This window comes from Vipera ursinii (assembly GCF_947247035.1).
Source record: "Vipera ursinii genome assembly, chromosome: W".
NCBI classification, from domain to species: domain Eukaryota; kingdom Metazoa; phylum Chordata; class Lepidosauria; order Squamata; family Viperidae; genus Vipera; species Vipera ursinii.
The window spans coordinates 42,888,177-43,464,892 of record NC_139522.1 but is presented as its reverse complement, the minus strand read 5'-3'; the positions used below and the strand labels follow the sequence as shown (position 1 = coordinate 43,464,892).

The following is a 576,716-nucleotide window of genomic DNA, read 5'->3' as shown; positions in this document are numbered from 1 at the left end:
GAGGACCCGACTTCAGCTGAAGGTGAGTAGGGAACGCAGGGGACTCAGCAGTGGTAACAGTCTCTACAAGTGAGGCGGTAGTGCTGTCGGCTCCGACACGGGACTCTGCCTCCCCCACCACTGAATGTCAGCTCCATGGGGCTTGACACCCAGAAGAAGCGCCTATCAGCTGGAATGTTGCAGCATCTCCAGGGACTTGTGATTTACATTCAGATGCTTGGCAACTGATTCATATTTACGATGGTCACAGTGTCCCAGGGTCATGTGAAGTGACCAAAACCTTCTGCAACCACCCAGCGGGGGGAGGGGAAATAAAAACCAAACACCCCCCACCCCACCCCCACTGCCAATGGCTTGGGGGGCACTTTTTCAGTGCCATTGTAACTTCAAACAGTCACTAAGCGAACTGCTGTAAGTCGAGGACTACTTGTACTTGATCACATTTTTCCTTTTTTGGGGGGGGTCATCATGTTTTTGACACCTTGCTAGGGAACTGGTGATACTCAGATGTTGCCATATGCTAAAAGTGGTACAATGGTAGATCACAATTGTGGTAGATCACAATTTGGAGTCTTCAGTGAAGAGCTTTTATACTTCAATACACTGTGTTGTGATTCCGTGTCAGCCTGTGCTCCCAGCAGCTGAGTCCGAGGGATCTGAGGAGGAGGAGGAGGAGGAGGAGGAGGAGGAGGAGGAGGAGGGATTTGGAGAGCCTTCAGTGTCAGAAGGAGGGTTTGATGCATTACAGGACTCTCAGTCAGAGGAAGAGCCAGGCCCCTCCAATGTATGAGGCTCAGCTGTGTGAGGAGGAGGATTCGGACTCTGAGGCTTCACAGATGAATCTATTTAGAGACACTCAAAGTAGAAGGCAGTTTAGCAGAGCAGACCAGAGAAAGTCTATGAGGCAAGTCAGCGAAAGGAGGTGAAGGCATTGAGAAGCCACGCCTTGGGGCTGCTAATAAAAGGGGAAGGTGTGGGCGGTGCAGGTTGCTGAAGGAAACCGTTCATAGAAATCCAAAGGAAATCCTGGTCTGTTTATGTTCTTGCTGAACTTCTTGTTTAACTCTTGTTTTGATGTTTGAACCATTTATTTGCTAAGGAAAATATTCTGCTGCTTTTTGTTTTGAGGACTTAATTATTTTGAATTGTATATAAATAAAAGGGTTGGGTTTGTTCCAGCCTATTGATTTAAAAAGAAAAGGGGTTCTCCTTGACACAAAAACAGGGACGGGCGTAGGCTAGAACAGAACAGTTTGCCTTCAGCCTCCCACCCCTAACTATTATGGAGCAGCTACGTGCTGAGAATGCCCAGCTCTCCCAACAGCTGGCTTTGTTGGCAGCTAAAGTAGCTCAGTTACAAACACACGTCCCTCTGCTTCACCACCACCAGCACCACCCAGGAGAATATCCCAAGTTGCAATTGGAATATGTTTCCTGCTTTCCTGGGACAATGCCATCTGTATATCAGTGTGAGAGTGGCTGATTTCCCTACTGACCAAGACAAAGTGGGGTTTATGATAAGCCTTCTCTCTAGTGATGCAGGTCATTGGGGCACACCCCTGCTAGCCCAACCTAGCCCAACCATTGTTGGACAACTTTGTGGGGTTTTGTAATCATATGCATCTGATGTCCTAGGACCCCATAAAGATGCAGACTGCTACCCGGGGCCTGAAACCTCTGAGGCAGGGCTGACGCCCCCTACAGGGCAATATCAGCAATTTTCAGCTGCTTAGCCAGGATTCAGCCTGGAATGAGGCTGCGCTCGTGGACGCTTTCCAGGATGGATTATCGGACGAGATGTTGGATGAGTTGGCCCGTGTTGATATTCCCATAGACCTCAATCAGCTGATCCATCTCTGTCTGCGGATCGACACTCGACTGCAGCAGCGAAGGAGTCGCTGTGCCACCCCAGAGACCCGTGCGGCCCCTGTTATGCATGAGACCCTGGTTCAGAGGGAGGAGCCAATGGGGTTAGGTGCTGCCAGGCCTCACCTATAGGTGGCAGAAATGAACAGGCGACATTCGGGGGGGTTGTGTTTTTACTGTGGGGACCCTGGGCATTTGGCCACCTTCTGCCCCAAGAAGCGATGAAGGGCGTCAGCGACTGAGTCTGCCCCGAGAAAGCCACCTACTCTTCTGTCGGGAAATGCCCCAAGCCCGATCTAAAAGGAGTGACATCCTTCCAATGCTGACTGTGGACTTCCACAGCATCTGATATTGGAGGCACATCTGATCCTCCCTGGAATGCCGAAGGGGATTCCAGTCCATGCCTTAATTGACTCTGGGGCCACCAAAAATTTTATGGAACCGCCCGTGTTAGTGGAGACTATCAATGGTCGAGTGCTCCTGTCTGGGCCAATTAAGGCCGCCACGCAACTGTTATGTATGGCCATCAGTTCACATGAGGAGGCCATCCAGTTCTATATCACCTCAGATCTGCATTTGCCTGTGGTCTTGGGACTGGCATGACTCCGGAAGCATGACCCACAGAACTATTGGTGACAGAACTTGGTCACCTTCCCAAGCTTACAGTGCATGGACCACACCTGTCATATCTGTGCTTGCCAGGTGGAGGGTTCCCCAGGGGTTTCCTTGCCCTCCGAACTGACTGATTATGCCAATGTGTTCAGCGAGACGGAGGCGGATCAATTGCCCCCCAACAGGCCATTGATTTAGACCCTGATGCACCTCTCCCACTGGGGCGTTTGCACTCCATGTCGGACCCCGAGTTGGCTGCATTGCGGGACTTTCTGGACAAGAATTTGGCTCGGGGTTTCATTCGGCCCTCGTCCTCGCCAGTGTCTGCACCCGTGCTCTTTGTCAAAAGGAAGTCAGGTGAATTGCGACTTTGCTGTGATTATAAGAAATTAAACGCCATCACAGTGCGCAATCGATACCCGCTGCCCCTCATCCCCGAACGCTTAGACCGGCACTAAGAGTCAAAGATCTTCACGAAACTGGACTTGCGTGGAGCTTAAAACCTTGTCAGAGTTCAGTTGGGTGATGAGTAGAAGACGGCGTTTGGTACTCGGTACGGACACTTTGAGTACACAGTGATGCCGTTTGGCCTGACCAACACCCCCGCAGTGTTTCAGCATTTTATGGATGACATTTTCCGGGACTTGTTAGATCAGTTTGTCGTGATCTACTTGGATGACATCCTGATCTACTCCCCGTCGCGAGAGGTGCACCATGAGCATCTCCGTCAGGTCCTGCAGCGACTCCGAAAACATTGGCTGTATGCCAAATTGGAGAAGTGCAAGTTCTACTGGGTGACCATCGATTTCCTGGGTCACTGCATTTCTCCTGCGGACATCGCCATGGAGCCAAGTAAGGTTGAGTTGTTTTACCCGGAATTAGGGGGCAGTATAGGAAATATCAATTGTGAATGTGCAGATGGCCCTACTGTCTTTGGGCTCTTGCAAAGTCCTGGATGCAGGGTCATGAAAGGCCAGCAAGCAAAATACCCAATGTCTTAACCCACCAGAGAAGATACGATATCTTTAGGGAAACACCCAAAAGGGAACATGTTTGTTACTTCTGCTCTCTTATCTACAATATGCCAGACTTACTGGGTGAAATCTTTATCGTATGGGGGTCAGCTTTGCTGGATGGCTTGCTTATGTAACCAGAAAGAATAAATACAAGGATTTCTTGTCTTTTGGGGCTGCTCTCTCTTAGAGGAGCCTGTCTTTTATTCAGCTGAATAAAAACGTAAAGTTTGAAGGCAACTTCTGGTTTCCTGTATCTTTTACCAGCAAAACCTCAGAACCTGCATATCAGAGTCTCTGCAGAGTTGGCAACCCACATGTCGTGTGAAGGATGTCCAGTGACTTCTTGGGTTCACCAACTACTATCAGGCTTTCATCCCCGGGTTTGCTACCATGACAGCCTCACTCACTCGGCTCCTGCAGAAAAAGACTCGGTTTCATTGTGATGCTCCAGAACAATGGGCTTTCCAGGCTTTGAAGGAACCCTTCATGAAGGAGCCCATCTTGAAGCATCCTGACCCACGACGGACATTTGTCGTGGAGGCAGATGCCTCCGACATTGCCATTGGGGAGGTGTTACTCCAGGCGATGATTCCCGATGGTGTCCTGTTCTTTTGCGCATAATACTCACGGAAACTGAATCCGGTGGAGCACAACTATACCATCTGGGAGAAGGAGCTACTGGCCATCAAAGTGGCGTTCAAGGCCTGGACACATCATCTGGAAGGGGCGAGGCATCAAATCGAGGTCTGGATGGACCATAAGAACTTGGAAAGCCTGCAGACCGCTCGGAAATTGAACCAACACCAAATTCAGTGGTCTCTTTTCTTTGCGAGGTTCAATTTCCGTGTAACATACATACCCAGCAGTCGCAACCAAAGAGCGGATGCTCTGTCCAGGAAGCCAAAATATTCCCAAGTGGAAGACAAGCTTCTGCTCAGGACAGTGCTCCCCACCGAGTCTTTTGCTGCGGTGCGGGAGCCCATAGATGTACGGGCTCGGATTCGGGAGGCCCAGCATCAGGATGTGTGGGTGGCTCAGCAGAAGAAGAAGGTGTGGCCAGATTCCCCATGGATGGTCACAGATGGACTCTTACACTATCATGACCGGCTCTATGTTCCGGGAGGGCCACTCAGGGGACTCATCCTCAGCCAGTGTCACAATAATCCAGCAGAGAGGCATTTTGGCCTGTTCAAGACCCTGAACTTGGTCTCCCATACCTTCTGGTGGCTCCGAGTCCAACATGACATCCAGGCCTACGTCACATCCTTCATCCCATGTAGACAGGCCAGGTCAGTGATCGGGGCCCCGCCCGGATTACTGCAGCCCTTGCTGACACCCAAAAGACCCTGGGGGGCTGTGTCCATGGACTTTCTGACAGATTTACCCCCATCTTCAGATTCATGATGGTGTTCGTGGTGGTGGACATGCTGACCAAGATGGCACATTTCATCCCATGCCGTGGCTTACTGTCATCCCGTGCCACCTGTCCTATGTTCATCCAGCAGGTGTTTCAGCTGCACGGCCTCCCTGATAGGGTTGTGTCCGATAGGTAAAGGTAAAGGTTCCCCCGCACATGCGTGCTAGTCGTTTCCAACTCTAGGGGCCAGTGCTCATCTCCGTTTCAAAGCCGAAGAGCCAGCGCTTGTCCGAGGATGTCTCCATGGTCATGTGGCTGGCATGACTAGATGCCAAAGGCGCACGGAGCGCTGTTACCTTCCCACCGTACTGGTCCCTATTTTTCTACTTGCATTTTTACGTGCTTTCGAACTGCTAGGTTGGCAGAAGCTGGGACGAGTAACAGGCGCTCACTCTGTTACGCGGCACTCGGGATTCGACCCGCCAAACTGCTGACCTTCTGATCGACAAGCTCAGCGTCCTAACCCACTGAGCCACCACGTCCCTTATTATGTCTGATAGAGGGGCCCAATTTACAGCCCGTTTCTGGCAGGGGTTGATGTAGGCTTTGAACGTCAATATCTGCCTTTCGTCCGTGCATCATTCACAAACTGACAGAGGGACCGAGAAGGTCATTGGAATCCTTGAGAAATATCTGCGCTGTTATGTAAATCAGCAGCAAAACAATTGGGCAGACTATCTGGCGATAGCTGAGTTCACATTCAACAACTCACAGCACACCTCCACACAGATGACACCGTTCTTGGCCAATGTGGGATATCACCCCCAGTTTTTCCCTCTTTCCTCGCTAGACTTACCGGTACCAGCAGCAAACGACTACAAGGCAGAGTTACAGGCGATCCATTGATTGGTGCGGCGACACTTAGAGAAGGCCAAGGCCGACTACAAAAGGTTTGCTGATCGGTTGAGGTGGGATACACCTCCACTATTGTTGGGGGATCAGGTCTGGCTGTCCACCAGGAATCTACCGTCAACACGGCCAGCCAAGAATTTAGACCACCGATATTTAGGACCGTTCCCAATCGAGGCTGTCATCAATCCGGTCGCCTATTGCTTAACTCTACCACGTTCCCTGCGGGTACATCCAGTCTTCCACCGGTCTCTGTTGGTCCCTGAGCAACTGGCGTGTCCACTCCACCGAGCAGAACCTCACCCACCGGAACATTGTGACGGAGACAGCGTCCCTGAGTACGAGGTCACCAGCATTTGGGACTCCCATTGGCTGAAAGGTCGCTTTCAGTATCTGATCGAGTGGAAAGGCTACGGACCAGAGGAGTTCACCTGGGAGGATGTGACCACCGTTCATGCTCCTGCCTTGGTGTCTGCCTTCCATGAACAATTCCCATCCCAACCGCATCCGGATCGGCAGGGAAGGGCCCTGCGGTGAGGGATAGTGTTGTGATTCCGTGTCAGCCTGTGCTCCCAGCAGCTGAGTTCGAGGGATCTGAGGAGGAGGAGGAGGAGGAGGAGGAGGAGGGGTTTGGAGAGCCTTTGGTGTCAGAGGGAGGCTCTGATGCATTACAGGACTCTCAGTCAGAGGAAGAGCCGGGCCCCTCCAATCGTGTTCTGTATGGGGCTCAGCTGTGTGAGGAGGAGGATTCAGACTCTGAGGCTTCACAGATGAATCTATTTAGAGACACTCGAAGTAGAAGGCAGTTTAGCAGAGCAGACCAGAGAAAGTCTATGAGGCAACTCAGCAAAAGGAGGAGAAGGCATTGAGAAGCCACGCCTTGGGGCTGCTAATAAAAGGGGAAGGTGTGGGCGGTGGTGGTTACTGAAGGCAACCGTTCGTAGAACTCCAAAGGAAATCCTGGTCTGTTTATGTTCTTGCTGAACTTCTTGTTTAACTCTTGTTTTAATGTTTGAACCATTTATTTGCTAAGGAAAATATTCTGCTACTTTTTGTTTTGAGGACTTAATTATTTTGAACTGTATATAAATAAAAGGGTTGGGTTTTTCCAGCCTATTGATTTAAAAAGAAAAGGGGTTGTCCTTGACATGCAAACAGGGACGGTTGTAGGCTGGAACAGAACATTGCCTTACAAGCCTCACGTGTTCATCCATTGTTTCTGAATAGATTAGGATGTCATCCAAGTACAAAAGGACCCCCTTGTACAGGTGCCCATGCAGCACCTTGTTAATAAGCTGCATGAATACTTTGGGGGGACCTTGCAGCCCAAAAGGCATCACTTTAAACTGGTAGTATCCCAACAGGAAGTTAAAAGCAGTTTTCCTCTTGTCCCCTCTTTAACTCTCACCCAGTAGTATGCCTCTCTCAGATATAATTTGTTAAACACCTTCCCCTTTGCCAAGTGGCCTAGCATGTCCTTCATGAGGGGGAGGGGGTACATGTTCTCCACACAAACCCTATTTATCTCACAGAAATCAATGCGCAATCTCAGCGACCCATCCTTCTTCTCCTTAAACAGCATGGGGGCTGCCAGTCGAGATTTGGCAGCTTGGATAAAGCCCTTAGCCAAGTTCTTGTTGATATAGTCTCTCAGCTCTCCCATCTTCCTTGGCGTCATTGAGTACATCTTGGGCTTGGGAATTTTGGCCCCCAGCAAGATCTCAGTGGCAGAGTCTGTGGGGCGATGAGCGGGCAGGGTGTCGCACTCCTTCTCACTGAAGACCTCCATTAAAACTTGGTGTTCTCTCGGAATGGGTGGCAGTTCAGAGGTGGTTTTGCTGTGCTTGGGGCTTTCTTCTTTGTATGGTTCGGGCTTGTCTGGCTTTCTTGCTAGGGGGATGGGGCCTTTCTTCTCCATCGCCATGCACCTCACTTTCTTTCCCACTTGGGTCCCACTTGGATAGCCAGGATAGCCCCAGAATCACTGTCTCTGCCATTTTGGGAGCAACCATGAATCGAATGGTCTCTTTGTGGTTCCCTAGCCTCAAGCGCACCAGCTCGGTCAGGTAGGAAGCAGGCAAGCCCCCATTATCGAACCTGTTCTGTTCCCCCCTCCAGAGTACAAACAAATAGACAAGCAGGCATGACTAGCAAGAGTTAATTCTACAGGCAGTAGTTAATTGCCTTCAGATAAGGCCTTGGCAGCAAAATAGGCTCGTTACCTCAAGCGTCCGCTGGAATGGGATAACGTCCAAACAAATAGTTCAGAAGCAGATGTACAGAAGCGTTGCCAAGAATTCAGACCAGGGTTTCAAACAAGAAGCAGAGTTCCGAAGATGTGACCAGAAGTTGTTTAAACTATTGTTCGTCACAAAGTTCTGAGAGCAGCCACACCCCCTTTTGTACCTAGTGGGGTGTGGCTCAATGACTCAGCTAATCCCTGGCCCTCCTACTCTTCCTACGCTGCTGTAAATGCTTGGCCCTGCGTCTTTCTTCGGGGTCTAGCCATGAGTTAACTTCGCTAGACTGTATCTGCTGCAGCTGCTCGAGGTCCGTCCCAGCCTGGCTCCCAGCCTGGCTACTCCCAGGCTGCTGCTGTCGGCCTTCAGATGGAGATGGAGGCCTTGCCAGAGAGGAGGGCCCCGGAGAAGGAGGCCTTGCCAGAGGGGAGGGTCCCGGAGAGGGAGGCCTTGCCAGTTCCTCCCCATCATCCTCAACGCAGGGCCCTTCCCCCGGGTCTGATGGTCAGGATGTGGTCGAGATGGGAATTGTTCATGGAAAACCCGCATGAGGTCAGGGGCGTGGACTGCGGAAGCGTCTACCCAGGAGAAGTCCTCAGGTCTGTACCCCTTCCACTCGACCAGATATTGGAAGCACCCCTTTAGCCAGCGGGAGTCCCGGATACTGGCCACCTCGTATTCTGCTGAGCTGTCCTTGTCAAGTGTAGTCGGTGGGGCAGGAGCCGTTGTGCGTTGAAGGGAACACAAGGGGGCTTCGGGGACCAGCAGGGATCGGTGAAAGACCGGGTGGATCCACATGGAGCGTGGCAGGCTCAACCGGTAGGCCACAGGGTTGATGACCGCTTTAATCGGGAATGGGCCGATGTATCGATGGTCCAGTTTCTTTACTGGGTGGTCGGTTGGGAGATGCTTTGTGGATAACCACACTCGATCTCCGACCGCCAGCAGTGGCATTGCCCGTCGGGAGCTGTCGCCGAACCGTTTATAGTCCTCCTTGGCCCGGATCAATTGTCGCCGTACCAATTGTTGGACTGCCTGCAACTCCGACAGGAAGTCCTGGGTCTCGGGAACCGGAGAATCTGAGGGAGCCAGAGGGAAGAGCCACAGATGGTACCCCACGTTGGCATAGAACGGGGTGGTCTGGGTGGAGGTGTGTTGGGAGTTGTTGAAGGCAAACTCCGTTAGGGAGAAGTAAACAGCCCAGTTATCCTGCTGCTGGTTCACGAAACAGCGCAGGTACTGCTCCACCAGGATGCCGATTACCTTCTCCATCCCCCCGTCGGTCTCTGGATGGTGTGCTGATGACAAACACACCTGCACCTCCAACGCGGCCATCAGGCTTTTCCAAAATTGTGCCGTGAATTGCACGCCATGATCTGACACTACCCTGTCGGGCAAGCCGTGGAGACAGAAAACGTGCTGCAGGAACAACCGGGCAGTCGTACGGGCCATTGGCAGCCTCTGGCATGGAATAAAATGTGCCATTTTAGTTAACATATTGACCACCACTAGGATGGTGGTAAACCCTGAGGACGGCGGCAAGTCTGTTAAGAAGTCCATGGAGATTGCTCCCCATGGTCTCTCTGGTGTCGGCAGGGGTTGGAGGAGGCCGGGAGGTGCGCCTGTGGCGGCCTTTGCTTGTCGGCATGGCACGCAGGATGTCATGTACGTATGTACGTCGTGCCATACCTGAGGCCACCAAAAGGTCCAGGTCACCAAATTGAGGGTCTTGAAAAACCCAACATGCCCCGCCGCAGGGTTGTCATGACACCGGGGATGCGGGACCAACCTCGGCCTTCCTCTGTTGCAAGAAGTTGTCCAGGCGCTGTGCCTCATGCACCTGAGCCCGCAAGTCCACCGGTTCATGGACTGCGGCCAAGGATTCCGCAGGCAGCACCGTCCACGGGGGCAGTGGGTCCTTGGTGTGGAGGTACTCCGGCTTGTGAGACAGGGCATCTGCCCTCTGGTTGTGGCCGCTGGGGTTGTAGGTCACATGAAAGTTGAACCGGGCGAAAAACAAAGTCCACCGGATCTGCCGCTGGTTCAACCTCCTGGCCGTCTTCAGGTATTCTAGGTTCCGATGGTCCGTCCGGACCTCCACCTGATGTCAGGCCCCCTCGAGATGATGCCGCCAAGCCTCGAACATGGCCTTGATAGCCAGCAACTCTTTTTCCTAGATGGTATAGTTGCGCTCAGAAGGATTGAGTTTCAGCGAATAGTAAGTGCAGGGAAAAAGAGTGCCGCCATCCACCGGGGCCTGCAATAACACCGCCCCAAGAGCCACGTTGGACGCATTTGTCTCCACGACGAAGGGACGGTTCGGGTCGGGGTGCCTCAGGACGGGTTCCGTGATGAAGGCCTCCTTTTTTTTTATTGAAAAGTTTTACACTACATTTTATCTTTAAGAATCCCTCCCCCCCTCCCTCCACCCAACCCTTCCTAACCCTCCCTATCCCTCCCCCCACCCCTTCCCCCCTCCCCTCCCCGACTTCCCAGAGGTAAATACAAGGTATAAAGGTAAAAACAATCATAAACAACCATATGTTAACAACAATAAACTATTAAGTCTATCGCACTCTAGCTCATATAAAATGACTACAAGCAATACTAATATCACGTCAAAACTTATACAAATGCTAAATGAAACTTTTTAGTCCCATATTTGTTCTGGATGTAATCAATCCACTTTTTCCACTCCATAATATAACGTTGTTGCGAATGGTCTTTCAAATAAGCCGAAATCTTTGCCATTTCCGCCAGGTCAGAAACTTTTAGAGTCCATTCTTCTATAGTCGGCAGTTCCTCCTTCTTCCAATATTGACCTACTAAAAGTCTTGCTGCCGTAATTAAGTTCAACATCAACTTAGTGTCCACAACAGTAGTATCCGTAATTATGCCCAATAAAAACAATTGCGGACAAAACTTTATCCTTTGCTTGAATATCTTCTGCATATTCCACCAGATTTTAATCCAAAAAGCTTTAACCTTTTTACAGATCCACCATATATGAAAATACGTTGCGTCTTCGCCACCACATCTCCAACATTTAGGTTGATAGTTTGGATACATACTTGCAAGCTATTTAGGATCTAAATGCCACCTATAAAACATTTTGTAAAAGTTCTCTCTTAAATTTTGAGCTTGCGTAAATTTTACGTTCCTCACCCAAATCTTTTCCCAAGTGTCCATTGTAATAACTTCTTGAATATTCTGAGCCCACTTTATCATACAATCTTAAACAAGTTCTGTTTCTGAGTCAATTTCTATCAATGCAATATATATCCATTTGATATGTGCTGGACTCTGATTTCTAATTTGCTTTACCAGATTTTCATCAGTCATTGAGAAACCAATTTTCTGGTCTTCTTTCCACCTGGCCCGTAATTGACCATATTGAAACCAGGTTTGAACAATCTTCTCTTCTCGTAAAAAATTGTACGGCTTCAAACACCATACGTTCCTCTCCAGACTTAAGATTTCCTTGTATGTAGTCACATCATGTTTGAACCCAACATTTATGTTTTCTATTGCGTGTTTCGGAATTGCCCATAAAGGTATCTTGTAGTTTAGCTTATGTCTATACTTTTTCCAAACTCTCAGCAATGCCTGTCTTAAAATATGCACTTTAAACACATTATCTACCTTCTTATCATACAATAAATATGCATGCCAGCCAAATAACAAGTCGTGGCCCTCCAGATTTAATAATCTCCCTTGTGTTAAATTAATCCAATCACTTATCGCTGACAACGCAGCAGCTTCATAATATAATTTAAAGTTGGGCATTTTAAGACCACCTCTTTCACGCGTATCCTGCATAATCTTAAGTTTAACTCGTGGCCTTTTCCCTGCCCATACAAATTTATTGATACCCTTTTGCCATTCCTCCAAATTTGAATCTTTTTTAAGAATAGGTATCATTTGAAATAAGAATAGAAATTTAGGCAAAACATTCATTTTCACTGCTGCAATTCTTCCCAATAGAGACAATTGCAATTTTTCCCAACTCTCCAATTCTTTTTGAATTTTTCCCCATAACTTTTCATAATTATTTTTATATAACTTTGCATTTGAGGGTGACAAATACACCCCCAAATATTTAACCCTTTTAACAATCTCAAATCCAGTTAACCCTTCTAGAAGGGCTTTTTGCGATACTGTCATATTTTTGGCTAATATTTTAGTTTTTTGTATATTAACCTTAAATCCAGAAACCTTTCCATATTGCATTATTATCTCCATCAGGTCCACAACAGAATTTTTTGGCTGGGTCACCGTAACAACCAGATCGTCTGCAAACGCCCTCAGTCTATAGTCCTGATCTCTAATTTGGATTCCTTTAATTTTTTCCGAATTCCGTATTTTAATCAGTAATATCTCCAATGTTAAAATAAATAATAAAGGTGATAACGGACACCCTTGTCTTGTGCCCTTTTCAATATTACATACTTTAGTCAAACTATTATTTACTATTATTCGGGCTGTTTGCTTTTGATATAATGCCCTAATTGGTTGTAAGAATTTATCCCCAAAATTCATTTTATCTAAAACTTTCATCAAAAATTGCCAATCCAGTTGATCAAAGGCTTTTTTGGCGTCTAGAAAGATCAGCGCCGCAGGGATCTGGTTGTTCCTTTCCAAAAATTCCAACAAGTCTACTATATGCCTCACATTATTTTTCATTTGTCTACCACTAATAAACCCAGTTTGGTCCCCATGAATTATCTGTTGCAGAACCCTCATCAATCTGTTAGCTAAAACCTTAGCAAATATCTTGTAGTCCGTATTCAAAAGTGATATTGGTCTATAATTTCTTACTTGAGTGACGTCCTGATCTTCCTTCGGAATCAGAAAAATAAAAGCAGTTCTCCAAGACAGAGGCACCCTTCCTCCCCTTTGAATTGTCTGAAACAATTCCCTTAGTGGCTTTATCATCTCCAATTGTAGGTTTTTGTAGTACACCGCAGTCAGTCCATCCGTGCCTGGCGCTTTATCCACCTTCAATTGTTTAATTGCTAGAAGAATTTCTTCCTCAGTTATCAATTGATTAATCTCTTCCTTTTGTTCTTGTGTAAGAACCGGGACATTAGCATTCCTCAAATATGCATCAATATCTGCTTCATTAATCTTATCTTTAGCATATAATTTAGAATAAAAGTCCACAAAAGCTTCCTTAATAAGATCCTGTTGATACACAACCTTACCCTTATGTTCTATTTTATCTATATAAGAAGCCCTTTGCTTCTTCCTTAACATGTAAGCTAACCATCTACCTGGTGTCGCGCCCCGCGGGCTCGACGCCCAGCGGCGCCACGGGCGCGACACTCACCGGCGCCGGCTTCACCTGCTCCTGGCACTGACGTCCTCGGTGGGGCCCGGGCCGAGAGAACACCCCAACGGCTGCGGCAGCAACAACGGCCTCCACACGTGCACGCCGAGCCGGCTGGAGCCCCGACGGTGCGCGCGTGCGTCGTGCAGCCCGGCCCCGCCCTGCCGGCTACGCTGGCCTCGCAGGGTCCTGGGCCCAGTTTCGTCCTGCCGGCTATGGTAGCCTCGCAGGATCATGGGCCCAAACCAGCTGTGGAATTGGCCCTTGCGGTGCTGGCGGGCGGGGCCCACGGCAGCGGAGCCCGTTTTCAAAACAAGAGGACTGGGGGCTCGCCAGCCTTGCGAAGGGGGGGGCAAGCGGCAGGAGGAAGCTGTGTTTGCAACAGGAGGAGAGGTACCGGGACCAGGGACGGATGTGGGGGTGGTGTCTAGCGGCGACGGGACGAACGTTCACGAGGAAACTCACCTGGGAGGTGGAGGGTGCCGGGTGGCGGGGCGTGTCGCAAAGGGAGGTGTTTGGGAGAATCGGGAGTTAAGTAGGGGATGGGCGGAAGTGGGTGCGGCCGGGTGGGGCGTGGGTGTGTACATGCAATGTGTATTTAACAGCGTTGGATGCGGGTAGCAGCCAACGCTGGCTTTGTTCCGTTTGGAGTTCGTTTGCTTTTGCTTAATAAACCATTCTTGGAAACTCAGCACTCGTCTCGGTTGCTTGAATCTCCTGCTCTCCGGATGAGGTTTGAGAGAAAGCCAGCGTTGCACCCTTTCATTTTGCCTTCCGAGCAACAAGTGGGTGAGTTGCCATGGCGGAGGGATTGCAGGGGCCCGCCCCGGCGGCTGCATCTGAGAAGGAGGTCGGGCCTGAGATGGGGGCCGGGGCTGGTGCAGCCTCCTCCAGGACAGTGGATGTGGGAGAGGTTGTGCTTCCGGCGGTTCGGCCTAGGCAGCGGCCGTCGTTACTCGAGGACTGCGCAGTGGAGCAGAGGGAGGCAGGGGGCCAAGGCCTCGGCAGAGGGAGGAGGTCGGGCCCTGCCCTGGGCCACAGAGGTTACGAGGAGACCCACGAACCCCGGCTGAGGGGCCCTTCATCAGTTTGGAGGGAGCGGTGCCTTGTGGAGGACGAGGGGGAGGAGTGGAGTTATTCCACCACCCCAGGCAACCAGACTATGGACATTTTGCGGACCAGGTTCGGGGAGGCTGGTGGCCAGGAGCTAGGCCAATGGTCCCCTGCTGGGGCTCCGGCAGGACGGGCTGGGCCGACCCATTCACCTCTGGATGCGCCATCCTACCAGAACCAACCTGGTCTTGGCATGCCCCGTGAGGGTTCTGCTCCTATAGGCCTCGGGCGAGGTGCTGCAGGGATGTGGTCAGGGACGGACGATAGGCCTGGCCAATTGACAACACGGCTAGTTGGAGCCTCTCCTGTGCTGGGGCCGCAAGTGGGTTCATGGGGACCCGGAGTGGTATGGGGACCACCACCTTTGACAGTTACCTATGATGGCCACCCCGACCGCCTGGCGATGTTCCTGGGCCAGGTGATAGGTCATATGGACCAGTATGCCCAGGCTTACGTGTCCCAGCGGGCTATGGTGGTGGCAGTAACAGCTTGCCTGCAAGGAGAGGCAGCGGCCTGGGCGGCCGATTTATATAGTGACCACGCTCGGGAGTTCGGGGATGTTGGCTTGTTTTTGGAGTCGTTACGGACTCGTTTCGAGGACATTTCCCGGGTGCAGCGGGCCGAAGCCGACAACCCAGATTGTTGGGGGCAATTAAGCTGACTTTGTAATAATGCCGCTTGGGGTGTGTGTGTGTGAAAGCCCTAATAAGCAGGCATATACATAGAATGAAGGCTACTGCTAAGCTTGTAAGCCGCCCTGAGTCTTCGGAGAAGGGCGGGATATAAATGGAATTAAAAAAAAAAAAAAAAAAAAAATCCTTTCCCTACGGCAGCGAGGCAGACCTGCGGTGGAGTATGTGAGGGAATTCCGTAAGGTGGCCGGGAAGTTGCGTTCGTGGCCGGAGTGTCTTCTTGTCCACCATTTTAGGGCTGGCCTGGACGGGGCTCTCTGCCGGGCTTGTGTGGTCCGCGGCGTTCCAGCGCGACTGCAGGAGTGGTACCGTGTGGCCGTGGAGCTGGACGTGGGATTGCAGGACGTGCAGGGCCGGTACGAACCTCCTTCTGGAAGCCGACGGCCGACTGAGAAGACGAAAGTGGAGGAGCCGTCTGTGGGGGCGTCTACGCGGCCTTCCTCCCAGCCAGTGCGGGCTGTCCTGAGGTGTTTCAGATGCGACCAGCCAGGACACCGGGCAGTCGATTGCCCTCTGCCTCCTGCCCGGCCAGCCCCTTCTGTCTCCCCAGCACGAGGGACCGGAACCCAGAGATCCATGGAGCGGACACGAGCCGCTCACCAACTAGGCGGAGATGTCTCCAGGCCAACTGCTCCTGTTCGGGTGGAGACGCCGGTAGAAACACAGCCCGCACCGTACGAGAGTCCAGAGGAACAGGGTCTAGACGAGGACCCAATGGTAAGTGCTCCGGTTTGTCCCTTCGTATTCCCTGTGGTGCTGGTCAGTCCCCGTACGGGTCAGAGGAAAGCGTATAAAGCCCTCGTTGATTCAGGTAGGACACGGTGCCTAATGAGCCAAGCAGTGGTAGTAGGACTGGGGGTTACGGTGAGGCGGTTGGCTAGCCCTCTACGCTTTCAGCAGGTGGATGGGTCTCTCTTGGGGGGGGCACCTGTCACTCACGTCACCGAACCGATCCGGTTGGAGATGGGCGATCACTGGGAGACTTTGCGGTTTATAGTGGTGCCATCCATGACTGAGGCAGTTATTCTGGGGCTCACATGGTTGGACCGGTGGGGCCCCACGATCTGGTGGGAGGGGGCTGCCATCTCTGGTTGGGATTGGGCCCACAGCCTCCGCGAGAGCACGCATTCCTGGGACCACTAAACACGGGGGAACGAGAGAGGGCCTGCGCGGGTGGGTTAGCGCAAGAGGCTCAGGTACCCCACAAGTATTCCGACCTGTTGGACGTCTTCGATGAGCGAGAGTGCGACACGCTACCACCTCATCGCTCCACGGATTGCGCCATCGAGCTGGAGCCGGGTGCCAAGCTACCAAAACCCCGGATGTACGCTATGTCCCCGAAAGAAATGCAGGAACTCCGGCGGTACATCGACAAAAACCTGGAGCGGGGATTCATCCAGCCAGCACGGTCTAGGATGGTGGCGCCCGTGCTGTTCCGCGAGAAAAAGGATGGTGGGCTTAGACTGTGCGTGGACTATCGCGGTGTGAACGCGGTGTGCGTTGAGCACCTTTACCCGCTCCCGTTAATGAAAGACCTGTTGGCCCACCTGGCTAAAGGCCGGGTCTTTACCAAACTGGACCTCAGAGAGGCCTACTATCGTGTCCGAATCAAAGCAGGGGACGAGTGGAAGACGGCATTTAACTGTCCACTGGGGAGTTTCCAGTTTAGGGTGATGCCGTTTGGGCTACAGGGTGCCCCTGCTGTCTTCATGCAATTGATTAACCAGGTCTTGCATGAATTCTTATACCGTGGGGTCTTGGTCTACCTAGACGACATCCTGGTTTACACCGAGACGATGGAAGAGCACGTCGCCTTGGTCAGGCGGGTGTTAACTAAATTGCGGGACGCACGGCTCTTTGTTAAACTGTCCAAGTGCGAGTTCCACAGGAAGCAACTCGATTATTTGGGGTACAGAATCTCTGCAGGGGGGGTGGAAATGGACCCAAAGAAGGTGGAGGCCATCCAGCAGTGGCAGGCCCCGCGGACACGGCGGCAGTTGCAAGGTTTTCTAGGCTTCGCGAACTTTTATCGCCAATTCATACCCTGTTTTGCGGCCATAGCCCTGCCACTTACGGACCTTCTCCGCACACGACAGCTAACAGTACAACCACGTCCCGGATTACGGGTGGGGTGGACTGCAGAGTGCCAACGAGCCTTTGATACGCTAAAGGCTCTTTTTGCTAAAGAACGGATCTTACGGCACCCAAACCCTGCCCTGCCCTTCGTGGTCCAAGCCGACGCAAGCGACGTTGCCCCGGAGCCGTCCTTCTTCAATGAAACAACGACGGGGTGCTTCAACCATGTGCCTATGCGTCTAAAAAATTGTCTCCCGCAGAGCGTGCCTGGGCGATATGGGAGAAGGAGGCTTTTGCGGTACGCTGGGCACTGGAACTGTGGCGACATCATTTGGAGGGGGCTGTCCACCCGTTTGAGGTGTGGACGGATCATAAAAATCTGATGGCTTTGCAGACACCCCGACGGCTTTCTCCCAAGCATGTACGGTGGGCACTATACTTTCAACGATTCCGCTTCACATTGAAATATGTTCCGGGGGGAAAAAACTTCCTGGCGGACGCGCTGTTGCGTATGCCGCAGTTTGAAGGGAAGAGGGAGGACGTTGTACAAGCGCTTGTGCCTACCGAAGGTCCAGTTCAGGAGGGGAACACTGCTCTAGCAGCACAGGACGAGTTCTGTGAGGACCTTCAGAAAACCCTTCAGGGGGACACCTGGCTACAGACCCACCCAGAGCTCGTGACCATGCGTGATGGCTTAGCTTGGCACGGGACCCGAATCTATGTACCAGCCCCTTTACGGGAACGAGTGCTGTATCGGTGTCACGACACCAAGCAAGCTGGACACTATGGGTTTCTGAAGACCCTGCATTTGGCACGTCAGCAATTTTGGTGGCCACACATGGCAAAAACGGTGGAGGACTACGTGCGGCGATGCCACGTTTGTGCTACCACTAAACCTATGGTGGGAAAACCTTTGGGCCTCCTACAGAGAGTGGCTGACCCTACTCGTCCATGGCAGGATATAGCCATGGACTTCATTGTTGAGTTACCCGAAAGTAAGGGCCATAATGTTATTTGGACAGTGGTGGACTTATTTTCTAAGCAGGCCCACTTTATTCCCTGTAAAGGGTTGCCCTCAGCACGTCGATTGGCTTGGCTCTTTGTAACTCACATCTACCGTTTACATGGGGTACCGCGCCGTATCATTTCGGACAGGGGAGTACAGTTCACGGCGCGTTTCTGGAAGGAATTTGTTAGATTCATCGGGTCAACCCAAGGACTCAGCACGGCGTACCACCCTAGCACCAATGGCGCAGCGGAACGGGCCAATGCCGCCGTTGAGCGATATCTACGTTGCTACGTATCGTACCAGCAAACCAACTGGGTGGACCTTTTAGCGTTTGCGGAAGTAGCGTATAACAACGCTGTACATAGCAGTACGGGGTTTTCCCCCTTCAAAGTGGTCATGGGTAACGATTTTGTCCCCATCCCCGAGTGCAGCCCGGGGAACGAAGTCCCCTGTCAGCCACAGGAATGGATGAGGCAGATTGAGGAGGCCTGGGGTGCGGCGAAAAAAGCGCTGGAGCGGGCTGCGGTAACGTATAGGGAGCAGGCCGATAAGAAACGAAAAGCGTTCGCAGTCCCGAAGGTGGGGGATTTGGTCTACCTGTCTACCAAGTATCTACGTGGCCATGTCCCCTGTAAAAAGTTAGGGCCCAAATACATCGGGCCATTCCGGGTGGTACAGGTAATTAACCCCGTAACAGTACGGCTACGACTACCGAAGATCCTAGGCAAACTTCACCCAGTGTTCCACAGTAGCCTACTGAAGCCTGCCACCACAGCCTCAACGGCAGTGGGGGAGGGTAGGCCTGGGCCCACCCATGGCGACCATTATGAGGTCCAAGAGATTCTTGACTCCAGGGTTCGTAGGGGGGGTGTCCAGTACCTAGTCAGGTGGAAGGGATATCCTGTGGAGGAAGCGACATGGGTAGGGGACGCAGATGTACATGCTCCTCGGTTGGTGCGGGCATTTCACCGATTGCACCCTGGGAAGCCAAGGGGAGGACGGGGGAACACCGCGGACTGGGTGGACGATTGCTTACCTCTTATGTCTTCCCCTGCAGGAGGAGCCCTGGTAGGAGGGGCGGCATGTCGCGCCCCGTGGGCTTGACGCCCAGCGGCGCCACGGGCGCGACACTCACCGGCGCCGGCTTCACCTGCTCCTGGCACTGACGTCCTCGGTGGGGCCCGGGCCGAGAGAACACCTCAACGGCTGCGGCAGCAACAACGGCCTCCACACGTGCACGCCGAGCCGGCTGGAGCCCCGACGGTGCGCGCGTGCGTCGTGCAGCCCGGCCCCGCCCTGCCGGCTACGGTGGCCTCGCAGGGTCCTGGGCCCAGTTTCGTCCTGCCGGCTACGGTAGCCTCGCAGGATCATGGGCCCAAACCAGCTGTGGAATCGGCCCTTGCGGTGCTGGCGGGCGGGGCCCACGGCAGCGGAGCCCGTTTTCAAAACAAGAGGACTGGGGGCTCGCCAGCCTTGCGAAGGGGGGGCAAGCGGCAGGGAGAAGCTGTGTTTGCAACAGGAGGAGAGGTGCCGGGACCAGGGATGGATGTGGAGGTGGTGTCTAGCGGCGACGGGACGAGCGTTCACGAGGAAACTCACCTGGGAGGTGGAGGGTGCCGGGTGGCGGGGCGTGTCGCAAAGGGAGGTGTTTGGGAGAATCGGGAGTTAAGTAGGGGATGGGCGGAAGTGGGTGCGGCTGGGTGGGGCGTGGGTGTGTACATGCAATGTGTATTTAACAGCGTTGGATGCGGGTAGCAGCCAACGCTGGCTTTGTTCCGTTTGGAGTTCGTTTGCTTTTGCTTAATAAACCATTCTTGGAAACTCAGCACTCGTCTCGGTTGCTTGAATCTCCTGCTCTCTGGATGAGGTTTGAGACCTGGTTTATTGGCATTACAAAAAGTATTATGCCTAGCAAACCGTAAGTTAGTTGCCACCTGATCAGCCATCAACTTATCAAACTGTCCTCTTAACAAATTAATAACCTCTTTAATCTTCACATCCTATGGATTCAAAATTAGGGCCTTTTCTTTTTCCCTAATTTCATTCTCTAATTCTTTCCTCCTAAATTCCAAATTACGTCTGCATTTATTGTTCATATATATTAACACCCCTCTCATATAAGCTTTGCTAGCATCTCAAACCATATCCATAGAAGTACCCTTATTCATGTTAGTTTCAAAAAAGACCATCTGTTTTTTACATTCTTCCACATTTCCCTGATTTCTAAACAGGTTCTCATTTAGACGCCAAGAGTGCCTATCTTTGTTATCCTTATCGATCTCTAACCAAACTGGACTATGGTCAGACATAATTCTTGGACAAATCTTTATCTTCTTGATCCTGGAAAAAAATCATTAGTCAGTAATATAAAATCAATCCTGGAAAAAGATTGATGTCTATCAGAAAAAAAAGTGTAATCCTTTTCTTGTAAATGTATTTCTCTCCAAATGTCTCGCAACTCCAAATCATCCTTCATTTCAAAAAAAGATTTAGGCAATCTAGCGTGGCTTGGAGTATGCCTAAAAGAACCACACTTGTCCAGTTGTACGTCCAAGACGCCGTTCCAATCTCCCATAAAAATAAAAGATTTATAATCCAACTGAGTAATCTTACTGTGTAATGAACTATAAAAGTCAGCTTGTTGTTGATTAGGAGCATACAGTCCAACCAAAAGCGTTTTTTTGCCTTCTAACAGCAAATCTATTATAACATATCTTCCTTGTTTATCTGCTTCTATTAGCTCCGCTGTCACAGTATTCTTGACATAAATAACCACTCCATTTTTCTTATTCATTGCAGAAGCAATAAATTGTGTACCCAATCTAGAGTTCAATAGGTACTTTTGGTCCATAACCCTAATATGTGTTTCTTGTAAGCAAATAACATCAGTCTTAAATTGTTTTAAGTATTGAAAAACTTTCTTTCTCTTCTGTGGTGAGTTTAAGCCATTGACATTCCAAGTTAAAAACTTAGTTGCCATCCTTGGCGACCCGAAGCTTCTGGAGCACGTCTGCCAGGAGTCCCTTAACTTCCTTAGGCCGCGCCCCTCCCACAGCTTCACTATAGGTATGCTTTGGAGGTTCCATAACTTTCTGCTGGTCTTGCTCTTGCTCCCGTCTCGCTCGTCTCAAGGCAGCACGCGTCATCCTCTGCTCTCTGGCATCTTCCGATGAAGCTGTAATTTGATCCCCTCCAGTAGCTTTCTCATCTGTCTGTGTTCCTTCAGCAACTTGAGGCTTTCCCTCGCCATTTTTCTTTGCAGATTCCAAAAGTGGTAAAGGGGTTGCTTTTAAAACATTGCTATAAAAATCACGTGCCTGGATCACTGTGACCAAACGGTGTCTCGTGCCTTCATGCATCACCACCATGCCCACTGGTATCTTCCATCTAAACTTGATGTCGCGTTTCTTAAGTTCCTGTGCCAAAAAAGCAAAATCTTTCCTTCTCCTTAAAATTCTTGGAGGAATCTCTTTTAAAACCAAAACTTCTTGCTCAGCAACCGCAAGCTTAGTATCATAAGAAACTTGGATAACTTCATTCCTGATTGCTCTCTTTGTGAAATAAACCGCCACATCTCTAGGTAGCTTCTTCTGCCTTGCAATCCATGAATTCACACGAAAGATTTTGTCTATATTTCCCTCAATTTCAGCTGCTGACTGTCCCAGTACCACTTCCAAAGCCTCAGAGACTGTCTGCTTTAAATCTTCTTTAGGATTCTCTTTTAAGCCTCTGATTCTGATAGCAAACTCCATCTGGTGGTACTGGACCAAAGTCAAGTCACCGTCCATTTTATCCATCACATTTTCATTCTCTAACACTTTTGCTTCTAATCTGGAATTCTTTTGGCTAAGATCTTCCATTTTTTTCGTCCAAGCATTGAATACATAAAGCCACACCTTGAAGTGCAGGCAAGATGTCTGCCCTCATTGCTGTAAACTTCTCTTCCGGCTTTTCCATCTTCTCCTCCAGCTTTTCCATGTTTTCATCTATAATATCTGCTATTTGTTGTGAGTGCTTTTCCAAAGCGTCCTGTAGATCTTTAACCATCAGTGCTGGAGCAGGTGCAGGAGGCAGTAAAGCTTGCAGCGAGGACTGTTGCACCGGGGAAGCCCCCGCACTCCTGAGAACTTTAGAAGTTTTAGCCGCCATCTTCCCCCACTTTCACTTGCTACGGACTTTCACTTTTAAAGTCCATAAAATCCATTGAACTAGAGAACAAAAATCCACTTCACCTTGATCTCCTGTATTGCTCTGCCTGCCTCTTCACACTCCAAAGTCCTTCCTTCTGGCAGGGGTGGTTGCTAATGCTTGGTTCTGCTCCCAAAAGCACGGAGCAAAAGCGCTGCGCAGCCCGGAGCAAACCCAGGCTTCGGGGGGGCTCGATCCTTCAGCCGCCTGAACTAAAAGCTCAGGCAGCCCCGGAGAGCTCAACCCCTACCTGGGGCCTCACCCCCTCCTCTTCTCCCGAGGAGGGGGCTTCTGAACCGCCGAAACAGCTGATCGGCGCTGTTTTCGGCGGTTCTACAAAGCCACGGAGCGGACAGCCCGGAGATGGCTGTCTTCAGCGTCGCGTCGCCACCGGAAGTCCCGTGATGAAGGCCTTCTTGAGGGACTCGAACGCCTGTTGCTGCGGGGGACCCCACCGGAATGGGACCTTCTTCTGAAGGAGCTGTGTTAGCGGAACTGTCAGCGTAGCAAAGCCCGGGATGAAGGTCCGGTAATAGTTGGCAAACCCCAGAAGGTGCTGGATATCTTTCACTCGACAAGGGGGTTCCCAACTACACAATGCCTCCACCTTGCGCGGGTCCATGGTGATGCCTTCGGGAGAGATGATGTGGCCAAGGAACTCTATGGAAGTCTGGAAGAAGAGGCATTTCTCCAGCTTTGCATAGAGCTGATGCTCCCAAAGGCGCTGCAAGATGAGGCGGACGTGCTGCAGATGGCTTTTCCTGGACGGGGAGTATATCAGAATATCGTTCAGGTAGACCACCACGAACCTGTCCAACATGTCCTGGAAAACATCGTTCATCAGGTGCTGGAAGACTTCCGGGGTGTTGGTCAGCCCGAATGGCATAATGGTATATTCAAAATCACCGTATCGGGTGCTAAACGCCGTCTTCCATTCATCCCCCTTTCGCATCCATACCAGGTTGTAGGCCCCTCGGAGATCGAGCTTGGTGAAGATGGTTGCCTCATGCAGCCTCTCCATCAGTTCTGGGATGAGCAGCAGGGGGTACCGATTCCGCACCGTGATGGCGTTCAGTCGGTGGTAATTGCAACACAAGCATAGATCCCCCGTCTTCTTCTTGACGAAGAGGACTGGGGCCAAGAGAGAAGACGACGAAGGCCAAATGAACCCCCTGGCCAGGTTCTTGTCCAAAAAGTTCCGCAAAGCAGCCAACTCAGGCTCCGACATGGGGTACAGGTGTCCCACTGGCAGCGGCGTGTTGGGCAGAAGGTCCACGGGGCAATCGTAGGGCCGGTGTGGGGGCAAACGGTCTGCCTCCTTCTCACTGAACACATCCGCGTAGTCCGCCAGGTCAGGAGGCAAGGAGACGGCAGGGGCGGAGACTTCCTGGCCAGCACAGGTGTGGTGGACGTGGTCTACGCACTGCAGACTCGGAAAAGAGATGGCATTCTGCGACCACGCCACCTGAGGATCGTGGGTTCGAAGCCAAGCCATACCCAGGACCAAAGGGAAATGGAGGTCTGCTGTGATATAAAACTGAATCGCCTCCTCATGTGCCCCAATGGCTAGGCGCAAAGGCTGGGTGGCAGATTTAATGGGGCCCGATACAAGCTCCCGCCCATCAATGGTCTCTACCCTCAATGGAGGGTCCACTGGAGTCAAGGGAACACCAAAATGGGCTGCAAAGGCCTGATCCATAAAATTGGTCGTGGCCCCCGAATCCACCAGCACATGTGCCTGGATCCCCCCCCCGGTCGGTCAGACAAAAAGACCCAAGTGTCCAAAATCAGATGTCAAGGGGGTCCAGAGTCCACATCTGCTGTTCCTGGCGGGGGTGTAGTGCGTTCCTGGCCTAGGGTTTCCCCTAAACCTGCCCCATTTCCCAACTGGTCAGTCAGAGCCCGAGACCTAGGGCCAGACTTTGGCGCCCCACCTCCCTTCCTGGGACAGGAGGCGGCGAAATGTCCAGGCTCCCCACAATATAAACACAACCCCCCTTGATGTCTCCGACTCCTCTCCTGGGCTGTCAGGTGAGGCCTGGCTGCTCCCAGCTTCATTGGCTCCTCTGCAGTTGCCATGAAACGTGAGGAAACCCGAGACGCTGTTGGTGCAGGACACGGATGTACAGGTGCAGACGGCGGCGTGGGCAGCTCCTGGACGGTCTGACGGGTCTTTCGATGTTGGAGGCGAGCATCAATGCGAAGGCACTGGATCACCAGGGCGTCGAGGATCGGGGGAGCCTCTACACGGACCAGTTCGTCCTGAAGCTCGTCTGAAAGCCCGTCCTGGAAGGCATCCAGTAACGCCGCGTCATTCCAAGCTGAGTCTTGTGACAACAGCCGGAAGTCAGTGATATAGTCCTGCAGGGGGCGTTTTCCTTTCCGAAGGTCTTTGATACATCTGCCTGCAGTCTGGGTGTGGATGGGGTCCTCATACATGAGCCTCATGTGTTGCCAGAAGCCTTGGTAATCGGTTAACAAGGGGCTGTTCTGGGTTAACAACGGTGTGGCCCATCGAGCGGCAGAGCCAGAAAGAAGGCTAATCACAAACCCCACCCTAACCCAGTCATCAGGCAAATCCTCCAGCCTCATGGCCATAAATAATTGGCAGTGTCCCATGAAGGTCGGGAACATCTCAGGCTGTACAGAAAACGTATCCAGCACCGCTACCGGGCATTTCCGATGAGGGAGGGGAACTGCAGGAACATTCAGCAAGGCGGGTTGTGCAGTCAATTGTGCCAATTGCTGTTGCAGGAGTTGATTGTCAGCCTGCTGCTGCTGCTGCTGCTGCTGCTGTTGGTCCATCTTGGTTAAAAGATGGTCTGTTTTGGGTGACGAACAAGTTTTTCTGTTCCCCCCTCTGGAGTACAAACAAACAGACAAGCAGGCATGACTAGCAAGAGTTAATTCTACAGGCAGTAGTTAATTGCCTTCAGATAAGGCCTTGGCAGCAAAATAGGCTCGTTACCTCAAGCATCCGCTGGAATGGGATAACGTCCAAATAGTTCAGAAGAAGATGTACAGAAGCGTTGCCAAGAATTCAGACCAGGGTTTCAAACAAGAAGCAGAGTTCCGAAGATGTGACCAGAAGTTGTTTAAACTATTGTTCGTCACAAAGTTCTGAAAGCAGCCACACCCCCTTTTGTACCTAGTGGGGTGTGGCTCAATGACTCAGCTAATCCCTGGCCCTCCTACTCTTCCTACGCTGCTGTAAATGCTTGGCCCTGCGTCTTTCTCGGGGGGTCTAGCCATGAGTCATCTTCACTAGACTGTATCTGCTGCAGCTGCTCGAGCTCCGTCCCAGCCTGGCTCCCAGCCTGGCTACTCCCAGGCTGCTCCTCTCGGCCTTCAGATGGAGATGGAGGCCTTGCCAGAGAGGAGGGCCCCAGAGAAGGAGGCCTTGCCAGAGGGGAGGGTCCCGGAGAGGGAGGCCTTGCCAGTTCCTCCCCATCATCCTCAGACTTTTCTTCCTCGGGTAAGACAGGCTCGGAGGTCGGGGCCACAACAGAACCATTTACCTGTTCAAACTTCATGGGGTGGTTTAACTTCTGCACCTGCAACCCCAGCTTCTGCACTGTCTGTAGGCTGACCAGGCATCTAGTGCACCCCTAGACTATTAGGGCTTTTACTATAGTCTTTGGCCCAGAGCCGAGTGCTACGATTTCTGCTTGGATGGCTAGGGGTTTGATGGGCTCACTTACCATTGGGTCACCCACCCCTTCGTTGTCACTTTTGTAGAGGATTAACTGGAACTCCTCCATAGTCAGAGTTCCCTCCCCTTCACTGCTGGCGGGGGGAGGGAGACCTCAACGATCTGGCGGGCTACTCGGAACTTTTCTTTTCCCTTGCTTGGTAGCTTTTTTGGCTTCAGGTGGGTTGGGTTAACCGGGGCCAGCCTGGGTGTCGGAGCTGGGCACATCACCACTTGGTGACCGTCCTGGCCACATCAAACGCAAGGTCCAGGTGTGCGCCTTGGTCTCTCAGCAGGGGTGGGGGACGGCATAGTTGGAGCTCTCCTAACCCATGTGCATCTCTCCTGACTCTTCTTCGGATGGGCCTTGGGTCTCCCACATCCCTTGTACTGCTTCAGGTCCAACTCCACCTCAATTACCAGCTGGTACCAGTCATGGAGCCGATTTGGTATCCCTCTGGGCAGGCACATATACTGTAGAATAGTTCTCAATTCAGACCATCCCTGAAGTAATGGGTCAGGAGCTGCTTCAGCCAGTGCTTCAATCTCCCTGCGAGCCTCCAAAATTCTTGGATGTACTCCACCACTGGCCTGCTTCCCTGCCTTACATTTCAGACGTCGGTCTCTGCTCTTCAAGTCTGTGTGGTGTTGCCAAAATGGGCTCTAAGCAGACCCAAGAACATGTTGTGATTTCCCAAATCTGGGGCTCCCTCATCGTGGAGAGCAGTCACCCATTCCATCACTTCCCTTTCAAGGTTTTCCATAAATCGCACTCACGCAGGCTTCATCATCAGCATACATTTCTCCATACCAATCCAGGTGTGACCACATCTGTTTTAAGAAGAAGACTAAGTTCTCAGGGTTGCCATCAAACGTTTCTTCAATGGGAGGAGGCTGAGGGGCTCTTGGGGCACCCCAATACCCAGGCAGCCATCCCATGCCATAAGGGTACTGGCCAGATTGACTGCCAAACATCTGTGGTTGGGGTGGTGGCTGACCAACAGCTCTGGGCAGTTGCCCAGCCACTGGTGGAGGACTGGCCACTCCAGGCCCTGGGCTTGTCCTTGGTGGTGGAGTGATGGCTAGCTGGGGGCTGACATCCCCCCCACCAGCTGCAACAACCATCACTCCCATGCTGGGTTGAGGTGACAGGATCAGTGCGGCTGTCACAGGCTGACCGGGTCTCATTCGAGGAATCCATTCCTACTTCCCAGCTGGCTCTCCCCCTCGCATTTCCAAGCTGCAGAACGTCTCCCTTAGTTGATCAACTGACAAGCTGCTGCCTGCTGCTGTATATCTCCATTCCGCCAGACCTTCCCATTCCGAGGTTCTTCTCTCTCTCCATATCCAGTCTTGGCTAAACCCTGGGTCAGCATAGAAGAGTGGGAATTCAATTTCGGCTGCCTTCAACATCCCACCTCTCCACAGCTCAAGTTCAGGTTGGCAGAAGGCTCCCATTGTTCTGGTTCCTCTTTGCATGGCTAGCAGCTCCTTCTCTGCCTTCACTTTGGGGCGGGAAGCTACTGCTTGGGTGCTGGGGTCGACCTGGGCTGTGATCAGAGTTTCCTTCGCTGGTCCCGTCTCAGCTTTAGTCAGGGATTCTGCCTTTCGCTCCATTCCAGGCATCTTCCCCTGAGTCTTCACAGCCTGCTCCAGTGGTGGCCAGAGGGGGTGTAGGAGCTCAGGACTCCTCAGGTTAATTTTGTTTTAAAAGGTTGAAATAGAGAGCTGGTTTAATGTCAATGTTCTGACTGGTGAACCCACTGAAGTAAACACAGATGAGATGATTAAATCTCTAATGCAAAACTTTACTGAACGCACCATTGTGGCACTGATGAAAGAGAAAACCAGCTCTGAGGTTTTTGCGCCTAACTTGCTATATTAAAAAAATAGAAACCTCCCTCCCCTCTTTGTGCAGGTCACATTGCCCAATTACAAGTTAGACAGTTGTTATGAGAGAATCCACAATCCTCAATAAACATATCTCCATGTGTCCTTGCTTCTCATGAAGTAGCTGGCAGGTGCGAACAGCTCACATTCCAGCATCCCCAATCTGTTGGCAAGCCATGAAGCAATTATGTCTGGACCAGCTTGGTCACTCTGCAAGGCTCCACTGCTTCAGGTGTGGAAGGAAGGGACATCTAAGGAGTGACTTCAGGGAAAATTTTCCAGGACTGAGGAGTCATTTCCCCCATCCTAGAGCCCCATTCCCCAAGGGACCCACCGCCTCAAATGGGAGAGAGAACCCCAGGCCTCCTGATCACATACAGTTTGAGGATGGCTTCGGAACCTTATGACTCAACACAGAGCTGGCAGAATTCAGGGCCACCTTCACTGGCCTTGCCATTCCCGTAAGGACTGGTCATGAAGGTGAGCCTCTCCTCTCCATCACCATAGGGGGAAAAATGTACAAGTGCCTGGTGGATACTGGAGCCACCTCATCACTAATCACAGAGCCACCATTTAGAGGATCAGTAGTGCCAGGAGCCAGGGACAATATCATTGGAGTAGGGGGTAAAATAATCCCTGTAGATTTCACCAATGGTATGCAGGTTGAGATAGGTCCTTGGGGCTAATGGATAAAGATCTGGAAAAAAAATATGGAACTTTGATGTTATATGTTGACGGCAGCAAGATTACTCTACGCTGAGAAATGGAAGACTACATTGATTCCTACAACGGAGGAATGGTTACAAAAACTGATGGAACTAGCAGAGATGGCTAAACTGACTGTACTGATTAAAGAAAAAATATGAAGACTTTTATTGCCACGTGGAAACCGCTTCTAGATTTTGTGCTTGAGGTGGGAAAAAATGAAATTTTGATTGTGGACTTTACCAATTAGATAGATTTGATGTTATTGAAATGGCTAGTTTATATTATTTTGTAAGAGTTGTGGGACGAGAAAGGGTATAAAGAGTTGGGACTGGACCTGATTGATTTGCCATTGGCCTATAGCTGTCCTTATTGGAACTGCTATGTCATTGGACCTCATTGCAATGAGTTATTAATGTAAGTGATGTTGTGTTATCATGTTTGCTATGTTCCAAATTATTAGCAAAATAAACCTCTGAATCTTAAAGTAAGAATTATTGTTTTCTGTTGCTGTCTTGTGTCTTTCACTGGGTTTTTTCCTTCCCCATCTTTCCTGCTATTTACTTTGTATTTTGATTGTATTGTATATTATCAACTAATAACAATTTTTTTAAAAAGAGAGAGAGAGATAGGTTCTTTCTCCCTGGACCATTCATTTACTATTTGCCCCCAGTCTCCCTTGTCACTGCTAGGCAGGGATCTATTATGCAAGCTTGGAGGCACAATAAAGTGCTCCCCTGATAGGCTCACTTTAGACATCCCAGCTAAACACATCCATTGCACAACCGTTCCAGCCCCCTCAAACCAATTACACCATGACCTACAGGACCTGCCCCCTTCACTATGGGGCTGGGACTCCACTGAGGTGAGCTTCCTTAAGGGAGCCACCCCAGTTGAAATACAGGTCAAAATAGGACCACCTCCTTGCATTCCCCAGTACAGAATCACGGCTGAGGCAATTGAACCAATTAGAAAACTAATCAAGGCATACATGGCACAAGGGGTCCTCCAAAAGTGCACCTCCCCTTGTAATACTCCAATCTTCTCAGTCTGAAAGCCCCAGACTGTAGTGTATGCAGCTTAGCATACACGTGTGACAGCTACTGAAGGAGGCGCGGAGCTTGACAGCTCTGGGCAGGAACAGTGTTCGGCGAGTAAGCAGGATTTAAACGGACAGCGTTCGGCGGGAGAGCCGGATTTAAAGGGATTGGCTGACCCGCCGGCGTGAAGCAGGGGTTTAACTCTATTGGCCAGGTATTCACCTGGCCAGGTATAAAGGTGACTGGTACCCTTTGTTCCTCCGTTCTGGACCACGTTTCCCTCCTAATAAAGTCATGCACGCTTTAAGTCTGAGTCTCTTTGATCCTCGAACCCGACACAACAATTGGTGACGAGGGTGGGATCCTGTTCCAAAGGGCGGTAGGACACCCCGTCTGGCAGGGAATCATCGCCTGAAGTGGAACAGGATTGATCGGATCGCTCGAGATGTCTCAGGACAGTCAGGCTCCCATGGCTCAGGTCGGTCAAGCCCCCATGGCACCAGTCGGATTAGCTCAAGCCCCCATGGCACCAGTCGGTTTAGCTCCTGTTTTCAATAGCACCCAGCCCGAAGAATGGGAAGCGTTCGTGGGGCAGCTAGAGTTTTATTTCATAGTAAACCGCATTACTGAGGACAGGATAAAGGTGGCCGCCCTACTCAGCACATGCGGAAAGGACATTTATAAACTGGCAGTGGGTCTGTGTTCACCCACGGCCATTGGGGAGGTGAAGTTCGACGACCTCATTGACAAACTGAATCAGCATTTTAACCTGCACAAGTCGGAAATGGCATGGACGTTTGAGTTTGTAAAGAGGAACCAGCTGCCTACAAAAAGAGGAGATTAATCAATTGATTACAGAAGAAGAAATATTTACAGCAATTAAGGAGTTGAAGGTCGACAAAGCGCCAGGTACAGATGGTTTGACTGCGGCCTACTACAAAAATTTACAATTAGAGATGGTTAAACCGTTAAAGGAATTGTTCCAGACAATCCAGAGAGGGGGAAAGGTGCCTCCGTCTTGGAGAACTGCCTTTATCTCTCTGATTCCGAAGGAAGACCAAGATGCTACTCAAGTAAAGAACTATAGACCGATATCACTATTAAATACAGACTACAAGATATTTGCTAAGGTGCTGGCTAATAGATTGATGAGGGTTCTGCAACGGGTGATTCATGGGGATCAAACTGGGTTTATTAGTGGTAGGCAAATGAAAAATAACGTGAGGCATATAGTTGATGTGTTGGAATTTTTGGAAAGGAACAACCAGATCCCTGCGGCGCTAATTTTTTTAGATGCTGAAAAAGCTTTTGATCAACTGAATTGGCAATTTTTGATGAAAGTTTTAGATAAAATGAATTTTGGGGATAAATTTTTGCAACCAATTAGGGCATTATATCAAAAACAAACAGCTCGAATAATAGTTAACAATAGTTTGTCAGAAGTATGTAATATTGAGAAGGGTACAAGGCAAGGGTGCCCGCTATCGCCTTTGTTATTTCTGTTAACATTGGAGATATTATTGGTAAAAATACGAAATTCGGAAAGAATTAAGGGTATACAGATTAGAGATCAGGATTATAGATTGAGAGCGTTCGCAGACGATCTGGTTGTTACAGTGACCCAGCTGGAGAGCTCTGTTGTAGACCTGATGGAGATAATAATGCAATATGGGAAGGTTTCTGGATTTAAAGTTAATGTACAAAAAACTAAAATCTTGGCCAAAAACATGACAGCATCGCAAAAGGCCCTTTTAGAAGGGTTAACTGGATTTGAGATTGTCAAAAGGGTCAAATATTTGGGGGTGCTTTTGTCGCCCTCTAATACAAAATTATATAAAAATAATTATGAAAAATTATGGGGAAAAATCCAAAAAGAAATGGAGAGTTGGGAAAAATTGCAACTGTCTTTGTTGGGGCGAATCGCAGCAGTAAAAATGAATGTCCTGCCTAAATTCTTATTTTTATTTCAAATGATACCGGTTCTTAAGAAAGATTCTAATTTGGAGGAATGGCAGAGAGGTATCAATAAATTTGTTTGGGCAGGGAAAAGGCCACGAGTTAAACTCAAGATTATGCAGGATACTCGTGAAAAAGGTGGTCTTAAAATGCCCAATCTTAAATTATATTATGAAGCTGCTGCGTTAGCAGGAATAAGTGATTGGATTAATTTGACACAAGAGAGATTATTAAATCTTGAGGGCCATGACTTGTTATTTGGCTGGCATGCATATTTGTTGTATGATAAGAAGGTAGATAATGTGTTTAGAGTGCATATTTTAAGACAGGCATTGCTGAGAGTTTGGAAGAAGTACAGACATAAGTTAGACTGTAAGATACCATTGTGGGCAATTCCAAAACACGCAATAGAAAATATACATGCTGGTTTTAAACATGATGTGACTACGTACAAGGAGATTCTAAGCTTGGAAAGAAATGTCTGGTGTTTGAAATCATATAGTCTCTTGCGAGATGAGAAGATTGTTCAGAATTGGTTTCAATATACTCAGCTACGGGCCAGGTGGAAAGAAGATCAGAAAAATGGTTTTACAATGACTGACGAAAATCTGATAAAGCAAATCAGAAATCAGGGTCCAGCACATATTAAACGGATATATCTTGCATTGATAGAGATTGACTCAGAAACAGAACTTGTTAAGGATTGTATGATAAAATGGGCCCAAAATATTCAAGAAGTTATTACAATGGACACGTGGGAAAAGATTTGGGTGAGGAACGTAAAATTTACACAAGCTCAAAATCTAAGAGAGAACTTTTATAAAATGTTTTATAGATGGCATTTAGATCCTAAAAAGCTTGCAAGTATGTATCCGAATTATCAACCAAAATGTTGGAGGTGTGGTGATGAAGATGCAACATATTTTCATGTATGGTGGACTTGTAAAAAGGTTAAGGCCTTCTGGATAAAAATTTGGTGGAATATGCAGAAGATCTTCAAGCAAAGGATAAAGTTTTGCCCGCAACTCTTCTTGTTGGGAATAATCACAGATGCTACGGTTGTGGACACTAAGTTGATGTTGAATTTAATTACGGCAGCAAGACTTTTAATAGGTCAGTATTGGAAGAAAGAGGAACTGCCGACCATAGAAGAATGGACTTTAAAGGTTTCCGACCTGGCAGAGATGGCAAAGATCTCGGCTTATTTGAAAGATCACTCGCAAGAACGTTATATTATGGAATGGAGAAAATGGATTGAGTATATCCAGAACAAATATAGGGTTAAGAAGTTTCATGTAGTATTTGAATAAGTCTTCCTTCTCTTTCTCTTTCTTTATTTCTTTCTTTTTTTTCTCTCTATATATATTTAATATCATTAAGGTTTGTATTATCCTATACAAGCTAGAGAGTGATGGATTTTAGAGTTTATGGTTGTTAGTATATGGTTGTTTATGATTGTTTTTTTTTATATACCTTGTATTTAGCTCTGGGAAGTTGGGGGGAGGGGGGAGGGGTAGGGAGGGAGGGAGAGGGGAGGGGGAGGGGGGATTGTTGAAGATAAACTGTATGTTAAAACTTTTCAATAAAAAAAAAAAAGAGGAACCAGCTGCCGGGTGAATTGGGGTCAGCATTCATGGCTGCAGTCCGACAGGCGGCTCGCCTTTGCAACTTTGACAATTTAGAAAGGAGGTTGCGGGACAGAATCGTCTTCAGCCTCAGGAACCGAAAACTGAGGCAGAAGCTGCTGGCCAGACCAGGTCTGACTCTCAAGCAAATGCAGGAGGAAGTACTGGCCTGGGAGTTAGCTGAGAAGCCAGAGCTGACTGAGACCAACCGAGGCAATCAGAGTATCACTGTCCATCAGATGCATGGAGCCGGAGGGAGCAGCACGGGCGATCTGGAGACGGAGGTGGGCGCGCTACAGCTCAGAGCCCCCCACCCGATGGGACAGCGCGATAGCCCGAGGGGTCAACGGACCACAGCTGCGGCCAACGGCCAGGACAGGAAATGCTCCGGTTGTAAGTGTGGCTCGACCAAGCAGAAATGTGGCGGCTGTGGGGGGAACCATCATCGTTCCACCTGCAAGTTCAGAACGGCCAAATGTCGAGCATGTGGCAAGACGGGACACATCACATCCGTTTGCCGGAGTCGGAACCGGGACACGCTGCACAAGGTGGATGCTGAAGCTCACCTGGCGTCAGGTACTGGGGCTCTGAAACGTACCGTGTCCATCAGCCACACAGAGAGCAGAGAGGCGATGTGTAATACGGGGGCTCGACAATCACTCACCCCCAAAATTAAGCTAGTGGTGCATCTCCAAGGGGTTCCCTGTAAAATGGAGCTGGATTCCGGCTCCGCTGTCTCAGTCATTTTGTATGAGACCTATAAGTTAATTTGCAGCCGGAGCAGCCAGAAGGTTCCCTTGAGACCATCTAGCATCACCCTCACCGATTTTCAGAATTCCCCAATACAAGTCCGGGGGGAGGCTACTTTTCCTGTGAGGTACAGGGAGTTCCAGGGGCCCTTGGACGTCCTAGTGGTCAAGGGACAAAGGACTAGCTTGCTGGAGTTGAGCTGGTTCAAAGCACTGGGAATTCGCATTATCGGAATTCACCAGACACAGTCCCAAGTGCAAAGCATCAAATCCGTGTGTAAGGCTTTTGCAGACGTGTCCGATGGAACGCTGGGAAGATACATAGGTCCACCAATCACATTCAAATTGAACCCTAACATACAACCCATTAAAATATTTGAACTGCATTTGGGGCCCTCATTGGATCTCCATCGCTTTTCAGCAGAATTTCAACTTTCAGAGCTGCTGGGAAGTGCTACATGCTGTAAGTTTTGCAAGGGCTGCACCAAAAAAGGAGCTAGAGCCCTGATTGGTTTGCATTGTATTTGAACTGCATTTGGGGCCCTCATTGGATCTCCATCGCTTTTCAGCAGAATTTCAACTTTCAGAGCGGCTGGGAAGTGCTACATGCTGTACGTTTTGCGGCCCGCACGCCTAACGGCGCATGAATTATATAACTAAATATCAAAAACAGCAGCGGTACATTCAGGGCAAGTGCATCTGAGATTCGTTGTAACTCAGCATGTCTGGCTTAGTTCAGTGCAACACTTGTTTTGCAGCTGTCTTTCGCAGTACCCTTTTCAAACTTGGAAACTGTCCTATCTGTAAACAAATCACTCATCTACAAGGACAGATTATTTATCTAGGGTCTGTAATCTGTGCTCTTCAGGCAGAAATTAGGTGTCCAGTTCAGCCCTTCTACCCTAATGAGCCTCCGTGCTATCAGCCCCCTCTACCACAAAGATCCTGCAGGAGAAGGGCAGTGTGGACAACCGTGGGATCTGGCAGGGTGAGATCTGTGAAACATAAACACAAAGCTTTTGCTGTGTCCCTGCACAACAGATACAGTGCCCTTTCTGACCTTAATAGGGACATTAAGGAGACAGGTAAAGGTATCTGTGATAACAACTCAAATAAGCAGGGGATCGTGGTCCAAGATGAAAAACTTGTTTTCGACAGGGAGAAGTGTGAATCTGGTATTACACACCAGTCATGCAAGAACAGAAAGGCATCCAAAAAGAGAAGCCACCTTCTGGTTGGTGATTCAATTATAAGGGATGTAAATTTAGGAAAGGACACAGAGATTTTGAAAGAGGTCAGGTGTCTTCCAGGTGCTACTGCCAGTAGGGACAAGAAGCGTATTTCTAAAATAATCAAGAATGCCAGCAAAGACTGTGATGTGGAGGCTATTGTACATCTTGGCACTAACGATCTGTCCCAAAAGGATGTACTCTGTGTGCAGAATGATTTCCAGAGCTTGAGGCAGGAACTCAGCAGAATAGGCTGTAGGCTTACTTTTTCAGAGGTTTTACCAGTGTGTAAGGAGCAAAATGGAAAAGGCCAGCGTATAGCAGAATTTAATATGTGGCTAAAGGAGTGGTGTAAAGGAGAAGGCTTTGGTTATATTAGTCACGATGTCTGTAGCTGGTCCAATGAAAAAATGTATAAAAGAGATGGTCTGCATCCATCTAAGAAAGGGACTGAGTTACTTGGCAATGAAATCACAGCTTTTTGGGAGGAACATTTAAACTAAATAATGGGGATAGTGAGTTAATTGATAAAGAACATCACTGTCCCCGGCAATCTAAGAAAATAGGGGAAGCCAGGCACCACACAAGTTATGCAGCAAGTAAACACAGGGTCAGTCAGAAAGGACTCAAATGTCTATACACTAATGCACAGAGTATGAACAGTAAGCAGGGTGAACTAGAAATTCAGGTAAATGAGGGCGGATATGATATTGTTGCCATTACAGAAACATGGTGGGACAAAACCTACCAATGGAACACACAGCTAGAGGGATTTAAACTATTTAAAAGAAACAGACTAAACAAAAGAGGAGGTGGAGTTGCTCTATATATAAGAAATAACTTTATCTCTACAGAAATAGAGCACAACAATGACGAAAACTGTAAACTTGAATGCATTTGGGTCAATATAAAAAGGGGGGGGAAATGACATTGCCATAGGTGTATACTATAGGCCACCCAACCAAGCAGAGGAAATAGATGAACTTTTTGCTAGTCAGCTAACTAAGGTATGTAAGAAGCACATCACAATAGTAATGGGGGACTTTAATTACCCTGATATCAACTGGGAGACAAACTCTGCACCAAGTGGAAGATCAAACAGATTCCTGTCAAACCTAGCAGACAACTTTCTCTCCCAAAAAGTAGAGAAGGGAACTAGGGGATTAGCCATATTGGATTTAATTCTCACAAAAAGAGATGAAATGATAGAAGGTGTCGAAGCCACAGGAACCTTGGGGGGAAGTGATCATGCAATATTGCAATTCAACATTCTGGAGGCACAAGCAATAGAACACAGCCAAACTAGAGTCTTGGACTTTAAAAGAGCTAATTTCAATAAACTTAGAGAGACCATGGGAAGAATTCCATGGATGAGAATCCTAAAGGGGAAAACAACTCAAGAAGCTTGGGAAATTTTGAAAAGTGAGATAATAAAGGCTCAGTCTAGTACAATAGCAACAAAGAAAAAAAATAACAGCTCTCAAAAGAAACCAGCATGGCTGCATAAAGAACTCTCTGATAAATTGAAAGATAAAAAGGACAAGTATAAGAATTGGAAAGAGGGGCACATAACTAAGTCAGAATATCAGCAAATAGCCCATGCCTGCAAAGATCAAGTGAGGAAAGCTAAGGCTCAAAATGAACTAAGGCTTGCGACCAAAGTCAAAAATAACAAAAAATGCTTCTTTCAACATATAAAAAACAAGAAAAAAGTTAAGGAAATGATTGGTCCATTAGCGGGGGAAAGTGGCAAGAAGGTGACAAGCAATAGGGAGAAAGCAGAACTATTTAACTCGTTTTTTGCATCTGTCTTTACACAAAGGGAAAAAACAGTCCAACCTACCCAAACCAGTGCCATAAAAAACAGAATAGAAACGCAAGTTAAGATAGGCAAAAAAATGGTAAGTGAACACCTGTCCAGCCTAGACGAGTTCAAATCACCAGGGCCAGATGGATTACACCCCAAAGTTCTCAAGGAACTGGCGGACGTGATCTCAGAACCACTGAACTATATTTTTCATAGATCCTGGAGCACTGGGGAACTACCAGAGGACTGGAAGAGAGCTGATGTAGTTCCCATCTTCAAAAAAGGGAAAAAAAATAGATCCAGGAAACTACAGACCTATCAGCCTGACCTCAATACCTGGGAAGATTCTGGAAAAGATAATCAAACAACAAATCAGCGAACACCTTGATGCAAACAAAGTCATCACTAAAAGTCAACATGGGTTTGTCAAAAACAGATCATGCCAGACAAATCTTATTACATTCTTTGACCAAGTGACAAAACTAGTGGACCAGAGGAATGCTGTAGATATAATTTACTTGTACTTCAGTAAGGCATTTGATAAAGTAGATCACAACCTACTACTTGATAAGATAGAAAAATGTGGGTTAGATAGCATTACCACCAGATGGATTCGTAGCTGGCTGACAGGCCGTACTCAGCATGTGGTCCTCAATGGAACCGCATCTACATGGAAGGAAGTGTGTAGTGGGGTGCCCCAGGGCTCTGTTCTGGGCCCAGTGCTCTTCAATATCTTCATTAATGATTTGGATGAGGGGATAGATGGGGAACTCATCAAATTTGCAGACGACACCAAGCTGGCAGGAATAGCCAATACTCCAGAAGATAGGCTTAAGATACAGAAGGATCTGGACAGACTTGAACACTGGGCACTATCTAACAAAATGAAATTCAATGGTGAAAAAAGTAAGGTTCTACATTTAGGCAGGAAAAATCAAATGCATAGGTATAGTATAGGTGGTACCTTGCTCAATAGTAGTAACTGTGAGAGGGATCTCGGAGTCTTAGTAGACAATCACTTCAATATGAGCCAGCAGTGTGCTGCAGCTGCCAAAAAAGCCAACACAGTGCTAGGCTGCATTAACAGAGGGATAGAATCAAGATCAAGTGAAGTACTAATACCACTTTACAATGCTTTGGTAAGGCCACACCTGGAATACTGCATCCAGTTTTGGTCACCACAATGTAAAAAAGATGTCAAGACTCTAGAAAGGGTACAGAGAAGAGCAACAAAGATGATTAGGGGGCTGGAGGCTAAAACATATAGGGAACGGTTGCTGGAATTGGGTATGTGTAGTTTAATGAAGAGAAGGGTGAGGGGTGACATGATAGCAGTGTTCCAATATCTCAGGGGCTACCACAAAGAAGAGGGAGTCAAGCTATTCTCCAAAGCACCTGAAAGCAGGACAAGAAGCAACGGATGGAAACTAGTCAAGGAGAGAAGCAACCTAGAACTAAGGAGAAACTTCCTGACAGAACAATTAACCAGTGGAACAACCTGCCTCCAGAGGTGGTGAATGCTCCAACACTGGAGGTTTTTAAGAAGAGACTGGACAGCCATTTGCCTGAAATGGTATAAGTTTTCCTGCCTGAGCAGGGGGTTGGACTAGATGACCTCCAAGGTCCCTTCCAACTTATTATTATTATTATTATTATTATTATTATTATTATGATGATGATGATGATGATGATGATGATGATGCCACGGAGGGTACCGTTCACATTAAAACACAAAATTGAACGGGAACTCGACAAGCTCGTGGCGCAGGGGGTGCTGCATCCAGTCGAGGGAGCAGAGTGGGAAACTCCTATTGTCATGCCTCTCAAGGCAAATGGTGACGTCAGAATTTGCGCTGATTATAAATGCTCAATCAATAAAGCATTAAACCCACACGCATACCCCGTGCCTACGGTCAGCAGCATCCTCGCATCACTCCAGGGAGGCGTGATCTTCGCCAAGCTGGATCTTGCTCAGGCTTACTTACAGCTTCTGGTCAGCCCAGAGACCACCGCTGCACAAACAATAGTCAGCCATAAGGGGGCGTTCCGGGTAGACTGGTTGCAGTTCGGAGTTAGCGTAGCTCCAGGCATCTTTCAAGAGGTGATGGAGCGTACACTAAAGGGTATACTGGGAGTCTGCCCATACTTTGATGATGTCCTTATAGCAGGGGACTCAGAGGAGGTTCTGGCAGAATGTCTGCGGGCAGTTTTGGGAAGATTCCGTGCTGCTGGCCTTAAGCTCAAGAGGGATAAGTGCAGCATTGGGGTGCCAGAGACAGAATTTTTGGGGTTTAGAATTGATGCTCAGGGAGTTCACCCCGCAGCATCTAAGGTGAAAGCAATCAAAGAGGCACCCACACCAAAAAATAAGGCGGAGTTGCAAGCCTTCCTGGGGTTACTTAACTTTTATCACGCCTTTTTACCCCACAAGGCATCCATTGCTGAACCTTTGCACGGGTTATTAGACAAACACTCCACATGGAACTGGACAAAAACACATGATTCCAGCTTCCTGGCACTAAAAAACCTCCTGGCAAGCAATGCCACCGTTACCCATTTCATAGAAACCAAACCAATTTGCATTGCTTGTGATGCATCCCCCTATGGAGTGGGGGCTGTATTGAGCCACCTGGAAGAGGATGGCAAACAAGTCCCTATTGCTTATTACTCTAGGACGTTGTCAGCGGCGGAGAGGAATTATGCACAAATAGACAAGGAAGCCCTGGCAATAGTTGCTGGAGTAAAGAAATTCCATGACTATTTGTATGGTAGGGATTTCACTATTTTTACAGATCATAAACTGTTACTTGGTCTGTTCACCACAGACAAGCAAACCCCACAGATCATGTCACCCAGAATGCTCCGGTGGTCCATTTTCCTTTCAGCCTACTCCTGTAAACTAGTACACAAGCTGGGCAAGGAAATGGGCCACGCTGACGGCCTAAGCAGTACGGAACCAGACCCAGCACCTGCAGTTCAAATACTGAACATTCAGGATCTGCCAGAGTGTCCTCTCAGTGCCACTGACATCGCAGCTGAAATGACAACAGATAAAATATTAAGTAGGGTCCATATGTGGGTGACCACGGGGTGGCAAGACAAATCTCCTGGGCCAGAATTCATGGCATATTTCACCAGGCAGCACGAGTTGTCATCACACAGGGGCTGCCTATTGTGGGGTTGCAGGGTCATCATACCTCACACATTGAGACACAAGGTGTTACACTCATTACACGAGGGTCACCCTGGGGTAGTGCAGATGAAGGCGTTGGCAAGAAGTTATCTGTGGTAGCCGGGCCTGGACAAGGATATTGAGAACCAGGTAGCAGGCTGCTACACCTGCCAAAGATCGTGGCCACCACAGCCCCATGCCCCAGTCCAGAAATGGGAAGAAACACACACACCCTGGTCCAGGATTCACATCGACTATGCTGGCCCCTTGCACAATCAATCATTCTTGGTAGTGGTTGACAGTCACTCCAAATGGTTGGAGGTGGTACCTGTCAGTAGCATGACCACAACAGGGACAGTCCAGGTGCTCTTGGGGCTCTTTGCCACTCATGGCCTTCCTGATGTATTGGTCTCTGATAACGGTCCACAATTTACCTCCTCGGAATTCCAGGCCTTTGTGAAGACCCATGGGATTAGACACGTCACCTCTGCTCCCTCTCACCCTTCGACTAATGGTTTGGCTGAATGCATGGTGCGCACCACAAAAGACACATTGAAGCGCATCATCCAAGGAAACTGGAAACAATGCTTGGCCAAATTTTTACTACATCAACACACCACTCCCTGCACTGCTACCGGGAAGAGCCCAGCAGAACTCCGTTGGGGACGGCACCTCACAACCGCCTTGGAGAGACTACACCCTGACAGAGTAGCAGCAGTCACATACCACCCAAAAGTCACCAGGGAATTTTCAGAGGGGGACTCTGTGTGGGCAAGGAACTACAGCTCTGGGGATGCATGGGTGCAGGGGGAAGTGGTGGAGCGAACAGGGCCACTGTCTTACATCGTAGGGGTGGAGGGGGGCCTCCAGTGGAGGAGACACATTGATCAGCTCAGGCGTTGAGCACCTGAAAAAGGTCCTGACAGCAACATTCTGGGGGCCCTACCTGATCCTGAGTCCACTCAGAAGGTTCAGAGCGACACAATAATCAGGGAAGTATTTCCCAATATAGGGGGGTCGGAACAATCCCGACCCCACCAACACCTGAACCTGAGTGACGGAACTACCTCAGCTGGAGGAAGCCCTGGGAGCCCACAGAACCACAGGACCCAGGTGTACCGGCAGTCTTCCTCACCGGGAACATCATCACCTGAATTGGGGAAAATCCCCAGCGCCAGGCCAGAGGCCTTCAAAAGCAACACTGGGCATGAGGGGAAAGAAACCCTGAGGCATTCTGGCAGGACCCACAGGACTCCTGCCTACTGTATCTCTCAGAATATGTACTAATGTAAGGTGGCAGGGGAAGATTGTGGGAAATCAATGTGTATATAGAATGTGGGGGGGATGATAAGTTGGAAATGGAAGTAGGGTATTATTCTGGCTATGGGGGAAGGGGTGTAGTGTATGCAGCTTAGCATACACGTGTGACAGCTACTGAAGGAGGCGCGGAGCTGGACAGCTCTGGGCAGGAACAGCGTTCGGCGGGTAAGCAGGATTTAAAGGGACAGCGTTCGGCGGGAGAGCCGGATTTAAAGGGATTGGCTGACCTGCTGGTGCGAAGCAGGGGTTTAACTCTATTGGCCAGGTATTCACCTGGCCAGGTATAAAGGTGACTGGTACCCTTTGTTCCTCCATTCTGGACCACGTTTCCCTCCTAATAAAGTCATGCACGCTTGAAGTCTGAGTCTCTTTGATCCTCGAACCCGACACAACACAGACCAACTCAGAAGGCAACTCCATTTTTCATTTTGTGCATGATCTGAGGTTCGTGAATGCATATGTGTTACCTAGGGCCCCAGTAGTACCAAACCCAGACATGATCATCACCAGAATACCAGCCTCAGCAACCATCTTCACAGCATTTTTTAGCATTCCAGTAGACCCAGCTTCCCAGTATCTGTTTGCCTTTACATGGGAAGACCAGCAATACACATGGACTCACGTTCCTCAGGGGTATACAATACTGTGAGTTAAGGTGGGTGAGGAGCATAGTAGCTAAGCCCTTGCTGATTGGACCCTCTTTGGTTTTAAACTGCCAGAGGCTGCTGGGAAAAGCTACAATACTGTGAGTTAAGGTGGGTGAGGAGCTTAGTAGCTAAGCCCTTGCTGATTGGACCCTCTTTGCTTTTAAACTGCCAGAGGCTGCTGGGAAAAGCTACAATACTGTGAGTTAAGGTGGGTGAGGAGCTTAGTAGCTAAGCCCTTGCTGATTGGACCCTCTTTGCTTTTAAACTGCCAGAGGCTGCTGGGAAAAGCTACAGTACTGTGAGTTAAGGTGGGTGAGGAGCATAGTAGCTAAGCCCTTGCTGATTGGACCCTCTTTGCTTTTAAACTAATCACATAACTAAAAATCAAAAATAGTGGTGGTACATTCAGGGCAAGTGCATCTGAGATTCCTTTCTTTCTTTTTTTTATTAAAAAGTTTTAAAGTACATTTTTGAACATAAACCCCATCCCCCCCACCCCTAACCCATACCCTAACCCACCCAATGCCCCTACCTCCCCCAACCCCCCCCCGACATCCCAAAGCAGAATACAAGGTATTATTTTCACAATCTTAATCTAAAATATACTAACTATAATTACACTTTAAATCCAGTCACACTTTAACTCTCCTTAAACATCATAATATATCTCTATTACAAATATTCTTCACATATTCCATATTCTACCATTTTTATCTAATTCAAAACTTTCAAAATCCATTCTTCTATAATAAACAAATCAGCCTTCTTCCAATATAACAGTACCAAAAATTCTACTATAGTTATTAGTTATAAATATCTTTTTCTTAAAGATCTTACATATTCCACTAAATTACTTTAACTTTTAAAATTGTAATCTTTTACAATTCAACCATACATAATAATACATTGCATCATCACAGCCACATCTTCAACATTTAGATTAACAGTTTAAATACATACATACTAATTTTTAAGATCTACTGTAAATACCATCCCCAAATATCCACCATTATTAAATCTTGATTATCCTACGATCTTTAACAAGTTCCATTTCTAAATCTTATTTCTATCAAAGTTCTCCATTAATCTCTATTATTATTATTATTATTATTATTATTATTATTATTATTATTATTATTATTATTATTATTATTATTATTCCTTAAATCTAAATGCAGCCCGTATCATTCTTTGAATCTTAAGATCTTTAAATAAAGCCAAGGATTGCACAGCCTCCGAAACGATTTCTTGTAACTGTCGCTCTCCTTCTTCCTTTCCTTTTTTTTTCTTCTGAGGATGATGGTAAGCCTGCTTTCAATACATTAGAATAAAAATCACATGCCTTCTCTACTGTATTAAGACAATATCTTTCTCCAGAATAATTCACCACAATCCCCACTGGTATCTCCCACCTAAACCGAAGCTGTTGTTTCTTTAATTCATCTGTCAGAAAGAAAAAATCTTTCCTTTTTCTCAAAATTCTTGGAGGAATCTCTTTCACAATCAAAACCTCCTGATTAGCCACTTTAAGTCTTTTATTATAAGAGATTTGAATGATCTCATTTCTAATCTTTCTCTTTGTAAAATACACAACCACATCCCTTGGCAGTTTTCTTTGTTTAGCAATCCAAGAATTAACATGAAATACTTTATCTATCTTCCCAAAAAAATCCTCAGGTTGAAACCCCCAAAATAGGCGCCAGGGCATCCACCAACGTCTCTTCCAGATTCTCCTGCAGGTTTTCTTTCAAACCTCTGATCCTCAGGGCGAATTCCATATCTCTATATTGCATCATCATCATTTCATCTTCAAGTTTTTCCATTTTATTCTCCACTTCACCCATTTTAGCCTCCAGCATCAGATTATTTTGTTTCACTTCTTCCACACATTCATCCAGATTCTCAATACAGCCTGAAAACACTTGAAGTGCCATTAAAGTATCCTCCCTTATTTTCTTGCTCTCCTTTCCAATAAATTCTGCCACCTTCTCAAATATTTTTTCAGACTGAATTTTTAAAGCATCGTTTAGAGCATATTGAAAATCTTTTAAAGTCAATACAGATGCAGCAGCTTAGGGAGGTAACTTCAAAGACTGCGTTCCAGATTGCTGAACAAACAATGCCTCCGCACTTTTAAAAACAGGTCTATGCGGTTTGGGAGCCATCTTTGCAACTAATGACTTTCAATACACACTTTCACTTTCTAGTCCATTTATTACTTTGTAGTTAAACTGTGAAATAACCGAATTTCAAAAAAAAAAACTTTTTAGCACCTCCAAATTATAAGTAGCTCTTTTAAAGTTTAAAAGTCCATTTTACATATTCCAACTCAGTTCAAACAGTCACTTTACTTTAAAGAAAAACACTTTTGCTTCTTGTTAAAAAGAAAATAAAATCAGTCAGGCGCCATCTTCCCCTTCTTTCAAAACGATCATTGGAACAGGAAGAGAGTTTGAGTTTCAGAGTTAAAGCTTTGTACTTGATATTTATCTTGCTCCTGCATCAGCTCTGCTGCTACCGTCACTCAAGATGTCAATCAGATCTGGCAGGAGTGGATTCAGCGTCTTGTTCTGCTAAAGCAGAAGAGTCCTACATCCGGAGCATTCCCAGGCTTCGGGGGGGGGCTCTCACCCTTCATGCCCCAGAACAAATGTTCTGGGGCTCTAGGGGAGCTCTACCCCTACCTGGAAGCTCCCCCTCCCCTCTTTGACCGAGGAGAAGGGTTTTCGAGCGGCAGAACAGCTAATCATCGGCTAGTCCGCCGCTTCAACAGGATCGAAGGGCCGGCGGTTGAATCCGATTGTCCTCGCCGCTGAAGCGCCACCCGGAAGCTCCCGGGCCTCGTTCCATCTGAGATTCCTTTCATCTCAGCATGTCTGGCTTAGTTCAGTGCAACACTTGTTTTGCAGCTGTCTTTTGCAGCACTCTTTTCAAACTGGGAAAATGGTACACAAATCACTAGTCTACAAGGACAGATTATTTATCTAGGGTCTGTAATCTGTGCTCTTCAGGCAGAAATTAGGTGTCCAGTTCAGCCCTTCTACACTACTGAGCCTCCGCGCTATCAGATCCTGCAAGAGAAGGGCAGTGCGGACAACCGTAGGATCTGGCAGGGTGAGAGCTGTGAACCATAAACCCAAAGCTTTCGCTGTGTCCCTGCATAACAGATACAGTGCCCTTGCTGACCTTAACAGGGACATTAAGGAAACAGGTCAAGATAGTTGTGATGATAACTCAAATAAGCAGGGGACCATGGTCCGAGATGAACTTGTTTTTGACAGGGAGAAGTGCGAATCAGGTATTACACATCAGTCATGCAAGAAAAGAAAGGTACCCAAAAAGAGAAGCCACCTTCTGGTTGGTGATTCAATTATAAGGGATGTAAATTTAGGAAAGGATACAGAGATTTCAAAAGAGGTCAGGTGTCTTCCAGGTACTACTGCCAGTAGGGACAAGAAGCGTATTTTCAAAATAGTCAACAATGCCAGCAATGACTGTGATGTGGATGCTATTGTACATCTTGGCACTAATGATCTGTCCCAAAAGGATGTACTCTGTGTGCAGAATGATTTCCAGAGCTTGAGACAGGAACTCAGCAGAATAGGCTGTAGGCTTACTTTTTCAGAGGTCTTACCTGTGTATAAGGAGCAAAATGGAAAAGGCCAGCATATAGCAGAATTTAATATGTGGCTAAAGGAGTGGTGTAAAGGAGAGAGGGCCTCCTCAGGGTGCCACCGGTCAGAGAATGTCACCTGGTGGCCCCCAGGGGGAGGTTCATCTCTGTGGGTGCTCCGGAATTGTGGAACCGTTTGCCGGTTGAGCTCTGGATGGCGCCCGACCTTCGCTCCTTCCGGCGCAATCTGAAGACTTATTTGTTCGAACAAGCCGGCCTGGCCTGATGGCGGATGGGTTTGGATTTATTGTTATTTTAAATGTATTTTAATCTATTGTTAACTTGGGCATCTTGTTTAATACCTTTTTAATTTTTGTATTTTGTATTTTTATATGTTTGCCCTGTTCACCGCCCTGAGTCCTTCGGGAAAAGGGCGGTATACAAATAAAATTACTTATTTATTTATTTATTTTATTTATATTAGTCACGATGTCTGTAGCTGGTCCAATGAAAAAATGTACAAAAGAGATGGTCTGCATCCATCCAAGAAAGGGACTGAGTTACTTGGCAATAAATTCACAGCTTTTCTGGAGGAACATTTAAACTAAACAATGGGGACAGTCAGTTAATTGATACAGAACGTCACTGTCCCGGGCAATCTAAGAAAATAGGGGAAGTCGGGCACCACACAAGTTATGTAGCAAGTAAACACAGGGTCAGTCATAAAGGACTCAAATGTCTATACACCAATGCGCAGAGTATGAACAGTAAGCACTGTGAACTAGAAATTCAGGTAAATGAGGGCAGATATGATATTGTTGCCATTACAGAAACATGGTGGGACGAAACCCACAAATGGAACACACAGCTAGAGGGATTTAAACTATTTAAAAGAAACAGACTAAACAAAAGAGGAGGTGGAGTTGCTCTCTATATAAGGAATAACTTTATCTCTACAGAAATAGAGCACAACAATGACGAAAACTGTAAACTTGAATGCATTTGGGTCAATATAAAAGGGTGAAAAAAATGACATTGCCGTAGGTGTATACTATAGGCCGCCCAACCAAGCAGTGGAAATAGATGAACTTTTTGCTAGTCAGCTAACTAACGTATGTAAGAAGCACATCACAATAGTAATGGGAGACTTTAATTACTGTGATATCAACTGGGAGACAAACTCTGCACCAAGTGGAAGATCAAACAGATTCCTGACAAACCTAGCAGACAACTTTCCCATAAAGTAGAGAAGGGAACTAGGGGATTAGCCATATTGGATTTAATTCTCACTAACAGGGATGAAATGATAGAAAGTGTTGAAGCCACAGGAACCTTGGGGGGAACTGATCATGCAATATTGGAATTCAACATTCTGGAAGGACAAGCAATAGAACACAGTCAAACTAGAGTCTTGGACTTTAAAAGAGCTAATTTCAATAAACTTAGAGAGACCTTGGAAAGAATTCCATGGATAAGAATCCTAAAGGGGAAAACAACTCAAGAAGCTTGGGAAATTTTGAAAAGTGAGATAATAAAGGCTCAGTCTAGCACAATACCAAAAAAGAAGAAAAACAACAGCTCTCAAAAGAAACCAGCATGGCTGCATAAAGAACTCTCTGATAAATTGAAAGATAAAAAGGACAAGTATAAGAAGTGGAAAGAGGGGCACATAACTAAGTCAGAATATCACCAAATAGCCCGTGCCTGCAAAGATGAAGTTAGGGAAGCTAAGGCTCAAAATGAGCTAAGGCTTGCAACCAAAGCCAAAAATAACAAAAAAAGCTTCTTTCAACATATAAAAAACAAGAAAAAAGTTAAGGAAATGATTGGTCCATTAGTGGGGGAAAATAGCAAGAAGGTGACAAGCAAAAGGGAGAAAGCAGAACTATTTAACTCGTTTTTTGCATCTGTCTTTACACAAAGGGAAAAAACAGTCCAACCTACCAAAACCAATGCCATAAAAAACAGAATAGAAATGCAAGTTAAGATAGGCAAGAAAATGGTAAGTGAGCACCTGTCCAGCCTAGATAGGTTCAAATCACCAGGACCAGATGGATTACACCCCAAAGTTCTCAAGGAACTGGCGGACGTGATCTCAGAACCACTGAACTATATTTTTCAAAGATCCTGGAGCACTGGGGAACTACCAGAGGACTGGAAAAGAGCTGATGTAGTTCCCATCTTCAAAAAAGGGGAAAAAATGGATCCAGGAAATTACAGACCTATTGTTCTGTACCAGCCTGCTACCGGCCTTGCAGAAAAGGCAACCCCTTTATAAACGGCAAGAGGCTGGAATACGTCTGCCAAATTTATTACAAAAACAAACAAAACACATACCAAGATACAGGAGCTTTCAAACACTATCGGAGCGGTTGCTTTCAGCAAACCAGCCCTCCCCAAACATGACCCTGAATCACAACACCTATCAGCCTGACCTCAATACCTGGGAAGATTCTGGAAAAGATAATCAAACAACAAATCAGTGAATACCTTGATGCAAACAAAGTTATCACTAAAAGCCAACATGGGTTTGTCAAAAACAGATCATGCCAGACAAACCTTATTACATTCTTTGACCAAGTGACAAAATTAGTGGACCAGAGGAATGCTGTAGATATAATTTACTTGGACTTCAGTAAGGCATTTGATAAAGTAGATCACAACCTACTACTTGATAAGATAGAAAAATGTGTGTTAGATAGCATCACCACCAGATGGATTCGTAGCTGGCTAACAGGCCGTACTCAGCGTGTGGTCCTCAATGGAACTGCATCTACATGGAAGGAAGTGTGTAGTGGGGTTCCCCAGTTCTCTGTTCTGGGCCCAGTGCTCTTCAATATCTTCATCAACGATTTGGATGAGGGGATAGATGGGGAACTCATCAAATTTGCAGACGACACCAAGCTGGCAAGAATAGCCAATACTCCAGAAGATAGGCTAAAATACAGGAGGATCTGGACAGACTTGAACACTGGGCACTATCTAACAAAATGAAATTTAATGGTGAAAAAAGTAAGGTTCTACATTTAGGCAGGAAAAATCAAATGCACAGGTATAGTATAGGGTGAGGGGTGACATGATAGCAGTGTTCCAATATCTCAGGGGCTACCACAAAGAAGAGGGAGTCAAGCTATTCTCCAAAGCACCTGAAAGCAGGACAAGAAGCAATGGATGAAAACTAGTCAAGGAGAGAAGCAACCTAGAACTAAGGAGAAACTTCCTGACAGTTAGAACAATTAACCAGTGGAACAACCTGCCTCCAGAGGTGGTGAATGCTCCAACACTGGAAGTTTTTAAGAGGAGACTGGACAGCCATTTGCCTGAAATGGTATAGGGTTTCCTGCCTGAGCAGGGGGTTGGACTAGATGACCTCCAAGGTCCCTTCCAACTTCTTCTTCTTCTTCTTCTTCTTCTTCTTCTTCTTCTTCTTCTTCTTCTTCTTCTTCTTCTTCTTCTTCTTCTTCTTCTTCTTCTTCTTCTTCTTCTTCTTCTTCTTCCTCTTCCTATTATTATTATTATTATTATTATTATTATTATTATTATTATTATTATTATTATTATTATTATTATTATTATTATTATTATTATTATTATTATTATTATTATTTGGAATCACCCACCTTGTTCTCTCATATTCTAAAGGCAGATCTGTCATCCATCCACCTGCCACATAAATCAACCCTAGTCCAGTATGTGGATGACTTATTATTAGCCTCAGAAATGGAGGATAACTACAGGACTGATACCTGTCACTTACTCCACTGTCTAGCAGAGAAGAGGCAGAAGGTATCATCCACAAAGCTCCAGTATTTAAAAAGGGAGATGACCTACCTGGGTTACATCATCTCCCCCGGGACCTGAAAACTAGCTCCAGAGTGGGTCAGGACTATATTGGTAATAAAGCCCCCTAGGACCAAGCACCAGGTTAGATTCTTCCTGGGGGTCTTGGGATTCTGCAGACCCTGTTTCCCCTCATTTGGGGAGCTAGCTAGACCTTTTGTTCAGTTAACAACAAAGGAAATAACAGATTCCACTGTATGGACTAAGTCACTGGCCCAAGCATTCAAGAAAATAAAACAAACCCTAACCTCATCCCCAGTCTTGAGCTTGCAGAACTACCAGAAGTCCTTCATATATTTCATACACGAAAATCAGGCTCAGGAGTATTAACACAGAAATTTGGACCCACACTATAGCCAGAAGCATATTATTCTGTCCAACTGGACCTGGTAGCCCAGGGAGCCGTCCCCTGGCTGTGGGTAATGGCCGCAACCATAGAAATAGTAAAATGTTCAAAGGATCTCGTCCTTGGCCATCCACTCACACTAAGGGTCCCCCACAATGACTTTGCCATACTCTTCAAATCCCAAACCCAAGCCTTTACCCAGCAGCAACTGGCACAGTACAAAAGTGGAGCTTTTCACCACTGACCACATCACCTTTGAGCAATGTTCTATGCTGAATCCAGCCACCCGGCTGCCAGCAGATTATGCAGACAACATCCTACGTGACTGCCTTCATCTTGTCCATGACACTGAGCTGCCATGACCCAACCTGACTGACGTGCCTCTACAAAATCCAGACCTGGAGCTCTTCACTGATGGATCGTCCCATCTTCATGAAGGGACATGAGTCACCGGTGCTGCAGTCATCTCCCTGCACAAGGTCATCTGGTCTTCTCTGCTAAGGCCTTCTCCCAGTGCACAGACTGCTGAATTGGTAGCACTGACCCAAGCGTGCAAAGCCACGAGGGACCGATCTACCAATATCTATATAGACTCTAGATATGTGTTTGATGTTTGCCATGCCACAGGGGCTCTTTGGAAACAACGGGGATTTTTAACTTCAGCAGGACACCCAATTGCCCATGCAGCCTTAGTCTCTAAATTACTGCAAGCCATCCAATTGCCCTCAGCCATAGCCATCATACATTGCCATGCCCACCAAATGGATGACACCCAGAGCTGCACCAGCAGCTACAGAGATTGTGGAAGCACAGCATCTTGACACAGATGCTGCTGCTTGAAAAGAATCTCCTCCACCCATTCAAGCAAGGAGACTGGGTCTGGATCAAGTCACTCTCCCGGAAATCCCTGCTGCAACCCAGGTGGAAAGGACCCTTCCAGATCCTTCTAACAACTCAAAAAGCCATAAAGGTAGCTGAGAAGGATGCCTGGATCCACTGGACCTACGTCAAGCCAGCAGTTTTTGACCACAGCATTGAACCAGTCCCAACACCGAAGGTCCCACCTCTGAGACTACAGAAGAACCCAGAGATATACGAGTGGGCTTTAAGGACTCTATTTTGCAATAAGGACCATGGGGAAGACTGTGGGGAGGGGATGGAAATGTGTTCTAGCATTGTGCCTGATATACTGTGTGACAGAGTTGACTGACAGGTTTATGGAAATGAATTTATTCCCTGACAAGGGAAATATTTGGGAATATTTTGTAAGGGAAGTGTTAAACACTACAGAATTTTGCCTAAAAGGGGGAGGGGGGGTCAGTTAAGGATATTCTCTCAACCTGCCTCATAGGGGTAGCCACACACCCACAGGCCATCCAAAATTTTACTAGACTCAGGGATTTCCATTTAACAGCTTCATATTTTACCATTTTTTACTGGGGACCCAGCACAGATTTTAAAGACAAAAGCATGTTTGTTCTACACACTGTTACTGTACCTAGTGCAGACACATGCTTCAAAATGGAGGGTTGTGTAACTCCCAGGGTATCAGATTGCCAAAACCTGAATAATGCTGCCCTCTTCTGCAACTATACTGAGACAATTCTCTTTGCATATAGCCATATCAAACTTCCCTTGGGGTGGTTCATACTCTGTGGCATGAAGGCCTACTGCCAATGCCACCGGGGGACTCTTCACCTTGGGACAGTTAACAGTTTTTATGCCCTCCCTACAGAGATGGCAGAGGAGAAATCTCCAAATCTTAACACCCGAATGTGACTCCAAAATGGCCTTATTGTATTCACAAAAACAAAATATGTGGCACTGGCAGAATCATTGTTTGGGGTGCCAGCACTTGCTGTGAGTAATGCAAGAAATGTAGACATTCTGGCATGCGGCCTTGTAAAAAGTCTAAATTCAGCCTCCTAAGCCCTAGATGCCCTGAACAGGGAACTGAGAAAGGTTAGGGGAGCCACACTTGAAAACAGGACAGCCATTGATTACTTACTACTTAGACACAATCATGGCTGCATGGAGTTTCAAGGTGTGTGTTGTTTTAACTTAACTGAAAAATCAGAACTAGTAGAGGGTGACACAAAACATCTGAAAGAACTAATGCAAGATATTGGCTATGACAAATTCTTGGCTACCAGACCTCCATTGGTTAAAGGCCCTCCTCTGGGTGGCTGCTGCTGTGTTCACCTTGGGGATTCTTCTCTGCTGACTCTGTCAGTGCATACCCCCATGCTTAAACAATATGAAAAACTGCCTCCCCATTTCATCAAAAAGGGGACATTAAGCAGGTATCACTAATGATGTATGAAATAGACAAAAAGTACCAACTTTACTCCAATTAAACAGGATAATGCTGAATATTATTTTCACAAATATTAGCACAAAATGGGGGATTATAGAGAGCCCACACAGAAAATCAGGTGAGAAGGAAAAACACCCCAAGAAATAGGCAAGACTTTCCACAGCAAGAAATTCAAATGGTACTCCCTGACTAGGAAAATCTGCCCAGAGCAGTTTTCGCAACAAGTTAATTGTTAGATGTTTTTGTGCCAGCCATGGCAGTTCCCCAAAAAGGTCATCAGATGGGAGCAAAGAGGCATCTTTGCTCCCACTGGTGGGTCAGGGGTCCCCGACCCCTGCATCCACATTGGAGAGAGTTAATTGGTAAGGGAGGGGCTGAGGACCCCCTATAAAAACCTCTGCTCAGGGGCTGCTCTCTTGCCTGCTCTCTTTGTTCTCTCTTCTGCTTGCTTGCTTGCTGATCCATGAGCTCAATCCAGGCATGGATGCCTCCATGCCAGGGAACTCTTTCTCTTTAAAGGTAAAGGTTCCCCCGCACACGCGTGCTAGTCGTTTCCAACTCTAGGGGCCGGTGCTCATCTCCGTTTCAAAGCCGAAGAGCCAGCGCTTGTCCGAGGACGTCTCCGTGGTCATGTGGCCGGCATGACTAATTTAATATTTAATTTAATAATTTGATTTCTATACCGCCCTTCTCCCGAAGGACTCAGGGCGGTGAACAGGGCAATACACAATAAAAATCAGATACAAAAATTAAAAAACCATTAAAAAACCATTAAACATCATGCCCATAAAATCAATACATATTAAGTTTAAAAACTAATTTTAAAAACCCAACCCCATCCCGTCAGACCAGGCCAGCTTGTTCGAAAAAGAATGTTTTAAGATCGCGCCGGAAGGAGCGAAGGCTGTCCGGAGCTCAACCGGTAAGCTGTTCCAAAGGTCTGGCGCGCCCACAGAGAACGCTCTCCCCCTGGGGGTCACCAATCGGCATTCTTTGATCGGCGGCACGCTGAGGAGGCCCTCTCTGTGGGAGCGCACTGGACGGAGGGAAGTTGACGCCGGTCGCAGGTGTTGCCGTAGGTAATCCGGACCCATGCCATGAAGGGCTTTGTACGTCATAACTAACACCTTGAACCTCACCCGGAGAGCAACCGGTAGCCAATGCAGCTCGCGGAGCAGAGGTGTAACATGGGAGTATCAGGAAACTCCCAAGACGACTCGTGCGGCTGCATTCTGCACCAGCTGGAGTCTCCGGGTGGACCTCAAGGGCAGCCCCATGTAGAGAGCATTACAGTAGTCTAGACGAGAGGTCACGAGCGCATGAGTGACTGTGCGCAAGGCATCCCAGACTAGACACCAAAGGCGCACGGAAAGCTGTTACCTTCCCACCGGAGTGGTCCCTATTTTTCTACTTGCATTTTTACGTGCTTTCGAACTGCTAGGTTGGCAGAAGCTGGGACGAGTAACAGGCGCTCACTCTGCTACGCGGCACTCGGGATTCGACCCGCCAAACTGCCGACCTTCTGATCGACAAGCTCAGCGTCCTAACTTAATCTGATCGCATCCCTGCGTGCTGCTCTTTTTACTTGGAAGCACCTTAACGAACCATCGATCTTGTGAAGCCATCTCACAAATTGGTAGCAGACAGAATGGTTTGAGGCAACGCTTCCAAGCCAGCAGCTACAAGCAAGATGCCTGGAGGTTCCAGCAAGAACCCATTTGAGACGGATGGCAGGAGATCCCCGATTGTGACAAGGAGTCTACAATCAAGGTCGGCAGCCCTGCATCCAGCCCCTGATGCAAGCTCAGCGCCAGGGACCCCTTCGCATGCCTCCCTACAGCTGCAAGCCACAGAGGGAAGCATGGAAGGCTTACAGTCCACCCAAGACTGCCCAGACGCAGCGGAAATGGCCCGGGCCCAAGACAGGTGCTGCGTGGACCAGATGACTGACCGAGAACGCAAGGAGCTGCTCCTAACGCTCCTTGCAGCACAAAGGACGCCACAAGCCTCTCCACGAGGGATGTCAGCGCAGGGGGCCTCTGGACACCGGGTAAGTCCTTCCCCAGCGCCCACGAGGCCCCCTAACATGGCACCGGCCACCCTGGGGGACCCCGGGGCCCCGGAGCTTTTGGCGGGAAATTTCCCGCCAAACTGTGATCTGCAACTTCCGGGGCCAACCGGAAGCAAGATGGCGGCCCCCAGGACACCCACATGGCTTGATAGGCCTCAGCCAAGCCTCGAGGCCCAGCAATCGGTGGCATCCAGCCGAAGCAGCACGGAAACCCCCCGGTCCTCCTCACCGGAAAGCCTCCAGGCCTATGATGGCATCGAAGCCTGCCCAGCCGAGACTGCTACAGCAGGGCTTGAAGCAGCCATCCAGGTCCTGGTTGCGGCCCTGGAAGCCAAAAAGACCGCGGCCTCGACATCGGGGGTAGCCAGCCTCCCTCACTACCCCCAGGAGCCTCCCGGAGGAGCTCCGAGGCCTCCAACCCTCTCCCCGTGGCCTAACTGCCGGGAGGCGTCCGGCCTGGAGCCTCCCAGCTACGTTCTGCAACCCCAGAGGGCCCCCAGTGAACCCCCGGGCCCTCCAGCCTACTTTTCGCCACCGCCCAGATGCCGTGCTTGCCAGATGGTCTTCCGGGGGCCTCTGGACGAGGCCCCCTCCTCCAGCGCCGTCTTCAGCCGCCTCCAGGGTCTTCAGGACCAGCGATGGACTCCTCCGGGCGATCCTGGGCGTCTCTGTGCCATCCAGGCCCCATCCTGCAGTCTTCACCCCCCGGTGAGTGTTCCAGTGCCGGGGGGGGCTTCAGGAGGAATCTTCGGGGCTTCTGCGGCCTTCAGCCACTCTTCAGGCCCAAATCCCGGCTCAAATGAACTCTGAGCATGCCCAGTCGGGGCCCTCCACCTCCTGGGCTGAAATGAACTCTGAGCATGCCCAGTCGGTGCCATCCAAAAATCAGAGAAAAATACCTCCACCTGCCAGCAGAGGGATCCCTCTTCCATTCACCTCAATGGAGAGCTCCCAGATATATAGAATTGGACAAAGAGCTAAGGAAAATTCTCTTTCATCTGCTTCTGTCCTCCCAAATAATTTTGAAAAACTGAAACTTGGGGGGGGGGAGAATTACAGCAGTTGGAGTAGAGATGTGCAGGTATGTCTATTGAAGGATGGGACTCTAGAGATGGTTCTGGATCCCCCACCTCTTCCCTGGAGACCCCAAGACGAGTGGTATCATAGACAAGCATATACCACTCTACTGAGCTCATTGGATGGCAACTTGTACTCCAGCATTCCAGATGGGCTCACAGCTGGCGAAGTTTGGGGGTTATTATACAATTTATTCAACAGCGACAGCATCGGTTCGATCACCAGACTCACAACTGAGTTTTACACCACCAGACTGAGGTTTGGGGCTAACATGGCCGAGCACCTGGGAAAATTGAAGGCGCTCAGGGCAGAACTGATGTCCAGAGACTACCTTGTACCTGAGGCAAACATGGTCGCTGTCATTCTGGCTTCCCTGGACAAAAATTGGAGCAGTTTCATTGTTTCACTGGAGGGGACCAGGAAGGAAGCCATGACTCTATCCTACCTCGCAGGGAGGCTCATTGAAGAGGATAGGAGGCGCAGAGATGCAGGAGAATATGCCAGAGTTACCACCCAGCGAGCCAGCAGGAGGCACCACAACTCAGAGCAGGTTAATGCTCTACTTAAGTGTTTCATCTGTGGCTCTGAGGGGCATCTGAAGAAAGACTGCCCCCATCACCAACAAGGCCCCAAGCGTGGTCCCAATCAAGGAAGGGGCAAGGGGCAAGGAAGGGGGCGTGGCGGGGGCAAAGGTAGTGATAAGGGCAATTTTGTGCATACTTGTCCTCTCACCTCCACCACAAAGGCTGATAGCCCCACTGACTTATGGTTACTGGACTCTGGAGCTTCATCTCACATTACCAATATGAAACAAGGGTTTAAAAGGTTAAAGAAAATTAACTCATCTGTCAAGGTGGCCAATGGTGATAAGGCTTTGGTTGTTGGGGAGGGCACTGTCTCTGTACCCAGACTAGGAAATGTTGAAGGGGTACTGCATGCTCCCTCCATTGCCAACAATCTGTTAAGCATTATCAAATTATGTGACGATGACAGGGTGGAAGTTTTATTTCGCAAAGGGGGAGGTCATCTCACCCAGAACCAGAGGGTCATTGGAAGTATTGCCATCATAAATGGTTTGCCATACTTCTCCCCTGAGAACCCAGCCACAGAGGACAGTCCACCGGGTGCCACCTCAGAAGGGGCCTGCGCACGGAAAGAGAGAAAGCCCCCATGGCCAGCCCCAAGGCTATCTAAGGAGCGCAAGGCCGAAGCGATTGCACCCAAGCCACCTCAGCCAGCCCCACGGCTTTTCAAGGGCAGTGTGGACAAGAAACCCGAACCTCAGCAGGCACCCAAAGCACCACTCAAGGCAACCAGAGCCGAGAGGGTATCAGTGGGGAAGCCGCTCCACGATAAGTGTGCCCATCTCTTACACTGAAGATTAGGTCATGCAAGCTTCCCTGTGGTTAAAAAGATGGGAGAGTTTGCTGAGGGAGTCCAGCTCAAGGATTGTGAGGTGTTCCTGGTCTGTGCCATCTGTAAGAGGGCAAAGAGAAAGGCTGCCCCCATCCCTAAGGTGTCACTGCGTAAGACCCAATACCCGTACCAACTAGTACATGTTGATTTGGTTGGGCCATTCACACCATCCCTAGGGAAAAGACAGTATTTTCTCACTGCCGTTGACGATTTTTCACGGTACGGCCACGTGTATACCCTCACAGAAAAATCCGAAGCCTTTGACGCCATAAAATCACTGTACAACTTTGTAGAGACCCAGTATAAGACCAAGATCGCACAACTGCAGAGCGACCGCAGGGCTGAGTTCATGTCCCGAAAATTCCAGGACTGGGTAAGGCGTAAGGGCATCCGCCATTTTCTTACAGTGCCCTTCACTCCTGCTCAAAATGGCGTAGCAGAGAAAAGAAATGGAATCCTGCAAACTATGGTGCGTAGTTTGATTGCGGACGCTGGGGTCGCAGAATCATACTGGGCAGAGGCAGTGAAATACGCCAATTACACCTTAAACCGCACCTGGAGCAGTGTTGTGAACCAGACCCCATATTTCCTGGTCCACGGTAGGAAACCAAGTCTGGGACACTTGCGTGTGTTTGGCTCCTACGCTTGGGTGCACATCCCCAAGCAGCTGCGGAAGAAGGGGAGATCTGTGTCCCAGAGACTGAGGTTCTTGGGCTATGCTCCTGGCTCCAAGGCCTACTGGTTCCTGGGAGAGGGGGGTAGGACTGTGACTTCCCAATCTGCCTCCTTCAAAGAGGACTCCAATTGGACCCAGATTCACTCAAATGATCTGAGCCCATATGTCAACCGATCCAGCAAGGACACACCGACCACGACATCACCTGAGACGACCACATACCCTGCCACCGACGAAAGTGAGGAATAAGACGAAAATGTCATCCTACCTGGTTCAGATGGGGAGGATGAGCCGTCCAGTCCCAAGGGGGAAGACACGCCGTCTTCACCCCCAGCAATGCCTCAAAGACCCATGATGCCCAGCACCTGGGACCGAGGGTCCACACGTCCCAATTATGAAATGCCGGCGGACGTGGAACCCACAGAAGAAAAGGGCGGTGAGTGGCAGAAGGTCAGGAGATCAAAGAGAATCGACATTGGGCATATCAACAGTGTTGTGGTCAACCCAAAATCCTTCTCTGACATCCAGGAGCTGCCCATCGAAGAACAGGAGAAATGGCACCTCGCGATGGAGCAAGAGATGGCGAGCCTGAAAAAGCTCAAGGTCTTCACCCCCCAGCAACCACCAAAGGAGAGGAAAGTCATTGGCACAAGGTGGGTTTTCAAGGCCAAACCACTTGCCAATGGCCTCTACCTGTATAAGGCCCGTTTGGTAGCTCAGGGGTTCGCCTAGCGCTACATGGAGGACTACGTAGAGACCTACTCCCCAACCGTCCGGGCACAGAGCGTCAAGGCCGCCCTCGTAACTGCAGCCGCTCTGGGGGAGGAGGTCTTCCAGTTCGACATCCAGACGGCTTACCTCCACGCCAACTTGGACCGGCAGATCTACGTGAGGGCCCCTCCTGGCTACCAGCAGGAAGGGGGAAATACATGGCTGCTCCGAAAAGGGTTATATGGCCTCAAGCAGTCGGGGAAACTATGGTACGACTGCCTTAGAAAAAGTTTAGAACGAGTTGGTTTCAGTGCATCCCATGCAGATGAATGTGTTTTCACATGCAACTCCAAGGGTACCACAGAACGGGTGTTAGTTTATGTGGACGACCTCCTATATGTAGGGCCTGACAAGGAAGGGTGTGATGAATTTCCCAAGGCCCTGGGGGAAAAGTTTACCCTGAGGTCTTTGGGGCGGGTTGACAAGTACTTGGGTGTGCACATCTTGGCCACTAAGGGGGGGGGTTCGCCCTATCTCAGAAAGAAAAGATTGAGGAGTTATTGGCCAAATGCAAAATGGCAGAATCTAACCCAACGCGTAGCCCGATACAAAGTGACTATTACAATCACACTCACAAGGACGGTCCTGAGTTCACAGATAATAGGCTTTACAGATCTGTGATCGGCTCCTTGCTATATATCAGCAATTGGAGCAGGCCTGACATAGCTTTAGCTGTGAATCTACTGTCCAGGCATGTGGAACACCCAAAGGAATTCCACTGGACTGCTGTTAAGAGGGTACTTAGGTAGCTCAGGGGCACGACCGATGCTCTCCTTGTGCTGGAGCCAGAGAAGGGGAAGACGGCCCAGCTCTCCGCTTACTCGGACGCAGACTGGGCTGGCGACATTAAGAGTAGACGGAGCACCTCTGGTTTCCTCATATTGCTAAATGGCTGTCCTATCCATTGGCATGTTAGGCAGCAAAAATTTGTTTCATGCTCCACGGCCGAGTCGGAATATGCCAGCCTGTCAGACACGGCCAATGATTTGATTCGGTTCGATGCTCTGATAACGAGCATCTGGGCACCTCCTCCTCTGCCCATCCAAATTCAAGAGGATAATACGGCTGCAATTGCAATCTCGGGGGCATATGCAGTGGGCTCTAGGTCCCGCCACATAGACATACGCTATAAAAATTTCAGGCAGCTTGCCAAAATGGAGTTTATACATGTTGAGCATTGTCATACAACTGACCAGATAGCTGACCTGTTCACCAAACCTGTTCCCATTGACCGGCACAACCTTCTGTGTAAGCGTTTGTGTTTGGTCTTCTGAACGTGTATATGCATGTCTATGACACCTGCTCGCCCCCTCACATACATTCACTGGTCCCTGTCATTGGCTGGCAAGAAGGGGAATTGTTAGATGTTTTTGTGCCAGCCATGGCAGTTCCCCAAAAAGGTCATCAGATGGAAGCAAAGAGGCATCTTTGCTCCCACTGGTGGGTCAGGGGTCCCCGACCCCTGCAGCCCCATTGGAGAGAGTTAATTGGTAATGGAGGGGCTGAGGACCCCCTATAAAAACCTCTGCTGAGGGGCTGCTCTCTTGTCTGCTCTCTTTGTTCTCTCTTCTGCTTGCTTGCTTGCTGATCCATGAGCTCAATCCAGGCATAGATGCCTCCATGCCAGGGAACTCTTTCTCTTTACTCTATCGTTAATAAAGCTTAATCTGATCGCATCCCTGCGTGCTGCTCTTTTTACTTGGAAGCACCTTAACGAACCATCGATCTTGTGAAGCCATCTCACATTAAGTATCTATGAAAGAGATACTTTTGTATCTCATTCACAAAAGTGGAGCGCTTATTGAAAGCAGATAACAAGTGCCTGGAGCAGCTCCATTCAGAGGGAGAAAGTGCCGCAGGCTATAGCCTATTCACAAACAGAACAATTGCTGGCTACAGGTTTCGCAAGAAGCCAAAGGCTAAAGGAATTAAAACACAAACAATAACATTTAATCTACATTCACCCACTTGATCTAGAGTATAGGACATGACCCCTCAACCTCAATAGGAGCTGGACCACCACAATTAATATATTAAAAAGCACACATACAAGCCCATTGCACAACAAATCCGGATATTTCAATTACCTCCTTTCAAATCAACCTCCTTTCTAGCAGCTGGCTTCAATCTCCTTTATTTCTGCTAAGGCAACATTTCTGCTGCTTGTTTCTCAGATAGAAGAACAAGCCCAGGATTCAATGTCCAACAAAAGCATTCAAATTTGAATCACCTGACCATGGGGATGCTGCATGTCACCTTTAAAATTAGCGTAGTTTTAAAAGATTGTTAAATTTTAAAATGTTCTTTTGGGCAATGCTGAATCGCTGTAGTTTTTATATATATTTCCCAATTCCAAAAATACCATCAGCATTTAAGGCAATTGTATCAGTTTCTGATTAAGGAAATGATGCTGTCTTTAGTCACAGACCTGAGATTGTTTTTGTATCCCAAGATAGCTTTTCTAACTATGGAAGGTCTCCAATTTGTACAGGCAGGCTGTTTGGCATAGCTCAGAATAGTTACTAAGGTCCTGCTAGCCAAACAAAACAAATAGAGTGTCTTTAGGAATACTATTTGTTATATCTTCGGTTCTTTAGGCATTAAGCGAGACGAAGTGTTGAAACAGCAAACAAGTTAACAGAAGCAAGCCCTAATGGCTGCTGCACAGCTATTTATTTAGCCTCTAGGTGGCGAACAGTAGGTTTAAAGTAACAGTTTCCCGCCCCAAACCTAATTATCAGCCTGGAGACAGCAAGTCTGGCTTTCAGTAACAGCAACCACATAACAGAGAAATCTAGGTCAGACATTAAGCAAGTGATTTAAAACAATAATGGCCAATACATTACACCCTATCCCCCTAGATAGTTCAAACTCTCAATTGTTTCACATAATCTTGCAGATATTTAGATGTCCTTCTTGACCTTTCAGAACGTCTAAGGGTTACAGGGATCTCCCAGTCTACCTGCTTGCCTGCCAGGCTGGGTAGACCAGGGCTCTGAGGTTCAGTGGAGACGGAGTGACTCGAGTCCCTTTGGCTGGCCAGTCCCAGTCGGCCCAAATCAAAGTCTAATCATGCAGCAAAGTCTGTAGAGCTGTCTCTCAATGCAGTTTGCCTGCCCTGTTCAGCGGATACAGTCTGTGTGTCTGGAGGAGACTCTTCTACAGCTATCCCCCCATCTTTTTGAGCAAAAGTTCTTTCAGAGCATGCAAACTGCTCTGTTAGACCGCTGTCATGTGGGCCCTGTGTTCAGCCCTCTTGGGAGTCCTGAGCCAGCAACTGATCTGCTAGCCGCCGATGCAGCTGGTCAATGTGCTGGCGAATGACTTGCCCATCTTCCAGGACCACCTCATAGGAGAGTGGTCCTGATACCTTAACAACCTTTGCTGCCACCCACAAGGCCCCTTGTCTGTAATTCCGGGTCCAAACCTGGTCACCCACTTGTAAACTTCTTGGTGTCTTTGGCTGTGCAGTGTCTGAGGTGACTGGACAGGGTGTAGCCTGTCCAGTTTGGTGATCAAGCGTCGGCCCCATCATAGCTCGGCTGGGCTCCTGCCCATGGCGGTGCAGGGTGTTGTGCACTGGCAGATTAGAAAATTGGCCAGTCTGTGCTGCCAATCCCCTGTGACAATCCGTTTCAGGGATTCCTTGGTTGTGCGGACCATGCGTTCTGCTTGACCATTCGACGATGGGTGAAAGGGAGCCGATGTGGCGTGCCTTATGAGATTTGCCCTGAGGAAGGCCTGGAATTCTGAAGCAGTGAACTGAGCCCCATTGCTGGTGATGACCTATAAAGCCCTACATGGCATGGGTCCGGATTACCTGGGGCAACACCTGCTGCCGGCGTCAACCTCCCTCCGTCCAGTGCGCTCCCACAGAGAGGGCCTCCTCAGGGTGCCACCGATCAGAGAATGTCGACTGGTGGCCCCCAGGGGGAGGGCGTTCTCTGTGGGCGCGCCACACCTGTGGAACCCCTTACCGGTTGAGTTCCGGATGGCCCCCGACCTTTGCTCCTTCCGATGGGATCTAAAAACCTATTTATTTGAACAAGCCGGCCTGGTCTGATGGGTTCGGGGTTTGGGTTTTAACATGGCTTTTAACTATTGTATTATATCGGGCATAATTATTTAATGTTTTTTAACTTTTGTACTTTGTATTTTGATATTTATTGCCCTGTACACCGCCCTGAGTCCTTCGGGAGAAGGGCAGTATAAAAATTTAATAAATATAAATATAATATTGTCTGAAATTAAGACGTCTGGAAGCCTGTGTGCTGCAAATATTCTGCACAGTTCCTGGATGGTCCTGGCAGTCGTCATAGTGGGAATTGGTACAACCTCTAACCATTTAGAGTGGCTGTCGAGCACTATTAAAAACAGCTGTCCCTGAAAGGGCCTGGCAAAATCGATGTGGATTCTTGACCATGGTGTGTGAGTGTCCTCCCATCGGTGGACAGTGGCCTGCAGCATCTACGGTCTGGATTGTTGGCACATGTAGCAACCATGTACTTGGGCCTCGATAGCTTTATCTAGCCCTGGCCACCAAAGGTAGCTCCTCGCCAGTGTCTTCATCTGGACTATTCCTGGATGGCCTTCATGCCGAGACTCAAGAACTCTGGGCCTTAAAGAGCTGGGGACTATGACTCTACTACCCCAAAGAATGCACTCTTTATGAGCTGAAAGCTCATCTTTCCTCATGAAAAAACTCTGAAATTCTGGCCCTGGACATTTGTCCAACCCTCCTGTGTGTACCCAATTTAACACGTGGCTAAGTGTTTTGTCAGCTGCTGTCTCAGCAGCTATGTCTCCAGCATGGAGAAGAGACTCTGGCAAATCCTGTATGACCAGGATACGTGCAGCCGGAGCCGGATCTGGCACCATGAGTGGCAGGGGCAATCTGCTAAGGTGGTCTTTGCCCGGTTTGTGAATCAGCCTGTAGCTGTAGGCTGAAAGGAATATAGACCACCTCGGCATTCGAGGAAACAGAATCTGAGGTGTCTGCCTGTTTGTAGTGAACAATCCTAGAAGAGGCTTGTGGTCCGTAAAGACCATGAAATGGCAGCCATACAAATAGTCATGGAACTTTTTAACCCCAACCACAATGGCCAAGGCCTCCTTGTCAATCTGTGCATAATTGCACTCTGCAGATGACAGGGTCCGCGAATAATAGGTGATGGGAGACTGTTTCCCATCAACCATCAAATGGCTCAACACAGCCCCAACCCCATATGGGGATGCATCACACACGATGCAGACAGGCAGCTTTTCGTTAAAATGAGTGAGCACCGAGTTCGAGGACAGCAGTGATTTGACTGCCTGGAAACTTCTTTTGTGGACATTGGTCCACTGCCACTGAGCCTTTTTGTCTAAGAGCCGGTGTAATGGCTCTGCCACTGCGGCCTTATGTGGGAGTAATGCATGATAAAAATTAAGAAGGCCCAAGAAGGCTTGAAGCTCACCTTTGGACCTAGGGCTTGGGGCCTGCTGAATCGCTTTCAGCTTTGAATCCGCTGGATAAATGCCGTCGGCATCAATGCAGAACCCAAGGAATTCAGTTGACTCTACCCTAATCTTGTACTTTTCTTTTTTTAATTTAAGTCTCGCTATGTGGAAACACTGAAGGACGGCTCTAAGACGTTCAGCCAGAACCTGTATAGATTCCCCAGCAATGAGTACATCATTGAAGTAGGGGCAGACATCTGGAATGCCCTTGAGCGTGTGCTCCATTACTCCCTGGAAAATCCCTGGGGCTACACTCACCCCAAACTGTAGGCGCTTGACCTTGAAGGCCCCCCAATGGGTGACAGTGGTTTGGGCAGCTGCCGTGGCCTCGTCCACCAGCAGCTGTTGGTAGGCCTGCGCCAAATCTAATTTGGCGAACACGCGGCCACCTTGCAACGATGCCAAAATATGGCTGACAACTGGCACTGGGTACGTGTGCTGTTGAAGTGCCCGGTTAATGGTGCACTTACAGTCAGCACATATGCATACTTCTCCATTGGCCTTAAGTGGTGTTACTATGAGGGTCTCCCACACCCCACTGTCTATGGGCTGCAATACCCCCTGACTGACCAGCTTGTCCATCTCTGCGTCGATTTTCAGTTTTAAAACGAAAGGCACTCGAGGCTTGACCCGTATTGGTGTTACCAGGGGATCAAGCTTCAAGGCTATCAGAGGGCCCTTGTACTCTCCTAGGCTTGAACTGAAAACATCCACGAACTCATGGCAGACTTAAGACAGTTACTTGGATGCCCAATGCATCAAACCAATTGAGCCCTATGAGGCTCATGCTCTTCTGTTCCAGCCTACGACCGTCCCAGTTTGCTTCAAGGACAACCCCTTTTTACTGTTTAAATCAATAGGCTGGAAAAACCTAACCCAAATTTATTTACAGTTTCAAATAAGAAAGTCCTTCAAACACAAAAGCAGCAGGATATTTTCCTTAACAAAAATAAATGATTCAAACCTCAAACAAGAGTCAAACAGGAAGATTAGCAAGAACAGACCAGGATTTTCTTTGGATTTCTATGAACGGTTGCCTTCAGCAACAAGCACCACCCACACCTTCCCCTTTTATTAACAGCCCCAAGGCGTGGCTTCTCAATACCTTTTCCTCCTTTCGCTGAGTTGCCTCATAGACTTTCTCTGGTCTACTCTGCTAAACTGCCTTCTACTTCGAGCGTCTCTAAATAGATTCATCTGTGAAGCCTCAGAGTCCGAATCGTCCTCCTCACACAGCTGAGCCTCATACAGAACATGATTGGAGGGGCCTGGCTCTTCCTCTGACTGAGAGTCCTGTAATGCATAAGAGCCTCCCTCCGACACCGAAGGCTCTCCAAACCCCTCTTCCTCCTCCTCTTCAGATCCCTCGGAATCAGCTGCTGGGAGCACAGGATGACATGGAATTACAACACTATCCCACACTGCAGGGCCCTTCCCCCGGGTCTGCCGATCCAGATGCAGTTGGAAATGGGAATTGTTTATGGAAGGCAGACACCAAAGCAGGAGCATGAATGATGGTCGCATCCTCCCAGGTGAACTCCTCTGATCCGGAGCCTTTCCATTTGATCAGGTACTGAAAGCGACCTTTCAACCAACAGGAGTCCCGAATGCTGGCGACCTCATACTAGGGGGCGCTATCTCCGTCATGATGTTCCGGTGGGGGAGGCTCTGCTCAATGAAGTGGACACGCCAGTTGCTCAGGGACCAACAGAGACCGGTGGAAGACCGGATGTACCCGCAGGAAACGTGGCAGAGTTAAGCAATAGGTGATTGGATTGATGACAGCTTCGATTGGGAACGGTCCTAAATATTGGTGGTCTAACTTCTTGGCTAGCCGGGTTGACGGCAGATTCCTGGTGGACAGGAAGACCTGATCTCCCACCGATAGTGGAGGAATATCCCGCCTTGACCAATCAGCAAACATTTTGTAGTCGGCCTAGGCCTTCTCTAACTGTCGCCGCACCAATCGATGGATCGCCTGTAACTCTGCCATGTAGTCGTTCGCTGCTGGTACCGGTAAGTCTAGCAGGGAACGAGGGAAAAACCGGGGGTGATATCCCACATTGGCCAAGAATGGTGTCATCTGTGTGGATGTATGCTGCGAGTTGTTGAACGCAAACTCAGCTATCGCCAGATAGTCCACCCAATTGTTTTCCTGCTGATTGACATAGCAGTGCAGATATTGCTCAAGAATTCTGATGACCTTCTAGCTCCCTCCATCAATTTAGGGATGAGGCACGGATGAGAGGCAGATCTTGACGTCCAACACCTGCATCAACCCCTGCCAGAAACGGGCTGTAAATTGGGCACCTCTATCGGACATGACCCTATCAGGGAGGCTGTGCACCCAAAACACCTGCTGGATGAACATACGACAGGTGGCGCAGGCTGACGGTAAGCCACGGCATGGGATGAAATGCACCATCTTGGTCAGCATGTCCACCACCACGAACACCGTTGTGAATCCAGAAGACGGGGGTAAATCCATCAGAAAGTCCATGGACACAGCCCCCAGGGCCTTTGGGTGTCAGCAAGGGCTGCAGTAATCTGGGCGGGGGCCCCATCACTGACTTGGCCTGCGTACAATGTGACATAGGCCTGGATGTCATGTCGGACTCGGGGCCAGCAGAAGGTACGGGAGACCAAGTTCAGGGTCTTGAACAGGCCAAAATGCCCCACCGCCAGATTATTGTGACACTGGCTGAGGATGAATCCCCTGAGTGGCCCTCCCAGAACATAGAGCCGGTCACGATAGTGCAAGAGTCCATCCATGACCATCCATGGGAAATCTGGCCACACCTCCTCCTTCCGCTGAGCCACCCACACATCCTGTTGCTGGGCCTCCCAAATCCGAGCCCGTATATCGCACCGCAGCAAAAGACTCGATGGGGAGCACTGTCCTGGGCAGAAGCTTGTCTTCTGTTTGGGAATATTCAGCTTCCTGGACAGAGCATCTGCTCTTTGGTTGTGACCAATGGGTATGCACTTTACACGGAAATTGAACCTCGCAAAGAAAAGAGACCACCGAATCTGGCATTGGTTGAATTTCCGAGCGGTCTGCAGGCTTTCCAAATTCTTATGGTCCGTCCAGACCTCAATTTGATGCCTTGCCCCTTCCAGATGATGCCTCCAGGCCTCGAACGCCACTTTGATGGCCATTAGCTCCTTCTGCCCAGATGGTATATTTGTGCTCCACAGGATTCAGTTTCCGCGAATAGTACGCGCAAGGGAAGAGGGCACCACCGGGCTTTGTCACCTGGAGTAACACCACCCCAATGGCAATGTCGAAGGCTTCTGCCTCCACGACAAATGGCCGTTGTGGGTCAGGATGCTTCAAGATGGGCTTCTTCATGAAGGCTTCCTTCAAAGCTTGGAAAGCCCGTTGTTCTGGAGCGTCCCACTGAAACCGAGTCTTTTTCTACAGAAGCCAAGTGAGGGGGGCTGTCGTGGTAGCAAACCAGGGGATGAAAACCTGATAGTAGTTGGCAAACCCCAGAAGTTGCTGAACATCCTTCACATGACGTGGGGGTTGCCAACTCTAATAAGACTTGACCTTACTCGGCTCCATGGCGATGCCCTCAGGAGAAATGCGGTGACCCAGGAAACTAATGGTCACGTGGTAGAACTGGCACTTCTCCAATTTGGCATACAGCCAATGTTCTTGGAGTCGGTGCAGGACCCGACAGAGATGCTGATGGTGCACCTCTCACGATGGGGAGATCAGGATTTTGTCCAAGTAGATCATGACAAACTGATCTAACAAGTCCCAGAAAATGTCGTTCATAAAATGCTGGAACATGGCGGGGGCGTTGGTCAGGCCAAACGGCATCACCATGTACTCAAAGTGTCCGTACCGAGTACCAAAAGCCGTCTTCCACTCATCACCTGACTGAACTCTGACAAGGTTGTAAGCTGCACGCAAGTCCAGTTTTGTGAAGATCTTTGCCTCCCGGAGTCAGTCCAAGAGTTCAGGGATGAGGGGCAGCAGGTATCAATTGCGCACCATGATGGCATTTAATTTCCTATAATCGCAGCAAAGCTGCAATTCACCGGACTTCTTTTTTTTTTTAGAAAATTTTATTAAATATACATTTAAAAACAAAAGTGGACATGATTCAACTTCCCTAGCTATAACACTACTATTAGTATTATCTTGTGTTACAGAAAACAAATAACAAAAACCTAAAATACAATCTATAACAGGACAAAATATATAAAAAAGTACATATAAGATCTGTCGGGTTTTTTTAGTAAACTGTCATTCAGTCCTCAGCATTATATTTACGTATCTTTCAGTTATGTCCATTATATAGATGCTAATAAAAGGTCCTTACATTATCAACCAATCAAACAATGTTCATCTCAGCGATCCTCCTTAATTCTAACCAATTGTACAAATTTTGCCAAATTTGATAATACTCTGTTTCATTCTTATTTTTGATCTCTAGGGTTAACCTGTCCATTTCAGCGCAGGATAAAATTTTATCTATTATTTCTTCTTCAGTGGGTGTTTCCTTTCTTTTCCATTTTTGGGCATATGCCAGTCTTGCTGCTGTTAAGATATGTACTAATAAGTAGAGAGATGCTTTACTAAAATTATTGTTAATAATCCCTAATAAAAAAATTCTGGTTTTAAATCAATTTTTTGTTGTAATATTTCTTCAAACCAATTTTTAATCCACTGCCAAAAATTTTTTGCTTCTGAACATTCCCACCACATATGATAATAAGTCCCTGGAAGCCGTCTGCATTTCCAGCACATTGGTGAGCTTTTTTATCTATTTTTGCTAACCTTGTAGGGGGAAGATGCCATCTATAAAACATCTTGTACAAATTCTCTTTATAGGAGGTGGCTAGCGTTAACCTCCTATTTCTCTCCCATAGTAATTGCCAATTATCTAAGTCAATATTATAACCAAAATTTTTACTCCAGGTTAACATTGTTTCTTTTACCTGTTCTTCTAATAAATCCTGTTCTAATAAATATTGGTATATCTTTTTTATCAATCAATCTTCTGTTCCTAGAAGAATTTTATCCAATTGTGTATGCTCCAATTTTATCCCTGGTTCTTTTTTATCTTTTCTGTATCGTGACTGTATTTGTAAGTATGCCCACCATTCCAACTCTACACCATCTTCTGATAATCTTTTCCTTGTTTTCAGGTCTCCATTTTCATCTAAAAGATCTTTATATGTAACTACACTTCCTAGATTTATAAATTTAGGGTGCATAAAAATCTCTAATATAGATAGCCAATTGGGAATTTTTATATAATTATTTTTTTTTTAATTTTTATGCACACATCTAATAATACCCGTCTAATATGATGATTCTGAAAATACTGATGAGCCCTATATTTTCCATCCCACATTATAGCATGCCACCCAATTTGCATGTCATGACCTTCTAAGGCTAGTAGTCTTCTATTCCTTAAATGTATCCAATCCTTTATCCATACCGCTATTGCTGCTTGATAATATTTTTCCCAATCTGGGAGGCCGAGCCCTCCTCTTTCCTTTGCATCCTGTAATAATTTTAACTTGATTCTCGGTTTTTTACCTTGCCAGATAAATTTAGATGTAACTCTATTTAAATTTTCAAAAAAATCCTTACCTAATTTAATTGGTACACATTGGAATAAAAAGAGTAATTTGGGCAGTATATTCATCTTGATCGTCGCTATTCTTCCCATAAAAGAGAGCTGCAAGTTTTTTCATCTATCTAGGTCTACTATAATTTGGTCCATTAATTTATCATAATTTTCTCTTTTAAGTGTAGTACATCTTGCTGATAGTTGGATCCCCAAATACTTTACTCTTTTAGATGTCTGGATGTCAATTTTTTCTACTAACTCAGTCTCTTGTAAGTTGGACATATTTTTAACGAGCATTTTAGGGTTTTTTTTGTTAATTTTTAATCCCGCAACATCTCCATAATTTTCCAGCACCTGTAATAATCTTGTTCCAGATTCTAAAGGGTCTTCCAGGATGAAAACTAGATTATCCGCATAAGCCTGTAATTTAAATGTCTCTTTCCTGATTTCTAATCCTTTAATCATTTTATCTTTTCGGATTATTCTTGTGAGTACTTCTAAAGAGCAGATGATACCACTCTAATGGCAGAAAGTGAAGAGGAACTAAAGAGCCTCTTGTTGCGAGTGAAGAAGGAGAGTGCAAAAGTTGGGTTGAAACTAAACATTAAGAAAACCAAGATCATGGCATCTGGCCCTCTCAATTCCTGGCAAATAGATGGGGAAGAAATGGAGGTAGTGACAGATTTTATTTTCCTGGGCTCCAAGATCACTGCAGATGGGGACTGTAGCCAAGAAATTAAAAGACGCTTGCTCCTGGGGAGGAAAGCCATGGCAAATCTAGACAGCACACTAAAAGGCAGAGACATCACCCTGTCAACAAAAGTGCGTATAGTCAAGGCTATGGTCTTCCCAGTTGCAATGTATGGCAGTGAAAGCTGGACCATAAGAAAGGCTGAGCGCCAAAGAATTGAAGCCTTTGAACTATGGTGCTGGAGAAGACTCCTGTGAGTCCCTTGGACTGCAAGGCGATCAAACCGGTCAGTCCTAGAGGAGATCAACCCTGACTGCTCTTTAGAAGGCCAGATCCTGAAGCTAAAACTCAAATACTTTGGCCATCTAATGAGAAGGAAGGACTCACTGGAGAAGAGCCTAATGCTGGGAAAGATAGAGGGCAATAAAAGAAGGGGACGACAGAGAATGAGGTGGCTGGATGGAGTCACTGAAGCAGTAGGCGTGAGCTTAAATGGACTCCAGAAGATGGTAGAGGACAGGAAGGCCTGGAGGAACATTGTCCATAGGGTCGCGATGGGTCGGACACGACTTCGCAACTAACAACAACAACTTCTAAAGAAAGAATGAATAATAAAGGAGATAGTGGACAGCCTTGTCTCGTACCTTTTTGTATTTGAGTGCTATTTGTTAATTCTCCGTTTATAATTACTTTTGCCTCTTGCTTGGAATAGATTGCTTTAAACATATTTATAAATTTTTCTCCAAATTCCATCTGTTTGAGTTCAGTCAACATAAAATTCCATTTATTATTTATTTATTTATTTATTTATTTATTTATTTATTTATTTAGTTACATTTATATACCGCCCTATTCCCTGAGGACTCAGGGCGGTTTACAGGGAATTAAAAAATCCACCATACAAAAGTTAAAAAACCAAATTAAAAAATATTAAATTGACCCTGTATACTTAAAACCCCAGTTAAAAATTTCTCCTCAGCCTGGGCCTGAGAGCTCAAAGAGCCAGGTCTTCAGGCCCCGGCGGAATGATCGGAGGTCGGGGGCAGTCCTCAGCTCCACCGGCAGCTGGTTCCAGAGGGCAGGCGCTCCCACTGAGAAGGCCCTATCCCTGGGTGTCACCCGCCGGCAATCTCTCACCGGCGGCACCCTGAGCAGACCCTCCCTGTGGGAGCGCACTGGGCGAAGGGCGTTTGATGCCGGCAGCAGGTGTTCCCTCAAATAGCCCGGACCCAGGCCATGTAGGGCTTTATAGGTAATAACCAGCACCTTGAATTTCACCCGGAGGGCAACCGGAAGCCAATGCAGCTCGCGGAGTAGAGGTGTTACATGGGAGTATCGGGAGACCCCCATTACAACTCGCGCGGCCGCATTCTGCACCAGTTGAAGCCTCCGAGTGGTCTTCAAGGGCAGCCCCATGTAGAGAGCGTTGCAGTAGTCCAAACGGGAGGTAACAAGCGCATGAGTAACTGTGCGTAGGGCGTCTCGGTCCAGATAGGGACGCAACTGGCGCACCAGGCGAACCTGTGCAAAAGCTGTGCATTATCAAAGGCTTTCTGAGCATTGACAAAAATTAATGCCACTTGTTTTTCACTATGAAATTCATAGCATTCTAAGATGTCTAGTATGATGCTGACGTTATGTCTAATTTGTCTTTTAGGCAAGAAGCCATTTTGATCAATATGAATAAATTCCGCTAAATATTTTTTTAATCTTTCTGCCATTATAGTCGTGAAAATCCTATAATCCGTGTTCAGTAAAGAAATGGGTCTATAATTTTTAATACAGGTCAAATCAGAGTTTTCTTTAGGGATTAGTGAGATGGTTGCATCTTTCCATGAGTTTGGAATTTTTGCTGTGTTTAGTACCTCATTAAATAAGTCCAATAGTGTTGGGACCAAAAGTTCTTGGAGATTTTTATATATTTCGGACAGTAATCCATCAGGGCCAGGTGTTTTATTACTTTTTTGTTTTTTAATAGCTTCCATAATTTCCTGAACTGTTATATCTTTATTTAATATATTTTGAAATTCTTCTGAAACCTTCGGTAGGTCTGCTTTCATAAGGTATTGTGATATTCTTTCCTCAGTGATCATTTCCTCCTCTTTATAAAGATTTTTATAGAATTCATATGTCACCCATTTTTTCCATCATTTTGATGTACTATCTCCCCTGCTTGGTTATGTAATTTACTAATCCATCTATTATCTTTTTGTTTTTTCAATCTATAGGCCAGCCATCTCCCAGGTTTATTTGCCTGCTCAAAAAAATTTTGTCTAATACTTTTTATTTTTTGTGCCAATTCTCCCTTTTCTATAATATTCAATTTATGCTTATTTAAATCCAACTGTTGTTTTAAATCTCTACATTGTGGGGGTTTTTGTAGTTCTAATTCTAATTTTTTATGTTCATCCTCTAAACTTTTTCGATATAGCCTTTTCTTTTTATATTCATTGGCCATATACGAAATTGCAGTTCCCCTCATAACTGCTTTGGCCGTATCCCATAAATTTTGAGTGCTAGTCTCCTCTTTCTTATTTATTTGGAAGAATGTCCGCATTTGTTCCTCCATCTTATGTTTAAATTCTGTTTGGTTTAGGATTGCCTTTTTAAGAGTCCACCTCCTTGTTGTTGTCTTCTGTTCTTTCCATTTAATTACAATGGGATTATGATCTGCCCAAGTATTAATATCTATTATTATATCATCGATAACTGAATTTAGTTCTTTCGTTGTCCAGACCATATCAATTCTAGACCACGATTGATGCCGCCCTGAATAGTATGTAAATTGCTTTTCATTCAAATTTCTCTCCCTCCAACTATCTTGAATATTTAATTCCTCCACCATTTAAAAAAACCTACCGGGTAATATTCTCCTAGTTCGTTTCCTAACTTCCTCACACTTATAATCTAATTCTCTGTCTATAATTGTATTAAAATCGCCAATAATACAAATGTTCTCATAATCCATATCAGCAATAACCTTATGCAATTTCTTATAAAATTGTCGTTGTTTTTCATTGGGGGCATAGATTCCTACCAGGGAGACCTTATTTTTGTTCAAGGAAATTTCAATAATCAATAGTCTACCTTCCTCATCTCGATAAATTTGTCTTGCTGGAATTCTTTCTTTAACGTATATCACAATTCCTCCTTTCTTCTGCTGTGAAAGCGATACAAATTTAATTCCTAACTTAGGGTAGTTTAATAAATCCTGATCTTGAGTCTTTATATGTGTTTCTTGTAGAATTTTTCTTACTGAGCTTATTCAAAATTATATTTCTCTTAGCTGGGGAGTTTAGTCCATTCACATTTAATGATAATACTGTTAATATTTCTATATTACTTCCTCTGCTTTGATCTTGTTGCCCTTGTTGGTATATCTCTCTGCTTTGTTCCCTTCTCTTAACTCTCTTTCTTCTATTTCATCTTCATTGCCTAGATGCTGCTGGAAAAACTCTTCTGCTTTATCAATCGAATCTAACGTATATCTCTTTTCTTGCCAGGTCACCATAATCCCTTCCGGCATCAGCCACCTAAAAGTAATATTTTGTCTTATTAATTTTGATGTAATATGTTGGTAGGGCCTTCTCGGATCTCTTACCCTCCTAGGGACTTGTTTGAGGACAGTTAGTTGTTTACCTCTATATTCTATTGGGTCGTCCCTTGTTCTGTGCAAAATCTCATCCCTAATTGACTTCTTCACAAATCTGATATGTACCTCCTTGGGTAAGTTATTTCTTTTCACGTAATTTCTGTGAATTCTAAATATTTCATCAATCTCATTTGCCATTTCATCTTTCCCTGTTCCTAGGGCCCTTGCTAGCAAGTCTGTCATCATTTCTGGGAGGTCCTCCCCCTTCTCTTCCTTCACGTTTTGGAAACGTAAATAGTGGTCTGCTTTCTCAGTTTCAAGCAGTATAATGGTTTTTTCTAACTCTTTATTTGCTTGCAAAAGTTTTTCATTCATTTCATCTACTCTTCTTTCCTCCTTATTCATTCTATCCTCTATTTCTAATAATTTCTGTTCATTTTTCAATGTTTGCTGTTGAAAACATTCAAATTTTCCGTCCATTGCTCCCATCCTCTCTTTGAGTTCTCCAGTATCATTCCTTATTTCACCTATTTCTCTTTTTAAATCCTCATGATTTCTCAGCATAACCTCTTGCATGGATTGTAATATTGCTTGTATGTCTTTAAGTGAGCTTGCTCTCTCCCACGGCATCATCTCCTCTATAGATCTTTGCCTTGCTGGGCTTAATTCTGCTGATGAGGCTTGGGTCATCTGCCTTCTTCCAGTCCCAACTTGTGGGAACGGCCAGAATTTGGTCTCTCAAGAATTTGGTTTCTCACCCTTCAGCCTTTCCAGACCCCCCTAATGGGCCTCTCTGTTGGTTTCAGTGAGAGCACACTCTCCTGGCTTACGGGAAGGCTGGCATGTGGGAGATTTGGGAAACGCTATGATAAAGCCTTCACATACATCTTATGGTACCTTGCTTTTGTGTGATCTCATAGGCACCTGAGTAATCCAATTATTTCTATGTATCCTATGTTGTATGAGATTGATGTAGTTTTTGTAATGTTGGAGGTGAATAAAAGTTCAGCGGGCAGTGCTCACGGGAGTTCTTTTTGAAGACGAGGCTGCCTGGCTGGTTCAGGACAACTCTATCGACCCGGGTCTGAATTTCTTTTCCCTTCACCAACTCTCGTGAGATTTGGGATACTTGTCATCTTTCTAAATGACGTCAGCCAACCCTCCCACTTATACACAATCTTTGTCTTTCCCTCCACCACACCTGGGGAGATTATCATTCTTCCAAGGTTATAATCACTAGTGCCTTATATCTTAACAATGCTAGATTTTGTTGCTAACACAATATACAACCTATTACACCTATTACACTAAAACATAATAATCATTATTAATCAATTTCAAATATCTATATTCCAAACAGTCCTAACTTTTCCATATAGAAACATGTAACAATAATATAACCAATATTATTCAATTCTTTAACAATAAAAACCAGATTTCACAGTCAGTTCAGTTATGAATATTATTATATACAACAAGGGGAGAAATAGATTTTCTCTCCCTCCTTAAACATTCAACTTTTTGTTCCTAATTAGTCTCCTCCAAATCAATCATACCATAGGTTATATTCAATTAATTCTTATTGGTGTAAGTTCTCAAAACAATTACCATTTGTCCCTTTTGTTTTAGAAGCTTTTTGAAACAAATAGTTCACTTCTTAGTTCACTTCTTAAGTTATGAGTATCACTCTTCCCTCTTTTGGTGCTAATTGGTCATTAGTTTTCCTTCAAGATGTCTGCTCTCTCAGCTCAGTCCACACTGTCACTCTTCGTTTATTTTATTTTTTTGTTAAGCACCTTCTTGGCTTTACTGCAAGAGCCAGAAAGAGAAGCCACCCTTGATCTCCAGTCCTTACAGCCTGTGAGCCTGTTGCTTTAAGGTCAGAACTCTTTTTCCCCCCTCTCCTTCTTGCTGTTATCTGACAGGGAAGATGAATTCCCCTTTCGCTCTGGGGCCTCTCCTCTTCTCTTCTCTTCTGTGAAATTCGCCAGAAAGATTTCACCATCCGGAACACTTACAAGAGTTCGCTGAGTGTTTCTTCTGCCAAGTTAGATGAATCACTGTCCCGCTAGATCACCGCTATTTTTGACAGCTGTCATTTCTTCACAGCCGCCATAATGGGCCGTATCCTTCACCCAGCTCTCTCCTAGGCTTTCCTGCTTTTGCAGCTCGAACCGCTGTCCTGAGCTGCTCAGATGGGTGCCTCTCCTTCTAATCTCCCTCCGAGAGATCTGGGGTTTTTAAAAAAACCCACCAGGAACAGAGAAACAGCTGTGAGATCGGCACGCTCATTCGGAGCGGCGACTCAACACATCCATTCCATTTGACAGCTGGCTCCGCCTCCCCTCACCGGACGTCTTTTTGACAAAGAGCATGTGTGCAGACACTGGCGAGGACGAGGGCCAAATGAAACCCCGAGCCATATTCTTGTCCAGGAAGTCCTGCAATGCAGCCAACTCGGGGTCTGACATGGAGTACAAACGCTCCACTGGGAGAGGCGCGTCAGGGACTAAATCAATGGGGCAGTCATAGGGCCTGGGTGGGGGCAATTGATCCACCTCCGTCTCACTAAACACATCAGCATAATCAGACAGTTCAGAGGGCAAGGAAACCCCTGGGGGCCCCTCCACCTGGCCGGCACAGATATGGTGGGTGTGGTCCATACACTGTAAGCTTGGGAAGGTGACCATGTTCTGTGACCAATATATCTGTGGGTTATGCGTCCGGAGCCACACCAGTCCCAAGACCACAGGCAAATGCAGATCTGAGGTGATATAGAACTGGATGGCCTCCTCATGGGAACTGATGGCCATACATAACAGTTGCGTGATGGCCTTAATTAGCCCAGACAGGAGCACTCGACCATCAATAGTCTCCACTAAAATGGGCAGTTCCACCGGGCACTGGGGAACAGCCTGTTTGGCCACAAATGCTAAGTCCATAAAATTTGTCGTGGCCCCAGAGTCAATTAATGTATGGACTGGAATCCGCTTTGGCATTCCAGGGAGGATCAGACATGCCTCTAATATCAGATGCCATGGAGGTCCTCAGGCAGCATCGGAAAGACGTCGCTCGGTGTTGTGGGACTCCCGACCTAACACACCTTTTAGATCAGGCTCGGGGTGTTTCCCGATAGAGGAGTAGGTGCCTTTCTTGGGGCAGACTCAGTCACTGACGCCCTTCATCGCTTCTTTGGGCAGAAGGCGGCCAAATGCCCAGGGTCCCCACAGTAAAAACACAAACCCCCCCGAACATCACCTGTTCATTTCTGCCACCAATAGGCTAGGCCTGGAAGCACCTAACTCCATTGGCTCCTCGCTCTGAACCACGGTCTCATGCACAACAGGGGCCGCACGGGTCTCTGGGGTGGCACAGCGACTCCTTCGCTGATGCAGTCGAGTGTCGATCCGCAGACAGAGATGGATCAGCTGATTGAGGTCTATAGGAATATCAACACGGGCCAACTCATCCAACATCTCGTCCGACAATCCATCCTGGAAAGCGTCCACGAGCGCAGCCTCATTCCAGGCTGAATCCTGGCTAAGCAGCCGAAAATTGCTGATATTGCCCTGTAGGGGGCGTCGGCCCTGCCTCAGAGGTTTCAGGCACCAGGTAGAAGTCTGCATCTTTATGGGTTCCTAGGACATCAGATGCATATGCTTACAAAACCCCACAAAGTTGTCCAACAATGGACTAGGTTGGGCTAGCAGGGGTGTGCCCCAACGAGCTGCAGCACCAGAGTTAAGGCTTAACATAAACCCCACTTTATCCCGGTCAGTGGGGAAATCAGCTGCTCTCATGCTGATAAATAGCTGGCATTGTCCCAGAAAAGTAGGAAACATATCCAGATTGCCATCAAATTTGTCCGGCACCACAACTTGGCATTTTTTCCTGGGTGGTGCTGGTGGAGCAGCAGCAGGGACGTGTGCTTGTAACTGAGCTACCTGAGCTGCCAACAAAGCCAGCTGTTGGGAGAGCTGGGCATTCTCAGTAGGTAGCTGCTCCATAATATTAAGGGGTGGGAGGCTGTAGGCAAACTGTTCTCTTCCAGCCTATGACCATCCCAGTTTGCTTCAAGGACAACCTCTTTTTTCTGTTTAAATCAATAGGCTGGAAAAACCCAACCCAAATTTATTTACAATTCCAAATAAGAAAGTCATTCAAACACAAAAGCAGCAGGATATTTTTCTTAACAAAAATAAATGATTCAAACCTCAAACAAGAGTCAAACAGGAAGATTAGCAAGAACAGACCAGGATTTTCTTTGGATTTCTATGAACGGTTGCCTTTAGCACACCTTCCCCTTTATTAACAGCCCCAAGGTGTGGCTTCTCAATGCCTTCTCCTCCTTTCACTGAGTTGCTTCATAGACCTCCTCTGGTCTGGTCTGCTCAACTGCCTTCTGCTTCTAGTGTCTCTAAACAGATTCAGCTGTGACTCCTCTGAGTCTGAGCCATCCTACTCAGAGAGCTGAGCTTCATAACGAACACGACTGGAGGTGCCCGGCTGTTCCTCCGACTGAGAATCCTGTGATGCATCAGAGCCTCCCTCCAACACTGAAGGCTCTCCAAATCCCTCCTCCTCCTCCTCAGATCCCTCGGACTCAGCTTCTGGGAGCACAGGCTGACACAGAATCACAACATGTGCATTGGCCTTCCACCACTACATCTAGTGGGCCTGCAAACCCCTTGAAATTCACCAAAAGTGTGGCTTTGCCCTTGACCGCCACTCGGGAGTTTTGGAAGTCTGTGAGCAGAAGGTTAGATGGCCGAAGTTTGACCCATCTGTTGCTGCGATTGCATATGTGCCGGAAGGTTCCTATGGAGATGATGGACATGGCTGAGCCTGTGTCCAGTTCCATTTTGCATGGAACTCCCTGAAGCTTGACCTGAAGTTGAAGCTTCTGTTTAAGGAGGCGGTTGGCACCAGTGCAGAACACGCTCCTCCGGCTGCAGCACAACCTATTCGGTGTTGCCCCAGGGCCCTGGTACCTCTCCTGACTGAGTCTTCCTGCGGATGGTCCCTCTGGTGACCTCGGCAGATGGCGGCAATGTGGCCTGGTTTGCCACATGCCCGGCACGTTGCTGTTTGGAATTGGCATTCTGCATGTTGATGGCGGCCTCCGCAGCCCATGCATTTAAGGAATGGAACTGCCTTCTCAGCTGACTGCGGTCCCTTCTCCTGTTGCTTCTGTAGCTTGTCGACCTCGTAGTCAGAGTCGGTGTCTTCCATCCGTTCGGCATCCTCGTGGATGGCTTCGGTGCTTGAAGTGCTTTTGGAGGGCTGCAGCACTTTAACAGCCCCTCTGGTGGCTTTGTCTGCCATGACCTCCTTCAAGGCCTCTTGTAGTGAGAGAGTCTCCTTGGCGAACAGTTTTTGTTGGAGCTCTCGGTTCCAGAGTCCACAGACTAAGCGGTCTCTTAGTCTCTCCTCCAAATCTGTGAAATTGCAGAGTCAGGATGCTTGATGAAGAGCAGCGATGAATTCTGTGGCCGTATCATTGGGCTGTTGCTCCTGCTGCTCAAAAGCGTGCCTCTACGCTATGACGGATAATTTGGGCTCGAAGTGGTCTCGGAGATTTTTCTTCCAAGTCCGTGTAGGTGACGGACTCGAGCGACATCAGTGCAACTAAGTTCTCGGCAATGTCAAAGGTGGCTGGGCCACACATGCAGAGGAGGGTTGTGGCCTTCAGCCCGTCTTCACCGACCTGGTTGGCACGGATGTAATTCTCGATGCGGGAAATGTAGGACGCCCATCTCTCCGTGTGTGTGATGTCAAACTCTTCGAGTTTCCCCACTTTCGCCATGGTGAGTTGCTTGCGTTTCTTGTTGCTCGCATTGCCTTGTGCTTCTGGCTTCTGCGTAGGCCCTAGGACGGATCCTTAGGGCACGCTGGTCTCCAGCATATCTTGATGGCAGACCGGGGGGGGGGGGAACGCGGCGACCAATAGGTTTAAAGTAACAGTTTCCCACCCCAAACCTAATTATCAGTCTGGAGACAGCAAGTCTGGCTTTCAGTAACAGCAACAGTTACTGTTGTGATTCAGGGTCAGCCTGTGGGTTTGGCAGTTGGGTCGGACGACTCAGAGGAGGAGGAGGAGGGGGGTGTTGAAGAGCTTGATGAGGGGGTTGGACAGCTTGATGAGAGCCCTCAGCCAGGCCCCTCTCACCTGGTCATGACGCAGACCCAGCTGTGTGAGCCTGACAGCGTGGATGAAGATGACCCACAGCTGGCCCTGTTCAAGGACGCCCGACGCAGGAGGCAGTCAATCAGGACTAAACAGAGGAAGGCAATGGGGCTCCTCGGAAGGAGGCAGAGAGAAGCCACGCCCTGAACTGTATTTAAGGGGGAATGCGTGGGAGGGCTGGTTTGCTGAAGGCAACCACTTGAAAAGCTCCTGTTTCTTGGTTCGTGTCTTGTTCTATTTGTTTTTGTAGCAATAAATTTGGCAGGCGTAATTCCAGCCTCTTGCCTTCTTGTAAAAGGGGTTGTCCCTGCCTTTTCTGCAGGGCCGGTAGCAGGATGGTACAGAACAGTTACATAACAGAGAAATCTAGGTCAGACATTAAGCAAGTGATCAGACATTAAGCAAGTGATTTAAAACAATTATGGCCGATACATTACACCATTCCCTGTAAAGCTACAGACATGTGAAAAAGAAAGTACACCCTCTTTGAGTGCTACGGTTTTATGTATCAGGACATAGTAAAAATCAGCTGGTCTTTAGAAGTTCTTAAAAGTAGGTAAATACAACTTCAGATGTACAACAATGCATGACATATACCATGTCATCATTTATTTTACAAAAAGAAAGCCAAAATGGAGAAGCCATGTGTGAAAAACGTAGTACACCCTTACTGCTTCCATAGGTATGAAGAGGCTAAATAGCAACCATGTGCTGCTAATCAAGTGCCCTTGATCAATTGCACTTCAGCAAGTGTGACTGCCTCTATACAGTAAAAGGAAAGTACGTGCCTTCTAGGAAGTGTCTCTAGTGTTGGAATATGGATTTAACAGCAAGGTGTTCCTTATTGAAAATGTTATAATTCCGTTCTGTGGCAGTCAAGGTTCTGGAGACGAAAGCATAAGGGAGAAGGCTGTTTTCTCTCTCCACAGTACCTCCGGGTGAAAGGGGTTATGGGACAGGGAGGGGTGGAGGGGAATGATGTCACAGTATACTATGGGGGGAATGTGGAAGTGACATCACTAGAAGGCGAGGCTATAGCCCCATTAAAATATGGTATGTACTCATACTACTATAAAAGAACAGCTCCAATGGCAAGATCTGAAGTGTCTGAACAAAAAAAAATCTCTTTGGTGTGTCTAGTTGTTGAAGGAGCGCTGGTGGGCAAAAATGACAATAGCAATAGCACTTAGACTTATATACTGCTTCACAGTGCTTTACAGCCCTCTCTAAGCAGTTTACAGAGTCAGCATATTGCCCCCAACAATCTGGGTTCTCATTTTACTGACCTCAGAAGGATGAAAGTCTGAGTGAACCTTGAGCTGGTAAAAACTGAACTGCAGGAGTAGCCTGCAGTACTGCATTCTAACCACTATGCCACCACGGCTCTTTGCTTTAACTTGTTGCTTTAACTCATGGGTGTCAAACTCACCACGTCACATGATGTGTCACAACATATCGTGACTTTTTTGCATTGCCAGAGCTGGGGTGGGCGCAGCCTCCGTATGATGCAACCTGCCCACGGGCTGACAGTTTGACACCCCTGCTTTAACTCTTCAAATGCTGTTTGGTGTGTAGAAGTCCAAGCAAATTTAACTCCTTTCTTTGTCAATTGGGTCAGGGGCTTGGCTTTATAAGCAAACTCAGGTATAAACTTTCTCTATAAATTAGCAAAGCCCAGGAAGCACTGGACATATTTGGCTGTGTGGAGGGCTTGCCAGTTTAGGACAGCTTGGACCTTCTGGGGGTCCATCTGGATGCTCCTTGTGGAAATACAGTAACCCAAGAAGTCTAGTTGTTGCAGATCAAAGCTAGGAATGTTCTCATCTTGACAGACTGTCCTGTGACTCTCTGTGGTAGGCAGCTGGGAGTCTTGGGGATGAGTGCAGCGGCAACTGACAGTTGTGCCTGGGCGGGTGGGGCAGGTTATTGCAGTTGCTAAGGAGGCCCTTGTTGAGTCAATATCTGTGTCAAGCCCATCGGGCTCGACAACACAAGGGGATACGGGGGAGCACGACGAGCAGCGGCCGCGTGAGACGGGCGGAGGCTTCATCACGCCCGCGCCATCAGCTGAGCAGCGGCCGTGAGCGACTACGGGCCGCCGCGCAAGACACACGGCCGCCCCATCAGCTGAGCAGTGGCCAGGACAAGCCTTGGGCGGCTGTGCGAGATACACGCCCGCCCCATCAGCTGTGCAGCGGCCGGGACAAGCCACGGGCGGTCGCACTGGGACAATGGGGGCTGCCAGGGGCTGCGGTTGTGGCGCGGGGTGTTAGGATGGTGGAGGGGAGCACGTCTGGGTCCTTGGGGCACGGGAATAGGGGGTGCTGGGCGTATACTTACCTCCACGCTATGTGGACCTCGGCGCCAGGGGAGGAAGCCGGGTGTGGGAAGATGGGTAAGGGGGGTGGGGTTTTACGCGGCTCGGGCAGATGCTGGTCTGCGCAGGGGATGGGTGGGGCTAATGGGTGGGGCTGATGCCCAATTTCAGGCAAAGTTTAAAAGGCGCGTTGGGGGTGAGTAACTCCCAACGCTGACTTTGTATTTGCATGGAATCTACTCAGTAAAGAACTTCTTGCAGTCAACCGTGCCACGTCGTCTTTCTTCTGGCTGCGTTTTCCGGCGTGGACGTTTGTTGACAGTAAGTCAGCATTCCCTCATTACAACGCTCCTCGTTGCTCTGCTTTTGGCCTTTACGTGCTGTCATGGCCGAGGGAACCCAAGGGGGTGTACCTGTGGCAGAGGGGGAGGAGCCAGCCGGGGTTGCTGTGCCCCTCGAAGTGGGGGAATTGGCAGAGGCTCCACTGGTGGTTCAGCCCAAGGTCCGGGACCCAGGTCCAGCATCGAAGGGCGTTGAGGCCCAGGAGACAGCCGTTCAGGCGAAGCCTGGGAAGTGGTGGCTCAGCCCAGTATTGAGCCAGACGGTGACTGGACAGGAACAACCACCCCGGCAGAGGAGGTCCCTGTGGGAATGGAGGGAGCGCTGTGCCACTGATGAAGGAGGAGAGGAGTGGAGCTACACCACGGCTCCTGGAAGCTGCACCATGGATGTCCTGAGAGACCAGTTTGGAGAGCCCCGGCCGTGGTCCCCCATCGACTCCAACCTGGAGACAGGTCGTTGGACCCAGGCCAGGCCTGACCCTGAGCGGAGGAGTCAAACCCGGTTCCGTTTAGCGAGTCCTCGCTTCCGGGTCCCCCAGGGCCCCGGCACCCCGCAGGGGCCTGTTCCACCTCCACTGGGACTGGCGGCTGCTCCCGGCCAGGGGCTCACAGGGCCAGGCGGTACGCGGCCTGGAGGCGCTGTGCCGCGCCCAGAGCTTCCGGCAGGAGCACTGGGGTGGCCGCAACCAGGATTTGCACAGGGACCGGGTGCTCCGGCGGGGCCTTGGGGAGGGCCCGCAGCCTGGGGACCACCGCCATTGCCGGTGACGTTCGACGGCCATCCTGACCGTTTGGCCCTTTTCCTTGGACATGTTGTGACTCAGGGCCAGCCTGTGCGTCCGACAGCCGGCTCCGATGTATCGGAGGACTCAGATGTGGGGGAGGAGGGAAACGAACCGGCTGATGATGATTTGGAGGCTTTGCAGAGTCCTCAGCCGGGGACCTCTTCTCAGCTGCGTGAGCCCGAGAGTGCGGAGGAAGATGACCCACAGCTGGCCCTGTTCAAGGACGCCCGATGCGGGAGGCAGTCGAGCAGGAACAAACAAAGAAAGGCTGTGAGACTCCTTGGGAGGAGGCACAGGGAGACCACGCCCTGAGCTCTCTATAAAAGGAGTGTTTGGGGAGGGGCTGGTTGCTGAAAGCAACTTTTCCGCTTGAGAAGACAAGCTCTAGTGTTTTTGTTAACTGCGTAATTAAATCTTGGCAGAAGCCTTTTAGCCTTGGACGCTCTCCAGACTCTTCTTTTTGAATAGGGGTTGCGAGAAGAGGGCTGGTTCAGAACAGTTTGCTTTCAGCCACCCACCCCTTATTACTACGATGGAGCAGCTTCTTGCCGAGAATGCCCAGCTCAACCAGCAACTCACCTTGCTGGCCACTCAGGTGGCACAACTGCAGGCTCAGGTACATGCTGCCCCCCCCACCCAGGAGGAAATGTCAGATAGCTATGCCGGATAAATTTGCTGGTAAACCAGAACTGTTTCCTGCCTTCCTGGGACAATGCCAGCTTTATATCAGCGTGAGAGCAGCTGATTTCCCCACTGACCGAGATAAGGTGGGATTCGTGTTGAGCCTTCTGTCGGGAGATGCAGCTCGTTGGGGCACGCCTCTGTTGGCACAGCCTAGCCCTTTGTTGGATAACTTTGGGGGGTTTTGTGACCATATGCGCCTCATGTACGAGGACCCGATTAAGGCGCAGACTGCCACCCGACGCCTGAAAGCTTTGAGGCAGGGTCAGCGCCCTCTACAGGCCTATATCAGCGATTTCCGGCTGCTTAGCCAGGATTCCGCCTGGAATGAGGCTGCGCTCGTGATGCCTTTCAGGATGGCTTGTCAGAGGAGATGTTGGATGAGCTGGCCCGCGTGGACATTCCCTCAGATCTGAATGGGCTGATCCATCTTTGTCTGCGGATCGATGCCCGGTTGCAGCAGCGAAAGAGTCGCCGTGCCACCCCACAGACCCCTGCCGCCCCTGTTGTGCGTGAGCCCCCAGTCCAGAGGGAGGAGCCAATGGAGCTGGGTGCCGCCAGGTCCCGTCTATCGGTGACGGAAATGGACAGACGACGTTCGGAGGGGTTGTGTTTTTACTGTGGGGACCCTGGACATTTGGCTGCTTCTTGTCCAAAGAAGCGTCAGCGGGCATCAGTGACCAAGCCGGCCCTGAGAAAGTCCCCTGCTTTGCTGTCGGGAAACGGCCCGAGCCCGATCTAGACGGTGTGAAAGATCGGGCGACCCACAACGACCACGCCGAGCGATGCCGTTCCGACGGTGCCTGTGAACCTTCACGGCATTTGATTTTGGAGGCACGTCTGATCCTTCCTGGCAAGCCAGAGGGGATTCCGGTCCATGCCTTAATTGACTCTGGGGCTACCACTAACTTTATGGATTCGGCCTTTGTGGCCAAATGGGCTGTTCCCCAGTGTCCAGTGGATCCGCCCATGCTTGTGGAGACCATCGATGGTCGAGTGCTCCTGTCCGGGCCTATTACGGCCGCCACGCAACCCGTGTGTATGGCCATCAGTACCCATGTGGAGGCCATTCAGTTCTACGTCACTTCGGAACTGCACTTCCCCGTGGTCTTGGGACTGGCGTGGCTCCGGGCGCATGATCCACAGATCTATTGGTCTCAGAACTTGGTCACCTTCCCAAGTTTGCAGTGCGTGGACCACACCCGCCATATCTGTGCCGGCCAGGTGGAGGGTTCCCCAGGGGTTTCCTTGCCTCCCGAACTGTCCGACTTTGCTGACGTGTTCAGCGAGTCAGAGGCGGACCAATTACCCCCGCACAGGCCCTACGACTGCTCCATTGACCTAGTCCCTGATGCGCCTCTCCCAGTGGGGCGTTTGTACTCCATGTCGGAGCCCGAGTTGGCTGCATTGCGGGACTTCCTGACAAAGAACTTGGCTCGTGGATTCATCCGGCCCTCGTCCTCGCCAGTGTCTGCGCCCGTGCTCTTCGTCAAAAAGAAGTCGGGCGAGTTACGGCTTTGCTGTGACTACCGGAAACTCAACGCTATCACGGTGCGTAACCGCTACCCGCTGCCCCTCATCCCCGAGCTCTTGGACCGACTCCGGGAGGCTAAGATCTTCACGAAACTGGACCTGCGTGGAGCTTACAACCTCGTCAGGGTTCGGCCGGGTGATGAGTGGAAGACGGCGTTTGGTACTCGCTATGGACATTTCGAGTACACGGTGATGCCGTTTGGCCTGACCAACGCCCCCGCTGTGTTTCAGCATTTTATGAATGACATCTTTCGGGATCTGTTGGACCAGTTTGTTGTGATTTACCTGGACGACATCCTGATTTACTCCCCGTCGCGTGAAGCGCATCATCAGCATCTCCGTCAGGTCCTGCAGCGCCTCCGGAAACATCGGCTGTTTGCCAAGTTGGAGAAGTGCCAGTTCTACCAGGTGACCATTGATTTCTTGGGCCACCGCATTTCTCCTGAGGGCATCACCATGGAACCGAGTAAAGTTGAGTCGTTGCAGAGTTGGCAACCCCCGCGTCGCGTGAAGGATGTTCAGCGACTTCTTGGATTTGCCAACTACTATCGGACATTCATCCCTGGCTTTGCTGCCTTGACAGCCCCCCTCACCCGGCTCCTGCAGAAGAAGACTCGGTTCCAGTGGAACGCCCCCGAACAACAGGCGTTCCAAGCTTTGAAGGACGCCTTCATGAAGGAGCCCATCTTGAAGCATCCTGACCCGCAACGGCCGTTTGTCGTGGAGGCGGACGCCTCCGACATTGCCATTGGGGCCGTGTTACTCCAGGCAGCGACGCCCAACGGTACCCTTTTCCCTTGCGCGTATCACTCTCGGAAATTGAATCCCTCGGAGCGCAACTATACCATCTGGGAGAAGGAGCTGCTGGCCATCAAGGCGGCGTTCGAGGCTTGGAGGCATCATCTGGAGGGGGCGCGGCATCAAATCGAGGTCTGGACGGACCACAAGAATCTGGAAAGCCTGCAGACCGCTCGGAATTTGAACCAACGCCAGATCCGGTGGTCCCTCTTCTTTGCGAGGTTTGACTTCCGGGTGCGGTACATACCAAGCGGGCACAACCAGAGAGCGGATGCTCTGTCCAGGAAGCCCGAGTACACCCGAGTGGAAGACAAGCTTCCGCCCAGGACAGTGATCCCCGTCGAGTCTTTTGCTGCGGTGCGGGAGCCGGTGGATATACGGGCTCGGATCCGGGAGGCGCAGCAGCAGGAGGCGTGGGTGGCTCAGCGGAAGGAAGAGGTGGGGCCAGATTCGCCTTGGTCGGTCACGGATGGACTCCTGTATTATCGTGACCGGCTCTATGTTCCAGGAGGGCCACTCAGGGGACTCGTCCTCAGCCAATGTCATGATAACCCGGCTGCGGGGCATTTTGGCCTGTTCAAGACTCTGAACCTGGTCTCCCGTACATTCTGGTGGCCCCGAGTCCGACACGATGTCCAGTCTTATGTCACCTCCTGCATCCCATGCAGGCAGGCCAAGTCAGCGACAGGGGCCCCGCCTGGTTTACTGCAGCCTTTGCCAACGCCCAAGAGACCCTGGGGGGCTGTGTCCATGGACTTTCTGACGGATCTACCCCCATCCTCCGGCTTCACGACAGTGTTTGTGGTGGTGGACATGTTGACCAAGATGGCGCACTTCATCCCCTGTCGCGGCTTACCGTCAGCTCGCGCCACTAGTCGCATGTTCATCCAACAGGTGTTCCGGCTGCACGGCCTTCCCGATAGAGTCGTCTCCGATAGGGGGGCCCAGTTTACAGCCCGCTTCTGGCAGGAGTTGATGCGGGCGTTGGACATTAAGGTTTGCCTCTCGTCCGCGCATCATCCTCAGACCGACGGGGGTACCGAGAAGGTCATCGGCATCTTAGAGCAGTATCTGCGCTGCTACGTTAACCTGCAGCAGGACAATTGGGTGGACTATTTGGCCATAGCCGAGTTTGCCTTTAACAACTCGCAGCACACCTCCACGCAGATGACACCGTTCTTGGCCAACGTGGGTTATCACCCCCGGTTTTTCCCCCTTTCTCCCGTGGACTCACCGGAGCCGGCAGCGAACGAATTCATGGCGGAGTTACAGGCGATCCATCGGTTGGTGCGACGGCAGCTGGAGAAGGCCAAGGCCGACTACAAGAGGTTCGCCGATCGGTCGAGAAGGGATACGCCTCCATTATCGGTGGGGGATCGGGTCTGGCTGTCCACCAGGAACCTACCATCCACTCGGCCGGCGAGGAAGCTGGACCACCGTTACCTTGGACCGTTCCCAGTCGAGGCCGTCATCAACCCGGTCGCCTATCGTTTAACTCTGCCACGTTCCCTGCGCGTGCACCCCGTCTTCCATCGGTCCTTGTTGGTCCCCGAACAACCGGCTTGTCCACTTCGCCAAGCGGAACCTCCCCCATCAGGACCTCGTGATGGCGACAGCACCCCCGAGTACGAGGTCGCCAGCATCAGGGATTCCCGCTGGCTGAAAGGTCGCTTCCAGTACCTGATCGAGTGGAAAGGGTACGGGCCGGAGGACTTCACATGGGAAGACGCGACCGCCGTTCATGCCCCTGCGTTGGTGACTGCTTTTCACGAACAGTTCCCATCCCGACCGCATCCGGATCGGCAGACCCGGGGGAAGGGCCCTGCGGTGCGGGATAGTGTTGTGACTCAGGGCCAGCCTGTGGGTCCGACAGCCGGCTCCGATGTATCGGAGGACTCAGATGTGGGGGAGGAGGGAAACGAACCGGCTGATGATGATTTGGAGGCTTTGCAGAGTCCTCAGCCGGGGACCTCTTCTCAGCTGCGTGAGCCCGAGAGTGCGGAGGAAGATGACCCACAGCTGGCCCTGTTCAAGGACGCCCGATGCAGGAGGCAGTCGAGCAGGAACAAACAAAGGCTGTGAGACTCCTCGGGAGGAGGCACAGGGAGACCACGCCCTGAGCTCTCTATAAAAGGAGTGTTTGGGGAGGGGCTGGTTGCTGAAAGCAACTTTTCCGCTTGAGAAGACAAGCTCTAGTGTTTTTGTTAACTGCGTAATTAAATCTTGGCAGAAGCCTTTTAGCCTTGGACGCTCTCCAGACTCTTCTTTTTGAATAGGGGTTGCGAGAAGAGGGCTGGTTCAGAACAGGACATGTCATCCACCACCTGGACAGGTACGGGCCTATGTACGCATCCCAGTGGGCGATGGTGATGGCCGTCACCACGGCGCTACAAGGGGAGGCAGTGGCATGGGTGGCAAACCTATATGGCGACTGCGCCAGGGAGCTGAGTGACGTCGGCCTTTTCCTTGAGGCCTTGCACGTACGCTTCGAACATGTGACTCGCATACAACGGGCCGAGGCCGAGATAATAGGACTGCGGCAAAACGGTCGACCGGCTACGGCATACGTGCAGGACTTCAGGGGGGTGGCTGGTAGGCTCAGCTCGTGGCCGGAGAGGATGTTAATCCACCATTTCCGGGCCGGGTTGGACGAATACCTCCTGAGGGCCTGTATTGTTCGCGGGATCCCTCCCAGGCTCCAAGAGTGGCTGCGAGTCGCGATCGAACTAGACGTCGGCCTGCAGGTTTGCCAGTGTCGCGTGCAGCCCACGGGGGACCCCCAACAGGCCCCGCCAAGACCGCAAGGCCAGATACAGAAGCCATTGCCGTCAGCGCCGGGGCCCATAGACCAACCGCCCCGGTCCACTCTCCGTTGCTTCCGGTGCGACCAGCCAGGGCACCATGTGGCCGCCTGCCCTATACCCACGTCCCGGGTGGCGGCAGCGGCAACCCCAGCACAGGGCGCAACTCCCGGGCACTTTACAGAGCGGTCCCGGGCCTCTCGCCAGGCCGTGGACGCAACACCAGGTGGAAGTGTTCAGACGGAGGGTGACAGCCCAACAGACGTGGATGTGGAGGTCTACGGGCGCAGCGACAGGCCAGAGGAAGATCCTATGGTAAGTGCCCCGGTTAGCCCGTTCATAGTCCCGATTACGTTGACAAACCCCAACACGGGTGAGGTACTGGGGTTCAAGGCCTTGATTGACTCCAGCAGCACGCGGTGTCTCATCAGCCAGAAGGTGGTGGCCAAGCTGGGTGTTGGGGTGGTGCGGCTGGAGCAACCGATACGCTTCCAGCAGGTGGATGGGTCTCTCCTGGGGGGAGTGCCCATCACACACGTCACGAAACTCACGCGGTTGGACATGGGGGAGCAATGGGAGCTATTGCGGTTCATCGTGGTGCCCTCCATGATGGAGGAGGTAATCCTGGGGCTGGCATGGTTGGACAGGTGGGGGCCGACCATCTGGTGGGAGGGGGGTTGTTGGCACCTGCGCCTCGGAGTCGGGCCCCAGCCCCCTAATCATGAACAACCGGGGATGCCCGGTTCGCCGGGGAGGGCGGAGGAGAGCTGCAGAGCCGGTGCAGAGGTACAGGTGCCACCGTAATATACCGAGTTCCTGGAAGTCTTCAGTGAATAGGAATGTGACATCCTGCCTCCTCATCGGGCCACCGACTGCGCGATCGAGTTGGAGCCAGGGGTCAAGCTACCTAAGCCACGGATGTATGCTATGGCACCATGGGAGATGGTAGAGCTCCGACGCTACATAGACAAAAACCTCGCACGGGGGTTCATTCAGCCTGCCCGGTCGCGGATGGCAGCACCTGTTCTCTTCAGGGAGAAGAAGGATGGTGGCCTGCGCCTTTGTGTAGACTACCGGGGGGTCAACGCAGTATGCGTTGAGCACTTATACCCACTGCCCTTAATGAAGGACATGCTGTCCCACTTGGCCAAAGGAAAGGTGTTCACTCATTTGGATTTACGTGAAGCCTATTACCGAGTGCGTATAAAAAGGGGTGATGAGTGGAAAACGGCGTTCAACTGCCCTCTCGGCAGTTATCAGTTCCGTGTAATGCCATTCGGGCTCCAGGGGGGCCCTGCTGTGTTCATGCAGTTGATAAACCAGGTTCTGCATGAGCACCTGTACAGGGGGGTTCTCGTGTACCTTGATGACATCTTGATCTACACGGAGACGATGGACCAACACGTCGCCCTCGTACGGCAAGTCCTACAGAAGCTTCTCGATGCATGGCTCTACGTGAAACTGTCGAAGTGCGAGTTCCATACTTCTCGCTTGGACTACCTGGGCTACCGGGTCTCGGCGGCTGGGATTGCAATGGACCCAAGGAAGGTGGAGGCAATACAGCAATGGCAAGCCCCGAGAACCAGACGGCAGCTGCAGAGCTTCCTAGGGTTTGCCAATTTTTACCGACAGTTCATACCATCGTTCGCTGCAGTTGCACTACCATTGACAGACTTGCTGCAAACCAAGCAATTGATGGTGAAACCGCATCCAGGGTTACGGGTAGCGTGGTCCACGGAGTGTCAGCGGGCGTTCGAGACTCTAAAGGACTTATTCACCAGAGAACCCGTACTATTACTTCCCGACCCGTCAGCACCGTTCATCGTCCAAGCGGACGCTAGTGACGTGGCGGTTGGGGCCGTGCTTTTACAGCGTAACAACAAAGGAGCATTGCAACCATGTGCCTACGCATCAAAAAAGCTGTCGGCCACCGAGCGAGCCTGGGCTATCTGGGAAAAAGAGGCCTACGCCATTCGGTGGGCACTGGAAACGTGGCGCCACCACCTGGAGGGGGCGGAGAAGCCCTTTGAGGTGTGGACGGACCACAAAAACCTGGAAGCCTTACAGTCGCCACGGAAGTTGGCCCCAAAACACGTGCGGTGGGCCCTGTACTTCAGACGGTTGAAATTCACTCTGAAGTATGTCCCGGGGGGAAAAAACTTCCTGGCCGACGCCCTCTCGCGCCTTCCACAATATGACAACCAACGGGAGGAGGTGGTGCAGGCTCTTATCCCTCCTGACGGCCCAGAGGCAGTACGGGCTGTACAACCCAGGACCGTTGATGACCTCGTACGGCATCTGAGAACCGCCCTTGAGGGGGATGTCTGGCTACAGCAACATCCGCGACTTCTGACCCGCCGGGACGGCCTGGCATGGTTTGGAAGCAGGATTTACGTGCCACAGACTCTCCGTGAGACTGTCCTTTATAGATTTCACGATGCCAAGCAGGCCAGTCACCCAGGGTTCCTGAAGACCCTGCACCTCGCCCAGCGCCAGTTCTGGTGGCCCAGTATGAGGCGCCAGATCGAGGATTATGTCCGGCAGTGCCACACATGTTCCATGGCCAAACCCCGGCCCGGAAAACCAGCAGGGCTTTTGCAAGCAGTGGCGGACCCCTGCCGACCTTGGCAGGACATAGGTATGGACTTCATCGTGGACCTGCCAGAGAGTCGGGGGTTCACTGTCATCTGGACTGTAATCGACCTTTTCTCCAAACAGGCCCACTTTGTCCCGTTGAAAGGTCTGCCGTCGGCCCGGCACTTGGCATGGCTGTTTATAACACATGTGTACCGTCTACATGGGGCGCCTAGGCGCATTATTTCAGACCGGGGGGTGCAATTCACCGCCAGGTTTTGGCGGGAGTTCCTCCGGTTTGTAGGGTCGTCACAGGGATTGAGTTCCGGGTATCATCCCTGCACTAACGGTGCCGCTGAACGAGCCAATGCCGCAGTGGAACAGTATCTGCGTAGTTACGTATCGTATCAGCAGACGGATTGGGCGGACCTCCTGGTGTTCACGGAGGTCGCCCACAACAACGCCGTACACAGTAGCACCGGCCTCCCTCAATACACGGTGGTGTCGGGCTACGATTTCACTCCCATCCCCGAGTGCGGCCAGGAGGCACCCCCCCTGTCAACCCAGGGAATGGATGCTACAGATCAGGAAGGCATGGGCAGCAACCAAAGAAGCATTGGAAAAACAGGCCAGCATCGCCAAAGCTCAAGCGGACAAGAGACGTCAACCATTCCATACCCCAGGGGTCGGGGACTGGGTGTACCTGTCTACGAAATATCTGCGGCTGCAGATACCCAGCAAGAAGTTAGGCCCTAAATTCATAGGCCCCTTTCAGGTTACCCACGTTATCAACCCGGTAACAGTGCGTCTTAGACTGCCCAAGTTCCTTGGCAGGGTGCACCCCGTTTTTCACGGTAGCCTGTTGAAACCAGCACCCGTTCCTGTTGGGGGGGTCAGTGGGTCCAGGGCCTGTGGGCGATGGTCGTTACGAGATACAGGACATCCTAGACTCCAGGGTGCGGAGGGGGAGGCTGCAGTACTTAGTGCTATGGAAGGGGTATCCAACTACGGAGGCGTCGTGGGTGGCGGAGCCAAACGTTCAAGCACCGCGGTTGGTTAGGGCCTTTCACCGTAAGCACCCGGGCAAGCCTGCGGGAGGGGGTCGGGCTCCTCCTGGAAAGCAAGACAGAGAGGTTACTCAGTAAAGAACTTCTTGCAGTCAACCGTGCCACATCGTCTTTCTTCTGGCTGCGTTTTCCGGCATGGACGTTTGTTGACAATCTGTACTTGCTGAATCAGTTGGTGAACACTGGCTGCTAAATTCCTCACTTCGTCTTCTATACTGTCTTGATGCCTGCTGAGAGAGCATATGTCTGGCTGTGGTGTCCCACTCACTCACACAGAGGCATTACTGTGGTTCAGTGAGTTTATTAATATTCCCCAGCAATTCCCTTCACCAAAAAATCCAAGGTTGACCCAATTATGTCCAGCCACAAGCAGACCAATGTTAGTCCACAGAGCAATGGCCAAAGAGTTCACAAAGCAATTGAAAGTTTCTCAAACAAAATAAATCCACCAAGCAAACTTAAATACACAACACAAGAGAGCTCACAAGGCAAGAAAAGTCCAGAATATAATAATAATAATAATAATAATAATAATAATAATAATAATAATAATAATAATAATAATAATAATAATAATAATAAAGTTGGAAGGGACCTTGGAGGTCATCTAGTCCAACCCCCTGCTCAGGCAGGAAACCTTATACCATTTCAGGCAAATGGCTGTCCAGTCTCTTCTTAAAAACCTCCAGTGTTGGAGCATTCACCACCTCTGGAGGCAGGTTGTTCCACTGGTTAATTGTTCTAACTGTCAGGAAGTTTCTCCTTAGTTCTAGGTTGCTTCTCTCCTTGACTAGTTTCCATCCGTTGCTTCTTGTCCTGCTTTCAGGTGCTTTGGAGAATAGCTTGACTCCCTCTTCTTTGTGGTAGCCCCTGAGATATTGGAACACTGCTATCATGTCACCCCTCACCCTTCTCTTCATTAAACTACACATACCCAATTCCAGCAACCATTCCCTATATGTTTTAGCCTCCAGCCCCCTAATCATCTTTGTTGCTCTTCTCTGTACCCTTTCTAGAGTCTCGACATCTTTTTTACATCGTGGTGACCAAAACTGGATGCAGTATTCCAGGTGTGGCTTTACCAAAGCATTGTAAAGTGGTATTAGTACTTCACTTGATCTTGATTCTATCCCTCTGTTAATGCAGCCTAGCACTGTGTTGGCTTTTTTGGCAGCTGCAGCACACTGCTGGCTCATATTGAAGTGATTGTCTACTAAGACTCCGAGATCCCTCTCACAGTTACTACTATTGAGCAAGGTACCACCTATACTATACCTATGCATTTGATTTTTCCTGCCTAAATGTAGAACCTTACTTTTTTCACCATTGAATTTCATTTTGTTAGATAGTGCCCAGTGTTCCAGTCTGTCCAGATCCTTCTGTATCTTAAGCCTATCTTCTGGAGTATTGGCTATTCCTGCCAGCTTGGTGTCGTCTGCAAATTTGATGAGTTCCCCATCTATCCCCTCATCCAAATCATTAATGAAGATATTGAAGAGCACTGGGCCCAGAACAGAGCCCTGGGGCACCCCACTACACACTTCCTTCCATGTAGATGCAGTTCCATTGAGGACCACACGCTGAGTACGGCCTGTCAGCCAGCTACGAATCCATCTGGTGGTAATGCTATCTAACCCACATTTTTCTATCTTATCAAGTAGTAGGTTGTGATCTACTTTATCAAATGCCTTACTGAAGTACAAGTAAATTATATCTACAGCATTCCTCTGGTCCACTAGTTTTGTCACTTGGTCAAAGAATGTAATAAGATTTGTCTGGCATGATCTGTTTTTGACAAACCCATGTTGACTTTTAGTGATGACTTTGTTTGCATCAAGGTGTTCGCTGATTTGTTGTTTGATTATCTTTTCCAGAATCTTCCCAGGTATTGAGGTCAAGCTGATAGGTCTGTAGTTTCCTGGATCTATTTTTTCCCTTTTTTGAAGATGGGAACTACATCAGCTCTCTTCCAGTCCTCTGGTAGTTCCCCATTGCTCCAGGATCTTTGAAAAATATAGTTCAGTGGTTCTGAGATCACGTCTGCCAGTTCCTTGAGAACCTTGGGGTGTAATCCATCTGGTCCTGGTGATTTGAACTCGTCTAGGCTGGACAGGTGCTCACTTACCATTTTCTTGCCTATCTTAACTTGCGTTTCTATTCTGTTTTTTATGGCACTGGTTTGGGTAGGTTGGACTGTTTTTTCCCTTTGTGTAAAGACAGATGCAAAAAACGAATTAAATAGTTCTGCTTTCTCCCTGTTGCTTGTCACCTTCTTGCCACTTTCACCCACTAATGGACCAATCATTTCCTTAACTTTTTTCTTGCTTTTTATATGTTGAAAGAAGCATTTTTTGTTATTTTTGACTTTGGTCGCAAGCCTTAGCTCATTTTGAGCCTTAGCTTTCCTCACTTCATCTTTGCAGGCACGGGCTATTTGCTGATATTCTGACTTAGTTATGTGCCCCTCTTTCCAATTCTTATACTTGTCCTTTTTATCTTTCAATTTATCAGAGAGTTCTTTATGCAGCCATGCTGGTTTCTTTTGAGAGCTGTTATTTTTCTTCTTTGTTGGTATTATACTAGACTGGGCCTTTATTATCTCACTTTTCAAAATTTCCCAAGCTTCTTGAGTTGATTTCCCCTTTAGGATTCTCATCCATGGAATTCTTCCCATGGTCTCTCTAAGTTTATTGAAATTAGCTCTTTTAAAGTCCAAGACTCTAGTTTGGCTGTGTTCTATTGCTTGTGCCTCCAGAATGTTGAATTCCAATATTGCATGATCACTTCCCCCCAAAGTTCCTGTGGCTTCGACACCTTCTATCATTTCATCTCTGTTTGTGAGAATTAAATCCAATATGGCTAATCCCCTAGTTCCCTTTTCTACTTTTTGGGAGAGAAAGTTGTCTGCTAGGTTTGACAGGAATCTGTTTGATCTTCCACTTGGTGCAGAGTTTGTCTCCCAGTAGATATCAGGGTAATTAAAGTCCCCCATTAGTATTGTGATGTGCTTCTTACATACCTTAGTTAGCTGACTAGCAAAAAGTTCATCTATTTCCTCTGCTTGGTTGGGCGGCCTATAGTATACACCTATGGCAATGTCATTCTTTTCCCCTTTTCTAAGGCACAATTCAAGTCAAAACACAGTGTCAATCCAAAATGAGGCAGGAACCCCAGAGACCAGAAAACACACAGCTAGGAAACAAACATGATGTTCCCAGCAATGCCTCCATCTACTGTGATAAATAGCCAGCTTCCAGTGCAGCCCATCAAGACGGGTGGGGCTTTCTCCTCTCGAGTAGTCTGGCTGACCTTCTCTGCTCCTGCCTTTTCTCTGCCCTACATGTTCTCAGATCAGGTGCAGAAGGCAGTTCCTCCTCCTCTTTGCTGTGCCCATCCGCAACTGCAAGCTTTCCCTAGCTGGAGTCTCAGCCAAATCCCTTCTGGATGGCTGTTCAGAGCCATCAGTTAACTCAGTTCCTGGTGTGCCAGGAATTGGCTCATACTCCCCTGAGCTGACATCTAAAGAGGTATCTGGGGAATTGTCCAAGGGAATCATCACACTGGCTCATCTGCTGTTGCTGCAGCTCTGGGATCTGAAGCCATGGCTTGGGTGTTCTGGGGTCCATGAAAAATCTTGGTGTAGAAGGGAGTAGTTCAGATTAATGTCAAGCACAAGAAGCCAGGAGGCCAGGCAGTTCAAATGAATATATAGATTTATTCAAATCTTGAGCTCTCTAGAAGAATCTGAACCACTAACGGTCAAAGGAAATTGGTGGCAGACAAGAGTCAACGGAATTCAAGGTGGGCTGGACTTAGATATCTTGTGGGCATGAAGGGACACAAGACTGATGACATGTTTGACCCCTCCCTCAGGCTCAGCCTGGTCATCTTCTATAATGACAGTAGAATTAGAAAAAGACAGAACAAGTATGGTTTGTTTGGAAGGGCTGCCAGGAGAAAGCCTCTTCTCTCTAAAAAGAACATGACAGCACAGTTTAGGTTTGCAAAGTTGAATCTGAACAAATCACAAGACTTCTGGAACACTGTCCTTTGGAATGACAAGACCAAAGCGGAAATGTTTGGCCATAATGCATAGTGCCACTGTCATGGCTGTCTGAGGAGGAGGGAGAGATGGAGTCAGGGCCAATGGAGGAGGATGGCACAGTCCCTATGGCCCATAAGGAATGACCTGGTGATGAGGACGAGGCAGTCCTGGGTACCTCGGGCCTCAGAAGAGTAGGCAGGGAGGAAGAGCGGGTGCAGGCTGACTGGGGAAGAAGATGGAAAGGACAGGCAGCAGAGCAGAGGAGCAGCAGAGCTCAGGAGATGAGCAAATGCCTCCCCCACCCAATCCCTGAGAATGGAGAGGAGGCACAGTCAGTGCTGGGTGACCCTGACTGGCCTTGCCCCTCCTCACAAGGATCACCTGGAGAATAGCATTCAAGGAGATGCTGTGAGGAGGGATGTCAATGCTGCTAACATCGAATGTTATTGCTTGACAAGAGATGAAGAAGTAGCCATTTCATATGTTAAACTTGTGTATTACTTTAAGAGATTGAGTTTAAGGTTGGGAGGGGGGAAGGAGGAGGATTGTACCTTCAAGGCCATCTGAATTTACAGAAGATAAGACCTTGGCAGGTTTTCTAATGGAAGGGAAACTGATTCTTTAAATTAATTGGAGAATATGATTAATGACAAAATTAAAAAGGTGGAGAATTGTGTTTTAATATATTGTGCAAGGGGCGGAGATTTCAGATTCCAGATTCCTTTGAGCAAGCATTTGCCGGTGTATTAGGCTGAATAAAGGACTTTTAAGGTAAACAATGCCTCAGAGTCACTTGAAAAGCCCATACATCAGAAACTTGACGTCAAGCTGGAATTCACACTACTTTTTAAACTAATTAGGGAGTCCCGACCTCCCGTCGCTGTCTCCACGTTTGGGAGGCAGTCTGGCAAAGAGTTGAGGAAGATCCCATAATGGAGGGAGAAAAATTGTCTGAAGCCAGCTCCCCGGCACCAGCAGCCACCCCAGTGGCGGAAGGGCCAGCGAAGAAGCCGGCAGGGAAAGAATTTCAGCAATCCTGCCAGCTGGGAGCTAGACCCAAACAAGCAGGAGAATTGGTCTGGTTGTCAGAGTGGATTAAGCACAGTGAAGATTCCAGGCGCCTCAGAGCAGCCAGGCCGGCTGAGATTGAATACTCGGGTGAGTGAAAAATCCTGTCTGCAGATCAGACTGCCTGCCAGACCCAGGAGTCCCCTGCCATGCCCTCCAGACACATAGAGACAGAGGACACCAGCCTGGGGCCTCTGCAGCAATGGGAGGTTGGGAAGCCCCCACAAGTGAAAGGCCAACAACCTCTGACCTTGCCCCAGCTAATAGAAGCCTTGCAACAGCTGGGGGTGGTGCAGAAGCCTGGAGATCAGGAGCTGGTGGGAGGACAACAGCAAGGGTGGCAGCAGCAGGACCCAAACATGCAACCCCTGAGCGTACAGCAGGACCAGTGGGGGCCAGCAACAGGGGGGGGGCTGGCAGCCATTAAATCATCAACCAGAGTGGGGCCAGCAGCAACTGGAGACACAACAACAGCAGTGGGGGCCCTGGCAGCTGATGAATCAACAACCAGGGTGGGGGCAGCAACAGCTGGGGGCACAGCAGCAGTGGGGCCCCCAGCAACCGTTGATCCAAAAACCAAGGGGGGACAGCAGCAATGGGGGCCCCAGCAGCTGTGGAACCAACAACTAGGGTGGGGCCAGCAGCAATGGGGGCCCCAGCAAGCAATGATGAGCCCACCCTTCAGAGCAACCTTCAATGGGGACCCAGAGAAACTGATTTTTTTCCTCAACCAAGTACGCTCTCACTTGAATCATCTGAATGGTTGAACAATTTATATAACGAGCAGACCCCTGAATGGGAGGACCCCCACCTTTTCCTCCTGAGGCTGATGGAAAGATTTGAGGACCCATCCATTGCCCTCAAAGTGGAAGAACAAATCCATAAGATAAAGCAAGCTGGCCGGCCTGCCCTAGAGTATGGGCGGGAGTTTCGAAAGATGGCAGGTCAGATACAGAGATAGCCTGAGCAATCAATAATTCATCATTTTAGAGAAGGGTTAGATGACCACCTTTCTCAGTCATGTATCTACCAAGTTGTACCCGACCAGCAGCATGAAAGGTACCAGGCAGCGGTGAAATTAGATGTCCAGCTCGCCGGCTATAAAAAGCCTCCCCCACCTGAAGCTGCGCCAAAACCAGGATCCAGATGGCTACCACCCCCCGAAAACCCTCACCGACTGCTACTGCTGAAAGACCTAGACCACCTACAGGTTCGCCAATCAAGTGCTTTCAATGTGGACAGAAGGGACATCGAGCAGCGAACTGCCCAGTTCCTTACCTGCAACAGCAGACTAGACCAAATCCAACAACGAGGAAGAAACCCACACAGCAGCCATCGAGAGAAAAGTCCAACTGGGCCACCCAGGAGCCCGTTACCCAGGTTACGTCCCCCACCCAGGAGGACGCTGGCCCACTGACCAGACCCACCCCCACTTTACCCGGTTTTGACAGCGACTATGAAGGGGAGAATCATCCAATGGTGAGTCGACGCATCCTACCTTTTTTATTGCCTGCTAAACTCATAATCCATAAGTCAGGGGCACAAGTAGACCTGAAAGTGCTACTTGATACCGGCTGCTCCCGATGCATCATTAGCCTGTCACGTGCCTTGAGAGTGGGCATACGGGCTAAGCTGCTCTTCAAACCTGTGAGGTTCGAGCAAGCTGATAGCTCCCTAATGGGAAGGACTTTAGTCACGCAATTAACAGAGCCCTTACGCCTGGAAATAGGAGAGCACTGCAAGTTTATTCACTTCCTGGTAGCTCCAAAGATGTCTGAAACTGTGATTCTAGGACTAGCCTGGCTAGACAAATGGAAGCCATTGATCTGGTGGGAAAAGGGAATGAGAACTGTGAGACTACCTATAGGGCCCGATCCCCCCATTGATTCAACAGATGTTACAGGAAAATTTAGCCCACCCAATGAGAGAGCGCACATGGCTGCCTTACAGCCACGTGGCGAGCCACTCATCCCCAGCGAGTACCAGGACCTAGCGGACGCGTTCAGTAAAAAAGAATGCAACACCTTGCCTCCTCACCATCCCAATGATTGTTCCATTGAACTGTTACCAGGGGCCAAACTTCCCCCGTCCAAGAATGTATGCTATGTCCCCTCTTGAAATGGAGGAGATGCAGTGATATGTGGATACAAACCTAGCAAGGGGATTCATCGAACGGGCCAAGTCTAGTGTGGGAGCCCTTGTGTTGTTCAAAGAGAAAAAAGATGGGTCTTTACATCTCTGCATGAACTATAAAGGCCTAAACGCTGTGAGTGTGGAAAATAAATACCCTCTCTCCCTCCTGAAAGACTTGCTAACCCACCTGGCGAAGGGGAGCGTCTTCACCAAGTTAGACCTGAGAGAAGCATATTACCGGGTAAGAATAAAGGAGGGGGATGAGTGGAAGAAAGCCTTCAACTGCCCCTTGGGGAGCTACCAATTCAAAGTCATGCCATTTGGACTTCAGGGGCCCCCAGCCGTATTTATGCAGTTGATTAATGAGGTCCTACATGAACACCTATACAAAGGGGTACTAGTATACCTTGATGACATCCTGATATACAGCATGAATATGAATGACCATATAAAACTGGTCAGAGAAGTGTTAAAGAAACTATTGAATGCCAAACATTATGTCAAATTGTCGAAATGTGAATTTCACCAAACCCGATTAGATTATCTTGGCTATAGAATTTCCAATGAGGGTATCGAAATGGACCCAGCCAAAGTAAAAACCATAACTGAATGGCAGCCCCCAAACACCCACAAACAGCTCCAGAGCTTCCTAGGGTTTGCCAACTTCTACCATCAATTTATTCCTTCTTTTGCCGAGATTGCTCTACCTCTTACAAAACTATCCAAAACAGGCAAGGGAGGGGGAAAACCGCGACCTGGCCAACCGCTAGCATGGACTATAACTTGTCAGAAAGCTTTTGAGAATTTATAAATACTATTTGTGGCTGAACCGGTCCTAAAGCACCCCTGCCCAGGGGAGCCCTTCGTAATTCAAGCAGACACCAGTGACGTGGCAGTCAGAGCGGTGTTATTGCAAAAGAATAAAAGTGGGGTCCTGCAACCTTGTGCTTACACCTCTAAGAAATTTACTGAAAGCGAGAAGAGATGGACAGTCTGGGAGAAGGAGGCCTTCACTATTAGGTGGGGGCTATTAAACTGGCGGCACTACTTAGAAGGGAGCAAGGTGCCTTTTGAAGTATGGACAGATCACAAAAATTTAGAGGTACTAAAAACTCCCCGCAAATTGTCCCCAAAACAATCATGATGGGCACAGTACTTCAACCATTTTAACTTTACTCTAAAGTACATACCAGGAAGAAAAATCTTCCTAGCTGATGCACTATTGAGATTGCCACAGTACAAAAGTGAACGCGAAGAAGTTCACGAGGCAATTATCCCTGGTCCACAAACTGTGGCCCAACTCACACCTCACAGAACCCCTAATCCGGATGACCCTGGGGTAAAGAAAGCGAAAACTCCTCACTGATCAATGGTTTAAAGAAAATCAGACATCCCTAACATGCAGGGATGGTCTGGCTTACAACGGGGGAAAATTGTACTTGCCTGAAGCTCTTCGTCTTAATGCCTTCAAACATAGCCATGATGTCAAACAGGCTGGACATTTCGGATATCTAAAAACTCTATATCTCACTCGCCGGCAATTTTGGTGGCCGGGACTAAAACGAGACGTAGAAAACTATGTCAAGAGCTGTACTGTATGTGCCACCATGAAAGGAATCCCAGGAAAGACCCCTGGGTTACTGCAACCGGTGGCCGAACCTTCTCAACCATGGGAAGAAATAGCTATGGACTTTATAGTAGACCTACCCGACAGTAGAGAAAATACTGTCATTTGGACTGTGATAGACCTATTTTCAAAACAGGCTCACTTACCCTCCGCTTCCCAGACTCTTGATCATTGGGTGACGGGTTGGGAAGAAGTTTGGAAAAATACAAAGGTGGCCTTAAAAAAGATTTTTGAGACCTACAAAAAGCAATCTGACAAAAAGAGAGCTCCCCAATGAACATTCCAAGTTGGGGAAAAGGTCTATTTGTTGACCAAATACTTAAGCCTTAAACTACCCAATAAGAAATTGGGACCGAAATTCTTGGGGCCTTTCCCCATTGTGAAAATCATCAACCCGGTCAGAGTAAAATTGAAACTACCCAGACCTTTGGGAAAAAATCACCCGGTGTTCCATTGTAGCTTGCTGAAACCTTTTTGAACCTCCACTTTAAGACCTCCCCCTAAGAAAGCACCTGGACCCCTCGTGGTAGCACGTCAGACCCATTATGAAGTGAAATATATTCTTGACTCTAGAATCTTTAAGGGAAAACTGCAATACCTAGTACAATGGAAGGGATACCCATTGTCTGAAAGGGGGGCCAGATGTCAATGCTGCTAACATCGAATGTTATTGCTTGACAAGAGATGAAGAAGTAGCTATTTCATATGTTAAACTTGTGTATTGCTTTAAGAGATAGGGTTAAGGCTGGGAGGAGGAAGATTGTGCCTCAAGGCCATATGACATTAAAGAAGATAAGAACTTGGCGGGTTGTCTAATGGAAGGGAACTGATTCTTTAAATTAATTGGAGAATATGATTAATGACAAAATTAGAAAGGTGGAGAATTGTGTTTTAATATATTGTGCAAGGGGCGGAGATTTCAGATTCCAGCTTCCTTCGAGCAAGCATTTGCCCATGAATAAAGGACGTTTAAGGTAAACAATGCCTCAGAGTCACTTGAAAAGCCCATACGTCGGAAACCTTTGTCGGGAACAAGTGTTGTATTTTGTGGCAAAACTCTCCACGGCTCCAGGAAGAACGTTTCTCCAGAATCGTTGCTGCATTGACTCATGTTTGATTCTTTGCCTTGATGTCTGTGGGCTAACAGTGATGCGGCTCTGTTCTGGGTTTTGCTGCATTCCCGATGGACTCTCTGTGCCGCGAAGTTCCAAGTCCTTCATCGTGAACTTTGCTGAGGTTTAGATCCTGTCTTGCTTCCAGAGTGTTGCTGCTCACTTGGACTTCCATTGCTGGGAGGTTGCACAGAGTGTTTGTGTGTGTGTGTGTGTGTGTGTGTGTGTGTGTGTGTGTGTGAGAGAGAGAGAGAGAGAGAGAGAGAGAGAGAGAGAGAGATCGAGCCTTGCTCTTTAACTGTAGGTGTAAATTGGGTGCAGAGACTTGGGAACGGTTGCTGGATTGTGGGGATTTGGGGGGATGGTGGTTGAATAAACGCTGACAAGCCTCCGCCTAACATGTGTTGCTTGGGTGCCAACCCTATGTCATAACAGCCACCTTTGGAGAAAACCAAACACAGCTTATCAGCACAAACATTTCATAATGACCATCAAGCACGGTGGTGGAGAGGTGATAATTTGGGCTTGTTTTGCAGCCACAGGACCTGGGCACCTTGCAGTCATTGAGTAGACCATGAACTCCTCTGTATACCAAAATATTCTAGAGTCAAATGTGAGGCCATCTGTCCAACAGCTAAAGCTTGGCTGACATTGGGTCATGCAACACGACAATGATCCCAAGTACACCAGCAATTCTACAACAGAATGGCTGATAAAGAATCAAGGTGTTGCAATGGCCCAGTCAGTCAAGACCTCAACCCATTTGAAATGCTGTGGCAGGATTTTAAGAGAGCGGTGTATAAATAAATGCCCACAAACCTCAATGAACTGAAGCAATGTTGTAAAGAAGAGTGGGCCAAAATTCCTCCACAATGATGTGAGACTCTGATAAAGTCATACAGAAAATGATTACTTCAAGTTATTGCTGCTAAAGGTGGTTCTACAAGGTATTGAATCATAAGGTGTACTTAGTTTTTCACTCATGGCTTCTCCATTTTGGTTTTCTTTTTGTAAAATAAATGACATGGTGTAATATGTGTTGTACATCCTAAGTTGTATTTACCTATTTTTAAGAACTTCTAAAGACCAGCTGATTTTTACTATGTCCTGATACGTAAAACTATAGAACTCACAGAGGGTGTACTTTCTTTTTCACATGACTGTAAGGTACAGAATAAGGAACACATATTGCATGGAAATGATATGGATAGCAAGTACAGAACAAATGGTGCTGAATATGTGCTTGCAAAATTAACAGGTATGCTTATTTCTTGTTTGCCTAGGCTCATACAAAGCCTGTTCTTAGCGTGACACGTGAAAGTATGACTAATTTGTCTGACACTAAGAGCTCATAGTATGCAATTAGGTGTAAGGTAGGAATGTGCGAACATTGAAACTCATGCTTCTCATTTTTAACAGCAACATTGCTGAGTCTTGGGATACACTCCTGATCTAGTTAAGCTCAAGACTATTTGATCATAGGTGTGGGATTATGGGAAGATGAGACATTAGAGGCAAATGTTCTATAACAGACATGTCAAACTCAAGGCCTGTGGACCAGAGCTGGCCCATGATGTGTTTAGATCTGGCCTGTGGGGCTGCCCTGGAGAAAGTGAGGGGCCAGCCCCCGCTGCCTTGGCCCTGACCCACCCCAGCCCGGCTGGGTGCTCCCCCTGGGTGTGCACACAGGAGGCGGTGAGCGCACGGGGCTGGCAGTGCCTGGCAGCAGCTGCAGCTCATTGGCCCCTCAGCCGCTCATTGGCCAGCAGTGATGGCCAGCTGGATGTGAGCCTGGGGTGTCCAATAAGCCATGCTTGGCCCCTTCCCACCTGCACCGCACTCGCGCACCTCAGGGCCCTGCAGCCAGGCCACCCTCGCCATGCCACCTGCCTCGCCTTGCCTCACCCCCATGGCGGTGGCACCAGCAGCAACAACAGCAGCAGTCCCGTCCAGCAGGAGCCCTGCCGCCCCTCCGCTCTCCTCCAGCCCAGGAACCTTGTGAGCCCAGAGGGGAAGTCACTGTCATGGCCCACCAGGTGAAGCAGCCACCTCGGAGCAGCACCTGTGAGCCTCACACCCTCCCACACTGCCTTCCCACACTCACCATGAGCAACCTGGCCAAGGAGAACAAGGACAGCAGGAGCAGCCTCAAGGATGTGGTAAGCATGGCCGGGCGCCCCCTTGGAGAAGTGGGGCTGGGCTGGCTGGACCTACCTGGCCGTGCCCTCCCAGCTCCACCCACCTAGTTGTGGTGACCTGGCTACACCCACCTACGCCTACCTAGTCGTGGCGACCCAGCCACGCCTACCCGGCCACACCCATTTGGCCCTTTGAGGGCAACCATAATGCTGATGCAGCCCTCAATGAAATTGAGTTTGACCCCCCTGTTCTATAAAGCCCCAATACGCACCTTTCCCTATGCTCTACATCCTTCCTGTTCATAATCTCACAGATCAAAGTTTTCAGATAAACAGCTCCACACAGTCTTGCTTCTTCCTGTAGGTGGGACTGTGTATGCAACTGGTATCAGCATGTCTTCTGGACCATGAGTAGATGGGCTCCAGAACATCACACATCAGATTTGTGAAAGTGCATTTTACTAGGCCCACAGACTGTTGTCATTTTAGCATAGCAGCAGCACCCTGTGAAAAACATAGGAAGGCTTGTACAGGTAGTCCTCGACATACAACAATAACGGAGACTGCCCATTAAGGTTGCAAGTGGTGACAACCATTAAGTCAGACAGCCTTGTTTAAATGTCAGTCAAATTAGTCATACAGTACTGCCTTTAGAGGAGTTCTAGCTGGTTCCTAAAGGCAGTCAGACAAACAACAAAAAGCTTTCCAAGGACCCAGCTTCTGACCTGGCTGTTTGCTGCATGTGTTGTGCTCTAGTCTAACCAGCTGAACTTTTTGAGCTGAAGTTTTTATTCAGCTCCTCAACGCAAGCAGCAGAAAGATTTCCTTTCCTTTCTTTTTTCCTTTCCAAAAGGGATTTGGTCACTCTTTTTCCAGGAATGCAGTAAATTTAGCAAATGAAGTTTTTAAAAGGGATACAGGAGTGGTGCGCAGAGGTGGAGAGCTTAGTTTTAGCACCTGGGGGGGGCAGGAGAGCAACAAGTCTGTCCCCCAACTTTTTTTTCTTTATTGAAGAAATGTGACTTTTTGGGGGGGAGGGAGGATGTTAAGGAAGGGAAAAGTTTTGAGAAGCTCCTCCTGAAGCTGCCATCTTTGCATGGAGGTGTCCTGGTTCCGATGAATGAGACAATTCAAACAAATTGCAGGCATATTATCTAAAAAGTCTTAGTAATGAAACGAAACATCGGCATTCATGGAGGGATGCCAGAATCTGAGATATCCTCCCCCCAAACCCATCGTAACACACACACAATCCCCGCCCTTATCTACATGTCAGAAATCACATTATCCAATTAGTTTTAAATATGAGGTGTCACCTCCCATTCTGTACGCGGGCTTTTCTAATCTTCTCAAAATAGTCGTTAGAAAATTCCCTCTCTTCAAGATTCAAAGTGAAGCAGTTTAAACAAAAGGCTGTCTCTTATATTGTCAGTGCAAAAACATGTCAATGTTTGCAGCATTGACATCCGCCCCCCTTTACAAAATGAACAGATCCTGCAATGTAAACAAACACAAGTTAGGAGCTGACTTTTGGTTTGTTGGGGTGTTTCTCATAAAACTTTTTGATAAGTTTGTCAGCTTTCACATCGCTAGATTTCACACAAATGGCTTCAAACAATGGGTATCCCTTCCATTGTACTAGGTACTGCAATTTTCCCTTAAAGATTCTAGAGTCAAGGATACGTTTCACTTTATAATGGGTCTGACCCACCACTATGAGGGGTCCAGGAGCTTTCTTAGGGGGAGGTCTTAAAGTGGAGGCTCGAAAAGGTTTCAGTAAGCTGCAATGGAACACCGGGTGAATTTTTCCCAAAAGTCTGGGGAGTTTCAATTTTACTGTGACCGGGTTGATGATTTTCACAATGGGGAAAGGCCCCAAGAATTTCGGTCCCAATTTCTTGCTGGGTAATTTGAGACGTAAATATTAAGTTGACAGATAAACCTTTTCCCCAACTTGGAATGTTCTTTGGGAAGACCTCTTTTTATCAGCCTGTTTTTTATAAGTCTCAGAAGTCTTCTTTAACGCCATTTTCATGTTTCTCCAAACCTCTTCCCACCCCCTCACCCACTGATCAAGTGTCTGGGAAGCAGAGGGCAATTGAGGATAGTCAGGCATCGGGCTGACCTCTTTTCCTGTGGCTACTCTGAAAGGCATGTAGCCAGTGCTGCTGTGAACAGAATTATTGTAGGCCATCTCGGTGAAAGGGAGGAGGTCAGTCCAGTTTGTCTGTTGGTAGGAAACATAGCATCTGAGGTATTGCTCCACCATTTTATTAGCGGATTCTGCAGCCCCATTGGTAGCTGGATGAAAAGCAGATGATAAGCCTTGAGATGATACAATTAATTTAAGGAAATTCCTCCAAAATTTCACTGTGAACTGCACTCCTCTATCTGAAATTATTCGCTTAGGGGCGCCATGCAGTCAGTAGATATGTTTCAGGATCAATTTAGTCAGTCGTTGTGCAGATGGGAGACCTTTACAGGCGATAAAGTGAGCCTGCTTCGAAAACAGATCTATCATAGTCCAGGTGACAGTATTTCCTCTACTGTTGGGTTGTTGTTGTTGTTAGTTGCGAAGTCGTGTCCGACCCATCGCGACCCTATGGACAGCGTTCCTCCAGGCCTTCCTGTCCTCTACCATCTTCTGGAGTCCATTTAAGCTCACGCCTACTGCTTCAGTAACTCCATCCAGCCACCTCATTCTCTGTCGTCCACTTCTTCTATTGCCCTCAATCTTTCCCAGCATTAGGCTCTTCTCCAGTGAGTCCTTCCTTCTCATTAGATGGCCAAAGTATTTGAGTTTTAGCTTCAGGATCTGGCCTTCTAAAGAGCAGTCAGGGTTGATCTCCTCTAGGACTGACCGGTTTGATTGCCTTGCAGTCCAAGGTACTCGCAGGAGTCTTCTCCAGCACCAGAGTTCAAAGGCCTCAATTCTTTGGCACTCAGCCTTTTTTATGGTCCAACTTTCACTGCCATACATTGCAACTGGGAAGACCATAGCCTTGACTATACGCACTTTTGTTGACAGGGTGATGTCTCTGCTTTTTAGTGTGCTGTCTAGATTTGCCATGGCTTTCCTCCAAAGGAGCAAGCGTCTTTTAATTTCTTGGCTACAGTCCCCATCTGCAGTGATCTTGGAGCCCAGGAAAATAAAATCTGTCACTACCTCCATTTCTTCCCCATCTATTTGCCAGGAATTGAGAGGGCCAGATGCCATGATCTTGGTTTTCTTAATGTTTAGTTTCAACCCAACTTTTGCACTTTCCTTCTTCACCCGCAACAAGAGACTCTTCAGTTCTTCTTCACTTTCTGCCATTAGAGTGGTATCATCTGCATATCTTAGGTTGTTGATATTTCTTCCAGCAATCTTAATTCCAAATTTTGATTCATCTAGCCCTGCCTTTCTCATGATGTGCTCTGCATATAAGTTAAATAGGCAAGGTGACAGTATACAGCCTTGCCGGACTCCTTTCCCAATTTTGAACCAATCAGTGGTTCCGTGTCCAGTTCTCACTGTTGCTTCTTGGCCCGCATATAGGTTTCTCAAGAGAAAAATAAGATGGTCTGGTACGCCCACCTCTTTAAGGACTTGCCACAGTTTGTTATGATCCACACAATCAAAGGCTTTAGCATAGTCAATGAAGCAGAAGTAGATGTTTTTCTGGAACTCTCTAGCTTTCTCCATGATCCAGCGTATGTTGGCAATTTGATCTCTAGTTCCTCTGCCTCTTTGAAATCCTGCCTGTACTTCTGGTAGTTCTCGATCCACATACTGCTGAAGTCTAGCTTGTAGGATTTTAAGCATAACTTTACTAGCATGAGAAATGAGTGCAATGGTGCGATAGTTTGAACGTTCTTTGGCACTGCCTTTCTTTGGAATTGGAATGTAAACTGAACTTTTCCAATCCTGTGGCCACTGTTGACTTTTCCAAATTTGCTGGCAAATTGAGTGTAGCACTTTTACTGCATCGTCTTTTAAAATTTTGAATAGCTCAGCTGGAATACTGTCACCTCCACTAGCTTTGTTGTTGCTCAGCTTTTCTAAGGCCCACTTCACTTCACATTCTAGGATGTCTGGCTCGAGGTCAGTGACCACCTCATTGTGATTATCAGGGACGTTAAGCTCATTCTTGTATAGTTCTTCTGTGTAATTTTGCCATCTCTTCTTAATCTCTTCTGCCTCTGTTAGGTCCCTGCCATTTTGGTCCTTTATCATGCCCATTTTTGCATTGAACGTTCCCTTCATCTCTCCAATTTTCTTGAAAAGATCTCTGGTCCTCCCTATTCTATTGTTTTCTTCTATTTCTTTGCACTGTTCATTTAAGAAGGCATTCTTATCTCTTCTAGCTATTCTCTGGAATTCTGCATTCAATTGGGCATGTCTTTCTTTTTCTCCCTTGCCTTTTGCTTCCCTCCTTCCCTCAGCTATTTGCAAAGCTTCCTCAGACAGCCATTTTGCTTTCTTGCATTTCTTTTTCTTTGGGATGATTTTTGTTGCTACCTGTTGTACAATGTCGCGAACCTCTGTCCATAGTTCTTCAGGCACCCTGTCTATCAGATCTAATTCCTTAAATCTATTTGTCACCTCTACTGTATATTCAACAGGGATATGATTTAATTCATACCTGACTGGCCTAGCGCTTTTCCCTACTTTCTTCAGTTTAAGCCTAAATTTTGCAACGAGAAGCTCCTGGTCTGAGCCACAGTCAGCTCCTGGTCTTGTTTTTACTGACTGTATAGAGCTTCTCCATCTTTGGCTGTAGAGCATATAGTCAATCTGATTTCTGTGTTGACCGTCTGGTGATGTCCATGTGTAGAGCCATCTCTTGGGTTGTTGGAAAAGAGTGTTTGCTATGACCATCGTATTCTCTTGACAAAATTCTATCAGCCTGTGCCCTGCTTCATTTTGTACTCCAAGGCCAAACTTGCCTGTTATTCCGGTTATCTTTTGGCTTCCTACTTTAGCATTCCAATCCCCCATGATGATAAGGACATCATTTTTTGGTGTTAGTTCTATAAGGTGCTGTAGGGCTTCATAGAACCGGTCAATTTCATCCTCTTCAACACCGGTGGTTGGGGCATAGACTTGGACTACTGTGATATTGAATGGTTTGCCTTGGATTTGAACTGAGATCATTCTGTCATTTTGAGGATTGTATCCCAGTATTGCTTTTCCTACTCTTTTATTGACTATGAAGGCTACTCCATTTCTTCTGAGGGATTCTTGCCCGCAGTAGTATACCTGATGGTCATCTGAATTAAATTCACCCATTCCTGTCCATTTTAGTTCGCTGATTCCTAAGATGTCGATGTTCAGTCTTGTCATCTCTTGTTTGACCACGTTCAGCTTTCCTTGATTCATGGATCTTACATTCCAGGTTCCTATGGAGAAAAAATCTTTACAGCATCGGACTTTCCTTTCACCACCAGACATATCCACAGCTGAGCATCCTTTCGGCTTTGGCCCAGTCGCTTCATTCTTTCTGGCGCTACTAGTACTAGCCCTCTGCTCTTCCCCAGTAGCATATTGGACGCCTTCCGACCTGAGGGGCTCATCTTCCAGCATCATATCGTTTTGCCTTTTGGTACTATCCATAGGGTTTTCATGGCAAAGATACTGCAGTGGGTTGCCATTTCGTTCTCCAGTGGATCACGTTTTGTCAGAACTCTCTGCTATGACCTGTTCGTCTTGGGTGGCCCTGCACGGCATAGCTCATAGCTTCATTGAATTACGCAAGCCCCTTCGCCACGACAAGGCAGTAATCCATGAAGGGGACTGTTGGGTAGGTCAACAATAAAGTCCATAGCTATTTCTTCCCACGGTTAAGAAGGTTCTGCTACCAACTGCAGTAGCCCAGGGGTTTTCCATGGAATTCTTTTCATGGTGGCACATACGGTACAACTCTTGACATAGTTTTCTACATCTCGTTTTAGCCCCAGCCACCAAAATTGCCGGCGGATGAGGTGGAGTTTTTAAATATCCGAAGCGTCCAGCCTGTTTTACATCATGGCTGTGTCTGAGAGCATTGAGATGGAGGGTTTCAGGTAAATACAATTTCCCCCCCCATGTATGCCAAACCATCCCTGCATGTTAGGGAGGTTTGATTATCTTTGAACCATTAATCGGTAAAGAGCTCTCGTTTTATCTTCTTCACTCCTGGGTCATCAGGATTAGGGGTTGTGTGAGGTGTGAGTTGTGCTGCAGGTTGTGAACTGGGGATAATTGCCTCGTAGACCTCTTCATGTTCACTTTTGTACTATGGCAGTTGGGATAGCGCATCAGGTAGGATGTTTTTCCTTCCCGGTATGTACTTTAAAGTAAAGTTAAAACAGTTAAAGTACTGTGCCCATCACACTTGCTTTGGGGACAATTTGCAGGGAGTTTTTAGTGCCTCTAAATTTTTATGATCTGTCCATACTTCAAAAGGCACCTTGCTTCCTTCTAAGTAGTGCCGCCAGTTTAATAGCCCCCACCTAATTGCGAAGGCCTCCTTTTCCCAGGCTGTCCATCTCCTCTCGCCTTCCGTGAATTTCTTAGAGGTGTAGGCACAAGGTTGTAGGACTCCACTTTTATTCTTTTGTAGTAACACAGCTCCAACTGACACGTCGCTGGCATCTGCTTGAATTACAAAGGGCTCCCCGGGGCAGGGGTACTTTAGGACCGGTTCAGCCACAAATAGTCTTTTTAAATTCTCAAAAGCTTTCTGACAAGTCATAGTCCACGCTAGTGGTTGGCCAGGTCGTGGTTTTCTCCCACTCTTACCTGTTTTGAGTAGTTCTGTAAGGGGTAGAGCAATCTCGGCAAAAGAGGGAATGAATTGACGGTAGAAATTGGCAAACCCTAGGAAGCTTTGGAGCTGTTTGCGAGTCTTTGGGGGCTGCCATTCAATTATAGTTTTCATTTTGGCTGGGTCCATTTTGATGCCCTTGTCGGACATTCTATAGCCAAGATAATCTAATCGGGTTTGGTGAAGTTCACATTTTGACAATTTGACATAATGTTTGGCATTCAATAGTTTCTTTAACACTTCTCTGACCAGTCTTATGTGTTCAGTCATATTCGTACTGTATATCAGAATGTCATCAAGATACACCAGAAGCCCTTTGTATAAATGTTCATGTAGGACCTCATTACTCAACTGCATAAATACGGCTGGGGCCTCCTGCAGTCCAAATGGCATGACTTTGAATTGGTAGCTCCCCAAGGGGCAGTTGAAGGCCGTTTTCCACTCATCCCCCTTCTTTATTCTTACCCAGTAATATGCTTCTCTCAGGTCTAACTTGGTGAAGACGCTCCCCTTCGCCAGGTGGGTTAGTAAGTCTTTCAGGAGGGGGAGAGGGTATTTATTTTCCACATTCACAGCATTTAGGCCTTTATAGTCTATGCAGAGACTTAAGACCTATTTTTTTTTCTTTGAACAACACAGGGGCTCCCACAGTAGACTTGGCCCGTTCGATGAATCCCCTCACTAGGTTTATATCCACATATCGCTGCATCTCCTCCATTTCAAGGGGGGACATAGCGTACATTCTTGGACGGGGGAAGTTTGGCCCCTGGTAACAGTTCAATGGAACAATCATTGTGGCGGTGAGGAGGCAAGGCATTGCATTCTTTCTCACTAAATGCCTCCGCTAGGTCCTGGTACTCGCTGGAGATGAGCGGCTCTCAAGGTGGCCATAAGGCAGCCATGTGCGCTCGCTCATTGGGTGGGATAAAATCCCCTATAACATCTGTTGAATCAATGGGGGGATCGGGCCCTATGGGTAATCTCACAGTTCTCATTCCTTTTTCCCACCAGATAAATGGCTTCCATTTGTCTAGCCAGGCTAGTCTTAGGATCACAGTCTCAGACATGTTTGGAGCTACCAGGAAGTGAATAAACTTGCAGTGCTCGCCTATTTCCAGGCGTAAGGGCTCTGTTAATTGCGTGACTAAAGTCCCTCCCATTAGGGAGCCATTGGCTTGCTCAAACCTCACAGGTTTGGAGAGCGGCTTAGCCCGTATGCCCAGTCTCAAGGCACATGACATGCTAATGATGCATCAGGAGCAGCTAGTATCTACTAGCGTTTTCAGGTCTACTTGTGCGTCGATTCACCATCGGGTCATTCTCCCCTTCATCGTCACTGTTGAAAGACGGTAGAACGGGGGTGGATCCAGTCTGAGTTCCGGCATCCTCTTGTGTGGGGGATGTGACCTGGACAACAGGTTCCTGTGTCATCCAGTTGGATTTCTCTCCCTTTAGCTGCTGTGCAGGTGTCTTTCTCAGTGCTGGTCCTGGTCTGTTCTGCTGTTGGGGGAAGGGGACCGAGCATTTCGCTTCTCGATGTCCCTGCAGTCCACATCGGAAACACTTTTTTTTTTAATTGAAAAGTTTTAGAGTACATTTTATCTTTAACAATCCCCCCCTCCCCCCACCCCTACCTATCCCTCCCTGCCCCTCCCCCCCGACTTCCCAGAGCTAAGTGCAAGGTATAAAAACAAAGAACCATCATAAACATCCATATGCTAACAACAATAAACTCTTAAATCTATCGCTCTCTAGCTCATATAAGATAACTACAAGCAATATTAATATTACATATAAAAAGAAAGAAAAAAGAAAAAAGAAAGGAAGACTTATTCAAATGCTAAATGAAACTTTTTAGTCCCATATTTGTTCTGGATATAATCAATCCATTTTTTCCACTCCATAATATAACGTTCTTCTGAATGATCTTTCAAGTAAGCCGAGATCTTTGCCATTTCCGCCAGGTCAGAAACCTTTAGAGTCCATTCTTCTATAGTCGGCAGTTCCTCCTTCTTCCAATATTGACCTATTAAAAGTCTTGCTGCTGTAATTAAATTCAACATCAACTTAGTGTCCACAACAGTAGCATCTGTAATTATGCCCAACAAAAACAATTGCGGACAAAACTTTATCCTTTGCTTGAAGATCTTCTGCATATTCCACCAAATTTTTATCCAAAAAGCCTTAACTTTTTGCAGGTCCACCATATGTGAAAATATGTTGCATCTTCGCCACCACACCTCCAACATTTTGGCTGATAGCTCGAATACATACTTGCAAGCTTTTTAGGATCTAAATGCCATCTATAAAACATTTTATAAAAGTTCTCTCTTAGGTTTTGAGCTTGTGTAAATTTTACGTTCCTAACCCAGATCTTTTCCCACGTATCCATTGTAATAACTTCTTGGATATTCTGGGCCCATTTTATCATACAATCTTTAACAAGTTCTGTTTCTGAGTCAATTTCTATCAATGCAAGATATATCCGTTTGATATGTGCTGGACCCCGATTTCTAATTTGCTTTATCAAATTTTCGTCAGTCATTGCAAAACCAATTTTCTGATCTTCTTTCCACCTGGCCCGTAACTGAGTATATTGAAACCATGTTTGAGCAATCTTCTCATCTCGCAAGAGGTTGTATGGCTTTAAACACCAGACATTTCTTTCCAAGCTTAAAATCTCCTTATACGTAGTCACATCATGTTTGAAACCAACATTTATGTTTTCTATTGCGTGTTTTGGAATTGCCCACAACGGCATCTTGTAATCTAACTTATGTCTATACTTCTTCCAAACTCTCAACAATGCCTGTCTTAAAATATGCACTTTAAACACATTATCTACCTTCTTATCATACAACAAATATGCATGCCAGCCAAATAACAAGTCGTGGCCCTCAAGATTTAATAATCTCTCTTCTGTCAAATTAATCCAATCACTTATTCCTGATAACGCAGCAGCTTCATAATATAATTTAAGATTAGGCATTTTAAGACCACCTCTTTCACGAGTATCCTGCATAATCTTAAGTTTAACTCGTGGCCTTTTCCCTGCCCAAACAAATTTATTGATACCCCGTTGCCATTCTTCCAAATTAGAATCTTTTTTAAGGACCGGTATCATTTGAAATAAAAATAGAAATTTAGGCAGGACATTCATTTTCACTGCTGCAATTCTTCCCAACAAAGACAATTGCAATTTTTCCCAGCTCTCCATTTCTTTTTGAATTTTTCCCCATAACTTTTCATAGTTATTTTTTATATAACTTTGTATTAGAGGGTGACAAAAACACCCCCAAATATTTGACCCTTTTAACAATCTCAAATCCAGTTAATCCTTCTAAAAGGGCCTTTTGTGATACTGTCATATTTTTGGCCAGAATTTTAGTTTTTTGTGCATTAACTTTAAATCCAGAAACCTTCCCATATTGCATTATTATCTCCATCAGGTCCACAACAGAGTTTTCTGGCTGGGTCACCGTAACAACCAGATCATCTGCGAACGCTCTCAGTCTATAATCCTGATCTCTAATTTGTATACCCTTAATTCTTTCCGAATTCCGTATTTTTACCAATAATATCTCCAATGTTAAAACAAATAATAAAGGTGATAACGGACACCCTTGTCTTGTGCCCTTCTCAATATTACATACTTCAGTCAAACTATTGTTAACTATTATTCGGGCAGTTTGTTTTTGATATAATGCCCTAATTGGTTGCAAAAATTTATCCCCAAAATTCATTTTATCTAAAACTTTCATCAAAAATTTCCAATTCAATTGATCAAAAGCTTTTTTAGCATCTAGAAAAATTAGCGCCGCAGGGATCTGGTTGTTCCTTTCCAAAAACTCCATCACATCAACTATATGCCTCACATTATTTTTCATTTGCCTACCACTAATAAACCCAGTTTGATCCCCATGAATCACCTGTTGCAGAACCCTCATCAATCTGTTAGCTAACACCTTGGCAAATATCTTGTAATCTGTATTTAAAAGTGATATTGGTCTATAGTTCTTTACTTGAGTAGCATCTTGATCTTCCTTCGGAATCAAATAGATAAAAGCAGTTCTCCAAGACGGAGGCACCTTTCCCCCTCTCTGAATTGTCTGGAACAGTTCCTTTAACGGCTTTATCAACTCCAATTGTAAATTTTTGTAGTAAGCCGCAGTCAAACCATCCGTGCCTGGCGCTTTATCCACCTTCAATTCCTTAATTGCTATAAGAATTTCTTCTTCTGTTATCAATTGATTAATCTCCTCCTTTTGTGCTTGCGTAAGAACCAGGATGCTAGCATTCTCCAAATATACATCAATGTCTTTTTCATTAATCTTCTCCTTAGCATATAATTTAGAATAAAAATCCACAAAAGCTTCCTTAATAAGATCCTGTTGAAACACAACCTTTCCCTTATATTCAATTTTATCTATATTAGAAGCCCTTTGCTTTTTCCTTAGTCTGTAAGCTAGCCATCTACCTGGCTTATTAGCATTGCAAAAAGTATTATGCCTAGCAAACCGTAAATTGGTTGCCACTTGATCAGCCATCAACTTATCAAATTGTCCTCTTAATAGATTAATAACCTCCTTAATCTTCACATCCAATGGGTTCAAGATTAGGGCCTTTTCTTTTTCCCTAATTTCATTCTCCAGTTCTTTCCTTCTAACTTCCAAAGTACGTCTGCATTTATTATTCATATATATATATCGGATCGAGGAGGAATGTGCGGATCTAGCGTGCATCACGGAAACTTGGCTGGGCTCGGAGGGAGGGGTGCCTCTCACCGAGTTATGCCCGCCAGGTTTCCGGGTGCTGCACCAGCCACGGGCTCAGGGCAGGGGTGGTGGGGTGAAAGTGGTTATTCGGGAGACTTTGTGTCCCCGGGAGGCCACCATTGTCCAGATGGCCGGGAGTGAAACCCTCCTCTTGAGGTGTGGTCCTCGGGTTCAGTTGGGCTTGTTGCTTACATACCTGGCGCCCAGCTGTGTGGCAACAGCCTTGCCCGAGCTGCTCGACACCCTCTCAGGGTTGGCGGTGGAGTTCCCCAGGCTTATAGTCCTGGGTGACTTCAACCTGCCATCACTGGGAGGGTCGTCGGAGTTAGCTCGGGAGTTCATGGCTTCCATGACAGCCATGGGCCTGACCCAGGTTATTGAGGGCCCGACTCATGAGGGGGGTCACACTCTCGACCTGGTGTTCCTGTCTGGACAGTGGTTGGATGATCTGGGAGGGGGTTCTCCATCCATCACCCCTCTGTCATGGTCAGATAATCACCTCCTGAGGCTGGTTTTCCGTCATGCCATCCCCCGCCGCTGGGCGGCGGAGCCGACCAGGTGGTTCTGCCCCAGGCGCCTAATGGACCCAGATCGGTTCCAGAGGGTGCTTGGGCCTATACCTATCACCCTTACCCACAGCCCAGTCGATGCCCTGGTGGAGGCCTGGGAAACGGCAGCCACCAGGGCACTCGACTGCGTTGTACCCATGCGACCTCTGACCCGACGCAGATCCCGTTGGGCCCCATGGTTCTCTGTGGAGCTCCGGGAGATGAAGCGGCGGAGACGAGGTCTAGAGAGCGGTTGGAGATCCAGCCGATCCGAATCCGACCGATTGCAGTTAAGAACCTTTATAAGGTCTTATCTTGCGGCGATAAGGACGGCGAAGTCTAACTACTTTGCCGCCCTTATCGCGTCCGCAGATAATCGCCCGGCCGCCCTGTTTAGGGTGACTCGCTCCCTCCTTAATCAGGAGGTGAGAGAGGATCCCTTGCAGGGACGAGCCGAGGAGTTTAGTCATCATCTGGCGGACAAAATCGCTCGGATCTGGACCGGCTTGGACTCTGACTGGGCAGAGTCTAATGTGGAGGAATCAGGCGGTCTTGAGCACGTTATCTGGAATGAGTTCGACCCTGTTTCCCCTGATGATGTGGACAGGATCATGGGGAGACTGAGCACCACCACCTGTTTGTTGGATCCGTGCCCCTCCTGGCTAGCTTATGCGGCTCGGGAAGGAACACAAGGCTGGTTCCATGCAGTAATAACTGCTTCCTTGAAGGAGGGTGTCTTTCCTGCCGCCTTGAAGGAGGCGGTGGTGAGACCCCTTCTCAAGAAGCCTGCTTTGGACCCGGCTGTTTTAAACAACTACCGTCCAGTCTCCAACCTTCGCTTTCTGGCGAAGGTTGTTGAGAGCGTGGTGGCGCATCAGCTCCCTCTGTTCCTGGAGGAAACTGATTATCTGGACCCGTACCAATCGGGCTTCAGGCCCGGACACAGCACGGAGACGGCATTGGTCGCGCTGGTGAATGATCTCTGGAGGGCTAGGGACAGGGGTTGCTCCTCTGTCCTGGTCCTATTAGATCTCTCAGCGGCGTTCGATACCATCGACCATGGTATCCTACTGCGGCGTCTCAGGGGGCTGGGAGTGGGAGGCACCGTTCTACGGTGGTTCTCCTCCTACCTCCAGGGCCGCTCGCAGTCGGTGTTGACAGGAGGGCAGAGATCCGCCCCGAGGTCTCTCATTTGTGGAGTTCCTCAGGGGTCGGTTCTCTCGCCTCTCCTGTTCAACATCTATATGAAGCCGCTGGGCGAGATCATTTGTGGTTTTGGGGTGGGGTATCATCAGTACGCTGATAATACCCAACTTTTTCTTTCCACCCCGAACCAACCCAGTGATGCCCTCTCCGTGATGTCCCGGTGCCTGGAGGCGGTTCAGGTCTGGATGGGGAGAAACAGGCTTCGTCTCAATCCCGCCAAGACTGAGTGGCTGTGCATATCGGCATCTCGGGTTAACCAAGTTATTCCATCCTTAATGAAGGGGGGTGAGGTGTTACCCCCCGTCGATAGGGCTCGCAACTTGGGCGTCCTCCTGGATTCACGGCTCAATTTCGAAGACCATATAGGAGCCGTGACCAGGGGGGCTTTTGCTCAGGTTCGCCTGGTGCGCCAGTTGCGTCCCTATCTGGACCGAGACGCCCTACGCACAGTTACTCACGCGCTTGTGACCTCCCGTTTGGACTACTGTAACGCTCTCTACATGGGGCTGCTCTTGAAGACCACTCGGAGGCTTCAACTGGTGCAGAATGCGGCCGCGCGAGTTGTAATGGGGGTTTCCCGATACTCCCATGTAACACCTCTACTCCGTGAGCTGCATTGGCTTCCGGTTGCCCTCCGGGTGAAATTCAAGGTGCTGGTTATCACCTATAAAGCCCTACATGGCCTGGGTCCGGGATATCTGAGGGAACACCTGCTGCCGGCATCAAACGCCCTTCGCCCAGTGCACTCCCACAGGGAGGGTCTGCTCAGAGTCCCGCCGGTAAGAGATTGCCGGCGGGGGCCTTCTCGGTGGGACCGCCTGCCCTCTGGAACCAGCTGCCGGTGGAGCTGAGAACTGCCCCCGACCTCCGATCATTCCGCCGGGGCCTGAATACCTGGCTCTTTGAGCTCTCGGGCCCAGACTGAGGAGAAATTTTTAATTTGGGGGTCTTTTTAATTGAGTACAGGGTCAATTTAATATTTTTTAATTTGGTTCTTAATTTTTGTATTTTGGATTTTTAATTCCCTGTAAACCGCCCTGAGTCCTCAGGGAATAGGGCGGTATATAAATATAACTAAATAAATAAAATAAAATATATCAACACCCCTCTCATGTAGGCCTTGCTAGCATCCCAAACCATGTCCATAGAGGTATCCTTATTCATATTAATTTCAAAGAAATCCTTCATCTGCTGTTTACATTCTTCCACATTTCTCTGATTTCTAAACAAATTCTCATTTACGCGCCAAGAGCGCCTATCCCTATTGTCCTTATTGATCTCTAACCAAACTGGGCTATGGTCAGAAATAGTTCTTGCACAGATCTTTACCTTCTTAATCCTAGAAAAAAAGTCATTAGTCAGCAAAATAAAATCAATCCTGGAAAAAGATTGATGTCTGTCAGAGAAAAAAGTATAATCCTTTTCGTGTAGATGTGTGTCACGCCAAATATCTCGCAGTTCCAAATCGTCCTTCATTTCAAAAAAAGATTTAGGCAATCTAGCATGGCTCGGAACACGCTTAAAAGAACCAGCCTTGTCCATCTGTACGTCTAAAACACCATTCCAGTCCCCCATAAAAATAAACGATTTATAATCCAATTGGGTAACCTTTGTGTGAAGTAAACTAAAAAAATCAGCTTGTTGTTGATTAGGAGCATACAGTCCAATTAGAAGCGTTTTTTTACCTTCTAACAGCAAATCTATCATGACATATCTTCCTTGCTTATCTACTTCAATTAGTTCCGCTGTTAGAGTACTTTTAACGTAGACAACCACTCCATTTTTCTTGTTCATCGCAGAGGCAACAAATTGCGTACCCAACCTTGAGTTCGATAAGTACTTTTGGTCCATAACCCTAATATGCGTTTCTTGCAAACAGATAACATCAGTCTTAAATTGTTTTAAATATTGAAAAACTTTCTTTCTCTTCTGTGGTGAGTTTAATCCATTGACATTCCAGGTTAGAAATTTAGTCGCCATGCTTGGCGTCCCGAAGCTTTTGGAGCACATCTTCAATGGCCCCTGTAATTTCCTTGGGCCGCGCCCCTCCCACAGCTTCACTGTAAGTACGCTTTGGAAGTTCCATAACTTTCTGCTGGTCTTGCTCTTGTACTTGTCTTGCTCGTCTTAAGGCGGCACGCGTCAACCTCTGCTCTCCAACAGCAGCCGATGAAGCTGTAATTTGATCCCCTCCAGCACCATTCTCCTCTGTCTGTCCACCTTCAGCCTCTTGAGGTTTTCCCTCTCCAAATCCCTTTGCAGCTTCCAGGAGTGATAGAGGGGTTGCTTTTAAAACATTGCTGTAGAAATCACGTGCCTGAGTCACGGTAACCAGACGATATCTTTTACCTTCATGCATCACCACCATTCCGACTGGAATCTCCCATCTAAATTTGATATCACATTTCTTAAGTTCCTGTGCAAGGAATGCAAAATCTTTCCTTCTCCTTAAAATCTTTGGAGGAATCTCTTTTAGAACCAGGACTTCTTGCTCAGCAACCACAAATTTAGTATCATAAGCAGCTTGAATAACTTCATCTCTAGTTGCTCTCTTTGTAAAATAGACCACCACATCTCTAGGTAGCTTCCTCTGCCTTGCAATCCATGAATTTACACGAAAGATTTTATCCATGCTTCTCTCTATTTCAGATGCTGGCTGGCCCAGTACTGCTTCCAAAGCCTCAGAGATCAGCTGCTTTAAGTCTTCTTTAGGATTCTCTTTTAAACCCCTGATTCTAATAGCATACTGCATCTGATGGTACTGGACAAGGCTCAATTCTCCGTCCATTTTATCCCTTATATTTTCATTCTCTAGTACCTTTACTTCTAATATAGAGTTCTTTTGACTAAGATCCTCCACTTTTTCATCCAAACGTTGCACACATTCAGCCACGCTTTCAATTGTAGACAAAATGTCTACCTTCATTGCACTAAACTTCTCTTCCATCCTCTCCTCCAATTTCTCCAATTTCTCCTCCAGCTTTGCCATCTTATCATCCATCATATCTGACATTACCTGGGATTGCTTTGCAAAGGCATCTTGTAAGTCCTTAAGCGTCAATGCCAGAGGAGGTGCAGGAGGAAGCAAAGCTTGCAACGAAGTCTGTTGCACCGGGGAAGTTCCCGCACTCCGAAGAACTTTAGAGGAAGATTTAGCCGCCATCTTTCCCCACTTTCACTTGTTGCGTACTTTCACTTTAAAGCTATAAAATCCATTGAGCTAGGGAGTAAAAATAAAAGTCCACTTCACCTTGACCTCCTGTACCGCTCTGCCTGCACCTTATTACTCGAAAGTCTTTCCTTCTGGCAGGGGTGGTTGCTAACGCCTGGCTCTGCTCCAAAAATCACGGAGCAGAGACGCTGCGCAGCTCGGAGCTAACCCAGGCTTCGGGGGGGCTCAATCCTTCAGCCGCCCAAACTTTCAGCTCAGGCGGCCCCGGAGAGGTCAACCCCTACCTGGGGCCTCACCCCCTCCTCTTCTCCCGAGGAGGGGGCTTCAAATCCACCTAAACAGCTGATCGGCGCTGTTTTAGATGGATAAACACAGCTGCGGAGCGGACAGCCCGGAGACGGCTGTCTTCGGCACCGCGTCGCCACCGGAAGTCGTCCACATCGGAAACACTTAATTGCCAGGTCTACAGGTGGCTAGGGTCCTTCAACCATCACAGTAGTTGGAGATCTTCGTGGGGGTGATTGCCATTCAGGTTGTTCTGACGTTGGCTCGGGTTCAGGTAGGAGAGTCTTCTTATAGCGGGCGAGCTGAACACCTAATTTCACCACTGCCTGGTACCATTCATGCAGTTGGTCAGGTACAGCTCGGTAGATACATGCCAGAGCAAGGTTGTCATCTAACCCTTTTCTAAATAGATGAATTATGGATTGCTCAGGCCATCTCTCTATCCGACCAGCCAGCTTTTGAAACTCCAGCACGTACTCCAGGGCAGGCCGGCCAGCTTGCTTTATCTTATGGATTTGCTCTTCTGCTCTGAAGGCGATGGATGGGTCCTCAAATCTTTCCCTTAGCCCCAGGAGGAAAAGGTGGGGGTCCTCCAATTCAGGGGCCTACTCGTTATATAAATTGTTCAACCATTTGGATGCTTCTCCCTCTAGGCTGGACGCAATCACATCGACTATAGCACCTGGGACCGGGTAGAGATGGGCCCAGCTATTCAAATGACAGCGTATGTGGTTGAGAAAGAAAATCAGTTTCTCTGGGTCCCCATCGAAGGATGCTCTGAAGGGTGGGCTCATTATTGGTTGCTGGGGCCCCCATTGCTACTGGCCCCACCCTGGTTGTTGGTTAAATGGTTGCTGGGGCCACCACTACTCTTGTTGTTTCTCCAGTTGCTGCTGGCCTCATTCTGGTTGCTGATTTAATGGCTGGCAGGGCCCCCACTGCTGCTGCCCCCACTGGTCCTGCTGTACATTCAGGGGTTGCACGTTTGGGTCCTGCTGCTGCCACCCTTGCTGTTGTCCTCCCACCAGCTCCTGATCTCCAGGCTTCTGCACCACCCCCAGCTGTTGCAAGGCTTCTATTAGCTGGAGAAAGCTCAGAGGTTGTTGGCCTTTCACTTGTGGGGGCTTCCCAACCTTCCATTGCTGCAGAGGCCCCAGGCTGGGGTCCTCTGTCTCTATGTGTCTGGAGGGCTTGGCAGGGGACTCCTGGGTCTGGCAGGCAGTCTGATCTGCAGACAGGATTTTTCACTCACCCAGATTCTTTTTTTTATTGAAAAGTTTTACAGTACATTTTTTAAAAAGAAAGAACTCCCTCCCTCCCCCTCCCCTACCCCTTGCCCTCCCTTACCCTCCCCTCCCCCCCCAACTTCCCAGAACTGAATACAGGGTATAAACTTTACATACTTAAACTAAAATATGCTAACAAGCTAAAATAAAACATTAAATTCTATCGCACTTTAACTCACCTTAAACATACTAAGAAATAACTAATACATCATATAAAATCAATACTTATTCAAATGCTAAATGAAATTTTTTAGTCCCATATTTATTCTGAATATATTCAATCCATCTTCTCCATTCCACAATATATCTCTGCTGCGATTGTTCTTTCAAATATGCTGAAATCTTTGCCATTTCCGTCAAGTTGGAAACTTTCAAAGTCCACTCTTCTATAGTAGGCAATTCCTCCTTCTTCCAATATTGCGCAACTAAAAGTCTTGCTGCCGTAATTAAATTCAGTATCAATTTAGTATCTATGACCATAAAATCTGTAATAATACCCAACAAAAACAACTGTGGAGAAAACCTTATTTTTTTCTTAAATATCTTCTGCATGTTCCACCAAATTTTAATCCAAAAACCTTTAACTTTTTTACTAGTCCACCATATATGATAATACGTTGCATCCTCACAACCACACCTCTAACATTTAGGCTGGCAATTCGGATACATACTTGCTAATTTTCTAGGGTCTAAGTGCCACCTATAAAACATTTTATAAAAATTCTCTCTTAAATTTTGAGCCTGTGTGAATTTTACATTTCTCACCCAGATCTTTTCCCAGGTATCCATTGTTATAACCTCCTGAAAGTTCTGAGCGCACTTTATCATACAATCTTTAACAAGTTCCGTTTCTGAGTCAATTTCTATCAGTGCATTATATATACTTTTTATATGTGCTTGACCTTGATCTCTAATTTGTTTTACCAAATTTCCATCAGTTATCGAAACCCCAACTTTCTGATCTTCTTTCCATCTTGCTAATAACTGCCCATACTGAAACCAGGTTTGTACAATCTTTTCTTCTTTTAAAATATTATATGGCTTTAATTGCCATACATTCCTTTCCATCCTTAAAATTTCTTTGTATGTAATCACATCATGTTTAAATCCAACATTTATATTTTCTATTGCATGTTTAGGTATTGCCCAAATTGGTATTTTATAATTTAACTTATGTCTATATTTTTTCCATACTCGCAACAGAGCATACCTCAATATATGTATCTTAAAAACATTATCCACCTTCTTATCATACAATAAATATCCATGCCAACCAAATAACAAATCATAACCCTCAAGATTTAATAATCTCCTTTGTGTTAAATTAAACCAATCACTAATTGATGATAAAGCAGCAGCCTCATAATATAATTTAAGATTAGGCATTTTAAGACCACCTCTTTCACGTATGTCTTGCATTATCTTAAATTTAACTCGGGGTTTTTTCCCTGCCCAAAGAAATTTATTAATATCTTTCTGCCATTCCTCCAAATTTGAATCCTTTTTAAGTATAGGTATCATTTGAAACAAAAATAAAAATTTTGGCAAAACATTCATTTTTACTGCTGCAATTCTTCCCAGTAAAGATAATTGTATTTTTTTTCCAACCATCTAGCTCTTTTTGTATTTTTAACCATAACAGTTCATAATTATTTTTATATAATTTTACATTTGAAGCCGAAAGATATACCCCCAAGTATTTAATCTTTTTAACTATTTCAAATCCTGTTAACTCTTCTAAAACAACCTTTTGTTCTATAGTCATATTTTTAGACAGTATTTTAGTTTTTTGAGTATTTATCTTAAATCCAGAAACTTTCCCATATGACGTTATTATCTCCATCAATTCTACAACTGAATAAGTCGGTTGACTAACTGTAATAACCAGGTCGTCTGCAAACGCTCTCAATCTATAATCTTGATCTCTTATTTTAATTCCCTTAATTTTATTTGAATCTTGTATTTTAATCAATAATATTTCCAATGTTAAAACAAACAGCAAAGGTGACAACGGACACCCCTGTCTTGTACCCTTTTCAATATTACATAGTTCTGTCAAACTAACATTGACTATTATTTGAGCTGTTTGCTTCTGATATATTGCCCTAATAGGTTGTAAACATTTTTCCCCAAACTCCATTTTCTCCAATACCTTAAGTAAAAATTGCCAATCCAATTGATCAAAGGCTTTTTCAGCATCCAAAAAGATCAGCGCTGCAGAAACCTGGTTATTTCTATCCAAAAATTCCAATAGATCTACAATATGTCTCACATTATTCTTCATTTGTCTACCACTTATAAATCCAGTTTGGTCACTCTGAATCATTTGCTGCATTACCTTCATTAATCTATTTGCTAAAATTTTTGCAAATATCTTGTAATCAGTTTTCAAAAGCGATATTGGCCTATAATTTTTGGCTTGGGTAAGATCTTCATCTTCCTTTGGAATCAGCGATATAAAGGCTGTTTTCCACGATGGAGGCACTTCTCCTCCCAATTGAATTATCCTAAACAATTATCTTAAACGTTCCACCATTTCTGACTGTAAATCTTTATCTTTCCCCCCCCCAAGATGGCGGCGACCACGGGCGGCGTTTTGTGAGCTCCGCGACGAGCTCTCACAATGGAAAGCCGGGAACTCACTTGAGACCCAGCCGAGGCTTGTATCCGGACGGGGGTTGGAAATATTGGGCGAGCGTCGCTTTTGCGGTGTGGAGCTTTTCCCCCCGGAGCCTCTCCCCCCGGAGGGCAGCAGCAGCAGCAATCGAGCGGCTTGCATTCTGCCGCCGATCTTCCCGGCGCCCAAGATCAGCTGTCGGACACCGTTTTTGACTACCTTTGAAGTCCTGCAAGGCAGCAGCAAGGCAGTCCTGCAAGCCAGCGGCGGCTTGGGCGGCCCACAAGCCGGCTGCGGACCATCTGGCGCCCAATTTCAGCTGGCAGGCGCCTTTTCCCAGCTGCGTGGACTGTTTTTGGAATGCCATCTTTGGCTTTTTTGACCTGGAAAATGGCCACGGATCACCTGGCACCGGAATCACCTGGTAGGTGCCGTTTCTAACGCATTGGCTGTATGGAGGCTTCTCTCCTTGAAGATGGCAGAGACCTGGCGGCCCGAAAATCGGCCACAGAATTCTAGATACTTAGGATTAATTGGGTTAGTCTCTGGCAGCATGTTTGTAGCGTTTTATTTTAATTGCTGCTGCTGCTCATGGGGTTGGCAGCTTGAAGATCGGCCCTGATTGCGATTGCGATTGCATTTGCATTTGGATTACATCAGATGACGGCTGGAGATTGATGCAGGGTTTGGATGGATTGAGATTTCCCTGCTCTCGTGACTTCCTTTTGATGGTCTGGAACAAACCCGGGACTGGACCGTGGTGAGAGGGCAGCCCTGAACTGGTCATCAACCTCCCCGCTGGTGTGAGAGGCCAGTGGGGGAGGTTTTACTCAGCAATGACGTTTACCCACTCCAGACTGGATCTCACAGCTGTAGTGAAATGTCAGCTGTGAGCTCATTGTCTGGACCGGCTCAGGTGAGAGCAGAGCCTGATTGGTAGATGAAGACGTGTTCCGGCCTTAACATTTTAACATCTTTAACATCTTTAACATCTTACAACATCTTATAACATCTGACTTTCCATTGTGAACAATGGCTCACACGGATATTCGCTCTTTATGGCCCGATTACAATATTCTAGGTCGGACTTGTACGCCCTTAGGGGGGTTTCTCCCTCCTGCTCACGACCAGCCTGTTTACCATCTCCCTTGATGACGGGCCCAATTGTTGGGATCCCGAGAGGTGGTTGGGCTTACCTAGGGGCCTCTGGGGGAGACACACTAAGAGGCCCCTGATATGTTTTTTAGCCGGTTATTTTAAAGGGTTAGGGAGGGGGAGGAATAGTGGGGAGGGGAGGGAACTATTAACCGGCACTCAGTCTGGGCCCGTTATGGGCTCTGGTGGGATGGGGTTGGGGGTGGAGGCTGCTGGCTCTGCGTGTGCTGGGGTGGGGTGTCAAATCCCCACAACGATAGGGAATGGCAGCAGGTGGTTGCACGGAGGGCCACATCAATATCTGGGATCGCGCCCTCACTATCTTCGAGCGGTGCCGTGCTCCGACCCTCCGGTTAGCACCCTTTTGCCTGGGGATGAGGGTGATCAGGTCCCTGAGCTTAGGCTGGTGTATTTGAATGCCAGATCCATTGTTAATAAGGCTCCCCTCGTTCGTGATTTGATCCAGGAGGAATGCGCGGATCTGGCATGCATTACCAAAACCTGGTTGGGCTCGGAGGGAGAGGTCCCTCTGACTGAGCTATGCCCCCCAGGTTTCTGTGTGCTACACCAGCCACGGGCTCAGGGTAGGGGCGGTGGGGTGGCGGTGGTTATTCGGGAGACTTTATGTCCGCGGGAGACCACCATTGTCCAGATAGGCGGGAGTGAGTCCCTCCTCCTGAGATTTGGCCCTCGGGTCCAGATGGGCTTGTTGCTCACATACCTGGCACCCAGCTGTGTGGCAACAGCCCTGCCTGGGCTGCTCGACACCCTCTCAGGGTTGGCGGTGGAGTTCCCCAGGCTTATATTGCTGGGTGACTTCAACCTGCCTTCCCTGGGAGGGTTGTCAGAGTTAGCTCGGGAGTTCATGGCTTCCATGATGGCCATGGATCTGACCCAGGTAATTCAGGGCCTGACTCATGTGGGGGGTCACACTCTCGACCTGGTGTTTTTATCTGGGCAGTGGTTGGATGATCTGGCAGGGGGTTTGCCAGCCATTTTCCCCCTGTCATGGTCCGATCATTACCTCCTGCGGCTGGTCTTCCGTTATGCCACCCCCTGCCGCTGGGCTGCCGAACCGACCAGGTGGTTCCACCCCAGGCGCCTAATGGACCCAGAACAGTTCCAGATAGCACTTGGGTCTATACCCATTGCCCTCATTCATAGCCTGGCCGATGCCTTGGTGGATGCGTGGGAAAGGGCGGCCACCGAGGCACTTGACCGTGTTGTACCCTTGCGACCCCTGACCCGGCGCAGATCCGGTTGGGCTCCATGGTTTTCTGTGGAGCTCCGGGAGATGAAGCATCGGAGACGGTGTCTGGAGAGCGGTTGGAGGTCCAGCCGATCCAAATGTGACCGATTGCAGTTAAGAACCTTCATAAGGTCTTATCTTGCGGCGATGAGGATGGCGAAGGCTAATTATTTCGCTGCCCTCATTGCGTCCGCAGATAATCGCCGGGCCGCCCTGTTTAGGGTGACTCGCTCCCTTCTTAACCAGGAGGTGAGGGAGGATCCCTTGCAGGGTCGGGCCGAGGAGTTTAGTCATCATCTGACGGACAAAATAGCTCAGGTACGGACCGGTTTGGACTCAGACTGGGCAGAGTCTGATGTGGAGGAATCGGACGGTCTTGAGCATGTTATCTGGACTGAGTTCGATCCTGTTTCCCCTGATGATGTGGACAGGATTATGGGGAGGCTGAGCTCCACCATCTGTTTATTGGACCCATGCCCCTCCTGGCTGGTTTTTGCATCCCAGGAGGAGACACGAGGCTGGTTCCAGGCAGTAATAACTGCTTCCCTGAAGGAGGGTATCTTCCCCGCCGCCTTGAAGGAGGCGGTGGTGAGACCCCTCCTCAAGAAGCCTGCCCTGGACCCGGCTGTTTTAAACAACTATCATCCGGTCTCCAACCTTCGCTTTCTGGCGAAGGTTGTTGAGAGTGTGGTGGCGCATCAGCTTCCCCTGTTCCTGGAGGAAACTGATTATCTGGACCCGTACCAATCGGGTTTCAGGCCCGGGCACAGCATGGGGACGGCATTGGTCGCGCTGGTGAATGATCTCTGGCGGGCGTGGGACAGGGGTTGTTCCTCTGTCCTAGTCCTATTAGACCTCTCAGCGGCTTTTGATACCATCGACCATGGTATCCTACTGCGGCGTCTCAGGGGGTTGGGAGTGGGAGGCACCATTTTACGGTGGTTCTCCTCCTATCTCCTGGGCTGCTTGCAGTCAGTGTTGACGGGAGGGCAGAGATCCGCCCCGAGGCCTCTCATTTGTGGAGTCCCTCAGGGGTCGGTTCTCTCTCCCCTCCTGTTCAACATCTATATGAAGGCGCTGGGCGAGATCATTCGTGGTTTTCGGGTGGGGTATCATCAGTACGCTGATGATACCCAACTCTTTTTCTCCAGCCCGAACCAACCCAGTGATGCCCTCACCGTGATGTCCCGCTGCCTGGAGGCGGTCTGGGTTTGGATGGGGAGAAACAGGCTTCGTCTCAATCCTGCCAAGACTGAGTGGCTGTGCATACTGGCATCTCGGGTTAACCAGACTATTCCATCTTTAACGATGGGGGGTGAGGTGTTACCCTCCGTTGATAGGGCTCGCAACTTGGGCGTCCTCCTGGATACGCGGCTCAGTTTTGAAGACCATATAGGAGCCGTGACCAGGGGGGCTTTTGCCCAGGTTTGCCTGGTGCGCCAGTTGCGACCCTATCTGGACCGAGATGCCCTACGCACAGTCACTCATGCGCTCGTGACCTCCCGGTTAGACTACTGCAACGCTCTCTACATGGGGCTGCCCTTGAGGACCACTCGGAGGCTTCAGCTGGTGCAAAATGCAGCCGTGCGAATTGTGATGGGGGTTTCCCGTTACTCCCATGTAACACCTCTGCTCCGTGAGCTGCATTGGCTTCCGGTTGCCCTCCGGGTGAGATTCAAGGTGCTGGTGATTACCTATAAAGCCCTAAATGGCTTGGGTCCAGGATATCTGAGGGAACACCTGCTGCCGGCATCAAGTTCCCTTCGTCCTGTGCGCTCCCACAGGGAGGGCCTTCTCAGGGTGCCGCCAGTAAAAGAATGCCAGCGGATAACACCCAGGGGGAAGGCCTTCTCTGTGGGGGTGCCTGCCCTTTGGAACCAGCTGCCCGTGGAGCTTAGGACTGCCCCGACCATCGATCTTCGAGCTTTCCGGCCCAGGCTGAGTTTTAATTGGGGTTTTAACTGGGGTTTTATATTTTTTTCAGGGATATAGTTTAATCTTTTTTAATTGCTCTTAATTTTAGTATTGATGTTTTATATACCCTGTAAACCACCCTGAGTCCGACGGGAAAGGGCGGTATATAAATTCAATAAAATTCAAATTCAAAATTTATAATAGATGGCAATAAAACCGTCTGTTTGTGGTGCTTTCCCCACCTTTAATTGCTTAATTGCTAAAATAATTTCTTCATCATTTATCAATTGATTCATCCCTTCCCTTTGCTCTTGTGTAAGAACAGGGATATTAACTTCTTGTAAATATCTATCTATATCTACATCTTGAATCTTATCTTTAACATACAACTTAGAATAAAAATCAACAAAGGCCTTTTTAATAAGATTTTGCTGAAACACCACTTTACCCTTGTAATCTATTCTATCTATATTACGTGACCTTTGTTTCTTCCTTAACAAATAAGCTAACCACCTACCCGGCTTATTAGCATTACAAAAAGTATTATGTTTAGCATACCGTAAATTAGTTGTCACTTGATCTGCCATCAACATATCAAACTGACGGACTTCCGGTGGCGACGCGACGCCGAAGACAGCTATTTCGGTGGCTGTCCGCTCCGCGGCTTTGTAGAACCGCCGAAAACAGCGCTGATCAGCTGTTTCGGCAGTTCGGAAGCCCCCTCCTCGGGAGAAGAGGAGGGGGTGAGTACCCAGGTAGGGGTTGAGCTCTCTGGGGCCGCCTGAGCTTAAAGTTCGGGCGGCTGAAGGATTGAGCCCCCCCGAAGCCTGGGTTCCTCCAGGCTGCGCAGCGTTTCTGCTCCGTGTTTTGGGGAGCAGAACAAGGCGTTAGCAACCACCCCTGCCAGAAGGAAAGGATTTTGGAGTGCGAAGATGCAGGCAGAGCGATACAGGAGTTCAAGGTGAAAGTGGATTTTTGTTCTTTAGCTAAACGGACTTTATAGACTTTGAAAGTGAAAGTGCGTAACAAGTAATAGTGGGGGAAGATGGCGGCTAAATCTTCCAAAGTTCTCAGGAGTGCGGGGGCTTCTCTGGTGCAGCAGTCTTTGTTGCAAGCTTTATTGCCCCCTCCACCTGCTCCAGCACTGACAGTTAAAGATTTGCAGGATGCTTTGGAAAAACACTCACAGCAAATAGCAGATATTATAGATGGAAAGCTGGATGAAAAGCTGCCAGAAAAGTTAGCTGAAGTTATGGATGAAAAGCTGGAGGAGCAGTTCACAGAAATGAGGGCAGACATCTTGCTTGCACTTCAAGGTATGGCTTTATGTATTGAACGCTTGGACGAAAGAGTGGAAGATCTCAGTCAAAATAATTCTAAATTAGAAGCAAAAATGTTAGAGACTGAAAATGTGGTGGATAAAATTGACAGCGACTTGACCTTGGTCCAGTACCATGAGATGGAGTTTGCTATCAGGATCAGAGGTTTAAAAGAGAATCCTAAAGAAGATTTGAAGCAAATAGTCTCTGAGGCATTGGAAGGGGTACTGGGACAGTCAGCAGCTGAAATTGTGGGAGATATAGATAAAATCTTTCGTGTTAATTCTTGGATTGCAAGACAAAGGAAGTTACCTAGAGATGTGGTTGTTTATTTTACAAAGAGAGCAATCAGGAATGAAGTCATCCAAGTTTCTTATAATACTAAGCTTGTGGTTGCTGAGCAAGAAGTCCTGGTTTTAAAAGAGATCCCTCCAAGAATCTTAAGGAGAAGGAAGGACTTTGCTTTTCTAGCACAAGAGCTTAGGAGATGTGATATCAAGTTCAGATGGGAGATACCAGTGGGTATGGTGGTGATGCATGAAGGCACGAGACATCGTCTTATTACAGTGATGCAGGCACGTGATTTTTACAGTAATGTTTTAAAAGCAACCCCCTTACCACTTTTGGAATCTACAAAGAAGAATGGCGAGGGAAAGCCTCAAGATGCTGGAGGAACAGCACAGACAGATGAAAAAGCTACAGGAGTGGATCAAATTACAGCTTCATCGGAAGATGCCAGAGACCAGAGGATGACGCGTGCTGCCTTGAGACGAGCGAGACGAGAGCAAGAACAGGACCAGCAGAAAGTTATGGAACCTCCAAAGTGTACCTATAGCGAAGCTGTGGGAGGGGCGTGGCCTAAGAACATCAAGGGGCTTCTGGAAGACGCGCTCCAAAAGCTTCGGGTCGCTAAGGATGGCGACTAAGTTTTTAACTTGGAATGTCAATGGCTTAAACTCACCACAGAAGAGAAAGAAAATTTTTCAATATTTAAAACAATTTAAGACTGATGTTATTTGCTTACAAGAAACACATATTAGGGCTATGGACCAAAAGTACTTATTGAACTCTAGATTGGGTACACAATTTATTGCTTCTGCAATGAATAAGAAGAATGGAGTGGTTATTTATGTCAAGAATACTATGACAGAGGAGTTAATAGAAGCAGACAAACAAGGAAGATATGTTATAATAGATTTGTTGCTAGAAGGCAAAAAAACGCTTTTGGTTGGACTGTATGCTCCTAATCAACAACAAGCTGATTTTTATAGTTTATTACACAGCAAGATCACTCAGTTGGATTATAAATCTTTTATTTTTATGGGAGACTGGAATGGCGTCTTGGATGTACAACTGGATAAGTGTGGTTCTTTTAGGCGTACCCCAAGTCACGCTAGATTGCCTAAATCTTTTTTTGAGATGAAGGATGATTTGGAGTTGCGAGACATTTGGAGAGAAAGACATTTACAAGAAAAGGATTATACTTTTTTTTCTGATAGACATCAATCTTTTTCCAGGATTGACTTTATACTAACGACTAATGATTTTTTTTCTAGGATCAAGAAGATAAAGATTTGTCCAAGAATTATGTCTGACCATAGTCCAGTTTGGTTAGAGATCGATAAGGATAACAAAGATAGGCGCTCTTGGCGTCTAAATGAGAACCTGTTTAGAAATCAGGGAAATGTGGAAGAATGTAAAAAACAGATGAAGGTCTTTTTTGAAACTAACATGAATAAGGGTACTTCTATGGATATGGTTTGGGATGCTAGCAAAGCTTATATGAGAGGGGTGTTAATATATATGAACAATAAATACAGACGTAATTTGGAATTTAGGAGGAAAGAATTAGAGAATGAAATTAGGGAAAAAGAAAAGGCCCTAATTTTGAATCCATCGGATGTGAAGATTAAAGAGGTTATTAATTTGTTAAGAGGACAGTTTGATAAGTTGATGGCTGATCAGGTGGCAACTAACTTACGGTTTGCTAGGCATAATACTTTTTGTAATGCCAATAAACCAGGTAGATGGTTAGCTTACATGTTAAGGAAGAAGCAAAGGGCTTCTTATATAGATAAAATAGAACATAAGGGTAAGGTTGTGTATCAACAGGATCTTATTAAGGAAGCTTTTGTGGACTTTTATTCTAAATTATATGCTAAAGATAAGATTAATGAAGCAGATATTGATGCATATTTGAGGAATGCTAATATCCTGGTTCTTACACAAGAACAAAAGGAAGAGATTAATCAATTGATAACTGAGGAAGAAATTCTTCTAGCAATTAAACAATTGAAGGTGGATAAAGCGCCAGTCACGGATGGATTGACTGCGGTGTAGTATAAAAACTTACAGTCGGAGATGATAAAGCCATTAAGGGAATTGTTTCAGACAATTCAAAGGGGAGGAGGGGTGCCTCCATCTTGGAGAACTGCTTTTATTTCTCTGATTCCGAAGGAAGATCAGGACGTCACTCAAGTAAGAAATTACAGACCAATATCACTTTTGAATACGGACTACAAGATATTTGCTAAGGTTTTAGCTAACAGATTGATGAGGGTATTGCAACAGATAATTCATGGTGATCAAACTGGGTTTATTAGTGGTAGACAAATGAAAAATAATGTGAGACATATAGTTGATTTGTTGGAATTTTTGGAAAGGAACAACCAGATCCCTGCGGTGCTGATTTTTCTGGACGCTGAAAAAGCTTTTGATCAATTGGATTGGCAATTTTTGATGAAAGTATTAGATAAAATGAATTTTGGGGATAAATTTTTACAACCACTTAGGGCATTATATCAAAAACAAACAGCCCGAATAATAGTAAACAACAGTTTGACTGGGGTATGTAATATTGAAAAGGGCACAAGGCAAGGGTGTCCGTTATCACCTTTATTATTTGTTTTAACATTGGAGATATTACTGATTAAAATACGGAATTCGGATAAAATTAAGGGAATTCAAATAAGAGATCAGGATTATAGACTGAGGGCGTTTGCAGACGATCTGGTTGTTACGGTGACCAAGCCAGAAAATTCTGTTGTGGACCTGATGGACATAATAATGCAATATGGGAATGTTTCTGGATTTAAGGTTAACATACAAAAAACTAAAATATTGGTTAAAAACATGACAGTATCGCAAAAGGCCCTTTTAGAAGGGGTAACTGGATTTGAAATTGTTAAAAGGGTTAAATATTTGGGGGTGTATTTGTCACCCTCAAATGCAAAGTTATATAAAAATAATTATGAAAAGTTATGGGAGAAAGTTAAAAAAGAATTGGATAGCTGGAAAAAATTACAATTGTCTTTATTGGGAAGAATTGCAGCAGTGAAAATGAATGTTTTGCCGAAATTTCTATTTTTATTTCAAATGATACCTATTCTTAAAAAGGACTCAAATTTGGAGGAATGGCAAAAGGGTATCAATAAATTTGTATGGGCAGGGGAAAGGCCACGAGTTAAATTTAAGATTATGCAGGATACGCGTCAAAGAGGTGGTCTTAAAATGCCCAATTTTAAATTATATTATGAAGCTGCTGCGTTGGTAGCGATAAGTGATTGGATTAATTTAACACAAGGGAGATTATTAAATCTTGAAGGCCACGACTTGTTATTTGGTTGGCATGCATATTTATTGTATGATAAGAAGGTAGATAATGTGTTTAAGGTGCATATTTTAAGACATGCTTTGTTGCGAGTTTGGAAAAAGTATAGACACAAGTTAAATTATAAGATACCTTTATGGGCAATTCCGAAACACGCAATAGAAAACATAAATGTTGGGTTCAAACATGATGTGATTACATATAAGGAAATCTTAAGTTTGGAGAGGAAGGTATGGTGTTTGAAGCCGTATAACCTTTTACGACAAGAGAAGATTGTTCAAACTTGGTTTCAGTATGGGCAACTACAGGCCAGGTGGAAAGAAGATCAGAAGATTGGTTTTTCAATGACTGATGAAAATTTGGTAAAGCAAATTAGAAATCAGGGTCCAGCACATATCAAGCGGATATATCTTGCATTGATAGAAATTGACTCAGAAACAGAACTTGTTAAAGATTGCATGATAAAATGGGCTCAGAATATTCAAGAAGTTATTACAATGGATACTTGGGAAAAGATCTGGGTGAGAAACGTAAAATTTACGCAAGCTCAAAACTTAAGAGAGAACTTTTATAAAATGTTTTATAGGTGGCATTTAGATCCCAAAAAGCTTGCAAGTATGTATCCGAACTACCAGCCTAAATGTTGGAGGTGTGGAGGTGAAGACGCAACGTACTTTCACATATGGTGGACCTGTAAAAAGGTTAAAGCATTTTGGATTAAAATCTGGTGGAACATGCAGAAGATATTTAAGAGAAGGATAAAGTTTTGTCCGCAATTGTTTTTACTGGGTATAATTACTGATACTACTGTTGTGGACACTAAGTTGATGTTGAATTTAATTACGGCAGCAAGACTTTTAGTAGGTCAATATTGGAAGAAGGAAGAACTGCCGACTATAGAAGAATGGACTTTAAAAGTTTCTAACCTGGCGGATATGGCAAAGATATCGGCGTATTTAAAGGACCATTCGCAACAACGTTATATTACGGAATGGAAAAAATGGATTGATTATATCCAGAATAAATATGGGACTAAAAAGTTTCATTTAGCATTTGAATAAGTTTTGATATGATATTTGTATTGCTTGTAGTCATTTTATATGAGCTAGAGTGCTATAGACTTAATAGTTTATTGTTGTTAGCATAGGGTTGGTTATGTTTGTTTTTATTTTTATACCTTGTATTTAGCTCTGGGAAGTCGGGGACAGGGAGGGGGAAGGGGAGGGGGAGGGTTGGGAAGGGTTGGGTGGGGGGTGGGGGGAGGGGTTGTTAAAGATAAAATGTATTGAAAAACTTTTCAATTAAAAAAACATATCAAACTGACCTCTTAATAAAGTAATTACCTCTTTAATCTTCCCATCAGATGGATTCAAAATTAAAGCCTTCTCTTTCCTCTTAATTTCCTCCTCTAATTCTTTTCGCCTATGTTACAATTTACGTCTATACTTATTATTCAAATATATTAACACTCCTCTCATATAAGCTTTACTTGCATCCCAAACCATTTCAATAGAAGTACCCTTGTGCATATTCATATTAAAAAATTCTTTCATCTGTTTTTTACACTCTTCCACATTTTCTTGATAGTTAAACAAATTTTCATTTAATCTCCAAGAGCGCCTATCTCAATTGTCTTTTTCTATTTCCAACCATACTGGACTATGATCTAATATAGTTCTTGGACATATTTTAATCTTCTTAATCCTAGAAAAAAGATCATTAGTAATTAATACAAAATCAGTCCTGGAAAAAGATTGATGCCTATTGGAAAAAAAGGTAAAGTCTTTTTCTTACAAATTTCTTTCTCTCCAAACATCTCTCAATTCCAAATCGTCTTTCATCTCAAAAAAGGATTTAGGCAATCTGGCATGACTTGGTATACTTCTAAAAAGGCCTTTTTTGTCCATTTGTACATCCAAAACACCATTCCAGTCTCCCATAAAAATACAAGATTTATAATCCCATTGAGTTATCTTGCTATGTAATAGTTTATAAAATTCTCCTTGCTGCTGATTAGGAGCGTATAATCCAATCAAAAGTATTTTCTTGCCTTCTATTAATAGTTCAATTATAACATATCTTCCTTATCTGTTTCAATTAAATAATAATAATAATAATAATAATAATAATACTAATAATACTAATAATACTAATAATAATACTAATAATACTAATACTAATACTAATAATAATAATAATAATAATAATAATAATAATAATAATAATAATAATAATAAGTTGGAAGGGACCTTGGAGGTCATCTAGTCCAACCCCCTGCTAAGGCAGGAAACCCTATACCATTTCAGACAAATGGCTGTCCAGTCTCTTCTTAAAAACTTCCAGTGTTGGAGCATTCACCACTTCTGGAGGCAGGTTGTTCCACTGGTTAGTTGTTCTAACTGTCAGGAAGTTTCTCTTTAGTTCTAGGTTGCTTCTCTCCTTGACTAGTTTCCATCCGTTGCTTCTTGTCCTGCTTTCAGGTGCTTTGGAGAATAGCTTGGCTCCCTCTTCTTTGTGGCGGCCCCTGAGATATTGGAACACTGCTATCACGTCACCCCTCACCCTTCTCTTCATTAAACTACACATACCCAATTCCAGCAACCGTTCCCTATATGTTTTAGCCTCCAGTCCCCCAATCATCTTTGTTGTTCTTCTCTGTACTCTTTCTAGAGTCTCAACACCTTTTTTACATCGTGGTGACCAAAACTGGATGCAGTATTCCAGGTGTGGCCTTACCAAGGCATTGTAAAGTGGTATTAGTACTTCATGCGATCTTGATTCTATTCCTCTGGTAATGCAGCCTAGCACTGTGTTGGCTTTTTTGGCAGCTGCAGCACACTGCTGGCTCATATTTAAGTGATTGTCCACTAGGACTCCGAGATCCCTTAGCTGTTAAATTATTCTTAACATAAATAACTACTCCATTTTTCTTGTCAGAAGCAGACTCAATAAACTGTGTACCCAGCCTAAAGTTTATCAAATATTTTTGATCAGCTGCTTGAATATGCGTTTCCTGCAGACAAATAACATCATTTCTAAATTCTTTTAAATACTGAAATACTTTCTTTCTCTTGTGCGGGGAGTTTAATCCGTTAACATTCCAAGTTAGAAACTTTGTCGCCATCTTTTGTGACCTGAAGCTTTCGGAGCGCCTCTTCCAAAACCACCTGCACTCTCTTCGGTTTTGCTCCTCCCACTGCTTCACTGTAAGTAGGTTTTTGAGATATGATTGTAGCTTTCTGTTGTTCTTGTTCTTGTCTCATTCGTCTAGGTGTGGCCCGTGTCATTCTTTGTTCTCTAACCTCTTCTGTTAACACCTGGGTCTCATCCACTCCTGTAGTTTGCTGAGATTCTTTATCCTTCTGCAGAGTAGCTCCTTCAGCTCCTTGTATACTCTCCATTTGCTACTGTCGCTATCCTTCACCATTCCTTCCTTTAAATTCTGAAGATGGCGGAGAACCTGCCTTCAAGATATTAGAATAAAAATCTCGTGCCTGCAAAACTGTATTAAGACGATATCTCGTGCCTGCATACATCACCGCCATGCCTGCGGGAATCTCCCATCTAAACTGAATCTGCCGTTTCTTTAATTCATCTGCCAAGAAAGTAAATTCTTTTCTTTTCCTTAAAGTTCTTGGAGGAATCTCTTTCAAAATTAAAACTTCTTGCTCAGCAACTGTAAATCTGTTGTTATAGAAGGCTTGGATAACCACATTTCTAATTGATCTCTTTGTAAAATAAACCACCACATCTCTAGGCAACTTCCTTTGTCTTGCAATCCAAGAGTTAACACGAAATATTTTGTCTATGTCCCCCATAATATCTTCTGCTGGACGCTCCAAAACCGATACAAGGGCCTGTGCCAGTAATTCTTTCAAATCCTCCTTAGGATCTTCTTTCAAACCTCTGATCCTCACAGCAAATTCCATGTCGCTGTATTGTATCATAACTCCATCATTGTCAATCTTTTCCATCACATTTTCAGCATCCAATATTTTAGCATCTAATCTCATTTTGTTTTGACTGAGCTCTTCCACGCGCTCATCCAAACACTCAATACAAACTGCAAGCCCTTGAAATGCAGCCAAAATATCTGCTCTTATTTCAGTATTCTTCTCCTCAATAAGTTCAGCTATTTGTTGGGATTGTGTTTTTAAAGCATCTTGTAAAGCATCTTGCAAATCTTTTATTGTTAATGCTGGTGCGGGTGCGGGTGCCACAGGAGGAGGTATCAAAGCCTGTAATGAAGAATGCTGAACTGGCAAGGCACCAGCACTTCTAGGAACTTTAGTTGGTTTAGAAGCCATTTTAACACCCAGTTAATTTCTATTAGGCACTTTCACTTTCCACACTGCTTGCAGCTTTTTCTCTCAAAGTATTCAGAGTTAAAGTTCAAATACTTGCTATTACAGCATTCTCCTGCACAGCTCTGCCTTCATTCAAGTAATCCACAATTAATTATCGATAGCAGGGATGGTTGCAGTGTCCTGCTCTGCTCCAAAGCCTTGGAGCAGAGGTGTCCCAGAGTCCGGAGCAAACTCAGGCTTTGGGGGGGCTCACACCCTTCAACCACCAGAGTTTAAACTGTGGTGGTCTAGGGGAGCTCTACCCCTACATAAGCGCTCACCCCCCCTCTTCTCCCGAGGAGCGGGTTTCCGAGCTGCCAAACAGCTGAGAAGGAAGAAGGGTCGGCACGTTGTTGGAGTTGCAGCCCTCCATTTCCATCTGAGCTTCGGCGTTTTCATCTCAGAGGTCCCGGTGGAGCTGGGAGGAGCCGCGGCTTGGAGGGCTCCGAGTAGTGGATCTTCGGAGCCGATAGAGCCACGGCCTAGAGTGGCCTCCGAAACTCCCATATGCTCTGTAATGGAGGTTGACTCGGCGTTGTGGTAGAGCGGCAGAGTGATCGGCAGTGAGCGGAATGGGAGCGTTTTGCCGGTTCGTGGTCTCTGCGTGGTCTGTTGGAGATTATCTGAGGCTGTTCTTCGCCTGTTTTTGACCAGGGAGACCTACGGCTCGCGTGGGACCGTCTGACTTTTGGAGCTGTGTGTGGCTGACCAGACGATATGGGTTAGTTATGCCTTTTATGCTTTTCGCCATCCGGACTTCAGCTGCCTGCATTGGGGTCCATCTATCTGCCTTCCGGCGTTTCCTGCTCTCCCCGCTTTGCTCTCCCCGCCTTGAGATGAACCGTGCTCTCCAACCTGACTATTGTTACCTTCAGGTTACGCCTGATAACTGCTGCTCTTTTCCTCCTCTCCCTATGGACCCTACTGGACTAAGAAGGTCTTGGACGAGCCTCCGTGAGAGGGCGGCTCGTATGTATTATCACCGATACCAACCTATACCATCTGCTGCCTCCCTAGAGGTGAGAGATCTAGGGAGGTATGCCTTACTGGGTTGGTATTTCGTCCATTCCAAGATAGATTCGGGCCCTTCGTGAGAGGGAGGTGCCTGTTCTACTTTGGATGTCACCTGAATGGTACCCAGCTCAGTGGCAGGGAGCTGGTGGACTGCACACTTTTGACCTTCCAGTTTTCATCTCTAGACTGATGGACTGCCTGACTGGACTTATCCGGACAAATGGTTTATCTATCTTACTCCAGCACAGACTTATTTGCGCTCAGGGGTGCCCCCCTTTCCTGGGCGCGACCTGCCTTCCTTTCCATCGTTCCTCTTGATGACGGGCCCAATTATTGGGACCCCGAGAGATGGTTGGGCAGGGACAGGAGCCTCTATTGCAAATTTAACAAGAGGCCCCTGGCGTGTTTTTTAGCGAAATATTTTGTGGGGTTAGGGACGGGGATGGGTTTACAGGTTCGGTTGGAAACTGGGGGGAGTTCCACCAACCGTTTCTCAGACCAGGTTGGGGATTGATCGCGCCGTGGTGGGGGTTGGGTTGGGGGCCTACGGGGCCCCAGAGCGGGGTGTGGGATTGCCTATTCCCACGGCGGTAGGGAATGGCCGCAGGTGTATGAACAGAGGGTGGTATCAATATCCGGGAGTGCGTCCCCGCTGCCTCCAAGCGGTGATGCGCTCCAACCCTCTGATTTCGGCCCGTGGAACCGAGAGCGAGGATGAGCAGCCACCTGAGCTCAGGCTCGTGTATTTCAATGCCAGGTCCATAATGAATAAGGCTCCTCTCATTCGTGAGTTGATTGAGGAGGAGCATGCGGACCTGGCTTGCATTACGGAGACCTGGTTGGGCCCAGAGGGCGGGGTCCCCCTGGTGGATCTTTGCCCATCAGGCTTCCGGGTGCTGCACCAGCCTCGGGCTCAGGGTAGGGGCGGTGGAGTGGCAGTAGTTGTGAGGGAGACCTGATGTCCGCGGGAGGCCACCATAGTCCAGATAGTCGGGTGTGAGTCCCTCCTCCTGAGATGTGGCCCTAGAGCTCAGTTGGGCTTGCTGCTGGTGTACTTTTCGCCTAGTCACGTAGCAGCAGCCCTGCCTGAGCTTCTCGATATCCTCTCAGGGTTGGTGGTTGAGTTCCCCAAACTTATGGTTTTGGGTGACTTCAACCTACCATCCCTGGGGGGATCATCTGAGTTAGCTTGGGAGTTCATGGCTTCCATGACGGCCATGGACCTGATGCAGGTTATTCAGGGCCCAACTCATGGGGGGGTCACACGCTCGATTTGGTTTTTCTATCCAGACGGTGGTTAGATGATCTTGGGGGGGATTCCCCAATTATTACACCCCTGTCATGGACCGATCATCATCTCCTGCGGCTGGTCTTCCGTTTTGCCACTCCCCGTCGTGGGGTTGCTGAGCCAATGAGATGGTTCCGCCCTAGGCGCCTGATGGACCCTGAGCGGTTCCAGGCGGCGCTTGGGCCCCCACCTGCCTCCTTTGCCCACAGCTCGGTTGATGCCCTAGTGGAAGCCTGGGAAAGGGCGGCCACAGAGGGACTCGACCGAGTTGTACCCATGTGGCCCTTGACCCGGCGCAGATTCCAATGGGCTCCATGGTTCTCCATGGAGCTAAGGGAGATGAAGCGTCGGAGACGAGGCCTAGAGAGCTGTTGGAGATCCAGCCGATCCGAATCCGACCGGTTACGACTAAGGTCGTTCACGAGAACTTATCTCGCAGCGATGAGGGTGGCAAGGTCTAATCACTTTGCCACCCTCATCGCGTCTGCAGATAATCACCCGGCCGCCCTGTTTAGAGTAACTCGCTCCCTCCTTAATCAGGAGGTGAGGGAAGAGCCCTTGCAGGGTTGACCCAAGGAGTTTAGTCGATTTCTGTCGGACAAAATCGCTCGGATCAGTCTTGTCGATGTTATCTGGGAGGACTTCGATCCTGTGACTCCTGAAGAAGTGGACAGGATCATGGGGAAGCTGAGCTCCACCACGTGTTTGTTGCACCCGTGTCCCTCCTGGCTGATTTCTGCGGCCCGGGATGGGACACGAGGCTGGCTCCAGGCAGTGATCACTGCCTCTTTGAGTGAGGGTAGCTTTCCCGCCGCCTTGAAGGAGGCGGTGGTGAGACCCCTCCTCAAGAAGCCTGCCTTGGACCCAGCAATATTAAACAACTTTCGTCCGGTCTCCAACCTTCGCTTTCTGGCGAAGGTTGTTGAGAGCGTGGTGGCACAGCAGCTCCCTTTGTTTTTGGATGAAGCTGATTATCTAGACCCGTACCAATCGGGCTTCAGGCCCGGGTACAGCACGGAGACGGCATTGGTCGCGCTGGTGAATGATCTCTGGCAGGCTCGGGACAGGGGTTGCTCCTCTGTCCTAGTCCTGTTAGACCTCTCAGCGGCTTTTGATACCATCGACCATGGTATCTTGCTGCGACGTCTCAGGGGGTTGGGAGTGGGAGGCACAGTTTTTCAGTGGTTCTCATCCTACCTTCTGGGACGTTCACAGTCGGTGTTGGCAGGGGGACAGAGGTCGACCTTGAGGCCTCTCATTTGTGGAGTCCTTCAGGGATCGGTCCTCTCGCCTCTCCTGTTCAACATCTATATGAAGCCGCTGGGTGAGATCATTCGTGGTTTTGGAGTTGGGTGTTGTGATTCAGGGTCAGCCTGTGGGTTCGGCAGTTGGGTCGGACGAATCAGAGGAGGAGGGGGGTCTTGAAGACCTTGCTGAGGGGGTTAAAGATCTTGCTGATGATAGCCCTCAGGCAGGCCCCTCCCACTTGGTCACCATGGAGACCCATCTGTGTGAGCCTGACAGTGTGGATGAAGATGACCCACAGCTGGCCCTGTTCAAGTACGCCCGACGCTGGAGACAGTCAAGTAGGAGTAAACAGAGGAAGGCTGTGGGGCTTCTCGGAAGGAGGCAGAGAGAGGCCACGCCCTGAACTCTTTATAAAGGGAATGTTTGGGGAGGGCTGGTTTGCTGAAAGCAACCGCTCAGATAGTGTTTCAAAGCTCCTGTATCTTGGTACGTGTCTTGTTTGTTTTTTGTAGTAATAAATTTGGCAGACGTCATTCCAGCCTCTTGCCGTTTATAAAGGGGTTGCCTTTTCTGCAGGGCCGGTAGCAGGATGGTACAGAACAGTTTGCTTTCAGCCTCCCACCCCTTACTAATATTATGGAGCAGCTACGTGCTGAGAATGCCCAGCTCACCCAGCAACTCACTTTGCTGGCAGCTCAGGTGGCTCAACTGCAAGCTCAGGTTCATGCTGCACCCCCACCATCACCCCCACCCAGGAGAAAATGCCAAGTTGCAATGCCGGATAAATTTACAGGCACTCCAGAACTGTTTCCTGCTTTCCTGGGACAATGCCAGGTCTTTATCAGCGTGAGAGCAGCTGATTTCCCCACTGACCGGGATAAGGTGGGGTTTGTGTTAAGCCTTCTTTCAGGTGATGCAGCTCGTTGGGGCACGCCTCTGCTGGCTCAACCTAGCCCATTGTTGGACAACTTTGTGGGGTTTTGTGATTATATGCGTCTGATGTATGAGGACCCTATTAAGACGCAGACTGCTACTCGACGCCTGAAAGCTCTGAGGCAGGGTCAACGCCCCCTACAGGGCTATATCAGCGATTTTCGGCTGCTTAGCCAGGATTCCTCCTGGAATGAGGCTGCGCTTGTGGATGCCTTCCAGGATGGATTGTCGGAGGAGATGTTGGATGAGCTGGCCCGTGTGGATATTCCCTCAGACCTGAATGGGCTGATCCATCTCTGCCTGCGGATCGATGCTCGGTTGCAGCAGCGAAGGAGTTGCCGTGCCACCCCACAGACCCCTGCTGTGCGTGAGCCCCCAGTTCAAAGGGAGGAGCCAATGGAGCTGGGTGCCGCCAGGTCTCGTCTATCGGTGACTGAAATGAACAGACGACGATCGGGGGGTTGTGTTTTTACTGTGGGGACCCTGGGCATTTGGCTGCTTTTTGCCCAAAGAAGCGACAGCGGGCATCAGTGACCGAGCCTGCCCCGAGAAAGTCCCCTACTTTTCTGTCGGGAAACACCCCGAGCCCGATCTAGACGGTGTGATAGATCGGGCGTCCCACAACAACACTGAGCGACGTCTTTCCGATGCTGCCTGTGGACCTCCACGGCATTTGATTTTGGAGGCACGTCTGATCCTTCCTGGCAAGCCAGAGGGGATTCCAGTCCATGCCTTAATTGACTCTGGGGCCACCACAAATTTTATGGACTCAGCATTTGTGGCCAAATGGGCTGTTCCCCAGTGCCCGGTGGATCCGCCCATGTTAGTGGACACTATCAATGGTCGAGTGCTCCTGTCCGGGCCTATTACGGCCGCCACGCAACCATTATGTATGGCCATCAGTTCCCATGTGGAAGCCATCCAGTTCTATATCACCTCAGATCTGCATTTCCCCGTGGTCTTGGGACTGGCGTGGCTCCAGGCGCATGACCCACAGATCTATTGGTCACAGAAATTGGTCACCTTCCCAAGCTTGCAGTGCGTGGACCACTCCCGCCATATCTGTGCCGGCCAGGTGGAGGGTTCCCCAGGGGTTTCCTTGCCTCCTGAACTGTCCGACTTTGCTGATGTGTTCAGCGAGACAGAGGCGGATCAATTATCCACGCACAGGCCCTATGACTGCCCCATTGATTTAGTCCCTGATGCGCCTCTCCCAGTGGGGCGTTTGTACTCCATGTCGGACCCCGAGTTGGCTGCATTGCGGGACTTTCTGGAGAAGAATTTGGCTCGCGGTTTCATCCGGCCCTCATCCTCGCCAGTGTCTGCACCCGTGCTGTTCAAGAAGAAGTCGGGCGAATTACGGCTTTGCTGCGATTATAGGAAACTTAACGCCATCACGGTGCGCAATCGTTACCCGCTGCCCCTCATTCCCGAACTCTTGGACCGACTCCGGGAGGCTAAGATCTTCACGAAACTGGACCTGCGTGGAGCTTACAACCTCATCAGGGTTCGGCCGGGTGATGAGTGGAAGACGGCGTTTGGTACTCGCTATGGACATTTTGAGTACACGGTGATGCCGTTTGGCCTGACCAAAGCCCCCGCCGTGTTTCAGCATTTCATGAATGTGTTCTGAACCAGCCCTCTTCTCTCAACCCCTATTTCAAAAGAAGAGACTGGAAAGCGTCCAAGGCTAAAAGGCTTCTGCCAAGATTTAATAGTAAACACACAAGAGCTAATCTTCTCAAGCAAAAGAGTTGCTTTCAGCAACCAGCCCCTCCCCAAACACTCCTTTTATAGAGAGCTCAGGGCGTGGTCTCCCTGTGCCTCCTCCCGAGGAGTCCCATAGCCTTTCTTTGTTTGTCCCTGCTCGACTGCCTCCTGCGTCGGGCGTCCTTGAACAGGGCCAGCTGTGGGTCATCATCCTCCGCACTCTCGGGCTCACACAGCTGAGCAGAGGTTCCCGGCTGAGGACTCTGCAAAGTCTCCAAATCATCATCAGCCGGTTCGTTTCCCTCCTCCCCCACATCTGAGTCCTCCGATACATCGGAACCGGCTGTTGGACCCACAGGCTGACCCTGAGTCACAACACTATCCCGCACTGCAGGGCCCTTCCCCCGGGTCTGCCGATCCGGATGCGGTCGGGATGGGAACTGTTCGTGAAACGCAGTCACCAACGCAGGGGCATGAACGGCGGTCGCGTCTTCCCATGTGAAGTCCTCCGGCCCGTACCCTTTCCACTCGATCAGGTACTGGAAGCGACCTTTCAGCCAGCGGGAATCCTTGATGCTGGCGACCTCGTACTCGGGGGTGCTGTCGCCATCACGAGGTCCTGATGGGGGAGGTTCCGCTTGGCGAAGTGGACAAGCCGGTTGTTCGGGGACCAACAAGGACCGATGGAAGACGGGGTGCACGCGCAGGGAACGTGGCAGAGTTAAACGATAGGCGACCGGATTGATGACGGCCTCGACTGGGAACGGTCCAAGGTATCGGTGGTCCAGCTTCCTCGCCGGCCGAGTGGATGGTAGGTTCCTGGTGGACAGCCAGACCCGATCCCCCACCGATAGTGGAGGCGTATCCCTTCTCGACCGATCGGCGAACCTCTTGTAGTCGGCCTTGGCCTTCTCCAGCTGCCGTCGCACCAACCGATGGATCGCCTGTAACTCCGTCATGAATTCGTTCGCTGCCGGCTCCGGTGAGTCCACGGGAGAAAGGGGGAAAAACCGGGGGTGATAACCCACATTGGCCAAGAACGGTGTCATCTGCGTGGAGGTGTGCTGCGAGTTGTTAAAGGCAAACTCGGCTATGGCCAAATAGTCCACCCAATTGTCCTGCTGCAGGTTAACGTAGCAGCGCAGATACTGCTCTAAGATGCCGATGACCTTCTCGGTACCCCCGTCGGTCTGAGGATGATGCGCGGATGAGAGGCAAACCTTAATGTCCAACGCCCGCGTCAACTCCTGCCAGAAGCGGGCTGTAAACTGGGCCCCCCTATTGGAGACGACTCTATCGGGAAGGCCGTGCAGCCGGAACACCTGTTGGATGAACATGCGACTAGTGGCGCGAGCTGACGGTAAGCCGCGACAGGGGATGAAGTGCGCCATCTTGGTCAACATGTCCACCACCACAAACACTGTCGTGAAGCCGGAGGATGGGGGTAGATCCGTCAGAAAGTCCATGGACACAGCCCCCCAGGGTCTCTTGGGCGTTGGCAAAGGCTGCAGTAAACCAGGCGGGGCCCCTGTCGCTGACTTGGCCTGCCTGCATGGGACGCAGGAGGTGACATAAGACTGGACATCGTGTCGGACTCCGGGCCACCAGAATGTACGGGAGACCAGGTTCAGAGTCTTGAACAGGCCAAAATGCCCCGCAGCCGGGTTATCATGACATTGGCTGAGGACGAGTCCCCTGAGTGGCCCTCCTGGAACATAGAGCCGGTCACGATAATACAGGAGTCCATCCGTGACCGACCAAGGCGAATCTGGCCCCACCTCTTCCTTCCGCTGAGCCACCCACGCCTCCTGCTGCTGCGCCTCCCGGATCCGAGCCCGTATATCCACCGGCTCCCGCACCGCAGCAAAAGACTCGACGGGGATCACGGTCCTGGGCGGAAGCTTGTCTTCCACTCGGGTGTACTCGGGCTTCCTGGACAGAGCATCCGCTCTCTGGTTGTGCCCGCTTGGTATGTACCGCACCCGGAAGTCAAACCTCGCAAAGAAGAGGGACCACCGGATCTGGCGTTGGTTCAAGTTCCGAGCGGTCTGCAGGCTTTCCAGATTCTTGTGGTCCGTCCGGACCTCGATTTGATGCCGCGCCCCCTCCAGATGATGCCTCCAAGCCTCGAACGCCGCCTTGATGGCCAACAGCTCCTTCTCCCAGATGGTATAGTTGCGCTCCGAGGGATTCAATTTCCGTGAGTGATACGCGCAAGGGAAAAGGGTACCGTTGGGCGTCGCTGCCTGGAGTAACACGGCCCCAATGGCAATGTCGGAGGCGTCCGCCTCCACGACAAACGGCCGTTGCGGGTCAGGATGCTTCAAGATGGGCTCCTTCATGAAGGCGACCTTCAAAGCTTGGAACGCCTGTTGTTCGGGGGCGTTCCACTGGAACCGAGTCTTCTTCTGCAGGAGCCGGGTGAGGGGGGCTGTCAAGGCAGCAAAGCCAGGGATGAATGTCCGATAGTAGTTGGCAAATCCAAGAAGTCGCTGAATATCCTTCACGCGACGCGGGGGTTGCCAACTCTGCAACGACTCAACTTTACTCGGTTCCATGGCGATGCCCTCAGGAGAAATGCGGTGACCCAAGAAATCAATGGTCACCTGGTAGAACTGGCACTTCTCCAACTTGGCAAACAGCCGATGTTTCCGGAGGCGCTGCAGGACCTGACGGAGATGCTGATGATGCGCTTCACGCGACGGGGAGTAAATCAGGATGTCGTCCAGGTAAATCACAACAAACTGGTCCAACAGATCCCGAAAGATGTCATTCATAAAATGCTGAAACACAGCGGGGGCGTTGGTCAGGCCAAACGGCATCACCGTGTACTCGAAATGTCCATAGCGAGTACCAAACGCCGTCTTCCACTCATCACCCGGCCGAACCCTGACGAGGTTGTAAGCTCCACGCAGGTCCAGTTTCGTGAAGATCTTAGCCTCCCGGAGTCGGTCCAAGAGCTCGGGGATGAGGGGCAGCGGGTAGCGGTTACGCACCGTGATAGCGTTGAGTTTCCGGTAGTCACAGCAAAGCCGTAACTCGCCCGACTTCTTTTTGACGAAGAGCACGGGCGCAGACACTGGCGAGGACGAGGGCCGGATGAAACCACGAGCCAAGTTCTTCGTCAGGAAGTCCCGCAATGCAGCCAACTCGGGCTCCGACATGGAGTACAAACGCCCCACTGGGAGAGGCGCATCAGGGACTAGGTCAATGGAGCAGTCGTAGGGCCTGTGCGGGGGTAATTGGTCCGCCTCTGACTCGCTGAACACGTCAGCAAAGTCGGACAGTTCGGGAGGCAAGGAAACCCCTGGGGAACCCTCCACCTGGCCGGCACAGATATGGCGGGTGTGGTCCACGCACTGCAAACTTGGGAAGGTGACCAAGTTCTGAGACCAATAGATCTGTGGATCATGCGCCCGGAGCCACGCCAGTCCCAAGACCACGGGAAAGTGCAGATCCGAAGTGACGTAGAACTGAATGGCCTCCACATGGGTACTGATGGCCATACACACGGGTTGCGTGGCGGCCGTGATAGGCCCGGACAGGAGCACTCGACCATCGATGGTCTCCACAAGCATGGGCGGATCCACTGGACACTGGGGAACAGCCCATTTGGCCACAAAGGCCGAATCCATAAAGTTAGTGGTAGCCCCAGAGTCAATTAAGGCATGGACTGGGATCCCCTCTGGCTTGCCAGGAAGGATCAGACGTGCCTCCAAAATCAAATGCCGTGGAGGTTCACAGGCACCATCGGAACGGCGTCGCTCGGTGTGGTTGTTGTGGGTCGCCCGATCTTTCACACCGTCTAGATCGGGCTCGGGCCGTTTCCCGATAGCAAAGCGGGGGACTTTCTCGGGGCAGGCTTGGTCACTGATGCCCGCTGACGCTTCTTCGGGCAAGAAGCAGCCAAATGTCCAGGGTCCCCACAGTAAAAACACAACCCCTCCGATCGTCGTCTGTCCATTTCCGTCACCGATAGACGGGACCTGGCGGCACCCAGCTCCATTGGCTCCTCCCTCTGGACTGGGGGCTCACGCACAACAGGGGCGGCAGGGGTCTGTGGGGTGGCATGGCGACTCTTACGCTGCTGCAGCCGGGCATCGATCCGCAGACAAAGATGGATCAGCCCATTCAGGTCTGAGGGAATGTCCACGCGGGCCAGCTCATCCAACATCTCCTCTGACAAGCCATCCTGAAAGGCATCCACGAGCGCAGCCTCATTCCAGGCGGAATCCTGGCTAAGCAGCCGGAAATCGCTGATATAGGCCTGTAGAGGGCGCTGACCCTGCCTCAAAGCTTTCAGGCGTCGGGTGGCAGTCTGCGCCTTAATCGGGTCCTCGTACATGAGGCGCATATGGTCACAAAACCCCCCAAAGTTATCCAACAAAGGGCTAGGCTGTGCCAACAGAGGCGTGCCCCAACGAGCTGCATCTCCCGACAGAAGGCTCAACACAAATCCCACCTTATCTCGGTCAGTGGGGAAATCAGCTGCTCTCACGCTGATATAAAGCTGGCATTGTCCCAGGAAGGCAGGAAACAGTTCTGGATTACCAGCAAATTTATCCGGCATAGCTATCTGACATTTCCTCCTGGGTGGGGGGGCAGCATGTACCTGAGCCTGCAGTTGTGCCACCTGAGTGGCCAGCAAGGTGAGTTGCTGGTTGAGCTGGGCATTTTCGGCAAGAAGCTGCTCCATCGTAGTAATAAGGGGTGGGTGGCTGAAAGCAAACTGTTCTGAACCAGCCCTCTTCTCTCAACCCCTATTTCAAAAGAAGAGACTGGAAAGCGTCCAAGGCTAAAAGGCTTCTGCCAAGATTTAATAGTAAACACACAAGAGCTAATCTTCTCAAGCAAAAGAGTTGCTTTCAGCAACCAGCCCCTCCCCAAACACTCCTTTTATAGAGAGCTCAGGGCGTGGTCTCCCTGTGCCTCCTCCCGAGGAGTCCCATAGCCTTTCTTTGTTTGTCCCTGCTCGACTGCCTCCTGCGTCGGGCGTCCTTGAACAGGGCCAGCTGTGGGTCATCATCCTCCGCACTCTCGGGCTCACACAGCTGAGCAGAGGTTCCCGGCTGAGGACTCTGCAAAGTCTCCAAATCATCATCAGCCGGTTCGTTTCCCTCCTCCCCCACATCTGAGTCCTCCGATACATCGGAACCGGCTGTTGGACCCACAGGCTGACCCTGAGTCACAACAGAATGACATTTTCCAGGATTTGTTGGATCAGTTTGTCGTGATCTACTTGGATGACATCCTGATCTACTCCCCGTCGCGTGAGGTGCACCATCAGCATCTCCATCAGGTCCTGCAGCGACTCCGAGAACATTGGCTGTTTGCCAAGTTGGAGAAGTGCCCGTTCTACCGGGTGACCATCGATTTCCTGGGTCACCGCATTTCTCCTGAGGGCATCGCCATGGAGCCGAGTAAGCTTGAGTCTTTGCAGAGTTGGCAACCCCCGCGTCGCGTGAAGGATGTTCAGCGACTTCTTGGGTTCGCCAACTATTACCGAACTTTCATCCCTGGGTTTGCTGCCTTGACAGCCCCCCTCAGCCGGCTCCTGCAGAAGAAGACTCGGTTCCAGTGGAACGCTCCAGAACAACAGGCTTTCCAGATTTTGAAGGAAGCCTTCATGAAGGAGCCCATCTTGAAGCATCCTGACCCGCAACGGCCGTTTGTCGTGGAGGCGGACGCCTCCGACATTGCCATTGGGGCAGTGTTACTCCAGGCAACGACGCCCAGCGGTACCCTCTTCCCTTGCGCGTACCATTCACGAAAACTGAACCCTTCGGAGCGCAATTATACAATCTGGGAGAAGGAGCTGCTGGCCATCAAAGCGGCGTTCGAGGCCTGGAGGCATCATCTGGAGGGAGCGCGGCATCAAATCGAGGTCCAGACGGACCATAAGAATTTGGAAAGCCTGCAGACCGCTCGGAATTTGAACCAACGCCAGATCCGGTGGTCTCTTTTCTTTGCAAGGTTTGACTTCCGGGTTCGGTACATACCTAGCGGGCACAATCAAAGAGCGGATGCTCTGTCCAGGAAGCCCGAATATTCCCGAGTTGAAGACAAGCTTCTGCCCAGGACAGTGATCCCCGTCGAGTCTTTTGCTGCGGTGCGGGAGGCGGTTGATATACGGGCTCGGATCCGGGAGGCACAGCAACAGGAGGTGTGGGTGGCTCAGCGGAAGGAGGAGGTGGGGCCAGATTCTCCTTGGACGGTCATGGATGGACTCTTGTATTATCGTGACCGGCTCTACGTTCCGGGAGGGCCACTCAGGGGACTCATCCTCAGCCAGTGTCACGATAACCCGGCGGCGGGGCATTTTGGCCTGTTAAAGACCCTGAAACTGGTCTCCCGTACCTTCTGGTGGCCCCGAGTCCGACACGACGTCCAGTCCTATGTTACGTCCTGCATCCCATGCAGGCAGGCCAAGTCAGCGACAGGGGCCCCGCCTGGATTACTGCAGCCTTTGCCAACACCCAAAAGACCCTGGGGGGCTGTGTCCATGGACTTTCTGACAGATTTACCCCCATCCTCTGGTTTTACGACAGTGTATGTGGTGGTGGACATGCTGACCAAGATGGCGCACTTCATCCCCTGTCGCGGCTTACCGTCAGCCCGCGCCACTAGTCGTATGTTCATTCAGCAGGTGTTTTGGCTGCACGGCCTCCCTGATACAGTCGTCTCTGATAGGGGGGCCCAGTTTACAGCCCGCTTCTGGCAGGAGTTGATGCATCCGTTGGATATCAAGATTTGCCTCTCGTCCACGCATCATCCTCAAACTGACGGGGGAACCGAGAAGGTCATCGGTATCCTGGAACAATATCTGCGCTGCTACGTCAATCTGCAGCAAAATAATTGGGTGGACTATCTGGCCATAGCTGAGTTTGCATTCAACAATTCGCAGCACACCTCCACACAGATGACACCGTTCTTGGCCAATGTGGGATATCACCCCCGGTTTTTCCCCCTTTCTCCCGTGGACTCACCGGAGCCGGCAGTGAACGACTTCATGGCAGAGTTACAGTATTGCTGATGATAGCCCTCAGGCAGGCCCCTCCCACTTGGTCACCATGGAGACCCAGCTGTGTGAGCCTGACAGTGTGGATGAAGATGACCCACAGCTGGCCCTGTTCAAGTACGCCCGACGCAGGAGACAGTCAAGTAGGAGTAAACAGAGGAAGGCTGTGGGGCTTCTCGGAAGGAGGCAGAGAGAGGCCACGCCCTGAACTCTTTATAAAGGGAATGTTTGGGGAGGGCTGGTTTGCTGAAAGCAACCGCTCAGATAGTGTTTCAAAGCTCCTGTATCTTGGTACGTGTCTTGTTTGTTTTTTGTAGTAATAAATTTGGCAGACGTCATTCCAGCCTCTTGCCGTTTATAAAGGGGTTGCCTTTTCTGCAGGGCCGGTAGCAGGCTGGTACAGAACATTGGGTATCATTAGTATGCTGATGATACCCAGCTTTTTATTTCAACCCCAAACCACCCCAGTGATGCCCTCGACGTGATGTCCCGTTGCCTGGAGGCGGTCCGTGTCTGGATGGGGAGGAACAGGCTTCGGCTCAACCCTGACAAGACTGAGTGGCTGTTCGTGCTGGCATCCCGGGAAATTCCGATTATTGCATCTCTTGCCATGGGGGGTGAGCTATTACCCCCCGTAGATAGGGCGTGCAACTTGGCGGTCCTTCTAGACTCACAGCTCTCTTTAGAAGAGCATATTGGAGCTGTGACTAGGGGGGGCCTTTGCCCAGGTTCGCCTGGTGCGCCAGTTGCGACCCTATCTGCACCGGGATGCCTTGCGTACAGTCACTCATGCGCTCGTGACCTCTCTAGACTACTGTAATGCTCTCTACATGGGGCTGCCCTTGAAGTCCACTCGGAGGCTCCAAGTGGTGCAGAATGCAGCCGCGCGAGTTGTGCTGGGAGCCTCCCGATACTCCCATGTTACACCTTTGCTCCGCGAGCTGCATTGGCTGCCGGTTGTCCTCCGGGTGAGATTCAAGGTGTTGGTAATGACTTACAAAGCCCTACATGGCATGGGTCCGGATTACCTACGGCAACACCTGCGGTCGGCGTCAACTTCCCTCCGTCCAGTGCGCTCCCACAGAGAGGGCCTCCTCTGTCGATTGGTGGCCCCTAGGGGGAGGGCGTTCTCTGTGGGCGCGCCAGACCTGTGGAACCGCTTGCCGGTTGAGCTCCGAATGGCCCCCGACCTTCGCTCCTTCCGGCGCAATCTAAAAACTTATTTATTTGAGCAATCTGACCTGGTTTGATGGGTTAGGGTTGGGGTTTTAATATATTTTTTAATTACTGTTTTAAACTTGGGCATATTTAATCGTTTTTTAACGTTTGTATTCCATTTTTATATTTATTGCCCTGTACACCGCCCTGAGTCCTTCAGGAGAAGGGCGGTATAAAAATATAATAAAATAAATAAATAAACAGCTGATCGTCGCTGTTTTTAGCGGCTCCAACGGAAAAGAGCGGGGCTGACGGCCGAAACAGTCGCCATCGACGGAGCCTTGCCACCCGGAGGTCCCACTCACCCAGATTCTCAGTGGCTGATGATCTGACATCTCCTCCCCATTCTGCTTCTGGGGCCTCTTGCCGCACAGTCTGGCCTCCGTATTCTCTACTGGAGTGGTTCCAGCTTGACGACGATATAAGCTCAGTTATCTGCTGAGGTTTAGAGATTGGCCCAAATTCATCTTCCCACAGAAAACTATTTATTATTTCCTCTTCAGAAGTTTCGTAAGCAACCAGGCTTTCCCTTTCCATCTTGAGGATTTTTCCTTGAATCTTTGCCCGTTTATCTCTCTTACTGGAGACAGCAGCAGGGGTTCAGGACCGCCCTTTGAAAGAAAGAAGATTCTGGCATGATGTCATGGTTCCGATGAATGAGACAATTCAAACAAATTGCAGGCATATTATTTATCTAAAAAGTCTTAGTAATGAAACAAAACATCGGCACTCATGGAGGGATGCCAGAATCTGAGATATCCTCCCCCCAAACCCATCTTAACACATACACAATCTCTGCCCTTATCTACATGTCATAAATCACATTATCCAATTAGTTTTACATATGAGGTCTCACCTCCCATTCTGTATGCGGGCTTTTCTAATCTTCTCAAAATAGTTGTTAGAAAATTCCCTCCCTTCAAGATTCAAAGTGAAGCAGTTTAAACAAAAGGCTGTCTCTTATATTGTCAGTGCAAAAACATGTCAATGTTTGCAGCATTGACAGCAGGCAGCTGGCTTCCCCAAAGCCTAGCAAGAGCCAGGAGAGGTTTTCAGTCTCCCGATGGCCAGCTGATCAGGGCAGAAAGCTCCGAAAGCACCATTTTAGCAAGGAATTCTCAGAGTGCTGAAAGTGGCAGTTGTTTCCAGGAAGCATGGGGAGCCCGCCTAAGTGCTGCAGGGTCCCAGCAGGGTGAGATGGGGAGAGAAAGGTACAGGTGAAACTCGAAAAATTAGAATATTGTTTTATTGATTGCATTCTAATTTTCTGAGATTGTGTTTTTCTTTAGCCCAGGTAAGACGCTTCTGACGTTGTTTGTTGTTCAGGAGCGGCTTGACAAGAGGAATAAGACATTTGAAGCCCATGTCCAGGATTCGTCTGTGTGTGGTGGCTCTTGATGCACTGACTCCAGCCTCAGTCCACTCCTTGTGAAAGTCCCCAACACTTTTGAATGGCCTTTTCCTGACAATCCTCTCCAGGCTGCGGTCATCCCTGCTGCTTGTGCACCTTTTTCTTCCACACTTTTCCCTTCCACATAACTTTCTATTAATGTGCTTTGATACAGCACTTTGGGAACATCCAACTTCTTTTGCAATTACCTTTTCAGGCTTTCCCTCCTTATGGAGTGTGTCAATGATGGTTTTCTGCACAACTGTCAGGTCAGCAGTCTTCCCCATGATTGTGATTCCTACTGAACCAGACTGAGAGACCATTTAAAGGCTCAGGAACCCTTTGCAGGTGTTATGGCTTAATTAGCTGATTAGAGTGGGACACTTTGAGCCTAGAATATTGCACCTTTTCACAATATTCTAATTTTCTGAGATTGTGGATTTGGGGTTTTCATGAGCTGTAAGCCAAAATCATCAGAATTATGACAAATCACGGCTTGAACTATCTTGCTTTGCATGTAATGAGTCTATCTCATATATTGGTTTCCCCTTTTAAGTTGCATTACTGAAATAAATGAACTTTTGCACGATATTCTAATTTTTGAGTTTCACCTGTAGGTGCTGCAGCATCCCTGTAGTTGGGTCTGTAATGTATTAGGCTTTGTTTTACTGAGTGTACCACGTGGGTTTTGAATGCTGGAAGGTTGCTTAAGCTAAAAGCTGGCTAATCGCTCCCAGCTCCTTAGACAACCCATATCCGGAGCTGCCATTGGCTGCCTCTAGGGCGGCAATAGGTTGCTTTAAACCTATTGGCCGCCACCTAGAGGCCAGTGTATAAATAGCTGCATCGCAGCCCTGTTTTCCCAGTTCAGTTCCTGCTCTACAATAAAAGCATGTTCCTGCCTGAACTCACTCGCCTCGTCTCTTCATTCAAGCAAAGAACCCAGTACACAACACGGTGGGGGTGCTGCAGCTGTCTTAACTTTGAAACAGGGTCATATGTAGCTTTTGGGGAGGTCTGTTGTAATTTTGAATGGCCATTAAGTGACCTGTTGTATCTTGAGGACTACCTGTAGTATTTACTGGCAGTTGGGTGGCCATATTATCACCCAATTCTCCATCTAGGCTCTGGACACCTTCCATCACTGCAGCAAATTGATTTTTTTCCTTGTGCCCAAGGAAGATTTCACAGGTCTGAGAAATACTTTTTTTTTAATTGAAAAGTTTTAAAATACATTTTTAAAACATATACCCCATCTACCCCATAAAAGAAATACCTTTTATGTGGGTGAAGGCTCGCTGGAATGGTCTGGTTTCTTTTCAGAGTGGCATTACACACCATTCCCTCTTTTCTGCTCACTGGCCACTTCCAAGTTATCTCTGCTTTACACTGAGGCACTTGGGTACAATGACAGTTAAACTCACTTCCCATCTTTACTTTATATCTTTGCTTTTTCAAATTCTTCTTGGGCTGGAGCAGTATACACAATTGTGTATGATATTGTTTGATGCAGGCAATTTTATGGATTATGCCTCAAGTTGTTTTAAACTGTAATGGTAATAGAAATAACTGAGTGTACAAAACAATGCACCTTTCCTCCTTAGGCTGTGGCTAAAGATAAAAATACAGAATAACAGAGTTGGAAAGGACCTTGGAGGTCTTCTAATCCAACCCCCTTCCCAAGCAGGAGACCCTATACCATTCCGGACAAATGGCTGTCCAATCTCTTCTTAGAAACCTCCAGTGATGAAGCACTCACAACTTCTGCAATTAAGCCACTCTACTGATTAATTATTCTGTCATGAAATTTCTCCTTAGTTCCAGGTTGGATCTCTCTTTGATTAAGTTTCTATCCGTTTCATCTTGTCTTGACTTCAGGTGCTTTCAGGTACTTTAGATAATAGGTTGTCCCCCTCTTCTCTGTGATAACTCCTCAAATATTGTAACACTGCTACCATGTCATCCCTAGTCCTTCTGTTTGTTAGAGACTAGACATACCCAATTCCTGCAACCATTCATCATATGCTTTAGCCTCCAGCCCCCTTATCATCTTTGTTGCTCTTCTCTGCATTCTTTCTAGAGTCTCAACATCTGTTTTGTATCATGGTGACCAGAACTAGATGCAGGATTCCAAGTGTGGTCTCACCAGGGCAGTATATAGTAGTACTAATATGTCACATTATCTTGATACTATTCCTCTGTTGCTGCAGCCTAGGACTGCATTGGTGTCAACCGTCCCATTTGGCACATTCAAGAAAAGAAACTCCTGTCTTTTTAGAGCTACCAAGAGTGTAGCTTTATTGAAAGATCCATCTAGGCACAGCAGAAGCAAAGTCAGTTCTGTGATTTTCCTGTAAAAACCCACATAGGTAAAACCCCTTTTTCCCCTCCGGGCCACCCACAGTTCATAGTTCACCAATTGAGTGTAGGTTTTTTGCTTTGGGGAAAAAACTGTCTACGCCGCTCAAACATTTTTCATAACTTGACCTTGGTGGATAACGTCTTGCTGGCAACAGAAGACTCTCATGCATTCCATAGCTCCCCCCCCAGGAATTCACCAACCCCCCTCCCATCACTGCTTGGCAAATTGCGAGTGAAAGCAGGTTCAGGCAGCTATGGAGTCAAGCCAGGTTTGACAGGCTGACCCTCCAGAACAGACATGTCAAACACAAGGCCCGGGGGCCAGATCCGGCCCGCGAAGTGGTTTCATGTGGCCCATGAAGCCATCCTGGAAACAGTGAGGGAACGGCCCCCACTGCCTTGGCCCTGGCCCAGAGACCCTCCTTCTGCCAGAGACCCTCAGATCTGTCCCACTCCTTCCCAGGCCCCCATAGGCACCCTTGATGTGAACGATGTAGAGCTGGCCACGCCCACCCAGTAGACCATACGCACTCTAGCCATGCCCACCCAGTAGGCCATGCCCACCCTGGCCATACCCACCCGGCCCCCTGAGGGCAACCGCAATGCTGATGCGGCCCTCAATGAAATTGAGTTTGACACCCCTGCTCCAGAAGAATGATAGCCCTGGAAAATAAACCACAGGCTGCAGTGAAATACTGTGTGGATTCGCCTGAGGCTTTGGGGCAGTTGCAATTCTACAGTAACTGGATTTATGCTCCTTTCATTTTGAAAGTTCGGATATATTTGGGACCTAGTTTTTTACAAGGCTGCCTCAGGCTGAGAAACTTTGTAGACAGGTAAACTTTATCTCCCACCTTGAATTCCCCCTGTGGTGCCCTCTTCTTGTCTGCTTGCTTCTTTTTGTTGTGACTCAGGGCCAGCCTGTGGGTCCGACAGCCGGCTCCGATGTATCGGATGACTAAGATGAGGGGGAGGGAAACGAACCGGCTGATGATGGTTTGGAGGCTTTGCAGAGCCCTCAGCCGGGGACCTCTTCTCAGCTGCGTGAGCCCGAGAGTGCGGAGGAAGATGACCCACAGCTGGCCCTGTTCAAGGACGCCCGACGCAGGAGGCAGTCGAGCAGGAACAAACAAAGAAAGGCTGTGGGACTCCTCGGGAGGAGGCACAGGGAGACCACGCCCTGAGCTCTCTATAAAAGGAGTGTTTGGGGAGGGGCTGGTTGCTGAAAGCAACTTTTCCGCTTGAGAAGACAAGCTCTTGTGTTTTTGTTAACTGCGTAATTAAATCTTGGCAGATGCCTTTTAGCCTTGGACGCTCTCCAGTCTCTTCTTTCTGAATAGGGGTTTGCCTTACTACAAGGCCAGAAGAGGGCTGGTTCAGAACACTTTTGTGTCTCTCTAGCTTTCTGTAATGCTCTGCGCACACACACACCCGTCTCCTTTAAATTTTCCATCCACTCAGCCAATGATACCAAGGATGGTTGTCTGTGAGGGATCTCTGACATCGGCACAAACTCCACTCCACCAGTTACCCTGAAAGGGGTAAATCCCATGCTACTATGTACGGAGTTATTATATGCCACTTCTGCAAAAGGCAGGAGTTCGGCCCAATTGGTCTGTTGGTAATTGACATAACACCTCAGGTACTACTCTAACACTGAATTTGTCCATTGTCAGGCTCTATTGGTACTGGGATGGTAGGTGGAGCTAAGGCCCTGTGAGGAGCCAATCAGATTAAGGATTTCCCACCAAAATTTTGTGGTGAACTGCACCCCACGGTCTGAGAGGAGGCGCTTTGGGACTCAATGCAGTCAGTAGATGTATGAACAGCTTTGCCAGGGTTCAGGCCAAGGGAATCTTTGGGCACACCACGCAATGTGCTTGCTTGGAGAATAAGTCTGTAACTGTCCAAATTACAGTGTTCCCACGTTCTCTGTCAAGTCCACAATAAAGTCCATGGAGATTTCCATCCAGGGGTTCATCAGGTTGGCTACCTGCAGTAATCCAGGGACTCCCCAGGCATTCATTTCATTGAAGTACACACAGGCTAGCTGGCCACATAAGTTTCTATGCCCTTTTTCATCTTTGGCCACCAGAATTGTCTCTTCACTAGGTGCAGGGTCTTTACAAACCCAAAATGTTCTGCTGCCCTTGCATCATGACTCCTCTGTAAAAATCTAGGTCCGCTGGCTGGCTGGGACATATATTTTGGTGTCCTTCCACACCAGTTCCTATTGCTTCACAGATAGGTCGTCACTGTGCTGCTGGAACCACTCATCTCTTGCTAGGGCACCTCTTAAGGGCTGTGCTAAGTCTTGGGCTGGCTCCGGCTGGGGCATCGCTTGTTGTCGGGTGAGAGCTGGTGCTGCATGCTGCTTGGATGGGATGATGGATGTCATCACTGCATCTTGGGCGCTACTGTACTGCGGCATGGAGGAGACGGCATCTGCAAGGAAGTTTTTCCCTCCCGGCAGATACTGGAGAGTGAAGCTGAACTAGTTAAAGTATTGGACCCACCAGACCTGCTTAGGGGATAGCTTCTGGAGGAACTTCAGCGTTTCTAGGTTGTTATGATCCGTCCAGACCTCGAAGGGGATCTGAATCCAAAGTTGTCACATCGGCACCTTCGCCTAAGCCTGTGGTTAACTTCAAAAGTACTGTATTCCCTCATTGGATGCCTACCTTTCATTGGAACCACAGAATAATACACCACCTGTGCCCAGTGGTGGGATTCAAATATGTGAACAACTGGTTCTCTTTGTGGATGCCGCTTCCGGAAGTCCATTCTGGGCCTGGGCAACAAAAAATTAGCTAGCGGTTTTGCCGAACTGGTGAGAACTGGCTGAATTCCACCACTACCTGTGCCCCATCTGTTTGATTTTCATGCCTACCTGCTCATAAGGTAAAAGTAAAGGTTCCCCCGCACATGTGTGCTAGTCGTTTCCGACTCTAGGGGTCGGTGCTCATCTCCATTTCAAAGCCGAAGAGGCAGCGCTTGTCCGAGGACGTCTCCGTGGTCATGTGGCTGGCATGACTAGACGCCAAAGGCGCACGGAACGCTGTTACCTTCCCACGGTAGTGGTCCCTATTTTTCTACTTGCATTTTTACGTGCTTTCGAACTGCTAGGTTGGCAGAAGCTGGGACGAGTAACAGGCGCTCACTCTGTTACACGGCAATCGGGATTCGACCGGCCAAACTGCCGACCTTCTGATTGACAAGCACAGCGTCCTAACCCACTGAGCCACCTGCTCATAGTCTCTTGATATTGTTTTCAGGCTCTGTTGTATCATCTGTCCCCACATGAAAGAGAAAGGGATAATAATCTGTGGACTTAATTACAGTATTTTAGTAAGACTCTCAGTCACATTATTGATCTTTGCTCCTGGGAGACAGCAAACCTCCCTAGATAGATTGCTGGTTCAGTTCCTCTGAGCAGTGAGTCTCCTATCACCAACACATGTCTTTTTCTTAAAGAAGTCTGGTCCATTTTCCCCCCCACAATTGGTACACTTGATGATGGCCCCTTTTTAGGTGTCTGCTTGCTTTCTTCCAAGCTGTTGTTATGAAATTGTTTAGCTCCAGGGGGACTGGGATAGACTGGACTGGGTTTGATTTTTTTTCCTTCTATGAGGGACATGTCACCATTAGTCTATCTCTAAAGGTTCATTTTCTGTGTTAATTAAAGGTTAATATTTTGTGTTAGTTAATAGTTCCTTACTATATTCAGTTTGATTGCAGTCTTCCTTTATTTAGGGCTTTTCATTATGTTGAATATTACAGTGGCTAGACTTGTCTCTAGTCCCTTTGCTTTTTCCTCTAGATCTTTCATATTTTCCTCAAGTGTTTCAATTAGTTTACACTTTGTACAGATATAATTTGGGTCCTCTGTGGGTATGAATACATACACAGCAGATACAGTATGTTGCAAGTTAGTACATTGTTGACTTTTCCCCCATGACCGTGTGTTTTTCATGTTTTTTTAAAGTGTATTTATTTTTCCTTAACTTAAAATTTTGTAGATATAAAATTTTAAAATTTATATAAAAATTTAAAAATTCAGAATTATAAAAAATTAACTATAAAAATTAAATTATATATACATACTATATATATATATATATATATATATATATATATATATATATATATATATATATATATATATATACATATATATATATATATATATATATATATATACATATACATATACATATACATATACATATACATATATATATACATATACATATACATATACATACACATACACATACACATACACATACACACATACATACATACATACATACATACATACATACATATATATATATATATATATATATATATATATATATATATATATATATATATTCCTTGATAAGATTAAAAATGCGAATCCCAGGCATATTAAAATTTACAAACTAAGTGAATACTGGGATGGAATGAGAACAACTAAAACAGTTTTTATTGCTAAAAGATCAAGCTTTTGTTGGCTAACTGCCAACATCGTCAGGATGGAAACGCTGGGGTGGGGAGATTACGTTTATACTGTTGGTGTCTGCACGCCGCTCATGGAGCGCGTCACCGGTCTGTTTGTTGAGGCCGGCTGTATTCCTTTGAGTTGTCGCACATCCGTTTTTGGGGGATGCAGTTGTCTCTGGGTGTCTGTTGTCAAAAGTGGATTGCTGACAGTTCCATGTGTTATAGCCATAGCTCTAGTCATTGCCTGTGTTCTTATACCACAGGTTCTAAATAGTTGTTTCTCTTCTTCCCTGTGTTCTACAATGCAGGGTGGTTGTGTATTTGTGCAATCTTGATTTTGATACAATGAGGCGCTCTGTAAGTGCTTGTGCTGTTTGCCTCCATATCACGCACATCGTTCCTCTTCCCAATTCCTTAGTGCCTGGTATGCAGGGGGGAGGTCTATGTGCCGGTTGATAGAGGAGTGGTTTGAAAACCAAGCTTCCTTAAACAAGCGGCCGCCTTTAGTGTTGTCAAGGCAGCCGCTTGTTTAAGGAAGCTTGGTTTTCAAACCACTCCTCTATGGAAGTAATGGAACTTGTTTTTTTGCCTTCTGTTCAATCGTGTCCAATTCTTGGAGACTGCCTGGAGAACTCCCTGCAGTTTTGTTGGCAATGCTTTTCAGAAGTGGTTTGCCATTGTCTTCTTCCTAGGGTTGAGAGAAAGTGGCTAGCCTTATGTCACCCAGCTGGCCTTGTGCCTAAGGCAGGACTAGAATTAACTGTTTCCTGATTTCTAACCTGCTGCCTTAACTACTACACCAAACTAGCTCTCAATGGTATGGTGGGAGTGGGCTATTTCAGTACTATATGGCAAGAGATTGTTATTGATCAGCCTGCCCCACTGCCATGAGAAAGTTTCAGTAAATATGCAGGAGTTTTACTGGGATTCTCTGAGGATGACATGCATGGCTACGAACTAATTATTCAAGGTAAAAGTGTGTATGGCTGGTTAATCAGCAGCCTCAGAGTAAAATAACTTGTGAAATTGGGAAACTGCACTTCAGGATTTGTACTCTTCTGGACACTGTTTAATTATTTGTATCCCACCTTTATTATTTTCACAAATAACTCAAGGCGGAAAACATATCCAATATACGTACCTTCCTCATTGATGAATGCAATCACAGTATTGACTATACACAGACATTGTGGTAAAGTGTCTTTTGTAAATAGCTACATCCTCTCTGCACCCTTTATTGAAGAGATGCTAGTTTGGATTCCCAGCATTATATACAAGGTTTAGATGACCCTTGGCTCTAAATTAAGTGCTTTGTTTTGGGGAAGATGCAAACATTAAATAGAGAGGTATTAATATGCACGGGCTCCAACTGGTGTAGTGAATTGATTTAAACGTCCATCAGACTATAGAATGCTCACATAAAAAACTTTTTTTTGTCCCATCTACTATTTCTTCCCTTGATGGTTCCAAATCTTGCAACTGAATGTTCTATCAATAGGTGGATATAGGATACAGTGAGGGAAAAAATTATTTGATCCCCTGATTTTGTACGTTTGCCCACTGACAATGAAATGATCAGTCTATAATTTTAATGGTAGGTTTATTTTAACAGTGAGAGACAGAATAACAACAAAAAATCCAGAAAAACGCATTTCAAAAAAGTTATAAATTGATTTGCATTTTAATGAGTGAAATAAGTATTTGATCCCCTATCAATCAGCAAGATTTCTGGCTCCCAGGTGTCTTTTATACAGGTAATGAGCTGAGATTAGCAGCACTCTCTTAAAGGGAGTGCTCCTAATCTCAGCTTGTTACTTGTATAAAAGACACCTGTCCACAGAAGCAATCAATCAATCAGATTCCAAACTCTCCATCTTGGCCAAGACCAAAGAGCTGTCCAAAGATGTCAGGGAGAAGACTGTAGACCTACACAAGGCTGGAATGTGGTACAAGACTATCGACAAGCTGTTTGGTGAGAAGGTGAGAACAGTTGGTGTGATTATTCACAAATGGAAGAAACACAAAATAACTGTCAATCTCCCTTGGTCTGCGGCTCCATGCAAGATCTCACCTCGAGGAGTTTCAATGATCATGAGAACAGTGAGGAATCAACCCAGAACTACACAGGAGGATCTTGTCAATGATCTCAAGGCAGCTGGGACCACAGTCACCAAGAAAACAATTGGCAACACACTACGCCATGAAGGACTGAAATCCTGCAGCGCCCGCAAGGTCCCCCTGCTCAAGAAAGCACATGTACAGGCCCGTCTGAAGTTTGCCAATGAACATCTGAATGATTCAGAGGAGAACTGGGTGAAAGTGTTGTGGTCAGATGAGACCAAAATTGAGCTCTTTGGCATCAACTCAACTTGCCGTTGTTGGGAGGAATTCCCCCATTCAGGCTCTTCCAGCCAGGATTCTCACAAGCAGCGCAGAGGAGAACAAATAGAATGTGAAGCCAGCTACTGGAAACAGGGGTTTAATCACGGAGATTAAAGTTGAGTGACAATTCAGCATGAATCCCCGGCTAGCTAGACAGAAAGGTCCTCAAACGTGAGTTCTTATACCCTTTCATGTTTTCCAAAATTGACATTTCTGATTGGTGAGTTTAAAATTTGTCTTTTCTGGCTTCCGGGTGGCAAGGCTCCATTGCCGGCAGCCATTTAGGCTGTCAGCCCCGTCGCTCCGTAGAACCGCCAAAAACAGCAACGATCAGCTGTTTTGGCGGCTTGGAAGCCTGCTCCTCGGGAGAAGAGGAGGGGGTGAGCGCCCAGGCAGGGATAGAGCTCTCCCAGACCACCAGAGCTGAAACTCTGGTGGTTGAAGGATTGAGCCCCCCCGAAGCCTGAGTTTGCTCCGGACCTCGGGACACCTCTGCTCCAGGGCTTTGGAGCAGAGCAGGACGCAGCAACCATCCCTGCCAGCGAGAGTGAACTTTGGATTACTTGGATGCAGGCAGAGCTGTACAGGAGAATCATGTCAGAGCAAGTATATGATCTTTAACTCAGTGGATTTTGTGGAGATTTTTAAAAGTGAAAGTGCGCAACAGAATTGAATGGGCGAAAATGGCTGCCAAATCATCTAAAGTTCCCAGAAGCGTGGGGGCTTCTCCGGTGCAGCAATCTTCGTTACAGGCTTTAATGCCCCCCCCCTGCACCTGCACCAGCTTTGACAGTAAAAGATTTGCAGGATGTTTTGCAAGAGGCTTTGAAAAAGCAATTCCAACAATTAGCTGAACCTATGGAGGAGAAGCTTACAGAAATGAGGGCAGACATCTTACTTGCATTTCAAGGCATGGCCGTTTGTATTGAACGTTTGGATGAAAGAGTGGAAGAACATAGCCAAAATAACATCAGATTATATGCTAAAATGACGGATGCTGAAACTGTGATGGATAAGATTGATGATGATTTAACCTTGGTGCAGTACCACGAGATGGAGTTCGCTGTGAGAATTAGAGGTTTAAAAGAGGATTCTAAGGAAAATTTGAAAAAAGTAGTTTCAGAAGCCCTGGAAGGCGTTTTGGGGCGTCCAGCAGAAGATATTTTTTTTATTGAAAAGTTTTACAGTACATTTTGTCTTTAACAATCCCCCCTCCCCCCACCCCTACCTAGCCCTCCCTGTCCCTCCCCCCCATTTCCCCCTCCCCCCCGACTTCCCAGAGCTCAGTACAAGGTATAAAAACAAAGAACAATCATAAACATCCATATGCTAACAACAATAAACTATTAAACCTATCGCTCTCTAGCTCGTATAAGATAACTACAAGCAATATTAATATTACATATAAAAAGAAAAAGAAAAGAAAAAAGAAAGGAAGACTTATTCAAATGCTAAATGAAACTTTTTAGTCCCAAATTTGTTCTGGATATAATCAATCCATTTTTTCCACTCCATAATATAACGTTCTTGCGAATAATCTTTCAAGTAAGCCGAGATCTTTGCCATTTCCGCCAGGTCAGAAACCTTTAGAGTCTATTCTTCTATAGTCGGCAGTTCCTCCTTCTTCCAATATTGACCTATTAAAAGTCTTGCTGCTGTAATTAAATTCAACATCAACTTAGTGTCCACAACCGTAGCATCTGTAATTATGCCCAACAAAAACAATTGCGGACAAAACTTTATCCTTTGCTTGAAGATCTTCTGCATATTCCACCAAATTTTTATCCAAAAAGCCTTAACCTTTTTGCAAGTCCACCATATATGAAAATATGTTGCATCTTCGCCACCACACCTCCAACATTTTGGCTGGTAGTTCGGATACATACTTGCAAGCTTTTTAGGATCTAAATGCCATCTATAAAACATTTTATAAAAGTTCTCTCTTAGGTTTTGAGCTTGTGTAAATTTTACGATTCCTCACCCAGATCTTTTCCCACATGTCCATTGTAATAACTTCTTGGATATTCTGGGCCCATTTTATCATACAATCTTTAACAAGTTCTGTTTCTGAGTCAATTTCTATCAATGCAAGATATATCCGTTTGATATGTGCTGGACCCTGATTTCTAATTTGCTTTATCAGCAAATTAGCAGAAGATATTATGGTGGATATAGATAAAATATTTCGTGTTAATTCATGGATTGCAAGACAAAGGAAATTACCTAGAGATGTGGTGGTTTATTTTACAAAGAGAGCAATTAGAAATGAGGTTATTCAAGCTTTTTATAATAGTAAATTCGCAATTGCAGAGCAAGAAGTTTTAATTTTAAAAGCGATCCCTCCAAGAATTTTAAGGAGAAGGAAGGAGTTTGCTTTTTTGGCAGAAGAATTAAGAAGACGGGATATTCAGTTCAGATGGGAGATTCCAGTGGGTATGGTGGTGATGTATGCAGGCACGAGACATCGTCTTCTTACAGTGTTACAGGCATGTGATTTCTATGCAAATATTTTAAAGGCAGTCCCTATACCACTTTTGGAATCTAAAAAGAAGAATGGTGAAGGAGAGCGTCAACCACAAAGTAAGAATGTACAAGGTGCTGAAGGAGTTATGCAGCCGAAAGATGGAGAATTCCAGAAAGTTACAGGAGTGGATCAAATTTCAGTATCATCGGAGGTTAGAGACCAAAGAATGACACGTGCTGCTGCTAGACGAATGAGACAAGAGCAAGAACAGCAGAGAGTTATGACGGCACCTCAAAAACTTACTTACAGTGAAGCAGTGGGAGGAGCGCGACCAAAGAGAGTGCAGGTGATTTTGGAAGAGGCGCTCCAAAAGCTTCAGGTCGCAAAAGATGGCGACAAAGCTTCTAACCTGGAATGTTAATGGTCTAAATTCACCACATAAGAGAAAGTATTTCAATATCTAAAGCAATTTAAAAACGATGTTATTTGCTTACAGGAAACACATATTAGAGCGACGGATCAAAAGTATTTGGTAAACTTGAGGTTGGGCACACAGTTTATTGCTTCTGCGACTGATAAGAAAAATGGAGTGGTTATTTACGTTAAGAATACTTTGACAGCGACTTTAATTGAAGCAGATAAACAAGGAAGATATGTTATGATTGAACTATTAATAGAAGGCAAGAAAACGCTTTTGGTTGGACTATACGCTCCTAATCAACAACAAGGAGATTTTTACAGTTTATTACATAGCAAGATTATTCAGTGGGATTATAAATCTTGTATTTTTATGGGAGATTGGAATGTTGTTTTGGATGTACAAATGGACAAGGGCGGTCTTTTTAAAAGCATCCCAAGTCATGCTAAACTGCCTAAATCTTTTTTTGAGATGAAGGATGACCTGGAATTGAGAGATGTTTGGAGAGAAAGGAACTTGCAAGAAAAAGACTTTACTTTCTTCTCTGACAGGCATCAATCTTTTTCTAGGATTGATTTTGTATTAATTACTAATGATTTTTTTTCTAGGATTAAGAAGATCAATATTTGTCCAAGAACTATATCTGATCATAGCCCAGTATGGTTAGACATAGAAAAAGATAATAGAGATCTTGGCGTTTAAATGAAAATTTGTTTAGATACCAGGAAAATGTGGAAGAGTGTAAAAAACAGATGAAGGAATTTTTTTTAAATTAATATGCATAAAGGTACTTCTATTGAGATGGTTTGGGATGCAAGTAAAGCTTATATGAGAGGTGTATTAATATATTTGAACAATAAACATAGACGTAAATTGGAATTTAGGAGGAAAGAATTAGAGGATGAAATTAAGGAAAAAGAAAAGGCTTTAATTCTGAATCCATCTGATGGGAAGATCAAAGAGGCAATTACTTTATTAAGGGGTCAGTTTGATAAGTTAATGGCAGATCAAGTGGCAACTAACTTACGGTATGCTAGACATAACACTTTTTGTAATGCTAATAAACCAGGTAGATGGTTAGCTTACTTGTTAAGGAAGAAGCAAAGAGCTTCTAATATAGATAGAATAGAACATAAGGGTAAAGTAGTGTACCAGCAGAGTCTTATTAAAAAGACTTTTGTTGATTTTTATTCTAAGTTGTATGCTAGAGATAAGATTAGAGATGTAGATATAGATGATTATTTGACAAAAGCTAATATTCCTGTTCTCATGCAAGAACAAAAGGAAGGGATGAATCAATTGATAACTGATGAAGAAATTCTTTTAGCAATCAAACAATTAAAAGTGGGTAAAGCGCCGGGTACTGACGGTTTGACTGCCGTGTATTATAAAAACTTACAGTTAGAAATGGTGAAACCTTTAAGGGAATTGTTTAAGACAATTCAAATGGGAGGAGGGGTACCTCCATCCTGGAAGACTGCTTTTATTTCCTTGATTCCGAAGGAAGATCAGGATGTTACCCAAGCTAAAAATTATAGGCCAATATCGTTTTTGAATACTAATTATAAGATATTTGCAAAAATCTTAGCTAATAGATTAATGAGGGTAATACAACAAGTGATTCATGGTGATCAAACTGGATTTATAAGTGGTAGACAAATGAAGAATAATGTGAGACATATTGTAGATTTATTGGAATTTTTGGAAAGAAACAATCAGATCCCCACAGTGTTGATCTTTTTGGATGCTGAAAAAGCCTTTGATCAATTGGATTGGCAATTTTTGATGAAAGTATTAGAGAAAATGGAATTTGGGGACAAATTTTTACAACCAATTAGGGCAATATATCAAAAGCAAACAGCCCGTATAATAGTTAATAACAGTTTGACTGAACTATGTAATATTGAAAAGGGTACAAGGCAGGGGTTGTTCTGAACCAGCCCTCTTCTCGCACCCCTAATCAAAAGAAGAGTCTGGAAAGCGTCCAAGACCAAAAGGCTTCTGCCAAGTTTTAATTACACTGTTACAAGAATACAAGAGCTTGACTTCTCAAACGGAAAAGTTGCTTTCAGCAACCAGCCCCTCCCCAAACACTTCTTTTATAGAGAGCTCAGGGCGTGGTCTCCCTGTGCCTCCTCCCGAGGAGTCCCATAGCCTTTCTTTGTTTGTCCCTGCTCGTCTGCCTCCTGCGTCGGGCGTCCTTGAACAGGGCCAGCTGTGGGTCATCATCCTCCGCACTCTCGGGCTCACACAGCTGAGAAGAGGTTCCCGGCTGAGGACTCTGCAAAGTCTCCAAATCATCATCAGCCGGTTCGTTTCCCTCCTCCCCCACATCTGAGTCCTCCGATACATCGGACCCGGCTGTCGGACCCACAGGCTGGCCCTGAGTCACAACACTATCCCGCACCGCAGGGCCCTTCCCCCGGGTCTGCCGATCCGGATGCGGTCGGGATGGGAACTGTTCGTGAAACGCAGTCACCAACGCAGGGGCATGAACGGCGGTCGCGTCTTCCCATGTGAAGTCCTCCGGCCCGTACCCTTTCCACTCGATCAGGTACTGGAAGCGACCTTTCAGCCAGCGGGAATCCCTGATGCTGGCGACCTCGTACTCGGGGGTGCTGTCGCCATCACGAGGTCCTGATGGGGGAGGTTCCGCTTGGCGAAGTGGACAAGCCGGTTGTTCGGGGACCAACAAGGACCGATGGAAGACGGGGTGCACGCGCAGGGAACGTGGCAGAGTTAAACGATAGGCGACCGGGTTGATGACGGCCTCGACTGGGAACGGTCCAAGGTAACGGTGGTCCAGCTTCCTCGCCGGCCGAGTGGATGGTAGGTTCCTGGTGGACAGCCAGACCCGATCCCCCACCGATAATGGAGGCGTATCCCTTCTCGACCGATCGGCGAACCTCTTGTAGTCGGCCTTGGCCTTCTCCAGCTGCCGTCGCACCAACCGATGGATCGCCTGTAACTCCGCCATGAATTCGTTCGCTGCCGGCTCCGGTGAGTCCACGGGAGAAAGGGGGAAAAACCGAGGGTGATAACCCACATTGGCCAAGAACGGTGTCATCTGCGTGGAGGTGTGCTGCGAGTTGTTAAAGGCAAACTCGGCTATGGCCAAATAGTCCACCCAATTGTCCTGCTGCAGGTTAACGTAGCAGCGCAGATACTGCTCCAAAATGCCGATGACCTTCTCGGTACCCCCGTCGGTCTGAGGATGATGCGCGGACGAGAGGCAAACCTTAATGTCCAACGCCCGCATCAACTCCTGCCAGAAGCGGGCTGTAAACTGGGCCCCCCTATCGGAGACGACTCTATCGGGAAGGCCGTGCAGCCGGAACACCTGTTGGATGAACATGCGACTAGTGGCGCGAGCTGACGGTAAGCCGCGACAGGGGATGAAGTGCGCCATCTTGGTCAACATGTCCACCACCACAAACACTGTCGTGAAGCCGGAGGATGGGGGTAGATCCGTCAGAAAGTCCATGGACACAGCCCCCCAGGGTCTCTTGGGCGTTGGCAAAGGCTGCAGTAAACCAGGCGGGGCCCCTGTCGCTGACTTGGCCTGCCTGCATGGGACGCAGGAGGTGACATAAGACTGGACATCGTGTCGGACTCGGGGCCACCAGAATGTACGGGAGACCAGGTTCAGAGTCTTGAACAGGCCAAAATGCCCCGCAGCCGGGTTATCATGACATTGGCTGAGGACGAGTCCCCTGAGTGGCCCTCCTGGAACATAGAGCCGGTCACGATAATACAGGAGTCCATCCGTGACCGACCAAGGCGAATCTGGCCCCACCTCTTCCTTCCGCTGAGCCACCCACGCCTCCTGCTGCTGCGCCTCCCGGATCCGAGCCCGTATATCCACCGGCTCCCGCACCGCAGCAAAAGACTCGACGGGGATCACGGTCCTGGGCGGAAGCTTGTCTTCCACTCGGGTGTACTCGGGCTTCCTGGACAGAGCATCCGCTCTCTGGTTGTGCCCGCTTGGTATGTACCGCACCCGGAAGTCAAACCTCGCAAAGAAGAGGGACCACCGGATCTGGCGTTGGTTCAAATTCCGAGCGGTCTGCAGGCTTTCCAGATTCTTGTGGTCCGTCCGGACCTCGATTTGATGCCGCGCCCCCTCCAGATGATGCCTCCAAGCCTCGAACGCCGCCTTGATGGCCAGCAGCTCCTTCTCCCAGATGGTATAGTTGCGCTCCGAGGGATTCAATTTCCGTGAGTGATACGCGCAAGGGAAAAGGGTACCGTTGGGCGTCGCTGCCTGGAGTAACACGGCCCCAATGGCAATGTCGGAGGCGTCCGCCTCCACGACAAACGGCCGTTGCGGGTCAGGATGCTTCAAGATGGGCTCCTTCATGAAGGCGTCCTTCAAAGCTTGGAACGCCTGTTGTTCGGGGGCGTTCCACTGGAACCGAGTCTTCTTCTGCAGGAGCCGGGTGAGGGGGGCTGTCAAGGCAGCAAAGCCAGGAATGAATGTCCGATAGTAGTTGGCAAATCCAAGAAGTCGCTGAATATCCTTCACGCGACGCGGGGGTTGCCAACTCTGCAACGACTCAACTTTACTCGGTTCCATGGCGATGCCCTCAGGAGAAATGCGGTGACCCAAGAAATCAATGGTCACCTGGTAGAACTGGCACTTCTCCAACTTGGCAAACAGCCGATGTTTCCGGAGGCGCTGCAGGACCTGACGGAGATGCTGATGATGCGCTTCACGCGACGGGGAGTAAATCAGGATGTCGTCCAGGTAAATCACAACAAACTGGTCCAACAGATCCCGAAAGATGTCATTCATAAAATGCTGAAACACAGCGGGGGCGTTGGTCAGGCCAAACGGCATCACCGTGTACTCGAAATGTCCATAGCGAGTACCAAACGCCGTCTTCCACTCATCACCCGGCCGAACCCTGACGAGGTTGTAAGCTCCACGCAGGTCCAGTTTCGTGAAGATCTTAGCCTCCCGGAGTCGGTCCAAGAGCTCGGGGATGAGGGGCAGCGGGTAGCGGTTACGCACCGTGATAGCGTTGAGTTTCCGGTAGTCACAGCAAAGCCGTAACTCGCCCGACTTCTTTTTGACGAAGAGCACGGGCGCAGACACTGGCGAGGACGAGGGCCGGATGAAACCACGAGCCAAGTTCTTCGTCAGGAAGTCCCGCAATGCAGCCAACTCGGGCTCCGACATGGAGTACAAACGCCCCACTGGGAGAGGCGCATCAGGGACTAGGTCAATGGAGCAGTCGTAGGGCCTGTGCGGGGGTAATTGGTCCGCCTCTGACTCGCTGAACACGTCAGCAAAGTCGGACAGTTCGGGAGGCAAGGAAACCCCTGGGGAACCCTCCACCTGGCCGGCACAGATATGGCGGGTGTGGTCCACGCACTGCAAACTTGGGAAGGTGACCAAGTTCTGAGACCAATAGATCTGTGGATCATGCGCCTGGAGCCACGCCAGTCCCAAGACCACGGGGAAGTGCAGATCCGAAGTGACGTAGAACTGAATGGCCTCCACATGGGTACTGATGGCCATACACACGGGTTGCGTGGCGGCCGTGATAGGCCCGGACAGGAGCACTCGACCATCGATGGTCTCCACAAGCATGGGCGGATCCACTGGACACTGGGGAACAGCCCATTTGGCCACAAAGGCCGAATCCATAAAGTTAGTGGTAGCCCCAGAGTCAATTAAGGCATGGACCGGAATCCCCTCTGGCTTGCCAGGAAGGATCAGTCGTGCCTCCAAAATCAAATGCCGTGGAGGTTCACAGGCACCGTCGGAACAACGTCGCTCGGTGTGGATGTTGTGGGTCGCCCGATCTTTCACACCGTCTAGATCGGGCTCGGGCCGTTTCCCGATAGCAAAGCAGGGGACTTTCTCGGGGCAGGCTTGGTCACTGACGCCCGCTGACGCTTCTTCGGGCAAGAAGCAGCCAAATGTCCAGGGTCCCCACAGTAAAAACACAACCCCTCCGATCGTCGTCTGTCCATTTCCGTCACCGATAGACGGGACCTGGCGGCACCCAGCTCCATTGGCTCCTCCCTCTGGACTGGGGGCTCACGCACAACAGGGGCGGCAGGGGTCTGTGGGGTGGCACGGCGACTCTTACGCTGCTGCAGCCGGGCATCGATCCGCAGACAAAGATGGATCAGCCCATTCAGGTCTGAGGGAATGTCCACGCGGGCCAGCTCATCCAACATCTCCTCTGACAAGCCATCCTGAAAGGCATCCACGAGCGCAGCCTCATTCCAGGCGGAATCCTGGCTAAGCAGCCGGAAATCGCTGATATAGGCCTGTAGAGGGCGCTGACCCTGCCTCAAAGCTTTCAGGCATCGGGTGGCCGTCTGCGCCTTAATCGGGTCCTCGTACATGAGGCGCATATGGTCACAAAACCCCCCAAAGTTATCCAACAAAGGGCTAGGCTGTGCCAACAGAGGCGTGCCCCAACGAGCTGCATCTCCCGACAGAAGGCTCAATACGAATCCCACCTTATCTCGGTCAGTGGGGAAATCAGCTGCTCTCACGCTGATATAAAGCTGGCATTGTCCCAGGAAGGCAGGAAACAGTTCTGGTTTACCAGCAAATTTATCCGGCATAGCTATCTGACATTTCCTCCTGGGTGGGGGGGCAGCATGTACCTGAGCCTGCAGTTGTGCCACCTGAGTGGCCAGCAAGGTGAGTTGCTGGTTGAGCTGGGCATTCTCGGCAAGAAGCTGCTCCATCGTAGTATTAAGGGGTGGGTGGCTGAAAGCAAACTGTTCTGAACCAGCCCTCTTCTCGCACCCCTAATCAAAAGAAGAGTCTGGAAAGCGTCCAAGACCAAAAGGCTTCTGCCAAGTTTTAATTACACTGTTACAAGAATACAAGAGCTTGACTTCTCAAACGGAAAAGTTGCTTTCAGCAACCAGCCCCTCCCCAAACACTTCTTTTATAGAGAGCTCAGGGCGTGGTCTCCCTGTGCCTCCTCCCGAGGAGTCCCATAGCCTTTCTTTGTTTGTCCCTGCTCGTCTGCCTCCTGCGTCGGGCGTCCTTGAACAGGGCCAGCTGTGGGTCATCATCCTCCGCACTCTCGGGCTCACACAGCTGAGAAGAGGTTCCCGGCTGAGGACTCTGCAAAGTCTCCAAATCATCATCAGCCGGTTCGTTTCCCTCCTCCCCCACATCTGAGTCCTCCGATACATCGGACCCGGCTGTCGGACCCACAGGCTGGCCCTGAGTCACAACAGGGGTGCCCGTTGTTACCTCTATTATTTGTTTTAACATTGGAAATATTATTGATTAAAATACGTGACTCGGAAAAAATTAGGGGAATTCAAATAAGAGATCAGGATTATAGATTGAGGGCGTTTGCAGATGACCTGGTTGTTACAGTAACTCAGCCGGATTATTCAGTTGTAGAATTGATGGATATAATGCTATATGGGAAAGTTTCTGGATTTAAGATCAACATACAAAAAAACTAAAATATTGTCTAAAAATATGACAGTATCACAAAAGGCTGTTTTAGAAGAGCTAACGGGATTTGAAATAGTTAAAAAGATTAAATATTTGGGGATATATCTGTCAGCCTCAAATGTGAAGTTATATAAAAATAATTATGAAATGTTATGGGGAAAAATACAAAAAGAATTAGATAGTTGGAAAAATTACAATTATCCTTATTGGGAAGAATTGCAGCAGTGAAAATGAATGTTTTGCCAAAAATTTTATTTTTATTTCAAATGATACCTATACTTAAAAAGGATTTAAATTTGGAGGAATGGCAAAAAGGAATTAATAAATTTGTTTGGGCAGGGAAAAAGCCACGAGTTAAATTTAAGATAATGCACAATACGCGTGAAAGAGGTGGTCTTAAAATGCCTAATTTTAAGTTATATTATGAGGCTGCTGTCTTCTCAGCGATAAGTGACTGGTTTAATTTAACACAAGGGAGATTATTAAATCTTGAGGGTCATGATTTGTTATTTGGTTGGCATGCATATTTATTGTATGATAAGAAGGTGGATAATGTGTTTAAGATACATATTTTAAGGTATGCTCTGTTGCGAGTTTGGAAAAAGTATAGACATAAGTTAAATTATCAGATACCCATTTGGGCAATACCTAAACACGCAATAGAAAATATAAATGTGGGATTTAAACATGATGAGACTACATATAAGGAAATCTTAAGTTTAGAGAGGAATGTATGGCAATTAAAGCCATATAATATTTTAAAAGAAGAAAAGATTGTACAAACTTGGTTTCAGTATGGGCAATTACAGGCTAGATGGAAAGAGGACCAGAAAGTTGGTTTTTCGATGACTGATAAAAATTTGGTAAAACAAATTAGAGATCAAGGTCAAGCACATATAAAAAGGATATATAATGCATTGATAGAAATTGATTCAGAAACGGAACTTGTTAAAGACTGTATGATAAAGTGGGCTCAGAATTTTCAAGAAGTTATAACAATGGACACTTGGGAAAAGATCTGGGTTAGAAATGTAAAATTTACACAAGCCCAAAATTTAAGAGAGAATTTTTATAAAATGTTTTATAGGTGGCACTTAGATCCTAAAAAATTAGCAAGTATGTATCCGAACTGCCAGCCTAAATGTTGGAGGTGTGGTTGTGAGGATGCAACGTATTTTCATATATGGTGGACTTGTAAAAAGGTCAAAGCTTTTTGGATTAAAATTTGGTGGAATATGCAAAAGATATTTAAGAAAAGGATAAAGTTTTCTCCGCAATTGTTTTTATTGGGTATTATTACAGATACTACTGTTATAGATACTAAGTTGATGTTGAATTTAATTACGGCAGCGAGACTTTTAGTAGCGCAATATTGGAAGAAGGAAGAACTGCCGACTATAGAAGAGTGGACTTTAAAAGTTTCTATCTTGACGGAAATGGCAAAGATTTCAGCGTATTTGAAAGACCAATCGCAACAGAGATACATTGTGGAATTGAGGAGATGGATTGAATATATTCAGAATAAATATGGGACTAAAAAGTTTCATTTAGCATTTGAATAAGTACTGGATCTATATGATGTATAACTAGTTAGTAGGTATTTTATTAATATTTTGACAATGGAGAGTTAAAGTGCGACAGAATTTAATGTCTTATTGTTGTTAGCATATTTTAGATTATGCTTGTTTGTATTTTTATACCCTGTATTCAGCTCTGGGAAGTCGGGGAGGGGGGAGGGGAGGGAGGGGTTGGGGAGAGGGGAGGGGGAGGAGGGTTTTTTTTGTATTTAAAAATGTATTGTAAAACTTTTCAATTTAAAAAAAATGTCTTTTCTGATTTGTTGGTCAGTGTCTATTGTTGGGTTAATTTCTTTCTCAATTCTGTCTAAAAAGTGTTAATTTTTGCTCCAGGAGAGATCCGGTGTGATTATCTTAGTTTTGTGTACCTTTTAGTATTTCTATTCTAATCCTGTCAATCCTAATTGCTGTCAGCAGGTTCTACATTCCTCTGGTTTAGATTTGATACTTTGTAGCCAGTGTGTGTTAAGTGTTTATTTAGCCTCAGGCTTCCCCTGAGTCAGACTAGTTTGTATTTGGTTCTTCCTGTATTTGCCAAGGTATTTTCTCTTTGGGGTGAGGAGGGGGTGTCCTGCTCTCATTACCGTGTTAGGAGGAGGAGGAATGCTGCCCGTGACCCCAAGAACACCATCCCCACCATCAAACATGGACGTGGAAACATTATGCTTTGGGGGTGTTTTTCTGCTAAGGGGACAGGACAACTTCACTGCATCAAAGGGACGATGGACCGTCAAATCTTGGGTGAGAACCTCCTTCCCTCAGCCAGGGCATTGAAAATGGGTCGTTGATGGGTATTCCAGCATGGAAATGACCCAAAACACACAGCCAAGGCAACAAAGGAGTGGCTCAAGAAGAAGCACATTAAGCTCCTGGAGTGGCCTACCCAGTCTCCAGACCTTAATCTCATAGAAAATCTGTGGAGGGAGCTGAAGGTTCGAGCTGCCAAACGTCAGCCTCAAAACCTTAATGACTTGGAAAGGATCTGCAAAGAAGAGTGGGACAAAATCCCTCTTGAAATGTGTGCAAACCTGGTGGCCAACTACAAGAAACGTCTGACCTCTGTGATTGCCAAAAAGGGTTTTGCCACCAAGCACTAAGTCATGTTTTGCGAAGGGGTCAAATACTTTTTCACTCATTAAAATGAAAATCAATTTATAACTTTTTTGAAATGTGTTTTCCTGGATTTTTTTATTGTTATTCTCTCGCTCACTGTTAAAATAAACCTACCATTATAGACTGATCATTTCTTTGTTAGTGGGCAAATGTACAAAATCAGCAGGGGACGAAATATTTTTCCCCTCACTGTACCTATGGTATGACAAGGTTAAAGTAAATGTTGATTTCAACAACCATTTTGTTAGATGTGCCATTCTAAGAGTTTGGAATATATATAAAACAAGGTTTTCTACGATGGTGCCTCTTTGGGTTTCCCTACAGGAAGCTATTTTAAAGGGGGGAAAATGGTGACGAAGCCTAACTGGTAGACCTATGGTAAAATAACATCTTTTAATTTTGGTGACCCTACCCTGAAGTCTAAGGAGGAGTTAGAAGGTCATGTCTGGCATTGGTTTACATATTTACAATTGAAAGATTTAAATTAGACAAAAAGAGTTATGGGTTTGACTTTGTTAAAAATGAATTGGAAATCCCAATGTGTGGTAGTGATGAACATATTATTACTAAGGTCTATACAATTTTATTGAATTTAAATCTGGAAAGTGAACATGTAAAGAAGCACCCTCATGATTCAGTGGGCAAGGAATTTTGGATATAATGCTTGAACAATGGGAGAATATGTGGAAGAATGGTTTAAAATTTACTTTAAATAATTTAAAAGAAAATTTCTATAAGATGATTTATCATTGGTATTTAACTCCAGACAAGTTGTCAAGAATGTATAAAGGTATTTCAGATGAATGTTGGAAATGCAAATGTAAAGAAGGGACCTTTTGTCATTTATGGTGGTGGACATGTGATAAAGCAAAGAAATATTGGAGTAGGATTCATATTCTAACACAGAAAATTATTAAAGTGAATATAAAGAGAAAACCAGACACTTTTCTTTTGGGTTTAATGGAAAAAGACTTGGAAAAAAATTGGAACTTTGATGTTATATATGTTGATGGCAGCACGACTACACACAGAAATGGAAAGGCATTTTGAACCCAACAATGGACGAATGGCTGCAAAAGTTGATGGAGTTAGCAGAGATGGCTAAATTGACTGCTATGATCAAAGAAAAAAGTACAAATACTTTTATTTATACTTGAAAACTGCTTCTGGACTTTGTGCTTGAGGTGGAAAAAAAATCAAACTTTGATTTGCGGTTTTACCAATTAGATAATTTGTTGTTATAGAAATGGCTGGTTTATACTATTATGTAAAAGTAAAAAGTTGAGATTTGATGTTAATGCCTTATTCTACTGCACCAAAGGGAGTCGGAAGTCAATGCCTTTTCTTTCTTTTTCCCCTTTTCCTCACCTTTCTCCTCCCTATTTTTCCTACTATTTGCTTTTGTATTTTTTTGTACAACATAAACTACAGTGAAGGAAAAAAGTATTTGATCCCCTGCTGATTTTGTACATTTGCCCACTGACAAAGGAATTGTCAATGCTGCTGAAGGATAAAGGTTATTCTTTTAGAAATTGTATAAAATGTAACACCAATGTGTGAGGTTATCTGTTTCCTGCCCAGGCAGAGTGACACAAAAATGATAATTACCAAGGACTTGCGAAGGGCTTCCGAGAGACAGGAACATCGACCCAAGGTGAAAAATTACAAGTAAAGATAGTGACGAAATGGTCAGAATGATGTTCTGGGGATGTGAAACAACTTCAAAGATGATCTTCTAGGGATGTGAAACAACTATTTGGGCACTAGGGTTTAATCTGTTTTTAATTTTTGTATTTTGTATTTTTGGTATTTATTGCCCTGTTCACCGCCCTGAGTCCTTCGGGAGAAGGGCGGTATACAAATTAAATTAATAATAATAATAATAACTTCAAAAAAGATCTTCTAGGGATGTGAAACAACTTCAAGAATGACTTAAGCTTCTTAGGGGGTGGCCTGTATCGTGAAAGAGTATAAAATGCCTGGTTTGAAACTTGCTCAGGGCGATCTTTGAACCCAATCCAATTTGGGAAGGGTCTAAGAGGCCGCATTTGCAAACACTTTTTTTATTTTCAATTTTCTTTTCAATAAATCTTTTGATGGAGGTCACAGGTTCCTTGTAGAAGCGCTTAAGTTTCCGGCACCATGTTTGTGGTTAGATGTATCACAGCTCTATGCTTGACTAAATAGGTGTGAGAGACAGATGAACTCGTGGCTTGGCATTTTCCATTTCCTTGTTCTTTTCTAACTAATACACACGTTTTCTTTATGCCTCACTTTTATGTCCTGTCTCACTTTATGTCCTGCCTCACAGGGGCTTTAAAAATAAGAGATGATAAAGAAATGGCAACTTGGAGAACAGGAGGGAAAGCTTACATTTCAAACTAATTGGAGAATAACTTTTTCAGTTTATATTATTTAATCTTACTTTACTGCCCATTTTCAAGATTTATATTTCATTGGCTTCTACTAATCTAGATGCAATGTTAATATATATTGCTTGTCCATGTATATGATATGATATACACTAAATAAATAAACTGTCCATTTGACAAGGTTTTTTTTCCACCTAACTACAGCACACGTCCAGTGGATTCCTCCCTTTCTCTTCTGGCAAAACCTCCATTATCCTTACAATGCAGTTGCCATCCTGTAATCTTTATTACATTCAATAAGGTTTATTTTTGAGTAGATATTTCCTTTTAAACTTCCTAACGACTCCTATGCAACGAATCAAACCTTATGCATTCTATAGTTCAATATGAGTTAGTGTTTGGGACACATCCTTAAAGCTATAGTTCTCTTTACATGTATACATGCACACACCCCACTTGCATTTATCATACTGATACGCAGAGCTCTTTGTGCTCTGGGTCTCCTCTCTGGAGAAGCATCCCGGCCCGAGTCCAGCTGCATCAAAACAGCTGTGAGATTTAAAAACCCAAAATATGATACTCACAACTCAAAGACAAGTCTGGTTAACAAAAACAAAGATTTATTGAAAAGAAATTGAAAATAATAAAGAAAATAATAAAGAAAGTGTTTGCAAACGCGGCCTCTTAGACCCTTCCCAAGTTGGATTGGGTTCAAAGAGCGCGCTGCGCAAGTTTCAAAGCACGCGCTGAGCAAGTTTCAAAGCAGGCATTTATACTTTCTTTTCTTGATACATGCCCCCCTAAGAAACTTAAGTTAGTCTTTGAAGTCATTTACATTTCTAAAAGATCTTCTTTGAACTTTTACATCCAAAAGACTTATTGTAACAACTTCCTTACATCCCTTACTACATTATCTTGTTTTACTTACCACCTTGAGATGTTCCTATCCTTTTTGACATTTCAAAAGAGCTTTGTTGATTACCATGTGTGAATTCTCTGTCTAAGCAGGAAATAGATGGCCCCACATCTTAGTGTTACATTTGATACAATTCATTGGTGTTACATTTGGTGTTACATTTGGTGTTACATTTGGTACCATTTATAAAAGAATAACCTTTATTTATTTTCCTTTAATTCCACCCTTTTTCTCTTCTACCTGAATTATTCTTTTATACTTTTAGGAATTCATCATTCCCTATTTTTTTTTCAAATTCGTGTGGAAGCAAGTTATTATATTCTGAGTCTTCTTTTCCTAACCCTTGTTTTCCTACCTTCATTATTAACATTGTTTCTTTCTTCCCATTTTCAACTGAAGTTATTAAAGTCATACTTTTCATTGTTCGTCTTATTAGTATTTGTATGAGAGGAATCAAACATGGTAAAAACATAATAGCCAAGAATCCTAGTATTGCAAATTTTGCTATTTCTTTCCAATTTGCAAACCACCCTCCGAACCAATTATTTACTCCATCTAAGGTCAATCCCTTCCAGGTTTGGACTGGGACATGAGCTAATTTTATCATTTTGTCTGTAATTTCCTTTACTACCATACCACTCTCATCTACTTCAATGCAGCAATTGCTCAAATTAAATTTTCCACACACACCTCCTTCTTGAGCTAATAAGTATTTATTTATTTATTTATTATATTTTTATACCGCCCTTCTCCCGAAGGACTCAGGGCAATAAATATAAAAACGGAATACAAAAGTTAAAAAACGATTAAATATTATGCCCAAGTTTAAAACAGTAATTAAAAACATATTAAAACCCCAACCCTAACCCATCAAACCAGGTCAGACTGCTCGAATAAATAAGTTTTTAGATCGCGCCGGAAGGAGCGAAGGTTGGGGGCCATCCGGAGCTCAACCAGCAAGCGGTTCCACAGGTCTGGCGCGCCCACAGAGAACGCCCTCCCCCTAGGGGCCACCAATCGACATTCTTTGATCGGAGGCACCCTGAGGAGGCCCTCTCTGTGGGAGCGCACTGGACGGAGGGAAGTTGACGCCGGCCGCAGGTGTTGCCGTAGGTAATCCGGACCCATGCCATGTAGGGCTTTGTAAGTCATAACCAACACCTTGAATCTCACCCGGAGGACAACCGGCAGCCAATGCAGCTCGCGGAGCAAAGGTGTAACATGGGAGTATCAGGAGACTCCCAGCACAACTCGCGTGGCTGCATTCTGCACCAGTTGGAGCCTCCGAGTGGGCTTCAAGGGCAGCCCCATGTAGAGAGCATTACAGTAGTCTAGACGAGAGGTCATGAGCGCATGAGTGACTGTACGCAAGGCATCCCAGTCCAGATAGGGTCACAACTGGCGCACCAGGCGAACCTGGGCAAAGGCCCCCCTAGTCACAGCTCCAATATGCTCTTCTAAAGAGAGCTGTGAGTCTAGAAGGACCCCCAAGTTGCACGCCCTATCTACGGGGGGGTAATAGCTTACCCCCCAAGGCAAGAGATGGAATAATCGGAATTTCCCGGGATGCCGGCACGAACAGCCACTCAGTCTTGTCAGGGTTGAGCCGAAGCCTGTTCCTCCCCATACAGACCCGGACCGCCTCCAGGCAACGGGACATCACGTCGAGGGCATCACTGGGGTGGTTTGGGGTCGAAATAAAAAGCTGGGTATCATCAGCATACTGATGATACCCAACTCCAAAACCACGAATGATCTCACCCAGCGGCTTCATATAGATGTTGAACAGGAGAGGCGAGAGGACCGATCCCTGAGGAACTCCACAAATGAGAGGCCTCAAGGTCGACCTCTGCCCCCCTGCCAACACCGACTGTGAACGTCCCAGAAGGTAGGAGAACCACTGAAAAACTGTGCCTCCCACTCCCAACCCCGAGACATCGCAGCAAGATACCATGGTTGATGGTATCGAAAGCCGCTGAGAGGTCTAAAAGGACTAGGACAGAGGAGCAACCCCTGTCCCGAGCCCGCCAGAGATCATTCACCAGCGCGACCCATGCCGTCTCCGTGCTGTACCCGGGCCTGAAGCCCGATTGGTACGGGTCTAGATAATCAGCTTCATCCAAGAACAAAGGGAGCTGCTGCGCCACCACGCTCTCAACAACCTTCGCCAGAAAGCGAAGGTTGGAGACCGGACGAAAGTTGTTTAATATTGCTGGGTCCAAGGCAGGCTTCTTGAGGAGGGGTCTCACCACTGCCTCCTTCAAGGCGGCGGGAAAGCTACCCTCACTCAAAGAGGCAGTGATCACTGCCTGGAGCCAGCCTCGTGTCCCATCCCGGGCCGCATAAATCAGCCAGGAGGGACACGGGTCCAACAAACACGTGGTGGAGCTCAGCTTCCCCATGATCCTGTCCACTTCTTCAGGAGTCACAGGATCGAACTCCTCCCAGATAACATCGACAAGACTGCCCGTATCCTCATCATCAGACTCTGCCCAGTCGGAGTCCAGACCGGTCCGGATCCGAGCGATTTTGTCCAACAGAAATTGACTAAACTCCTCGGCTCGACCCTGCAAGGGCTCCTCCCTCACCTCCTGATTAAGGAGGGAGCGAGTTACTCTAAACAGGGCGGCCGGGTGATTATCTGTGGACGCGATGAGGGTGGCAAAGTGATTAGACCTTGCCACCCTCAATGCTGCGAGATAAGTTCTCGTAAACGACCTTAGTCGTAACCGGTCGGATTCGGATCGGCTGGATCTCCAACAGCTCTCTAGGCCCCGTCTCCGACGCTTCATCTCCCGGAGCTCCATGGAGAACCATGGAGCCCATTGGAATCTGCGCCGGGTCAAGGGCCACATGGGTACAACTTGGTTGAGTGCCTCTGTGGCCGCCCTTTCCCAGGCTTCCACTAGGGCATCGACCGAGCTGTGGGCAAAGGAGGCAGGTGGGGGCCCAAGCGCCGCCTGGAACCGCTCAGGGTCCATCAGGCGCCTAGGGCGGAAACATCTCATTGGCTCAGCAACCCCACGACGGGGAGTGGCAAAACGGAAGACCAGCCGCAGGAGATGATGATCGGTCCATGACAGGGGTGAAATAATTGGGGAATCCCCCCCAAGATCATCTAACCACCGTCCGGATAGAAAAACCAAATTGAGCGTGTGACCCCCCTCCATGAGTTGGGCCCTGAATAACCTGCATCAGGTCCATGGCCGTCATGGAAGCCATGAACTCCCGAGCTAACTCAGATGATCCCCCCAGGGATGGTAGGTTGAAGTCACCCAAAACCATAAGTTTGGGGAACTCAACCACCAACCCTAAGAGGATATTGAGAAGCTCAGGCAGGGCTGCTGCTACGCGACTAGGCGAAAAGTAGTCTAAGGCTAAGGCTAACCGATTCTGCATAATGTAAGTTCGAGACTTTACACTTTCCTTAGCTAAATGCGTTAGAGTGCTTACAGTGTCATTGGTAATTACTTCAAGCACTGCTTGTAGCCTAATTACCCTATTTAGAATATAGATGGGCTCTCTGGCACCTAAAGTGCCATCTTCCGCCCATGTAGCTGGTCCATAATAGTTGATGATCTTCTCTGGAGTCCAATCATCATTTTTCCAGATTCCAATTTTCATATTGCTTGCTTGTATGGCTCTTTTCTCTCGGACTTTATCTGATAAATCATCATATACAGTTAGTCCCAGCAATTGTTTTTGTTCGATGGGGAGAAGGAAAATCTTGGCTTTATTATTCCTAAGATACAAGATCCATACCACCCCTTGGGTAGATACCCATAGGCATATTTTCCACATATCCAATACATACCTTCCGGGGCTACCCAGTCCAGGGTGTCGTTTTCAGGATCTTTTAAATAAGCCATCTCAGTTATTTCACTTAATGTCTCTTTCTTTGATATTCCACTTCCTCCCCACCAACTGTCGTTGTTCCATACAGTCAAGCAAATCATGTCTCCTACTGCTACTTTCCTATTCTTTCTTTGTCTTTCATAACATACTTTCCCTACTAAATTTGTGGTTAATGCCCATGTTCCCTCTTTTCCTTTTGTGAACTTGAGAGTTTTATTTTTCCACATTTCCACCACAATGTCATGTTTTAATTCTTGAGCCTCCCATGGCCATTGTTCTCCCATATTTGTTCCTCCGCAAACAAAACAATTACTCACTGTTAGAGTCTTAGCAATTTCTTCAGCCAATTGTACAAACATATTCACTGTTTTCTTAGGAAATTCAGGTAATTCTAATTTTTTGAATTCCTGATAATATGACCAAAAGATACTTTTGCGTATTGGTTTTACTTTAGTGGTTTCTATTTTTAATACTAGCCACCCCCACGGGTCTTTTCCAGTTCCATCAATTCCTATTCCAAAGTTCTTATATTGAATTCCTTTTTCTAATGACTGATTTATATGTACACACATTGGGTTACATTTTCCTTGAGTGCAATCACTCCTGGTACTCCCGATACTAATATTCACTTCCTTTGGACCTATACTTCTCTCATTTGGGACTGTAGTAGTGTACCAATAATCATAGCTTGGAGCAAAGGCAACAGGTCCTGTACTTAATATATGCGCTCTCTGAAATAAATACTTCCTTTCTTTTATATAACTTCTTTCCCACTCTACGTTTTCTCATCTCACCCCAAATGAGTTATCAGATCCTTGTCCATTATTAATAGCTTGGCAAGCATCAAAGCACACACCCACACTAGTTTCGCCCCTGGTTTCATTATGGGCTATGTAACCTCGTCTGATTTGACTTAATGAGAACATCTGAAATGCATTTCCCCCTCCTTTATAAGCATACACCCACATTTTTGCAGTTACTGGTCCTATTGCTTTTGGGTCATAACATTCTACCCCTATGCTGGTGTGGCAACGCTTATATTGTGTGTCATTCTGAATGCAGTCTGTTAAGTCAGTTTGTAAACATCAGGAATCATAGTATGGTATATCATTGTTTTCTCAATTTTCCCTTCCCTTTTTGTCATTTTTACACATTGCGTACATGGTTCTAGTGGTTGGACAGGTTTTAAGAGTATAATAATAAGAACTCCCAAGTACCACCCAGTAACGTTCCAATACATGTTCTATGCTCTTAATATCACACTCTTACACCCCGTACATAAAATGCAATCAATATAATGGGAGCAACAACAACATCCACAAAGGCACTTACTGTTGTGAGTCAGGGTCAGCCTGTGGGTTCGGCAGTTGGGTCAGACGATTCAGAGGAGGAGGAGGAGGGGGGTGTTGGAGAGCCTGCAGAGGACAGCCCTGAGGCTTTGCAGAGCCCTCAGCCAGGCCCCTCTCATCTGGTCACTACGCAGACCCAGCTGTGTGAGCCTGACAGCGTGGATGAAGATGACCCACAGCTGGCCCTGTTCAAGGACGCCCGACGCAGGAGGCAGTCAATCAGGAGTAAACAGAGGAAGGCAATGGGGCACCTCGGAAGGAGGCAGAGAGAAGCCACGCCTTGAACTGTTTAAAAGGGGAATGTGTGGGAGGGCTGGTTTGCTGAAGGCAACTGTTTGAATAGCTCCTGTTTCATGGTTCGTGTTTTGGTTTTGCTCTGTTTGCTTTGTTTTGTGTCAATAAATTTGGCAGGCTTAGTTCCAGCCTCTTGCCTTTTTGTAAAGGGGTTGTCCCTGCCTTTTCTGCAGGGCCTGTAGTAGGCTGGTACAGAACACTTACAAAACCAGCACCTCTTGGAGGTATTGGATTTTCTCAATCTTGGCTTTCTCTGGTCGGAGTGGAAGCATCAAAAAAATGCAATGTTTAGTCCTTATGCCTGTCTACCCCTCCTTCTGTCAAGAGTCCGTTAGGTCCTTCGAAACTTTAACTTCAGTGGATCTCCTTGGTGAGATTCCACCTTCCACCTCTCTGGGACTGGCACAGGCCCTTTCACTTGGGAGTAATGAGTCCAACCTCTTTCAGCTGTCTGGATGGCTGTTTCAGTGGTTAACAAGACGATGTAAGGTCCCTCCCAAGTAGGAGTTAGTTTTTCATCTTTCCAGGCTTTTATCAACACCCACTGCCCTGCTTTGTATCAGTGTACTACAAAGTCCAAGGGTGGAGTTTGAGCAAGAATGCCTTTCTGTCGCAAGAGAGAAAAACATCTGGACATCTCAAGTACATATTCTCTTATTATTTTATCTTTCAGTTCAACTCGTGGCAATCCCTCCTTCCCCATATAAGGTACTCCAAACATGAGTTCAAATGATGACAATCCAATATCTTTACGTGGTTGTGTTTGTATCCTTAATAAGGCCAAGGGGAGGCATTTATTCCAGAGTAAATTTGTTTCCTCCATTAATTTAATCAAAGTTTGTTTTAATTTTTGATTTGCACGTTCAGAAATCCCAGAACTACTGGGGTGCCAAGCTGTGTGATAATCCCATTTAATTTCTATGGCCTCATTAATTAATTTTACTACCCTTGCCGTAAAATGCGTCCAATGGTCACTATCTATTACTTCAGGAAGACCATACCTGGGTATTATGTTTTCTAACAATATTCTACCCGTGGTGCTAGCATTTGCATTCACACATGGAAAAGCTTCCACCCATCGAGTTAAATGATCCACTATGACAAGCAAAAACCTTATTTTTCCTGCTTTTGGTAATTCAGTATAGTCAATTTGAATTCTCTGAAAAGGTCGTATTGCCAACTCCCTTCCCCCCATTGGTTGTTTTCTTAGCGCTGCTTTGTTTTTAGACAGACCATACATTTTCTAACCATTTGTGTATACGTTACCACCTTCCTTTCCCAGTTCCTTCAGAGCCATTTTTAATGCATATAATTCACAAGTCTGAGCAGACCACTGACTTGGTAATCTCTCAGCTAGCACAGTTTCCCATGTTTCCCCTTCAACTATGGCATAGGCACTTCTTCGCTCCCCCTCTATTACCCTGGAGCTTCCATCTATAAACAAAGTCCTTAATCCTCCTATTCGACTTTCTTTCAGATCATCCCTCACTTTGGTCTGGTAATCAATTGCTTCTAAGCAATCATGTTCTATTTCTTGTGAATCTCTTTCTCCACTTAGAAACTGAGCTGGGTTTACATTAGCTTCAGTCACGATCACTAAACTTGGATCTTCTAATAAAATGCTTTCATACTTCATTAACCTAGAATTTGTCATCCACTTTTGAGCTTGCTGATTCAAAATATTCCTTACTTGGTGTGGACTACTCACTACAATTGCCCCTCCAAAACTTATCTTCCTGCTTTCTTGAACTAGCAAGGCAGTAGCCGCAATTGCTTGTACACAGACCGGCCACCCTTTTATTACTGGATCCATCAGTTTTGATAAAAATGCTACAGGTTTCTTTAGTCCTCCCCATTTCTGGGCTAGAACCCCTTTGGCTACTCCATTCTCTACAGCGACAAAAAGATGAAATGTTTTTTCTAAGTCTGGTAATGATAGGACAGGTGCCTTTTCTAATTTCTCCTTTAGTTCCTGAAATTTCCCTTTCTCTTCCTCCGACCATTGGATTACCCATGGTTCGGAATCTATCAGTTTTGAGTATAATGGTTTAGTTGTTTTTGCATAATTTACAATCCATTGTCTACCATACCCTACTAATCCCAAAAATTCCCTAAGGGCTTTTTTATCCTTTGGCAGTGGTTGTGTTATTCCTTCTATTCTAGAGGGAGTAATTTTTCTGTTGCCTTTACTTATCAAGTGCCCTAAATATTTCACTTCCCTTTCGACATACTGGAGTTTGTTTTTAGATACTCTCAACCCTTGAGATGCTAAATAATTTAGCAAGTCGTTAGTTCCTTTCTCTACATCCTGTTTCTTTTCCACTGAGAGCAATAAGTCATCCACATATTGTATCAAAGATAATTTTGGATCTTTTTCAAATTTTTCCAGAATTTGTTCTAGGATTTGGCCGAATAAGTTAGGACTTTCAGTATACCCTTGGGGCAACACTGTCCATCTGAGTTGGCTGCATTAACAGAGGGATAGAATCAAGATCGCGTGAAGTATTAATACCACTTTACAATGCTTTGGTAAGGCCACACCTGGAATACTGCATCCAGTTTTGGTCACCACGATGTAAAAAAGATGTCGAGACTCTAGAAAGGGTACAGAGAAGAGCAACAAAGATGATTAGGGGGCTGGAGGCTAAAACATATAGGGAACGGTTGCTGGAATTGGGTATGTGTAGTTTAATGAAGAGAAGGGTGAGGGGTGACATGATAGCAGTGTTCCAATATCTCAGGGGCTACCACAAAGAAGAGGGAGTCAAGCTATTCTCCAAAGCACCTGAAAGCAGGACAAGAAGCAATGGATGGAAACTAGTCAAGGAGAGAAGCAACCTAGAACTAAGGAGAAACTTCCTGACAGTTAGAACAATTAACCAGTGGAACAACCTGCCTCAAGAGGTGGTGAATGCTCCAACACTGGAGGTTTTTAAGAAGAGACTGGACAGCCATTTGCCTGAAATGGTATAGGGTTTCCTGCCTGAGCAGGGGGTTGGACTAGATGACCTCCAAGGTCCCTTCCAACTTTATATTATTATTATTATTATTATTATTATTATTATTATTATTATTATTATTATTATTATTATTATTATTATTATTATTATTATTTTCTTCCTGTATCTGGATCTTCCCACTCAAATGCAAACACATCCCGAGATTCAGGATCAAGTGGACAAGCCCAAAAAGCATCCTTTAAATCAATTACACTAAACAATTGATGCTCTGGAGGGATTCTACTCAATAATGTGTAGGGATTAGCAACTACAGGGTGTTGAGATACAATTATCTTGTTGACTTTTCTCAAGTCCTCCACTAAGCGAAAATTTCCATCAGGTTTTTGAACTGCTAAGATAGAATTATATGGAGACATGGCTGGTTCCAACAATCTGTCTTGTATTAATTCTTCTATTACTGGTTTTAACCCTCTTCTTCCTTCTAAACTAATCTCATATTGCTTCTGCCTTATGGGCTCTGTGTTTTTAAGAGTAATCTTTATAGGAGTTACTTGCAATCCTCCCCGGTTTCCCTTTGTGGCCCAAACTATTGGAGTTATTTCTTCCTCATTTTGTTCAGTCAATATTAACATCTGTTCCCTAAGTATTTGTATTCCCCACTCCCAGCATTTGAGTACGTCCCTTCCTAACAAATTTACTCCAGCCACTAGGACATATAATGGTTGAATCTTAGTTTCATAGTTTTTCCATTTAAGAGTTATTTCTTCTATTTGAGGGACTTCAAAAGATCGTCCGGCTACCCCCGAAATTCTTATTGTACTATTAATTAAATGGCAGCCTTGGGGTATATTTGTCAGAGATGTCCTAGAAGCCCCGGTGTCTATTAGGAATACTAATTCCTGTTTTTAGGGTCCCACTTGTATGTTTATCAAGGGCTCTTGGTAGAACCTTAATATCAAGGGCCCCTGACCCCCCTATTCTTCATCCTCATCCATTAGCCTATATACTTGCTGCTCTCTTTCCCTTTCTCTCATTAGCTGTGGGCAATTTCTTGCGAAATGCCCTTCCTTTCCACAACTGAAACACTGGTTCTTGCTACCTAATCCCATAGTTCTCCTGCCTTTTCCTCTTCCTCTCTCTTGATTCCCAAATTCTCTTCTTTGTCCCCTCTTATCTCCTAACTTCTTATCCATCATTTGTCCTACTGCTGACAATAACACTTTCTTATCCTCTCTTCGCTCTTGTATATCACGATTCACAAATACTTTCTGAGCCTCTGCTAACAAATCCATTATACTCTTTTCTCCCCATCCTTCCATCTTCTGTATTTTTCTTTGGATATCTCCATATGCTCCTATCACAAATTGACTCTTTAATAATTGTCTAAAACCTTCACTTTCTTCTCTCATTCCTCTGTATTTCCTCATCTGGTCTCTAAGTCTCTCTAAGTATTCCCCTGGTGACTCTTCCTTCTTCTGTTTTACATTAAAAGCTTTACTGATATTTTTGCTTTGGGGCACACAGTTCTGAATGCCCTCTATAATTATTTGTTTTAAATCATCCATTTGCTGCCTATGGGCGGGATTGTTATTATCCCAATCTGGTCTTTGTAATGGAAACCTTTCCTCAGGAGTTGGATCATTTGCCCCCGAATGATGGTCTTTCCAATATGCCATAGCAGCATTTCGGATTAGATCCCTCTCTTCCAGGGTAAATAGAAAACCCAGAGAATACTGGAGTTCATCCCACGTGTACGTATTGGGACCTAAAAAGGCAGAGAACTCCTCAGCTACTGTTTGGGGTTCCTCTTGAACCTTCTTTATTCTTTGCTTAAATTCTCTCAATTCAGTAGCTGTGATATTTACTGCTACATAACCCATTACTGGCTGTCCCTGTGCATTTATGCCCTGAGGGACTTGCCGCAAAGGATATAATTTTTCTTCTTTTTCATTTTCTCTCTCTCTCTTTTTTGTGTTCTTTCAGCTATAGGTTGTTCTTCAACTCCCCCTACTGCTCCTTGATCATCCTCTAAGGCTGGAGCATTTGGTATTACTTGTGGAGGGGGAGCAAGAGGAGGAGGTGAGAAAAGGAGGCATTCTAAAGGATCCCATCCTGGTCTTTCCTCCTTCAATTTAAAAATCTTATCTTCCTCTGGTGGTACTGGTCCTTCCCAATTCACAAAATACCATGGCTTTACGTATGGTATTTCACTGCTTAGGGTAGGTCTTTTAAGAATATATTGCTCTAACTTTCCTATCCAATATTTATTTGGCTCTCCCAACCGGTCCCAATGATAATCAGATGGGCTAATTACATAATGAGGCCATTTCTTTAAACACAAAGTTATCATTCTGCTCTTTGTTATCTTACAAGTCCACGCTTCCAAATTTTCATCATCCCACTGACTTAGTAATTGTCGTAATGGACTATCAGAAGGAATTTCTATATCTTGATTAGTTAATTTTATAGTTTTTTTCTTTTCTTTAGGTTTGCAACAACAACTACAACAATTGCCCATCTTCTTTGAGAGTTTCCCTGATTATGGTTCTCGATTTTATGGCCACTCAAAATTTTCAACACCAGTTCGCTTCCCTTCAGGCTGTCCTTTCCCCTCGCGGGTTAAGGAAATGCAACCTTTCAGGTCCGCACTCGCTTTGGACTCACCAGTGTTCCCAGAACACAGCCCATCACACTCACACAGCCATTATCGCAGAAACCTCCCACAATCGCTCTCCTGACCACCCAGGTACAATTGCGTGTTTCCCTCCTTCGGGGCAAAAGTTTCTTACCTGGGCCAGTGCACTGGGTTACCTGGTCCTGGGCCTCAGTTGTTGACTCTCTTCCTTTTTCCTATTCTTTGATTTTGTAGACCAGAATTGTTAATTTAGTTTGGCTCGGAGCCTGCAATGGGAAGCTAGATCTCAGACAATTCCAGGCAGTTGAAATCAACAGGCGCGCCCCTGGGCTTTACTGAGAACAGCTCCTCCCTAGAGGCTCTTTCAAGCCCCATGTTTGGTCACCAAGACTGTGAGATTTAAAAACCCAAAATTTGATACTCACAACTCAAAGATAAGTCTGGTTAACAAAAACAAAGATTTATTGAAAAGAAATTGAAAATAATAAAGAATAATAAATTGAAAATAATAAAGAATAAAGACCCTTCCCAAGTTGGACTGGGTTCAAAGAGCGCACTGAGCAAGTTTCAAAGCAGGCATTTGTACTTTTTCTTGATACGTGCCCCCCTAAGAAACTTAAGTTAGTCTTTGAAGTCATTTACATTTCTAAAAGATCTTCTTTGAACTTTTACATCCAAAAGACTTATTGTAACAACTTCCTTACATCCCTTACTACATTATCTTGTTTTACTCACCACCTTGAGATGTTCCTATCCTTTTTAACATTTCAAAAGAGCTTTGTTGATTACCATGTGTGAATTCTCTGTCTAAGCAGGAAATAGATGGCCCCACATCTTAGTGTTACATTTGATACAATTCATTGGTGTTACATTTGGTACCATTTATAAAAGAATAACCTTTATTTTCCTTTACAGCTATCTACCTTAGGGCCTCCTATGTCAAGACAACCACCTGCCACGCCCCTTTGCGACCGCAGAAGTCCCTTTTATGATTTATCTCTATTATGCACAGGTCGAGCCTTTGTTTTGCAACGACCACCACGAAAAAAAGGCGCTCCTGGGCCAGGCTTCAACCATCGAGGAAAAGAACCTGATTCCCCTTTTGACTTGGGGACGCGTCTCCCCTCGCAATAATTTCCACTAAAACAAAAATAACTCCACCGACCGGCTTAACTACTGCTCGTGTAACCAGCCATGCTTAACACCATCGCCACATCCCATGCTTTTAGCACCTTCTTGCACTGACCTCTCCCCTCTCCCAACCTTTTCTCACCACGATGAACTTTCCCCTCCCACTCGTGCAAATCTCGCGAGACAATACGCATTTTCACAAGCAGTGTTTCCGCCGTTTTTGCACAAATCGATACCGGGCTGGGCTTAAAAATGACTAAGTAAAGGGCGGGGGAAAGTGGAGGTGTAGCGAAGGGGGCGAGTGAAATGTGTGTGGAGGGTGCCCCTCCCCTATCGATCGCAACTTGCAATTTCTCTTCCCCCCCCACACACCTGACTACCCTTGTTTTGTACTCCGCTCTCCCATCCCACCCCCTCCCTTTCCTTCTGTAGTCTGTTCCTTGGGGAAAAGGAGGTGAAGAGTTCCTCAGTCCTCGCGGGAGCGAAGCTACCTTTGCCGGGTACAGAATCTACAAGAGGCCGAGGATTTTGCGGCCTGTATTTCGGTCTCTTAAGAGGACACTGCAGCTGCTCCTCCCCCCGCAGTCCCCCCTTCTCTCCCTCACTATCTTCTAGTGGCAAAAATGGCCCCGCAGCCGGCTACCTAGGAGTGAAGCCGAGCCACCACAGGTGAGACCGCGTACCGTGAATCCGTCCCTCGTTTCTACGTTGTTGGGAAACAAAAAGGACTCGCTTCTCTTCATAGCCATCAAGACCGAGGCTGGTGGGCGGGTGAGCAGGCCGGTCTCCTTTCTGGTCTTCCTAATAGGCCTAGGTGTTGGGGACGTGGTGCTCCTGCAACTACCGAGGTAACCCTCTTTGGGGGTGATGTGCGGTTTTTTTTTTCCCAAGGGAGGGGGACGCAGGCCTTAAGTTCGGTTTTTCTCCTATTGCACCCCGTTGCCCTATACCGGCAGGGACGAGATTGCTGCCCGACTGTCCAGGCTTCGGAACCCCTCGCCTGCTCGCTACGATAGTAGCTATGTGGAGGGAAGGGGTGTTCGCCCCCCCCCCGTGCTGAGCCTCAGAAATTGGGTTCTCGTTGCTATGGTAACGTTATGGGGGCATACCAGCACACGCTTCTGTATTTTATAGGCCGCGGGTAGAGAAAAGCTTAAATGTGTTTTAAAAAAATCCATTGGAGAGGGGAATATTATTTGGGGGACGAGACTGAGAGGTATTCATGGTGGCCAAATTTGCCGCCCCGCGTGCGGGCCTTGGGGCGGGCCTACATTGCAGAATTAAAAGGGGTGCATCTGAGGGCTTGGACAGGACGAGTTATGCGGGGCGAACGCAAGTGCCTGGCATGCTGGCTGAGGAATTCTGGGAGTTGAAGTCCACAAGTCATAAAAGGGCCAAGTTAGAAGACCCCTGTTCCTGTGGGAGCGTTCTGATCGGTTGGGGTGGGGGAAGGAGAGACTAGTGTCATCACAATTATTTTCTCGGCGAAAGGCGGGGGATCGCTCTTACTCTTTGAGCGAATCGGTGTGTTTGTGTGCCGTTAAAGGTTGGCTGGGCCTAGGTTGAAGGATCGAATCATGGCCTAGAAGTGTGGGGCTGTTGGGGTGTGTGCTGTGGGTAAGGGATAGTTGCGACCACATCCTCGAGAGGGGAGTCCAGCAAGAGTGGCAGTCACTTCAGCTAGAAGTTTGGGTAGGTTTTTGGCCAAGTGTTACATAATTGAGGTTCAAAAAAGGGTTCAGAAAGGGGTGAGACTGCCCCTCCGTTTCTAACTAGACTCTAGAGTTTTAAATTACATGGATTAATTCTCGTTTCAGTGTCGATGAGTGCATTTGGAACGAGCAATTTTAGGAATTGATGCACCCCTTGGTAACTTCCCCCTGTTAAGAATTTGGGGGAAGGGAGTGTGTTCTATTTTCTCTTAATGAAAATGATTTGTAGTGTAGTAGCCTAGTGTCTCCTACAGCTATATAAGTCTCAAAGGCCTAGCTTGTACAGTATTGTATTACCATTAAGGTCAATCAGTACCTATGAGAAATTTGTAAGTGACACATGAATGGTATATCTTAGGAAATCAGGTGAAATGAATGTTTGCAACCTATCTTTGGAAATTAAACATAAGAAATGGAAATGAAGAATACAGTAAATGTACTTAAGAAAAGAGCTGAAAAAGTTTGATGGCTAATTTTAAAGCTTGATAGGGATTGTGTTTTCTTATCAGTGCCTGAACATGAATCTACTAGCTTTCTTCAGCTTGGTACTCTCCAGAAGTATTACATTGGAATCCCCCAAATTCATAGAAAGTGTGGTATGCTGTTTGAAAATCTGAAGCTGTAATCCCAGCACATGTGGGATTACACTAAATTGGAGAATGCTGAAAGAATACACTCTTTTCCACCAACACACTGCCTACCCCCATCCTACAAACATACCATGGCTTCAGTTTCTCAAATTTTATTGTCACAGATTCTGATGGGGATGAAGAGGAATAATTGATTAGGTCTCCTTAGAATAAAACATTACTGCAATTTAAGAAAGGATTTATTTAAATATTCTGTGATCCCAAATTTATTTATTTGGAAGTTATATACAGAAAAAATACCTTAGATAATTATGTTTATAAGGCTTTGTTCATAAATTCATTAAATGTTCCCCACACTATCACTAGTAGTATGTTCTGGTTTGTAATTATTTGTATCTGTTAAAATAGTTGGAGTGAATAAATTAACATGAAATATCAGACAATTCATTAGAGACCTGTGCCAGAAAATTTGGGAAACCAACACATGGCCACAGGACTGGAAGTGCTTAGTGTTCATTCCACTGCAGAAAAAGGGTGACTAAAGATTGCTCCAATTATTGCATAATTGTTCTCATCCCTCACATCAGTAAGATTCTGCTTAAAATTATACAACAATGTCTAGCACCAACCATTGAAAGAGACTTACCACATATCCAAGCTGGCTTCCAAAGGGGTCATGGCACCCGCGACCATATAGCAAATCTGTGCTAGATCATAGAAAAATCTACTGAATATCAGAAGATCATTTACAAAAGTATCTCCAAAAGCCTTGATGTTCATGTGTCCACGGTAAGACAGACTGTCTACAAATAGAGAAAGTTTAGCACTGTTGCTACTCTCCCTAGGCATGGTCGTCCTGTAAAAATGACTGCAAGAGCACAGCGCATAATGCTTAATGAGGTAAAAAAGAATCCTAGAGTGTCAGCTAAAGACCTACAGAAATCTCTGGCACATGCTAACATTTTTGTTGACACATCTACAATAAGGAAAACATTAAACAATAATGGAGTACATGGGAGGACACCACGGAGGAAGCCATTGCTGTCCAAAAAAAAATATTGCAGCACGTTTGAAGTTTGCAAAAGAGCACCTGGATGTTCCACAGCACTCCTGGCAAAATATACTGTGGACAGATGAAACCAAAATTGAGTTGTTTGGGGAAAACACACAACACTGTGTGGAGAAAAAAAGGTACAGCACACCAACATCAAAACCTCATCCCCACTGTAAAATATGGCGGAGGGAGCATCATGGTTTGGGGCTGCTTTGCTGCCTCAGGGCCTCGACAGATTGTTGTCATTGATGGGAAAATCAATTCCAGAGTTTATCAGGACATTTTGCAGGAAAACGTACGACCATCTGTCCGCCAACTGAAGCTCCGCAGAGGATGGGTGATGCAACAGGACAATGACCCAAAGCATACAAGTAATTCAACAAAACAATGGCTTCAACAGAACAGAATACGCCTTCTGGAGTGGCCCAGTCAGAGTCCTGACCTCAACCCGATTGAAATGCTGTGGCATGACCTTAAGAGAGCGATTCACACCAGACATCCCAAGAATATTGCTACACTGAAACAGTTTTGTGCAGAGGAGTGGTCCAAAATTACTCCAGATCGTTGTGCAGGTCTGATCTGCAACTACAGAAAACGTTTGGTTGAGGTTATTGCTGCCAAAGGAGGGTCAACCAGTTATTAAGTCCAAAGGTTCACATACTTTTTCCACCCTGCACTGTGAATGTTTTCATCTTATGTTCAATTAAAATATGAGAACAGCTAATGTTTGTGTAGTTTTATTTTAAGCAGACTGTGTTTTTCTATTGTTGTGACTTACATGACGTTTAGAGCGCATTTTATGGCCAATTCATGCAAAACACATAATCCCAAAGGGTTCACATACTTTTTCTTGCAACTGTACATACATATATACACGCACATATCTTAATCATTGTCCTTTTTGAATATATAGCGGCAAGAGGAAACGAGAGTACATAAGGTTGATACTGTATGGAACAAAGCTGTGACTGAATCTAGATCAGGGGTCCCCCAAACTGTGGGACGTGGCCCGGTAGTGGGCTGTGGCCTACTGGCCACCGGTCCGCAGGACAGGCTGGCCAGTGTGCAAGCATGTGCGTGCACACCCCCTCACTTGTGCTACTGCTGCTGCTGTGGGGTGCAAAAACAGGATGTTGCACCTTGGGGTGTGAAAATGGGCCGCCACCATGCTGTGGGGTGCCTAACTGGGTGCCTCTGCACCGTGGGGCACATAAACAGGCTGCTGCTGTGCTGCAAGGTGCTGAAATGGCGCTGCTGCGGGGCGCAAAAACAGGCCGCTGCCACGCTGTGGAGAGCAAAATGGGTGCCGCTGGTCCGTGGCGCACAAAAACGAAGTAAAAAATACAAGAAGGAGCAAGACCAAGAGACCAGAGACAAGATCAACTAGAATATTGAGACCTGATGTCAGAATCCAGTTATATTTCATTTCTATCTATCTTCTCTGATTTAAAACCAATCCTTACTATCTCCTGGATTCTGTCATACTAAAAAAGGGGAGGGGGTATGCATGGGGGTTTTACTACTTTTACTACTTTCACTTTCTGTATACAATACAAAGTAACCTTTTGTTGATTCACTTCGGGTCTGCTAACCATAACAATGTAGCCATCTGCCTTTCATCCTATGCCTCTCTGAAGCTCTTCTCTTTACTGACAGTGAGAGAAAAGGGGAAGGGGAAAGATGAAACACTTGGAATCTGAGCAATAAGAGGATTGAATGATTGTGCCAATGGAGCTGGACTGATGTTATTTTTCCTGAAGTTAACACCTAGAAATCTGCCGGTTTGAATCGCCCGGAAGAACTGCGGGTGGGGGGGGGCTGCTTGGGAACACTTTAAAACATTGAATGGTGGGGGGGATCCCCCAGATCCTGTCTAGCATGCCTTCAGTTCATTTCTCTTAATAAAAATTCCTGTTGGAAGAAACTGTTTCCAAGAGTTCTGTTTTCTTAAGATGTAGATTGAAGTAGGTCCTTACACCTAGATATAATTGAAAGAGATGGAGGAGACTGGGTTTTTATCAATAAATATAAATGGACTAAATTCTCCTTTAAAAAGGAGAATTTTTTTTACAAGATTACAAAAATTAAAAATGGATATAATTTGCCTCCAAGAGACACACATTAAGAGACATTTCAATATCGTAGAACAACCGAAAATTGGCAAACTCTTATTTTGCACGTGCATCTCAAAAGAAAAGAGGAATAGCCCTTTATATTAAAGAAAAGATGAACCCTAAACAAATTTATGCAGATGAAGAGGGGAGAATACTAATGGTGGAAATTATGGTGGATCAAAAACAGATACTGATGGTAGCAATATATGCACCTAATGATAAGCAAGAGCAATTTTATCAACAACTACACAAGAAAATACTAGACTTAAATTAGCAAAATCTTTGTATAATGGGAGACTTTAATGCAATAGCAGATGCAACTTTGGACTAAAAAAGCCATAAGCAAGGGAGAAAAGGAGGAAATATACTACCTAAAGTGTTCTCAAAAATGAAAGAATTGTGTATTCAAGACATTTGGAGAGAGAAACCCAGAAAAACCACAATACACATTCTATTCAAATAGACATAAATCATGGTCTAGAATTGATATGATATGGACATCTTTTGACTTGAAAATGATAATACAAGATGTGAAGATAGAAACTAATGTTTGGGCAGACCACAACCCAATAAAAATGACTTGGAAAGGAACTAAGAAAAAACTAAGGTGCTCTCTGAATATATTGAAAGAAAAAGAATTCTTGCAACTAGTGACAAAGGAAATGGAATTCTTCTTTAAAATAAGCAAGAAAGAAGAAACATCCCTTCAAAATGTATGGGATACGGCCAAAGCATACTTCAGAGGGTTGGCTATAACCTATGCTTCAAAGAATAAAGAAAAGCGATTACAGTTAAAGCTGAGAGAAGAACTTAAAAAATTGGAACTAGAGCTACAAACAGACCCACAAAAGAAAGCCCTTAAGAAACAAGTGGACATAATAAAGCATAAATTAAATTTGGCTGAGGCGGAAATAATGGCTCAACAGATTAAACGGACTAAACAGAACTTTTTTGAAAACGCTAATAAGCCAGGGAGATGGTTAGCATATAAATTTGAGGAAAGAAAAGGAAAAAAGAATGATAAATAAGCTACAAGATCTGAAAGGAGAATTACACTTCCAAAATGATGCAATGAAAAAAATTATCAAAGACTACTATGAGACACTTTATAAGGCAGAGGAAGTTCCTAAAGAAAAAGTACAGTTGTATTTAAAAAGAGCAGGTTTGCCAAAAATCCCGGAGAATATCCAAAATATACTAAATGAAAAAATATAAATGATGGAGATTTATTTATTTATTTTATTAAATTTATATACCGCCCTTTCCCGAAGGACTCAGGGCAGTTTACAGGGCACTTAAAACAACCAATACAAAAGTTAAAAACAAATTTTAAAAAAAGATTAAATCATCCCTAGAATTAAAAACCCCAGTTAAAAATTCTCAGCCTGGGCCGGTGAGCTCAAAGAGCCAGGTTTTCAGGTCCCGGCGAAATGTGCGGAGGTCGGGGGCAGTCCTAAGCTCCACGGGCAGCTGGTTCCAGAGGGCAGGCGCACCCACAGAGAAGGCCCTTCCCCTGGGTGTTATCCGCCGACAATCTTTTATCGGCGGCACCCTGAGAAGACCCTCCCTGTGGGAGTGCACTGGACAAAGGGAGCTTGATGCCGGCAGCAGGTGTTCCCTCAGATATCCCGGACCCAAGCCATTTAGGGCTTTATAGGTCATCACCAGCACCTTGAAACTCACCCGGAGGGCAACCGGAAGCCAATGCAGCTCGCGGAGTAGAGGTGTTACATGGGAGTATCGGGAAACCCCCATCACAACTCGTGCGGCCGCATTCTGCACCAACTGAAGCCTCCGAGTGGTCCTCAAGGGCAGCCCCATGTAGAGAGCGTTGCAGTAGTCTAGACGGGAGGTCACGAGCGCATGAGTGACTGTGCGTAGGGCATCTCGGTCCAGATAGGGTCGCAACTGGCGCACCAGGTGAACCTGGGCAAAAGCCCCCCTGGCCACGGCTCCTATATGATCTTCAAAATTGAGCCGTGAATCCAGGAGGATGCCCAAGTTGCGAGCCCTATCAACGAGGGGTAACACCTCACCCCCCATTGTTAAAGGTGGAATAATCTGGTTAGCCCAAGATGCCGATACGCACAGCCACTCAGTCTTGGCGGGATTGAGACGAAGCCTGTTTCTCCCCATCCAGACCTGAACCGCCTCCAGGCAACGGGACATCACGACGAGGGCATCGCTGGGTTGGTTCGTGTGGAGAAAAACAGTTGGGTATCATCAGCGTACTGATGATACCCCACCCTGAAACCACAAATGACCTCACCCAGCGGCTTCATGTAGATGTTGAACAGGAGGAGCGAGAGAACCGACCCCTGAGGAACTCCACAAGCGAGAGGCATCGGGGTGGATCTCTGCCCTCCAGTCAACACCGACTGCGAGCGGCCCAGGAGATAGGAGGAGAACCACTGTAAAACAGTGCTCCCCACTCCCAACCCTCTGAGACGCCGCAGAAGGATACCATGGTCGATGGTATCGAAAGCCGCTGAGAGATCTAATAGGACTAGGACAGAGGAGTAATCCCTGTCCCGAGCCCACCAGAGATCATTCACCAGCGCGACCAATGCCGTCTCCGTGCTGTACCCGGGCCAGAAACCCGATTGGTACGGGTCGAGATAATCAGTTTCCTCCAGGAACAGAGGAAGCTGATGCGCCACCACACTCTCAACAACCTTCGCCAAAAAGCGAATGTTGGAGACTGGACGATAGTTATTTAAAACAGCCGGGTCCAGGACAGGCTTCTTGAGAAGGGGTCTCACCACCGCCTCCTTCAAGGCGGTGGGGAAGACACCCTCCTTCAAAGAAGCAGTTATTACTGCCTGGAACCAGCCTCATGTCCCCTCCCTAGCCGCATAAACCAGCCAGGAGGGGCACGGATCCAACAAACAGGTGGTGGAGCTCAGCCTCCCCATGATCCTGTCCACATCATCAGGGGAAACAGGATCAAACTCAGTCCAGATAACATGCTCAAGACCGTCCGATTCCACCACATCAGACTCCGCCCAGTCAGAGTCCAAGCCGGCCTGGATAATAGAAGCTATAAAAAGGCAGAAAAGAGATAAGACTCTGGGTCCAGATGGGCTCCCCGTAGAATTTTATATAGCATTACAAGATGTATTAAGCCCGACTTTGAAAGAACTGTGTAATGAAATACTTTTGGAGACTTAAATACCAAAGACATGGACCGAAGCTAATATTACTTTAATACCTAAAGAAGATACTGACCTTACATAAATAAAAAACTATAGACCAATATCACTATTAAATGTGGATTGTAAAATCTTTGCTTCAATAATGATTAAGAAATTTTTAATTGAATTTATACACACAGACCAAAATAGCTTTCTACCTAAAAGACAGATAAAAAATAATGATTCTGAACATTTTAGAATATTATGAAAACCACCCAGGGAAACAGATGGCATTAATATTTCTTGATGCACAAAAAGCTTTTGATAATTTAAACTGGCAATTTATGTTCCAGCAATTGGTAGAAATGGACTTTGGAAAAATTTTTATAAATGCAATTCAAACAATCTGTTATAAACGGCTAGAATAATTTTAAACGGAGATTATACAGAAAACTTTGATATTGAAAAAGGTACAAGACAGGGATGTCCATTATCCCCGTTATTTATACTAACATTGGAAGTATTGACTAGAAATATCAGACAAGATATAGAAATTAAAGGATTGGAGATAAAAGACCAAAAATATAAATTACAAGCCTTTGCGGATGACTTGGTTTTTATTTTGGAAGAGCCACTTGAAACAACTACGAAATTATTGGAGAAAGTAGAAAAGTTTGGAGAAGTGGCAGGCTTGAAAATAGAGAAAAGACTAAAGTATTAACAAAGAATTTAATAGACAAACAGAAAAGTCAACTTACAAAAAGATGCGCAAATAGCTAAAAACGTTAAGTACCTAGGAATCTACTTAACAGCAAGATGTGTAACACTGAAAGAAGACAATTACGAAAGACTGCTAAAACAAAACTGTACTTGGAAAAAGTGGAAAAAGTTTCAACTGTCACTGTTAGGAAGAATAGCTACAGTGAAAATGAATATTCTACTGAAAATACTCTTATTTCAAACAATTACTGTAAAATTGGGAAAGGTCTTCGACGAGCTAAACACAACATTATTGAGATTTATTTGGCAAGACAAAAAAAACACGAATTAAAGTGAAAATGCTACAAGAAGCTAAAGATAGTGGTGGATTTGGATTCCCGGACTGGAGGCTATATTATCAAGCAGCCATCTTACCATGACTTAAAGAATGGATAAGGCTGAGAAATAAAAGACTATTGTACCTCGAGGGGCACAACCTACAAATTGGTTGGCATTCCTTTCCTGTGGTACGGTGTTGTGATTCAGGGTCAGCCTGTGGGTTCGGCAGTTGGGTCGGATGACTCAGATGAGGGGGAGGAGGGGGGTGTTGAAGAACTTGCTGATGATGGCTTTGAGGCTCTGCAGAGCCCCCAGCCAGGCCCCTCCCACCTGGTGGAGACCCAGCTGTGTGAGCCTGACAGCGTGCATGAAGATGACCCACAGCTGGCCCTGTTCAAGGGCGCCTGACGCAGGAGGCACTCAAGTAGGAGTAAACAGAGGAAGGCAATGGGGCTTCTTGGAAGGAGGGAGAGAGAAGCCACGCCTTGAACTCTTTATAAAGGACTTGTGTGGGGAGGGCTGGTTTGCTGAAAGCAACCGCTCAGATAGTGTTTCAAAGCTCCGGTATCTTGGTTCGTGTCTTGTTTTTGTAATAAATTTGGTAGACGTATTCCAGCCTCTTGCCGTCTGTAAAGGGGTTGCCTTTTCTGCAAGGCCGGTAGCAGGCTGGTACAGAACAGTTTGCTTTCAGCCTCCCACCCCTTACTAATATTATGGAGCAGCTACGTGCTGAGAATGCCCAGCTCACCCAGCAACTCACTTTGCTGGCAGCTCAGGTGGCTCAACTGCAAGCTCAGGTTCATGCTGCACCCCCACCATCACCCCCACCCAGGAGAAAATGCCAAGTTGCAATGCCGGATAAATTTACAGGCACTCCAGAACTGTTTCCTGCTTTCCTGGGACAATGCCAGCTCTTTATCAGCGTGAGAGCAGCTGATTTCCCCACTGAACGGGATAAGGTGGGGTTTGTGTTAAGCCTTCTTTCGGGTGATGCAGCTCGTTGGGGCACGCCTCTGCTGGCTCAACCTAGCCCATTGTTGGACAACTTTGTGGGGTTTTGTGATCATATGCGTCTGATGTATGAAGACCCTATTAAGACGCAGACTGCTACTCGACGTCTGAAAGATCTGAGGCAGTGTCAACGCCCCCTACAGGGCTATATCAGCGATTTCCGGCTGCTTAGCCAGGATTCCGCCTGGAATGAGGCTGCGCTCGTGGATGCCTTCCAGGATGGATTGTCGGAGGAGATGTTGGATGAGCTGGCCCGTGTGGATATTCCCTCAGACCTGAATGGGCTGATCCATCTCTGCCTGCGGCTCGATGCTCGGTTGCAGCAGCGAAGGAGTCGCCGTGCCACCCCACAGACCCCTGCAGCCCCTGTTGTGCGTGAGCCCCCAGTTCAAAGGGAGGAGCCAATGGAGCTGGGTGCCGCCAGGTCTCGTCTATCGGTGACTGAAATGAACAGACGACGATCGGGGGGGTTGTGTTTTTACTGTGGGGACCCTGGACATTTGGGTGCTTTTTGCCCAAAGAAGCGACAGCGGGCATCAGTGATCGAGTCTGCCCCGAGAAAGTCCCCTACTTTTCTGTCGGGAAACGCCCCGAGCCCGATCTAGACGATGTGATAGATCGGGCGTCCCACAACAACACTGAGCGACGTCTTTCTGATGCTGCCTGTGGACCTCCACGGCATCTGATATTGGAGGCACGTCTGATCCTTCCTGTCAAGCCAGAGGGGATTCCAGTCCATGCCTTAATTGACTCTGGGGCCACCACAAATTTTATGGACTCAGCATTTGTGGCCAAATGGGCTGTTCCCCAGTGCCCGGTGGATCCGCCCATGTTAGTGGAGACTATCGATGGTCGAGTGCTCCTGTCTGGGCCAATTACGGCCGCCACGCAACCATTATGTATGGCCATCAGTTCCCATGTGGAGGCCATCCAGTTCTATATCACCTCAGACCTGCACTTCCCCGTGGTCTTGGGACTGGCGTGGCTCCGGGCGCATGACCCACAGATCTATTGGTCACAGAACTTGGTCACCTTCCCAAGCTTGCAGTGTGTGGACCACTCCCGCCATATCTGTGCCGGCCAGGTGGAGGGTTTCCCAGGGGTTTCCTTGCCTCCCGAACTGTCTGACTTTGCTGATGTGTTCAGCGAGACAGAGGCGGATCGATTACCCCCGAACAGGCCCTATGACTGCCCCATTGATTTAGTCCCTGATGCGCCTCTCCCAGTGAGGCGTTTGTACTCCATGTCGGACCCCGAGTTGGCTGCATTGTGGGACTTTCTGGAGAAGAATTTGGCCCGCGGTTTCATCCGGCCCTTGCCCTTGCCAGTGTCTGCACCCGTGCTCTTCGTCAAAAAGAAGTCGGGCAAATTGCGGCTTTGCTGCGATTATAGGAAACTCAACGCCATCACGGTGCGCAACCGTTACCCGCTGCCCCTCATCCTCGAACTCTTGGACCGACTCCGGGAGGCTAAGATCTTCACGAAACTGGACCTGCGTGGAGCTTACAACCTCGTCAGGGTTCGGCCGGGTGATGAGTGGAAGACGGCGTTTGGTACTCGCTATGGACATTTTGAGTACACGGTGATGCCGTTTGGCCTGACCAACGCCCCCGCCGTGTTTCAGCATTTCATGAATGACATTTTCCGGGATTTGTTGGATCAGTTTGTCGTGATCTACTTGGATGACATCCTGATCTACTCCCCGTCGCGTGAGGTGCACCATCAGCATCTCCATCAGGTCCTGCAGTGACTCCGAGAACATCGGCTGTTTGCCAAGTTGGAGAAGTGCCAGTTCTACCGGGTGACCATCGATTTCCTGGGTCACCGCATTTCTCCTGAGGGCATCGCCATGGAGCCGAGTAAGGTTGAGTCTTTGCAGAGTTGGCAACCCCCGCGTCGCGTGAAGGATGTTCAGCGACTTCTTGGATTTGCCAACTATTACGGAATTTTCATCCCTGGGTTTGCTGCCTTGACAGCCCCCCTCACCCGGCTCCTGCAGAAGAAGACTCGGTTCCAGTGGAACGCTCCAGAACAACAGGCTTTCCAGACTTTGAAGGAAGCCTTCATGAAGGAGCCCATCTTGAAGCATCCTGACCCGTAACGGCCGTTTGTTGTGGAGGCGGACGCCTCCGACATTGCCATTGGGGCGGTGTTACTCCAGGCAACGACGCCCAGCGGTACCCTCTTCCCTTGCGCGTACCATTCGCGAAAACTGAACCCTTCGGAGCGCAATTATACAATCTGGGAGATGGAGCTGCTGGCCATCAAAGCGGCATTCGAGGCCTGGAGGCATCATCTGGAGGGAGCGCGGCATCAAATCGAGGTCCGGACGGACCATAAGAATTTGGAAAGCCTGCAGACCGCTCGGAATTTGAACCAACGCCAGATCCGGTGGTCTCTTTTCTTTGCGAGGTTTGACTTCTGGGTTCGGTACATACCTAGCGGGCGCAATCAAAGAGTGGATGCTCTGTCCAGGAAGCCCGAATATTCCCGAGTGGAAGACAAGCTTCTGCCCAGGACAGTGATCCCCGTTGAGTCTTTTGCTGCGGTGCAGGAGGCGGTTGATGTACGGCCTCGGATCCGGGAGGCACAGCAGCAGGAGGTGTGGGTGGCTCAGCGGAAGGAGGAGGTGGGGCCAGATTCTCCTTGGACGGTCACGGATGGACTCTTGTATTATCGTGACCGGCTCTACGTTCCGGGAGGGCCACTCAGGGGACTCATCCTCAGCCAGTGTCATGATAACCTGGCGGCAGGGCATTTTGGCCTGTTCAAGACCCTGAAACTGGTCTCCCATACCTTCTGGTGGCCCCGAGTCCGACACGACGTCCAGTCCTATGTCACCTCCTGCATCCCATGCAGGCAAGTCAAGTCAGCGACAGGGGCCCCGCCTGGATTACTGCAGCCCTTGCCGACACCCAAAAGACTCTGGGGGGCTGTGTCCATGGACTTTCTGACGGATGTACCCCCATCCTCTGGTTTTACGACAGTGTATGTGGTGGTGGACATGCTGACCAAGATGGCGCACTTCATCCCCTGTCGCGGCGTACTGTCAGCCCGCGCCACTAGTCCTATGTTCATTCAGCAGGTGTTTCGGCTGCACAGCCTCCCTGATAGAGTCATCACTGATAGGGGGGCCCAGTTTACAGCCCGCTTCTGGCAGGAGTTGATGCATGCGTTGGATATCAAGATATGCCTCTCGTCCGCGCATCATCCTCAAACTGATGGGGGAACCGAGAAGGTCATCGGTATCCTGGAACAATATCTGCGCTGCTACGTCAATCTGCAGCAAAACAATTGGGTGGACTATCTGGCCATAGCTGAGTTTGCATTTAACAATTCGCAGCACACCTCCACACAGATGACACCGTTCTTGGCCAATGTGGGATATCACCCCCGGTTTTTCCCCCTTTCTCCCGTGGACTCATCGGAGCCGGCAGCGAACGACTTTATGGCAGAGTTACAGGCGATCCATTGATTGGTGCGACCTCAGTTAGAGAAGGCCAAGGCCGATTACAAAAGGTTTGCTGATCGGTCAAGACGGGATACGCCTCCACTATCGGTGGGAGATCGGGTCTGGTTGTCCACCAGGAACCTACCGTCAACACGGCCGGTGAGAAAGTTAGATCACCGATATTTAGGACTGTTCCCAGTCGAGGCTGTCATCAATCTGGTCGCCTATCGCTTAACTCTGCCATGTTCCCTGCGCGTGGACCCAGTCTTTCATCGGTCTCTGTTGGTCCCCGAGCAACCGGCCTGTCCACTCCGCCGAGCGGAACCTCCCCCATCAGGACCTCGTGATGGAGGCAGCACCCCCGAGTACGAGGTCGCCAGCATCAGGGATTCCCGTTGGCTGAAAGGTCGTTTCCAGTACCTGATTGAATGGAAAGGTTACGGACCAGAGGACTTCACCTGGGAAGACGCGACCGCCCTTCATGCCCCGGCGTTGGTGACCGCTTTTCATGAACAATTTCCATCTCGACCGCATCTGGATCGGCAGACCTGGGGGAAGGGCCCTGCGGTGCGGGATAGTGTTGTGATTCAGGGTCAGCCTGTGGGTTCGGCATTTGGGTCGGATGACTCAGATGAGGGGGAGGAGGGGGGTGTTGAAGAACTTGCTGATGATGGCTTTGAGGCTCCGCAGAGCCCCCAGCCAGGCCCCTCCCACCTGGTGGAGACCCAGCTGTGTGAGCATGACAGCGTGGATGAAGATGACCCACAGCTGGCCCTGTTCAAGGACGCCCGACGCAGGAGGCAGTCAAGTAGGAGTAAACAGAGGAAGGCAATGGGGCTTCTCAGAAGGAGGGAGAGAGAAGCCACGCCCTGAACTCTTTATAAAGGACTTGTGTGGGGAGGGCTGGTTTACTGAAAGCAACTGCTCAGATAGTGTTTCAAAGCTCCGGTATCTTGGTTCGTGTCTTGTTTGTTTTTGTAATAAATTTGGCAGATGTATTCCAGCCTCTTGCCGTCTGTAAAGGGGTTGCCTTTTCTGCAAGGCCGGTAGCAGGCTGGTACAGAACATACGGGAAGAATAAAACACATACTTTCAAAACCATTTTATAAGGAATGTACTTTTTTTAGAATGGGAAAGAATACAGGAGAAAATTTATATTAAGCTGTGAATGGCTTTCAACAATGGAAGCTTTTGCTTACCCAAATTTAATTAACTATGATAAAGTTGTGACTTATAAAGATATCTTGGATAACAAAGGGAAATTGAAAGATAGACAAGATTTACAATAACAAGGTAAGAAACTTTATAGAACCTGACGAAGGTTTGCCAAAACGTAACCGTGAATTGCACCCCTGATCCGAAATGATCTGCCAGGGCATCCCATGTAGGCAGTATACATGCTGTATGAATATTTTAGATAACCTTTGAGCTGACGGTAGCCTCTTGCATTGAATGAAATGGGCTTATTTTGAGAACAGGTCCACACCCGTCCAGATTACCATGTACCCCCGACTCTGGTAGCTCTACCACAAAATCCATCCCAATATCTTCGCACGGCTGGGATGGGTTTGCCACCAACTGCACCAGACCAGCTGGTTTCCCCGTTTGGCGTTTTGTGGTGGCACAAATATGACAGCCCCAAACATACGCCTCTATGTCTGTTTTCATGTGCGGCCACCAGAACTGGCGTCGCACGAGGTGCAGGGTCTTGAGGAATCCAAAATGCCTGGCTTGTTTTGTGTCGTGGCATCGTTTTAGCACCCCTTCCCGTAAAGTTTGCAGGATGTACAGTTTATCTCCCTTCCAGGCAAGCCCGTCACGTCTGGTCAGGAGACCTGAGTGTTACAGTACCCAGGGATTGCTCTGGACTGCCTCATGGAGTTCCTGAAGCATGTCAACAGCCAGGCTATGGGGTACTGCCCGTGCTTCTGTCTTGTCGGTGAGAAGGTATGAGTGTTTGCACCACCTCCTCCCGTTTACTTTTATATTGTGGCATCCGCGAGAGAGCGTCAGCAAGGAAGTGCTTGCCACCAGGTACATACCATAGCCGGAACCGGAACCGTTGGAAATATTGTGCCCAGTGGACATGTTTGGGAGAAAGGCGTCTGGGCGTTTGCAGCACCTCAAGGTTTTTGTGGTCTGTCCACACCTCGAACGGTTCTGCTGCCCCCTCCAACAGATGCCGCCAGGTCGATAATGCCCACCAAACCGCAAATGCCTCCTCCTCCCAAACAGCCCAGGCTGTCTCGGTGTTTGGCAATTTTCAGGATGTGTATGCACACGGTTGCAACATCCCCTTCTTGTTCCTTTGCAGTAAGACCGCTCCTACTGTAACATCGCTGGCGTCAGCCTGAACCACAAAGGGCTCTTCGGGATTGGGATGCAGTAAAACTGGCTCCCTAGCAAACAGGTTCTTCAAATCCTCGAATGCCTTTTGGCATGCCATGGTCCACTCTACCGGCTAACTGGGTCATGGTTTTGTCACAACACTTTTTGTGCGGAGTAAGTCTGTCAGGGGCAGGGCCACTGCTGCAAATGATGGTATAAAGTGCCTATAAATATTAGCGAACCCCAGGAAACTCTGCAACTGGTGATGAGTTCGAGGGGCTTGCCACTCCAACACAGCTTTTACCTTGTTTGGGTCCATTTCCACTCCTGCCCCTGATATCCTGTAACCAAGGTAATAGAACTGGGTCTGGTGGAACACACACTTGGGGAGCTTGACAAACAGGCGGGCCTTAAGCAGTTTTTCCAGCACCTGTCTCACCAGTTTCACATGTTCGTCTAGGGTGTTAGTGTAGATTAGAATATCGCCCAGGTAAACAAGCACCCTGCGGTACAAATGCTCATGCAACACATCATTAATCAATTGCATAAACACCGCGGGGGCCCCCTGCAACCCAAAAGGCATCACCCTGAATTGATAACTCCCCAGTGGACAGTTGAAAGCTGTTTTCCACTTGTCTCCTTGCCTTATATGAACCCGGTAATACGCCTCCCTTAGGTCTAGTTGGGTAAACACCTTCCCTCTTGCTAGATGGGCCAGTAAATCTTTCATGAGAGGCAGGGGGTACAGGTTCTCCACACAGACGCTGTTCATGCCATGGAAATCCACACATAGCTGCAATGAGCCGTCTTTCTTTTCTCTGAAGACAACAGGAGCCGCTATCCGGGAACGTGCTGGCTGAATCTTTATCTTTATCTTTATTAGACTTATATACCGCCCTTCTCCCATAGGACTCAGGGCAGTTCACAAGGTTTTTAAAATAACAATACAACAATTACAAAAATTGGACTTCTGGTGGCGACGCGACGCTGAAGACAGCCATCTCTGGGCTGTCCGCTCCGCGGCTTTGTAGAACTGCTGAAAACAGCGCCGATCAGCTGTTTCAGTGGTTCGGAAGCCCCCTCGGGAGAAGAGGAGGGGGTGAGGCCCCAGGTAGGGGTTGAGCTCTCCGGGGCCGCCTGAGCTTCTAGTTCGGGCGGCTGAAGGATCGAGCCCCCCCGAAGCCTGGGTTTGCTCCGGGCTGTACAGCGTTTCAGCTCCGTGCTTTTGGGAGCAGAACCAAGCGTTAGCAACCACCCCTGCCAGAAGGAAGGACTTTGGAGTGTGAAGAGGCAGGCAGAGCGATACAGGAGGTCAAGGTGAAGTGGATTTTTGTTCTCTAGTTCAATGGATTTTATGGACTTTAAAAGTGAAAGTGCGTAGCAAGTGAAAGTGGGGGAAGATGGCGGCTAAAACTTCTAAAGTTCTCAGGAGTGCGGGGGCTTCCCTGGTGCAACAGTCCTCGCTGCAAGCCTTATTGCCTCCTGCACCTGCTCCGGCACTGACGGTTAAAGATTTACAGGATGCTTTGGAAAAGCACTCACAACAAATAGCAGATATTATAGATGAAAAGATGGAAAAGCTGGAGGAGAAGATGGAAAAGCTGGAAGAGAAGTTTACAGCAATGAGGGCAGACATCTTGCCTGCACTTCAAGGTGTGGCTTCATGTATTCAATGCTTGGACGAAAAAATGGAAGATCTTAGCCAGAAGAATTCCAGATTAGAAGCAAAAGTGTTAGAGAATGAAAATGTGATGGATAAAATGGACGGTGATTTGACTCTGGTCCAGTACCACCAGATGGAGTTTGCTATCAGAATCAGAGGTTTAAAAGAGAATCCTAAAGAAGATTTAAAGCAGATAGTCTCTGAGGCTTTGGAAGTGGTACTGGGACAGCCAGCAGCTGAAATTGAGGGAAATATAGACAAAATCTTTCGTGTGAATTCCTGGATTGCAAGACAGAGGAAGCTACCTAGAGATGTGGTGGTTTATTTCACAAAGAGAGCAATCAGGAATGAAGTTATCCAAGTTTCTTATGATACTAAGCTTGTGGTTGCTGAGCAAGAAGTTTTGGTTTTAAAAGAGATTCCTCCAAGAATTTTAAGGACAAGGAAAGATTTTGCTTTTCTGGCACAGGAACTTAAGAAACGCGACATCAAGTTTAGATGGGAGATACCAGTGGGCATGGTGGTGATGCATGAAGGCATGAGACACCGTTTGGTCACAGTGATCCAGGCACGTGATTTTTATAGCAATGTTTTAAAAGCAACCTCTTTACCACCTTTGGAATCTGCAAAGAAAAATGGCGAGGGAAAGCCTCAAGATGCTGAAGGAACACAGACAGATGAGAAAGCTACTGGAGGGGATCAAATTACAACTTCATCGAAAGATGCCAGAGAGCAGAGGATGACGCGTGCTGCCTTGAGACGAGCGAGACAAGAGCAAGAGCAAGACCAGCAGAAAGTTATGGAACCTCCAAAGCGTACCTATAGCGAAGCTGTGGGAGGGGCGCGGCCTAAGGAAGTTAAGGGACTCTTGACAGACGTGCTCCAGAAGCTTCAGGCCGCTAAGGATGGCGACTAAGTTTCTAACATGGAATGTCAATGGCTTAAACTCACCACAGAAGAGAAAGAAAGTTTTTCAATACTTAAAACAATTTAAGATTGATGTTATTTGCTTGCAAGAAACACATATTAGGGTTATGGACCAAAAGTACCTATTGAACTCTAGATTGGGTACACAATTTAGTGCTTCAGCAATGAATAAGAAAAATGGAGTGGTTATTTATGTCAAGAATACTGTGACAGCGGAGCTAATAGAAGCAGATAAACAAGGAAGATTTGTTATAATAGATTTGCTGTTAGAAGGCAAAAAAACGCTTTTGGTTGGACTGTATGCTCCTAATCAACAACAAGCTGACTTTTATAGTTTATTACACAGTAAGATTACTCAGTTGGATTATAAATCTTTTATTTTTATGGGAGATTGGAACGGAGTCTTGGACGTACAACTGGACAAAGGTGGCTCTTTTAGGCATATTCTGACCCACGCTAGATTGCCTAAATCTTTTTTTGAAATGAAGGATGATTTGGAGTTGCGAGACATTTGGAGAGGAATAAATCTACAAGAAAAGGATTATACTTTTTTTTCTGATAGACATCAATCTTTTTCCAGGATTGATTTTATATTATTGACTAATGATTTTTTTTCCAGGATTAAAAAGATAAAGATTTGTCCAAGAACTATGTCTGACCATAGTCCAGTTTGGTTAGAGATTGATAAGGATAATAGAGATAGGCGCTCTTGGCGCTTAAATGAGAACTTGTTTAGAAATCAGAGAAATGTGGAAGAATGTAAAAAACAGATGAAGGACTTTTTTGAAACTAACATGAATAAGGGCACTTCTATGGACATGGTTTGGGATGCTAGTAAAGCTTATATGAGAGGGGTGTTAATATATATGAATAACAAATACAGACGTAACTTGGAATTTAGGAGGAAGGAATTGGAGAATGAAATTAGAGAAAAAGAAAAGGCCCTAATTCGCAATCCATCGGATGTGAAGATCAAAGAGGTTATTAATCTGTTAAGAGGACAATTTGATAAGTTGATGGCTGATCAGGTGGCAACTAATTTACGGTTTGCTAGGCACAATACTTTTTGCAATGCCAATAAACCAGGCAGATGGTTAGCTTACAGGTTAAGGAAGAAGCAAAGGGCTTCTAATATAGATAAAATAGAACATAAGGGTAAGGTTGTGTATCAACAGGATCTTATCATGGAAGCCTTTCTGGACTTTTATTCTAAATTATATGCTAAAGATAAGATTAATGAAGCAGATATTGATGTATATTTGAGGAATGGTAACATCCCTGTTCTTACACAAGAACAAAATGAAGAGATTAATCAACTGATAACAGAAGAAGAAATCCTTTTAGCAATTAAACAATTGAAGATGGATAAAGCGCCAGGCACGGATGGACTGACTGCGGTGTACTACAAAAACCTACAATTGGAGAAGATAAAGCCACTAAGGGAATTGTTTCAGACAATTCAAAGGGGAGGAAGGGTGCCTCCGTCTTGGAGAACTGCCTTTATTTCTTTGATTCTGAAGGAAGATCAGGACGTTACTCAAGTAAGAAATTATAGACCAATATCACTTTTGAATACGGACTACAAGATATTTGCTAAGGTTTTAGCTAACAGATTGATGAGGGTTCTGCAACAGATAATTCATGGGGACCAAACTGGGTTTATCAGTGGTAGACAAATGAAAAATAATGTGAGGCATATAGTAGACTTGTTGGAATTTTTGGAAAGGAACAACCAGATCCCTGCGGCGCTGATCTTTTTGGATGCTGAAAAAGCCTTTGATCAATTGGATTGGCAATTTTTGATGAAAGTTTTAGATAAAATGAATTTTGGGGATAAATTCTTACAACCAATTAGGGCATTATATCAAAAACAAACTGCCCGAATAATAGTAAATAATAGTTTGACTGAAGTTTGTAATATTGAAAAGGGCACAAGACAATGGTGTCCGTTGTCGCCTTTATTATTTAACTTAACATTGGAGATATTATTGATTAAAATACGGAATTCGGAAAAAATTAAGGGAATTCAAATTAGAGATCAGGATTATAGACTGAGGGCGTTTGCAGACGATCTGGTTGTTACGGTGACCCAGCCAAAAAATTCTGTTGTGGACCTGATGGAGATAATAATGCAATATGGAAAGGTTTCTGGATTTAAGGTCAATATACAAAAAACTAAAATATTAGCCAAAAATATGACAGTATTGCAAAAAGCCCTTCTAGAAGGGTTAACTGGATTTGAGATTGTTAAAAGGGTTAAATATTTGGGGGTGTATTTGTCACCCTCAAATGCAAAGTTATATAAAAATAATTATGAAAAGTTAGAATTGGAGAGCTGGGAAAAATTGCAGTTGTCTCTACTGGGAAGAATTGCAGCAATGAAAATGAATGTTTTACCTAAATTTCTATTTTTATTTCAAATGATACCTATTCTTAAAAAAGACTCAAATTTGGAGGAATGGCAAAAGGGTATCAATAAATTTGTATGGGCAGGGAAAAGGCCACGAGTTAAATTTAAGATTATGCAGGATACGCGTGAAAGAGGTGGTCTTAAAATGCCCAACTTTAAATTATATTATGAAGCTGCTGCGTTGTCAGCGATAAGTGATTGGATTAATTTAACACAAGGGAGATTATTAAATCTGGAGGGCCATGACTTGTTATTTGGCTGGCATGCATATTTATTGTATGATAAGAAGGTAGATAATGTGTTTAAAGTGCATATTTTAAGACAGGCATTGCTGAGAGTTTGGAAAAAGTATAGACATAAGTTAAACTACTGTACAAGATACCTTTATGGGCAATTCCGAAACATGCAATAGAAAACATAAATGTTGGCTTCAAACATGATGTGATTACATACAAGGAGATCTTAAGTTTGGAGAGGAACGTATGGTGTTTGAAGCCGTATAATTTTTTACGAGATGAGAAGATTGTTCAAACTTGGTTTCAATATGGTCAACTACGGGCCAGGTGGAAAGAAGACCAGAAAATTGGTTTCTCAATGATTGATGAAAATTTGGTAAAGCAAATTAGAAATCAGAGTCCAGCACATATCAAACGGATATATCTTGCATTGATAGAAATTGACTCAGAAACAGAACTTGTTAAAGATTGTATGATAAAGAGGGCTCAGAATATTCAAGAAGTTATCACAATGGACACTTGGGAAAAGATTTGGGTGAGGAACGTAAAATTTACACAAGCTCAAAACTTAAGAGAGAACTTTTACAAAATGTTTTATAGGTGGCATTTAGATCCTAAAAAGCTTGCAAGTATGTATTCGAACTATCAACCTAAATGTTGGAGATGTGGTGGCGAAGACGCAACGTATTTTCATATATGGTGGACCTGTAAAAAGGTTAAAGCTTTGGATAAAAATTTGGTGGAATATGCAGAAGATATTTAAGCAAAGGATAAAGTTTTGTCCGCAATTGTTCTTATTGGGCATAATTACAGATACTACTGTTGTGGACACCAAGTTGATGCTGAACTTAATTACGGCAGCAAGACTTTTAGTAGGTCAATATTGGAAGAAGGAGGAACTGCCGACTATAGAAGAATGGACTCTAAAAGTTTCTGACCTGGCAGAAATGGCAAAGATTTCGGCTTATTTGAAAGACCATTTGCAACAATGTTATATTACGGAGTGGAAAAAGTGGATTGATTATATCCAGAACAAATATGGGACCAAAAAGTTTCATTTAGCATTTGTATAAGTTTTTTTATGTGATATTAGTATTGCTTGTAGTCATTTCATATGAGCTAGAGTGCGATAGACTTAATAGTTTATTGTTGTTAACATATGGTTGTTTATGATTGTTTCTACTTTTATACCTTGTATTTAGCTCTGGGAAGTCGGGGAAGGGGGGGAGGGTTAGGGAGGGTTAGGAAGGGTTGGGTGGGGGGAGGGGGGGAGGTATTGTTAAAGATAAAATGTATTGTAAAACTTTTCAATAAAAAAACAATTACAAAAATTAAGAACAGTTAAAATGATTACATTTAGACCTTGAATAAATATAAAACCCCAATTAAAATCCAATTAAAACCCCAATTAATACTCTCAGTCCAGGCCAGAAAGCTCAAAGAGCCAAGTCTTCATGTCCCGGCGTAATGAGCGAAGGACAGGGGCAGTCCTAAGCTCTACGAGCAGCTAGTTCCAAAGGGCAGGCGCACCCACAGAGAAGGCCCTCCCCCTGGGTGTTATCCACCGGTAATCTTTTACTGGCGGTACCCTGAGAAGACCCTCCCTGTGGGAGCGCACAGGACGAAGGTAGCTTGATGCTGGCAGCAGGTGTTCCCTCAGATATCCCGGACCCAAGCCATTTAGGGCTTTATAGGTCATCACTAGCACCTTGAATCTCACCCGGAGGGCAACCAGAAGCCAATGCAGCTCGCAGAGTAGAGGTGTTACATGGGAGTATCGGGAAACCCCCATCACAACCCGCGTGGCTGCTCATGCCCACGATGGTGGAGGTGCTGGGCTTAGCTCCGTGGAGCGTTTCCAGTTTTGGCGTCCTTACCGGTCCTTTGGGGTTCCTCCGAGCCCGCGGAGATGTTTTTCCTCTTTGTCGTGGCTCGGAGAGTTGATTGAACCGAGAGAGAAGGAGAGTCGGCATGCAGTTGGAGTTGCAGCCCTCCATTTTCCAACTAAGCTTCGGTGTCTTCATCTCGGAGGCCCTGGTGGAGCTGGGAGGAGCTGCGGCTTGGAGGGCTCCGAATGGTGGATCCTCGGGGCCGATAGAGCCGCGGCCTAGAGTGGCCTCCGATTTTCCTGTTTGCTTAGTCATGGAGGTTGACTCGGCCTCAGAATAGAACGGTGGAGTGATCGACTGCGAGCGGAATGGGGAGCGTTTTGCTGGCTCGTGGCCCCTGCGCTGTCTGTGGAGGTCTGTTTGAAGTCACTCTTGTCTGCTCTCGACCGGGGAGGCCTGCGGCTGGCGTGGGACTGCCTGACTTCTGGTGCTGTGTGTAGCTGGCTGGGCGACGGGCTTTTTGCCTCCGGCTTTCAGCCCCCTGCATCGGGGTCCATCGATCTGCTATCCTGCGTCTCCTGCTCTCCCCGCTTTGCGTTTCCCGCCTTGAGATGAACTCTGCTCTCCAACTTAACTATGGTTACCCTCAGGTTAATCCTGATAACTGCTGCTCTTCTTTTTCTCTCTCTATGGTCCCCACTGAAGCAAGAAGGTCTTGGACGAGCCTCTGTGAGAGGGCGGCTCGTATATGTTATCATCGATACCAACCAATTACCATCTGCTGCCTCCCTAGAGGTGAGAGATCTAGGGAGGTATGCCTTCTTGAGTTGGCAATTGTCCATCCCATCGTAGATCTGGGCCCTTCGTGAGAGGGAGGTGCCTGTTCTATCCTGGAGTCATCTGACTGGTACCCAGCTCAGTGGCAGGGAGCTGGTGAATTGGACACTTTTGACTTTCAGCTTTCCGACATTTGACTGATGGACTGCCTGACTGGACTCCCCCGGACTAATGGTTTTATCCTACTCCAGCACAGCCTTATTGGCGCTCAGGGGTGCCCCCCTCTCATGGGTGCGACCCGCCTGCTTTTCCATCGTGCCTCTTGATGACGGACCCAATTATTGGGACCCCGAGAGATGGCTGGGCAGGGACAGGAGCCTCTCTCCCAAATTTAATAAGAGGCCCCTGGTGTGTTTTTTAGCTAAATGTTTTGAGGGGTTAGGGAGGGGGGTGGGCTTATCGGCTCGGTTGGAAACTAGGGGGGTTCCACCAACCGTTTCTCAGACCAGGTCAGGGACTGATCGCGCCGTGGTAGGGGCTGGGCTGGGGGTTTACGGGGCCCCGGGGCGGGGTGTGGGATTATCTATTCCCACGGCGGTTGGGAATGGCCGCAGGTGTAGGAACAGAGGGCCACATCAATACCCAGGGGTGCGTCCCCGCTGTCTTCAAGCGGTGATGCGCTCCGACCCTCTGATTTCAGCACGTGGTACCGGGAGCGAGGATGAGCAGCCACCTGAGCTCAGGCTCGTGTATTTCAATGCCAGGTCTGTAATGAATAAAGCACCTCTCATTCGTGATCTGATTGAGGAGGAGCATGCGGACCTGGCTTGCATTACGGAGACCTGGTTGGGCCCAGAGGGCGGGGTCCCCCTGGTTGATCTTAGCCCATCAGGTTTCCGGGTGCTGCACCAGCCTAGGGCTCAGGGTAGGGGCGGTGGAGTGGCAGTTGTTGTGAGGGAGACCTTATGTCCGCGGGAGGCCACCATAGTCCAGATAGCCGGGTGTGAGTCCCTCCTCCTGAGATGTGGTCCCAGAGCTCAGTTGGGCTTGCTGTTGGTGTATATTTCACCTAGACACGTGGCAGCAGCCCTGCCTGAGCTTCTCGATATCCTCTCAGGGTTGGTGGTTGAGTTCCTCAAACTTATAGTTTTGGGTGACTTCAACCTACCATCCCTGGGGGGATCATCTGAGTTAGCTCGGGAGTTCATGGCTTCCATGACGGCCATGGACCTGAAGCAGGTTATTCTGGGCCCAACTCACGGGGGGGGGGTCACACGCTCGATCTGGTTTTTCTATCTGGACGGTGGTTAGATGATCTTGGGGGGGGTTCCCCAATTAATTCACCCGTCATGGACCGATCATCATCTCCTGCGGATGGTCTTCCGTTTTGCCACTCCCTGTCGTGGGGTTGCTGAGCCAACAAGATGGCTCCGCCCTAGGCGCCTTATGGACCGTGAGCGGTTCCAAACGGCGCTTGGGCCCCCACCTGCCTCCTTTGCTCACAGCTCGGTCGATGCCCTGGTGGAAGCCTGGGAAAGGGCAGCCACAGAGGCACTCGACCAAGTTGTACCCATGCGGCCCTTGACCCGACGCAGATCCCAACGGGCCCCATGGTTCTCCATGGAGCTCCGGGAGATGAAGCATCGGAGACGGGGCCTAGAGAGCTGTTGGAGGTCCAGCCGATCCGAATCCGACCGGTTACGACTAAGGTCGTTTACGAGAACTTATCTCGCAGCATTGAGGGTGGCTAGTTCTAACCACTTTGCCACCCTCATTGCGTCCGCAGGGAATCGCCCGGCCGGCCTGTTTAGGGTGACTCGCTCTCTCCTTAATCAGGAGGTGAGGGAGGAACCCTTGCAGGGTCGAGCCGAGGAGTTTAGTCGATTTCTGTCGGACAAAATCGCTCGGATCCGGACCGGTTTGGACTCCGACTGGGCAGAGTCTGACGAGGAGGATACGGGCGGTCTTGTCGATTTAATCTGGGAAGAGTTCGATCCTGTGACCCCTGAAGAAGTGGACAAGATCATGGGGAAGCTGAGCTCCACCACGTGTTTGTTGGACCCGTGCCCCTCCTGGCTGACTTATGCAGCCCGGGATGGGACACGAGGCTGGCTCCAGGCAGTGATTACTGCTTCTTTGAGTCAGGGTAGTTTTCCCGCCGCCTTGAAGGAGGCGGTGGTGAGACCCCTCCTCAAGAAGCCTGCCTTGGACTCAGCAATTTTAAACAACTATCGTCCGGTCTCCAACCTTCGCTTTTTGGCGAAGGTTGTTGAGAGCGGGGTGGCGCATCAGCTCCCTTTGTTCTTGGAGGAAGCTGACTACCTAGACCCGTACCAATCGGGTTTCAGGCCCGGGTACAGCACGGAGACGGCATTGGTCGCTCTGGTGAATGATCTCTGGCGGGCTCGGGACAGGGGTTGTTCCTCTGTCCTAGTCCTTTTAGACCTCTCAGCGGCTTTTGATACCATCGACCATGGTATCCTGCTGCGACGTCTCAGGGGGTTAGGAGTGGGAGGCACGGTTCTCCAGTGGTTCTCCTCTTACCTCCTGGGACGTTCGCAGTCGGTGTTAGGGGGGCAGAGATCGACCCTGAGACCTCTCATTTGTGGAGTTCCTCAGGGATCGGTTCTCGCGCCTCTCCTGTTCAACATCTATATGAAGCCGCTGGGTGAGATCATTCGTGGTTTTGGAGTTGGGTATCACCAATATGCTGATGATACCCAACTTTTTATTTCTACCCCAAACCACCCCAGCGATGCCCTCGACGTGATGTCCCGTTGCCTGGAGGCGGTCCGGGTCTGGATGGGGAGGAACAGGCTTCGACTCAACCCTGACAAGACTGAGTGGCTGTTCGTGCCGGCATCCCGGGAAATTCCGATTATCCCATCATTGGCCATGGGGGGTGAGCTATTACCCCCCGTAGATAGGGCCCGCAACTTGGGGGTCCTTCTAGATTCACAGCTCTCTTTGGAAGAGCATATTGGAGCTGTGACTAGGGGGGCCTTTGCCCAGGTTCGCCTGGTGCGCCAGTTGTGGCCCTATGTAGACCGGGATGCCTTGCGCACAGTCACTCATGCGCTCATGACCTCTCGTCTAGACTACTGTAATGCTCTCTACATGGGGCTGCCCTTGAGGTCCACCCGGAGACTCCAGCTGGTGCAGAATGCAGCCGCGTGAGTCGTCTTGGGAGTTTCCCGATACTTCCATGTTACACCTCTGCTCCGCGAGCTGCATTGGCTACCGGTTGCTCTCCGGGTGAGGTTCAAGGTGTTAGTTATGACGTACAAAGCCCTTCATGGCATGGGTCCGGATTACCTACGGCAACACCTGCGGCCGGCGTCAACTTCCCTCCGTCCAGTGCGCTCCCACAGAGAGGGCCTCCTCAGGGTGCCGCCGATCAAAGAATGCCGATTGGTGACCCCCAGGGGGAGAGCGTTCTCTGTGGGCAGAGATCGACCCTGAGACCTCTCATTTGTGGAGTTCCTCAGGGATCGGTTCTCGCGCCTCTCCTGTTCAACATCTATATGAAGCCGCTGGGTGAGATCATTCGTGGTTTTGGAGTTGGGTATCACCAATATGCTGATGATACCCAACTTTTTATTTCTACCCCAAACCACCCCAGCGATGCCCTCGACGTGATGTCCCGTTGCCTGGAGGCGGTCCGGGTCTGGATGGGGAGGAACAGGCTTCGACTCAACCCTGACAAGACTGAGTGGCTGTTCGTGCCGGCATCCCGGGAAATTCCGATTATCCCATCATTGGCCATGGGGGGTGAGCTATTACCCCCCGTAGATAGGGCCCGCAACTTGGGGGTCCTTCTAGATTCACAGCTCTCTTTGGAAGAGCATATTGGAGCTGTGACTAGGGGGGCCTTTGCCCAGGTTCGCCTGGTGCGCCAGTTGTGGCCCTATGTAGACCGGGATGCCTTGCGCACAGTCACTCATGCGCTCATGACCTCTCGTCTAGACTACTGTAATGCTCTCTACATGGGGCTGCCCTTGAGGTCCACCCGGAGACTCCAGCTGGTGCAGAATGCAGCCGCGTGAGTCGTCTTGGGAGTTTCCCGATACTTCCATGTTACACCTCTGCTCCGCGAGCTGCATTGGCTACCGGTTGCTCTCCGGGTGAGGTTCAAGGTGTTAGTTATGACGTACAAAGCCCTTCATGGCATGGGTCCGGATTACCTACGGCAACACCTGCGGCCGGCGTCAACTTCCCTCCGTCCAGTGCGCTCCCACAGAGAGGGCCTCCTCAGGGTGCCGCCGATCAAAGAATGCCGATTGGTGACCCCCAGGGGGAGAGCGTTCTCTGTGGGCGCGCCAGACCTTTGGAACAGCTTACCGGTTGAGCTCCGGACGGCCCCCGACCTTCGCTCCTTCCGGCGCGATCTTAAAACATTCTTTTTCGAACAAGCTGGCCTGGTCTGACGGGATGGGGTTGGGTTTTTAAATTAGTTTTTAACTTAATATGTATTGATTTTATGGGCATGAAGTTTAATGGTTTTTTAATGGTTTTTTAATTTTTGTATCTGATTTTTATTGTGTATTGCCCTGTTCAACGCCCTGAGTCCTTCGGGAGAAGGGCGGTATAGAAATCAAATTATTAAATTAAATTAAATTCTGCACCAGCTGAAGCCTCCGAGTGGTCCTCAAGGGCAGCCCCATGTAGAAAGCATTGCAGTAGTCCAATCAGAATGAACCCCCTTGCCATGTTCTGGTCTATGTACCGTTGTAGTTCCTCCAGTTCCCGAGGCATCATGGCGTATATACGTAGTTTTGGAAGTTTGGCACCGGGCACAATATCGATGGCACAATTGGTCGACCGGTGAGGCGGCAGGACATCGCATCTTGTTCGCTAAACACTTCTGCTAGGTCCACGTATGTGGCAGGATAGGAGCCCTTTTTCTCAACACCCCCCCCCCGATTCCCATTGGCTACCTCCCCCTCTGTCATACCGTTCCTCTTTTATTCCTCGTTAGGGTGCTGGGGACCAGTCCTTATCCTCAATTTCTGGTACCCTCCCTCCCACCAAATGGTGGGGCCTCATTTATCCAACCATGCCAGCCCCAAGATCATGGCCTCAGTGATGGAAGGCACCACAACGAACTGGAGCACCTCCCAATGTTCCCCCATCTCCAGCCAAACAGGCTCCATTACATGGGTATCCGGAGCCCCTCCCAGAAGGGACCCATCCACCTGTTCGAATCTAATGGGGTTGGCTAGCTTGTTTACTCTGATCCCGACCTCTGCCACCACGGCCTGGCTGATCAGGCAATGGGTGCATCCGGAATCAATCAAAGCCTTGTGTTCTACCCGCCGGCCTGTTTGCGTACTCGTCAAAACAATTGGTGGTGCAAAAGGGCCAGGACCCTTTCTGGCCAGGACCGCAGTCTACTGGTGGCTCATCTGAAGTCCCGTATGTACTCCGCCGCAGGCCAGCCTCGTTTTATCGTCAGGAGCTCCGCCTCATCCCGCTGGACCCTTGAGACATCCTCGAAACGGGACCTCAGTGCTTCCAGGAAAAGCCCCATGTCAGCCATTTCCCTGGCATGTTCGGTATACAGGTCAGCCGCCCAGTCCGCTGCTTCGCCTTGCAAAGCCATTGTTACAGCCACAACCATAGCCCATTGTGATGGGTAGAGGCTGGCGTACCGATCCAGGTGGTTGACAGCCTGGCTCAAGAACATCGCCAGGCAGTTTGGGTTACCATCAAATGTGGTTGGAATGCAGGGGACCCCAGGCCATCCCTGGACCCCATGGAACTCCATCCCCGGTCCCACAGGAGCGGGGTGTTGGCCTGTTGTTTGCTGGCCCGAAGGCCCAAGGAATCTGGCTTTTGACCCCGTGGCCTCTCTGCCAGTCTCTGTTGCCATATTACCTCCCCACAAAACCCTTGCTTGTTCACTTGGGCCGCCTGATCCAGAGCCACCATGCTGGGGCTCCAGTCTGAGCCTGGGGCTAGCCAAATGAAACCGGGATGGGCCTGACTTGGTTGATGGTGCTTCCAGGCTGGGCCATGAGGCCGTCCCATGCCTTGCCTCCCATCTAGTCCACGACGGTGGGTCCTGGAACCCAGCCTCACCAAACCTCTCTCTAATGATATCCATGGTGGTTTGGCCAGACGCTGTGGAATAACTCCAATCCCCATCGTCCTCGTCGGTGACTTGCCTCTCCACTCCATCAGGGGTTTTGGAGGGGCCGGCGTGTGGGTTTGGCCGCCGCCTGGGTTCGTGAGTGCCGATCTATGCCACCATTCACTGGATTGCCCAGGGGCACCTGCTCCCTGGCCCTCACCAGGGCTGCCGGTTGTACATCCTGGATTTTAGGCTTTACCACTGGCTGGGCCTCTCCTTCAGCAGGAACCGCAGGCTCAGTAACCTCAGTTGGACTGTTTTCTGCAACCACTGGTGTGGCCTCTTGCGTTCCCTCAGCCATACCTCAAAAAGAGAACTGGTAAGGGTAACAAGGTAGAGGTGAGTGCTAACTTTACTGTTATGTCCATAACAGTCCTGGTCTCTCCCCACACCAAACACAAGAAAGAAACACACAGGAAACCGGGAAACAGGAACAAAGTTTTAACAGAAGCTGAAAAAGCAAACGAAGTTAGCACTGGGAGTGGTTTGCTCCCAGTGCTCTAAATATCCTGCCCCTGCAGCTCCACCCAGCTCCACCCTTCCCTTCCCAACAAGCCAGCATCCTGGTGGGTGGGTATAAATCCCTCCCCCCTCCCTAGATACAGCCTTTGGCTGTCCCCTGCTGTCCATGCAATGTTCTATCCTGCCGTCAATTCCACCGCCCGGTGAGTTCCTTTATTGTCCCTTATTGTCCTCGGGAGCCAGCTTCAAAGGGAAGGAAAATCCAGTTCCAGTCTGCCCCAGGGAACACAGCTCCAGCCTGTCACCTCTGCATCTGTATTGCCTCTGTATCTTCGGAGCTTCACATGGCCGGCAAGTAAGGTGGCGGTGAGACGGACGGCTCCCCCCCAGCTGAATGTTGAGCCTGGAGCTTGACACTAAATTTAAAGATGGAAGAACAAGTAAAAGAAACAATGATAACATTGGCAAAAAACTTTGGATATTCTATAGATTTGGAAGATTGGCAAAAACTATGGGACACAACTATTAAATTGACTAAAGCAGCCTCATACAAAGAAAATTTGTATAGAATGTTTTATAGATGGCATATGACACCGGTAAGATTAGCGAAAATGTTTAAAAATACTTTGAATAATTGCTGGAAATGTAAACAAAGGCCAGCTACTTACTGTCATATCTGGTGGACATGCCCTAAAGCAAAAAGGTTTTGGGTTAAGATACATGGTTGGAAAAGATGACTAAAAGACAGAATTTAAACCAGAATTGTTTTTGTTAGGAATATTAGGACCTAATTATGAGAAGGAGAATGAATATTTAATATTGCATGTACTAATAGCGAGAATAGCATTTGCCCAATACCGGAAAAATGAAAACTTACCAACTGAAGAGGTTTTAAGAAAATTTTAGAATGTGCAGAAATGGATAGTTTGACGTTAGGGATTAAAGAGAAAGAGGATTCAGTTTACTATAGAACATGAGATAATTTTAGCAATGGCTAGGAAAACGAACTAGTGATAAATGAATGTGATATGTTATTTTGAATATATATGCTCTCGATGTCCCGTTGCCTGGAGGCGGTTCGGGTCTGGATGGGGAGGAACAGGCTTCGACTCAACCCTGACAAGACTGAGTGGCTGTGTGTACCGGCATCTTGGGATATTCAGAATATTCCATCTCTTTCTATGGGGGGTGAGTTATTACCCCCCCGATAGATAGGGCTCGCAACTTGGGAGTCCTCCTGTCGCGCCCCGTGGGCGCAACGCCCAGCGGCGCCATGGACGCGACATTCACCTGGTACCTGGCACCGGACCGAGAGAGTACCCCAACGGCTGCGGCAGCAACGACGGCCGGCTGACATCCGCCCTTCCCCACTTGTGCACGCCGAGCCGGCTGGAGCTTCTACGGTGGCCTCGCAGGGTCCTAGGCCCCGCCTCCCTTGCCTGCCGGCTACGGTGGCCTCGCAGGGTCCTAGGCCCAGCCTCCCTCGCCTGCCGGCTACGGTGGCCTCGCAGGCTCCTGGGCCTACACCAGCTGTTGATTTGGCCTTCGCGGCGTTGGCGGACGGGGCCCACGGCAGCGGAGGCCGTTTCCCATACAAGAGGACTGGGGGTTCGCCAGCTTTGCATAAGGACAGCAAGCGGCAGGGTGAAGGTGTATTTGGTTGCCGGGTCCAGGGACAGGTGTGGGGGTGGCGTCGAGCGGCGTCGGGATGAGCGTGCGCGAGGGGATTCAGCTGGGAGGTGGAGGGTGATGGGTGGCGGGCGTGTCGCAAAGGGAGTTGCTTGGGGGAAGCGGGGGTTAAGTAGGGGATGGGCGGAGGTGGGTGCAACCGGGTGGGGCATGGGTGTGTACCTGCAATGTGTATTTAACAGCGTTGGATGCAGGTAGCAGCCAACGCTGGCTTTGTTCCGTTTGGAGATCGTTTGCTTTTGCTCATTAAACCGTTTTGGAAAACTCAGCTTTCGTCTCGGTTGCTTGAATCTCCTGCTCTCCGGACGAGGTTTGAGAGAAAGCCAGCGTTGCTCACCCTTTCACTTTTCCCTTCCGAGCGACAAGTGGGTGAGTTGTATGGCGGAGGGATCGCAGGGGCCCGCCTCGGCGGCTGCTTTGGAGAAGGAGGTTGGGCCTGAGATGGGGGCCGGGACTGGTGTAGCCTCCCCCAGAACAATGGATGTGGGAGAGGTCGTGCTCCCGGCGGTACGGCCTAGGCAGCGGCCATCGTTGCTCAAGGATCGCTTGGTGGAGCCAAGGGAGGCAGGGGCCCAGAGTCGCGGCAGAGGGAGGAGGCCGGGTCTTGCCCTGGGCCAAAGAGGATATGAGGAGGCTCACGAACCTCGGCTGAGGGGTCCTTCGTCGGTATGGAGGGAGCGATGCCTCGTGGAGGACGAGGGGGAGGAGTGGAGTTATTCCACCACCCCTGGTAATCAGACTATGGACATTCTGCGAACCAGGTTCGGGGAAGCTGGTGGCCAGGAACCGGGCCAATGGTCCCCTGCCGGGACCCCGCCTTTGGATGCGCCATCCCACCTGAACCAACCTGGTCTGGGCCTGCCTCGTGAGGGTTCTGCTCCTGTAGGCCTCGGGCGAGGTGCTGCAGGGTTGTGGTCAGGGACGGACGACAGGCCCGGGCAGTCGACAACACGGCTAGTTGGAGCCTCTCCTGTGCTGGGCCCGCAAGTGGCTTCGTGGGGACCCGGAGTGGCATGGGGACCTCCACCTTTGTCAGTTACTTATGATGGCCACCCTGACCGCCTGGCGATGTTCCTGGGCCAGGTGATAGGACATATGGATCAGTATGCCCAGGCCTACGTGTCCCAGCGAGCTATGGTGGTGGCAGTAACAGCCTGCCTGCAAGGGGAGGCAGCAGCTTGGGCAGCCGATTTATACACCGACCATGCTCGGGAGCTTGGGGATGTTGGCCTGTTGTTGGAGTCGTTGCGGGCTCGTTTCGAGGACATTTCCCGGGTGCAGCGGGCCGAAGCCGACATCCTTTCTCTACGGCAGCGAGGCCGATCTGCGCTGGAGTATGTGAGGGAGTTCCGTAAGGTGGCCGGGAAGTTGCGTTCGTGGCCGGAGCGTCTTCTTGTCCACCATTTTAGGGCTGGCATGGATGGGGCTCTCCGTCGAGCTTGTGTGGTCCGCGGCGTTCCAGCACGACTGCAGGAGTGGTACCGTGTGGCCGTGGAGCTGGACGTGGGTTTGCAGGACGTGCGAGGCCGGTTTGAATCTCCTTCTGGAAGCCGACGGCCGGCCGAAAAGACGAAAGTGGCAGAACCATCTGTAGCAGCGTCTACACGGCCTTCCTCCCAGCCGGCACGGGCTGCTCTGAGGTGTTTCAGATGTGACCAGCCAGGACACCGGGCAGTCGATTGCCCTTTGCCTCCTGCCCGGCCAGCTCCTGTTTCCCCAGCACGGGGGACCGGAACTCGGAGATCCATGGAGCGGACATGGGCCGCTCACCAACTAGGCGGAGATGTTTCCAGACCAGCTGCTCCTGTTCGGGTGGAGACGCCGGTAGAAACACAGCCTCCTCCGTACGAGAGTCCAGAGGAACAAGATCTAGACGAAGATCCGATGGTAAGTGCTCCGGTTTGTCCCTTTGTATTCCCTGTGGTGCTGGTCAGTCCCCGCACCGGTCAGAGGACGGCTTATAAAGCCCTCATAGACTCAGGTAGCACACGGTGCCTAATGAGCCAAGCGGTGGTGGCAAGACTGGGGGTCACGGTGAAGCAACTAACCAGCCCACTACGCTTTCAGCAGGTGGACGGGTCTCTTTTGGGGGGGGCACCTGTTACTCACGTCACTGAACCAATCCGATTAGAAATGGGTGATCACTGGGAGACTTTACGGTTTATAGTGGTGCCTTCTATGACCGAGGCGGTCATTTTGGGACTCACATGGTTGGATCGGTGGGGTCCTACGATCTGGTGGGAGGGGGGTAGCCGCCATCTCCGGTTGGGGTTGGGCCCACAACCTCCGCGAGAGCACGCATTCTTGGGACCACTACAAACGGGGGAACGGGAGAGGGTCTGTGCGGGTGGGCTAGCGCAGGAGGCTCAGGTTCCCCGTGAATACTCCGACCTGTTGGACGTCTTCAATGAACGGGAGTGCGACTCGCTCCCACCCCATCGCTCTACGGACTGCGCCATTGAGCTGGAAAAAGGTGCTAGGTTACCAAAACCCCGGATGTACGCCATGTCCCCGAAAGAGATGCAGGAACTCCGGCGGTACATCGACAAGAACCTGGAGCGGGGATTCATCCAGCCAGCACGGTCTAGAATGGCGGCGCCCGTGCTGTTTCGTGAGAAAAAGGATGGTGGGCTTAGACTGTGCGTGGACTATTGCGGTGTGAACGCGGTGTGCGTTGAGCACCTTTACCCGCTCCCACTAATGAAAGATTTGTTGGCCCACCTGGCTAAGGGTCGGGTCTTTACCAAACTGGACCTCAGGGAGGCCTATTATCGTGTTCGAATTAAAGCAGGGGACGAATGGAAGACGGCGTTCAACTGCCCTTTGGGTAGTTTCCAGTTTAGGGTGATGCCGTTTGGGCTACAGGGTGCTCCCGCCGTTTTCATGCAATTAATAAACCAGGTCTTGCATGAATTCTTATATCGTGGGGTCCTGGTTTACCTGGACGATATCCTGGTTTACACCGAGACGATGGAGGAGCACGTCGCCTTGGTTAGGTGAGTATTAATGAAATTGCGGGACGCACGGCTCTTTGTGAAACTATCCAAGTGTGAGTTCCACCGGCAGCGACTTGACTATTTGGGGTACAGAATCTCTGCAGGGGGGGTAGAAATGGACCCAAAGAAAGTGGAGGCCATCCAGCAGTGGCAGGCCCCGCGGACACGGCGGCAGTTACAAGCGTTTTTGGGTTTCGCGAACTTTTATCGCCAATTCATACCCTGTTTTGCGGCCATAGCCCTGCCACTTACGGACCTTCTTCGCACACGACAACTAACCGTACGACCACGTCCTGGATTACGGGTGGGGTGGACTGCAGAATGCCAACGAGCTTTTGATACGTTAAAAGCTCTTTTTGCTAAAGAACCAATTCTACGACACCCAAACCATGCCCTGCCTTTTGTGGTCCAAGCCGATGCAAGCGATGTTGCCCTCGGAGCCGTCCTTCTCCAATGAAACAACGACGGGGTGCTTCAACCGTGCGCTTATGCGTCTAAAAAGTTGTCTCCTGCAGAACGTGCCTGGGCAATATGGGAGAAGGAGGCCTTTGCGGTACGCTGGGCGTTGGAACTGTGGCGACATCATTTGGAGGGGGCTGTCCACCCGTTTGAAGTGTGGACGGATCATAAGAATCTGATGGTGTTGCAGACACCCCGACGGCTATCCCCCAAACATGTACGGTGGGCACTGTACTTCCGTCGATTCCGCTTCACATTAAAATATGTTCCGGGGGGGAAGAACTTCCTGGCGGACGCGTTGTCACGTATGCCACAGTTTGAAGGGAAGAGGGAGGACATTGTACAAGCGCTTGTGCCTACCGGAGGTTCAGATCAGGAGGGGGACACCGTTTTAGCAGCACAGGACGAGTTCTGTGAAGAGCTTCGGAAGACCCTTCAGGGGGATACTTGGCTACAGGCCCACCCAGAATTCGTTGCCATGTGTGATGGTTTGGCCTGGCATGGGACCCAACTTTATGTACCAGCCCCTTTGAGGGAGCGAGTGCTGTATCGGTGCCACGACACCAAGCAAGCTGGGCACTATGGGTTTCTGAAAACCCTGCATTTGGCACGTCGGCAATTCTGGTGGCCGCAAATGGCAAAAACGGTGGAGGACTATGTACGGCGATGCCACATTTGTGCCACCACAAAACCTATGGTGGGAAAACCTTTGGGCCTACTACAGAGGGTAGCTGACCCTACTCGTCCATGGCAGGACATAGCCATGGACTTCATTGTTGAGTTACCCGACAGCAAGGGCCATAACGTTATTTGGACAGTGGTGGACTTATTTTCTAAGCAGGCCCACTTTATCCCCTGTAAGGGGTTGCCCTCAGCACGTCGATTGGCCTGGCTCTTTGTAACCCACGTGTACCGTTTACATGGAGTGCCGCGCCGTATCATTTCGGACAGAGGAGTTCAATTTACCGCACGGTTCTGGAAGGAATTCGTTAAATTCATCGGGTCAACCCAAGGACTCAGTACGGCGTACCACCCTAGCACCAATGGCGCAGCAGAACGAGCCAATGCTGCCGTTGAGCGATATCTACGTTGCTACGTGTCGTACCAGCAAACCAACTGGGTGGACCTTTTAGCGTTTGCAGAAGTAGCATATAACAACGCTGTACATAGCAGTACGGGGTTTTCCCCTTTCAAAGTGGTTATGGGTAACGATTTTGTCCCCATCCCCGAATGCAGCCCAGGGCACAAGGATCCCTGTCAGCCACAGGAATGGATGAGGCAGATTGAGGGGGCCTGGGGTGCGGTGAGAAAAGCATTGGAGCGGGCTGCGATAAGGAATAAGGAGCAGGCTGATAAGAAGCGAAGAGTGTTCGCAGTCCCGAAGGTGGGGGACCTGGTCTACCTGTTTACTAAGTACCTGCGTAGCCATGTTCCCTGTAAAAAGCTGGGGCCTAAATACATCGGACCATTCCGGGTAGTACAGGTAATTAACCCCGTAACAGTACGGCTACGGCTACTGAAGATCTTAGGCAAACTTCACCCAGTGTTCCATAGCAGCCTACTGAAGCCTGCCACCACAGCCTCAACGGCAGTGGGGGAGGGTGGGCCTGGACCCACTCATAACGACCATTATGAGGTCCAAGAGATCCTTGACTCCAGGGTTCGTAGGGGGGGTGTCCAATACCTAATCAGGTTGAAGGGATATCCTGTGGAGGAAGCGACATGGGTAAGGGATGCAGATGTACATGCTCCCCGGTTGCTGCGGGCATTCCACCGACTGCACCCTGATAAGCCAAGGGGAGGACGGGGGAACACCGCGGACTGGGTGGATGATTGCTTACCTCTTATGTCTTCCCCTGCAGGAGGGGCCCTGGTAGGAGGGGCGGCATGTCGCGCCCCATGGGCGCAACGCCCAGCGGCGCCACGGACACGACATTCACCTGGTACCTGGCACCGGACCGAGAGAGCACCCCAACGGCTGCGGCAGCAACGACGGCCGGCTGACATCCGCCCTTCCCCACTTGTGCACGCCGAGCCGGCTGGAGCTTCTACGGTGGCCTCGCAGGGTCCTAGGCCCCGCCTCCCTTGCCTGCCGGCTACGGTGGCCTCGCAGGGTCCTAGGCCCAGCCTCCCTCGCCTGCCGGCTACGGTGGCCTCGCAGGCTCCTGGGCCTACACCAGCTGTTGATTTGGCCTTCGCGGCGTTGGCGGACGGGGCCCACGGCAGCGGAGGCCGTTTCACATACAAGAGGACTGGGGGTTCGCCAGCTTTGCATAAGGACAGCAAGCGGCAGGGTGAAGGTGTATTTGGTTGCTGGGTCCAGGGACGGGTGTGGGGGTGGCGTCGAGCGGCGTCGGGACGAGCGTGCGCGAGGGGATTCAGCTGGGAGGTGGAGGGTGATGGGTGGCGGGCGTGTCGCAAAGGGAGTTGCTTGGGGGAAGCGGGGGTTAAGTAGGGGATGGGCGGAGGTGGGTGCACCCGGGTGGGGCGTGGGTGTGTACCTGCAATGTGTATTTAACAGCGTTGGATGCAGGTAGCAGCCAACGCTGGCTTTGTTCCGTTTGGAGATCGTTTGCTTTTGCTCATTAAACCGTTTTGGAAAACTCAGCTTTCGTCTCGGTTGCTTGAATCTCCTGCTCTCCGGACGAGGTTTGAGACCTCCTAGATTCACAGCTTTCTTTAGAAGATCCTATAGTAAATGTGACTAGGGAGGCCTTCGCCCAGGTTCGCCTTCGCCCAGTTGCGGCCCTATCTAGACCGGGATGCCCTGCGTACGGTCACCCATGCGCTCGTGACCTCTCGTTTGGACTACTGCAATGCTCTCTACATGGGGCTGCCCTTGAGGACCACTTGGAGGCTCCAACTGGTACAGAATGCAGCCGCGAGAGTTGTGTTGGGAGTTTCCTGATACTCCCATGTTACACCCCTGCTCCGCGAGCTGCATTGGCTCCCAGTTGTCTTTTGTGTGAGATTCAAGGTGCTGGTAATGACCTACAAAGCCCTTCATGGCATGGGTCCGGAATACTTCAGGGAGCACCTGCGGCCGGCATCAACTTCCCTCCGCCCAGTGCGCTCCCACAGAGAGGGCCTCCTCAGGGTGCCACCGGTCAAAGAATGTTGACTGGTGGCCCCCAGGGGGAGGGCGTTCTCTGTGGGTGCGCCGGATTTATGGAACCATCTTTCGGTTGAGCTCCGGATGGCGCCCGACCTTCGCTCGTTCCAGTGGGACCTAAACACTTACCTGTTCGAACAAGCCGGCCTGGCCTGATGGGCGATGGGTTTGGGTTTTTATTGCTTTTTATCTATTTAACTTATTGTTATAGTTCTTGGGCATCTTGTTTAATCTCTTTTAATTTTTGTATTCTTGTCTTTTAACATGTATTGCCCTGTTCACCGCTCTGAGTCCTTCGGGAGAAGGGCGGTATACAAACAAAATTATTATTATTATTATTATTATAAATTATTATTAGTAAGAAGAATGGTATGTATTGCCTGACTGATACTGTTTTTGATTATCGTTTATTACATTTACCATACTTATCTATTACTATATTAAGTATTGTTAATTGAACATATATACCCGGACAATAGCTTGTTTGTTAAAATTTGAAAATGTTTTTGGGGGATAACCCCAATGTTAACCCCAGCCCTGTCCTAATCCCAATCCTGATCCTACGCCACCCTAAACCTTATTCCCTATCCCAATCCTATTTTATCCCCTACCCTATAAAATTCAATAAAAAATAAAAAAGGGCGACTGCCACGCTGCAAGGTACAAAAATGGCTGCTGACGTGCCGCAGAGTTCAAAAATGAGGTGCTGCACCATGTAAGAGCGGGGCAGGGTTAGTATCATGGCGCAAGCCCTGCCCTGTTTTCAGCACATGCATGCTCACAGCCCTGTGCACACGCGTACGCATGAGCACATGGAAAATGCTTCCCCTCCCTTTTCTTCCAGTCTGCCAACCGACAAAGGTTGGTGACCTCTGATCTAGATGTTCTGTTTCGTATACCACAAGGCCTCCTCCTGGAAGGTAACAGAGAAAACTGGTCATGGAAAGGATTTGTAGCGTCCCCAACAATACAGTGGACCCTACTCAAGTATCGCTTATGTGCTATGTCCTGGATAGAAGAAAGTGAACTACCAATAATCTTTTCTGCCATCCTCATCACTCTGTACCGCCTTCTTGTCCAAAGCACTAACGTTTCCAACCCAGACAGTAATGCAATATAACAGGATGCTCTCGATCATCCCTCTATAGAAAGTGGTAAGGACAAGGGAAAGAAGATGCACATTTCTTGTGCAATGCAGAAAGTGCAGGCACTGCTGTGCCCGCTTCACCAGTGTCACTGTTCAGTTTCTGAAGGGGTCATGGGGTCATAATTAAAGTAAGGAAAATCAACTTGTTTGAGCTGTGGTACTGGAGAAGGCTCCTGCATATTCCTTGCACAGCAAAGGTGACTAACAAGTACTGGAGCACATAACACCAGACATGTCACTAGAAGGCAAAATTATGAAACTGTATTTCACTCTGGCCATGTCATGTGGGGGAATTCACTGAAGAAAGCAATTATGTTTGGAACAGTTAGTGGTAAAAGGAAACCAGGCCATTGAAGAACACGGTGGCTGGACACCATCAAAGCTGACACCAGCCAGAGCATAGAACAACTCAACTAGTGCAAGATTGGACTCGACTGAATGGATAACATCAGCATCATCAGACAGAAAGACTAACAAGAGTAGAGGAAATAGAAAAAACTTCCAGTTTGGTTGACGGGACGACTGAAAAAAGCCAGTGCTCCGGCTTTCCAGTCTGTTTTCACCCAGTGACCCTTGGGTCGGAAAGTTGCCCTGCAGGGGCAATGAAGAAGGAGGGACACTCCAGGAGCTCAGATCAGGCGGTGGCCGATCGGAGCAGACTGAAGACCCCTCTGAAAAGGCGGAGGAAAGGCTGCCGGGTGAGGCAGCCCAAGTCATCTGCCGGAAGGGAAGCACCGCAAAACAGCTGACTGTCAACTGCGTGCTGAGGCTGGGTGAGCCAGAATTTTCTTTCCTTCTTTTTGTGGATTATAAAATGTTGAGCACCTGATGGGAAATTGCAAAGAGGGGAAAGTGTTCTATTTAAGAGTATCGGACATTGTTAAATAAGCCGAGGAGGACATCTAGTGGCGAAGGAAGAAACGACAGCACTAATAGTGAGAAAAAAAGAAGGAAATGGAAAAAATGTTTTCATAACAATGACCTTGAAGAGACACCTGCAAATAACATGCCTTGTGAGATTGCAAGGGAAAAGACTTTTTAAAGTTACTTCTGTTGACTTTGGCTAAACTCCAACAGATACTGTTTTGGTTTTAGACTGTAAGCTGTAAAATGTGTTCATCAAACATTACCAGACTTATGAAGAAAACCTCTTCTGCAGCCTCTGTAGGACAGTGAAGTCCAACAACACAGGGATCTATTGAAGCAATGCTGCAATGTGAGAAAATAAGCACTGCCCAAAGCGAAACACAGACCTCATTAAAACTGATTCAAGAGATGATGCAAAGAAATCAAGAGATGATGCAAAGAAATCATGAAGAGACACAAAAAAACCACGAAGAGACACAAAGAGACACATTATCCTCCAGCTAACCAAAGACCCCTTGCGCATGCCCAAGATGGCGGACGTGCTCGGCTGAGCTCCGTGTGGAGCTTCGGCAATTTTGCGACTCTTGGGAGTCCCACAGGAATGTTTTTCTTTCTGTGAAGGGTTTGGGTTGGGGGGCAAGGAGAAGCTTCTGGTGGCTGTCTCTGGAGCGGCTGTGCTGCTTGCCGTTGGCTCCGTGAGCCCTGGACTTTCGGAGGACCCTCAGCTGAGTCCGGAGGAGTCTTGGAGGGCCTGGTGGGCCCGGAAGAACTTAGCAGAGCCCCGTGCTATGCGGTGCCGACCAGCTGATTGTCGGTGCCGCGGGGGCTCAGCGAAGCCCGATGGAGTCTGCCGGAGGGCCCGGGAAAACCCGGAAGAACTCGGTGGAGCCCTGCTCTGTGCGGCGCCGACCAGCTGATTGTCGGTGCCGCAGGAGCCTCGGGAGCCCAGTGAAGCCTAGCGAAGCCTGGTGGAGCTTGGCGGGGTCTCGGAAGAACTCAGAGACCCGCGCTCCGCCGACCAGCTGTTCGTCGGCGCTGCTATGGTGCTGTGGGGGTCTGGTGGAGCTTCGCGGAGCCCGGGACAACTTGGAGGAGCTTGGCGGCGCTTGGGAAAGCCTTCCAGCTGCTTGGAGGAGCCGCGTGCTGGCTGATTGATGGTCGGTATTATGGAATCGCGGCTTGGAGCAGCATCAGTGTTGAAGTGCTGGAGTGGTGGAGATGTTTGTTGGTTGGCGTCTGAGACGGCTGGCGGCGAGGGGAGTTGGAGTTCCGCGGCCGCTCCGGTATGGTGACCATGGCCTGGTGGTGGAGTGTGGACGCTTATGCCTTGGATGTTTGCGAGGCACAAATTAGTTTCTGCGCCGCCAGAAATCGATTAAACCATGTTTTGTGGCCCTGTTAAAGTACTATGGGTCCTGGTTTCCTCCTCTATTGGCCTGACTATCATCTGGTCCTTCCCATGACGTGAAAATGAACTTTGTAACCGGAGCTTCTCTTACCATTTTGTGACTCTACAGGCTCTTTAGCCCTAACTTATCTCGCTGACTCTTTTGCCCTAACGCCCCCCTTTCCTCTCCCCTATGGTTTTGGAAGGCCCGGGTGTAAAACCACTGTGGGAGAGTGGTTAAGATTTTCCAGCTGCTACCTTCCTAGAGGTGAGAGCTCTAGGCGGTATTGCCTTCCCCGGTTGTATGTTCCATGCTGCTCCTCGGTCCTGACCGTCGTGAGAGGGTGGGGATTGATAAGTTCCGGGGTTACCCAGCTCTAGTGGCAGTGGAGCTGGGCTTGCAGTCTGGGCACTCTCCTTCTATCTTAAGATCTTCCCGTTTCGATCTGGGTCTGCCTTTTTTTTGCTGGATTTGCTTAACAATTACTATGCGCCTTAATTACCCTAGCACGGTTTTGTTTGCCCTCAGGGGGGCCCCCCATCCTGGGTGCGACCCGCCTCACTTTCCACTCTGCCTCTTGAAGAAGGGCCCGATTGTTGGGACCCTGAGAGATGGCTGGGCAGGGACAGGGGCCTCCGGCATAAATTTAATAAGAGGCCCCTGGTTACTTTTTTAGTCAATTTTTTGTGGGGTTAGGGAGGGGGGAGGGTTGTGGTTGGTTGGAAATGGGGGGTAATCCACCAACTGTTGTTCAGGCCAGGTCCGGGATCGATTGCGGGGGGGAGGAGCCGGGGTTGGATGTCTCTGGAGCTCTGGAGCGGGTCGTGGGACTACCTATTCCCACGACGTTAGGGAATGACAGCAGGTGTACGAACAGAGGGCTGTATCGACATCCGGGAGGGCATCTCCGCTATTTACAAGCGGTGAGGCGCTCCGACCCTCGGCTTTCGCCCCGAGGTCCTGGGAGCGAGGATGTGCAGCCACCTGAGCTCTGGCTGGTGTACTTGAATGCCAGGTCCGTTGTCAATAAGGCTCCTCTCATCCGGGATCTGGTTGAGGGTGAGCATGCGGACGTGGCTTGCATCACGGAGACTTGGTTGGGCCCAGAGGGTGGTATCCCTCTGGTTGATCTTTGCCCACCAGGTTTCCGGGTGCTGCACCGGCCTCGGGCTCAGGGTAGGGGCGGGGGAGTGGCGGTGGTTATGAGGGAGACCTTGTGTCCGCAGGAGGCCACCGTTCTCCAGATAGTCGGGTGTGAGTCTCCTCCTGAGATGTGGTCCTAGGGCGCAGTTGGGCTTGCTGCTGGTGTACCTTTCACGTAGTCGCGCAGCAGCAGCCCTGCCTGAGCTTCTCGATATCCTCTCGGGGCTGGTGGTTGAGTTCCCCAAACATGGTTTTGGGTGACTTCAATCTACCATCCCTGGGAGGATCATCTGAGTTAGCTCGGGTGTTCATGGCTTCCATGACGGCCATGGACCTGACGCAAGTAATTCATGGACCGACTCATGTGGGAGGCCACACCCTTGATTTGGTTTTTCTATCTGGACGGTGGTTAGATGACCTTGGTGGGGGCTCCCCAATTGTTATGCCCCTGTCATGGACCGATCATCATCTCCTGTGGCTGGTCTTCCGTTTTGCCACTCCCCGCCGTGGGTGTGTGGAACCAACTAGATGGTTCCGCCCCAGGCGCTTAATGGACCCTGAGAGGTTCCAGGCAGCACTGGGGTCCCCACCTGCCTCCTTTGCTCACAGCTCGGCGGATGCCTTAGTGGAATCCTGGGAAAGGGCAGCCACAGAGGCACTTGACCGAGTTGTACCCTTGCGGCCCCTGACCCGGTGCAGATCCCAGCGGGCTCCATGGTTTTCCGCGGAGCTCCGGGAGATGAAGCGTCGGAGACGGGGCCTAGAGAGCTGCTGGAGATCCAGCCGATCTGAATCCGACCGATTGCGACTAAGAACCTGTATTAGGTCTTATCTCGCAGCGAGGTCTAATCACTTCGCTACCCTTATCGCGTCCGCAGATAATTGCCCGGCCGCCCTGTTCAGGGTGACCCGCTCACTCCTTAATCAGGAGGTGAGTGAGGAACCCTTGCAGGGTCGTGTCGAGGAGTTTAGTCAACATCTGTTGGACAAAATCGCTCGGATTCGGACCGGTTTGGACTCCGACTGGGCAGAGTCTGACTGTTCTGTACCAGCCTGCTACCGGCCCTGCAGAAAAGGCAGGGACGACCCCTTTTTCAAGAAGGCAAGAGGCTGGAATTACGCCTGCCAAATTTATTACTACAAAAACAAATGGAACATGACAAACCAAGAAACCGGAGCTTTAAGAAACATGAACTATCCGAGCGGTTGCCTTCAGCAAACCAGCCCTCCCCACACATTCCCCTTATATAGAGTTCAGGGCGTGGCTTCTCTCTGCCTCCTTCTGAGAAGCCCCATTGCCTTCCTCTGTTTACTCCTACTTGACTGTCTCCTGCGTCGGGCGTCCTTGAACAGGGCCAGCTGTGGGTCATCTTCATCCACACTGTCAGGCTCACACAGCTGGGTCTCCGTGGTGACCAAGTGGGAGGGGCCTAGCTGAGGGCTCTCATCAGCAAGATCTTCAACCCCCTCAGCATGGTCTTCAACACCCCCCTCCTCCTCCTCTGAGTCGTCCGACCCAACTGCCGAACCCACAGGCTGACCCTGAATCACAACACTATCCCGCACCGCAGGGCCCTTCCCCCGGGTCTGCCGATCCGGATGCGGTCGGGATGGAAATTGTTCATGAAAAGCGGTCACCAACGCAGGGGCATGAACATCTTCCCAGGTGAAGTCCTCTGGTCCGTAACCTTTCCATTCAATCAGGTACTGGAAACGACCTTTCAGCCAACGGGAATCCCTGATGCTGGCGACCTCGTACTCGGGGGTGCTGCCTCCATCACGAGGTCCTGATGGGGGAGGTTCCGCTCGGCGGAGTAGACAGGCCGGTTGCTCGGGGACCAACAGAGACCGATGAAAGACTGGGTGCACGCGCAGGGAACGTGGCAGAGTTAAGCGATAGGCGACCGGATTGATGACAGCCTCGACTGGGAACGGTCCTAAATATCGGTGATCTAACTTTCTCACCGGCCGTGTTGACGGTAGGTTCCTGGTGGACAACCAGACCCGATCTCCCACAGATAGTGGAGGCGTATCCCGTCTTGACCGATCAGCAAATCTTTTGTAATCGGCCTTGGCCTTCTCTAACTGACGTCACACCAATCGATGGATCACCTGTAACTCTTGCCATGAAGTCGTTTGCTGCCGGCTCCGGTGAGTCCACGGGAGAAAGGGGGAAAAACCGGGGGTGATATCCCACATTGGCCAAGAACGGTGTCATCTGTGTGGAGGTGTGCTGCGAATTGTTAAATGCAAACTCAGCTATGGCCAGATAGTCCACCAAATTGTTTTGCTGCAGATTGACGTAGCAGTGCAGATATTGTTCCAGGATACCAATGATCTTCTCGGTTCCCCCCGTCAGTTTGAGGATGATGCGCGGACGAGAGGCAAATCTTGATATCCAACGCATGCATCAACTCCTGCCAGAAGCGGGCTGTAAACTGGGCCCCCCTATCAGAGACGACTCTATCAGGGAGGCCGTGCAGCCGAAACACCTGCTGAATGAACATACGACTAGTGGCGCGGGCTGACGGTAAGCCGCGACAGGGGATGAAGTGCGCCATCTTGGTCAGCATGTCCACCACCACATACACTGTCGTAAAACCAGAGGATGGGGGTAAATCCGTCAGAAAGTCCATGGACACAGCCCCCCAGGGTCTTTTGGGTGTCGGCAAAGGCTGCAGTAATCCAGGTGGGGCCCCTGTCGCTGACTTGGCCTGCCTGCATGGGATGCAGGAGGTAACATAGGACTGGACGTCGTGTCGGACTCGGGGCCACCAGAAGGTACGGGAGACCAGGTTCAGGGTCTTGAACAGGCCAAAATGCCCCGCCGCCGGGTTATCGTGACACTGGCTGAGGATGAGTCCCCTGAGTGGCCCTCCCGGAACCTAGAGCCGGTCACGATAATACAAGAGTCCATCCGTGACCATCCAAGGAGAATCTGGCCCCACCTCCTCCTTCCGCTGAGCCACCCACACCTCCTGCTGCTGTGCCTCCCGGATCTGAGCCCGTATATCAACCGGCTCCCGCACCGCAGCAAAAGACTCGACGGGGATCACTGTCCTGGGCAGAAGCTTGTCTTCCACTCGGGAATATTCGGGCTTCCTGGACAGAGCATCCGCTCTTTGATTGTGCCCGCTAGGTATGTACCGAACCCGGAAGTCAAACCTCGCAAAGAAAAGAGACCACCGGATCTGGCGTTGGTTCAAATTCCGAGCGGTCTGCAGGCTTTCCAAATTCTTATGGTCCGTCCAGACCTTGATTTGATGCCGCGCTCACTCCAGATGATGCCTCCAGGCCTCGAACGCCGCTTTGATGGCCAGCAGCTCCTTCTCCCAGATTGTATAATTGCGCTCCGAAGGGTTCAGTTTTCGTGAATGGGAAGAGGGTACCGCAAGGGAAGAGGGTACCGCTGGGCGTCATTGCCTTGAGTAACACCGCTCCAATGGCAATGTCGGAGGCGTCCGCCTCCACATCAAACGGCCGTTGCGGGTCAGGATGCTTCAAGATGGGCTCCTTCATGAAGGCTTCCTTCAAAGTCTGGAAAGCCCGTTGTTCTGGAGCGTTCCACTGGAACCGAGTCTTCTTCTGCAGGAGCCGGGTGAGGGGGGCTGTCAAGACAGCAAGCCCAGGGATGAAAGTTCGGTAATAGTTGGCGAACCCAAGAAGTCGCTGAACATCCTTCTCGCGACGCGGGGGTTGCCAACTCTGCAAAGACTCAACCTTACTCGGCTCCATGGCGATGCCCTCAGGAGAAATGCGGTGACCCAGGAAATCGATGGTCACCCGGTAGAACTGGCACTTCTCCAACTTGGCAAACAGCCGATGTTCTCGGAGTCGCTGCAGGACCTGATGGAGATGCTGATGGTGCACCTCACGCGATGGGGAGTAGATCAGGATGTCATCCAAGTAGATCACGACAAACTGATCCAACAAATCCCAGAAAATGTCATTCATGAAATGCTGAAACACAGCGGGGGCGTTGGTCAGGCCAAACGGCATCACCGTGTACTCAAAATGTCCATAGCGAGTACCAAACGCCGTCTTCCACTCATCACCCGGCCGAACCCTGACGAGGTTGTAAGCTCCACGCAGGTCCAGTTTCGTGAAGATCTTAGCCTCCCGGAGTCGGTCCAAGAGTTTGGGGATGAGGGGCAGCGGGTAACGATTGCGCAGCGTGATGGCATTGAGTTTCCTATAATCGCAGCAAAGCCGCAATTCGCCCGACTTCTTGACGAAGAGCGCGGGTGCAGACACTGGCGAGGACGAGGGCCGGATGAAACAGCAAGCCAAATTCTTCTCCAGAAAGTCCCGCAATGCAGCCAACTCGGGGTCCTACATGGAGTACAAACGCCCCACTGGGAGAGGCGCATCAGGGACTAAATCAATGGGGCAGTCATAGGGCCTGTGCGGGGGTAATCGATCCACCTCTGTCTCGCTGAACACATCAGCAAAGTCGGACAGTTCGGGAGGCAAGGAAACCCCTGGGGAACCCTCCACCTGGCCGGCACAGATATGGCGGGAGTGGTCCACACACTGCAAGCTTGGGAAGGTGACCAAGTTCTGTGACCAATAGATCTGTGGGTCATGCGCCCGGAGCCACGCCAGTCCCAAGACCACGGGGAAATGCAGATCTAAGGTGATATAGAACTGGATGGCCTCCACATGGGAACTGATGGCCATACATAATGGTTGCGTGGCGGCCGTAATTGGCCCAGACAGGAGCACTCGACCATCGATAGTCTCCACTAACATGGGCGGATCCACCGGGCACTGGGGAACAGTCCATTTGGCCACAAATGCTGAGTCCATAAAATTTGTGGTGGCCCCAGAGTCAATTAAGGCATGGACTGGAATCCCCTCTGGCTTGCCAGGAAGGATCAGACGTGCCTCCAAAATCAGATGCCGTGGAGGTCCACAGGCAGCATCGGAAAGACGTCGCTCAGTGTTGTGGGACGCCCGATCTATCACACCGTCTAGATCGGGCTCGGGGCGTTTCCCGACAGAAAAGTAGGGGACTTTCTCGGGGCAGACTCGGTCACTGATGCCCGCTGTCGCTTCTTTGGGCAAAAAGCAGCCAAATGCTCCTCCCTTTGAACTGGGGGCTCACGCACAACAGGGGCTGCAGGGGTCTGTGGGGTGGCACGGCGACTCCTTCGCTGCTGCAACCGAGCATCGATCCGCAGGCAGAGATGGATCAGCCCATTCAGGTCTGAGGGAATATCCACACGGGCCAGGTCATCCAACATCTCCGACAATCCATCCTGGAAGGCATCCACGAGCACAGCCTCATTCCAGGCGGAATCCTGGCTAAGCAGCTGGAAATCCCTGATATAGCCCTGTAGGGGGCGTTGACCCTGCCTCAGAGCTTTCAGGCGTCGAGTAGCAGTCTGCGTCTTAATAGGGTCCTCATACATCAGACGCATATGATCACAAAACCCCACAAAGTTGTCCAACAATGGGCTAGGTTGAGCCAGCAGAGGCGTGCCCCAACGAGCTGCATCACCTGAAAGAAGGCTTAACACAAACCCCACCTTATCCCGGTCAGTGGGGAAATCAGCTGCTCTCACACTGATAAAGAGCTGGCATTGTCCCAGGAAAGCAGGAAACAGTTCTGGATTGCCAGTAAATTTATCCGGCATTGCAACTTGGCATTTTCTCCTGGGTGGGGGTGATGGTGGGGGTGCAGCATGAACCTGAGCTTGCAGTTGAGCCACCTGAGCTGCCAGCAAAGTGAGTTGCTGGGTGAGCTGGGCATTCTCAGCACGTAGCTGCTCCATAATATTAGTAAGGGGTGGGAGGCTGAAGGCAAACTGTTCTGTACCAGCCTGCTACCGGCCCTGCAGAAAAGGCAGGGACGACCCCTTTTTCAAGAAGGCAAGAGGCTGGAATTACGCCTGCCAAATTTATTACTACAAAAACAAACGGAACAAGACAAACCAAGAAACCGGAGCTTTAAGAAACATGAACTATCCGAGCGGTTGCCTTCAGCAAACCAGCCCTCCCCACACATTCCCCTTATATAGAGTTCAGGGTGTGGCTTCTCTCTGCCTCCTTCCGAGAAGCCCCATTGCCTTCCTCTTTTTACTCCTAATTGACTGCCTCCTGCGTCGGGCGTCCTTGAACAGGGCCAGCTGTGGGTCATCTTCATCCACGCTGTCAGGCTCACATAGCTAGGTCTCCGTGGTGACCAAGTGGGAGGGGCCTGGCTGAGGGCTCTCATCAGCAAGATCTTCAACCCCCTCAGCAAGGTCTTCAACACCCCCCTCCTCCTCCTCTGAGTCGTCCGACCCAACTGCCGACCCCACAGGCTGACCCTGAATCACAACACTGACGATCAGGACATGGGCGATCTTGTCGATGTTATCTGGGAGGAGTTCGATCCTGTGACTCCGGAGGAAGTGGACAGGATTATGGGGAGGCTGAGCTCCACCACATGTTTATTGGACCCATGCCCTTCCTGGCTGGTTTTTGCGGCTCGGGAGGGGACACGTGGCTGGTTCCAGGCGGTTATATCTGTATCTTTGAGTGAGGGTAGTTTCCCCGCCGTCTTGAAGGAGGCGGTGGTGAGACCTCTCCTCAAGAAGCCTGCCTTGGACCCAGCTGTGTTAAATAACTTTCGTCCGGTCTCCGACCTTCGATTTCTTGTGAAGGTTGTTGAGAGTGTGGTGGCGCATCAGCTCCCTATGGTTCTGGATGAAGCGGATTATCTAGACCCGCACCAATTGGGTTTCAGGCCCGGGTACAGCACAGAGACAGCATTGGTCGCTCTGCTGAATGATCTCTGGAGGGCTCGGGACAGGGGATATTCCTCTGTCCTAGTCCTATTAGACCTCTCAGCGGCTTTCAATACCATCGACCATGGTATCCTGCTGCGGCGTCTCAGGGGATTGGGAGTGGGAGGCACAGTTCTTCAGTGGTTCTCCTATCTCCTGGGACGTTCACAGTCGGTGGCAGGGGGGAGAGGTCGACCTCGAGGCCTCTCGCTTGTGGAGTTCCTCAGGGGTCGGTCCTCTCGCCTCTCCTGTTCAACATCTACATGAAACCGCTGGGTGAGATCATTCGTGGCTTTGGAGTTGGGTATCATCAGTATGCTGATGATACCCAACTTTTTATTTCGACCCCAAACCACCCCAGTGATGCCCTTGACGTGATGTCCCGTTGCCTGGAGGCGGTTCGGGTCTGGATGGGGAGGAACAGGCTTCGACTCAACCCTGACAAGACTGAGTGGCTGTGCGTATCGGCATCTCGGGATTTTCAGAATATTCCATCTCTTTCTATGGGGGGTGAGTTATTATCCCCCGTAGATAGGGCTCGCAACTTGGGAGTCCTCCTAGATTCACAGCTTTCTTTAGAAGACCATATAGTAACTTTGACTAGGGGGGCCTTCGCCCAGGTTCGCCTGGTGCGCCAGTTGCGACCCTGTCTAGACCGGGATGCCCTGCGTACGGTCACTCATGCGCTCGTGACCTCTCGTTTAGACTACTGCAATGCTCTCTACATGGGGCTGCCTTTGAGGACCACTCGGAGGCTCCAACTGGTACAGAATGCAGCCGCGAGAGTTGTGCTGGGAGTTTACCGATACTCCCATGTTACACCTCTACTCCGTGAGCTGCATTGGCTCCCAGTTGTCTTCCGGGTGAGATTCAAGGTGCTGGTAATGGTCTTTAAAGCTCTACATGGCATGGGTCCGGAGTACCTTAGGGATAACCTGCTGCCGGCATCAACTTCCCTCCGCCCAGTGCGCTCCCACATAGAGGGGCTCCTCAGGGTGCCACCGGTCAGAGAATGTCGTCTGGTGGCCCCCAGGGGGAGGTCCTTCTCTGTGGGCGCGCCGGATTTGTGGAACCGTTTGCCGGTTGAGCTCCGGATGGCGCCTGACCTTCGCTCCTTCCGACGCGATATGAAGACCTACTTTTTCGAGGAAGCCGGCCTGGCCTGATGGGTGATGGGTTTGGATTTTAATATTGTTTTAATGTATTTTAACTTATTGTTAGTTTCTGGGCACCCTGTTTAATCTTTTTTAATATTTGTATTCTTGTACTTTTATATGTTTGCCCTGTTCACCGCCGTGAGTCCTTCGGGAGAAGGGCGGTATACAAATAAAATTATTATTATTATTATTAAAGTAAACTTGAGAAAGTAAGTCGAGAAATCCTGGATATAAAGGCAAAATTTGAAGCTCAAAATCAAATGATAATTAAAAATGAACAAAGAATTCAGAAAGTGGAAAAAAAATCAGAGGACATTGATAAAAAGATGGAAATGATATTACAAGAAAAGAAAAAATTAAAACAAGCAAACCAAGACTTAGAGGGGACAATTAAGATCCTAGAAATGGAAAAAGCGGAACACTATTTGAGATTTCAAAATATCCCTGAGGACAGAGAAGAAAACAGCAGTGGTGATTATTGACATCCTGGCAGAGGCTTTAAAGGCAGAAAGAGGAGAAATTCAAATGGAGGTCAATGAAACATTTCGCATGAACTCAAGCTATGCAAGAAGAAACAAACTGCCAAGAGAAGTACATGTAAGGTTCATAAAGAAAACAACGAGATGACGTGTTGAGGAAAGTCAGAGATGAGCCAATACAATATAAAAATAAAGAAATTGTGGTTTTAAAGCAGATACCTAAGAGAGTAAGAGATACTCAAAGACTGTTCTGTTCCCCAACAAAGACATTACCATTTCTTAACTACAAAGCTGATTGCCAAAGGCATAAACTTCAGATGGCTGATGCTGGAAGGCATTTTAATAAATTGGAACAATACAAGACATCAATTGGATTCAGTCTGGAAAGCAGAAGATTTTGAAGTAAGGACTAGAGCAATTCTAGATGAAGGAGTGAAACAGACAAGGGGAGAGTAAGGAGCAGAAGCGAATTGTAGAGATGACTCAAGGAGCAACTGCACAAATAGAACAGAAAGAGAAATATATATCAAGAGGGTGAAGGTGAAGGACTTGCCAGAGAACAGAGGATTACTAGATCGACTAGGCCTAAATATAAATAATGGAAATGGACATGGAGAAAGAAAATGGAATTTTTTCAGTAAATATAAATGGACTAAACTCCCCATCAAAAAGAAACAAAGTTTTCAGGAAATTACAGAAATTGAACATAGATATAATTTGTCTGCAAGAAACACATATAAAAGAACAGCATTATAAATTATTGGAATATCCAAAAGTTGGGCAACTTTTATCACACATCAGCACATCAGAAAAAAAGAGGGGTCGCTGTATATATTAAAGAGACAATAGATTCTAAATTGGTATATTCAGATAAGGAAGAATCTTAGTGGTAAAAATATATCTGCACCAAAAGAAAACACTGCTAGTGGTAATTTATGCACCAAACAAGAATCAAGAAGAATTTTATAAAAACCTACAGAGAAAAATAATAGAAATGGAGTACCAAAATATTTGTTTAGTAGGAGGTTTTACCGCGATAGTAGATGGAAAAATTGACCATAAAAGTAATAAAACAGGAAAAAATGGAAGAAGATTACCCAAGACATTTTTTTGATATGGCGGAGGAAATTGGAATCCAAAATGTCTGGAGGGAGATCAACCCACAAAAACTGCAATACACCTTTTATTCAAACAGCCAAAACTCAATCTATATTGAAAGAAAGAGAATTCATAGAGCTAGAGAAAAAAGAAATGGAATTTTTTTCAAAGAAAATAAGATACAACATTACAAAATGTATAGGATACAGCTAAAGCGTACTTTAGAGGCATAGCTATAACATATATGGCAAAGAAAAACAAGACAGCAATATGTATTACTAAAAGAAAAATTTGGAAAGTTAGAATCAGAACTGCAAAAAAATCCACAAAAAAGACTTTGATTAAGAGAAATGGACATAATAAAACATAAACTAAATCTGTTGGACTCAGAAAAAGAGGCAGAACAGATAGAGCGAAACAGAACTTTTTTGAAAATGCCAATAAACTAGGAAGATGGTTAGCTTATAAACTTAAAAAAAGAAAGAGAAGAAAATGATACATAACTTACTAGATGGGAAAGGCCATTTACAATTTAAAAATGAAGAAATAAAGATAATCAAAAAATACTACAAGGAACTGTATGATAAAGAGGAAACCTCAAGAGAGAGAATTGTTAAACATCTGGAAGAAAATAATCTTCCAAAAATCCCAGAGACATTTAAACTCTGTTAGAAGAAAGTGTTACAATGATGGAAATATCAGAGGCCATAAAAAGACAAAAAAATGTGAAAACACTAGGTCCAGATGGGAGTTATATAAAAATCTTCAAGATACAATAAGTGAACTGCTGAAAGATGTTTGTAATGGACTTCTATTAGAAGCTAAACTCCCATCTACATGGATGGAAGCAAATATTACTCTAATACCAAAAGAAGACTTCAATTTGACCCAGCTTAAGAACTATAGACCAATGTCACTGCTCAATATGGATTATAAAATTTTTACATCAATAATGGCTGAGAGACTGAAAAAATACTTAGTTGAATTTATACATCCAGATCAAAATGGCTTTTTACCAAAGAGACAAAAACAACTTAAGTTATAATAGACGTATTAGAATATTATGAGCTACACCCAGGGAAACAATTGGCACTAATATTCTTAGACGCCCAAAAGACATTTGACAATGGTTCCTGGCAATTTATGACTCAGCAACTACAAATAATGGACTTTGGACAGAACTTTATAAATATGATAAAAACAGTATATAATCAACAGCCAAAGTGATTGTGAACAGAGATTGTACTGAGAGCTTTGAGATAAGAAAAGGCAAAAGGCAAGGATGCCCACTGTCACCTCTGTTATTCATCTTCACTTTGGAAGTTTAAAATAGAAATATTAGACAAGATACAGAAATTAAAGGGCTGGGGATAAAAGGTGAAACATATAAACTACAAGCATTTGCTGACAATCTAGTATTTATTTTGGAAGAACCTCTGGAGATGATCCCTAAACTGTGGGGAAAGATAGAACAGTATGGAGAAATGGGATTAAAAATAGAGGAAAAAACTAAGGTAATAGTTAAGAATCTTACAGATAAGCAAAAAAAAGAATGTCAGAAACTATAGAGGTACAGATAGTGAAAAAGGTCAAATACCTGTGTATGTACTTACCGGCCAAATGCTCAACAATAAAAGAAGACAACTAAGGCTATTGAAACAAAATTGGACTTGGAAAAGTGGAAGAATTGGCAATTGTCAATACTAGGAAGAATTGCTACAGTCAAAATGAATATATTGCCAAAGATTTTATTCTTATTCCAAACAATTCCGATAAAATGTGAGAAAAAATTCAAGATTTAAATTCATTAATTTTGAAGTTTGGCACGAAAAGAAAGCTAGAATTAAGATGAAAACGTTACAAGATGCTAACGAAAATTGAGGTTTTGGGCTACCTGAGTGGGCTTTGTATTAACAAACATCCATATTAACATGGGTGAAAGAATGAATAACTCTTAGAAATAAAAGGTTGTTATATTTGGAGGGACATGACTTACAATTGGGATGGCACGCTTTCTTGTGGTATGGGAAAAATAAAATTCATAAGTATTTCCAAAATCACTATAAGAAATGCTTTGTTAATAGTATGGGGAAAAACCTAAAATATATGTAAAAATTCCAGGGTGGTTATGAACGATGGAAGCTTTTCTACATCCAAACTTGGTAGACTTCGAAAAAATTTGGACATATATTCGAAATACTGATGGGAATTTAAAATCGAAACAAGAATTGGAAAATCAGGGCATCAACCTGTCATGGTGGGTACAGCTACAAATACAAAATAGATATGAAAAAGAGGTGAAACTGGGTTTTATAAAGAACAAACTGTATTTGACAAGATATTGTTAACTTCTGATGAGAAATTAAGAAAATGTATAACTTTTTGTTAATTTTGGAGATGGAAAGTGAACAAGTTAAAGAATTATAAGGTCGGCAAAAAACTTTGGTTATAGTATAGAACTAGAAAAATGGCAAAAATTATGGGAGAGAAATTATAAATTGACAATGGCAACTTCATATAAAGAAAATTTATATAAAATGTTTTATAGATGGCACTTGCCACCAGCAAGATTAGCAAAAATGTTTAAAAATATGTCAGATAGATGCTGGAAATGTAAACATAATTCAGGCACGTATTACCATATTTGGTGGACATGTGTCAAAGCAAAGGCTTATTGGAAAAAGATACATGTTTGGTTAGAAAAAATGTTGGGAGAACATGTTAAATTTAAATCTGAACTTTTCTTATTAGGTGTAATGCCAGAAAAGACTAAAAACAAAGCTTATATTTGATTCTACACGTCACAACAGCAGCAAGAATAGTCTTCGCGCAATATTGGAAAAATGAAGGATTACCACCAGAGGAAGAAATAATTAAAAAAATATTGGAATGCGCAGAGATGGACAGATTAACTATGAGATTAAAAGATAAAGAAGAAACAGAATATTACCAAATCTGGGATTCATTCTACAAATGGTTAGAGGAAAGACCCAAGGATTAGGAATTGACTATGTATTAGCACCTTTGAATCCAGACAGCACGCTGGTTGAAAAATTAATATATGTATGTAAGAAAAACTTAATAAAATCTTTTTTTAAAAAATAGAATAATAGATGGTTGATGGGGAGAGGGAATTTTAATGCACCATTTGAAGTGCCAATGGGATGAGGTGAATCTTCTTAGGGAATTCCAAACAGACAGCATGATAACCCAGATTAAACGTAGCTCTGATGTTAACAGGTCTTATCTGTCCAGAAGATGTTAGTAAACAAGGGAGAAGATGGTCCATTAGGTGTTCTGTTTTACTGCTTTGTGTCAAATTATAAAGATATCTCCCTGTTTTTCTAATGGCCAGTGAACTTTAACAACATCCACAGACAGTTTTCTTCTACAGCAGTCTCCAGAGAAGTGATGTTAGGGTAAAATAGAGAACAATTGGTGTGATGTCAGTGTGCGTGTTTCCCCCCCCCTCTAAAGGGCAGTTGCTGCCCTTCAAGAATATTTCTCCTAAGCATGTGCTAGATGCTGAATGATTCAGTGCCTTATCATTTGGTTGGGGCAATGAAAATAGAACAAAATATTCTGCAAATAAAGTGTTTGGAAATGTATGAATTAGTCAATCTGATACTTCTCAATTATGCCATTTTGCTTAAAATCAGCTGTTCACTTATTTCAATGAAACTAAGCACAATTTTTCCAACATGTCCACTTGTTCAGTAACTAAGATGTTCTCTAAACTTTGCAATACTACAGTATACCCTAAAATAATACATTAATTTCTGTAATTCCCCATGAATAAAACTAAAAAAGATAAAAGAAAACCCTCTCATGATTGGTGAATTGTTCTGACAGATGGCTAGACCCACTGATTTAGCTATTCCTCAAAGCTTCCTCTGGGCCTTGCCTGTACAAGCAGTGATTACAATGCACTTCAGGGTCTGCTGCCTGCTTTGCCACTGCTCCCATTATTGGTTTGCCCAAGCAAAGCAGGAGTGACTTGACAGTGCTCCAGCTTTAGTTGCATAGGCCTTATCAACTTTAAACTATTTGGTGCTTCCTTGTAAATTGTTGGCAACCCCATGAAGGTCTATGACAGGGGTGTCAAATTTGCAATGTCACGTGACGTGTTGTGACGTGTTGTGACTTTTTTTTGCCATTGCCGGCAATGGGGTGGGTGCAGTTTTGCTATGATGCATCTGGCCTATGGGCCGGCAGTTTGACACCCCTGGTCTAGGACAACTTGCCATAGCCAACTCACTGTAACCAACTCACCATGATGAACTCGCCATGGCCAGCTTGCCATTCACGATGGCCAACTCGCCGCAGGACAACTTGCCACAGGACAAAAGTTATATATGAGGGCAATTCAGAAATAAACCTCCATTTGGTTACCAATGACAGACACAGATACAGAACTTTTATTATACACATTAGAAAACTACAACATTACATTACTTTTCGATATAATCATTCAAATTGAGGCACTTGTCATAACATCTTACAAGGTTTGAAATTCCTTACAGTGGTCACTTGGCGCCAAATCTGGGCTATGTGGGGGTGATCAAAAACATCCCAACAGAACTGCTTCAAAAGTTCTTGGGTGTGTCTAGCAGTGTGCAGGCAAGCATTATTGTGAACCAATACCACACTGGAAGTCAGCATGCCCTGACACTTGTTATGGATGGCTCGTCTGAGTTTTCATAACGTTTCACAGACTTCTGAATTGATGGTTGAACCACGCTCCATGAACTTCACTAGCAGTACTCCTTTGGCATCTTCACATTTGGTGGGATTTTCTATGGCACCACTTCCAGTGTGGTGTTGGTTCACAATAATGCTTGCCCGCACACTGCTAGATGCACCCAATTGGGATGTTTTTGATAACCCCATAGCCCAGATTTAGCGCTGAGCAACTACTAAGGAATTTCAAACCTTATAAGACGCTATGACAAGTGCTTCAATTTGGCGATTATGTCCAAAAGTAATGTAATGCAGTTTTCTAATGCGTATAATAAAAGTTCTGTATCTGCGAGTGTCATTGATAACCAAATGGAGGTTTATTTCCGAATTGCCCTCGTAATATTGAAGAAATGGTGAAATAGAATTATTAAAGGATGCAAAAGGAGGGACAAAATGAAATGTGAATGACAAAATATTCTTTTAATTATTTTAAATAATTAAATAAAATTGTGTTCTGTGGTGAGTTTTCCTGTGGCTGTGGTAAATTCTCTTGTGAGCTGGCCACGGCAAATTGGCCATAGTGAATTGGCAGCGGTGAGTTGGCCGCAGTGAGTTGTCCCATTCCGACCTCACGAAGAGTCACAAAACACAGTTTGAGAATCTGTGCTATCACTGTTTAATACTTTGGCAATACATTCTTGGTAAAGCTGACTGGAATTTCATCAGCTAGTAAGAAATGAAAAGTAAATGCTCCTTATTAGCCATTCATGCTTTCATTTATGTTGCACTTTGTAAAAAAATTAGAGGTTCCCAAATAATTACATAATGGAGGACATATGGTAACTACAGGTGAAACTCGAAAAATTAGAACATTGTGCAAAAGTTCATTTATTTCAGTAATGCAACTTAAAAGGGGAAACTAATATATGAGATAGACTCATTACATGCAAAGCAAGATAGTTCAAGCCGTGATTTGTCATAATTGAAAACCCCAAATCCACAATCTCAGAAAATTAGAATATTACATGCAATCAATAAAACAAGGAGTGTACATAGAACAATATCGGACCTCTGAAAAGTATAAGCATGCATATGTACTCAGTACTTGGTTTGGGCCCCTTTTGCAGCAATTACTGCCTCAATGCGGCCTGGCATGGAAGCTATCAGCCTGTGGCACTGCTGAGGTGTTATGGAAGACCAGGATGCTTCAATAGCGGCCTTCAGCTCTTCTGCATTGTTCGGTCTCATGTCTCTCATCTTTCTCTTGGCAATGCCCCACAGATTCTCTATGGGGTTCAGGTCAGGCGAGTTTATTTATTTTTATTTATTTTTATTACATTTATATCCCGCCCTTCTCCGAAGACTCAGGGCGGCTTACAAGCTTAGCAGTAGCCTTCATTCTATGTATATGCCTGCTTGTTAGGGCTTTCACACACACCCTAAGCGGCATTATTACAAAGTCAGCTTATTGCCCCCAACAATCTGGGTCCTCATTTTACCTACCTCGGAAGGATGGAAGGCTGAGTCAACCTTGAGCCTGGTGGGATGCGAACCTGCACTAATTGCAGGCAGCTGGTGTTACTTAAGGAGGCATCAGCCCACTGCTCCACCAAGGCTCTTTGCTGGCCAATCAAGCACAGTAATCCCACAGTCATTGAACCAGGTTTTGGTGCTTTTGGCAGTGTGGGCAGGTGCCAAGTCCTGCTGGAAAATGAAGTCAGCATCCCCATAAAGCTCGTCTGCGGAAGGAAGCATGAAGTGCTCCAAAATTATCCTGGTAGATGGCTGCGTTGACCCTGGACTTAATGAAGCACAGTGGACCAACACCAGCAGATGACATGGCTCCCCAAATCAACACAGACTGTGGAAACTTCACACTGGACTTCAAGCATCTTGCAGTGTGTGCCTCTCCATTCTTCCTCCAGACTCCGGGTCCTTGGTTTCCAAATGAGATGCAAAGGTTGCTCTCATCAGAAAAGAGGACTTTGGAGCACTGAGCAACAGACCAGGTCTGTTTTTCTTTAGCCCAGGTAAGATGCTTCTGACGTTTGTTGTTCAGGAGCGGCTTGACAAGAGGAATACAACATTTGAAGCCCATGTCCAGGATCCATCTCTGTGTGGTGGCTCTTGATGCACTGACTCCAGCCTCAGTCCACTCCTTGTGAAAGTCCCCAACACTTTTGAATGGCCTTTTCCTGACAATCCTCTCCAGGCTGCGGTCATCCCTGCTCCTTGTGCACCTTTTTCTTCCACACTTTTCCCTTCCACATAACTTTCTATTAATGTGCTTTGATACAGCACTTTGGGAACATCCACCTTCTTTTGCAATTACCTTTTCAGGCTTTCCCTCCTTATGGAGGGTGTCAATGATGTTTTTCTGCACAACTGTCAGGTCAGCAGTCTTCCCCATGATTGTGATTCCTACTGAACCAGACTGAGAGACCATTTAAAGGCTCAGGAACCCTTTGCAGGTGTTATGGCTTAATTAGCTGATTAGAGTGGGACACTTTGAGCCTAGAATATTGCACCTTTTCACAATATTCTAATTTTCTGAGATTGTGGATTTGGGGTTTTCATGAGCTGTACGCCATAATCATCACAATTATGCCAAATCACGGCTTGAACTATCTTGCTTTGCATGTAATGAGTCTATCTCATATATTAGTTTCCCCTTTTAAGTTGCATTACTGAAATAAATGAACTTTTGCACGATATTCTAATTTTTCAAGTTTCACCTGTATTTGGTCTATGAATATGTTTGCATTTTAAATTTTAAAAATGAATACTTGCTATATTGTAATTATTTCACAAGGATCATGTCAGTTTCAGAGGGGAATGTGATTAAGAATTGATTTTCTATTAATGTGCAATTGCTACTGTGTTTATAATGTCACTTTGTGGTTACACAGTTTCATATATCAGGTTGCTTATGTTCCTGGTGTTGGAACTTGTCCCTTCCAGTTAATTCTGAACAATGAATCTAAGGAACATAGCAGAAAGGAGTCCCTTCAGAAGAGATCTGGCTTTTTCTATTTATGAATATCTTGGATAGTAAAAGCAAGTCATGTTTTCTGTGAAGCATAGTTAATGATAAGCAGTATTTGATGCAAATACAGAATCCTTAGTGTTCCCTTTTTGCAAGGGAATATCTGATAGGTACATTTTTTAGGAGACATTGAAGACATTTTAGAGTACATAATGGTACTCTGTATCTGTACAATTATATCATTTCTCTGCAGTTATGCTATAGGTCTCTAATTAATGCTGCAGTATTTTAAGCCTCCTTTTTCTATACTATTTTTTTAACCGCATTGGTCTGCAGTTGGAATCCAATAGATCTCCATCCTTAATTTCCTAATACAAAGTAGAGATGTTTGCCTACTAGAATAATTCTAATGTAAAGGATTTTATTGATATTGGATTCCAAAAAAACCACAGTACATATAATACGAAAGATAGAGGCTTGTTGGAGACAACAGTGTTGACAGTTCTAGAGAAGAAAATGCTGCTCTTATAGTTTTTTGCTATAGGAAAGGAGATTTAAGTCACTTTTAGACTAAGTTAGTTTGCTTTGTTTTACTATGCTGTGTGAACACAGCTGATGAGGTTTATGAACATGGCTTTTGGCTTAGCATGTAGAGCAAACCTGGCCAATGATTGTTTATTCAGTAAACCATATGTAAGTGAACTATGACTGAATTTTACAAATCCAGTGCAATTACGATTAATGAGCAAGGGAGTGATCTCATTCAAGGTACGAGATTCCCACGAGTTTTCAAGTTACGAGTGGAATGGGCAGGCTCCATTACACTCGTAACTCGAGGACTACCTGTATGTTCGTTTAAATGGAGATGGTAATTGTACCATATTCTTATACTTGTATAATGTATGCAAATTTATTCACTAAACCTGAATAAATGAATGTTTAACATAGAAATACAAATGCTACTTTGATATATCTATTTTAGTGGTATCACTATAAAATAATATTTGGACCATGAAAAAGCCCTTGTGGGTAGTTTTGTAAACAAGTTCATATTAATACAACAATTCAGCAATCCCCAACCTTTCATGCTTTGTGGACTGGTGGGGGGGGAGTGAGAGGCAGTGGTTATGTGTGAGTGGCAGGTGAGCATGCACACGCAGCTCCATTTGCGCGACCACACAAATGGAGCTGTGCGTGTGTGCTCACCCATCACTCGCACAAGTGGAGCTGCGTGCATGCGTTCACCTGCCACTTCCCAGCCCAGTTCTGAACGGGCCAAGGCCTGGTAGTTGGGGACCCCTGCAGTAATTAGAAGAGAGATATTGTTAATGAATTATTAATTTTGATAGCATTGACTGTTCTTAAAGTGTTCTATTTTCTTTATTAGCAGATATGGAAGAATTGCATAGCCTAGATCCACGCCGGCAGGAACTGTTGGAGGCCAGGTTTACTGGAGCAGGTGTTGCTAAGGTTAGTTATGTGCACAGCCAGTTGACTACATGTACACTTCTGTATGGATTTAGTAACATTTTATTAGATGGGAAGATTATGTCAAAAAACAGGGATATGGTCAAGATGTACACAATCATATTTCACACACAGGAATTGATTAAAGTCATATTACCAACCCTGTTGATATTTCAGTGATAAATATGATAATAATTGAACTTGCCTGAGCCGTATGAGTTGATGGTCTATTGAGTTGCATCATCAAAAGCAAGATAATTGTGACTGGCACTTTTAAATCATACTTTAAGCAGGCCTGTGCAATTAGTAAAAGGCCACATTCATCAAATAAAAATAATCAAAACATAAACAATGCAGCTAAAATTCAGCTAATAAATGCCAAAATTTAAAGTAAATAACTGCATTTCACAACCCTCTAAAAGTTCTGCTTTCTAACGTATTGACCCTGTTAATTTCCACCCAATATTCAAGCTTATCTACATTGTTTTCAGTCTTCTTTTTTATAAATATTTTATTCATTTTCTAATTTTACAATCGTAAGTACTTAATAAACAATGTGTTGTCTGGGTCCATTGGTAATTCAGTAGTACATAGTAGTACTTTCTCAGTCTAGTTCCAGTCTACACCATCCAGTGCTTCCTTGGTCCTCTTCCGGTGGTATGCATTTTTCCACACTGGGCAAATACAATTCTTGTTATTGTTAATACATTTACAATTAAATACAGACATCTTCATCACATTTTTCTGGTATTATACATAATATCGATAGTGTAGTTTATAATATCTTTTCTAGCCAGAACATATCTCAATTGCATTTCCACTTAAAATCCATTTATTCAATCAATATCCTGTTTTTTCTGCTTTTTTAAATTTTAATTTCCCATCAATGTTCAAAATAACTCTATCTCTTATAATTTTCCCATAATAAATTATATTTGGGTAACAAAAGTTTCCCTTATTCAAACCCTTTTAGAATTTTCATATTTCCCATCTCATAACAAAGTATAATATTCTAGTTACAAATCCTATACTTCTAATTATAATACTTTTATTTCTAACAGTTACCCATTTTCTTACCCATATTCAAACATCTGTTTAATAGTATAATATCCCATCTAATAGGACAAAACCTCTATTTTCTTCAGTCTTACTCTAGCTTTCTTCCTTTGTCAATTAACTTTCTAAGTCAGTGCATTTGAATCATCAAGTAATTCTTCCTCTGTTTTTGTATATATTGTTTGGAATGAGGCAGAGAATTTGAAGTATTTTTGGAAGAACACTCAACCCATTTATATGTTTAGAGATATAGTAATGAGGCAGTATTGATCATGCTTGTGAATGACTCTGGTGAGTTTGGGATGTGGGGGGGAGGATCCATTCCTGGCCCTACTTGATCTCTCAGTGCCTTTCAATGCCATTGATCATGTTATTTTTCTGAGGGGGTTGGAAGTGGGAGGCATAGTTCTTCAGTAGTTCTTCTTCCTCCAAGGCTGGTTCCAGTCAGTTGCATTTGGTGTGTCTGTGTGTCTAGATGTAGGCCTATGCTTTGTGGGGTTCCACAGGGCCCACTCTCTCCCCACTCCTATTTAACATCTACAAGCAACTGCTGAGTGAGGTCATCTGTCAGTGCAGGGTAAAATATCAGTATGCTAATGGTGGTCAGCTGTGTTTCTCTGTCCCAGGCCATCAAATGGACACTGTGGAGGTGCTTTCTCTGCTCCTGGAGGTTGTATGGGTCTGGATGGGGAAGTATTGTCTTTGACTCAACTCTGATAAGACAAAGCAGCTATGGGTTTTAGGACTCCCTATATCTATGGTTTGCCATATTTAACTTGGTGTCACCACTCCGGCTGATGATCCCAACAAAGCAGACACACCTAAGACATTGCAATCTCTAATCCCAGACTTTATTAGGAAATACATACTGGCAGTAATGATCTCCAAGTCAGCTCTGATTAAATTGGCGTGAAAGCAGTATAAGCAAAGCATAGCAAAGCATAGCAACTCCCTTCCCCCCCTGACAGTGCAGGTCACATTACCCAATTAAGCATCAGACAATTATTATGAAAAAGAAACTTCAGTTTCCAAAACAATATCTACAGCTGCAGATACAACCCACGTTCCATTCTCCCCTTACTGTCTCTGTTGGCAAGTCAAGGAAAGAAAGAATCTGAAACAGCATGGAGTTTTTCCCCAAATTTGACAGGCTGACCCCCCAGAAGTTGGAAGGAACCTGGAAAACAGGATAGATATACATTATATCGTGTTACCTCATCCCCTGTGGGGCCCCAGGCTTCTGGAGATACTTAACGTGGAATCGCTTCACCAAACGATCCGCTTTTACATGATCAGCCTTTATCCATCTAACGCAGGGGTCAGCAACCTGAAACAGTGAAAGAGCCACTCGGAACCGGTTCCCTCACAAAAGGAAAAACTGGGAGCTGCAAAAAATGTGTGCGCATGTGCATGCGCAGAACAGGGTTTGACTGAAGAGTGGAGCCAAGGCGAGATATGCACCTACCCTGCATATTTGAATTGATTGGTTGAACTTTTTTAGTCCCACTTTTTTTTTTTGGACTGCACATGGCAGAGGAGTGGGAGCCGCAGGAGACGGCTGAAAGAGCCGCATGCGGCTCCGGAGCCGCGGGTTGCAGACCTGTGATCTAACGTCTGTCAATGGATAGCCCTTCCATTGAATCAGGTATTGTAACTTCCCTTTGTGGATTCTGGAATGCAGAATCCATTGGACTTATAGTGCATCTCCCCCCCCCCACACACACACACCATTACCCACCATTATTGGACCCGGGACTGCTGTCCCCACTGGCCTCATTGTGGAGTCTTGAAATGGCTTCAGCAGGCAACAATGGAACACTGGATGTACCTTGCCTAGTATTCTAGGTAATCTCAACTCCACTCTCACTGGGTTTATAACTTTCACAATAAAAAGGGGCCGATGTATTTTGGTCCTAGTTTTTTGCATGTTTGTCTCAATTTGAGGTACTTAGTAGATAGATACTGTGATGACCCAGGGCAAGGCACAGAGGCAACACAGCTGGCAGTTCAAACCGCCCCTTTATTGCTTCAAATGTTCCCCCAAATGCTCCCACGTTTCTGGCAAGTCTCAGAACAAGTAAACACACACACACACACACACACACACCCCTTCAGCAGCTTCTGACTGCAAGTCGTTTCAAAAGTTTTTAGAACAGCAATTTACTGAAGGCCAAGTAGAAAACAAATAGCCTTCAAGCCGTCCCAATCCTGAAAGGCCCTGGCCTGCCTCGGCCTGCTCCTTCCCATATTCCTCCAAAGTCAACGACACCTTCCCCTTGATCTCTGTCAGCTTCAGTTCCAGATCATCTTCCTCAGCAGATTCAGGCTCTGACGGGGGCATGACACTATTCCCCCCCACAGGGCCCCCTCCTCTGGGACCATGCAGACTGGGACATTGCAGGAACTGGGCATGAAAGTTGTGGACCAGACAAGGGGTGTGGATGTCAGCAGCATCAACCCAGGTGAAGTCCTCTGGTCCATAACCTTTCCATGCCACGAGGTACTAAAACCGGCCCCAAAACCGGCGGGATTCCCAAATGCTGTCCACTTCATACTCCGCTTCTCCATGAGGGACTACCGGTCCCGGTGGCAGTGGAGCCAGCTGATGTGGACAGTCGGCCGCTACTGGTACTAGCAACAACCTGTGGAAAACCGGGTGAATCTGCATGGTCCGCAGCAAGGATAAGCAAAATGCCACAGGATTGATCACCACGTCGACCGGAAATGGCCCCAAGTAGAGATGATTGAGTTTTTTCGACGGCTGTGCTTTCTGCAGGTACCGCGTGGAGATCCAAACCCAATCGCCCACAGAATAACGGACGGACGTCTCGATGACGATCTGCGAATCATTTGTAGTCCTCCTTGGCTTTCTCCAGCTGGTTTCGAACCACTTGGTGCACGGCTTTCAGCTCTTGGAGGAACATATCCACAGCCGGAACCGGGAAGTCAGACGGAGCCAACAGGAAGAGCTGTGGATGGAAGCCGTAACTGGCAAAGAATGGCAACACATGGGTGGATGCATGCTGGGTGTTGTTGTAGGCAAACACTGCCACAGCCAGCACCTCCACCCAATTGTCCTGCTGGGTTTTGCTGAAACAGTGGAGGTACTGTTACAAGATGGCGTTCACCCTCTCTGTGCCCCTGTCAGTTTTGGGGTGATGGGTGGACGACAGACACACCTGTACCTGCAGTTCCGTGATAAGGACTGCCAAAAGCGTGCCATAAATAGCACCCCCCCCGGTCTGACACAGTCCAGTAACCCATGCAGCCGAAATACCTGGGCGATGAAAAACTGGGCCGTCGTCCGTGCTGTAGGGAGACCCACACACGGAATAAAATGGGCCATCTTGGTGAGCATGTCCACCACCACCAAGATGGTTGTTGCACCCTTTGATGGGGGCAACTCGGTAATGAAGTCCAATGAGACCGCCCCCCACAGTCTTTCCGGCTGTTGTGATTCAGTGTCAGCCTGTGGGTTTGGCAGTTGAATCGGACAATTCTGAGGAGGAGGAGGAGGGGATTGGAGAGCCTGCAGAGGACAGTTCTGAGGTATCACAGAGCTCTCAGCCAGGCCCCTCCCGTCTGGTTCTTCCTCAGACCCAGCTGTGTGAGCCTGACAGCTTGGTCGAAGACGACCCACAGCTGGCCTTGTTCAAGGACGCCCAAAGCAGGAGGCAGACAAGCAGGAGTAAACAAAGGAAGGCAATGGGGCACCTCGGGAGGAGGCAAAGAGAAGCCACGCCTTGAAACTGTTTAAAAGGGGAATGTGTGGGAGGTGCTGCTTGCTGAAGGCATCCGTTTGAACAGCTTCTGATTTGGTCATGGTTCGTATTTGTTTTGCTCTGTTTGCTCTGTTTTGGATCTGTTTTGTGTAAATAAATTTGGCGGGCTTACTTCCAGCCTATTGACTTTTGAAAAGGGGTTGTCCCTGACATTTCTGCAGGGCCGGTAGTAGGCTGGAACAGAACAGCGGCATGGGTAGCAGCTGCAAGAGACCAATGGGTGCACTAGTAGTATACTTGGCCTGTTGAAAGATCCCGCACGATGCCACATATCCCGACATCATGCCGGAGTCGCGGCCACCAAAGTGTCCTGTAGACGAGGTGCAGTGTTTCAAAGTGGCCTGCCGCTGGGTTGTCATGACACTGTCGTAGAATGAGGCCATGAAGGGGTCCTCCAAGTATGTAGATGCGGTCTCAAAACTGCAACAAGTCCTCCGTATATGCCCAAGGGGTCTCCTGTCTCCCGTCCCCATCTAGCTCCCAATGATGAGCTGTCACGAAGGCATCCTGCCGCTGCACCTCCTGAATCCTAGCTCAGAGGTCCATGGGCTCCTCGGTGGCCGCAAACCACTCCAATGGAATCACCGTTTGAGGTGGGATTTTTGTCCTCTCTTCGGGTATACTCGGGCTTCCGGGACAGCGCATCAGCACATTGATTCCACCCACTAGGAACATAGGTCACTCGGAAATCGAATTGAGTGAAAAACAGTGACCATCACACCTGGCACTGTTTCAGTGTCTGGGTCATTTGTAAATGTTCTAGGTTGTGATGGTCCGTCCGAACCTTGACCTGGTGGCGAGCCCCCTCCAGATAGTGCTGCCATGTCTCAAAGGCAACCTTAACCACCAACAGCTCCTTGTCCCATATAGTGTAATTTTGCTCCAGAGCCGACAGCTTCCAGGAATAATAGGCACATGGGAACAAGATGCCTGCGGGGGCATAGGCTTGTAGGAGTACTGCCCCAACGGCCACATCCGATGCATCCGTCTTCACTACGAATGGCCAGAATGGATCAGGATACTTAAGGATGGGCTTGGAGGCAAAGGCGGCCTTCAGGACATCAAAGGCTCCCTGCTCCTTAGCACCCCAACAGAACTTTTCCCCTTTTATGAGCAGATTGGAAAGGGGAGCAGTCAAGGCAGCGAAGTGGGGAACAAACATGAGATAATTCACGAACCCCAACAGTCGCTGCACGTCCTTCACCTGCCATGGAGGTTGCCATGCCTGCAGTCACTTCACTTTCTCGGGGTCCATATCCATACCGGCAGGCGAAATATAATGACCTAGAAAGTCAATCGTTTGTGCGAACTGGCACTTTTCTTGCTTTGCAAGTAGGTGGTTGTCCTGCAAGCTTTGTAGCACCAGCCACACATGTTTCCAGTGATCTTGCGGGGACGAGTAGATCAGGATGTCATCTAGGTAGACGACAAACTGATCCAGCCAATCCCTGAAGACGTCATGCATAAAGTGCATGAACACGCCGGGCACGTTGGTCAAACCAAACGGCATCACAGTATATTCAAAGTGGCCGTAATGCATCCGGAAGGCCGTCTTCCACTCATCGCCGGCCCGAACTCGAACCAGGTTATAGGCACCCCGCAGGTCCAGCTTCGTAAAGACTTTGGCCTGATGAAGCCTCTCGATCAGTTCAGGGATGAGAGGAAGGGGGTAGCGCTTCCATACTGTGATTGCATTCAATTTCCGATAATCACAGCACAGTCGCAGCTCCCCCGACTAAGTCTTGACAAAGAGCACTGGTGCAGCCAACGGGGAGGTAGAAGGCTGGATAAACCTCTTCCGAAGATTCTTCGCTATGAAGTCCTGTAATGCCATCAACTCCGGTTCCGACAGGGAGTAAATCCGGCCGACTGGCAGTTTGGCATCGGGCACCAAATCAATCGGGCAGTCATAAGACCAATGCGGGGGCAACCAATCTGCCTCCTTTTCCCCAAACACATTGGCATAGTCCACCAACTCCGCAGGTAGGTCCAGGTCCACGTGTATAGCCACACCCCCTGCGCAGGCATGCAGGTGATGGGTGGCACACTTCTTGCCGGGGAACCGCACTGCCCCAGACGACCACATGATATGCGGATCATGAGCCCATAACCACTCCAGCCCCAGCACCACCGGGAAGTCAGGCACTACAGCAACATAAAACACGGCTTCTTCCACATGTGGCCCAATGTGCATCTGAAGGGGTCTGGTGGCAGGAACCACAGGGCCTGAACAAAGGGGCTGACCGTCAGTCGTCTCCACCAAGACCGGCGGTGACACCTGCTGCTGGGGAATGGACCATTGCACGGCAAAGTCCACCAGGGCTTGGATCTCCACCGCTCCCTGATCAGGCACGAACACACTTGCTGATAACATGAGGTGCTTCACAAAAGTTGACTGTGGTGGAGGTGGCTGGTTTGTTACCAAGTGAGCCCAACCTATGGAGCCCTCTAGGCCGGGCCCTGCCTGTTTCTTGCCGCTGCTTTGGGTGCCTTAACTGGACATTTGGCCACCATATGGCCTGGAAGTGGCTTTGCTCCATATCAGCGTGCCATCAACCTGCTCAAACTTGACAGGTTTCTTGAGCTTCCTCACATGTAATCCTAGTCTCTGCACCACGGCTTGATTAATTAGGCAACAGGAGCAGCCTGAGTCTACGAGGGCCTTCACCATCCCCCTCGCCCCTGAGCGGAATGCCTTGAGGTCTACCCTAACTTCAAGGTGGTTGACAGGTCCACTCACCATTGGGTCGTCCTCTCCCTCAGTTTCGCTGTCATAGAGGAGCATTGGCGGCTCCTTTTTGGTTGGAGTTCCATCCCCCTCGCTCTTTGAGGGGGAGACCTCAACAACCTGGGCTGCAGCTCACGATTTCTTGTTTCCTCTTTTCGGTGGCCTCTCAGGCTTCGGAGGGGGAGGGGCAGTGGGACCCACTCTGGGCATTGGTGCTGGGCATACCGCTGCCTGATGGCCCTCCTGGCTGCAGTGGAAGCACAGGATGGGGGCGCAATTTGGAGCTTCAGCAGAAGCAGGGGACACCATGGCCAGCTGCTTTCCTCCTACCACGCGCCTTTCTTGCCCCCTTTTTGGCACGTCTCAAACCCTTTGTGATTTTTGTACAATGTGAGGTCTAGCTCCACAGTGGTGACCAGCTGGTACAATTGTTGAGCCGGTCCGGGATCCCTCGGGCAAGGCACAAGTGGAACAGGTCATGACTCAGCCTTTCTTGGAAGTACTGGGTTAGGAGTCCTTCAGGCCAGTGTCTTAGTCTCCCTTCCTGAACTCTGTGATGTACTCCGCTACGGTTCTGCTTTCCTGCCTGATGGTTCGGACTTCAGTCTAAGCATGTCAGGTTTGCGTGGGGTCGCCAAACAGGGCCCTGAGCTCTCCCAGGAATGCATCCGAGTCTCCCTGCTCGGGTGCTCCCTCGTCATGTAGGGCGACCACCCATTCCACGGCTTCTCCTTCAAGGCTTGCCACAGTAACCTCCATGCAGGCCTCGTTGTCAGGATACATCTGGCTGAACCGGTCCAGGTGTGACCACACCCAGTTCAGGAAGAAGGCCAGCTTCTCTGGAGTCCCATCAAAGGTTGCTTTTAGCGATGGGGGCTGCTGGGCTGTGAGCACAGGCCAATGTTCTGGGACCCACTCCTCTGCAAGGAGGAAAGGTCCAGGTTGAGTGGCTGGTCTCGGCGGTTGCAGCAATGGCTGGCTGGCTGTGCTGGGCAGTTTGGCGACAGTTGGTGGAGGGCCGGCAGCCCCAGGTTGCAGGCTCGCACTGGACTGAGAAGTGGCAATCCCCTGGGGGCTGGCTGCCTCCCCAGTCGCAGTACTTGCTGCCCTCAGGGTGGATCAAGATGACAGGCTCGGCATGGCTGTCAGTAGTTGGCTGGACCTCGCCTGGGGGTTCCACTCCCATTCCCCAGCCAGCTCCTCTGCCTGCCATTCCAGGTCACACCTTCTCTTCCATGGCTGCTCAACTGGCTGACTGCTGCCTACTGCAAAATGCCTCCAGTCCACTGGTCCTTCCAATTCTGAAACTTGCCGCAGGTAGCTGGAGGGAGAGCCGAGTGAGCAAGTAGGCAGAGCAGTGGCGGCTTCCCATTTTCATGCCTCCCACTGCCACTGCCATCATGCCGAGCTCCAGACCAAAGAAGCTGGGAATAACAGTCAGTGGGGAGACGGTGGCCGGGGGCATCCCATTTTCACACCATTTGCTACTGTTGTACCGAGCTCTGGGCCGAAGAGGCCAGGGACAGTGGTGGTGGTGGGCGGAGCAGGTGGCAGGGAGGTGGTGGTGGGCGGAGTGTCTCATTTCCACACACACTGCCATTGCTGTGCCAAACTCCAGGCTGAAGAGGGGAGGCAGGGAGGTGGGGAGGAGGTGGCCAGGGCAGTCCCATTTTTGCACCCTTTGCCGCCACACCAAGCTCCAGGCCAAAGAGGCTGGGGATGGCATGTGTGCATGAAAATGGGATATCCCTAGCTGCTGCTGCTGCCTCCCCGCTGCCTGCCCTGCCCACCCCACAGTGTCACCTGGTGGGGCCTCGAAAGTGTGTCTTCTCTGATATGGTGCCTGCTTTGTGTAGCAGCTTCCACCTCAGAGATGGTCTCAACTTTGTTGACCTTCAGGAAAGCAGTAAAGACCTTATTTGACTCCCAGGCACTGGGGCTGGGATGTTGATGCAGCCACCATGTTGTGATCACTGGATTCAAGTTTTATTAGCGTTTCAATGTTTTAGTTGTTTTAATTATGATGTGGTTTTGATTCTCTAGCCAACTATATAAGTTTGTCTAATAAATACAGGTGAAACTCGAAAAATTAGAATATTGTGCAAAAGTTCATTTATTTCAGTAATACAACTTAAAAGGGGAAACTAATACATGAGATAGACTCATTACATGCAAAGCAAGATAGTTCAAGCCGTGATTTGTCATAATTGCGATGATTATGGCATACAGCTCATGAAAACCCCAAATCCACAATCTCAGAAAATTAGAATATTACATGCAATCAATAAAACAAGGAGTGTACATAGAACAATATTGGACCTCTGAAAAGTATAAGCATGTATATGTACTCAGTACTTGGTTTGGGCCCCTTTTGCAGCAATTACTGCCTCAATGCGGCGTGGCATGGAAGCTATCAGCCTGTGGCACTGCTGAGGTGTTATGGAAGACCAGGATGCTTCAATAGCGGCTTTCAGCTCTTCTGCATTGTTCGGTTTCATGTCTCTCATCTTTCTCTTGGCAATGCCCCATAGATTCTCTATGGGGTTCAGGTCAGGCGAGTTTGCTGGCCAATCAAACACAGTAATCCCACGGTCATTGAACCAGGTTTTGGTGCTTTTGGCAGTGTGGGCAGGTGCCAGGTCCTGCTGGAAAATGAAGTCAGCATCCCCATAAAGCTCGTCTGCGGAAGGAAGCATGAAGTGCTCCAAAATCTCCTGGTAGATGGCTGCGTTGACCCTGGACTTAATGAAGCACAGTGGACCAACACCAGCAGATGACATGGCTCCCCAAATCAACACAGACTGTGGAAACTTCACACTGGACTTCAAGCATCTTGCAGTGTGTGCCTCTCCATTCTTCCTCCAGACTCTGGGTCCTTGGTTTCCAAATGAGATGCAAAACTTGCTCTCATCAGAAAAGAGGACTTTGGACCACTGAGCAACAGACCAGGTCTGTTTTTCTTTAGCCCAGGTAAGACGATTCTGACGTTGTTTGTTGTTCAGGAGCGGCTTGACAAGAGGAATACGACATTTGAAGCCCATGTCCAGGATCTGTCTCTGTGTGGTGGCTCTTGATGCACTGACTCCAGCCTCAGTCCACTCCTTGTGAAAGTCCCCAACACTTTTGAATGGCCTTTTCCTGACAATCCTCTCCAGGCTGCGGTCATCCCTGCTGCTTGTGCACCTTTTTCTTCCACACATTTCCCTTCCACATAACTTTCCATTAATGTGCTTTGATACAGCACTTTGGGAACATCCAACTTCTTTTGCAATTACCTTTTGAGGCTTTCCCTCCTTATGGAGGGTGTCAATGACTGCTGTCAGGTCAGCAGTCTTCCCCGTAATTGTGATTCCTACTGAACCAGACTGAGAGACCATTTAAAGGCTCAGGAACCCTTTGCAGGTGTTATGGCTTAATTAGCTGATTAGAGTGGGACACTTTGAGCCTAGAATATTGCACCTTTTCACAATATTCTAATTTTCTGAGATTGTGGATTTGGGGTTTTCATGAGCTGTACGCCATAATCATCACAATTATGCCAAATCACGGCTTGAACTATCTTGCTTTGCATGTAATGAGTCTATCTCATATATTAGTTTCCCCTTTTAAGTTGCATTACTGAAATAAATGAACTTTTGCACGATATTCTAATTTTTCGAGTTTCACCTGTATTTGGTCTATGAATATGTTTGCATTTTAAATTTTAAAAATGAATACTTGCTATATTGTAATTATTTCACAAGGATCATGTCAGTTTCAGAGGGGAATGTGATTAAGAATTGATTTTCTATTAATGTGCAATTGCTACTGTGTTTATAATGTCACTTTGTGGTTACACAGTTTCATATATCAGGTTGCTTATGTTCCTGGTGTTGGAACTTGTCCCTTCCAGTTAAAAAAAGTGGTTTTTCTTTGGGTAATGACACACAAACCCATTATCCAATCACAACAGGGAAATTTAAATTGACTTAAAGTGTTTTACCTTCATTAGGTAAAAAGATTTTTTGATGAGCAGTTTGGGGTAGGGACGCGGTGGCTCAGTGGGTTAAGACGCTGAGCTTGTCGATCAGAAGGTCGGCAGTTTGGTGGGTCAAATCCCGAGTGCCGCGTAGCAGAGTGAGCACCTGCTACTCGTCCCAGCTTCTGCCAACCTAGCAGTTCGAAAGCATGTAAAAATGCAAGTAGAAAAATAGGGACCACTACGGTGGGAAGGTAACAGCGTTCTGTGCGCCTTTGGCGTCTAGTCATGCCAGCCACATGACCACGGAGAGGTCCTCGGACAAGCACATGACCACGGAGAGGTCCTCGGACAAGGTCCTCTTCGGCTTTGAAACGGAGATGAGCACCGGCCCCTAGAGTCGGAAACGACTAGCACGCATGTGCGGGGGAACCTTTACCTTTACCTTTTTTTGGGGTAATGAAAGAAAAAGTTTGGGAAACACTGATCTAAGGTTTTGAAAATGCTGGCCATTGTACTAGAACAGGGGTGTCAAACTGCCGGCCCGCGGGCTGGACACGTCATGCGGAAGCCGCACCCACCCCATTGCTGGCAATGGCAAAACATTCCCGATACGTTGCGCGATGTCACGTGACGTCGCGAGTTTAACATGTCTGTACTAGAAGGAGAACTAACAATCTGTATTGTCATAATTTATATTTTAATTATCAATAACTTTTATGCTCAGATGAATACAAATGTGCAGCTGATTTAAAGAAGACAACATTTCCTTCTGATAATACTCTTTCCTTTCCTTTACACTAGGGTCCCTTGAACAGTGAATCTTCCAATCAGAGTTTGTGCAGTGTGGGTTCTCTGAGTGACAAGGAGCTGGAGGTAACTTAAAGTGATATTTTCCAAACGCTCCTCATAGAGCTGTAAAACTTTCAAAGATTTTGAAACAAGGAAGGCAAGTTGTGACTTGGCAGGGAGGATCCCTGCAGAAAAGGAATATTTGGGAGAAAATTAAAGTATATGCATTATTATTTTAATATCTTATATAGTTACTTTGTTAATTTGAAAAAAATGTGTCATGCAAAACTTGGTTTCTCAGAAAGGTATTTTTTGAGACAATAATTAAAATTTTACTATTTGTATATAAGGACACTTTTTAGTTTTTTTAACAAATGGAGTTACAAATACATTTTCATTTTTGCCAAGTTAGAATAAGTAGGAAGGCAATAAAGCTAATACCACCCATATTATACTAAAACAGATTTATCTATTCTGAATAAAGGAACTGCTAATTTTTAGGAATATTTTGGGCAGAAACAAGTCTTATAGTAGTATCACTATCAACAGTTTCTGTTTATACAGCTTTCTAAAAGTGTGAATTTGCTAAAATTTAAACATTTTGTGACAGGCTTCTCTATTTCATTTAGCTTATTTTTTGAATTGTTATATTTTACATAAAATAAGTTACAACTAATATAATTTATTTTGCATTTTTATCTTTTTTGTACCATTTAAAAAGGAAATATTAAATATTTCATAGTTCATTTTCTTCAGTTTTTTAAGGAGATTAGGAAAAATAAGAAAATATAGTTTTTGCCCCTAGGCTTTCACATCTTTAGGACTGATCCAATCTGACATAGTTCAAGATAGAAAAAATATGGAAAGGATAAGTGGGAAAAAAAGAATTTCCTGGTGGGAGATGGGGCCCAAGTGTAGTTTACAGCCAGTTCAAATGATAGGAGAAAAACAATAGCATATGCTAAATTTTCTCCTTGATTGAGATAATTTTTCCTTTAATTTTGTCTGAAAACATTAGAATGAAGCAAAAAATTTAAGCAAGAAGGATAACTTACACTCCAGTTGTCTATGGAAATTCTCAGTCATCCAGTTCATAATTGTCTCAAAGATGCTTTTTCACGAGGCAATTGGACTTTCTTGTTTTTCTTTGAAGACGTTTCGCTTCTCATCCAAGAAGCTTCTTCAGCTTCTTCAGAGCTGAAGAAAATTCTTGGATGAGAAGCGAAACGTCTTCAAAGAAAAACAAGAAAGTCCAGTTGCCTCATGAAAAAGCATCTTTGGGTTACACTCCAGTTGTTTTCATCCATGTCAAAATAGTTAACACGTTTCTGTTATATCAGTTATAAATAAATAACTTTTTGAGCAATTTAATTTCCTGCTACATTTAGTCCTCAACTTATGACCACAATTGGGACAAGAACTTCACTCACTAAGTGATGTCATTAAGCAAGTCATCACTTGACCAGACCCAATTTTACAACCATTTTTACTGTGGTTGTTAAGAGAATCACTGTGGTCATTAAGTGAATCACACAGTTGTTAAGTGAATCCAGCTTACCCAATTGACTGCTTGTCCAAAGCTGGCTTGGAATGTCACAAATCTTGATTGTGTGAACACAAGATGCTGCAACTACAGGTAGACCTTGACTTACAGCAGTTCATTTAGTGACCATTTGAAGTTACAACAGCACTGAAAAAGTGACTTATGACCATTTTTCACACTTATGACCATTGCAGCATCCTCATGGTCACACAATCAACATTCAGATGCTTAGCAACTGACTCATATTTATGGTAGTTGCAGTTTCCTGGGGACATGTGATCCCCTTTTGCAACCTTCTGACAAGCAAAGTCAATGGGGAAGCCAGATTCACTTAACAACCGTGTTACTAACTTGAACTGCAGTGATTCACTTAACAATTGTAGCAAGAAAGGTCGTAAAATGGGGCAAAACTCACTTAACAAATGTTTCACTTAGCAACAGAAATTTTGTTCTTAATTGTGGTTGTAAGTTGAGGACTACCTGTATTTCAGATAACTTTGACCAAAAATGTCTTAATCTTTGGGAGTGAAAAAATATATGTTTAACTCAGTTCTGTTGCAGCAGCTTAACTAAATAATTAATTTACACTGTCCAGTAATTGGTTGTTTGTTGAGTATGGTGTTCCACAATTGCATCTAAAAATGCCAAAAAGGGAAATGTAACCTGTTTTGAAAGTTAAAATACCTGTGGAAGAGTTGCTGATAACCATATATCATTTTTTTAAAAGTTGCAACCTTAAATCCTTCAATGTTTGCAGAAATTCATTTGAGATTTTCCCTACTCTTCCCCCTTAAGATTACTGAAAAAAAACAGAATGAACAGCGCAACAGGAAGAGGAAAGGTGAACCCTTTGAGACCAGTCAAGGTAGAACCTGTAATTAGGATCTGTAATTAGAGTTCTCGAAAAAGTTGATGGTTTTCTGCAGGTATACACAGAACACATGCAACAATATTCTAATATATCATGAAATTATGATATACAATATTAGATAATAAAATTACATAATACACTATGCTATATTGTGTAATTTTTGTTTTCAGCATTTCTGGTAGAAGTTACATTAAAATGGGCTCTTTTGAATATAGTAAATTAAAGAATGTTAATTTAAACTGTAATTAATAGTTAAGTGAATGTGTCTCTTCTGCTGCTTTTTTTTTGTAGCTATAGTATGGTTGGTAAAGATAAGCCAGAAGCTCTTAAATCCAAGAGTTGTATTCAGCAGCCTTTTCATGTTTCTATGGTCTGCCATTGTTGCTATTTTTTAAAGTTGTTTCCCTAATGCCTTCCTCATATGTCTCTTCATTATTTTTCTTTCCCCTTTCCACTGACCAGCTCTACATGAGCACACTCTTTATTCTTTCTGTTCTTGCGTGTGCCCTTCTTTTTCCTTTCATTATAGAATTAGTCTTCTATTCCTTATAGCATTCTTCTAAGAGGAGGCTAAGGGAAACCATGAGAGGAAATTTTGTGTTTCAGTTTATCTCCTGGGAGCTATTTTTGGTTGCATGTTTCTAGAGTTAGTTTGATCCATGTGTACAGGCTTATGTCTCAAAATCGAAACAATTTCAGTAAAAAAATATTCTAAAGTATTGTAGTGTTTTCAAGTTGTTTAATTTAATATCACGTGATTATGGTAGTGCTGTTTGTTTTTTCTTCCAGGCAAAGTTACTCCAAGGGGGCATAAAATTAGTGACTATTTTGAGGTAAGCCAATTTTACAACTTATATCAGAGAATTTTGTTTTTCAGTGCCTGTATGTATATGTTAAACTAGTTTAAGAGACAGTCACTAAATTCTGTGTATACTCCTCAAGAGTAGGGCCTTGAAAATATATGATTAAACTTTCCAGGCAATTTGTCTTGATCATTTTGCTTACTCCCTTTGCAGGCATGATTTTGTTGTACTTCTACATTTGACTCGTTGTACAAAACTTTCCTGAAGTAGCTGATATTTTTCCTTCTTCCTTCTCCCTTTAGTTTGCTGGAGGAAGTGGTCCAGGAACAAGCCCTGGAAGAAGTGTGCTACCTGTTGCACGATCATCACCACAACATTCCTTATCTAATCCCTTACCTGTAATTATTTGACAGAATAGAATAGTATCCTGAGAACTTTCTGAGCACATTTATACATCTGTTAATATACAGCAGGCGTGTCAAACTCACGACGTCATGTGACGTCGTGTGACATCATGTGATGTGTGACATCATGTGACGTCGTGTGACGTATCGGAACTTTTCCCCATTGCCGGCAATGGGGTGGGCGCAGTTTCGGCGTGATGCATACGGCCATCAGTTTGACATGCCTGATATACAGTGAGGGAAAAAATTATTTGATCCCCTGCTGATTTTGTTCGATCTGTTCGATCTCCCACTTGATGCAGAGTTTGTCTCCCAGTTGATATCAGAGTAAAGTCTCCCATTACTACTGTTTCCTACAGTTCCATGTTTCTTCTGTTTGGTTGGGTAGCCTGTAGTATACGCCTATAACAATGTCATCCCCCCCATTATATTAACCCATATGGATTCTACTGTAGGAGGTTTTCATCCTTGGTTTTTGTATATTTCTGTAGAGATGCAGTGATCTTTTATATATAATTCAACTCCACCTCCTCTTTTCTTAGGTGTGTTTCTTTTGAATGGTTTGTATCCTTCCATCAGTACTTTCCAGTCATGAGTTTCATCCCACCAAGTTTCAGTAATGGCAACTATATCATATCTACCTTCATGTACTAATACTTCAAGTTCATCCTGTTTGTTCCCTAAACTCTGAGCATTGGTATATAGGCATTTGAGTCCTTTATGGGTCTTGGGTATGTTTCTTATATGGCGGGATATAAATGGAATTAAAATAAAAAAAATAAAAAAATATTATACCTTAGTTATGTGTCCCTCTTTCCATGTTTTGTACCCATCCTTTTTGTTTTTCAGTTTATCAGAGATATCTTTGTACAACCATGCTGGTTTCTTCTTGGATTTCTTGTTTTTCTTTTTCAGTGGTATTGTGCTGGACTGGGCTTTTATGATAATATTTTTCAGAGTTTCCCACACTTCTTGAGTTGTTTTCCCCTTTAGGATTTTCATCGATGGAATTTTTCTTATGGTCTCTGAGTTTGTTAAAATCAGCTCTTTTAAATTTTAAGACACTGGTTGGATTATATTCTATTGCTTGTGTTTGCATTACATTGAATTCCAATATGATGTGGTCACTCTCACTCAAGGTTCTGGCAACTTCAAGTTCTTCTCTATTAGTAAGAATTAAGCCCATCATAGGTTTTCCTTTAGTTCCCTCCTCTGCCTTTTGGATGACAAAGTTGTCCTCTAAGCTGTTTAGGAATCTGTTCGATCTCCCACTTGATGCAGAGTTTGTTTCCCAGTTGATATCAGGGTAGTTAAAGTCTCCCATTACTACTGTTTCCTACAGTTCATCTGTTTCTTCTGCTTGGTTGGATAGCCGGTAGTATATGCCTATAGCAATGTCATTTTCCTCCCTATTATATTAACCCATATGGATTCTACTGTAGGAGGTTTTCATCCTTGGTTTTTGTATATTTCTGTAGAGATGCAGTGATCTTTTATATATAATGCAACTCCACCTCCTCTTTTCTTAGGTGTGTTTCTTTTGAATGGTTTGTATCCCTCCATCAGTACTTTCCAGTCATGAGTTTCATCCCACCAAGTTTCAGTAATGGCAACTATATCATATCTACCTTCATGTACTAATACTTCAAATTTATCCTGTTTGTTCCCTAAACTCTGAGCATTGGTATATAGGCATTTGAGTCCTTTATGGGTCTTGGGTATGTTTCTTATATCTCCTACTTTGTAACTGGGATTTCCCTCCTTCCCATCACTCTCTACTTTGTTACATTTTTCTTTTTTTCTTCTTTCACTTTACTCCCTACCTCCTTATATGATTGGTTATCTAGTGGTTTTTGTTTGGAATTAGGTTCTAAAGGTCGTGAAGATTGCCCCCCTCCCCCCTCAATTTTAGTTGTAAGCCCTTTTGATAAGATGAGCCAGTCGTTTTCCGAATATATTCTTTCCAGTTTTTGTGAGGTGCAGACGTTTCTTGTAGTTGGCCACCAGGTTTGCACACATTTCAGGAGGGATTTTGTCCCACTCCTCTTTGCAGATCCTCTCCAAGTCATTAAGGGTTTGAGGCTGATGTTTGGCAGCTCAAACCTTCATCTCCCTCCACAGATTTTCTATGGGATTAAGGTCTGGAGACTGGGTAGGCCACTCTAGGACCTTAATGTGCTTCTTCTTGAGCCACTCCTTTGTTGCCTTGGCCATGTGTTTTGGGTCATTGCCATGCTGGAATACCCATCAATGACCCATTTTCAATGCTCTGGCTGTGGGAAGAAAGTTCTCACGCAAGATTTGACGGTACAGGACCCCGTCCATTGTCCCTTTGATCCGGTAAATTTGTCCTGTCCCCATAGCAGAAAAACACCCCCAAAGCATAATGTTTCCACCTTCATGTTTGACGGTGGGGATGGTGTTTTTGGGGTCACAGGCAGCATTCCTCCTCCTAACAAGGCGAGTTGAGATGATGCCAAAGAGCTCAATTTTGGTCTTATCTGACCACAACACTTTCACCCAGTTCTCCTCTGAATCAGTCAGATGTTCATTGGCAAACTTCAGACATGCCTGTACATGTGCTTTCTTGAGCAGGGGGATCTTGCGGGCACTGCAGGATTTCAGTCCTTCACGGCGTAGTGTGTTGCCAATTGTTTTCTTGGTGATTGTGGTCTCAGCTGCCTTGAGATCATTGACAAGATCCTCCCGTGTAGTTATGGGCTGATTCCTCACCATTCTCATGATCATTGAAACTCCTCGAGGTGAGATCTTGCATGGAGCCCCAGACCGAGGGAGATTGACAGTTATTTTGTGTTTCTTCCATTTGTGAATAATCGCACCAACTGTTGCCACCTTCTCACCAAGCAGCTTGTCGATAGACCTGTAGCACATTCCAGCCTTGTGTAGGTCTACAATCTTGTCCCTGACATGCTTGGACAGCTCTTTGGTCTTGGCCATGGTAGAGAGTTTGGAATCTGATTGATTGATTGCTTCTGTGGACAGGTGTCTTTTATACAGGTAGCAAGCTGGGATTAGGAGCACTCCCTTTAAGAGAGTGCTCCTAATCTCAGCTCGTTACCTGTATAAAAGATACCTGGGAGCCAGAAATCTTGCTGATTGATAGGAGATCAAATACTTATTTCACTCATTAAAATGCAAATCAATTTATAACTTTTTTGAAATGCATTTTTCTGGATTTTTTGTTGTTATTCTGTCTCTCACTGTTAAAATAAACCTACCATTAAAATTACAGACTGATCATTTCTATGTCAGTGGGCAAATGTACAAAATCAGCAGGGGATTGAATAATTTTTCCCCTCACTGTATTATTTGGTGGAAACAGTGCAGATAGATCTTCAAGGATTACTATAGTAGGATCTCTTTGCCTTCCTGTCCTGTCCTTCTCTTAATTCTCAGCTTTCACTATCTGTATAACAATAGCAGCTCTTGTATGTGTGTGCTATGTACAGGTGAAACTCAAAAAATTAGAATATCGTGCAAAAGTTAATTTATTTCAGTAATGCAACTTAAAAGGGGAAACTAATATATGAGATAGACTCATTACATGCAAAGCAAGATAGTTCAAGCCATGATTTGTCATAATTGTGATGATTATGGCTTACAGCTCATGAAAACCCCAAATCCACAATCTCAGTAAACTAGAATATTGTGAAAAGGTGCAATATTCTAGGCTCAAAGTGTCCCACTCTAATCAGCTAATTAAGCCATAACACCTGCAAAGGGTTCCTGAGCCTTTAAATGGTCTCTCAGTCTGGTTCAGTAGGAATCACAATCATGGGGAAGACTGCTGACCTGACAGTTGTGCAGAAAACCATCAGTGACACCCTCCATAAGGAGGGAAAGCCTCAAAAGGTAATTGCAAAAGAAGTTGGATGTTCCCAAAGTGCTGTATCAAAGCACATTAATTGTCAGGACCCACCCCAAACCACGTCTTAGGAAGACAAAATTCTTGGAGTCAAATCTATTCCAAAAAGAATCTTTACTATGACATGCTTGGTTGTAGGAAACGAGACAGGACTTAATATTTCCACGTAGTAAACCCTTATAAAGAGTTCCCGGTTTAACCCCCCTTAATCCCCATTTGGTCAGTCCCCCATCCTTCCTCTCGTATCATCCATCTCGTGGGAAAAAGGAAGTTAGGACCCTTCATGTTTATTGCTCTCTTCCGTGACAAAAGCCAGATGCTAGCCCCCCCCCTTTTGTTTCCCCAGTTCAAAAGGCTTCTCCTTTCCTTTGAAATGCCTATTGCCGGTTCAATACACATTTATTCTCTTCTCTTTGGGAGATGGCAGAATCCATGGGATAATGTTTGAAACATTCCATTTATGAATATGATATAAATGGATTCTGACAGTCCGCTCTCCTTAGAAAAAAGATGTGTCCGATACGTCACACGGGGGAGAAAAGAAAAGAGAAGAAAAAAACATATGTAAATGTTAACTCGGTTTGTTTGGATATTCTGTATGAAATCTCTTAAGCAGCTTTGGTGCTTTAACGTGGTGTTTGCTGACCCATTCATTTTCTGAGGAGGGGAGGTGTTTCCAAGCCACTAGATATTGAGTTGTTCCATGATGTTTCCTGGAATCCAGAATTTCCTTCACCTCGAAATGTTGTTCTCCTTCCACAATGATGGGAGGTGGTGGTGGTGGAATTTTTGTTCGTAGGGGAGATTGTTGTTCTCTCTTTATTAGACTGCAGTGAAAGATTAGGTGTATTCGTCTAAGATTTTTAGGTAGTTCTAATTCAACTGTTACTGGGTTTATGATTCTTTTAATTGGAAAAGGTCCAATGTATTTTGGTCCTAGTTTTTTACAGGGTTGGAGAGACTTAAGGTATTTTGTAGACAGATATACCATCTCTCCCACCTTGAACGGTGTGGGATCGGCTCTTTTCTTGTCTGCCTGTGTCTTGTGTGCTAATCTAGCCTCTGTTAATGCTTTTCTGACAATAGGCCAGGTGTATTGTAACTGAGCAATCCATTCCTTTAGTTCTGGAATTACCGGTTCTTTTGGAGTTAGATCAGGTATGGGGTTGAAGCTCTGGCCTGTGGCTACTTGAAAAGGAGTGTAACCTGTGCTGGAGTGAACTGCGTTGTTATATGCCACTTCTGCAAAAGGCAGTAGATCCGACCAGTTCGACTGTTGGAAGCTTATATAACATCTTAAATATTGCTCAAGTACAGAGTTAGCCCTTTCCGCTTGCCCGTTACCTTGAGGATGATGACTAGATGTCAGTCCTTGGGTAGTTCCTAACAGAGATAAAAATTCCTTCCAGAATGCTGAGGTAAATTGCACCCCCCTGTCAGATATGATGCGTTGTGGTGCCCCATGCAATCTGTAAATATGTTGTACAAAAAGTTTTGCTAATGCTTTTGCAGTTGGAATTTTTGGGCAAGGTATGAAATGGACTTGCTTAGAGAACAGATCAGTAACAATCCAGATAACGGTGTTTCCGTTGCTTTCTGGTAGTTCCACAATAAAATCCATGGCTATTTCTTTCCATGGGGCTGAGGGATTCGCCACTGGTTGTAACAGTCCTGGCGATTTCCCTTGTAACCTCTTGGCCATTGCGCAAATTTGACAACTACCCACATAGCTTTCTATGTCCTTTTTCATAGATGGCCACCAAAATTGCCTTTTAGTTAAGTGTAAGGTTTTTACAAAGCCAAAGTGTCCTGCTGATTTTGTATCATGGCACAGTTGCATGAAATTGATTCTCTGTGTGGCCGGTATATATAGCTTCTCCCCCACCCATGGCAGTCCATCTTTAATTGTGCACACATGTTTATTTTTCTGGAACCATTCATCACTTTCCAAAGATTTCCTGAATTCTATTCCAGTTTGGCTATCTACCTTCGGCTTCATTTTTTCTTGTGCCCTGGTGGTGACTGGTGCTGCCAGTTGTTGTTCCGGTACAAGTGGTTTAAAGTCAGTAACTCTTGTGCTGTTATATTGGGGCATGCGGGATAATGCATCTGCCAGGAAGTTCTTTCCCCCCGGTAAGTGTTTGAGAGTGAAATTGAATCGGTGAAAGTGTTGGGACCAGCGGGCTTGCTTAGGAGTGAGCTTCCTGGGCGTTTTTAGTGCTTCTAAATTTTTGTGGTCAGTCCAGACCTGGAAAGGTATTTTATTTCCTTCCAAAAATTGATGCCAAGTTAATAATGACCACCTTAATGAGAATGCTTCCTTCTCCCATATTGGCCATCGTTGTTCAGTTTCTGTAAGTTTCCTGGATGTATATGCGCAAGGTTGCAACGCCCCCTCATCATTTTCCTGTAGTAATACGGCTCCGACTGCTACGTCGCTCGCATCTGCCTGTATTACAAAAGATTTGTTGGGATCTGGGTGTTTAAGTACAGGTTCCGCAGAAAAGAGTCTCTTTAGCCTCTCAAATGCTGCTTGACATTCCATTGACCATTTTAGAGGCTGGCTGGGTTTCACGGGTGACCCCCCCTTCGTTTTCAACAAATTTGTTAGGGGCATGGCTATTTGGCCAAATGCGGGGATGAATTGGCGGTAGAAGTTTGCAAACCCCAGGAAACTTTGCAATTGCTTCCGTGTGCGGGGGGGGGTGCCCACTCTAGTACTGCCCTGACCTTCTCAGGGTCCATTTCGATGCTCTCTGGGGATATGCGATATCCCAGGTAGTCGATTTTTTCCTGATGGAATTCACACTTCGATAATTTAGCATATAAATGGGCAGCTCGCAATTTCTTCAGGACTGCTCTGACTAGTTTGATATGTTCCTCTTTGGTTTCTGTGAAGATAAGGATGTCATCGAGGTAAACCAGGACCCCCTTATATAGGTGCTCTCTCAGTACGTCATTAATTAATTGCATAAAGACTGCGGGGGCCCCTTGCAGTCCGAATGGCAATACTTTGAATTGATAGCACCCCATTGGGCAGTTGAATGCAGTTTTCCATTCGTCTCCTTCCTTAATCCTAATACGGTAGTATGCTTCCCTCAGGTCTATTTTGGTAAAAATCTTTCCTTTCGATAGGTGGGATAGCATATCCTTCATTAGGGGAAGGGGGTACAGATTACATTCACTAATTGTATTTAGGTTCCGGTAATCTACGCACAAGCGAAAAGACCCATCCTTCTTCTCCCTGAACAGAACCGGGGCGGCTACTTTGGGTTTGGCGGGCTCAATAAATCCTCTTTCTAAGTTTTTCTTTATGAATCTTTCCATTTCTGCCATTTCCCTTGGGCTCATGGCATACATCCTGGGTTTTGGGAGTTTTGCCCCAGGTTTGAATTCTATGGTGCAGTCTGTGGGGCGGTGGGGGGGGAGCTCATCTGCTCTTTCCTCACTGAAAACCTCAGCCAGGTCCCTGTATTCCTCCGGTATCTCTGGTAATCCCTTCTCTTTCCCCACTGCTGCTGTCTCCTCCCTCTGGGTTGGGGGGGTGTTTGGGGGTTTTACGTTTTCCTGTTCCCCTTTTGGGAAGTTGAGTTCTGCAGTCCTCCAGTTTATCCCAGGGTTCCATTTCTTCAGCCATTCCAGTCTTAAAATCATTGGGCATTCCATGCCTGGGGCCACTATAAACGTTATGTCCTCCTCATGGGACCCCAGGGACATGTGGATTGGTAGAGTGGCTAGGGTAGCTGGTCCCCCCCCTGCTATAGACCCGTCTAATTGACTGAAGGAGATTGGTTGTTTTAGCCTCCTCACTGGGATGCTCAGTTCCTCCACCAGCGTTGGGCTGATGAGGCAGCGGATGCAGCCAGAGTCTATCAGAGCTTTTATTTCATTGGCTTTTGATGCAGAGGAAGCTAATATAGTCACTGTCTTAAGTATGGGTGGAAGAGGTCCACTTACCAAAGGTTCTCCCTCTGAGCTGTCTTCCGAGGTGTCCACCGCCCCTGCAGTGTAGGCCGGAGTCCAATCCCAGGTTTTGGCAGGAATTGTGGACTCTACAGCCTCTGTCCCCTTCATGGAAGATTCCTTTGGGTTGCCTTGAGACTTCCCCAGCTTTTTGGAAGATGGTGCCTCTGTTTTGCGTGGAGGGGCTTTCGAACGACATTCTGCAGCACGGTGGCCCTCTCTCCCGCAATTGAAACATCCCTTTGATTTTTTAGCCGTGGCCGGTGGGTTTTCCCCCTCACGTGTTTGCTCGAGTGGCGGGCGGCCCCAAGGTTTTCCTCTGCGTTGTCTCTTCAATAGGTCTATTTCCACTTCCTCTGCCAGGACATACCAGTCATCGAGATGGTAGGGGTCTCCCCGAGGCAGGCAAGCGTCATACAGGTCGTAGTTTAGACCGTCTTTGAAATGGCTGAGGAGGATGTCTTCTGGCCAGTTCAGCTTACTGGCGATGGCTCGGAATTCTTGGGTATATTCGGCCACTGTTCTCCTGCCCTGCCTCACCGTCTTGATTCTCTCCCGGGCCTTCCGGTCAGCCAAAGGGTCCTCGAATCGTCGCCTCAAGGATGACATGAATCGGTTGAAGTCGTTGAGTTCTGGGGCGTTGGAGTCATGCAGGTTCACCACCCAGTCTGCAGCCGTCCCGTCCAGGGCAGATTGCACAATTCGGATGCGTGTTTTGTCACTGGGAATGTCCCGTCCGTACTCTTCCATGTAGCTGAGGACTTGGGTTAGGAAAAATCCCAGTCGTGATGGCTCCCCCTTGAACTTTGCTTCCAGGGGTGGGAATCTTTGGCTGGATCGTTGTCTGCGCCGCAGAGTGTATCGCTCCTCATCTCGATCCCCGTCTGTGGGTCTGGGGGGGTGGGTACCGCTGAGTCAGCGGCTCCTGTTCCATTGGACGGCCCTGGGGTTTCAGGTGTTGGATCCCTTCTGTTACCCCTCCAGTTGCGACCCCAGGTGTTGTGGTTTCCAGCTCTCTCCTCCTTTAGTGAGCTCAGGGTTGTTTTCATCAAGTCAAGAGCTTTTTCCAGAATCCGCTCTTCCTCACTGGCGTGCAGGGAGTTCTCCATCTCTTGTTTCCATTCCGGTTGGTGGTCGCTCCGTCTCAGGGTCACTTCTCTCGAAGCCTTTTCCCACTCACATTTCCTTCCAACACCCATCGACCACCGGGGTTTTCGTTCGTGCTGCTCCACCGTTTCCTCCCAGGAGGAATATGATGCTTCAGCTTCCCAATGTTTCTGGGAATACGGCTGGGAGGAAGGCTTCGTCTCCGTGGGGCTTCCTTCTCTTCTTGCTTCATCGTCAGACATCATATTTATTTGCAAAGTCCCCCGGTAAGGTTCTTCTTCCCGGGTTGACTTTCAGTGCAAGTCCTGTCTAATGTCAGGACCCACCCCAAACCACGTCTTAGGAAGACAAAATTCTTGGAGTCAAATCTATTCCAAAAAGAATCTTTACTATGACATGCTTGGTTGTAGGAAACGAGACAGGACTTAATATTTCCACGAAGTAAACCCTTATAAAGAGTTCCCGGTTTAACCCCCCTTAATCCCCATTTGGTCAGTCCCCCATCCTTCCTCTCGTATCATCCATCTCGTGGGAAAAAGGAAGTTAGGACCCTTCATGTTTATTGCTCTCTTCCGTGACAAAAGCCAGATGCTAGCCCCCCCTTTTGTTTCCCCAGTTCAAAAGGCTTCTCCTTTCCTTTGAAATGCCTATTGCCGGTTCAATACACATTTATTCTCTTCTCTTCGGGAGATGGCAGAATCCATGGGATAATGTTTGAAACATTCCATTTATGAATATGATATAAATGGATTCTGACATTAATAGAAAGTTATGTGGAAGGGAAAAGTGTGGAAGAAAAAGGTGCACAAGCAGCAGGGATGACCGCAGCCTGGAGAGGATTGTCAGGAAAAGGCCATTCAAAAGTGTTGGGGACTTTCACAAGGAGTGGACTGAGGCTGGAGTCAGTGCATCAAGAGCCACCACACACAGACGGATCCTGGACATGGGCTTCAAATGTCGTATTCCTCTTGACAAGCTGCTCCTGAACAACAAACAACGTCAGAAGCATCTTACCTGGTCTAAAGAAAAACAGACCTGGTCTGTTGCTCAGTGGTCCAAAGTCCTCTTTTCTGATGAGAGCAACTTTTGCATCTCATTTGGAAACCAAGGACCCGGAGTCTGGAGGAAGAATGGAGAGGCACACACTGCAAGATGCTTGAAGTCCAGTGTGAAGTTTCCACAGTCTGTGTTGATTTGGGGAGCCATGTCATCTGCTGGTGTTGGTCCACTGTGCTTCATTAAGTCCAGGGTCAACGCAGCCGTCTACCAGGAGATTTTGGAGCACTTCATGCTTCCTTCCACAGACGAGCTTTATGGGGATGCTGACTTCATTTTCCAGCAGGACTTGGCACCTGCCCACACTGCCAAAAGCACCAAAACCTGGTTCATTGACCGTGGGATTACTGTGCTTGATTGGCCAGCAAACTTGCCTGACCTGAACCCCATAGAGAATCTATGGGGCATTGCCAAGAGAAAGATGAGAGACATGAGACCGAACAATGCAGAAGAGCTGAAGGCTGCTATTGAAGCATCCTGGTCTTCCATAACACCTCAGCAGTGCCACAGGCTGATAGCTTCCATGCCACGCCGCATTGAGGCAGTAATTGCTGCAAAAGGGGCCCAAACCAAGTACTGAGTACATATGCATGCTTATACTTTTCAGAGGTCCAATATTGTTCCATGTACACTCCTTGTTTTATTGATTGCATGTAATATTCTAATTTTCTGAGATTGTGGATTTGGGGTTTTCATGAGCTGTATGCCATAATCATCGCAATTATGACAAATCACGGCTTGAACTATCTTGCTTTGCATGTAATGAGTCTATCTCATATATTAGTTTCCCCTTTTAAATTGCATTACTGAAATAAATGAACTTTTGCACAATATTCTAATTTTTCAAGTTTCACCTGTATTCTGACTTGCTTAAAAAGATTAATCTTGGAAGTACAACTAGGAAGTATTTTCATTGCTTATTCAAAGAAATGAATTGAAGAAGAGTGTTCATCTTCATCACCTTTTAAGCAAAATGTTACAACACTGGAGGTATATAAGTACACAGGTCTATAGTTGCAAAAACACGCCAACTTGTATATGTATCATGATATTGCAGCTATCCTTCATGGTTATTGTCAGGTTTTTTGCATGTAATTTCCTATATCTGCCTCTTAAGCAGGGGATACCACTGGCAGATTATGCCACCCAGAGTCACCTTATTGGGGAGATGGGTAGCATAAAAATGTAATAAATAATTTCCCAATATTTTGTTTAAGTACAGGTTTGTTTTTCTCAGGGTCCAGGATGTGGCCCTTTACTAAGCCTATTACTATGAGAAGAAAAAATGAGGTGATAGATGGTATTTGAGGATGCTTGTCTAAACATTTTTTTTAATCTAAATCATTTACCATGTGGTCTTTTCACATCCCCAGAGAATGCTCGAGTCCAGTAGAAGACAAAGGATACAGGGGGCAGTAGAGTCTGAGTTTTTGTTTGCTATACTCATGTACTCTGTGTGTGTGTTAAAAAAAACCAAAAGTATAAAGACATTTTAAAAATTCAAAATTGAAGAATTCCAATCAAACCTTTGCTTTGTAAAAAAGAAAAAAGTATTTTCTCATCGTTTTCTCTCAGTAGATATAAAGGACAACAAATTCTTTCAAAGGTTTTGCTTCCTGAAAAAAACTTAGTTATCATGACAAACCCCTTCAAACTGAACACAAATATAATTTTAGAATAACTGTATCATGTAGGAAAGGGACGCAGTGGCTCAGAGTGAGCGCCTGTTACTCGTTCCAGCTTCTGCCAACCTAGCAGTTCGAAAGCAGGTAAAAATGCAACTAGAAAAATAGGGACCACTACGGTGGGAAGGTAACAGCATTCTGTGCACCTTTGGTGTCTAGTCATGCCGGCCACATGACCACGGAGACATCCTCGGACAAGCGCTGGTTCTTCGGCTTTGAAACGGAGATGAGCACCGGCCCCTAGAGTTGGAAACGACCAGCACACATGTGCGGGGGAACTTTTACTTTTACCTTTATCATGTAGGAATCTTGAAAAATATGAAATTTAATGACTGTAATGTATTTAATTGCATAATGTTTCCATCATGCTGCATGAGTTCAACGGGGCTAAGAGTGTTTTGTTGCTGATTTTTGTTTGTACTTAGTGTCCGATGCATATCACTGCAGTGTCTTCAACAGTAGTCAGCCAGCATTGATGGTACCAGTTACCCTGATACTCTTTTTCTGTTGTAGCAATGTCCTGGTGAAAAGTTTCACCTTGCTCGTCACTGACTGCACCTAGATTTTGGAGAAAGAAGTCCAAGTGTGAATGCAGAAAATCTTCAGTTATATGTTGCACTTCATGGTCTTGTATGCTGTAAGACTTTTCTCAACCAGCTGAAAATTCTCAACTACATCCTTGAATGCTTTCCAGGAAATTTTCTCTGGCCTCACTAACACATCTTCGAACCACTTGTCATTGATGATGTATCTGATCTGTGGTTCAATAAACATGCCTTCCTTAACCTTGGCATCAGTTATTCTTGGAAAGAATGTGTCTTGAATAACAAAAAGCTTCACCTTCCTTGTTCATTGCTTTCACAAAAATTTTCGTCGGTCTGTGTTTTATATGAAGCGGAGGCAAAAATATCTTTATTGGGACAAGTGCTTCATATGCCCCATTTCTTCTGTCCTGGAACCAAATTCTTTCGGCATGACCATTTCTTTTTAATGTAATGTGACTCTCTTGCACAGCTGTCCCATTTGCATATGTAACAGCAGTACTTGGCACATCCAAGTTGCATTCGAAGCAGCAGAGCCACTACTTTCAGTTCTCCACAGATATTCCAGTTTTACTTGGTGCACTGGATTTGCTTCCAGAGTTCCATGTTTTCATATGTTTCTTCCATGTGTGTAGCATAGCCAATAGGTATGGAAGGGTGTACATTGCCATTGTGTAACAAGACAGCCTTGAGGCTTAAATCTGATGAATCAATAAAGAGATGCCATTCTAGTGGGCCATGGTCACAACCCAAAGCTGTGAACAAACTGTCAATGTCAGTATAGAAAACAAGGATGTGCAAAGAAATTTGTTAAATCATGTTGGCAGCTTCGAAAGACAGAAATTTTCATACCTGGTGAAAGCAGACACCATCCTTGTAGTCTTGAACCCAATAGATTTGATTTTGACAAACCTTAGTCCTTGATCAAGTCATTTAATTCTGCCTTGTGTTATGAGATGGGGCTCACCAGACATACACACTTCAAAATCCAGATCATTGTCACTGTCCGTGCCTAGCTGGTGCATTACAGTATTTTTGTTTCATCTAAGCTCCATTTGTGGCTTTGGTACTGGCAGATTGTCATCACGTGATGCTAATCTCATGTCTGAAGGCAGATTGGGGCATTTAATTGATTTCTTATTTTTAGCAGAGAAACCAGCGACATTAATCAGACAGAAGTAACAGAAGTGTGGCAGGGACTGCAGCACCTAACCAACCACAAGGGCAATACGAGGAACACGGTTAATACCAGTGCCTCATTGGAAGAGGAGCTGAATATCTTCTTTGCTCGCTACGAGGTGAAAAGGCCAGACCCCATAGCCTCTGCTGGCCGGCCTTCTGATTCTCAGCCACTCACCCTGTGTGTACATCAAGTGAAAGCTGTACTGAAGGCTGTGAATCCCAGCAAAGCTGCAGGCCCAGATGGGGTGCTGGGGATAGTGGTTAAGAACTGTGCCGATCAATTAGCAGGGGTCCTGACAAGGATCTTTAACATCTCCTTGCAAACAGCCTGTGTACCATCATGCTTGAAAGCAGCTACCATTGTCCCAGTCCCGAAGAAAACAGCAGTTGAGTGCCTGAATGACTACAGACCTGTTGCATTAACGTCTGTAGTGATAAAATGCTTCAAAAGACTGGTTCTTCAACATCTTAGGACATGCCTCCCACCGGACTTCGACAAACATCAATTTGCCTACAGGGGGAACAGGTCGACAGACGATGCCATAGCTACTGCTCTACACTCTGTAGCAAGCCATCTAGAGAAACCTGGAAGCTATGTCAGGATGCTTTTCATTGATTACAGCTCAGCTTTCAACACCATTCTGCCAAGCATCCTTATTGAAAAGCTGACTGACTTGAAATTTTCCCCCTCCATCTCCGATTGGATTAAAGACTTTCTAAGGGACCGGCTACAAACATTGACAGTCGGGTCTGTTTTATCCACCCCCCTGAAGCACTGCACGGGATCGCCACAGGGCTGTGTGCTTAGCCCATCCCTGTACTCATTGTACACATACGATTGTGTATCGTCCGACCCATCTACTGCGATAATTAAGTTCGCAGATGATACCACCATAGTGGGTCTTATTACAGGTGGAGATGAAACAGCGTACAGTGGGGAGATACAAAAACTATTCTCATGGTGTCTAGCAAACAACTTGCACCTGAACATCAGCAAGACAAAGGAGATGGTGCTAGACTTCCGGAAGAAAAGAGAGGAACCTGCCCCACTTTACATTGGGGGGGGGCTGTGTGGAGAGAGTTTCCTCCTTTAAATTCCTGGGAGTCTACCTCTGTGAAGATCTTAACTGGAAAGCCAATACAACCCAGGTGGCCAGAAAGGCCCAACAGAGACTCCACTTTCTCAGGGTCTTGCGGAAGAACAGGGTAGAACAACGGCTAATGACCTTCTTTTACCGGTGTACTATAGAGAGCGTCCTCTTGCATTGTATTGTGGTTTGGTATGCTGGCCTGACAGCCGCGGATAGGAAAGTATTACAGAAGGTGGTGAGCACAGCACAAAACATCATGGGCTGTCCCCTGAAACCACTGGATGACATCGCCAGGGCTCGCTGCCTTGGAAGAGTGAGGAAAATTCTCAGGGGCGACTCACACCCTGGTTGGTACCTCTTTACTTTCCTACCATCGGGTAGGAGATACGGGAGTATAGCCAGCCATACCAACAGGCTGAAGAACAGCTTCTATCCATGGGCTGTTAGGCTCTTGAACGGGAAATAACTATGTATGATTGACTTGCGAGGCCGGTGTGTTGTGTGCTATTAGCTCACATGGTGTAACAAGATGGTGGATTTGTTGCCACTGTGAGTTGGGGGGGGCACGGAGGGAGGCTCAACCAATGTCAATGTATACATGGTTGAACTTTGACAATAAAGGTTCAATTCAATTCTGTTGGGTGATCATTCTGTTCTCACCATATCATTGGAACAGGAAATGGCATTGACTTCCAGGTTCCTCTGAGCCAAGCTCTAAGATCAGCAGCACATCTTGTACAACAAAATGTGAGGAGCTCAAGCCTTGTCTTGATCACCAATCTTACAACCAAAGTACAGGTCATACACTTTCTTAACAAGTCCAGTCACTGTGTGTCTTTGAGGCATTAAGCGTGCGCTCACCACAAATGTAGGAGGTGTTGTGACTCAGGGCCAGCCTGTGGGTCCGACAGCCGGCTCCGATGTATCGGAGGACTCAGATGTGGGGGAGGAGGGAAACGAACCGGCTGATGATGATTTGGAGGCTTTGCAGAGTCCTCAGCCGGGGACCTCTTCTCAGCTGCGTGAGCCCGAGAGTGCGGAGGAAGATGACCCACAGCTGGCCCTGTTCAAGGACGCCCGATGCAGGAGGCAGTCGAGCAGGAACAAGCAAAGAAAGGCTGTGAGACTCCTCGGGAGGAGGCACAGGGAGACCACGCCCTGAGCTCTCTATAAAAGGAGTGTTTGGGGAGGGGTTGGTTGCTGAAAGCAACTTTTCCGCTTGAGAAGACAAGCTCTAGTGTTTTTGTTAACTGCGTAATTAAATCTTGGCAGTAGCCTTTTAGCCTTGGACGCTCTCCAGACTCTTCTTTTTGAATAGGGGTTGCGAGAAGAGGGCTGGTTCAGAACAGGAGAACACCTGATTTTTCTATCTGGACAATGGTTGGATGATTTGGGAGGGGGCTCGCCATCTGTTGTCCCCCTGTCATGGTCCGATCATTATCTCCTGCGGCTGGTCTTCCATTGTGCCACCCCCCGCTGCCGGGCTGTGGAACCAACCAGATGGTTCCGTCCCAGGCGCCTAATGGACCCAGAACGGTTCCAGACGGCGCTTGGGTCCTTACCTATCTCCCTCACTCACAGCCCGGTCGATGCCTTGGTTGATGCCTGGGAAAGGGTGGCTACCGAGGCACTCGACCGTGTTGTACCCTTGCGACCCCAGACTCGGCACAGATCCCATTGGGCTCCATGGTTTACTGTGGAGCTCCGGGAGATGAAGCGTCGGAGACGGGGTCTAGAGAGCGGTTGGAGGTCCACCCGGTCTGAATCTGACCGATTGCGACTAAGAGCCTTCACAAAGTCTTACCTCGCTGCGATGAGGACGGTGAAGTCTAATTACTTCGCTGCCCTCATCGCGTCTGCAGATAATCGCCCAGCCGCCCTGTTTAGGGTGACTCGCTCTCTCCTTAATCGGGAGGTGAGGGAGGAACCCTTACAGGGTCGGGCTGAGGAGTTTAGTCATCATCTGGTGGACAAAATCGCTCAGATCCGGACCGGTTTGGACTCTGACTGGGCAGAGTCTGGCATGGAGGATTCAAGCGGTCTTGAGCATGTTATCTGGACTGAGTTTGACCCTGTTTCTCCCGATGATGTGGACAGGATTATGAGGAGACTGAGCTCCACCACTTGTTTACTGGACCCGTGCCCCTCCTGGCTGGTTTATGCGGCTCGGGAGGAGACACGAGGCTGGTTCCAGGCAGTAATAACTGCTTCCTTGAAGGAGGGTATCTTCCCCGCTGCCTTGAAGGAGGCGGTGGTGAGGCCCCTCCTCAAGAAGCCTGCCCTGGACCCGGCTGTTTTAAATAACTATCGTCCGGTCTCCAACCTTCGCTTTTTGGCGAAGGTTGTTGAGAGTGTGGTGGCGCATCAGCTTCCTCTGTTCCTGGAGGAAACTGATTATCTGGACCCGTACCAATCGGGTTTCAGGCCCGGGTACAGCATGGAGACGGCATTGGTCGCACTGGTGAATGATCTCTGGCGGGCTCGGGACAGGGGATGTTCCTCTGTCCTAGTCCTTTTAGATCTCTCAGCGGCTTTCGATACCATCGACCATGGTATCCTGTGGCGTCTCAGTGGGTTGGGAGTGGGAGGCACCGTTTTACGGTGGTTCTCCTCCTACCTCCTGGGCCGCTCGCAGTCAGTGTTGACAGGAGGGCAGAGGTCCGCTTGTGGCCTCCCGGCTAGACTACTGCAACGCTCTCTACATGGGGCTGCCCTTGAGGACCACTCGGAGGCTTCAGCTGGTGCAGAATGCAGCTGCGCGAGTTGTTATGGGAGTTTCCCGATACTCCCATGTAACACCTCTTCTCTGTGAGCTGCATTGGCTTCCGTTTGCCCTCCGGGTGAGATTCAAGGTGCTGGTAATGACCTATAAAGCTCTAAATGGCTTGGGTCCGGATTATCTAAGGGAACACCTGCTGCCGGCATCAACTTCCCATCGTCCTGTGCGCTCCCACAGGGAGGGCCTTCTTAGGGTACCGCCGGTTAAGGAATGCCGGTGGGTTATCCCCAGGGGAAGGGCGTTCTCTGTGGGCGCGCCGGCCCTTTGGAACCAGCTTCCCACGGAGCTTAGGACCGCCCCCGACCTTCGCTCATTTCGTAGGGACTTGAAAACTTGGTTTTTTGAGTTGTCTGGCCCAGACTGAGGGGTTTTAATTATTTAATTAATGGGGTTTTAGTTAAGTTCAGGGATTAATTTAATCTTAGTTTTAATCGTTTTTAATTGTATATGATGTATTTAACTTTTAATTTTCCCTGTAAACCGCCCTGAGTCCTACGGGAATAGGGCGGTATATAAATTTAAATATAAATAAAATAAAATAAATAAATATCACGGCTGTTTGGACATTGGCTTGAGATTTCTGCTGTCACCAGTCATCCTATAGCAAGTCTATAACTGGGTTACTTGTTAGGTAAATTACATGTACTGTACATAGGCAGTGCTATGCCTTGAAACAATTGTATCAAAATACATGGACATTGATATCAACCAAATGAATAGCATTTGTGCATGCGAGCTGCTCTCATAGCGTTTCGACGCAGCATCCATCCAGTCCAGCCCAAGCATGTCTAGGCATGCCCAAATTGTACCAGTTCCACATGTGTTATGCAATATGCCCTGAGTGCATGCCTGGACCTGCATGAGCTACACAAAGCATCTTACAACACAAGTGAAAATTAGTAAAATTAAGGATGTGAGGGCGATCTGGCTGCGACATCTGTCACCCCATTGATCGCCAGGGTTGATTCGGCTGATCTGGCTGGCTAGGCGGGTGTCCCCTTCCTCCCTCACCGCTCCATGTGCGTCCCTCCCGAAGCTGCGCGCTCGGTGGAAGAGGACGACCATCCCAGATAGAAGGAGTGTACCGATCTTCGGTCAAGGGTATACGATAGTAAAATTAAAATATATATAAGAAGAAATTAAAAAACAAGGTTTCATAATTAGCAGCCAAAAATCTATAAGATACACCCTTAAGTGTTCAGGAAGCAAAATCTTTGTTGTCCAGTGGAATTAGACTAAGGATTATAAAGGTCCATATTACCTGGCAGAAATTATACCTGAATGTGGCTTCTTTTCCCCAATGATTTTTAAAAATCATTCTTCATTCCCATTTAGTGTAGCTAAAGATAGTCTTTTGTTCAAGTGAAATACACTGTATAACAGAGACATATCTTTCTTCAAATATTTGAAGAGTTATCGAAAAGTCAAAAACTTTCACTCTGTTGCTCCAAAGAGCAAGTTATAGATAAGAGTCAATATGAAGTAGTGTTTAAGGCATTGGACTGACACTGGGGTGACCCAGGTTCTAATCCACCATTAACCATGGAATAGTTCACTCTTTTAGTATCTGGAAGACCGGGGGGGATCACTTTATTTTTTAAAATCAAGGCCTCCATGGCTATAAGAATAGGTGGTAGTAATACCATGAGAAAGATCAAGGACACTACCCCCTCCCCCAGTGTCCAGTGTGTCAACCTTCAACCAAATTTGGCTGCAGCCATCTTTGCTTCGTTTTCGGTTGCCACAGTAATGGGAGGGGGGAGATGTATTCTTTTAGTTTAGACATAACAGTAAATTGCTCTGTGGGAACCAAGGTCAAGTTACCTAAGTTTTGGCCGGCTGAAGCTACCCTTAGAAAGCCTGCCAAAGTAGTTAATTGGGGATTAGGATTTATGACACACTGCAGGTGTGGGGAGTTCAACTTGTTACTTTGTAACCTTGGAGGGGGGAACTTTCAGTCTTGGTTTCACCGTTGTGGGCTATTAGAATTTAGAAGCCAACCATTTCTCACCTCAAAAAGTTTATACCTTATGAATCATCCATTCACTTTTCTGCAGTGCTTCCTCAAATTCCATCTTAATATACATTCAAGGAAAAGGGACCTTCACCTTCAAGAACAAATTTAATTTCTAGATGTTACTATTCAAGTCATTGTCCCAGAACCCAGCACTTTGTCAAACTTTAAAAAAATCCTTTCAAAAAAGTCTTCAAACTCTTTCTACGAAAACTATAAGGCAGTTTACATTATCTGTATGAGCAGACAAACTTGGCATGAATCTTGTGTTTACACAGCTTAAAATGTTATTCCTGGCCTCTTAACGGGCCTTTGGGTGTAGAACTAGTAAAGAATTGGGTATAAAACAACCTCTTAAGGCTGACCAAATTCAGCTAGTTAGCTTAAAGCCTTTTCTTTCAAGTAACAGTGGAGAAGAATATGTTTTGTAAAATACTGTACCTACAGATTATATGCTACATCTTTTCTTATTACAGGCCCAGCAAGTCAATCCTTCATCAGCAGTTTCAGGGAACACAGAGCATTCCTGCACCTCTCAAAAACAGATTTCCATCCAGCACAAACAGACACAGGTACAAGGCAACTGAATAACATAGTGCAAAATTCTATCTTACTAAAATCAAATATATTGTCCATCTGAGAAAGAAATGCAAGTGTACTCTGGTTTCTCTTCAGATCATGAAAATCTTTTGCCTTTTACTAGAGAAAGAAATGAAAGCTTATGAAGTAAGGACATAACACTGCCAGAAGAAACTTCAAACTTAGTAATTGATCATTTCTTCCAAGAATGCTTAGCTTTAGGGGGCATTGTTGAAGTAAAACAGTCTCCATTGGATAACAAATTCCAGAATATTTTTGATGTTGTTCCTGCCTCAACCTTCCAACTTCTATTTTATTCTGTAATCAGCGGCTTCTGCCCTTTAAACAATAAATAAAATCTTTTGTTTTTCTTTAGCAATGAAAATATTGTTAGTCCTGATTTTTCCCCTTTGTAAAATGGATATTCAGTTCAATTATGTCCTAAAGATTTTCTCATTCTTTAGTATGCATGATGTATTTCTACTTAGGCTTCTCAGTTTTTTTAAATATTCATTCTTGCTAAGAACACCTGGATCAAGACAAACATTGAACATCTTTTAAAATTCAAGGAACCCAGGAAGTTCCTTCACTTTTGTTTTTTGCTGTTGATTGCTTTAAATTATAAATTTAAATTCCAATTCATGTAAGGCTCCATTATAGCCTTATGTAGCTGAGGAGATGCAAGGCACATTTTTCTGTCAGAGGACAATGTGTTTTAGGAAACCAAGCTAACTATTTTCAGAATATTTAAAAATTACTTGCTTTTGTAAGTGAAAGCCTGGGTCTATTACATATTGTTTAACTTTTTCTCTTTTCCCAAGGCTAGAACTTGTATCAGACTTTGTCCTTTGCTCTTTTCTTTAGATTGTTCATTTGTTTGTTTTTAATGTTAGCTGTGTTTCTTTAAACCTCCTATTTCTTTTTTCCTCTGTCTGAGGCATCTGGCTATTTGGAAGCATTTAAATCCCCAAATGTCTAAAGTATATCCCTCTGTCACTTTTCCAGTGAACACTAATGTTGCTTTTTTGGGACAGGTTAATTGTGAGCTCACCTCAGCCACTCCACCACAAAAGAGCAGAATTTCATGTGCTAGTACTCATTGCCATGTGTACAAAAATGAAGATTCAAATCCCAGTTCAGCCTACATTTAGGTTAGCTTGGTGAAGAATATTATCAGTGATCTTGTAGTACTGTAGCCTAGACATGCTGGCTCATACTGCCACCAGTAGGGCTTCTAATTGGATCGAAGTGATCAAGTCTTTCACAATTTTATCTGCTTGCCAAGTTTTCAAGAGATACTGTTTTATCTGTAAACCACCCAGAGGCATGCAAGTGTAATGGGATAGATAGATAGATAGATAGATAGATAGATAGATAGATAGATAGATAGATAGATAGATAGATAGATAGATAGATAATTATGAACCCGAGATATCAAGATGGTGATGCTTGTACCTCAGCTTTTTCCTGTCAAACATGGGCCTTCTCTACTTCAACTCCAATGTGCTCTTATTTAAATGCATAGGGAAACTGAAGAACATGTTCACAGGGAAATTGTAGACACTGAGTGATAGTTCCATTTTTTTTTAAAAAAAATTGAAACATCTGTGGCATCCCTCTTATACAGACGGAATCTTCTGGGAGATAATTATTTAATTCCCTTTTTTTTACAAGTGAGTCTGTGGGTATCAAAAACATAATGCCTGCGGAAATAGTTTTGCCAGCTTCATTATTCATTCAGTGCTTGGAGCAGTGGCATTAAATAATTGTGGGGAAATTCAACCCATTTCTTTCAAGTAGACCAGATAAGGCATTTTTTTTTACAAAGTTGAGAAGACCAGGCTTAGTTATACTTTTCATCAGATGTTTTGACTTCGTTTAAAAATAATCCTCCTGGTTAATTGTAAGACATTCCACTCATTTATTGTGTTGTTTCACACAATGGAACTATATGCTAGCTTTTGTGTTCATAACATATTTGACTACTTTGTAGATTATTTCTTAAGAACTCTTTTTCCCTCTCAAGTCTGATCTTACAGTGGAGAAATTATCTGCACTAGAAAACAGTAAGAACTCTGATCTGGAGAAAAAAGAAGGCAGAATAGATGATTTATTAAGGGTAAGTAGTTGTAAATTCAAAATCCCATATTTAAATTTCTAGCCATAGAATATATCTAATATAAATGTAGGCAAGAGGTTAGTGATATCATTTAATGTTTATGTCAATGGAAACAAATTATCATGGAGAAAATCTTAAGTAATCACTGAGAGTTGACACTGACTTGATGGCATATAACTCTATGTAACACAATTTTTGTTCCTGGCTTCTAAGTGTTATATTTCAACTGCTTATGTCTAAAGCCTATGTAAAAGCAGCTATATTCATCACAAACTTAGATTTTGTGACCACAGCCTACAAATGTTTCATATTTGAGGGGTCCTTGGTGCTCTCTGAGCTTGTTTTCTTGCAGATGTTTCATTACCCTAACTAGGTAACATCATCAGTGCTAGTAAGGAGTGCTGTTTGCTATCAGTTTATATTCTGGTGTCTTGCCTGTCTGTGTGGGTGGGGGTGGTCTTAGGGATTCTTTGGTTAGGCTTTTTACTAATGGTTCTTTGGCAGTTCCTTGATTGGGGTATTTCTTACTTGATTGTTGGTCTGAAGGTGACCTTGGAGCTAATCTATGCTGATCTGAATGCTGATTACTGGTGGGGAGGTGCTGGAATCTTTTTCTCTTTTGGGCTGGTTGATTGGGGAACTCAGGCACCACACAGGTTATATAGAAAGTAAACACAGGGTCAATCATGGACTCAAATGTCTATACAACCAAAGGGGAAAGCATGAGCAATAAACAGGGTGAATTAGAAATTCAGATAAAAGAGGGCAGATTTAATTTTAATTTTAATTCCATTTATATCCTGCCCTTCTCCGAAGACTCAGGGCGGCTTACAAGCTTAGCAGATATGATATTGTTGCCATTACAGAAACATGGTGGGATGAAACCCACAAATGGAACACACTGCTAGAGGGATTTAAATTATTCAAAAGAAACAGACCAAATAAAAGAGGAGGTGGAGTTGCTCTCTATATAAGAAATAACTACATCTCTAAAGAATTAGAGCAAATCAATGATGAAAACTGTCTTGAATGCATTTGGGTGGATATACAGTAAAAGGGGGGAAAATGACATTGCCATAGGTGTATACTATAGGCCACCCAACCAAACAGAGGAAATAGATGACCTTTTTGCTAGTCAGTTAACTAAGGTATGTAGGAAGCACATCAGAATAGTAATGTGGGACTTGAACTACCCTGACATCAACTGGGAGACAAACTCTGCACCAAGTGGAAGATCAAACAGATTCCTGACAAACCTAGCAGACAACTTTTGTCTCCCAAAAAGTAGACAAAGGAACTAGGGGATTAGCCATATTGGACCTAATTCTCACTAACAGGGATGAAATGATAGAAGGTGTTGAAGCCACAGGAACCTTGGGGGGGGAATGATCATGCAATACTGGAATTCAACATTATGTAACCACAAGCAATAACACACAGTCAAACTAGAGTCTTGGAGTTCAAGAGAGCTAATTTCAATAAACTTAGAGCTTGGGAAGGATTCCATGGATGAGAATCCTCAAGGGGAAAACAACTCAAGAAGCTTGGGAAATTTTGAAAAGTGAGATAATAAAAGCCCAGTCTAGCACAATACCAACAAAGAAGAAAAATAACAGCTCTCAAAAGAAACCAGCATGGCTGCATAAAGAACTCTGATAAATTGACAGATAAAAAGGACAAGTATAAAAAGTGGAAAGAGGGGCAGATAACTAAGTCAGAATATGAGCAAATAGCCCGAGCCTGCAAAGATGAAGTGAGGAAAGCTAAGGCTCAAAATGAACTAAGGCTTGTGACAAAAGTGAAAAATAACAAAAAAAAAAGCTTCTTTCAACATGTAAAAACAAGAAAAAAGTCAAGGAAATGAAGCAGGGCACAGGCTGATAGAATTTTGTCAAGAGAATACGATGGTCATAGCAAACACTCTTCTCCAACAATGGCTGTGGGCCTTAGAAAAGCTGAGCAACAACAAAGCTAGTGGAGGTGACAGTATTCCAGCTGAGCTATTCAAAATCTTAAAAGACAATGCAGTAAAAGTGCTACACTCAATTTGCCAGCAAATTTGGAAAACTCAACGGTGGCCACAGGATTGGAAAAGATCAGTTTACATTCCAATTCCAAAGAAAGGCAGTGCCAAAGAATGTTCAAACTATCGCACCATTGCACTCATTTCTCATGCTAGTAAAGTAATGCTTAAAATCCTACAAGCTAGACTCCAGCAGTATTTGGATCGAGAACTACCAGAAGTACAGGCAGGATTTCGAAGAGGTAGAGGAACTAGAGATCAAATTGCCAACATACGCTGGATCATGGAGAAAGCTAGAGAGTTCCAGAAAAACATCTACTTCTGCTTCATTGACTATGCTAAAGCCTTTGATTGTGTGGATCATAACAAACTGTGGCAAGTTCTTAAAGAGATGGGCGTACCAGACCATCTTATTTGTCTCTTGAGAAACCTATATGTGGGCCAAGAAGCAACAGTGAGAACTAGACACGGAACCACTGATTGGTTCAAAATTGGGAAAGGAGTCCGGCAAGGCTGTATACTGTCACCCTGCCTATTTAACTTATATGCAGAGCACATCATGAGAAAGGCAGGGCTAGATGAATCAAAAGTTGGAATTAAGATTGCCGGAAGAAATATCAACAACCTAAGATATGCAGATGATACCACTCTAATGGCAGAAAGTGAAGAAGAACTAAAGAGCCTCTTGTTGCGGGTGAAGAAGGAGAGTGCAAAACTTGGGTTGAAACTTAACATTAAGAAAACCAAGATCATGGCATCCGGCCCTCTCAATTCCTGGCAAATAGATGGGGGGAAAATGGAGGTAGTGACAGATTTTATTTTCCTGGGCTCCAAGATCACTGCAGATGGGGACTGTAGCCAAGAAATTAAAAGACGCTCCTGGGGAGGAAAGCCATGGGAAATCTAGACAGCACACTAAAAAGCAGAGACATCACCCTGTCAACAAAAGTGCGTATAGTCAAGGCTATGGTCTTCCCAATTGCAATGTATGGCAGTGAAAGATGCACCATAAAAAAGGCTGAGCGCCTTTGAACTATGGTGCTGGAGAAGACTCCTGCGAGTCCCTTGGACTGCAAGGCGATCAAACCGATCAGTCCTAGAGGAGATCAACCCTGACTGCTCTTTAGAAGGCCAGATCCTGAAGCTAAAACTCAAATACTTTGGTCACCTAATGAGAAGGAAGGACTCACTGGAGAAGAACCTAATGCTGGGAAAGATTGAGGGCAATAGAAGAAGGGGGCGACAGAGAATGAAGTGGCTGGATGGAGTCACTGAAGCAGTAGGCGTGAGCTTAAATGGACTCCATAAGATGGTAGAGGACAGGAACGCCTGGAGGAATGTTGTCCATAGGGTCGTGATGGGTCGGACACGACTTCGCAGCTAACAACAACAACAAATACCACTTTACAATGCCTTGGTAAGGCCACACTTGGAATACTGCATCCGTTTTTTGTCACCACGAAGTAAAAAAGATGTTGAGACTCTGGAAAGAGTACAGAGAAGAGCAACAAAGATGATAAAGGGACTGGAGGCTAAAACATACAAGGAATGGTTGCTGGAATTGGGTATGTCTAGTTTAATGAGGAAAAGGACGAGGGGGGACATGATAGCAGTGTTCCAATATCTCAGGGGTTGCCACAAAAAAGAGGGAGTCAAGCTATTCCCCAAAGCGCCTGAAGGCAAGACAAGAAGCAATGAATGGAAACTAACTAAAGAGAGAAGCAACCTAGAACTAAGAAGAAACTTCCTGACAGTTAGAACAGTTAATCAGTGGAACAACCTGCCTCCAGAAGCTGTGAATGCTCCATCGTCATCATCATCATCATCGTCATTGTCGTCGTCGTCGTCTCTTTTGCATAGTCTATAGATGATGTTGTTGTTAGCTGCGAAGTCGTGTCCGACCCATCGAGACCCTATGGCCCACTTCACTTCACATTCTAGGATGTCTGGCTCGAGGTCAGTGACCACCTCATCGTGCTTTTCAGGGACGTTAAGCTCGTTCTTGTATAGTTCTTCTGTGTAATTTTGCCACCTCTTCTTAATCTCTTCTGCCTCTGTTAGATTCCTGCCATTTTGGTCCTTTATCGTGCCCATTTTTGCATTAAACGTTCCCTTCATCTCTCCAATTTTCTTGAAAAGATCTCTGGTCCTCCCTATTCTATTGTTTTCTTCTATTTCTTTGCACTGTTCATTTAAGAAGGCATTCTTATCTCTTCCAGCTATTCTCTGGAATTCTGCATTCATTTGGGCGTATCTTTCTTTTTCTCCCTTGGCTTTCACTTCCCTCCTTTCCTTAGCTATTTGCAAAGCTTCCTCAGACAGCCATTTTGCTTTCTTGCATTTCTTTTTCTTTGGGATGGTTTTGGTTGCTACCTGTTCTACAATGTTGCGAACCTCTGTCCATAGTTCTTCAGGCACTCTGTTTATCAGATCTAATTCCTTAAATCGATTTGTCACCTCTACTGTATATTCAACAGGGATATGATCTAATTCATACCTGAGTGGCCTAGTGTTTTTCCCTACTTTCTTCAGTTTAAGCCTAAATTTTACAACGAGAAGCTCATTGGTCTGAGCCACAGTCAGCTCCTGGTCTTGTTTTTACTGACTGTATAGAGCTTCTCCATCTTTGGCTGCAGAGCATATAGTCAATCTGATTTCTGTGTTGACCGTCTGGTGATGTCCATGTGTAGAGCCGTCTCTTGGGTTGTTGGAGAAGAGTGTTTGCTATGACCATCATATTCTCTTGACAAAATTCTATCAGCCTGTGCCCTGCTTCATTTTGTACTCCAAGGCCAAACTTGCCTGTTATTCCGGTTATCTTTTGGCTTCCTACTTTAGCATTCCAATCCCCCATAATGATAAGGACATGATTTTTGGGTGTTAGTTCTATAAGGTGCTGTAGGGCTTCATAGAACCGGTCAATTTCATCCTCTTCAGCACTGGTGGTTGGGCCATAGACTTGGACTACTGTGATATTGAATGGTTTGCCTTGGATTCGAACTGAGATTATTCTGTCATTTTGAGGACTGTATCCCAGTATTGCTTTACCTACTCTTTTATTGACTATGAAGGCTACTCCATTTCTTCTGAGGGATTCTTGCCCGCAGTAGTATACCTGATGGTCATCTGAATTAAATTCACCCATTCCTGTCCATTTTAGTTCACTGATACCTAAGATGTCGATGTTCAGTCTTGTCATCTCTTGTTTGACCACATCCAGCTTTCCTTGATTCATGGATCTTACATTCCAGGTTCCTATGGAGAAAAAGTCTTTACAGCATCGGACTTTCCTTTCACCACCAGACACATCCACAGCTGAGCATCCTTTCGGCTTTGGCCCAGTCGCTTCATTCTTTCTGGCGCTACTAGTACTAGCCCTCTGCTCTTCCCCAGTAGCAAATTGGACGCCTTCCGACCTGAGGGGCTCATCTTCCAGCGTCATATCGTTTTGCCTTTTGGTAATATCCATAGGGTTTTCATGGCAAAGATACTGGAGTGGGTTGCCATTTCCTTCTCCAGTGGATCAGTTTTTGTCAGAACTCTCTGCTATGACCTTTTCGTCTTGGGTGGCCCTGCACGGCATAGCTCATAGCAACAATGAATTATGCAAGCCCCTTCGCCACAACAAGGCAGTAATCCATGAAGGGGAAAGTGGCATTAATACTTCACATAATCTTGATTCTGTCTCTCTGTTAATGCAGCTTAGAACTGTGTGGCTTTTTTGGCAGCTGCAGCACACTGCTAGCTCATATTGAAGTGATTGTCCACTAGGAGTCCAAGATCCCTCTCACAGTTACTACTATTGAGCAAGGTACCACCTAAACTATACCTGCGCATTTGGTTTTTCTTGCCTAAATGTAGAACCTCACTTTTTCACCATTGAATTTCATTTTGTTAGACAGTGCTCAATGTTCAAGTCTCTCAAGATCCTCCTGTATCTTAAGCCTGTCTTCTGGAATGTTGGCTATTCCTGCCAGCTTGGTGTCGTCTGCAAATTTGATGAGTTCCCCATCTATCCCCTCTACCAAATCATTGATAAAGATGTTGAAGAGCACTGGGCCCAGAACAGAGCCCTGGAGCACCCCACTACACACTTCCCTCCATGTAGATCCGGTTCCATTGAGGACCACATGCTGACTACGGCTGGTCAGCCAGCTACGAATCCATCTGGTGGTGATGCTGTCTAACCCACATTTTTCTATCTTATCAAGTAGTAGGTTGTGACCTACTTTATCAAATGCCTTACTGAAGTCCAAGTAAATTATATCCACAGGATTCCTCTTGTCCACTAATTTTGTCACTTGGTCAAAGAAGACAATAAGATGTGTCTGGCATGATCTGTTTTTGATAAACCCATGTTGGCTTTTGGTAATGAGTTTGTTTGCCTCTAGGTGTTTGCTGATTTGCTGTTTGTCTTTTCCAGAGCCTTCCCAGGTATTGAGGTCAGGCTGATTGATCTGTAATTTCCTGGATCCATTTTTTTTCTTTTTTGAAGATGGGAACTATATCAGCTCTTTTCCAGTCCTCTGGTAGTTCCCCAGTGCTCCAGGATCTTTGAAAGATATAGTTCAGTGGTTCTGAGATCACATCTGCCAGTTCCTTGAGAACCTTGGGGTGTAATCCATCTGGTCCTGGTGATTTGAACTCGTTTAGGCTGGATAGGTGCTCACTTATCATTTTCTTAACTTTTATTTCTAATCTGTCTTTTACGGTACTGTTTTTAATAGGTTGGGCTGTTTTTTCCCTTTGTGTAAAGACAGATGCAAAAAACTAGTTAAATAGTTCTGCTTTCTCCCTGTTGCTTGTCACCTTCTTGTCACTTTCTCCCACTAATGGGCCAATCATTTCCTTGCCTTTTTTCTTCGCCACGACAAGGTAGTAATCCATGAAGGGGTTATAGATGTTATTAATGTCTATGTGTCTATTGATGGCTGATTTGTCAGAGTGCCAGGCTTCTAGAAATTTCCTGGCATTTTTGGATTCGGACTGGTCTAGCATTGTCTCATTTTCCCAATTGAAACTATGGTTAAATCTGTCTATATGTTGTGAAATTAAAGAATTTTCAGCATGCCTTCTGACTGCCAGATGGTGTTCATGAATGCATTCTGTTAGTCTTCTGCCTGTTTGTCCTATATACAGGTAATTCCCCAGGTACGAGTGTATATTTAGCACATTTTCACAAAAATAAATTAATTCAGAAAGGGTACTTAAATTAGAAATTCAAAACTGTAACCAAAAAGAGGCCTGTGTAGCCATGTGACTTGATTTCAGTTTCTACTGCAGTGGTGGCCATTTTTATTTCTGTGACTTGCCTGGGCTGTTCTTGTCCCTGATCACATGGCCAAATGAGTTGAGCCGGCACCAGTTTTTGCTTTTGCTGCAATCTGCTACTGCCTGAGCTCAAGGGCTAGAATTACTTCTATGTATTTTAAAATATTTTTTGTTACTCTATATACTTTGCAAACACAACAGTTTGCAAAGTACAGTACTTAAAAAGCAGAGCAATTCCCAAACTGCTTGCAAAATGTTTGCAAGCAGTTTGGGAACTGCTCTGCTTTTTAAGTACTGTACTTTGCAAACTATTGTGTTTGCAAACTATTCAGCTTTTATTTTGGAAATTAGCATATATTACTGTAGTTTGCAGGTTTTAAATTTAAATTGCCTCCTGAAGTTGTGGGTGGCCCATCCCTTTCATCCACACCTGGAATACTGCATCCAGTTTTGGTCACCACGATGTAAAAAAGATGTTGAGACTAGAAAGGGTACAGAGAAGGGCAACAAAGATGATTGGGGGACTGGAGGCTAAACATATAGGGAACGGTTGCTGGAATTGGGTATGTGTAGTTTAACGAAGAGAAGGGTGAGGGGTGACATGATAGCAGTGTTCCAATATCTCAGGGGCTGCCACAAAGAAGAGGGAGTCAAGCTATTCTCCAAAGCACCTGAAAGCAGGACAAGAAGCAACGGATGGAAACTAGTCAAGGAGAGAAGCAACCTAGAACTAAGGAGAAACTTACTGACAGTTAGAACAATTAACCAGTGGAACAACCTGCCTCCAGAAGTGGTGAATGCTCCAACACTGGAAGTTTTTAAGAGGAGACTGGACAGCCATTTGTGTGAAATGGTATAGGGTTTCCTGCCTGAGCAGGGGGTTGGACTAGATGACCTCCAATGTCCCTTCCAACTTACTTATTATTATTGCAAGCCCAGAGTTCTGCAAGTCCCTCCCCTCCCCTCCCCTCCCGTCCCCCCCTCCTCTCCCTCTGGGTGCCTGGCTGGCTCTTAAGCTAGTGGTTTTTATTAAAGCAATGAAACAACACCCCCCCACCCCCCCCCCCACCCCCGCTGAAGACACTTGAGCTGGCTAGCAGCAGTTGTTTTTTTTAAAAATATAATTGTGATGGCTTGCAAGCCCTGCTTGGAGGCAATTTAGTTCCTGAGCCAGCTCACCGGAAACAGTTAATCACCGGCTGGCGGGAAACCCTCCCAGTTCAGTTAACATGTCAGCTATTGGAGGAAATAGTAAGTCAGATCTTCATTCATTTAACAACCTATTTGATTTAATGAATTTGATTTTAAAAATTTGTAAAATTAAGTCTGATTCATTTGACAATTTTTTGATTTAAGAGCCTATTGGCCATGCTCCATTAGGTTCATACCTCGGGGACTACTTGTAGTAGTTGTTGCAGTTCTTACATTGTATTATTGAAGGAAAAGTCTTCATCAAGGTTCAGTCCAAGCCGGCAATAAACAACATGGCGAGTGCTTTAGAAAGAAGGTTGCAGTTTATTGAAGAAGAGAGCCAGACAGAAAGATGGCTCTGGAAGAAAAGAGAGTGAGCACATGTAGGGAGTGGGTTTTTATACCCTCTGGAGCCTTTTGTTTGGAGTTGTTCCTGTGGCATGAACTTTGACCTGAGTCTGAGTGTGCCCTTTGGCATCTGTGGGTTAATCCTATTATGTCCTGTCTTAGAGTTTGGGTGGGGTATGTAGATTTTAGGTGTCTTTGTCTTCCTAAGCTTCTAGCTGGGGGCCTCCAACCTTCCTGGATTATTTACATCTGCATTTCTACAGAGCTGGTTTCTGCTTGGTGGAGGGAGACTTGGGGCTATTAAAAAACTGGGCATGCTTTTCTGCCTCTTTTAAGATGCTTTGAGGAAATATAATATTCTGCCCTTTTAATATTTCCTTCTCGGGGGGTGTGTGACTTCCTACAGTATGTTGTAAATTACTCCTGGTTTTTTTCCTGGGGTTGCTGGGTTTTTTGGTCTGCTTAGGATGTTTTGAACGGCTTTAGTTGGCTTGTGTGCTATGCTGATTCCATGTGGCTGTAGTAGTCTGTTGGTGGTTTCTGAGATATTCTTGATGTATGGCAGTGTAATTCTTTTTAGGGTTTGTGTTGGTTGTGCTGTATTGGGTTGAGTGGTCAGGGACATTTTGATAAAGTTGCGTGGATATCCATTTTGTTGGAATGTGTTGTATAGATGCTCCATTTCCTTTTTCTGCTGTTCTGGGTTGCTGCAGTATGTTTGCACTCATTTAAATAAAGTCCTTACACAGCTTCTCTTGTGGGAGGTTGGGTTGTTGCTTTGGTAGTGGAGCACCTGGTTAGTATGGGTGGTTTTTCTATAGACTTGTGTTTCTAGTTTGCTATTGTGGTCTCTGCTGGTCAGGATGTCCAGGAAGGGTAGTGAGTTGTTTTCTTCTTCTCTAGTAAACTGGATTCCTTTAAAAATGTTATTGATGGTTCTGTGGGTGTTCTCTAATTGGTCCTTTTTTATTATGGTGATGGTGTCATCTACATATTTGATCCATGTTTTCCGTGCTGGCTTTTATAACTGTATTTGTTTTTAGATGTTCGCAGATCGGTTTTTTATTATCTTTTCCAGTATCTTCCCAGTTATTAATATCAGGCTGATTGATCTTTCCTGGGTCTGTTTTTTTTCCCTTTTTTGAAGATGGGAACCACATCAGTTCTTTTCCAGTCCTCCAGTAGTTCCCCGGTGCTCCAGGATATTTGAAAGATATGGTACAATGGTTCAGAGATAACATCTGCCAGCTCTTTCAGAACTGTAGGATATAATCTGTCAGGTCTTGGTGATTTATATTCATCAAGATCAGACAGATGTTCTCTTATCATTTTCTTGCTTATTTCAATTTTTATTTCTTTGCAGTTATGTTTTTGGTAGGTTGGCCTATAGTTTCTTTTTGCGTGAAGACTGATGCAAAGAATGAGTTAAGCAGTTCTGCTTTCTCTCTGCTGCCTGTTACTTCCTTGCCATCTTCTCTCTTAAGTGGACCAACTGTTTCGTTGACTTTTCTCTTGTTATTTATATGTAGAAAGAAACTTTTTTTATTACATTTTGTTCTGTTCCAGCCTACGACCGGCCCTGTTTGTGTATCAGGGACAACCCCTTTTTTATTTTTACAGTCAATAGGCTGGAAAAACCCAACCCAAATTTATTTACAGTTCAAACAAAAAAGCAACAGAATATTTCCTTCAATAAATGAATCAAAATATCAAACAAGAGTCAACAAACGAGTTAAACAGAAGTATCAAGAACAGACCAGGATTTGCTTAGAATGTCTCCAAACAGTTGCCTTCAGCAACCAGCCCCGCCCACACCTTCCCCTTTTATTATCAGTCCCAAGGTATGGCTTCTCACTGCCTTCTCCTCCTCTCACTGAGTTGCCTTATTGATTTTCTCTTCTCTGCTCTGCTGGATTGCCTTCTGCTTCTAGCATCTGAACAGATTCAGCTGTGACTCCTCTAGGTCCGACACCACCTACTCACACAGCTGAGCCTCATGAGGAACATGACTGGAGGGGCCAGGCTGAGAATCCTGCAGTGCATCAGAGCCTCCCTCTGACACCAAAGGCTCTCCAAACCCCTCCTCCTCAGATTCATCGGACTCAGCTGCTGGGAGCACAGGCTGACACTGAATCACAACACCTTTGACTTTTGTTGCAAGTCTGTTCATTCTGAACCTTTGCTTTCCTGACTTCATCTTTGCAGATTCGGGCTATCTGTTCATATTCATATTATTGGAGCCTTGGTGGAGCAGTGGGCTAATGCCTCCTTAAGTAACACCAGCTGCCTGCAATTAGTGCAGGTTCGCATCCCACCAGGCTCAAGGTTGACTCAGCCTTCCATCCTTCTGAGGTAGGTAAAATGAGGACCCAGATTGTTGGGGGCAATTAAGCTGACTTTGTAATAATGCCGCTTGGGGTGTGTGTGAAAACCCTAATAAGCAGGCATATACATAGAATGAAGGCTACTGCTAAGCTTGTAAGCCGCCCTGAGTCTTCGGAGAAGGGCGGGATATAAATGGAATTAAAATAAAAAAAATAAAAAAATATTATACCTTAGTTATGTGTCCCTCTTTCCATGTTTTGTACCCATCCTTTTTGTTTTTCAGTTTATCAGAGATATCTTTGTACAACCATGCTGGTTTCTTCTTGGATTTCTTGTTTTTCTTTTTCAGTGGTATTGTGCTGGACTGGGCTTTTATGATAATATTTTTCAGAGTTTCCCACACTTCTTGAGTTGTTTTCCCCTTTAGGATTTTCATCGATGGAATTTTTCTTATGGTCTCTGAGTTTGTTAAAATCAGCTCTTTTAAATTTTAAGACACTGGTTGGATTATATTCTATTGCTTGTGTTTGCATTACATTGAATTCCAATATGATGTGGTCACTCTCACTCAAGGTTCTGGCAACTTCAAGTTCTTCTCTATTAGTAAGAATTAAGCCCATCATAGGTTTTCCTTTAGTTCCCTCCTCTGCCTTTTGGATGACAAAGTTGTCCTCTAAGCTGTTTAGGAATCTGTTCGATCTCCCACTTGATGCAGAGTTTGTTTCCCAGTTGATATCAGGGTAGTTAAAGTCTCCCATTACTACTGTTTCCTACAGTTCATCTGTTTCTTCTGCTTGGTTGGATAGCCGGTAGTATATGCCTATAGCAATGTCATTTTCCTCCCTATTATATTAACCCATATGGATTCTACTGTAGCAGGTTTTCATCCTTGGTTTTTGTATATTTCTGTAGAGATGCAGTGATCTTTTATATATAATGCAACTCCACCTCCTCTTTTCTTAGGTGTGTTTCTTTTGAATGGTTTGTATCCCTCCATCAGTACTTTCCAGTCATGAGTTTCATCCCACCAAGTTTCAGTAATGGCAACTATATCATATCTACCTTCATGTACTAATACTTCAAATTTATCCTGTTTGTTCCCTAAACTCTGAGCATTGGTATATAGGCATTTGAGTCCTTTATGGGTGTTGGGTATGTTTCTTATATCTCCTACTTTGTAACTGGGATTTCCCTCCTTCCCATCACTCTCTACTTTGTTACATTTTTCTTTTTTCTTCTTTCACTTTACTCCCTACCTCCTTATATGATTGGTTATCTAGTGGTTTTTGTTTGGAATTAGGTTCTAAAGGTCGTGAAGATTGCCCCCCTCCCCCCTCAATTTTAGTTGTAAGCCCTTTTGATAAGATGAGCCAGTGGTTTTCCGAATATATTCTTTCCAGTTTTTGTGAGGTGCAGTCCAGAGAAAGAACAATATATACGTACACGGCAAATACACAAAGGCAGTCAAAACCACTCAGAAGGGTTCAGACATGAGTAGATTTTCTGGATTTGCAGCTATACCGCAAATCGCTTTCTTGAGGAAGCCCCCATCATGTTTTTGTTATACAGTGAGGGGAAAACATTATTCGATCCCCTGCTGATTTTGTACATTTGCCCACTGACAAAGAAATGATCAGTCTATAATTTTAATGGTAGGTTTATTTTAACAGTGAGGGACAGAATAACAACAAAAAAATCCAGAAAAATGCATTTCAAAAAAGTTATAAATTGATTTTCATTTTAATGAGTGAAAAAGTATTTGACCCCTTCGCAAAACATGACTTAGTACTTGGTGGCAAAACCCTTGTTGGCAATCACAGAGGTCAGACATTTCTTGTAGTTGGCCACCAGGTTTGCACACATTTCAGGAGGGATTTTGTCCCACTCCTCTTTGCAGATCCTCTCCAAGTCATTAAGGGTTTGAGGCTGACATTTGGCAACTCGAACCTTCAGCGCCCTCCACAGATTTTCTATGGGATTAAGGTCTGGAGACTGGGTAGGCCACTCCAGGACCTTAATGTGCTTCTTCTTGAGCCTCTCCTTTGTTGCCTTGGCCATGTGTTTTGGGTCATTGCCATGCTGGAATACCCATCAACGACCCGTTTTCTTTCTTGCTTTCTTTTTTTTAAAAAAAATTTTATTAGTTTTTATAGGGTTGGGAATAGAGTGGGATCAGGGTTAGTATTAGGGTTAGGGTTGGGGTCAAGGGGAGGTTGGGTTCAAGGTTGGGCCTGGGGCTGGGGTTTCCCCCAGGAACATTTTCTATATTTGGCAAACAGGATATTGTCTGGGTACATGTATGTAAATAACAATAATAGATATAATAGTTGATAATAATATGATTAATTATCATAGGCAGTGTTAATTAATCTGTAAGGTTTTACACCTAGCCTCACAATTGCCCCAGCATTACTCAGGAAGTTAAAAGAGCCAAAAGAAACTCCTGAGCCGAGGTTTCAGCAAGCAAACAACTTTTATTTTGATCAAAATAGAGTTGGGTGGCCACATCTCTCTTCGTGGCTGGTAGAGAGATGAAGGCAACAACCAGCAAAGATGTCTTCCACCTTTTATACCTTTCCAGAAGAAAGAGATCTGGTCTTGGTACTAGGAACCAAAAGGTACAGAAAAATAATTCCTAGATGATGACTCATACACAACAACCCAGGCTCCACCACGGCTCCTTTTGCCCCTCCCCTTTAACATGAGGCTTTTACTTTTCCAAAATACATAAAGCATCTGACTACAAAATAATGATTACAAAGTAACAAAACAATGATTACATAATAACAATACAAATATCAATATAAAATGTTTACTAATTGTTACTATATAAAATAGCTGCTAATGTCAAACTTATACTAAAATCATAAGCACAATAAAATCCCTTCAAATCCATAGTGTTCTTCTTACTAATATATATTCAAAATTACATATCACATTCCTTTCTCTCTAATTTGTTTTTCTAGCCATTGATAAAAATTATTCCATGTTCTAAAGTAAACTGAATTTTCTTTCTCTTTAATCTCTAAAGTCAATCTATCCATTTCTGTGCATTCTAAGTTTTTCTTAATTAGTACCTCTTCAGTTGGTAAATTTTCATTTTTCCAATATTGGGCAAATACAATTTTCGCTGCTGTTAATACATGTAATATTAGATATCCGCTCTCCTTTTCATAGTTAGCTCCTATCATTCCTAACAAAAACAACTCTGCTTTAAATTCAATTTGTTTTTTTAGTCATCTTTTCCAACCATAAACATATCTTAGCCCCAACCCTTTTTGCTTTAGGGCATGTCCACCAAATATGATAATAAGTGCCTGGCCTTTGTTTACATTTCCAACAATTATTTGAAGTATTTTTAAACATTTTCACTAATCTCACCGGTGTCATATGCCATCTGTAAAACATTTTATACAAGTTTTCTTCATATGGCATGGCTTTCGTTAATTTAATATTTCTGTCCCATAGTTTTTGCCACTCTTCTAATTCTATAGAATGTCCAAAGTTCTTTGCCCATGTTATCATTGTTTCTTTTACTTGTTCTTCTTCAATGTTTAGATTAAGTAGAAATCTATAAAGTTTCTTGATCAACTTTTCATCTGTTTTTAACAGTATTTGATCAAATTCTGTCTGTTCTTTATAAAATCCCATTGTTTTAAATCTTTTTCATATCTCGTTTGAATTTGCTAATATGGCCACCATGCTAAATCAATACCTTGTTGTTGTAAATCTTGTCTATCTTTCAGTTTTCCTTCATTATCCAATATATCTTTATAAGTTACAACTTTATCATAGTTAATTAAGTTTGGGTAAGCAAAAGATTCCATTGTTGAAAGCCATTCAGGTATCTTAATATAATTTTTTTCTTTTATTTTTTCCCATTCTAAAAAAAGTGCATTCCTTATAAAATGATTTTGAAAGTATCTGTGTATTTTATTCTTTCCATACCACACAAAGGAATGCCAAGCAATCTGCAGGTCATGCTCCTCTAGGTACAATAGTCTTTTGTCTCTAAGCATTATCCATTCTTTAAGCCATGTTAAAACAGTTGCTTTTTAGTATAACCTCCAGTCCGGGAGACCAAATCCTCCACTTTCTTTAGCTTCTTGTAACATTTTCACTTTAATCTGCGCTTTTTGCCCTTGCCAGATAAATTTCAATATTATTGCATTCAGTTCGTCAAAAAAAAAGCTTTTCCTAATCTTACCGGAATCGTTTGGAATAAGAAAAGTATTTTCTGTAGAATGTTCATTTTTACTGTAGCTGTTCTCCCCAGCATTGACAGTTGAAGGTTTTTCCACTTTTCCAAATCCAATTTTATTTGTTTTAGCAATCTTATATAGTTATCTTCTTTTACTGTTATACATCTTGCTGTTAAGTAGATTCCCAAGTACTTAACATTTTTAACTATTTGAAGATTTGTCTTTTTTGTAAGTTGAGTTTTCTGTTTTTCTGTTAAGTTCTTTGTCAACACTTTAGTCTTTTCTCTGTTTATTATTAAGCCTGCCACTTCTCCAAATTTTTCTATTCTCCCCAGCAATTTCGTGCTTGTTTCACGTGGTTCTTCCAATATAAAAACCAAGTCATCTGCAAATGCTTGTAATTTATATTTTTCATCTTTTATCTCCAGTCCTTTAATTTCTGTGTCTTGTCTAATATTTTTATTCAGTACTTCCAACGTTAATATAAATAGCAGTGGGGATAGCGGACATCCCTGTCTTGTACCTTTTTTAATATTAAAATTTTCTATATAGTCTCAATTTACAATTATTCTAGCAGTCTGTTTGTCATAAATTGTTTGGATTGCATTTATAAAATTTTCCCCAAAGTCCATTTCTGCAAGTTGCTGAAACATAAATTGCCAGTTTAGATTATCAAACGCTTTTTGTGCATCAAGAAATATTAACGCCATCTGTTTCCCTGGATGGATTTCATAATACTCTTAAGACATCAAGGATCATTTTTAAGTTATTTTTTATCTGCCTTTTGGGTAAGAAGCCATTTTGATGTGTGTGTATGAATTCAATCAAAAATTTCTTAATTCTTTCTGCCATTATCGAGGCAAAGATTTTATAGTCTACATTTAATAATGATATTGGTCTATAGTTTTTTATTTGTGTCAAATCAGTATCTTCTTTAGGTATTAAAGTAATATTAGCTTCAGTCCACGTCTTTGGTATTTTAGCCTTCAAAAGAATTTCATTACACAGTTCTTTCAATGTTGGACTTAGTACATCTTGTAGTGATGTATAGAATTTTGCAGGTAGACCATCTGGACCTGGAGTCTTATCCTTTTTTTGTCTTTTTATGGCTTCTGTAATCTCCATCATTGATATTTTTCCATTTAATATGCTTCGAATATTCTCCAGAATTTTAGGTAAGTCTGCTTTTTTTAAGTACTGCTATATTTTTTTATTTTGGAATTTCCTCTGCCTTATAGAGTATCTCATAGTAATCTTTAATGATTTTTTGCATTATATCATGTTGGAATTGTAATTCTCCTATTGGATCTTGTAGCTTATTTATCTTTTTTTTCTTTTTCTTTTTTCAGTCTATATGCTAACGATCTTCCTGGCTTATTAGCATTTTCAAAGAAGTTCTGTTTAGTCCGTTTAAAATGTTGAGCCATTATTTCCATCTCGGCCAAATTTAATTTATGCTTTATTACCTCAATTTGTTTCTTAAGTATTATCTTTTGTGGATCTGTTTGTAATTCTGATTCTAGCTTTCTGAGTTCTTCCCTCAGCCTTAACTGTAATTGTTTCTTTTCTTTATTCTTTTTAGGAGTGTAGGTTATAGCCAACCCTTTGAAATATGCTTTAGCCATGTCCCAAACATTTTGAAGTGATGTTTCTTCCTTCTTATTTATTTTAAAGAAAAATTCCATTTCCTTTGTCGCTAATTGTAGAAATTCTTTTTCTTTCAATATAGATTTATTCAGGGACCATCTTGGTTTTTTTCTTAATTCCTTTCCAAATCATTTTTATTGGGTTGTGATCTGCCCAGACATTAGTTTGTATCTCCACCTCTTGGATCATCGTTTTCAATTCCAAGGAAATCCATATCATATCAATTCTAGACCATGATTTATTTTAATGCCAGGTATATTTTAATGCCAGGTCCGTAGCTTATAAGGCTCCTCTCATTCGTGAGTTGGTTGAGGAGGAGCATGCGGACCTGGCTTGCATTACGGAGACCTGGTTGGGCCCAGAGGGCGGTGTCCCCCTGGTGGATCTTTGCCCATCAGGTTTCCGGGTGCTGCATCAGCCTCGGGCTCAGGGTAGGGGCGGTGGAGTGGCAGTGGTGGCGAGAGAGACCTTATGTCCACGGGAGGCCACCATGGTCCAGATAGTCGGGTGTGAGTCCCTCCTCCTGAGATGTGGCCCTAGAGCTCAGTTGGGCTTGCTGCTGGTGTACGTTTCACCTAGTCGCGTAGCAGCAGCCCTGCCTGAGCTTCTCGATATCCTCTCAGGGTTGGTGGTTGAGTTCCCCAAACTCATAGTTTTGGGTGACTTCAACCTACCATCCCTGGGGGGATCATCTGAGTTAGCTTGGGAGTTCATGGCTTCCATGACGGCCATGGACCTGATGCAGGTGATTCAGGGCCCAACTCATGGGGGGTTCACACGCTCGATCTGGTTTTTCTATCCGGACGGTGGTTAGATGATTTCGGGGGGGGGGTCTCCAATTATTACACCCCTGTCATGGACCAATCATCATCTCCTGTGGTTGGTCTTCCGTTTTGCCACTCCCCGTCGTGGGGTTGTTGAGCCAATCAGATGGTTCCGTCCTAGGCGCCTGATGGACCCTGAGCAGTTCCAGACGGCGCTGGGGCCCCCACCTGCCTCCTTTGCTCACAGCTCGGTCGATGCCCTAGTGGAAGCCTGGGAAAGGGCAGCCACAGAGGCACTCAACCAAGTTGTACCCTTGCGGCCCCTGACCCGGCGCAGATCCCAATGGGCTCCATGGTTCTCCACGGAGCTCCGGGAGATGAAGCGTCGGAGACGGGGCCTAGAGAGCTGTTGGAGATCCAACCGATCCGAATCCGACCGGTTACGACTAAGGTCGTTTACGAGAACTTATCTCGCGGCGATGAGGGTGGCGAGGTCTAACCACTTCGCCACTCTCATCGCGTCCACAGATAATCGCCCGGCCACCCTGTTTAGGGTAACTCGCTCTCTCCTTAATCGGGAGGTGAGGGAGGACCCCTTGCAGGGTCGAGCCAAGGAGTTTAGTCGATTTCTGTCGGACAAAATCGCTCAGATCCGGACCGGCCTGGACTCCGACTAGGCACAGTCTGACGATGAGGATACGGGCGGCCTTGTCGATTTAATCTGGGAAGAGTTCGACCCTGTGACTCCTGAAGAAGTGGACAGGATCATGGGGAAGCTGAGCTCCACCACGTGTTTGTTGGACCCGTGCCCCTCCTGGCTGACGTATGCAGCCCGGGATGGGACACGAGGCTGGCTCCAGGCAGTGATTACTGCTTCTTTGAGTCAGGGTAGTTTTCCCGCCGCCTTGAAGGAGGTGGTGGTGAGACCCCTCCTCAAGAAGCCTGCCTTGGACCCAGCAATTTTAAACAACTATCGTCCGGTCTCCAACCTTCACTTTTTGGCGAAGGTTGTTGAGAGCGTGGTGGCGCAGCAGCTCCCTTTGTTCTTGGATGAAGCTGACTACCTAGACCCGTACCAATCGGGTTTCAGGCCCGGGTACAGCACGGAGACGGCATTGGTCACGCTGGTGAATGATCTCTGGCGGGCTCGGGACAGCGGTTGTTCCTCTGTCCTAGTCCTTTTAGACCTCTCAGCGGCTTTTGATACCATCGACCATGGTATCCTGCTGCGACGTCTCCAGTGGTTCTCCTCTTACCTTCTGGGACGTTCGCAGTCAGTGTTGGCAGGGGGGCAGAGATCGACCCTGAGACCTCTCATTTGTGGAGTTCCTCAGGGATCGGTTCTCTCGCCTCTCCTGTTCAACATCTATATGAAGCCGCTAGGTGAGATCATTCGTGGTTTTGGAGTTGGGTATCACCAATATGCTGATGATACCCAGCTTTTTATTTCGACCCCAAACCACCCCAGTGATGCCCTCGACGTGATGTCCCGTTGCCTGGAGGTGGTCCGGGTCTGGATGGGGAGGAACAGGCTTCGACTCAACCCTGACAAGACTGAGTGGCTGTTCGTGCCGGCATCCTGGGAAATTCCGATCATTCCATCATTGGCCATGGGGGGTGAGCTATTACCCCCCGTAGATAGGGCCCGCAACTTGGGGGTCCTTCTAGACTCACAGCTCTCTTTGGAAGAGCATATTGGAGCTGTGACTAGGGGGGCCTTTGCCCAGGTTCGCCTGGTGCGCCAGTTGCGGCCCTATCTAGACCGGGATGCCTTGCGCACAGTCACTCATGCGCTCGTGACCTCTCGTCTAGACTACTGTAATGCTCTCTACATGGGGCTGCCCTTGAGGTCCACCCGGAGACTCCAACTGGTGCAGAATGCAGCCGCGCGAGTTGTCTTGGGAGTTTCCCGATACTCCCATGTTACACCTTTGCTCCGCGAGCTGCATTGGCTACCGGTTGCTCACCGGGTGAGGTTCAAGGTGTTAGTTATGATCTCAAGCCTCGTCCGGAGAGCAGGAAAACAAGCAACCGAGACGAATGCTGAGTTCTTCAGGAACAGTTTATTGCAAACGCGAACAAACACCAAAAGGAATGAAGCCAGCGTTGGCTGCTACCGGCACCCAATGCTGTTAAATACATATTGCATGTACACGCCCACGGCCCACCCAACCGCGCCCACATCCGCCCCTCCCTTACTTAATGCCCATTCTTCCCAGGCACCTCCCTTTGTAATGCGTCCCGACACCCGGCACCCTCCACCCCCCAGGTGAGCACCCTCGCGTTTACTTACCCCGTCGTCTCCAGACGCCACCCCCACACCCGTCCCCAGGATTGCCACCGCTTTCCCCGACGCTTTCAGCGTTGCCCCTCCCTGCTGCTTGGCCCCCCTTCGCAAAGCCAGCGAGCCGCTGGCCGGGCTCCGCTCCCCTGACCTAGCTTCTCCGCGCTTCTGTTCTAGCAGCTCCCGAGGCCCGGACGCCCGCGTCAGGCCTGCCTTCGGCCCAGGAGTTGAGCGCACAGCGGCGTCAGGCCCAGTCTGCTGTTCCAAGCTCGCTGGCGGCCCAGGAGTCGAGCGCTCAGCTGTGGCAGGCCCGGTCTGCTGTTTCCAATCTGCCGGCGGCCCAAGCATCGGGTGCTCAGCTGCGGTGGGCCCAAGTCCCTGCGAGGCCACCGTAGCCGGCAGGGCGGGACCGGGCTGCAGAGCGCACGTGCGCACCTCCGGAGCTTCAGCCGAGACGCTGGCACAGCTGCTAGCAGGCTGCCGTCGCCGCCGCAGCCGTTGGAGAGCAGATGCAGCCTGGGCAGGGCGGTGGTCGTCGGAGCAGGTGGTAGGCGTCGGGCCAGGCGCCGGGAGATGTCGAGCCCGCGGTGCCGGTGAGCGTCGGGGCTGCGGGGCGCGACATGCCGCCCCTCCTACCAGTGGCCCTCCTGAAGGGGAAGACATAAGAGGTAAGCAACTGTCCACCCGGTTCATGGCTTCCACCCGTCCTCCCCTCGGTTTGCCGGGGTGCAGTCGGTGGAATGCCCGCACCAGCCGAGGGGCATGTACATCAGCTTCCCCTACCCACGTTGCCTCCTCCAAGGGGTATCCCTTCCACCTGATTAGGTACTGGACAACCCCCCTACGGATCCTGGAGTCAAGGACCTCCTGGACCTCGTAATGCTCGCCGTGGACGGGCCCAGGCCCACCCTCTCCTGCCGCTGTTGACGCTGTGGTGGCCGGTTTTAACAGACTACTGTGGAACACTGGGTGGAGTTTGCCTAGGATCTTTGGCAATTGTAGTCGTACCGTGACGGGGTTAATTACCTGTACCACCCGGAATGGCCCGATGTATTTGGGCCCCAGCTTCTTACAGGGTATATGGGTACGTAGGTACTTGGTGGACAGATAGACCAGATCCCCCACTTTTGGGATTGCGAACGCTTTTCGTTTTTTATCGGCCTGCTCCTTATACGTTACCGCAGCCTGTTCCAGTGCCTTTTTCGCTGCACCCCAGGCCTCCTCGATCTGCCTCATCCACTCCTGAGGCTGACAGAGGGCCCCGTTCCCCGGGCTGCACTCAGGGACGGGAACGAACTCGTTGCCCGTCACCACCTTGAAGGGGGAAAACCCCGTACTACAATGAACAGCATTATTATACGCCACTTCCGCAAACACCAGAAGGTCCACCCAGTTGGTTTGCTGGTACGACACGTAGCAACATAGATAACGCTCCACAGCAGCATTGGCCCATTCTGCTGCGCCATTGGTGCTTGGGTGGTATGCCGTGCTGAGCCCCTGTGTTGATCCGATAAACCGAACAAATTCCTTCCAGAAGCGCGCTGTGAACTGCACACCCCGTTCCGAAATGATACGGCGCGGCACCCCATGCAAACGGTAGATGTGGGTTACGAAGAGCCTCTCCTGTTCAACATCTACATGAAACCGCTGGGTGAGATCATTCGTGGCTTTGGAGTTGGGTATCATCAGTATGCTGATGATACCCAGCTTTTTATTTTGACCCCAAACCACCCCAGTGATGCCCTCGACGTGATGTCCTGTTGCCTGGAGGCGGTTCAGGTCTGGATGGGGAGGAACAGGCTTCGACTCAACCCTGACAAGACTGAGTGGCTGTGCGTATTGGCATCTCGGGATATTTAGAATATTCCATCTCTTTCTATGGGGGGGTGAGTTATTACCCCCCATAGATAGGGCCCGCAACTTGGGAGTCCTCCTAGATTCACAGCTTTCTTTAGAAGACCATATAGTAACTGTGACTAGGGGGGCCTTTGCCCAGGTTCGCCTGGTGCGCCAGTTGCGGCCCTATCTAGACCGGGATGCCTTGCGCACAGTCACTCATGCGCTCGTGACCTCTCGTCTAGACTACTGTAATGCTCTCTACATGGGGCTGCCCTTGAGGTCCACCCGGAGACTCCAACTGGTGCAGAATGCAGCCGCGCGAGTTGTCTTGGGAGTTTCCCGATACTGCACTCAGGGATGGGAACGAACTCGTTGCCCGTCACCACCTTGAAGGGGGAAAACCCCGTACTACAATGAACAGCATTATTATACGCCACTTCCGCAAACACCAGAAGGTCCACCCAGTTGGTTTGCTGGTACGACACGTAGCAACATAGATAACGCTCCACAGCAGCATTGGCCCATTCTGCTGCGCCATTGGTGCTTGGGTGGTATGCCGTGCTGAGCCCCTGTGTTGATCCGATAAACCGAACAAATTCCTTCCAGAAGCGCGCTGTGAACTGCACACCCCGTTCCGAAATGATACGGCGCGGCACCCCATGCAAACGGTAGATGTGGGTTACGAAGATCCAAGCTAATCGATGTGCTGAGGGCAATCCCTTACAAGGAATAAAATGGGCCTGTTTAGAAAACAAGTCCACCACTGTCCAAATGACATTATGGCCTTTGCTTTCGGGCAACTCGACAATGAAGTCCATGGCGATGTCCTGCCACGGACGGTTAGGGTCGGCCACTGTCTGTAGAAGGCCTAAAGGTTTTCCTACCATGGTTTTAGTAGTGGCACAAACGTGGCATCGCCGTACGTAATCCTCCACCGTCTTCGCCATGTGAGGCCACCAAAATTGTCGACGTGTCAAATGCAGGGTTTTCAAAAACCCATAGTGCCCGGCTTGCTTGGTGTCATGACACCAATATAGCACTCGTTCCCGCAAAATGGCAGGTACGTAAATCCGGGTCCCGTGCCAGGCCAAACCATCACGCATGATCACGAGCTCCGGGAGAGTCTGCAACCAGTCGTCCCCCTGAAGGGCTTTCCGAAGGGCCTCACCGAGCTCGTCCTGCGCTGCAAGGGCAACATCCCCTTCCCGAGCTGGACCCTCGGTGGGCACAAGCGCCTGTACTACGTCCTCCCTTTTACCTTCAAACTGCGGCATACGCGACGGTGCGTCTGCCAGGAAGTTTTTCCCCCCCGGAACATACTTTAACGTAAAGCGGAATCGCCGAAAGTACAGCGCCCACCGTACATGCTTGGGCGAGAGCCGTCGGGGTGTCTGCAAAGCCATCAGGTTTTTGTGATCTGTCCACACCTCAAATGGGTGGACAACCCCCTCCAAGTGATGTCGCCAAAGTTCCAGTGCCCAGCGCACTGCGAAAGCCTCCTTCTCCCATATTGCCCAGGCGCGCTCTGCGGGAGACAGTTTTTTCGACGCATAGGCACACGGTTGAAGCGGCCCGTCCTTGTTTCGCTGCAGAAGGACGGCTCCGAGAGCAACGTTGCTCGCATCTGCCTGGACCACATAGGGAAGGGCAGGGTTTGGGTGTCGTAGGACCGGTTCTTTAGCGAAAAGAGCCTTGAGTGTATCAAAGGCCCGTTGGCACTCTGCAGTCCACCCCACCCGTAGTCCGGGACGCGGTTGTACTGTCAGCTGTCGTGTACGGAGGAGGTCCGTGAGTGGCAGGGCTATGGCCGCAAAACATGGTATGAATTGGCGGTAGAAGTTCGCAAAGCCTAAAAAACTTTGCAACTGACGCCGCGTCTGCGGGGCCTGCCATTGCTGGATGGCCTCTACCTTTTTTGGGTCCATTTTCACCCCCCCTGTGGAGATCCTGTATCCTAAATAATCGAGCTGTGTTCTATGGAACTCGCATTTAGACAGCTTGACAAAGAGTCGTGCGTCCCGTAACTTGGTCAACACCCGCCTGACCAAGGCGATGTGCTCTTCCAACGTCTCTGTGTAGACCAGGATGTCGTCCAGATAGACCAGGACCCCGCGGTATAAGAATTCATGCAGGACCTGGTTAATCAATTGCATGAAGACAGCAGGGGCTCCCTGTAACCCGAACGGCATCACCCGAAACTGGAAACTCCCCAGGGGACAGTTGAATGCCGTCTTCCACTCGTCCCCGGCCTTAATTCTGATTCGATAGTAGGCCTCTCTGAGGTCCAGTTTGGTAAAGATCCGGCCTTTAGCTAGGTGGGCCAGCAGGTCTTTCATTAACGGGAGCGGGTAAAGGTGTTCAACGCACACTGCGTTCATACCACGATAGTCCACGCACAGCCTAAGCCCACCGCCCTTCTCGCGGAACAGCACGGGCGCCGCCATCCTGGAACGTGCTGGCTGAATGAACCCCCGCTCTAGGTTTTTGTCGATGTACCACCGGAGTTCCTGCATTTCTTTTGGTGACATAGCGTACATCTGGGGTTTGGGCAGCTTGGCACCGGGTTCCAGCTCGATGGCACAATCCGTGGAACGGTGGGGTGGCAGCGTGTCGCATTCTCGCTCATTGAACACGTCCAACAAGTCGGAGTATTCTCGGGGTACCTGAGCTTCTTGCGCTAACCCACCCGCACAGACCCTCTCTCGTTCCCCCGTGTGTGATGGTCCTAAAAACGTGTGCTCTCATGGAGGCTGTGGGCCCAACCCCAACCGGAGATGGCGGCAACCCCCCTCCCACCAGATCGTAGGGCCCCACCGTTCCAACCATGTGAGCCCTAGAATGACCGCCTCGGTCATGGATGGTACCACTATAAACCGCAAAGTTTCCCAGTGATCACCCATCTCCAACCGGACCGGCTCGGTGACATGAGTAATGGGTGCCCCCCCCAAGAGAGACCCATCCACCTGTTGAAAGCGCAGGGGGTTGGCCAGCCGCCTTACCGTGACCCCTAGTCCAGCCACCACTGCTTGACTCATAAGGCACCGAGTGCTACCTGAATCAACGAGGGCCTTGTATGCTCTCTTCTGACCCCTATGGGGACTGACTAGCACTACAGGGAACACAAAGGGACAAACCGGAGCACTCACCATGGGGTCCTCGTCTAGGTCCTGTTCCTCCGGACTCTCATACTGTGCGGGCTGTGTTTCCGCCGGCGTCTCCACCCGGACAGGAGCGGTTGGCCTGGAGACATCCCCGCCCAGCCGGTGAGCAGCTCGTGTCCGCTCCGTGGTCCTTCGGGTTCCGGTCCCTCGTGCTGAGGAGACAGAGGGGGCTGCCCGGGCAGGAGGCAGTGGGCACTCGGCTGCCCGGTGCCCCAGTTGGTCACACCTGAAACACCTCAGGACGGCCCGTGCTGGCTGGGTGGGAGGCCGCGTAGACACCCCCACAGGCCGCTCGTCCACTTTTCTCTTCTCGGTTGGCCGTTGGCTTCCAGAGGGAGGCTCAAACCGACCCCGTATGTCTTGCAGGCCCACATCCAGCTCCACGGCCACCCGGTACCACTCCTGCAGCCGCGCCGGGATGCCGCGCACCACACAAGCCCGGCGGAGAGCCCCGTCCAGGCCAGCCTTGAAATGGTGGATGAGGAGATGCTCCGGCCATGAGCGCAATTTCCCCGCCACCTTACGGAACTCCCTCACGAACTCCACCGCAGGCCTGCCTCGCTGTCGTAGGGAAAGGATGTCGGCTTCAGCCCGCTGCACCCGGGAGATGTCCTCGAAACGGGCCCGTAATGATTCCAAGAACAAGCCAACATCCCCCAGCTCCCGAGCGTGGTCACTGTATAAATCGGCTGCCCAAGCCGCTGCCTCTCCTTGCAAGCAGGATGTTACTGCCACCACCATAGCCCGCTGGGACACGTAAGCCTGGGCGTACTGGTCCATGTGGCCTATCACCTGGCCCAGGAACATCGCCAGGCGGTCGGGGTGTCCATCGTAGGAGACTGACAAAGGTGGTGGCCCCCATACCACTCCGGGTGCCCAAGAACCCACCTGCGGCCCCAACATGGGAGAGGCTCCAATTAGCCGTGTTGTCGGTTGGCCAGGTCTATCCTCTATCCCAGACCACATCCCTGCAGCACCTCGGCCGAGGCCTGCAGAGCCCTCATGGGGCACGCCAGGCCCAGGTTGGTTCTGGAATGGTGGTGCATAAGAAGGCGAACGGGTCGGCCTGGCCCGTCCTGCTGGAGCCCCAGCAGGGGACCATTGGTGGCCTGGATCCTGGCCACCAGCCTCTCCAAACCTGGTCCGCAGTATGTCCATAGTCCGATTGCCTGGGGTGGTGGAATAACTCCACTCCTCCCCCTCGTCCTCCATAAGGCACCGCTCCCTCCAAACCGACGAAGGTCCCCTCGGCCGGGGTTCGTGGGCCTCCTCAAAACCTTTATGGCCCAGGGCAGGGCCCAGCCACCATCCTCTGCCGTGGCCTTGGCTTCCAGCCTCCCTCGGCTCCACTGCGCCGTCCTCAAGCAATGACAGCCGCTGTTTGGGCCGAACCGCCTCTCCCACATCCACCGTCCTGGAGGAGGCTACTTCAGCCCCGGCCCCCGTCTCAGGCCCGACCCCCTTATCAGGACCAACCGCTGGGGCGGCCCCCTGCAATCCCTCCGCCATGACAACTCACCCACTTGTCGCTCGGAAGGCAAGATGTAAGGGTGAAGGAACGCTGGCTTTCTCTCAAGCCTCGTCCGGAGAGCAGGAAAACAAGCAACCGAGACGAATGCTGAGTTCTTCAGGAACAGTTTATTGCAAACGCGAACAAACACCAAAAGGAATGAAGCCAGCGTTGGCTGCTACCGGCACCCAACACTGTTAAATACATATTGCATGTACACGCCCACGGCCCACCCAACCGCGCCCACATCCGCCCCTCCCTTACTTAATGCCCTTTCCTCCCAGGCACCTCCCTTTGTAATGCGTCCCGACACCCGGCACCCTCCACCCCCCAGGTGAGCACCCTCGCGTTTACTCGCCCCGCCGTCTCCAGACGCCACCCCCACACCCGTCCCCAGGATCTCCACCCCTTTCCCCGACGCTTTCAGCGTTGCCCCTCCCTGCTGCTTGGCCCCCCTTCGCAAAGCCAGCGAGCCGCTGGCCGGGCTCCGCTCCCCTGACCTAGCTTCTCCGTGCTTCTGTTCTAGAAGCTCCCGAGGCCCGGACGCCCGCGTCAGGCCTGCCTTCGGCCCAGGAGTTGAGCGCACAGCGGCGTCAGGCCCGGTCTGCTGTTCCAAGCCCGCTGGCGGCCCAGGAGTCGAGCGCTCAGCTGTGGCAGGCCCGGTCTGCTGTTTCCAATCTGCCGGCGGCCCAGGCGTCGGGTGCTCAGCTGCGGTGGGCCCAAGGCCCTGCGAGGCCACCATAGCCGGCAGGGCGGGACCGGGCTGCAGAGCGCACGCGCGCACCTCCGGAGCTTCAGCTGAGACGCTGGCACAGCTGCTAGCAGGCCGCCGTCGCCACCGCAGCCGTTGGAGAGCGGATGCAGCCTGGGCAGGGCAGGTGGTAGGCGTCGGGCCAGGTGCCGGGAGATGTCGAGCCCGCGGTGCCGGTGAGCGTCGGGGTCATGGGGCGCGACATATGACTTACAAAGCCCTTCATGGCCTGGGTCCGGATTACCTACGGCAACACCTGCGGCCGGCGTCAACTTCCCTCCGTCCAGTGCGCTCCCACAGAGAGGGCCTCCTCAGGGTGCCGCTGATCAAAGAATGCCGGTTGGTGACCCCCAGGGGGAGAGCATTCTCTGTGGGCGCGGCAGACCTTTGGAACCATTTACCGGTTGAGCTCCGGATGGCCCCCGACCTTCGCTCCTTCCGGCGCGATCTCAAAACATTCTTTTTCAAACAAGCTGGCCTGGTCTGACGGGATGGGGTTGGGTTTTTAAAACTAGTTTTAACTTTAATATGTATTGATTTTATGGGCATGATGTTTAATGATTTTTTAATTTTTGTATTCGATTTTATTGTGTATTGCCCTGTTCACTGCCCTGAGTCCTTTGGGAGAAGGGCGGTATAGAAATCAAATTATTAAATTAAATTAAATTAAATTTATGTCTATTTGAATAAAATGTGTACTACAATTTCTCTGGGTTTTTCTCTCTCCATATATCTTGAATACAGAATTCTTCTATCATTTTTGAAAATGCTTTAGGTAGTAAATTTTCTCCTTTTGTCCCACGTTTGGCGCTTTTATAGTCCAAAGTATCTACTATTGCATTAAAATCTCCCATTATACAAAAGTTTTGATAATTTAGGTCTAGTATTTTCTTATATAGTTTTTTGGTAAAATTGCTCTTGTTTATCATTAGGTGCATATATTGCTACCATCAGTATCTGTTTTTGATCGATCATAATTTCCACCATTAATATTCTCCCCTCTTCGTCTGCATAAATTTGTTTGGGATTCATTTTTTCTTTAATCTAAAAAGCTATTCCTCTTTTCTTTTGAGACGCCAATGCAAAGTAGATTTTGCCAATTTTCGGTTCTAGCATTTTAAAATGTTGCCTCTTAATATGTGTTTCTTGGAGGCAAATTATGCCCATTTTTAATTTTTGTAGTCGTGTAAAACATTTTCTCCTTTTTGAAGGGGAGTTTAACCCATTTATGTTTATTGATAAAATCCCAGTGTCCTCCATCTCTTTCAGTTATATCTAGGTCAGGGCTTTTCAACCTTTTCACCCATTGTACCACTTTTAGGATATGGCAACATCCGAGTACCACCAGTCACCAGGCAAGGTGTCAAAAACGTGATGACCAAAAAAAAGGAAAAAAGTGATGAAGTACAGGTAGTCCTTGACTTACAACAGTTCACTTAGTGACTGTTCGAAGTTAAATGGCATTGAAAAAAGTGCCTCCCAAGCCACAGCCGAGCAGGACCTGCCTGCCCGGCTGGTGGTGCTCTTTCTCCTGTCTGAGGTTTTCATTGTTGTGAGCATTTGTATTTGTATTTGTATTTGTATTTGTATTTATTGGATTTTTATACCGCCCTTCTCCCGAAGGACTCAGGGTGGTGAACAGGGCATATAAATAGAGATACAAAAGTTAAAAAAAAGATTAAATAAATTGCCCAATTAAAACAGTTAATATAAAAACCCATAAAAACCCAGACGTTCCCCCATCAGGCCAGGCCAGCTTGTTTGAATAAATGGGTCTTTAACCCGCGCCGGAAGGAGCAGAGATCCGGTGCCATCCGGAGCTCCACCGGCAGTTGGTTCCATAAAGCCGGAGCGCCCACAGAGAAGGCCCTCCCCCTGGGGGCCGCCAGCCGACATTCTCTGACTGGAGGCACCCTGAGGAGGCCCTCTCTGTGGGAAAGCACGGGGCGGAGGGGAGTTGACGCCGGCAGCAGGTGGTCCCCGAGGTATTCCGGACCCATGCCATGTAAGGACTTAAAAACCATTACCAAAACCTTGAACCTCACCCGGAAGACAACTGGTAGCCAATGCAGCTCGCGGAGCAAAGGTGTAACATGGGAGTACCGGGAAACTCCCAAGACAACTCTCGCAGCTGCATTCTGTACCAGTTGGAGCCTCCGAGTGGTCTTCAAGGGAAGCCCCATGTAGAGAGCATTGCAGTAGTCCAGCCGAGAGGTCACAAGCGCATGAGTGACCGTGCACAGGGCATCCCGGTCCAGATAGGGCCGCAACTGACGCACCAGGCGAACCTGGGCGAAAGCCCCCCTAGTCACGTCTACTATATGATCTTCCAGATTAAGCCGTGAGTCTAGGAGGACTCCCAAGTTGCGAGCCCTATCCACGGGGGGTAAAAACTCACCCCCCATAGACAGAGATGGAACATTTTGAATGTCCCGGGATGCCGGAATGCACAGCCACTCAGTCTTGTCGGGATTGAGCTGAAGTCTGTTCCTCCCCATCCAGACCCGAACCGCCTCCAGGCAACGGGACATCACAGCGAGGGCATCACTGGGGTGGTTTGGGGTAGAAATAAAAAGTTGGGTATCATCAGCATATTGATGATACCCAACTCCAAAACCACGAATGATCTCACCCAGCGGTTTCATGTAGATGTTAAACAGGAGGGGCGAGAGGACCGATCCCTGAGGAACTCCACAAACGAGAGCCCTTGGGGTCGACCTCTGCCCCCCTGCCAACACCGACTGCGAGCGTCCCAGGAGATAGGAGGAGAACCACTGAAAAACTGTGCCTCCCACTCCCAATCCCCTGAGACGCCGCAGCAGGATACCATGGTCGATGGTATCGAAAGCCGCTGAGAGGTCTAATAGGACTAGGACAGAGGAATGTCCTCTGTCCCAGGCCCTCCAGAGATCATTCACCAGCGCGACCAATGCCGTCTCCGTGCTGTACCCGGGCCTGAAGCCCGATTGGGACGGGTCGAGATAATCCGCTTCATCCAGAACCAGAGGAAGTTGATGCGCCACCACACTCTCAACAACCTTCGCAAGAAAGCGAAGGTTGGAGACTGGACGAAAGTTGTTTAACACAGCTGGGTCCAAGGCAGGCTTCTTGAGGAGAGGTCTCACCACCGCCTCCTTCAAGACGGCGGGGAAATTACCCTCACTCAAAGAAGCAGATATAACTGCCTGGAACCAGCCTCGTGTCCTCTCCCTAGCTGCATAAACCAGCCAGGAAGGGCACGGGTCCAATAAACATGTGGAGGAGCTCAACCTCCCCATAATCCTGTCCACTTCCTCAGGGGTCACAGAATCAAACTCCTCCCAGATAACATTGACAAGACCGCCCGTGTCCTGATCGTCGGACTCTGCCCAGCTGGAGTCCAGACCGGTCCGAATCTGAGCGATTTTATCCGACAGATGTTGACTAAACTCCTCAGCACGACCCTGTAAGGGATCCTCCCTCACCTCCTGATTAAGGAGGGAGCGAGTCACCCTAAACAGGGCAGCCGGGCGATTATCTGCGGACGCGATGAGGGAAGAGAAGTAATTACGCCTCACTGCCCTCATCGCTGCGAGATAAGACCTAATATAGGTTCTTAGTCGCAACCGGTCAGGTTCGGATCGGCTGGACCTCCAGCAGCTCTCTAGGCCCCGTTTCCGACGCTTCATCTCCCGGAGCTCCGCAGAGAACCATGGAGCTCGGTGGGATCTGCACCGGGTCAGGGGCCGCAAGGGTACAACTCGGTCGAGTGCCTCAGTGGCTGTCCTTTCCCAGGCTTTTCTGTTGAGGATTGGCAGTGGGGGTGGGGTGGGGGTGTGTTTGGTTTTTATTTCTCCCCCCCCCTCCCCGTCTGTTGGGTCGTTGCAGGTTTTGGTCACTTCACATGACCCTGGGACACTGTGACCGTCATAAATATGAATCAGTTGCCAAGCATCTGAATGTAAATCACAGGACCCTGGAGATGCTGCAACATTCCAGCTGATCGGTGCTTCTTCTGGGCTCAGCAGACGTGCCGGGATCAGTGCCGAGCTCCAACTGGAGCCTGGCACTGCTCCTGGTGCTTCAACTGAGCCTGACAGCCCCGAAGAAGCGCTGATCCTGATGCTTCCATTGAGCCCTGACAGCCCTGCAGCTCCAGCCATGTCTCGCTCAGGCTTGTGCGGTGCTGCCACCGGTTCAGCTCATTCCCCTCCCCTGCTACCAGTTTTTTAGGACAGGGCTTTTCAACCTTTTCATCCATTGTACCACTTTCAGGACAAGGCAATGTCTGAGTACCACCAGTCGCCCAGCAAGGTGTCAAAAACTTGACCCCCCCCCAAAAGGAAAAAAAATGATAAAGTACAGGTAGTCCTTGACTTACAACAATTCACTTAGTGACTGTTCAAAGTTACGACAGCACTGAAAAAAGTGACTTATGACCATTTTTCACACTTATGACCCTTGCAGCATCCCCAGGGTCATGTGATTTACATTTGGATGCTTGACAATCGATTCATATTTATGATGGTCACATTGTTCCAGGGTCATGTGATCGCCTTTTGCAACCTTCTGACAAGCAAAGTTAGTGGGGAAACCAGATTCACTTAACAATCATGTTACTAATTTAATTTCTCTCTCACCTTCTCTTTCTCTCCCTCTCTCCCCCTCTCTCCCCCTCCCTCTTTCTTTCTCCTCTCTCCCTCTTTCTCTCCCTCTCCCTTTCTCTCCCTCTCCCTCTTTCTCTCCCTCTCTATTTTTCTCTTTCCCTCTATTTCTCCCTCTTTCTCTCTCTCCCTCTATTTCCCTCCCTTTCTTTCTCCTTCTCTCTCTCCCTCTTTCTCTCCCTCTCCCTTTCTTTCTCTCCCTCTCTTTCCCTCTCTCTTTCTCTCTCTCCCTCTCTTTCTCTCCCTTTCTTTCTCCTTCTCTCTCTCTCCCTATTTATCTCCCTTTCTCTCCCTCCCTATTTCTTTCTCCTTCTCTCTCTCCCTCTTTCTCTCTTTCTCTCCTTCTCTCTCTCCCTCCCTCTCCCATTGTCCCTTCCTTCTTTCCTTCCTTCCTTCCTTTCTTCCTTCCCTCCCTCTTTGTCCTTTCCTCATTCCCTCCCTCCCATTGTCATTTCTTTCCTTCCTTCCTTCCAAATCCATTTTTACCAAGAAATCTGACGCCCACTTAACTCTTCATGAAGTGCCGGAGGAAAGTTGGGGAAGATCTATCAATGATACTTGGAGGTTGCTAGCTCATTTAAGAAGGTTTATTCCAGCAACAGAAACACCTTGCATTCGCTCACAGTCGATCCACGCACGCCAACAATGCTGCTGTGGACCGTGGGGCAGGAAGGCGCCCTTCACACGGAAGGGATGGAAGACACACCAAAGCGCCCTTCACCCCGCTCGCCTTCTGTAGACATGGCCAGAGTCCTGGGTGGGGGTAGATCCACCACTGAGGGAAGCGCACGCTAGCAACTCACAACAGTTGCTTTTGGGGGACAGAGGCACAAAGCCGGCCAGACAGGGCTCGGAGCGGTTGACCGTCCTGGACTACAGCTGCGCTTCGAACTTTCCCAGGGCTGCCCCCGCAGCGGAGCGCAGCGCAGGGCACCAGCATGCCCCACTGCCACAGAAGTGGCCCTCCGGAGCAGCCCCAACTCCTTCACCCCCAACAGGCCCTCGTACCGGAGCCTCCCACTGCTGGAAACCTGCGGCATCGGCATAGCAGGGCTTGCAAAAAGCGGGGCGGGTGGCTGCTCCCGGCAAATAGGGCAAGGCCGCTCCTGCTCAAAAGCCAGGGTTTGGCGGCCGGCAACGTGCTTGCACAGAGCTCTCCTGGGGCTGGCGGGCCGAATGGGGACTGGCCTCTCCCTCTCCGCGCTAGAGCAGCACCCGCGGAGGCGGCCCTGCGGCCCGGCTTTCTCTTGCAGAAAGCAAGCTGAAACGGAGCGAGGGAGATTGCCAGGAAGGTGAATCGGCTCATGCTGAGAAACACCAATCTCGCGCTGCTGCAATCTCCCTCGCTCGGTTTCAGCTTGCCTTGCTGCAAGAGAAAGCAAGCTGAAACCGAACAAGGGAGATTGCAGCAGCACGAGATCGGCCGATTCGCGTTCCTGGCAATCTTCCTCGCTCCGTTTCAGCCTGCTTTCTCTTGTAGCAAGGGAAGCTGAAACCGAGCGAGGGATATTGCAGCAGCGCGAGATCGGCCGATTTGCATTCCTGGCAGTTTCCCTCGCTCCGTTTCAGTTTGCTTTCTCTTGTAGCAAGGGAAGCTGAAACAGAGCGAGGGAGATTGCAGGCGCGCGAGATTGGCCGATTCGCGTTCCTGGCAATCTCCCTCGCTCCGTTTCAGCCTGCTTTCTCTTGTAGCAAGGGAAGCTGAAACCGAACGAGGGAGATTGCAGGAGCGCGAGATCGGCCGATTTGCGTTCCTGGCAGTCTCCCTCGCTCCGTTTCAGCTTGCTTTCTCTTGTAGCAAGGGAAGCTGAAACCAAACGAGGGAGATTGCAGGAGCGTGGGATCGGCCGATTCGCGTTCCTGGCAATCTCCCTCGCTCCGTTTCAGCCTGCTTTCTCTTGTAGCAAGGGAAGCTGAAACCGAGAGAGGGAGATTGCAGGAGCGTGAGATTGGTGTTAATCAGCATGCGCCGATTCGTGCTCCTGGCAATCTCCCTCGCTTTCCATTTGCGGAGGTCGGGGCTGGCCATACGGATCAGCTGGCGATTCCATACGGCTGGCCCCGACCTCCGCCAATGGGCTCCAGTCGGCGAAGGTCAGTGCCAGCTGTATGGAGTTGCCAACAGTGTGGGGGAGGGAGTCGGGCACATTTTTTCCTCCACACCCGTGCTCTGATGTCTTCACCTGCCCTGGCGCACATCAAGAAAACAAAAGTGGGCCTTGATTCCCACTTGCTGCCAAGGATGAATCCTTGGGGAGGGCGCGCGCCATGTGGCTGCTTTGCTTTCCCCTTTGCATTGCACATCAGGAAGAGGAGAGGGGGAAATCTCTCGAGCCCCAGGAGGGAGGCAATGTGAGGGCCGTGAGGAGTATCACAAGCTCATGGGGGGAGGGGAGGAAAAGAAGATGGACGCGAGTGGACGCAAACACCTACCTGCCGAGGGAGTGGATGGCTCTGTCCCCTTCAGGCTTGCGCTTTTTTCTGGGGGAAGGACAACATGGTTGCTGCACAATGAGTCCCAGGGGAGGGCGGGGCCTCACTCTGCGCCTGCGCTCTTCGCGCAGCCCAGTAGGTTCCTGCAGCAGCATGTTTTCCAGCAGCAAGTAAGCTACGAAGGAGCAGGGTGGCGGGAGGCGGAGGGGAGGAAGGCGACGCCGCATACCACCAGCCACGTGCTTGCATACCACCATTGGTACGCGTACCACTGGTTGAAAAGCCCTGTTCTAGGATGGTCGCGTATCACCTGCCAGGTGCCAATGTACCACAGGTGGTACCCGTACCACTGGTTGACAAGCCCTGATCTAGGTCTTAGTCTTCTAGTCGATATTATCTGTCTCTGGTCTCTTTGTCTTGCTCCTTCTTCTAAGTGTGTATTTTTAGTTTCCTTCTCTCCTTGTTTGGCCGCTCCTTCAACTGCCATTTCCTCTTGGTTTTTTGGTTCAGGGTCACCTCTTTGCAAAAAGGCTCTGTGGTTCTCGAAAAATTCCATTGCTTTAAGTGGTGTGTCCAGTCTATATCTTTTCATATCCCAGTAGATTAAGGTCCCTTCTGGAATCAGCCATCTAAAATTCACTCCTTTTTCAGCTAGTTTCCTAGTTAGGAACTGGTAATCTCTTCGAGCCTCTCTTATCCTCCTAGGGATTTGTTTGAGAACTACAATTTCTTTTTCTTTGTATTTCAATGGTTCATCTCTTACTTTTCTCAAAATCTCATTTTATGGATCTTTTCAGAAATCTAACATGCACTTCCCTAGGCACTTTGTTTCTTCTGGCATAATTTGAGTTGACACGATAGATCTTTTTTTTTAAAAAAAAAACAAGTTTTATTGGTTTTTCAGTTAAAATCTACATATTTAGAAAGCATCATGATGACTGGGTAATCAGAGATTCAGTAACAGAGTTTTCAGTACATAATTCAGGTTACATTATCAAAACATCCTTCTCAATTTCCCTTAAAATTTCATACAACCAGTTTAAACTAATAAATTTCTAAAAATAGCATGGTCAGTTGAAAAATTTGTCAATTCAATTTCATTGAGATATATCTATGTCCTGTTATTAAAGTATACCTAATTTTAATTTTAATTATATTATTCAAATTTAGCCTTTAACATCCCAAATAGTATTCACAACCCAAATTTCCCTTACAGCAAAAACTATAGCATCTAACATGTACACAGTGGCTATGTTCTACCTAATAAACATTGTTTGTTTCACATCTTAATACATCACATGTTACTGACAGGACCACAGCCTATGTTTATCAATCTACAACTATTTATACACACCCAGATTCTGTTTTAAATTTTAGCTAATTCTTAATTCTTAAATAGAATAATCAAACGTCTTTTAACATCAAACATGGGATCTATAAACCAAATTTCCATTCTGTCAGTGCACAAATTATAATATCTAAAATAAGCTTAATAGATACATAAACACATTCTAGTTCTATCTCATAAACATTTTCTATTTTAGATCCTGATAGATCACTGATTACTAAAAGGATAACCTTTAATGGTTCTCTAAGAACTCACTTTTTAAATCTAACTCTGGCTTTCTTTTTTTGCCAATCAGGTTTCCAGACCAAGGCCTTTGAATTGCCAGATAAGTCTCCCTTCGCTCCAATACATATTATTTGAATCAAAGGAGGCCATCTAGCCATCAGTGATCCACAAAAACCAAAGCATTTGTAATCATTATGTTGTTGCCCTGTTAGTTCTAGTCTCTGTATTTGCTCTAAAAACTTTATCTTCAGTTCGGTCTGGATTCCTCTTCTGCCTGGGTTCATCTGGTTTAAGTAGTGAGTCTTATCCAATTTTGTAATTAATGCTTGGCTATCCAGGCTTTCAGGAAACTGTCTTTGTTGATCTTCCACGTCCTCTATGTTAGCATCACTATCTTGCACATGTTGTTGTTGTTGTTAGTTGCGAAGTCGTGTCCGACCCATCGCGACCCTATGGACAATGTTCCTCCAGGCCTTCCTGTCCTCTACCATCTTCTGGAGTCCATTTAGGCTCACACCTACTGCTTCAGTGACTCCATCCAGCCACCTCATTCTCTGTCGTCCCCTTCTTCTCTTGCCCTCAACCTTTCCCAGCATGAGGCTCTTCTCCAGTGAGTCCTTCCTTCTCATTAGGTGGCCAAAGTATTTGAGTTTTAGCTTCAGGATCTGGCCTTCTAAAGAGCAGTCAGGGTTGATCTCCTCTAGGACTGACCGGTTTGATCGCCTTGCAGTCCAAGGGACTCGCAGGAGTCTTCTCCAGCACCATAGTTCAAAGGCTTCAATTCTTTGGCGCTCAGCCTTTCTTATGGTCCAGCTTTCACTGCCATACATTGCAACTGGGAAGACCATCGCCTTGACTATACGCACTTTTGTTGACAGGGTGATGTCTCTGCTTTTTAGTGTGCTGTCTAGATTTGCCATGGCTTTCCTCCCCAGGAGCAAGCGTCTTTTAATTTCTTGGCTACAGTCCCCATCTGCGGTGATCTTGGAGCCCAGGAAAATAAAATCTGTCACTACCTCCATTTCTTCCCCATCTATTTGCCAGGAATTGAGAGGGCCGGATGCCATGATCTTGGTTTTCTTAATGTTTAGTTTCAACCCAAGTTTTGCACTCTCCTTCTTCACTCGCAACAAAAGGCTCTTTAGTTCCTCTTCACTTTCTGCCATTAGAGTGGTATCATCTGCATATCTTAGGTTGTTGATGTTTCTTCCGGCAATCTTAATTCCAACTTTTGATTCATCTAGCCCTGCCTTTCTCATGATGTGCTCTGCATATAAGTTAAATAGGCAAGGTGACAGTATACAGCCTTGCCGGACTCCTTTCCCAATTTTGAACCAATCAGTGGTTCTGTGTCCAGTTCTCACTGTTGCTTCTTGGCCCGCATATAGGTTTCTCAAGAGACAAATAAGATGGTCTGGTATCCCCATCTCTTTAAGGACTTGCCACAGTTTGTTATGATCCACACAATCAAAGGCTTTAGCATAGTCAATGAAGCAGAAGTAGATGTTTTTCTGGAACTCTCTAGCTTTCTCCATGATCCAGCGTATGTTAGCAATTTGATCTCTTGTTCCTTTGCCTCTTCGAAATCCTGCCTGTACTTCTGGTAGTTCTCGATCCACATACTGCTGGAGTCTAGCTTGTAGAATTTTAAGCATAACTTTACTAGCATGAGAAATGAGTGCAATGGTGCGATAGTTTGAACATTCTTTGGCACTGCCTTTCTTTGGAATTGGAATGTAAACTGATCTTTTCCAATCCTGTGGCCACTGTTGAGTTTTCCAAATTTGCTGGCAAATTGAGTGTAGCACTTTTACTGCATCGTCTTTTAAGATTTTGAATAGCTCAGCTGGAATACTGTCACCTCCACTAGCTTTGTTGTTGCTCAGCTTTTCTAAGGCCCACTTCACTTCACATTCTAGGATGTCTGGCTCGAGGTCAGTGACCACCTCATTGTGATTATCAGGGACGTTAAGCTCATTCTTGTATAGTTCTTCTGTGTAATTTTGCCACCTCTTCTTGATCTCTTCTGCCTCTGTTAGGTCCCTGCCATTTTGGTCCTTTATCATGCCCATTTTTGCATGAAACGTTCCTTTCATCTCTCCAATTTTCTTGAAAAGATCTCTGGTCCTCCCTATTCTATTGTTTTCTTCTATTTCTTTGCACTGTTCATTTAAGAAGGCATTCTTATCTCTTCTAGCTATTCTTTGGAATTCTGCATTTAATTGGGCGTATCTTTCTTTTTCTCCCTTGCCTTTCGCTTCCCTTCTTTCCTCAGCTATTTGCAAAGCTTCCTCAGACAGCCATTTTGCTTTCTTGCATTTTTTTTTCTTTGGGATGGTTTTGGTTGCTACTTCTTGTACAATGTTGTGAACCTCTGTCCATAGTTCTTCAGGCACTCTGTCTATCAGATCTAATTCCTTAAATCTATTTGTCACCTCTACTGTATATTCAACAGGGATATGATTTAATTCATACCTGACTGGCCTAGCGCTTTTCCCTACTTTCTTTAATTTAAGCCTAAACTTTGCAACAAGAAGCTCATGGTCTGAGCCACAGTCAGCTCCTGGTCTTGTTTTTACTGACTGTATAGAGCTTCTCCATCTTTGGCTGCAGAGCATATAGTCAATCTGATTTCTGTGTTGACCGTCTGGTGATGTCCATGTGTAAAGCCGTCTCTTGGGTTGTTGGAAAAGAGTGTTTGCTATGACCATCGTATTCTCTTGACAAAATTCTATCAGCCTGTGCCCTGCTTCATTTTGTACTCCAAGGCCAAACTTGCCTGTTATTCCAGTTATCTTTTGGCTTCCTACTTTAGCATTCCAATCCCCCATGATGATAAGGACATCATTTTTGGGTGTTAGTTCTATAAGGTGCTGTAGAGCTTCATAGAACCGGTCAATTTCATCCTCTTCAGCACAGGTGGTTGGGGCATAGACTTGGACTACTGTGATATTGAATGGTTTGCCTTGGATTCGAACTGAGATCATTCTGTCATTTTGAGGATTGTATCCTAGTATTGCTTTTCCTACTTTTTTATTGACTATGAAGGCTACTCCATTTCTTCTGAGGGATTCTTGCCCACAGTAGTATACCTGATGGTCATCTGAATTAAATTCACCCATTCCTGTCCATTTTAGTTCGCTGATACCTAAGATGTCAATGTTTAGTCTTGTCATCTCTTGTTTGACCACGTCCAGCTTTCCTTGATTCATGGATCTTACATTCCAGGTTCCTATGGAGAAAAAATATTTACAGCATCGGACTTTCCTTTCACCACCAGACATATCCACAGCTGAGCGTCCTTTCGGCTTTGGCCCAGTCGCTTCATTCTTTCTGGCGCTACTAGTACTAGCCCTCTGCTCTTCCCCAGTAGCATATTGGACGCCTTCCGACCTGAGGGGCTCATCTTCCAGCATCATATCGTTTTGCCTTTTGGTACTGTCCATAGGGTTTTCATGGCAAAGATACTGGAGTGGGTTGCCATTTCCTTCTCCAGTGGATCACATTTTGTCAGAACTCTCTGCTATGACCTTTCCGTCTTGGGTGGCCCTGCACGGCATAGCTCATAGCTTCATTGAATTACGCAAGCCCCTTCGCCACGACAAGGCAGTAATCCATGAAGGGGATCTTGCACATAGTATACTTCTAAAGTTATAAGCACTTTTGATGGAGTCAAAAGTTGAGCATTAAGTTTTCCCACAGTTTGTTGTTGGTCCTTAAGGTTATTTGCCGTAGTGGTAGTTCCTTGTACTTTTAGAGTTGTCGGTTCTTTTTATAGTTGTTGCTTATATTCCTCTGTCTCAATAGTAATATCTTCCAATTTTGTTATATTCTGAAGTGTAAATTCTTTAGTTGCAGTCTGGGTTTCAATTTGTGACTTAAGGTTGGCACGTAAATTATTAAATCTGGAGATAGACATCTCAGTGACTCTGTAGATTGTTTCAAGTATAAGGTTATAGTCAAGCGAGGTTTGTGGCTGATCCTTCTCCATTTTGTAATAAATATAAATAGTCCTTGGTGGAGGCTATTTTTCAAACAAAAATCAGTAAGATTCCACCTCCACAAGTCTTAGCCAAATTCATCTCCAGCTGTTTCAGGTTTTTATCTTAATGCCAAGGTCAGTCCAAAATGTAAGCAAGCTTGTTTGCCAATAGTATTCACTAGATATCCCCAGAGTACTTCAAATCCTTTTCAGACAGTATCTTTTTATTTATTTCTTTTTTGTCCCCTTTTTTAGACTAATAGGTAGAATAGTCTATTTCTATAAATATAAGAACTTTGGGCCAAAAGTAGAAAGGCAGTAAGTCCAATAAATCAGTATTTATTAGTACAAGGCTTTTTCTTTTCTCTCCCAATGTAGACAAAGGCCGCTCTTAAGGAGGATGGGGAAAAAAATCCCTTCCCTCTCTCCTCGCAAGGGGAAGCAAATACGGGAAGCTTTTGGCAGGGAAAGTAGACAATTAGGAAAACAAGAAGGCAATTCTCACCCAGTTTTCAAGTGCTTTCAAGTGTTTTGTTGTGCTTTTGGCTTCGGCAGGAAATGGCTAAATGATGGGCCATGGGAGTGGCCGATGCTTTCTTCTTCGGTTCAGAGAGTAGCTCCAAGCTGATGGGAGGGCCGCCACCCTTCTACCGCCGACTGGAGAGACCTCTCCCCCACTCATTGCCCCTCCAGGGCGACTTTCGACCCCTTTACACGGGCCCCCCGATGAAGAAATCCAGGCGACACAAGGAGCGATTCCCTCCTGCGTCTTTCTGCACCGAAAATCCAGAACCGGAAGCCCGACCCAATAGATCTGATCTAATTCTCCTTCTATTTGCAATTTTCCAATTCCTAGTACGTCTGCCAATAACTCTGTTATCAAACCTAGGAGGTCCTCTTCCTTCTCTTTTATATTTTGGGATCTTAAGAAATATGAGAAATATTATCTTTGCTGGAGGGGATCAAATTATAACCTCGTCGGCTGTTCCTGGAGAGCAGAGGGTGACACGTGCCGCTTTAAAACGAGCAAAACAATTAAAAGAGCAAGATCAACAGAAGTTTATGGAATTCTCAAAGCGTACATACAGCGAGGCAGTGGGAGGAGCAAGGCCCAAAGAAGATAGAGGGGCTATTAAAGATCTGCTCCAACAGCTTCGGGATGCCACGCATGGCGACTAAATTTCTAACTTGGAATGTTAATGGGCTAAATTCACCACAGAAGAGAAAGAAAGTTTTTCAATATTTAAAACAATTCAAGATTGATGTTATATGTTTGCAAGAAACGCATATTACAGGGAGTGCAGAATTATTAGGCAAGTTGTATTTTTGAGGATTAATTTTATTATTGAACAACAACCATGTTCTCAATGAACCCAAAAAACTCATTAATATCAAAGCTGAATATTTTTGGAAGTAGTTTTTAGTTTGTTTTTAGTTATAGCTATTTTAGGGGGATATCTGTGTGTGCAGGTGACTATTACTGTGCATAATTATTAGGCAACTTAACAAAAAACAAATATATACCCATTTCAATTATTTATTTTTACCAGTGAAACCAATATAACATCTCAACATTCACAAATATACATTTCTGACATTCAAAAACATAACAAAAACAAATCAGTGACCAATATAGCCACCTTTGTTTGCAAGGACACTCAAAAGCCTGCCATCCATGGATTCTGTCAGTGTTTTGATCTGTTCACCATCAACATTGCGTGCAGCAGCAACCACAGCCTCCCAGACACTGTTCAGAGAGGTGTACTGTTTTCCCTCCTTGTAAATCTCACATTTGATGATGGACCACAGGTTCTCAATGGGGTTCAGATCAGGTGAACAAGGAGGCCATGTCATTAGATTTCCTGCTTTTATACCCTTTCTTGCCAGCCACGCTGTGGAGTACTTGGACGCGTGTGATGGAGCATTGTCCTGCATGAAAATCATGTTTTTCTTGAAGGATGCAGACTTCTTCCTGTACCACTGCTTGAAGAAGGTGTCTTCCAGAAACTGGCAGTAGGACTGGGAGTTGAGCTTGACTCCATCCTCAACCCGAAAAGGCCCCACAAGCTCATCTTTGATGATTCCAGCCCAAACCAGTACTCCACCTCCACCTTGCTGGCGTCTGAGTCGGACTGGAGCTCTCTGCCCTTTACCAATCCAGCCACGGGCCCATCCATCTGGCCCATCAAGACTCACTCTCATTTCATCAGTCCATAAAACCTTAGAAAAATCAGTCTTGAGATATTTCTTGGCCCAGTCTTGACGTTTCAGCTTGTGTGTCTTGTTCAGTGGTGGTCGTCTTTCAGCCTTTCTTACCTTGGCCATGTCTCTGAGTATTGCACACCTTGTGCTTTTGGGCACTCCAGTGATGTTGCAGCTCTGAAATATGGCCAAACTGGTGGCAAGTGGCATCTTGGCAGCTGCACGCTTGACTTTTCTCAGTTCATGGGCAGTTATTTTGCGCCTTGGTTTCTCCACACGCTTCTTGCGACCCTGTTGACTATTTTGAATGAAACGCTTGATTGTTCGATGATCACGCTTCAGAAGCTTTGCAATTTTAAGAGTGCTGCATCCCTCTGCAAGATATCTCACTATTTTTGACTTTTCTGAGCCTGTCAAGTCCTTCTTTTGACCCATTTTGCCAAAGGAAAGGAAGTTGCCTAATAATTATGCACACCTGATACAGGGTGTTGATGTCATTAGACCACACCCCTTCTCATTACAGAGATGCACATCACCTAATATGCTTAATTGGTAGTAGGCTTTCGAGCCTATACAGCTTGGAGTAAGACAACATGCATAAAGAGGATGATGTGGTCAAAATACTCATTTGCCTAATAATTCTGCACTCCCTGTAGGACTATGGACCAAAAGTATTTATCCAACTCAAGATTGGGTACGCAATTTGTTGCTTCTGCGATGAATAAGAAAAATGGAGTGGTTGTTTATGTTAAAAGCGCTTTATCAGCGGAACTAATTGAAGCAGACAAGCATGGTAGATATGTTATGATAGATTTGCTGCTAGAAGGTAAAAAAACGCTTTTAGTTGGATTATATGCTCCTAATCAACAGCAAGCTGATTTTTTTAGCTTACTTCATACAAAGCTTACTCAACTGGATTACAAATCGTTTATTTTTATGGGGGATTGGAATGGTGTTTTGGATGTACAGATGGATAAGGCTGGTCTTTTTAAACGCTCACCGAGTCATGCCAGATTGCCTAAATCTTTTTTTGAAATGAAGGATGATTTGGAACTGCGAGATATTTGGCGTGACAATCACCTGCATGAAAAGGATTATACTTTTTTTTTCTGATAGACATCAATCTTTTTCCAGGATTGACTTTATTTTGTTGACTAACGACTTTTTTTCTAGGGTTAAGAAGGTAAAGATTTGTGCAAGAGCTATCTCTGACCATAGCCCAGTTTGGTTAGAGATCAATAAGGACAATAGAGATAGGCGCTCGTGGCGCGTAAATGAGAACTTGTTTAGAAATCAGAGAAATGTGGAAGAATGTAAACAGCGGATGAAGGATTTTTTTGAAATTAATATGAATAAGGATACTTCTATGGACATGGTTTGGGATGCTAGCAAGGCATACATGAGAGGGGTGTTGATTTATATGAATAATAAACATAGACGTACTTTGGAAGCCAGAAGGAAAGAATTGGAGAATGAAATTAGGGAAAAAGAAAAGGCCTTGATCTTGAACCCATTGGATGTGAAGACTAAGGAGGTTATTAAGCTGTTAAGAGGACAATTTGATAAATTAATGGCTGATCAAGTGGCAACTAATTTGCGGTTTGCTAGGCATAACACTTTTTGCAACGCCAATAAACCAGGTAGATGGCTAGCTTACAGACTAAGGAAGAAGCAAAGGGCTTCTAATATAGATAAAATTGAACATAAGGGAAAGGTTGTGTTTCAACAGGATTTTATCAAGGAAGCCTTTTTGGACTTTTATTCTAAATTATATGCTAAGGAGAAGATTAATAAAAAAGATATTGATGTATATTTGGAGAATGCTAGCATCCCGGTTCTTACGCAGGTACAAAAAGAGGAGATTAACCAATTGATAACAGAAGAAGAAATTCTTACAGCAATTAAGGAATTGAAGTTGGATAAAGCGCCAGGTACAGATGGTTTGACTGCGGTCTACTACAAAAATTTACAAATGGAGTTGATAAAGCCGTTAAAGGAACTGTTCCAGATAATTCAAAGAAGGGGAAAGGTGCCTCCATCTTGGAGAACTGCTTTTATCTCTTTGATTCCGAAGGAAGACCAAGATGCTACTCAAGTAAAAAATTATAGACCGATATCGCTTTTAAATACAGATTACAAGATATTTGCTAAGGTGTTGGCTAATAGACTGATGAGGGTTCTGCAACAGGTGATTCATGGGGATCAAACTGGGTTTATTAGTGGCAGGCAAATGAAGAATAATGTGAGGCATATAGTTGATGTGTTAGACTTTTTGGAAAGGAACAACCAGATCTCTGCGGCGCTAATCTTTTTAGATGCTGAAAAAGCCTTTGATCAATTGAATTGGCAATTTTTGATGAAAGTTTTAGATAAAATGAACTTTGGGGATAACTTTGTGCAACCAATTAGGGCATTATATCAAAAACAAACTGCCCGAATAATAGTTAACAATAGTTTGACTGAAGCTTGTAATATTGAGAAGGGCACAAGGCAAGGGTGTCCGTTATCGCCTTTGTTATTTGTGTTAACATTGGAGATATAATTGATAAAAATACGGAATTCGGAAAGAATTAAGGGTATACAAATTAGAGATCAGGATTATACAGTAGATTGAGAGCGTTCGCAGATGATCTGGTTGTTACGGTGACCCAGCCGGAGAACTCTGTTGTGGACCTGATGGAGATAATAATGCAATATGGGAAGGTTTCTGGATTTAAAGTTAATGCACAAAAAACTAAAATTCTAGCCAAAAATATGACAGCATCGCAAAAGGCCCTTTTAGAAGAATTAACTGGATTTGAGACTGTTAAAAGGGTCAAATGTTTGGGGGTGTTTTTGTCACCCTCTAATACAAAGTTGTATAAAAATAACTATGAAAGATTATGGGGAAAAATTCAAAAAGAAATGGAAAGCTGGGAAAAATTGCAATTGTCTTTGTTGGGGCGAATCGCAGCAGTGAAAATGAATGTCCTGCCTAAATTTTTATTCTTATTCCAAATGATACCGGTTCTTAAGAAAGACTCTAATCTGGAGGAATGGCAACGAGGTATCAACAAATTTGTCTGGGCAGGGAAAAGGCCGCGATTTAAACTTAAGATTATGCAGGATACTCGTGAAAGAGGTGGTCTTAAAATGCCCAATCTTAAATTATATTATGAAGCTGCTGCGTTAGCAGGAATAAGTGATTGGATTAATTTGACACAAGAGAGATTATTAAATCTTGAGGGCCACGACTTGTTGTTTGGTTGGCATGCATATTTGTTGTATGATAAGAAGGTAGATAATGTGTTTAAAGTGCATATTTTAAGACAGGCATTGTTGAGAGTCTGGAAGAAGTATAGACATAAGTTAGACTGTAAGATACCATTGTGGGTAATCCCAAAACACGCAATAGAAAATATAAATGTTGGTTTTAACATGATGTGACTACGTATAAAGAGATTTTAAGTTTGGAAAGAAATGTTTGGTGTCTGAAACCGTACAGCCTCTTGCGAGATGAGAAGATTATTCAAACTTGGTTTCAATATATTCAGCTACGGGCCAGGTGGAAAGAAGATCAGAAAACTGGCTTCACAATGACTGATGAAAATCTGATAAAGCAAATTAGAAATCAGGGTCCGGCACATATCAAACGGATATATCTTGCATTGATAGAAATTGACTCAGAAACAGAGCTTGTTAAAGATTGTATGATAAAATGGGCCCAGAATATTCAAGAAGTTATCACAATGGACACTTGGGAAAAGATCTGGGTGAGGAACGTAAAATTCACACAAGCTCAAAACTTAAGAGAGAACTTTTATAAAATGTTTTATAGATGGCATTTAGATCCTAAAAAGCTGGCAAGTATGTACCCGAACTATCAGCCTAAATGTTGGAGGTGCGGTGATGAAGATGCAACATATTTTCATATATGGTGGACTTGTAAAAAGGTTAAGGCTTTTTGGATAAAAATTTGGTGGAACATGCAGAAGATCTTTAAGCAAAAGATAAAGTTTTGTCTGCAATTCTTTTTGTTGGGTATAATTACAGAAGCTACTGTTGTGGACACTAAGTTGATGTTGAATTTTATTACAGCAGCAAGACTTCTAATAGGTCAGTATTGGAAGAAGGAGGAATTGCCGACTATAGAGGAATGGACTTTAAAGGTTTCTGACCTGGCAGAAATGGCAAAGATCTCGGCTTATTTGAAAGATCACTCGCAAGAACGCTATATTATGGAGTGGAAAAAATGGATTGAATATATCCAGAAGAAATATGGGACTAAAAAGTTTCACTTAGCATTTGAATGAATCTTCCTTTCCTTTTTTTTTCTTTTTTTTCTTTTTATATGTAATATTAATATTGTTTGTAGTTATTTTATATGAGTTAGAGGGCGATAGATTTAAGAGTTTATTGTTGTTAGCATATGGATGTTTATGATTGTTTTCTGTTTTTATACCTTGTACTTAGCTCTGGGAAGTCGGGGGGGGAGAGGGGGGAGGGGTAGGGAGGGATAGGTAGGGGAGGGGGAGGGAGGGATTGTTAAAGATAAAATGTATTTTAAAACTTTTCAATAAAAAAAAAAGAAATATGAGGCTCTTTCCATTTCTATAACCGCTAAGGAATCTTCTAATTCTCCATTTATTTGCATCAATTTTTGATTTTCATCTTGTAAAGCTTCTAGCTTCTGGTCAACCACCGTTGACTTATCTTCTATTTTATGGATTCTTTGCTGGTTGTCTGTAATCATCTGTTTAAAAATTTCAATTTAGTAGTCAACAATATATTGTTAATTTTTTGATTCATTTTGTCAAGGTCACTTTTAAACTCTTCATGGTTTTTTGTTGATGTTGACATCTGAGCAGCATTGGCCTCATGGATTGCTTGTATAATTGCTTGCGTATCTTTGTGGAGGATATCTGTCTTTTCTTGCTGAAGCATTGTAGTAATTGATTTCTGATATACTAGACTTGCAGAAGTCGAGGCAGGAGCAGAAGATCCTTTTCCCCCAAGTTTAGATAAGTTTGAAACACTCATCTTTGCCTTCAATTCGTATGTTGTATCCACCAGATAGCCCAATTTTGTAATCCAATAAGCTCCTAATAGTTAGGAGAGGCAAGCCATAAAATAGTAAAAAGTAAAAAAAAGAGAGAGAAAAAAAAGAAAGAATTAAGAAGAAAGAAGAAAAAATATAGAAGCAGCAGGGCAAAAAGGAAAAAAAAGATGCCCCAAAAATAAAAAGGGAAAGGGAAAAAGGCAAAGACCCCCCAAAAAGAGAAGGCAAGACCCACTTTCAATGCCCTGGCTGAGGGAAGAAAGTTCTCACCCAAGATTTGAGGGTACATGGCCCCGTCCATCATCCCTTTGATGCGGTAAAGTTATCCTGTCCCCTTAGCAGAAAAACACCCCCAAAGCATAATGTTTCCATCTTCATGTTTGACGGTGGGGATGGTGTTCTTGGGGTCACAGGCAGCATTCCTCCTCCTAACACGGCGAGTTGAGTTGATGCCAAAGAGCTCAATTTTGGTCTCATCTGACCACAACACTTTTACCCAGTTCTCCTCTAAATCATTCAGATGTTCATTTGCAAATTTCAGATGTGCCTGTACATGTGCTTTCTTGAGAAGAGGGACGTTGCGGGCGGTGCAAGATTTCAGTCCTTCATGGCGTAGTGTGTTGCCAATTGTTTTCTTGGTGACTGTGGTCCCAGCTGCCTTGAGATCATTGACGAGATCCTCCCATGTAGTTCTGGGCTGGGTGATTCAGCAGAAAAAAGGAACTGCTGACCAGAATTGTTTTGATACAAGATGGGTGGCAAATTTAATAAATAACCTGGATTACAGATTGGCGTAGTAGGATGTCTGCTGAAGAATCCAAGTAGCAAATAAGTCTTCTAACATTCCAACAAATTATGTAATTACCAGTTTGGGCAGCCCATGTTAAATTTTTGTGAACCAGGAAAATGTTTAAAATATCAATATTCGTGTCAAGTTTCATATATGGCAAAATGAACTAGCTACAAACATTCTGGAAGCTAAATAGCTAAGGTTCTACTTGTATGCCTTTCCACTCGACTCTTTGGGTCCTTCATAAAATTGGAAAACAAAGCACAGGTGATCCTTATACCACCCTATTGGCACAAACAGCCTTGATTTACCAACATACAGGACTTGGCAGGAGAAAACCTTGGAAAATTTGGGAAAGAATTGTATCAAGATCCGTTAATTTATCCAAAGCCTCAACTCTCATCCAGTGAGATATTATTAGTTGACTAAATATTTTAGGCAGTGGATATTATGGTTCTAATGCAGGGGTGTGAAACTGGCAGTCCGCGGGCCATATGTGTCAGGTGCAGGCCACGCCCACCTTGTTTCTCAAAGACAAAAAACATACATCACATGACGTAATCAAGTTTGACACCCGTGTTCTTTTTTTTTTATAATAAGCTTTTTATTGTTTTTTTCCCTCTACATATGTTAGTTTTTCAAACAGCGTGTGATCTGGGTTCATAAAACGCTAATACATAATAAAGTCCTACTCTTTGCTTCTCTCTTCTAGCCATTTGTAGAATAGATTCCAGCTTTGGTAGTATTCTATTTCTTCTTTATCTTTCAGCCTCATAGTTAATCTGTCTATCTCCGCGCATTCCAGTATCTTTTTTATTACTTCTTCTTCTGAAGGTATTTGTTCATTCTTCCAACATTGCGCATAGCTTATTCTTGCTGCGGTTATAATATGTAGAACCAAATACAGGTGAAACTCGAAAAATTGTTAGGAGAACATGTAGTATTTAAACCTGAATTTTTTTTATTAGGTACAGTACCACAAAAGATTAATAAGCAAAACTTATACAGGTGAAACTCGAAAAATTAGAATATTGTGCAAGAGTTCATTTATTTCAGTAATGCAACTTAAAAGGGGAAATTAATATATGAGATAGACTCATTACATGCAAAGCAAAATAGTTCAAGCCGTGATTTGTCATAATTGTGATGATTATGGCTTACAGCTCATGAAAACCCCAAATCCACAATCTCAGAAAATTAGAATATTGTGAAAAGGTGCAATATTCTAGGCTCAAAGTGTCCCACTCTAATCAGCTAATTAAGCCATAACACCTGCAAAGGGTTCCTGAGCCTTTAAATGGTCTCTCAGTCTGGTTCAGTAGGAATCACAATCATGGGGAAGACTGCTGACCTGACAGTTGTGCAGAAAAACATCATTGACACTCTCCATAAGGAGGGAAAGCCTGAAAAGGTAATTGCAAAAGAAGGTGGATGTTCCCAAAGTGCTGTATCAAAGCACATTAATAGAAAGTTATGTGGAAGGGAAAACTGTGGAAGAAAAAGGTGCACAAGCAGCAGGGATGACCGCAGCCTGGAGAGGATTGTCAGGAAAAGGCCATTCAAAAGTGTTGGGGACTTTCACAAGGAGAGTGTTGTGATTCAGGGTCAGCCTGTGGGTTCGGCAGTTGGGTCGGACGACTCAGAGGAGGAGGGGGATGTTGAAGACCTTGCTGAGGGGGTTGAAGATCTTGCTGATGATAGCCCTCAGCCAGGCCCCTCCCACTTGGTCACCACGGAGACCCAGCTGTGTGAGCCTGACAGTGTGGATGAAGATGACCCACAGCTGGCCCTGTTCAAGGACGCCCGACGCAGGAGGCAGTCAATTAGGAGTAAACAGAGGAAGGCAATGGGGCTTCTCGGAAAGAGGCAGAGAGAAGCCACGCCCTGAACTCTATATAAGGGGAATGTCTGGGAGGGCTGGTTTGCTGAAGGCAACCGCTCGGATTGTTCATGTTTCTTAAAGCTCCTGTTTCTTGGTTCGTGTCTTGTTTGTTTTTGTAGCTATAAATTTGGCAGGCGTAATTCCAGCCTCTTGCCGGTTGTAAAGGGGTTGTCCCTGCCTTTTCTGCAGGGCCAGTAGCAGGCTGGTACAGAACAGTTTGCCTTCAGCCTCCCACCCCTTACTAATATTATGGAGCAGCTACGTGCTGAGAATGCCCAGCTCACCCAGCAACTCACTTTGCTGGCAGCTCAGGTGGCTCAACTGCAAGCTCAGGTTCATGCTACACCCCCACCATCACCCCCACCCAGGAGAAAATGCCAAGTTGCAATGCCGGATAAATTTACTGGCAATCCAGAACTGTTTCCTGCTTTCCTGGGACAATGCCAGGTCTTTATCAGCGTGAGAGCAGCTGATTTCCCCACTGACCGGGATAAGGTGGGGTTTGTGTTAAGCCTTCTTTCGGGTGATGCAGCACGCCTCTGCTGGCTCAACCTAGCCCATTGTTGGACAACTTTGTGGGGTTTTGTGATCATATGCGTTTGATGTATGAGGACCCTATTAAGACGCAGACTGCTACTCGATGCCTGAAAGCTCTGAGGCAGGGTCAACGCCCCCTACAGGGCTATATCAGCGATTTCCAGCTGCTTAGCCAGGATTCCGCCTGGAATGAGGCTGCACTCGTGGATGCCTTCCAGGATGGATTGTCGGAGGAGATGTTGGATGAGCTGGCCCGTGTGGATATTCCCTCAGACCTGAATGGGCTGATCCATCTCTGCCTGCGGATCGATGCTCGGTTGCAGCAGCGAAGGAGTCGCCGTGCCACCCCACAGACCCCTGCAGCCCCTTTTGTGTGTGAGCCCCCAGTTCAAAGGGAGGAGCCAATGGAGCTGGGTGCCACCAGGTCTCGTCTATCGGTGACTGAAATGAACAGATGACGATCGGGGGGTTGTGTTTTTACTGCGGGGACCCTGGGCATTTGGCTGCTTTTTGCCCAAAGAAGCGACAGCGGGCATCAGTGACCGAGTCTGCCCCGAGAAAGTCCCCTACTTTTCTGTCGAAAAACGCCCCGAACCCGATCTAGACGGTGTGATAGATCGGGCGTCCCACAACAACACTGAGCGACGTCTTTCCGATGCTGCCTGTGGACCTCCAAGGCATCTGATTTTGGAGGCACGTCTGATCCTTCCTGGCAAGCCAGAGGGGATTCCAGTCCATGCCTTAATTGACTCTGGGGCCACCACAAATTTTATGGACTCAGCATTTGTGGCCAAATGGGCTGTTCCCCAGTGCCCGGTGGATCCGCCCATGTTAGTGGAGACTATCGATGGTCGAGTGCTCCTGTCTGGGCCAATTACGGCCGCCACGCAACCATTATGTATGGCCATCAGTTCCCATGTGGAGGCCATCCAGTTCTATATCACCTCAGATCTGCACTTCCCCGTGGTCTTGGGACTGGCGTGGCTCCGGGCGCATGACCGACAGATCTATTGGTCACAGAACTTGGTCATCCTTCCCAAGCTTGCAGTGTGTGGACCACTCCCGCCATATCTGTGCCGGCCAGGTGGAGGGTTCCCCAGGGGTTTCTTTGCCTCCTGAACTGTCCGAATTTGCTGATGTGTTCGTCGAGACAGAGGCGGATCAATTACCCCCACACAGGCCCTATGACTGCCCCATTGATTTAGTCCCTGATGCGCCTCTCCCAGTGGGGCGTTTGTACTCCATGTCGGACCCCGAGTTGGCTGCATTGCGGGACTTTCTGGAGAAGAATTTGGCTCGCGGTTTCATCTGGCCCTTGTCCTCGCCAGTGTCTGCACCCGTGCTCTTCGTCAAAAAGAAGTCGGGCGAATTGCGGCTTTGCTGCGATTATAGGAAACTCAATGCCATCACGGTGTGCAATCGTTACCCGCTGCCCCTCATCCCCGAACTCTTGGACCGACTCCGGGAGGCTAAGATCTTCACGAAACTGGACCTACGTGGAGCTTACAACCTCGTCAGGGTTCGGCCGGGTGATGAGTGGAAGACGGCGTTTGGTACTCGCTATGGACATTTTGAGTACACGATGATGCCGTTTGGCCTGACCAACACCCCCGTTGTGTTTCAACATTTCATGAATGACATTTTCCGGGATTTGTTGGATCAGTTTGTCGTGATCTACTTGGATGACATCCTGATCTACTCCCCGTCGCGTGAGGTGCACCATCAGCATCTCCATCAGGTCCTGCAGCGACTCTGAGAACATCGGCTGTTTGCCAAGTTGGAGAAGTGCCAGTTCTACCGGGTGACCATCGATTTCCTGGTTCACCGCATTTCTCCTGAGGGCATCGCCATGGAGCCGAGTAAGGTTGAGTCTTTGCAGAGTTGGCAACCCCCGCGTCGCGTGAAGGATGTTCAGCGACTTCTTGGGTTCGCCAACTATTACCGAACTTTCATCCCTGGGTTTGCTGCCTTGACAGCCCCCCTCACCCGGCTCCTGCAGAAGAAGACTCGGTTCCAGTGGAACGCTCCAGAACAACAGGCTTTCCAGACTTTGAAGGAAGCCTTCATGAAGGAGCCCATCTTATTTAAAATAAATAATTGGAAAAAATTACAATTATCATTACTGGGAAGAATTGCAGTTGTTAAAATGAATGTTCTACCAAAGTTTCTCTTTCTGTTTCAGATGATACCTATATTGAAAAAGGATGCCAACCTTGATCAATGGCAGAAGGGTATTAACGAATTTATCTGGGCGGGGAAAAAACCAAGAGTTAAATTCAAGATTTTATAAGATGCCAGGGAAAGAGGGGGACTCAAGGCGCCGAATTTGAAATTGTATTATGATGCGGTTGCCTTGACCTGGGTTAGTGATTGGCTTAATCTAACTAACAAGAGAATACTTCATCTTGAGGGATGGGATTTGGTATATGGATGGCATGCATACTTGCTTTATGATAAGAAGGTAGACAGGGCTTTTAAATCCCATATTCTTAGAAGTGCTTTATTGCGTGTCTGGAAAAAGTATTATTATAAGTTAAACTATAAAATACCAATTTGGGGAATTCCTGGACACATGATAGAGGGCGTATCTATGGGAGTGAGTATGGATATGGTTTCTTATAAGGAACTACTTAGATTGCAAGGGAATGATTGGCAACTTAAACCAGTAGAGGAGTTAAGACAAGAAAACATAAGTTACTCTTGGTTTCAATATATCCAATTGAAAGCTAGGTGGAAGTCAGATCAAAAGGTTGGCATCACAACTACAGATCAAAATTTAGTAAAACAAATTAGAGATTCAAATTGTGCACATATAAAGAGGATATATAATGCTTTAATTGAATTGGATTCGGAAACGAAATTGGTTAAAGACTGTATGATAAAGTGTGGCACAAAATATTCAGGAACCAATTTCGCTGGACACCTGGGAGATAATTTGGGTCAGAAATGTTAAATTTACCCAGGCTCAAAATTTAAGAGAAAATTTTTATAAAATGTTTTATAGATGGCATCTGGATCCCAAGAAGCTGTCCAATATGTATCCTAATGTACAGTCTAAATGCTGGAGGTGTGGTAGTTTAGAAGCTACCTATTTTCACATGTGGTGGACTTATAGAAATATAAAAGCTTTTTGGATTAAAATTTGGTGGAACATTCAAAAGATTTTTAAGAGAAAGATAAAGTTCTCCCCGCAATTGTTTTTATTGGGCATTGTTGTAGATTGTGATGTTAAAAAAACTAACTTGATGTTGAACATGATAACGGCAGCACGGTTACTGGTGGGACAATATTGGAAGAAGGATAGTTTGCCCACTGTAGAAGAATGGGTGTTTAAAGTTTCGAATCTTGCAGAAATGTCTAAGATTTCTGCTTATCTGAAGGATGATTCACAGGAAACATATATTTCAGTTTGGAGGAGATGGATAAATTATATTCAAAACAAATATGGGACCAAAAAGTACCATTTAGCTTATGAGTAGATTTTAGTGGGATATTGTTATTGGTACGTTGTTTGTAGTTATATTAAAAGAGAGTTAAAGCGCATTATGAATTTGGTTAATTGTATATTATGCATAATTTTTATTTAGAATATGATTATTGGGGGGGTTTGGGGTGGGAGGGATTTGGGGATATATTGTAAAATTTTGTTTTTGTAAAACTCTTTAATAAAAAAAAAAAGGAGCCCATCTTGAAGCATCCTGATCCGCAACGACCGTTTGTTGTGGAGGCGGACGCCTCCGACATTGCCATTGGGGCGGTGTTACTCCAGGGAACGACGCCCAGCGGTACCCTCTTCCCTTGCGCGTACCATTCACGAAAACTGAACCCTTCGGAGCGCAATTATACAATCTGGGAGAAGGAGCTGCTGGCCATCAAAGCGGCGTTCGAGGCCTGGAGGCATGATCTGGAGGGAGCGCGGAATCAAATCAAGGTCCGGACGGACCATAAGAATTTGGAAAGCCTGCAGACCGCTCAGAATTTGAACCAACACCAGATCCGGTGGTCTCTTTTCTTTGCGAGGTTTGACTTCCGGGTTCGGTACATACCTAGCGGGCACAATCAAAGAGCAGATGCTCTGTCCAGGAAGCCCGAATATTCCCGAGTGGAAGACAACCTTCTGCCCAGGACAGTGATCCCCGTCGAGTCTTTTGCTGCAGTGCAGGAGCCGGTGGATATACGGGCTCGGATCCGGGAAGCACAGCAGCAGGAGGTGTGGGTGGCTCAGCGGAAGGAGGAGGTGGGGCCAGATTCTCCTTGGATGGTCACGGATGGACTCTTGTATTATCGTGACCGGCTCTACGTTCCGGGAGGGCCACTCAGGGGACTCATCCTCAGCCAGTGTCACGATCACCCGGCGGCGGGGCATTTTGGCCTGTTCAAGACCCTGAACCTGGTCTCCCGTACCTTCTGGTGGCCCCGAGTCCGACACGACGTCCAGTCCTATGTTACCTCCTGCATCCCATGCAGGCAGGCCAAGTCAGCGACAGGGGCCCTGCCTGGATTACTGCAGCCTTTGCCGACACCCAAAAGACCCTGGGGGGCTGTGTCCATGGACTTTCTGACGGATTTACCCCCATCCTCTGGTTTTACAACAGTGTATGTGGTGGTGGACATGCTGACCAAGATGGCGCACTTCATCCCCTGTCACGGCTTACCGTCAGCCCGCGCCACTCGTGATGGAGGCAGCACACCCGAGTACGAAGTCGCCAGCATCAGGGATTCCCGTTGGCTGAAAGGTCGTTTCCAGTACCTGATTGAATGGAAAGGTTACGGACCAGAGGACTTCACCTGGGAAGACGCGACCGCCGTTCATGCCCCTGCGTTGGTGACCGCTTTTCATGAACAATTTCCATCCCGACCGCATCCGGATCGGCAGACCCGGGGGAAGGGCTGTGCGGTGCGGGATAGTGTTGTGATTCAGGGTCAGCCTGTGGGTTCGGCAGTTGGGTCGGACGACTCAGGAGGATGGGGGTGTTGAAGACCTTGCTGAGGGGGTTGAAGATCTTGCTGATGATAGCCCTCAGCCAGGCCCCTCCCACTTGGTCACCACGGAGACCCAGCTGTGTGAGCCTGACAGTGTGGATGAAGATGACCCACAGCTGGCCCTGTTCAAGGACGCCCGACGCAGGAGGCAGTCAATTAGGAGTAAACAGAGGAAGGCAATGGGGCTTCTCAGAAGGAGGCAGAGAGAAGCCACGCCCTGAACTCTGTATAAGGGGAATGTCTGGGAGGGCTGCTTTGCTGAAGGCAACCGCTCGGATGGTTCATGTTTCTTAAAGCTCCTGTTTCTTGGTTCATGTCTTGTTTGTTTTTGTAGCTATAAATTTGGCAGGCGTAATTCCAGCCTCTTGCCAGTTGTAAAGGGGTTGTCCCTGCCTTTTCTGCAGGGCCGGTAGCAGGCTGGTACAGAACAGAGTGGACTGAGGCTGCAGTCAGTGCATCAAGAGCCACCACACACAGACGGATCCTGGACATGTCGTATTCCTCTTGTCAAGTCGCTCCTGAACAACAAACAACATCAGAAGCGTCTTACCTGGGCTAAAGAAAAACAGACCTGGTCTGTTGCTCAGTGGTCCAAAGTCCTCTTTTCTGATGAGAGCAACTTTTGCATCTCATTTGGAAACCAAGGACCCAGAGTCTGGAGGAAGAATGGAAAGGCACACACTGCAAGATGCTTGAAGTCCAGTGTGAAGTTTCCACAGTCTGTGTTGATTTGGGGAGCCATGTCATCTGCTGGTGTTGGTCCACTGTGCTTCATTAAGTCCAGGGTCAACGCAGCCGTCTACCAGGAGATTTTGGAGCACTTCATGCTTCCTTCCGCAGACGAGCTTTATGGGGATGCTGACTTCATTTTCCAGCAGGACTTGGCACCTGCCCACACTGCCAAAAGCACCAAAACCTGGTTCAATGACCGTGGGATTACTGGCCAGCAAACTTGCCTGACCTGAACCCCATAGAGAATCTATGGGGCATTGCCAAGAGAAAGATGAGAGACATGAGACCGAACAATGCAGAAGAGCTGAAGGCCGCTATTGAAGCATCCTTGTCTTCCATAACACCTCAGCAGTGCCACAGGCTGATAGCTTCCATGCCATGCCGCATTGAGGCAGTAATTGCTGCAAAAGGGGCCCAAACCAAGTACTGAGTACATATGCATGCTTATACTTTTCAGAGGTCCGATATTGTTCTATGTACACTCCTTGTTTTATTGATTGCATGTAATATTCTAATTTTCTGGGATTGTGGATTTGGGGTTTTCATGAGCTGTACGCCATAATCATCACAATTATGACAAATCACGGCTTGAACTATCTTGCTTTGCATGTAATGAGTCTATCTCATATATTAGTTTCCCCTTTTAAGTTGCATTACTGAAATAAATGAACTTTTGCACAATATTCTAATTTTTTGAGTTTCACCTGTATAAGTTTTGCTTATTAATCTTTTGTGGTACTATACCTAATAAAAAAAATTCACGATTAAATACTACATGTTCTCCTAACATTTTTTCTAGCCAAGCATGTATTTTTCCCAATAGGCCTTTACTTTGTCACATGTCCAACAGATATGATAATACGTACCTAAATTATGTTTACATTTCCAATATTTAGCTGATACATTTTTAAACATTTTTGCTAATCTTGCTGGAGGCAAGTGCCATCTATAAAACATTTTATACAGATTTTTTTTATACGCAGTTGACATTGTCAATTTATAATTTCTCTCCCATAATTTTTGCCATTTTTCTAATTCTATATTATAACCAAAGTTTTTCGCCCAACTTATCATTGTCTCTTTAGTTTGTTCACTTTCCATCTCTAATCTGCGTATCTTAGGTTGTTGATATTTCTTCCGGCAATCTTAATTCCAACTTTTGATTCATCTAGCCCTGCCTTTCTCATGATCTGCTCTGCATATAAGTTAAACAGGCAGGGCGACAGTATACAGCCTTGCTGAAGTCCTTTCCCAATTTCGAACCAATCAGTGGTTCCGTGTCCAGTTCTCACTGTTGCTTCTTGGCCCACATATAGGTTTCTCAAGAGAAAAATAAGATGGTCTGGTACACCCATCTCTTTAAGAACTTGCCACAGTTTGTTATGATCCACACAATCAAAGGCTTTAGCATAGTCAATGAAGCAGAAGTAGATGTTTTTCTGGAACTCTCTAGCTTTCTCCATGATCCAGCGTATGTTGGCAATTTGATCTCTAGTTCCTCTGCCTCTTCGAAATCCTGCCTGTACTTCTGGTAGTTCTCGATCCACATACTGCTGGAGTCTAGCTTGTAGGATTTTAAGCATAACTTTACTAGCATGTGAAATGAGTGCAATGGTGCGATAGTTTGAACATTCTTTGGCACTGCCTTTCTTTGGAATTGGAATGTAAACTGATCTTTTCCAATCCTGTGGCCACTGTTGAGTTTTCCAAATTTGCTGGCAAATTGAGTGTAGCACTTTTACTGCATTGTCTTTTAAAGATTTTGAATAGCTCAGCTGGAATACTGTCACCTCCACTAGCTTTGTTGTTGCTCAGCTTTCCTAAGGCCCACTTCACTTCACATTCTAGGATGTGATGATGATGATACCCAGGTTTTTCTTTCCACCCTGAACCAACCCAGTGATGCCCTCGACGTGATGTCCCGTTGCCTGGAGGCGGTTCGGGTCTGGATGGGGAGAAACAGGCTTCGACTTAATCCCGCCAAGACTGAGTGGCTGTGCATATCAGCATCTCGGTTTAATCAGTCTATTCCATCGTTAACTATGGGGGGTGAGGTGTTACCCCCCCCCCCGTAGATAGGGCCCGCAACTTGGGCGTCCTCCTGGACTCACGGCTCAGTTTGGAAGATCATATAGGAGCCGTGGCCAGGGGGGCTTTTGCCCAGGTTTGCCTGGTGCGCCAGTTGCGGCCCTATCTGGACCAAGATGCCCTACGTACAGTCACTCATGCACTTGTGACCTCCCGGATAGACTACTGCAATGCTCTCTACATGGGGCTGCCCTTGAGGACCACTCGGAGGCTTCAGCTGGTGCAGAATGCGGCCGCGAGAGTTGTGATGGGGGTCTCCCGATACTCCCATGTAACGCCTCTTCTCCGCGAGCTGCATTGGCTTCCAGTTGCCCTCCGGGTGAGATTCAAGGTGCTGGTGATGACCTATGAAGTCCTAAATGGCATGGGTCCGGATTATCTTAGGGAGCACCTGCTGCCAGCATCAACTTCCCATTGCTTCTCTCCTTGACTAGTTTCTATCTGTTGCTTCTTGTCCTGCTTTCAGGTGCTTTGGAGAATAGCTTGACTCCCTCTTCTTTGTGGCAGCCCCTGAGATATTGGAACACTGCTATCATGTCAACCCTCACCCTTCTCTTCATTAAACTTCACATACCCAATTCCAGCAACCGTTCCCTATATGTTTTAGCCTCCAGTCCCCCAATCATCTTTGTTGCTCTTCTCTGTACTCTTTCTAGAGTCTCGACATCTTTTTTACATCGTGGTGACCAAAACTGGATGCAGTATTCCAGGTGTGGTCTTACCAAGGCATTGTAAAGTGGTATTAGTACTTCACTTGATCTTGATTCTATCCCTCTGTTAATGCAGCCTAGCACTGTGTTGGCTTTTTTGGCAGCTGCAGCACACTGCTGGCTCATATTTAAGTGATTGTCCACTAGGACTCCGAGATCTCTCTCACAGTTACTACTGTTGAGCAAGGTACCACCTATACTATAGCTGTGCATTTGATTTTTCCTGCCTAAATGTAGAACCTTACTTTTTTCACAACTGAATTTCATTTTGTTAGATAGCGCCCAGTGTTCAAGCCTGTCCAGATCCTCCTGTATTTTAAGCCTATCTTCTGGAATATTAGCTATTCCTGCCAGCTTGGTGTCGTCTGCAAATTTGATGAGTTCCCCATCTATCCCCTCATCCAAATCGTTGATGAAGATGTTGAAGAGCACTGGGCCCAGAACAGAGCCCTGGGGAACCCCACTATACACTTCCTTCCATGTAGATGCAGTTACATTGAGGACCACACGCTGAGTACGGCCTGTCAGCCAGCTACGAATCCATCTGGTGGTGATGCTGTCTAACCCACATTTTTCTATCTTATCAAGTAGTAGGTTGTGATCTACTTTATCAAATGCCTTACTGAAGTCTAAGTAAATTATATCTACAGCATTCCTCTGGTCCACTAGTTTTGTCACTTGGTCAAAAAATGCAATAAGATTTGTCTGGCGTGATCTGTTTTTGACAAACCCATGTTGGCTTTTAGTGATAACTTTGTTTGCATCAAGGTGTTCGCTGATTTGTTGTTTGATTATCTTTTCCAGAATCTTCCCAGGTATTGAGGTCAGGCTGATAGGTCTGTAGTTTCCTGGATCTATTTTTTCCCCATTTTTGAATATGGGAACTACATATTGGGGCAATTTACAATAGAAAAAATATATATTTAAAAACATAAGATTAAAACATAAAAGCAGGGCTTTTTTTCTCATAGAACACTCAGAATGGCGTTCCGGCACCTTTTTTTGCACACACAATAAAAGCTTTTGCACAAGCTATGCTACTCCCTCTATTGGCTTTCAAAAGCCTATTGGCTTTCGAAAGCCAATAGGAATTGCTGCTGAGTGCACCAAAAGACCTGGCTAGCAAACGTTGCACCGGCTAGTTGTCTGCAGCGAAAGCAAGTAGGCAGGAACTTTGCATCCCTCCCTGCTGCCCAACTACACCATCTCAACTAGGTAAGTAAGAGAGGACAAGGAGTGGGAGGTGGGTTCTGCGGAGTCCATGTGCACTCCATTCTTGTGCTCACCCGTGTCAGCCAAGCTGGTGGCCTATCTGGTGCTGGACCTGCGCCACCATTGCCTCGCCCTGCATGCATAAGTGGCCGCCCTGCATCGCCTGGCCCGCACCGCCTCCACTGCCTGCACCGCCTCCACTGCCCGCCCCGCGCAGCCCTGCCATATAGAGCGGGCCCTGCTGCTCCCACAGGACCAGCCGTGCTGGCTCTGGCCCCGGGGGGGAGCCTGCCGCCAACACCCCTCACACCCGTGACCACAGCAGCGCCGCCCCACCCCATCCACCCCCGCCTCCTGCGCCCGCCAAGATGACAGTTCCGCCACTTTTTTTTTTAGAAAAAACACACTGATACCTTGTATTGTTCGAGTTTATTAAGATACCTTCCGGCATCAACCATCTAAAATTTATGCCATTGGCAATCAATTTTGTGGTCAAAAAATGGTACTATCTTTGTGTATCTGCTTTAGGTATCTGCTTTAAGACCACAATTTATTTATTTTTATATTGTATTGGTTCATCTCTAACTTTCCGTAGTACTTCATCTCTTGTTGTCTTCTTTGTAAACCGTACATGTACTTCTCTTGGCATCTTATTTCTTCTTGCATAGCTTGAATTGAAGCGAAATATGTCATCTAACTCAAGTAGAATTTCTCCTCGATCTGCCTTCAAAGTCTCCTCCAGGATGTCAATAATCACCTCCGCTATGTTTTCTTCTCTATCCTCAGGAATGTTTTGAAATCTTAAATAATGTTCCACTTTTTCCATCTCTAAAATCTTAATTGCATGCACTAATTTTTAATTTTCTTGTAGTAACATTTCTATCTTTTTATCATTCTCATCTGTTTTTTCTTCAATTTTGTGTATCTTCTGTTGATTTTTTATTATCATTTGATTCTGAGTTTCAAATTTTCCCTTTATATCCAAAATTTCTTCATTTAATTTCTCCAGTTTACTTTGTGTACTTCTGTGATTTTCTTGCATTTCTAAATGGTTCCTCTCCAAAGTCTCTTGATTCTTTAACATAAGAACTTGAAGAAATTTTAATGAAGTCTGTGTTTCACTTTGAGCAGTACTTAACTTTTCACGTTGCAACATTGCTTCAATAGATCCCTGTGTTGTAGGACTGGATTGTCCTACTGAGGATGCAGAAGAAGTTTTCTTCATGAGTCTAGTAATACTCGATGAAGTCATTTTACAGCTTACAATCTAAAGCCAAAAAACCGTCTGTTTAAATTTAGCCAAATTCAATAGAAGTAGCTTTGAATCTCAATCTCACAACAAGGCAGTCTTATCATTTGCAGGTGTCTTTTGTCAAGGTTAACTTCAGTCAACAACAGTATATCAGAAATTTCATTCTTCTTTCATCCCTAGATGTCCTCCTTGGCTTATTTATCAATGTCCAATATTTTTAACAAAGAGTCTTTCCCCCCTTTATAATTACTCGCCGCTCTTAAATCTTCTGGGGGTCTTTACTTTCCAGCCCTTTCCCATCAGGAGCTCAACATTTATAATCCTCAAGGAGAAGGAAAGAGAAAATCTTGCTCACCCAGCTTCAGCACGCAGTTGAAATTCCGCTATTTTATAGTCCTTTTTCTTCCTGTTGGAGACGACTATGGCTGGTAGATCTTAACAGCCTTTTCCTTCATTTTTCCAGAGGGTCCTACAGTTCGCTCCGATCGCGTGCCCCCTGATCTGAGCTCCTGAAGTATCCCTCCTCCTTCATTGCCCCTCCAGGGCAATGTTCTGACCCTTTAAGGGTCACTACATGAAGAAAAACCAAGCTGGAAAGCTGAACACCGGCTTTTCCCAGTTGTCCCGACGGCTGCCAAACAGGAATTTTCTGACACCCGTGTTCTAATGGGTCCTGTCTTTGAATCTCTGGCAAACTGATCAGTTGAGTTATTGAAACTTAATTGGCTATTACATTGACCAGAAGGCTTTTCAAATTTGGGGGCTTATCTTGAGTTTTGCAGTTTCTAGGCATCCTGACCCGTTTTTCTTATCGACAGTAAATCCTCTTTTTAGTGTGTCTCTGGAGTCCATCATACCTCTAAGAACATAGTTCACATAGTTAGAATGCATATAATGTGCTTCTATTCTTATCTGGATAGAATATCAGAGTTCAGGAAATGTGAACCATTGTTTATAGCCTTTCAAGTAAAGTTAGTGGAGTGTAGAAGTTTCTGTATCTGTTTTTGTGCTTAATTCTCTATCAGCCACAGGAAGCATTATTGTTTACTCTCTTAGAGAAACAGCTGTCTTTTGAGATAATTTTCACTTTTTTCTATTTTTATTTTATAAAAAAAGTTAAAATACAAAACTCCAAATTTTTAACAGAAACAAAAAGAAAGACATTGAAAAAGTGCATTAAAAACACTAACACGGCTTCCGGTTTTACGCAGTAGTGCAGCAGCCAAGGGATTGCAGGGCTTCGCACACTACGGCTGATTTTCTGCCTGTTAGGGGACCTTAAATGGGCCAGAAGTTGCCCTGAAGAGGCGGCAAAGAAGGAAGGAAGTCCCATGGACCACGGAGAGACAGTGGTCGACCCAATCAGTCCGGGAAAAGCCTTCCAGAAACCAACAGGAGAAAGGGTAGCCTACTTCAGAGTCTAGCCGAAGCTACAAGCAACTGAAGCCCAAAAGCACTATTTTAAGTTGATTGTAAACAACGTGCTTGGATCTGGGTAAGAACATCGATTTTCTCTATTCTAAATATTAACTAATTTCCTGGAAAAAAAACCCAAGAAGAAAAAAACCTCTGAAAGTGAGTAGTGGGACCTTTGCTCCACCCTTCTGCAGACAGAAGCGGCAAATTAAAATTTTTATGGGGGAGAAATATACTGAAATGAAATGAATATAATACCTAAATCTGGATAAGTTTGTTATTTGTCTAAAATCTCTTAAGATCTTCATTTTAAACTATGAAAATAGAAGATAACTCTTTATTTTGAAAACAGAAAAAAATGAATTGGTGCTAACATCTAGTGGTGGATGAAAATTACAGTAGTTGCTCTAATACAAGACTAAAGCCTGAGAAAAGTTAATGTGTTCTTATGACATTCAAAGTTCTAATAATAGAGAACAGCTGTGACAAAAAAACCTCTTTGGGCTACATACATAACAAGAACTATATTTTTTTTAAAAAAAGTCTGACGTTTCTGGATTACAAATATTAACTGTGACTCTAAAGCTGTTTGCAGAGAAAGGAAAACCTTGATTTTTGGCTATTATGGAAAATCAAAGATCTGCAGAAAGAATGTATAAAAAAACAACAAATACTTTCCAGGAGGAGATGTATGAGATGTTGCAACTAATTCAAACAATGATCTTAAACCACGAGGAAATTAAAAATAATTTTGAAAGTATAAATGAACCCATCTCCAATTTGACTTCATGGCAAAAGAACTCTCAGAGGATAATAATGAAGAGGGAGCAGATAAAGCAGATAACTGAATATAAATTAGAGGAAAGAGATTTAAAGATGGAACCTAATAATATAAGGAAGTATGACTTGACTCAAGTGCAAAAGGACTTACAAGAAACATTGGGCATGGAAAAGATAATTTGTACTCTAAGACCACAAAATAAATCTGAGGATAAGAAAAAAGATTTGACAAAATGGATTGCAGAGCTGTCGGGAGTACCACAAGAAATGGGGAGACAAGGGATGATGAGAGAAACTAAGAGAGAAAGAAAAGACAGGATCTTCAATGAATATGAAGGGGCAAAATCTTTTTATAAAAACATGTTGCTTGATTTGCCTCTTCTATCTACAGCAACATTTGCAGGATTATAGAAAGACTCTTTGATTCAACGGAATATATTGATTGGGAAAGATGTTTGGCAAAAGAAGATGGCTAAAGTGAGAATTGAGGAATTACTATAGATGATGGGATGTATCAGAGGGAATATTTAAAAATTAAACACTTGTTTGAATATGGTTGAAGAAATATAAAGATTTTAGCTTAAGAGGGATGAACCCCCCAAGTAATATAGTATTCTTTCTTTTCTCTTTTGTTTTTACTTTGGTTTTTGATATGAGAAATATAAAAATGTTTGGGATGGTCAATATAAAGGAAATGTTTTAGATATTTAAATGTAATTGACTTTAAGAAAATTCCAACGGATAATTTTAAAAAATGTTTTGAATAGAGTTAAAAGATTAGATGATTGGATTTATTCAATGGAACATCTAAAGATTAAACATGTTTAATTATGGGTAAAAACAGAAAATTTTTGGAAATTGTATATTAGTTTAGAGGGATATGTATTTTAAGTAGTATATTATTTTCTTATTCTTTTCTCTCTTTTTTCTCCTATTTTTTCTTTTTTTTACTTTTTAAGACATGAGAAATGTAAAAGTGTTGGGATGACCTGTACAAGGAAAATAGATTTAAATACTTAAATGTTATTAAGCTTGAGAAAACCTTAACCAGTAAGAATGTTTTGAACATTGTAGGGAAAACAAATTTAAATAAGAATTGTAAGCAGGATTTATGATGAGGCAGCCAAGATGACCAGATAGAAAAGAAGCATGATATTGATGTGATTCTTATTCGTAGAAATTTAGAAAAATCTTTATATTTAATTGTTACCTATCAATCTAATAAGAATTGTATCAATTCAAAGTTGGCAAAGAGAATATTATTGGAAGAAGAGAAAAATCAAGCAAAGCTATTATGTGGACTTTGGAATATAGAAACTGATTGTTAGTGATTACTTTGCAAATATAACCCCAGACAACATACTGTTTACCAAATATTAAGGTGTTTATGTTAAAAAAATCAATAAATTATATTAAAAAACACTAAAACATATACACATATTATCCCCCCAGTTTAATACTGATAAATACATTACAACAATATTCATTTCCCACCCCTCGTGAAACAGATCCCCAAATTTTTTAAACTAGTAATTCTATTTGCAGATGATTAACCTGTCATCTATCTACTATATTAATGACAAACTAGTTAACAGGTAAAACAACAATAAAAAAACCAAGATTAAATTTTCAAAACCCTCTGTTAACAAACTGTTACTGTAATCAAGTCATAGAACGTTTACCACAGCTTCTTATCTATCCCAAATTGTCCCAACAGTTAATACTGATTGGTCCTGGATCAAATAGCCACATTTGTTTCTTAACACCAACTCTAATCAATTGTTGTCTGGTTAAATATACTAAGGCCATTCTCCAAATTTTATCTATCTTCCCAAGAGAGTCCAAATGAAGTTGTTTTCCAGTTAAGTATGATAAATCCATTCCCTAATCTTCTTCAGTCCTCTTAGGGGAAACCAATTTATCATTTCTCCACTCAGTGTTCTGTTGTAAAGGAATGCAGGCTTGAACTTCAGGAAGGCATATGCAATCCACTCAGTTCTAAGTGTGTAAGATCCATATGTCTTTCAGTCTCACCGAATCTTCTGCTTTCAAATCAAATTCCTTTCGTGAATCTGATTTATCTACAGTTACTTGTATCTGAATATTTTTCTCAAGCGTTATCATTACATCAAACTTTTTAAAAAAGCTTTCAACTAGGGATTGTATATTGCCAAATGGTCTTTTTTCAGATGCCAGCCACATTTGCTTGTCTGTAATCTAATACATTGTTGCTCTGAGTAACTTAGCAATGGTAGATAAGAGAGCACAGAAAACAGAGAACATTGAAGTAATATTTCTCAGAGTAAAAAAAAATAGTGAAGCAGAAAAGATATTTTGTGGATATTTTGATTCAAAATTAAAGAAAATTTAAAAAAAAAACTCTGAAGTTTTGCAAATTAATACAATGCAAAATCCCTGTGGTGAGAGTCCAGTATAGCTATAAATCAAGTGAAAACACTTTCACCACCCAGGAACATGCCGTGTTTTTTTTACGGAAAAGCAAAAGTTATTCAGAACAACAACAAAAACAAAAGGAAAAAAAAACAGGCAAAGTCCAGCAGGGGGTTAAAATAGATGAGCATTCAATCAGCCGGTCAACTTTTAAAGATAAAGAGCAAAGTGAAACAGAAGCTTCAAAAAGTGAAGTTAAAACCCAGGCATCCTTAGGAAAACGAACTGCCAAGAGGAAAGATAGGTGACTGGTGACTTTTTGACTACTCTCACAGGGAACTGCAATCTTCAAGATTCCTCTTTCCGGGTGGGTCCATGACTGTCGGAAAGCCGTCTTGGGTTATTCCTAAGTGCTCCCATTCAAATCCAGGGAGCAGCACTGCCAAAGAACCAGCTTTGGCAGCAAAATCAGCAGATCGTTGGCAAGAGAAAGAAAAGTTCCTACTGTTCAGCAGCCATCTTAGGGGAGGAGGCTTTTGAGATAATTTTCCTGATCAAAAGTGGTTTTGGTATGTGAAGTCAACATTTACTTCAGAAATGCACACTTTTTGTAGTCTGTATAAAATTGGTAAATTAAGTTCAGCAGTAACATTTGGCTTACTTCCTGCAAAGAACACTAAAGCAGAAATACTGATCTTTGGTAGGCATCTCTTTGGTCTACTGTTCTGATATACCCCAAAATATAAAATACTGTCTGTGATGCTCAAGAAAATGTGGAAATTTTGGATTTCTATATACTATAAAACACTCATGTCTCTTTGACTATAACCTTGAATTGGGTGAAACAATGCATCATAGACCAACAATTTTTTGAACCAAGGTACCTCAAATGAGCTAAGTTACAGAATGCATCCAAAATCTGAGACCCACGATTCCCATGGTATTGAAATTTGACAAATTTGTGGCTGCTTCATTGCTGCTGCAGTGCCATGCCACCACATTGCCATCCATAGGTTCAATAGACAGGTCCCACCCTAGCCCTTCAGAGGCCAGGTAGACAAGTCCTACCGTTGGCTGTCAGAGGGTGGTCAGCTGCAGTCAAACCAGCAGGAAGTGGAAAGTCGCCTCCACTGCTTTTTTGCTCTTGGTCATTCTGTTCCTCTGTATAGGTAGGGAACTATCTCTGAAATGGCCCAACAGGTTATATGTTGTCTAGTAGCATCTAAAACTGTTCTCTGAACCTCACAAAAAGCATGTAAACCCACCACTCCTCTTCTAGAATCAGATTTTAAAATGGGGAGGGGTGCTATATTTTTATTTCTCTGATTTAAGTGCTTCAGTCTTAAAAGTCTAAGCAGTTATGCTATTGCTATGGAAGAGGAATATTAACAAGGCATTATGGGCTGATCTGGATATTTATCTTGGGTATTTTTTCCTTCAGTGTTGCCAGTAATGGTTTTTAAATGTATGTCTTCTGGTTTCTTTTAGAGTTTATAGTTGTTAAATATAAATCTATCTAAAGGAAATAATAGTGCTGGGTTGAGAGGCTGTATTGATTCTCCAGTCCAGGATGGGAGCCAAGATGGCTCTTCAGTCTGGAGAGGCAATTACAAAATGGACCTTTCCTACTTGCTCTAGAACAGGGCTTTTCAACCAGTGGTACGGGTACCACCTGTGGTACATTGGCACCTGGCAGGTGGTACATGACATCCTAGAAAAATGGTAGCGGGGCAGGGGAATGGGCTGAACCGGTGGCAGCATTGTACAAGCCTGAGAGAGAGACGGCTGAAGCTACAGGGCTGTCAGGGCTCAGCGGAAGCACCAGGAACAGCGCCAGGCTGCAGCTGGAGCTCAGACCTGATCCTGGTGCTTCTGCTGAGCCCAGAAGAAGCGCCGATCAGCTGGAATGTTGCAGCATCTCCAGGGTCTTGTGATTTACATTCAGATGCTTGGCAACTGATTCATATTTATGACGGTCACAGTGTCCCAGGGTCATGTGAAGTGACCAAAACCTGCTGCAACCACCCAGCAGAGGGAGGGAAATAAAAACCAAACACCACACCCCACCCCACCCCACCCCCAAAGCCAATCGTCAACAGAAATGCTCACAACAATGAAAACCTTGGACAGGAGGAAGAGGGCTGTCGGGCAGGCGGGCAGGCAGGTGTCTTGCTTGGCTGTGGCTTGGGGGGCACTTTTTTCAGTGCCATTGTAACTTCGAACAGTTAAGCGAACTGTTGTAAGTCGAGGACTACCTGTACTTCATCACTTTTTTCCGTTTTTTTTTTTTTTTTGGTCTTCAAGTTTTTGACACCTTGCTAGGTGACTGGTGGTGCTCGGATGTTGCCATAGTCTAAAAGTGGTACAATGGGTGAAAAGGTTGAAAAGCCCTGCTCTAGGAGGTATAAATCTCCTCCTTGAGATTCAAACAACTGAAGTAAATGGTAAATCCAAATTTATTGCTTGTGTGCATGAGTATGCTTTTTGTTGCATTTGGTAACTCTGATAGCTTTAATTTTTTTTCCTCATCAGTACAAGATATGGAATTGTAACTAATGGTGAATAGTTTCTGTTTTGTTCACCTGCTTTGTATTATTATTTTCAGGCAAACTGTGACTTAAGACGACAGGTCGATGAACAACAGAAAGTGCTTGAGAAGTACAAAGAACGGTTAAATAGGTGTGTAACAATGAGCAAGAAGCTACTTATAGAAAAGGTGAGTTATAACCAGCTCAATTTGTTTTGAATGTTATATTCCCATACCCTGCATAATTGGGTACCCTTAATTGTTTCAGATAATTACTGTAGTAATAACAAAAATAATAGACCACATAGTTGGATCATTAAATGTTTGAATATAACTGGTGTAGTCCTCAACTTACAACCATTTGTTTGGTGACAGTTTGAAGTTACAACAGCACTGAAAAAAGTGACTTATGACTGTTTTTCACACTTACTACCATTGCAGAATCCCCATGGTCACATGATCAAACTTTGGAAACTTGGCACCTGGCTCATATTTATAACGGTTGCATTGTCCTGGGGTCATGTGATCACCTTTTGCGACCATCTGACAAGCAAAGTCAATAGGGAACCCATATTCATTTTACAACTGTGTTACTAACTTAACAACTGAAATGATTCATTTAACAACTGTGGCAAGAAAGGTCGTAAAATGGGGCAAAACTCACTTAACTGTCTTGCTTAGCAATGGCAATTTTGGTCTCAATTGTGGTTGTAAGTCAAGGACTACCTGTAGAATGTGTATAGAAAAAAATAAGCAGTAGAGAACAAAATTGGTGGCTGGAAATGAATTAGGAGAGGCATCTTCCAGAGTGACTCCTTTATTATTTGTCATTGCTGTGTTCCAGCTTTCAGTGATTTTGAAGAAAACAAATAATAATAATAATAATAATAATAATAATAATAATAATAATAATAATAATAATAATAATAATAATAATAATAATTTTATTTGTATACCGCCCTTCTCCCGAAGGACTCAGGGCGGTGAACAGGGCAAACATATAAAAATACAAGAATACAAATATTAAAAGAGATTAAACAAGGTGCCCAGAAACTAACAACAATAGGTTAAAATACATTAAAACAATATTAAAATCCAAACCCATCACCCATCAGGCCAGGCCGGCTTGTTCGAACAAGTAGGTCTTCAGATCGCGTCGGAAGGAGCGAAGGTCGGGCACCATCCGGAGCTCAACCGGCAAACGGTTCCACAAATCCGGCGCGCCCACAGAGAAGGACCTCCCCCTGGGGGCCACCAGACGACATTCTCTGACCGGTGGCACCCTGAGGAGGCCCTCTCTGTGGGAGCGCACAGGGAGGAGGGAAGTTGATGCCGGCAGCAGGTGATCCCTAAGGTATGCCGGACCCATGCAATGTAGGGCTTTAAAGACCATCACCAGCACCTTGAATCTCACCCGGAAGACAACTGGGAGCCAATGCAGCTCACGGAGCAGAGGTGTAACATGGGAGTATCGGGAGACTCCCAACACGACTCTCGCGGCTGCATTCTGTACCAGTTGGAGACTCCGAGTGGTCCTGAAGGGCAGCCCCATGTAGAGAGCATTGCAGTAGTCTAAACGAGAGGTCACGAGCGCATCAGTGACCGTACGCAGGGCATCCCGGTCTAGATAGGGTCGCAACTGGCGCACCAGGCGAACCTGGGCGAAGGCTCCCCTAGTCACAGTTACTATATGGTCTTCTAAAGAAAGCTGTGAATCTAGGAGGACTCCCAAGTTGCGGGCCCTATCTATGGGGGGTAATAACTCACCCCCCCATAGAAAGAGATGGAATATTCTAAATATCCCGAGATGCCGATACGCACAGCCACTCAGTCTTGTCAGGGTTGAGTCGAAGCCTGTTCCTCCCCATCCAGACCTGAACCGCCTCCAGGCAACAGGACATCACGTCGAGGGCATCACTGGGGTGGTTTGGGGTCAAAATAAAAAGCTGGGTATCATCAGCATACTGATGATACCCAACTCCAAAGCCACGAATGATCTCACCCAGCGGTTTCATGTAGATGTTGAACAGGAGAGGCGAGAGGACCGACCCCTGAGGAACTCCACAAGCGAGAGGCCTCGAGGTCGACCTCTGCCCCCCTGCCCACACTGACTGAGAACGTCCCAGGAGATAGGAGGAGAACCACTGAAGAACTGTGCCTCCCACTCCCAATCCCCTGAGACGCCGCAGCAGGATACCATGGTCGATGGTATCGAAAGCCGCTGAGAGGTCTAATAGGACTAGGACAGAGGAATATCCCCTGTCCCGAGCCCTCCAGAAATCATTCACCAGAGCGACCAATGCCGTCTCTGTGCTGTACCCGGGCCTGAAACCCGATTGGTGAGGGTCTAGATAATCCGCTTCATCCAGAACCAGAGGAAGCTGATGCGCCACCACACTCTCAACAACCTTCGCAAGAAAGTGAAGGTTGGAGACCGGACGAAAGTTATTCAACACAGCTGGGTCCAAGGCAGGCTTCTTGAGGAGAGGTCTCACCACCGCCTCCTTCAAGACGGCGGGGAAACTACCCTCTCTCAAAGAGGAAGATATAACCGCCGGGAACCAGCCTCGTTTCCCCTCCCGAGCCGCATAAACCACCCAGGAAGGGCACGGGTCCAATAAACATGTGGTGGAGCTCAGCCTCCCCATAATCCTGTCCACTTCCTCCGGAGTCACAGGATCGAACTCCTCCCAGATAACATCGACAAGACCGCCCGTGTCCTGATCGTCAGACTCTGCCCAGTCGGAGTCCAAACCGGTCCGAATCCGAGCGATTTTATCCGACAGATGTTGACTAAACTCCTCGGCACAACCCTGCAAGGTTCCTCCCTCACCTCCTGATTAAGGAGGGAGCGGGTCACCCTAAACAGAGCGGCCGGGCGATTATCTGCGGACGCGATAAGGGTAGCAAAGTAATTAGACCTCGCCACCCTTATCGCTACGAGATAAGACCTAATACAGGTTCTTAGTCGCAATCGGTCGGATTCGGATCGGCTGGATCTCCAACAGCTCTCTAGGCCCCGTCTCCGATGCTTCATCTCCCGGAGCTCCGCGGAAAACCATGGAGCCCGCTGGGATCTGCACCGGGTCAGGGGCCGCAAGGGTACAACCCGGTCAAGTGCCTCCGTGGCTGCCCTTTCCCAGGCTTCCACTAAGGCATCCGCCGAGCTGTGAGCAAAGGAGGCAGGTGGGGACCCCAGCGCTGCCTGGAACCTCTCAGGGTCCATTAAGCGCTTGGGGCGGAACCATCTAGTTGGCTCCACACACCCACGGCGGGGATTGGCAAAACGGAAGACCAGTCGCAGGAGATGATGATCGGTCCATGACAGGGGCATAACAATTGGAGAGCCCCCACCAAGATCATCTAACCACCGTCCAGATAGAAAAACCAAATCAAGGGTGTGGCCTCCCATATGAGTCGGCCCATGAATTACTTGCGTCAGGTCCATGGCCGTCATGGAAGCCATGAATTCCCGAGCTAACTCAGATGATCCTCCCAGGGATGGTAGATTGAAGTCACCCAAAACCATAAGTTTGGGGAACTCAATCACCAGCCCTGAGAGGATATCGAGAAGCTCAGGCAGGGCTGCTGCCGTGCGACTAGGCGAAAAGTACACCAGCAGCAAGCCCAACTGCGCCCTAGGACCACATCTCAGGAGGAGAGATTCACACCCGACTATCTGGAGAACGGTGGCCTCCTGCGGACACAAGGTCTCCCTCATAACCACCGCCACTCCCCCGCCCCTACCCTGAGCCCAAGGCCGGTGCAGCACCCGGAAACCTGGTGGGCAAAGATCAACCAGGGGGATACCACCCTCTGGGCCCAACCAAGTCTCCGTGATGCAAGCCAAGTCCGCATGCTCACCCTCAACCAGATCCCGGATGAGAGGAGCCTTGTTGACAACGGACCTGGCATTCAAGTACACCAGCCGGAGCTCAGGTGGCTGCACATCCTCGCTCCCGGGACCTCGGGGCGAAAGCAGAGAGTCGGAGCGCCTCACCGCTTGTAAATCTTGACTATCAAACAGCAAAAAATGCTAATAAAATTTCACACTTGCTTTATATGGATGATCTGAAACTATCAAAAATCAGAAATCAAAATCCAGTTATTGCTAAATACTGTAAGAATTTTTAGCACTGATATTGCAGTTGGAATTTGGCCTAGAGAAGAGTGCTACAGCAGAAATTGGGGTAAAATCACAAATAGTAATGGAATTGAAATGTTGAATGGTCAAACCATCGGGAACCACCAGGATGAAGCCTAAAAATATCTGGTCATTTTACAGTTGGATAACACCAAGCATGGACAAGTTAAAATGTGATTAGTAAAGAATACATCCAAAGAGTAAAAAAAATCACCAAAGACAAAATTGAACGGTGGAAACACAATCAAAGGCATGAACACCTGTGTCATACCTGTGATACAATATCTACTGGAATAATTAACTGGACACAAGCTGAAGTGGACAGTTTGGACTGCAATACAAAAAAACCCTGATGACTATTCACTATGCATTACATCCCCATAGTGATATTGATAGAGTATATCCGCCAATTATGTAAAAGTCAAGAATAAGCATTGATGCAAGATAAAAATTGGAACTTACTGAATGTACAAGAAACAAAACATGAATATTGAAATAATGCAATAAAAATACAAACAGAATGTTGGCAAGGAAAACCATTACATGATCAATTTTTTGCAAATGATTGAGGGGAAAGTGGATAAAGATAAAACCTCACAGTGGCTTACAACTGGAGTGTTAAACTGAAAGCCTAATTTTGGAACATAAGAGTTGAAAAAGTAGTTGAAAATTAGTAGGTTATATTGTGGAATTTTCAAATACAAACTGATAATGTCTTGCCTCATATAACACACCAGATTTAACTGTGGTTTAAAAGATGAAAGTGTGAAGTAGAATAGAAGACAAAGAATTAGAGAAGATCACAAAGTATTAAGATCTGAAAATCAATGTTAAAAGATTATGGCATAAATTGACTGTGGTGATCCTAGTGATTTTCGGCACACTCACTTCACTGACACCAAAAACTCTTGCAATGACTTAGAAAATCTGCATGTTGACAGCATTTTCCATCTGTCAATTACAAAAAGCCATACTGCTTGGATTCACACATATACTGCACCAATACATTATAACATCCTAGGTTCTTGGGAAGAACTTAGTGTGTATGAAGACCAACATCAGCTAAAGAACTAGCAGCTGCGATTTCACATTGTTGTGTATATAATAATATTGTGGGATCAGAGGGGGAAGAGGTTGCCCTCTCTGAAATATGCCCAGCTGGGTTTAGGGTCTGGCACCATCCAAGAACCCAAGGCAGGGGAGGAAGGGTAGCAGTTGTCATCTGGGAATCTCTGGTAGCCATCAGGGGCTCTGTTCTACAAGTTGCCGGTTGTGAGACCTTGTTCCTGAAGTTAGGCTCACAGAAGCAGTTTGAATTGTTGCTATTGTACCAGCATCCCTTCTGCATAACAACTTCTCTGCCTGAGCTGCTGGAAGCTGTCTCAGGGTTGGTGGTGGAGTTCCCCACACTTATGGTGGTGGGAGACTTCAACTTGCTGTCCCTGGGGCTGACCTCCAACGTGGCTGGAGTTTGTTTGTTTGTTTATTAAATTTGTTTGCCGCCCATCTCTCTGCAAGGAGACTCTGGGTGGCTTACAAACATCAAAACAAAACCATAAATATATATATACCAATATATAAAATCACAATGAAAATACAGATTATATAACTAAGACTAAAAGATGGGGAGGAAAGGAGCAGAATGTACCGGGGGGGGGGGAAGGTGGGAGCTGTTATTAGTCGATCAACCCCCTCCAGTGTGGTGCTCCCCCATTAGGTCCCCAAGACAACTGGCAGAGCCAGATCTTCAGGCTCTTGCAGAAGGTCATGATGGAACCAATCTCACCTCAGGGGCAAGATGTTCCAAACGGCTGGGGCCATAGCAGAGAAGGCTCTTCTCCTGGACTCCGTCAGCTGGAATTCCTTGACTGATGGGATCCACAGCATGCCGCCTCTGCTGGCATGGGTGGGGTGGGCCAGTCCCATAGGGGGTGAGATGTTTCCTCAAGTAACCTGGACCCTTGCCATGTAGGGCTTTATAGGTAATAACCAACACCTTGAATTGCACCCAGAAGCAAAACGCAGCTCACAGAGCAGTAGTGTAACATAGGTCACCCTAGGGACCCAAGAACTGCCCATGCTGCCACACTCTGCACCAATTGAAGCCTCCAATTGCTCTTCAAGGGTAGTCTCATGTAGAGCACATTTCAGTAGTCCAGTTGTGAGATGACCAGGACTTGAATGACTGAGCGTAGGGACTCGTGATCCAGGAAAGACTGCAACTGTTGTACAACCCGAAGTCATGCAAAGGCTGTTCTAGCTGCAATTGCCACATGCTCTTTGGGCAGGAGTCAGTCCCAATTAGTGTTGATCAGGAGTGAGAGGTCCAGGTCATGGCCCCTGCTTTGTGGGGTGCTGCAGAGCTCAATGCTTTCTCTGCTCCTTTTAAACATCTACATGAAACTGCTGAGTTGAGTGAGATCATCCGTCACTATGGGATGAGATATCACCAGTATGCTGATGATGCCCAGTTGTACATCTCCATCCCGGGTAAAGTGACTGATGCCATGGACATTCTTTTGCAGTGCCTAGAGGCTGTGGGGGCCTGGATGGGGGAGAACAGACTTCAACTGAACCCTGGCTAAGATGGCGTGGCTGTGTGTAAGGGGCACCTTTGCATCTGGGATTTTATCAACTTTGGTCATGGGTGGGATTGCACTACCGCAGAAAGCCCCAGTGCATAATCTGGGGGTCCTTCTAGAGTCATGGCTCCTGTTCAAAGAGGAGCAGTCTTTGCTCAACTTCATGTTGTGCACCAGTTATGCCCTTTCCTGGATTAGGAGGCTCTCCGCTCAGTCATTCATGCCCTGGTCATCTCCCATTTATATTATTACAATGCGCTCTATGTGGAGCTACCCTTGGAAAGTATCTGGGAGCTTCAGCTGGTACAAAATTTATTTATTTTTTATTTTAATTCCATTTATATCCCGCCCTTCTCCAAAGACTCAGGGCGGCTTACAAGCTTAGCAGTAGCCTTCATTCTATGTATATGCCTGCTTATTAGGGCTTTCACACACACACCCAAGCGGCATTATTACAAAGTCAGCTTAATTGCCCCCAACAATCTGGGTCCTCATTTTACCTACCTCGGAAGGATGGAAGGCTGAGTCTGGTGGGATGCGAACCTGCACTAATTGCAGGCAGCTGGTGTTACTTAAGGAGGCATTAGCCCACTGCTCCACCAAGGCTCTTTGAGGCCACATGGGCTATCTTGGGCGCCCAAAGAACGGTACATGTAACTCCTGTGCTGTGCAAGCTGTATTGGGTGCCAGTCTGCTTTTGGATCCAATTCAAGGTGTTGGTTATGACATTTAAAGCACTGCATGGCATGGGGCCAGGATACCTACAGAACCATCTTTGTCCCGTTACATCAGCCCGTCCCACCCGATCAGGCAGGGAAGGTATGTTGCAGACCCAGTCAGCTAAAGAATTCCAACTGACAGGGTCCAGGAAGAGAGCCTTCTCTGCTGTTGCCCCTGCTCTGTGGAGAACACTCCCCACCCCGGAGGTTAGGCAGGCCCCCATTCTCCTGGCATTCAGGAAAGGTGTAAAACCATGACTGTGTGCCCTTGCTTAGGGTGTGCACATGAGCACAAAACTGGGTTAGTTGGTGCCCTGAAAACCCTTCCCCACATTAATTTTAACATTCCTTTCCTCTTTTTAAATTTTATATACTGTTTTTATGCCTTTAATATTTTATTGTACACCCAGAGTCCCTCTCTGAGGGAGATGGGTGGTTTTTAAATATGATAAATAAAAATAAATATCATTGCACTGAACAAATTAGTGAGTTACATTTTTTGTTATTTAAAATATTTATGTAATTTATTGTATGGAATACAGGTAGTCCTCAACTTACAACCGTAATGGAGCCTGCCCTTAGGACCCTTTTGCGCCGGTTGTTAATCAAACCAATGGTTCACCATGGGCCAGAAGTAAAAGCTGATTTTTGGGAAAAAAGTTTTACAACATCCTGTTACCACAGGACAATGCAAATGGCTATAAATTCAGACCAGTTGCCAAGTGCCTGACATGCAGTTATGTGACCGGGGGGGGGGGCTGTTGGAACTTTGGAACCAGGTTGTAAGTACCCCCAGGAAGGTCCGTTATAACTTGAAATGGTTGCTAAGCAACCAGTCGTAAGTCAAGGGGTACCTGTATATACATCATAATATCACTTTATGTTGTTCTTCCTCAGGAGTCCATAACACTGTACAAAGCATAATATAATTAATAATAAAACGAATTCCCATAAAATTCAACAGTAAAGTAACAGGAATATGACCATTTAAAGCAGTTTATTTAAGAGATAATCTGTTCCTAGGGTAGCTGGTATCCTTCAAATGCCCAAGTCCAAGTATTAATAATAAATGTTTAAAATAAAGTAGAGTTGGACCAGGCATGCTACCTTTGGGAGACTGCAGATTAATACAGCTCAAATATTATTATTATTATTATTATTATTATTATTATTATTATTATTATTATTATTATTATTATTATTATTATTTATTCCATTTATATCCCGCCCTTCTCCGAAGACTCAGGGCGGCTTACAAACTTAGCAGTAGCCTTCATTCTATGTACATGCCTGCTTATTAGGGCTCTCACACACACACCCCAAGCGGCATTATTACAAAGTCAGCTTAATTGCCCCCAACAATCTGGGTCCTCATTTTACCTACCTCGGAAGGATGGAAGGCTGAGTCAACCTTGAGCCTGGTGGGATGCGAACCTGCACTAATTGCAGGCAGCTGGTGTTCCTTAAGGAGGCATTAGCCCACTGCTCCACCAAGGCTCTTTTAAAATGTTGTAGGCTGAGAAAGATAGTCAAGTACATTCTTCCAGAGAAAGGGTAACACAGAACTGTAGTACATTTCTAAAAAATCTGATATATTTATATATTTGTATCCCACCTTTATTATTTTTACAAATAAGGCTTCAAACTTATGTCTCATTTAGCAACAGAAATGTTGGGCTCAATTGTCATAAGTTGAGAACTACCTGTGTAGTTTATTGAACTAATTAAAAGTCAAACTATTGACTTTTAATCTAAAGTCTTAATATATTATGACCTGTTTTAAAAAATCCGAGAAATAGTACTTCTATTGTAAGCAAGAAACAGCAGTTTGCAAACAAGTTTATTGAACAATTGAAAAATTGTGTTTCTTTAAAACATACTCAATTCCAGATTTTTCTAGTTAAATAAGCTTTCAGAACAAATATTCCCCATCAAAATATATATAGGTATGACATTTGTAACATAAAAAGAGCTGGTTGAGCTACCATCCAAATGACCTGTATTTCTTCAGGAAGCAGTATGGATTGGTGAGGGATATTTTCTACTGTTCAGTACCCTGATAAATTTCTTATGGATATGTTTGAGAGATTAAGAGTTCTGGGAATATGTTGCAGGAAAACTAATAGCTTGCATGCATCCTTTCCTGTTTCTTACAGGGAGCCAGTTATAGTATACAGGTAGTCCTCACTTACCAACCACAACTGGAATCAGCAATTCTGTCACTAAGTGATGTGGTAAAGTGAAAAGTTATGTGACCACTCCCAACCTACAAAGTCAGTTCATCAGTTCTGGCTGTGATTGTTAAACAAATCCCTGTGGGTTGTTAAGTACAATATCACATGACCATGACTTGCAACTTCCTGCCAGCCTCCCCATTGACTTTGCTTGTTGGAAGCTGTGAAGGTCATAAATGGCAATGACATGACCGTGGGACACTGTGACTGCTGTAAATGTGTGCTAGTTGTCAGGTGGCCAAATTGGGATCACGTGACTGTGGGGACACTGCAACAGCTGCAACTCTGAGGACTGGTCACAAGTTATTTTTTTAATGCCACCATAAATTTGAACAACTGTTGAACAAGTGGTTGGTAAGCAAGGACAACCTGTATATTTTTTACATGGAAGTCTAAAACTGCCAGCGCTCTGGGAATAAACTCTGCTTTGTTTATGTTGGTATCAGTTTTGATTGGTTGAGTAACATTAGAGACCAGTTTGGTCTAGTGGTTAAGGCACCAGGCTAGAAAGCAGGAGACTGTGAGTTCTAGTCCCCCCTTAGCCATGAAAGTCAGTTGGTTGACCTTGGGTCAGTCACTTTCAGCCCAACTCACAGGGTTGTTGTGGGGAAAATAGGAGAAGGAAGGTATGTTGAATATGTTCGCAGCCTTGAGTTATTTGTAAAAATAATAAAAGCGGGATACAAATAAATAAAACATTACAATGTTGTGAGCTGCCCAGAATTGCATTTTTAAAATGGGTGGCCATACATATAATTTAAATAAGTAAATAGGGATATGTTCTAAAGCATTCAGATTCTTTATGTTTTCCTTTCCAGTCAAAACAGGAAAAGATGGCTTGCCGAGATAAGAGTATGCAGGATCGGTTGCGATTAGGTCACTTTGCTACAGTCCGCCATGGGGCCTCTTACACAGAACAATGGACAGATGGCTATGCTTTCCAGAACCTAATCAAGTATGTATTTTTATATTGTTCTGCTTTCTCCAGAAGCAGAAAAGAGAGTTCACTAGGTTGATGCTATATGGAACAAAACTGACTGAATCTGGATGTTCTGCTTCAGCTACCATGAAGCCTCCTTCCAGAAGGTAACAAGGAAAATAGAACATGAAGAGGATGTGTAGCATCCTAGACAATCTTGCAACCTTGCTCAAGCATCACTTAAATGCTATGTCCTGGATAGAAGGAAGTGAACTACCAATAATATTTTCTGCCATCTTCACCACTCTGCACTGCCTTCCTGTCTGAGGCAGTAATGCATCCAAACCAGACAGCAATGCAATATGACAAGATGCTCTCGATTGTCCCTCTGTAGAAAGTGGTAAGGACAGGGGAAGGAAGATGTACTTTACATTGCAATGCAGAAAGTGCAGGCACTGCTGTGCCCGCTTCACCAGTGTCTCACGGTTCAGCGACCAAACTAGTCTACTTGTTAGCTGCACACCCAGAAACTTGATGCTGCTAACCACCTCCACAGGTGAATCATTAATACACAGAGGTGTGTGGCTGTGCCTGTCTTTTATGAAATCAGCAGTGATCTCTGGTTTTTCCTACATTTAAAATGAGGCTTTTTTTGTTACACCAGTTACACCAGTTCACCAAACCCTCTACTTCCTTGCGGTAAGCACCCTCATTGTCATCTTGAATAAAGCCCACTACTGTTGTATAATCCACATGCTTCACAATATGGTTGGTGGCAAACCTGGCACAACAGTCATGGGTCAACAGGGTGAACAACAGCGGACGTAGGACACAGCCCTGAGGAGAACCTGTACTCAAGAAAATGGTGTTAGAAATATTAGTCCCAACTCACACATACTGGGGCCTATCAATAAGAAAATCAAGAATTCAGTTACACAAAGGAGTATTAAAGCCCAAAAGGCCCAGTTTGTCTACTAGATGCTGAGGAATGATTGTATTTAGGTTTGTATATTTAGAATATAAAGGTTTATTGCAAGGTTAAGCTCTGTGCAAGAATCTGCACTACTAATAGTCAAAGCAAATTGGTGGTAGATAAGAGTAAATGAAATTAAAGGTGGGCTGGATGTCAACCGTCCCATTCGCACATGCAGCAAAAGAAACTCCTGGGACAGTATTTTACCAAGAGTATAACTTTACTGATAGATCCATATATGCACAATAGAAAGCAAAGCCAGTTCTGATTTTTCGCATAAAAAACTGCATAGTTAAAATCCCCCTTTCCCCCTCTAGGCTACCCATTGTCCAGTGTCCCCCAATCCAATGCAATCTCTTTGTTTTGGGAAACAATCTGCTCAGATCAGAAGGCTGTCATCATTCGACCTTGAGGTGTTGAGATTCTCCCAGGCCACAGATGGTGCACATGAATTCCTCAATTCCCTCACAGCCATCCATACATTCCAATCATTCCTCCCCCCTCCCTGGTTTCTCTTGTCTGGCTGAGAGCAAAAGTGCAAAGTGAGTCAGCCTTGACATGCCCAACCCACAAGAAGAAAGATTAGTCCTACAAAAGTGCAAACATACAGTTGCAAGAAAAAGTATGTGAACCCTTTGGGATTACGTGGAGTTTTGCATGAATTGGCCATAAAATGCACTCTAAACGTCATGTAAGTCACAACAATAGAAAAACACAGTCTGCTTAAAATAAAACTACACAAACATTAGCTGTTGTCATGTTTTAATTGAACATAAGATGAAAACATTCACAGTGCAGGGTGGAAAAAGTATGTGAACCTTTGGACTTAATAACTGGTTGACCCTCTTTTGGCAGCAATAACCTCAACCAAACATTTCCTGTAGTTGCAGATCAGACCTGCACAACGATCTGGAGTAATTTTGGACCACTCCTCTGCACAAAACTGTTTCAGTGTAGCAATATTCTTGGGATGTCTGGTGTGAATCGCTCTCTTAAGGTCATGCCACAGCATTTCAATCGGGTTGAGGTCAGGACTCTGACTGGGCCACTCCAGAAGGTGTATTCTGTTCTGTTGAAGCCATTGTTTTGTTAAATTACTTGTATGCTTTGGGTCATTGTCCTGTTGCATCACCCATCCTCTGCGGAGCTTCAGTTGGCGGACAGATGGTCGTACGTTTTCCTGCAAAATGTCCTGATAAACTCTGGAATTCATTTTCCCATCAATGACAACAATCCGTCGAGGCCCTGAGGCAGCAAAGCAGCCCCAAACCATGATGCTCCCTCCGCCATGTTTTACAGTGGGGATGAGGTTTTGATGTTGGTGTGCTGTGCCTTTTTTTCTCCACACATAGTGTTGTGAGTTTTTCCCAAACAACTCAATTTTGGTTTCATCTGTCCACAGTATATTTTGCCAGTAGTGCTGTGGAACATCCAGGTGCTCTTTTGCAAACTTCAAACGTGCTGCAATATTTTTTTTGGACAGCAATGGCTTCCTCCGTGGTGTCCTCCCATGTACTCCATTCTTGTTTAATGTTTTCCTTATTGTAGATGTGTCAACAAAAATGTTAGCATGTGCCAGAGGTTTCTGTAGGTCTTTAGCTGACACTCTAGGATTCTTCTTTACCTCATTAAGCATTATGCGCTGTGCTCTTGCAGTCATTTTTACAGGACGACCACGCCTAGGGAGAGTAGCAACAGTGCTAAACTTTCTCCATTTGTAGACAGTCTGTCTTACCGTGGACACATGAACATCAAGGCTTTTGGAGATACTTCTGTAACCCTTTCCAGCTTCATGCAAGTCAACAATTCTTGATCGTAGGTCTTCTGAGAGCTCTTTTCTGCGAGGCATGGTTCACATCAGACAGTGCTTCTTGAGACCAGTAAACCCAAAACAGGTGTGTGTTTTTAAAGGGCAGGACAGCTGTCAGCAACACATCCAATATCATCACACTGGTTGGAGTCAAGGTTGACTCACTCCTGGCTCCAATTAGCTCTTGGAGAAGTCATTAGGCTAGCGGTTCACATACTTTTTCCACCCTGCACTATGAATGTTTCCATCTTATGTTCAATTAAAACATGACAACAGCTAATGTTTGTGTAGTATTATTTTAAGCAGACTGTGATTTTCTATTGTTGTGACTTACATGACTTTTAGAGTGCATTTTATGGCCAATTCATGCAAAACTCCACATACTTTTTCTTGCAACTGTACATGAGGTTACATTACATAGACTTTTCTGTTTTGACATCCTACCAGGGCCAGGTGGGATGTTTGGCATGGAACTTGTGAATAAGTCTAGATGCCCTAACATCTTCTGCCACCACCCATTCTGCATCTGCTAAAGGGTATCCCTTCCATAATACTAGATACTGCAACTTCCTTTTGTAGTGCCTGGAGTCGAGGATTTCCTTGATCTCAAAATGTTCCTCTCCCTTCACTAGGATGGGAGGGGGAGGTGGCTTCATAGCAGCTATGGAAAGGTTTCAACAGACTACAATGAAACACTTGATGGATGTGCCAGAGGCTTTTAGGCAGCTCCAATTCCACTGTCACTGGATTTATGATGCAGACAGTTGGGAAAGGTCCTATGTACTTGGGTCCCAGCTTTTTGCAGGGTTGCCTCAAGTTCAAAAACTTTGTGGACATGTACACTCTTGTCTCCTACTCTGAACTCCCTTAGGGATGCCCTCTTCCTGTCTACTTGTCTCTTCTATGCTTCCCTCACTTTTACTAGCACCTTATGCACTGTGACCCATGTGACTTTGAAAGTATCCAGACACTTGGCCAGTGAGGCTGATGAGAGTGTTTTCTGAGGGAGTTCTGGCATAGGCACGAATTCTAACACAGTGACCACTCAGAAAGGGGTAAATCCGGTGCTACTATGCACTGAGTAATTATAGGCCACTTCTGTGAACAACAGAAGCTCAGTCCAATTGGTTTGTTGATAATTCACATAACAGCAGGTATTGCTCCAGGACTGAGTTCGCACTTTCACAAGCCCCGTTCATTTGACGATGATGGGCGGAGCTAAGTCCCTGGGAGGAGCCTATCAAACTCAGGAATTCCCTCCAAAACTTTGACGTGAATTGCATTCCCTGGTCCGAGATTATATGCTTCAGGACCCCATGAAGCCGATATACATGCTGCAAGAATAGCTTAGCCAAGGACCAGGCTGAAGGAATCCTGGGGCACACCACAAATTGGACTTGTTTGGAAAACAAGTCAGTAATAGTCCATTTCACGGTGTTCCCAGCGCTTTCTGGCAGCTCCACAATAAAGTCCATAGAGATTTCCTCCCAGGGGTTCATGGGGTTGGCCACTGGTTGCAATAGTCCTGCAGTCTTGCCGGGCAACTGTTTCATCAAAGCACACATGGGGCAGCTGGCTACATAAGCCTCTACATTCTTTTTCATCTTTGAAAAAGATGAACTAGATGGAGTCTTTACAAATCCAAAATGCCCCACTGCCTAAGCATCGTGACTCCACTATAGGTTTAGAGTCCTCTGGCTAGCTGGGACATACACCTTATTCCCCATCCATGCCAGTCCCTCCTTCAACGACAGATTGCCTCTATGCTGTTGAAACCACTCATCGCCTGCCAAAGCATCTCTCAGTGGTTGCATTAGATCTTTGGCTGGTTGCAACGGTGGTGCCCTCTGCTGCCTTTTGAGGGCTGGTGCTGCGAACTGTCTGGGCAGGATGATGGGGTTAACAACCTCCTCTCGGGCACTGTTGTACTGTGGCATCTGGGAAAGAGCATCCAAAAGGAAATTTCACCGCCCCCCCCCCCCGCCCCTGGTAGGTAGCGGAGGGTAAAGTTGAAACATTTGAAGTATTGAGCCCACTGGACTTGCTTAGGTGACAGTCTCCAGGGGGCCCTCAATGCTTCCAGGTTCTTGTGGTCTGTCCATACCTCAGATGGAATCTTACCGCCTTCTAGGAACTGCCTCCATGTTAGGAGGGCCCATTGGACCACGTAGGCTTCTTTCTCCCAAATAGCCCATCGTCTCTCGGTTTCAGAAAGTTTGCAGGACATATAGATGCAAGGCTGCAGCTCCCCCTTGGCATTCTTCTGAAGCAAGGCCATGTCTACAGCTACATCACTAGCATCTGCCTGTATCACAAAAGGCTTGTCTAGGACGGTGTGTTTTAGGACCAGTTCTTCAGCACAGAGTCAATTTAGCTTCTTGATTGCAGCTTGGCACCCAAGAGACCAGAGGTTGATCGGGCTTGGGTTTCACACACGCACACACACACACACACACACACACACACACACACGTCCTGTTTTCAGCAAGTTGGTAATCGGCAAGGCTATCTGGGCAAATGTAGGGATGAATTGGCGGTAGAAGTTTGCAAAGCCGAGGAAACTTTGCAACTGCCTCCTGGTTTGAAGGGGTTCCCATTCTAATATTGCCTTCACTTTGCTGGGGTCCATTTCTACCCCCTCTTTTGAAATGAGGTACCCCAGGTAGTCTAAGCTGGTTTTGTAAAAATTGCACTTAGACAGCTTGGTGTAAAGCTGGGCTTTCTGTAGTTTCTTGAGTACAGTTTGTTCAGCTCAGAAGGCTCTCATCATTTGACTTTCAGGTGTTGAGATTCTCCCAGCCCACAGACAGCGTACATGAATTCCTCAATTCCCTCCCAGCCACCCATAAATTCCAATCATTCCTCCCCCCTTCCTGCTTTCTGTTGTCTGGCTATGAATGAAACTGCATAGCGAGTTGGCCTTGACACACTTCTGGGCACATAGGGACTCGAGACTAATGACACATTTGACCCCTCCTTCAGGCTCAGCCTGGACAACTCCTATATCACCCACCCCTCCACCTTGGCCCCTCTCCTCTTCCATGGGTTCTTCTATGCTGCTTTTCCTCTCCTGCATTGTGTCTTTAAAGTCTGAGTTCTTATGGGAACATTGCAAGGGCAGAAGGGAAGCAGTTTCAAAGGAATCTGCCTCCCCCTCATCTGAAGGAGCTGGTGAGCCAGGTGGTGGTTGCTCTAACACAAAAATATTGTTAGAGGTTCCCTCCCCTTCCTGGGAATTAAAGGCCCATCGTAGGCAAGTGTGCCACCTTTCCCCAGAGCAATGCAGAGGGGCTGGTTAACCTTTTCCTTGACAGGTTCCTCAGGGGAAACTGGGCAGGGGCCCTGGGAGCTTGGTTGGGCGTGGCTTGTCAGGGAAGCACTGGTGAAACTTTTGAACTAAATCAGGGGCATGAACATACTGTGTGTTTTCCCATGAGTGATCTGCAACAGGGTAGCCTTTCCAATGAATCAAATACTGAATGCCTGTGCCACTTTTCCTAGAATCTAGGATTTCTTCCCCCTCGTATTCTGGTTGTCCCTCCAGTATGACTAGTGGTGGAGGGGTTGCTGGGATCATATTTATAGAGCCTTGGTGGAGCAGTGGGCTAATGCCTCCTTAAGTAACACCAGCTGCCTGCAATTAGTGCAGGTTCGCATCCCACCAGGCTCAATGAGGACCCAGATTGTTGGGGGCAATAAGCTGACTTTGTAATAATGCCGCTTGGGGGGGCCTGAAAGCCCTAATAAGCAGGCATATACATAGAATGAAGGCTATTGCTAAGCACATTTGATTTGTGCTTAGATTGTAAACCGCCCTGAGTCTTTGGAGAAGGGCGGGATATAAATGGGATTAAAATAAAAATAAAAAATATTGTGTTTGGGGATTTTCTTTGGAGAGTAACAGTGAAATACTGAGTGCATCTTCATTGATGAGGGTAATTGGAGGTAAAAGGCTACAGGGTTGATTTGTCAGAGAATTTTGAATGGTCCCACAAGTTTAGCGTCTAAGCTTCTTGGAAGGTCTTGAAGTGGCAAAGAACTTGATAGAGAGCCAAACCTTGTCTCTTACTGCTATGGGTGGTCCTTCCCGCCAATGGGCCTCCGCTGCCTTCTTGTAACCTGTTTTGCTCAGAATGAGATGACTCACTGCTGCCAGCTTGCCACTGTCAACTCACCACCACCACGTTGCCACAGGACAATGCCACACGGCCAACTCACTACGGGGACAAGTCGCCATAGGTGGTTAGAGGGGTGAGCAGAGTGCAAATTGTGTCAGGGTGGGCAACAGAGAGGTAGCGGCAGTCAGGCTCTTCCCATTTTCACCCCCTGCCAATGCCGCCACCACTGGGCTCAGAGCCGCCAATGCCACTGCATTGTAACCAAGCAGTACCCAGCACCAGTGGTAGATCGATGTGGTCAGCCACAAAAAGGGTTAATGTTTCTGGATGCTGATTTATTGAATTGCAAAGGCACTGTAGCATGAGTGATGGGGCCTGCTTTTAAAATTCAGCCAATGATAGTTAACACTGGCAATGGAGACTTCAGAGGAACAGTGGGGATCTTAAGTTTCTGGACTGTGGCTAGGCTTAATGAAGTTGGCAGTTGCCTCAGAATCTATGAAAACAGGGATGGTGGTTTCCTGACCACTTGGAAGTGTTAGGATAGCATCAAATTTTATTAATGTACCTGACCGTGGAAGTATTGAGCTCTGTTCAGTGCTTGGGTACCCCCCCCCCATGAACTCATGGAGGGGAGGGCATTTCTCATTTCCCTGTCCTTGAGGCTTATCATCCAGGCGGTGAGTACCGTAATGGAGACATTGCTGGGCTGTCTGTTGCCACTTATAGGAGGTTTAGTAGGGCAATTCTTGACCATGTAGCCAGGCTCTCCACAATAGAAACAAAGCACAAGCTCTCTGCGTCATTGCCATTCTTCTGCTCCCGGGACCTGTTTGCATCAGCTCTTCAGCATCCAAGTCCAAGGGGACAGGGAGGATCTGGGTAGTGCCAGGAGGAGGCAGCTTTGGAAGCAGCTGCCTGGGCTGCTGAAAAGTGTTCTAAGTTCTGCAAGTTGAGACTCAGCTGTTATAGTGGCTACATAGAGGTCTTGTAGTCTGGGGGGAATACCTTGTTATATCAGTTGTGTGATTATGGCCACGTTGAGCCCACTCTTGAATTGTGCTGTTAAGGTTGGCTCGTTCCAATTGAGAACTGCGAGGAGCTTGAAGTCTTTAACGTATATTCTCACAGAGTTGTTGCCCTGGCAGAGCTGGTGGATGCGTCATTTGGCAGTTTCCACCCAGATAGGGTCTCCAAAATGCTCTCTAAATTTGGTGAGGAAGTTTGAGAAATTATCCATGACAGGGTCATTTCCTTTGATGAGTGAAAGTGCCAACTGACAGCAGAGTTGATTAAAAGACTCAGGTTTAAGGAGACTCTCAATCTGTCTGTCAGAAACTCCCCTGGTCAGGTGTTAATGAATACTTCGCACTGGGCTATGAATGTTCTCATCAGACTCTCTGGTGAATCTCTGTGGTAGGCAGCTGGGCGTCTTGGGGATGAGTACGGCAGGAACTGGCAGTTGTGCCTGGGTGGGTGGGGCAGGTGGTTGTGGTTGCAGTGGAAGCCCTTGTGTCATGATCTTTACTTGCTGTATCAGTTGTTAAAGACACACTGCAAAATTCCTCATTTCATCTTCTATGCTATCTTGGTGTCTGCTGATAGACCATATGTCTGGCTCATCCACTGTTGCAGCAGCTCTGGCATCTGAAGCCATGGCTTGGGTATTCCAGAATCCATGAAGATGTTGGTGAAGAGTAGTAGTTCAGATTAATGTCAAGCACTTGGGAAATCAGGAAATCCATGGAGTTCAAATGAATATAAAGGCTTATACTCTGTACAACAATCTATACAAGATATTAACAGTCAAAGCAAATAGGTGGTAGATAAGAGTCAGTGGAATTCAAGGTGGCCTGCACTTAGATCTCTTCTGGGTGCGAAGGGACTCGAGACTGATGATGCGCCTCAGGCTCAGCCTGGTCATCTCCTACACAAACGAAAATCAGCAAAAAATCACTTTTAGCCCTGTTGAACTCATGCAGCGTGTCAGAAACATGCAATTAAATATATCATAGTCATTAAAAGTTAATTTCATATTTTTCAAGATTCCTATGTGATAGAGTAATTCTGAAATTATATTTTTGTTCAATTTGAAGGGGTCTATCATAATCACCAAAAGTTTTTTAGGAAGCAAAACTTTTGAAAAAATCTTTTCCAATGAGATTAACCTCATATTTGAAAACTGTCTGAAACTATGAACACTTTTAAAATTAAAAATGGGGTTCCTCTCAATTATTGCTTAGAAACTGAATTTAGAATTCAGTCCCTTATTTCATAATAGCCAGCTACATTTCCAAAACCCAAGCTTTTAAATTTTTACTGATGTATTGTTCTGATTTACCTACCTAAGGATGTAGAAGGCCAACCACTTCCTTGTGGCATATACAGTATTATTTTATGTTGTCTAATTATGTCCATGTTCTACTTTTATTTAGGCAACAGGAAAGGATAAATTCCCAAAGGGAAGAAATAGAAAGGCAACGGAAAATGTTAGCAAAACGAAAGCCACCTGCCATGGCCCAGGCTCCTCCAACCACCACGGAGCAAAAGCAACGCAAAAACAAGACCAACGGAGCAGAAAATGAGATGTAGGTGGCACAAACATTTCAGAATCCTTTTTGAGGCTGACAAAAGCAAGGAGCCTCCTAGATTTTACCCACGTAGGCCTCCCAAATTCTACATTTGTGTTGAAATGTTTCTCCACTATTATAAAAGAGATTTAGTTTTTCTTGATGCATGGAGATCAGGTTTCAGAGCTCAATTACAAAAGTTACTGTACCAGGTGTAACAATGGCCTTTCTTGATGGCTGAATACTAAAAAGTTTAATAACGGTAACATACTTTGCTGCTTATATGTTGAGTTAGGCAGGAATATCATGCCCAGAGTACGTTGTCAGCAGTAAGTTACTAGTGAGTTCATTAATAAGCCTTTCTGGGATTATATCTTTCATTGGGCTAGTCCCTAGTCTACACTTAGTAGGAGGCTGCTCACCAAATGCTGGTAGATGGAGGCCTCGTGACACAATCCATACTTTTAAATAAAAACGTCCTGCTTAACTTTTAACATTCCTGGTTAGGAAAGATTGTAGGTGCAAGACAACCTGATCATACTGGGATTCTGCTGTCTGTCAGGCTAGAGGATATTGGGTTTTGTGGACTGAAGGGCACATTTGATCTTTGGCATGCTCAGGCCTACCTTCCCAAGAGTAATAAGACTTGGAACAAAAAGTGAGTGTAACACATTTCAACTAATTAGTGTATTTTAATGCAGCTAATTTATTATTCCTTGTGAATGTAATAATTTTCTATAACAATCAAAAATAGACTGGTGGTAACTTTTAGAGGACTCTGAGGGTTGCCTATGGCATCTGGATATATTCCTCTGATATAGGTTACCTTTCTTGGTGTAAGGCACTTCTAATTTTTGAACCATTTATTTTATGTACATATAGGTTAACATTAGCAGAATATCATGAACAAGAGGAAATATTCAAACTCCGACTAGGTCATCTTAAAAAGGTAAAAAGATCCATTATACTAATTTCAAATATACATTGAATTATGTTTTTGACTTCCTGGTAATTCTGGTAGAAGGTAATCCTTGAGTTACGAATGTAATGGAGCCTGCCAATTACATTGCCAGTGTGATCTAGCAACAGGAGCCAGGCTGGCTTTGCAGTATAAGATGGGTTGGAGAAGTTTACGCTCCGAGCAAAGTTCAACTTTAGAGCACACAAGCATGTTCCTTTTCCACCCCTTCCTTCTACCGTTTGAGGACGTTTCTCTCTTCCTCAAATGCTGCAAGTGCCTACCTTCCTTGAGGTAAGCAACATGCTCGCGTTTTATCCTGTGAAGCCAGCCCAGCTCCTGTTGGTAGATCATGCTGGCAATTTTTTGCCACAACTGAGCTGCAGAGAACAGCATACAAAGCCCTTGGTTGGGAATATTTGAAATACTGCAAGGGGAATACCAGCAGCAACTCATTCCATTTTGCCCGTGTAGGAGTCCTACTCCCTGTAGAGTCCGGCCTCTGCTTTAGAATAGCTCTTTGTCCAGAAGGAGCCTTTTAAATCTGGATTCCCCACTGAGCAAAGGAAAGCAGCCTTGCTCCTTACAAAAGTGATTGTGCCGCTCACACTGAGAACAAGAAGAAACACTACTGTCTTTGAACTTTGAACCATTGCTAAGTGACCTGTCATAACTTGAGGACTACCTGTAGTTGGTTTTTTATTTCTTTATTGATATAAAAGGGGGGAAAATGACATTGCCATAGGTGTATACTATAGGCCGCCCAACGAAGCGGAGGAAATAGATGAACTTTTTGCTAGTCAGCTAACTAAAGTATGTAAGAAGCACATCACAATAGTAATGGGGGACTTTAATTACCCTGATATCAACTGGGAGACAAACTCTGCACCAAGTGGAAGATCAGATTCCTGACAAACCTAGCAGACAACTTTCTCTCCCAAAAAGTAGAGAAGGGAACTAGGGGATTAGCCATATTGGATTTAATTCTCACAAACAAAGATGAAATGATAGAAAAGGTCGAAGCCACAGGAACCTTGGGGGGAAGTGATCATGCAATATTGGAATTCAACATTCTGGAGGCACAAGCAATAGAACACAGCCAAACTAGAGTCTTGGACTTTAAAAGAGCTAATTTCAATAAACTTAGAGAGACCATGGGAAGAATTCCATGGATGAAAATCCTAAAGGGGAAAACAACTCAAGAAGCTTGGGAAATTTTGAAAAGTGAGATAATAAAGGCCCAGTCTAGTACAATACCAACAAAGAAGAAAAATAACAACTCTCAAAAGAAACGAGCATGGCTGCATAAAGAACTCTCTGATAAATTGAAAGATAAAAAGGACAAGTATATGAATTGGAAAGAGGGGCAGATAACTAAGTCAGAATATCAGCAAATAGCCCGTGCCTGCAAAGATGAAGTGAGGAAAGCTAAGGCTCAAAATGAACTAAGGCTTGCAACCAAAGTCAAAAATAACAAAAAATGCTTCTTTCAACATATAAAAAACAAGAAAAAAGTTAAGGAAATGATTGGTCCATTAGTGGGGGAAAGTGGCAAGAAGGTGACAAGCAATAGGGAGAAAGCAGAACTATTTAATTCGTTTTTTGCATCTGTCTTTACACAAAGGGAAAAAACAGTCCAACCTACCAAAACCAGTGCCATAAAAAACAGAATAGAAATGCAAGTTAAGATAGGCAAAAAAATGGTAAGTGAACACCTGTCCAGCCTAGACGAGTTCAAATCATCAGGACCAGATGGATTACACCCCAAAGTTCTCAAGGAACTGGCAGACGTGATCTCAGAACAACTGAACTATATTTTTCAAAGATCCTGGAGCACTGGGGAACTACCAGAGGACTGGAAAAGAGCTGATGTAGTTCCCATCTTCAAAAAAGGGGAAAAAATAGATCCAGGAAACTACAGACCTATCAGCCTGACCTCAATACCTGGGAAGATTCTGGAAAAGATAATCAAACAACAAATCAGCGAACACCTTGATGCAAACAAAGTCATCACTAAAAGTCAACATGGGTTTGTCAAAAACAGATCATGCCAGACAAATCTTATTACATTCTTTGACCAAGTGACAAAACTAGTGGACCAGAGGAATGCGGCGCCGAAGATAGCCGTTTCGGGCTATCCGCTTCACAGCTGAGTTTTTTCCACCTAAAACAGCGCCGATCAGCTGTTTAGGTGGATTTGAAGCCCCCTCCTCGGGAGAAGAGGAGGGGGTGAGGCCCCAGGTAGGGGTTGAGTTCTCCGGGGCCGCCTGAGCTGAAAGCTTGGGCGGCTGAAGGATTGAACTCCCCCGTAGCCTGGGTTGCTCCCAGCTGCTTAGCGTCTCTGCTCCGGGATTTTTGGAGCAGAGCCAGGCGTTTGCGACCACCCCTGCCAGAAGGAAAGACTTTGGAGTAAAAGGAGCAGGCAGAGCGGTACAGGAGGTCGAGGTGAAGAGGATTTTTATTCTTACTCCCTAGCTTAATGGACTTTATAAACTTAACGTGAAAGTGCGCAACAAGTGAAAGTGAGGAAAGATGGCGGCTAAATCTTCCTCTAAAGTTCTTCGGAGTGCGGGAACTTCCCCGGTGCAACAGACATCGTTGCAAGCTTTGCTTCCTCCTGCACCTCCTGTGGCATTGACGCTTAAGGACTTACAAGATGCCTTTGCAAAGCAATCCCAGGTAATGTCAGAAATGCTGGATGATAAGATGGCAAAGTTGGAGGAGAGATTGGAGAAATTGGAGGAGAGGATGGAAGAGAAGTTTAACGAGAGATTTAGTGCAATGAGGGTAGATATCTTGTCTACAGTGGAAAGCGTGGCTGAATGTGTGCAATGTTTGGAAGAAAAAATGGAGGATCTTAGTCAAAAGAACACTATATTTGAAGTAAAGGTACTGGAGAATGAAAATTTAAGGGATAAAATGGACGGAGAATTAAGCCTTGTTCAGTATCATCAGATGCAGTATGCTATTAGAATCAGGGGTTTAAAAGAGAATCCTAAAGAAGACCTAAAGCAGCTGATTTCTGAGGCTTTGGAAGCAGTATTGGGCCAGCCAGCATCTGAAATAGAGGGATGTATGGATAAAGTTTTTCGTGTAAATTCATGGATTGCAAGGCAGAGGACCTGCCGACCTTGTCGATTGGAAGGTCGGCAGTTTGGCGGGTCGAATCCCGAGTGCCACGTAGCAGAGTGAGTGCCTGTTACTCGTCCCAGCTTCTGCCAACCTAGCAGTTCGAAAGCACATAAAAATGCAAGTAGACAAATAGGGACCACTACGGTGGGAAGGTAACAGCGTTCCGTGTGCCTTTGGCATCTAGTCATGCCGGCCACATGACCACGGAGACGTCCTCGGACAAGCGCTGGCTCTTTGGCTTTGAAACGGACATGAGCACCGCCCCCTAGAGTCGGAAACGACTAGCACGCATGTGCGGGGGAACCTTTACCTTTACCTAAGGCAGAGGAAGTTACCTAGAGATGTGGTGGTCTATTTTACAAAGAGAGCAACTAAAGATGAAGTTATTCAAGCTGCTTATGATACTAAAGTTGTGGTTGCTGAGCAAGAAGTTTTGGTTCTAAAAGAAATTCCTCCAAAGATTTTAAGGAGAAGGAAGGATTTTGCATTTCTAGTACAGGAACTTAAGCAACGTGATATTAAGTTTAGATGGGAGATTCCAGTTGGATTGGTGGTGATGCACGAAGGTAAAAGATACCGTCTGGTTACTGTGACTCAGGCGCGTGATTTCTACAATGATGTTTTAAAAGCAACTCCTCTATCACTCCTGGAAGCTGCAAAGGGATCTGGAGAGGGAAAACCTCAAGAGGCTGAAGATGGACAGACAGAGGAGAATGGTGCTGGAGGGGATCTAACAGCTTCATCGGCTGCTGCTGGAGAGCAGAGGTTGACGCGTGCCGCTGTAAAACGAGCAAGACAAGTACAAGAACAAGACCAGCAGAGGTTTATGGAGCTCTCAAAGCGTACTTACAGCGAAGCTGTGGGAGGAGCGCGGCCCAAAGAAAATATAGGGGCTATTAAAGATGTGCTCCAAAAGCTTCGGGATGCCACGTATGGTGACTAAGTTTCTAACCTGGAATGTTAATTCACCACAGAAGAGAAAGAAAGTTTTTCAATATTTAAAACAATTTAAGATTGATGTTATATGTTTGCAAGAAACGCATATTAGGGTTATGGACCAAAAGTATTTATCGAACTCAAGGTTGGGCACGCAATTTGTTGCTTCTGCAATGAATAAGAAAAATGGAGTGGTTGTCTACGTTAAAAGTACTCTAACAGCGGAACTAATTGAAGCAGATAAGCAAGGAAGATATGTCATGATAGATTTGTTGTTAGAAGGTAAAAAAACGCTCTTAGTTGGACTGTATGCTCCTAATCAACAACAAGCTGATTTTTTTGATTCACTTCATACAAAGCTTACTCAATTGGATTACAAATCGTTTATTTTTATGGGGGATTGGAATGGAGTTTTGGATGTACAGATGGACAAGGCTGGTTCTTTTAAGCGTGCACCGAGCCATGCCAGACTGCCTAAATCTTTTTTTGAAATGAAGGATGACTTGGAACTGCGAGATATTTGGCGTGATATACACCTACATGAAAAGGATTATACTTTTTTTTCTGACAGACATCAATCTTTTTCTAGGATTGATTTTATTTTGCTGACTAATGATTTTTTTTCTAGGATCAAGAAGGTAAAGATTTGTGCAAGAACTATTTCGGACCATAGTCCAGTTTGGTTAGAGATCAATAAGGACAATAGGGATAGGCGCTCGTGGCGTGTAAATGAGAATTTGTTTAGAAATCAGAGAAATGTGGAAGAATGTAAACAGCGTATGAAGGATTTTTTTGAAATTAATATGAATAAGGATACCTCTATGGACATGGTTTGGGATGCTAGCAAGGCCTACATGAGAGGGGTGTTGATATATATGAATAATAAATACAGACGTACTTTGGAAGCCAGAAGGAAAGAATTGGAGAATGAAATTAGGGAAAAAGAAAAGGTCTTAATTTTGAATCCATCGGATGTGAAGACTAAGGAGGTTATTAAGCTATTAAGAGGACAATTTGATAAATTGATGGCTGATCAAGTGGCAACCAACTTGCGGTTTGCTAGGCATAATACTTTTTGCAATGCTAATAAGCCAGGTAGATGGCTAGCTTATAGACTAAGGAAAAAGCAAAGGGCTTCTAATATAGATAAAATTGAACATAAGGGAAAGGTTGTGTTTCAACAGGATCTTATTAAGGAAGCCTTTGTGGATTTTTATTCTAAATTATATGCTAAGGAGAAGATTAATGAAAAAGACATTGATGTATATTTGGAGAATGCTAGCATCCCGGTTCTTACGCAAGCACAAAAAGAGGAGATTAACCAGTTGATAGCAGCAGAAGAAATTCTCATAGCAATTAAGGAATTGAAGTTGGATAAAGCGCCAGGTACGGATGGTTTGACTGCGGTTTACTACAAAAATTTACAAATGGAGTTGATAAAGCCGTTAAAGGAACTGTTCCAGACAATTCAGAGAGGGGGAAAGGTGCCTCCGTCTTGGAGAACTGCTTTTATCTCTTTGATTCCGAAGGAAGATCAAGATGTTACTCAAGTTAAAAACTATAGACCGATATCACTTTTAAATACAGATTATAAGATATTTGCTAAGGTGTTGGCTAACAGATTGATGAGGGTTCTGCAACAGGTGATTCATGGGGATCAAACTGGGTTTATTAGTGGTAGGCAAATGAAAAATAATGTGAGGCATATAGTTGATGTGTTAGAGTTTTTGGAAAGGAACAACCAGATCCCTGCGGCGCTAATTTTTTTAGATGCTGAAAAAGCTTTTGATCAATTGAATTGGCAATTTTTGATGAAAGTTTTAGATAAAATGAATTTTGGGGATAAATTTTTGCAACCAATTAGGGCATTGTATCAAAACCAAACTGCCCGAATAATAGTTAACAATAGTTTGACTGAAGCATGTAATATTGAGAAGGGCACAAGGCAAGGGTGTCCGTTATCGCCTTTACTATTTGTGTTAACATTGGAGATATTACTAGTAAAAATACGGAGTTCGGAAAGAATTAAGGGTATACAAATCAGAGATCAGGATTATAGACTGAGGGCGTTTGCAGATGATCTGGTTGTTACAGTGACCCAGCCAGAAAACTCTGTTGTGGACCTGATGGAGATAATAATGCAATATGGGAGGGTTTCTGGATTTAAAGTTAATGTACAAAAAACTAAAATTCTGGCCAAAAATATGACAGTATCGCAAAAGGCCCTTTTAGAAGGATTAACTGGATTTGAGATTGTTAAAAGGGTCAAATATTTGGGGGTGTTTTTGTCACCCTCTAATACAAAGTTATATAAAAATAATTATGAAAAACTATGGGGAAAAATTCAAAAAGAAATGGAGAGTTGGGAAAAATTGCAATTGTCTTTGTTGGGAAGAATCGCAGCAGTGAAAATGAATATCCTGCCTAAATTTTTATTCTTATTTCAAATGATACCGGTTCTTAAGAAAGATTCTAATTTGGAAGAATGGCAACGGGGTATCAATAAATTTGTTTGGGCAGGGAAAAGGCCACGAGTTAAACTTAAGATTATGCAGGATACTCGTGAAAGAGGTGGTCTTAAAATGCCCAATCTTAAATTATACTATGAAGCTGCTGCGTTAGCAGGGATAAGTGATTGGATTAATTTGACACAAGAGAGATTATTAAATCTTGAGGGCCACGACTTGTTATTTGGCTGGCATGCATATTTGTTGTAAGATAAGAAGGTAGATAGCGTGTTTAAAGTGCATATTTTAAGACAGGCATTGTTGAGAGTGGAAGAAGTATAGATACAAGTTAGACTGTAAGATGCCATTGTGGGCAATTCCAAAACACGCAATAGAAAACATAAATGTTGGATTCAAACATGACGTGACCACGTATAAGGAGATTCTAAGCTTGGAAAGAAGTGTATGGTGTTTAAAATCGTATAATCTCTTGCGAGATGAGAAGATTGTTCAAACTTGGTTTCAACATACTCAGTTACGGGCCAGGTGGAAAGAAGATCAGAAAACTGGTTTTGCAATGACTGATGAAAATTTGATAAAGCAAATTAGAAATCAGGGTCCAGCACATATCAAACGGATATATCTTGCATTGATAGAAATTGACTCAGAAACAGAACTTGTTAAAGATTGTATGATAAAATGGGCCCAGAATATCCAAGAAGTTATTACAATGGACACGTGGGAAAAGATCTGGGTGAGGAACGTAAAATTTACACAAGCTCAAAACTTAAGAGAGAACTTTTATAAAATGTTTTATAGATGGCATTTAGATCCTAAAAAGCTTGCAAGTATGTATCCGAACTATCAGCCAAAATGCTGGAGGTGTGGTGGTGAAGATGCAACATATTTTCACATATGGTGGACTTGTAAAAAGGTTAAGGCTTTTTGGATAAAAATTTGGTGGAATATGCAGAAGATCTTCAAGCAAAAGATAAAGTTTTGTCCGCAATTCTTTTTGTTGGGTATAATTACAGAAGCTACTGTTGTGGACACTAAGTTGATGTTGAATTTAATTACAGCAGCAAGACTTTTAATAGGTCAATATTGGAAGAAGGAGGAACTGCCGACTATAGAGGAATGGACTCTAAAGGTTTCTGACCTGGCAGAAATGGCAAAGATCTCGGCTTATTTGAAAGATCATTCGCAAGAACGCTATATTATGGAGTGGAAAAAATGGATTGAATATATCCAGAAGAAATATGGGACTAAAAAGTTTCATTTAGCATTTGAATAAGTCTTCCTTTCTATTTTCTTTTTTTTCCCTATATGAAATATTAGTATTGTTTGTAGTTATCATATATGAGCTAGAGAGTGATAGATTTAAGAATTTATTGTTGGTAGCATATGGATATTTATGATTGTTCTTTGTTTTTATACCCTGTACTTAGCTCTGGGAAGTCGGGGGGTAGGGGGGGTAGGGGGGGTAGGGGTAGGGAGGGATAGGTAGGGGAGGGGGAGAGGGGATTGTTAAAGATAAAATGTATTTTAAAACTTTTCAATAAAAAAAAGGGAAAAAATAGTTCCTGGAAACTACAGACCTATCAGCCTGAACTCAATACCTGGGAAGATTCTGGAAAAGATAATCAAACAACAAATCAGCGAACACCTAGATACAAACAAAGTCATCACTAAAAGTCAACATGGGTTTGTCAAAAACAGATCATGCCAGACAAATCTTATCACATTCTTTGACCAAGTGACAAAATTAGTGGACCAGAGGAATGCTGTAGATATAATTTACTTGGACTTCAGTAAGGCATTTGATAAAGTAGATCACAACCTACTACTTGATAAGATAGAAAAATGTGGGTTAGATAGCATCACCACCAGATGGATTCGTAGCTGGCTGACAGGCCATACTCAGCGTGTGGTCCTCAATGGAACCGCATCTACATGGAAGGAAGTGTGTAGTGGGGTGCCCCAGGGCTCTGTTCTGGGCCCAGTGCTCTTCAATATCTTCATTAACGATTTGGATGAGGGGATAGATGGGGAACTCATCAAATTTGCAGACGACACCAAGCTGGCAGGAATAGCCAATACTCCAGAAGATAGGCTTAAAATACAGCAGGATCTGGACAGACTCGAACACTGGGCGCTATCTAACAAAATGAAATTCAATGGTGAAAAAAGTAAGGTTCTACATTTAGGCAGGAAAAATCAAATGCACAGGTATAGTATAGGTGGTACCTTGCTCAATAGTAGTAACTGTGAGAGGGATCTCGGAGTCCTAGTAGACAATCACTTAAATATGAGCCAGCAGTGTGCTGCAGCTTCCAAAAAAGCCAACACAGTGCTAGGCTGCATTAATAGAGGGATAGAATCAAGATCAAGTGAAGTACTAATACCACTTTACAATGCTTTGGTAAGGCCACACCTGGAATACTGCATCCAGTTTTGGTCACCATGATGTAAAAAAGATGTCGAGACTCTAGAAAGGGTACATAGAAGAGCAACAAAGATGATTAGGGGACTGGAGGCTAAAACATATAGGAAACGGTTGCTGGAATTGGGTATGTGTAGTTTAACCAAGAGAAGAGTGAGGTGTGACATGATAGCAGTGTTCCAATATCTCAGGGGCTGCCACAAAGAAGAGGGAGTCAAGCTATTCTCCAAAGCACCTGAAAGCAGGACAAGAAGCAATGGATGGAAACTAGTCAAGGAGAGAAGCAACCTAGAACTAAGGAGAAACTTCCTGACAGTTAGAACAATTAACCAGTGGAACAACCTGCCTCCAGAGGTGGTGAATGCTCCAACACTGGAGGTTTTTAAGAAGAGACTGGACAGCCATTTGCCTGAAATGGTATAGGGTTTCCTGCCTGAGCAGGGGGTTGGACTAGATGACCTCCAAGGTCCCTTCCAACTTATTATTATTGTTGTTGCTGTTGTTGTTGTTATTGTTGTTGTTATTATTATTATTATTATTATTATTATTATTATTATTATTATTATTGTTGTTGTTGTTGTTGTTGTTGTTTATTCTGTTTCAGAATGTAGATTCTTCTGTGAAACTCTGTCTCAAACTTCATAGCTACCTGTTTCTAAACAGAAATATTACGTCTTAACAGTTGGCATATTTTCTATCTTTTTATACAAGTTACAGTGCTACTGTTTTAGCCCAGTAACAGGAAGCAAAAGCTTTTCCGGCTTCTCAGACAATTTTGTGTTGTAACAACACAGTGCTGTTTGTATTGTGTTCACAAAAGGCTAACCTCCTGATTCATTCTACTTCACTGTATCAAAGTATCTTGGGATTTTTAGATAGAAGCAAAATGTCAGGACCCACTTCAAGCTCACATCTTAAGAAAGCAGAACTCTTGGAAACAATTTCTTCCAAGCAGGAACTTTTATTAAGAGTAGGTGATAGCTGGCATAATAGACAGGATCTGAGCTTTTCCATGCAATGCAGTAGATTATAGTGTCTCCAAGCAGGACCCTACCCCATAGATCGACCACCCGATGTGGGATAGCCAATCCCCAAGTGTTAAGTCTGTTGTGGGAACCGGGGAGATAACATCAGCCCATCTCCAGCTCACGCAGCGAGGGTCGGCAGCTTCTTCACACCTTTCTCTGAGAGCGTAGATGTAAACCAGGCACTGAGGTTACATTCCTTATTTCCTCTTTTGTTCTTAACTGACAGTTTAAAAGATAAAGTTCAGAGAGAGAGATAACGCAGGAAACAGGATACAGACCCAGTAAACAAAGGATTACATTGTAGTGAATGGAGGAAGTGAAAGTAATAGCCCTTCAGACACATCCCCCCTCCTCGGAAGTATGGCAAAACCCAGGAAAAGGTGGAATGAAATAGAAATGAAATGAAATAAAGTAGAAATGGGTTTTGACACAAAGGCAGGTATAGGAAGACATGGTAGAGGTATACAAAGCCGTGCAGACATAAAATATGGATACCTCATAGTGTTAGTACTTGAGCTCACCTATTAAAAGTAAATGCAGGAAATTTTAACACAAACAAAAGTACTTTTTTACACAATGTGTAATTTAGATAGTTTTGAAAGGAGACTGGTCAAACTTAGGGAAAAATGAGCTATCAGTTATTAATTTTGATGGCTGTTTATTACCTTTGGAAGCACAGACAGCATATCTTAAAAGGCTGAGTTCTGAACACAAGCTACTTTTTAATAACAATCATGTAATAACCTTATGGCAGTTTGTGATCAATTCATCCAAGAAAAAAATATTTAGAGTGAGATCTTCTTCAAAGAAAAATGGAAAAAGAAGAAAAAGAACAAATGCCATCTCCTCCACTTAGAACACCAGAAAAAAAGCATAACACCAGAAAAGGTTTAGGTTTAGGTTTTATTTAATTTATATACCGCCCTTCTCCCTGGGGACTCAGGGCGGTTCACAGGGCATATATAATTACGATACAAAAGTTAAAATAAGATTAAACCAATGCCCAAATAAAAACAATAATACAATAATAAAAACAACTATTTTAAAAACCCATATTCCCCCATCAGGCCAGACCAGCTAATTCGAATAAATGGGTCTTCAGGCCGCGACGGAAGGTTCGGAGGTCTGATGTCATCCGGAGCTCCACCGGCAGTTGATTCCAAAGTGCCGGAGCGCCCACAGAGAAGGCCCTCCCCCTGGGGGCCACCAGTCGGCATTCTCTGACCGGAGGCACCCTGAGGAGGCCCTCTCTGTGGGAACGCACAGGGCGGAGGGGAGTTGACGCCGGCAGCAGGTGGTCCCTGAGGTAACCCGGACCCATGCCATGTAAGGACTTGAAGATCATAACCAAGACCTTGAACCTCACCCGGAAGACAACTGGTAGCCAATGCAGCTCGCGGAGCAAAGGTGTAACATGGGAGTACCGGGAAACTCCCAAGACAACTCTCGCGGCCGCATTCTGTACCAGTTGGAGCCTCCGAGTGGTCTTCAAGGGAAGCCCCATGTAGAGAGCATTACAGTAGTCAAGGCGAGAGGTCACGAGCGCATGAGTGACCGTGCACAGGGCATCCCGGTCCAGATAGGGCCGCAACTGGTGCACCAGGCGAACCTGGGCGAAAGCCCCCCTAGTCACGGCCACTATATGGTCTTCCAGGGTTAGCCGTGAATCTAGGAGGACTCCCAAGTTGCGAGCCCTATCCACGGGGGGGGGGGAGAACAAAAGCTTTTTGTTCTCTTGCAAGTTCACAGAAGGAGGGTTAGAAAAGCATAACATTACAACACTGCTGTAAATGAGAAAGAGTTGAGTGAGCGTTAGAGAAAGCATGTCTCCAAACTTTGGTAAGGGTATGAAAGAGTTGCAAATGAAAAAATAGAAATGTCAGAATAGGTCAGTGAAGTGAGAGCCAAATTTCAGTACCTTCTTCCAAAAAAATCCTGTTGTCTAAACAGTTCAAACACTTCTTAAACAAGACAAATTGTTCACAATATTTCTGTCTATGACAGACCTGGGCATTTTACATCCTGCAGGCCACATTCAGCCTGTGGGCGGTCCCAGTTCAGCCTGCAGCATCAGGGGGCAGGGTGGCATTGGGGGCAGGGGGTGGCGGCGGTGGCGACATTCCACAACAGTCCCAGTTTCTCATGTGGACCCTTGGGAAAATGAATTGGTCACTCCTGGTCTATGGATAACAAGCAGCCCTGTCCCTGTCCATGACAGGGGCCTCATAGCCAGTAATTCGCAGACTGCTGTCAAGCCCAATGTTTTAAATATTTTTTAAAAAACTCTCTTGTCTTTTTATTGACTGTTTACATACTACGACATGTTCCCCTGATTGAGAAATACTGTGTAAAGGAAAGCTGTTCTGCAGAGTTCCTTGTCTGGCAAACTTGGTTCAAAATCATCAGTATAGCTAAAGTGATGTTCTTTGTGCAGGAAGAAGCAGAGATTCAAGCAGAACTAGAGCGATTAGAACGGATTAGAAATCTGCATATCAGGGAATTGAAAAGGATACATAATGAAGATAATTCACAGTGAGTATTGGCCATAAGAGTGGCGCAAATTACAACCTTGTGAAAGATATCAACTTGATAAAATATGCTGAGAAATATTTGCTTAGAATTAACTTTGCTTAGAATTAATATTATTTATTAAATTTATATAGCATCTGACTCCCAGCTACTCTCATCAGTATATCCTTCCAAGCAACAAGGTAACCAAAACACAGAGGCAAAAGAAAAGCAGAAAAAAATTGTGTTGTGGTAGGCAGTGCAAGACAATCAAAGAAAGATTGACTGTGTTACAACAGATCCTAACTTGTGTGAAAAAGCAGGTAGTATTGTCTGAAATAGATTGCCAGTTCACCTGCATGCTCAAATCTTTCTACATATTATAGGCAGAAAATTAAGGAGAAAGTTCCTAACAGTGAAGACAATTAACCAGTGGAACAGCTTCCCTTCAGAAATCATGGATGCTCCATAACTGGAGGTTTTTAAGAAGAGACTGGACAGTCACTTGTCTGAGATGGTATAGGTTCTCCTGCTTGAGCGGGGGGCTGGACTAGAAGACCTCCAAGGTCCCTTCCAGCTCTATTCTATTCTAATTGCTTAAGACCATGTTCTAACCACTATATGGATAAAATATCCTGTTCTCTTCCCATCAGGTTTAAAGACCATCCAACATTAAATGATAGGTATTTGTTGTTACATCTCCTAGGCAGAGGAGGTTTTAGTGAAGTATATAAGGTAAGTAAATCACCTTTCTGTTTTGCTCAGTTAAACAGTGCAGAAGCTAAAGAGTTAGATACTTAGACTTCTGCCTTTCTCTTCTATGGAATCTGTCTGTCTAAGTAGAATTATTTGACTTGATAAATCAACAGGTTCACGTTAATGAAAGGTACGTCTGTATGCTAATCACAAGTAAATGAATTTTCTTGTGTTTAATTGTAGCATTGTCATTTCATACTCAGATACCATATTTGTCATGATGTTAAAGTTTTTTAGCATGTCAATCTTCAGAAAATGTCAGGGAATTATTTACTAATTCTATATTATTTACAGTTCATTCACAGTTTCCATAGATCACAAAATTTGCCAAAAGAGGAACTATTATTCATACATATATACATATACGTATACGTATACGTATACGTATACATATACATATACATATACGTATATATATATACGTATGGAAGATGAGCTGGAAGATGAGCCCCTCAGGTCGGAAGGCATCCAATATGCTACTGGGGAAGAGCAGAGGGCTAGTACTAGTAGCGCCAGAAAGAATGAAGCAACTGGGCCAAAGCTGAAAGGACGCTCAGCTGTGGATGTGTCTGGTGGTGAAAGGAAAGTCCGATGCTGTAAATATTTTTTCTCCATAGGAACCTGGAATGTAAGATCCATGAATCAAGGAAAGCTGGATGTGGTCAAACAAGAGATGACAAGACTAAACATCGACATCTTAGGTATCAGCAAACTAAAATGGACAGGAATGGGTGAATTTAATTCAGATGACCATCAGGTATACTACTGCGGGCAAGAATCCCTCAGAAGAAATGGAGTAGCCTTCATAGTCAATAAAAAAGTAGGAAAAGCAATACTGGGATACAATCCTCAAAATGACAGAATGATCTCAGTTTGAATCCAAGGCAAACCATTCAATATCACAGTAGTCCAAGTCTATGCCCCAACCACCGGTGCTGAAGAGGATGAAATTAATCGGTTCTATGAAGCCCTACAGCACCTTATAGAACTAACACCCAAAAATGATGTCCTTATCATCATGGGGGATTGGAATGCTAAAGTAGGAAGCCAAAAGATAACTGGAATAACAGGCAAGTTTGGCCTTGGAGTACAAAATGAAGCAGGGCACAGGCTGATAGAATTTTGTCAAAAGAATACGATGGTCATAGCAAACACTCTTTTCCAACAACCCAAGAGACGGCTTTACACATGGACATCACCAGACGGTCAACACAGAAATCAGATTGACTATATGCTCTGCAGCCAAAGATGGAGCTCTATACAGTCAGTAAAAACAAGACCAGGAGCTGACTGTGGATCAGACCATGAGCTTCTTGTTGCAAAGTTTAGGCTTAAATTAAAGAAAGTAGGGAAAAGCACTAGGCCAGTCAGGTATGAATTAAATCATATCCCTGTTCAATATACAGTAGAGGTGACAAATTTATTTATTTATTTATTATTATATTTGTATACCGCCCTTCTCCCGAAGGACTCAGGGCGGTGAATAGATTTAAGGAATTAGATCTGATAGACAGAGTGCCTGAAGAACTATGGACAGAGGTTTGCAGCATTGTACAACAGGTAGCAACCAAAACCATCCCAAAGAAAAAGAAATGCAAGAAAGCAACATGGCTGTCTGAGGAAGCTTTGCAAATAGCTGAGGAAAGGAGGGAAGCGAAAGGCAAGGGAGAAAAAGAAAGATACGCCCAATTAAATGCAGAATTCCAAAGAATAGCTAGAAGAGATAAGAATGCCTTCTTAAATGAACAGTGCAAAGAAATAGAAGAAAACAATAGAATAGGGAGGACCAGAGATCTTTTGAAGAAAATTGGAGAGATGAAAGGAACGTTTCATGCAAAAATGTGCATGATAAAGGACCAAAATGGCAGGGACCTAACAGAGGCAGAAGAGATTAAGAAGAGGTGGCAAAATTACACAGAAGAACTATACAAGAATGAGCTTAATGTCCCTGATAATCACAATGAGGTGGTCACTGACCTCGAGCCAGACATCCTATAATGTGAAGTGAAGTGGGCCTTAGAAAAGCTGAGCAACAACAAAGCTAGTGGAGGTGACAGTATTCCAGCTGAGCTATTCAAAATCTTAAAAGACGATGCAGTAAAAGTGCTACACTCAATTTGCCAGCAAATTTGGAAAACTCAACAGTGGCCACAGGATTGGAAAAGATCAGTTTACATTCCAATTCCAAAGAAAGTGTTCTGTACCAGCCTGCTACCGGCCCTGCAGAAAAGGCAGGGACAACCCCTTTTACAAGAAGGCAAGAGGCTGGAATTACGCCTGCCAAATTTATTGCTACAAAAACAAATAGAACAAGACACGAACCAAGAAACAGGAGCTTTTCAAGCGGTTGCCTTCAGCAAACCAGCCCTCCCATGCATTCCCCCTTAAATACAGTTCAGGGCGTGGCTTCTCTCTGCCTCCTTCCGAGGAGCCCCATTGCCTTCCTCTGTTTACTCCTGATTTATTTATTTATTTTTATTTATTTTAATTCCATTTATATCCCGCCCTTCTCCGAAGACTCAGGGAGGCTTACAAGCTTAGCAGTAGCCTTCATTCTATGTATATGCCTGCTTATTAGGGCTTTCACACACACACACCCAAGCGGCATTATTACAAAGTCAGCTTATTGCCCCCAACAATCTGGGTCCTCATTTTACCTACCTCGGAAGGATGGAAGGCTGAGTCAACCTTGAGCCTGGTGGGAGGCGAACCTGCACTAATTGCAGGCAGCTGGTGTTACTTAAGGAGGCATTAGCCCACTGCTCCACCAAGGCTTGATTGACTGCCTCCTGCGTCGGGCGTCCTTACAGGGCCAGCTGTGGGTCATCTTCATCCACGCTGTCAGGCTCACACAGCTGGGTGCGTCGTGACCAGATGAGAGGGGCCTGGCTGAGGGCTCTCATCAAGCTGTCCAATCCCCTCAGCAAGCTCTTCAACACCCCCCTCCTCCTCCTCTGAGTCGTCCAACCCAACTGCTGAACCCACAGGCTGACCCTGAATCACAACAGAAAGGCAGTGCCAAAGAATGTTCAAACTATCGCACCATTGCACTCATTTCTCATGCTAGTAAAGTTATGCTTAAAATCCTACAAGCTAGACTCCAGCAGTATGTGGATGCAGAACTACCAGAAGTACAGGCAGGATTTTGAAGAGGCAGAGGAACTAGAGATCAAATTGCTAACATACGCTGGATCATGGAGAGAGCTAGAGAGTTCCAGAAAAACATCTACTTCTGCTTCATTGACTATGCTAAAGCCTTTGACTGTGTGGATCATAACAAACTGTGGCAAGTCCTTAAAGAGGTGGGTGTACCAGACCATCTTATTTGTCTCTTGAGAAACCTATATGCGGGCCAAGAAGCAACAGAGACTCCTGCGAGTCTCTTGGACTGCAAGGCGATCAAACCGGTCAGTCCTAGAGGAGATCAACCCTGACTGCTCTTTAGAAGGCCAGATCCTGAAGCCAAAACTCAAATACTTTGGCCACCTAATGAGAAGGAAGGACTCACTGGAGAAGAGCCTAATGCTGGGAAAGATTGAGGGCAAGAGAAGAAAGGGACGACAGAGAATGAGGTGGCTGGATGGAGTCACTGAAGCAGTAGGCGTGAGCTTAAATGGACTCCAGAAGATGGTAGAGGACAGGAAGGCCTGGAGGAACGTTGTCCATAGGGTCGCGATGGGTCGGACACGACTTCGCAGCTAACAACAACAACAACAACCACTGATTGGTTCAAAATTGGGAAAGGAGTCCGGCAAGGCTGTATACTGTCGCCTTGCCTATTTAACTTATATGCAGAGCACATCATGAGAAAGGCAGGGCTAGATGAATCAAAAGTTGGGATTAGGATTGCCGGAAGAAACATCAACAACCTAAGATATGCAGATGATACCACTCTAATGGCAGAAAGTGAAGAGGAACTAAAGAGCCTCTTGTTGCGAGTGAAGAAGGAGAGTGCAAAACGTGGGTTGAAACTAAACATTAAGAAAACCAAGATCATGGCATCTGGCCCTCTCAATTCCTGGCAAATAGATGGGGAAGAAATGGAGATAGTGACAGATTTTATTTTCCTGGGCTCCAAGATCACTGCAGATGGGGACTGTAGCCAAGAAATTAAAAGACACTTGCTCCTCGGGAGGAAAGCCATGGCAAATCTAGACAGCACACTAAAAAGCAGAGACATCACCCTGTCAACAAAAGTGTGTATAGTCAAGGCTGTGGTCTTCCCAGTTGCAATGTATGGCAGTGAAAGTTGGACCATAAGAAAGGCTGAGCACCAAAGAATTGAAGCCTTTGAACTCTGGTGCTGGAGAAGACTCCTGCGAGTCCCTTGGACTGCAAGGCGATCAAACCTGTCAGTCCTAGAGGAGATCAACCCTGACTGCTCTTTAGAAGGCCAGATCCTGAAGCTAAAACTCAAATACTTTGGCCACCTAATGAGAAGGAAGGACTCACTGGAGAAGAGCCTAATGCTGGGAAAGATTGAGGGCAATAGAAGAAGGGGACGACAGAGAATGAGGTGGCTGGATGGAGTCACTGAAGCAGTAGGCGTGAGCTGAAATGGACTCCAGAAGATGGTAGAGGACAGGAAGGCCTGGAGGAACGTTGTCCATAGGGTCGCGATGGGTCGGACACGACTTCGCAACTAACAACAAATATATATATATATATATATATATATATATATATATATATATATATATATATATATATATATATATATATATATATATATATATATATATATATATATATATATATATATTCTTCATACACTTTCAGGCCCAGCAATGTGCTTACTTTCAATCCAATTCTTCTACTGTATAGAAGCTGATAAAAAGCCATCTGACTTCCATAGTATTTTGGATTATGGATCTTCCATTTGTTTCCCCAACTCTATATCCCAAGCTTCATTTTCACCTGCAGGGAGGTCACCTAATTCCTAATCCAATAATAATAATTTCTTTTAAATTATTCCTTTAGGTGCTGGTGGGATAATTAATTATTATTTTCTCAGAATGTATTAAGCAGTGAAATGCTGGATCTCTTACATCCTTCTTATTAAAGAAATATTTTTGAATTATTCATGTGGATCAAGAAAATAATCACAAATAGGTTGTCAATTATCTCTTCCTTGTTACATATATTATAAAAATCTGTTAGCCTACAAAGGTCAAAGTCTTTTCATACCTTTAATGTAACTGTCCTGTGTTGAATATAAAATCCTGAATATATTATTAACAGTGTTGGGGAGGCAATATGCTCCTACATACATTCAGAGATACTTGAAACAGGTTGCTTGATAATAGAATTTTCAAAATGGAACTCATTTCCACCATCTTCCCTACTTCTGAGACCTATAAAGAATCCATTGACTCATAATCTTTTAGTATTCAGTTCAGTTCAAACCATTATATTTAAATATTCCTTTTCCATTTTTTATTTTTTTTCTCCAAACGGGAATAGTTTTTATCAAATAATTTATTAATTGTTGTTATATTTATGCCTAAATATTTAAAATATTTATATACTATCAATCTACTTAAAATATTACATGCCTCTGTTTTTAGAAGTGTAAGAACAATCATTTGTGAACTGTTTTAACCTGAATAGTTTTACATTTTTTTCCAGCTCTGTTCTAATGTATTTTGCTGACTAAATAAAATTTGAAAAAGGTAATTCCATATACTGTATACTCATGGGTAAGCCAATAATTTTAGATGCCAAAATATACCCCCAAAATTGGATTTGGCTTATCTGCAGATGGGTTTATATGGGAGTATATACATTATATCATCTGCAAACAAATTCAAGTCTTATTTCCTATTTTTATCCCTTTGAATTCCTTGTTACTCCGAAGTACTACTATTACAGGTTTTTATAACAAAACTAGAGGGTTAATAGGCAGCCTTGCTTACTACCTCTTGAAACACTGGATAAATACCCAGTTTTAAACTTTTATATGAAACCAATTTTTGACTTTAGCATTTTAAGTATTTCTAGTCAACAAAAGTTAAACATTTAAGTGTTTCTCTGATTTCTTTCTATAAAAATATAAAATATACAGTATATTTTATAAAAATATGCTGCTCAGAGTCCCTGTATCAGTAAGATGGGTGGCATAGAAATTTAATAAATAACACTATAGAAACTTTTAGCATAGTACATATTAAAGTACACAAAAATACAATTCATAACTGATCTTTTTCATAATTTATTTAGAGATGGCAGTCTTTGTGGTGTTTTTGCCTACTTACTAGCTATCATTCTCTTTCAGGCATTTGACTTAACAGAACAGAGGTATGTAGCAGTAAAAATTCACCAGTTAAATAAAAACTGGAGGGATGAAAAGAAAGAAAATTACCACAAGTGAGTATTTCTGAGTATTTGATTGCAGGGTATGTACAGGTTGTCCTCAACTTACAACAGTTCATTTAGTGACCATTTGAAGTTACATTACTGAAAAAGTGACTTATGACCCTTTTTCACACTTACGACCATTACATCATCCCCATGGTCACGTGATCAAAATTCAGATGCTTGGCAACTAGTTCATATTTATGACCATTGCAGTGTCCCAGGATCATGTGATCACCTTTTGCAACCTTATGACATGCAAAGTCATTGGGAAAACTAGATTCACTTAACAATCGTATTACTAACTTAACTGCAGTGATTCACTTAAGAAAGTTCATAAAATGGGGCAAATTCACTTAAGTGTCTCACTTAGCAACAGAAAAAATGGAGGCCAGTTGCAGTCATAAGTCGAGGACTACCTGTATAGGATAAATGGGTATATTTTTGTATTAACTTGTGTTTTAAGTTTTTATTAAGAAGGTTGTTTATAACTTGTAAATGGAAATATAGTTAGAAAAAATGTAAATACAAATTTTGTTTCTAGATACTGTCAGGAGCAAGCAAGCAGAGCCACTTGTTAATAGCAAAAGTCGGTAACTTTGTTGTTTACCATCTATGTTACAAGAATCTCACCAGACTGGGTGCCTTCCCCTGGGAATGACTAGATAGGGCTTTCTGGACCTTGGGGGAAGTCAAGCTTATGCCACTTGCAGCTGCGCAAGGACTCTAAGCTAGGCCCTCACTTGACCACTCCTTCCAGCCTAGCTGGTGGGTTCCCAATAGTTACTTTTATTTGAAAAACATGAAATGTCTGTTCCCTGTGAGTCAAATTTAATCACTGTCCATTTCTGCATAATAGATACTGTCAGGAGCAAGCAAGCAGAGATACTTGTTAATAGCAAAAGTTGGTAACTTTGTTGTTTACCATCTATGTTACAAGAATCTCACCAGACTGGGTGCCTTCCCCTGGGAATGACTAGATAAGGCTTTGTGGACCTTGGGGGAGGTCAAGCTTATGCCACTTGCAGCTGCGCAAGGACTCCAAGCTAGGCCCTCAGTTGACCACTCCTTCTAGCCTAGCTGGTGGGTTCCCAACGGTTACTTTTTTTTGAAAAACATGAAATGTCTGTTCCCTGTGGATCAAAAATTAATCACTGTCCATTTCTGCATAATAAATGGTTGAAAGGGAGCATCTGAAAAAAGGGGTAAAAGCACTATAAAGATAATCCTTGATATTACAACCCTTTATTTAGCAATTGTTCAAAGTTACAGTGGCACTGAAAAAAGTTACAACTGTTGTAGCATTCCCACAGTCACATAATCAAAATTTGGGCACATGGCAACTGGCATGTATTTACGACAGTTGCAGTGTCCCAGGGTTATGTGATCACCATTTGTGACCTTGCCAGCTGGCTTCCAACAAGCAAAGTCAATAGGGGAAGCCAGATTCTCTTAACAACTGTAATTCACTTAACAACTGCAGTGATTCACTTAACTGTGGCAAAAAAGGTCATAAAATTGGGCACAGCTCACTTAACTGCCTTGCTTAGCAATGGAAATTCTCATTCCAATTGTGGTAGTAAGTCAAGAACTGCCTGTATTCAAGGACAACTCAACAAGCAAATGGGATTAGTAAAAGGAATTTGTCTGGAGAAAGACACAAGAAACAGAGGAGAGTGACCAAAGGTACTGTATACTCTGAGAGACTGTGGGTTGAAAAGATTATCTGGTGAATAGTTGCTAATTGCCTGTTGTAGGTGATTATGTACTGCAGGCATGTGTCATGCAGAAACCACACCCACCCCATTGCCAGCAATGGGGGAAAAGTCCCAATACGTCACGCGACATCATGTGGCGTCACGTGATGTTGTGAGTTTGATATGCCTGATGCACTGTAATTGCTTCCTGCTGAGTAAGCAGAGAGTGTACTGTAGGAGGAATGTAAGACAGCTGTGTTCCACAGAGTACGTTCACTGAGTTAACAGGAAGAGCTACCTGTAAAATTTGATGGGGGAGTCTCTATAATCAAATTTCTTATTAGCAAACAGACTAGCAAGAGAATTTGAGAAAAGAACAAGAAGAAATAAATTCTTTCTACTAGTAGTAGCTTAATACACTGAAGTGAAGATGAATGGACAGGACTCTGCTGCCATGACCTGTAGTGCTTACATTTGGCATGTTCACATTTGTGTCTGAAAACCATCCAACATCTATTTTCAGCAAGGGCAGACTTCTAGCAGTATTTGAAAAAGATGTTAGAAGACCAGAGCAGTGATAATTAAGCTGATAAGAGGGAATGAAGTCTTACTAGATCAAAGAAAAGAAGTAATACAATACGATCTGATAGAGGAAGCAAGTCTCAATGAGCAGAACAGCCAAATGAAGAAGCAAGATAAAAGTGACAGCCAGAATCAGGAGATGCATAAGACTTTTTGCACATCTCAAATCCAGAAACAGCTTTAAAGGATTTAGAGATAAAACAGGCTCCAGGTTTTCAACGAAAGAAAAAAAGATAGTGTGGAAAGGGAGACAAGATGTAGGCTCTCGAAAAGATAAGAGGTCTATAGCTGTGCCCACAAGAAAAAGAGAAGAGTTGTGATATTTGTTGGGTCACTGTTAGGAGTAATTAAAACAAGTGAGCCCATCGGCTTTCAGAGTATGTTACCTGCCAGGACATCGATCAGGGATTTGATAGAACAGCTACCAAAATTTACAAGTGTATTGATAATAAATGTGTTCCTACTAATCCAAGTGGGAATTATAGTTTCAAAGAATGACTACAATTGTATCACCGTTGGCTTTGAAAATCTAGAAAGAAAATTCAAGAACTTGGGACTCAAACTTCTTTTCCATTCTGAAAGAGGACTGGAAAGGGAAAGAATACTGCCAGGTGGATGCCTGGTTATGCAGATTGTGTTGACAGAGATTTGGTTGCTGGGACCATCATCAGAGTTAACTGTAGAATGGGCTACCAGTATGCGAGGAATTGCATTAATATATTTGGCTGGAAAATGTGAATTTTATCATCTTGATCGGTTTCAATTGGAGGTTGATGTATAGAACATGCCATTGGTTTTATTTGATCCTGCTGAGATAAATTATTCTCCTAGTTTTTTGTAGATTTAGTATTTTACATCTTTATTTTTAATATGTGTTTCCTGAAGCCAAATTATATACTGTTTTAATTTTTTTAGGTAGTGAAATACTTTTTTTCCTTTTGGGTGAGTTGGCTCCATTTATGTTCCGGATTAAACATCTGTATTCCATAGTTAATGAACTATTTTTGAAAAGTCTATGCCCATAGCCCTCAACTCCTCATCATTTTTTCTTATTTCCAGCTGATCATATATTTGTTTCTCAATTTGTGTCAGCATTTTCTCCTCCCTTCCTTTCTGGGTCTCTTGTAATTCAGTTTTGTATTTCTCAACAAATTATCTGGCCTTTTGCACAGTCTTCTTAACTTCCTCTTTTACCACTTTGGGTGTTGCGGGAGATATAACGTTCTGGTTCTTGCACTTCTGGCGGCCTCAACCATTGTTATTTGATGCTGTTGTTGTGTGTCTTTGATGTCATCTTTCCATCTTCTTCTGGGTCTGCCTCATGTTCTCTGGCCTTCTCCTCTTTTTGTATATGCCTTGTATGTTATAGAACAGGGCTTTTCAACCTTTTCACCCATTGTACCACTTTTAGGATATGGCAACATCTGAGTACCACCAGTCGCCTAGCAAGGTGTCAAAAACTTGATGACCAAAAAAAATAAGGAAAAAAGTGATGAAGTACAGGTAGTTCTCGACTTACAACAGTTCGCTTAGTGACTGTTCAAAGTTACAATGGCACTGGAAAAAGTGCCCCCTAATCCACAGCCAAGTAAGACGCCTGCCCGCCCGGCGGCACTCTTCCTCCTGTCCGAGGTTTTCATTGTTGTGAGCATTTCTGTTGAGGATTGGCAGCGGGGGTGGGGTGGGGTGTGTTTGGTTTTTATCCCCCCTGTCTGCTGGGTGTTTTCAGCAGGTTTTGGTCACTTCACCTGACCCTGGGACACTGACCATCACAAATATGAATCAGTTGCCAAGCATCTGAATGTAAATCACAAGACCCTGGAGATGTTGCAACATTCCAGCTGATCAGCGCTTCTTCTGGGCTGAGCAGAAGTGCCAGGATCAGCGCAGAACTCCAGCTGGAACCTGGCGCTGATCTTGGTGCTTCCACTGAGCCCTGACAGCCCTGCAGCTCCAGCCATCTCTCGCTCAGGCTTGTGCAGTGCTGCCACCAGTTCAGCTCATTCCCCTCCCCCGCTACCACTTTTCTAGGATGGTTGTGTACCACCTGCCAGGTGCCAATATACCACAGGTGGTACCCATACCATTGGTTGAAAAGCCCTGTTATAGAATTCCAAGACATTCTTTCCAGGTGAGCAAACCACTTAAATTGCTGTCTTTGTATGTAGTTTTAAGATTGGTTCTATTCCAGTTGTTTCTCTTATCTCATTTTTTATTTTATCCCTTCTGGTCTCTGGCAGCTTTCCTCAAATGTTTCATTTCCATGGTGAATAATTTTCACTTACGTTTTATTGTAAGTGTCCATGTTTGGCACTGGTAACATAGGATGGGGATGAATATGCTTTGTATGAGATGAAAAAATACTTTGCACAGTATTTAGTCTAAATCTTGTTTGTTGGAGGGTAAATTCTATGCCTTCTAACTTTTCCCAGCGGAATGAGATCTTTTTTGTTTTAATATCTCAGTCAGGAAACAGTAATCTTTTCTTTTATGTAGGTTTCTAATAGGAATTTCTTTTAAAATAATTACATCTGCATTGTAGATTTTAAATTTGGAATTGAAGTGACGTTGGAGGATTTGTTGTCTTGTTACTTTCCTTACAAAATGCACCAACACATCTCTTGGAACCTTTCTTATTGTGTATTAAGAGTAAGTTCTATATATTTTGTCAATCTCTTTTTGGAAATCTACTTGCCAATCAAGGAAATCAGCCAAGGCTTAGGTCACCTTTTCCTGGATGTTTTCATCTGAGTCCTCTGAGATAGCTAAGTATTTTTTTTTACAAATTTTTATTTTATTTCCAAAGTTAAAATATAAAATAAAGAGAAAAGAAACAAACTAACAACCACCAGACACTAATAATAAAAATAAAAAACAGGTGTACAAAAAGAAAAAAATAACAAATGATGAATATATCATTCACACATTAAACATAAAAAGTCCACCCTGTTTGAATGCTGAAAAATCTATCAAAAATATCTGATGCATTCTCCTCCCCTGACATAATGGGTCTAAAAGTAATTATAAACTTCCCCATCTATATTTAATAGTGAAAAAGGATCTTTGGGATAACTATGACCTGGATGACTGAGAATCTCCATAGACCAGGGGTCCCCAGCCCCCGGTCCATGGACCACTATTGGGCCACGGCATGCCAGCAACTGGTCTGCACAAACAAGAAAAGCCCCATCCATGAGATGCAGGCAGCACACAAAACCATGCACCCTCCGGTCCATGGAAAAATCTATCTCCACGGAAACAGTCCCTGGTGCCCAAAAGGTTGGGGACCTCTGCCATAGACAACTGAAAAACCACCTCCACTGCTGAATGAAAGCTTAAGCCATTGCTTACAGACATGAAGCAAGGTGGCTAAATGTGGAATTCTGACATAAACTTAAGAAAGATAAATTACTGGAAAGAGCATGCCCTGGAGTTAATCAACCTTGACGTTTTTATGCAAGCCTTGTGAGAGCATTTCGAAGACCCTCTTGTAGCCAGGCATGCAGAGAACCACATCTGAGCCATTAAGCAGGGGAACGCCATTTGCGTGGAAAACCTACTCCCATTAATGAAAGATATGTTGGGACACCTTGCCAAGGGAGGACTTTTACAAAATTGGACTTGAAAGGCATATTATCGAGTGAGAATGAAGAAAGGCAATGAGTGGAAAATGGCATTTAATTGCCTGTTGGGTTGTTACCAGTTTTGAGTATTGCCTTTTGGACTGTCTTTATGCAGTTGATAAATGAGGTCCTGGATGAGCATTTATTCAAAGGAGTTTTGGTGTATTTAGATGACGTTTTAATTTACAACAAAATGATGGAAGAACATGTGAAACTAGTCAGACTGGTACTTGAAAAGCTTAGAAAAGCCCAGTTTTACGCAAATCTATCCAAATGTGACTTTCGTAAAATAAAACTGGACTACCTAGGATACTGAATCTCGCAGGATGGCATACACATGGACCCTGGAAAAGTGCCCATAGTCTTAGATTGGGAAGCACCTTGGACGAGGAAACAACTGCAGAGTTTCCTCAGCTTTGCCAACTTTTACCAGCAGTTTATCCCTGCTTTTGTTCAAACTGCCTTGCCCATCACGAATCTTTTAAAAACTAAAGGGGTTGTCAAACTCGAGCCAAGTCAACCCTTAAAGTGGTCAATGGAGTGCCAAGCAGCATTTGAAAAGCTAAAACGCCCGTTCACAACTGAGCCAGTCTTAAAACACCCTGACCACAAGCCGTTCATTCAGGCAGACACTAGCAATGTGGCCGTGGGAGCAGTGCTCCTTCAAAATAACTCAAAAGGAGAATTACAACCCTTCACCTACACCTCACACAAAGTGTTGTGATTCAGTGTCAGCCTGTGCTCCCAGCAGCTGAGTCCGATGAATCTGAGGAGGAGGAGGAGGAGGAGGGGTTTGGAGAACCTTTGGTGTCAGAGGGAGGCTCTGATGCACTGCAGGACTCTCAGCCTGGCCCCTCCAGTCATGTTCCTCATGAGGCTCAGCTGTGTGAGTAGGAGGTGTCGGACTTAGAGGAGTCACAGCTGAATCTGTTCAGAGACGCTAGAAGCAGAAGGCAATCCAGCAGAGCAGAGAAGAGAAAATCAATAAGGCAACTCAGTGAGAGGAGGAGAAGGCAGTGAGAAGCCATGCCTTGGGAATGATAATAAAAGGGGAAGGTGTGGGCGGGGCTGGTTGCTGAAGGCAACTGTTTGGAGACATTCTAAGCGAATCCTGGTCTGTTTAACTCGTTTGTTGACTCTTGTTTGATATTTTGATTCATTTATTGAAGGAAATATTCTGTTGCTTTTTTGTTTGAACTGTAAATAAATTTGGGTTGGGTTTTTCCAGCCTATTGACTGTAAAAAGGAAAAAGGGGTTATCCCTGACACACAAACAGGGCCGGTCGTAGGCTGGAACAGAACACAAACTCTCTGAAGCGGAGAGGTGCTGGGCTGTCTGGGAGAAAGAAGCCTATGCGTTCCGCTGGGCTCTCCTCACTTAGAGACAATTTTTAGAAGGCAGTAAGATCCCTTTCGAAGTATGGACCGACCACAAGAATCTGGAGGCACTCAAAACCCCTTGAAAGTTATCTCCCAAACAAGTTCAGTGAGCTCAATACCTCAATTGTTTTAACTTCACCCTGTGCTATTTGCCCAGGGGAAAACAATTCCTCGTAGATGCCCTTTACAGAATGTCACATGCTTGGTGATAGTCTTGTAGCACATTCCAGTCTTGTGTAGGTCTACAATCTTGTCCCTGACATCCTTGGACAGCTCTTTGGTCTTGGCCATGGTAGAGAGTTTGGAATCTGATTGATTGATTGCTTCTGTGGACAGGTATCTTTTATACAGGTAACAAACTGAGATTAGGAGCACTCCCTTTAAGAGAGTGCTCCTAATTTCAGCTCATTACCTGTATAAAAGACACCTGGGAGCCAGAAATCTTGCCGATTGATAGGGGATCAAATATTTATTTCACTCATTAAAATGCAAATCAATTTATAACATTTTTGAAATGCGTTTTTCTGGATTTTTTTGTTGTTATTCTGTCTCTCACTGTTAAAATAAACCTACCATTGAAATTATAGACTGATCATTTCTTTGTCAGTGGGCAAACAAACAAAATCAGTAGAGGATCAAATATTTTTTTCCCCTCACTGTACTTCATCAAACGGCAATAGGTCTCCCCAATCATTCTGTTCATAATTTACATAGCATCTTATATATTGTTCTATCATTGCATTCAAATGTTCAGCTGCACCATGGGTACTTGGATGAAAACTGGAACTGAGACCTTGTGATGATCCTATTGATCGGATGAACTCTCTCCAAAATCTTGCGTTGAATTGTACCCCTCGGTCTGATATGATTTGGTTAGGCACTCCATGCAGCCTGTAAATATGCTGCACAAACATCTTGGCTAACTTCCTAGCTGAGGGAAGCTTTGGACAAGCTACGAAGTGTGCTTGTTTTGAAAATAAATCAACAATTGTCCATGTTACAGTATTTCCACCACTCACCAGTAATTCTACTATGAAATCCATTGCTATTTCTTCCCAGGGTCTTTTAGGGTTGACCACTGGTTGTAATAAACCTGGGTTTTACCCAGGCAACTGCTTCGTGGACACACAAACCGTGCAACTAGCCACATAGTCTTTTATAGCCCTTTTCACTTTTGGCCACCAAAATAGTCTTTTCACAAGATAAAGAGTTTTTACAAACCCAAAATGCCAGACCTTTTTTTTTATCATGAAATTATTTTTATGGGTTTGAAACCAACTATCTTGTTCCATGGCCACCTTAAATTTCTGCCTCAGGGGATCCAAGGTTAAACACATTGATTTGTGCTTTAGATTGTAAGCCGCCCTGAGTCTTCGGAGAAGGGCGGGATATAAATGGGATTAAAAAACAAAAAAACAGAAAACAGGGTGGGTTTCCCCTGCACAGAACCCCTTTTGCTAGTGCAGCAAGCCGGAGGGAAGGGATTATATAATTTATTACTTCTTCTTTGGTACTTTTGTACTGAGGCATTTATGAAAGGGCATCAGCTAAAGATGTTTTTCCTCCTGGTATGTGATGGAGACTGAAATTAAACTGATTAAAATATTGAGCCCACCAAACTTGTATAGGAGACAAGTTTCCTTGGAGTCTTCAAAGCCTAAGTTTTTATGATCTGTCCACACTATGGGATTTTGCTACCCTCCAGGAATTGTCTCCACATTAGGAGAGCCCAGTGGACCCCAAAATCTTCCTTTTCCCACACAGCCCATCTTCTCTCAGTATCCAATAGCTTCCGAGAAGTATACGCACATGTTTTTAACTTCCCCTTCTCATTTGTTTGTACCAATACTGCCCCCACTGCGACATCACTAGCATCTGCTTGTATTACAAAACGCTTTTCTGGATTTGGGTGCCTTAACGGGTTCCTCAGCAAAAAGTGTTTTTAGGTTTTCAAACGCCGTTTGACTTTCAAGGGTCCAGCTCAATGGCTGACTGGGTTCAGGGTTATTCCCTTTTCCCATTTTTAATAAATTGGTTATAGGCAATCTGTGCAAAAGTGGGTATGAACTCTCTGTAGAAATTGGCAAATCCCAGGAAACTTTGCAACTGCCTTTGCATGCGGGGAGCTTCCCATTCCAAAATGGCCTTTATTTTCCCTGGATCCGTTTCTGTGCTTCTGGAGGAAACACGATATCCCAAGTAATCTAAACAGGTTTTGTGGAAATCGCATTTTGATAATTTGGCATACAGTTGTCTAATAATTTTGTTAACACTGCCCTTACTAATTGTACGTGTTCTTCCATAGTTTCAGTATAAATCAAAATATCATCTAAATATACCAGCACCCCTTTCTATAGATACTCATGTAGGACCTCATTTATTGACTGTATGAACACTGCAGGGGTTCCTTGTAGTCTAAATGGCATCACTTCGAATTGATAACAGCCTAAAGGGCAATTAAAAGCCATTTTCCACTCATCCCCTTGTTTATCCCATACTTGATAATAAGCTTCTGTCAGGTCTAATTTTGTAAAACAAATTCCCTTTAGACAAATATCCTAGCATACCTTTCATAAGGGGAAGGGGGTACATGTTTTTCACTGATAAAGCATTGAGATTTTTTATAATCAACACACATTCTAAGACCCTCCATCCTTCTCCCTGAATAAAATAGAGGCAGCCATTTTCAATTTTGCAGGTTGGATGAATTCTCAAGTCAGGTTTTTATCTAAAAACCCTCTGAGCTCTTTAGGGGTCATAGCATACATTTTTGGTTTAGGAAACTTAGCCCCTAGTATTATCTCAATGGCACAGTCCAATGGCCGATGAGGAGGAAGAGTATCCAATCCCTTTTCACTAAATACTTCCATTAAATCTCTGTATTTGGCAGGCACTGTGTGCTCTTAACTGCTGGGTTGCTTTTTGTGTATTCCCTTCCCCCACTTTCGATTTCTTAACCACTAGCAAGCAGCAACTAGCCGGTGCCTCCTGCGGCTTTTGTTGATTGACTGCTCTGTTCCTTGATTGCCATTTGTTGTTATTCCATTCTATTAGGGGATTCCTTTTCTTCAGCCAGGCTAATCCTAAAATCATCCTTTCAGTCATTTCAGGGCTACTATAAAACAAATGATTTCAGTATGCTTGCCCAACTTTATAGTCACTGGTTTGGTGAGGTAAGATGCAGGCTCTTCCCCTGTGAGAGACCCATCTAACTGCTCAAACCCCATGGGTTGCCTGAACTTTCTAAGCCACAGTCCAACTTTTTTTTTACTGTGGGCAAGCTGATCACGCACCTAGTGCACCCTGAGTCCAATAGGGTGGTAAGGGTCTCCTTCACTCCTGTTGAAGGTACAAACAGTTCTACTTTGGCAGTCATCGGAGAAATAGGATCACTTACCATAGGGTCATCCTCTCCTTCACTAACACTCTCATAGAAAACCAGTCCAGGTTTCTCAGAAGTTGGAGTTCTTTCCCTTTCACCAGATGTGGAGAGACCTTGATGACCTGTTGAGCCACTTTGGTTCTTTCTTTGGTTTTTGGTTCCAGCTTCTTTGGCCATGGCTTACTTGGAAGGTGACGGACTGACATTGGATGTAGGGCAAGGCATTCCACAGATCAGTGTCCCTCCTTGCCACATCAGAAACACGCTCCCATCACTTGAGGGGGTCTCTCCTGGTCCTGGTAATGTAACTCTTGCTTCCTCGGCCAGCCGGTCATCTCTGCCCCGCAGGACGAGGTCGAAGGTCTTGACCAGTATGCTGTTGGTAATCCATTAAATCTAACTTCACCTCAGTAGTTAACTGCTACCAGTCGTGGAGGAGATTGGTCACCTCTCTGGGTAGACAGTTGTAAAACAGTTCCTTGTTTAACCCATCTCAAAATTGGTAGACGTGCTCCAGCCAACCTCTGACACCAGCGACCAAGCTACGAAATTCCCAAATATATTCAGCCACTGGTCTTTTCCCTTCCTTGATCGTCTGGACCAGGGGTGTCAAACTCAATTTCATTGAGGGCCGCATCAGCATTGCAGTTGCCCTCAAGGGGCCGGGTGGGTATGGCCAGGGTGGGCGTGGCCTACTGGGTGGGCGTGGCTAGAGTGCATATGGCCTACTGGGTGGGCATGGCCAGCTCTACATTGTTCGCATCAAGGGTGCCTATGGGGGCCTGGGCAGGAGTGGGACAGATCTGAGGGTCTCTGGCAGAAGGAGGGTCTCTGGGCCAGGGCCAAGGCAGTGGGGGCCGTTCCCTCACTGTTTCCAGGATGGCTTTGCAGGCCACATGAAACCACTTCACAGGCCGGATCTGGCCCCCGGGCCTTGTGTTTGACATGTCTGGTATGGACTCTCGCGTTGGCCTTTCTTACTTCGGCAGGATCTTCAGACTGATTCTGTAACTCCTGCACGAAAGCATCCACATCATGGAGCTCTGGGGCTGCCTCATCATAGAGGGACATCAACCACTCTGCTGCTTCTCCTTCCAGATTCACTGAAATAACATTCACCTGTGATCCGTCTTCAGAGTATCTGTCTCCATACCTTTCTAAATAGTTCCACACCGAAGTCAGGAAATAAGCCAGCTTTTCTAGTTATCTGACAAATTTGACTTTAAAAGGTGGAGGCTGAGGATCTTCCCTCACCAGTACTTAGCTGGGTGGCAGACCTGTTCCCAGTAATGTTGCCTGAGCCCCTCTCGGTTCAGTTGGCTTGAGCATCAGGTGGTGTCCCACCTTTTATTGGGATGGCAGTGGCTGGAATACGGTCTCTCTGCTCCCGCTGCTGGATGACTCCTGCCATCCTGGTCCAGAGCAAATCTACTGGCTGTTGCGAAGATGGACATGGGATAATAGGGTAGTGAACAGAACCTGTTTTGACCCAGCCTTCGCGAGTAATGATCAGCTGCTTACTTGTGAGTAGAAACCCCTTTCATTAACAAGGCAGGAACAAACTATGTTTCATTTCATTTTCATTTTATTATATTTGTATACCGCCCTTCTCCCGAAGGACTCAGGGCCGTGAACAGGGCATATATAAAAATACAGAATACAAAAATTAAAAAGAATTAAATAGTAGCCCAGCTAAAACAATCAATAATAATATAAAAATCCCCATTAAAACCCCAACACATCCCCCATCAGGCCAGGCCAGCTTGTTCAAATAGATGGGTCTTCAGACTGCGTCGGAAGGAGCGAAGGTCAGGTGCCATCCGGAGCTTGACCGGCAACTGATTCCATAAAGCCGGAGCGCCCACAGAGCAGGCCCTCCCCCTGGGGACCGCCAGCCGACATTCTCTGACCGGAGGCACCCTGAGGAGGCCCTCTCTGTGGGAACGCACAGGGCGGAGGGAAGTTGACGCCGGCAGCAGGTGATCCCTGAGGTACTCCGGACCCATGCCATGTAGGGCCTTAAAGACCATTACCAGAACCTTGAATCTCACCCGGAAGACAACTGGTAACCAATGCAGCTCGCGGAGCAAAGGTGTAACATGGGAGTACCGGGAGACTCCCAGGACAACTCTCGCGGCTGCATTCTGTACCAGCTGGAGCCTCTGAGTGGTCTTCAAGGGAAGCCCCATGTAGAGAGCATTGCAGTAATCCTGACGAGAGGTCACGAGCGCATGAGTGACCGTACACAGGGCATCCCGGTCCAGATAGGGCCGCAACTGGCGCACCAGGCGAACCTGGGCGAAGGCCCCCCTAGTCACAGCTACTATATTATCTTCCAGAGTAAGCCGCGAATCTAGGAGGACTCCCAAGTTGCGAGCCCTATCTACGGGGGGGGTAAAAGCTCACCCCCCATGGAAAGAGGTGGAATATTCTGAATATCCCGGGATGCCGGAATGCACAGCCACTCAGTCTTGTCAGGGTTGAGCTGAAGTCTGTTCCTCCCCATCCAGACCCGAACCGCCTCCAGGCAATGGGACATCACGTCGAGGGCATCACTGGGGTGGTTTGGGGTCGAAATGAAAAGCTCCAAAACCACGAATGATCTCACCCAACGGTTTCATGTAGATGTTGAACAGGAGAGGTGAGAGGACCGACCCCTGAGGAACTCCACAAACGAGAGACCTTGGGGTCGACCTCTGCCCCCCTGCCAACACCGACTGCGAACGTCCCAGGAGATAGGAGGAGAACCACCGAAGAACTGTGCCTCCCACTCCCAGTCCCCTGAGACGCCGCAGCAGGATACCATGGTCGATGGTATCGAAAGCTGCCGAGAGGTCTAATAGGACTAGGACAGAGGAATATCCCCTGTCCCGGGCCCTCCAGAGATCATTCACTTGAGCGACCAATGCCGTCTCCGTGCTGTACCCGGGCCTGAAACCCGATTGGCACGGGTCTAGATAATCCGCTTCATCCAGGACGAGAGGGAGCTGATGCGCCACCATACTCTCAACAACCTTCGCAAGAAAGCGAAGGTTGGAGACCGGACGAAAGTTATTTAACACAGCTGGGTCCAAGGCAGGCTTCTTGAGGAGAGGTCTCACCACCGCCTCCTTCAAGACGGCGGGGAAATTACCCTCACTCAAAGAAGCAGATATAACCGCCTGGAACCAGCCTCGTGTCCCCTCCCGAGCTGCATAGACCAGCCAGGAAGGGCACGGGTCCAATAAACATGTGGTGGAGCTCAACCTCCCCATAATCCTGTCCACTTCCTCAGGGGCCACAGAATCAAACTCCTCCCAGATAACATCGACAAGACCGCCCGTGTCCTGATCGTCAGACTCTGCCCAGACCGGTCCAAATCCGAGCAATTTTATCCAACAGATGTTGACTAAACTCCTCGGCACGACCCTGCAAGGGTTCCTCCCTCACCTCTTGATTAAGGAGGGAGCAAGTCACCCTAAACAGGGTGGCCGGGCGATTATCTGCGGACGCGATGAGGGAGGAGAAGTAATTAGACCTCGCCGCCCTCATCGCTGCGAGATAAGACCTAATGTGGGTTCTTAGTCGCAACCGGTCGGATTCGGATCGGCTGGACCTCCAACAGCTCTCTAGGCCCCGTCTCCGACGCTTCATCTCCCAGAGCTCCGCGGAAAACCATGGAGCTCGCTGGGATCTGCACCTGGTCAGGGGCCGCAAGGGTACAACTCGGTCAAGTGCCTCCGTGGCCGCCCTTTCCCAGGCTTCCACTAAGGCATCCGCCGAGTTGTGAGCAATGGAGGCAGGTGGGGACCACAGCGCTGCCTGGAACCTATCAGGATCCATTAAGCGCCTGGGGCGGTACCATCTAGTTGGCTCCGTACACCCACGGCGGGGGGTGGCAAAACGGAAGACCAGCCGCAGGAGATGATGATCGGTCCATGACAGGGGCATAACAGTTGGAGAGCCCCCACCAAGATCATCAAACCACCGTCCAGATAAGAAAACCAAGTCAAGGGTGTGGCCTCCCTCATGAGTCGATCCAAGAATTACTTGCGTCAGGTCCATGGCCGTCATGGAAGCCATGAACTCCCGAGCTAACTCAGATGATCCTCCTAGGGATGGTAGATTGAAGTCACCCAAAACTATAAGTTCATGGGAGAACTACAGTTAACAAGTCTTTAAATGCTGAAACAAGCAGTAGCAGTCCCTGCTCACACCGGCTGAGGCAATTTCAATGTCTATTTAGTTCCCAGTAGGGAGACTCAATTACCACTTCAAACACAAACAAATAGTCCTGGCAAACCTGGGTCTTGGCAAAGAAATCTGACTGATTGAAGTATCCCGTAACATGAATGGTTGTTTGCTACAACCAGCCACTCCCACACCCCTCCTATTTATGTTCCAGCCAGGGAGGGGCTGGCTAATGTCTCCTTCTTTTCCCTGAGAGCTGGCCCATAGCCTTCCATTGCTCTCCTCTCTCTATGACTACGTGCATCTGGGATGGGCCCCATCTGTTCCTCCTCTTCATTTGACTCAACAGAACCCATGACTGACCATTTCGGTGGGGCAGTTCCTTGAACCTCCAATCCCCTGAACTTCTCTCTCAATTGTTCCACAGAAGGGCTGTGAACTGGCGTAGGGAGTCTCCAATTCATCGGCTCCCTCCATTCTGCAGCCCTCTTGGACGCCTTCATTGGCCAAGGCTCAGATAGAGCCAGAGGAAACTCAGCTTCTGCTGCTTTCCTGAGGCCACTCACCCATGTAGTTTGTGGTGCCAGACATGGACCTTCTGTCTCTCTTCCTCCTCCAGTAGTTCGAGTTGGCTGTAATGACCCAGCGTTCTGCTTTGGGCGAACCCCCACCGACAAGTCAATCTCTCCCATCTGGATTATAGTCACCATCCTCAGGAGAGAAGCTTCTCCATGAGGCGACCCTCCATCAGTCTTCTTTTCCATTGCAGAACTCACAATATACCAGCACTCCTGGGAGAGAAACTCAGGTAGGCTACAAAGTGTATGAGAGTTAGTTTAATGTCAACCTCCAGCTTGAGTGTCCAAATAAAAGTCCATGAATGTAGTTCATGTAAACATGTTCTCTGTGTTACGGGAACCATCCGCTATCTTCTTCACACCTGCTACAATGTCCTTGAAAGTTTTCCAGACGGCTGGCTCTCAGTAGAACTGGAGAGGTTTTGTTTCTCTAACTAACCCATTTGAAAGCAACACCTCCCCCCCTTACTTTAATGGCAAGTTGAAAACAGAAAGGAACGTAGCTGCCAAATTTTCAGTCTTGACACTCTAGTGTGCTCTTTTTTTTTCTTTCCTCCATTTTTTACAATGCTCTTTCCAGTAATTTCTTTATCTTTCTTAACTTTATGTCAGAATTCCACATTTAGCCACCTTGCTTCATGTCTGTAAGCAATGGCTTTAGCTTTCCTTCAGCAATTTTGATGGTTTCCTTTGATAGCCATTTGCTTGTCTTCATTGGATTTTTCTTTGGGACCTGCTTCTGGGCTGTTTTATTTATTTTATTTTATGCACAAATTTGGAAAATAATGACATTCAGAGTTTTTAGCTCAGTTTCAGTACCATCATTCTGTCATTAAACATTTGGAAGGTTTCAACTGATTTGGTGATTTTCTAGATCAGGGGTCCCCAACCTGTGTCTCACGGCCCACTACCAGGCCATGGGGTATTGGCCACTGGGCCCTGTGAGTGGCTAGCCAGTACACACACGTGTGCGCATTTGCAGCCCCCACATTTGCGCTAGTGTCGCAGTGTTGCGTGGGCACTAGCAATGCCGTAAGCATCGGGCGGGTGCTAGTGTCGCCACGAGCACACACACACACACACACACACACACACTTGCACTAGCATTGCAGCATCATGCCAGTGCTATTGTCACTGCAAGCGCAGCTGGGTATGCAGCTAACGAGCAAGTTAGCTTGGTCACTCAACAGTGAGACACTGGTGAAGCGGGCACAGCAGCACCTGCATTTTCTGTGTCACATGAGAAGAGTATATCTTCCTTCCCCTGTCCTTAACACTTTCTGTAGAGGGACGATCAAGAGCATCCTGTTGCATTACTGTCTGGTTTGGAAGCATTACTGCTTTGGACAGGAAGGTGGTGCAGAGAGTGGTGAAGATGGCAGAAAAGATTATTGGAAGTTCATGTAAGGACCCACTTCAATCTACTTCTTAAGAAAACAGAACTCTTGGAAATGGTCTCTTCCAACAGGAATTTTTATTAAGAGAAATTGATAGTAGGCATACTAGACAGGATCTGAGGGATCCCTCCACCATTCAATGTTTTAAAGTGTTCCCAAGCAGCCCCCCACCCCGCAGTTCTTCCGGGCGATTCAAACTGGTAGATTTCTAGGTGTTAACTTCAGGAAAAATAACATCAGTCCGGCTCCGTTGGCATGATCATTCAATCCTCTTATTACCCAGATTCCAGTTGTTGTATCTTTCCCGCTCCCTTTTTCCCTCGCTGTCGGTAAAGAGGAGAGTTTCAGAGGGGCATAGGATGAAAGGCAGATGGCCACATTGTTATGGTTAGCAGACTCGAAGTGAATCAACAAAAGGTTACTTTGTAGTGAATAAAGGAAGTGAAAGTAGTAAAACCCCCATGCATACCCCCTCCCCTTTAGTAGTATGACAGAATCCAGGAGATAGTAAGGATTGGTTTTAAATCAGAGAAGATAGATAGAAATGAAATATAACTGGATTCTGACATCGTGCTCCCCTTAAAAATAAGAGAGATCCACCTTTAAAAACAAAACCGGTATAAAAGTTAGTCTGGCTTGTTAGGATACTCTGAATGAAACTTCTTTAATAACTTCGGGGCTTTTACATGACGTTTATGGACCCACTCGTTTTGTGAGAAGCGGAGGTGTTTCCATGCTACTAGGTATTGAGTTGTCCCATGGTATCTTCTAGAGTTTAGGATTTCCTTTATTTCGAAGTGTTGTTCTCCTTCCACCATGATTGGAGGTGGTGGTGGGGAATTTTTGGCCGTAATGGTGTGTTGTGACTCAGGGCCAGCCTGTGGGTCCGACAGCCGGCTCCGACGTATCGGAGGACTCAGATGAGGGGGAGGAGGGAGACGAACCGGCTGATGATGGTTTGGAGGCTTTGCAGAGTCCTCAGCCGGGGACCTCTTCTCAGCTGCGTGAGCCCGAGAGTGCGGAGGATGATGACCCACAGCTGGCCCTGTTCAAGGACGCCCGACGCAGGAGGCAGTCGAGCAGGAACAAACAAAGAAAGGCTATGGGACTCCTCGGGAGGAGGCACAGGGAGACCACGCCCTGAGCTCTCTATAAAAGGAGTGTTTGGGGAGGGGCTGGTTGCTGAAAGCAACTTTTCCGCTTGAGAAGACAAGCTCTAGTGTTTTTGTTAACTGCGTAATTAAATCTTGGCAGAAGCCTTTTAGCCTTGGACGCTCTCCAGTCTCTTCTTTCTGATAAGGGGTTTGTTAGAAGAGGGCTGGTTCAGAACATGGTGACTGTTGTTCTCTTTTCAGCAAACTGCAGTGAAAAATCGAGTGTATTTGTCTAAGATTTTTGTGTAATTCTAATTCTACTGTTACTGGGTTTGGCATTGGCATCCTTCAGTCTCGAGAGACTATGGTATCGTGCTCTGGAAAGAGGTCCTAAAGCAGTATCTGGTGTGGCTAAAAAGGCCAATTCGAGAGTGGCAGTCCCTTCCACACTGAGGGCAGATATAATCTGTCCCCTGTCCAGCCCCTAGATTTCACTGGTTCTGGGACTGCCTCTTTACCTCAGCCTGCCGCACAAGTGTCTCTTCGAATTGGAGAAGGCCATGCTGAGTCTTTAGCCTCCAAGCTGAGTGATCAGAGGTCAAGGTTTCCCAGCTGTTAATGTCCATTCCCAAGGCCTTTAGATCCCTCTTGCAGATATCCTTATATCGCAACTCTGGTCTCCCTCTGGGGCGCTTTCCCTGCACTAGTTCTCCATACAGGAGATCTTTCGGAATCCAACCATCAGCCATTCTCACGACATGCCCAAGCCAGCGTAGATGTCACTGTTTCAATAGTGTATACATGCTAGAAATTCCAGCACATTCCAGGACTGCGCTATTTGGAACTTTGTCATGCCAGGTGATGCCAAGAATACGTCAGAGACAGTGCATATGAAAGGTGTTTAACTTTCTCTCCTGCCGTGCGTAAAGGGTCCAGGACTCACTGCAGTACAAGAGTGTGCTCAGGACGCAGGCTCTATAGACTTGGATCTTTGTATGTTCTGTCAGCTTCTTATTAAGTCATACTCTCTTTGTAAGTCAGGAAAATGTGGCCACTTTACCAATACGTTTATTCAGCTAAGTATCTAAAGAGAGAGTGTCAGAGATGGTTGAGCCAAGGTACACAAAGTCATGGACGACCTCCAGTTCTTGTGTAGAGATTGTAATACAGGGAGGTGAATCCACATCTTGACCCATGACTTGTGTTTTTTTTCAGGCTGATTGTTAGTCCAAAGTCTTGGCAGGCCTTGCTAAAACAGTCCATAAGTTGTTGAAAGTCTTCGGCAGAGTGAGCAGTAACGGCAGCATTGTCAGCGAAGAGGAAATCCCGTAGGCATTTCAGTTGGACTTTAGACTTTGCTCTCAATCTAGAGAGATTAAAGAGTTTTCCATCTGATCTGGATGGGAGATAAATACCCACTGTTGCAGTTCCAAAAGCATGTTTCAGCATGACAGCAAAATAGATCCCAAATAAAGTTGGCGCGAGGACGCAGCCCTGTTTCACTCCACTTCGAATGTCAAAGGAATCTGATGTTAAGCCATCAAAAACTACAGTGCCCTTCATTTCCTCGTGAAAGGATCTGATGATGTTGAGGAGCTGAGGTGGACATCTAATCTTGGGGAGAATTTTATAAAGGCCATCCCTACTAACCAAGTCAAAAGCCTTCGTAAGATCTATGAAGGCTACGAAAAGTGGCTGTCTTTGTTCCCTGCATTTCTCCTGCAACTGTCTAGGGGAAAATACCATGTCAGTTGTGGACCTGTTGGCTCGGAATCCACACTGTGATTCTGGGTAGATTCTCTCTGCAAGCACCTGGAGCCTCTTCAGTACGACACAGGCAAGCAGCTTCCCTACAACACTGAGAAGAGAGATGGCACGGTAGTTGTTACAGTCACCCCTGTCGCCTTTGTTCTTATACAGTGTGACGATATTTGCATCCTTCATGTCCTGTGGTAATCCACCTTCCCTCCAACAAAGACAGAAGATTTCATGCAGTTCGGGGGGGGATGTTCTGTTTGCAGCACTTCAGAATTTCGGCAGGGATGTTATCTTTCCCGGGTGCCTTGCCAGAGGCAAGGGATTCCAGGGCCGCGTTTAGTTCTTCTAAAGTTGGTTCACTGTCAAGCTCCTCCAAGGCAGGCAGGCACTCAATATTATTTAATGCTTCTTCAGTTACCCCATTTTCTCTGGAATATACCTCAGAGTAATGCTACACCCAGCGTGCCATCTGCTGTGCTCGGTCCTGGATAACCTCACCTGTAGCAGACTTCAGAGGGGCAGATTTCTTCTGTGTTGGGCCTGCTTGATGCCATCATACATCCCCTTGATGTTACCTGTGTCAGCTGCTATCTGGATCCAAGAGCAAAGCTGCAGCCAATAGTCATTAGCACATCTCCTGGCAGTCTGTTTGACTAATTCTACTGTTACTGGGTTTATGATTCTTTTAATTGGAAAAGGTCCTATATATTTTGGTCCAGGTTTTTTACAGGGTTGTAAGGATTTTAGGTATTTTGTAGACAAATATACCATTTCACCTATAATGAATGGTGTGGGTTCAATTCTTTTTTTTATCTGCTTGTGCTTTATATGCTTGCCTAGCTTCATCTAGGGCTTTTCTAACTATTGGCCAGGTGTTTTGTAATTGTTCTATCCATTCTTTCAGTGATGGGATTACCGGTTCGTTTGGGATTAGTTCTGGCATGGGGTTGAAACTTTGACCTGTAGCTATTTGAAAAGGAGTGTAATCTGTGCTGGAGTAGACTGCATTATTATAGGCAACTTCTGCAAAAGGGAGTAGGTCCGTCCAATTTGTTAGCTGGAAATTAATAAAGCATCTTAAATATTGCTCAAGTACTGAGTTAGATTTTTCTGATTGACCATTTCCCTGAGGATGATGACTAGATGTCAGTCCCTGAGTGGTCCCTAAAAGGGATAAAAATTCCTTCCAAAATGCCGATGTAAATTGCACTCCCCTATCAGATATGATGCGTTGTGGTGCCCCATGCAATCTGTAAATATGCTGCACGAAAAGTTTTGCTAAGGCTTTTGTGGTGGGAATCTTTTGGCAAGGGATGAAGTGCACCTGTTTGGAAAACAAGTCGTGACCGTCCAGATTACAGTATTCCCATTGCTTTCTGGTAATTCCACTATGAAATCCATGGCTATTTCCCTCCAGGGGGCTGAGGGGTTCGCCACTGTTTGTAACAGTCCTGGCGACTTCTCTTGCAGCCTCTTAGCTGTCGTGCAAGTTTGGCAGCTGGCCACGTAGCTTTCTATGTCCTTTTTCATGGATGGCCACCAAAATTGCCTTTTAATTAAGTGTAATGTTTTTACAAATCCAAAATGCCCTGCTGATTTGGTGTCATGGCAAAGCTGCATGAATGTGACCCTCTGAGTGGTTTGTATATATAACCTTTCCCCCACCCAAGGCAGTCCGTCCTTAATTGTGCACACGTGTCTATTTTTCTGGAACCATTCATCAGTTTTCGAAGTTTTCCGGAATTCAATTCCGGTTTGGCTATCCAGCTGCGGTTTTAATTTAGCTTGGGCTCTGGTAGTTACTGGTGCTGCCAGTTGTGATTCCTCCATAAGTGGTTTAGAATCGGTGGTTCGCATGCTCTTATATTGGGGCATGCGAGATAGTGCATCTGCCAGGACGTTCTTTCCCTCCGGCAAATGCTTGAGCGTAAAGTGGAATTGGTGAAAATGTTGGGACTAGCGGGCTTGCTTGTGGTTGAGCTTCCTGGGTGTTTTCAGTGCTTCCAGATTTTTGTGGTCTGTCCACAACTGAAAGGGGATTTTATTCCCTTCAAGAAACTGGAGCCACGTAATTAATCACCAACATATTCCGTATGCCTCTTTCTCCCACATGGGCCAGCACTGTTCCATTTCGGTGAGTTTCTTGGATGTATACGTGCAGGGTTCATCGTTTTCTTGTAACAGTACAGCCCTCACTGCCACATCACTTGCATCTGCCTGTATCACAAAGGGCTTATCCATGTCTGGGTGCCTCAGTATTGGTTCTGCAGAAAAGAGTCTCTTTAATTTCTCAAATGCCGCTTGGCATTCCATTGTCCATTTTAGTGGCTGGCTAGGTTTTACTGAGGATACTCCCTTCGTTTTTAATAAGTTTGTGAGGGGCAGGGCTATCTGGGCAAATGAGGCGATGAATTGGTGGTAAAAGTTTGCGAAGCCCAGCAAACTTTACTGTTGCTTTCTTGTGCAAGGTGGTGCCCATTCTAATACTGCTCTGACCTTCTTTGGGTCCATTTAAATGCCCTGTGGGGATATGCGATAACCCAGGTAGTCTATTCTTTCCTGGTGGAATTCGCATTTCGATAATTTGGCATATAGGTGGGCAGCTCGCAATTTCTTTAAAACCGCTCTGACTAGGTTGACATGTTCCTCTTTTGTTTCGGTGAAGATAAGGATGTCGTCTAGATAAACCAGGACCCTGTTCTGTACCAGCCTGCTACCGGCCCTGCAGAAAAGGCAGGGACAACCCCTTTACAACCGGGAAGAGGATGGAATTACGCCTGCCAAATTTATAGCTACAAAAACAAACAAGACACGAACCAAGAAACAGGAGCTTTAAGAAACATGAACCATCCGAGCGGTTGCCTTCAGCAAACCAGACCTCCCAGACATTCCCCTTATATAGAGTTCAGGGCGTGGCTTCTCTCTGCCTCCTTCCGAGAAGCCCCATTGCCTTCCTCTGTTTACTCCTAATTGACTGCCTCCTGCGTCGGGCGTCCTTGAACAGGGCCAGCTGTGGGTCATCTTCATTCACGCTGTCAGGCTCACACAGCTGGGTCTCCGTGGTGACCAAGTGGGAGGGGCCTGGCTGAGGGCTATCATCAGCAAGATCTTCAACCCCCTCAGCAAGGTCTTCAACACCCCCCTCCTCCTCTGAATCGTCCGACCCAACTGTCGAACCCACAGGCTGACCCTGAATCACAACACTATCCCGCACCGCAGGGCTCTTCCCCCGGGTCTGCTGATCCGGATGCGGTCGGGATGGAAATTGTTCATGAAAAGCGGTCACCAACGCAGGGGCATGAACGGCGGTCGTGTCTTCCCAGGTGAAGTCCTCTGGTCCGTAACCTTTCCATTCAATCAGGTACTGGAAACGACCTTTCAGCCAACGGGAATCCCTGATGCTGGCGACCTCGTACTCGGGGGTGCTGCCTCTATCACGAGGTCCTGATGGGGGAGGTTCCGCTCGGTGGAGTGGACAGGCCAGTTGCTCGGGGACCAACAGAGACCGATGAAAGACTGGGTGCACGCGCAGGGAACGTGGCAGAGTTAAGCGATAGGCGACCGGATTGATGACAGCCTCGACTGGGAACGGTCCTAAATATCGGTGATCTAACTTTCTCACCAGCCGTGTTGACGGTAGGTTCCTGGTGGACAACCAGACCTGATCTCCCACCGATAGTGGAGGCGTATCCCGTCTTGACCGATCAGCAAACCTTTTGTAATCGGCCTTGGCCTTCTCTAACTGACGTCGCACCAATCGATGGATCGCCTGTAACTCTGCCATGAAGTTGTTCACTGCCGGCTCCGGTGAGTCCAAGGGAGAAAGGGGGAAAAACCGGGGGTGATATCCCACATTGGCCAAGAACGGTGTCATCTGTGTGGAGGTGTGCTGCGAATTGTTAAATGCAAACTCAGCTATGGCCAGATAGTCCACCCAATTGTTTTACTGCAGATTGACGTAGCAGCACAGATATTGTTCCAGGATACCAATGACCTTCTCGGTTCCCCCGTCAGTTTGAGGATGATGCACGGACGAGAGGCAAATCTTGATATCCAACGCATGCATCAACTCCTGACAGAAGCGGGCTGTAAACTGGGCCCCCCTATCAGAGACGACTCTATCAGGGAGGCCGTGCAGCCGAAACACCTGCTGAATGAACATACGACTAGTGGCGCGGGCTGACAGTAAGCCGCGACAGGGGATGAAGTGCGCCATCTTGGTCAGCATGTCCACCACCACATACACTGTCGTAAAACCAGAGGATGGGGGTAAATCCGTCAAAAAGTCCATGGACACAGCCCCCCAGGGTCTTTTGGGTGTCGGCAAAGGCTGCAGTAATCCAGGCAGGGCCCCTGTCGCTGACTTGGCCTGCCTGCATGGGATGCAGGAGGTAACATAGGACTGGACGTCAAAATGCCCCGCCACCGGGTTATCGTGACACTGGCTGAGGATGAGTCCCCTGAGTGGCCCTCCCGGAACATAGAGCCGGTCACGATAATACAAGAGTCCATCCGTGACCATCCAAGGAGAATCTGGCCCCACCTCCTCCTTCCGCTGAGCCACCCACACCTCCTGTTGCTGTGCCTCCCGGATCCGAGCCCGTATATCAACCGCCTCCCGCACCGCAGCAAAAGACTCGACGGGGATCACTGTCCTGGGCAGAAGCTTGTCTTCCACTCGGGAATATTCGGGCTTCCTGGACAGAGCATCCGCTCTTTGATTGTGCCCGCTAGGTATGTACCGAACCCGGAAGTCAAACCTCGCAAAGAAAAGAGACCACCGGATCTGGCGTTGGTTCAAATTCCAAGCGGTCTGCAGGCTTTCCAAATTCTTATGGTCCGTCCGGACCTCGATTTGATGCCACGCTCCCTCCAGATGATGCCTCCAGGCCTCGAACGCCGCTTTGATGGCCAGCAGCTCCTTCTCCCAGATTGTATAATTGCGCTCTGAAGGGTTCAGTTTTCGTGAATGGTACGCGCAAGGGAAGAGGGTACCGCTGGGCGTCGTTGCCTGGAGTAACACCGCCCCAATGGCAATGTCAGAGGCGTCCGCCTCCACAACAAACGGCCGTTGCAGATCAGGATGCTTCAAGATGGGCTCCTTCATGAAGGCTTCCTTCAAAGTCTGGAAAGCCTGTTGTTCTGGAGCGTTCCACTGGAACCGAGTCTTCTTCTGCAGGAGCCGGGTGAGGGGGGCTGTCAAGGCAGCAAACCCAGGGATGAAAGTTCGGTAATAGTTGGCGAACCCAAGAAGTCGCTGAACATCCTTCACGCGACGCGGGGGTTGCCAACTCTGCAAAGACTCAACCTTACTAGGCTCCATAGCGATGCCCTCAGGAGAAATGCGGTGACCCAGGAAATCGATGGTCACCCGGTAGAACTGGCACTTCTCCAACTTGGCAAACAGCCGATGTTCTCGGAGTCGCTGCCGGACCTGATGGAGATGCTGATGGTGCACCTCACGCGACGGGGAGTAGATCAGGATGTCGTCCAAGTAGATCACGACAAACTGATGCAACAAATCCCGGAAAATGTCATTCATGAAATGCTGAAACACAGCGGGGGCGTTGGTCAGGCCAAACGGCATCATCGTGTACTCAAAATGTCCATAGCGAGTACCAAACGCCGTCTTCCACTCATCACCCGGCCGAACCCTGACGAGGTTGTAAGCTCCACGCAGGTCCAGTTTCGTGAAGATCTTAGCCTCCCGGAGTCGGTCCAAGAGTTCGGGGATGAGGGGCAGCGGGTAACGATTGCGCACCGTGATGGCGTTGAGTTTTCTATAATCGCAGCAAAGCCACAATTCGCCCGACTTCTTTTTGACGAAGAGCACAGGTGCAGACACTGGCGAGGACGAGGGCCGGATGAAACCGCGAGCCAAATTCTTCTCCAGAAAGTCCCGCAATGCAGCCAACTCGGGGTCCGACATGGAGTACAAACGCCCCACTGGGAGAGGCGCATCAGGGACTAAATCAATGGGGCAGTCATAGGGCCTGTGCGGGGGTAATTGATCCGCCTCTGTCTCGCTGAACACATCAGCAAAGTCGGGCAAGGAAACCCCTGGGGAACCCTCCACCTGGCCGGCACAGATATGGCGGGAGTGGTCCACGCACTGCAAGCTTGGGAAGGTGACCAAGTTCTGTGACCAATAGATCTGTGGGTCATGCGCCCGGAGCCACGCCAGTCCCAAGACCACGGGGAAGTGCAGATCTGAGGTGATATAGAACTGGATGGCCTCCACATGGGAACTGATGGCCATACATAATGGTTGCGTGGCGGCCGTAATTGGCCCAGACAGGAGCACTCGACCATCGATAGTCTCCACTAACATGGGCGGATCCACCGGGCACTGGGGAACAGCCTATTTGGCCACAAATGCTGAGTCCATAAAATTTGTGGTGGCCCCAGAGTCAATTAAGGCATGGACTGGAATCCCCTCTGGCTTGCCAGGAAGGATCAGACATGCCTCCAAAATCAGATGCCGTGGAGGTCCACAGGCAGCATCGGAAAGACGTCACTCAGTGTTGTTGTGGGACGCCCTATCTATCTCACCGTCTAGATCGGGCTCGGGGCGTTTCCCGACAGAAAAGTAGGGGACTTTCTCGGGGCAGACTCAGTCACTGATGCCCGCTGTCGCTTCTTTGGGCAAAAAGCAGCCAAATGCCCAGGGTCCCCACAGTAAAAACACAACCCCCCCAATCGTCGTCTGTTCATTTCAGTCACCGATAGACGAGACCTGGCGGCACCCAGCTCCATTGGCTCCTCCCTTTGAACTGGGGGCTCACGCACAACAGGGGCTGCAGGGGTCTGTGGGGTGGCACGGCGACTCCGCTGCTGCAACCGAGCATCGATCCGCAGGCAGAGATGGATCAGCCCATTCAGGTCTGAGGGAATATCCACACGGGCCAGCTCATCCAACATCTCCTCCGACAATCCATCCTGGAAGGCATCCACGAGCGCAGCCTCATTCCAGGTGGAATCCTGGCTAAGCAGCCGGAAATTGCTGATATAGCCCTGTAGGGGGCTGGATTGCCAGTAAATTTATCCGGCATTGCAACTTGGCATTTTCTCCTGGGTGGGGGTGATGGTGGGGGTGCAGCATGAACCTGAGCTTGCAGTTGAGCCACCTGAGCTGCCAGCAAAGTGAGTTGCTGGGTGAGCTGGGCATTCTCAGCACGTGCTGCTCCATAATATTAGTAAGGGGTGGGAGGCTGAAGGCAAACTGTTCTGTACCAGCCTGCTACCGGCCCTGCAGAAAAGGCAGGGACAACCCCTTTACAACTGGGAAGAGGCTGGAATTACGCCTGCCAAATTTATAGCTACAAAAACAAACAAGACACGAACCAAGAAACAGGAGCTTTAAGAAACATGAACCATCCGAGCGGTTGCCTTCAGCAAACCAGCCCTCCCAGACATTCCCCTTATATAGAGTTCAGGGCGTGGCTTCTCTCTGCCTCCTTCCGAGAAGCCCCATTGCCTTCCTCTGTTTACTCCTAATTGACTGCCTCCTGCGTCGGGCGTCCTTGAACAGGGCCAGCTGTGGGTCATCTTCATCCACACTGTCAGGCTCACACAGTTGGGTCTCCAAGTGGGAGGGGCCTGGCTGAGGGCTATCATCAGCAAGATCTTCAACCCCCTCAGCAAGGTCTTCAACACCCCCCTCCTCCTCTGAGTCGTCCGACCCAACTGCCGAACCCACAGGCTGACCCTGAATCACAACAGACCCCCTTAAATAGGTGCTCCCTTAGTACCTTGTTGATTAATTGCATAAATACTGCGGGGAGCCCTTGTAATCCAAATGGCAAAACTTTGAATTGGTAGCACCCCATTGGGCAATTAAATACGGTTTTCTATTCATCCCCTTCCTTAATTCTAACACAGGAATACGCTTCCCTTAGATCTAGTTTACTAAAAAAAATTCCTTTTGAGAGGTGTTATAACATGTCCTTCATGAGGGGTAAGGGGTATAGGTTGCTTTCACTGATTGTGTTCAATAGGCGATAGTCAACGCATAAGCGTAAAGAGCCGTCCTTCTATCTAACGAGGACCAGAGTGGCCCCTTTAGGCTTGGCTGGCTCAATAAACCCCCATCTTAGGTTTTTGTTTATCTTTTGTCTTTCCATTTCCTCCTTTTCCTTTGGGCTCATGGAGTATAATCTGGACTTTGGGAGTTTTGCCCCGTGCTTGAATTCTATGGCACAGTCCGTGGGTCAGTGGGGGGGGAGCACATCCGCCCTCTCCACGCTGAAAACCTCAGCAAGATCTCTTTATTCCTCTGGTATTTCAGGTAGCCCCTTTTCTTCTCCCATGGATGCTTTTTCCGTTCTTAATTTTGGCAGATCACCTTGGGGTTTTAGGTCCGTAGGGTCCCCCTTCGGGAAATTGATTTCTGCTGTCCTCCAATTTACCCAGGGGTTCCATTTCTTTAACCATTCCATCCCCAGGGATAGGTGGACTGGTAAAGTGGCTAGGGTAGCTGGCACCCCCCCCCCCGCTATGGACCCATCTAACTGGCCAAATGAGATTGGTTGTTCTAGCCTCCTCAATGGAATGCCCAGATTCCCCACTAGCCTCGGGCTAATGAGGCAGCGGGTGCAACCAGAGTCTATTAAGGCTTTCACTTTGACAGCTTTGAGCATGGAGGGAATTAATATAGTCACTGTCTTGAGGATGGGTGCGATGGGTCCACTTACCAGGGGTTCGCCCTCCGAGCTGTCATCTGAGGTGTCCACTGGCCCTGCAGTGTAGGCTGGAGTTCCTTCCCCATGTTGGGCAGAGGTTGGGGATTCCACAGCCTCTATCACTCTCATGGCGGATTCTTTTGGCTTAGCTGGGGACTTCCCAGATTTGCTGGCCGGTGATCTGTGGGTTGTGCTAGGGGGCTTTTGAGCAGCATTCTATGGCCCGATGCCCGTCTCTCCCACATTTCAAACAGCCCGTTGGCTTCTTGGCCATAGCCGGTGTCTTCGCTTGCTCACGCGTTGGCTCAGGCGGTGAGTGGCTTCATTGTTTTCCTCGGTGGTGCCTCTTCAGTAGGTCGATCTCTGCTTCCTCTGCCAGGATGTACCATTCGTTGAGTTGGTGTGGGTCCCCCCGGGGCAGGCAAGCGTCATACAGGTCATAATTTAGGCCATCTTTGAAATGGCTTAGGAGGATGTCTTCTGGCCAGTTCAGCTTGCTGGCAATGGCCCGGAATTCTTGCATATATTGGGTACCAGGCGTCTGCCTTCCCTCATCATTTTGATTCTTTCGCAGGCTTTGCAATCAGCCAGGGGGTCCTCAAATTGCCTTCTCAGAGAGTACATGAAACGGCTGAAGTTGTTGAGCTCTGGGGCATCGGAGTCATGCAAATTCACCACCCAGTCTGCGCCCAGTCTGTCCAGAGCAGATTGCACGATCCGGATACGAGCTTTGTCGCTAGGGAAGTGCCGGCCGTATTCTTCCATGTAGTTGACGACTTGGGTTAGGAAAAACCCTAAGTGTGTTGGCTCCCCCTTGAATTTTGCATCCAGCGGCAGGAGTCTTTGAATGGATCGGTGCCTTCGTCGTCGGTGGTTTGTCTTCCATCTGCATCGCCATCTGTAGGTTGGCGTGGAGTGGGGGCTGATGAAGTGGTTGCTACTGGATCAGTGGATTTCCCTGGGACTGCAGGTTCCAATTCCCCCTCAGTGCCTCTCCAACTGCAGCTCCAGGTGCTGGTACGGCTGTGGGGCTCAGAATTCTCCTCCCCTAGGGAGCCAAGGGTTCTTTTCATCAGGTCCATAGCTTTCTCTAGGATCCAGTTCGAGTGCTGTGCCCAACTTCCTTCCTCTTCGCTTACGTGCAGGGATTTCTCTTTTTTATTTTTATTTTTTTATTTTTTTTAAATATACTTTATTAAACAAGTTTTAAATAAAAACAACAAGAACATTATTACAAAGTACTGAAAAGTGCGTCGAATAGAAAAACACCAAAACACCCTATACACCAAAAAACAAATACAACAACATCAAACAAGACCGGGGAGTGTAATACTACCCCTAATTTTGTTTTCCTCGTACATCCCAGGCTAAGTAACCTTTAATTACCAAATATTAGAAATCTATAATTGTATATATCTCCAGATTCTATACCTCAAATAGTAATACACAATCATCTGGTATTTCCCCCGTTGAAGTTAAATATTCTATTTTGTATCCATGAATACCAGGAGTCCCAACTTTTATTAAAAAGTGATTCACTTTTCCCTTTGAGAATATATGTCATTCGATCTGACTCTGCGCATAGTAATACTTTCTCTATTACTTGATAGTCCGTTGGGATTTCCTTCGCCTTCCAATATTGCGCATAAGTCATATGCACCACTGTTGTAATATGTATTAATAGATACCAAACATTTTTGGTACTTCTTGTGGCTTCATCCCCAAGAGGAAAATAGCTGGGTCCAATTGAAAATCATATCCTGTTATTTGAAATAACCAATTTTTTATATTGGTCCAGTAACGCCTAACCTTTGGACAAGTCCACCATTGATGGTAGAAAGTGCCCCTGGCAGAATCACATTTCCAACATTTTTCATTTACATTGGGAAACATTTTTGAAATTCGTGCGGGAGCTAAGTACCATCTATACAACATTTTGTACATATTTTCTTTAAATGCCGTTGCTAATGTTAATTTTATATTTTTCTTCCAAATTTGTTCCCACTCCTCTAATTCTATAGTGCGACCAATATTTCTCCCCCAGGCAATCATTACATCATTTATTGTACCCCCTTCCATCCCATGAAACAAAAGGAGATTATAGGTCTTAGATAAAAATTTAGCATCACTTGACTTCCGGTGGCTCCGCGGCGACGGAGACAGCCTTCCCGGGCTGCCCGCGGCTCAGCTGTTGTTTTTTCGCCCGAAACAGCGCTGATCAGCTGTTCGGGCGAATTTGAAGCCCCCTCCTCGGGAGAAGAGGAGGGGGTGAGCCCCCAGGTAGGGGTAGAGTTCTCCGGGGCCGCCTGAGCTTGGAGCTTGGGCGGCTGAAGGATTGAACTCCCCCGTAGCCTGGGCTGCTCCCAGCTGGCCAGCGTCTCTGCTCCGGATTTCATGGAGCAGAGCCAGGCGTCTGCGACCATCCCTGCTTGAAGGAGAGACTATGAAAGGAAAAGAGCAGGCAGAGCAGTACAAGAAGGAAAGATAAAGAGATGAAGAGGATTATTTTATTTTACTCTCAAGCTTGATGAACTTTGCTTAAAACTTAAAGTGAAAGTGCGTCACAATTGTAAGTAAAAGATGGCGGCTAAACCTCCCCCTAGAACTTTTCGGAGTGCTGGAAATTCTCCGGTGCAACAACAATCATTACTGCAGGCGTTGCATTCTCCTGATGTATTGACATCGAAGGATCTTGAAAAACATACCCAGTTAATTTTGGAGTCAATGGGTGTTAAATTTGCACAGATGGAGGAGAAATTGGAGAAATTGGAGCAGAGAATGGAAGAAAGGATGGAGCAGAAACTTAGAGAGATGAAGGTAGACATTTTGTCCTCAGTGCATAAAGTAGCTAAATGTGTGGAGGTGCTGGATGATCAAGTGGAAGATTTGACTCAAAAGAATGCTATATTAGAAGCAAAAGTATTGGAAATTGAAGATTTAAAAGACAAAATGGATAACGAACAGAGTTTGGCTCAATTTTACCAGATGCAGTTTGCTGTTAGAATTAGAGGCCTAAAAGAGAATATTAAGGAAGATTTAAAGCAGCTGGTTTCTGAGGCTCTTGAGGGGGTATTGAACCATCCAGCATCTGAAATAAAACAAGGTATGGACAAAGTGTTTCGTGTGAATTCGTGGATTGCTAAGCAGAGAAAGTTGCCTAGAGATGTGGTGGTCTATTTTGTAAAAAGGGAAATTAGAGATGAAGTTATACAAGCTGCCTATGATACTAAAGTTGTGATTGCTGGTCAAGAAGTTTTGGTTCTAAAAGAAATTCCTCCAAAGATTTTAAAGAGAAGGAAGGACTTTATATTTCTTGTGCAAGAGCTCAAGCAAAGAGATATAAGGTTCAGATGGGAGATCCCAGCTGGGCTGAGCTTCATGTATGATGGCAAAAGGTACTGTTTGGGTACTGTGAAGCAAGCGCATGATTTTTACAACAATGTTTTAAAAGCAACCCCATCAACATTTCTGGAAGCTGTAGAGGGATCTGGAGAAGGAGAATGTCAAGAGGATGAAGATGGACAGATGGACAAGAAGGGTACAGGAGGAGATCAAGCTGCAACTCTTTTGGATGATCTTAGAGAACAGAGGGTGACGCGTGCTGCCTTAAAACGCTCAAAAAAGACTAAAAAATAAGACCAGTAGAAATCTATGGAACTTCCACAATATACTTATAGTCAAGTGGTAGTTGGGTTTTTAAGAGTTTTGGGACGTTATGTATGGTAACAGAATTTTCAATTTGGAATTAATGGATAATTAACTATAGAGGAAGAGGAAGAAAGTTTTGTGGGTTAATGCGGGTTAATTTGTGTAAGAATTATCTATTATAGCCTATTTTGGCTAGAGAGGTTAATAGGGATAGGAGCTTGTGGTGTGTAAGTGAGAATATGTCTAGGTAATAGTGAATTGTGGAAGAACATAGATGGGAATGATGTTAGTTTTCTTTTATTTTAGTTCATATATATTTAGTATTGTTAAGGATTGGCTTACTCTATATAAGCTAGAGAGTGATGGATTTTAGAGTTTATAATTGTTAGTATATGATTGTTTATGATTGCTTTTTAGATATATACCTTGTATTTTGCTCTGGGAAGTCGGGGGGGAGGGGGGGAGGAGGGGAAGTAGAGGGGGGGGCAGGGGAGGGAGGAGGGAGAGGGGGAGGGGGGGAGATAGGGGGGAGGTAGGGAGGGGAGGAGGGAGGGGGAAGGGGGGTTTTTCAAAGGAAAATTGTATTTTAAAACTTTTCAATAAAAAAAAAAATTAGCATCACTTCCCCATAAAATCTTGTCTAATTCTTGTGGGATTATATCGATTCCAAATTCCTGCTTATCCCTATTAAACCTTGAGCTCATTTGAGAATACGACCACCAATCCAACTCTATACCCCCAGAATGTAACTCCTCCCTAGATTTAAGATTGCCTCTCAGATCTATGAGATCTTTATACCTATAATTTCTGTCTGGATTGTGTAACGTCGAATAAGTTACAGCTTCCAAAGGAGTAAACCAGCCAGGTGTCTTTGTATAGATCCACCCTCTCACCATACGCCAAGAGTTTATCAATACATCCCTAATATAATGATTAGAGAAAACTATATTGACTATCCTTCCTTGGCCAGAGATAGGCATGCCATCCCTGCGTTAAATTATATCCTTCAATAGTTAACACCCTCCTTCTAGATAACACAACCCAGTCCCTAACCCAAGCCAAGGTAGAGGCATGGTAATACAGCTGCCAATGTGGGAGCCCCAGTCCTCCCCTTGTTTTGTGCTCCTGCAGCATTGTCCTTTTAATACGCGACTTTCGATTGTTCCATATGAATTTACCAACTATCTGTTCTAGTTTTTAAAAAAATTTCTTACCTAGTTTTGCAGGAGCAGTTTGGAATAGGTATAACCACTTTGGCAAAATATGAGTCTTAATCACTGCGATTCGTCCTAGGATTGAGAGTTGAATGTTTTTCCAACTGTCTAATTTCTTCTCCATCTCGGTCATCAATTTTTGATAATTTAACTCCTTTATAGATGGGCACCTTGAAGATAACCAAATACCAGTCATTTCACCATTGAATAATACTCAGGCAAATTGCGTAGTGTAGATTGTTTGTATAGCTCTTACAAAATTTGGTCCAAATCCCATTTTAATCATCTGACGTATTAAAAATTCCCAACTAACCATATCGAATGCTTTCTGAGCATCGAGAAACATCATTGCCAACTGTCTACTAGGGTGCATCTCAGTATTCCAACGTATTCACCACTATTCTCAAATTATCTCTTATTTGCCGATTTGGAAGAAACCCATTCTGATCTGAATGTATAAATTCTCTTAAGAATACTTTAAGCCTGCCCGCCAGAATTGAGGAAAAAAATTTATAATCTGCATTCAATAGTGAAATGGGTCTATAATTTTTAACCAAGGTACGATCTGAATCTTCCTTTGGGATCAAAGATATATAAGCCTCTGTCCATGACTGGGGTATTTTCCCTTCACTCAAAACCTCATTAAATAAATCTTTTAAATGGCCACTAAAAGTTCCCAACATCTCTTTATATAATTCCGCCGGGAGTCTATCCGTTCCCGGGGTTTTCCCATTCGATTGTTTCTTAATTGCCTCCTTTATTTCCCCTTCTGAGATCTCTGAATTCAAAATTTGTTTTACATTCTCAGGAACCTCCTGTAAGTCCACCCTTGCTAAGTAACTTCCAATCCTTTCTTCTAAAATTGGGTCTTTCTTATACAATGCGGTAAAGAATTCCTGAATCACCTTTTTCTTTTGTTCATTTGATCCCACCATATTTCCCATCCCATCCTGTAACCATTCTATTTTTCTCGCTATTGCTCGCTTCCTAAGCCTATAGGACAACCATTTTCCAGCCTTGTTGGCATGTTCAAAAAAGAATTGTTTATTTCTTTGAATTTTCTCTGCTAATTCACGTTGATCCAAGAGGGAAATCTCGTGTCGCGTAATATCTTTTCTCTCCCTCGCTATTACTGAGGATGGGTCTTTCTGAAGAGCCTCCTCGGCCTCTGTCAACATTCCCATCAACTCCAATCTCTTAACCCTCTCTTTCTTCCACTTATGTGCTGAATACTTAATTGCTATCCCTCGAATCACTGCTTTCGCTGTTTCCCATATAATTTGAATTGGTGTATCTTCCCTTCTATTCTCCTCAAAAAAGTATCCCATTTCCTGGTTCAACAAGTTTTTGAATTGTTCTTTTAAAAGAGCTGCTCTCATTGTCCATCTATACCTCTTCTTTTCTCCTTTCCAAACCAAAACTAACGAGCTGTGATCTGCCCAGTCATTAGTCGTAATCTCTATTTCCCTAACCATCTCTTTCAATTCATGGGATGCCCATATCATATCAATTCGGGTCCATATTTGATGCCTGGGGGAGAAATAAGTATATTGCCTCTCTTCCCTGTGAAAATCTCGCCATATATCACATATACCTAACTCCTCCCTCACTTGATCCCACACCTTAGGCAATGTTCTTTTTACCCCTTTAAGTAAACGTTGCCCTGGGGTATAGTCTTTATCAACATCTACTATTGCATTGAAGTCTCCTACAATGCATATCTGCTCGTATTCTGACCCTGCTATTACTGTATATAAACCTTGAAAAAAAGCACACTGATTACAATTTGGTGCATACACATTCACCAATAAGATCTTCTGAGCCAATCGAAGTTCTACCATCACTACTCTACCTTCTGTATCTGAATACACCCAGTGGGCCTCAATATGTCGCCGAACGTAAATCACAACTCCCCTTTTCTTTTGTTCTGCCAGGGACACAAAAACGTCCCCCAATTTTGGACACGCTAGTACATTCTGTTGACTTTTAATGATATGGGCTTCCTGGGTACAAATTATATCATATTTTAATTTACAAAGTTTGGACCAAGTTTTTTTCCTCTTAATAGGAGCATTAAGACCATTAATATTGACAGAAAAAACGCGAACCTCTTCCTGAATGTCACTGCTTTGCTGTATTCTTTATTTTTTTCGCTAACCGTGTCTCCATTTGAGAGCCCGAGCCTCCCAATTCCCCAGCATCTTCCTTATCTATAGTCTTCTTTTCTTTTAATCCTCCACTTCTCCCCTTGAAATCCAATTGGACTTCTTCCTGGCTTTTGCCTTCTAACTCCTCCTCACTCTCCTGATTGAACTGAGATTCAAAAAAAAACCATGGGCATCCTGTAAGTTATCAATACGATATCTCTTGTCTTGCCATATAAAAGCCAATCCTTCTGGAATCAGCCATCGGTAGCGAATGTCAAATTTCCTAAACTGACTTGTTAGGAAATCATATTTTTTCCTCTGATCTCTTACTCTTCTTGGTAGCTGCTTAAGAATAATTACCGATCTTCCTTTAAAGGATATAGTCTTCTCTCTTGCTTTCCTTAGGACCAGCTCCCGCACTGATGTTTTATTCAGTCGGACATGTATCTCTCTCGGGAGTTTGTTTCGGCGTGCATAACTAGTGTAAACCCGAAATACATCATCTATATTCCTCAACATCTCTTGTGGGTTCACCTCAAGCACTCCAGCCAAAATCTCTGTCACAATAGTTTCCAACTGCTCCTCTCGGTCCTGTTCAATGTTTTGTAAACGTAGGAAGAAGGCAGATTTATCTAATTCAAGGGCAATTATTTCATCCTCCAGGCGTTTGTTAGCTATCACCAGCCGGTGTTCCATACTTTCCACTTTTACATCTGTCTTATCCATTCTCGTTTCCACCACCTGGATCCGTTCCTCTTGACTCACTACCATTGTCTGCATTTCCTGGAGCTTCGTATGTATACTCCTTATTTCTCCCTTTAAACCTTCCATCTGGTTACCCATCTCAGCCTTCATTTCCAACTTTAACTCTTCAAATCCTATAGCTGTACCGTATTTTCCGGCGTATAAGACGACTTTTGAACCCCTGAAAATCTTCTCAAAAGTTGGGAGGGTCGTCTTATACGCCGGGTCGTCTTATACGCCGGAAAAAAAACACCTTCGGATCTTTTTTCTGCTGGGTAGCGGGATCGCTGGGTGAATGGAGGCAGGCGATGGCGACCCGTGGTTAAGCGGCCGACGGCGAACGGGTGATGAAAGGCAAACTCGTCAGCTTCTGGGGCGGCTACTGCAGCTGCTGCCGTTGCTCGCTCAAGGACTGGCCGTGCTAGCGCCTTCAATGCTGGCTGACAGGTCCCTGATGAGAGGAGCGGGACTAGCCCGCGCCCGTCGTCTCGAGCAGCCGCTGCCCTGTTTCCCTGCTCCACCTGCTCTGTGATTGGCCCAGCTTTGCTCCTTTCCCGCCAAAGGGGCGCCTCGCCTTATTGTCTCTGAGCTCTCTCGCCTGCTCCGCTGCTGCTCTCAGTTCCGCACTCCGAGCAAGCAATTCTTGTGGTCAGCGCGAGTCAGGCGGTGCCTCGGCGGGAGCAAAGGCTCTCCCTTCCTACGGTCGAGCGGGGCACCTCTGGGGACCGCCTGCCCGTCCTCTCATCGGGGACCTGACAGCCAAGCATTGGAGGCGCTAGCACGGCCAGTCCTTGAGCGAGCAACGGCAGCAGCTGCAGTAGCCGCCCCAGAAGCTGACGAGTTTGCCTTCCATCACCCGTTCGCCGTCGGCCGCTTAACCACGGGTCGCCATCGCCCGCCTCCATTCAGCCCAGGGCTCCAGCCGAGCGGGAGTCGTGTTTCTGTGAAGAGGCGGCGGCCGTGGCGGTGGCAAGGGACTCGAGAAAACTTCCTGTCGCTGGGGAGGGCCTCGCGCCCACCGGACTCACCTGTCACCAGCACCGCTCTCCCCTCGCGGGGAATGCGCTTCCGCTGGGCGGTGCTGGCTGAGACGAGCCAGCAGCTCCACGCGCAGCAGCAGCCGCCGGCTCAGCAACAGGTCCGAGCGCAGGAGCCGCACCGCCAGGCTGCCCAGGAAAAGCAGCCACACCGAGAGGCTGCACGCCAAGTCCAGCTCCATGAGGGGCAGGGCGGGAAGCCGGCCGGGAAGAGGGACCGGGAGCCCGGGCCGAGCGCGCCTCGGCCGACGGTGAGAGGGAAGCGGCACATGAAAAAGAGGCTGCGGGCGGAGCTGCCCCGCCCTGCGCCGAATGGGAGAGGTTCAAGGCCTGGGGGGGAAGCAGGAGGGGCGCCGGCCGTGGCGGGGTGGCGGCTGCCCTCTGGCACTGCCTGACGCCCGGGAAATGCTGTGCCTCGGGGACCGGCAGAAGCACGGGAGCAGCGGGAGGGCCAGCGGGGCCAGTCGGGCCTTCTCCTCCTCTGCGACGGACAAGAGCCGACGGGCAGCGCCGCCTTCGCGTGGGGAGAGCCGCCCGACGCTCCCGCACAGCGGCAGGACGGCCCAGCACCTGCAGGACGGCCAGCAGCCCCACGCGCAGCAGCAGCCGCAGCGAGAGCTGCAAACGCAGGAATAATGTGGAACGTGTGGATGGTGCTCGCCGTCGCCTTATCGGCCTGCGTCTCGGGCGAGGCGGTAAGCGGTTGTTTTAATTTCATTTGGGGAGGGTGAAGCAGGGCAAGAAGCAGTTGCGAGGAGCGCTTGCGTGGATTCGGACGATTTCCATCCCCTTGGTCAGTGGTTGCCTCGCCTTTCCTGCTCTAACTCTTGGGGAACTTTTCCCGTCTTCTCCGTTCTGCATTAACTGGCAATTTAGCTCGATCCTGGGGCGCCTTGCACTGAACTCCCCTTTCTTGGTTCAGAAACTGGCTTCGGCCTCAAATTGGAGAAAGAGGGGTGGCGGGACGGGGATCAATCCGGAGCGGGAGGAAGAATAAGACGCCCCCGCTGGTCCCACATCTGCTGCACAGAAGTTTTGCTAAGGTCATTTGCAAAGATCAAAACTTTTTAAACAGGAGGGGCACGGGTTTTTCGGCTCTGCTTAATGGTATGTGAAACGGGGGAAGGGAAGAGGAGAGAGCCATTATATTTTTATTTGACGGGTAGAAAATGTTTTTTTCCTCCTGGGATTTTTTTTTGGTGGGGGGAGCAGACTTCTGAACTCGAGGGGCCTTAGTTTTTTGTAAAGACTATCGATAACTCTTGGGATACGCTTTTTATTTAAACAAAAAGCTGTCCGAAAATTGCAGATGGAAAGAGATGGGATAAGAACATCGAAAGACAGGACCATAAAAACAATCCTTTGAAAGGGGGGGGCACATGAGTGTTAGAGTGGTGATTTAACACTCCAGTTAAAATTGTCTAGCGTATTTTTCATTCAAACCTCTCCTTCATTACTTCAGTCTGTTGAATTCAATGGAGGACTCTAGGAGAACATGATACCATGGTGATTCTGAATGTGACAGTTTTGGATCTGTTTGCAAATCCAGTCTGGCATCACTGAGTTGTGTTTGATTGATCCAAACGGAATTTTGGATTATGACGGACAGGGAGGGCAGGGTATGTAAGTATTTTCCGGCGTATAAGACAAAAAACCTTGAAAAACCTCTTAAAAGTAGGGGGTCGTCTTATACGCCGGGTCGTCTTATACGCCGGAAAATACGGTAGTTTCCTGATTTTTCAACATTAAGTCTTGAAGTGACTTGAACATATCCTGAACTCCCTGTATAGATAAAGCATCTTTATTCCCTGTCACTGTCTCATCCGGAAATTTGCGAGCTGTTAGGGGTGTAATTGACAGGGATTTTGTAGGCACAGGCACTATGGTCTTCTTCTTGGCAAAAGTTGTTATGGTCGCCATTTCCATTATTCTTTGGTGCTCTTCCAAAATAGCCTACACTTACCCAATCTCCAAGACTCCTCCCCAGGCACCTCGTACTCTCAATATTATCCTAATCACCCAATTTCTTTTTAAACCCCTAATATTTAACCAATCCTCCCATTACCTAATCTAATATTCAATTATATATATTCCTGTAAACAGTTAAATAAAAACTTATCCAATTATGCCAATTAATCAATTAATTATCCATACACACAATTCAATACTAAATCTCAACCATAATACCAATCAAAAGCTAATTGATTAATATATTAGTAAATTAATTATTTTTAATCACTTAATTTATAAGTTTATGGAAGAATTATTTCCTTTATGAAAATAAATAATCAAATCTAAGTTTATTAAAGTAGGGGTTAAATATGTTGTTATTATATAAGATATAAAAAGAAAAAATATAGAGAATATAGTAAATAGGCCCTATCAATGGCAAAAAAGAAAGGGAATAAGTAATAATATGGATAAGCCAATATCAAAAAAAGGGGGGGAGATGTAACCCAGTTCAGTATATTTAAATTCCTTATTCTTCAAGCAGGCGTGGCAGGGATTTCTCCATCTCCTGCTTCCATTCTTGTTGGTTGGACCCCCGTCTCAGGGTCACCTTTCTTGATTTCTTTTCACACTCGCTTTTCTTTCCAATGCCCACTGACCACCGAGGTTTGTGGTTACGCGTCTCCACCACCTCTTCTCCTGAGGAGTATGACATTTCAGATCCCGACAGCTAGCAGGTTTTCGGTCGGGAAAATGGCTCCCACTCCATGAGAGTTTCTTCCTTCCCTGCCTCGTCATCTGACATTGTATTTTTTGCAAAGTCCCCCGGCAAGGTTCTCCCTTCCAGGTTGACTATTATTGCAGATTCTGTCTAATGTAAGGACCCACTTCAATCTACATATTAAGAAAAGAGAACTCTTGGAAACGGTCTCTTCCAACAGGAAATTTTTATTAAGAGAAATTGACTGTAGCCATGCTAGACAAGATCTGAGGGATTCCCACCCACCCACACCATTCAATGTTTTAAAGTGTTCCCAAGCAGCCCCCCACCCCGCAGTTTTTCCGGGTGATTCAAACCGGCAGTGTAGTGAATAAAGGATGTGAAAGTAGTAAAACCCCCATGCTTACCCCCTCCCCTTTAGTAGTATGACAGAATACAGGAGATAGTAGGGATTGGTTTTAAATCAGAGAAGATAGATAGAAATGAAATATAACTGGATTCTGACATCCTGCTCCCTTTAAAAATAAGAGATCCACCTGTAAAAACAAAACCGGTATAAAAGTTAGTCTGGCTTGTTAGAATACTCTGAATGAAACTTCTTTAATAGCTTTGGGGCTTTTACATAATGTTTATGGACCCACTCGTTTTGTGAGAAGCGGAGGTGTTTCCATGCTACTAGGTATTGAGTTGTCCCATGGTATCTTCTAGTGTCTAGGATTTCCTTTATAACCTCCCCTTTAGTAGTATGACAGAATCCAGGAGATAGTGAGGATTGGTTTTAAATCAGAGAAGATAGATAGAAATGAAATATAACTGTATTCTGACAGTTCACTTCCTTCTATCTAGGACATGGCATATAAGTGCTGCTTGATCAGGGTCCGCAGTATTGTCAGGGACGCTACACATCCTCTCCATGACCAGTTTTCCTTGTTACTTTCTGGGAGGAGGCTTCAAGGTATCTGAAGCAGAACATCTAGATTCAGTCACAGCTTTGTTCCATGTAGTATCAACCTTGTAGACTCTCAGGTTTCCTTTTTCCGCTGTATATGTATACAGGTGAAACTCGAAAAATTAGAATATCGTGCAAAAGTTCATTTATTTCAGTAATGCAACTTAAAAGGGGAAACTAATATATGAGATAGACTCATTACATGCAAAGCAAGATAGTTCAAGCCATGATTTGTCATAATTGTGATGATTATGGCATACAGCTCATGAAAACCCCAAATCCACAATCTCAGAAAATTAGAATATTACATGCAATCAATAAAACAAGGAGTGTACATAGAACAATATCGGACCTCTGAAAAGTATAACCATGCATATGTACTCAGTACTTGGTTTGGGCCCCTTTTGCAGCAATTACTGCCTCAATGCGGTGTGGCATGGAAGCTATCAGCCTGTGGCACTGCTGAGGTGTTATGGAAGACCAGGATGCTTCAATAGCGGCCTTCAGCTCTTCTGCATTGTTCGGTGTCCTGTCTCTAATCTTTCTCTTGGCAATGTCCCATAGATTCTCTATGGGGTTCAGGTCAGGCGAGTTTGCTGGCCAATCAAGCACAGTAATCCCACGGTCATTGAACCAGGTTTTGGTGCTTTTGGCAGTGTGGGCAGGTGCCAAGTCCTGCTGGAAAATGAAGTCAGCATCCCCATAAAGCTCGTCTGCGGAAGGAAGCATGAAGTGCTCCAAAATCTCCTGGTAGACAGCTGCGTTGACCCTGGACTTAATGAAGCACAGTGGACCAACACCAGCAGATGACATGGCTCCCCAAATCAACACAGACTGTGGAAACTTCACACTGGACTTCAAGCATCTTGCAGTGTGTGCCTCTCCATTCTTCCTCCAGACTCTGGGTCCTTGGTTTCCAAATGAGATGCAAAAGTTGCTCTCATCAGAAAAGAGGACTTTGGACCACTGAGCAACAGACCAGGTCTGTTTTTCTTTAGCCCAGGTAAGACGCTTCTGACCTTGTTTGTTCATGTTCTGTACCAGCCTACTACCGGCCCTGCAGATAAGGCAGGGACAACCCCTTTACAAGAAGGCAAGAGGCTGGAACTAAGCCTGCCAAATTTATGGACACAAAAGCAAACAGAGCAAAAACAAGACATGAACCATGAAACAGGAGCTATTCAAACGGTTGCCTTCAGCAAACCAGCCCTCCCATGCATTCCCCTTTTAAACAGTTCAGGGCATGGCTTCTCTCTGCCTCCTTCCGAGGTGCCCCATTGCCTTCCTCTGTTTACTCCTGATTGACTGCCTCCTGCGTCGGGCGTCCTTGAACAGGGCCAGCTGTGGGTCATCTTCATCCACGCTGTCAGGCTCACACAGCTGGGTCTGCGTCATAACCAGGTGGGAGGGGCCTGGCTGAGGGCTCTCATCAGCAAGCTCTATAACAGCCTCAGCAACCTCTCCAACACCCCCTCCTCCTCTGAATCGTCCGACCCAACTGCCGAACCCACAGGCTGACCCTGAATCACAACAGTTCAGGAGCGGTTTGACGAGGAATACGACATTTGAAGCCCATGTCCAGGATCCGTCTGTGTGTGGTGGCTTTTGATGCACTGACTCCAGCCTCAGTCCACTCCTTGTGAAAGTCCCCAACACATTTGAATGTCCTTTTCCTGACAATCCTCTCCAGGCTGCGGTCATCCCTGCTGCTTGTGCACCTTTTTCTTCCACACTTTTCCCTTCCACATAACTTTCTATTAATGTGCTTTGATACAGCACTTTGGGAACATCCAACTTCTTTTGCAATTACCCTTTCAGGCTTTCCCTCCTTATGGAGGGTGTCAATGATGGTTTTCTGCACAACTGTCAGGTCAGCAGTCTTCCCCATGATTGTGATTCCTACTGAACCAGACTGAAAGACCATTTAAAGGCTCAGGAACCCTTTGCAGGTGTTATGGCTTAATTAGCTGATTAGAGTGGGACGCTTTGAGCCTAGAATATTGCACCTTTTCACAATATTCTAATTTTCTGAGATTGTGGATTTGGGCTTTTCATGAGCTGTAAGCCATAATCATCACAATTATGACAAATCACAGCTTGAACTATCTTGCTTTGCATGTAATGAGTCTATCTCATATATTAGTTTCCCCTTTTAAGTTGCATTACTGAAATAAATGAACTTTTGCACAATATTCTAATTTTTCGAGTTTCACCTGTATGCATATGTATATGTGTGTGTCTGCGTGTGTGCATGTGTGCCTGTGTGTGTACACACACACACACACACACACACACACACACAAACACATATTTATATATATACATGTTAAATATTTGTGAAGTCATTTGAATATGCCTTGCTAATTAACTCTTTCTTTCCTGTTTTGGCCTAACTCAAGGCTATCCACAGGATATAGTCACAACTTATGACAGCTCATTATTTGTGTAAATTATTCAAATTGCCTCCCTAAAATTCTTTATTAGCAATTTGAATAATTTACATATATATATATATATATATATATATATATATATATATATATATATATATATATATATATATATTTGTCACAATCGCACCCCACAGGAACAAACACGAGACAGTTCGAAAGAATATGGCTGGTTGAAATGAACAGACCGGTGACACGTTCTGTGAGTGGAGCGCAGAAACGCTGATGATATAAATGTGGTTTCCCCACTCTAATGATTTTATCCTGACGACGTTGGTAGTTAGCCACGAAAGCTTGATTCTTAATAAAACTTCTTTAGTTTTCTACCTTATCCCAGTATTCAGATTTCTTGCTCTAATTTCATTATGCCTGGGATTCATATTTTTAGTTTGATTAAGGAATACACTCACACACACACACTGTGTACATATATATATATATATATATATGTGTGTGTGTGTGTGTGTGTGTGTGTGTATGTGTATGTGTATATGTATATGTATATGTGTGTGTGTGTGTATAATAATTCTGTCTTTTTTTTTTAGGCATGCATGTAGAGAGTACAGAATCCATAAAGAGCTGGATCATCCTCGCATAGTTAAATTGTATGACTATTTCTCACTGGACACTGATTCGTAAGTGCTGCTGTCTCTAATTTGTAATGTAAATAGTCATTTGAAAGGCTTAAGATACAGGAGGATCTGGACAGACTTGAACACTGGGCGCTATCTAACAAAATGAAATTCAATGGTGAAAAAAGTAAGGTTCTACACTTAGGCAAGAAAAACCAAATGCACAGGTATAGTATAGGGGGTACCTTGCTCAACAGTAGTAACTGTGAGAGGGTTCTCAAAGTCCTAGTGGACAATCACTTAAATATGATCCAGCAGTGTGCTGCAGCTGCCAAAAAAGCCAACACAGTGCTAGGCTGCATTAACAGAGGGATAGAATCAAGATCAAGTGAAGTACTAATACCACTTTACAATGCCTTGGTAAGACCACACTTGGAATACTGCATCCAGTTTTGGTCACCATGATATAAAAAAGCTGTTGAGACTCTAGAAAGAGTACAGAGAAGAGCAACAAAGATGATTAGGGGACTGGAGCCTAAAAGATAAGGAACGGTTGCTGGAATTGGGTATGTCTAGTTTAATGAAGAGAAAGACGAGGGGGGACATGATAGCAGTGTTCCAATATCTCAGGGGTTGCCACATAGAAGAGGGAGTCAAGCTATTCTCCAAAGCACCTGAAAGCAGGACAAGAAGCAACGGGTGGAAACTAATCAAGGAGAGAAGCAATCTAGAACTAAGGAGAAACTTCCTGACAGTTAGAACAATTAACCAGTGGAACAACCTGCCTCCAGAAGCTGTGAATGCTCCAACACTGGAAGTTTTTAAGAGACTGGACAGCCATTTGTCTGAAATGGTATAGGGTTTCCTGCCTGAGCAGGGGGTTGAACTAGATGACCTCCAAGGTCCCTTCCAACTACTACTACTACTATTATTATTATTATTATTATTATTATTATTATTATTATTATTATTATTATTATTATTATTATTATTAATTTGAGGTGCCTTAAAACAGAAGAGAACAGTGTGTTTTGAAATATGGATTCTAACATCTAAAATAATGGCTTGCCAAAAATTGAACTTGCCTTTCCAGTCCAGTCATTAAGAGAAGGACTTTTGCAAGTCCCCACTCCTTGCAAGGTGCATGGGCCATAGATAATTCAGCATGCATTCTGAATGGTGGGCCCATTTTATGAAATACTTTTCTCTGGAGGAACATATGGCTCAGATGCTACTGGCATTTTGTAAACAAAGCAGTGTTGTTCCAGCTTGGGTTCAGCCCTTAGATTAGTTTTATGAGCACATATTATGCTTATTCCTGGTTTTTAATTATCTTTAAATGTTTACACTGAGCTTTTAATTATTAAACTAACCGCCTAGAGTCCCTCAGGACTAAGATGGCGATAAATTAAATAAATATTTTTTTTCTACACAGCACTCTTGGTGGCTTACAATTTTAAAAAGTAGCTAAAATATGAGTAAAACATTTAAAATCACTATAAACTAATTAATATAAAAACTAAAACAGTCTTGTCTCCTTTCAAAAAAACCCCCAAACAAGTAGAAGCCAAGCACAATTGAGGGCATGTATTCCATAATTTGGGAGCGATACATGTGAGGGCCTTCTTCCACAAACCTCATAAATACATTGTGGAAAGGCAATATAATTAGTATTCTGGAAAAATATGTCATGGAAGAGAAAATAGGATTTATGAAAGGAATACAAGTATTATCAGCTCGCACATAAGAGAAGATAAGCTGCAGCAATATTTTATTTTGTGGGTGCCAGCAGTTGATTTTATAAAATTGAAATTTTTGCTAAATGTACTAAGTAAATTTGGATGTAGCCCATATTTCCAGTAATTTTACTCAGTTTAATATTTATCTGTTTAATTCAAGTTGAAAATATAACACTATTGTTATGTGCTCCTGGCTACTTTCCTTTATGACCAGAGGCAAGCTCGCCTGACCAATAACCAGCCAAGACACAGTGAAGGCCTTTTGTTTTGTTTATTGCAATAAGCAGAAGAGAAGCTTTCAAAGCTTGGTTCTCTTTAAAGTTTTAACCCAAAATATTCCTTTCTTTATACAACCCAGTCCCGGCTGCCACATCCCTCCTTGTTCCCCATTGGCTGAGGTACTATGAGGTTACACTCTTTCCGACTGCCTCCTACATATTTCCTGCTGCATACTAAATCATACATCACATGTACATTAAAATTAGGAGATAATTTATACAAGGTGTGTCAGTTAATTGCAGTTTATCAGTTAATTACAAATGCTCAGTTTTCTGTTTTGAGTTCTGGGCCCCCTTTTTTATTACTTTTTAGAACAATAGGTTCTTTCCTGTTTTTCAGTTCAATCTGCCTTTCCTGTTATCTCATTCAGCCAGTTTTCCTGTTTTTCAGTTCAGTTAATTTTCCCTGGCTAGCCTTTTCCTCTTGCAACTGCTTTTACAGATTGTGTTCTTCCTTTCCCATTCTGAAGACCCAGATAATTTTTGCCTACATGTATATCTTACGTGCTCCCTTTATGCTACCCTTTCCTGTTTTTCATTCATTATAGTTTCTTTGGTAAGCTTATTTGTCTATTCGGTAAGTTTCATTGTACAGTAGATTTGACTGTCTTTGAAAATTCATCATATTGGTGCATATTTATCACTATGAAACAAGCTAAGGTCTTTTTAACACATGAGAGTGAAAGGAAAAATGTTCTTTATGCCAAAAAGAATGTGTTTGTATGACATTTCACAGTATTGATGAATTTAATTAAATATAACTTGAAAACATCTTGCATTATAAAATAAATCCCAAAAAATCAAATATAATGCTCCATAACATGGGATGCTTACCACAAAGCAGCATTCCTATTTATTTATGTTAGGTGTTTTAGGCCACTTTTCAGCTTAAAAAATACACAGTCATACATTCAAAATATAAGGTGATTTTGATACATTCATAAAAACATGTTTGATTGTTTGATTTCACTTCTTCCAGGTTTTGTACAGTATTGGAATACTGTGAGGGGAACGATCTGGACTTCTATCTGAAACAGCACAAATTAATGTCAGAGAAAGAAGCCCGATCTATAATCATGCAGATTGTGAATGCATTAAAATATTTAAATGAAATCAAGCCACCTATTATTCATTATGATCTCAAACCAGGTAAGTTCACGTTGAAGTACCACAGCATGGAAAAAACAAAACAGAATTTGGTGTATTTTGCAAGATTATGCTTCCTTGACAGATCAAATGTGAAATAGGCAGTTTGGTTTGATTGTGTAGTAATAACATTTCCTTTTTTTAATTTTTTTAAAAATATACTTTATTAAACAAGTTTTAAATAAAAACAACAAGAACATTATTACAAAGTACTGAAAAGTGCGTCGAATAGAAAAACACCCTATACACCAAAAAACAAAAACAACAACATTAAACAAGACAGGGGAGTGTAATACTACCCCTAATTTTCTTTTTCTCGTACATCCCAGGCTAAGTAACCTTTAATTACCAAATATTAGAAATCTATAATTGTATATATCTCCAGATTCTATACCTCAAATAGTAATACACAATCATCTGGTATTTCCCCCGTTGAAGTTAAATATTCTATTTTGTATCCATGAATACCAGGAGTCCCAACTTTTATTAAAAAGTGATTCACTTTTCCCTTTGAGAATATATGTCATTCGATCTGACTCTGCGCATAGTAATACTTTCTCTATTACTTGATAGTCCGTTGGGATTTCCTTCGTCTTCCAATATTGCGCATAAGTCATACGCGCCGCTGTTGTAATATGTATTAATAGATACCAAACATTTTTTGGTACTTCTTGTGGCTTCATCCCCAAGAGGAAAATAGCTGGGTCCAATTGAAAATCATATCCTGTTATTTGAAATAACCAATTTTTTATATTGGTCCAGTAACGCCTAACCTTTGGACAAGTCCACCACTGATGGTAGAAAGTGCCCCTGGCAGAATCACATTTCCAACATTTATCATTTACATTGGGAAACATTTTTGAAATTTGTGCGGGAGCTAAGTACCATCTATACAACATTTTGTACATATTTTCTTTAAATGCCGTTGCTAACGTTAATTTTATATTTTTCTTCAAAATTTGTTCCCACTCCTCTAATTCTATAGTGCGACCAATATTTCTCCCCCAGGCAATCATTACATCATTTATTGTACCCCCTTCCATCCCATGAAACAAAAGGAGATTATAGGTCTTAGATAAAAATTTAGCATCACTTCCCCATAAAATCTTGTCTAATTCTTGTGGGATTATATCGATTCCAAATTCCTGCTTATCCCTATTAAACCTTGAGCTCATTTGAGAATACGACCACCAATCCAACTCTATACCCCCAGAATGTAACTCCTCCCTAGATTTAAGATTGCCTCTCAGATCTATGAGATCTTTATACCTATAATTTCTGTCTGGATTGTGTAACGTCGAATAAGTTACAGCTTCCAAAGGAGTAAACCAGCCAGGTGTCTTTGTATAGATCCACCCTCTCACCATACGCCAAGAGTTTATCAATACATCCCTAATATAATGATTAGAGAAAACTATATTGACTATCCTTCCTTGGCCAGAGATAGGCATGCCATCCCTGCGTTAAATTATATCCTTCAATAGTTAACACCCTCCTTCTAGATAACACAACCCAGTCCCTAACCCAAGCCAAGGTAGAGGCATGGTAATACAGCTGCTAATGTGGGAGCCCCAGTCCTCCCCTTGTTTTGTGCTCCTGCAGCATTGTCCTTTTAATACGCGACTTTCGATTGTTCCATATGAATTTACCAACTATCTGTTCTAGTTTTTAAAAAAATTTCTTACCTAGTTTTGCAGGAGCAGTTTGGAATAGGTATAACCACTTTGGCAAAATATGAGTCTTAATCACTGCGATTCGTCCTAGGATTGAGAGTTGAATGTTTTTCCAACTGTCTAATTTCTTCTGCATCTCGGTCATCAATTTTTGATAATTTAACTCCTTTATAGATGGACACCTTGAAGATAACCAAATACCTAAATATTTAACTTTTTAAACTATTTGGATCCCCACCACCTCTTGTAATTGTACCTTGGATTCAGTTCCAATATTCTTTACCAGAAATTTAGTTTTATCTCGATTAATCTTTAAACCTGCTACTTCTCCAAAGGCACTAATTTCCTCCAATAATTTAGGGCCTGATTCCAATGGGTCTTCCAAAATAAAAACTAAGTCATCAGCGAAAGCTTGAAGCTTATATTGCTGATCATTTATTTTTAATCCTTTAATATTATTATTTTGCCTAATTATAATCAATAGTGGTTCTAATGTCAGAATAAACAGCAGAGGTGAAAGGGGGCATCCCTGTCTCGTACCTTTTTGTATATCAATTTTCCCAGTCATTTCACCATTGAATAATACTCAGGCAAATTGCGTAGTGTAGATTGTTTGTATAGCTCTTAAAAAATTTGGTCCAAATCCCATTTTAATCATCTGACGTATTAAAAATTCCCAACTAACCATATCGAATGCTTTCTGAGCATCGAGAAACATCATTGCCAACTGTCTACTAGGGTGCATCTCAGTATTCCAACGTATTCATCACTATTCTCAAATTATCTCTTATTTGCCGATTTGGAAGAAACCCATTCTGATCTGAATGTATAAATTCTCTTAAGAATACTTTAAGCCTGCCCGCCAGAATTGAGGAAAAAAATTTATAATCTGCATTCAATAGTGAAATGGGTCTATAATTTTTAACCAAGGTACGATCTGAATCTTCCTTTGGGATCAAAGATATATAAGCCTCTGTCCATGACTGGGGTATTTTCCCTTCACTCAAAACCTCATTAAATAAATCTTTTAAATGGCCACTAAAAGTTCCCAACATCTCTTTATATAATTCCGCCGGGAGTCTATCCGTTCCCGGGGTTTTCCCATTCGATTGTTTCTTAATTGCCTCCTTTATTTCCCCTTCTGAGATCTCTGAATTCAAAATTTGTTTTACATTCTCAGGAACCTCCTGTAAGTCCACCCTTGCTAAGTAACTTCCAATCCTTTCTTCTAAAATTGGGTCTTTCTTATACAATGCGGTAAAGAATTCCTGAATCACCTTTTTCTTTTGTTCATTTGATCCCACCATATTTCCCATCCCATCCTGTAACCATTCTATTTTTCTCGCTATTGCTCGCTTCCTAAGCCTATAGGACAACCATTTTCCAGCCTTGTTGGCATGTTCAAAAAAGAATTGTTTATTTCTTTGAATTTTCTCTGCTAATTCACGTTGATCCAAGAGGGAAATCTCGTGTCGCGTAATATCTTTTCTCTCCCTCGCTATTACTGAGGATGGGTCTTTCTGAAGAGCCTCCTCGGCCTCTGTCAACATTCCCATCAACTCCAATCTCTTAACCCTCTCTTTCTTCCACTTATGTGCTGAATACTTAATTGCTATCCCTCAAATCACTGCTTTCGCTGTTTCCCATATAATTTGAATTGGTGTATTTTCCCTTCTATTCTCCTCAAAAAAGTATCCCATTTCCTGGTTCAACAAGTTTTTGAATTGTTCTTCTTTTAAAAGAGCTGCTCTCATTGTCCATCTATACCTCTTCTTTTCTCCTTTCCAAACCAAAACTAACGGGCTGTGATCTGCCCAGTCATTAGTCGTAATCTCTATTTCCCTAACCATCTCTTTCAATTCATGGGATGCCCATATCATATCAATTCGGGTCCATATTTGATGCCTGGGGGAGAAATAAGTATATTGCCTCTCTTCCCTGTGAAAATCTCGCCATATATCACATATACCTAACTCCTGCCTCACTTGATCCCACACCTTAGGCAATGTTCTTTTTACCACTTTAAGTAAACGTTGCCCCGGGGTATAGTCTTTATCAACATCTACTATTGCATTGAAGTCTCCTACAATGCATATCTGCTCGTATTCTGACCCTGCTATTACTTTATATAAACCTTGAAAAAAAGCACACTGATTACAATTTGGTGCATACACATTCACCAATAAGATCTTCTGAGCCAATCGAAGTTCTACCATCACTACTCTACCTTCTGTATCTGAATACACCCAGTGGGCCTCAATATGTCGCCGAACGTAAATCACAACTCCCCTTTTCTTTTGTTCTGCCAGGGACACAAAAACGTCCCCCAATTTTGGACACGCTAGTACATTCTGTTGACTTTTAATGATATGGGCTTCCTGGGTACAAATTATATCATATTTTAATTTACAAAGTTTGGACCAAGTTTTTTTTCCTCTTAATAGGAGCATTAAGACCATTAATATTGACAGAAAAAACGCGAACCTCTTCCTGAATGTCACTGCTTTGCTGTATTCTTTATTTTTTTCGCTAACCGTGTCTCCATTTGAGAGCCCGAGCCTCCCAATTCCCCAGCATCTTCCTTATCTATAGTCTTCTTTTCTTTTAATCCTCCACTTCTCCCCTTGAAATCCAATTGGACTTCTTCCTGGCTTTTGCCTTCTAACTCCTCCTCACTCTCCTGATTGAACTGAGATTCAAAAAAAAACCATGGGCATCCTGTAAGTTATCAATATGATATCTCTTGTCCTGCCATATAAAAGCCAATCCTTCTGGAATCAGCCATCGGTAGCGAATGTCAAATTTCCTAAACTGACTTGTTAGGAAATCATGTTTTTTACTCTGATCTCTTACTCTTCTTGGTAGCTGCTTAAAAATAATTACCGATCTTCCTTTAAAGGATATAGTCTTCTCTCTTGCTTTCCTTAGGACCTGCTCCCGCACTGATGTTTTATTCAGTCGGACATGTATCTCTCTCGGGAGTTTGTTTCGGCGTGCATAACTAGTGTAAACCCGAAATACATCATCTATATCCCTCAACATCTCTTGTGGGTTCACCTCCAGCACTCCAGCCAAAATCTCTGTCACAATAGTTTCCAACTGCTCCTCTCGGTCCTCTTCAATGTTTTGTAAATGTAGGAAGAAGGCAGATTTATCTAATTCAAGGGCAATTATTTCATCCTCCAGGCGTTTGTTAGCTATCACCAGCTGGTGTTCCATACTTTCCACTTTTATATCTGTCTTATCCATTCTCGTTTCCACCACCTGGATCCGTTCCTCTTGACTCACTACCATTGTCTGCATTTCCTGGAGCTTCGTATGTATACTCATTTCTCCCTTTAAACCTTCCATCTGCTTACCCATCTCAGCCTTCATTTCCAACTTTAACTCTTCCAATCCTATAGCTGTAGTTTCCTGATTTTTCAACATTAAGTCTTGAAGTGACTTGAACATATCCTGAACTCCCTGTATAGATAAAGCGTCTTTATTCCCTGTCACTGTCTCATCCGGAAATTTGCGAGCTGTTGGGGGTGTAATTGACAGGGATTTTGTAGGCACAGGCACTATGGTCTTCTTCTTGGCAAAAGTTGTTATGGTCGCCATTTCCGTTATTCTTTGGTGCTCTTCCAAAATAGCCTATACTTACCCAATCTCCAAGACTCCTCCCCAAGCACCTCGTACTCTCAATATTATCCTAATCACCCAATTTCTTTTTAAACCCCTAATATTTTAACCAATCCTCCCCCTACCTAATCTAATATTCAATTATATATATTCCTGTAAACAGTTAAATAAAAACTTATCCAATTATGCCAATTAATCAATTAATTATCCATACACACAATTCAATACTAAATCTCAACCATAATACCAATCAAAAGCTAATTGATTAATATATTAGTAAATTAATTATTTTTAATCACTTAATTTATAAGTTTATGGAAGAATTATTTCCTTTATGAAAATAAATAATCAAATCTAAGTTTATTAAAGTAGGGGTTAAATATGTTGTTATTATATAAGATATAAAAAGAAAAAATATAGAGAATATAGTAAATAGGCCCTATCAATGGCAAAAAAGAAAGGGAATAAGTAATAATATGGATAAGCCAATATCAAAAAAGGGGGGGAGATGTAACCCAGTTCAGTATGTTTAAATTCCTTATTCTTCAAGCAGGCGTGGCAGGGATTTCTCCATCTCCTGCTTCCATTCTTGTTGGTTGGACCCCCGTCTCAGGGTCACCTTTCTTGATTTCTTTTCACACTCGCTTTTCTTTCCAATGCCCACTGACCACCGAGGTTTGTGGTTACGCGTCTCCACCACCTCTTCTCCTGAGGAGTATGACATTTCAGATCCCGACAGCTAGCAGGTTTTCGGTCGGGAAAATGGCTCCCTCTCCATGAGAGTTTCTTCCTTCCCTGCCTCGTCATCTGACATTGTATTTTTTGCAAAGTCCCCCGGCAAGGTTCTCCCTTCCAGGTTGACTATTATTGCAGATTCTGTCTAATGTAAGGACCCACTTCAATCTACATATTAAGAAAAGAGAACTCTTGGAAACGGTCTCTTCCAACAGGAAATTTTTATTAAGAGAAATTGACTGTAGCCATGCTAGACAAGATCTGAGGGATTCCCACCCACCCACACCATTCAAAGTTTTAAAGTGTTCCCAAGCAGCCCCCCACCCCGCAGTTTTTCCGGGTGATTCAAACCGGCAGTGTAGTGAATAAAGGAAGTGAAAGTAGTAAAATCCCCATGCTTACCCCCTCCCCTTTAGTAGTATGACAGAATACAGGAGATAGTAGGGATTGGTTTTAAATCAGAGAAAATAGATAGAAATGAAATATAACTGGATTCTGACATCCTGTTCCCTTTAAAAATAAGAGATCCACCTGTAAAAACAAAACCGGTATAAAAGTTAGTCTGGCTTGTTAGAATACTCTGAATGAAACTTCTTTAATAGCTTTGGGGCTTTTACATAATGTTTATGGACCCACTCGTTTTGTGAGAAGCGGAGGTGTTTCCATGCTACTAGGTATTGAGTTGTCCCATGGTATCTTCTAGTGTCTAGGATTTCCTTTATAACCTCCCCTTTAGTAGTATGACAGAATCCAGGAGATAGTGAGGATTGGTTTTAAATCAGAGAAGATAGATAGAAATGAAATATAACTGTATTCTGACAGTTCACTTCCTTCTATCCAGGACATGGCATATAAGTGCTGCTTGATCAGGGTCCGCAGTATTGTCAGGGACGCTACACATCCTCTCCATGACCAGTTTTCCTTGTTACCTTCTGGGAGGAGGCTTCAAGGTATCTGAAGCAGAACATCTAGATTCAGTCACAGCTTTGTTCCATGTAGTATCAACCTTGTAGACTCTCAGGTTTCCTTTTTCCGCTGTATATGTATACAGTAGTTCTCTAATATTTCCAGGCATGTTCATGCTATGAGTCAGTGTGTTGTTATGGTAATTTGAAAGACAGAACCCCACTTCCTCTCGTAGGCCTTAAAGCAGCCACCCATATAGATATCGTCAAAGAACTACTCAAAACAATCCTCATACCCAAACCCAACTTCAAACCTACTAAGGGTGGATCTACATAAGTAGATATCATTATGCTAAAACTAATAATAAGAATTTATCTCTACACGCACCCCTCTACTAGACACAGAAAACCTACTAGTCATTAACAGACCACAAAAGGTAGACAATGCTTGGAGACAGTGGGGACGCACTCCCAGATATTGATGCGGCCCTCTGTTCACACGCCTGCTTCCATTCCCTACCGCCGTGGGAATAGGAAGTTCTACCATCACTACTCTACCTTCTGTATCTGAATACACCCAGTGGGCCTCAATATTTCGCCGGACGTAAATCACTACTCCCCTTTTCTTTTGTTCTGGCAGGGACACAGAAACGTCCCCCAATTTTGGACGCGCTAGTACATTCTGTTGACTTTTAATGATATGGACTTCCTGGATACAAATTATATCATATTTTAATTTACAAAGTTTGGACCAAGTTTTTTTCCTCTTAATAGGAGCATTAAGACCGTTAATATTGACAGAAAAAAGGCGAACCTCTTCCTGAATGTCACTGCTTCGCTGTATTCTTTATTTTTTTCGCTAACCGTGTCTCCATTTGAGAGCCCGAGCCTCCCAATTCCCCAGCATCTTCCTTATCTATAGTCTTCTTTTCTTTTAATCCTCCACTTCTCCCCTTGAAATCCAATTGGACTTCTTCCTGGCTTTTGCCTTCTAACTCCTCCTCACTCTCCTGATTGAACTGAGATTCAAAAAAAAACATGGTCATCCTGTAAGTTATCAATACGATATCTCTTGTCCTGCCATATAAAAGCCAATCCTTCTGGAATCAGCCATCGGTAGCGAATGTCAAATTTCCTAAACTGACTTGTTAGGAAATCATATTTTTTCCTCTGATCTCTTACTCTTCTTGGTAGCTGCTTAAAAATAATTACCGATCTTCCTTTAAAGGATATAGTCTTCTCTCTTGCTTTCCTTAGGACCTGCTCCCGCACTGATGTTTTATTCAGTCGGACATGTATCTCTCTCGGGAGTTTGTTTCAGCGTGCATAACTAGTGTAAACCCGAAATACATCATCTATATTCCTCAACATCTCTTGTGGGTTCACCTCAAGCACTCCAGCCAAAATCTCTGTCACAATAGTTTCCAACTGCTCCTCTCAGTCCTCTTCAATGTTTTGTAAACGTAGGAAGAAGGCAGATTTATCTAATTCAAGGGCAATTATTTCATCCTCCAGGCGTTTGTTAGCTATCACCAGCCAGTGTTCCATACTTTCCACTTTTACATCTGTCTTATCCATTCTCGTTTCCACCACCTGGATCCATTCCTCTTGACTCACTACCATTGTCTGCATTTCCTGGAGCTTCGTATGTATACTCCCTATTTCTCCCTTTAAACCTTCCATCTGGTTACCCATCTCAGCCTTCATTTCCAACTTTAACTCTTCCAATCCTATAGCTGTAGTTTCCTGATTTTTCAACATTAAGTCTTGAAGTGACTTGAACATATCCTGAACTCCCTGTATAGATAAAGCGTCTTTATTCCCTGTCACTGTCTCATCCGGAAATCTGCCAGCTGTTGGGGGTGTAATTGACGGGGATTGTGTGGGCACGGGCACTATGGTCTTCTTCTTGGCAAAAGTTGTTATGGTCGCCATTTCCGTTATTCTTTGGTGCTCTTCCAAAATAGCCTACACTTACCCAATCTCCAAGACTCCTCCCCAAGCACCTCATACTCTCAATATTATCCTAATCACCCAATTTCTTTTTAAACCCCTAATATTTAACCAATATTCACTTATAAATATTCCTGTAAACAGTTATATCAAAACTTATCCAATTATGCCAATTAATCAATTAATTATCCATACACACAATTCAATACTAAATCTCAACCATAATACCAATCAAAAGCTAATTGATTAATATATTAGTAAATTAATTATTTTTAATCACTTAATTTATAAATTTATGGAAGAATTATTTCCTTTATAAAAATAAATAATCAAATCTTAAGTTTATTAAAGTAGGGGTTAAATATGTTGTTATTATATAAGATATAAAAAGGAATCCATTTATATCACATTTCATAATTGTATAGGTAGAACAATGTGCTATTTCTGGGGATTCTGCCATCTCTCCGAGGGGGGGGGAGAGGATGGTTACTAAAGCGATTTTCAAACAACAGGGAATGTTTTAACTGGGGGAGGGAGGGGGACAGACAGGTCTGGATTGCATCTTCATTTACAACTGAAAAGGAAAGCAATAATCATAAAACCAAGGAGAGTTCCCTTTCCCATGGAAGGCCCTGACACCTAGCAACTGATGAGAGCCTGACCAAATGGATGAGGGGAGGGGCTGAAATGGGAATGCTTTATATAGGATTGAAATGTAACTTTTGTCAGATTCCGTCTTGTATTGCCACAATCGATTCCATCCTAGTAAACATTTTCCTTTTGGACTAAACTTGCATCCAAGAGTTCTTATTTCCTAAGATGTGGATTGAGGTGGGTCCTGACAGTAGACGGAATCTGCTTTAAGAGTCAACCTGGAAGGGAAAACCTTACCGGGGGACTTTGCAACAAATACAATGTCTGGCGACGAAGCAAGAGAGGAGGGAAGCCCCATGGAGGGGGAGTCTTCCCCCCAAATGGAATCCCAGAGACAATGGGAAGCTGAAGCAGCATATTCCCCCAAGGAAGAAGCGGTGGAGCAGTACGACCGAAAACCCCGGTGGTCGATGGGCATTGGAAGAAAAAGTGAGTGGGAAAAGGCTTCGGGAGAAGCGACCCTGAGGCGGAATAACCACCAACCGGAATGGAGGCAAGAGATGGAGAGTTCCCTGCATGCCAGTGAGGAGGAGCGGATCCTGGAAAAGGCCATTGAACTGATGAAAGCAACCCTGAGCTCACTGAGGGAGGAGAGAGCTGAGAATCGCAACCGAGGCAGCGCCTGGGGACGCAACTGGAAAGGTAACGGAGGGGATTCAACACCTGAAACCCCGGGGCCGTCCAATGGAACAGGAATTGCTGCCTCAGCAGTACCCACCCCCCCCAGAACCACAGACGGGGACCAGGATGAGGAGCGATACCGGCCACGGCGCAGACAATGCTCCAGCCAAAGACTCCCGCCCCTGGAAGTCAAATTCAAGGGGGAGCCATCACGACTGGGATTTTTCCTAACCCAAGTCCTCAGCTACATGGAAGAGTACGGACGGGACATCCCCAGTGACAAAACACGCATCCGAATTGTGCAATCTGCCCTGGACGGGACGGCTGCAGACTGGGTGGTGAACTTGCATGACTCCAACGCCCCAGAACTCAACGACTTCAACCGATTCATGTCATCTTTGAGGCGGCGGTTCGAGGATCCTTTGGCTGACCGTAAGGCCCGGGAGAGAATCAAAACGGTGAGGCAGGGCAGGCGAGCAGTGTTCTAAACCAGCCCTCTTCTCGCACCCCTAATCAAAGGAAGAGTCTGGAAAGCGTCCAAGATCAAAAGGCTTCTGCCAAGTTTTAATTACACTGTTACAAAAATACAAGAGCTTGACTTCTCAAAGAAAAAGTTGCTTTCAGCAACTAGCCCCTCCCCAAACACTTCTTTTATAGAGAGCTCAGGGCGTGGTCTCCCTGTGCCTCCTCCCGAGGAGTCCCATAGCCTTCCTTTGTTTGTCCCTGCTCGTCTGCCTCCTGCGTCGGGCGTCCTTGAACAGGGCCAGCTGTGGGTCATCATCCTCCGCACTCTCGGGCTCACACAGCTGAGAAGAGGTTCCCGGCTGAGGACTCTGCAAAGTCTCCAAATCATCATCAGCCGGTTCGTTTCCCTCCTCCCCCACATCTGAGTCCTCCGATACATCGGACCCGGCTGTCGGGCCCACAGGCTGGCCCTGAGTCACAACACTATCCCGCACCGCAGGGCCCTTCCCCCGGGTCTGCCGATCCGGATGCGGTCGGGATGGGAACTGTTCGTGAAAAGCAGTCACCAACGCAGGGGCATGAACGGCGGTCGCGTCTTCCCATGTGAAGTCCTCCGGCCCGTACCCTTTCCACTCGATCAGGTACTGGAAGCGACCTTTCAGCCAGCGGGAATCCCTGATGCTGGCGACCTCGTACTCGGGGGTGCTGTCGCCATCACGAGGTCCTGATGGGGGAGGTTCCGCTTGGCGAAGTGGACAAGCCGGTTGTTCGGGGACCAACAAGGACCGATGGAAGACGGGGTGCACGCGCAGGGAACGTGGCAGAGTTAAACGATAGGCGACCGGGTTGATGACGGCCTCGACTGGGAACGGTCCAAGGTAACGGTGGTCCAGCTTCCTCGCCGGCCGAGTGGATGGTAGGTTCCTGGTGGACAGCCAGACCCGATCCCCCACCGATAATGGAGGCGTATCCCTTCTCGACCGATCGGCGAACCTCTTGTAGTCGGCCTTGGCCTTCTCCAGCTGCCGTCGCACCAACCGATGGATCGCCTGTAACTCCGCCATGAATTCGTTCGCTGCCGGCTCCGGTGAGTCCACGGGAGAAAGGGGGAAAAACCGAGGGTGATAACCCACATTGGCCAAGAACGGTGTCATCTGCGTGGAGGTGTGCTGCGAGTTGTTAAAGGCAAACTCGGCTATGGCCAAATAGTCCACCCAATTGTCCTGCTGCAGGTTAACGTAGCAGCGCAGATACTGCTCCAAAATGCCGATGACCTTCTCGGTACCCCCGTCGGTCTGAGGATGATGCGCGGACGAGAGGCAAACCTTAATGTCCAACGCCCGCATCAACTCCTGCCAGAAGCGGGCTGTAAACTGGGGCCCCCTATCGGAGACGACTCTATCGGGAAGGCCGTGCAGCCGGAACACCTGTTGGATGAACATGCGACTAGTGGCGCGAGCTGACGGTAAGCCGCGACAGGGGATGAAGTGCGCCATCTTGGTCAACATGTCCACCACCACAAACACTGTCGTGAAGCCGGAGGATGGGGGTAGATCCGTCAGAAAGTCCATGGACACAGCCCCCCAGGGTCTCTTGGGCGTTGGCAAAGGCTGCAGTAAACCAGGCGGGGCCCCTGTCGCTGACTTGGCCTGCCTGCATGGGACGCAGGAGGTGACATAAGACTGGACATCGTGTCGGACTCGGGGCCACCAGAATGTACGGGAGACCAGGTTCAGAGTCTTGAACAGGCCAAAATGCCCCGCAGCCGGGTTATCATGACATTGGCTGAGGACGAGTCCCCTGAGTGGCCCTCCTGGAACATAGAGCCGGTCACGATAATACAGGAGTCCATCCGTGACCGACCAAGGCGAATCTGGCCCCACCTCTTCCTTCCGCTGAGCCACCCACGCCTCCTGCTGCTGCGCCTCCCGGATCCGAGCCCGTATATCCACCGGCTCCCGCACCGCAGCAAAAGACTCGACGGGGATCACGGTCCTGGGCGGAAGCTTGTCTTCCACTCGGGTGTACTCGGGCTTCCTGGACAGAGCATCCGCTCTCTGGTTGTGCCCGCTTGGTATGTACCGCACCCGGAAGTCAAACCTCGCAAAGAAGAGGGACCACCGGATCTGGCGTTGGTTCAAATTCCGAGCGGTCTGCAGGCTTTCCAGATTCTTGTGGTCCGTCCGGACCTCGATTTGATGCCGCGCCCCCTCCAGATGATGCCTCCAAGCCTCGAACGCCGCCTTGATGGCCAGCAGCTCCTTCTCCCAGATGGTATAGTTGCGCTCCGAGGGATTCAATTTCCGTGAGTGATACGCGCAAGGGAAAAGGGTACCGTTGGGCGTCGCTGCCTGAAGTAACACGGCCCCAATGGCAATGTCGGAGGCGTCCGCCTCCACGACAAATGGCCGTTGCGGGTCAGGATGCTTCAAGATGGGCTCCTTCATGAAGGCGTCCTTCAGAGCTTGGAACGCCTGTTGTTCGGGGGCGTTCCACTGGAACCGAGTCTTCTTCTGCAGGAGCCGGGTGAGGGGGGCTGTCAAGGCAGCAAAGCCAGGGATGAATGTCCGATAGTAGTTGGCAAATCCAAGAAGTCGCTGAATATCCTTCACGCGACGCGGGGGTTGCCAACTCTGCAATGACTCAACTTTACTCGGTTCCATGGCGATGCCCTCAGGAGAAATGCGGTGACCCAGGAAATCAATGGTCACCTGGTAGAACTGGCACTTCTCCAACTTGGCAAACAGCCGATGATTCCGGAGGCGCTGCAGGACCTGACGGAGATGCTGATGATGCGCTTCACGCGACGGGGAGTAAATCAGGATGTCGTCCAGGTAAATCACAACAAACTGGTCCAACAGATCCCGAAAGACGTCATTCATAAAATGCTGAAACACAGCGGGGGCGTTGGTCAGGCCAAACGGCATCACCGTGTACTCGAAATGTCCATAGCGAGTACCAAACGCCGTCTTCCACTCATCACCCGGCCGAACCCTGACGAGGTTGTAAGCTCCACGCAGGTCCAGTTTCGTGAAGATCTTAGCCTCCCGGAGTCGGTCCAAGAGCTCGGGGATGAGGGGCAGCGGGTAGCGGTTACGCACCGTGATAGCGTTGAGTTTCCGGTAGTCACAGCAAAGCCGTAACTCGCCCGACTTCTTTTTGACGAAGAGCACGGGCGCAGACACTGGCGAGGACGAGGGCCGGATGAAACCACGAGCCAAGTTCTTCGTCAGGAAGTCCCGCAATGCAGCCAACTCGGGCTCCGACATGGAGTACAAACGCCCCACTGGGAGAGGCGCATCAGGGACTAGGTCAATGGAGCAGTCGTAGGGCCTGTGCGGGGGTAATTGGTCCGCCTCTGACTCGCTGAACACGTCAGCAAAGTCGGACAGTTCGGGAGGCAAGGAAACCCCTGAGGAACCCTCCACCTGGCCGGCACAGATATGGCGGGTGTGGTCCACGCACTGCAAACTTGGGAAGGTGACCAAGTTCTGAGACCAATAGATCTGTGGATCATGCGCCCGGAGCCACGCCAGTCCCAAGACCACGGGGAAGTGCAGATCCGAAGTGACGTAGAACTGAATGGCCTCCACATGGGTACTGATGGCCATACACACGGGTTGCGTGGCGGCCGTGATAGGCCCGGACAGGAGCACTCGACCATCGATGGTCTCCACAAGCATGGGCGGATCCACTGGACACTGGGGAACAGCCCATTTGGCCACAAAGGCCGAATCCATAAAGTTAGTGGTAGCCCCAGAGTCAATTAAGGCATGGACTGGAATCCCCTCTGACTTGCCAGGGAGGATCAGACGTGCCTCCAAAATCAAATGCCGTGGAGGTTCACAGGCACCGTTGGAACGGCGTCGCTCGGAGTGGATGTTGTGGGTCGCCCGATCTTTCACACCGTCTAGATCGGGCTCGGGCCGTTTCCCGATAACAAAGCAGGGGACTTTCTCAGGGCAGGCTTGGTCACTGACGCCCGCTGACGCTTCTTCGGGCAAGAAGCAGCCAAATGTCCAGGGTCCCCACAGTAAAAACACAACCCCTCCGATCGTCGTCTGTCCATTTCCGTCACCGATAGACGGGACCTGGCGGCACCCAGCTCCATTGGCTCCTCCCTCTGGACCGGGGGCTCACGCACAACAGGGGCGGCAGGGGTCTGTGGGGTGGCACGGCGACTCTTACGCTGCTGCAGCCGGGCATCGATCCGCAGACAAAGATGGATCAGCCCATTCAGGTCTGAGGGAATGTCCACGCGGGCCAGCTCATCCAACATCTCCTCTGACAAGCCATCCTGAAAGGCATCCACGAGCGCAGCCTCATTCCAGGCGGAATCCTGGCTAAGCAGCCGGAAATCGCTGATATAGGCCTGTAGAGGGCGCTGACCCTGCCTCAAAGCTTTCAGGCGTCGGGTGGCCGTCTGTGCCTTAATCGGGTCCTCGTACATGAGGCGCATATGGTCACAAAACCCCCCAAAGTTATCCAACAAAGGGCTAGGCTGTGCCAACAGAGGCGTGCCCCAACGAGCTGCATCTCCCGACAGAAGGCTCAACACGAATCCCACCTTATCTCGGTCAGTGGGGAAATCAGCTGCTTTCACGCTGATATAAAGCTGGCATTGTCCCAGGAAGGCAGGAAACAGTTCTGGATTACCAGCGAATTTATCCGGCATAGCTATCTGACATTTCCTCCTGGGTGGGGGGGCAGCATGTACCTGAGCCTGCAGTTGTGCCACCTGAGTGGCCAGCAAGGTGAGTTGCTGGTTGAGCTGGACATTCTCGGCAAGAAGCTGCTCCATCGTAGTATTAAGGGGTGGGTGGCTGAAAGCAAACTGTTCTAAACCAGCCCTCTTCTCGCACCCCTAATCAAAGGAAGAGTCTGGAAAGCGTCCAAGATCAAAAGGCTTCTGCCAAGTTTTAATTACACTGTTACAAAAATACAAGAGCTTGACTTCTCAAAGAAAAAGTTGCTTTCAGCAACTAGCCCCTCCCCAAACACTTCTTTTATAGAGAGCTCAGGGCGTGGTCTCCCTGTGCCTCCTCCCGAGGAGTCCCATAGCCTTCCTTTGTTTGTCCCTGCTCGTCTGCCTCCTGCGTCGGGCGTCCTTGAACAGGGCCAGCTGTGGGTCATCATCCTCCGCACTCTCGGGCTCACACAGCTGAGAAGAGGTTCCCGGCTGAGGACTCTGCAAAGTCTCCAAATCATCATCAGCCGGTTCGTTTCCCTCCTCCCCCACATCTGAGTCCTCCGATACATCGGACCCGGCTGTCGGGCCCACAGGCTGGCCCTGAGTCACAACAAGCAGTGGCTGATTATACCCAAGAATTCCGAGCCATTGCCAGCAAGCTGAACTGGCCAGAAGACATCCTCCTTAGCCACTTCAAAGGCGGTCTAAACTATGACCTGTATGACGCTTGCCTGCCTCGAGGAGACCCACCCCACCTCGACGACTGGTACATCCTGGCGGAGGAAGTGGAAATAGACCTACTGAAGAGACACCGCAAAGGAAAACCATGGGGCCGCCTGCCACCCGAGGAAACACGCGAGGGGGAAAAACCACCAGCCACAGCCAAAAAATCAACAGGTTGCTTCAACTGCGGGAGAGAGGGCCACCGTGCTGCAGAATGTCGTTCAAAAGCCCCCCCACGAAAACCAGAGGCATCATCCTCCAAGAAGCCGGGGAAGCCCCAAGGCAACACAAAAGAATCTTCCATGAAGGGGACAGAGGCTGTAGAGTCCACAATTCCTGCCAGGAACTGGGACTGGACTCCGGCCTGCACCGCAGGGATGGTGGACAACTCGGAAGACAGCTCAGAGGGAGAACCATTGGTAAGTGGACCCCTTCCACCCATACTTAAGACAGTGACTATATTAGCTTCCCCTATGCCTGAAGCAGCCAAAATAAAAGCTCTGATAGACTCTGGGTGCATCCGCTGCCTTATCAGCCCAACGCTGGTGGAGAGATTGAGCATCCCAGTGAGGAGGCTAAAACAACCAATCTCTTTTAGTCAATTAGATGGGACAATAGCAGGGGGAGGACCAGCCACCCTAGCCACTTTACCAATTCACCTATCACTGGGGCCCCATGAGGAGGACATAATGTTTATAGTGGCCCCAGGCATGGAATGCCCAATGATCCTAGGACTGGAATGGCTGAAGAAATGGAACCCCGGGATAAACTGTAGGACAGCAGAACTCAATTTCCCAAAGGGGGGGCAGAAGAACTTAGACTCCAAAAGCACCCCCCCAACCCAGAGGGAGGAGACAGCAGCAGTGGGGAAAGAGAAGGGATTACCAGAGATACCGGAGGAATACAGGGACCTGGCTGAGGTTTTCAGTGAGGAAAGAGCAGATGAGCTTCCCCCCCACCGCCCCACAGACTGCACCATAGAATTCAAACCTGGGGCAAAACTCCCAAAACCCAGGATGTATGCCATGAGCCCAAGGGAAATGGCAGAAATGGAGAGATTCATAAAGAAAAACTTAGAAAGAGGATTTATTGAGCCTGCCAAACCCAAAGTGGCCGCCCCGGTTCTGTTCAGGGAGAAGAAGGATGGGTCTTTTCGCTTGGTTGTGGATTATAGAAATTTGAACACAATTAGTGAATGTAATCTGTACCCCCTTCCCCTAATGAAGGATATGCTATCCCACCTATCGAAAGGAAAGATTTTTACCAAACTAGACCTGAGGAAAGCATACTACCGTATTAGGATTAAGGAAGGAGACGAATGGAAGACTGCATTCAACTGCCCAATGGGGTGCTATCAATTCAAAGTATTGCCATTCGGACTGCAAGGGGCCCCCGCAGTCTTTATGCAATTAATTAATGACGTGCTGAGAGAGCACCTATATAAGGGGGTCCTGGTTTACCTCGATGACATCCTTATCTTCACAGAAACCAAAGAGGAACATATCAAACTAGTCAGAGCAGTCCTGAAGAAGTTGCGAGCTGCCCACTTATATGCTAAATTATCGAAGTGTGAATTCCATCAGGAAAAAATCGACTACCTGGGATATCGCATATCTCCAGAGGGCATTGAAATGGACCCTGAGAAGGTCAGGGCAGTACTAGAGTGGGCACCCCCCCGCACACGGAAGCAATTGCAAAGTTTCCTGGGGTTTGCAAACTTCTACCGCCAATTCATCCCCGCATTTGGCCAAATAGCCATGCCCCTCACAAATTTGTTGAAAACGAAGGGGGGGTCACCCGTGAAACCCAGCCAGCCTCTGAAATGGTCAATGGAATGTCAAGCAGCATTTGAGAGGCTAAAGAGACTTTTTTCTGCTGAACCTGTCCTAAAACACCCAGATCCCGACAAACCTTTTGTAATACAGGCAGATGCGAGTGATGTAGCGGTAGGAGCCGTACTATTACAAGAAAATGATGGGGGGACATTGCAACCATGCGCATACACATCCAGAAAACTCACAGAAACAGAACAACGCTGGTCAATATGGGAAAAAGAGGCATTCTCGTTGAGGTGGGCATTACTAACATGGCGCCAATTTTTAGAAGGAAATAAAATACCTTTCCAGGTCTGGACAGACCACAAAAATTTGGAAGCACTAAAAACGCCCAGGAAGCTCACTCTTAAGCAAGCCCGCTGGTCCCAACATTTTCACCGATTCAATTTCACTCTCAAACACTTACCGGGGGGAAAGAACTTCCTGGCAGATGCATTATCCCGCATGGCCCAATATAACAGCACAAGAGTTACTGACTTTAAACCACTTGTACCGGAACAACAACTGGCAGCACCAGTCACCACCAGGGCACAAGAAAAAATGAAGCTGAAGGTAGATAGCCAAACTGGAATAGAATTCAGGAAATCTTTGGAAAGTGATGAATGGTTCCAGAAAAATAAACATGTGTGCACAATTAAAGATGGACTGCCATGGGTGGGGGAGAAGCTATATATACCTGCCACACAGAGAATCAATTTCATGCAACTGTGCCATGATACAAAATCAGCAGGACACTTTGGCTTTGTAAAAACCTTACACTTAACTAAAAGGCAATTTTGGTGGCCATCTATGAAAAAGGACATAGAAAGCTATGTGGGTAGCTGTCAAATTTGCGCGATGGCCAAAAGACTGCAAGGGAAACCGCCAGGTCTGTTACAATCGGTGGCAAACCCCTCAGCCCCATGGAAAGAAATAGCCATGGATTTTATCGTAGAACTGCCAGAAAGTAATGGAAACACCGTAGTCTGGACTGTCACAGATCTGTTCTCTAAGCAAGTACATTTCATACCTTGCCAAAAAATCCCGACCGCAAAAGCATTAGCAAAACTTTTTGTACAGCATATTTACAGTTTGCACGGGGTACCACAACGCATCATATCTGACAGAGGGGTGCAATTTACGTCGGCATTTTGGAAAGAATTTTTATCCCTCTTAGGAACCACCCAAGGACTGTCATCTAGTCACCATCCTCAGACAGACGGAGCTTCTGAAAGACTTAATAATATACTTGAACAATATCTGAGATGCTTTATTAATTTTCAGCAGTCTGACTGGACGGACCTACTGCCTTTTGCAGAAGTAGCATATAATAATGCAGTCCACTCAAGCATAGGTTACACTCCTTTTCAAGTAGCTACAGGCCAGAGTTTCAACCCAATACCAGAACTAACCCCAAAAGAACCGGTTATCCCTGATCTGAAGGAATGGATTGCTCAATTACAAAATACATGGCCAATCGTTAGGAAAGCGTTGGAAGATGCCAGAAAAGCATACAAGACACAGGCAGACAAAAAAAGAACCGATCCCACACCATTTAGGGTAGGAGAGATGGTATATCTATCCACAAAATACCTGAAATCACTCCAACCCTGTAAAAAACTAGGACCAAAATATATTGGACCCTTTCCAATTAAAAGAATCATAAACCCAGTAACAGTTGAATTAGAATTACCCAAAAATCTTAGACGAATACACCCAACCTTCCACTGCAGTCTATTAAAGAGAGAACAACAATCACCACTACGAGCAAAAATCCCACCACCACCACAGCCCATCATGGTGGAAGGAGAACAACATTTTGAAGTGAAAGAAATATTAGATTCCAGAAAACACCATGGAACGATACAATATTTAGTGGCATGGAAACACCTCCCCTCCTCAGAAAATGAGTGGGTTAACAAACTCCATGTTAAAGCACCTAAGTTGCTTAAGAGGTTTCATACAGAATATCCGAACAAACCAGGCTAACATTTATATGTTTTCTTTCCCCACAGATGGACTCATCTTTTTTCTGAAAGGAGAGCCGAATGTCAGAATCCATTTATATCACATTTCATAATTGTATAGGTAGAACAATGTACTATTTCTGGGGATCCTGCCATCTCTCCGAGGGGGGGGGGGAGAGGATGGTTACTAAAGCGATTTTCAAACAACAGGGAATGTTTTAACTGGGGGAGGGAGGGGGACAGACAGGTCTGGATTGCATCTTCATTTACAACTGAAAAGGAAAGCAATAACCATAAAACCAAGGAGAGTTCCCTTTCCCATGGAAGGCCCTGACACCTAGCAACTGATGAGAGCCTGACCAAATGGATGAGGGGAGGGGCTGAAATGGGAATGCTTTATATAGGATTGAAATGTAACTTTTGTCAGATTCCATCTTGTATTGCCACAATCGATTCCATCCTAGTAAACATTTTCCTTTTGGACTAAACTTGCATCCAAGAGTTCTTATTTCCTAAGATGTGGATTGAGGTGGGTCCTGACAGGAAGATGTAACCCAGTTCAGTATATTTAAATTCCTTATTCTTCAAGCAGGCATGGCAGTCCAATTCAGTTCAGTTCAGTTCCTCTTCTCTTCTCAGCTGACAAATATTACGATGTTACAATCCAACTAAATAAACCGCCAAGAAAGGAGCAGAAAGAAAAATCCGATGCCAGATCGAATAGAAAAGGGGGTCTTCAGGCTGTTATGCATTAACGAATTAACAAATCACCATCCAGATCCCAGATATTTCAAAAGAAGAAAAAAAAACACTTATCAAAATTTAAAGAAAGAGTCTGTCCATCGAAGAAGAACACCAAAGAAGTAACTGGAATCCTCAAATCAGCCTGTGAGTCTCTCTAAGGCGGTTATTGTTAAAAGCCTCTATTGTTGTCTGCCGCTATAATCAATTAAGGCTGGATAATACTTCACGCTGCTCACCTCTCAAACGATCATCAAACGAAAGGGGGGATTCTCATTCTCTTTTAATATTCACTCTTAACTCAGCCTGGGACGTCAGTAGCTTCCTTCTAAATTGCTGAGTCACAGTCCATGGCAGCCATTCTTCAGGTGCCTTCTCTCAATACCGGCACCATGGGAGGATTTCTCACTGCTAAGCAGGGATTTTGCAAGTTCCCTGCAATTGCTGAGCGTCCTCTCTTCTTCACCTGCTGATCCCCAGCTGGCGATGGCTATGTAGAGCCGCACAGTATCGGGAAAACAAGCTGCGATCTGAAGAGATATTCCAGGACCCGCTTGCCTGCTGTGACCTCAGCCCTGGAAGTCCACATTTCCAATTCCCATCACTGCAAGTTTCCTTAGTCATAACTGGAACATTGCCACCAAGCATTGTCATTTGGTTGTTACTTTGAAAAGTATTAGATATTCTGGTGCAGCTGTAGTGCTAATATCTTCAATGGTGGATAGGTGTTATTGTGAAAGGGAGAATAGTGGTTATCTTTAATTTTTATCTTTTATTCAGATTATAACTTGAAGTGCTTTAGTAAACTACAGTTGATGCCTGGTTCTACATTAGCTCATGTTTGTGCCATGTTCTTATATCAGTGAAATGAGGTAGACTGGGATGGGCAGAAGGCTGATGAATGGAAATTGTTATTAAGATGATAATGGTAATGATGATGGTCCTGTTTAGCTATTTGATAACATATAAACAAAAACTAGAATCATTCATACAAAATGGTAACACAATGAACTAAATCACAGTTTTCCTTTAGGACAACTTTTCAGGAATAACCTTGAGGGCTAACCTCAAGGTTATTCCTGAAAAAGTTGTCCTAAAGGAAAACTGTGATTTAGTTCATTGTGTTACCATTTTGTTTGAATGATTCTAGTTTTTGTTTATATGTTATCAAATAACTTGTAACTCGGAGGGCAACTAATACATTTTTGAAAATTTAATTTAATTTAATTTAATTTAATTTAATAACATTTATATACCGCCCTTCTCCCTGAGGACTCAGGGCGGTTAACAGGGCAGAATAAAATACCAAATACAAACATTAAAAAAAGATTAAACAGTTGCCCTAGTTAAAACAATAAAAGTACAATTCTAAAAACCCCAAAATAAAATTAAGAGACCAAAGATAAAACAACCCCACCGATCCCCATCAGGCTAGGCCAGCTTGAACAAACAAGAACGTCTTGAGATCGCGACGAAAGGAGCGAAGATCGGGCGCCATCCGGAGCTCTGCCGGTAGCTGATTCCACAGCTCCGGAGCGCCCACAGAGAAGGATCTCCCCCTGGGGGCCACCAATCGACATTCTCTGACCGGTGGCACCCTGAGGAGGCCCTCTCTGTGGGAACGCACAGGGCGCAGGGAGCTTGATGCCGGCAGCAGATGTTCCCTAAGGTACTCCGGCCCCATGCCATGGAGGGCTTTAAACACCGTTACCAGTACCTTGAATCTCACCCGGAAGACAACTGGCAACCAATGCAGCTCACGGAGCAGAGGTGTAACGTGGGAGTATCGGGAAACTCCCAACACAACTCTCGCGGCTGTATTCTGTACCAGTTGGAGCCTCCGGGTGGTCCTCAAGGGCAGCCCCATGTAGAGAGCGTTGCAGTAGTCCAGACGAGAGGACACGAGCGCATGAGTGACCGTGCACAAATCATCCCGGCTAAGATAGGGCCGCAACTGGCGCACCAGGCGAACCTGGGCGAAAGCCCCCCTAGTCACAGCTCCTATATGGTCTTCCAAAGTGAGCCGTGAATCTAGGAGGACTCCCAAGTTGCGAGCCCTATCTACGGGGGGTAATAGTTCACCCCCCATAGCCAGAGGTGGAATGTCCGAATAGACCCGGGATGAAGGTATGCAAAGCCACTCCGTCTTGTCGGGGTTGAGTTGAAGTCTGTTCCTCCCCATCCAGACCCGAACCGCCTCCAGGCAACGGGACATCACGTTGAGGGCATCACTGGGGTGGTTTGGGGTCGAAAAGAAAAGTTGGGTATCATCAGCGTACTGATGATACCCAACTCCAAAGCCACGAATGATCTCACCCAGCGGTTTCATATAGATGTTGAACAGGAGAGGCGAGAGGACCGACCCCTGAGGAACTCCACAAATGAGAGACCTCGCGGTCGACCTCTGTCCCCCTGCCAACACCGACTGCGAACGTCCCTGGAGATAGGAGGAGAACCACTGTAAAACTGTGCCTCCCACTCCCAATCCCCTGAGACGCCGCAGCAAGATACCATGGTCGATGGTATCGAAAGCCGCCGAGAGGTCTAATAGGACTAGAACAGAGGAATGCCCCCTGTCCCGAGCCCTCCAGAGATCATTCACCAGCGCGACCAATGCCGTCTCCGTGCTGTGCCCGGGCCTGAAACCCGATTGGTACGGGTCTAGATAATCCGCTTCATCCAGGACCAGAGGGAGCTGATGCGCCACCACACTCTCAACAACCTTCGCAAGAAAGCGAAGGTTGGAGACAGGACGAAAGTTGTTCAATACAGCTGGGTCCAAGGCAGGCTTCTTGAGGAGAGGCCTCACCACCGCCTCCTTCAAGACGGCGGGGAAGATACCCTCACTCAAAGAAGCCGATATAACTGCCTGGAACCAGCTGCGTGTCCTCTCCCGGGCTGCATAGACCAGCCAGGAAGGGCACGGGTCCAATAAACATGTGGTGGTGCTCAGCCTCCCCATGATCCTGTCCACTTCCTCCGGAGTCACAGAATCAAACTCCTCCCAGGTGATATCGACAAGACCGCCCGTGTCCTGATCGTCAGACTCTGCCCAGTCAGAGTCCAGACCGGTCCGAATCCGAGCGATTTTGTCCGACAGATGTTGGTTAAACTCCTCAGCACGGCCCTGCAAGGGATCCTCCCTCACCTCCTGATTTAGGAGGGAGCGCGTCACCCTAAACAAGGCGGCCGGGCGAGTATCTGCGGACGCGATAAGGGTGGCGAAGTGGTTAGACCTCGCCTCCCTTATTGCAGCGAGATAAGACCTAATGTAGGCTCTTAGTCGCAATCGGTCGGATTCGGATCGGCTGGATCTCCAACCGCTCTCTAGGCCCCGTCTCCGACGCTTCATCTCCCGGAGCTCCGCAGAGAACCATGGAGCTCGACGGGATCTGCACCGGGTCAGGGGCCGCAGGTTGGTTGGTTGTATAGTTGGGGCCGCAGGTTGGTTGGTTGTATAGTTGTATGGTTGGTTGTATAGTCAGCCAGATATTTAGACTGGATTTGGCATTTTTATCCACCCATTGAGTCCTTCCCAAGGACCTGGAATAAGCAGATGTTATTGTTTGATAGTGTTAAAGTTACATTGCAGGATCTAAGCTGTTCCAAGTAAAGCTGCCTTTTGCAATTGATTGTTATTTTTTTCAGTGCTGATGGGTGTTCAAATGATGCTCCAGTTGTTTTGGGATTGCACCCAAGGAACCTATTGCTATTGGTACTAGCTTTCCTTTCTTTTGCCACAGTTGTTCTATTTCTATTTTCAGGTCTTTGTATTTTGTTATTTTTCCCCAGTTTTTTCTCTCCTATTCTGCTGTTTCCAGGTACTGCAGTGTGCACTATCCAGCCTTTTTTGCCTTTCTTATTGACAGTTGTTAAGTCTGGGGTGTTACGTGGCAAGTGCTTGTCTGTTTCAATTCTAAAGTCCCATTTTCTATGGCTTTCTTTATTTTATGGTCCCACCAGCTCTTGCAAGCAAATGGTATTTCTTGCAGATCTTCCAATGCACCATTGTTGCTACTTTATCATGCCCTTGCTTCTGTCTGATCTTCTTGCAACAGCTAACCAGGTGAGCCACTGTTTCTTAAGCTTCTTTGCAGAGGCGGCGCTTGCTGTCTGTTGCTGTCTTCTGAATTCTGGCTTTGTATGCATTTGTTCTTAAGTCTTGGTGTTGTGCAGCCAGAATTAGCCTGTCTCTTTTTTTCAAATTTACTGCTCTTAGCCATTGCCAGGTCTGGTTATTATCTGCTTTGCCTGCTATTTTTTTAATGTACTGGCCATGTATTATTTGCCTTGCTACAGTTGCAAGAAAAAGTATGTGAACCCTTTGGGATTACGTGGAGTTTTGCATGAATTGGCCATAAAATGAGCTCTAAACGTCATATAAGTCACAACAATAGAAAAACACAGTCTGCTTAAAATAATACTACACAAACATTAGCTGTTGTTATGTTTTAATTGAACATAAGATGGAAACATTCACAGTGCAGGGTGGAAAAAGTATGTGAACCTTTGGACTTAATAACTGGTTGACCCTCCTTTGGCAGCAATAACCTCAACCAAACGTTTCCTGTAGTTGCAGATCAGACCTGCACAACGATCTGGAGTAATTTTGGACCACTCCTCTGCACAAAACTGTTTCAGTGTAGCAATATTCTTGGGATGTCTGGTGTGAATCGCTCTCTTAAGGTCATGCCACAGCATTTCAATCGGGTTGAGGTCAGGACTCTGACTCGGCCACTCCAGAAGGCGTATTCTGTTTTGTTGAAGCCATTGTTTTATTTTATTTTATTTATTTTATTTTAATTCCATTTATATCCCACCCTTCTCCGAAGACTCAGGGCGGCTTACAAGCTTAGCAGTTTTGTTGAATTACTTGTATGCTTTCGGTCATTTAATTTAATTTAATTTAATTTAATAACATTTATATACCGCCCTTCTCCCTGAGGACTCAGGGCGGTTCACAGGGCAGAATAAAATAACCAATACAAACATTAAAAACAGATTAAACAATTGCCCTAGTAAAAACAATATAAATACAACGCTAAAAACCCCCAGAAAAATTAACCCCAACACTCCCCCTCAGGCTAGGCCGGCTTGTACAAACAAAAATGTCTTGAGATCGCGGCGAAAGGAGCGAAGATCGGGCGCCATCCGGAGCTCTACCGGTAGCTGATTCCACAGCTCCGGAGCGCCCACAGAGAAGGATCTCCCCCTGGGGGCCACCAATCGACATTCTCTGATCGGTGGCACCCTGAGGAGGCCCTCTCTGTGGGAACGCACAGGGCGCAGGGAGCTTGATGCCGGCAGCAGATGTTCCCTGAGGTACTCCGGCCCCATGCCATGGAGTGCTTTGAATACCGTTACCAGTACCTTGAATCTCACCCGGAAGACAACTGGCAACCAATGCAGCTCACGGAGCAGAGGTGTAACGTGGGAGTATCGGGAGACTCCCAACACCACTCTCGCGGCTGCATTCTGTACCAGTTGGAGCTTCCGAGTGGTCCTCAAGGGCAGCCCCATGTAGAGAGCGTTGCAGTAGTCCAGACGAGAGGACACGAGCGCATGAGTGACCGTGCACAGATCATCCCGGCTAAGATAGGGCCGCAACTGACGCACCAGGCGAACCTGTGCAAAGGCCCCCCTAGTCACGGCTCCTATATGATCTTCCAAGGTGAGCCGTGAATCTAGGAGGACCCCCAAGTTGCGAGCCCTATCTACGGGGGGTAATAATTCACCCCCCATAGTTAGAGGTGGAATGTCCGAATAAACCCGGGATGAAGATATGCAAAGCCACTCAGTCTTGTCGGGGTTGAGCCGGAGTCTGTTCCTCCCCATCCAGACCCGAACCGCCTCCAGGCAACGGGACATCACGTCGAGGGCATCACTGGGGTGGTTTGGGGTCGAAAAGAAAAGTTGGGTATCATCAGCGTACTGATGATACCCAACTCCAAAGCCACGAATGATCTCACCCAGCGGCTTCATGTAGATGTTGAACAGGAGAGGCGAGAGGACCGACCCCTGAGGAACTCCACAAATGAGAGACCTCGCGGTCGACCTCTGCCCCCCTGCCAACACCGACTGCGAACGTCCCAAGAGATAGGAGGAGAACCACCGTAAAACTGTGCCTCCCACTCCCAATCCCCTGAGACGCCGCAGCAAGATACCATGGTCGATGGTATCGAAAGCCGCCGAGAGGTCTAATAGGACTAGGACAGAGGAATGCCCCCTGTCCCGAGCCCTCCAGAGATCATTCACCAGCGCGACCAATGCCGTCTCCGTGCTGTGCCCGGGCCTGAAACCCGATTGGTACGGGTCTAGATAATCCGCTTCATCCAGGACCAGAGGGAGCTGATGCGCCACCACACTCTCAACAACCTTCGCAAGAAAGCGAAGGTTGGAGACAGGACGAAAGTTATTCAATACAGCCGGGTCCAGGGCAGGCTTCTTGAGGAGAGGCCTCACCACCGCCTCCTTCAAGACGGTGGGGAAGATACCCTCACTCAAAGAAGCCGATATAACTGCCTGGAACCAGCTGCGTGTCCTCTCCCGGGCTGCATAAACCAGCCAGGAAGGGCACGGGTCCAATAAACATGTGGTGGTGCTCAGCCTCCCCATGATCCTGTCCACTTCCTCCGGAGTCACAGAATCAAACTCCTCCCAGATGATATCGACAAGACCACCCGTGTCCTGATCGTCAGACTCTGCCCAGTCAGAGTCCAGACCGGTCCGAATCCGAGCGATTTTGTCCGACAGATGTTGGTTAAACTCCTCGGCACGGCCCTGCAAGGGATCCTCCCTCACCTCCTGATTTAGGAGGGAGCGAGTCACCCTAAACAGGGCGGCCGGGCGATTATCTGCGGACGCGATAAGGGTGGCGAAGTGGTTAGACCTCGCCTCCCTTATCGCAGCGAGATAAGACCTAATGTAGGCTCTTAGTCGCAATCGGTCGGATTCGGATCGGCTGGACCTCCAACCGCTCTCTAGGCCCCGTCTCCGACGCTTCATCTCCCGAAGCTCCGCAGAGAACCATGGAGCTCGACGGGATCTGCACCGGGTCAGGGGCCGCAGGGGTACAACTCGGTCAAGAGCCTCAGTGGCCGTCCTTTCCCAGGCTTCCACTAAGGCATCTGCCGAGCTGTGAGCAAGGGAGGCAGGTGGGGACCCCAGAGCTGTCTGGAACCTCTGGGGATCCATTAAGCGTCTGGGGCGGTACCATTTAATTGGTTCCAAACACCCACGGCGGGGGGTGGCAAAACGGAAGACCAGCCGCAGGAGATGATGATCGGTCCATGACAGGGGCATAATAATTGGAGAGCCCCCACCAAGATCATCTAACCACCGTCCAGATAAGAAAACTAGGTCAAGGGTGTGGCCTCCCTCATGAGTCGGTCCCGAAATTACCTGCGTCAGGTCCATGGCCGTCATGGAAGCCATGAACTCCCGGGCCAACTCAGATGATCCTCCCAGCGATGGTAGGTTGAAATCCCCCAAAACTATAAGTTTCGGGAACTCAACCACCAGCGCAGAGAGGACATCGAGCAGCTCAGGCAGGGCTGCTGCTGCATGACTAGGCGAAAGGTACACCAGCAGCAAGCCCAACTGCGCACCAGGGCCGCATCTCAAAAAGAGAGACTCACACCCGACTATCTGAGGAACAGTGGCCTCCCGCGGACACAAGGTCTCCCTCATAACAACAGCCACACCCCCACCCCTACCCTGAGCCCGAGGCCGGTGCAGCACCCGGAAACCTGGTGGGCAAAGATCAACCAGAGGAATCCCGCCCTCTGGGCCCAACCAAGTCTCCGTGATGCAAGCCAACCAAGTCTCCGTGATGCATTGTCCTGTTGCATCACCCATCCTCTGCGGAGCTTCAGTTGGCAGACAGATGGTCGTACGTTTTCCTGCAAAATGTCCTGATAAACTCTGGAATTCATTTTCCCATCAATGACAACAATCTGTCGAGGCCCTGAGGCAGCAAAGCAGCCCCAAACCATGATGCTCCCTCGGCCATGTTTTACAGTGGGGATGAGGTTTTGATGTTGGTGTGCTGTGCCTTTTTTTCTCCACACATAGTGTTGTGTGTTTTTCCCAAACAACTCAATTTTGGTTTCATCTGTCCACAGTATATTTTGCCAGTAGTGCTGTGGGACATTCAGGTGCTCTTTTGCAAACTTCAAACGTGCTGCAATATTTTTTTTGGACAGCAATGGCTTCCTCCGTGGTGTCCTCCCATGTACTCCATTCTTGTTTAATGTTTTCCTTATTGTAGATGTGTCAACAAAAATGTTAGCATGTGCCAGAGGTTTCTGTAGGTCTTTAGCTGACACTCTAGGATTCTTCTTTACCTCATTAAGCATTATGCACTGTGCTCTTGCAGTCATTTTTACATGACGACCATGCCTAGGGAGAGTAGCAACAGTGCTAAACTTTCTCCATTTGTAGACGTCTGTCTTACCGTGGACACATGAACATCAAGGCTTTTGGAGATACTTTTGTAACCCTTTCCAGCTTCATGCAAGTCAACAATTCTTGATCGTAGGTCTTCTGAGAGCTCTTTTCTGCGAGGCATGGTTCATATCAGACAGTGCTTCTTGAGACCAGTAATCCCAAAACAGGTGTGTGTTTTTAAAGGGCAAGACAGCTGTCAGCAACACATCCAATATCATCACACTGGTTGGAGTCAAGGTTGGCTCACTCCTGGCTCCAATTAGCTCTTGGAGAAGTCATTAGGCTAGGGGTTCACATACTTTTTCCACCCTGCACTGTGAGTGTTTCCATCTTATGTTCAATTAAAACATGACAACAGCTAATGTTTGTGTAGTATTATTTTAAGCAGACTGTTTTTCTATTGTTGTGACTTACATGATGTTTAGAGTGCATTTTATGGCCAATTCATGCAAAACTCCACGTAATCCCAAAGGTTTCACATACTTTTTCTTGCAACTGTATGTCTCTTTTGTATTCTTCATTTGGTCTTGTAAGCCAGTTTGGTCTCTCCAGTACTCAGTACTGAGTACTCCAGTACTCAGTAAGCCTTCCTGGTATACTACCTTCAGCGCATTTTCTTCAGTGTCCTTCAGATAGTCTTCCAGTGGCCTTTTTTCTTCTTCAAACATCTGATGTACTTGCAAAATTCCACACCCAACTATTTTCCTTGGTAAGTACAGTCTGTCAACATTGCTGCAGTGATGAAGGGCATGATTCATTGCCATTATTTTCTGGCCTTTCTATCCAGGGTTTTTAGTTGTGCTTGAGTCCAGTCCACTATTCCAGCTGTCTAATAACTGGAATTGCCCAGGTGTTCATTGCCTTGATGGTATTTCCTCCACTGAGTTTGGACTTTAAGATCATCTTCACTCTTCTGATGTATTCACTTCTCTAACCTTCTTCTTGACTTCAATGTGCTTGATGTTGTCAGCTTGAAGAATGCCCAGGTGTTTGTAGTAATCGTCTTTATCCAGACTCTTGATGTTGATGTCATGGTTCCGATAAATGAGACAGTTCAAACAAAATGCAGGCATTGTTTATCTAAAAAGTCTTAATAATGAAATGAAACATTGGCACTCATGGAGGGATGCCAGAATCTGAAATCTCCTCACCCCAAACCCATCATAACACACACAATCTCCGACCTTATCTACATGTCATAAATCACATTATCCAATTAGTTTTACATAAGAAGTTTCACTTCCCATTCTGTACACGGGCTTTTCTTATCTTCTCAAAACATCCGGTTGATGTTTCCCCCCAAAGCGAAGCAATTAAAGTAACAGGCTGTCTCTTACATTGTCAGTGCAAAAATATGTCAATGTTTCAAGCATTGACAGTTATTTCCATAGGGCAGCAGCCCCCAACCTTTGGGGCACCAGGGACCAGTTCCGTGGAGAGAGGTTTTGACCGGAGGGGACATGGGGCTTCGCTTGTTTGCATGGCCTGGTTTCTGTCATGCTGCAGACTGTTGCCAGTCCACAGACCGGGGGTTGGGGACCCCTGCCATAGGGCATCTTGATTCCTTCAGGTGTAGATCTCCCTCCAGTATGACTGGTAGTGGAAGGTGGTGCTGGGATCGTATTGTGCTTGACGGATCTTCTTTGGAGAGTAACGCTCAGTGAAATGCTGGATGCACCTTCATTTATGGGGGTAATTGGAGGTGAAAGGCTACAGGGTTGATTTGTCAGAGAACTTTGAATGGTCCCACAAATTTAGTTGCTAGCTTCCTGGAAGGTGTTGAAGTGGCTAAGAACTTGGTAGAGAGCCAAACTTTGTCTCCTACTGCTATGGGAGGTCATTCTCACCAATGGGGATCTGCTGCCTTTTTGTAAGCCTGTTTTGCTTGCTTGAGCTGCTGTTTCAAAAGGTCTTGTTCAGCAAGTTGCTCATGTAAGAGGTCAACCACCCTGGGACTGTTGAGTCCAACACAGGGTGGTCTGGCAACAGTTTAAGGTGTGTGCCATTCATGGCTTGAAATGGTGTCATTGAAGTCAGTGAGTGCCGTGAATTTTTGTAAGAATATTCTGTGAGTGGCAGTAACAATGGCCAGTTGTCTTGGCTGTAGGTGCAGTAGCACCTAAGGTACTGTTGGAGGAGCTGATTCGTCTTCTCAGCTTCTCCATTTGAGGCAGGGTGGTGGGCTGAGGACATTTAGGAGCTGGAAAAGTGCTTTCCAAAACCTAAATTGGAACTGTGCACCTCTGTCTGAAATGAGTGCTGAGACCATGCCATGGTAGTGAAAGATGTGGTCTAAAAAAAGTTGGGCTGTGTCTTTGGCATTGGGTAATCCCTTGCAGGATATGAAATGAGCTATCTTGGTGAAAAGATCTTACCACCACCAAAATGTTAGTGAAGCCCTGCACAGGGGATAAATCAGTGATGAAATCCAGAGAGAATGTATTCCATGGGGGCGGGGTTTGTTGGCAGTGGCTGCAAAAGCCCTGCAGGCTTCTGATGGAGGGGTTGAGCTCTACTACATGTGTGGCAAGAGGCCATGTATTTCTTGATGTCTGCTGCCATCTCAGGCCACCAAAAATCTCTGAAGTTTCTGTGCAGAGTTTTTAACACACCCCCATGACCTGCTCTTTGTCATGGCAAAGCTGCAATACCTCTTCCCTGCATGGGGGTGAACCACTATTCTGCCTGTGTTTCAGGGCTCCTCCCTGCATCACGAATGGGGGTACAGTACCTGCTGGGCTCTCCTTGAGGTCATCTGTCATGGCCCATGAGAAGCGATCTATAGTAGTTGTTGCTGAGTCTTTATCCTGGTGATTAAGTCCTGGTGCAGTTGGGCAGCTCCCAACCTCTCAGTGTTTGGTGATGATTGTTGAAGCTTAGAAATGTGAAGGTTGTAGAATTGTTGTTGGTGTTGTAGTCTGTTGAACAAGCGAATATTCTGGATTGTGAGAGAGCACATCTGGCATTAAGTACTTGGAGTCTGGCACATAATTAATGTAAAAATCAGCAACCGTTCCTTATACGATTTAGCCTCCAGTCCCCTAATCATCTTTGTTGCTCTTCTCTGTACTCTTTCTCGAGTCTCAACATCTTTTTTACTGGGCCCAGAACAGAGCCCTGTGGCACCCCACTACACACTTCCCTCCATGTAGATGCAGTTCCATTGAGGACCACACGCTGAGTACGGCCGGTCAGCCAGCTACGAATCCATCTGGTGGTGATGCTGTCTAACCCACATTTTTCTATCTTATCAAGTAGTAGGTTGTGATCTACTTTATCCAATGCCTTACTGAAGTCCAAGTAAATTATATCCACAGCATTCCTCTGATCCACTAATTTTGTCACTTGGTCAAAGAATGCAGTAAGATTTGTCTGGCATGATCTGTTTTTGACAAACCCACATTTGGCTTTTAGTAATGACTTTGTTTGCCTCTAGGTGTTCACTGATTCATTGTTTGATTATCATTGCCAGAATCTTCCCAGGTATTGAGGTCAGGCTGATAGGTCTGTAATTTCCTGGATCCATTTTTTTCCTTTTTTGAAGATGGGGATGACATCAGCTCTTTTCCAGTCCTCTGGCAGTTCCCCAGTGCTCCAGGATCTTTGAAAAATATAGTTCAATGGTTCTGAGATCACATCTGCCAGTTCCTTGAGAACCTTGGGGTGTAATCCATCTGGTCCTGGTGATTTGAACTCATCTAGGCTGGACAGTTGCTCACTTACCATTTTCTTGCCTATCTTAACTTGTGTTTCTATTCTGTTTTTATGGCACTATTTTTGATAGGTTGGTCTATTTTTTCCCTTTGTGTAAAGACAGATGCAAAAAATGAGTTAAATAGTTCTGCTTTCTCCCTATTGCTTGTCACCTTCTTGCCACTTTCCCCCACTAATGGACGGAATCATTTCCTTCACTTTTTTCTTGTTTTTTACATGTTGAAAGAAGCTTTTTTTGTTATTTTTGACTTTGGTCGCAAGCCTTAGTTCATCATGAGCCTTAGCTTTCCTCACTTCATCTTTGCAAGCTAGGGCTATTTACTGATATACTGACTTAGTTATGTGCCCCTCTTTCCACTTTCTATACTTGTCCTTTTTATCTTTCAATTTATCAGAGTTCTTTATGCAGCCATGCTGGTGTAATAGGAATGGCCCCCCAATCCCTTCCCTGTACCCTTAAAGACATAGGTATCAAGTCCAAAGCAAGAGAGGCTCACAAAATAAACACATAAACTCTGAGGTGTTTTTTTTTCTTTAAGCTGCCTCAGGGGTGTCACGTGTCACAATGTTGCACTCCCACAATGAAAGGCTCCTGTAATTGCGGAAAAAGCTTTAGCTTTAAAATTAAACCTGTTTACCTTCAAAGAAAACTTTCTAAAAGCCATAGACCAGGGGTGTCCAAACTTTTTTCAAAGAGGGCCAGATTGGATGAAGTGAACATGCTGGAGGGCCGAACATTTTTCCGAACATTCTTTGAACAATTACAATTAAATGCAAATGAATTATTTTATGCCAAGTTAATTGCAAATGGCATACTTTTCATTTTATAACATAAGATCAACTGACAGCTGAGTTTTCACAATGTATTTTAAATAAATTTTTAAAAAAACTTACCTGCACTAATGTGAAGGGTGAAACTGATTCAATTCAATTCTCCGTGCTATAGTGTTACGAGCCAGGCAAATGTTGGCAAATGTTATTTGCTTTGACAAGGTCAGACTCTCTGGTAACAGCTCACACACTTCCACCACTTCACAAATTCTGCTAGGCCAGGGCCCTACCTACCCCTGTCCAGCTCCCCACATCCCAGCCCATAAAATGGCTGTGAAACACAGAATGCGCGCACGTGCACACACACACACACACACACACAGACACACCCGCCCTTCCCTGGACGTCGCCTTCGCCCAGGGGAGCCAGAGGGCTTCGAAGCCGGGGCAGCTCCGGCGGCAAAGAAGGCGCGCCCTCGCTGCACCGGCACAGACGCTGCGCCAAGCCCGCGGCGGGGGGAGGAACGTGGCGGTTCGGCCAGACAGGAAAAGGTGTGGGAAGCGGCCGCCGCCTGTTAACGGCGCCCGGGCTCTCAATGTGGAGGCGACGAGCAAGCACGCGCTCAGGGCGAGGCGGCCGCGGTCCGGTGAGAGAAGAGCGCCGAGGGAGTGGCTGGCCGGGCTGCGCTGCTGCCGAGCAAAGCTCGGCCGGGGTGCCCGCTCTGCTCTGCCTGGCGCCAGCTCAGAGACTCCGCCCGCCAGGCCCTTCTCCCGCTCAGCCAGGCCAGGCACGCACCGTCAGCCTCGCTGCACCGGCACAGACGCTGCGCCAAGCCCGGGGCGGGGGGGAGGAGCGCGGCGGTTCGGTCAGGCAGGAAAAGGTGCGGGAAGCGACCGCCGCCTGGTAACGGCGCCCGGGCTCACAACGTGGAGGCGGTGTAGCGAGGCTGACGGTGCGCGCCTGGCCTGGCTGAGCGGGAGAAGGGCCTGGCGGGCGGAGTCTCTGAGCTGGCGCCAGGCAGAGCAGAGCGGGCGCCCCGGCCGAGCTTTGCTCGGCAGCAGCACAGCCCGGCCGGCCACTCCCTCGGCGCTCTTCCCTCACTGGACCGCGGCCGCCTCGCCCTGAGTGCGCGCTTGCTCGCCGCCTCCACGTTGTGAGCCCGGGCGCTGTTACCAGGCGGCGGCCGCTTCCTGCACCTTTTCCTGCCTGGCCGAACCGCCACGCGCTCAGCCAGGCCAGGCGCGCACCGTCAGCCTCGCTGCACTGGCACAGACGCCGCGCCAAGCCCGGGGCGAGGGGAAGGAGCGCGGCGGTTCGGCCAGGCAGCCGGCCCTTCAACCCACCGGAGGAGCGGCAGATCGGCGCGGCCGGAGTCGGGAAAGCCACTAGAAGGGGGAGGGGAGTCACCGGGAGGCTGACATTTCTGCAGCCGAAAAAGTCGTCTCGGATTCCATGGTGGAAGGTCACCCCCGGGACTCCAGCGCCAGGCAGGGCTGAGAGGGGGAGGGGAGGAGAAAGGGAGGGAAGGAGACAGGGAGGAGAAAGGACGAATGGGGGGAGGGAGGGAAGGAGAAAGAGAGAAGGAAGGAAGGAAGGAAGAAGAGAGAATGGAGGCAGGAGAGAGGAAGAAGAAAGAGAAAAGAGAGAGAGAAAGAAAGAAAGAAAGAAAGAAAGAAAGAAAGAAAGAAAGAAAGAAAGAAAGAAAGAAAGAAAGAAAGAAAGAAAGAAATCGGAGGCTTGGACAGACCCCGCTCCAGGCTCCGGGGCCGCCGCCACGGAATGCCCAGCCTTGGGGGGGGAGTCTTCTGCCGGCGCGCCCTGGCCCCCTCCCCTCCCCTCCCTCCCTCCCTCCCACAGCCTGTCCCCAAGGCGGCGCCCGCGGGTCCCCGGACTCACAGCACGCAGAGGGTGAAGGCGCCGGCCACGCTCTCGCTGTCGCGCACCAGGAAGCTGCCGGCCCGCCCGGCCCACGCCAGCAGCTCCTGGGCCGCCGCCCGGCTCAGGTCCTTGTGGTACCAGAGCGGCCAGCCCAGCACCGCCGGAGCCCCCGCGCCCGGGAGCCCCAGCACCGCCGGAGCCGGAGCCGCCGCCATGGGCAGCCGCGGCGCGCAGGGAAGGTGCTCAGCGGGACGGGCGGGCAGGCCGACACCCCCGCCGGCCACCCCCGCCTCGCCCACAGCGCCGCATGGCCCGACCGGAGACCCCCGGCCACTCAGGGCATGCCTGGCCCAGTGGCTCCTCCTCTGGGCTGCGCTCCGGCCGGGATGAGGGCGCAATCTGCTCTCCGCGCGCTTCCCCGGCGCACTGGAGCCGCCCCGGGCCCCGAGCAGGCCTGGCGGAGGAGGAGGAGGAGGAGGAGGAGGAAGCCGCGTGGAGCCCCGGAGCCTGGCTGGCGGGGTGGGGGCGGCAGCTGGGCCGGCCTGCACTTCCTGGGGCGGCCCCTCGGCGGGGGAGGCGGGAGCAGCTCCCGAAGGGGCGGCCCTCAATCAGAAGGGAGGGCCGTGGGAGGGCCACATTTACATACAGCAGCGAGAGCTGTTGAGGGCCGTATTAAACCGCCCCGCGGGCCGCAAATGGCCCGCGGGCCGGACTTTGGACATGCCTGCCATAGACAGATTCAAGATAAGGGGGTAAAACTAATTACATTTCTTTAAAAGGATTAAACCAACAGAAGTCAACACTTTGGACTCATTGCTAGCTTAAAATACAGACTAAAATATTCCAATAACCAAAGCACACAAAGGAGCCTCTGAATTACAAAACGCTGTAAAAACTGTACAAAAAACCTTATGGTAACACAATCAAGCTGCCAGCTGATCCAGAACTAAATAAACCTACCTCCTTTCTGATATGCCGGCTTTTCATTTCATCAGCGCTGTTTTCATTATCCTGGCTGGAGAAAATGAACCATGGGACCTTTTTTTCCAGCAACAGCTGCTGCTTCTCTGTCCCTGTTTCCTCCCTGCTGGCTGACCTCTCCTTCTCTTTCCCTGTTGTCTTTTTTTTTCCATTTCCTGCCCAAACCACCTTCTTTTATAGTCTCTCATCTGCTCCCCCCCCTTTTTCTTCAGTTCACCTACAGCTCCGTGGTGCTTCTGGAAGCACCAATCAGCTGGAGCCAATCAGCTGGAGCCCTGCCAGCTCCTGGGGCATCTGCTGAGCCCAGACTGTCCTGCAACTTCAGCTGCCTCTCCCTCAGGCTTGGCTCCCTTCAGCTCTTTCCCCTCCCCTGCTACACTGGGCTACCAGTCGTGTACCACCTGCCACGTGGCAAAGTACCACAGGTGGTACACGTACCACCAGTTGAAAAGCCCTGATATAGAGGTCTTGTAGTCCGGGGGGGTGGAATACCCTGCATTGGGGGATAGTGTTGTGTCCCCGACCCCCGAGCCTGTCCTACCCGAGGAAGAGGACTCTGAGGATGATGGGGAGGAACTGGCAAGGCCTCCCTCTCTGGGACCCTCCCCTCTGGCAAGGTCTCCCTCTCCGGGGCCCTCCTTTCTGGCAAGGCTTCCGTCTCCATCTGAAGGCCAACAGGAGCAGCCTGTAATTAGCCAGGCTGGGAACAAGCCCGAGCAGCTGCAGCAGATGGAGAGTGACAAAGATGAATCATGGCTGGATCCCCGAGAACGACGCAGAGCCAAGCGTTTACAGCAGCATAAGAAGAGTAGGAGGGCCAAGGATTAGCTGAGTCACTGAGCCACACCCCACAAGGTACAAAAGGGGGTGTGGCTGCTCTCAGGACTTTGTGACGAACAATAATTCAAACAACTTCTGGTCACGTCTTCGGAACTCTGTTGGATTTTCTACCTGTGTGAGACCCTGGTCTGGCTTCTTGAAAACGTTTCTGTATTTCTGTATCTCTGGACTGTTTGTTTGGACGTTATCTCATTTCAGCAGACGCTTGAGGTAACGAGTTTATTTTGGCAGACTGCTTGTAGTTTGCTGCCAAGGCTTTATCGGACAGCAAATTACTTCATCCAGAGCAATTAATCCTTGCTAGTCGTGCATGCTTGTCTGTCTGTTTGTACCTCGGGGGGGGAACAGAACAGGGGGACCTCCTGATCTCCATCGACCTGACGGAGGCCTACCTACACATTCCCATCCTTCCCAGACACCGGAAATTCCTCAGGTTCTGCTACACAGGCCACCATTTTCAGTACAGAGCTCTAGCATTCGGCCTATCATCGGTCCCCAGAGCATTCACAAAGGTCCTGGCAGCACTTGCTGCACATCTAAGGACCATTCGGAACGCTGCCATTTCTAAGAACACCAGGGGGGCTTCCTTTTCCTCCTGGAAGGCCTCCCGGCCCAAAGATCGGCCAAGGTGGGGTCGTGCTGCTCGGAGCGCTGCCATTTTTTACAAACAGCAGGTGGGCTCCCTTCTCTTCCTGGAAGGCTTCTCAGCCTGAAGATCGGCCGAGGCGTGGCCGTGTCGTTCGGATCGCTGCCGCTTCCATCGATAACAGATGGGCGCCGTGTTTAGCTGTGCTGAGGCTCCTTTTCTTTTGGGAGGCCTCCTGGCCCGAAGATCGGCCGGAGAATGGCTTTGCGGCTGGTACGATTGCTGGACGCTTTTGGCTCTGCGGAGATATGAACAGGGGGTGGGCGCCCTTTTTGGTGGCGTGGAGACCCCTTCTCCGTTTTGGACGGCCTGCTGTGCCAAATACCAGCTGAGATGTGCCCTTGTTGTCTGGACTGCTACCGGGCGCTTTCTGCTGAAGATGGCTTGATGGCTTGATGGCTTGTGGACTTTCCGTGGCGTGGCCCTAGTGCTCTGTTCGGTTGGGGGGGCCCTGGTTCGAGCCCCCTAGATTGGCTGACGTATACTGTTTTTGGCATGAAGGACTGCCTTTTTAACGGCCGGTTGGTTGGAGCAGCGTGGAATATGAACATTTGTCCCTACTCCTAAGGCTTCCTATTGCCAGTTGATATGGTACCGGGATCAGGCCGTGGTGAGAGTGCGGTCTGGATTGTTCATCAACCACCCGCTGATGTGAGAGATCAGTGGGATGGGTTTCCCTGGCACTCTGGACTCAGTCCACCCTAGGTGGGCTTCCCTCAGCGGCGGTGAGAGAGTGGCTGCGGTTGCTCCACCTGGTTGACTCGAGTGAGAGCCGAGTTGAACTGATTTGGTGGACTGAGATATATATCCTGGCCCTATAACATCATTTTTTTAAAAATTGTAATTCCATTTCTATCCCGCCCTTCTCCGAAGACTCAGGGCGGCTTACAAGCTTAGCAGTAGCCTTCATTCTATGTATATGCCTGCTTATTAGGGCTTTCACACACACCCCAAGCGACATTATTACAAAGTCAGCTTAATTGCCCCCAACAATCTGGGTCCTCATTTTACCTACCTCGGAAGGATGGAAGGCTGAGTCAACCTTGAGCCTGGTGGGATGCGAACCTGCACTAATTGCAGGCAGCTGGTGTTACTTAAGGAGGCATTAGCCCACTGCTCCACCAAGGCTCTTAACTATCATCATAGTCATCTAATTGTTCATTTGGTTTATTGCCCTATGCAGTTTTTATTATGTTATGGCCCGTATTCAATATTCTAGCAACCCAGGGGGCTCCTCCCTCCTGGATACGACCTGTCGCCATGTCACTTACTTCCCTTAAGGACAGGCCCAATTGTTGGGACCCCGAGAGGTGGCTGGGCTTAGATAGGGGCCTCTGGTGGAAATGCATTAAGAGGCCCCTGGTATGTTTTTTAGCCGGTTGTTTTAAAGGGTTAGGGGGGGAATGGGAGGGAGGGGAGGGAATTGGGGTGTATTTCATCAACCGGCTGTAAGTCTGGGCCTACAATAGTTCCCGGTGAGATGGGGTTGGGGGCATGGGCTTTTGATTCTGTTGGTATTGGGGTGGGGTTGCAAATCCCCACGACGATTGGGAATGGCAGCAGGCGGTTACACGGAGGGCCATATCAATATCTGGGACCACGCCCCGCTGTCTTCGAGCGGTGGCGTGTTCCGACCCTCCGGTTAGTACCCTTTTATCCGGGGGGGAGGGGGACCAGGACCCTGAGCTCAGACTTGTGTATTTTAATGCCAGATCCATTGTGAACAAGGCTCCCCTCGTCCGGGAATTGATCGAGGAGGAACACGTGGATCTGGCATGCACTACGGAAACCTGGTTGGGCCCAGAGGGCGGTGTCCCTCTGGTTGAATTGTGCCCTCCGGGTTTCTATGTGCTACACCAGCCTCGGGCTCAGGGCAGGAGCAGTGGGGTGGCGCTGGTTATACAGGAGACCTTATGTCCGCGGGAGACCACAGTTGTCCAGATAGGCGGGAGTGAGTCCCTCCTCATGAGATGTGGCCCTCGGGCTCAGTTGGGCTTGTTGCTAACATACCTGGTGCCCAGCTGTGTGGCAACGGCCCTGCCCGAGCTGCTCGACACCCTCTCAGGGTTGACGGTGGAGTTTCCCAGACTCATAGTTCTGGGCGACTTCAACCTGCCTTCCCTGGGAGAGTCATCAGAGTTAGCTCGGGAGTTCATGGCTTCCATGACGGCCATGGACCTGACCCAAGTAATTCAGGGACCGACTCATGGGGCAGGTCACACTCTCGACCTGCTTTTTCTATCTGGGCAATGGTTGGATGATTTGAGAGGGGGCTTGCCAACTATTGTCCCCCTGTCATGGTCCGATCATTATCTCCTGCGGCTGGTCTTCCGCTATGTCACCCCCCGCCGCCGGGCTGTGGAACCGACCAGGTGGTTCCGTCACAGGTGCCTAATGGACCCAGAACGGTTCCAGATGGTGCTTGGGTCTTTACCTATCTCCCTCACTCACAGCCCGGTCGATGCATTGGTGGATGCCTGGGAAAGGGCGGCCACCGAGGCACTCGACCGTGTTGTACCCTTGCGACCCCAGACCCGGCACAGATCCCGTTGGGCCCCATGGTTTTCTGTGGAGCTCTGGGAGATGAAGCGTCGGAGACGGGGTCTAGAGAGCTGTTGGAGGGCCACCCGGTCTGAATCTGACCGATTGCGGCTAAGAGCCTTCACAAGGTCTTACCTCGCTGCGATGAGGATGGCGAAGTCTAATTACTTCACTGCCCTCATCGCGTCCACAGATAATCGCCCATCCGCCCTGTTTAGGGTGACTCGCTCTCTCCTTGATCAGGAGACGAGGGAGGAACCCTTACATGGGCAGGCTGAGGAGTTTAGTCATCATCTGGTGGATAAAATCGCTCAGATCCGGACCGGTTTGGACTCTGACTGGGCAGAGTCTGACATGGAGGAATCGAGCGGTCTTGAGCATGTTATCTGGACTGAGTTCGACCCCATTTCCCCCGATGACGTGGACAGGATCATGAGGAGACTGAGCTCCACCACTTGTTTACTGGACCCGTGCCCCTCCTGATTGGTTTATGCGGCTCGGGAGGAGACACGAGGCTGGTTCCAGGCAGTAATAACTGCTTCCTTGAAGGAGGGTGTCTTTCCCGCCACCTTGAAGCAGGCGGTGGTGAGACCCCTCCTCAAGAAGCCTGCCCTGGACCCGGCTGTTTTAAATAACTACCGTCCAGTCTCCAACCTTCGCTTCTTGGCGAAGGTTGTTGAGAGTGTGGTGGCGCATCAGCTTCCTCTGTTCCTGGAGGAAACTGATTATCTTGACCCATACCAATCGGGTTTCAGGCCCGGGTACAGCACGGAGATGGCATTGGTCACACTGGTGAATGATCTCTGGCGGGCTCGGGACAGGGGATGTTCCTCTGTCCTAGTCCTTTTAGACCTCTCAGCGGCTTTCGATACCATCGACCATGGTATCTTACTGCGGCATCTCAGGGGGTTGGGAGTGGGAGGCACTGTTTTACGGTGGTTCTCCTCCTACCTCCTGGGTCGCTCGCAGTTGGTGTTGACGGGAGGGCAGAGGTTCGCCCCGAGGTCTCTCGTTTGTGGAGTCCCTCAGGGGTCGGTCCTCTCTCCCCTCCTGTTCAACATATACATGAAACCGCTGGGCGAGCTCATTCGTGGTTTCGGGGTGGGGTATCATCAGTACGCTGATGATACCCAACTTTTTCTTTCCACCCCGAACCAACCCAGTGATGCCCTCGCCGTGATGTCCCGTTGCCTGGAGGCGGTCCGGGTTTGGATGGGGAGAAACAGGCTTTGTCTCAATCCTGCCAAGACTGAGTGGCTGTGCATGCCGACATCTCGGGTTATCCAGGCCGTTCCATCATTAATGATGGGGGGGTGAGGTGTTACCCCCCCCGTCGATAGGGCTCGCAACTTGGGCGTCCTCTTGGATTCGCGGCTCAATTTTGAAGACCATATAGGAGCCGTGACCAGGGGGGCTTTTGCCCAGCTTCGTCTGGTGCGCCAGTTGCGGCCCTATCTGGACCGAGATGCCCTATGCACAGTCACCCATGTGCTCGTGACCTCCCGGCTAGACTACTGCAACGCTCTCTACATGGGGCTGCCCTTGAGGACCACTCGGAGGCTTCAACTGGTGCAGAATGCAGCCGCGCGAGTTGTTATGGGAGTTTCCCGATACTCCCGTTTAATACCTCTTCTCCGTGAGCTGCATTGGCTTCCGGTTGCCCTCTGGGTGAGATTCAAGGTGCTGGTAATGACCTATAAAGCCCTAAATGGCTTGGGTCCGGATTATCTAAGGGAACACCTGCTGCCGGCATCAACTTCCCATCATCCTGCGCGCTCCCACAAGGAAGGCCTTCTCAGGGTACCGCCGGTTAAGGAATGCCAGCGAGTTATTCCCAGGGGAAGGGCATTCCCTGTGGGTGCGCCGGCCCTATGGAACCAACTTCCCATGGAACTGAGGACTGCCCCCGAACTTCACTCATTTCGCCGGGACTTGAAAACCTGGTTCTTCAAGCTGTTCGGCCCAGACTGAGGGGTTTTAATTTAATTTAATTTAATTGGGTTTTAGTTTAACTTCAGGGACTGTAATTTAATTAATAGTTTTAACTGATTTTAATTTTGTATGCTATGTATTTTAATTTTCCCTGTAAACCGCCCTGAGTCCTACTGGAATAGGGCGGTATATAAATTTAAATAATAAATAAATAAATAAATTCCAGTGCGTGTCCAGTGTTATCTGGACAACATCCTCATTCAATCCTCCTCAGTCCAGTTGGCTCAGTCAGAACTGGCATTGTCCATCAAGACCCTCCAGGACCACGGGTTTTCAGTAAATTTTCAGAAAAGCCAGATAGTTCCCTCCACCCACATCCTTCACCTGGGCACGGTGATAGATACAAGGAAGTGCGAGGTTTACCTGTCTCAGGAACATCGGGACAGTATGCGATCCCTAGTCACCCAGATTCAAAGGGAGCGAGTAGTCACCTTAACAATCCTTTCTCAACTGCTAGGAAAGATGGTTTCCTGCATAGCAGTAGTTCCTTGGGCTCGACTCCACTCTAGAACCCTCCAATGGTTCTTGCTCCCATTGCAGAGACTAGGCACCAGTTCCTACAACCACAAGGTAAGGGTCCCATCACAGACCCTGAAATCCCTCCAGCAGTGGGTCTCCCCAGCGATGGCCAGGGGGACCTTATTCAAGGAGCCCAACCGACTCATCCTAACATTGAATGCCAGCTTGTTCGGCTGGGGAGCGCACCTGCAATTCCAGTTGTCCCAGGGTCGGTGGTCCCGGTCAGATCTGAAGCACAACATAAACTGGTTGGAGCTCAGAGCTATCCATCTGGTTCTACGCCACTTTCGCAACACAGTGGCAAGGCAACACGTTCTAGTCCTCATGGACAATGTGGCGGCGAAAGCACATATCAACAGGCAAATGGCTACCCACTCCAGGTCCCTCATGGCCGAGGCTCAGTTATTAGGAATCTGGGCAGAGACCAACCTCTCGTCCCTCTAGGCAGAGCACATCTCGGGAGAGACGAATCGGCAAGCGGATTTCTTGAGCAGGGCAACAGTGGACCACTCTGAGTGGTGCCTACACCTAGATCTCTTCAGGGAGATATCAAGAGAGGTTTGGCCATCCAGCGCTGGACTTGTTCGCTACCCTGGCAAATTCCCAGCTCCTGAGATTCTTCTCCCTGTTCCCGTCTCCAGGGGCAGAAAGAGTAGATGCCCTCCACAGCCCATGGCCCAGAGAGCTCCTGTATGCATTGCCTTCTCTCCCTCTGATCCAGGCAGTTATCCGGAAGATACTGCAGGAACGGGCAGAGGTGATACTCATTGCTCCCCACTGGGCAAGACAGCCATGGTATGCCGACCTCGTAGGTGTCTCGATCTCTCCTGTGTGGAGGATACCCCAAGATTGAATCTCCCTCAGCCAGGTGGTTCTAAAACATCCAGAGCCTCAGTGGGTCCAGCTAACTGCCTGGAATTTGAAAGCAGACTCCTAACAAAAGAGACCTACTCATCAGACGTGATTACCATGATTCAGGCTTCAAGAAGGCTTGCAACTAATAGAATTTATGATTCCACATGGAAGAATTTCTGTAACTGGTGTGGGAGACAACAATTACATCCAGCTACAATTCCTATTCCAAGAATTTTGGATTATTTACTTGAGGGACTTAAGAAGGGCTTAGCACCCAACACAATTCGCAGACAAGTTTCTACCCTGTCCACAGTGCTCACATATGGCAACTCAAAACCCTTGGCTCAACACCCCATAGTACATTCCTTTATCAGGGGAGCAATCAACAACAAACCGCCTGTGGTTCACAGATATCCCTCTTGGGACCTGTCCAAGGTCTTACAGGCTGTAAGGATCCACTTCAACATACATCTTAAGAAAACAGAACGGTCTCTTCCAACAGGAATTTTTATTAAGAGAAATTGATAGTAGGCATGCTAGACAGGATCTGAGGGATCCCTCCACCATTCAATTGTTAGATGTTTTGTGCCAGCCATGGCAGTTCCCCAAAAAGGTCATCAGGGGGTCAGGGGTTGCTCTCACTCTGTTCCTTTTCTTCTTTCTTCTGCTTGCTTGCTAGCTGATCCATGAGCTCAACCCAGGCATGGATGCCTCCATGCCAGGGAACTCTTTCTATTTACTTTATCGTTAAATAAAGCTTTGAATGATTGCATTCCTGCGTGATGCCTTTTACTTGGAAGCACCTTAACGAATCATCGACCTCGTGAGACCATCTCACAAATTGGTAGCAAGAGGATGGTTTAAGGCAACGCTTCCAAGCCAAGCAGCTACTGCAAGATGCCTGGACGTTCCAGCAAGAACCCATTTGAAACGGATGGCAGGAGGTCCCCGATTGTGACAAGGAGTCTTCAATCAAAGACGGCTGCCCTGCATCCAGCCCCTGACGCAAGCTCAGCGCCAGGGACCCCTTCGCATGCCTCCCTACAGCTGCAAGCCACAGAGGGAAGCATGAAAGGCTTGCAGTCCTCCCAAGACTGCCCAGATACCGGGGAAGCGGCCAGGGACCAGGCCACCCCCAACGTGGACCAGATGACTGAACGGGAATGCAGGGAGCTGCTCCGAACGTTCCTTGCAGCACAAAGGACGCCACAAGCCTCTCCACGGGGGATGCCAGTGCAGGGGGGCTCTGGACACCGGGTAAGTCCTTCCCCAGTGCCCACGAGGCCCCCTAACATGGTGCCGGCCACCCTGAGTGACCCCGGGACCCCGGAGCTTTTGGCGCAAAATCTCCCGCCAAACTCTAATCTGCAACTTCCGGCCCCAACCGGAAGCAAGATGGTGGCCCCCAGGACACCCACGTGGCCTGATATTGATAGGCCTCAGCCAAGCCTCGAGGCCCAGCAATCGGTAGCATCCAGCCGAAGCAGCATGGAAACCCCCTGGTCCTCCCCACCGGAAAGCCTCAAGGCCTATGATGGCATTGAAGCCTGCCCAGCCAAGACTGCTACAGCAGGGCTTGAAGCAGCCATCCAGGCCCTGATTGCGGCCCTGGAAGCCAAAAGGACAGCGGCCTCGACATCAGGGGTAGACAGCCTCCCTCGCTACCCCCAGAGGCCTCCAACCCTCTCCCCAGGGCCTAACTGCCGGGAGGCGTCCGGCCTGGAGCCTCCCAACTACGTCCTGCAACCCCAGAGGGCCCAGTGAACCCCCGGGCCCTACAGCCTACTTTTCGCCGCCGCCCAGATGCCCTGCTTGCCAGATGGTCTTTGGGGGGCCTCCAGACGAGGCCCCCTCCCCCAGCACCGTCTTCAGCCGCCTCCAGGGTCTTCAGGACCAGCGATGGGCTCCTCCGGGCAATCCAAGCAATCCATGTGCCATCTCTGCCCCATCCTGCAATCTTCGCCCCCTGGTGAGTGTTCCAGTGCCGGGGGGGCTTCAGGAGGAATCTTCGGGGTTTCTGCGGCCTTCAGCCCCTCTTCAGGCTCAAATCCCGGCCTGCAGACCTGGGCCTGGCCCTCCCTCCGCCTCATGGGCTCAAATAAATTCTCAGCATGCCCAGTTGAGGCCATCCAACTCTGAGCATGCCCAGTCGGGGCCATCCAAAAAGCAGAGTAAAATACCACCATCTACCAGCAGAGGGGTCCCTCTTCCATTCACCTCAATGGAAGGCTCTCAGATGTACAAACATAGAGCTAAGAAAGATTCTCTTTCATCTGCTTCTGCTCTCCCAAATGATTTTGAAAAACTGCAACTTGGGGGGGGAGAATTACAGCAGTTGGAGTAGAGATGTGCAGGTATGTCTATTAAAGGATGGAACTCTAGAGATGGTTCTGAATCCCCCACCTCTTCCCTGGGGACCCCAAAAAGAGTGGTATCATAGACAAGCATACACCACTCTGCTGAGCTCACTGGATGGCAACTTGTTCCCTAGCATTCCAGATGGGCTCACAGCTGGCGAAGTTTGGCGGTTATTATACAATTTATTCAACAGCAACAGCATCGGTTCGCTCACCAGACTCACAACTGAGTTTTACAACACCAGACTCAGATTTGGAGCTAACATGGCCGAGCACCTGGGAAAATTAAAGGCGCTCAGAGCAGAACTGATGTCCAGAGACTACCTTGTACCTGAGGCGAACATGGTCGCTGTCATTCTGGCTTCCCTGGACAAAAATTGGAGCAGTTTCATTGTTTCACTGGAGGGGACCAGGAAGGAAGCCATGACTCTGTCCTACCTCACAGGGAGGCTCATTGAGGAAGATAGGAGACGAAGAGATGCAGGAGAATACGCCAGAGTCACCACCCAGCGAGCCAGCAGGAGGCACCACAACTCAGAGCAGGTTAATGCTCTACTTAAGTGTTTCATCTGTGGCTCTGAGGGGCATCTGAAGAAGGACTGCCCCCATCACCAACAAGACCCCAAGCGTGGTCCCAATCAAGGAAGAGGCAAGGGGCAAGGAAGGGGGCGTGGCGGGGGCAAAGGTAGTGCCAAGGGCAATTTTGTGCGTACTTGTGCTTTTACCCCCACCACAAAGGCTGATAACCCCACTGACTAATGGTTACTGGACTCTGGAGCTTCATCTCACATTACCAATATGAAACAAGGTTTTAAAAGGTTAAAGAAAATTAACTCATCTGTCAAGGTGGCCAATGGAGATAAGGCTTTGGTTGTTGGGGAGGGCACTGTCTCTGTACCCGGACTAGGAAAAGTTGAAGGGGTATTGCATGCTCCCTCCATTGCCAACAACCTATTAAGCATTATCAAATTATGTGACGATGACAGGGTGGAAGTTTTATTTCACAAAGGGGGTGGTCATGTCACCTGGAACCAGAGGGTCATTGGAAGTATTGCCATCATTAATGGTTTGCCATACTTCTCCCCTGAGAACCCCGCCACAGAGGACAGTCCACCAGGTGCCACCTCAGAAGGGGCCTGCGCACGGAAAGAGAGAAAGCCCCCACAGCCAGCCCCAAGGCTGTCTAAGGAGCGCAAGGTCGAAGCGGTTGCACCCAAGCCACCTCAGCCAGCCCCACGGCTTTCCAAGGGCAGTGCGGACAAGAAACCCAAACCTCAGCAGTCACCTAAAGCACCGCTCAAGGCAACCAGTGCCAAGAAGGTGTCAGTGGGGAAGCCGCTCCACGATAAGTGTGCCCATCTCTTACACCGAAGATTAGGTCATGCGAGCTTCCCTATGATTAAGAAGATGGGAGAGTTTGCTGAGGGAGTCCAGCTCAAGGATTGTGAGGTGTTCCTGGACTGTGCCATCTGTAAGAGGGCAAAGAGGAAAGCTGCCCCCATCCCTAAGGTGTCACTGCATAAGGCCCAATACCCGTACCAACTAGTACATGTTGATTTGGTTGGGCCATTCACACCATCACTAGGGAAAAGACAGTATTTTCTCACTGCCGTTGACGATTTTTCATGGTACGGCCACGTGTATACCCTCACAGAAAAATCCGAAGCCTTTGATGCCATAAAATCACTGTACAACTTTGTAGAGACCCAGTATAAGACCAAGATCGCACAACTGCAAAGCGACCGCGGGGCTGAGTTCATGTCCCGAAAATTCCAGGACTGGGTAAGGCGTAAGGGCATCCGCCATTTTCTTACCGCGCCATTCAATCCCGCTCAGAATGGCGTAGCAGAGAAAAGAAATGGAATCCTGCAAACTATGATGCGTAGTCTGATTGCGGACGCTGGGGTCTCAGAATCATACTGGGCAGAGGCGGTGCACTACGCCAACTGCACCTTAAACCGCACCTGGAGCAGTGTTGTGGACCAGACCCCATATTTCCTGGTCCACGGTAGGAAACCAAGTCTGGGACACTTGCGTGTGTTTGGCTCCTACGCTTGGGTGCACATCCCCAAGCAGCTGCGGAAGAAGGGGAGATCTGTCTCTCAGAGACTGAGGTTCTTGGGCTATGCTCCTGGCTCCAAGGCCTACCGTTTCCTGGGAGAAGGGGGCAGGACTGTGACTTCCCAATCTGCCTCCTTCGAAGAGGACTCCAATTGGACCCAGATTCACTCAAATGATCTGAGCCCATATGCCAACCGACCCAGCAAGGACACACCGACCACGACATCACCTGAGACGACCACATACCCTGCCACCGACGAAAGTGAGGAACAAGACGAAGATGTCATGGATCAGATGGGGAGGATGAGCCGTCCAGTCCCAAGGGAGAAGACACGCTGTCTTCACCCACAGCGACGCCTCAGAGACCCGTGGAAGAAAAGGGCGATGAGTGGCAGAAGGTCAGGAGATCAAAGCGGTCCAACAAAGGGATCCCGCCAAAGAGAATCGACATTGGGCACATCGCGTCTGTCAACAGCGTTGTGGTCACCCCAAAATCCTTCTCTGACATCCAGGAGCTGCCCATCGAAGAACAGGAGAAATGGCAGCTCGCGATGGAGAACTAAATATATTGCCTCAAGCAGTCGGGAAAATTATGGTACGACTGCCTTAGAAAAAGTTTAGAACGAGTTGGTTTCAGTGCATCCCATGCAGATGAATGTGTTTTCACATGCAACTCCAAGGGTACCACAGAACGGGTGTTAGTTTATGTGGACGACCTCCTATATGTAGGGCCTAACAAGGAAGGGTGTGACGAATTTGCCAAGGCCCTGGGGGAAAAGTTTACCCTGAAGTCTTTGGGGCGGGTTGACAAGTACTTGGGTGTGCACATCTTGGCCACTAAGGGGGGGGGGTTCGCCCTATCTCAGAAAGAAAAGATAGAGGAGTTATTGGCCAAATGCAAATTGGCAGAATCTAACCCAACACGTAGCCCGATACAAAGTGACTATTACAATCACACTCACAAGGGCGGTCCTGAGTTCACAGATAATACGCTTTACAGATCTGTGATCGGCTCCTTGCTATATATCAGCAATTGGAGCAGGCCTGACATAGCTTTAGCTGTGAATCTACTGTCCAGGCATGTGGAACACCCAAAGGAATTCCACTGGACTGCTGTTAAGAGGGTACTTAGGTACCTCAGGGGCATGACCGATGCTCTCCTTGTGCTGGAACCAGAGAAGGGGGAGACGGCCCAGCTCTCCGCCTACTCGGATGCAGACTGGGCTGGTGACACCAAGAATCATCTGCCCTGTAGGTTGCAGGCATTTTCATTTTTAAAATGGTGGACGTGCTTGGGTGAGCTCCGTGGTGAGCTCCGGCTACTTTGGCGTCCTTGGCGTCCTCGGAGTCCGAAGGGGGGCTGCAGAGGTGTTTCCCCTCTGCGCTGGAATTTGCTGAGCTGAAAGAGCTAGGAAGAGAGATGGCTGATATTTCCGTCGGCAATGCAGACCCGTTCTGAAGCGCTCCAGCGTTTTCTTCTTCGGAGCGTTTTCCAGCGTTTTCTTCCTCTTCGCAGGCCCTCTGTGGAGCGGTGAGCTGCCGCGGCTTGGAGGGCTCTGAGCAGCTGTTTCTCAGAGCCATAGAGCTGCGGCCTAGAGTGGCCTCCAGAACACGGAACGCTGAAAGCTGAGAGTATGCGAAATGGCTTTTTGCTCTTGCTGTTTGCTACTGTTTGCTGGCCACTGGGAGTCTGTTTCGTGCCTGTCTCTGGCGAAGGGGTCCTTCAGCTGGGTGTTGGATTTCTGGCACTGCACGCTGTTGGTCAGGCGGCACAGGTCAGCTCGTGGTGCTCGTGTCCTGTGGCCATTTGGACTTGAGCTACTTGGCTTGGATCAATCTGCTGTTTTAGCCTTCTTCGCTTTTCTCGCTTTTGAGAAGATTCTTGTGACCGGAACTTTTGTCATCCTCAGGTTATGTTGGTTAATTATTGCTCTAATTCCTCTTTTCCCCTCACGAACCCATCGGACTCAGAAGGTCTTGGAGCTGAGCCGCTGTGAGAGGGTGGCTCAGCTATACCATCAATTGCACCACCCTATACCATCGGCTATCTCCCTAGACGTGAGAGATCTAGGGAGGTGTTAGAGATTAAACTTGATTTGGGTGACAATATTATATAATGTAGTAAAAGCACCTTTAAGGAGTTAAACGGCCTAAGGGTGTGGCTGTAATTATTCCACATAAAAGAGAGTTAGATGTTACACGTAGTTGCTCTTGTATATGTGTTTGATGTTAGTGTTTGGATACCTCTTGTTCTCTTGTTTGCTAACCTGATATTTATTCTCTCAAGAATCAACTGCTTGCTACAGTGTATATTGTTTTTGATATTGGTAAGCAGCTTTTGTATTTTGATACTATGTTTTTATGGACTGACTTTTATGTGCATGATACTGGATTGATACTTGGACTATTTCTTACTGTGTTTCTTTTTGTTGTCTGAGTAAAAATAAGTTATAAAACTCGTGTTAGTGCATTACTGTTTGCCTAAAAGTCCCAGTACAACTTCCACTGTGTATTAATAATACTCTGTTAAACAAACCATTTTTTCAACAACATATTCTAACAATGGTTATGGGCCCAGATCCAGTGTGGTGCTGAGGACAGGCACAGTATTGTATTTATATTTCCTAACTGAGTTTTCAAATTCAGACAATGGCACAAGGACTATTCAATCCATTCTGCATTACCCGGCTTAATGGGTCAAACTACGTATCCTGGTCTACACAATGTAGTTTGCTATTACAAAATCAAGGTCTTTGGAAAATAGTCCATAATCCTCCTGATGTAACTGCCTGGGATCCAACTAATGAAGAAGATAACAAGAAGATTGTAGACTTCAATAAAGACAATGATAAGGCTTTATCTATCATTGGGCTAACATTAGGAGACCAACAGCTAGTCCATGTGCGTGGAGAAGAATCTGCTGCTAAATGTTGGGCTAAGTTGAAAAAGATTTTTGTTCGGGACAGTGTTGGTGCTCATATAAATCTTACCAGAAAGCTATTTAGAGCTAGACTGGAAAAGAATGGCGATATGTTAGCTCACCTTAACTTTATAAAAGCAACTTTGTTGGAACTGCAAGAAAAAGAACTTATTTTCTCAGAGCTTCACCAGGTTTACATCATTTTATCATCATTGGATGAGAGCTACGATGCCTTTGTATCGTCCTTGGAGGTTTTGTCCAAAGAAGACCTAACTGTTTCTTCAATAACTGGAAGGTTGTTGGAAGAATCAAGATGTCGTATGGAGAGAAAACAGTTGAGAGAGCCATTGCAACAAGAAATAAAGAAGACTGAATCTGCTTATATTTTAAGGAAATGCTTTAATTGTGGGTTAAAGGGACATATTGCTAAGTTTTGTCAGAATAGTAATTGTCAGAGAAAGGAAAGCCATAGAAAGAATAAAAAGCTGATTAATGTAGCTGTAGCTAATAGAACTACTAATAACCACAATTGGTGGGTGGTAGATAGTGGAGCTACACACTGTATTTCAAAAATAAAAAGGGATTTTGAGAATATAAGGTCTAGTAAAAAATATATTTCTATGGCTAATGGCTGGAGAGTCAAGGTCTCTGGAGAGGGTAAGGTTTACTGTTCATTTTTAAAACAAAATTTGGAAATGCTATATGTTCCCAGATGTGATTATAATCTATTATCAGTTAAGGCATTATTGGAAGCAGGTTTTAAAGTTACTTTCCAAGGGGAGGAATGTCTTATTCAAAAGAATGAAGTGAACTTAATAGCTAATATGAAAGACGGTTTGTTTGTAATTAGCAATGATCCTATTATAATGGCTACTACATGTACAAATCAAAAACCACATGATGAATGTATTCATTTATTACATAGAAGATTGGGTCATGTGAATTTTAATACACTAAAAAGAACTGTAGCTTTGTCTAATGGGTTTAAGTTAAAGGCTTGTAAGAAATATCTGCAGTGTAACGTATGTGGTAGAGAAAAGAGCAGGGCAGCACCAGCTAATAGGTTAGATGGATTTAAAACCACAACTCCATTAGAACTGGTATTTATGGATTTGATAGGTCCTATGAAACCCAGTTTAGGGGGTGCTTGCTACATATTAAATATTCTAGACCATTATAGCAGATATGGGTTCTGTTATCTCCTTACGTCAAAAACTGAAACTATACAAACAATATCTAATTGGCTCAAGTTTGTACAAAGGAAAACTCAGTTAAATGTAAAAACCATAATAACAGACAATGGAACTGAGTTTGTTAATAAACAGTTTAATGAGCTGTTAGTTTCAGAGGGAATAGAGCATAGACGTACAGCTCCTTATAGACCTCAGCATAATGCATTTGTTGAACGGAGGGGCCAAACATTGCAAGCTATGATTAGATCTATGATTGAAGATTCTGGTTTACCTGATAGCTTATGGGGAGAAGCAGCAAAATGTGCTAATCATATTTTAAACAATGTGGTTAGTTCAGCTACAGGTAAAATTCCTTATACCTTATGGTATAAGAGAAAACCAAATCTTAGTTATATTCACACATTTGGGACACCTGCTTGGGTACATATTCCAAGTTCAATAAGAAATAAAGGAGAACATAGAGCTAAACAATTATTTTTTGTTGGCTATGAGTTAAACCATAAGTCTTATCGGTTCTGGGAGAAAGGTACTAAAAACATTTATTGTAGTTCTAGCGCTGTTTTTCAAGAACAGTCAGGCTGGGAAAGGGTAGAAGATATTGTATATATTCCTCAACAAGATTTAACTAACTCCTCAAATGAAAGTGATAAAGAAGAGGAGGAACCTGCTAGAGAGATCAAACAAGAACCACTGATAGTGGAGACAGGAGAGGAAGAAGATAATAATGTAAATGTACCTATAAGTCCAATAATTCTCAGAAGGTCTAACAGGGAAAGACGACAGCCTGATCGTTTCGAGGCAGGTTTAATTTGTCAAATAGACATTGAACCTTCTAATGTTGAAGAAATAAAAATGTATCCTGAGAATGAAAGAAAGAATTGGAAAGTAGCTATGGATAAAGAAATAAAGTCTTTGCAAGATCTTAATGTTTATCAAGAGGTTAAAATACCTAAAACAGAAAAGTTAATTGGATGTAAATGGGTTTTTAAACTGAAAGAAAGTGTTACAGGAGAGGTAATACATAAAGCAAGATTAGTTGCTCAAGGATTTGCACAGAATAATAGTGATTATGATGTAGTATTTTCCCCAACGTTAAGAGCTTCCACTCTTAGGGCTGCTTTAGTTTGGGCAGCAAATAAGAATTATAGTATAAAACATGTAGATATTGAAACTGCTTATTTGCATGCAACATTAAACCATGATATATATATGAAAGTTCCATCAGGAATAGAAAGTAAGGTAGGGTACTGTTGGAAACTGAATAAGAGTTTGTATGGTTTAAAACAGTCAGGTTATGAGTGGAATAGATGTTTAGTAAAAGAGTTAAATAGTTTGGGATTTAAAGCTAGTATTGCAGATCCTTGTTTATTTATAAAACAGCAAAATAGTGAATTATCATTGTTATTATTATTCACTGATGATATTGCTATTATAGCAAAAGATGAAACAGAAACTGAAAGAATAATTTCAGGGTTAAAAAGAAAATTTAGAGTAAAAGATCTAGGAGCTATTAGTCATTATCTAGGGCTGGATATTGTCAGGACTAGTAAAGGATTTAAACTGTCTCAAGCTAAGAAAATTAATGGTTTGCTGAAACGTTATAATATGGAAAACTGTAAACCAGTAAAAACACCTATGGTTCAAGGTTTTGAGAGTTCAGCAGATAACAGCAATGTCTTTGATAAAAAGATATATCAATCATTAATAGGCAGCTTGATGTATTTATGTAATTGGTCAAGACCTGACATAGCATTTACAGTTAATCATTTAGCTAGATATTGTGAGAATCCTACAACCAGATGTTGGCAAGGTGCGAAAAGAGTTTTAAGATATTTGAAACACACCATACATTATTCTCTATATCTAGAGCCAACAAAGGAATTGGAACTAAAAGCATTTGCAGATGCTAGTTTTGCATCTGATACTGTAACCAGGAAATCCACTTCAGGATTGATTGTATTATTGGGAAACGCTTTAGTAGGATGGAGGTCTAACAGACAGAAGCATATAAGCTTATCAACAACTGAATCCGAATTTTCTTGTCTATCTTTATTATGTACTGAGCTATTGGTATGGAAACAATTATTGTTTGATATGGGTTTAAATTGTAATGAACCAATAAAAGTGTATGAAGACAATCAAGCAGCTATAAAATTAGCAACTAATGCTGCAGTGAAAACTAGATCAAAACATACGGATCTACGGTATCTAAATGTCAGACAATGTGTTAAAGATAATTTGATTAAACTGGAATATTGTGCAACTGAAGATAATATTGCTGACCAGTTTACTAAAGCTCAGGGTGCTATAAAGCATAAATCTGTTTGTGATATGTGTAATTTGAGATTGTAAAAATATATGTATAATATGCCACCCAAAAGGGGAGATTGTTAGAGATTAAACTTGATTTGGGTGACAATATTATATAATGGAGTAAAAGCACCTTTAAGGAGTTAAACGGCCTAAGGGTGTGGCTGTAATTATTCCACATAAAAGAGAGTTAGATGTTACACGTAGTTGCTCTTGTATATGTGTTTGATGTTAGTGTTTGGATACCTCTTGTTCTCTTGTTTGCTAACCTGATATTTATTCTCTCAAGAATCAACTGCTTGCTACAGTGTATATTGTTTTTGATATTGGTAAGCAGCTTTTGTATTTTGATACTATGTTTTTATGGACTGACTTTTATGTGCATGATACTGGATTGATACTTGGACTATTTCTTACTGTGTTTCTTTTTGTTGTCTGAGTAAAAATAAGTTATAAAACTCGTGTTAGTGCATTACTGTTTGCCTAAAAGTCCCAGTACAACTTCCACTGTGTATTAATAATACTCTGTTAAGCAAACCATTTTTTCAACAACATATTCTAACAGGAGGTATGCTTTATTTGGGTTGGTATGCTGTCCGCTTCTGGATAGGTCTGCGCCCTCTGTGAGAGAGAGGTGCCCGATCTGTCTTGGGAGTCACCTGGCCAGCTCAAGTGGCAGGGAGCTGGTGGACTGGACATTGTTGATCTTCTGTCTTACATCTTTCCGAGTGACTATGGGACTGCCTGGCTGGATCTACCCGAAAAATGGTTTTATCCTACTCAAGCACGGACTTATTCGCGCTCAGGGGTGCCCCCCTTCCTGGGCACGACCCGCCTTTATTTCAATCTATCCTCTTGGTGACGGGCCCAATTACTGGGACCCTGAGAGATGGTTGGGCAAGGACAGGAGCCTCCATCACAAATTTAATAAGAGGCCCCTGGTGCATTTTTAGCTCAATTTTTTGTGGGGTTAGGGAGAGGGGAGGGTTCTAAAAAGGTTTGGTTGGAGACTGGGGGGGTTCCACCAACCGTTTCTCAGACCAGGCCGGGGATTGCTCACGCCGTGGTGGGGCTTGGGTTGGGGGCCTATGGGGCCCCAGAGCGGGGTGTGGGATTGCCTATTCCCACGGCGGTAGGGAATGGCTGCAGGTGTATGAACAGAGGGCAGTATCAATATCCGGGAGTGCGTCCCCGCTGTCTTCAAGCGGTGATGCGCTCCGACCCTCTGATTTCGGCCCGTGGTACCGGGAGCAAGGATGAGCAGCCACCTGAGCTCAAGCTCATGTATTTTAATGCCAGGTCCGTAATGAATAAGGCTCCTCTCATTCATGAGTTGACTGAGGAGGAGCATGCGGACCTGGCTTGCATTACGGAGACCTGGTTGGGCCCAGAGGGCGGTGTCCCCCTGGTTGATCTTTGCCCATCAGGCTTCCGGGTGCTGCACCAGCCTCGGGCCCAGGGTAGGGGTGGTGGAGTGGCAGTAGTTGCGAGGGAGACCTTATGTCCGCGGGAGGCCACCATGGTCCAGATAGTCGGGTGTGAGTCCCTCCTCCTGAGATGTGGCCCTAGAGCTCAGTTGGGCTTGCTGCTGGTGTACGTTTCGCCTAGTCGCGTAGCAGCAGCCCTGCCTGAGCTTCTCGATATCCTCTCAGGGTTGGTGGTTGAGTTCCCCAAACCTATGGTCTTGGGTGACTTCAACCTACCATCCCTGGGGGGATCATCTGAATTAGCTCGGGAGTTCATGGCTTCCATGACGGCCATGGACCTGATGCAGGTTATTCAGGGCCCAACTCATGGGGGGGGGTCACACGCTCGATTTGGTTTTTCTATCCGGACGGTGGTTAGATGATCTTGGTGGGGGTTTTCCAATTATTACACCCCTGTCATGGACTGATCATCATCTCCTGCGGCTGGTCTTCCGTTTTGCCACTCCCCGTCGTGGGGCTGCTGAGCCAATGAGATGCTTCCGCCCTAGGCGCCTGATGGACCCTGAGCGGTTCCAGGCGGCACTTGGGCCCCCACCTGCCTACTTTGCCCACAGCTCGGCCGATGCCCTAGTGGACGCCTGGGAAAGGGCGGCCACAGAGGCACTCAACCGAGTTGTACCCATGCGGCCCTTGACCCGGCGCAGATCCCAATGGGCTCCATGGTTCTCCATGGAGCTCCGGGAGATGAAGCATCAGAGACGGGGCCTAGAGAGCTATTGGAGGTCCAGCCGATCCGAATCCGACCGGTTACGACTAAGGTCGTTCACGAGAACTTATCTCGTGGCGATGAGGGTGGCAAGGTCTAACCACTTTGCCACCCTCATCGCGTCCGCAGATAATCGCCCGGCCGCCCTGTTTAGAGTAACTTGCTCCCTCCTTAATCAGGAGGTGAGGGAGGAGCCCTTGCAGGGTCGTGCCGAAGAGTTTAGTCGATATCTGTCGGACAAAATCGCTCAGATCCGGACCGGTCTGGACTCCGACTGGGCAGAGTCTGATGATGAGGATACGAGCAGTCTTGTCGATGTTATCTGGGAGGAGTTCGATCCTGTGACTCCTGAAGACGTGGACAGGATCATGGGGAAGCTGAGCTCCACTACGTGTTTGTTGGACCTGTGCCCCTCCTGGCTGGTTTATGCAGCCCGGGATGGGACACGAGGCTGGCTCCAGGCAGTGATAACTGCTTCTCTGAGGGAGGGTAGTTTTCCCGCCGCCTTGAAGGAGGCGGTGGTGAGACCCCTCCTCAAGAAGCCTGCCCTGGACCCAGCTGTATTAAATAACTTTCGTCGGGTCTCCAACCTTCGCTTTCTTGCGAAGGTTGTTGAGAGCGTGGTGGAGCATCAGCTCCCTCTGTTCCTGGAGGAAGCTGATTATGTAAACCCGTATCAATCGGGCTTCAGGCCCGGGTACAGCACGGAGACGGCACTGGTCGCACTGGTGAATGATCTCTGGCGGGCGCGGGACAGGGGCTGTTCCTCTGTCCTAGTCCTTTTAGACCTCTCAGCGGCTTTCGATACCATCGACCATGGTATCCTGCTGCGGCGCCTCAGGGGGTTGGTAGTGGGAGGCACAGTTCTTCAGTGGTTCTCCTACTTTCTGGGGCGTTCGCAGTCGGTGTTGGCAGGAGGGCAGAGGTCGACCTTGAGGCCCCTTGTTTGTGGAGTTCCTCAGGGATCGGTCCTCTCGCCTCTCCTGTTCAACATCTACATGAAGCCTCTGGGTGAGATCATTCGTGGTTTTGGAGTTGGTTATCATCAGTACGCTGATGATACCCAGCTTTTTATTTTGACCCCAAACCACCCCAGTGATGCCCTCGACGTGATGTCCCGTTGCCTGGAGGCGGTTCGGGTCTGGATGGGGAGGAACAGGCTTCGACTCAACCCTGACAAGACTGAGTGGCTGTATGTGTTGGCATCTCAGGATATTCAGAATATTCCATCTCTTTCTATGGGGGGTGAGCTATTACCCCCCGTAGATAGGGCTCGCAACTTGGGGGTCCTTCTAGATTCACGGCTCTCCTTAGAAGATCATATAGGAGCTGTGACTAGGAGGGCCTTCGCCCAGGTTCGCCTGGTGTGCCAGTTGCGGCCCTATCTAGACCGGGATGCCTTGCGTACAGTCACTCATGTGCTCGTGACCTCTCGTTTGGACCACTGCAACGCTCTCTACATGGGGCTGCCCTTGAGGACCACCCGGAGGCTTCAACTGGTGCAGAATGCAGCCGCGCGAGTTGTGTTGGGGGTCTCCCGATACTCCCATGTTAGACCTCTGCTCCGCGAGCTGCATTGGCTGCCGGTTGCCCTCCGGGTGAGATTCAAGGTGCTGGTTATGACCTACAAAGCCCTACATGGCATGGGTCCGGATTACCTACGGCAGCACCTGCTGCCGGCATCAACTTCCCTCCATCCAGTGCGCTCCCACAGAGAGGGCCTCCTCAGGGTGCCTCCGATCAAAAAATGTCGATTGGTGGCCCCCAGGGCGAGGGCGTTCTCTGTGGGCGCGCCAGACCTGTCGAACCGCCTTCCGGTTGAGCTCCGGATGGCCCCCGACCTGCGCTCCTTCTGGCGTGATTTAAAAACTTATCTATTTGAACAATCTGGCCTGGTCTGATGGGTTTGGGGTTGGATTTAAAAAAGTTTTAATACATTTTTAGTATTGTATTCTTGGGCATAATTATTTAATTCTTTTAAATCTCTTTTTTAACTTTTGTATTTACATTTTGATATTTATTGCCCTGTACACCGCCCTGAGTCCTTCGGGAGAAGGGCGGTATAAAAATTTAATAAATAAAATAAATAATAAATAAATAAAGAGTAGACGGAGCACCTCTGGTTTCCTCATATTGCTAAATGGCTGTCCTATCCATTGGCATGTTAGGCAGCAAAAATTTGTTTCTTGCTCCACGGCCGAGGCGGAATATGCCAGCCTGTCGGACACGGCCAATGATTTGATTTGGTTCGATGCTCTGATAATGAGCATCTGGGCATCTCCCCCTCTGCCCATCCAAATTCAAGAGGATAATACGGCTGCAATTGCAATCTCGAGGGCATATGCAGTGGGCTCTAGGTCCCGCCACATAGACATACGCTATAAAAATGTCAGGCAGCTTGCCAAAGAGGGGTTTATACATGTTGAGCATTGTAACACAACTGACCAGATAGCTGACCTGTTCACCAAACCTGTTCCCATTGACCGGCACAACCTTCTGTGTAAGCGTTTGTGTTTGGTCTTCTGAATGTGTATATGCATGTCCATGACACCTGCTCGCCCCCTCACATACATTCACTGGTCCCTGTCATTGGCTGGCAAGAAGGGGAATTGTTAGATGTTTTGTGCCAACCATGGCAGTTCCCCAAAAAGGTCATCAGATGGGAGCAAAGAGGCTTCTTTGCTCCCACTGGTGGGTCAGGGGTCCCCGGCCCCTGCATCCCCATTGGCGAGAGTTTTATGGTAAGGGAGGGGCTGAGACCCCCCATAAAAACCTCTGCTCAGGGGCTGCTCTCACTCTGTTCCTTTTGTTCTTTCTTCTGCTTGCTTGCTAGCTGATCCATGAGCTCAACCCAGGCATGGATGCCTCCATGCCAGGGAACTCTTTCTATTTACTTCATCGTTAAATAAAGCTTTGAATGATTGCATTCCTGCGTGATGCCTTTTACTTGGAAGCACCTTAACGAATCATCGACCTCGTGAGACCATCTCACATCAATGTTTTAAAGTGTTCCCAAGCAGGCCCCCACCCTGCAGTTCTTCCAGGTGATTCAAACCAGCAGATTTCTAGGTGTTAACTTCAGGAAAAATAACATCAGTCTGTCTCTTTCGGCATGATATTCAATCCTCTCTTTACCCAGATCCCAGGTGTTGCATCTCCCCCCCCCCTTTTTTTTCCCTTGCTGCCGGTAAAGAGGAGAGTTTCAGAGGGGCATAGCATGAAAGGCAGAGGGCCACATTGTTATGGTTAGCAGACCCAAAGTGAATCAACAAAAGGTTACTTTGTAGTGAATAGAGGAAGTGAAAGTAGTAAAATCCCCATGCATACCCCCCTCCCCCTTAGTATGACGGAATCCAGGAGATAGTAAGAATTGGTTTTAGTAAATCAGAGAAGATAGATAGAAATGAAATATAACTGGATTCTGACATCCTGCTCCCCTTAAAAATAAGAGAAATCCACCTGTAAAGAAAACAAAACAGGTATAAAAGTTAGTCTGGCTGGTTAGGATACTCTGTATGAAAGTTCCTTTATAGCTTTGGTGCTTTTACATGACGTTTATGGACCCACTCGTTTTGTGAGGAGGGGAGTTGTTTCCATGCTACTAGGTATTGAGTTGTCCCATGATATCTTCTAGAGTCTAGGATTTCCTTTATTTTGAAGTGTTCTCCTTCCACCATGATTGGAGGTGGTGGTGGTGGTGGGGAATTTTTGGCCATAATGATGACTGTTGTTCTCTTTTCAGCAAAACTCAATGAAAAATTGGGTGTATTTGTCTAAGATTTTTGGGTAATTCTAATTGTACTGTTACTGGGTTTATGATTCTTTTAATTGGAAAAGGTCCTATATATTTTGGTTCAAGTTTTTTTACAGGGTTGTAAGGATTTTAGGTATTTTGTAGACAAGTATACCATTTCACCTATAATGAATGGTGTGGGTTCAATTCTTTTTTTAATCTGCTTGTGCTTTATATGCTTGCCTAGCTTCGTCTAGGGCTTTTCTAACTATTAGCCAGGTGTTTTGTAATTGTTCTATCCATTCTTTCAGTGATGGGATTACCGGTTCGTTTGGGATTAGTTCTGGCATGGGGTTGAAACTTTGACTGGTAGCTATTTGAAAAGGAGTTTAACCTGTGCTGGAGTGAACTGCATTATTATAGGCAACTTCTGTGAAAAGGAGTAGGTCCGTCCAATTCGTTTGCTGGAAATTAATAAAGCATCTTAAATATTGCTCAAGTACTGAGTTAGATTTTTCTGATTGACCGTTTCCCTGAGGATGATGACTAGATGTCAGTCCCTGAGTGGTCCCTAAAAGGGATAAAAATTCCTTCCAAAATGCCTATGTAAATTGCACTCCCCTATCAGATATGATACGTTGTGGTGCCCCATGCAATCTGTAAATATGCTGCACGAAAAGGTTTGCTAAGGCTTTTGTGGTGGGAATCTTTTGGCAAGGGATGAAGTGCACCTGTTTGGAGAACAAGTCTGTGACTGTCCAGATTACAGTGTTCCCGTTGCTTTCTGGTAATTCCACTATAAAATCCATGGCTATCTCTTTCCATGGGGCTGAGGGGTTCGCCACTGTTTGTAACAGTCCACCGAGGTTTGTGGTTACACGTCTCCACCACCTCTTCTCCCGAGCAGTATGACATTTCAGATCCCGACAGCTGGCACGTTTTTGGTCGGGGAAAAGGCTCCCTCTCCGTGAGGATTTCTCCCTTCCCTGCCTCGTCGTCTGACATTGTATTTTTTGCAAAATAAGCAGGCATATACATAGAATGAAGGCTATTGCTAAGCACACTGGTTTGTGCTTAAATTATAAGCCACCCTGAGTCTTCGGAGAAGGGCGGGATATAAATGGGATTAAAATAAATAAAAAATAAATAAAATCCCCCAGCAAGGTTCTCCCTTCCAGGTTGACTATTATTGCAGATCCTGTCTAATGTAAGGACCCACTTCAATCTACATCTTAAGAAAACAGAACTCTTGGAAACGGTCTCTTCCAACAGTAATTTTTATTAAGAGAAATTGATAGTAGGCATGCTAGAAAGGATCTGAGGGATACCCCCACCATTCAATGTTTTAATAGCCCACAGTTTTTCTGGGTGATTCAAACCGGCAGAGTTCTAGGTGTTAACTCCTGGAAAGATAACATCAATCCGGCTCCATCGGCACAATCATTCAATCCTCTCTTTATCCACATCCCAGGTGTTGCATCTTTTCCCCCCCTTTTTCCCTCGCTGCCAGTAAAGAGGAGAGTTTCAGAGGGGCATAGGATGAAAGTCAGATGGCCATATTGTTATGGTTAGCAGACCCAAAGTGAATCAACAAAAGGTTACTTTGTAGTGAATAGAGGAAGTGAAAGTAATAAAACCCCATGCATACCCCCCTCCTCGTTAGTAGTATGACGGAATCCAGGAGATAGTAAGAATTGGTTTTAAATCAGAGAAGATAGATAGAAATGAAATATAACTGGATTCTGACACACCCTCTCACTTCACCTCCATTTGAGCCCATCAGAACCTCCACTCTACTGTTCTTGACACTCAAGGTCGCCTTCCTAGTAGCTGTCACATCGGCTAGGCACATCTCGGAATTGACAGCACTCTCAATTAGAGATGACATGTATTTTTCATAACGACAGGGTGGTCCTACGCTTAGACCCCTCCTTCATCCCCAAAATCAACTCATTGTTTCACAGGGTACAGGAGATTGTGCTGCCAGTTTTTTGTCCTGAGACATCCCACAATTTGGAATGTAAATGGCACACCTTGGACGTTCGTAGAGCCTTGTGTCACTATATTAAGCAAACTGCCTCTTTTCGCAAATCTGAAGCTCTATTCGTTTCATTCTAGCCCTCTTCAATGGGTCAGAAGGTGACTGCCTCTACTATCGCCAGATGGATTAGGGCTTGCATAGCAGGGGTGTACCAGACGTACTCCTTGCCAGTTCCAAGATGAATCACCACACATTCCACTTGCAATGCGGCAACTTCATCAGCATGGGCGACACAGGCGTCAATCAAAGAGATAGGCAAGGCAGTGGCATGGTCATACCCTTCCCCATTTATGAGGCATTATAAGTTAGATAGATTCGCCTCAGCAGACGCTTCATTTGGCAGGAGAGTTCTCCAAAGAGTAGTAGCAAATAATGGGACACAGGGCCAGACTTCTTCCCACCCATAGGGACAGTGAGGCTTTGGTATGTCCCATCTGTGGATTCTCCATTCATCATGCTGGAGAAGGGGCGTTGTCTTACGTGAACGCCTTTTCTCAGCATGATGATGGAGAATCCATTCCCCCCCTAGGGTCCATCCGGTCCTGTGTCAGGCGAATTTGAGCCACCACCTTGAAAAATCATCAACTGCTGTGTCTTCGTCGTGACTGGGGATTCCTAGCTGGAGGAAGAGAGGTGTGGCAAAGGTTGATTGACTTAGTCTCTAGGGCAGAAAGTCAAGATCAACCCATCTGTGGATTCTCCATCGTCATGCTGAGAAAAGGTGTTCAGGTAAGACAATGCCCCTTTTCACCATTACATTTCATTTTGTTAGACAGTGCCCAATGTTCAAGTCTGTCAAGATCCTTCTGTATCTTAAGCCTATCTTCTGGAGTGTTAGCTATTCCTGCCAGCTTGGTGTCGTCTGCAAATTTGATGAGTTCCCCATCTATCCCCTCATCCAAATCATTGATGAAGATGTTGAAGAGCACTGGGCCCAGAACAGAGCCCTGGGGCACCCCACTACACACTTCCCTCCATGTAGATGCAGTTCCATTGAGGACCACACACTGAGTACGGCCAGTTAGCCAGCTATGAATCCATCTGGTGGTGATGCTGTAATCCACATTTTTCTATCTTATCAAGTACAGTAGTAGGTTGTGGTCTACTTTATCAAATACCTTACTAGTGTTTTCTAAGTGCCATCCCAAAAATTTTGGTATGGCATCCAGTGTGCCGATAACCACTGGTACCACCATGGCCGGTTAATGCCATAATCTTTCAATTTTGGTTTTCAGATCTTGATACTTTGTGATTTTCTCCAATTCTTTGTCTTCTATTCTACTATCCCCTGGTATTGTGTCAGAATAATGATTTAAAGGCTAAACAGCTTATGTCAATGGTGGCGAACCTATTGTTCTTTTCCAGCCTACGACCGGCCCTGTTTGAATGTCAGGGACAACCCCTTTTTATAGTCAACAGGCTGGAAAAACCCAACCAAATTTATTTACAAAGAAATCAAAAGTTCAAACAAGAGTTAAACCAAAAGTTCAAACAAGAGTTAAACAGGAATAACAGACCAGGACTCTAGCAGAAGATCTTCAAACGGTTGCCTTCAGCAACCAGCACCTCCCACACCTTCCCCTTTTATCAGCAGTCCCAAGGCGTGGCTTCTCATTGCCTTCTTCTCCTCTCACCGAGTTGCCTCATGGCCTTTCTCTGTTCTACTCTGCTGGATTGCCACCTGCTCCTAGTGTTCCTGAATAGATCCAGCTGTGAATCATCTATGTCCAATACCTCGTGTTCACACGGCTGAGTCTGATGAGGAACATGATGGGAGGGGCCAGGCTGAGAGTCCTGCAGTGCATCAGAGCCTCCCTCTGACACCAAAGGCTCTCCAAACCCCTCCTCCTCCTCTTCAGAATCATCCGACTCAGCTGCCGGTATCACAGGCTGACACTGAATCACAACACCTATGGCACGTGTGCCAGAGGCGGCACTCAGAGCCCTCTCTGTTGGCACACGCGCCAGCGCTGCCAGCAGCAGGTCCATCAGGCTGCCCTGCCCAGCATAAAGGAGGCGAAGCGGCTGACTAGCAAGCTTGAGTAGAAGTGGTAGAGTGGAGGTCACCAACCATTGTCGATTTGCAGACAGGTTGAAAAGGGAGGGGGAAGCATTTTACATGCATGCGTGCACACAGGGCCAGGAGCATGCATGCGCTGCAAATGGAGCGGGGCTAGTGCCTGCGTGATACTCACTACCCCTGCCCCATTCTTGCGTGGTGCAGCACCTTGTATCTGCACCCTGCGGTGTGGCGGCGGCCGTTTTTGCAGCACGGTGGCCCATTTTTGCGCTCCTGGTTTTTGTGTGTCAGAGGCAGCACTCAGAGGCGCCTCCTTGCTCCTCCCCTCCGAGGGCACCACAATGATGATGCACCCCTAGCACTTTGCAATAAGCAAGTGGGTTTTGGGTTGTGGTTTGGGCACTCGGTCTCTAAAAGATTCGCCATCACTGGCTTATGTAATGATGTAATGTAATGTAAGGTGTATGATTCAATATAGGAATGACTTAGCAGGTGTGTGTATCCCTTTAAGTGCCTGAGCATAAAAGGGAAGGTCTTTTGCTGCTGTGCTGTCTCTCTTGTCTTGTTTCCTGCTGTAACTGCTGTGTATTGGAGTTTGCTGTTTCATAACGTGTATGTATTTTATTTCTAGTGTATATTTGTAGATATAGTCTAATATAAACCACATTTAAATACAAACCACTGTTTACTGTATTTAGTCCTGGGTTACCTCAACGCAATAAGACTGTGCATCCTCTGACATATTGCCATATCAATTATCCACACATTCTTCTTTTCAACCACAGTTATATGTTACAAGCCAAGACTTTTATCAGTCTGTATTTGGAAATCCCACAATATTTTAACCTGTTCATTTTTCAGTGTTCTCACCAATTTTTTGTTACTAACACATGGTAATTTTTACAGATGTTCTAGTGAATCATTTTGTCAAATGTGTTGTGTCATTTATTTAGATTTTGTGAACTTTTTTTATTGAAAAGTTTTAAAATACATTTTGAAAACATAAACTCCCCCCTCCTCCTCCCCCCCACTTCCCCTCCCTCCCCCTCCCCCCATGACTTCCCAGAGCTGAATACAGGGTATTAACTTTTACCAACCTAAGCTAAAATATGCTAACTAACTAAAAAAACCACTTTAACTCCTCTTAAACATAACTAAATAACTAAATAATAATAACTAACTAATAATACATCATATAATACTAATACTTATTCATATGCTAACTGAAACTTTTTAGTCCCATATTTATTCTGAATATAATCGATCCATCTTCTCCATTCCAAAATATATCTCTGTTGCGATTGTTCTTTCAAATATGCTGAAATCTTTGCCATTTCCGCCAGGTTTGAAACTTTTAAAGTCCACTCTTCTATAGTAGGCAGTTCCTCCTTCTTCCAATATTGCGCTACCAAAAGTCTGGCTGCCGTAGTTAAATTCAACATCAATTTAGCATCTATAACAGTACAATCTGTAATAATACCCAACAGAAATAACTGTGTAGAAAACCTTATTTTTTTTCTTAAATATCTTCTGCATGTTCCACCAAATTTTAATCCAAAAACCTTTAACTTTTTTACAAGTCCACCATATATGATAATAAGTTGCATCATCACAACCACACCTCCAACATTTAGGCTGATAATTCGGATACATACTTGCTAATTTTTTAGGATCTAAATGCCATCTATAAAACTTTTTATAAAAATTCTCTCTTAAATTTTGTGCCTGTGTAAATTTTACATTTCTGACCCATATCTTTTCCCAGATATCCATCGTTATGGGCTCCTGGAAATTCTGGGCCCATTTTATCATGCAGTCTTTAACAAGTTCCGTTTCTGAATCTATTTCTACCAGTGCATTATATATCCTCCTTATATGCGCTGGACTTTGGTCTCTTATTTGTTTAACCAAATTTCCATCAGTTGTCAAAATACCAACTTTCTTATCTTCCTTCCATCTAGCTTGTAACTGCCCATACTGAAACCAAGTCTGCACTATTTTTTCTTCTTTTAAAATATTAAATGGCTTTAATTGCCATACATTCCTTTCCATTCTAAGAAGTTCTTTATATGTAGTCACATCATGTTTAAATCCCACACTTATATTTTCTATTGCATGTTTAGGTATTGCCCAAATTGGTATTTCATAATTTAACTTATATCGATATTTTTTCCAGACTCGCAACAGGGCATACCTTAATATATGTGTCTTAAAAACATTATCCACCTTCTTATCATACAATAAATATGCATGCCAGCCAAATAATAAATCACATCCCTCAATATTCAATAATCTCCCTTGTGTTAGATTAAACCAATCACTAATTGATGATAAAGCAGCAGCCTCATAATATAGTTTAAAATTGGGCATTTTAAGACCACCTCTTTCACGTACATTATCTTAAATTTTACTCTTGGTCTTTTCCCTGCCCAAACAAATTTATTAATACCTTTCTGCCATTCTTCCAAATTTGAATCTTTTTTGAGTATAGGTATCATTTGAAACAAAAATAAAATTTTTGGTAAAACATTCATTTTCACTGCTGCAATTCTTCCCAATAAAGACAATTGTAATTTTCTCCAACTATCTAACTCTTTTTGTATTTTTAACCATAACAATTCATAATTATTTTTATATAATTTCACATTTGAAGCTGAAAGATATACCCCCAAATATTTAGTCTTTTTAACTATTTCAAATCCTGTTAATTTTTCTAGGACTACCTTTTGTTCTATAGTCATATTTTTAGACAATATTTTAGTTTTTTGAGTATTTATCTTAAATCCAGAAACTTTTCCATATAACAATATTATCTCCATCAGGTCTACAACCGACTGAGTCGGTTGACTTAATGTAATAACCAAGTCATCTGCAAACGCTCTCAATCTATAATCTTGATCTTTTATTTTAATTCTCTTAATTTTATTTGAGTCACGTATCTTAATCAATAATATTTCCAGTGTTAGAACAAACAACAAAGGTGACAACGGACACCCCTGTCTTGTACCCATTTCAATATTACATGCTTCTTTCAAACTACCATTAATTATTATTTGAGCTGTTTGCTTCTGATATATTGCTCTAATAGGTTGTAAAAACGTATCCCCAAACTCCATCTTCTCTAATACTTTAAATAAAAATTGCCAATTCAATTGATCAAAGGCCTTTTCAGCATCCAGAAAGATCAGTGCTGCAGGGACCTGGTTATTTCTCTCCAAAAATTCTGATAAATCTACAATATGTCTTACATTATTTTTCATTTGTCTACCACTTATAAATCCTGTTTGGTCACTATGAATCATTTGCTGCATTAACTTTCATTAATTTATTTGCTAAAATTTTAGCAAATATAATCAGTATTTAAAAGCGATATTGGCCTGTAATTTTTGGTTTGGGTAAGATCTTGATCTTCCTTTGGAATCAATGATATAAAAGCTGTTTTCCACGATGGAGGCACTTCTCCTCCAGATTGAATTGTTCTAAATAATTCTTTTAAAGGTTCCACCATTTCTAACTGTAAATTTTTATAATAAATGGCAGTCAAACCATCTGTTCCTGGTGCTTTACCCACTTTTAATTGTTTAATTGCTAAAATAATTTCTTCAGCATTTATCAATTGATTCATCCCTTCCCTTTGCTCTTGTGTAAGAACAGGGATATTCACTTCTTGTAAATGTCTATCTATATCTAAACCTTGAGTTATATCCCTAGCATATACAGTCATGGCCGAAATTGTTGGCACCCCAGAAACCTTTCCAGAAAATCAAGTATTTCTCACAGAAAAGTATTGCAGGAACACATGTTTTTCTATACACAGGTTTATTCCCTTTGTGTGTATTGGAACACAACAAAAAAAGGGAGGAAAAAAAAGCAAATTGGACATAATGTCAAACAAAACTCCAAAAATGGGCTGGACAAAATTATTGGCACCCTTAACTTAATATTTGGTTGCACACCCTTTGGAAAAAATAACTGAAATCAGTCGCTTCCTATAACCATCAATAAGCTTCTTACACCTCTCACCCGGAATTTTGGACCACTCTTCCTTTGCAAACTGCTCCAGGTCTCTCTTATTGGAAGGGCGCCTTTTCCCAACAGCAATTTTAAGATCTCTCCACAGGTGTTCAATGGGATTCAGATCTGGACTCATTGCTGGCCACTTCAGAACTCTCCAGCGCTTTCTTGCCATCCATTTCTGGGTGCTTTTTGACGTATGTTTGGGGTCATTGTCCTGCTGGAAGACCCAAGATCTCGGACGCAAACCCAGCTTTCTGACACTGGGCTCTACAGTGCGACCCAAAATCCTTTGGTAATCCTCAGATTTCATGATGCCTTGCACACATTCAAGGCACCCAGTGCCAGAGGCAGCAAAACAACCCCAAAACATCATTGAACCTCCACCATATTTCACTGTAGGTACTGTGTTCTTTTCTTTGTAGGCCTCATTTCGTTTTCGGTAAACAGTAGAATGATGTGCTTTACCAAAAAGCTCTTATCTTGGTCTCATCTGTCCACAAGACGTTTTCCCAGAAGGATTTTGGCTTACTCAAGTACATTTTGGCAAACTGTAATCTTGCTTTTTTATGTCTCTGTGTCAGCAGTGGGATCCTCCTGGGTCTCCTGCCATAGCGTTTCATTTCATTTAAATGTCGATGTATAGTTCACGCTGACACTGATGCTCCCTGAGCCTACAGGACAGCTTGCATTCCTTTGGAACTTGTTTGGGGCTGCTTATCCACCATCCGGACTCTCCTGCGTTGCAACCTTTCATCAATTTTTCTCTTCCGTCCACGACCAGGGAGATTAGCTACAGTGCTGTGGGTTGCAAACTTCTTGATAATGTTGCGCACTGTGGACAAAGGCAAATCTAGATCTCTGGAGATGGACTTGTAACCTTGAGATTGTTGATATTTGTCCACAATTTTGGTTCTCAAGTCCTCAGACAGTTCTCTTCTCCTGTTTCTGTTGTCCATGCTTAGTGTGGCACACACAGACACACAATGCAAAGACTAAGTGAACTTCTCTCCTTTTTATCTGCTTTCAGGTGTGATTTTTATATTGCCCACACCTGTTACTTGTCCCAGGTGAGTTTAAAGGAGCATCACATGCTTGAAACAATCTTGTTTATCTACAATTTTGAAAGGGTGCCAATAATTTTGTCCAGCCCATTTTTGGAGTTTTGTTTGACATTATGTCCAATTTGCTTTTTTTTCCTCCCTTTTTTGTTGTGTTCCAATACACACAAAGGGAATAAACCTGTGTATAGCAAAACATGTGTTCCTGCAATACTTTTCTGTGAGAAATACTTGATTTTCTGGAAAAATTTCTGGGGTGCCAACAATTTCGGCCATGACTTTAACTTAGAATAAAATTCAACAATGAATTTTACGTGACCTTTGTTTTTTCCTTAACAAATAAGCTAACCACCTACCCGGCTTATTAGCATTGCAAAAAGTATTGTGTTTAACATACCGTAGGTTAGTTGCCACTTGTTCTGCCATTAACATATTAAACTGACCTCTTAACAAAGTAATTGCTTCTTTCACTCTCTTGTCAGATGGGTTCAATATTAGAGCCTTTTCTTTCCTCTTAATTTCCTCCTCTAACTCTTTACGCTTATATTCCAATCTATGTCTATATTTATTATTCAAATATTTTAACACTCCTCTCATATAGGCTTTACTTGCATCACAAACCATTTCAATAGGAGTACCCTTATGCATATTTATATTAAAAAATTCTTTCATCTGTTTTTACATTCATCCACATTTTCTTGATATCTAAACAAATTTTCATTTAATCTCCAAGACCACCTATCTTCCCTCATCCAATTCCAACCATACTGGACTATGATCTGATAAAATTCTTGGACATATCTTAATCTTCTTAACCCTAGAAAAAAAATCATTAGTAGTTAATACAAAATCAATCCTAGAAAAAGATTGATGTCTATCAGAAAAAAAGGTAAAATCTTTTTCTTCCAAATTTCGTTCTCTCCAAACGTCTCTCAGTTCCAAATCATCTTTCATCTCAAAAAAAGATTTAGGCAATCTGGCATGATTTGGAGTACTTTTAAAAAGACCTTTTTTATCTTTCTGTGTGTCCAGCACTCCATTCCAGTCTCCCATCAAAATACACGATTTACAATCCCATTGAATTATTTTGTTATGTAAAAGTTTATAAAATTCTCCTTGCTGTTGATTAGGTACATATAATCCAACTAAAAGTATTTTCTTGCCTTCTATTAAAAGTTCAATTATAATATATCTTCCTTGTTTATCAGCTTCAATTAGATTAGCTGTTAAATTCTTCACATAGATAACTACTCCATTTTTCTTATCTGTAGCAGACGCATTAAACTGTATACCCAGTCTGGAATTTATCAAATATTTTTGGTCTGATACACGAATATGCGTTTCCTGTAAGCACACAACATCATTTTTAAATTGTTTCAAATACTGAAATACTTACTTTCTCTTTTGCGGGGAGTTTAATCCATTAACATTCCAAGTTAGAAACTTTGTCGCCATCTTTTGCGACCTGAAGCTTTCGGAGCGCATCTTGCAAAACCACAAGCACCTGCCTCTTCGGTCTCGCTCTTCCCACTGCTTCACTATGAGTAGGTTCTTGAGATATAATTGTAGATTTCTGTTGTTCTTGTTCTTGTCTCATTCGTCTGGCTGCAGCCCGTGTCATTCTTTGATTCTTAACCTCTTCTAATGATGCCTGGGGCTGCACAATTTCTGAAGTTTGCTGAAGTTCTTTAACCATCCGCGAGATAACTTCTTCATTTCCCTGTATACTCTCCATTTGTGTCTGTCGCGTTCCTTCTTCCTTCCTTCCTTTAAATTCTGGGGATGGCAGAGAACCTGCTTTCAGTATGTTAGAATAAAAGTCTTGTGCCTTCAAAACTGTATTAAGACGATATCTCGTACCTGCATAATTCACCACCAAGCCTATTGGTATCTCCCATCTGAATTGAAGCTGCCGTTTCTTTAATTCATCTGCCAAAAAAGCAAATTCTTTCCTTTTCCTTAAAATTCTTGGTGGAATTTCTTTCAAAATTAAAACTTCTTGATCAGCCACTTTAAATCTATTATTATAAAAAGCTTGAATAATCACATTTCTAATTGCTCTCTTTATAAAATAAACAACCACATCTCTAGGTAATTTTCTTTGCCTGGCAATCCAAGAGTTGACACGAAATATTTTATCTATATCCACTATAATATCTTCCGCTTGGCACCCCAAAATCGGTTCCAAGGCTTCTGCCAATAACTCTTTCAAATTTTCCTTCAGATCCTCTTTCAAACCTCTTATCCTCAAAGCAAACTCCATATCTCTATATTGCATCATAACCACATCGTCATCCATCTTTTCCATTTTATTCTCCGCTTCAGACATTTTAGCATCCAATCTCCTTGGTGGAGCAAGGAGATTGGATGCTAAAACTTACTCCTTAAGTAACTAACTTACTCCTTAAGTAACACCAGCTGCCTGCAATTAGTGCAGGTTCAAGTCCCACCAGGCTCAAGGTTGACTCAGCCCTTCCATCCTTCCGAGGTAGGTAAAATGAGGACCCAGATTGTTGGGGGCAATTAAGCTGACTTTGTAATAATGCCGCTTGGGGTGTGTGTGAAAGCCCTAATAAGCAGGCATATACATAGAATGAAGGCTACTGCTAAGCTTGTAAGCCACCCTGAGTCTTCGGAGAAGGGCGGGATATAAATGGAATTAAAATAATAAATAAATAAATAAATCTCAAATTATTTTGATTCACCTCTTCTACACGTTCATCCAAACGCTCAATACAAACTGCCAGCCCCTGAAATGCCGCTAAAATGTCCTCTCATATTTCTTTATTCTTCTCATTGATAAGTTCAGATATTTGCTGAGATTGAATTTTTAAAGCATCTTGTAAATCTTTTAATGTTAATGCGGGTGCAGATGCCACAGGGGGTGGCATCAAAGCCTGTAATGCAGAATGTTGAACTGGTGATGCACCAGCAGTTCTAGGAGCAGAAACTTTAGCTGGTTTAGAAGCCATTTTAACATCCAGTTAACTTTCGTTGCGCACTTTCACTTTTTCACCCAACTTGCAACTTTGTTACTTCCCTATTAAATGTCCAAGTCTTTAAGTTCACTTTTAGACCAATGTCAAATATTTTGCGCAGAGTGACTTTAAAAAACACAATTTCTTCCTTCTCAATCTTTTATTTTATAATATTTCCCTTATCCTTTTGTTCTTCCTGTTTTCACTGACAAATCACTCCTGTGCCATCTTTCTTCCTTTCTTTTAGAATAAACTGGAGTTAAAGATTATATACTTGCTATTTCAATATTCTCCTGCACAGCTCTGCCTGCATCCAAGTAATCCAAAATACGATATTGATTGCAGGGATGGTTGCAGTGTCCTGCTCTGTTCCAAAGCCTTGGAACAGAGGAGTCCCCGAGTTCGGAGCTAATTCAGACTCCAGAGGAGCTCTCACCCTTCAACCCCCAGAATAATAATTCTGGGGGTCTAGGGGAGCTCTACCCCTACCTGAATGCTCACCCTCCCCTCTTCTCCCGAGGGGAGGGTTTCCGAACCGCGAAACAGCTGATTGTCGCTGTTTTCGCGATTAAACGGAAAACAATGGGGCTGATGGTTGGAACGGCCGCCATCGACGGAGCCTTGCCACCCGGAAGTCTCAGATTTTGTGAACTTCTTGTATGAGCTTAGTGTATACTGTAGATCTACTGTTTCTTCTGCCTCTTTGCACTATCCACTTTGTATCATTTGAAAATGTTTCAATTCTGGGCTTGATTATATTAGTTTGAATAGCTTGCTCTTGGGCAGCCAAAAACAAGCCTTCAGATTTTTTTTTAATGTTCCAGTTGTAAGTCATTGCCAGGCTGTATCCTTAACCACTTTCCCCTCAATCCTTTGTAGAAACTAACAGTGTAATACTTTTCCTTGCCAGCACTCTGTGTTTTTATTATTTCGCTATTCATGTTTTCTTTCCTTCACATTCAGTAAGCTCCAATTATTAACTTGCATCAATGCTTGTTCTTGGTTGTCTTTTACATAATCATCCAATCTAAACTATCAATATCACTACGGGGACGTGATGTGTAGTGAATAGCCATCAGTTTTCTTGTTTTGCAGTCCAAACTGTCCAGTTCAACTTGTGTCCAGTTAATAATTCCAGCAGTGTATCATATCACCATAACATATCAATATCTGGTATGGCCCAGATATTAATGGCTTTGATTGTGTTTCACCATTCAATTTTGTCTTTAGCACTTTTCTCATTGTCTGGCTGCATTCTTTACTAATCACATTTTTAACTTGTCCATGTTTGGACAAGAGCCGTGGTGGTGCAGTGGTTAGAATGCAGTACTGCAGGCTAACTCACTGCTCACTCCAGGAGTTCTATTCTGAATGGCTCAAGTTGACTCAGATTGTTGACTGTAAACAGCTTAGAGAGGGCTGTAAAGCACTATGAAGTGGTATATAAGTCTAAGTGCTATTGCTATTGGTATAAATTTTATCCAACTGTAAAATCCTCAGATACTTGAAGGCTTCATCCTGGTGGCTCTTGATGGTTTGGCCATTTTAATTCCATTACTATTCATGACTTCATCTCAATTTATTGCTACTGTAGCATATTTCTCTAGGCCAAATTACATTGCTGTATTTGTGCTAAACATTCTTACCTTATTTGTCAATGACTGACAATGATTTTTGATTTTGTTTTTGAAAATTTTATTAAATATACATTTAAAAACAAAAGTGGACATGATTCAACTTCCCTAGCTACAACACTACTATTAGTATTATCTTATGTTACAGAAAGAAATAACAAAAACCTAAAATACAATCTATAACAGGACAGAGTATAAAAAACTGTACATATAAGATCTGTCGGTTTTTTTAGTAAACTGTCATTCATTCCTCAGCGTTATATTTACGTATCTTTCAGTTATGTCCATTATATAGATGCTAATAAAAAATCCTTACATTATCAACCAATCAAACAATGTTCATCTCAGCGATCCTCCTTAACTCTAACCAATTGTACAAATTTTGCCAAATTTCATAATACTCCATTTCGTTCTTATTTTTGATCTCTAGGGTTAACCTGTCCATTTCAGCGCAGGATAAAATTTTATCTATTATTTCTTCTTCAGTGGGTGTCTCCTTTCTTTTCCATTTTTGGGCATATGCCAGTCTTGCTGCTGTTAAGATATGTACTAATAAGTAGAGAGATGCTTTACTGAGATTATCGTTAATAATCCCTAATAAAAAAAATTCTGGTTTTAAATCATTTTTTGTCATAATATTTCTTCCAACCAATTTTTAATCCACTGCCAAAAAAATTTCGCTTCTGAACATTCCCACCACATATGATAATAAGTCCCTGGAAGCCTTCTGCATTTCCAGCATATTTGTGAGATTTTTTTATCTATTTTTGCTAACCTTGTAGGTGGAAGATTCCATCTATAAAACATCTTGTACAAATTCTCTTTATAGGAGGTGACTAGCGTTAACCTCCTATTTCTATCCCATAATAGTTTCCAATTATCTAAGTCAATATTATAACCAAAATTTTTACTCCAGGTTAACATTGTTTCTTTTACCTGTTCTTCTAATAAATCCTGTTCTAATAAATATTGGTATATCTTTTTTATCAATCGATCTTCTGTTCCTAGAAGAATTTTATCTAATTGTGTATGCTCTAATTTTTTCCCTGGTTCTTTTTTATCTTTTCTGTATCGTGACTGTATTTGTAAGTATGTCCACCATTCCAACTCTACACCATCTTCTGATAATCTTTTCTTGTTTTCAGGTCTCCATTTTCATCTAAAAGATCTTTATATGTAACTACACTTCCTAGATTTATAAATTTAGGGTGCATAAAAATCTCTAATATAGATAGCCAATTGGGAATTTTTATATAATTATTTTTTTTTAATTTTTATCCACACATCTAATAATGCCCGTCTAATATGATGATTCTGAAAATACTGATGAGCCCTATATTTTCCATCCCACATTATAGCATGCCACCCAATTTGCATGTCATGACCTTCTAATGCTAGTAGTCTTCTATTCCTTAAATGTATCCAATCCTTTATCCATACCGCTATTGCTACTTGATAATATTTTTCCCAATCTGGGAGGCCGAGCCCTCCTCTTTCCTTTGCATCCTGTAATAATTTTAACTTGATTCTCGGTTTTTTACCTTGCCAGATAAATTTAGATGTAACTCTATTTAAAATTTCAAAACAATCCTTGCCTAATTTAATTGGTACACATTGGAATAAAAAGAGTTATTTGGGCAGTATATTCATCTTGATTGTCGCTATTCTTCCCATAAAAGAGAGCTGCAAGTTTTTCCATCTATCTAGGTGTACTATAATTTGGTCCATTAATTTATCATAATTTTCTCTTTTAAGTGTAGTACATCTTGCTGATAGTTGGATCCCCAAATACTTTACTCTTTTAGATGTCTGGATGTCAATTTTTTCTACTAACTCAGTCTCATGTAAGTTGGACATATTTTTAACGAGCATTTTAGTTTTTTCTTTGTTAATTTTTAATCCCGCAACATCTCCATAATTTTCCAGCACCTGTAATAATCTTGTTCCAGATTCTAAAGGGTCTTCCAGAATTAAAACTAAATCATCCGCATAAGCTTGTAGTTTAAATATCTCTTTTCTGATTTCTAATCCTTTAATCATCTTATCTTTTCAGATTATTCTTGTGAGCACTTCTAAAGAAAGAATGAATAATAAAGGAGATAGTGGACAGCCTTGTCTCGTACCTTTTTGTATTTGAATGCTATTTGTTAATTCTCCGTTTATGATTACTTTTGCCTCTTGCTTGGAATAGATTGCTTTAAACATATTTATAATTTTTTCTCCGAATTCCATCTGTTTGAGTTGAGTCAACATAAAATTCCATTTGACATTATCAAAGTCTTTCTGAGCATTGACAAAAATTAATGCCACTTGTTTTTCGCTATGAAATTCATAGTATTCTAAGATGTCTAGTATGATCCTGACGTTATGTCTAATTTGTCTTTTAGGCAAGAAGCCGTTTTGGTCAGTATGAATAAATTCCGCTAAATATTTTTTTAATCTTTCTGCCATTATAGTCGTGAAAATCTTGTAATCTGTGTTCAGTAAAGAAATGGGTCTATAATTTTTAATACAGGTCAAATCAGAGTTTTCTTTAGGGATTAGTGAGATGATTGCTTCTTTCCATGAGTTTGGAATTTTTGCTGTGTTTAGTACCTCATTAAATAAATCCAATAGTGTTGGGACCAAAAGTTATTGGAGGTCTTTATATATTTCAGACGGTAGTCCATCAGGGCCAGGTGTTTTATTACTTTTTTGTTTTTTAATAGCTTCCATAATTTCCTGAACTGTTATATCTTTATTTAATATATTTTGAAATTCTTCTGAAACCTTCGGTAGGTCTGCTTTCATAAGATATTTATAATTTTTGATTTTCCATAAAGCTTCAGATCATCCATATAAAGCAAATGTGAGATTTTATTAGCATTTTTTGCTGTTAAATATTATTATTTACAGTACCACCTCCCTTCACCTATTGTTTTGTGCCGTGACACTACATCTAAGGAGAGTTTCTCTTGGACCTGAGGAAACATAACTACATTAAACTTTGTAAAAGAAGCCAGTGATATTTTTATCTTTTAGGTTTATACAGCAGGGTGCCACATTAGTTGAAAAGAATTGTTTTGATAATCTATCCACCCTCCTACCTACAGTAATAGGCATCTTCAACTTCCAAGTTTTTTTTTCCTCCCCTAGGAAACATCCTCTTGGTAAACGGTACTGCATGTGGCGAAATTAAAATCACTGACTTCGGCCTTTCGAAAATCATGGATGATGACAGTTACAATTCAGTTGATGGCATGGAGCTGACATCACAAGGGGCTGGTACATACTGGTGGGTATATAATCTACTTTTTGTCTTGCACATTCCATAATATTCTAAGGGTACCTGTCATTAAAACTTGAGGAAAAACAGAAAAGACATACATTTTGCCGAAAGGAGATTTTTTTGTAAAGTGGGAGTAATAGTGAAGACAATAAATTCAACAGAGTATATCATGATCATTCTTTTCAGAGGAAACTAGGTGCCTCTTAGGGATGTGTAAAACAATTCAGGAACAGTACATTCTAGAGAACCTCAGAACATTCTATCCCTAAATAAGTGAGTTTTGCACATCCTTTATTTTCCCTACTCATTTACTGGTCTGACCTATTGAAAATATTCTTTGAAAAGATGAGATGCACACAAATATCTAAGGGACCTTCCTTGTACAATCTATAGCAGAGTCCTTCTTAATGATTCCTGGTTACAAATACTCATTTGGATATGTGAGAAGGGCCATCTCTTGCCTCGTTACCAAAGTATAGATATCGCAGACAACAGAAAAATTATCCTGAGAATATTTTAAGTAAAAAAAATTGCAAAAGACATACTTATTTCTGTGTATTACTCCTATGGAAATTAATTTTAAAAAATAATTTAAAAAGTCTTGAATATTTTTCCTCTAGGATAGCTAGTAGGTAGGAGAATCAGTATAGCCTATTACACTCATAACTTCCATTTCAAGTTCAGAACATATTGTCCACTTTCTACACACATTCGACTGCAGCTGTCACATACCAGAATGATTGTAGTGCACCACTTCTGAAGGGCACCTTCTCTGAGAATCCTAAACTGGGTAATGAGGTGCACATTATAGGTAACCACTGGTACAGCATCTACTTCACAAGAAAAGACCAGATCAGCAGTGCTCTACTGATGGTAGCTTACCTGAAATACAAGGTAGATGATCTAGGGTCTGTAATCTGTGCTCTTCAGGCAGAAATTAGGTGTCCAGTTCAGCCCTTCTACCCTATTGAGCCTCTGTGCTATCAGCCCCCTCTACCACAAAGATCCTGCAGGAGAAGGGCAGTGTGGACAACCGTGGGATCTGGCAGGGTGAGATCTGTGAACCATAAACCCAAAGCTTTCGCTGTTTCCCTGCACAACAGATACAGTGCCCTTTCTGACCTTGGTGGAGCAGTGGGCTAATGCCTCCTTAAGTAACACCAGCTGCCTGCAATTAGTGCAGGTTCGCATCCCACCAGGCTCAAGGTTGACTCAGCCTTCCATCCTTCCGAGGTAGGTAAAATGAGGACCCAGATTGTTGGGGGCAATAAGCTGACTTTGTAATAATGCCGCTTGGGGTGTGTGTGAAAGCCCTAATAAGCAGGCATATACATAGAATGAAGGCTACTGCTAAGCTTGTAAGCCGCCCTGAGTCTTCGGAGAAGGGCGGGATATAAATGGAATTAAAATAAATAAAATAAATAAATTAATAAGGACATTAAGGAGACAGGTAAAGGATACCTTTACTTGATAATAACTCAAATAAGCAGGGGATCGTGGTCCAAGATGAAAAACTTGCTTTCGACAGGGAGAAGTGTGAATCTGGTATTACACACCAGTCATGCAAGAACAGAAAGGCATCCAAAAAGAGAAGCCACCTTCTGGTTGGTGATTCAATTATAAGGGATGTAAATTTAGGAAAGGACACAGAGGTTTTGAAAGAGGTCAGGTGTCTTCCAGGTGCTACTGCCAGTAGGGACAAGAAGCGTATTTCTAAAATAATCAAGAATGCCAGCAAGGACTGTGATGTGGAGGCTATTGTACATCTTGGCACTAATGATCTGTCCCAAAAAGATGTACTCTCTGTGCAGAATGATTTCCAGAGCTTGGGGCAGGAACTTAGCAGAATAGGCTGTAGGCTTACTTTTTCAGAGGTGTTACCAGTGTATAAGGAGCAAAATGGAAAAGGCCAGCGTATAGCAGAATTTAATATGTGGCTAAAGGAGTGGTGTAAAGGAGAAGGCTTTGGTTATATTAGTCATGATGTCTGTAGCTGGTCCAATGAACAAATGTATAAAAGAGATGGTCTGCATCCATCCAAGAAAGGGACTGAGTTACTTGGCAATAAAATCACAGCTTTTTTGGAGGAACATTTAAACTAAATAATGGGGATAGTGAGTTAATTGATACAGAACATCACTGTCCCCGGCAATCTAAGAAAATAGGGGAAGCCAGGCACCACACAAGTTATGCAGCAAGTAAACACAGGGTCAGTCATAAAGGACTCAAATGTCTATACACTAATGCACAGAGTATGAACAGTAAGCAGGGTGAACTAGAAATTCAGGTAAATGAGGGCAGATATGATATTGTTGCCATTACAGAAACATGGTGGGACAAAACCTACCAATGGAACACACAGCTAGAGGGATTTAAACTATTTAAAAGAAACAGACTGAACAAAAGAGGAGGAGGAGTTGCTCTATATATAAGAAATAACTTTATCTCTACAGAAATAGAGCACAACAATGACGAAAACTGTAAACTTGAAAGCGTTTGGGTCAATATAAAAGGGGGAAAATGACATTGCCATAGGTGTATATTATAGGCCGCCCAACCAAGCAGAGGAAATAGATGAACTTTTTGCTAGTCAGCTAACTAAGGTATGTAAGAAGCACATCACAATAGTAATGGGGGACTTTAATTACCCTGATATCAACTGGGAGACAAACTCTGCACCAAGTGGAAGATCAAACAGATTCCTGTCAAACCTAGCAGACAACTTTCTCTCCCAAAAAGTATAGAAGGGAACTAGGGGATTAGCCATATTGGATTTAATTCTCACAAACAGAGATGAAATGATAGAAGGTGTCGAAGCCACAGGAACTTTGGGGGGAAGTGATCATGCAATATTGCAATTCAACATTCTGGAGGCACAAGCAATAGAACACAGCCAAACTAGAGTCTTGGACTTTAAAAGAGCTAATTTCAATAAACTTAGAGAGACCATGGGAAGAATTCAATGGATAAGAATCCTAAAGGGGAAAACAACTCAAGAAGCTTGGGAAATTTTGAAAAGTGAGATAATAAAGGCCCAGTCTAGTACAATACCAACAAAGAAGAAAAATAACAGCTCTCAAAAGAAACCAGCATGGCTGCATAAAGAACTCTCTGATAAATTGAAAGATAAAAAGGACAAGTATAAGAATTGGAAAGAGGGGCACATAACTAAGTCAGAATATCAGCAAATAGCCCGTGCCTGCAAAGATGAAGTGAGGAAAGCTAAGGCTCAAAATGAACTAAGGCTTGCGACCAAAGTCAAAAATAACAAAAAATGCTTCTTTCAACATATAAAAAAACAAGAAAAAAGTTAAGGAAATGATTGGTCCATTAGTGGGGGAAAGTGGCAAGAAGGTGACACACAATAGGGAGAAAGCAGAACTATTTAATTCGTTTTTTGCATCTGTCTTTACACAAAGGGAAAAAACAGTCCAACCTACCCAAACCAGTGCCATAAAAAACAGAATAGAAACGCAAGTTAAGATAGGCAAGAAAATGGTAAGTGAGCACCTGTCCAGCCTAGACGAGTTCAAATCACCAGGACCAGATGGATTACACCCCAAGGTTCTCAAGGAACTGGCAGACGTGATCTCAGAACCACTGAACTATATTTTTCAAAGATCCTGGAGCACTGGGGAACTACCAGAGGACTGGAAAAGAGCTGATGTAGTTCCCATCTTCAAAAAAGGGAAAAAATAGATCCAGGAAACTACAGACCTATCAGCCTGACCTCAATACCTGGGAAGATTCTGGAAAAGATAATCAAACAACAAATCAGCGAACACCTTGATGCAAACAAAGTCATCACTAAAAGTCAACATGGGTTTGTCAAAAACAGATCATGCCAGACAAATCTTATTACATTCTTTGACCAAGTGACAAAACTAGTGGACCAGAGGAATGCTGTAGATATAATTTACTTATGTTTTATGTTTATGTTTTATTTGATTTGTATACCGCCCTTCTCCCTAGGGACTCAGGGCGGTTTACAGGGCATATATAAATAACGATACAAAAGTTAAAAGAAAATTAAACCAATGCCCAGTTAAAAAACAATAATACAATACTAAAAACACCAGTTTAAAACCCATAATCCCCCATCAGGCCAGACCAGCTAATTCAAATAAATGGGTCTTCAGGCCGTGACGGAAGGTTCGGAGGTCTGATGTCATCCGGAGCTCCACCGGCAGTTGGTTCCATAATGCCGGAGCGCCCACAGAGAAGGCCCTCCCCCTGGGGGCCACCAGTCGGCATTCCCTGACCGGAGGCACCCTGAGGAGGCCCTCTCTGTGGGCACGTACTGGGCGGAGGGAAGTTGACGCCGGCAGCAGATGGTCCCTGAGGTAACCCGGACCCATGCCATGTAAGGACTTAAAGATCATAACCAAGACCTTGAACCTCACCCGGAAGACAACTGGTAGCCAATGCAGCTCGCGGAGCAAAGGTGTAACATGGGAGTACCGGGAAACTCCCAAGACAACTCTCGCGGCCGCATTCTGTACCAGTTGGAGCCTCCGAGTGGTCTTCAAGGGAAGCCCCATGTAGAGAGCATTACAGTAGTCAAGGCGAGAGGTCACGAGCGCATGAGTGACCGTACACAGGGCATCCCGGTCCAGATAGGGCCGCAACTGGCGCACCAGGCGAACCTGGGCAAAAGCCCCCCTAGTCACGGCCACTATATGATCTTCCAGGGTAAGCCGTGAATCTAGGAGGACTCCCAAGTTGCGGGCCCTATCCACAGGGGGTAACAGCTCACCCCCCATAGAAAGAGATGGAACATTTTGAATGTCCCGGGATGCCGGAATGTACAGCCACTCAGTCTTGTCAGGGTTGAGTTGAAGTCTGTTCCTCCCCATCCAGACCTGAACTGCCTCCAGGCAACAGGACATCACAGCGAGGGCATCACTGGGGTGGTTTGGGGTCGAAAAGAAAAGTTGGGTATCATCGGCATATTGATGATACCCAACTCCAAAACCATGAATGATCTCACCCCGCGGTTTCATGTAGATGTTGAACAGGAGAGGCGAGAGAACCGACCCCTGAGGAACTCCACAAACGAGAGACCTAGGGGCCGATCTCTGCCCCCCTGCCAACACCGACTGCGAGCGTCCCAGGAGATAGGAGGAGAACCACTGAAGAACTGTGCCTCCCACTCCCAATCCCCTGAGACGCCGCAGCAAGATACCATGGTCGATGGTATCGAAAGCCGCCGAGAAGTCTAATAGGACTAGGACAGAGGAATATCCCCTATCCCGAGCCCTCCAGAGATCATTCACCAGAGCGACCAATGCCGTCTCCGTGCTGTACCCAGGCCTGAAACCCGATTGGTAGGGGTCCAAATAATCCGCTTCATCCAGGACTAGAGGGAGCTGATGCGCCACCACACTCTCGACAACCTTCGCAAGAAAGCGAAGGTTGGAGACTGGACGAAAGTTGTTCAAGACAGCTGGGTCCAAGGCAGGCTTCTTGAGGAGAGGTCTCACCACCGCCTCCTTCAAGACGGTGGGGAAATAACCCTCACTCAAGGAAGTGTCAAAACTCGTCCTGCAACAAGCAGGGCAGGTGCCGAACACAGGAACGAGAGACTTCTGCTGCAGTCTAGAAGCACTTTATTCTTCAGAGCAACAGCCGCAACAAGAAACAAAGCCAGCGTTGGCTGCTACCTGCAACCAACGCTGCTATATACACACCCAACAACCCCACCCAAACTCCACCCAAACATGCCTCCGCCCTCCCACTCCCTATAACTTCCCCACCCCTCCCCTACAAGGCCTTTCGCCCGTCGCTCAGTCAGGTAAGCCCCCTCCAACGTGTCGCCACCACCGTGCCCTTTCCCCTCACCCACTCCCTGCTGCGCCCACCCCTGAACCCCCCTGTCATCGTCCATGCTCGTAGGCCCCAGCCACCCGGTCACCGTAGGGGGGGGGACCCATCCCCTAACGGCGTTGCCCTACAGTCCTGCGCAGGCATGGCGTCGGAGTCTGGCGCAGTCCACCGCGGGGCCGCAGCTCTCGAAACCTCCCAGGCCGCAGAGACGCTGAGCCGGCTCGGGCCTCCACCGGGCAGGCCGCAGGCCGGAGAACCTTGTGCAAACATGCCGCCGGTCGAGCACAGCAGCCGCGGCGCGTCCGGAGGCAGCAGAAGCCGCGGCGTGGGGTCCCGGAGCCGTCCGAGCCGGGGAGCTGCGCGCAGACGCGCCGCCGGGCGAGGTCAGCAGCCGCGGCGCGTCCGGAAGCATCAGGAGAGGCGGCGCGGGCCCCGGAGCCATCCGAGCCGGGGAGCCGCGCGCAGACGCGCCGCCGGGCGAGGCCTGCAGCTGCGGCGCGTCCGGAAGCGTCAGAAGAGGCGGCGCGGTTCCCGGAGCCTTCCAAGCCGGGGAGCCGTGTGACGGCGCGCCGCCGGGTGAAGACAGCAGCCGCGGCGCGTCCGGATGCGGCGGGAGGAGCGGCGCGGGCCTCCGGCCTTTCCGGGCCGCACTGGAACCGGGTGAGGTCGGTGGGAGGGAAGCAGGGTGTGCCGGGGGGGTGGAGGGGGCCCCCTTCGTGTGTCAGGCTTCCGAGGCCCGACAGGAAGCAGATATAACCGCCTGGAGCCAGCCTCGTGTCCTCTCCCTAGCTGCATAAACCAGCCAGGAAGGGCACGGGTCCAACAAACATGTGGAGGAGCTCAGCCTCCCCATAATCCTGTCCACTTCATCAGGGGTCACAGAATCAAACTCTTCCCAGGTAACATTGACAAGACCGCCCGTGTCCTGATCGCCAGACTCTGCCCAGTTGGAGTCCAAACCGGTCCGAATCCGAGCGATTTTATCCGACAGATGATGACTAAATTCCTCGGCACGACCCTGCAAGGGATCCTCCCTCACCTCCTGATTAAGAAGTGAGCGAGTCACCCTAAACAGGGCGGCCGGGCGATTATCTGCGGACGCGATGAGGGTGGAGAAGTAATTACACCTCGCCACCCTCATCGCTGCGAGATAAGACCTAATATAGGTTCTTAACCGCAACCGGTCGGGTTCGGATCGGCTGGACCTCCAACAGCTCTCTAGGCCCCGTTTCCGACGCTTCATCTCCCGGAGCTCCGCAGAGAACCATGGAGCTCGCCGGGATCTGCGCCGGGTCAGGGGCCGCAAGGGTACAACCCGGTCAAGTGCCTCAGTGGCTGCCCTTTCCCAGGCTTCCACTAAGGCATCCGCCGAGCTGAGCTTAGACTTCAGTAAGGCATTTGATAAAGTAGATCACAACCTACTACTTGATAAGATAGAAAAATGTGGGTTAGATAGCATTACCACCAGATGGATTCGTAGCTGGCTGACAGGCCGTACTCAGCGTGTGGTCCTCAATGGAACCGCATCTACATGGAGGGAAGTGTGTAGTGTAGCTCTGTTCTGGGCCCAGTGCTCTTCAATATCTTCATTAATGATTTGGATGAGGGGATAGATGGGGAACTCATCAAATTTGCAGACGACACCAAGCTGGCAGGAATAGCCAATACTCCAGAAGATAGGCTTAAGATACAGAAGGATCTGGACAGACTCGAACACTGGGCACTATCTAACAAAATGAAATTCAATGGTGAAAAAGTAAGGTTCTACATTTAGGCAGGAAAAATCAAATGCATAGGTATAGTATAGGCGGTACCTTGCTCAATAGTAACTGTGAGAGGGATCTCGGAGTCTTAGTAGACAATCACTTCAATATGAGCCAGCAGTGTGCTGCAGCTGCCAAAAAAGCCAACACAGTGCTAGGCTGCATTAACAGAGGGATAGAATCAAGATCAAGTGAAGTACTAATACCACTTTACAATGCTTTGGTAAGGCCACACCTGGAATACTGCATCCAGTTTTGGTCACCACGATGTAAAAAAGATGTCGAGACTCTAGAAAGGGTACAGAGAAGAGCAACAAAGATGATTAGGGGGCTGGAGGCTAAAACATATAGGGAACGGTTGCTGGAATTGGGTATGTGTAGTTTAATGAAGAGAAGGGTGAGGGGTGACATGATAGCAGTGTTCCAATATCTCAGGGGCTACCACAAAGAAGAGGGAGTCAAGCTATTCTCCAAAGCACCTGAAAGCAGGACAAGAAGCAACGGATGGAAACTAGTCAAGGAGAGAAGCAACCTAGAACTAAGGAGAAACCTCCTAACAGTTAGAACAATTAACCAGTGGAACAACCTGCCTCCAAAGGTGGTGAATGCTCCAACACTGGAGGTTTTTAAGAAGAGACTGGACAGCCATTTGCCTGAAATGGTATAGGGTTTCCTGCCTGAGCAGGGGGTTGCACTAGATCAGGGGTGTCAAACTCAATTTCATTGAGGGCCGCATCAGCATTGCGGTTGCCCTCAAGGGGCCGGGTGGGTATGGCCAGGGTGGGCGTGGCCTACTGGGTGGGCGTGGCTAGAGTGCATATGGCCTACTGGGTGGGCATGGCCAGCTCTACATCGTTCGCATCAAGGGTGCCTATGGGGGCCTGGGCAGGAGTGGGACAGATCTGAGGGTCTCTGGCAGAAGGAGGGTCTCTGGGCCAGGGCCAAGGCAATGGGGGCCATTCCCTCACTGTTTCCAGGATGGCTTCGCGGGCCACATGAAACCACTTCGCGGGCCGGATCCGGCCCCCGGGCCTTGTGTTTGACATGTCTGCACTAGATGACCTCCAAGGTCCCTTCCAACTTGTTGTTGTTGTTGTTGTTGTTGTTGTTATTATTATTATTATTATTATTATTATTATTATTATTATTATTATTATTATTATTATTATTATTATTATCTTTTGCCTGACCTGAACAAGTAAGCATACTGCAAGATCTGGGCTGTGTAAAGACTGCTTGAGATACGTTTTTTTTTCCCTATGCACATTGAAGTTTCAGTCCCCTTTCCTTGTAAGCCAACAAATTATAAGCATGTTTGAGAACAACTGCTCAGTTTTCAACTGAAGATGAAGGAGCTCCCTCCCCCTCCTTTATCACCCAAATTGCAGTGTTAGCCCTGATTAAAGAATTCGGATAACTCTCCAGAAAATGCAGATCCATTAATGTAAAACAGGTGCTAAGGACACTCTTTTAGGAGTCCATAATTATGTCAGAAGAGGTTGAAAATACAAAGGTGTGGCATAAAATACACAATGTTTATACACAATGTAGTACAGGGAAATTTGGCAGTAACAAATAATGTTATATGATTATTCCAATAACTGGGCATACATTAATAAAGCCAGCTGATTTCCTATGCTTGAAAATTTTCATTGTTTCAGAGTAGTTTTGCACACACTAAATTGTAATAATTTGCTCAAAGCTGTAACAAAATGCCACTTTATTCAATTTTAAATCAAAGAAGCAAGTTAAAAGCAACTAGGTATTGTGCTACTATTTTTGCAACAACAAAAAAGTTAATGGAAATTTATAGTGTTCGTTTCAAACAACTAGTGTTTGGGACTGTCTATCTATGCCATATAGAACCAGAACATGGCCTGATAAGCAAAATAAAAATGTTTTAATTTTAACACGGAAATTCAGTAATAGTCCTTAGTTGAAATATGTTCTGTGACATAAATGGTTAATGGTGAAAAATAATCAGCATTTAAAATAAATGTAGCTATTGCTCTCTGTTCCTCAGGTATCTGCCCCCTGAATGTTTTGTGGTTGGGAAAGAGCCTCCAAAGATTTCAAATAAAGTTGACGTTTGGTCAGTAGGAGTAATTTTCTACCAGTGTCTTTATGGCAGAAAGGTAAGAATTAATCTACTGTGGAAGGGCAACTAAGCTGCTGCAAGAAATATTAAGTCATCTTGAACCTAAGTCTTATATGCATACAGTTACAGTTATTTTATTATTTTCTTTATTTTCTTTATTAAATTTATATGCTACCCATCTCACGGTTCAAAGTGAATCTGGGCGGCTTACAATGTAATAAAACACAGAGCTATAAAAACAATTACAGGTAGTCCTCGACTTACAACAGTTCATTTAGTGACTGTTCAAAGTTACAATGGCACTGAATAAAGTGACTTATGACCATTTTTCACAGTTACAACCTTTGCAGCATCCCCATGGTCATGTGATCAAAATTCAGATGCTTGGAAACTGGTTCATATTTATGACGATTGCTGTGTCCCGGGGTCATGTCATGATCGCCTTTTGTGATCGTGTGACAAGCAAAGTCAATGGGGAAGTCACATTCACTTAACAACCGGGTTGCTAACTTAAGAACTTCAGTGATTCACTTAACAACTGTGGCAAGAAATGTCATAAAATGGGGAAAACTCACTTAACAAATGTCTTGCTTAACAACAGAAATTCGAGGACTACTTGTATAAATATAAAAACAGAATAAAATTACAAAAGATTAAGTACCGACTAAAAGACCATGGGTTCGGAGTGGAGCAGCAGTGGTGCCTTCTGTGTCATTGCACCAACCACCTCCAGCCTTCAACTTCTCCATCAGGTTTTAAGGCTCTTTCTGAAGGCCAAGAGGATAGGGGAGGATCTCACCTCTGGCAGCAAGATGTTCCAAAGGGCGGGGACCGTGGGAGAAAAGGCTCATCTCCTAGACCCCCCACCAGCTGAAATTCCTTGGCTAATGGGGTCAGCAGTAGCCCCCTTCTGCCAGAACGACTGGGGCTGGCCAATTCCATTGGGGCAAGACAGTTCCTCAGATACCCTGGACCTATGCCATAAAGGACTTTAAAGGTAATAACCAACATTTTGAACTGTACCCAGAAGCAGATCAGCAGCCAGTGTAGCTTATGTAACAGTGGTGTTACATGCACCACCCTAGGGGCCTCTAGAACTGTCCATGGTGACACATTCTGTACCAATTGTACCTTCCAAATACTCTTCAAGGGTATCCCCATGTAGAGCGTGTTGTAATAATCCAATCGAGAAATGACCAGGGCATGAATGACCAAGTAGAGAGCCTCCCTATCCATGAAAGGGCATAACTGGCACACAACTTGAAGTTGAGCAAAGGACCTCCTAGCTACAACTGCCACCTCCTCTTCAAGCAGGAGCCCTGACTCTAGGACCGGGGTGTCAAACTGCCTGCCTGTGGCCGGATGCATCATAGAAAAACCGCATCCACCCCATTCCCGGCGATGGCAAAAAAAGTCATGATACGTCACGTAACATTGCAAGTAGTGCAACCCCATCCAGAACTAAATATGATAAACCTCTGGATCCCAAGGGTCCACATAAGCACAGCCACTCCATCTTACCATGGTTCAGCTGAAACCTGTTGTTCCCCATCCAGGTCCCCACAGAATCCAGGCACCACGAAAGGGCAGCTACAACATCACTTGGATTGCTAAGGATGGTGATGTAAAGCTGAGTATCATCAGTGTATTGATGATATCTCATTCTATGGTTTTGGATGATCTCACCCAGTGGTTTCATGTAGATGTTAAAAAGGAGCGGAGAGAGTACCAAGCCCTGCGGTGCCCCACAAAGGAGCAGTTGTGGGCTGGATCTCTCACCCACTATCAACACTGATTGAAACCAGCCGCAGAGAAAGGAACTGAACCAGGGCAACACTGCGCCACCCAGTCCCAAATCCCTCAGGTGGTCCAAAGGATACTGTGGTCAATGGTATTGAAAGCCACCAAGAGGTCAAGAAAGGTGAGGATGGGTGCATTACCCACATCCCTCTCTGGCCAGAGATCATAGACAAGTGTGACCAATGCCATTTTTGTCCCATAACCAGGCATGAAACCTGACTGAAAGGTGTCTAGATAATCCGTTTCATCCAAGAGCCTCTGGAGCTGTAACACAACCACTTTTTCTACCACCTTCCCTAAAAAGGGAAGGTGAGAGACTGGATGAAAATGGTTCAGCAGGGTGGGATCTAATGATGGCTTCTTAAGGAGGGGGCAGACCACACCCTTCTTAAAGGGTGCTGGGAACACCCCCTCCTGCAGTGATGTATTAATCACTGCATGCACCCACCCAGAAATTACTGTCCTGGAAGCTTTGACTAACCATGAGGAGCAGGGGTCTAATAAGCAAGTGGTTGCGCTGACAGCCTCGAGGACACTATCCACTTCCTCAGGTCTAACAGGTTCAAACTACTCCCAGATAATAGGGTAAGTCCATTTGCTGGGCATCTCTAATGGAATTGCACCATGCTTGGACTCCAGCTGAGAGCAAATCTGAGTAATTTTATCTGTCAGGTTCCTAAAATTAGGAGAAGTGTGGTAACACCTTTTACAACTAAGAAATTTTATTAAAAGGCATAAGCTTTCATGAACTAGTAAAGGTAAAGGTAAAGGTTCCCCCGCACATGTGTGCTAGTTGTTTCCGACTCTAGGGGCCGGTGCTCATCTCCGTTTCAAGGCCGAAGAGCCAGCGCTTGTCCGAGGACGTCTCCGTGGTCATGTGGCCGGCATGACTAGACGCCAAAGGTGCACGGAACGCTGTTACCTTCCCACCGTAGTGGTCCCTATTTTTCTACTTGCATTTTTACGTGCTTTCGAACTGCTAGGTTGGCAGAAGCTGGGACGAGTAACAGGCGCTCACTGCTACGCGGCACTCAGGATTCGACCCGCCAAACTGCCGACCTTCTGATCGACAAGCTCAGCGTCCTAACCCACTGAGCTACTGCGTCCCTTTCATGAACTATGGGTTCCTAAAAATCCTTTTGAAGTTAACTTCCATTTGATGTTTTAAAGCACATATCCTATCCAGTTGACATAACTTCAGTTTGTGCAAGTAGAATCTGTTAAAAGTGCCAGTGTTTATATAGCAAATCTTCTGAATTTATCAAATTTGTATATTGCCAAGGACTCCCAGCAGGAAACAACAATGCATAATAACATTGATATCACGTTTCCAATGTATGGGCTTTTCAAGTGACTCTGAGGCATTGTTTACCTTAAAAGTCCTTTATTTAGCCTAATACACTGGCAAATGCTTGCACGAAGGAAGCTGGAATCTGAAATCTCTGCCCCCTTGCACAATATATTAAACACAATTCTCCACCTTTCTAATTTTGTCATTAATCATATTCTCCAATTAATTTAAAGAATCAGTTCCCTTCCATTAGACAACCCGCCAAGTTCTTATCTTCTTTAATGTCATATGGCCTTGAGGCACAATCTTCCTCCTCCCAGCCTTAACCCTATCTCTTAAAGCAATACACAAGTTTAACATATGAAATAGCTACTTCTTCATCTCTTGTCAAGCAAGAACATTCGATGTTAGCAGCATTGACAATTGACACTTCAATGGTTAAAATTGACATCATCACCATCATCATCTTAGCCATTGTCTATCCACTGCAGGATGAAGGCCTCTTCCGCATGTTTCCAACCAATATGGTCCTGAGCTTTCTTTTGTCAATTGGCCCTGCAATACTTGCTGATGTTGTCGATCCATCTTGTTTTAGGTCTCTTTTGTGGATGCTTTTTATCAAGTGGGATCCATTCTATGACTGCCTTGGTCCACCTGCCATCAGTTTTTCTTGCTACATGTGACCAGTCCATTTCCATTTCAATTCTTTTACTCATTTGATGATATTGTATACTTTCATTTGTTCTCTAATCAGTGTACAGGTCTTTCTATCTTGTCTTGTAATGCCAAGCATGCATCTTTCCATGGCTTTTTGAGCCACTCATAGCTTTTGTATCGATTGTGAGGTTATTGTCCATGTTTCACTGGCATATGTTAGAACAGATAGCACACACTGATTGAAAACTTTTCAGGAATAGGGGGAGGTTGTTCTTGAAAATTATCCTTAGCTTGCCAAATGCCTGCCAACCACATTTAACATGCCATTCAATTTCCTTTATTGTATCACCTTCCATTGAGAACCATTGGCCAAGGTATATGACCATATCTTAACATTGACATATCTACATTATATATTAAACATGGTTAACCAACAATGTGAATGTCTTGAAGACTTCAGTCATTAATTTTATTCATGAACCTGAAATGTTATATTTATTAAAATCTTGGTTTGCTGTCTAACTCATATAGGAATGTTAGATGAAACTTGGGAAAGGAAAGGTGATATATATATACAGGAAAATGAGGGGATTTCTGAAGAGTATACTTGGAATTTAATTAATAATCACAGCTGGCAGTTGTTTCACACATCAAATGCAATTCACTCTCAATGAACAAATCCAGATAAAGCATTCCTCACAAATATTTCCCAGCCTTTGCTTAGACACAATTTTAGAGCCACAATTTCTCTAGTTAATTGGTTCCACTATTGAACTGCTCTTACCATTAAATAATGTTCCTACCATTGAGCTATCTTACAGTATAACAACGAGACCATTATTCCATGACTGGGACAATAGTGAATAGCCTTCTGTATGATCCCTTTTCAGTCAGGTAGAATGCTCTCTTATCCCTTCTTGTTCATCTTTTCTCAGAGCTAAATATCTAGCTCCCTCAGATTCTTGAGTTTCTAGCTCTGTTTCTAGCTCTTTAATCATCATTGCAGCCCTTCCTTGCAAACCAAAGAGAGAAGCAACCTAGAACTAAGGAGAAATTTTGTGACAGTTAGAACAATTAATCAGTGGAACAACCTGCCTCCAGAAGCTGTGAATGCTCCAACACTGGAAGTTTCTAAGAAGAGACTGGACAACCATTTGTCTGAAATGGTATAGAGTTTCCTGCTTGAGAAGGGGGTTGGACTAGATGACCTCCAAGGTCCCTCCCAACTATTATTATTATTATTGCTGGTTGTTGTTGTTATTATTATTATTATTATTATTATTATTATTATTATTATTATTATTATTATTATTATTATTATTTGATGGGTTTTTCTCTTTCTTTGCAGCCCTTTGGTCACAACCAATCTCAGCAAGATATTCTGCAGGAAAACACCATCCTTAAAGCTACAGAAGTGCAGTTTCCTCCTAAGCCAGTGGTAACACCAGAAGCAAAGGTAAAAAGGGTTATATTTGATACACAGGAATAGGATCAGTCCATGCTTAGGGGTTTGTTTAATTCTACTACTGGAAGAGCATTGAATGTTTGAGCATATTCACCACTTGATTTGCTTATCACCTACTTCTAAATCAGAGGGGAAAATGTTTTTGCACTCCATAATCCTATTATCTACCTATCTCTCTTCACTGGAGATAGGTTCTTTAAAATAGATAATAGAGTAATAAAAGTAGGGAGGAGTCATAGCTGCCTTTCAGTTGGATTTTTAAGAGGAATTCCTATATCAGAAACGAAAACATGACCTGGAAAAATCTACTTGAGCCAAATTTCATACTGCCTAGGAAGGTTTTTCTCCAAGTTTAATTTGCTGTAATACTCTGTTAACATTTAAAAACTTGATTTGTTTCTGCTAGTATGGATAATTTCTTGCCTTTAAAGGGGGGGGCTAGCTTTTTGCCTTTAAAAAATGGGGAGAGTACTATTTTTGATTTCTGGTGCCTGTTTTCTCCGTGTCTTTCATTATCTTTTAGGCATTTATTAGGCGCTGCCTGGCATATAGGAAGGAAGATCGGATAGATGTCCAACAATTGACATGTGACCCCTACTTGCTTCCTCACATCCGCAAGTCTGTATCAACCAGCAGCCCAGCTGGATCTGCTGTTGCCTCAACTTCTGGATCTTCTAATAATAGCTCTTCAAACTGAGCAGGCACAATAGGCCCAAAATATATACATAACTGGAACTGCAAAAGGAAACCTAGTGAGTCAGACATGTTTTGAGATGCTGCCTTGGGATTGGCAAGGAGTCCACAAAACGGCTTCAAGAAACTAGGATCAGGTTCTTTGTTTTTCTCTTGCATTCTTGTCCCATCTGTAGAGCAAGGCATCATCGATTCTTGGCAAGGATTTATGGCAACTTAAGCTAAGTGGACAGGGAGTGACTGGTTGGTCCCAAGCTTAAGAGACTGCAAAGGCAATAACTGGTCTGGGCAGTGAAGGGGAAAAGATGGTTCCATGTAACATGAACTTCCAAACACTATGGACTCTGAGTGTGGTTCCATGATGCAGGGTGCACACACTTAACTATGGAGAATTGTGGACTTGGCAGCAGGGTAAAGAGGCTGAACATAGTCCACTGTCAATATTTAAAAGTATGATTTTTTAAGACAACATCTCATTGGAAAGATGGGGAAGAAATCACATACAGTAGGTCAATACTGTGAGGTTCCACTGGAGGTTGGCATAGGATTCTTGTGCTCTCTACAACCTATTGACAGCAGCAGCATTAGCATGCTATCCCAAATACATTCAACTTTAGTAACAGTTTTAATTGTTTTCTGAATACAAGGCAAGTCAGTGTGGTAGCCATTTTTCCTTAGAGTGACTTCATAATCTATGAGAAAGGAATGCAATGCAGAGATTACATTAAAACTGTGAGCATAGATTTCTCTCCCTACTCAGCATCCCAGGAAAGCTACTATTTCATCAGGAACATGATGGTTGTTGGCTCTCCGCCCCCCCTTTGAATAAATGTTGAGTTTCTCTGTTTTTTTAAAAAAAATACTCATGTAGTTCTTTGATCCTTTCATTGGTGTTTCCGTTAGAAAATTGTGTTCTCTTTAGCATCCACACAGATGTTGGCTCTAGCAAAAACCCTTTAGCCATAGTTCAGCTCTCCTATCCTTCCTAATTTTTCATATTTGCTTTCTGCACTGTTTTGGATGCATTTGCTGCCTTTACATCTTGAAGGAACTGTATCTAAAAGAGGCAGACTTTTCTAATCTTCTATCTTGTGTTTAATTTTCTTCTATCAGTTAAGAAGTGTTTTTAAATACATTTTAAGTTTTTCATCTTCTAAGAAAAGCCTTAAAAACCAAAGAAGAATCCAGTTGCTTGAAACTTGTGGCAAAATGCTACTCCTGCAAATAGCTGAAAGGATGTTTGCTGGAAATTATTTAAGCAGTATTAAGTATGATCCTGACCCTGGCACAGACCTCAGCTCTTCATTTACAGCTGATGATTCTCAGTCCTCCCTTAACTTCCAATGTATGGGTAATAGCACAAATAGAAGCAGTCTGGTAAGATGAAGGGGGTCAAATATTTTGTAAGTCAAGGGAATTGGGAAGAGAAAGCAAAGTTGCAAATAAAGACTTTGTATGTAAACTAGTATGAGGTCTTCTTTGGCTACAGTTGTGGGTCAGGTGATTAAGACCTAGTTGTTAGGTGCATCTGGGCTCCCCACCCTTCCTTCTGAAGCACCACAGTGCATACACCATTTGCCCAGAAGTTGATCCTCATACTTAAAGAGAATTGCTGTAAATGAGCCTGCACAAAGAATGAGTAAATGCAGTATGTCTCCATCACAACTGAAGATATTATAAGAAGGCTCACAGTGTCTTTTTTCAAAAGATCTCCCCCAAACAGATGCGGTCACTACCTTCAACGTGGGAGGTTCTCATCAGTGTGAATTAATCTGTTGTCAAAGCTTTGGAGGGACTGTGTCTTCCTTTTTCCTTTCACTCTCAATCACAGTTCTTCTTCTAGAGCAGGGGTGTCAAACTGCCAGCCTGTGGGCCGGATGCATCATAGTGAAACTGTGCCTACCCCATTGCCGGCAATGGAAAAAAAGTCAAGATATGTCACAACACGTCAGATGACGTTGCGAGTTTGACACCCCTGTTCTAGAGAAACAGCTGATACCTAAGCAACATTTACTGGAGACAAAAGTAGGTTGTCTCCAGGATTATCTAGAATTCAGGTGAACTACATCCTTTGCACCCATTTCTCCCTATAAAAGTTGTTACTTCTGAAAACATAAAAAAGTGAAATGATTTTTTTTCTTCTCCCCTCCTCCCAGCCTTCAATTTCCTTTCTTGTCTTAAAAGAAACCAACTCACACTGTTTCTTTCAGGGGTCATCTGTGCCAGGGTTACTCATAGTTCTTTCAGCAAAATGCAGCTTACATTAAATGGCAAAATACATAGGCAGAATCACTGCTACCATGACAAGATATGACTCCTTTCAGCTTGTTTGGACAGTAATGGTTGACCCCTTACCTCATCCATTTTGGTTAGGGTTTGTTTTATTTTTCCATAGCTGAATCCAAGACATGAAAGATTGTCGACATCAGTGCTCAGGTCTAACATTGTAGCCTTTTGTTTCCCTGTTTAAATCTTTACTTTGGATAGATAGAAATCTGCATTTCACACTATCATTTAATTGTTTATTCATCATTAGTAGAAATTCCTATCCCAAATGAGACTTGCAGTACTTATTTTTGCTTTTAAAAAGAATCTTTTTATTTTTTTTTAAATCATAGCTTTAATTTTTTAAAATCACAGCTTGACTTCCCCTCACCTTCCGCTCACCCATAGCCTGTCAGATATTTTGATCTTCATTAGTTGTACCTGAGCAGAAGCATCTAACCTTTTCATAGAGTTCATCACTAAAGCAGGCTAAATCACTCTGGATGAGAAATACAGACTGTGACTTTTTTTAAAAAAAGCTGTTGCTGAGCTGGGTTTTATTTCAGGTATCCAAACCTTTTTATTGCCACACTGTTCATTTTATTGAAAGGGAAAAGGTATATGAATTTGTAACTTGAAACTAGGCCAGACTGTTTTGGCTTTGCCCAACAGACAAAAATATAGATATTAAACAAGTTTTAAAAAATGAAATACTGTATCGTCAGTTGCCTGGTTTTATCTTTAAGGTTTGCTATTAATGTGAGGCATGAAAATCCGGGGTCCGGGGTACCTCGGGGACCACCTGCTGCCGGCTTCAACTCCCCTCCGCCCTGTGCGTTCCCACAGAGAGGGCCTCCTCAGGGTGCCTCCGGTCAGGGAATGCCGACTGGCGGCCCCCAGGGGGAGAGCCTTCTCTGTGGGTGCCCCGGCTTTGTGGAACCAACTGCCGGTGGAGCTCCGGACGGCATCGGACCTCCGAACTTTCCGTCGTGGTCTGAAGACCCATTTGTTTGAATTGGCCGGTCTGGCCTGATGGGGGAGTTGGGTTTTAAATTGTCATTTTAGATTGTATTATTGTTTTTTAATTGGGCACTGATTTAATCTTTGTTTTAACTTTTGTATAGTATTGTATTTTTATTTATATGCCCTGTGAACCGCCCTGAGTCCCCAGGGAGAAGGGCGGTATATAAATTAAATAAAACATAAACATAAACAAACAAACTTGAGGGGCTACTGTATATAAGGCACTCACTAGTCTTGATGAAATAATATAAGCAAATATTTATTGGATTCCATAAAAAATACTATTTGAAAAAGATGTAGTTGCCCTTCACTAATAAGAACAGGAAGACCTGATAGATTAATAAGTCAGTTGTAAAAATGAATAAACCAATGTGGACAGAAATGAAGTGCCATCCTCCCTTAAATACAGGTAATCCTCAAGGTACATCAGGCAATTTAAAGAACGTTTGAAATTACAACATAAGATACATATGACCCCATTTCAAAGTTATAATGGCTGCAGCAGCCCTGTGGTCATTCGCTCTTATGACCCACCACAGGGTCGCTGCAGAGCCCTCCTGCCTCTTTTCCCCCATCCCACCCTGCCGGAAACCTTCAGTGCTTGGGCCTCCTCCTTAACATGCCCATTATGCCCCAAACTTACTTTCCGAAGCTATATTGTAGAAGGAGGGCAGGTCCTGTGTCCCTGGACTGCACAGCGGCGATCCAAATGCAGCTGCCATTTTGTCCACCCATTTGTGGGTGGGAACAAAATGGTGGCCACCAGACAAACTGCTTAATTTTTCTGCCTTAGAGAGGTCTTCACAGTGTTCCAGAAGCTTCCCAATGCTACTGCAGACCTTATTAAGGCAGCAGAACAAAGTAGTTTATCCCTGGACTGTGCAGTGGCAACCCATCTGCGGCTGCCATTTTGTGGCCGGGACAAAATGTTGGCTGCTTTCGAAACCATGCCATATGGCTGTGCAAAGAAACAAATGATTCCAGCACTCTGGAAGGCCTCAGCGCTCTTCAAAAGGTACGTGAGGAGAAGGGTGTTTGGCCTGGTGAGATGGGAATCAGGCCTAAGTTCTGGGAGTACCTGGTGGGAGAGGGAAAAGGCCTGCTGGGACCCAAGGCATGGGAAGTGGAACATTGGGTGTCTTTGGGGTGGGGGAGGCCTTGGGAGGGCCAGGGCAGGTGGGCCTGGGCCTGTACTAGGCCTCAAATGGCCTCCCCCACCCAGGAGGCACCCCACAATGCACTTAATGACCCGCATGCTTATTTTATGTTTCATTCAGGAGAGCAGGGATGGGGTCATTAGGTGACACATTTGATTTGATTTGATTTGATTAAATTTATATGCCGCCCTTCTCCCTGAGGATTCAGGGCAGCTCACAACCATAAAAATTAAAAAACATAAAGTAAATTTTTTTAAAAAAGAATTAAACAATAGATGCAATAAATACAAGACAATTTAACCCAGTAAAAAGCCTAATTTAAAACCGTAGTCAGTCCAGGCCCGCTTGTTGGAACAACCAGGTCTTCAGATCACGGCGGAAGGACCGAAGGTCAGGGGCTGTCCGCAGCTCCGGGGGTAGTTCATTCCAGAGGGTTGGCACGCCCACACAGAAGGCTCTCCCCCTGGGGGTCACCAGCTGGCATTGCCTGGCCGATGGCACCCTGAGGAGGCCAACTCTGTGGGAGCGAACCGGGCGATGGGAGGTTGACAATGGCAGCAAGTGGTCTCGCAAGTACCCCGGGCCTAAGCCATGTAGGGCTTTAAAGGTTATTATCAGCACCTTGAATCGCACTCGGAGGGTAACCGGAAGCCAATGCAGCTTGCGCAGGAGTGGTGTAACATGGGAGTACCGAGATACTCCCATAAGCACCCACGCGGCCGCATTTTGCACCAGTTGAAGCCTCCAGGTGCTCTTCAAGGGCAGCCCCATGTAAAGAGCATTGCAGTAATCCAGGCGAGAAGTGACGAGGGCGTGGGTAACCGTGCATAGGGCATCTCGGTCCAAAAAGGGGCGCAACTGGCGCACCAGGCGAACCTGTGCAAAGGCCACCCTGGTCACGGCTGTTAGATGATCATCCAAGTTGAGCCGTGAATCCAGGAGGACACCCAAGTTGCGAGCCCTTTCTGAGGGGGGCAATACCTCCCCCCCATCAAAAGAGAAGGAACCTGTTGGACAGTACGAGATGCCGATATCCACAGCCACTCGGTCTTGGAGGGGTTCAGCCTGAGCCTGTTCCTTCCCATCCAGACCCGCACCTCCTCCAGGCACCGGGACATCACGTCAAGGGCATCACTGGGTTGGCTCGGGGTGGAGATGAACAACTGGGTATCATCCGCATATTGGTGATACCTCACCCCAAAGCCACGGATGATCTCACCCAGCGGCTTCATGTAGATGTTAAACAGGAGGGGGGAGAGAACCGACCCTTGAGGCACCCCACAAGTGAGGGGCCTCGGGGTAGATCTCTGTCCCCCTGCCAATACAAACTGCGAACGGTCTGAGAGGTAAGAGTAGAACCACCGTAAAACGGTGCCTCCCACTCCCAACCCCTCGAGCCGTCGCAACAGGATACCATGGTCAATGGTATCAAAACCCGCTGAGAGGTCAAGTAGGACCAGGACAGAGTAACAGCCCCTGTCCCGGGCCCACCAGAGATCATCCACCAGTGCGACCAATGCCGTTTCCGTGCTGTAGCCGGGTCTGAAACCGGACTGGTATGGGTCCAGATAGTCCGCTTCATCCAGGAATTGCGGGAGCTGACACACCACCACACTCAAAAACCTTCACTACAAAGCAAAGGTTGGAGACAGGATGGTAGTTATTCAACAAGGCTAGGTCCAGAGCAGGCCTCTTGAGGAGGACCCTCACCACCGCCTCTTTTAAGGCGGAGGGGAAGACACCCTCCATCAAAGAAGCGTTGACAACTGCCTGGAGCCAGCCCCCTGTCACCTCCCAGGCAGCCGAAACCAACCAGGAGGGACATGGCTCCAGTAAACAAGTTGTAGTGCTCAGTTTATGCATGATCCTGTCCACATCATCCAGAGTCACAGGGTCAAACTCACCCCAAATGGTATGATCAAGACCTGCCCTCTCCATTCCGCCGGATTTCGCCCAGTCGGAGTCCAAGCCAGTCTGGATCTGAGCGATTTTGTCCTGCAGATACTGTACAAATTCCTCAGCCCTACCCTGCAAGGGGTCATCCCTCAGTCCCTGGTTAAACAGTGAGTGGGTCACTCTAAACAGGGCGGCTATCTGCAGACGCAGTGAGACGGAAAAGTAGACACGCTTTGCCGCTTCCATCGCCACTAGGTAAGACTTAAGATAAGTTCTTAGCTGTGTTCGATCAGATTCGGATCCGCTGGACCTCCAACAGCTCTCTAGGCATCTTTTCCAGCGCTTCATCTCCCGGAGCTCCTCGGTAAACCAGGGGGGCCACCCGGGGTCTGCACTGGGTTAGAGGCCGCAAAGGCACAACTCAATCCAAGGCCTCAGCAGCCGCCCTCTCCCAGGCTTCTACTAGGGCCTCAGCAGAGTCGTGGGCAAGGGAAGCAGGAAATGTCCCAAGCTCCGTCTGGAACCTTTCAGGGTCCATCAGGCGCCTGGGGCGGAACCACCTGGTCGGTTCCGCCTCCCAGCGGCAGGGGGTGGCGTACTGAAAGTCTAGCCAGAGAAGAAAATGATTGGACCATGACGGGTTGGATGATTAAATCCTCCCTACCCTGATCATTAATCCACTGCCCAGAGATAAAAACCAGGTCGAGTGTGTGCCCTCCATTATGGGTCAGGTCCTGAATTATTTGAGTCAGGTCCATGGCCATCATGGAAGCCATGAACTCCTGGGCCAACTCAGATGCCTCATCCACGGAAGGCAGATTGAAATCCCCCAGAACTATAAACCTGGGTAACTCAATTGCCAACCCGGACAAGACGTCGAGAAGCTTGGGCAGGACCGATGACACGCAGCTGGGAGACAGGTACGTGATCAGTAGGCCCAACTGAACTCCAGGACCCCACTTCAAGAGGAGAGACTCACACCCGCCTATCTGAGGGACAGTGGCCACTCGCGGACAAACTCTCCCTAATAATAACCGCCACCCCCCCGCCCCTGCACTGGGCCCGCGGCTGGTGAAGCACCCGGAAACCTGGTGGGCATAATTCCGAGAGGGGTACACCCCCCTCTTGGCCCAACCAGGTCTCCGTGATGCAAGCCAGGTCCACGTTCTCCTCCTCAATAAGTTCCTGTATGAGGGGAGCCTTGTTCACCACGGACCTGGCGTTGATATAGACCAACCTGAGTCCAGGTTCCTGTAATCCTATGCCCCTGGGGGAGCAAGAAGAGCAATGAGGTCGGGAACAGGCCACCGCTTGAAGACAGCGGTGGCCCGTTCCCCGATTACAATAAAGCCCTCTGCTCCCACACTCTCTGCCCCTCCCAATCACTGTCGGGATAGAAAAACCCTCCTCACTCGGAGCTGCGTCCGTTCCCAAACCCTTACTCCCCCCCCCTGTGACCATCCGATGGTCTGGACTGCTGTCCGGGTCGAACTCCCCCAAGTTCATTCCGGATCCCTTGGGTCTCCCCCCTCCCGGATCCCCTTAAAATGTTATTTAAAAATCTTAGTAAAAATCCATCTCTCGGGGTCCCACAACCCATCATCAAGGAAGATCTTCCATAAAACAGATGGACGCTCCTGCGAGAGGGGGGAATCTCACAGCGAGTAAAGTTCTGCTGCAGTGTATGCTGGCATACAAAAGGGAAACGGTAACATCAGACAATGAAGGGTGCCAGCAGATGGAATCAATAAGAAGTTCAGTCAGCCTGTGGCAGGTCCCAAAGCCACAATCGTGGTAACGATAGTATGGTCGACGGCGGCGACAGAGGAAGCCATAATAAAGGTGGCGATGACAACTCCAAAAAAGGGGGCAGCCCAATGACAATAACGGCGGCCCATCACAGCGGACCCAAAACAACGGGTTCAGCCATGATGGCAAGAACAGCTACAGCCTCCACGGCGGCAAAAAAGGAAGGGGGAGGAGGAGAGCGCAACAGCAGGCTCCATGGCAACAGCAACAGCGGGCACCATGGCAACAGCAACAGCAGGCACCATAGCCGCAGCAATAGTACCACCAGGCCAACTGTGTCTGTAGAGCCAAGCTGGCTGAGTGGTGGAGGGGGGGGGGAGCCACGATATCAAAAGCCCCATTTCCCCAACCCCCCCACCACAACCCAGGTCCCATAACAAACGTACAAGCGGCGTTTGGCTCTGGTTCCAGTTCATTCGACTCAACTCCATTCGACTCGGCTCAGCAAAAGAACAGTCGAGTCAGTCGGCCCCGCCCAGCCGCCGGCGTCTTCTCACCGGTGTGTGTGTTTGGATGGCCGGCTTCTCCTCCTCCGTCCTCTGCCATTTCCAGGCATATCCCGACGGGGGAGGGTGCTAACGCTCCACCGATAGTCCAGCTGACTGGATGGGGACCAAACGATGTTAAAAAAGTCCCATGGCCACCCAACAAAGCCAAAATCCGTTCCTCCCTAGGAGCTCAGAAACAGCAGACAGTCATCATGGTCATGCGCAGAATAAAAGACTTTCACCTAATGACTGCTGCAACAGTAATCGTAGTGGGCAGGATCCATTGCGGTCCTATCTTGAGGACTACCTGTATCAGTATACATGCAAATGGCTCCTCCCATGCCAAGAGTTTTGTATTGGAGACTGAGTCTATCATACTGGGAAAATGTCCATTCTTTGCATTAAAAGTTTGTAGTATCAGAAATGCCTTTTGAAAATTCAGAACCTACTCTCAATAGATGATATTTGGATAGGTGGAGGAGATGACAAGGCTGAGCCCAACAGAGGGGTCAAGTGTGTCATCAGTCTTGAGTCCTTTCTTGACCACAAGAGATCTAAATCCAGCTCTCCTTGAATGCCATTGACTCTTATCTACCACCAATTTGTCTTATCTATTAGTAGTTTAGATTTTTGTAGAGAGTGTTAACATGCAATAAACCTGTATTCATTTGAACTGCCTTGGCTTCTGATCTCCTGCACTTGACTTTAATTTGAACTGCAACACCAAAAAATTTTACGATCTCTGAAATACCTGAGCAATGGCGTCCAGTCCCAGAGTTGCAAGAACAACAGACAAGCGGAATGTACACACTTATCAGCAGGCGCCAAGACAGCTAAGAAGATGAGATGAAAAAATTAGCACCTAATGTGGATCAGCAAGTACAAGTCTTAATTCAACAAATGTCTCCCCAGCAACCTCCACAGTTTGCCACACCTGCCCAGGGCCAACTGTTCTACTCCAGCCTACAACCAGCCCTGTTTGAATGTCAGGGACAACCCCTCTTTATAATCAACAGGCTGGAAAAAACCCAACCAAATTTATTTACAAAGAGTTCAAACAAAAGTTAAACGAAAATTTCAAACAAGACTTAAACCAAAAGGTTAAACAAGAGTTAAACAAGAATAACAGACCAGGACTCTAGCAGAAGATCTTCAAATGGTTGCCTTCAGCAACCAGCACCTCCCACACCTTCCCCTTTTATCAGCAGTCCCAAGGCGTGGCTTCTAGATTGCCTCCTGCTCCTAGTGTCCCTGAACAGAGCCAGCTGTGGATCGTCTTCTTCTGATCCCTTGTGCTCACACGGCTGAGTCTGAACAAGACGGGAGGGGCCAGGCTGAGAGTCCTGCAGTGCATCAGAACCTCCCTCTGACACCAAAGGCTCTCCAAACCCCTCCTCCTCCTCCTCTTCAGAATCATCTGACTCAGCTGCCGGAACCACAGGCTGACGCTGAATCACAACACCAATTGCCTGTGGCTGCCACACTGATACCCATGTTTCCCAGCTGCCAACTGCCAAGATTCACCAGGGAGTCTGACAAGATGAGAACATTCCTAGCCCAGTATAAAGTATTCGTCGACACCTGACCAAGGGAGTTTCTGCCGGATAGGTCATGTGTCTCCTTCATCCTCAGCCTGTTAATTGACTCCACTGCCAGATGAGCACTTCCACTCATTGAACACAACGACCCCGTCCTAGATAACTTCGAAAACCTCCTTGCCAGGTTTAGACAGCACTTTGGAGACCCCATTCAGATGGAGATTGCTGATCACCACCTCCGCCCGTTTCACCAAGGCAACACCATGATGAGAACTTAATTGAAGAATTCAAACTCCTTGCTGTTGATTTAGATTGGAACAAGCCAGCCCTGATTTCACAGTTCAGAAGCAGGCTTAACAGGAGCATCGCCAAAGAACTAATAAGACAAGGAATTCCCTGTACACTAGACTAGAGGATATCTACCTAGCCTCCATAACAGCTGGTTCTTGCCTTGTGAAAATCCAGCCGCTCTATAGCAGTTCCTATCAGCTTCCTCCACAGCTGCCTCCTCCCATCACCACCCCCCCCCGAGCCTCCCAACCACTCCGGACTTGGTGGGTGAAGAACCATTGCAAATCGGGGCAGCCAAACAAGCCCCTGCCTCAGGAGAATGGCAACAATGCAGGGAATTAGCCCTCTGTTTCTACTGCAGAGAACCTGGACACATGGTCAAGGACTGCCCTACTAAACCTCACAGAAAACAGGCAGCCTGACAACGTCTCCACTACTCGCAGCACGGACAGCACAAGACAATAGAAATGACAAAAGCCTCTCCTGCATGAGCTCACGGGGGGGGGCTCCCAAGCACTGAATGGGGCTCACATTTACACCAAGGTACATTACTAAAACTTGATTCTATCCTAACCCTCCCCAGTGGTCAGGAAATGCCAATCCACATATTGATAGATTCTGGGGTAACAGCCAACTTTATAAGTCTCACTGGAGTTCAGAAGCTCAAGATCTCCACTGTCCCTTTGAAGTTTCCATTGCAAGTAAAAACTATCAACGGCCAAATCTTAAAAGCAGACTCAAGTCACTCATGCCACAGTGCCATTGCAATTGACTATAGACCAGCATTCTGGGGGAAAAAACCCTTTTAGTGGCTATGTCAACGCTGCAACAAATTTGGCTGAAGCCATTTCTACTTCATTTTTGATTGCCACAGTATGGGAGGGGGAATGTGTGTTTTTAAGGTTAGACAAAACAATAAATAGTCCCATGGGAACCAAGGTCATTGCTGCCTGGGTTTTGGTGGGCTGAGCCTTCCGTTAGAAAGCCTACCAAAGTAGTTAATTGGGGAATGTGATTTGTGACATGCTGGGGTGGGAAGTTCAAATTTGCAACATTGTAACTTTTGGGAGGGAACTTCAGTCTTGGTTTCACTTTTGATCATGCCAATACTTTGTAGCCAATAAATATGTTCTTTAAGGAAAATTTCTGCCTTGGAGTTCTGTTTTTACTGGCCTCATCTATCGGAACCATGACATTAAACCAAGACTCAAAAATCTTTTAAAACATCGGATCCTGAGCCCTGGTCACCTACTTAAGCCTTTGGGAGGACCACAAAGACTCAGGGAAGACATCAAGATGGAGAAGAAGGGGGAATCGGCCACTGGCCTTGGCGCAACGGCAGTGGATGGAATGCAGGCTACAGCCCAGGCAGAGAGTGCAGCCCCTGCAGCTGGAGCAGGACTGAAAGCCCAAGAGATCCCACCAGAGAGGCTGATGCAGCAGGAAGGAGCACTGACCCTCTGAGGGATTTGGTGATTGGATGCTGCCCTGCCACGGAGAAGCACCTTTAAGGCTGTGGAAGCTGAATTCCCATTGATCTCATCCCATGGATCTCATTCGCCTGTGCTGAGGAAGGCAAAGCGGCCAGCCACTTGGGATGAATCAAGGGAATGGAGGTACCTGACTGCCATCCACATTCATTCAATTGAAGGTTTGAGAGAGAAGTTTGATCGACTCAAGATAGGGGAAGTGGAGCCGATTACCCACCAGGTGATCTCCAGTGGACGAGATGACAGTCGTCTCCAAAACCGTCCACCCCCATGGCAAAGCCCCAATCTCATAGCAATGGCTCGTGCTGCCTCCCTACGGCCTAGACCAGCCTTAACATCAAGCCCAGTGTGCTGGCAGAGCCCTGAATGTTATTGTTGCCCTGCCAGCCCAGGACCTCAGCCAAGGGCTTACCAGGGATGGGCTCTTCCGTGACCCCAATGCCAGTGGCCAGGCATACAGCAAGCTTACTGGGGACAGCGACCTGTGCAGCTGCCTCTAATTAAGCCCACATTTGATGGGGATTCCGAGAAGCTGTCCTTCTTCCTGAATCAAGTGTGGGCTCACATTAATTGTTATGGCCATGCTTACCTGGATGGGACTGGAATGGTTGACGCTGTGGCAGTGAACTTAGAAGAGGAAGCAGCTAAGTGGGTGACTGGCCTACACGAGGAGCAGGCACCAGAGCTGTGGGACATCAATCTGTTTATACGTGAGCTGAGAGCCAGATTCAAAGACGAATCCCAAGCCCTACAAGGTGAAAAGGACATCCACAATTTGAAGCAGAAGGGCCAGCCAGTGAAAGAATACGTAAGGGAATTCTGAAAGGTGGCTGGGCGAATCAGGTAGTGGCCTGAACGATCACTGATTCACCACTTCAAGGGAGGCTTGGACCATGATTTATTCCAAGTGTGCACCTACAGAGGGATTCCTGACCAACTTCATGAATGGTACTGCCTGGCTGTAAACTTAGACATCAAACTGGATTGCTACAAAAGACCTGCAGCATCAGGATCTAGACCAAGGTGAGGCCAAGATAGGCATCAGGTGTCCCAACTCCCTCCACCTGCTATAACCACTGGCTTTCCTAGAGCGCCTACTGCACCCCCCCCGATCAAGTGCTTTAGATGCTGGCAACTTCGACACCGAGCAGCTGACTGTCCAGTCCCTTTTCCTCCAACTAAGAGCGCACCTACTGCTTCTACAAAACCTAAGAAAAAAACCCTAGCTAGTGCATGAGAAGTTTCATTGGGTCAGCCAGGAGCAAGCCGCACAGGTTACTTCTCTCCAGGGGAAATGTGAACCCCTGGCTGAACACTTGCGTATGCCTACTCCTTATGACAGTGATGACAAAGGATAAGACAACCCGATGGTGAGTCAGCCTGTCCCACCTTTTGCCTTCTCTGCCAAGCTCTTAGTCCCTAAGACAGGAGCCCAGATGGACTTACATGTTTTAATTGACTCAGGCTGCACCCAATGCCTGATTAACCTCCCCACGATGCTTAAGCTAGGCATTCACACCAAATTTTTGCCCATACCCAGGAGGTTTGAGCAGGCAGTTGGATCTCTTATAGGAGGGACTCCTGCCACACACTTGACCGAACCAGTACGCCTAGAGGTGGGGGAGCATTGGGAACTCATCCACTTCGTAGTGGTCCCAAAAATGACTGAGGCAGTAATTTTGGGATTAGCCTGGCTTGACAAATGGCGACCTATTATCTGGTAGGAAAACGGAGTGAGGACTTTAAGATTAGCAACGGGACCATTACCTCCTACCCCTGCCAGCAACACAAGTGAAAACCAGGGACAGTCCCTTGAGACCCTGAAAAAAGCTGCAGACCCCCTGCCTGGGATGCAGCTCATCTCAAGCGAAGATCGAGACTTAGCTGAAGCCTTCAGTGAGACAGAATGTGACATCCTGCCCCCCCACCGAACGACTGACTGCACTATTGAGATTTTGCCGGGAGCTAAACTTCCCAAACCAAAAATGTACTCGATGACACCCCCCCATGAATTAAAAGAGCTGAGAGAGTACATTGATAAGAACTTAGCCAGAGGATTCATTCAGCCAGCAAAATCCCGTGTAGCTGCCCCTGTACTTTTTAAAGAGAAGAAAGATTGGTCACTGAGGCTGTGCATTGATTTTAAAGGATTAAACACAGCATGGAGAATACCCCCTCCCTCTAATGAAAGACATGTTGGCCCATTTGGCAAAATAAAAGTGTTTTACCAAATTAGATTTAAGAGAGGTGTACTAATGAGTGGCAGTTGTTGTGATTCCGTGTCAGCCTGTGCTCCCAGCAGCTGAGTCTGAGGAATCTGAGGAGGAGGAGGGGTTTGAGAGCCTTCGGTGTCGGAGGGAGGCTCTGATGCACTGCAGGACTCTCAGCCTGGCCCCTCCAGTCGTGTTCCTCATGAGGCTCAGCTGTGGGAGGAGGAGGTGTCAGACTCAGAGGAGACACAGCTAAATCTGTTCAGAGATGTTAGAAGCAGAAGGCAATCCAGAAGAGCAGAGCAGAGAAAATCAATGAGGCAACTCAGTGAAAAGAGGAGAAGGCATTGAGAAGCCACGCCTTGGGAATGATAATAAAAGGGGAAGGTGTGGGCAGTGCTGGTTGCTGAAGGCAACTCTTCTTTGTTTACAGGATTTCTCCTTTAGGGGATCCGACTGTCAACACTGCAACAAATTTGGCTGAAGCCATTTCTACTTCATTTTCAGTTGCCACAGTATGGGAGGGGGGATGTGTACTTTTAAGGTTAGACAAAACAATAAATTGTCCCGTGGGAACCAAGGTCATTGCTGCTTGGGTTTTGGCGGGCTGAGCCTTCTGTTAGAAAGCCTGCCAAAGTAGTTAAGAGCCTTGGTGGAGCAGTGGGCTAATGCTTCCTTAAGTAACACCAGCTGCCTGCAATTAGTGCAGGTTCGAGTCCCACCAGGCTCAAGGTTGACTCAGCCTTCCATCCTTCCGAGGTAGGTAAAATGAGGACCCAGATTGTTGGGGGCAATAAGCTGACTTTGTAATAATGCCGCTTGGGGTGTGTGTGTGAAAGCCCTAATAATAAGCAGGCATATACATAGAATGAAGGCTATTGCTAAGCACATGGATTTGTGCTTTAATTGTAAGCCGCCCTGAGTCTTCGGAGAAGGGCGGGATATAAATGGGATTTTTTTAAAAAAATGGGAAATGTAATTTATGACATCGTGCTGGGGTGGGAAGTTCAACTTAGCAACATTGTAACCTTTGGGAGGGAACTTCAGTCTTGGTTTCATTTTTGATCATGCCAATACTTTGTAGCCAATAAATATGTTCTTTAAGGAAACTTTCTGCCTTGGAGTTCTGTTTTTACTGGTCTCATCTATCAGAACCATGACAGGCTGACCACATTTGAATTTGAATTTGAATTTTATTGAATTTATATACCGCCCTTTCCCGAAGGACTCAGGGCGGTTTACAGGGTACTTAAAACATCGATACAAAAAATAAAAACGATTAAAAAGATTAAATTAAATCCCTGAAAAAAAATAAAAACCCCGATTAAAACTCTCAGCCTGGGCCGGAAAGCTCAAAGAGCCAGGTCTTCAGGTCCCGGTGAAATGAACGAAGGTCGGGGGCAGTCCTAAGCTCCGTGGGCAGCTGGTTCCAGAGGGCAGGCACACCCACAGAGAAGGCTCTCCCCCTGGGTGTTATCCACCGGCAATCTTTTACTGTCGGCACCCTGAGAAGGCCCTCCCTGTGGGAGCGCACAGGACGAAGGGAACTTGATGCCAGCACCAGGTGTTCCCTCAGATATCCCGGACCCAAGCCATTTAGGGCTTTATAGGTCATCACCAACACCTTGAATCTCACCCGGAGGGCAACCGGAAGCCAATGCAGCTCACGGAGTAGAGGTGTTACATGGGGGTATCGGGAAACCCAAAATCACAACTCGTGCAGCCGCATTCTGCACCAGCTGAAGCCTCCGAGTGGTCCTCAAGGGCAGCCCCATGTAGACAGTGTTGCAGTAGTCTAAAGGGGAGGTCATGAGCGCATGAGTGACTGTGCGTAGGGCATCTCGGTCCAGGTAGGGTCGCAATTGGCGCACCAGGCGAACCTGGGCAAAAGCCCCCCTGGTCACGGCTCCTATATGGTCTTCAAAATTGAGCCTTGAATCCAGGATGACGCCCAAGTTGCGAACCCTATCGACGGTGGGTAACACCTCACCCCCCCATCGTTAAAGATGGAATAGTCTGGTTGACCCGAGATGCCGGTATGCACAGCCGCTCAGTCTTGGCAGGATTGAGACGAAGCCTGTTTCTCCCCATCCAGACCCGGACCGCCTTCAGGCAACGGGACATCACGGTGAGGGCATCACTGGGTTGGTTCGGGATGGAGAAAAAAAGTTGGGTATCATCAGCGTACTGATGATACCCCACCCCGAAACCACAAATGATCTCACCCAGCGGCTTCATATAGATGTTGAACAGGAGGGGAGAGAGAACCAACCCCTGAGGAACTCCACAAACGAGAGGCCTCGGGGCAGATCTCTGCCCTCCCGTCAACACCGACTGCGAGCGGCCCAGGAGATAGGAGGAGAACCACCGTAGAACGGTGCCTCCCACTCCCAACCCACTGAGACGCCGCAGTAGAATACCATGGTCGATGGTATCGAAAGCCGCTGAGAGATCTAATAGGACTAGGACAGAGGAACAACCCCTGTTCCGAGCCCGCCAGAGATCATTCACCAGCGTGACCAATGCTGTCTCCGTGCTGTGCCCGGGCCTGAAACCCGATTGGTACGGGTCCAGATAATCAGTTTCCTCCAGGAACAGAGGAAGCTGATGCGCCACCACACTCTCAACAACCTTCACCAAAAAGCGAAGGTTGGAGACCGGACGATAGTTATTTAAAACAGCCGGGTCCAGGGCAGGCTTCTTGAGGAGGGGTCTCACCACTGCCTCCTTCAAGGGGGCGGGGAAGATACCCTCCTTCAAGGAAGCAGTTATTACTGCCTGGAACCAGCCTCGTGTCTCCTCCCGGGCGGCATAAACCAGCCAGGAGGGGCACGGGTCCAACAAACAGGTGGTGGAGCTCAGCCTCCCCATCATCCTGTCCACATCATCAGGGGAAACAGGCTCGAACTCAGTCCAGATAACATGCTCAAGACTGCTCGATTCCTCCACGTCAGACTCTGCCCAGTCAGAGTCCAAACCGGCCCGGATCTGAGTGATTTTGTCCGTCAGATGATGACTAAACTCCTTGGCCCGTCCCTGTAAGGGATCCTCCCTCACCTCCTGGTTAAGAAGGGAGCGAGTCACCCTAAACAGGGCGGCCGGGCGATTAACTGTGGACGCGATGAGGGCAGCGAAGTAATTAGCCTTCGCCGTCCTCATCGCTGTTCTGTACCAGCCTGCTACCGGCCCTGCAGAAAAGGCAACCCCTTTATAAACGGCAAGAGGCTGGAATGACGTCTGCCAAATTTATTACTACAAAAAACAAACAAGACACGAACCAAGATTCAGGAGCTTTGAAACACTATCTGAGCGGTTGCTTTCAGCAAACCAGCCCTCTCCAAACATTCCCTTTATTAAGAGTTCAGGGCGTGGCCTCTCTCTGCCTCCTTCCGAGAAGCCCGACAGCCTTCCTCTGTTTACTCCTACTTGACTGCGTCCTGCGTCGGGTGTCCTTGAACAGGGCCAGCTGTGGGTCATCTTCATCCACACTGTCAGGCTCACACAGCTGGGTCTCCATGGTGACCAAGTGGGAGGGGCCTGCCTGAGGGCTATCATCAGCAAGATCTTCAACCCCCTCAGCAAGGTCTTTAACACCCCCCTCCTCCTCTGATTCGTCTGACCCAACTGCCGAACCCACAGGCTGACCCTGAATCACAACACTATCCCGCACCGCAGGGCCCTTCCCCCGGGTCTGCCGATCCGGATGCGGTCGGGATGGAAATTGTTCATGAAAAGCGGTCACCAACGCAGGGGCATGAACGGTGGTCGCGTCTTCCCAGGTGAAGTCCTCTGGTCCGTAACCTTTCCATTCAATCAGGTACTGGAAACGACCTTTCAGCCAACGGGAATCCCTGATGCTGGCGACCTCGTACTCGGGGGTGCTGCCTCCATCACGAGGTCCTGATGGGGGAGGTTTCGCTCGGCGGAATGGACAGGCCGGTTGCTCGGGGACCAACAGAGACCGATGAAAGACTGGGTGCACGCGCAGGGAACGTGGCAGAGTTAAGCGATAGGCGACTGGATTGATGACAGCCTCGACTGGGAACGGTCCTAAATATCGGTGATCTAACTTTCTCACCGGCCGTGTTGACGGTAGGTTCCTGGTGGACAACCAGACCCGATCTCCCACCGATAGTGGAGGCGTATCCCGTCTTGACCGATCAGCAAATCTTTTGTAATCGGCCTTGGCCTTCTCTAACTGACGTCGTACCAATCGATGGATCGCCTGTAACTCTGCCATGAAGTCGTTCGCTGCCGGCTCCGGTGAGTCCACGGGAGAAAGGGGGAAAAACCGGGGGGTGATATCCCACATTGGCCAAGAACGGTGTCATCTGTGTGGAGGTATGCTGCAAATTGTTAAATGCAAACTCAGCTATGGCCAGATAGTCCACCCAATTGTTTTGCTGCAGATTGACGTAGCAGCGCAGATATTGTTCCAGGATACCAATGACCTTCTCGGTTCCCCCGTCAGTTTGAGGATGATGCGCGGACGAGAGGCAAATCTTGATATCCAACGCATGCATCAACTCCTGCCAGAAGTGGGCTGTAAACTGGGCCCCCCTATCAGAGACGACTCTATCAGGGAGGCCGTGCAGCCGAAACACCTGCTGAATGAACATACGACTAGTGGCGCGGGCTGACGGTAAGCCGCGACAGGGGATGAAGTGCGCCATCTTTGTCAGCATGTCCACCACCACATACACTGTCGTAAAACCAGAGGATGGGGGTAAATCCATCAGAAAGTCCATGGACACAGCCCCCCAGGGTCTTTTGGGTGTCGGCAAAGGCTGCAGTAATCCAGGCGGGGCCCCTGTCGCTGACTTGGCCTGCCTGCATGGGATGCAGGAGGTAACATAGGACTGGACGTCGTGTCGGACTCGGGGCCACCAGAAGGTACGGGAGACCAGGTTCAGGGTCTTGAACAGGCCAAAATGCCCCGCCGCCGGGTTATCGTGACACTGGCTGAGGATGAGTCCCCTGAGTGGCCCTCCTGGAATGTAGAGCCGGTCACGATAATACAAGAGTCCATCCGTGACCGTCCAAGGAGAATCTGGCCCCACCTCCTCCTTCCGCTGAGCCACCCACACCTCCTGCTGCTGTGCCTCCCGGATCCGAGCCCGTATATCAACCGGCTCCCGCACCGCAGCAAAAGACTCGACGGGGATCACTGTCCTGGGCAGAAGCTTGTCTTCCACTCGGGAATATTCGGGCTTCCTGGACAGAGCATCCGCTCTTTGATTGTGCCCGCTAGGTATGTACCGAACCCGGAAGTCAAACCTTGCAAAGAAAAGAGACCACCGGATCTGGCGTTGGTTCAAATTCCGAGCAGTCTGCAGGCTTTCCAAATTCTTATGGTCCGTCCGGACCTCGATTTGATGCCGCGCTCCCTCCAGATGATGCCTCCAGGCCTCGAACGCCCCTTTGATGGCCAGCAGCTCCTTCTCCCAGATTGTATAATTGCGCTCCGAAGGGTTCAGTTTTCGTGAATGGTACGCGCAAGGGAAGAGGGTACCGCTGGGCGTCGTTGCCTGGAGTAACACCGCCCCAATGGCAATGTCAGAGGCGTCCGCCTCCACGACAAACGGCCGTTGCGGGTCAGGATGCTTCAAGATGGGCTCCTTCATGAAGGCTTCCTTCAAAATCTGGAAAGCCCGTTGTTCTGGAGCGTTCCACTGGAACCGAGTCTTCTTCTGCAGGAGCCGGGTGAGGGGGGCTGTCAAGGCAGCAAACCCAGGGATGAAAGTTCGGTAATAGTTGGCGAACCCAAGAAGTCGCTGAACATCCTTCAAGCGACGCGGGGGTTGCCAACTCTGCAAAGACTCAACCTTACTCGGCTCCATGGCGATGCCCTCAGGAGAAATGCGGTGACCCAGGAAATCGATGGTCACCCGGTAGAACTGGCACTTCTCCAACTTGGCAAACAGCCGATGTTCTCGGAGTCGCTGCAGGACCTGATGGAGATGCTGATGGTGCACCTCACGCGACGGGGAGTAGATCACGATGTCATCCAAGTAGATCACGACAAACTGATCCAACAAATCCCGGAAAATGTCATTCATGAAATGCTGAAACACGGCGGGGGCATTGGTCAGGCCAAACGGCATCACCGTGTACTCAAAATGTCCATAGCGAGTACCAAACGCCGTCTTCCACTCATCACCTGGCCGAACCCTGACGAGGTTGTAAGCTCCACGCAGGTCCAGTTTCGTGAAGATCTTAGCCTCCCGGAGTCAGTCCAAGAGTTCGGGGATGAGGGGCAGCGGGTAACGATTGCGCACCGTGATGGCGTTAAGTTTCCTATAATCGCAGCAAAGCCGTAATTTGCCCGACTTCTTCTTGACGAAGAGCACGGGTGCAGACACTGGCGAGGATGAGGGCCGGATGAAACCGCGAGCCAAATTCTTCTCCAGAAAGTCCCGCAATGCAGCCAACTCGGGGTCCGACATGGAGTACAAACGCCCCACTGGGAGAGGCGCATCAGGGACTAAATCAATGGGGCAGTCATAGGGCCTGTGCGGGGGTAATTGATCCGCCTCTGTCTCGCTGAACACATCAGCAAAGTCGGACAGTTCAGGAGGCAAAGAAACCCCTGGGGAACCCTCCACCTGGCCGGCACAGATATGGCGGGAGTGGTCCACACACTGCAAGCTTGGGAAGGTGACCAAGTTCTGTGACCAATAGATCTGTGGGTCATGCGCCCGGAGCCACGCCAGTCCCAAGACCACGGGGAAGTGCAGATCTGAGGTGATATAGAACTGGATGGCCTCCACATGGGAACTGATGGCCATACATAATGGTTGCGTGGCGGCCGTAATAGGCCCAGACAGGAGCACTCGACCATTGATAGTCTCCACTAACATGGGCGGATCCACCGGGCACTGGGGAACAGCCCATTTGGCCACAAATGCTGAGTCCATAAAAATTGTGGTGGCCCCAGAGTCCATTAAGGCATGGACTGGAATCCCCTCTGGCTTGCCAGGAAGGATCAGACGTGCCTCCAAAATCAAATGCCATGGAGGTCCACAGGCAGCATCGGAAAGACGTCGCTCAGTGTTGTGGGACGCCCGATCTATCACACCGTCTAGATCGGGCTCGGGGCGTTTCCCGACAGAAAAGTAGGGGACTTTCTCGGGGCAGGCTCGGTCACTGATGCCCGCTGTCGCTTCTTTGGGCAAAAAGCAGCCAAATGCCCAGGGTCCCCACAGTAAAAACACAACCCCCCCGATCGTCGTCTGTTCATTTCAGTCACCGATAGACGAGACCTGGCGGCACCCAGCTCCATTGGCTCCTCCCTTTGAACTGGGGGCTCACGCACAACAGGGGCTGCAGGGGTCTGTGGGGTGGCACGGCAACACTTTCGCTGCTGCAACCGAGCATCGATCCGCAGGCAGAGATGGATCAGCCCATTCAGGTCTGAGGGAATATCCACACGGGCCAGCTCATCCAACATCTCCTCCGACAATCCATCCTGGAAGGCATCCACAAGCGCAGCCTCATTCCAGGCGGAATCCTGGCTAAGCAGCCGAAAATCGCTGATATAGCCCTGTTGACCCTGCCTCAGAGCTTTCAGGCGTCGAGTAGCAGTCTGCGTCTTAATAGGGTCCTCATACATCAGACGCATATGATCACAAAACCCACAAACTTGTCCAACAATGGGCTAGGTTGAGCCAGTAGAGGCGTGCCCCAATGAGCTGCATCACCTGAAAGAAGGCTTAACACAAACCCCACCTTATCCCGGTCAGTGGGGAAATCAGCTGCTCTCACGCTGATAAAGAGCTGGCATTGTCCCAGAAAAGCAGGAAACAGTTCTGGAGTGCCTGTAAATTTATCCGGCATTGCAACTTGGCATTTTCTCCTGGGTGGGGGTGATGGTGGGGGTGCAGCATGAACCTGAGCTTGCAGTTGAGCCACCTGAGCTGCCAGCAAAGTGAGTTGCTGGGTGAGCTGGGCATTCTCAGCACGTAGCTGCTCCATAATATTAGTAAGGGGTGGGAGGCTGAAAGCAAACTGTTCTGTACCAGCCTGCTACCGGCCCTGCAGAAAAGGCAACCCCTTTATAAACGGCAAGAGTCTGGAATGACGTCTGCCAAATTTATTACTACAAAAAACAAACAAGACACGAACCAAGATTCAGGAGCTTTGAAACACTATCTGAGCGGTTGCTTTCAGCAAACCAGCCCTCCCCAAACATTCCCTTTATAAAGAGTTCAGGGAGTGGCCTCTCTCTGCCTCCTTCTGAGAAGCCCCACAGCCTTCCTCTGTTTACTCCTACTTGACTGCCTCCTGCATCGGGCGTCCTTGAACAGGGCCAGCTGTGGGTCATCTTCATCCACACTGTCAGGCTCACACAGCTGGGTCTCCATGGTGACCAAGTGGGAGGGGCCTGCCTGAGGGCTATCATCAGCAAGATCTTCAACCCCCTCAGCAAGGTCTTCAACACCCCCCTCCTCCTCTGATTCGTCTGACCCAACTGCCGAACCCACAGGCTGACCCTGAATCACAACAATCGCTGCAAGATAAGACCTTATAAAAATTCTTAACTGCAATTGGTCAGATTCGGATCGGCTGGATCTTCAACAGCTCTCTAGACCCCGTCTCCGATGCTTCATCTCCCGGAGCTCCACAGAAAACCATGGAGCCCACCAGGATCTGCGACGGGTCAGGGGTCGCAAGGGTACAACACGGTCGAGTGCCTCGGTGGCAGCCCTTTCCCAGGCATCCACCAAGGCGTCGGCTGGGCTGTGAGTGAGGGGGATAGGTATAGACCCAAGCGCTGTCTGGAACCGTTCCAGATCCATTAGGCGCCTGGGGCAGAACCACCTGGTCCGTTCTGCAGCCCAGCAGCGGGCGGGTGGCATAACGGAAGACCAACTGCAGGAGGTGATGATCGGACCATGACAGGGGGACAATAGTTGGTGAGCCCCCTCCCTGATCATCAAGCCACTGCCCAGATAAGAAAACTAGGTCGAGAGTGTGTCCCCCCCATGAGTCGGACCCTGAATTACTTGGGCCAGGTCCATGGCCGTCATGGAGGCCAAGAACTCCCGGGCTAACTCAGATGACCCTCCCAGGGAAGGCAGGTTAAAGTCGCCCAGAACTATAAGTCTGGGAAACTCAACCGACAACCCTGAGAGGGTGTCAAGAAGCTTGTGCAGGGCTGTTGCCACACAGCTGGGCGCCAGGTATGTTAGCAACAAGCCCAACTGAACCCCATGGCCACACCTCAGGAGGAGGGACTCACTCCCGCCTATCTGTATAACAGTGGTTTCCCGCGGACATAAGGTCTCCCGTATAACTACCGCCACCCCACCGCCCCTGCCCTGAGCCCTTGGCTGATGCAGCACACAGAAACCTTGAGGACAAAGCTCAGTCAGAGGGACACCTCCCTCTGAGCCCAACCAGGTTTCTGTAATACATGCCAGGTCCGCGCGTTCCTCCTCGATCAAATCGTGGACAAGGGGAGCCTTGTTCACCACGGATCTGGCGTTGAAGTACACCAGCCTGAGCTCAGGGACCTGATCCCCCTCACCCCCGGATAAACGGGTACCAACCGGAGGGTCGTAGCACGCCATCACTTGAAGACAGCGGGGGCGTTATCCCAGATGTCGATATGGCCCTCCGTGTGACTGCCTGCTGCCATTCCTAATCGTTGTGGGGATTTGAGACCCCACCCCAATGCCAGGAAAACCAGAAGCCCCCAACCCCAACCCCATCTTGCCGGGAACCATCTCAGGCCCAGACTGACAACCGGTTGAGGAAGCACATCCTAATTCCCTCCCAACCCTACCATTCCCCCCCTCCCTAACCCTTTAAAACAACTTTCTAAAAAACATACTAGGGGCCTCTTAATGCATTTCCACCAGAGGCCCCTATCCATGCCCAACCACCTCTCGGGGTCCCAAAAATTGGGCCCGTCATTAAGGGAATTACAGAAAAAGGCGGCAGGTCGTACCCAGGAGGGAGGAGCCCCCCTGAGGGCGTACAGGTCAGCACTAGAGTAACGCAGACAAGCCATATAGTGCTAAATATATCCACATAGGGCAATTATAAACAAATGGGTAGTCAGATGGTATTGAGTTAATATCAAGATGACGTTGATATTGAGTCCGGAAGTACCTCAAGTCCACATTGATCTCCTTCTGGTGTTGGAAAGTACTTGGTTGCAACATCATGACCCCACTATTAGGTGGAAAAACCAGTCTATTGCCTTCAATAGCCCTCATTGTCTTTCTCACTGCAATCAGCCATCCGAACCCCCCTCCCCCCACCAGCCACCCCTGACTGCTAACAGAGAAATTCCTTTAGAGAAGAACACTGTTTCTGGCCATAGGACAACTCACCATGGCCGACTCACTGCACAGGACAACTCACTGCATGGGACAACTCGCCAAATGCCAGAGGCAAGGGAGAAACTCCTCTGGCCCTTTCACATTAGCAACAGGAGAAGAGGAGGGTTGTGTGTGTCTGTGTGTGTGTCTATGTTGTCCCTCATTTCTTGCCCAGATGTATACAGAAACAGAGCATTCATCTCTAAGGGGAGGGGTGGTCTCTTCACCCTTTCCTCCCTTCCCTTTCCTCCCTTTATCCACTGGATCTCTTCCCCAATTTTAAAGTTGCCCAACTCCTCTGAAAAGTTTATCTCTGTCCCTTTCTCATTAGCAAGCAGGGAAGAGGCAATATGTGTGTGTGTATGTGTTGTTGTCCTTCGTTTCTTGGGCAGATGTATACAGGAACAGAGTGTTCTTTTCTAAGGAGAGGTGGGTCTCTCCACCCTTTCCTCCCTCCCCTTTCCCCACTTTAACTCTTGGATCTCTTCTGCAATTTTAAACTTGCCCAGCTCCTCTAGCATTTGTTAATGACACAAGTAAATCTTCACCTTTCCTCCTCTGCTCTTTTCCTCTGACCTCCCCCCCCCCCCCGGTCCCCATGCCTCAAGTCCCAGCAAAGGCAGAGCAACGGTGGCGGTGGCAGCTAAACGGAGCTATCATTTTCACTGCCAAATGCGAGAGGTGAAAGGGGGTGGGAAAGTTAAAGTGCCTCTCAAGAGGCTTCATCAGAATAGCTTGCCTCCCGAAGTTGTAGGTGCTTCATCACTGGAGGTTTTTAAGAAAAGACTGGACAGCCACCTATCTGAAATGGTATAGGGTCTCCTGCTTGAACAGGGGGTTTGACTAGAAGACCTCCAAGGTCCCTTCCAGCTCTATTCTGATTGATTGATTGATTGATTGATTGACTTGGCCAATTTCACTTCTATAAACTGAGGCGAAGGGAGAAGGCAGGATGCACCCTGAGCTACTTTTCCAGGGCTGGGCTTGAAGCATAAGGAATTTGAATACCTCAGCCCAAACTCGCCTAACTAGCTAACTAACGTCAAAGCCAAGAAAAGATCTTAGCACTTTACAAGCAGGCTCCAGAATACAGATGAGAACAGATGCGGGGCTCCAAAATAATTTTCCCTTCCCACCCTAATTATAAATTAGCCATTGCAATCCATCCTTCTTTTCTTCTACCAAGAAGCTGAAGGAGGCTCTTTCAACTTTTCAAACATAGAGCTCCCCCCTCAACTACATTTCCCATCATTGCAATGGTGTTGCATGGTGCTCCCTAATTTTTTTTCTCCCCTAGATATTGACCAGACTGAAAGGACAGGAAGGAGCAGATGCTGCTGTTTAAAACTACTGCATTCAATAGGAGTTTACTTCCGAGTAGAAGTATATCAATGAGATGCCGCCAACCCCAGGAAAAATCAAAAGATGAGAATCCAAACCCACCATTGGTGCCATTTCAAATGGACACCCCTGTTTGCAAATTCCATTGGGATGTGTGAATCAGGTATATGCAGGGACGTGGTGGCTCAGTGGGTTAGGACGCTGAGCTTGTCGACCAGAAGGTCGGCAGTTTGGAGGGTCGAATCCTGAGTGCCGCGTAGCAGACTGAGCGCCTGTTACTCGTCCCAGCTTCTGCCAACCTAGCAGTTCGAAAGCACGTAAAAAATGCAAGTAGAAAAATAGGGACCACTACAGTGGGAAGGTAACAGCGTTCTGTGCACCTTTGGCGTCTAGTCATGCCGGCCACATGACCACGGAGACATCCTCGGACAAGCGCTGGCTCTTCGGCTTTGAAACGGAGATGAGCACCGGCCCCCTAGAGTCGGAAAAGACTAGCACGCATGTGCGGGGGAACCTTTACCTTTTTATATGCAAGAAGGGCAAGGCATCCAAAAAGAGAAGCCACCTTCTGGTTGGTGATTCAATTGCAAGGAATGTAAATTTAGGAAAGGATACAGATGTTTTAAAAGAGGTCAAGTGTCTGCCAGGTGCTACTGCCAGCAGAGACAAGAGGCGTATTTTTAAGATAGTCAAGAATCCCAGTAAGGACTGTGAGGTTGATGCTATTGTACATCTTGGCACATATCTGTCCCAAAAAGATGTACTCTCTGTGCAGAATGATTTCCAGAGCTTGGGGCAGGAACTTAGTAGGATAGGCTGTAGTGTTACTTTTCAGAAGTTTTACCAGTATATAAGGAACAAAAAGAAAAAGGCCAGTGTATAGCAGACTTCAATGTGTGGCTAAAGGAATGGTGTAAAGAGGAAGGCTTTGGTTATATTAGCCATGATGTCTGTAGCTGGTCCAATGAAAAACTGTACAAAAAAGGTGGTTTGCATCCATCAAAGAAAGGGATTGAGTTACTTGGAAATAAATTCACAGATTTTCTGGAGAAACATTTAAGCTAAACAGTGGGGACAGTGAGTTAATTGATATAGAACATTTCTGTCCCCAGCAGTCTAAAATTAATAGGGTTATCAGTGCATGTAACATAGATGTTTGTGCGGGTAAGAATATCAACCTTGCTGTCAAGCAAAATCAAGCTTTTAATAGTGAGTGCCACAACAACTGCACTAATCAAACATATGGTAAGGAAGAAGGGGAACTCGAGCAACACACAGGTTTTGTAGAAAGTAAACATGGTCAGTCAAAAAGGACTCAAATGTCTATACACAAATATGCACAGTATGAGCAATAAACATGGTGAATTAGAAATTCAAGTAAATGAAGGCAGATATGATATTGTTGCCATTACGGAAACTTGGTGGGATGAAACCCACAAATGGACCACACAGCTAGAGGGATTTAAATTATTTAAAAGAAACAGACCACATAAAAGAGGAGGTGGAGTTGCTCTCTCTATAAGAAACAACTACATCTTTACAGAAATAGAACACAACAGTGATGAAAGCTGTCTTGAATGCATTTGGGTCAATATAAAAGGGGGAAAACTGACACTGCCATTTGTTGTTGTTGTTAGCTGCTAAGTCATGTCCAACCTATCGCGACCCTATGGACAATGTTCCTCCAGGCCTTCCTGTCCTCTACCATCTTCTGGAGTCCATTTAAGCTCACACCTACTGCTTCAGTGACTCCATCCAGCCACCTCATTCTCTGTCGTCCCCTTCTTCTATTGCCCTCAATCTTTCCCAGCATTAGGCTCTTCTCCAATGAGTCCTTCCTTCTCATTAGGTGGCCAAAGTATTTGGGTTTTCGCTTCAGGATCTGGCCTTCTAAAGAGCAGTCAGGGTTGATCTCCTCTAGGACTGACCGGTTTGATCGCCTTGCAGTCCAAGGGACTTGCAGGAGTCTTCTCCAGCACCACAGTTCAAAGGCCTCAATTCTTTGGCGCTCAGCCTTTTTTATGGTCCAACTTTCACTGCCATACATTGCAACTGGGAAGACCATAGCCTTGACTATATGCACTTTTGTTGACAGGGTGATATCTCTGCTTTTTAGTGTGCTATCTAGATTTGCCATGGCTTTCCTCCCAAGGAGCAAGCGTCTTTTAATTTCTTGGCTACAGTCCCCATCTGCAGTGATCTTGGAGCCCAGGAAAATAAAATCTGTCACTACCTCCATTTCTTCCCCATCTATTTGCCAGGAATTGAGAGGGCCGGATGCCATGATCTTGGTTTTTTTAATGTTTAGTTTCAACCCAAGTTTTGCACCCAAGTTTTGCATATCTTAGGTTGTTGATATTTCTTCTGGCAATCTTAATTCCAACTTTTGATTCATCTATCCCTGCCTTTCTCATGATGTGCTCTGCATATAAGTTAAATAGGCAAGGCGACAGTATACAGCCTTGCCGGACTCCTTTCCCAATTTTGAACCAATCAGTGGTTCCGTGCCCAGTTCTCACTCTTGTTTCTTGACCCACATATAGGTTTCTCAAGAGACAAATAAGATGGTCTGGTATGCCCAACTCTTTAAGAACTTGCCACAGTTTGTTATGATCCACACAATCAAAGGCTTTAGCATAGTCAATGAAGCAGAAGTAGATGTTTTTCTGGAACTCTCTAGCTTTCTCCATGATCCAGCGTATGTTAGCAATTTGATCTCTAGTTCCTCTGCCTCTTCGAAATCCTGCCTGTACTTCTGGTAGTTCTCGATCCACATACTGCTGGAGTCTAGCTTGTAGGATTTTAAGCATAACTTTACTAGCATGAGAAATGACTGCAATAGTGCGATAGTTTGAACATTCTTTGGCACTGCCTTCCTTTGGAATTGGAATGTAAACTGATCTTTTCCAATCCTGTGGCCACTGTTGACTTTTCCAAATTTGCTGGCAAATTGAGTGTAGCACTTTTACTGCATCGTCTTTTAAGAGTTTGAATAGCTCAGCTGGAATACTGTCACCTCCACTAGCTTTGTTGTTGCTCAGCTTTTCTAAGGCCCACTTCACTTCACATTCTAGGATGTCTGGCTTGAGGTCAGTGACCACCTCATTGTGATTATCAGGGACGTTAAGCTCATTCTTGTATAGTTCCTCTGTGTAATTTTGCCACCTCTTCTTAATCTCTTCTGCCTCTGTTATGTCCCTGCCATTTTGGTCCTTTATCATGCCCATTTTTGCATGAAACGTTCCCTTCACCTCTCCAATTTTCTTGAAAAGATCTCTGGTCCTCCCTATTCTATTGTTTTCTTCTATTTCTTTGCACTGTTCATTTAAGAAGGCATTCTTATCTCTTCTAGCTATTCTCTGGAATTCTGCATTCAATTGGGCGTATCTTTCTTTTTCTCCCTTGCCTTTCGCTTTCCTCCTTTCCTCAGCTATTTGCAAAGCTTCCTCAGACAGCCATTTTGCTTTTTTGCATTTCTTTTTCTTTGGGATGGTTTTGGTTGCTACCTCTTGTACAATGTTGCGAACCTCTGTCCATAGTTCTTCAGGCACTCTGTCTATCAGATCTAATTCCTTAAATCTATTTGTCTATTTGTATACTATAGGCCAAGGGACGCGGTGGCTCAGTGGGTTAGGACGCTGAGCTTGTCGATCAGAAGGTCGGCAGTTTGGCGGGTCGAATCCCGAGTGCCGCGTAACAGAGTGAGCGCCTGTTACTCGTCCCAGCTTCTGCCAACCTAGCAGTTCGAAAGCACGTAAAAATGCAAGTAGAAAAATAGGGACCACTACGGTGGGAAGGTAACAGCGTTCCGTGCACCTTTGGTGTCTAGTCATGCCGGCCACATGACCACGGAGACGTCCTCGGACAAGCGCTGGCTCTTTGGCTTTGAAACGGAGATGAGCACCGGCCCCTAGAGTCGGAAACGACTAGCACGCATGTGCGGGGGAACCTTTACCTTTACCTTACCTTATACTATAGGCCATCCACCCAAACAGAGGAAATAGATGAACTTTTTGCTAGTCAGTTAACTAAGGTATGTAGGAAGCACATCACAATAGTAATGGGGGACTTTAACTACCCTGACATCAACTGGGAATAAAAATTAGTGGATCAGAGGAATGCTGTGGATATAATTTCAGTAAGGCATTTGATAAAGTAGACCACAACCTACTACTTGATAAGATAGAAAAATATGAGTTAGACAGCATCACCACCAGATGGATTTGTAACTGGCTGACCAGCTGCACTCAACGTGTAGTCCTCAATGGAACTGCATCTACATGGAGGGAAGTATGCAGTGGGGTACCTCAAGGTACGCCACTGCTTTAGGCCCAGTACTCTTCAACATCTTTATCAATGGTTTGGATGAGGGGATAGATGGGGAACTCATCAGATTTGCAGATGACACCAAGCTGGCAGGAATAGCCAACACTCCAGAAGATAGGCTTAAGATACAGAAAGATCTTGACAGACCTGAACGTTAGGCGCTATCTAACAAAATGAAATGTAATGGTGAAAAAAAGTAAGGTTCTACATTTAGGCAAGAAAAACCAAATGCACAGGTACAGTATAGGTGGTACCTCGCTTAATAGTAGTAACTGTGAGAGGGATCTTGGAGTCCTAGTGGACAATCACAAATATGAGCCAGTAGTGTGCTGCAGCTGCCAAAAAAGTCAACACAGTTCTAGGCGGGTCTATGACAATTTGCCGTGGCCAACTCACCACGGCCAACTTGCCATGACCAACTCATCACAGCCAACTCGCCACAGACAACTTGACACAACCAACTCACTGTGGGACAACAAGCCACGGCCAACTCGCCCCAGGACAACTCATTTCAGGACAAAATTTACACTACTCTCAAAGAAATGATGGAAAAGAATCATTAAAGAAGGGATGCAAAAGGAAGGACAGAATGAAATGTGAATGATAAAAATTAAAATAAAGTTTAATTTATTTTAAATAATTAAATAGAATTGTGAAATTGTCCTGCAGTGATTTGTCCCGCGGTGAGTTGGATGTGACAAGTTGTCCTTACGCGAGTTGGCCATGGCGAGCAACAAAGATGTTTAGGGGACTGGAAGCTAAAACATATAAAGAACAGTTGCTGGAATTGGGTATGTCTAGTTTAATGAAAAAAAGGACTAGGGGTGAGATGATAGCAGTGTTCCAATATCTCGGGGGTTGCCACAAAGAAGAGGGAGTCAAGCTATTCTCCAAAGCACCTGAAAGCAGGACAAGAAACAAAGGATGGAAACTAATCAAGGATAGAAGCAACCTAGAACTAAGAAGAAATTTCCTGACAGAACAATTAACCAGTGGAACAACTTGCCTCCAGAAGTTGTGAATGTTCCAACACTGGAAGTTTTAAACAAGAGATTGGACAACCATTTGTCTACAATGGTATAGGGTTTCCTGCCTGAGCAGGGGGTTGGACTAGAAGACCTCCAAGGTCCCTTCCAACTCTGTTATTCTATATATATGTAACCAGGTAAAATTGACATGGGTTGTGCCACTTTCCCATTCAAGCCAAATGTATAGAAAGAATGATAAATGTGCTGGATTTTTTTAAATCTTGTTTTGTGTTTGTATTTGTTAATATGACCTCCAAATATTTCACCCTTTTCTCAACCCTAAAACCAGACATTTTTTTAATTCCATTTATATCCTGCCCTTCTCCGAAGACTCAGGGCGGCTTACAAGCTTAGCAGTAGCCTTCATTCTATGTATATGCCTGCTTATTAGGGCTTTCACACACACACACCAAGCGGCATTATTACAAAGTCAGCTTAATTGCCCCCAACAATCTGGGTCCTCATTTTACCTACCTCGGAAGGATGGAAGGCTGAGTCAACCTTGAGCCTGGTGGGATGCGAACCTGCACTAATTGCAGGCAGCTGGTGTTACTTAAGGAGGCATTAGCCCACTGCTCCACGAAGGCTCTTGTCAATATAGTCAATATATATATATGCTCCACCAAGGCTCTTGTCAATATAGTCAATATATAGTCAATATAGTCAATATATCACAGTCCTGTGTGGCCATATTCTTAAGAAGCATTGCTGTTTTCTGTTTGTTTATTTTAAGACCCACTAAAACCCCAAACTTATTTAATTTCCTCATCAAGCACTGGAAAAGGTACACACCTCTGTGTCATCTAATACAGGGCTTTTCAAACGGTGGTACATGTACCACCTGTGGTACTTTGCCACGTGGCAGGTGGTACACGACTGGTAGCCCAGTGTAGCAGGGGAGGGGAATGAGCTGAAGGGAGCCAAGCCTGAGGGAGAGGCAGCTGAAGTTGCAGGACAGTCTGGGCTCGGCAGATGCCCCAGGAGCTGGCAGGGCTCCAGCTGATTGGCTCCAGCTGATTGGTGCTTCCAGAAGCAGCACGGAGCTGGAGGTGAGCTGAAGAAAAAAGGGGGGAGCAGAAGAGAGGCTATAAAAGGAGGTGGTTTGGGCAGAAAATCGAAAAAAAAGACAACAGGGAAAGAGAAGGAGAGGTCAGCCGGCAGGGAGGAAACAGGGACAGAGAAGCAGCAGCTGTTGCTGGAAGAAAAGGTCCCCTGGTTTGTTTTCTCCAGCCAGGATAATGCAAACAGTGTTGATGAAATGAAAAGCTGGCATGTCGGAAAGGAGGTGGGTTTATTTAGTTTTGGATCAGCTGGCAGCTTGATTGGGTTACCATAAGGTTTTTTGTACAGTTTTTACAGCGTTTTGTAATTCAGAGGCTCCTTTGTGTGCTTTGGTTATTGGAATATTTTAGTCCATATTTTAGACTAGCAATGAATCCAAAGTGTTGACTTCTGTAGGTTTAATCCCTTTAAACAAATGTAATTAGTTTTACCCCCTTATCTTGAGTCTGTCTATGGCTTTTAGAAAGTTTTCTTTGAAGGTAAACAGGTTTATTTTTAAAGCTAAAGCTTTTTTGCAATTACAGGAGCCTTTCATTGTGGGTTGCAACATTGTGATATGTGACAGCCCCTGAGGCAGCTTAAAGAAAAAAAAACCTGGAGTTTATGTGTTTATTTTGTGAGCCTCTCTTGCTTTGCACTTGATTCCTGTGTCTTTAAGGGTACAGGGAAGGGATTGGTGGGGCCATTCTTATTACACTGTGTAAGGAGAGCTAAGAAGGGCCGACCAGCTAGATCAGGGGTCTACAAACTTAGCAACTTTAAGAACTGTGTGTCACAACGTCCTTCTCGGTTTGAAAGCAACAACCAGTAGGTAGGTACGAGTGACAGACGGTTTATTCTGTACAAGGAAAAAGTCAGCGCTGGGAGTGAACTGCTCCCAGCGCTTTACATAGCCGTCCTGAATCATAGCCCCACTCCCATTCCGCAAGCCAGCATCTGGCAAGAAGGTCACATAAGCGGCAGTTCAGGCCCTCGCTTCCTTCCCTTGGACCAGGCACGCAGCGGATTACTCCTCGGAGCAGACCCCAAGTGGGGTTGTAGCTAGAAGCGTCCTTTTCTGGTACCCCCCCTAATCGCCAGTATACAGGAGCAACGTCAGTTGATGCCAGGGGTTATTCAAGGGCTCCACCTGGAAGGTAAGAAGACTAGTATGAGTGGTCATCCGCCCTGGTGGACGGTTCAGCCAACCCCCCAGCCAGCTTACCATGATGGCTGAGGAATTCTGGGAGTTGAAGTCCACAAGTCTTAAAAGTGCCAACTTTGAAGACCCCTGAGCTAGCTGGTAGTGGTGCATATTAATAAACATGGATAAATTCATCATACATTTGTCAGTGCAAAGGGAAAGTGATTCAGCAAAGGAACAGCCACCAAAGAAATTAAAACTGGTACTTTTTTCCTTTTTTCCTACAGTTTGTAATATTTTATTAGATTATAGAATAAAATACAAAAATACATAAGCAAATACTAGGACACAGTGGGGAGGAAAAAGGGGGAAAAGTGAGGGGGAGAAGAGAAAAAGAAAAGACTTCCTCTGTTGCAGTAGAAGGAAGCATTAACATTGAACCTCAACTTTTTACTTTTCCATATTATTATAAACTAGCCATTTCTATAACAACAAATGAATCTAATTAGTAAAACCCCAAATCCCCCCCCTTTTTTTTAGTCATCAAGTTTTTGACACCTTGCTAAGCACTGGTGATACTCAAATATTGTCATGTCCTAAAAGTGGTACAATCTGTGATTAGGCTGATTTTCTGCAAGCACCAATCAGCTAGAGCCCTGCCAGCTCCTGGGGCGTCTGCCGAGCCCAGCCAGTCCTGCAGCTGCAGCTGCCTCTCCCTCAGGCTTAGCTTGCTTCGGCTCATTCCCCTCCCCTGCTACACTGGGCTAGCAGTCGCATACCACCTGCCACGTGGCAAAGTACCACAGGTGGTACGCATACCACTGGTTGAAAAGCCCTGATCTAATACACAGTAAATAATTATGAAAGTCACTTTGAGCTGCCTTTTTTTCTTATGAGAACTTCCTGGGGGAAAAGCCCTCACCACTTTTTCAATGATATCCCACTGAAATAAACTGTTTTCTGACTTAAGATGCCCATATTTCTTACTAAAAGGATCCCCATTTTAAGTTAAATGTCAACACTTCACCTGTTGAAGTCGTGTAAGCTTTGCAATTGCACCAAGTTCTTTGCAAGGTTGAATAGGAGGTCCGCCAATATAAAGTTAGAATAA

At 46.3% G+C, this 576,716-nt stretch overlaps 1 protein-coding gene across 1 annotated transcript; it reads left to right on the top strand.

Moving 5' to 3' along the window:
• The first annotated feature begins 248,129 nt into the window (after positions 1 to 248,129).
• On the top strand, positions 248,130 to 542,481 carry LOC310648260 (serine/threonine-protein kinase tousled-like 2). The gene is made up of 21 exons (XM_083376011.1): positions 248,130 to 248,233; positions 248,728 to 249,039; positions 255,030 to 255,112; positions 267,438 to 267,509; positions 269,764 to 269,833; positions 270,629 to 270,672; positions 290,828 to 290,923; positions 292,957 to 293,049; positions 361,615 to 361,725; positions 372,034 to 372,170; positions 381,471 to 381,623; positions 382,488 to 382,554; positions 394,984 to 395,081; positions 395,711 to 395,792; positions 402,088 to 402,179; positions 445,915 to 446,004; positions 448,938 to 449,107; positions 526,505 to 526,643; positions 536,250 to 536,361; positions 541,421 to 541,528; positions 542,061 to 542,481. Exons 3-21 carry the CDS (start codon positions 255,035 to 255,037, stop codon positions 542,232 to 542,234), a joined length of 1,986 nt encoding a protein of 661 aa, XP_083232137.1. The 5' UTR covers positions 248,130 to 248,233; positions 248,728 to 249,039; positions 255,030 to 255,034; the 3' UTR covers positions 542,235 to 542,481.
• Positions 542,482 to 576,716: the final 34,235 nt, after the last annotated feature.

Excerpts from the sequence above, each read along its gene's own strand:
- LOC310648260 (XM_083376011.1), top strand. The coding sequence starts at position 255,035 with ATGGAAGAATTGCATAGCCTAGATCCACGCCGGCAGGAACTGTTGGAG. Across the intron at positions 293,050-361,614 it reads GAATAGATGATTTATTAAGG|GCAAACTGTGACTTAAGACG; the intron begins GTAAGTAGTTGT and ends TATTATTTTCAG. Across the intron at positions 372,171-381,470 it reads GCTTTCCAGAACCTAATCAA|GCAACAGGAAAGGATAAATT; the intron begins GTATGTATTTTT and ends ACTTTTATTTAG.